Genomic DNA, 457,312 nt, shown 5'->3' with positions numbered 1-457,312 from the left:
ACCCCCTCTTTTTAGCAGCTCAGCCACAGCCCACAGAAATTGCAGGTTGCTTCATGCTCTCTTTCTGTCTCCTTAGCCTGAGACAGACTGACACCTGAAAGTTTTTCAACCCCAGTGGGTCAGGAGGCACAGAGCTGTGCCCCCCTCCACACAGCCCCAGTTTCATGGTCACTGCTAACATTGCCTGATCTTTTAGTGAGCCATATTGCAGACTTCTGAGCTCTCTACTGATTACCAAATCATTTTCCATTTCACTTCTACCCCTAAAACTTGCTGACACCTCAACTCCCTTGTGGATATTTCTACTGGCTGCAGTGCTCATGGCCTTGGTCCCTATCTCAGTTTGGCCTCAGCAGTGTTTCCCAGCCTTGCAAGCCATTTTCCAGGGTAAATCTTGGAAAACTCAGCTAATTAAGAGTCCCTCTTATAACCTTCTTTAATTTTTTGTTCTGAAAGTCCCAGAATCTGGCCCTTGGGAACTGGGCAAAATAAAACTTCCTCTCTTCCCCCCTTTTTGCTTGAATAGTCTTCCCTGGCTCTGACCCTGGCAGCAGATCTCCCCAGGAGCACATTCTCCTGTGAGCAAATGCTCCCTGTGTGGCATTTCACCTGGATGGCATTTAACCAAAGACCTAGAATTTGAGGCTGGAACAGAGCTGGGGTGTTCACAAAGACTAATTCCCATTATTCAGATCCCTCTGATGTGCTTCAGCAGGAAGGGAATAAATCCTCTACAGTGAACAAATCCCAGTTCATGCTCCTTCTCTTGCACCCTCCTTCCTTCCAGGGCTCACCCCCATCTCTCCAGAGAGATCTGACCCAGCAGCTACCCAAAATCTGGAAATGGTGTTTTAATGGCATTCCCTTCTGCCACCTTTGTCTATTCCCATCCCCATGCCACACATTAAATATAAAAGAAACCCTCAGCCTTGCTTACTCTGTCCCTTCCCCCAGCTCTGCCCTCCTGACAAAGTTTCCAAATAAACCTTGAAAGCCACTATCAGTTGTAAAAGGTCTAATCAATGAAAGACACCGGAGTCAGTAACATGAAACCCTTTGCCTCAAGATCTCAGAGCTCCTTGCTGAACTGCAGCCTTTAAGGTCAGGCATTCTTGCTGCTGTTTGGCTCCATGTCCATTGAATGCAAGGGGCAGCCCTGAGCAGGTTATTCCTCTGTTTACAAAGCAAGCAGCTCACTGAATTCTGGCAAAGCAGGGTTTAAAAGGCCATCCTCACCTAGAGGGACAAGGAGAAAAATAGGGAGAGGTTTTGTACAGCAGGACCTGGAGCATCATTTTTAGATCCCCTGAGTATTGATGAGCTGCAGACAACAGAGGCAGCAGTGACTGCAAGGCACTGAAATTGTAATTTGCAAATGAGTGTTTTAAAAGAAAAGCATGAGCAGGATAAATAAAGTCAGTACATCCTACAAAGCCCCTTTAAATCCACAAAAAGTCCCCTTGACTACAGTTAGCTTTATAGCAGCCCTGAAGGGAGACAGTGCTTGAAAGAGGAGGGAACTTATTTAACAAGGTACAAATATAGGTACAGTGGGTGAAATAAAACCAGCAGCACCTGACAGTGACTAACATAAAATTTACTCATGGTTTGGCATCACGTCTCCAGGAAGAGGAAAACCCATGTTTTTACAATGGTTCTAATTTGATGTGATTTAGCTCTGAGAAGTGTACAGCAATCAGGTACAATAGGTGGTGGAAGGTGGGATTAGGAAATTCAATGCAGTTATTGGATTTGTGTCTTGAATGTGATTTTGGGTTTTTCCTGTGGGGTTCTGAGGGCAAACAGAATTTTTCAGGCTCAGAAGTGGTTTCTGTACAGACGTTTATGCACACATTTTTCCTCCCTGCTAGGATCTCCCTACAGCAAATGGGGACTGAGAGGTTTTAAAGTCTGATGTCTTCAAACAATTTTGTCAACAAGCAGCTGGGATTTGTTTACATTTTAAAGACAGTCTGTTTAGTTAAATTGCCAAGTGTTACAAGTGTTGTGGTTATGGCAATTCCTCAGGTCGGGATCAGAAATACAAAGTGCAATAATGTATATTATTCAGAAGGTTATGTTACTGGGGAGAACCCACCCTGCAGTCAGTGGAAAGACTTTATCTTTCAAGTGCTTAAGAGGAAACACGTACTCATCCAATAACTACATCAAAATATATATTTATTTACAGTCAAACTCCATTTTTTTGTGCTGCAAATTGCAAATCAAATACTTCTGCGGGTTTGATGGGTATTTTACATTACTTGGTGCAGACACAAGTGCTACTAAAACCTTTCTGCTGCACTTTGTCACTTCCTCAGCATTTGTTATATTTGTGAGAAGCTCTTTTAAAGATATTTTGCAGCAAATTTTCCCAGTGGAATGGAAGAATTTCAGGGCTGACAGTGAAAATCACTGGTCTGCACAGTTTTGATCCAGAATCAGACGCAAGTATTTCACTGGGGTGGTTCCAAAGGCTTTGCTGGAATCCCTCTGATTTACACCCATATGAGATCAGCATTAGGCCCCAGTGTTTTCATTTTTCATTTGTTATTCTTGGCCCTAGTGTCCTTTACCACTGTTGAATACAATGTTCCTAAAACACCAGATGTGCTTGTGAGATGAGGGAATGTGGCAAAAAAAAAAAAGATTGCAGTGATTCACTAAACAACACATGATCTTCTTTTGCCCTGTGGTCTGAATCCTGGGCTTTTACATGAGAATAACTGCATTTATTTCTACAAGACTGTTTCTGATTACCATTGGGAAATGAAGTTGTAAAATCCTCCCTGGCCTAAGCACTTAACAGGATCATTGCATCATGCTCAGTATTAGCTTGTACAATGACTGATGCTTAGCATTATTTTGTAAAAATTCTGGATTTCAGATCACTCTGACAATATTTCAATCACTGTATTACTGACTGGTTTGAAAGCTTTATGGGGCTTGGTGCTCTTTCATTACTTGCACTAATCAAATTAGGTGCTTGGAGATCTTAAGTAATATAGTTATTACACACAGCTCAGTTACCAGTTATCACACAGTTTATACCAGTTAAAACTGGTGGGAGATCCAAATCTGGCCCAGGACCAGATTCCTTTGATGTGGTAGGAAGAACAGGTTCAAATCTGCAGCGTGCTGGCCACTCCAGCCTCAGACAGCAGAGCATTAAACAAAGTGCTGAGCTTCAGCTGAATGAGTAATGTGACCAAAGAACCCATCTGCTCCTCAGCCTGCACAGCCAAGCCCTGGGAGCTCAGGGAAGCTGGGATCACCTGCATTATTCTGTGCTTGAGTATTTGGCTGCTGCAGCCAACTACTCACAAAGTCGTCTGCTTCCAAGGTCTGATTATGGAAGTTACAGAGAATTGTTTTCTCATGCAGGCAGCAACAGTAAATTTTGTACTTTGGAGTAATGTTTTGTTCTCAGTTATACTGCAATATATTTGGAGCAGGGCACTTGGAGTCAGAAATTCACCTCAAATTAATGCTGGTACAAAGGATGCCAGCATCCTCTCCAGTGAGTCTCCTTCTGCTGCACCCACTAAATCACACTGAAACCCAGCAATGGGAGCAAGGTCAAACCTTCCCCTGTGTGTGCATGAATAAAAGCATTGGTGTGTCTGAGTGTGTCCATCCTAGCTGAGCATCAAGCAGGGGCTGCCAAGACACAGGAGAGGAGGAAAAGGTGCTGTGCTTGATCCCAGCCTTGATTGCCAGGGCTCCATAATTGACTCATCCTCTGGCAGAAAGCAGAGCCCTTGTGGTAGACACCAACTGGTGGGATTACATCTGCACAGTCATCCATTATGTCTGTTTCTATGGGCACAGGTTCTTCTTACAGGGTACTCAAAATGCAGGCAGGGTCAGTCCTTTTTCTTCTAAAAAATATAGAAAATAGTGTTGGCAGCATTTTCTCCTGAGCCAATCTCCAACGTGTTATTTAGCAGGCAATGTTTTATATGATTTAAAGTTAAATGAGGGATTTGGCTAATTGTGTCAGATAAAATTCTGCATAATTTTCTTTGCTATTTTTTTTGTTTACTTCTGTCCAAAACTTATTAAAAACATGATATTCAGCACTTTATGCTTAGATCCCTTGTGTAATACTTGCTCTCTGCCTGTCTCTCATCCCAGGCTGCATTGCAATGATGAGCAAAGTGCTCTCTGTGGCTGCAGTAAATAATGAGGTGGCGAACAGCATTAGGTGTTTGGAGGTCTTTGACCAGAGGATACAGCATAAAGTCAGCTGGTCCTTGGCAGGAATATGTGGGGGCACCGGATGATGGGTAAAGTGAGAAGGCCAGGTGTGTTGACAATCTAACAACATAAACTGAAGATTTACAGTGATTCACGTTTTCTCCTCTTTTCATATTCAATTTTGTAGGGTCACAACAGAAATTACATTACTACATACATAAGTTAAAGGTGTTAAAGTCATTAAAAATAATCTCTATGGACTGAAAAATACTTCCTATTTTCACTGTCTTACTCAGTGCATTTCACCTGTGATGTGAGGGGTTAGCTCAAGGAATAAGACACCACATCATATTTATGTTCATGCTTAAAAAAATCCTACTACTGTGATGGTTTTGTGACACAGATTTTTTTGACAGATGACCAAATACCTCTCCTCCAGAAGTGCTAAGGGCTTGATCAAAACACACTGAAAGTAATGGAAACAATTATTGTAAGATAGCCCCAGAACTTTGCTTGTGCCATTTCAAATGTCTGCTCTTTATGCTGTAAATCCTCCATTCCAGCAGGTTAATTATGTGTCAGTATTCAGTATTCCTTTATGAAGTGATTGGGATGCTCCTCAAAGCAGTAAGCAAAGGCAAAATAAATCTATGTTATTTTTCAGTCCACCCTCCTATGCTTAGTTCTAAGTGAATTTCATGCCTGGAAAAGTGTCAGGTTGATGGCCCAGGCTCCTTTCATCTGCAACCACTTACTCCAGCAGCAGAACAAAAGCCTTCTCCACACTGATCCCTGACAGCACATCTTCAAACTGCAGAGACTTCAAATGGCAGGCCCTTTAAGTCCTTGATCTGTCTGGCAGCCTCTGCAACAAAGGGGCAAATCTGTGATGGGGCTTTTTATGGCACACATCTCTAGCAGAAAAACTCGACTGGGAGTCTCAAGTTGTCTCAGAGATCAGTGCTGCCTAATGTTATTATGCACTGCTGTTCTAAAAATAGTTCTGATTAGATTGTGATAGATAAAACCCCACAGAAATGGCTTAGAATGCTAACAGTTTATTTTGGAATAAACAGAATTTTTTCCTAGTGAAATCTATCATTATGCTAGAAAAAAAAATTCCTCCCACAGGAGTTTTTTTTTCCTGTGCCCATTATCTAATATGAAGAGTGGTTTAGTTTGCTATAATTTTTACCCAAAAAAACCCATGCAGTGGAAGCCAAGAAATATGATAACAAAAGCATTTCTCACAAACTTCTCCAATCTTGTGTAAATGCTGACCAGGCTACCAAATCACACCAGGCATCTGTGGCTGCCCATCATGTTGGAATACAAGTTTACCTTGATCCAAGGCAGAAGAGAATCCCAGTCTTTCCCAGTATATAATCCATAGCAAATTGAAAGCATACTGGGGATTATGAGTTAGCATGAAAATGCATCCATCTTGCTTTTGGATGCCTGAAATAGGATTCCAAAATCAACAATTTATGAGTAACTAACTTCATCCTGACTCACTTGGGGTTTTTTAAATTCTCATCATAGTAGAATTACTATTTGAAGAATAGTTCTTCTAAAACTGGTAGAGAAATTAATTTTTCCTGTCAGACAGCACCTGGCCATCTGAATGAAAACAGCATCCTTGGAAACTGGTATTTTATCCAGGTCATCTGCAGACAGAGGCTCTGAGCCTGCACTGCCTGCTCCCTGGTTTGGAACATCAGCCCCAGATGTTGTCCCTCAGCACTCAGGGCTGCTGGCAGTGTGCTTCCCTCAGTCAGGAAGGTGAAAATGGGGGAAGAAAGCAGAACAGCTTTACAAGCAACTTGGATGGAAAGATGCTGATAGGGGAAAGTTCCTGTTCTTTACCATCACAGGACAGTCTCGCCTCCTGCCAGCTTATGGTAATGAACACCAAGGGCACTTGCCTGACAGCATCTCAATTTAAGGTTTTTTGCCCATAATGAATCAAAGGGTAGGACCAATTCAGCCCACCAAATATGAAAAATCCCTGTCTTGCTTCTTCCCAGACAGAGGCAGCCTGTTGGATACCCTAGAGGATGGGCTGCCTTTGTGCTGGGCTGTGTCTGTGTGCATCCCCCTCCGAAGCACTGCATCTCCTCTCCCCTATTTGCATCCCTCATCTGGGACCCGTGCCCTTGGGCAAATTCCCAACACCTGTGCACTTGTCATCACAGAGCTGGACCAGCTGCTCCTGGCAGCCCCTGAGAGGGCCAGCACTGCCTGCTTCCAGCAGGGAAAAGGACAGCCTGTCCTCCTGCCAGCCCCTCCTCAACCTTCACCTTTCAGAGCACACAGCGGTGGGGACCTTGCCACCAGCAGCACTGGGACGTGGAGCATCTGTGTCACCATGAGCTCTGTGCTGCCTCACATAGTGTGCACCAGGGTGTGACAGCAATCAGCTTTTCTTTGGAAGCAATGGGAAGAAAAAAAGAGAAATTCCACTCACATCACAAGGTTTTATTTTCAGGGTTTTTTTGGCCATGCCTTACTGTATCTGTCTGAGGCGTGTTCTAGCAAAACAGAGATTGAAGAATAGTTCTTCTAAAAGTGGTAGAGAAAGGAATTTTTCCTGTCAGACAGCACCTGGCCATCTGAATTAAAACAACATCCTTGGAAACTGGTATTTTATCCAGGTCACCTGCAGACAGAGGCTCTGAGCCTGCACTGCCTGCTCCCTGGTTTGGATGATAAAAACAATGAGAAAACGGAACCACAGAAAGGTAAGGAAACAATATAGAGCACAACTGAAAAAAAAATCGTGTTTTTACACTTACAAATTCCCTCTCAGACTAACAGCTAGCCAGGAGTACTTTCAAGGAATAGGCAGAAAGCAATTAAATTAATTGCTATGACCCACAAGTACGCATCATGTTGTAATTGATAGGTGACTAAAAACTGGCAAACAGCACGAGGACAGCCCAATTTTCCAAGGAAGGGATATAGTAGTCAGGCCTTTGATTTTGAAAATGCTTTTTATGAGTTCTCTACCCTGTGAGCTGCATGGATTTACTTCAGAGGGTTACACAAGCCTGAAAGCCTTTGAGCTTTGAACTGTCTGTATCAGAGTTCTGAAAACTTCTGATTGTTTCAAAGATCCATTTTGTTTGAAATGTTTTATATTTTTTAACTGGTTCATACCTCTACAAAATTTTTACTCTTTCCTCAGTTCTTTCAGTACAATTTAGGAGCAGCTCCACAGAAGTCAGTGGTGCTTGTTGTAAAACCTGCCTCACTGAAACACTGTTTTTTTTAAAAAAAAAAAAAAAAGTTGTTTTTCCAGCAGCATTGGTATTTCCTCCTCCTCCCCAAACCACCTCACCTTTTTCCAGTCATCTATTCTTTGGACTATTATTTTAAGTACACCAGTAACAATATTGATGTAAGTTCAGTCCAAAAGCGCTTAAAATCATAGAAAACCACGGGCAAAGGCTCTGGCTCCTTCTTTGTGCTCCATGAGGAACTGTTAGCACAAAAGCTGATAGCTGATAATGAGCAACCCTATGGAGAGGGATGCTGGAACACTGAGCTGTTTTTGCAGGCTGATCCAAAGTGTAAGGAAGTTAATGAATGGCTTTATACTTCGGGCTCCAAGATGATGGGCTGGTGTCAGGTTTTAAGAGGATGGATAATAAGCTAATTGTTCTGAAGAGATAACAGCAATTTGCAGCTGGATGGGTATAATAGGGCATTCATTCTAGAATGTGTTTTACGTGCAGTAAAGCTTTTTTTTTTACTCATTATAAAGTTATTTACCAAGGAATTGAATACAAGAGAAAATTGATAATTTTGAAAGAGCTGAATTTCTTAACTGGGATGTTCTACCTGCACACCTGACAGCAAATTCATCAGCTGGTTGAAAGAGTAGCTACGCTCCAAATGGTTTCAGGATGTGCTGTGGAGCATTGTGTGCTGCAGAATTATCTACAAAGATAAATACAAATTTAATCAGAATGAGGAACGATCCCTATTTTAATAAGAAGGATCTATGGCCATTGTGTTTGTAAAATACAGAATAACTGAAAAAGAAGGTAATTTGATAACCTTATGGAAATAAGAGGCTCAGATATTTGAGTCATTTGTGAAGCCAGAATGGCAAGCCTGAGCCCTGGCACTGGCTGCAGCCTGAGCTCCCCTGCAGGCAGCCAAAAGGGATCTCCAGCTGCAAGGCCAAGAGTCTGAGATAACAATCTCTTGGAAATGTTTGTGCCAAGAAGTGTGGCTCCATTACTGCTCTCCCACTAATGCAAAGGATAATAGAATCAGAAAGAAGCAGGTCTGGAAGGGGCCTCAGTAAGTCCTTTAATTGGTTTCCTGCCCAAAGGCAGAATGAGCTGTATTTATGCTATTTCTGGTAAATGTGAGTCTAACCTGTTCTCAAAGGTCTCCTCTGATGGAGGCCTTGCAGGCTCAGGGCAGAGGGCAGGTGGTGATGATACCCAAGGTGGGAAGGCAGGATGGAAAGGCAGACAGGGGTGGAGAACCAGTTAACCAGGAGGAGCTGGGTGCCAGAGCAAGGGAATGTGATAAAAAAAGCAAAAAAAAGGGGGGAAATCTCAGCTATAACATCTATAGGAAAAATTTAAAGAATGTGGAGCATAGGACACACAAAAGCCAGAGCAGGGCTGTTTGTCAGGAATTAATTGAGGAAACATGGATTTCATATAAGAGGGAGTTAGGTAAGAGGAGGACAACTTGTGCAGCAGGAAACGTGGACTAGTGCTGGAATCCTCACACTTTATTATTTGATTTTTTAAATAATGTTATTCCTCTTGTTACTTAGCCAGTGATCCTATGAACATTCATGGAATTGTTACCTTGAATTCTCTGCAGACACCCAGAGCACACTTCCTGAATTGCTGTGATCTAGAGGTGATTGCAGTGCCTGCCATATCCATGAATAAGGGTCTCATTGTCAGCACTGAAGTGTTTCCATAGAAAGGTGAGAGCACATTATAGTCAAGTGTGAAAGCCTAGCTAGAGACATAAAGTTCTCTTCTGAACATCTGTCAAACAATGCCGCCACTGAGAAGCTGCTAGACCATTAGGGAGAACTTCCTTCTAAGATAAAATATTTGATATATTCATTTTCACCAGCAATTTGCATCTGAAAGCAGCAGACCAGAGCCAGACGAGGAGAGGAATGTAGAGAGAGGAGGAGAAAATGGAGGCTGAGCATTTCATTTGATATAAATTAGCTTGCTGTCTGTAGTAGATGACATGACATTCTCCATGACAGGCTGGAGGCAAATTGCAGAGGGCCATCCTCGCGACATTGTTGAGGTGCTGAATACTTGTACAGTTCTAATTTGGATCAGCCAGCACATTTAGGAGAGGAGAACAGGTGTGATTCTACAGCAGAGGTTAAGCAGGGTGTCTGGTCAAGATCCCTCTTGGTCTGTAAGGCTATGTATCCCAGAAATATCCACAATGGGTGACCCCATTCTCAGCCTACACCTGCAATGGAAATTTCCTCAGAAGAGCAAGTGCTGCTGCAGACACTTGCATCCCACCTAAGCAGAGCCTAGGTGGCTCTGAGGAGCCATATGGCCTTTGTTAGCACAGGAGGCAGATGGAATAGGGAAGAGATTAAAGCTCCATAAAAAGAATTGGAGTTGCAGTACGCAGTATGTGGCTATTCATTATCACCAGACATATTGTCTTGACACTGATTGCAAACAGGGGTGAAAATCTCTACCAGGTAGGATAAATTAAACAGGTTTTACTTAGTAATATGCTTTTCAAGTCAGCAGAAATGGAAGCTACGTTTACATTTTAGAGAAACCTTCTCTAAGTCCCTTGTCTTAAAGGGACTGCAGCATTATCTGTGCAGAACTGAGATGCATTAGAGCTGCCCCAGGTGTCAGCAATGAGAGAAGCTTGATGACAATGCTTATCTTGCTTCCAAGTAAAGAACAGTACCATGCTACATCATCAGCTCTAAACCAAATCCAGATTTCTTCATGGAGTAATTCTTGAGCCTGGAATGACCCTGAGGAGCCCTGAGTAAGAAAGGAGGCTCTGTAATGTCCCTGTGAGGGGCTGGCTGTCTCACATGTAAGGGGCTCCCTAAAATAAAGCTGTGCTCTGCACAGACAGGATAATACTGGTGCCTTTGTGCAGGTGGGTTGTGCTACACAAAGTCAACATCTGGCTCAGGTGTCAGGTGTTGAATACATTCAATGAGTGCAGCAGAATTACTCAGGAGAATATTGCTGAAATAATAAAAAGCTTCAGCAATGAGGCAGGAACTCTAACAACTCTGATGCAAGTATTGCTTTCCTGCCTCTTTTCAGTGCAACACTGAAATGTCACAGCATGTTGGCCAGCAGGCAGGTACACCACCACAGCTCGAGACCTTCTGTCCCTGCCTTTCCTAGAAAGTTTTAAATCAAATAGATGAAAACAGATTTAGTGGTCATTCTGGCCACCACAAACAAGGGGTTACCTGTTTGCAGAGCAGCCAGGGCAAGCCTGCAGTCCCTGCTGGTGAAACCCTGCCTGGATTCCACCCACATGACTTCACTTGTGAGACAACTCATGGTTGCATGTGTTGCTCCGAGGCCAAGTTTGAGGCAAGAGATTCCTTGTGTGTCTCCAGTGTTATTTTGGTATATTTTATTTGGCCCAGGATTTGGGAAAACAAAGGGGAGGTTTTCCATGGGGAGTGGAACGAGGAGGCAGGAAGGGCTACCATATTTCTCCAGACGGAAACTCCTACAGTGCTCGAGTCCAGCACTGCTGCAAGTGTCAACAGATCAAATGTGATACAGGAGGCCCTCTGCCAACTCTTTGCTACTGCAGCAGCAAACTGGGAAGAAAGCAGGAGCTCATATCCAGCACCACTGAGCGAGGTTCAGTCTCTGCTGCACAAGGACGGAGCAGGAAGAAATGAGAAACCACCTTGTCCTTCCTGCAGTGTGACATTGGCTTGCCCAGGGCCCCAGCAGGACAGGGCTGACCCACAGAGGCTCACAGCCAGGCTCTTCATGCCATCTGCTGAGTCAGGCATGCTGGCACTGGCAGCATCTTAACATGAGCACTTCTTCTCCCAGCTGCTGCCTCCCAAGGAAGACCCCAAAAATGAAGGTGCCTCCACACACAAACCGTGCCCCCTCGGTGCCAGTGGGTGTGATTCAGACCAATAGCTGCTGAGGGCAACAGATTGAGCAGTAATTAGCTGCTGTTAGTCATCCTCTTCCCAAGCACGAGTGGGACAGCATTTGATTATTTCAACACAGTTGGATGTGGGAGGGAAGGTAGGCCTGGAAACATTTTCCTGACAGCATACTTCTCAGCTCTTTTAAAACACCTCTCATGTTGACACTCAGCACAGCGTTTCAAATAAAATGCTATTTCCTCTTGTACAGCAGTAAGGAAAAAATGCTGTCACAGGTTTTATAACAAACATTAGGTAAGCAGCAATCATCCCCATTGTGCAATCTGGGATTCAGGTAGGAAAACAATCCATAGATGGCTAAGAGAGAAGCACTGTGTGTCTCAATAATCTGAATAAGGAGTGAAGTGCTTGAGGACCAGAGAGAAGGGACAGGGTTGAATGGGTTAGTGGGACAATTTCACACAGCTAAGTGTGAAGAACAAAAAGGCATAGTTTTGAGACTGGAAGTGAAAACTGACTGAAGGAAATGTGTGTTATTTGTGTTCAGCTGACTTCTTGTTTCTCTCTCATGACGTCACAAGAATGTGCTGTGGTCTGCCTACAGAAATTGCCTGTCCTTCTGTCAGGTCTGATCCAGCATGTAGCGTCACAGGAAATGTCTATTTGTACTATAAAAAACCAAAACCCTTGTGAATGGGCTTGTAACCTTCTTTTTTTTTCCTACCTTCTGCCTCAGTACTTCATTTTCCTCCTAAATTCACGATGCCCCAGAAATCTGAGAGCTGCCTTTCTCCTGCTTTGCTCTTGGGCAGACATATCAGAACTTCCCACTCAATTGTACCTCTCCCTGGAGGGCTTTGTGTTGGTCCTCTCAAAATCCTGCATGCACAGAACTCCCTTTGGAGGGAAGCATTCAGTGATCCTGAGCAAGTGTAAGGTTCTCCAAATCCACAGAGCAAATCTCTGAGTGGTAACAGAAGATTTGACAAGGAAATTATACATATGCAATTTCTGGCTTACTTTGGCAGAGATCAATGGGATTCAAACAAAAAGTAGTTAGGATTGTGTTAGGATCATGATATTTCTAGCATTCCTGATATCATGTGTCCAGACTAAGAGTGTTCTCTGCAAAAGTATAGCCTGTATTGTGTACTACAGGTAAATAAATACAGGTAAATTCTGTCTGTCTGTGATCAGCTTTTTAAAGGCAAGAATATTTCTTTCCTACCAAACGAACTTGAAAGAAAAAGGAATCAAGACAGTAAGCTAAACATGCACTCTGAAATTGCTTAGTCCAACATTTAGAGCATGTTGTTGTCAGCTTGCATTTTTAAAAACTCTGAACCAGCCAGCTGAGTTAGGTTGGTCATAAACCACACCACAGTGGTGGTTACTGTTCTCCCCTGCACAGAGCTCTCAGCAGCATTGATAAAATGATATGAACAGATTAATATCCTGGTGCAGTGTACAGGTGCTACCAGTTTTACAGGCACTGAAGAGGGTGGATGTCTTGGTTTTGAAACAGGAGGGGTGGATGACCAAGAAAATTTCTATATTCAGGGTGGGTATTTTTTCCTCAACCAAGTGTTTCCAATGATGCATTTTACTGACAGTGATGAACTCAATACTCTTCAAATCACGGTGATGAGTTCTGTTTATAACAGTTTGCATAAGTAATCAGTTTCATGTTCTAATGCATCCCTCATTTTGCATGTTTTAACAGAGTAGATTTTGAATGCTCTTCAGGGATTGTCACTGAAACAATGTCAAGTAATACAGTACCAGCTTTGTCTTATTGGGACATTATTCCACATTCAAATATATTCAGACTTGTTCATTTTTCCATTCAACAATTCACCCAAGTAGTTCTAATGTTACTTTCCTGTGTTACATTAACCTTCTCTGGAGTTTAATGCTTTAAATATTTATAGACTTTTCTAATGCCCAAATAATCACATTTCTAGTCCTGAATACCTCCTGCATGATAATAACACCTACATTTTAACAGAAATTAGGCCTTTTAAATTAATGTAATTAAGTTAACAGAAATTAGTCCCTTAAAAGAGATAAATCACAGCATAGTGATAAGCCTTCTTTTTCTTGCTTTTTGTTGGTTTTAGTTGACTGTCAGTACATCATCAGTCACGTGGAGTGTTACATATCTGGTAGAGGGAGGGGATACAAAAGATTCAGATCCAAGGCACAGTCATAATTTTTCTGATGTGTCTAATAATATCATTGATGTTTGAATTTTAGACAAAGAAACAATTTTTTTTACAGTTAGGAAGAAAGCTCGTGCAGATGTTGAGCACAGAATTTACACAAACTCAGACATTTGTGTGATTTGTGCAATTTGTGCCTCATGCTATCTTGGGCTGCTGCCAAAAGTGTAAGCTGCTCAGAGACTGTTTGTTTCCCCTGAGATTGAATATTCCCTGTAATGCAAGATGTTTTTAAAAAGTAATTTACTCACTGTGATATTAGAAGTCCTAATGAGTGGATCTATATTTCCTTCTGGGTTTTTTTTCTGCTGGAAAATCCTGGCAAACCTTGTAATGAATGTTGTGTAATCTCTGCCACTTGTTTGTGGATCTAATTTTAGGCAATGGTGTTTGATGTGGGGGATTTTTACTACTTTAAGAGAGCCCAGAATTATTTGCCTTTCTATGACCAGCATTGTTTTGAAGCTGAAGTGATGTACCTGTAAATCACATAATCACCAAGAGCCTGATCCTGCAGACACTTAGTGCTGTGTGCAGTGTAAAATGTCAATGGACTGTTCATAGGGCTTGAGTGCTGCTTCCCAGCTGTAGTGTTTGCAGATTTGGGTCCCAGCAATCCCACCTCCAGCACAGTGGAGAGGCCACTGATGGGCAGGGAGAAGGTGCTGGGAGCAAACAGCTTGTGATTCAGGTTCCAGCGCCCAGGGAAGTTCAGCACTGCATCCCAAAGTGGATGGAGTGAACTACAGGGGATTACTCTGACTCATCCAAAAGTTTTAATAATTTGTCCTTTATACTGGTAGTGCTGTAGAAAATCTGTCTACCTCAAGTTTTGCAGCCATGACTGCATCTAAATAAATATATCTATTTCCTGGGGCTCTGTCCTACCTGCCTGGGGCAGTCAAGGAGTTGCCTGAGCAGAAAGACATTGCTCCTTCTATACCTCATAGTCTGGTTTTCCTGTGACCTAAACCACAATTTCTTGTGACCCCAGCAGGCAATGCCTTTGCTTTCCAGCTATCAGTGGCAGTTAATAGTTCATGGATCAGAAGGGGAAGTTGTTCTCAGAAAATGAGAATATGAAACAGAAACATCTTAAAAGACTGACATTTCAGGATTGAAACAGCAGAACCACTGTGCTGGTACCAGAGGCAGATAAATTGAGCAATCTGTTTCTCAGAGAAAGACAGTAAAATAGAGATGTCTTATACACACACACATGTAATTGAAATGCTTTTGAAAGCATTTTGTCATATCTTAAAGGCACTATTGATTTCCATTCTGCTGTATTTGAGGTTACTTGATGTTGTCTTGGGTATCTGAATTAGTTTGGAGAGGCTGATGTTTTGGGATGGAGTCAGTCATTAACTGCTTGTGGCATTAACTATTTGTATATGGTTGTCCACATTTAGGTAGTACCACAGGCATGAAAAGGAAACAAAGAGCTTTTCCAGTCATCATATGCACTCAGATCACCTCTCCCTTCTCACCTGGAAGCTTAGGACAATCAGCCTCCCAGGATCTCTGAAAAACATGAAGCAGATTCCTTGGAGCGTTTCACTTAAGATCAAGCACAGCAGAAGATCTAGTGCTATCTGCAAGGCAGCTGCAGCTCCCTGATCCTCTTCCCAGTCCTGGGCACAGATTTGAGCAACATGAGAGCTGCTGTGACCTGTGTCATCTGGCAGTGGCCCCCAAGAGCTTGTTTACCCTGGATATTTTTTCATTGGATTATAATTACACCCCTGGAACCACATGAGTGGGGAAACTCTGCACGTGTGGAGCAGGGGTCATTCAGGTACAGAACCCTGGCACTTTTAATGCCACTGTGCTTATGTTGTCAGTAAAGCCTTTCACTCCTGACAAACCACCACAGCAGCCATGCCTCAGCTGTGGGTTGCCAGCATGTGTGGAGTTCCAGCTTTGTGCCTCTGCTCCTGCTCCTGGCAGGCTGCAAGAGGAGCCCAAGGCTGGGAGTGAACAGCTCTGTAATGTGCACAACTTGCCAGTCACTCCTCACACTGACTATTTGGCAAGGAGAGAAATGGTTTGAGGAGGTTACTCCAGGTTTTTATTGCTCCCTTCAGCCAAATGATCCCATGTTCCTTTTTCCCTTCAGGAATCCTGCCTTGTCAGGGGCTCTGTTCTGGAAGGTGAGGGGTGAGTGCTCTCTCTCTCTCCCCCGTGTCAGTGGCCATGGAGAACACTCATCATCTTTTGGGAATGTCCAACATATTTCAGAAAAACACCTCCCAGTGTTTGGTGCTTCTGGATCAGGCAGAAATGGCACCAGAGCAGACGAATGTTTTGCATTTGGACCAGACTGTGCTTTTGAAGGACACGAGGAAGTTCATTATGCTGGATATGAGACTGCTCCTGCTTTGACTGAAGTGAGTAGTATTTTATTTTTGTGCTTTGATGTAAAGAGGAGCAGGACTGGACCTGCTGTGAGAGTGATTGATTTTCATCAGCTTGTGAGTGGTGAGCAGAAAGCAGGGCAGGTTGACTGCTGCACAGCATCAGTCAGTTACAAACCCAGCATCACCATCTTCTTCACACTTCCCTCCACCCACCTCCATCAAACAGCTCCTCTTCATTAAAGCAGTGCCCCTGCCTCTGTGCTTGCTTTAGAAGTGTTATGACACTGCTGTGAAGCACAGAATTCCCTAAAGCCTCAGAGAGAGAAAAGATAAATGAGGCATCCTGAGCAATTGACTAAAGACACAAAAAAAGGAAGAACACGATGCTGATTTCAGCAAATATCTCTGCTTCCACAATACTCACTCACTGTTTGACTACTCCATAAACTCCTTATATAAGGAAACATTGCAAGAATAGCCAGGAAGATGATGAAGAAAGGAGTGAGCCATGTTTTGCCTCTGCTCCCAGTAGCACCAATGTTGAATTTAGCCACAGCCATTATGGCTTGACACAGTTTAAAATATACATGAGTATGAACAATCACTGAATCTCATCTCTGATAAAATTCAGCATTTGGGTTATTTTAAATGTTCTCCTATCATGTTCTTGCTGTTCAAACTTATCTGAATGGATTATGTTTGGAGAATGTACATAGATACATATGCTAATAATAAACACAATGATTTAGTAACTACATTCAACAGGGAGCCAGCAGCACAGCCTACAATGAACTCTAGACTAAAAGTGGTTACTAATACAGTGTAAAGTTGTGCTTTGTTCCTTCAAAAGCACAGGTATCAAACCAGTGATGCATTCCTCTGCTGGCTCTCTCACTGGTTTGTTTTCACACCCTTGGAATCCATTTGTTAATGTAGCTCAAGAGAATAGTGAAAAAAAAAAGGAAAGAAAAGGAGTTGTGCTTTCTATTCTAGTAGCTGGAATGGGGGTGGATGGGTGGGTGAAAGGGAAATGAATGTTTCAATCTGATGAAGAAGCACATGCTCCGCTACTGTTTTATCGTGCAGGGTTGTTGACATTTTCTGAAGCAGTAAATAAGAAATGTCACATAATTCATCATTCCTGGATTTAGTCCTTTTTATGCAGTCTGGCTGTTTCTCCAGTCCTTCAGCTGCACCTCAGACTCTGCCCAGGTGTTTTGGCTGTGGGGTGGAGGGTGGACCTGTCCTCCTGCAGGACTTGCAGACTCTGTACGCCAGGACAGCATAAAGAGGGATGTTTGGTTTTAAGGCCTGTAAGACTTGTAATCCTTCCTCTTTCCAATTCCCATGGGTCCTGCCTGTGGAGAGAGCACCCAGGTCCAGAGGTTTGGGCAGGACTCACCATCCAATGCCATCTGATGGACCACCTCCTACAGAGCCTGAGGATTAAACTGCCTACAGGTCCCAGAGATGGTTACAATGATTTCATAACCAACCCAACCTCCAGAGCTACATGCAAGTACAAAACCTCACCTCAAATAAAAGAAATTAAACTGACTTCCTAGGGGATAAAACAAAGCCAAACAGAATATCTGGCAAGTTGAACTGTCTCATTTCTTAAGCATGAGGTCTTGAAATATTTTATTTCATTTACTTTCAGCTTTAAGAAACAGGAGTGAACACTGTGGCAGAGGCCTGGATTTAAGAAATGCCAAGGAAAATGAAGAAACTGCTACAGAAAAACTTGTACTGTCACTGTTGTAATATGGCACTGAAGCTGCAATCTGGTAATGGGCAATAAAACTGAGATGAGGAGTTTGCTTTGCAGAGCACTTAGGTTATGGAATAAAATCACATGCATCAAAATTATGGCATAGCCTCCTGCATTGCATAATGTATTGCATAAGTGAAAATAGAGAATAGCTGCTTCCCATTAAGACTTTGTCACATGGACAGGTCATGGATGCCAACAGGGGGTGAAATTTCATGGAGAAAGCAAAACTGAAAAAAAATTTTGATTCAGTCAACATCAAAATCACACTTCATTCAAAGCCATTTTTTAAACTGTTATTGTTCCAACCAGGATAATTGTAACTGTAAAAGGCTTGACAGAAGGATATTTTTATGATGTCAAGTGTAAGCCCTTTGGATTCTATCAAAAGATCATTTAAATCTCTTTGCCTGTAATTTCTCAAGTGTAGTCAGGCTCCTTCTTTCTGTGGATTCTTCTTAGAGCAAAAGGCAAAAGAAATATTTTTAATTGGTTGAGGAACTCTGGCACCAAAACTAGATTAATTAATTGTTTCTAAACATAGAATACATATAGAATTTACTTTAGGCTTATTACATCTTGCTGCAATACTGAAATTTTCCATTTAGCCTAAACAGAGTTTTACAGATTAAAAGAAATAAAACTGAAGGGAAAGCAAGCCCACACTCTTTATTACATCCATCCTTTTTTAGAATGACAAAATTAAATCAACACCCACATAAAATATAATTGCCAATATCATACCATTTCTTTTTTCAGAGCCAAAGAAGACAAAAATCCATCATTCCCACCTCCAGGTCAGCTGCTCAGCTCTTTTTTCCTGCCAAGATGATTGCTCTGCCTGCCTCTGCCCAGAAGAGGAGCCAGTGAGAGGAGCCGGGTGTTAGGGACCTCTCACTGAGGACCAGCCGCCCTGAATTTCAAGAGTGCTCAGGAATGTGCTGGATCAGACACCGGGGAGGTGCCTTTTTACATAATTACCACGATTTTTCACTCAAAAACCGCCTCGGGCCCCCTGTGGCTGTGCTGCAGTCTCTTCTGCAGAAGCTTTTGGTTATTTAACAGAGGGAAAATACATTGAATAAGAATGGGTGAGAGGCACTCGGGTGAGAAGGGGCTACAAGCGAGGTTCCCATGTGGCTCCCAGCTGCAGCCCACCCAGCTGAGTGGGAGATCTCAGGGATGGGGCTGGGCACACACCTGGCACCGCCTGCCAAGCCCACAGGTGCTGATGCAAGTGGAATTCTCCAGCAGCTCCGTGGCCTGGCAGCACACAGAGCGATTTATCACGGCATTGCTTCAGGTAATGCCACAGCAGTGACATCAGGCACCCAATGCAGCAAGGGTTGCTCCCCACTCCTGCTGGTTTCATCGAAAGGGTGCCAAAAATCCACAGGGCAGGGATTTTGGCAGATTCCTGAAGGCAGCCACAGCAGCAGAGGGGAGGGAATGGGGCCTGCACTGTCAGCCCTGCTACTGTGTCCTGCTGCTCTTAACAGTATAAAGGCAGCATGGATACACCTGCTGCTGCTGCTGCTGCTGCACAGGAATTGTCTTTCTGCTGGCCACAGATACCCCCAGTCCCAGCAGAGGAGCTGCTGGCGCTGGCAGTGCAGCAGGGATGAGGCAGATTGAATTATGAGTTAATCAGTTTCGATCCAGCCACTCTGCTGCTAATCGAATTACCCTGTTCAGCCCAGCACTGGTTGGGAGCGTGTCTGCTCCTGGTGCCAATGCAGCTCAAGTGGCACCCTGATGAATACACAAACTAAATCCACCCTCTCAGTGAAGGCAAGCCCTATGAGGCTTAAGCCATGCAGAAATCTTTACTGTGGAGCTGTACAGCAAAACACTTCTGGTCCTATTTGTGAAGACTGTACCATTATTTTGTTGATGTTACCAAGGCTAAAAAGGATGTACAGAAAGGACGCACAGAAGGATGTACAGAAAACAGCAGTATGCTGATTACTATGTCAAATTTTCAAATTTTATTTGTGAGGAGCACAAGCATGTGAGAATTGCCCAGGTTGATGATTTGTGGAGCTCTGAAAAGGGCCACTTGTGCTACTTTTTGCAGAAGGAGTTAAGGCCTCGCATCAGCAACACACAACTTCCTCTAAACTGCTGGTTTAAAAGTAACTTTAAAAAAAGTATTTAAAACAACAACAGTGTGTTTGCTGGGAACATATTACTTACTCAGGGAATTTTCTTAGTTTTCTTTTTCTTCCTCAATGTAACTTTTACTTTGTAGCTGCCTGACAGCCATGGTACAAAATCATTTGCTCCTCCTTCAGTACATTCCAGTTGACTTCAAAAGATTGCTGCCGTAAGAAGGAAAGTGCTCGGTTTTGGTTTATTCATACAAAAGAGGAACATGACATAAATAATTTAGATGACTCGTCTTTGCCAAAGCCTTGTTAACCTGAAAGTTCCCAATTCATGTCAGGGTTCATGTGGGCTCTGTACAGCCCAGGTTCAGCTGCAGCAGCCACAGGCATGACTGAAGTGGCCACAAGATAACGCTTGTGTTAAGGGCAGAGGCTGCAAATTCTCTTTCTTTTGAATAATGACATTTACAGAGCACTTAATTGCATTTCAGGTTGCCTGGCCACTTAGTGCGTCTTCAGATGGCCTAAATGGAGGAAAACCCCAACCCCCTACATGTTTGTGCAGTGGTCACTACACAGAGTCATTGTGGCCCATGATTTTAAAGAACTTTAGAGGCTGTTTGAAAACATGACCTGTGAAAAATGCATATTTTATTATTGGCATTTTGCAAATATTAAAATTAATATTATATGTGTTATGTTAGAAAGTTATGCTGTATTAATTTTCTTAAGTAGTGTGTTAAACATAGTTTTAGGTTATAACAAAATGTTAAAATAGAAGCTATGCTATGTAAGATACTTTTTTTAAAAAGGAGAGGAACGAGGCACTTGCACGGAGGTAGCAGCCATAGGACACCTAAATCTTTCAGAGAAAAAGAATTTATTGCTTTCTTATCAGGAGAAATGAACTTCGTCCTGCCTTGCTCAGCCATGAAGATGCTGTCAGGATTAATAGGAAGAAGTTGACACTGACCAGATAGAATCCTGTATTTGAATGGAATTTATGCATCATGTATGAGATGTATGAATATGCAACAGGCTATTGCTTTTAAGGGTTAATCCTTTGTTAATGTGTGTCCTTTTTTGGGCTTATTTTGCCCAGAAAAAGGTACCCGGACCATCCATAACTCTTTGTTTTTATTGTCTCCTATTGTCCTAAATCCTAGTTGTCCAAATTTTTATTACTCTAATTATAATACTAATTTTATAACTTTTAAAACAAGTGATTGGCATTTTTCACATGACCTCATTGCTGTTTTCGGCTTCGCAGGGGGAAATGGAGCAGCAGGCACTGATCTCCTCTACCTGGTGACCTGTGGTGGGACCTGGGGAATGGCCTCAAGTTGGTGTTTAGGTTGAAGATATTATAAAAAGGTTTTTCCCCCAGGGGTGGTTGGGCACTGAACAGCTCCCCAGGGCACAGCACAGCCTGCCAGAGCCCAAGGAGAATTTGGACAATGCCCCCAGTGACTCTTGGGGTGTCCTGTGCAGGGCCAGGAGCTGCACTCTGTGATACCTGTGGGTCCCTTCCATCTCGGGATATTCTCTGAGATATATTTATCTACCTATAGACGATATCTAAATAAATACACACATCTCAAATATTAACGTGTGGGTGTAACACAAGATTTGAAGAAACGAGCAGCGCAAGCAGACCCGGTGCCTTTTGACCGGCCGGGCGTGTGGAGGAAGGGGCGGCCGCGCAGGACAAGCTTCCCCACAGCACATCGGGCCCCTGGCCCTCGGCGCACACCGAGATCCTCCTTCGTCGTTCCCTTCCTTTCCCTCCCCTCCTCCATTCCTCGCTCCTTCCCTTCCTCCCATCCCGGGAGAATCCACGGGCGGCTCCTCCGGTGCGGCTCGGCCGCTGCAAACTACAACTCCCATGGTGCCCCGCGCGCGGCGGGCGCGGCCACCTCCCCCGGCTGCGGGGGGAGGGGACGACGCGCTGCCCGGGCTCCGGCGGGGCGTGGCCGGCGTCGCGGCCACTCCTCCCCCCTGGACCGTGTGTCGGTTCGGGCTCCCGCCGTCGCCATTTAGCGCCGAGGCGTCGCCGGGCGGCCGCGCTCGGTCCTGCCCGCCGGGCGCCACCCGGACTCGGCTCGGCGGCGGCTCCGGGGAGCGGCAGCCCCGGGCAGCGGCGGCGGCTGTGGGCCGCGGGCAGCAGGAGCAGTAGCTGGAGAAGAAGAAGAAGCGGAGGGAGGAGGAGGAGGAGGGTTTCCGGCTCCGCGCGAGGCGGCCGCGGCTGTTGGAGAGAGCGCGGCCCGGCCGCGCGGGCGGTGGCTGCGCCTGCCGGGCGGTGGAGAGGCCGCGGCCGCCATGGGCGCCCCGGTGAGGCGGGGCTGAGCCCCCCGGACCCCTTTCCCTGCGCTGGGCCTGCCCGGGCCTCCGCCGCTCGGAAGCGAGTGACTGAGCGCGGCGGCTTTCTTGGCGTGCGGGCCTGCGCCCCGCTCCCTCCTTGCGTCCCGGCCCCTTTCCCTCCCCTTCCCGCAGCCGGGCCGGCCCCGCGCTCTCTCCATCGCCGGGAGTAGCTGCGGCCGCCGAGGTACCGGCGTTTCCCCGGTGCTCGGGCTTTCCTTTCTCCCGCCGACCCCCGCTCCAAGCCGGCGCCCCGTGTCTGCTCCCGGTGCTCCATGTCGGCCCCGCTGCCCGGCTCCCCGCTGCAGGATGGATGCATACGCTGACCGGGGATCCACCCCGCCGGCCCAGCCTCCCAGCTCCGCCGAGAGGAGCCCTTGGGACCCTCCTCTGTTGCAGCTGCAACGGCAGCCGCGGCCGGGCGCGCTCCCCGCTCAGTGACCGGCCCTTCCCTCGCCTCCCGCCGCCGCCCCGCCACAGCCGCGCTCCCCCGGGGCACCATGTCGGGGGACGCCGCCGGCAGCGGCCCCCCGAGCCCGCGCTTCCTGGTGCCGCCGCCGCCGCCGCCCAAGAACGGTTCCAGCTCGGACAGCTCCGTCGGAGACAAGCTGGGAGCCGCCGAGCACGGAGCCTCGGGCGCCGGCGGAGCGGGCGGCGGGCCGGGCAGCGGAGGCCGCAGTGAGGAGTACCGGCGCCGCCGCCACACCATGGACAAGGACAGCCGAGGGGCGGCCGCCACCGAGCACCGCTTCTTCCGCCGGAGCGTGATCTGCGACTCCAACGCCACGGCCTTGGAGCTGCCCAGCTTGCAGCCCGCGGCGCCCTCGGCCCCCGTGTCGGGAGGCAGCGCGGCTCCCTCGGTGTTCCCCGCCTCGGCTGCCGGCCGGACCCCGTACGCCCCTGCCAGCGTCACCGAGGCCGACTCGCGGCCGCCGCCGCCCGCCCCGCTCCCGCTGGAAGGACAGGCTGCCGAGGAGCCCCCGGCCGCCAAGGATGCCGCCCCGCTGCTGCCCAAGGAGGAGGAGGAGGGGGATGAGGCGACCGCGCTACCCCCTAGCAGTGTCGCTGGCAGCCTGTCAGCTGCCAGCCGGGAATTCGAGGAGCGGAGAGCGCAGCAGGAGGACATCGAAGAGCTTGAGACCAAGGCGGTGGGCATCTCCCCGGATGGCCGCTTCCTGAAGTTTGACATCGAGATCGGAAGAGGCTCTTTTAAAACTGTCTATAAAGGACTGGATACTGAAACCACTGTGGAAGTTGCCTGGTGCGAGCTACAGGTAAAATAAATAAATAAAAAAATGGGAATTATCACGGCGCAGTCACTCTCCCAGGTGCTAGTCATTGTGCTTGAAGGGGATAAAACCCATCAGCTCGAGGTCTGCTTAATTCGAAAGGAGCTGCAAACCTTACCTGAGGCAGTCCTTTGGAAAAAAGGTGCATCCTTTCCATGGAGGCAGTTTGCCTTTTAATTATTTTAAATACTGTGCTGTCTGAAGAGTCTTTTAGCTTTATCATCACAAAACGTGCTGCAGTTCTGTTTTGTATAGCATCTTGCATTTTATACCTCCAAAAGGTAGCTTGGAGGATTGTAAAATCACTTGCGTGCAGCTTCAGGGAGGCTGAGGGAAGATGTGTAAGTGAATATCAACTTGAGCTACCCTAAACGTTTCAGAAGTTGTTTAGGTGTTTTTCTTAAGAAAAAAAATGTGAAAACATGAATTTCACAGACATTCATAGGTAGTGGCAGTGGGTTCTTGTGGTATAGATAACTCTAGAATATACACAAGCCATGCAGCTTTAGAAAGCACCCTAAAGTTTAGCCTTTCTGGATGGCTGGTGGGTTAAACTGGGCTAAGACACTGCTCTTTTATCAAATTTCTAGACAGGGTTCTGTAGGAGCCCAGTCTGAGGATGGCAAGAACAGCCTCAGTTCCCTGCGAGTCACAGCTTGTGTAACAGACACAGGTTGCTGTGCAACAACCTGGAAAGAAGTGGGAAGAGCTTGGAGTACCAGGAACAAATACCTGGTGTGCTGGTTTGTTTTCAGAGCCTCAGAGTTAAGTTAAAAGGTTCAGTGTTTGTTTTTTTGGTATTGGGTTTTGTGCAATTCATAGAAGTGCTCGTGTAGTACATCTTTATTGTTGTTTGTGTTCCCATCCAGTTTAGGGCAGACAAAAGAGCAATGGGTGAAAGTCCCAAAACTCTTTGTAGGGTTTTTGAGCAGTCAGTGGCTCACAAAGATTGGTTGCAGTAACTGCACCAGAACTTTCTCAAAAGCACTTGTATATCTGTTCCAGTCAAGCTGAGGGAATTTATTAAAAGATTTCATAATTTGAATTCATATTTGCTTTTGGATGGTTGCTCAAGCATTCTACCAGTACCTTGATTCATTATGTTATTGCCATTATTCTGTGCTTACTAACTGTGGAGGAAAGCTTCCAGTTTTCTTTGTGACCCTTCAGCATGACCTGCTCCTCCAAGCTGGCTACATGCTTGCTGTGGTGGTCTGTTTCAGCATTGATTTTTAAATTAAAAGTAAAATGATCAATTGTTGGGCTCTGCTGAAGCTTTACTTGTGCAGTTTGAACTGTGAGGAGATTAATAACCCATCAAAATTGTATGGCTTTTATTTGAAATTTTAATCTTTCCAATTGTTGAGTTCTGTGACTTTATCTCTGGAGACTGTTTTAATCTTCACACTTACTGATCAGAAACTAACATGAGCTTGGCATCAGTTGCCTTTCACTGGTGTTGCCTCTTGAAGTGTCTTCATCACCATCAGTACCATGTGGACAAACTGTCTGAATTAGCACCACCTTTGAAGGAATTCATTAAAAAAGCTCCTTTTTAAAGGGCACGTTGCTGGGCTTTCAATTGCTTGGTGAATTTCATGGGTAGCATTGAAATTGGCAAGTTGCAAATAGCATGAATGAAGATATTTGCGAGGGGGAAATAGTTGATGTGTTGCTCAGAGGGGAAGTGCATTGCAGGAGTGCCTGGTGGGTTAAGCCAAGCCAGATTCCAAAGGCTGTGTTTTCCTCTCAGGAGTCACTACCAAGTGACAAGTTCAAAGCAAGAATGTACATTTTATAGCTGTTAAAAGTATTTGCTGAAGGAGCTAGACTCCACAGCTAGTGGAATATTTTAAGATTAAATCCTGTTTTATTGTTTGTGACTAGAAAGAAAAGGAGGAACTTGGTATTTATTGTGATGGTGGGTATATCCTCTTATATAGGAAAATGTAGTTGTTGATGGGTTGATATTTGTTATGAATGATTTGTATCAAAATGAAATCTGCATTCACAAAGATGGACAGAAACTTAGATGTTACTGGTTTTGCAGGATGCCATGATTTGAGAGTTGGTGAACCTTCAAAGCATAATTATTTTATTAGGGAAACGTGAAGGATTTTTTTTCTCCATGCTGTGTTACAGTAACCATAACTAACTGATGGTTACTTTTAATTATCTTAAAAAATGTTCCTCAGCATAGCAGTTTTTCTCAGGCATCTGAGGTGTCCCACCTTCCCCAGAGTGTTCTAAACATCACTACTGAAGATTTGTGTTGGTGTCTGGCAGAATGACTTTTTAATTCTGAATAATACAACTATGCCTAATTTTTTGTATGTGCTCTGTAGTAATGAAGATCAAAACCTGAGACTGTGACTATGCTTCCTCTCAAAGGAAGTTTAGATGCTGTTTATGAAATGCAGCTTGTGTTTCCAAGTAAGTGAAACTGTGGAGGATATTGCTCATGTCCTCAAGGCTCTTGAATTGCCTTATAATTGAATTGCCCCTTCTGCTTGATAAATTGAGCTGTGGAGGAAGTGGAAGGGGGAAGAGCTGAAATTCACTGGGTCACTTACTGGTGCTCTTACTATCTCCAGGAAGCCAAGGTCCTGGCTCTTTATTTTTTCTGGATCTGTGAGTCAATTTTATTGAATCTAACAAAACTTAACACAGGTGTGACTGATGGACAATCCTGGTTTACTTTGTGACCTGTCCCTATGAAGCAAATTGTTACTGAACCTACATTAAAATATTGTGTGCAGGTGTTCAAAAGTGGAATACCTGCCCTGCTGTGAGTGTAGTGGAGCTGAGAAGAGCTCAGCAGCTTCTGCCAGTGCTCAGCTTGAGTTGCTGCAAGGCAATTGTTAGTGTAGTGTTGGCCTTCAGACACTTTTATTCCCCTTGTATGTATTCATCTCAGCTCTAGTTATTCTGAGTCAAGTGTGCCTCCTACTGTTGTCATTAGCACATCTCATAAATTGACTAAAATAGTAGTTAGGGTTACTAATTAAAGGGTTTTTAAGTAGGTAGACATTGACAAAAGGGATCTTTGTAAATGATGTTTGAGCAGTGAGTTTGTCTCCTCTGTACAGTTCAGGTAATGTTGTGGCTAAAATGTGGTGCCTTCCCCTGATGCTTTAAGTTTGCAAAGTGATACTCACATGCCAGAAGTGGCAAGTCACATTGCTGGCTGCAAAAGCCAAATCTTAGTGCTATTGTGTCATCCCTCTGAGACCTGTGTGAGTGGTTTTAAATCAAAACTGTAATTTAACTGCTGACTTACAGAACAGTCACTTGCTGGACTGCAAAATCTTCTCCCTACAATTATTGCTCTGGGTTATTCAAATTAGCAACTTTTCACTTAGGGATGTGCTGGATGGTGTGGAGGTAACTTGAGTTCTTTTGAGCTGTGTATTTGTGAGGCATTTGAAGACTTTCTTTTCATTTGGGCAGTGCTCTCTTAAAGGAGGGTGCACCTTCCTGCTGCTATGTTGCTTTGCCATTCTTACTCTGGCTTCAGTGCCAGGTCAGGTTATTCTGCTTAACCCCTGAGCTGCTGGAGGATTAGGAAGGAACTGGAGGGCTCTCCCTAAGCAATGCAGTGTCCAGGGGTAAGAAATGAGTTGGACAGGTGATAATGGTGCACAGAGTTTGTTGTAGTCATTGCTGCTTTGAGGGAAAGCTGACTGCAATTTATTGCATCTGAGCAATAAATTGGTGTAGGTTACATGTGTGCAGTTCTCTAGCAGATGTCTAACTACAAACCAAGTGTGGTGTACAGACACTCCAGCTTGCAAATGGATTTTTCTTGCATAGGAAATAGCAATGAAAAACTAGCTGGAACAAGCATAATGCGGGAACTGGATGTGAACCATGAGATTCTCTAGTGCACTCTGGTAAAAATGATAATTCAAGTGACACTTTGTAGCAGGAAGCAGCGAGGTACTAAATAATATTTCCATCTGTCAGAGTTTTTCTGAGTCTAACAATGTTAACTTAAAACTCAGAGTGCAGGAAGTCGATTGGATGTGATGTGTAGCTTCATTTTTACTGACACTTCAGATTTAATGATGCCTATCTTTATCTTGTGGTCTTAAAGCTATATTTAATGGTGATTTTTAGGTCAGCAGACAGCGGTGGAATGCAGTTTCTGTTCTCTGAAGTATAGACTCCACTGCAGACTTATCATGACAAATATCAGCTTGTTGAGGTCAATGTATAATTCTTAAGATTCTCTATTCTTTCTGGACTGGCAGGACTGAAAATGTTTTATAAGTTGCACATTCGAGTCTGACAACCAAAAAAGGTCTTGTATCACATAACTGTGGCATCCTGTAGTCTTTTAGTCTTTTTTTTTTTTCCTTTTTTAAAAAGCTGGTTGCATATTGCTCGCTGGGAGTCCTGACTGCAAAGATGCTGGCTCTGGTGCACAATCATGTATCTACATTAAAGCAAAATGGAAAACCAGATCTAGACCTTTCTGCAGTGAGAGGAAGCTGAGAAGTGTGGACCTGCAATTCATCTGTCAAGCACTGTTGGAAAACAATTACATTCTGTTAGTTCTGGAGAAATAGTCAATATCCCTAAGCAAATATGCATTCTTTGAAAGCTCTGACTGCCATTTAATCCTGATTATTTGAAAAGACATTTTCTGAAGCTTTTTCTGGAAGATCAGGGCCGAGTCTAATGCAGTGTGCTGGCTCCTGTGCCTACCCTGTACCTCACATCAGTGTTGATAATTCTGTTCACAAGCTAGTAAAGCATTGTGTGGCTGCAGCAGCAGTGTGCCTCCTGTTAGGGACTGCTTCTGGGCCAGCTCTGTCATTGTCACAAACGTAGATTAATCAAGGTATGTGACAATCTGTCAACATCATGCTCTCCTTATTATCTCTTCTGTTTTCAGCTTTACAAATTGTGAAATACAGATTTTACTTTCAGTATATGGTGGGCTTATGGCATTTTGAGGATGCTGGATTTACAAGTGTGCATATGCAGGGAATTTGAAATTTAGTGCAGTAAAGTCTAAATTGTTGCTGGTTTTCTGTGTCATAGGGCAGAGCAAATTAGTGTCTTCAAATCTCTGATGTGAAATCTCCTTTAGCTAAAGATGACAACCCAGCCATATTCTCGAGTGTTTGTGCTGTAATTGATACAATTGACAGCTTGATAAATGGCATGGGAAAGGGGCCAGACTAATTACCTGCAGAAGTATAAACAGTGGTCAGGCTCCCTCAGACTTGACAAAGGTGACCCTGAAAGAGAGAAGGCAGCTTTTGAAGTACATTCTGGAGCTGCAGCTGTTAGGAGACCTCTACTTAAGAAAATAATCTTACCTCAAAGGGATATCACTTTTGGAGATGGCTGTGGGTCAATTTGTAACTGTCTGGTTGTGAGGCAGTAAATATAATCCAGCTAAGTACATTGTGAAAATGCAGCATTTCTTATGGAAATAAACAGGCTTTTATTTGTCAGTTTGTGTGGGTTTGAGAGGTGCAGAATTAAATCTCTTAAATGAGATTTGTTTTGGGCTGTTGTGGTTTAAAACACTTAGCTTCATAACAAAACTTGTGAGGGCTGAGGAAAAGTACCAGGTCTATAATCTTTCTTTGTAAGGGAAAAAAACCCCACCTGATAAAAGCTCCCTGGAGATATCCTGTACAGAGTCCTTTGAGAGCTGTCGAGCAGAGTAATAAATAAAACAAGCAGTAATAGATCTGTGGGAGTCTCCATGGATGCAGTGCACAGTACAGTGCAGTTTTCAATGCCTTTTGGTTAGCAACATCCCTCTAGGCCACATGTTCTTTTTCTTATTTTGTCTTTGGTTTGGTTTCATGCAGCAGCTTGTTAAACATCACAGCTCTGACTGACACCCAGGCTCTCCACGCTGCATGTGACAAAGCTGGTGCTAAGCAGTGGCAGGCTTGGTGCTTCCTGTCATGCATTTCCTGTGAAGATTACCAACCTTTTTTTGAGACTACAAATTGGTTCTTTCAAATCGTGGTTGAGTTGAAATAAAAGTTGAGTGGTTTTCTGTTTAGTTTGTCAGTGTACATAATGGATGTAACATTTAAGTTAAAGGAAAGATAATAAATATCATGTAAATTTGCAGTGCTCCTGCAGCTGGGCATAGAACTTTGCCTTGACTTAGTATGTGCCTGTGGGTTTTGGTGTTGGTGGTGTTAATTTTTAATAGCAGATGGTAGGAAGTTACTGGTTTTGACTCTTGAAACTTCAGATAATGATACTGTGGTTTTAACTAGATCATGATGTGTGTACACCACACTTGGAAAAATGCTCTTCCAGTACACTTGGAACAGTTTCTGTTCTAAACAGCAGGATTTGTCATGCTGAAAATTGATTTTTTGGAGTAGTTAAAGGCTTTTATCTAATATGAACCATCTGCATATCTTTTAAAATCTGTTATTTAAATTCTTGTCCAAATGAACAAGACTCAGTTTTTATGGCTTCATAAGTATTTTTGTGGAAGCTGCTTCCATTCCCTAGGACTGTCTTGTAGGTCATTTTGAGAATCATTTAGGGTGTGTGTGGGACCTTAAGCAGCGTTAGAATGCTTTTGGTCAAGATACTTCTTGTCCTTCTTTCTACTCTATTTGCAGTTTCCTCAGTAGATTTACAAATTGTCATACCAACACTTCTCAATGTGAGGTTTTAGTTCCCCTCATTCCCTTTGGGAGAGCTGGGGGAATAAAGGGTTATGAGGATTGAATCTGTGCCTCCCTTGAGGTGGTGTTAGGGAGCTTGCTCACGTCTTGTCTTGTGGGCACAGCCTGCAAAATGCCCCTTAACTCCGTGCTGCAGAGGATAAACTTTGTGTGATTCATGTTTTGTGCTCTGCTGTCCTCTTAACCCAAAAGGAGATCTGTGCAGCAAGTCCATCACAGGTGTTGGCAAATCTTTTTAGAAAAAAAGTCAGAATAAAGTAATGGCTGGAATGCAGTGGCCAAAATTCAGATTCAGTTCTTAGGCACACTTCTGGACTTCATCCCACTTGTCGTTTTCAGCTGGTGATGGCAGGTGCATTGCACATATCCAGATTATTCTGAAGTGCTTCAAGATTGGCTTGGGGAATTCCAAGCAGCACTGCATTACTTTGACTGGCTCAGGAATAATTGATCGTGCTCTCAGGTGATTTTTTGGCAAAGGAAATGGCAGCCTGATAAAAATTGGACTGGTAGGGTTATGTTGTTATATGACAGCCTTTCAGAGGCTGTGTGAGTATTAATATGTATCTAAAGCAGTAAGCAGTTTTTACAAGGATATGGCAGTCTGAATCACTCAGAGATAAACTGCTACATTTGAATTTGTCATTTTAGGTCTAAGCAGAATCTTTGGGAACGCTGCCTTCACACTTAGACTCTAGAAGTCCTTTAGAGAGGATGTTGTGTGCTTGATGGCCTTGTAACTAAAATATCCATGAGCTTTCAAAATGATGTGTCAATGGCACCAGAATAAATGTGCTTAAATGTAGGTGATGCTATTTGTTTTTCATTATCTGTGTGCCCCAGAGCATGGTTATGAAGTCACCTGGTTCATCTATTGGGATCTAGGGGCAGCAGTTCTCTGGCGTCTCTGTTCTCAGGACAGGATCACTGTGATGCATTTCAAGTCTAATTCTGCAAGTGTTTAGCAGGCCTCCTCAGATGCTACCAGTAAGATTAAAACAAAGAGGAAGCTTTGGAGATTGCAGTAGCATCCACATCGCAAGTTGTGTTTGGAGCCATAGCCCAGAGTGGTTCTGGTCCTGTTGTCTTTGTTAGACAAGCAGTCACTGACAGAGCCTTTCAACAGTCCCTGCTGAGCTGCTCTCCTCCTGCTTTAGCAGGCACTGTGGGAAATGAGCTTTGTTAGACCTCTTGTATGATGTAGGAGTTCTATGGTTTCGATTCAGCTGTTCTGGATCATCCCTTTCATCTGCATCTTTCAGCCATTTCTAGTTTCACTGCCTGAGAAATTGAAGATAGTGGGTTCTGATAGCAGGCTTGGGGCTGGTGGCAGAGAGCAGAAAGGTCAAGGTGGAAAAACCCAATTGTGCAATTGGTAGAATGTGAAAAGCATAGGAATGGCAGTCTCTTTGTGTGTAGCTGGGGAAAATCTGAAACAGCTTTGCTGAGGTAAGTGGAAGGTAGTACAAAGCTGATGCCAACAGCCATGTGCGCTTTGTCTGGTTTTGGCCAGTTAATGCAGCCTTGTGATAGTTTAAAATATCCAGTTGATGGGGTTACCCAGCTTTCCTTGGACATTTTCCTCTCTGAAGAGGACCCGTGACTTGTCCTGTGCTGATTGTTGGTGGCAAGTTTGTGACCCCAGTCTGAGTGTATTTTGACTGCTTCTATCTAGGGATAGACTGATGACATGCAAACAATAACACCCAAAAATTACTATTAAAAGCTTCAGCAATCCAGGGTGATTATCTTAAGGATCTGGAAATCTATGTGAGCTTATGTAATATGCATCTGTTAATGGCAATTTCTGAACCGTTAGCAGGTTTTGCTTAAATGTTACAAAATGTTGCCATGTCTGTTTTCAAATCTGCCTCTTTTTAAATGAGACTTTTATTCTAACAAATATTTTCCAACATAGAACTATTTTTGGTTTCTCTTGATCTTTATTCAGCTGCTTATGGTATGCTTTCATTTGGGAAATGTAGGTTATCTATGTAAAAATGCAAGATGTTAAGTTAATGTGCTTTGTTATAGCTAATTTGAACTCGGTCTATGGGTCCTCTTTAAGTTAAAAATGTCATTATGAGGCTAAACTTGATGTAGAGAGTTCTTGCAGCAGTCCAGTCAGATAAATATCCTACTGTAAGAAATGCTATCTGAGAAGTGATTGATTTTTTTCTTAAATTTTTTTTAAAAAATATTTTCCCCTCTAGATGTCGTCAAGTAGAGATTGACAGTATGTAGAATGGCTTTTGAGGGCAGGCTTTTTGTTTGCATTTATCATGATTTGGGGCTTAGTCAGTCGTTTGGTTTGCCAGGAAGAGTATGCTGAAAAGGGAGAAACAACAGAAGTGTCTGATACAAAACTAACACTTGAAGTTTAGTTTTAGAATTATTTTTTTTCTTCCTGTGGCTTTCTCTACTTCCTTTATGTACAGCTTGAGCTTCTTTCTGCAGACTCAAAAGCAGAAATGAATTTTAGGTTGTGCCAGGAGGGGTGAATTGCACAGGATGTTTGAATTTGAAATGTTTTGCCTCTTGATGGCAGCAGCTGTGAGCCAGTTAAGGTGATGGTGTGATTTCTTCTGCTGATCTCTTTATACAAGCCTGAACATATCTGAGAGGTTCAGTATTCACCCTCAGGAATAATAAAGGACAAAATAAGTGAAGAGCCTCAAGGTTGCTGCTGAAGACTTAAATGCTGTAGCACCCCAGTGTATTGTGTGTGTTCTGTACTTAAAGATTGGTCACAAATTGTCTTTTTTACTCAGGTTTCCTTCCAGCATTTCAGTGCAACTGAACGTGACTAACTGTGTATGATAACACTTCAGATAGAAAAATAGCCACTTGCCTTGATTTTATCTTGGGATTGTGGTTCAAAAAAAGTGGTGTTCTTCCTTCCATCCAGTATGCAATCTTATTTCTGAAAGTTGGGCTAGTCACAGAAAACCTAGCAGGACTGAAGTGTGATTTATTTGTGTTGGAGAGTCTGAAATCTGTTTTTATTATTGACTTAAGTGCCTTTTTTTCCCAATAAACTTGGAGAGTTAATAGCATTTACAAGACAGAGGTGAGGAACAGCAAAAAACCTTGTTTCTTAGGATGTGTATGACATTTCAAAGTTTTAGGACCAGGCAAGTTTAAAACTATGAATTGATTCTGAGAGTTCCTATTGCTATGAATGGCTCGTTCATAAAAGTATTATTTTAATACCTGTGCTGAAGCTTGGGGATTTCTTGCCTGCTTTTTGCCAAAATGCCTCCTTTTATAGTAATCTTATTGAATAAGCTACCTACTGTGGATATACATCAGTTGGTGTTTTTCTCTACAGATTAAATATTTGTGTAACATTCATGAACAGGTAAAATTATTTTTTGGGTGCATTCAGGCTGTGAGCTCCATAAGCCCAGCAGTCTGGAAGGCTGAGCATTTTGCTGCTACTTGTTGTGGGTTTTTTAGTATTGTGTAGTCGATTGTGAATGTGCACATTTAGTCTTTGAAAAGCTCTGTGACCATAATTTAAATGTTTGAAGGAATTTTTTTTTGAAACTGGGGAGGCATCTATCCCAAACCAACATCTGTGGCCTGGTTGGTGGGTAGATGAGTAACTGCTCTGGAAGGTCTTCTGGGTGAGCTTTCTGAGATACATAGCTGAGTTGGTCTGAAGTGTGAGAGAAACTTTATAGTCTTGCTGCTCCAAGTATAGAGATTTTGTGAAAATTCCCAGTGTACCCAAGATATAAAACCAAGATATGGTTTCTGCTTGAGAAACCTGTGCTGTAAAAATCTGTAATTTGTTGGCCTCTGGGACAAGGCATCCTTAGATTCTAAATCATATGAATGATTGGGTTATGAGTTGGAAATGGGTGATTAACTGATTTGGAATACAGGAAAACTAACACTAGTGTGAACAGTGATTATGTCAGATGGGAAGGAAAGAAATGGTTCAGTTTTGTGAAGAAAGCTTAAGGAGCTTTAGATTAGGTTGGGCTAACCAAAGGGAGTAAGCCAGGATCAGCTGTGCTAAAGCAGTTGGCTGCACTTTCAACATCAGCAAAATAATTCCCCAAATTCTTCTGTGGAAGGCTCTGTTATTTACTATTACTGCAAATTGCTGGTTTTTGTTCTGAGTGGTTCAGCTGAAGGTTTACTTTGCTTTGCTGAAGGTTTGCAGTGGTTTGACCTCTGTCAGAAACCAGTTGTGGCTTCTAATGTGGCAGCTTATAAGATAATACCAAATTTCTGAAGTATGCTTGTGATGTGTGATTGTGCTGTTGTAGCATGTCCAAAACTGTGTATTGCTCAACTTCTGGTCTTGATAACTTTTTGCAACAAACCACATGGTTTGGGTAACCGTAGAATTTGAAGGAGTGCAGCTACTTTAAATAAAGAGCTGATAACTAGCAGGTAATGACGCAACTGATAAGTGTTAACTAAGTCGGTGTGCATGACTGCAGTTCCAAAGCAGCAGGCTGTGAATGTAGCCATGTTTTAAGTATAATTTGTCACTTAAGAGGGGTATGAAATCTGAGGAAGTTGGCATTGGAATTTAGAATGGAAAGAATGAGTTGGTTGATGATGTAGAGAGCTATTTTCCACTTTCCCTTTGACTTCTGTCCTTATCCTTTCTGGCAATAATATTCAGGGAAATGCTATCTTTTGTTTCTCTTGTTCCTGTGTGGGAATGGTAATTGTTCTTGCTTTTTACCTGCTCAGGAAATATCCTCATTTCTCCCCCCTCCAACAAAACAGTGTATCAGTCATTGCCAATGTCATTTTTTGCTTTATTTTCTAACCTTGGCCTTCCTGAATCCTCCTATGGTCCCAGTATAAGCCATCTGGCAAAACAAGGATTTTATTTTCTTCCCCTGCTCCCTCTTGCACTCTGGAATGAAGCAGATTTTGTTATCTGTGTTCAGCTACCCTAAGTAAAAGAAGAATGAGTATGTTTAAAACCTGCATCTAAGCTTTGACTCCTGGAACTGCCTCATCCAAACTTAGATTTTCCACCTGGTAAGTCAATCTTATCCATGGAAATGTGCTTACTGTTCTCTTGGGAATTTGCTTTATGCTCTTGCCTTCTCCCTTCCCCCTTCTCAAGCCAAATTTCTTTCCAGGAAGGGAAAAAAATCCATGGACTAGATTGAGCTTCAGCTGAATAGGGTGTCTCATTTCAGATATACTTTCTGCAGCTACTCAAATGAGCAAAACATAAGTGACAGCTGAGTGGTCTGTTTGCCATGGGTCAAGGGCAGTGCAGCTCAGCAGTTTCCCTTTCCTCTTCCCCAGGTTTTGTTTGGAAGCAGTAGTGATTTGCCATTTTATATAGTCATCCTCTTGTCATAAAGACCAGATGGAAATACATCAGTTGTTTCATGTATAAATATTCAGTCCAACAGCTGTGAGTTTATCAGGAGTCATTGGGATCACAAGTTGGTGACCAAATTGTTTGTTTAGAGGGCTGTGAGCATTACTCTCACTTGAAATAAACCTGTCCCATGAAAATTTTAGAAATAGTCCAAGGCCTAATTAAAGAAGAAAGAATGAATGTGAGGCATTTAAGTGCAAAATCCTTTTTTTTGGATGAAGTTTTAACTTTTTTCTAATTACAGATATTTTCCTAGGCTGATGAAAATGTTTCATCCAGTGATCCTGTACTCTACTGACACTGTTTCTAAAGTAGCTAAAGGATTGCTCTGAATTCTGAATCTCCTTTCCTTTTGTAGTTTTACTAGGTAAGAACATTTATCCAGAATATCACCCCTGGTCTTTTGGCTGGTTGATAATCCTCAGTCTGTGCTCCAATACCTATTTCTGGCAAAAAAGCTGAGGTACCTGTGTGATTCTGGCTAGCAATGAATTGAGTGTAATGAAAGTTGTAATAAATCTACTTGACACAGATTATTAAGGGGGTTAACTTGATTTTGCAGGTTGCAGAGGGTTTTTTGTGCAAATAAGCCTATTTGTTCCAATAATACTGAGAAAGGGAGGGGTGGGGAAGTTTGCCAATGGCCATTGGCTATTTGGTTACAAAATGTCATGTGTTCCACGGGCTGCTGAGCATAATGTGAAACAAAGTGCCGTAAAAAAAATGTTGAGTGCTAAGTCCATGACTGAAAAAGCACTTTAATGGGAGAATGGGCATGGTCATTAACTTAAAATAGCTTCTCTGCAGAAAACTATTGTAAAGCAAGATTGTAGTTCTTGACTAATGAAGACTGCATAGGACTGAAACTGAATTAGAAAGGAAACAAAAATTTGCAGTAACTACAGACTGTTGAAAACCATAAACAAACTGAGAAATTGACCATGGTTTAGTGAAACCACCTGTTTCTCAAACCTTGAGAGGATTATTGCCTGTTGCTCTGAAAGCCTTCTTGTTCAAAGGGATGGCTAAGACAGTTTTCATGTCTGTGCTTTTAGACAACAGACCAATAAATACAATTGACCACACTGCTAGTTCCTAGTCTCTGCAGGGCTTCAAGAAATAACCCCTTGAAACAACCCACCAGAAAAAAAAAAAAAAAAGAAAAAAGAAAAGAAAAAAAGAAAAGAAAATGGTAAAACACTGTCTGGTTAAGGTGCTGCATACATCTCACTTTTGCTTCCCAGTACATTGTGTTTCAGAAATGGTTTCCAGCTTGAATTCATTAATTCAGTGCCTCTGCAATAGAAGCCCATGCAGCCACTCTAAAACCAGTGATTGCAGCTCTGCAGATTTGGGGAGTCTAGTGGGAGTTAGGGAGGCTGAAGCTGTGCTGGAGACTTTTAATGTGGATTTTGTGGCCTTTGAAGTGCATGCTTTCTTCAGTGGAAAACTCCTCTTGTGTTTGAATCCATACAATTGGCCTAGATTCCAGGAACAGAAAGCATGCACCTTGTAAAAAGTGTGGGCTTTTTCTTCAAAATCATGAGGGACTTCAGTTTTCTCTGTTCTCTGACTTTCTCTTAAATAACTTATCTGGAATAGTTCATATTCTGATAGATGTTGGTGTTTTTTCAGCTGTATATTGGCATGTGATCTCTTGCTTTGGTGGCAGCAAGCTAGGAAGTCTTTTATGTGGAGCCTCATGTGAGTGGTTATTTTGCAGTTTCGTGTCAGGTTCACAGTTTGAGAATCTGGGAGTCATCAGTGTGTGCTCTGAAAAGCAGCAAGTACAGCAGTTGGCCTGGCTGTGTTTGTGGGGTTTGAGCAGTCTGTCACACACACTGGGACAGCAAAATATCTTGAGCCTTGAATGATGACTTGTGTCAGGCAGAGATCAAGGGTCGTGGTGCTGTGCACTTTGGCACATCCTGGGACACATTCATCAAAGATAAGAGGGGTTGACTGTCTTATTGGGGAAACAGAGCTGAATTAATTTCCCTTTTTATCAGTTTAGTTTCACTTTATTGTAGGCAAATGTGGCTGTTGCATTGTTAGATTTCTAGTTCTTCCTGAATGGTGGTAGTACAGAGATTGCTGGTCTCCAGGCACGTGCCCAATAGGACCATGACTGGTGATGGTATAACTTGGAGACTCCAAATAATCACACTTTGGTGCTGCTGGTGGTTTTTTGTTTTTTTTTTTTATCCTTTTCTTAATGAAATCCTTGTAATGAGTTTTGTTTACTTCTGTGTTCCTAGCTATTCCTGCTGTAGCATCTATGGAAAAAAAGAATTTGATTGGATGAGGAATCTTGATTTACCTGCTTTGTAACTCTGTTTCTAATTCAGTGTCTGACTAGCACTAATGATATTGTGTAAGTTAACTCTAGGGAGCTATCTGATTATTCCATGACAAGTATGCCAGTTTCCCTGAAAAAGGGATGCTGAGTAAACTTAAGAAGGCTTCCCAGTAGAGAGGCACTGCAGCCACCTTCCACAGTTATTACTGATTTGGGATAACATTAGGTTGTAGACATAAAGTGTGGTTTTCTGTGTTTCTGAGGCTTGAGGAGATGATGTGTGTTGTCAAGTTTCCCACCTTGCTGTTTCCTCATCTTCTAAGCAGTGAACTTATCTTTCTGGATCATTGTGGATCCAGTTTGGATGTTGCAGCTGTGGAGCTTTGGCTACAAAACTCCTTCTGGGCTTACTAAAGGGTAGTTCAAAGCACAAAATTTCAGATGTGTTTGGAGTGTTGGGCTTTAGAAAAGGCAAACTAAGTGCATCAATAGTTTTCTGTTTTCACTCAGAAAAAGATCTGCAAGTGAAGCAATAGTTGCTGTTAGGTCTTTTCAGTAAAAGCATTAGAGGGGTGTGCTCTCATGCTGAGTAACTGGAAATCCCAGCATTGGATGCAGTGAGATGAAGCTGCCAAAAGGAAGTTGTTCTGGGGACTTCCTTGGGTGAAGTGATATGAGGAGACACCTTGCTTACTTTTGCAGCCCCTCTGTGTGTTGCTGTCAGAAATTCTGCTACAACAATTTAATATTTCAGCGTTCAGTCTGAGACTTGGTGATGATGCCTAAAATGTTGGTTAAAATTATTGATAAACTCCATATGACTGAATTTCTTTCCATTACCACCCATCAGTTGCATAATGTATCAGTTGATACTCACTTTACTTCTTCTGAAATTATGAAAATTAGCATTTGTCTTTCATGTTCATTCTGCAGTTTAGCCCTGTAATTTTTCAAGCTGTCTTTGGAGGAAGTGTGTTGGTAATGCTCTATATTTGCACAGTGGTCATCTGCTTTTGAGTTCTGTATTGGTACACATGGGACTAATACATGAGGCAGCACCACTTCAGATTGAGTCCTGTCACCAGGGCCTGTTCTCAGTTCCCAGCTGGTGTGTGCCTTCACTACCTGGGCTACAAATTTCAAGCCAAGTGTCTGTCTTGAGCTTAATTGTTTAAAAAGCTTCAGCCAAGCTGTTACAGGTGCTTCAGAGAAAAATGCTTGCTTTATTGCATCCACTGGCACCTTAAATTTAGCACTTGAGAACTGTGAAGCAGGGACCTAAAAGTAGTGTTGAGACAGGTGTGTTGTCTCTATGCTGAGGGGGTACTTCCAAGTAGAGTTTTCAGATCAAAAAACTTTGAAAGAAGTGACATTTTCTAGATTAGACTAACTTGGAAACTACCTTTTTTTTAAATTCTGAGGACTTGATCCATGTTCTAGCCTGTGATTAATCTGTGTCACCATCTCTGTGATGCTGTATGAAGCAGTTTGTTGAACTTACTCACTGTGTTGGCTTTGTTTCACAAATATATAATTACCTTTAGTACAGGATGTGGCAGTCAACCCCTCAGGATGGGAAATGCAGGGTACAAAGCTCTACAATGGAATTCAGTTCTCTCTTTTGTGTTGCAACTGTTTAAGCTAGGAAATTTTAATATCCTCAGAAATGGCTTGCTTCATCATGTTGTGAGTTTCTCTGGAGAAATAGGAATTGAAGTTTTCAAGCAGAAAATCTATGGTGGAACAGCAGCTTCTTTATTTGTACAAGCAGCAGACTTTGCAGCTGTTAATCTCAGCAGTCAGATATGGAGAAGCAGCTTTGGTGCCAATATGTTGTAATTTGTCATAAGGAAGCATCTGTAAAAATACACTGCTCAAATTACTTGAGCTGTAGTCAATTCAGATCTTGAAAGATGAATTTTGTATTATTTTAAAAGCAACTGCCCTAATCAAAATGTCTGCTTTCCCATGAGCTTTGAGGGAAAAAATAGTATAGAAAGAATGGAATATATAACTTTGATTTTTACCAGATTTGGTAAAAATCCTTTTTTTATTATTTTTTATCCAATGCATTCTAAACTGTAGAAGTTTGTCTACTTATACTTTGTTCTTTTAAAGGCCTTGTGGATTTTTCACCTTAAACTGGACTCTTGATGTTCAGGATTTAAGTAAAACAGCTACCAGCAAACAGTGTTGTTACACAGATGGCTGAGTTAGAGAATTGTTTGTGGTGTGTTATTTTTTCCCTTTTTTTATGCTAGAAGTCATGATTGTACAAAAGGAGAGGAAGATAAACTCCAAAGAAATGTATGTAAATGAAAAAACTGCAAAAATCTATTAATAATCTGAACATAGCTATAATCAGAGTACTACCTGACTGCTTTTAGTTCTATTTTAGTGTTTAGTGTTTAACACATTGGATGGGAATTCCTTTTTAATTAGCTCAGAGCCTGGTCTGTGCTTTGTCTCATGTTGTTTGCCTTTCCTGGGAAGTGAAAACTTGAAATTGTGTTCTGGAAGGAAGGAGTGGCAGGAGGGCATAACAGGAGAAGGCAGTTATCCCCTGGGTTGCCTGAGTATTATCTTCAATTTTAAAAATGAAATTCTGGGTATAACTCTGATAATTTTGGTATGAAGCTACAATCTCTTCTATGGTCTTAAGATTTCAGTGTGTTCCTACAATACCATTCCATTCCACTGCCTGTCATGGAAAAGCATCCTGTTTCCACAAGCCTGATGATGATTGCCAGTAGATCTCTTGTGAAATCCTTATTTAGGCACAAGCACACTGAAGTCGTTGAGATAAGAAGAGTTCATAGTGGCATAAATTTCAGTTTCCACCTCACATCCTCACATGTGTGACTAATTGTGAAATGGAGCCATTTGCACTGAGTCAGCAGTTCAGGATGGTGAGTGTGCTCCAGCTATCTCAGCTTGGTCTCTATTGAGCGTTCATTTGCTCTGCAGACAGAGCCAAACCAAATGGCTGTGGGAAACTGCAGCAAAGTGCCTGGAGTATGGACCAGGTCTCTCTGAGAGAGTGTGCTTTGAAATAGGAAATTACAGGCAAGATCTGTGAGATCCAGTGTGTGTTGGAGGCACAGGAGAGATTAAAATAGCATCAAACCCTGTCAGCCTGTGTAGGCAGAGTGCTCAGGGCAGGAGCAGGCGAGGGGGGAACTGCAGCTCTTTGCAGAGCAGTCTGGATTTTATTACTTGCAGAGTGAAATCACAAGGGGAATGTCTGCTTCTGATGGACAGATATGTTGCAACTCATTCTGAAGATGCCTGTTCATAAATTTTTCAGCCTGCTAACAGCTTTGAAGATAGGACTGTAACTCTGAGGCTGTGATTCATCTATCCAGCTCCTCCTTGTTGGTTTTGTCCTTCTTTCACAATTCTATTGAAGATGGTGCTGTTAATTATAAATTTTGAGTTTTAACACTCGCTGCTCTGTACTGTAATATTATTTGCTGGCTACTGAAGCCTCTTTCCAATAATTCTGAGGTGCTGCAACCACAGGTTCTTCCATTTGGCCCTTGCTTTTACTAAACAATTAGCAAACAAGGATTAAAAGGTCCTTGTCTTCCCTCTGTTTTCTTTGAAATAATTCAGTTTCAGGGGCCCAGACTAACAAACAAGATATAAACAAAACCCCCTGTGGTAATAGCAAGAACATTATCTTACCATGGTTCTTAAGTTTTGAGGATTTTAAAACTGCTTAATGACACTTCCACCTTTCAAACCCCTGTGAGAAGAGATTTTAGAATTGAGCTCTCAAGAGATTTTCACACAGCTGTCCCTCCAAAGTACTGAGATCTGTGTTTGGATCACAGCCAATTTTTCTCTGGAAAAATCATTTTATATTGATAGGGTCTTCAGGAGGAAACAATTACAAAGCTACCTCATAGTCTTTAAAAGGAATTGGTGAGGTTTTCATAAATGTCTCTAATAATAAGCATTCAAACATTAGAAATTTTTTTGAAAGTTTGTTTTGGCACTAGGATTGGTTTCGAGTTAATTGAAGAAAATGCTGGAGTAGTAACAGAACTGCAAAAGAATTATTTCTCAGGTGCTTCCAGTCTGCTGCTTATGTGGACTTGTGGTGCCTCTGTTCACATCCTGTTTGCTGGGAGTTGGACAGGAGGCTCTTATTCTGCAAATGGATATGGCTGCTGTGTGAGACATCTGTTCAGAGATCTGTGTCCTGTCTCTGCCTGTGAAAAAGGGGGCTTGTGTGGCCTTTGTTATCTCCAGACTGGGGGCTGACTCTGTGGCAAGAGCAGGCCTGTGTACTTGTTAGAGTACTGTTTAGTGGACTCAGGCTCAAACCAGATCCAAGTGTCCATTATCTTTATGATACTGTCTTTAGCTTAATTAAAATGGTTTTGCTGGGATGTTGCTTGGGGTTGTGTGGCAGGGCAAGGAATTTAAATGAAACAGAAATATGGAGTATCTTCAATCCACTTAGCCACTCTATCCCCACAGAAATGTACTTGTTGCCAGTGAAAGAAGGGATGCAGTACCAGAACAGCTTTGCTCACAAACTGCTTTCCTTTAATTCCAGCTTCCATAGCTTTTTGTGTGTGCATACTGGCTGAACACATTGAGTGTGTCTCAGAGCCATTTTACTAAAAACATTTTCATATACCCTTTTGGCTAAGGGAGCTTGTTCAATGTTAAACATGATCACTAGTTGGTAGTTTTTGTATATGATGTACAAAATATTAGATATTTCACTGTATGGATACATTGTTTGAATATTTTGAATGTTTTTTGGTGTTTTTTTGGATAAAGCACTTTAGTTCACAGTTAAACTGAATTTTGAACTGCATGTAGAATTCTTCAGTAGGACAAAGTAGGAGGTAAATTGAAAACAAAGAAGCCTGTTTGCAGGTTGTGATGACCCATTTAAGGCAGGCCCCTTGAACCATGGCATGCGCAGGCATTATAGTTTGTCTTCAAGAAATTCCTTCCAGTGTTCCTGTTCAAACAATTGAAATGAAGTGGCACCAGACCAAGGACAGACAGTATGTGACTAAAGCACAATGTAATGAGAAACAGACTTTTTGGATAAGCTGTAGCATTTTGAATAGCTGATTCATAGATAACATGTTGAGTATCTGAGGCCTTCTAGGTCATGGTTGGTCTTCTGGCAGTGTGGGATATTCCCAGTAGTGTTCTTTGGAAAAAATGCTTGGATTAATACAGGATAGCCTTGCCAGTGGGAATACTGTGTATGTAGTTCCCAAATTCAAAGGGAAAAGAAGCCTTAAACTTCATCTGTTCATCTTAAACTTTATCTAGTGCTTTTTCCTAGCTGTGTGTTTTGTCTCCCTTTCAGGATTACTCTATTGATGCTTTGATCTCACCTGTTTGACAGCTCTGAATTTTAGTTGCCAATGGCTTTTCTTGCAGGCCAAGAAAAGGGTTTGTGTGGATTTGGTTTTTTTCCCCTTTCATCCTCTGTAAAAATAGCACTTCCGTGTCCAAGTTGTGCATGTTATTACTTCCATTCAACAGCAAAAGCCTGGCTGTTTTTATGTATTCTGTCCTGTATTTCATTAGATAATAGGAGCTGAGTGATTCCTTCAACTGCATTTCAATTACACCTTGTTTTCTCTTATATTTTAATGTGTTTTAAAATTGTTCAAGATTGAATTGCAAAGCAAGTTAAGCTTCTGGATGCAGATTATGCTTCATCATGCCAGTTTGCTTAGTTGTTCATCCTACCACTATTCACTGTTAAACTGGAGTGTTGTCTCTCTCCTGACTCAACTCTACTCAAATTCCTTGCTCTGTGAAAGGTAATATGCATGTTTTTAAATTTACATATTGGTAAATTAAAATATTAGTGGTTCATTTGATACTGTCCGCAATATTTGTGACTTTGAGTAACTTTTTAGAGGCAGCCCTGGTGGAGTGTCTCTGATGTATATGGTATTATTGTGGAAGTCTGTAGTAAACATGCAAGTGATGCAAGAAACTGATTTCATAAGTCAACCTCAACCTTTTGGGTAAGCATGGAAGAATTATTAATGCTTCCCTTTATGAGAGCCCTGAGGTGAAGATGGCCATTCTGTAGATCACAGGAAACTTACACCAGTTATGCTTAAAATTTTTGAAAGTGCTTCTCCAGTGTGTTTTAGGACTTTGTTTGTGAAATGCTAGCACTAATACTGGTATTTTATGGGAAGTATTTCTGAGTTCTCATCTAGGACACAAATTTTGGTCACTCATTGTTTCTGGATCTCTTTAGTTTTTCCCTACAGGAGATCCCTTTTTGGTTCTTTTGTTTTGCAAGAACATGCAGAACACCTGGCAATTATTTGTGGTTTTTTCTTGGATCCCTGAAGGATCTCTGAATGAGAGATGTCTGGCATGGAGATCTCTGGTGATTGTTGTAAGGATTTTCTCTTGGCTGCCAGTACTTGGCCTACACTTCATATGTCATCCTGTCATAACTGATAGTAATCCACAGTTTTGTAAATTAAATAAAGTACTTTTTTGGATGTGTTTGCAGGAAAAGGAGGGAAGCTGGGAAGAGTAACTGTTGTAGGGTAACCAAGCTGCAAACACTGTGTGTATAGCAGTGTTAAAGCCACTGTGTACTGTAGGCTGATGAGAGTTTGGTTTACAGCTGGAGGAGTGTGGAGCCAGGGAAGGCTGAGCTGATACTTGTCTCTGGGCTGTATGCTGAGATTTTTGCAAGGGAGCTGCTCAGAGGCACCAGAGCATTGCTAGTTCTTCTGAACCCTTAGGGTGCTCATTATCAGGGAATCCTTGCAGTCATCTTGAGACTCCTGTGTGTTTTCCAGCCAGCATATTGATGCAACTTTCCAGCTTGCTGAAAAGTGGCAGTAGCTACCTTCTCCTGTTTGCCATTAGCTTTGTGAAGAATATGAGATGAAAAATTGTAATATATATTTGATTTTCTAAATCGAAGCAGTGAAGGGTTTACCCTAATGTTTTAGACATGGAGCTACTCATAAAAGGACTCTGAGCCATACAGAAATACATAAAAAAACCCCTACAATTGCACTTCTAATGCATTGAATTAATAAATCTGTGAGGTCATCAGAATAAACTGTGGAGAAGGCTTTTTTTCCTGAAGGATTGTCACCCCTGAGTGGAGAACTGGGTTTTCATAGTAAAATAAAACTGAGGTGATTTGATGTACCTTACTTCTCACTGATAAAACCATCAGTTCAGTGCAAAATGTGAGCTGACACACACTTTAAAACTTTTAATGAGGCATCTGAGCCAAGTGACTTGATGGTCCAGCTGGTTAATAGCTCATCAAGGATTCAGTTCAGCCAACACTTCAGTTCTCTAATAAGCTGTATGTAATAAACATAAGCCTTGTTGAGAACTGCTATCAGAAAGCAAACTTATCCATTTATCTCCCATGGATCAAATAACAATTTAAAATTCAAAATAAACAGATGAGCTCTCTGTTCTTTTACTGATTATTTTTGTATAGCCCAGCCTTTTTATTACTGTCCCTTAATGTTCAGCCTCTCAGAATGGATAAATTGAATTAATCTTTTAGCCATCTTTTTTTTTTTCCCTCAAGACTTCTACGTAAGGAAACACAAATGCTGCCTAGAGCAACCCTAGAATAGAAATGACTGAAGCCTAAACAGTTGCTTGCCATTCTTAGTCCAGATTCTTGAGGACCTGGAACATTCCAGAAGAGGTCATGTCTAAGCTTTAGGTTTCATATCTGCTGTTTAATTTTTTTTCTTTCTGATTTTGTGGCAAGCAAAGGAAAATATGTAATTGATTTGGTAAAATAAGAGTATGGTATTTAATGTACTCTGATTAGATGATGTACAGTTCAGTCATTGTTTTTTTTTGGAAGGGGTATTTGGCTCAGGTTTGAGTTCAGCCAACTTGTTTTGCCTAAGGATGATACTGCTGATGTGAGAGACTGGGAGAGGAGCAGTACAGGTATGTATTAATGTGTATATTCACACATAACAGAGATCTGGAAAGCAATCATCCAATAGAGACTTTGTACAAATTATGAATGCTTCTTAAAATTTTAGGAGTAACCTAAAAATCTACACTGGCTGAATTTTTGGAAGCTGTGTGTTTGCACCTCTCTGTCCCTGGTGAGCACTGGCCACGAGCCTTCCATCAAATCCTGCAAATGGCAACCAAGTGCAGTATCCCAGCAGTGTGTGGTCACCTTTGGCATTGCTGAAAATAAAAATTCCCACACTGCTACTGTAACAAAGATCAACTTTGTTATTGGGAAGTGTACTTGCAAGACTCTGGTGACCTTATATAAAGAAGAAACATTCTCATCTACTGTTAGTGTTTTTGTGCTGTTGTGGTTGTGATGGAGATTGTATTTGCAACGATGCCAGAACTCGGTGCAAGCAGGCAGAGACATCAGCTCTGATCCTTTTCTGTTCCCAGGAGACTCTTGCTGAGGATGTGAGGTTAAAAGTCCATGACATTACTGCCACCAGGTGTCTTAGATGCTGCTACTGCTACTGGTGGCACAGGGGTTACTGCAAATGTAAAAGCAGGAAAGTGAGCACAGAGGAACAGAATTCTTGGTGTTCTGCCCCCTTGGCCTGTGGTGGTGAGTCACAGCTTCATCAAAACTGAGACAATCACAGGATAAAATGGGGAGTGGTGCTGGAATCTTTTGGTCACAAATGTGGGCTGGAGTTTGCAGATATTTCCCCTTCAGTGTTGAGGCAAAGATGAAGTACAAGTTCCTTCAGGATATGTATAATTGACTGACTCAGACTGAATGGTGACTGATGAAGACTTCTGTCCTCCTTTTGTTTGATCATTTAGGGTTTCATTTCCCTCCTTTCCCTCCTCCTACCATCAGTTATCTGTCAGATTATGTATAATTTGTTTCATAATTTCTAACATTTGAGCAGCTTAAGTAAAGTTGTGTGCATTTGCTGTATCACTTAACTGCAGCAATTCTAAAGGAAAGGACAAGAAGCACTTGTAATTTTTTGGTTTTTAACAAATTACTTCATCTTCCAATGAATTTTCTACTTAGTTACTATTGTAGTGCATTGAAATGCCAGCATAGAGAAGAGAATTATCAAATCAATTACCCATTTTCCTTTGCCTTCCACGTAACCAGTGGTGAAAAATTTAGAAAGCAGGTGCTTTTCACCAAGAAACTGACAAGCAATGGGAATAATCCCTCAATGTCTTAGGTTGACTACTTGTGCACTTTCCTGAAACTTAAAGTGTTTTTAATACCTTGTGTAAGAGGAAACCTACAGCAAATCCTTTAATCAGGAACCTTAAAGTGTGTAACTGTTTCAAGCCTATTCTCTTCTATTGTGCTAGCTATATATTTTACATTCAGTGTTACCTTTCTTCAGGTTATTTGCATCCTCCATGAAGATTGTCTGTAGCTTATATAAAACCGATTCTTCTTGTGGAGACTTGCCAAGGAGCAAGGTGAAATCATTCTTTCAATAAGCATTAACTTGGCTTTGCATAGCATTTTGCCGCCTCTCAGAAGCTTTGTCTTCCCTCTTTAAACTAAGGAGAGCAGGAGGGTGATTGGGAAGTTCTGTGCCTCTGACCAAGAGAAGAGCAGTGAGGTGCTGGAGCATGTCATGAAGAGCAGCAAAGCTGGCAGTGGGTTATGCCTTGTGAGGAGTGGCTGGGGTGTTTTTTAACCTGGTTATGTACTTTTGGAACAGCAGCTGCTCATCTCTGTTTAACCAGTTTTTTGTGTTCAGTGGTTTGTAGACAGTAGAGTGATGGAAGGATCTGTGCAGATCTTTGATCAGTTTTTTTTGTCTGTTGCTGTGCAGGGATGCATTTTGAACAGTCCCCTCCCTTTTATCTCTCTACCTAGTCTTTAATGCTGGAAAGTATTAAGTGGTTCATGTGTTGATGCAGAAAAGTAGATGCAGTGCTTGTGCACTGAGACTTCCATTTCTAGGCACCAACTGTGTGATGCTGGGTGATTTTTAAGCTCAGTGGATTCTTTGTTGATATTTTGTTAATCTAGCTCAGTGGTTACTGTGCTCTTTTTTCCTCTTAACTGCTAGATTTTTTCAGGATGAGAACACTGCAGCCCACAAAGCCTCAGTTCCATTAACAGTGCTGAATATCAGAACACAGTCTTGCTAGCTTCTCCTCTGATGACCCCTCATTAACCTTGCTTAAAGGCTTGCAAAGCCTTTCTCATATGCTGCAGAAATGCACACAGAAGAACATTTGTCTGTTCTGTATGCTACTAATTCCTCCAAATAATAGGCTGGGAGCTGCAGTGTCTTCACTCAGATTTTCAGACATTTGAATGCCTGACAAAATGCTGCTCAGTAACCCCAGCAGAGATAGATAATTCACCTTGCCTGTGATTCAGACTATCTATAATTCAGCAGCACTTTGAAGTCTCTCATGGCTGTACATTTACAGATCACATCACTTGAAGACAGTTCATTGCTGCTAATTTTTCTACTGCATGTCTGGATGGAAAGTACATACTGGTGCTGTAGTCTAGTTAACCCTCCCTGCAAAACAACTGTCCCTGCACTGTGTATCATTTCTGGATCTAGTGGTAGAATATGCAGAAACCTAGTAAAACCTGTAGTATGTGAAATGTCCAGTTTTTCTCTATTTACTGCTTATCTTCCTAATATTTGTGGAAGATGGAAGAGTTCTAAATTGTGTAACAGCTCATCTGCTGAGTTTGGTTTTTTTTTTTGAAAACCAAAACCCAAACAGTTTAAAGTTGACTTATATTGCTTATGAGTCTGCTTATTTGTAGATGGAGATCATGGGAAGTTTTCTGAGTCTGGTTTATTCTGCTGTGCATGAAGGTTCCCCAGCACCTGAGTGATGTAAATTGTCCTTCATGTTAAGGATGTGAAAATCACCTTGGAGGATGTATAGCAGGAGTTGGCAGGTGTAGTTCCTATCATGTAGAGTGTTTCTCTTGGTGGCCACGTGCTTGGTGTCCTGTAGTGTGTGAAGGTGAGGTGCACTGTGCCACCAGTGCAGAACTGTGTCTGTTTAATGCCAGCTGAATTGTCCAGGACTTCAGCTCAGGCCTTTTGGTGTCAGTGAAAACAGTGGGAGCCTTGCTTGAGTTTGGGCTGGCTGAAGAGCCTCAAGGGATGTGAGCAGAGAGCAGTGCCAGGGTGAGGAGGCTCCCCTGTGCCTCTGCTGTCTGGGCTGGGCTCTGTGACTGCTCTGGGCACTGGGATGTGCTCTGCAGATGTGGGATTTCTTGTCCTCATGTGAACAGCACAGAACTCAGAACTCTATCTGTCTGTGGACAGATCTAAAGGAAAACACATGGGAAATTACTCCATAGGCTTAGTGACTGTGTGAATCCCATAGTTGAAATTTAGGATTAATTGAGGTGCCAGAAATGTATTTTTTTCCTTATTAAGGATGCTGAGTAGATAGTAAGTCTTTGCTGAAGCACACCACCACAGGACTATAGGCATTTTTTGCTTACTGGCTTGGTAGAATAGCTAATCTTAGGAGGGGAAAGGAGTTGTTTTGGGTTGGTTTGTTTTTTATTTACATAAAGCATGTAGGTACAGGGGTAGAAAGAGGGTAGTAGCAATGCTGCATGTAATTCATGCTGCTGTACATTAAAGAAATAAGTTGAAGAGTAAACCTGTACCTGGTTTATCATGAATGCCCAAGATCGCTGTTTTACATTGAAAAATGTAAACACCTCTGATAGCTCTTTCCTGACCAAAACAAACCTGATGGGAAGGACTTGGGTAAGTGGAAACAGCCAAGAACAAGCTTATTGAATTCTCTGAGCTGAACAATCGTTTCATTTGCTGCTCGTCTCCTTTCAGGCCCCTGGCACTGCAGAACCACAAATCACGTGCTGGGACGCCTTGCTGTGTGTCCTGGCTTGTCAAAACAATTTAATGTAGGTGGAAAGGAATGAATGAAATGAACAGAGTAGGCTTGATGCATCTGTTTCAGTTTGTTCAAAGGGCAGCCCAGTGATTGGGATGTGACACTTAGGTCCTCCAGGGAAGCTATCAGTTTAGGAGGAACAATGCTGTCTATTTTATAAGGTAGTTAAATCCATTTTAGAAAGCAAGCTCTGCTATAGTTTGACAGCTTTGTATATTTTTAAAAATTTTTGGGCTATATCTGCTCAGCATGTGCCAGCTGAGCTACTACAAGAATGCGATTTGCTAACTTCTAGATTTAGGACTTTGTCTTGTCTGCCTCAGGTTGCTTATGGTAAAAAAAGAACAAGAAAGGAGAGACTATGTCCATTTTTAAATTTGATTAGTGGGAATTCCAAAATGATTTGGTCCTTGAAGGATAGGATATCAAGCTGTATATTACTAACTGTCCTAAAGTGCTGGCTTCTTTATAAAATTGTTTAAGTTTCCTAGGCTTATGGAAAGCTACTTGTGACTCCTTCTACTTTTAGTTTTTGGCTGTTTGATTAAAAAAAAATCAAAAACATTAAAATTGTCTAACTGATCTTGTACTTGGTGAAACTGGAATGTTAATCTGTGCAACTTGTGTTTTTGCTTTCAAATGAGAACAACAAATATGTGTGGAAATGATCCATCTATGTACATATTTAGACCATGTATTATAGGAAAGAGGCTGCAGGGGATAAATCTGCTTGTCTGATTCACACTTAGAATAATTTCAGCAAAAGGAGGGCATGTTTGGGGTGATAGGCCACAGATTTCATTACATCTTTAGAAGTGGAGATCCAGCTGAGGGTCCTGCAGTTCTGCAGGCTCCTGCTCAGGGGCCACGATGGATCCTGAGTGCTGCCCCCAGGAGCTGCCTTGGTGGGAAAACACATCTGGGCTTGAGTCTTCTGGAGTATGCAGTTATAACTGAGGATGGTGGAAACTGTTCCCTTCCCAAAGTCTGGCAAAACACTCTCTTAAATTCTCACTGAGTGATGATGGCTTCTTTCTCTCTGCCCCAGTATGCTGTACAGCTACTTTCTGGATTCCATGTGATGCCAAGATACTCTCATTCCCCTGCTTCTCCTGAGCTATTTATACCTAACATGGCTGGTAACAGCTCAGTCTCCCAAATTACATACAGTGCTCTATTTTACTTGCTTATTTCAATATTTTAGTAGCTGCAGCTGCCTAAGTTGCATTTTTTGTACAAGAACAGGCATGAGGTGAAGTTGTCACTTTTGCCCATGCTAATAGCTCAAAGGATGCCAACATGCATTTGGGATAGGCTCTATTTTAGTCTGTGTCTATGCAGCCTGGGAGATTTTGCTGTCTAATATTTTTAATTACTCAGGTTTTGAAAATGGACTTGTCATTTTAAATTGTATGTTGGCCTGCAAGCCAACTGTTTGCAAGTTGCATTAGAATGTAATTTGTACAGCTAAAACCAGTCATTGTGTATACAGACTTTGTTGGTATAATTGTACAGGAGACTCAGTATTTTCCTCAGTGTTTGGGTTGTGGGTTCTTTTAAAGTATATTGGCAGTGTTCTGTAACCTAGCATTAGTGTTCCTTCAGGAGAAGAATATAAAAACCTGTTACAGATGAGGGTGTGGGTTGTGTGTCCAAGGAAATGAGGGCAGTAAAAGGTAGTATGCACTGCTGGGCTTAGGGAACAAGTGGCCTCTGTGTCTTTTTCTTCCAGCTCTGTTTAATGTTCCTTTTTGCTGCTGCAGTTATGTACTGAAGGGTGCAGGGTTTCCTTGGTTGCAAAAACATAGCTGTGTTCCTGGGTGAAAGTTTTTGGCCTGTGCTTTGTCCAGACTTGTCCCAGATCACTGGGGCACTGAGACTTTCAAAGCAGTGTTGTTTTACTTAGGCTATTGCATGGTCTTGGTGGGGTTTTAATGGCAGCGCTGAAGTGTTGAGTGTCTGTGCTGGACGTCACAGCTGTGTTTGCAGGAACATGATGCTGCCATGGATGTGAGCAGAGAGAGAAATGAGTCCAAATATGAGTGCATGCCTCTTAGGAGTCTGTTCATTGATAAGGGTGGTTAGCACTTGGTAGTTTCTATTTGGGGACAGTAGTATAGGGGCAGGGAGAACTGAATAAAGCCCTGAAGGGAGATTGGGTTACGTGGGTTAAAATGAGACTGAAATGAAATAGCCTTGACTTGATATTAAATGTAGGTCTAAAACTGGTTAACAGTGTTTGTGGTAGATAACTTGTTAGTATGCCCACAATAAAGGAAATGTAATCCAAATGTGTATCAAAAATCTTGAGTTTTGGCAAAAATGAATGCAGGTTTTCATATTGACTATTTAAAAGTGATAGAAAAGTAATTATTGCAGCCTTCTTTGTATAATGACCATACACAGTAGCTGAATTTACAGCAAAGTACAGTGGCTTAGAAAAGTGAATTATGAAGGTCAAGAGTAGAGGCTGAGAATACTGCTTTATTTTCCTGTGAGAAAAATGATATTGTGATTGTGTTGTTTGAAGCACTGGTGCATGTGTGTGTGGTCAGCTGTACCTCTTGCAGCTCTCTGCTTTTCTGTCTCAGCAGTTTGAATTTGTTAGAATCGAGATTTGCAACAGAACTTGTGCTGCCTTGTTCATTATAGTGAAAGGAAGGCTATTAGAGGGGTAAGGCACCTCATATGACAATACTGATTACATATAAAAGCTCCTGCAACACCTCAACAGACATGGATGCTCAATTGTTGGTGGAATGTTCCTTCAAATGTTACATCAAAACTTGTGCAAATATGCTTATGAAAGAATGGGAAGAGGTGGTAATGCTGATTTCTGCAGAGCGAAGTAGTTGTAGGATTGAATGAATTTTGATATCTGTAGATTAAATTAGTCATACATAAGGATTTTGCATTTTCCTAAGAATTGTAAGGGTGAGTAACACTCTAGGCACCAATAGGAAACTGATCCCTGAGGTGATTTCAAACCTGTTTTCAGACTTTTACCCAGGGAAATTGGATACTTCTGAAAATTGGAGCTTCATCTGAAAAAGAGGTTTGTTTATGCCTGAAGATACTCTGTGAACCTTTTAGAAGAAGTTGATGGTCTTAGTGAATGTAGGATGGTTTAGATATTACATGGCTGAATTATATTGAGAAAACATATGACCTGTAAACAAAGGAAGAGGAATTACTGTCTGGAGCACAATGGGAGTATAAGTAAATCCTGTGTGTTTTTACTGCCTCCTTTTAATGGAAAAGACAATGTGAAATCAAGTGACTTAAAATTATTACTCAGATCTGACAAACAGGTCTTCAGTTATTGCTAAATAACTTAAAAACAATGCTTCTGAAATTCTTGGCTATAAGTATATCCTGAAATATTTGGGTTTTTTAATGCTAACTGCATATGGACCCAGTTTGTGCCAGTCAGTCAGTCTGGTGTGAGCAGTGCAATGGTCATGCCTTGGTAAACTGAGAACACTGCATGGTACAAGGAGACATCTTCTCTTTGAGATGTGCTGCTCATTCAGGTAATGGCTGCTCCAAGTCCTGGTGCTAGCTGCCAGCCAGCTGCAGCACAACAGTCCAGGAATGCTGTTTTGTGTTCTGCCTCCGGCCAAAAGATTGCTTTCTGTCTCTACTGGGAGTTACAAGAGTAACTTTTTGGTTTTGTTGACGTGAGATTTCAGGAAACTTGCTCAATCATGAGGTTCTGCATTTAATCAAAGAAAATCCAATTCATTCACTTGATGGTGTACAGCTACAGGAACATACTGGATGTTAACAGAGGTTTGATGCTTAACCCCCTCTATGGGTGGCTAATCCCATCTGTTAACCAGTGGTCTGAGCAGACATCTAGGAATAATGAAAAGTTATTGTTATGTACAACATGAGAGGGGTTAAATGATCTGATTTCATTCTCAAACACTGAAGTGTTCAACACATTATATCCCCTTTCCACCTCAAGTCAGGCAACAGCTAAATTTATTATAAAGAGTAGTAAAGCAAGAGAAAGCAGAAAGAGGAGTTAATTTGCAGACGTGCAGTTCTTAACCCTGAGAGCAATAGAATTATAAAGAGCAACATATTATAAAAAGACTGTAATAGAATGTGTTCAAAACAGAATATCTAAAGGTAATTGCAAACCAAATGGCATTTAAGACATGTGATTCTTGTGTGTACCTAACTGTTTTCAAGTTGCTGCCTCTCAATAAGAAAATCAAGCAAAACTTTCTGATGCACCTTTTCTTTCTCGTTAGGATCGGAAGCTGTCCAAGTCAGAGCGACAGAGATTCAAAGAGGAAGCTGGGATGCTGAAAGGGCTTCAGCACCCCAATATTGTCAGGTTCTATGATTCCTGGGAGTCTACAGTCAAAGGAAAAAAGTGTATTGTTCTTGTGACAGAACTCATGACGTCTGGAACATTAAAAACGTAAGTAAATTCAGACAAGTCACAGCGTTTCAGTTTCATTAGCACAGCACTAGAGCACTAGAAGTAGGTGATATTTAGATGAGAACAGAGCCCTTCTGCTGCAGGATAACCTACTGTAGGAACATTCTTGTTTAAGAGGAGCATTACTAGCATTGCAGGCCATGGTAGAACATCTTTTAAGTTAGCAAGCTTGTGATGTCCCATTAAACACGTGCACAAGATTTTTGGATTTTAAGAGCTAAGGAAGGCAATACTCAATTTTCACTTCTCAGAATTTCTTTTTTTTTTCTCCAGCTGCTTTCCATTTAGGATGAGCTAGTTCTTAAAGTTCAAAGCTCAAATTAAGTCACCTCTTTGGGGAGGTTTTGGCTGTTACGACAATACAAATAACATGTAAAAAAGAAAAAATTCACCACCTATTGGTTTATCTGAAACTTGCTGAAGCTTCAGATAAAAATCCTGCAGTTTGGACCTGTGAGGCAGCCGAGTGCACCTCGTGGTGTGCTGAAGGCCAAGTTAAAAGCAGAGTGCTGGGGCTGGGGCTGCTGCGAGGGCCTCTAGTGGTGCATGGGGCTCGTGGGGCTCTGCTCTCTGCCCCGGTGGAGCCTGTCCTGAGCTCCAGCCACCATCCCTCTGCTGGGATAAAGCTGCCAGCTCTGCAATAAAGGGGTTCTGAGCTCCAGCCACCATCCCTCTGCTGGGGTAAAGCTGCCAGCTCTGCAATAAAGGGGCTCTGCATCCCTCACTTTGTTCAGTGCCCATTTCACTCTTGGAGAGGCGTTCACACCCTACATGTGTAAACAGGCTGCAGGAGCTGGAAACAGTTTGCCTTTGGCTCAAATAGCCTGTGAATGTCTTGTGTTTTTTACCATGCTTATTGATAGCTACAAATGGACATTCTTAGGAAGAAAAATGGCTCTCTGGGAGTCTGGGCTGCAGTTACAGGGAAGTGTTTGTCTCTTGAAATAGTACTGGATGGCTAAGGATGCAACAACATTCTTTAGGTGTGTGTTCAGTGGAGACATTTCTCAGGTTGCTGAAGGTATTTCAGGTAAAATAATAGATCTGCTGCTTAATGTGCTGTTTTCAGACAAGTAATAAGTTAATGGTTTTGCACCTCTGTACTGGTGCCTTTAAATAAAGTTTACCTAATTTTCTGGTAAATGCGTAGTGCCAAATTTTTTTCTCCCTTTTTTACTCCTTTATCCTTCTCACAGATTTTAATATTTGGATTGGTTTACATGGTATCATAACAAAGATGAAGAAATAATAATAGACAATTATAATGTAGGCTGTTGGTAGGAAGAAATACCCCAGATTTTCTGTCTGTAGGATTATTTTGTATCTTGAAATAAGAAAGTTTTTTATTTAATCCAGAGAAAAGTAATAAGCTCTTTAATTGAAAATCCTTTAAACTTTAGAGTTCTGGCTAGGGTTTTTCTCTACTCTTGTATAGCTGTGTATATAACTGGGATTTAGTTTATTCTAGTCCACTTTGCTTGAGACTTGACAGGTGAACTGTATGGGAGATTTCAGGTGTGCCTTAATTAAGTACTTCATGTGCTTGTGGCATTTTCCCTAGATTTACACTGTACACTTGTGTTTGCATATATTTGACATATTACTTCCATATCTTTTTTCAATGTTTGCATTACCTGCATTTGATAAAAGTGATGCTTTCTTCTTTTGGTACTTGGGACACAGACATTCTTGTCACTTGATGTAAAAAAGTGAACAGAATACAAATATGGTGGTGTCTTAAAGGAGATTTTCTCATGTTTTATTTTAGTAAGTATTCCTATAGCTCCTTCAACTCTGTGTAATTGTAATTACAGAAACTTAGACTGGAAATCTCCCAAGGTCTCTTCAAGCCCAAGTTCTTCTATGATAGTAGGAAAAGTGAAAACATACTGCCTAGAAGGCTTGTCTATTTTTGTGTATTTGTATGTGCTTCCATTTTTAAATTGTTTTCTGCACAAAGGGACATGTGACTTAATTCACTTAACGTTATGGAACAGTGACAGCCACACTGCACAATGTTGGGTGATGGCTGGATCCAGGTCCTTTAACAGCGAAAAGCTGGCAGTGGACTAGCATATTTGTAACCAAGAATGTAATTAGGGATTCCAGATGCTGAACTGAAGTGCCCCTACCATGTGATCTTTGGAACAGGCTCAAGAGAGATGAATGAGGGTTGTGTCAATAGCAGGAATTCAAGTGGTCGCTGATGCGATTCAGAACCTCCTTCAGTTTGTCTCCTTCCTTGGCTTGGCTTTTTCCCTGCTTTCCTTTACATTCTGACACCTGATTTCCTCTGGAACTGACCCAATTGCTTTTACAGATTTATTTTCATAGCAGGATCATTGCTAGCAACTTGATTTTCCAGATCTTGTCTTGAACTGGAGAAATTAAAGTAAAAGGGATGAATACACTGCATTTCTGTGTTGGAGCTGATTGAAGTGATTTCATCGGGACTGTATCTCCTAGTTAAGTGAATCTGCAGAAGAGACTGACCACTGCCATGGAATAATTGAACACAACTTGCTTTTAGTTTTAAGATTGCAGTGGCTAGACTCCATGCTGGTCACAGAATTTACTAGCAGTCTTTGTGTAGTGTGAAACTGATCTTTATCTGAGACTCTGACCAAACAAGAATAAAGTCCTTGCTCTACAGAACATGCTAGGTCCTTTCTCTACATGCAGTCTGGCCTGTACTTTTTCAGAAGGAACAAAATAGCTCTGCACTTCAAATTGCGTTACCCAAATAGAGGTTGAGAGAAAACCCTGCTGGAAAGCACTTGAAAACTGTCAGAGGTTATTCACCTTGTGGCATCTCTAATCTGCTGAAGTTAAGTAACAGAATAAGATGTTAGTCTTTCATGCTTATTGAAAAATATTTTTGGTATGAAATTTGACTCTTCCTACATGGGGTTTCAAGGAGTAGCAAAGATAGAACAGTTAAGTTTGGATTGCATTCTACCTGCAAAAGGAATACAGACTTATGTATGAACTCTTCCACCTCAGTTATTTGACAGAGCCTTTTTAAAGATTTGTCTGCCCTGTCTCCATCTGTCCATAGTACCAGTTGGATTCAGGTGATCAAACCCTGTCCTGCACCAGGGAGGGGATCTCTAAGAATTTCTAATTATCTTGCTAACTCCACAGGTAAATTTGAAGCAGATGTAAAATGTAATGTGGAAACCTTGAACAGAGTGCTTGATTACTCTTGTAAATGAGGGACAAATGATTTGATTTCAGAGCTCTTGCAGTTTTCCACAGCTCTGTACTTTGTTGGTTATTAACATTTTGGATCTAGTGACCCACCTTCCCATCTAGTTATAATTAATCAAGGTAAAGGTTGTAAGTGTTGGAGAAGTTAAGTAGGTGAAGAACTGTAATTAATGAGCCTTGAGTTATTTGTCATTGAAGCAGTGCCTTGAAATTTAGCAATCCAGCTGTCTGTAGATGTGTTATCAGCTATGTACACCAAGCTTTCACATTTTTGTTTCATCATTATAGTCTGCTGGCTAGAAGTAAGGGGATAGGTTTTGTAGAGGGGAATCATCTTTAGCTCCTCTGAAGTAATGAAATGCTCAGGTAGATTTTAAAATAGAAGCTTAAATTTATGAATGTCTTTAATTACTGTTTCTTTGCTTCCAAACAGCAAATGGTACCATTTAATCTACTGTTTGTTAGCAGAATCTGTTTAACCTATTGTTACTTTTTTTCATTAGGTATTTGAAAAGATTTAAAGTGATGAAAATTAAAGTGCTAAGAAGCTGGTGCCGTCAGATACTGAAAGGCTTACAATTCCTGCACACACGTACTCCTCCCATCATTCATAGAGACTTAAAATGTGACAACATCTTCATTACTGGCCCCACTGGATCAGTCAAGATTGGAGACCTTGGTCTGGCAACCCTGAAACGAGCTTCTTTTGCCAAAAGTGTGATAGGTAAGCCTCTCCTGTTTTGGAGGCTGCTGAGCCAGTCTACCTCTTTGGAGACTTGAGTGTTTTAAGAACTTTCCTAAAAAACACACTTACAAAGGTACCTGGTCAAAGCCTGAAAATATGTAGGCTTTGTCTCTTGCTTGCTGAGGTCATTCTGTGTTCCTAATGCCAAGACATATTGACATTTTGGTTGTCCTTTTGTTATTTATATATTTATAACATTAGCTAATTTAGAATATAGAGTTCTTGTCCTGCCCAACAATCTAGTGCAACATTGCTGATAAAACCACTCTTCACTATATAAAAATCTTACCTTTGATGTGATGCTGCTTTAAGAAATGTACAAATGCATTTTGGTGACCAAACAACATTTTGATATTTAGTGTAGCATTAGTTCATATTGCCAAAATTTTTTTTCATTGTTACCAGGGGTTTATTTATCAGAAATTGAGGAATACCAAAGAAAGTCAATATTATGTGTAAATAATAACACAGACTGTGGAATAACACCTTACTCAGGGAGTCTGTACAATGTGGATTTGTGTGAGTTAGGAGGGTGCATTGGGAAATAATGCTTTATTCTGGCTCTGTCCCTGTGTATCCATTCATAACTCTTTCAGAAATTGGTTTGGTGGAAGTGGTGTAATCTTTCTTGTGAATTCTGGAAAGAATTGGTTTTATCAGCTTTGTTTTTACAGTTGGGTCAGTAGACTGCAGGGAATAAAGTTTCTTTCGCTCTCAGTATTTAGAGCTTGCTAAAATTCAGATTACTCAACAGTCCTGTGCCAGATTCCTAGCTGGGATCAATGGCATATACCTGTAAATTTTCTTGCAAGCTGTCACTGAAATATTTCCTGCTTCTTAACCAGGTCAAAATATTAATAGGGAAGAAAAGAATGGTGTTAAAAACCATAATTTCTTAAGCATATTTGTCATATCTTCAAATTTATCACTGGAAAATTACCATCTGTTACATAGTTATTTGTTAATGATTAGCCTTTGGATAAATGACTGCAATTACATTTTTTTTGGTTTAGCCTGGTGCAAACAAGCAATGGGCTGTAGAATGATTGTAAATTTTCTGGCATCTGGTGTCTGCAGGAAATAATTCTGTGTTTAAATTTACAAAAAGCAAACTTGCATCTCTGGCTTGAAGTAAATCTGATCTGATCATACAATGCAGTCCCTTTGTTTGCAGAGGGGATCTGTGAAGCTTCACTGGGCAATAATTTTCTGCACACTATTTAAATGGGACTTGTTGAATCTCACGCTCTATGCCTGTAACTCAATCTCTCTGTATTTCTGAGTATTTTTGACTGTAGGATGTCCCTCACTAATGCCTGTATCTGCAGTAGGCCTATAAATATACTGCAGGTGGGAAGGTAAGTATATGAAGAAAAGGGCTCTGGTGAGTGGCCTTTGCAGAAAATTACCTCTTGTCCTCTTTTCACGGAGATTTTTATTTGTAACAACAGAGCTTTTCATTGCAAGGCCTTACCTGAACCATTCTACTTGAGCAAGTAGATGGAGAGCACCAGGTCAGAGACTAGCTGTGGGCTCTTACCAGTACTACTTCTTTTGCAGCAGAGGGCAGTCAGGTAATTTATGAAACAAGGTTTAATGTGCTCTTTCCTTACAGGGAGACAAGGTAAGTGCCTTAACTCTCCTTAGTATTTGGTTTGCAGCCTATGGCTAGTCTACAGTTTTTCCCTCTTCTTATCCCCTCCCCTCCTGTTTGATTTCAGGCTAATCCAGTCTGTTCTGATATTTATATCAACTAACATGCCTAAACAGGGAAATGCATCATGTCTCACGTGCCATTGTTATTCCATAAAGGCCTTGCAATGGAAGACTCACAAAGTACATTGGTGCAACAGAGTCACTAAGGGTTTCCTCCCTCTTCTTTTTGCCTCCACTTTCTCTTGTCTCACAGGTTTGCCCAGCTTGCCCCTGCGGTGAGTAACGCCAGCAGCAGCCTCTGCTCGCTTTGAGACATTTAGAGTCTGAATCGTTCTTTTAATTTAAGGTACCCCAGAGTTCATGGCCCCCGAGATGTATGAGGAGAAATATGATGAGTCCGTTGATGTTTATGCTTTTGGGATGTGTATGCTAGAGATGGCCACGTCTGAATATCCCTATTCCGAGTGCCAAAATGCCGCGCAGATCTACCGGCGAGTCACCAGTGTAAGTCCCTCCTCTCTGCTGAGCCTAAAGCTGCTGCTGCTAGCAGCAAAGGACTACAGCTGGGTAGCACCAGTGCTGTGTGGGGAAAAAAGCCTGAAAAGAGGTTATTTTGGGATGAGTGCAAAGTTACAGCGTGGTTGAACTCATTGACCGTCTGTCAGAAGCTTGGAAAATATGTGAATGGAGATAAAATTGTTTCTACCAGGGTAGCACCATCCTGGGCCTTGAAAAGAGGCATGGTACCCCTGAGAGGATGGAGTCAGGCAATGGGACTCATGTCAGGAACCTGATCAACACCTGAGCTAGGGAACATGGCATTGAGTGGGTGTACCATATCCCCTACCATGTACCAGCTGCAGGCAAAGTGGAGAGGTACAATGGACTGCTAAAAAACATCTTGAAAGCATTGAGTGGGGGATCTTTCAAAAATTGGGAGCAGCATTTAGCAAAAGCCACCTGGTTATTTAACACCTGAGGCTCTACTAACTGAGTGGGCCCTGCCCAATCTGAGCCTTTGCATACAGTAGATGGAGATCAAGTCCCAGTGGTACATGTCAGAGGTTTGTTAGGGAAGATAGTATGAATCAGTTCTGTCTCGAGTTCATACTCTTCTGTCAGTATATAAGAAAAAAAAATGAAGAAACCATCCCCCAAGCCAAACTGGAGAGAATGAATGCACTAGAATAATAACAGATTATTTTCTAAGCCACTTGGGGGATGATGAAAGTAGCTCTGTCTTGAAGAGGTGCTGGTAACCTTGTTCTCTGCAATAAAGCTGGATAACAGATTTGAGCACTGGCTTAGCTGCCTGCCAGTTGCCTAGAGTGATTTTAATAGTTCATTGAATCCTGAGTGGCCCTTAGCTCCTGTGTTTTGGGGGCCACTTCTTATAATGATGAAGTGGAAGCACTTGATAAATAGCAGGAAGCTATTCCACCCTGGTAAGTACTGGGCTAGTGTAGTGGTGGAGGCATTGTGGGAGAAGATGAATAAGGCTGAGAAGGCAATCAAGGGATTAGAGCTGGCCCATCTGACCAGACTGAGAGGAACATGCAGGCCTGAGTGCAGGAAGCAGAACTGCAGTGCTAGAAATGTGCAGCATGGTGTGGCTAGATTTAATCTGTGATAGCTGTTGTGAAGACTGTACAGTGAAACAAACATGTTCAACCTTGTGACCTGAGCATTCAGAAGGAATAGTGAGGTGGCTGCTTGGGGAAGTGAAAACTCATATTGGATTTCTCAGAATACCTGTGCATATGTGCAAAGGAGAAAAAAAACCAAACCCAGACTTATCTCTTTGTCCATAAACAAATGAGTTCCTGTTAATTTTTTTTGAGCATGTTATCTCAGAGAAGTTGCAGATTTAATAAACAACTTGCCTAGCTTTGAAAAAATAAAACACTCTCTTATTCCTGATGCCTCACACTGCAAAAGGCAGATATAATTCCTAACTTAAGAGTTGGAGAAGAGTCTTCATGTCAGAAGCAATGAATTCTGAAGAGAGACTTGGTGAAATAAGACTATCCCTTTTTTTCAGGGAAATATTGGAGGGGCACAGAAGAAGGAGGAAAAAAGGCATAAGTGGTCACTTCAGTGTTTTGCACAGATGCTAGAATAACTTTTTATATTCATTTATATACATACAGAGTTGGGGTTTTTTGGTTTAGTTTTTTGTGTGTGCGTTGGCAAACTTACCTGTAATTTTCTAAATAGACTTTAAGAACTAGACTAAAGTCTGGTTTACAGCACAATCTGTCCTGGAAGCAGTTGGGATCAATGAGAGAAAGCTATGTATCTCACTAGAACAGTCTCAGTGGTGCCTTTTGCTGTGCTTATGGATGTATCTTGGACAGAGTCAAAGCAGCAAAATTTGCATGGACATGGCAAATGTAACTGTCCTAATCTAGCTAATGTCACTGTCCTGCTTGTTCCCCAAGGACACTGCTAGGAACTGGGATGTTGCTGAGAATCAGCTGTTGAGACAACCTCAGGCTTGTAAATTCCCTGCTCTTTGAAGTACATAACTGGAAAGCTTTGTAGGGACTTGCAGCAGCAAAAGTTACCTAGAGACTTACCAGGTTCCACTTACCACTTGTTTGTTGTGTGTGGTGCTCCTTTCTCCCCATTGTTACTGGCTGACAGTGGAAATTCTCAGTGGATGAGAAACACTGGCAATTTTTTGGTCTGTCCAACACCAGCTTCTCTTCTCCTCTGCTGATGGCTCACAAATCGAGTTTATTGGTTGATTTTTTTTTTTTCCCCAACTATTTAATTTGCTTCTTGAGAGCTCTTAAGATACACTTTGATATGAAATCCAGCAAATCTTGTTTTATTTCAGAAGCAAAGGACAGGAAGGTAAAGAAAGTGAAATGCATATTTGTGTGCTTTGGTAGTTTTGGGGTTGTTCATTTCAGTGTGGTTGCAAAGCAGTTTGTTCAAAACAAAACCAACAAGAAACAAAATGTGAAGAATTTTTAAGGAAAGCTTTCAATGAAGGCAAGACAATGTTACCTGGAAATAAAGCACAATCCTGTCTTAGCTGATAATGGAGGATTGGTGTTCTATAATGTGGAAAGAGATCTATGTTATGAAGGTGAAATTAAATACTCCTGGCCTTCTTTTTACCACTCCATGAAAGCTCTGTGAACCAATGTGAAGAAGAGCCAGGTAGTTTTAGATTTAGAAGATTTTAGAGATTTTAGAATTTTAGACCATGTGTGCAGTTGTGGGATGAACCATTTACCAAATTCAGTGCTTGAAAGGGCAGTGTGTGAATTGTCAGTAACAGAGTGGAGGCAGAAAACTCCCTCCTGCCAAAGTGACTTGAGCAATGCTTACCAACACATCTCTTCTAGTGCATGTTGGAAGGTGGGTGTGCTTTGTGGAAGATGTTTAGCATCTCCATTTCAACCCCCTCATTGCTCCCTCCCTGGATATGTTTAGGGGTGTTTTGAGGTAGCAGCTACAGTCCTGCTGTGCCCTAAACTGAAGGGATTGTTTTATCTAGGTGCATACAGAGAGCAGAATGAAGGACAATAGGAATGGTCTGCTATGAAAGTCATGAAAGGTCATACCATGTTGGAGCTTAAAAACCACTGAAACTCCAAAGGCAATAAGATCAAAATGTGCAGCCACTCACTGCAGGCCATATGTATTTAAATTAATTAATTTCCCTCACCCTCTTTGCAGGAACTATTAGGCTTAGTAAAAAGCAAAGTTGCTCCATTATCTCAAATCCTTGCTATTGCTTAGGACAGAATCCTGCAAAAGATCTCTTAATGCCCAGGGTGTCCTCTCAGAACCTCTTGGTAATACCAGCTTATGTTCTTTTCTCCCATTTTGCTGTGCATTGGTCTCTTTTTTAGGGGACTTTCAGCTGTGTTGCGTTTTGACCTGACACCTTTTGTGATAAGGATGGCTCTAGCTGATGCCCAGATACTGCAGCTTTGCAGTCCTGCTCAGAGTACTCAGTCCTGTCTTTCCTCATGGCTGGAAGCAGTTTTTTGTTAAATTATATACCTTGGCAAGCACAGATCTAGAATTTGGATCCAAAGGCTGAAGTTCCTCTCACAGATGAGACATTTTTTGGCCCAGGCAGAAATTGTTGCTTCACATCTTAGACAATAGCATTGCTGCATAAGCCTGCTGTTCCTGAGACGCTCATTTATACTGTCTACATTCTCTCCCTGGGAAGTTCCTGTAATTCCTTAAAACAGTCCTAGGATAAAGTTCTTGAATTTTCTCTGGCCCAAGAAACACAAGTGCAATTAAATTGTTATTCTGGATTACTTTATCTAGAAGAATTCTTTTAACAGAGTAACCTGGATATGTACCTGGCTTAGAAACCAAAACTGTGCAGAATTTGTAGGGCTCAAGGTGTTATGCCAAACTTTGTTTCACCATTCTGATAAGGAAATCAGCAGTTTAATACAGAATATTAACCTCTATTTGTACTTGCACCCTTTGGCATATTCAGTCCAGACCCTTTCACTAGCAGTTTCTTTAGAAAGGAAAGACATCTGCTTGGCTTGTCACTCAGGCATAAAGGAATCTAGCCTTTATCTTTGTTTTCATTAAATCATAGTGTTGCAATTTTGTCTCAAAACCCCGTTTTCTTTATTGAAGCCGTCCTCTGCTGTTCTTTGGAAATGGTTCCAAATAAATTTGTAGTCGGTGCTTAAAGAATTGCAGCTCTTTGGATTTTTACCTTCCTGTGGGATGGGGAAATCTCTGAGGTTTAAGCAGTTGTCTCCTGAGCTGGGACTGGATGCATCCAGTGAGCACTTGCTGATGCCTGGTTGGCCTCAGAAAAGAAAAAATCTAACTCTGCAATGAATTGATAACAGGCTGTACTATAGTTAAAGTACTGATTTCCTCTCCTTTGTCATTTTTTCTCCTCTGCCCTCTCATGCAAGCTCAGCTCTCTGTGTGGAATGCTACTAGATTAGGGAGTGGATCCCCCTTTTTTTGTAGTTTTGCTTTTCTGTTTGTTTTTTTTTTTTTAATGTTTTTTATTTTTTGCAATTCTGCTCTGTATCCAAGTAATGCAGACAGTTACAATGCAAAATGTAATCAAGATATGTGATAATTTTATATACTTGCTTACATAAAAAAACAAAAGAAAGTGTAAGAGCTTGGTAAAATTCAGGAGTGTTTCCCTATCTGACTTTGTTCTTCTCAGGAGACTGATATATTTTCTTTGACCTGTTCCATGCATAGTGCAATTAAACACTTTGTCAGAGGAGATACTTAAAATGGACTACACGTGCATTTAAATGGAAAAAGAGATATTTATAGAACAAATATCTTAAGTATGATTTCTTAATTTAGTCTGTTTGGGCATCAGTGCAGTGAAGGCATAACTAACTGCAGTGACTGCAGCTGCTTTGCTTCAGCCTCGGTGAGACTGTGGAAACCCAAGCTGTTGCCTCAAAATCTGGATCTCTAATACTTGGATGTCCCAAGGCTTAAATTTGCTAGGGGATTGACTAGTCCCAGGACTAGTAAAAAGACAATTATTATGTTGATTACGGAGATTTTTCTCCTTCTTGCATATATACCACTAACATAAAAATCCAAATATGTTCATTGCAAAAAAGTTAATAAAACCATTCTCAGTTTCAAATCTACTAATCATCTTTGAGTATGAGCAGAAAACCCCCTTGTTCTTTCTCCCCCCTCCCATCATATAAACTTACCTTTTAAATTTTCCTGATGAACTTGTGCTCTGTAGTTGATTTTCTCCATGCTTACTTTGACAAAGTGAAGTTTTGTATTTGTTCATTCTTTCACCAGAAGTCCAGTCTGTTCTCTCTAAACAAATGTCTGTTGTCTGAGCTGGCCTTAAGATGAGAAGGGGGGGAAAAAAAGCAGTTTGCATTTTTTAAGTTTTAAAAAAAAAGGTTGTTCAGTACTAAAATGTCCCACAGCAGGCACAACATTTTTCTTCTCTGTTCTCCAGAGCTTAAAAAAGGGCCTAAGGGAACAAGGCACATAATGAGTAACCTGACCAGGCAGTGTCTAACTGGTTTAAAACTCCTTAATCTCCCTAACTGGTGGGAACTGGAATTCACTGGTTCGGGTGAAGGTCATTCTCTTTGCTGGAAACAAGGCAGCTACAAAGTGCTGTAGTTTGGTCAGTTGAGGTAAAATGAATCTTTTCTTTAGTGTCCTAAAAGTTAGGTGTCATAACTGTCTAGACCAGTCAATTGCTTCATTTTCACTAGAGGTGCAGTGGACAAAGTATTCCAGCTGTTATTTTCTTCTTCTTCCTGAGGGATCTTAAGTAGCAAATAAAAAGTACTAAACCTTTAGACATATAATTAATTTTGCTTGCAGTACTTAATGAGTGGTGATTAATTTCTTCTTCTATTTCCTGGAAGCAATATCTAGCATTTTTTAGGCATGAATAAAATTGTTTTCTTTACCTTACATGACTTGGTTTCTTGACCTGGTTTAAATAGATACGGAGATCTTTCCTATCAACTTTTCTAGTGGAAAAAAATCAGTGGAAAAGTAGGGGAGGAAACCCTGCAACAGAGAAGGTGATCTTCTGTGAAAGCAGGTATTGAAAGGCTACAAACCTTCAACCAAGCACAGAAACATTAATTGGAAGAAAGGGTAAACTCTTGTATTCCTTCAAAGAAGAAACTCCTGGCAGTAAAGTGTGAAATGTAAAAACAATATTGCACATCATGTTCAGCCTTTTGAGAAGACTGAGAGGACCTTATCAGTGTCTGAGGATCTGAACGGAGGGTGTCAGAGGACGGAGCCAGGTTTCTGGTGGTGCCAGGCAATAGAACAAGAGGCCATGGGCAGAAACTGATGCACAGAAGTTTCACCTGAATAAGAGGAAGAACTTCTTTCCTGTGCAGTGATCATGCACTGAACAGATTGTCCAGAGAGGGTGTGGAGTCTCCCTCACTGGGGATATTCCAGAACTCTCTGGAGGCAATCCTGAGTTTGTGCCATGTGCTCTGCTGGAGCAGGGAGATGGGAGCAGATGACCACTGTGCTCCCTTCCAGCCTGACCCAGTCTGTGATTCTGTGCTGTTTGCACAGCTAAGTCAGGTGCTGCCTGAATTTGGAAGGGAAAAGGCTTATTCAACTGAATTATTTTCTAAAAGTAGCTCATTGTTCAGCATCAAAAGCTTCAAGATCACAGCTAATTTTTTTTTTGTCAATATTGATGTGAAACAAACTTGGTTTGAAGTAAAGGCAGCTATTTCTTTCTTACCTTGCTCACTGATGGGCCTGGATTTTGTCTTTTGGCAGTTTTGAACAGGATATGATTTTAAGATCATCAGGAATTGAAAGGAGTGGAGGATTGTGAGCATTTTTCAAGCTGCATAAAATCAAGTGTAATTTAATTTCTGAAATGTAGTAGTAATGCAGAGCTTCTAGATGTATTTTTAGAAACCTAATTTCAGAGAATGTGAGTGAAACCATGTATCTTTAAAAATTTGGAAGGTTTAAAAAGTATCTTTCAGCGATCAGATCTCTTGAAACTACTAGCATTTAATATTCTATCCTGTACTGATATCCATTTAGTTCTTACATTAACTGAGGTTAATTTAACAAGAGATGGGGAGGTGGCTCTTAAGAACAAGGAGGTGATAAGTGTTTTTAAAATGCCTGCAGTGTGGTGAGAACCATTATAATTGTGTGATTGGTGAATCACTGAAACATTCCTGTGGGGAGACTGATGGTTCAATGTTATTTGTCATAGAGTGCCACTGGTTAAAAATACTGACACTAAGAATGCATAGGCTGCTATTTCTTGTCCTGCCAGCTGTACTGCTATAGTTGCAAGGGGTAGGAATGGGATAACTCCAGCAAAGTCTTCACTCCTATTAGAATGAGTCTGAAAATAAAAGGCATGGTGACTTTTGGTGCATTGCTGGAATTGTGCACTATTTTTGGTGTTTGCAACATTACCTTTAGGCCTTTTAAGTAGATAATCCTTTCTAAAGGCTAGTTCTGGTACCAGATGGGTTTTATGGCCCATGCTACATCATTATTTAAATTCAGTTTGAAGTCCAGTGGAACTAATCTCTGCTTTTGAGTTACTGTACATGAACTTAAAAAGGAGTGCAGAGCAATGATTTTCCACCAGAGTGGGAGCAGATTAAAGTAGAGGGTGCAACTAATGCAATTTTATTTTTCAAAAACATGTTTTCCATACTGAAAATAGAAGACGGACACTTCTAGTATTGTGTCACTGTGGCATTTCTAAATTTATATAACTGAAATATATGTCTAGGCATGTCTGGTTTTGGTTTTTTTTGAAAGCCATTTTCAAGCTGAAGTCCCAAAAAAGCAAAGGGTCACTGAGCTAGCTCAAGGTGTTCATATTAGAGGCAGCATCTCTGCTTCTAAGAGTGAGGTTAAAGAACTGTGTGTGATACGTGCAACTGATCTTACCTTTATGCTTTTGTGCAAGAGTAAAAGAGTTAATACCTGATCTACTTGTCCAGTCAGACTTTGTTTCAGAAGAACCTCTGTCCTCAAACTGTGTTTCTAAACAAGGTCCTTTTCACTGTTCCATGCTCCAATATGGTAATTGTTAGCCAGATGTGCACTAAGAAACTCTGTCCTGGTTACAAAATTTCCTGTTCTGGAGCTTGATTGATGTTTTTATACATTAGAATTGCTGCAATTACTGTTGTGATTAATTAATAACTTTTTTAAAAACTGAAACAATATTCTTAGCTTCAGATTCTTTGGACTTTTAAAATAAGCAGATACTTTATTTACCTGGTGGTTCTGAAGAGCTGTGGACTTCCATGCCTTGTGTAAAAACTTAAATTAATTTTTTTTCTGGGCTGGATCACTTGCCAGGGGGGTAGCTCTGAGCTGTAGTATATATTCTGCAATATTATATATATTCTGAGTAGTATATATTCTGCAATAGTGCATAGCGTTTTATTATCATTATTAAATACAGTGAGTTTTGACTTCAGTTGCTGCCTTTGTCTTGAGAGTGCTGGAAAGGCTTGCAGACAGGAATTTCTAAGAAGAGTTATGACTAGTTCCTGTTCAAAGTTAAGCATGTGAAGTAACAGAACTGTACCCTACTGGAGCAGTCTTGTAAGGCTTTGAATGCTCTAAAGTCTCTGGCTTTAGTAGATAAAAGTACAGTGTTGAGACACTGACAGAGAAGTTGGTTGAGTAGGCAGTGTCAGTGTTCTCCAGCTCTTAGACTAGCAGATCACCTGTAGGATATGTATGTGAAGGTGATAGTGAGCAAAGACTGCTCATGGAATGAGGAGTCTGTTTTATCCTTTTCACCAAAACTTCTCTCATACAAATTTAACTTCAGGAAGAAGCAATTAGTTTGAGTGTGTAAATGAAGATACATCTTGTGTGTATAACAACTTTAGTTCTGTACATCTGTCAGTTTGTTGTTGTGATTGACCTCTAATTTTTTTGTTAATGCCTCAAAATGTTTTTAAGTTAGGTGTTAAATTAAAGAGGAAGAGTATCTAAATTGCAGCAAGCAGGCCTGTATAAATTCTACAGCATTGCCATTGTCTTCACAGTGTGATTCTGAACTCAGGGCACACGTGCTTACCTATTGGTGTGGAAAAAGTTAAGGATCATGAGACTTAACTTACACACCTGCACTGCAGAGGGTGAAGGCCAGTTGGTTAAGGTGTTTCAGTGGCATAGAGCTCTCAGATAGATGAGATGGGAAATTTTGATGTGGAAGATGGTAGATCTCTCAAGTTCAAAAGGTTCTGGGTTCCAAATATGCAGTTGTTGTTTTTGATCAGAAGGGAAGAGAGCAAGGCCTGTCCTGGCCTGAGCAGTGCCTCATGAGCTGGCTCTGGCTCACTAAAGCTTTCATCTGCTCCCACTGCTTGCATTGCAGTAATGCTGTTTACTCTGCTAGGATACTGATCTGGTACAGAGTTTATTCTGCAGGATTTACCAATTTAATCCTTGGCAGAATTATCAATTGTCCAGAATTAATTGCTATGAAAATACTGACATCAGCGAAACTAAATTTTTACTTCTGTTTAATATGTCGCATTTGTTTCTTAAAAAAAATTACTCTAGTTTGCTTTTTAACCAGAACAAGAAAATCCATCCTCTGTAGACAAACCATGTGTCTCTTGAGCTCAGTAAATGTTAAGCTGAAGTCTTTCTTTTCATACTATCTATTCAGTTCAACTAGGGTGAGAATTATCAAACAGTTCAGGTATATTCTGTGTGAAAAAAGGAAAGAACTAAATCTGAAAGATTGTTCCTAGAACAGGCTGCAGGATTGAGATGAATGATTAGAGGGGGTGAAAGGGTTTTGAGGCCTGGGTAAGTAACTAATTGCAGGTAGTGAAATTTAGGAGATCACGGGGTAAACCAATTTAAATGCTATATATACCATAGCCTGAGGGCTTCTTTGGGACTGGGGGAAAGAGGTTGGATCTTTTTTTTCCACTGCAATCATACTCTCTCTAAATTCCTGAATTAATGGTTTGTGGCAGCCTGGGACTGGCTCAAACTAGAATGGTAACAGCTTAGTAGAAAGGAAATATAGACATTTTAATTACTTTGTTTGTGTAATTTGACTTTGCTGCTGGTGCTATTAGCTTCTGGACTGCGCTGTTAGAACATTTTGTTTGAGAAGATCAATCAGTTACTGTAGAATTCTTTCCACACTCTTAGAATTACAGCATCTTTGAAAAGAGCCATGCAAGAATTATGGTTCTGCTGGGACAGGTAGACTTGACTTGTCAAAAGCTGAAATGTTGAATGTTCTTTGCAGGTCATGCTCTGTACCCCAGAAAAGTGTAGCCTTAATTAAGTGTGTGGAATGTTGCTTTTGCAACACTGATGGTGTATACTATAAAAACAGCACTGGTATAATTGTGGTATACTTGAGGAACTAAATATGTTATTTTAGGGTGAAAAGTGATCTTGATAATTTTCTAAATTGCATTTTATAACAGTTCATCACCACTAGTTTGTCAAAGTTCGTTTGCTAAGTTCATCTTTAAAATTATATATGTGATCTTTCTTAGCATTGCTCCTTATGTCCTTTCAATAAAAAACCCAAACCCTGAAGCTATGGCCAGCTCATTTGATTAATAAACAGGTCTTACAATGGTTGCTTGGAACTAGGTATCAGAAGAAAAAAAAAATTGAACTTCAGGTTTAGGTCTGAAGTCGAGCAAGAGATACTAGTATAATATACTAGTATCTCTTAGTATACTAATATATTTATAATAATTATAATAATATTAGTATGCTAATATAATTCTGGATTATTTGTGAGCATGTGGCATAAACCAAGCAACAATGCAGCTTTCTAATGTTGTCTAGGTGTTTAAGGACACCTTAAACACCTGGATGTTGTTTGAAGGTGTTTAAAAATTGCCTTCAAATGTCTGTGCCCTTGCATTAAGGAGAAAAGGAAATCAGATGTTGTTGCCACTGGTAGTGAAAAGCATTATGCTGTTGTAGTTCTGACTTGTGTTTAGTTGGGCTGAGTGGCAGTCAGCTGTGTGTGTGCTGCTTTGTAGCTCCATGGAGGGAGAGGAGGAGCAGCAGCTGCCTTCATTCCCCTGCACAGCACACTGACCAACTTGCTTGCCCTGGTCAAAGAGGAGCTTGTGCAGCAGCAGGAGGAACTGCATGATGATCACACTGCCAGCCTCTAACTCCTGCAGGAAACCTGGGTGGAGAGAAGGCAGAGCAGCCAAGTGGGTGGGTGGGGACAGGCAGGAAGGAAAGGATCCCTCTGCTGTCCCTTCTTCCTCCTCTCACAGCTGGCTGGGCAGGCAGAAAGGGACCTGCTTACCTCTTGCTCATATTGATTCTTTCTAGTCAGTATTAGAGTGACAAAAGCAGATATTGAGCTCAGATCTCTGCAGCCTCATGTACTGGACTTGGAAAATAGCAAGAGATGTCAAGGAGAGAACAATGCTCCCTTCTAACCTTGATGTCTGCTTTCCTTCTGCTGTGCGTTAAGTCCACAGCCCAGTGGAGTGCCATCGGAAAATAGCACCTTGCTAACTCTGGTGTGCGTGGCTCTCTTTTCCTGATGGATTTCACAAAAAGAGAGATCTGTCCCATTTTTGTAATTGTTAATTCCCACTGTTGCTGCTCTCACAAGGATTGTGCCAAAGAGGTAAGTAAGAATTTCAGCTCTGTCAAGTGCGTGTAGCCGCAGGAAAGTATTTTGGAGGTGAATCAGAGTTCTCTACAAATCTTTTGAATGGTTCTACGTTTGCCTAGCTTGGTTCTTTAGCTTTTAAACTTGACTTTACTTTTCTCCCTGTAGTTTTTTAAAATGTAAATTAAAATCCTGACCATCAAGGCTGGAACACTAATTGATTCTGCTGTTTTCCACCTATGGTTTTGTTCCAAATCGAGGCATTTTTTATTAAATTGAGAATGTCTGAGGATATGTAACACTTCATCTGCCTTCATTTTGATTTGTTGTAGAAGTTATACAGCATTGATTGTACCTTCTCTAATGAAGAAAATGATATTTTCAGTTCTCTAATGAAGTAAATGATATTTTCAGTATCTCTTGCATTAGAACAAGATGTTAAGCTACTGACTCAGTAATCTGGTGATCTAATTAATGCAAAATATTATGTATTTCTAGGCAAAAAATTATGCAAGAGTTCTAGATGGCTTATACTTTGGGGTTTCAGAGTTTCCTGGAAATTTAGTGTTTTTAAGAATACCTAACTTGCTTTTAGTTTATCAGGTAACTATTGATTATGTTGAATTTTGTAACATATTTTTTCACCTGGTTAAAATCTGATAAAATCACAAACTTCACATCTAAGATAAGTGAAATATGAAATCTCTTCTATGCTTAACATGGAAACTGTGAGTTTTTAGTTTTGTATCTTTGCCTACCTACATAAGCATCCACATTTTAGAGGTATTCTCAAAATCTAAGTGTTGAGTGATTTTTTTTTTTTTAAATTGGTGCTTCTTTCAAAATAAACAGTTCTGGCCTGGCTGTCCTTCTGTAAGATGGAGAGCTCAAGCAGCAGTGTAGGAAACTTCAGCTCACTGGAAGCTGCTGCTGCCTTTTTTGGTTGGATTTCTTTCAAGTCTGATACATGCTGTGATTTGGTTCATTATGCAGCTGTATTAATGTGTTTGCTGGCAAAATAAAGGAAATTACGCTGGTGTGGGACTGGGAAATGGTGAAAAGGACACTGTTGCTTTCAGCAGCACTGTCAGCTTGTGCAGTTTTAGAACAGTAGCTTGAGAAAATGTTGATTTTTCTTGTGTGCCTGTTATACCTGTCTATTCTTTTTTTTCTTTTGCAAGGGCTCTTTCTGCTGTTTCTTTAACAAACTTGTAAATGATGCTAGTGGGATTTGGCTGTTTAATTCTTAATGAACTGCCACTGGGAAATGGGACTAGTAGATTAGGATTTGAGTTGTCCTGTGGCTGTTCTAAGGGGCCCAGGAGCAGCACATAGGAATGTGACCATTTTTAGTGTGCTAAAGCCAGGAAACACTGCATTTCCTTGAGTGCCTTTGGGTTCAGAAGCTGCTGGAGGTATGCTTGGCTGCCCAGCTCGTGCAGTCTTAAGAACACATCAAGGTTATGTGAACTTCAGGGCCTGGCCTCCCTTGGGTTTCTGTGTGATGGCAGATTAAGATGTGTAGGCAGCTCTGGTTAGAAAAGATTTCACTGATTTATTGTGTTTTAATCATTTATAGAACCCTTGTCTTGTTGTATAAAATAGTTTGACACTTCCCTTGGTGCTTGCAGAAGGGAACAAAAGGGTTTAAAAAGTTGATGAACTTCAGTATCTGGAGAGTGCTTGTCCAGAGCTGGAGAGGAGGCTTAGGCAGCCCTTCTCATGGACTGTGGAGCAAAGTGAGACATAGGGAGCTTCTTGAACACAGAATCCCAGGCCACAGTGTGATGTTCTCCCAGATTTTCTGAGGAGCAGTTGGAACATGGAAGCTCTGCTAAAGGGCTGCAGGAGCTTCACTTTTTAACTGTACTCTTGGTTTGGAATTCAGGAGTATTGTAAAATGGTCCTCATGGAAGGGCCTGAAGATTTTGGACAAGTGTTTAATTTCTTTCAGCAGTGAGAAATGCAGGGTAGCAGACTGAATTTCTGATTTTAAAATCTATCCTTAGCTTTAACTTTTCAGGCTCTGTGCAAGAACAGAGCATGTGGTACAATAATTAACAAGAAAAATAAAATCCTGGCTTTGTTATGCTGATATTTTTCTGTACCAGTTGTCTTCCTCATGTTAGCTTTTAGTTTTCTGAAATGAGATTGTCACAGATCTGACATCATCCTTCTGCTGCCACGGTGTGAATGAATGACAGTACAGGCTGCTATGTCTGAGGCTTGAGCTATTTAAAAGACTTAAATGTGTTAAACTTGGGCAAATTTAGATGGGAATGTATGCATTAAGGAGTTGAATAATTAATGCATAGATTACATATGTTATACATTTAATTATATATAAAAATATCTATTCTTAGTTATATATAGAAATATCTATATTCCATATATAAACCTGAATTTCTGGGACTATTTTAAGTGTGGTCATAATGAAAGGTGCCACCTTTGACAAGTCAACTGTATGAGCTGAGTTTTATAAATCCTTTTAGAGTGGAGAGCTCTGTATCCTGCTTGGAAGCTGGAGGCTTATATAAGGCCTGGTTACAGTCTGAAACCTACTCATCCAAACTTGGGTCTGATGTTTTATCACCTGGGGCATTGATTTTCTTAAGGCTTAATAGTCAGCAAAGCTTCTGAAAGCGTTCAGCTAATTCATTGGCAGGCTGTATTTCAGTGCTTATTCTAGTTCACAGTGTAGTCTGCAGTTCTGTGAATTTCAATTGCTAGAGTTTCACAAGGGCAAATTGTAGACCAAAGAAATAGATAACCATCCTGTTATAACAGCATACTGGTTCTTATCAAATCAATTGTTTTCTTTCTACAGTGTGGGGTTTTTGTGTTGGCTTTTTTTTTTTCTTTTAAGAATTCTGACTACAGGGTCGGTAGGTGCAAAGACTGGGATTTAAACTCAAACTTCTCTGTTTCAAGGCTTCTTTCCTGCTCACAGTAGAGGAATGGGGAAAGATCATGTCTTGATTTCACCAGTATTTTGTAGGATATTGGGAGAAGTTTCTGTTTAGGGCACAAATCACAGTGCTTGTACTGCTACTTCATTTATTTCTGTTGTTTAGAGCTGTGGTTTTCACTTTGTGTTCAGTTGTCATTCAGCAGTGACACAGGGTCAGATGTATCAGGTGTATAATTTCAGGATTGTTTAGCTTGAAAACACCAACTCTGTTCAAACATTTGAACAGCATGTCTTCATCCTCTCTCATTCTGCTGTTTTAAATACAGAGTTTGAAACTGAAGGCTGAATTAAGTAAAATTGGGTGCCAGATTTTGTTGTGGACCATTGGCCCCAAAATACCACTTTTGGCTGTGATTAAGTGATGAAGCTTGGCTCTCTGCCTGAAATGTTTTTCAGAATTCCCAGATGGTCACATCTCATGGCATGTTTTACAGCTTTGGGTGGTTAATCTTATTTAGGTTTTGTTTTCCTTTCCCCCTGTAGTTTAGAGTGTATTGGAAAAAGGGTTGCTGTGTATTGTGGAAGGGTTTTTGTACAGCCTGTATTGTAAGCTCATTTTCCTGAGCTCACAACAGCAGTGATGCAGGAGTGTGGGTTGGGTATAGTAGGGCTTTGGGGGAGAGCTAAGATGCTGGAAGGTTTTTGGTTTTTTTTCTTAAACATTGGACAAGTTATTTAATGATCCAGTCAGATCATCCTGGGCTAAGGTTTTTCTTGTAAAAACCTTCTTCATATAATGGCAGATTGGAAACATTTTGGGAAGCAACAGGATGCTTTAAAGACTGTTACATTAATGCTGTGGTTTCTGGCATTAGTGTTACATAGGAACCGTTTTCTTCCATTCTCAGTCCAGTCTGTGTACTTCCCTCTAACCTGCACAACTTCCATGGAAACTAAAAGGTTTCCTTTCATACTTGATATGAAATTCCTATCATGACTTGAGCACCCAAGTGCCAGTGGCTTGTGTTACAGAAATGTAACTGGGAAATGGAAAGGGGTGTGTGTGGAACATTTGCAAAAGTCACTAACAAACAAATGAGTACTGGGGTCAGACTCTGCCTTAATTTGCCCTAGTTATTCAGTTATCTAGAGAGTAAAAATAGGTGGTTTGTCAGCACAATCAAAACTTAAATCAAGTGGGCCTTGCAGTTTCTCAGGTGTTGTTTGTGTGTTTCAGGGTGTCAAGCCAGCCAGCTTTGATAAAGTAGCAATCCCTGAAGTGAAGGAGATTATTGAGGGATGCATTCGGCAAAACAAAGGTGAAAGGTAAGTACTTGCTTTGCAGAGGTACCAGCTGCTGTCTGAGGCCTTTCTGTCCTTTTGATGATACCAAATCCAGTTAGTTCCTGAGGTCCTTGTTGTTCTGGTGAAAGCTGGGAAGCCAGTACTACTTCTGCAGCTTCTGATCTTTGGTAGATTCCTATTCAATGATTTAAGAGGATTAACAGTGTCAGGAAAAGTGCAAATGCCATAGCAACCATCCATGTCAGTTTATTCAGAAATTTTATTGTTTTTATTAAAACTTTGACCTAATCAGCAGAGTAGTGGGAGACAGTCCTTCTGGGTTTCCAGGTATTTGGATTGGTTGGTTGTTCTGTAATCCTTTGGGATTTTGTGTCCCTTTGATTCTTTCGGTATGATTGATCATTTTGAGGACTCCAAGTTTTAAACTCTTGGTGCTCAATTTTATCCATATTTTCTGCAAGATGACTTCTACTTCAGGTGGCTAACTTACACTGTTATAAGAAATCTGTAACTCTGCTGATGGCTTATTTGTGGGCTTTGTTTTGTTTTCTGCTTTAACATGGTTGTTGCTTACTGATTGTCAATTTCAGACTGTTTCAGCTTTGTCCGCCCTTTAGTTGCCTTCTGTTCTGTTCAGAACTGGTTTTGTTCATGGATGTTTATTCATCCCATTTTACTAACTCTTGAAGTTTTACATCTGATGGTGATGTTGTGTATTTTTAGTTTCAGTTCTTTTTCTTGTTTTCAAACAATTTAGTGTTTTTTTCTCCTTTGAAGTTAATTTTGTTGTTGCACATCACTTATTTTTTGACATTTCATTTAAGCTGTTAGCTACAATTGTTAATGATGGGTTTGTAAATCTCTTTTGTACCTTCAGGACAAAGCTTCTAATTATGCCAACAGAATGCACATAAGGTGGTTCAAAACAGCATAAAACTTAGAGAATAAATCAGGGGAGCATCTGTCAAGGTTATTCCTTAGTATTTTATGAAATCCTGATAGCTGAATGTGCTTTCTACATTCTTTCCCAATATCTAGATATGCTATTAAGGACCTTTTGAATCATGCTTTCTTCCAAGAAGAGACCGGAGTACGGGTAGAACTTGCAGAGGAAGATGATGGAGAAAAAATTGCCATTAAACTCTGGCTCCGAATTGAAGACATCAAAAAACTCAAGGGCAAATATAAGGATAATGAGGCAATTGAGTTTTCATTTGATTTGGAAAGAGATGTCCCAGAGGATGTGGCACAGGAAATGGTAAGTGCCGGTGTGCTGTTCTGTGACAGGGGAATGTCAGCCCCTGCTTTTGCTGCTCCTGTCTAGAAATAAAGGAGTTCCCAAGTGTGTAGATGAGTAGTGGCAGAAAGAGCTTTGCTGCAGCACTGGGGCAGGGGCTGTCTGTGGCAGTGTGAATTCTGTGGTTGTGTCCTCCCTCAGGTGGAGTCTGGCTATGTCTGTGAAGGGGATCACAAGACAATGGCGAAGGCAATCAAGGACAGGGTATCTTTGATTAAGCGCAAGCGAGAGCAGCGCCAGTCGGTGCAAGAAGAGCAGGAGAACATCCTTCAGGAGGAAGGCAGTCAGAAGCAGCAGCTGGAGCAGCAGCAGCCATCGAGTGCTTCCCATGCAGGGTCAAAGCATCCCCAGTCTGTCACTGGTACTACTCCTGTCCCTACTGCTTCAGCATCGGTTTCTACACAAGTAGAGCCTGAAGAGCCAGAAGCTGATCAACACCAACAGCTGCAGTTCCAGCAACCCAGTATATCTGTTCTTTGTAAGTGCCTCAGTCAGTTTCTTGCACTTACACAGTTCCTCCCATTAGTTTTATGTTTTTGGTGAATTTAGCAGTAAATGCCCTCAGATGATGCTGTCTGCCATTGCAGTAGGCCACCAGAAAGCACAGCAACATAAGATGCATTCCTGTGGCTTAGCTGAGCCAAGGCTTGGCACAATTCACAGTCCAGTTTAGCACAAAATGGTTTCTCTTTGTTTCAAGGCAATGTACTGAATGAACTGGGGCACCTAAAGCATGAGCACCAGCCCTTGGTTCTGCTGCCCTCCTGCAGGGACAGTGTATTCTGGCCCTGCAGAAGGCTCTATGCTCCTGCACCAGTGCAGACCAGGCTATGAAAACCACTTGTTTGAATCCTTGTTAACTTACTTTTAAAATGGAAATTAGATTAATCTACAAGCAGTTCTGTTCATAATTTCCCTTCTGAAAAGTCTTGATTTTCTGTTTTACCTTGTGTACGTGAAAAGATGAATTTATAATCCTATCTTTTCTGCTGCCATCCCAGCATTTGAATCAGTATTTGAATCATGATGGAAGGTGACAGCTTCTGTATTAGAATGATGACGTTAAAAAGCAAATTACTGTCTGCATGTTAGCCAATTTAAAATCTTGGTTATCTATTGTGCCTAGTTCACTACTGTGCCTACATGGTGCATCTGCCAGCCAGCACAGCACAACTGTTTTAAATGTCTGCATAAAGTTAAATAAAAACAATGATTAATAAACCTTGAAAGAGCATTCATAACAATGTGGAATTTAGGTTTCTATTTCTGATCTAGACTTTTGTAGGAAATACAGTTTGCTCTTAAATATGCTCCCAAAGAACTCCTGAAATAAGTAATTTTTTCCGGGTTTTAGGGGAAGGCATAATGGAGGAAAAAAAGATTTTAAAATCAGCTTAAATATTACAAGAGGTGAAATGATAATAAAGGTCCACATGACATGGCACAAAAATCAATTTAATATTCAGTTATGGGATCTTTGAAATTTTTATTTCACACCGCAGTTCTCTAAATGCAGATTTTTATCCTTCACTTTTGCAGCTGATGGAACAGTTGACAGTGGCCAGGGGTCATCTGTGTACACTGAATCTGTGGGCAGTCAGCAGGCTGTGTCCTTTGGTTCCCAGCATGAGCAGTCAGTCTCAAGCACTGGAGTCCAGGGATACCCAACTTCAGTGGGCCAAGTGCAGTCCCAGCAGCATGGAGGTTATCAGCCACCTGCAGGGGTAAGCCACACCTCACAGCTCTGCAAATGCATGGGGTTACTTGGTTTTGTGTGTCTGTGAAAGGCGAGAGGAATCTGCCAGGCCACCTTCCATGTATGTTTTGTTTTGCATAGGATACAGATTCTGCATGGGAGGAGTTCAGGGGTTTTGGTTTTGCAAGATGACTGATTTTAGAGGAGGAGGGGAAAGTGCCAGAGCGTCTTTGCCTTTAAAGCTTTTGTTTAAACTTGGCTGCAGTTAAGCAGAATAATGGGTTAGTCATTTTTGTGAGTGGAAGTAACATCCTCAGAACAAGACTACCTCTTGAAAACAAGCATTTAATCTTGCTTGGGAAGGTGGTGTGTATATGTATATATGAAGTTACCAGGGATCAAGCTGCTGGTTTAGTTTAAAGAAGGGATTAGAGTAATTGAAGTCACTGTGTGAAATTGCTTTGTGTGTTCTGTGAGACTTTAATTACAGATTCTGCAGGTAAGACTTTTTTTAACTGTTAGAGAATGTTGCATGTGAGAGCTCCAGACTGAAAAGACCCCACATCCTTGTTCCCAGTTTTATTTCTAGCTTGTGTTGATTTGCTCATCATGTGTATTCCTTTTCCCTGGAAAGTCTGCACTGGGCACAAATACTTTTCCTACTATGTTCATTTGTGTTGCCCTTTTATTTTGGTATGTTTTTTCCTTGGTATGTTTTTAGATCTGAGTAAGAGAGTATGCAGAAATCTATTCTAATTCTGGAGTAGAACTTCTGCTACTTTTATATTGTCTTCAATGGTTCCCTTGTCGCTTGTTTTTTACACAAATAAAAATCCAGGATTGAGGCAGACATTATGGTATAATGCAGTAACACCATAAAGGAGAAGATGTGACCCTTAAGATTGAGGGTCCTCTCTTCTTCTGGTACCTGTGGTTGTAGGTTTTATTACAGAATCACTGGTGTAACTAGGATTTTGGCAAACAGGCTGCTATCACCCACAGTCAAAGCATCTCCATCTCTTTCAAAGACACTTAACTGAGGTGTGTGGTACTGTTAGTCCTTGATGATGAGTTCTTAATCCCTCTAAATAAGCTGCTCTTCTGGGTAAGCCATATTTTGGAGTGTGGGCACATACTGGGCCAGAAGCCATGTCACTCTCTTGGGATGGCTGGCTTCCAGGTTGAAAGACCAGAATCTTTTGGGAGGAGGAGGGAGAGCAACAAGCACATGATAAAGGAACAGCCAAGCTGTGTAGTTTGCTGCAAAAATGGGCTCAATGCTGTGGGGTGACAACAGTGGCACCAGGAGGCTGGCAGACTACAGGGACTACTGACCCTTTGTTGGGAAGGGGCTGACAGGTCTAAATTACATTGACAACTGAAGAAATGGCCTTAAAAAGAAGCACAGAATTCAATTTGATCAGGACAAGAACAAGGTTGGTGCTTAAACTGGAATAATCAGCTACACAAGTACACAATGAGTAACCACTGGCTAGGCAGCCATTTTGCAAAATGAATTTTTAAAAAGTCAGGGATTACATTGGACCTATACGCTGGACATGGTCAAAAACATCATGCTGTCATGAAAAAGGCAAACATCCCATTATATGAAATAGTAGTTCTGCTCTTGGCTATTGGTAAGTCTATCCTGGACACCTTGGTTGAGTGAATTGGAGGGTGGCTTGGGAGAAAATTCAGAGGAGAGTGTTAAAAAAACCCCAGGAGAAATACAAAAAATGTGATTTTTGTGGGAAGGCTTAAATAATTGAGTCTATACAAGATAAGCTTGAGGAGAGAGAAAGCTCTAAAAGGCTGCTATGAAATAAGAAGAGGCTGATCAGATCACAACATAGCTGTTAGACAGAATAAGGAATGATAAGCCTAAATTGCAGCATGGAATTATTGTTTAGGAGGGGATTTATTTAATACTCAACAAAGATAGATAAGTATTGTTATTTCCATCAGTGCAGATGCTTTTGAACTATTTGGATAAATTAGAGTCAAGAATGATAGATAACTACTCCTGCCTTGGAATAGATGAAGATGTATTTAGTTAACTATTTGAGTTCTTTTCTACCTCTCCCTCAAATTTGTAATCAATTTAGCAAGATTTCTCACAACAGAAATCTTGGAAGTCAGATCTCTACTGAATATCTTGCTGTTTTCTCTCTGGAGGTCTGTATTTCATTTTATTTAGTTTAAGATATTGTGGATTACCTCCCTATGAAGTGTATACTGCCTCTATAAAAATATATTTCCATTCACTTAAACCCATAGCAAAACACAATACAACCCCATGCCTGAAAAAAAAAGTAATAACCGAAGCCCCTGAACCAAAAAAATGCAAATCCCACCTCAAAACTTTGTTTCTTCTGATTTGCTTGGATTTTGATCTGTGGCCTGAACCAAAAAAATGCAAATCCCACCTCAAAACTTTGTTTCTTCTGATTTGCTTGGATTTTGATCTGTGGCCTTCTGGATTGTGGCAAAATTACAAAATCCAGATGTTTTTATTGGCCCAGCATCTGGAAGATGCTTGTCTAAGTCTAATTTTACTGAATTTTCCACAAATTAAACTGAGTATTTTCCACAACTCATGTTGTAGAAAGTGTAAGGTTTAAATTTTTATGGTAAAGTTTCAGTTAATAAAGAGCCAGCTGCATACATTTAATTCATAATTTGGGCAGAGGGACTGCTCCAGTAGAAGAACAGGGTGACACCTGTAAACACACATTCACTCTAATAACTAATCAGCATTTGAAAGCTCATTAGTATCTAAGATTTTACTTGTCAGACTACCAGGTGCTGTGAGTACACACACTAGGGGGCTGTGTCTTGTAGTCCAAGAGAAAATATTCTGTCTGATGTTCCTTCCATGTGTTTCTCATGAGGGTTCTAGGGAGCTTTCCACACTGCTCAGTAACCTAAGGCAAACTGGGCTCCTCAGAGGTGCACACAGCCTGTTCCCAGTGTGTCCTGGCATTCATTCAGCATTCTCATATCTTGTGGTACCACATATTAGTCAATATTGGGCCTTCCATTGTACGTCTTCATTTCTCTTCTACCTCATTATAGTTTTTGCTGGTTTTGTTATTACTTTTTTTTTTTTTTTTAAGTGTTCAATTCTTAACTTTTGTTTTCCTCCTTTAGCCTCAACGTGGTCGTAGCATGTCAGTTTGTGTCCCCCACCTTCCTGCTCTTCCCTGTATGTCCTGCATCCCTCTCAGTGCTCCTTGCACCCCACCACCAGCGCTGTCTGCACCTCTTTCTCCTTTCTACCTTCGGACTGTCCCTGAAGAAACCTTTGCAGAAAAGCTTTCTAAAGCCCTGGAAAGTGTCCTGCCCATGCACTCTGCCTCTCCACGCAAGCATCGACGCTCCAGCCTGCCCTCCCTCTCTGTCAGTCCTGTATGTGTTACCATTTGCCTCCTGGCACAGTAAGATAAGTTATCATTAAATACATCCTGGGCTCTGGGCATTTTTAAAGGGAGAAATTGAAAAGTCAATTCCTTATACTGTGCTGCTGGAATGTTGATTTTGTTATTTTTATTTATTTCTATGAAGCAGCGCTGGTAAGCATTATCAAACGGTGGCTGACTGCTTGTATCTTGTCTTTTAGGACAGTATAAATGTAAATTACCCAGTTGTACCACAGAAGGTAAAGGGAAGGCTAGTTCTTAATACCCAAAGTCAAACGACTTTTTATTTTTAAAATTCTTAGTAAACACTGAATGTTAATTAAGCCCTTCACAAAACAACAAGCTTTTAAAGCCTGATTGCTGTGGCTGCTTATTCTTAAAGCTTTGGCTAGCTATGATAGTGATATTAGATGTTTAAAGTATTAATAGTTTTGAGGTATTTTTTGTGAATTCTTATCAGAAATGCCACTTCAACTTCTTCTTAATGGGAAGGAGCAGTAGTTTCATATTTCTTAGAAAGTCAGGTGCAAAGATAATGTGCAATAGAGGAGGAAGATTCCCTTCCATTTTGAGCTTCAGTTTACACAAGATAAATTTTGAGAAGCATTTTTATGTAAATGAAGTAATTGGAACCAGGTTTAGAACATAGGAAAAGTACTTAATCTGTAGGATCTTCTCATTAGCATCAGTCAGTATGGAAATTTGCTGCTGCTTTTCCGGACAAAAGAGGCTGGGGAGAAAATAAACAATGTGGAAACAGCAACTTGAAAAGCTCATAAATGCCATTTGTCATGAACAGTACACTTACTACTGGCTCCTGCAATTTTTTTTTCCATTAGGGAAGGAATACATTGTCTCTGGGCATACTGCAGGCAGAGATGAAAAGAGGCAAAATTACTAAATTGTTTGATGTTCTTACATAGAACTCTCTTTAGTGAAATATTATCTGCAATTCTTAAATAAGATGAGCCTCCTCTGAAGTAGTACCTCAGATGGAGTGGAATTGCCTGAGGACTCTGCTGTTATTAAACCTATCAATGTTTTATTGTCCAGGCAAGAGTTAAGTTTGTTTCAATGAATGCTAATTTTTTATATGAACAGATATTATCATAAGCAATTAAATGATGGTTTTGTCTTACAAAATATGGTATTAAATGATATTTTAAAATTATAAATTATGATTAATCTACTTATTATTAATTGAATAAACTTTAATGATAGTTTGTGTTATAAAACATTTCCTTTTAGCTTTTTGTATAGCATACAGGACACTAGCACTGTGGTGTTTGTATTGGAAAGTACTAACATCTAATGTCATCTTCTGATTGCAAATTAGAGGCTTTGCATTGTTGCTGTTCTCAAGTTCTGAATTTCGTATTCCACATATGGCAGTGACCTCAGGGGTTTGATTGGATTTCAAGCACTGATCACAGTGGATAGTCCATGACAACAAGTCTCATTCCATCGTCAGGAGCAAAGTGGGTTTCTTTTTGTGAACTATTCAAATTGAACTGGAAAAGCAGCTCTAACACCAGCAAATGTTCCCAATTGTAGCTATGCCTGCCATGGATGTATTTAATGGATATTTACAACTCACCTAAATTTCCTAAGTACTGTATGTTTTTGACCATGAATTGAGTATAAATTCTATAAAGTTACTTCACAGAACTGCCTAGTGAACTGTGCATGTTGATGTGCTTTCACTTTTAATGTATGAATTACCTGTCTTGTTCATGTCAATACAGCCTCAGCATCCTCGTGGGGGAACACCACCGTTCCCAGATTCACAGATATTTTTCCCAACCGTTCATGAACGGCCGGTGTCTTTCTCACCACCACCTGTCTGCCCGCCGAAGGTGGCAATTGCTCAGCGGCGCAAGAGCACTTCATTTTTGGAAGCCCAAACTTGCCACTTCCAGCCATTGCTGAAGACTGGCCAGAGTTTAGTTCCACCTGGTGGTAGTCCCACCAATTGGACTCCAGAGGCATTTGTTATGCTGGGCACAGCAGCTCAGAGAGTCGCTGGAGAGCCTCTGCATGTGCAAGTTAATCCCGTGTTTGAGCAAGCTCCTGTGCACAGTGACTATAGATCTGGACCAACACCTCCAGAGGATGCTCACTACAGGATGCATCCAGAAGCTGTATATTTGGTGGGCATGCACTATCCATCACAGGTATCGGAGCAGTATGATCAAGTAGCTTATAACTCTCACGTGACTGAACAGCATTTGAAGCAGGTCTCTGAGTCAAACCATGGGCAAGGTGGTCCTCCACAAAGCTCTGTGTTCGACTTTCAATCGGGGCAGACATATCTGGCACGACACGTTCAGAGCCTGAGGCTGGATTCTGGGCTGGGTCCCCTTTCTCCATTATCCAGTGTTTCAGCTCCCCTGAGCACAGAGGCAGCTCAGATGACGTTCCACCAGGTGTTTGTTCCGCACTCGGCCCCGGCCGTGCTCTCCCACAGTGCCGATGGCAGAGCCAGCTGTGTCTTTGAGTTCCATGTGCACGCGCAGAGCTCTGCTCCGGCAGAGGGGGCGGCTCTGCCCCCGCGGGCCTACAGGAGTCGCCGGGGCTCCATGGAGAGCAGCCATGAGGAGCCCAGCCAAGGCGTAGGGTCGCATGGCCGGCTGCAGCCCGTGACAGAAGAGCAGTGTCACTATCTTGGCGCTGGGGTAGCGGGTCCCAGAGGGGGCCCTGCCAGGCGCAGCTGGCCAGAAGGAAGCCCAGAATACTCCAGTGATTCCTCACAGCTGACTTCCTCTGACACTGGTGATTTCCAGTCTCCTCCCCCTACAGGGGGATCATCTTCTGCTTTTGGTTCAGACTTCTCATTGCCCATTGTTCAGCTGCCTCAGAAGGTGTTGCAGGAGTCGCAGCTCTTCATCTGCTTCCCCCAGGGAGCCTCAACTCAGCAGGCCTTGTCCACCTCGCTTTCATCAGGACCACCTGCATCCTATCCTCAGGTTACAGGAGCAAACCCTTGCACAATTTCACTGCTTTTTATAAGTCATACTAAAAGGGAAACCGTGCTTTTAGACCTGCTCCACGTGGTTGTAAGAATTAGCATTCGTGGGGGTGTCTTTCCACCAAGTCTATACTAGGATCTCTTTAACTTAACTGGGTTGCTATGAAGTAATGAGGTATTAGCAACCATCTGGTCTGTGTTCAGATTTGGTTGAAATATTGGTAGGGCTTTTGTGTTAAAAGTAAAAAATGGTCAGTGTTCCTACTGGGACTAGCTGTTCTTTTGATGAGAGATTGATGGAGTACCAAATTGGCTTTTAAACAGTGGTTTTAATGAAATATATCTTCTCCACACTTAGAATCAGCAGTGGTAGTACAACTTGCTTTGTGTTTCTCTTGATGGTTTTTTGCCATTTTAATATATTGCTTGAGGTTGAACTTTGATTCAAATAATGTTTCATTAGACAATAAGGTTATTTTGGTGACTGTCCAAAATGCAAGAGCTTTTTCTAGACTTGGGGAAAGAAAGTGGGAAGAGAGGAATGGAAGGAGCTGTGTTATGTACATGTACATGGATTTGGAAATGTACTTGTTGAAGAAGTATTTGAAAAAGCTCAACAGGCTGAGTAGTTAATTAATGGCACAAGCAACTGTTGCTAGTTGGTATTGCCACCCTGTAAGCCTTATGTGGTGTCCTTTTAAATAGCAAAATTTGAGGCCTGAAGCTTAGTTTGGAGATGTGTGTTGTATCAGCATATGTGGTATCTGCATTTGCAATGGTCACTTTTATGTACACTGTGAGGTGTGTGTCTATATACATTGTGTCTGCACTCCTAGTCTGAAGTCTCATAACTTTGTGTGAAAAGAGAGGATTTACTTTAAGTAGACTTCTCTCTTACCTCTTTTGTCCTTGGAATTACAGGCTTTGACGTTTTAGTTACTGGAGTATTAGCAACTTTGAGATTTGTGTGAAGGGGAATCATTTTGCTCTGTGTGTTTTAGTTCAAGAGCTAAGTATTTAAAGCTTTCTGTAAGGGATATTAAAGGTGTTTTAGTAAAGCTGGAACAGCTTTCATCACTAGTCTAATAGGTAGTAATTGCTGTGCTGTAGAATTTGTAGAGTGAATCTCCTACTCAAGAACTTTGAAAACTTTTTTCTTCATAAACCTTTGTTAAACTCGAGAGGTAAATTCGGATGGATATAAAATACATTTGGAAAACAAAAGAGGTCACTTCGTTTGCAGAATATAACTTCTGGGATCTTTTACCTAATTCTTTAGAAGATTAGAATTTGAAACCCAGATGGAGTCAATGTGAACATATTACAGCAGTGAGGTGTAGCAATGTGTAGATCCCAGTCTGAAGCTCCTAAAACAGCAAAGAAAAAAATGGTTCTCTTCATTGGTAGTCTGCTTTCCCCAAAGTTTCCATAATTAGAGAAGTATGGAATTTTAACAGACACTTCCCAGTGAGCTTTAAGGAATTTTCATAGATATTTCTGATATGATACACGTGCACCAGATGTGCTTCTTCCAAAGGCAGTTCACCCAAGTGGTGCATGCTCAGGCAACTCATCTGGAGGTCTTTGTCTAGTTCTCTCCCAGGAGCTGATAAAGAAATACACTTGTCACAAAAACAATAATGCAGATCCTGGGATCTGATAAAAAATTTCAGCCACAAAAACAGTAATGAAAGTCCATTCCATTTTCCTTTGCATCTTCCACATTCATTTGTATGCCACTCATCCATTTTTTTCGTTGCTTGCTCAAAAATTCTGTCTTAGCTAGAATGTTAACCCTCACATTCCTCTATATCCAATTCTTGGTAGCCTTTGAATGGCAGTGACTCTGAAAATTATTATTAGCCTGTGTTTTGACATGCCTCTGAAAGGAAATTCATGACATTTATGTATACTGGGTACTTTGTAATTGGTCTAGAATTCTTTATATCTTTTTGCTTGGTTTTTTTATGGATAGTTTTATTTCCATGTAGCCTCCTTTTATTGCCCCACCTGTCTGTGTTTGGAACACATGTAAAGGTAAAACTTAATGCATCTGTTTCCAGTTACCATACCAAGGCATCCTGCTCTTAAAGCATCACCAGTGGAAGAAGCAGCTGGTAGGCTGATCTGTCTCATGTTGAGGGGCATGTGGGTTGCAGAGTCCTTCTGTATAAGTTATTTTGGAAGACTTCAGATGATGTTCAGAACTCCTCCAGATTGCTCTGCTTTGTTCTGGTTGTCGTAATGGAATTTGGCCAGAAGGTCTGCTTGTCCAAAAGGACAGGCTAGCAACCTATTCCAACCAGATAATTCCAGGCAGAAATGATTTTATCTGCCTGCAGCAGAAACCACAGAATTTTTCTCAGCTGATTCTCTTTTTTTTTCCCCTGCAGACACAGGTGCAAGGCCAGCCAGCCTCAAGCAATGCTGTGGTGCCATCCCAGCCTACTCAACACACTCAGCAGGTAGGATCACGCTTCCTAAACTCAGGACTAAAGTACTCATAGTATAGAATTTTGATGGCTCTTTTAAGAGCAATTGTCTACCTCTGTCACCATTTGACCCATAGTTTTGCAGCAAAGGAATCCTTTAGTTCTCACCCAGTCTAACATGTTACGAGATAGACATTGTATTTCTGAGATTTATTTTAAAAATCATGTTAATGCTTGTTTTCCCATGCCTGTCTTCCCCCAACTTCCATCTGAGCTTGCAGTGGTGGTCCTGTTCAAGGGGAGACGTGTCAGGACTTGCAGATTAAACTGTCTAGACAGGCAAACTTCATTCTCATTATTTCTTTTTTCTAACTGGAAATCTGATCTTCAATATTCTCTTAACTGCCTTGTCTTCCTTTATAGAGTCTTCATTCTTGGTTTCACAGGAAAGAGTTCTCTTGCAAGATTTGGTGTCACTAATGGAATTGTATTAGTAATGCTAATAAGTAATTGTTAAAGCTTAACTGACTTGCCATATTCTGAAGAACTACTGATATCACTTAGGAGAGAGTAAAAAGCAGAATTTAAGTAGGATGTGCTTTAAAAAAAAAACTGTTGGGGTGTAATAGAGCTTCTCCCTCTTTTTCCTGCTACAGAGTGCACAGCAGCCAGCCTCTTCCCAACAGCCTGGACAATACCAGCTGCAGCAGCCCTCAGTTTCTGCCAGCACCACTCCTGCACCACCTGTCTCTCAAACTCAGACTTCACAGATCATGCCAATGCCTCAGGCAGCAGCTGGGACACAGGTAAACAAAATTCTTTCTAGCAGAAGACTTTTTTTTCTTCTTCATAGCTGGTAGATTCAATATGCTGCTGCTTTCACTTTTGTCATCTTTTCTAATGGTTTCAAAACATTCATACAAACAAGAGTATTCTTATTGAAAACTGTCAGTTTTGTTGAAAATGTGTTGGAAACCCTTTTACACATGGCAGTCATGAGTAATTTGAGGGAAGGAGAGCACTTCCATGCACAAAGATCTTTAAATTGTCAAAAATATCAGGAAGCATATTGATGAATGGTGAATTGCGAACAGATTTTCAGGAACTTGTCATTTCTCTGTTTCCCATCCACTATTTATCTTCTGCACCATTACATGTGTAAAACATACTCACTTATTTAGGTAGTGAGCTATAGGATTCCTTTCTTCATTCTGTCATCTTTCTTACTCAGCTCTTCTCCTTTACTTCCTGATCAAGAAGCTTCTGTTACTGAATATTGCTTCATTTTGGCTCATATCTCTGTTGAATGTGTGAGCCGCAGTTTTGTTTTAAAAATTGTTTTGTTGCTTATTCATCTAAACTGCCTTTCCAGTTGCATCGTTTGCTGGCTTTAATTGACATATCCCCTGCCATTCTCTGTATGCTGGCACAGTGGATTTTAATTCTCCTTTGCTTTAGTCCCCATACTCAAAGCTGACAGATTTGTTGTAGGGTTTGCACTTCTTCGCTGTAAAAAGGCAGGCTTGGGTCTGGGGACGGAGTTGAGGAGAATTTGATTCTGTTTATGCACAAATCAGTGCTTCAGGATATTCAAATGTTGCTCTTTCACCCTCTGTGGGTGTCTGTTTCAAGAGCCTGTTGAGCTCTTCAAGGGAAGTGTTGCAAAGCGAGGACTGTTTGGAACTCCAGCCAGCTTCCCGGCCGCTCTGCCAACTGTGCTCCCCAGCCACTTTAACAGAGTGCTGTAACTTGAATAATGCTTTCTTTGACTAATGTGTAAAACTCTGCTTTCCGCAGCCCTGCTTTAAAAAAAAAATTCTATCTCTATTTTTCTTTACCTCCCCAGCTTCCTGTTTCCCAACCAGTGTCGATCATCCAAGGCGAGCCTCAATTACCTGTTGCAGCATCTTCTCTCCCTCAGCCTTCAGTTGCCCCATCAGTCCCCATTGGCTCTCATTTCCTACCCATGGGCCAGGCCTTGCCAACTTCGGTGGTTCCCCAGTTCCCAGTGTCTCAGTTGCCTGTAGCAGCTCCTCATGTGACAGTGGCTCAGCCAGGTTTCCAGTCGCTGCCCCTTTCAATGGCAGCTGGCATGAATCAGCCCCTGCTGACGCTGGCCACGTCCGCTGCGGCAGCTGCTGTTCCTGTAGGACCCAGCGCTGTCCCTAGCCAGCTCCCCACGCTGATGCAGCCTTTGGCTCAGCTGCCCAGCCAGGTTCTCCCGCAGCTCCTGCAGCCGCCTGTCCAGGCCGTGGGATTGCCAGTCAGCATTGGACAAGCTGCTGAAGCTTCACTTCCTGCTGGAGATGCTCTTTACCAGGTATTGTTGCAAGCCAGCAGACCTCTTCTCCACATTTTTTTGCCCGTTCCTCTAAGGTACCAGATCTGAGCTGCGTGCCCTGGCCAGCTCACTTCTCACATGAGAGCCATTAAGCCACAAGGATCAATTTTGTTGTGTGGTAAATAACCATTTTAAGGGGGAGAGAAGAAAAAAAGTCCTTGGACAACCATGGGTTTTGAATTTTTCATATTTGGCATTGGAGTTTGTCTAAAATGACAGAATCATAGTGCAGGGCTTTGTTCAACCACAGTGTGAGAGAGGACAGCTATATATTCATGAGATCTGTCAGCCTGGGGAAAAAGAAATAAAGAAATTGTAACTTTAAAAATAGGAGATGTGTGTTGGAAAGAAAATCAATGGCAGCATATTCAACAATGTCAGTATTTCATTCCAAGTCTGGGAAGGGGTGGGACAGGGAATTCATAGAAATCAGTCAGGCAGCCATGGATCTTGGATGTGACGTAAGTACCTGGTGCTGGTTGTGAACTGCTGGACTGGTGGGCACAGACTGCTTCAGCAACTTTATGTGATCACTCACTGTCAAAGTGGCAACCTGAATAATGATGGAAGTGTTCCTTGTTTCTGGGTCAGCTCATTATGAGAGGACAGGAAAAACACAAGAGTGTTTTTGCTATTTAATCTCAAGAATCAGCAGCAGTTGTATAACATCTGAGCCGTAGTTGTTCGGCCTGAAAATTCTTCAAGCTCATTTCTAATCTCAGGCTTTAAAATCTTAAGCTATATAGGCAGCTGCAAGAGTTGGGAAATAAAGATTGTTTTGCCTAAGATTTGGGACTGTGAGTGGGAATTTGCTTGTTTGGGCGTGGTGACTTACATGCTGGCTGCATGAGCAGTTTGCTCCACTTCTTTGGGAAGATTTTGGGAGTGCTTGAACAAGTACAGAAGGTTGGAACGTGTCCCTGGAACTGATATTTTTTTATCACTGTCTTGTTTCCTAATTAGCTCTCCATTCACTGACTTGGTTCCCTCGTTTCTGTTGCAGAGCTTCCCATCTCGGCTGACGCCTCAATACCCAGGGGACTCGAACGTTGCACCTTCCTCAGCTGTGGCCTCTGCCAGTATTCCTTCTGCTGTGCTGTCCCCTCCCTTGCCCACAGATGCAATGGCCCAGTCAGGGTACCTTGCTCCTGTCGTGCAGCCCTACGGGGAACAGAATGTTTTAGTTTCCATGGGCAGCCTGGGAGGACAGGCTCAGGTGGCCCAGCCTCCTGTGAGTTTAGCACAACAGGCCTCGTCTGCCTCCTCACAGCAGGCAGTTGTGGAGGTAAATATATGGAATATAATGTAACAATAGATTTTGGATGTTTGACTCCTGCAACAGTGTATCTGTGTGGGGAACTAATCCCTTCTGTGCTTGTCTTCAGTTGGAAGTTAATATTTCAAATTGCCTTTTTCTTACAGCAGAATGTCATGCCAATGTGGGGACCTTGTTGCCACTGGTTGTTCTGTTGGGAAGTGAGTGTGCATCCTGCAGGCAAAAAGCAGTAAAACACTTCACTTCTTGCTAGTACTGTAGAACATTTTTGCCATACCCAAGACAAGCTGCAGTCAATAGCCTTTGAGAATCTGTCATGGTGTCTATTCTCTGCAGCGTGGTTCTTGCAGGGAGAATTGGAATTGTCTCTGTTCTGCATTGGCTTGCCTTTTGCACATTCTGTTAGTAAAACTGTGACTGCATGGCCAGCTGTAGTGACATGTGGCAGTAGAAAGGATGTGTGGCTGGTTTCTTCTCCTCACCCCTCCTCAGATGACATTTTGCTTCACTGCAGTTTGCTCTAGAGTATTTTGTAAACTAAAGCTGTCCTAGATGCCAGCTGTTTAAACTTCTAAAAAGGCAGAGCTTTCAGCTTTACAACTGGTTTGGGTGAAAACACTGAAGATACTGGGTTGCTTGAAGAGGAACTGTACTCTTTGGGAGGGGTTCTTGATTGTAGGTTTCCATCCATAGGGTACTCAGGGAGTCTCACAGACTGCTGCTTCAGAGACTCTTCCAGCAACACAGCCTGCTCAGTCTACCCCTCTGGCTTCTTCTATGGATAGGTGAGCACTGCTGCTTTTTTTCACTGGGAGTGTTCTTGAGGATGAGAATAACTAAAGTTCCTAGAGGGAAACCAGGGTCATGAAGGATGGAGTATGTTATGTGGAGTATTTTATGGAGGGAGTAAGTGTGTAGTGTATAACTTTTGTACAGTGATTAACTTTTTTATTTGTCATGTCAGACGGATCATAAGTGACAGGCTTTTGGTCCTTTTGGCACTTAAGCAGAATTCAAACTCGAAATAGCTTGAAAACATAAGATAGCTTTGTACAACTCAGCTTTCAAGAGGCGTAGCAAAATATTTACAGCTAGAATTTCTGTTTAAGCAACATGAAGTGTTGACAGGACACTTCTACTCGATGATTAACACACATCTACCACTTCCCAGAACAGAATCATGTGGTTGATTATTGTTGCACCTATGGAATGCATGGAAGCTAACAGGAAGTTGTCTTTTGTTTCTAGTGCACATTCTGATGTTGCTTCTGGGTTGAGTGATGGCAATGAGAATGTCCCAGCTTCGAGTGGAAGGCACGAGGGGAGGACAACGAAACGTCACATGCGGAGATCCGTCCGCAGCCGCTCCCGCCATGAGAAGACTTCTAGGCCAAAACTGAGGATTCTAAATGTGAGTATTTTTTGTTTTAGGGACAGTTCAGTAGTAATGATGCATTTTTAAGCCTCTACAGGCTTAATTGTCTATTAAGAGCTTTTTTGAGCATTAGATATGATAAAGCTGACTTGCTGAGCTACTAATGGTTGCACAAATTATTCCAGAATATTCGATGTATCCTCAGACAAAAGTCATGCTCTACATGGCACCATTTATTAGACTGGAAAGATGTATTATATCAGTACTGTTAGATTGCCTCAGCAAACTTAGATTCTTGTGCTTTTGGTTTAAAGTGTTATTTTCTTTGTTTCAGGTTTCCAACAAAGGTGATCGGGTAGTGGAATGCCAGCTGGAGACACACAATCGGAAAATGGTTACTTTCAAATTTGATTTGGATGGTGATAACCCTGAGGAAATAGCTACAATTATGGTAAGATTTTAGAGATGGAGACTCCAGTCAGCTGTATTTTTTTGTTTATAGTTTGGAATTGGTCTCCCATGTAGCATGGTGTGTGTTCACCTTATTGGTACACAACCACAGTTAGAAATTTGGCACAGAGTGGTTGAGCTGATTATTAATTTATCTTGCACACACAAGTCACATGAAAATTTGTGTCATTTTTTGCCTTAGATTTGAGGTTTTTATCAAGTGAAAAAATTGCTTCTGTTTTTTTGTTTGTTTGGGTTTTTTTGGTTTTTTTTTCATTTCAATCTGACATTTTCAAAACTGCAAGTAACCTTCTGGAAGTGCCAGGTTAAAGAAATTCTGTTTGCTTCTCTAAGAGCAGGCATTGCTATATCTTCTTATTCTTCAAGCATTTTACCATCATTGTCCATTAAAATGGGAAGATTCTGCCTTTAAATTAAGAAAGGGAATTGTATTTTGGTTTTTGAAAGTACATAGTGAGTGATGCTGCTCTTGACTTTTATCAAAAGAAAAAGTTTCTCTATTCGATGTATGATGGCCAGGCACAGGAAAGAATTTGTCCTATAGAGGTACATTTAAATAAGAGTATTGAGTAGCATAGAATAGAATCTCCTTTTTTTTTTTAAATTAAAACTCTTATTTTTGGTCTGGTACAGTCTAAATGAGTCTGAGATGGTTTTAATGTTACTGAAGCTGGGGGTTGTGACAGAACACAGTATCTTTTGACAGCTTGTTGGGCACCTGTGCAGTAATTATCTTTTCCTTAGAGAGGTGGCAGAATCTGAATTGGTGTGTGCTGGGTTTGTACTTGTCAAAAGGAACCAAACCAGTCATATGGGAGGAATTCTCTGCCACTAATTGGCTTTCTGAGAAAGAAGAAGAAGTTGGTTCTTGCCTAAGTACAGATATTAGCACAGTCAATAACATGAGGTTGTGTGCCAGGAAATATGGAGAGTACACAGATGTCTTTCTTCACCTTAAACCTAAAGTGATCCTATGAAGAAATAAGAGTAGGTTTGATTGATGAAAACTAAACAAGCAAAGTCAAAACTAAGACACACTCTCCAAGCAACAAAAACCACAAATATTTGGGAATGATGAGTAGAAGCAAAATAAGTGAACTTTGCATCCAGAATGCAGTCACACAGTCCACAGTGTGCAAGCTAATTTAAACATCTGAATCTGGAACATTGTGCTCATTGATTCCTTGTTGAATATTGAGCAAACTTTAGATTGCAGGACTTTGTTTCCTTTAAATCATGATACGCTTAGGCATACCCCCATATAGTTGCCTGTTGGTCCTAAACTGAAAGTACTGAAGATTTCTTGAACTAGTATTCTGCATTGCAGAGACTGATATAAGCACATCATGGCTGGCTTTCCTTTTCTTGAACCAGCATCCCAGGAATTTGATGTAAAGCTCAAGCTTTTCCTCTAAGGCACTTTATTTCTCCTTTCCAGCAGAGCCTCCATGACTGGCAGCTTTACTTCTGTTTCATGGGCTGTCTCTGTGAGTTTTTCCATGCATAATTTCAGGAGACAGAATGCTCTCATGGATCAGACCAAATCAAGAATATGATTTGGTCTTTCTTACTACCAAGTATACTTGTTTAAACCAGTTTTATCCAACATAAGCAAGAGAAGTTATTTTCATAAAGCAATGCAATGTATTGGAATTAGACAGGCTGAGCAACCTTTCTCTCCCTGTATTTGGAACATAATTCATACTGGCTTTTATGTACCACAACCAGACTTTAATCAGTGATGTGCAGCCTGCCTAGAGGACAAGTTGTATATGGCATGGAAAGAGAGAAACACAGGAGACATCTTGCAATGCAGAATTTTCAATTTCTTTTATATTCTAGTTCTCTTTACATGTGTCTCTTAATGCATGTTGCATTCATTAGACAGGAGGGATTGCAGCAAGATAAGACTGCTAATTTTAAATTTCCCTGTGCTAAGCAAAGTTTGAGGTGACAGTTGATGAAGAAGTGAGATTGAATGTTCTCCCCAGCAAAGATTAAACCAGGGCACACACTTCTGTGCTGGAGATAATTTGAGAAACAATTGTTTTTGTCTATGGTGTCACCACTTCCATCTTGTTCAGAAGAACAGCAAAGGGAAGATAAACATCAGCACCAAGAGTAAATTGTGGTTATTCAGTATATTGCTTTGAAATTGTTTGTGGAAAATGAATGTTGCTTTGTTCTTTTGCAGGTGCAGAATGAGTTTATTTTAGCAACAGAGCGAGACTCATTTGTAGAACAGGTACGAGAGATTATTGAGAAAGCAGATGAAATGCTGAGTGAGGATGCCAGCGTGGAGCCTGAGGGGGATCAGGGCTTGGAGAGCATGCGGACAAAAGACGACGGCTTCTTCCCGGGGTCACAGGTATGTGAAGGACAGACTGCCTCAGCTCTTGCTGTCTATCTTCCATTCTGGGTGGTATGGCTTTGTGAGTAGGGTAGCTAGAAATAGAATCTTCCTGTCATGAGAGATATCACAATAATTAAAAGACAAAAAGAGAAAGCTTCATATCTGAGTGAGTGCCTAAAATGAAGTTAGAAAGCTAAATAACAGACCTCTTACTTTTTGATGTGTTTGAAGACTTCCGAAGCTGCTGAATCTCCTAACAGTCCACTAAACAGACAGTCTTAAATGCTGATGCTTCTTGGATTTGAGATTATTGTGAGGTAGGACAGTGAAACCCCAACCCTGTGCTGCTCACTATACACTGAGAGCCTGGTCTCAGGCCTTCCACCCAGTGAAGCTCTAAGAGATTGGATAGCTTGGTTAGGAAACACATGGTTTGAAACTGTTTGCTGGGTGCTGAAAGTAGAGACTTTGCCTGAATCTCTGCCTTAATTACACCCAGAACTAGTTTGGAATATCCATTTATTTGTTGGATGTTTAAGGAAATCAGTTGGATTTCCAGAAAAATTTTTAGATCACTCTGTTACATTGATGGTCACTAAGCTGAGAGTCTCTAAGAACACTGTAGCTGACATTTATATGGGCAGAATTCCTCTAGATTGGTGATGGTGCTTGGGTCCCACATACTGCTTCCCTTAAATGCCCACGTTTCAGTAAGCTAGCGTTTTAAGAACTATCTTGTGGGATTCTGTTTCAGAATAGAAGTTTAAATTTTATCTTACTTTACAGAAATTAGAGTTCAAACAGCCAGATCCTACATCTTCCATGCCACAAAGAATAGGTAAGTCTTTTGTGATTTTTTTTCAACAGTTACCTTTTTCTGTTTCAGCGGATGGGTGCAGCCAAGTTTTTTATTTTGTATGATGGAGTGCACATTCCATATTGCAGGTTATGTATTTAATTGCAACCCTGTGTCACTCAACATCCACCTTCTTTTTGTTTAGGGGTTCCCTCTAGCTCCTTTACCCAGGTTGTTCATTCTGCTGGAAGACGGTTCATTGTCAGCCCCGTCCCCGAGAACCGACTGAAAGAACAGGGCTTTTTCACATCTGCTGTTGTTGGAGGAAATGAAACTTCAGATATGGGTGAGTTCTCCAAAATCTTCAGAGCTGATGCCTAAGATGTGTTCTCTAAGACCTGTTCTTCAAAACTGTGAAGCTAGCGAACTGAACTGTTCCTGAAGACCTCTCAAAATATGTGGGGAAGTAGGGAGCTGTCTGTGCTGATAAGAGGTGACCATAATTTGGGTCATAACGTGCAGGATTCTTGGAGGAAAACTGCTGATGAGCTGTCTGCAAGACTCTGAAACCTTAATTCTGTATTTTAATATAAGCCTGGATTTGTGTGTTTTGTTGTTTTGCTATGGGGTTTTTTTTTGTTTGTTTGTTGGTTTTTTTAATGCTAGGAAGTAAATGTAGTCTTAGTCTAGCTGTAGACAATAATATTGTAATGAGCTTTTTCAGATGGACTGATAATTTTCTTTTCTTCCAGTTGCAGCATCTCCTGTACATGGTCCTGGAATGAATCTCTCCCACTCAGCATCATCACTGAGCTTGCAGCAAGCTTTCTCTGAGATGGGGCACGCTCAGATGGCAGAAGGACCTAGCACAGCTCCTCCAGTGTTCAATCAAACAATACCACCATTTCCACCTGCACTTTCTACCATGGCGGGCAGTGGTGCAACTCCTGCGTCCGTGGCTACTTCTTCAGTATCTGTTTCCTCCAGCACTGGTGTTTCTCTTCCAGGATCTGTTACTTTGCCTTCAGAAAGTGCAGCTGTTGGAGTTGCACCAAGCACAAGCGTGCCAAGCTCTATTTCTCCGCCTCCAGCCTCACAATCTGCACAGCAATCGACCGGTGTCACTTCCAGCGTGAGCGCCCCTGCTTCTTTCTCCTTATCTGCCACGTCCCAGCCTGCTCAGCCAGTGACTGCAGACATTGCTGCCAGTGCCAGCACACCATCATCTTCAGCACTGCCACCTGCCCAGGTTCCTGGGGTCACTGCTCTCGGTGCTGCTGCACCAGCTGTGACATCTCAATCTACTCCTCAGACTGTGAGTAGTATGGCAGCAGCACAGACGTCTGTTGCCCTGTCTGTGGCTCAGAACGTGGCTTTGCAGCTTCCCCAGCTCAGCAGCAGTGGCTCAGTGTCCAGTCTGGCAGAAACAACAGTTGTAAGTGCTCCACAGTCACTGCCTGAGAGTGGGCACTCTCTGGACAAGTCGCATTCCTGCAGTGCAGCCGGCTTATCTCTGCCAATTGGTGCACCTTTATCATCCTCAATAGCATCAAGCATATGTGGTTCAGTCTCTCAGCCAGTGATCCATCCCTTACTTGTTCCATCAGGAATTACATCAACACCTGTCCTACCCCAGATTTCAGGTGCAACACCCATGTTGCCCCAGGTTCCCTTACCTGGTGTCTTGCCACAACCAGTCACTAACTTGCCTGCAGTACAGCAGACTTTGATCCACAGCCAGCCTCAACCAGCTCCATTGCCCAACCAGCCTCATGTTCACTGTCTGGAGGCTGATGCTGATGCTCAGTCTAAAGCCCCTGGTATTGATGATATCAAGACCCTGGAAGAAAAGTTGCGGTCTCTGTTCAGCGAGCACGGCAACGTGGGAACGGTGCATCCCTCAGTGTCTCTGGACACCTCTCTGGTAATGGAAACCACAGTTGTTCCTGGCATCCCAACCACTGCAGTTGCACCAAGCAAACCCCTGACATCCATTAGCACTTGTATACCTCCAAGCAGTTTGCCTCTTGGACCAACTGGCTTGCCAGTGCTGACTCCAGTTGCCACTCCTGGGCAGGTGATCACCCCGGTGAGCTACATCTCTGCCTCGAGCAGCGTGGCCACAGCGGCAGTGAAAGCAGGGACCTCTCCTTCCAAGCCCCCCCTCAGCAGGGTACCGGTAAGAGATGCAGCATCAGTGTCCATGGTCAGCTCTTGCTGGAACACCTTCTTGGGCAGCATCCTTTTTGTAAAGCAAAATAGTTATTCAGGAAGAAATTTCTTCATTTAATGCAGTATTGAAGGTTTATTCTCTGATTGTTTTTGTGTGTCCCAAGAGGTGTTCTGTTTTGTCCCTAATGGGTAAAAAAAGTTCACTTCTCTTTTATGCTTCTGAGAGATGTCTCTTATGTCACTGTTAGTTTTTCTTCTTAAACTACAAAGAGGCAACTGTAGTTTGCTTTTTGTGTTTGTTTAGTTTTTTTTTATTGATACTGATTTTTTAAAAAAGAATTTGGATGTCTTGCTTTAAATAGCTTTTTATCTTGTACTTGACCACTAGGCTGAGATGGTTGGCTGTATATTTCACAAAGTGGTGGATTTGAGATGGAGGAATTTTGCTTCCTGTCATGAACCTGTTCCTTGCAGTCAAGGGTGACTGAAAGAGTTTGGGTTTTTTTTAAGTTCTCTGCTACTTATTTGATACCTGGATACTGTTTTCCTTTTAAATGTTAGATTTATGAGAGGAGGATTTTGAGAAATTTAGAAGATACCTGAAAACAAACTCTTTTTTTTTTTGTTTACTGACTCATGTTCTACAAGCCAAACACTCTTCCACAAAGAAATAATGACTCACAGTAACAACTTGAAAGGTGCTGTGGATGTTGTTACATGCTCACCAACCAGATATACCAATGTGTGAAATTTTCTTTTAAATGTCTACCTGTGTGGGGACACAGCACTTTTCAGTATTTTAAATATTTTGGTAGTCTTTTCCTTAAATGGAAATAAATTGAAGACACTTTCAGGTACTTAACAAACCAAAAACTTTAATACTTTCTTCTTTTTGTTTCTGTAATGTTTTTTTGTACTCATCAACACTTTGTGTTGGCTGTCTTTAGCCAGCCTTGCTGTGAACCAGTTTCAGGCCAATTCAGGCTGAGCCAATGCTCTCAGCATCTCCATTCATTAGTAGTCTTTCCTTTGTACTCTTTGTTGTCAAAGACAGTAGAAAATTTCTGCTATGGAAGAGTGGGAATATGTGCCAGAAAAGTTGATAAGGAAATCTAGACACAAAGACAGACATTAATATTTCAGTGAAATTGAAAATTAGAGAAGAAATTTTGGAAAAAAATGGGAAGTGGGATTCTTTCAGGAGCAGTTGGAGCAGTTGAAAAATTGCTAATTGCAAATCTGTGATTACAAAGACTTGGGTTTAAATACAATAAATGTTATAGGGTTTTTGATTGTCAGTTGTAGAAATGTCACCTCCTCTCTTCAGCTTTCCTTTATAAATTAGTTTTTTTACAAGGTTTAATTTTGTTTCACTTTGTGTTGTTGCTGAGCATTAAGGAGCTTATTGCTTTAGTCTTGTGGGGTTTGCTGGACTCTGTGTCTGTGCATTCATTTTGTTTATGGCCAGACAGGTAAATGTGTTTCAGCTTGTCTTAGCAATGTATTTAAAGTATGTTTTGCCTCTTATTTATAAACTAAATGATGAAGTGACTACACCTTAAAAATTCATCATGCCTCAGAACAGGTAACAGCCTCACACGTGTTCCTGCTGCACAGAAAAGCTGAGCTAACACAACTCAGCCAGTTCCTGCTGAAATGTTATTGGCAGGATAGATAACTCTGGGGAGAGCATCTTCACTGGGCAGCTGCTCCTGCAGTTTAAAGCTTTACTTTGAGCTGTGGTAACACACTGCAGGCCAGAGCTGGCTCTGGAGCAGGCTGTGGCCTGTGCCCCTGTCCTGCAGAGCTCACAGCCATACAGGGCACTGTGCTGTAACTCATGGGCTGTGTGTGTGCTCAGACTTCATGGGCACTGTCAAACCTCAAAATGACAGCTGAGAGTAAGAATTGCAAATTGTGCAATGGGTTGCCTAATTCCTAGAACTTGCCACTTCCCTAACAATGGAAATGACTAACTGGAATGTGCTGTCTGACCTGGTGAGGAGGCTTTGATGCCTCCTTCTAACCTCTCTCTAACCTCCTCTGCATAACCTGGATACTTCCCCCTACCCAGTTGCATGGCCTAATCACCTTCTGTGGGTCATCAACACCTTTCAGGCTCAAAAAGAAGTGATGGATCAAAACATGGGTGTGAGAGCTCTACAAATCTGTTTCTCAACAAGTGGAGGCATCCTCAGGCACTGACAGTTCCTGTTCTCAAGTCAAGTTGCTTGGAACAATTTGCTGGAAGCATGCAGCTTGCAGTTTCTAATGGACAGTTAACATAGAGTTATTGTAAGGACACTGAGTACACCATTTTAGAATTTCTTGCACCATTTTAGCAATTAAGCTTCTTGGATTAATTATTTTAGCATTTCTTCCAGAGTTGAAAATAATATCCCCAAGATACTTTGTTTCTGGATACTACAGCTTGTTTAAACTGGAAATTGTGGCTGCTCAGGGATAATCTGGATTATAAAATAAAAACACATCAAACTTTCCCCAATTTGGTTGTAAAAGTCCCTGAAGACTCTATGCTAACTGTCCAGGAAGGAATTCTTTACAAAAAATAGGTTAAGGCTCCTGTTGTATGCCATGAGTGACTGTAGCTGGTACCTGATGCTGCTGTTGTTCCATGTCTGACGGACGCGCGTTTCCTCTCCGTTGTCCATAGGTGCTCCCAGTAGGTTCTGACCTCCCGGCTGGCACTCCATCCAGTGAGCAGCTGCCTCCTTTGCCAGGACCTTCACTAACTCAGGTGCTACACAACTTGGCAGATTCTATCTGCTTCTTTTCCCTTCAGAGAGCATGTTTCAATTAAACTCTCCATTGCATGTTATTAATGTTCTTGGTTTTCTTCTCTTTTGACTGAGTAACCTCTTTTGTGTAGCTGTAGCAGTAGCCTGAGTGGCTTCAGCACTGGGTGTGAGTGACCTGGTCTAGTGGAAGGTGTCCCTGCCCATGGCAGGGCATTGGAACTGGATGGTTTTTAAAGTCCTTTCCATCCCAAACCATTCTGTGGTTCTCGCCCTTTGGGGTGCTGTACCCGGTGCCTAATCAGGCTTAGGGGTTTTAGTGTATTAATCTGAACTTGAAATGTTTTTTTTAAAAAAATATAATGCAGTGCAGTGTGTGCATAAAACTTGAACCTGTTTTCTTCTTGAAAAGAGTATAGTAGCAAAATAATATGAAAAACTCTACATTGCCATGAGATGTTTATGAAAATGTAAAATTGCCTTTGTGAATTCCTCATGAGATTTTGGGGTTTAGTTGTTTCTTTTGATGATTGCTGTTTTGGTTTTGATTTTTTTGTTTGTTTTTGTTTTGTTTATTTTGTGATTATTACTGCATTCTGATTTCACTAGGCTTTAAAATTTTCAAAAGGTATTTGAAGTTCTTTATCATAAACACGACTTGAAATGCAGCAGTGGCTTCCCCTGCTTAGCTTTTGTCCTTGTATACAACAGTTAGCTATTTTCTGTGTAAGTGGTGGTGCCAAGCAATATAACAAGAGGCGGTTGGCAGAAACTGATGCACAGAAGCTCCACCTAAATATGAGGAAGAACTTCTTTGCTGTGCAGGTGACCAAGCACTGGAACAGTTTGTCCAGAGAGGGTGTGGAGTCTCCTTTTTTGGAGGTAGCCAGGAACCAGCTGGATGCAATCCTGTGCCATGTGCTCTGGGCTGGCCCTGCTTGAGCGGGGAGGTGGGAGCAGGTGACCACTGTGATCCCTTCCAGCCTGACCCAGTGTGTGATTTTGTGTGGTTTGTACAACTAAGGCACATGGCATCTGAAATTGGAAGAAAAAGGCTTATTCAACTGAAATATTTTCTAAAAGCAGCTCATTTTCACATCTTGATCTTAGAGCCATAAGCCATATTCCTGCCCTGTGACTAGCAAGGAAATGGGCATCTTCTTTCTCCAAACTGATCGAGAAAAAACTGCTTTTTTTCCCCCTTGACTTCAGAGGCAGAAGCTGTTTTTTCTTTTTTAGTCAGTTCTTTCTGAACAATGGTTTTACTGAAGAGAAGGTTACAACAATTTGGTGATAATTGTTACCTGCACTCTTCCCATGGTCAGGTATCAGATGGATCAGGAGACAGCTAGTTAAAATCAGTCCTATGGAGTTCATAGTCCTTTTCATTGCTGGAAACTCAGTATATTAGTAGTATTTTCCCCTAAGCTCAAAAGCATTTGTAAGCCACTTCTATGACTCAAGCCACAGTACCACTGCAAAAGGCTGCTTCCTGTTTGTCATAGGTATTTCTGGCAGGATCTGTAGCATGGAAGAGTCACAAATATAGATCCTTGCTTTTTGTCCTTTCCAAACAACTTACTGAATTTCACTTCTCATTTGAACTCAGAAGGATTGTCTAGGAGTGAAACAAAATTGGAGGAAACCAACTGAATCAAATCTAATTGACTGTTGAGAGCATTTGCTGCTATCACATAATACTATCTGGAAAATTACTGGCCTGTCTTAAAGTAGACAGGCTTGCCTTCTGGGCTGCTTCTGTCACTAGTAGGTGATTACACAACTTTTCCCCTTTCCTTAGTAGCACACTTGTAATTTGCAGACAGAATACACGTCATCTCAAGACCAGTTTTGAACAGTCTGTTCTATACTCTTAAATACCTGTTCTGTTTCTTCCTTAATTGCTTTTTGAAGTGTATTTAGATTAATCTCTCAAGCTTCATTTTGGTCCCCTTATTCCATAAGGAAATCTTTATTTCCTGATCATTCTGGTGGCCATTTGTTTACTTGAAGCAAATATCTTCTTGAGAGCATAAGTGATGAGAATTTTTTAGTATTTCAGGTGACATATCCCCTCTATTTTACAGTGTTGGATTAAATTACCTCACTTGTCATTAAGCAGTTGGATTTCTGAATGGAGTCATACATACAAAAGCTTTTTACAAAAAAATCTTACAAAATCTTCTGCTTTTTTTTTGTACAATGGAATTGATACAGGCTTTGTTGTTCCTAGGGTTTTTGGTTTTGTTTTGAAATCCACATGTCAGGAAGAATGTTATCCTGGCAACTTTTTGAAAGCATCTTTATGCTATTATGTACCTCAACTTTCAGTGGAAAGTAGTATTATTTTTATGTTGTCATGATCCCTGCTTCAGTTTTAAAAACAGATACAGCTTTTCTTTTTGTACTTGGGAAAGATTAATGATGTTCAAGTGTGGATGAAAATTTCTGTTCTGTAGAGTCAGAATTGCAGCTTAATAGTATCTGACAATACATTCTTCTTTCAGTGTATCTTATGGGCATGGCCCTAATTTAGTCATTTTGAGACTTTGGGACTTTTTTTATCTTCAAGATATTTTTAGGTAAAATATTCTTCTCTTCCTTTCCCCAGTCCAACTGGCCAAGTTTGAAAAACATCTTGTATTCTAACTGAAATAGCTGAAATCTAAGTAATAAGCATACTTGAGAGATTCTGCCCCTCTCCATCCTTTTCAAGTCAATCCATCTATATAGCCTCTCTGAGGGAACTTGAGGGTTTTTTCTTCGTTCATTGGTTTTGAGTGGTATTGTAGAGGTTTTTTTTTGGTTTTTTTTTTAAGCTCCAGTTAATTTTCATGTTCTGTTGTTTTTAAACAAGTATGTTGCATGAGTTACTTCCAGACTTACCATGCTATACACATTAAATCTAAATGTGTAGGAGGGAAGCTAGACAGAAATATGGAAGCTGTACTGAGTGCTTTAAATTTTAGTATTGAATATATCTGTTTCTTAACAATGCTATTGTTTTTCCTGAGCTGGGACATTGTTTTACTCTCTTCTTTCTCAGTCCCAACAGCCACTGGAAGATCTGGATGCTCAGCTGAGAAGAACCCTTAGTCCAGAGACCGTGCCAGTGACATCTGCTCCTGCCTGTGTATGTTTGCAATGTTGGCAGTTTAGTAGTCTTGGAAAACCTCAGTGTTTTTCCCAAGTCATACTCTTAGGTCACTGCCTTTAATATCACTACACCAGTATTTAGACCTTTAAAAATAAAAATTCAGAGTCATCTTCCAGTTTGTGGGACTGAGTCAACCAAAATCGGGAAAGTCTGTATATTGCAATAGATTATGTAATTTCCTGAGGCTGTTTTTTGGTATTAGTTGTTATTCCAACTTTCCTGATGATGTCACCAAACTAGAAATGGATGTGACTCTGGAATAAAGGGAAAGAGAACTAAAAAGCAATATGTGATATGTCAGTCTTAATTTGGGAGGGCTGTTTCAAGTGTGGATATGACATTTTAAAAGCCTCTGTTAAAGAGCTTTGGATACTGAATGCAGACAATGACTGACAATACAAGTGGTTATTTATGCATTATTTCTGCACAGGCCAAGGAGTGGTCTGCTCACAGCCTCAGGGTTATAAGGCCTGTAAAATCTCTTGTCTTGCATTTGTCTTTTCACGTGTCATAGTTTGTTGGAAGCAAAAAAATTATGTAATATGCAGTATATTGGATTTGTTGGCATTCAGTGAAACTGCTAAGTATTTTAATTTATTTTCTTTTCCTCCTTGAACCTGCAGTCTGTGCCCTCAGTAGCATCAACAGTGATTACTGGGCTGGTGTCCACAGCAACACAGAGTCTGAAGGATGGTAAGACAGCCATGATTACTTTAGGTGATTTCTCAGCATGGAGATAGAAATCAAAATGGAGCAGAGTAACCACTTGGAAAGTTACAGCCTTTTCTACTCAGTCATGGAATGGCAGCTCCTTGAGGGCATTTATTAGTTTTTAGTAGCCAGACTGAAATTTTCCCCTGTAGGCCATGAGGAGGGGGGATGATAAATACTTGTGTATTGTAGTGACTCATTTAGGAGTTAAAGCTGTCCAAAGTGCTAAATTAAAGGTCACAAAGAATCTCCACTCTGCTGCTATGGTACAGCATCAGGACTTGAAGGAACTGTTTTCTGTCATATGTTATGTTCCTGGCAGCAGCAGTAGGACCCATTTTGTGTCATTACACTGTGTTCTACATGTAGGATACCTCTCCCTTAACCCTAAAGGTGTTTCATTTCTGTTTCAACAGAGAAGCCAAGGTTAAACTACTAAAAATTTAAGAAAGGTAGTAAGAAACCCAGACTTCTTTCTTCTTTAGAAAAACTGAAGGTTGGCTGGATGATCACCAGTTACAGTCTGGATGATCAATGACTTTCAAATCTGTATGGATTGACTTACTGGGGGGGAATCCAAACACTTGAAAAATAATCTGAGATTTTCCTATCATTATTCATCTATTTGTTTTAATTTTTGAAATACTCTATTTTTAAAAGAAGCTGTTAATATGGTGCTAAAATTTTTTCTTGAGCTGTCTAGTAAACACTGTTTAACATGTGTGGGCTTCTGAAGCTGAATAACAAACCTTCAGAAGCCAATAAAACTGTGAAGGAAAATAAATTATATACTCTAATTTTGGGACATTGGTGAACTATAATGTAGAATGCATTAGTCTGCTATAGAATTAGTTGGGTTTTGTCTTTTAAATTTAGAAGGTAAAGGTAAACACACTGGGAAGTTGCTTAATAAACAGAGCAAGCTGTCCAATAGAACTGATTTAAAAATAGAATGTTATTTCTCAGCTTTTTAACTTTACACTGCCAGTGCACAGAGCAACAAAATTAGGAGCTGACACCTAAAAGTCCAACTTGGAGAGCTTCAGATAGACTGCTTTGAGTAAATGTGGTTTATAGCATTTCTTCTTTTTGATGAATAAGTTGTCCCCAGTGTTGTGAAATTTAGGTAGTCACTCTGAGTATTGAATCAGAATAAGTTTTTTCTTTCATAAAACTCTATTTTTGTTAGTTGTCTATTTCACATCTCTGAAATGAGTGTGCTTTTTTTTGTTGCCTAAAAGTGTAGTTTTGCCAAATACACTGTGCAGGGAAGCTTTGTAGAAAAATACTTTGACTTAACATTAATAATTAACATTTTAATATGGTGCTTTGAGTCTAGAAGCCTCTTTGGAGTTAACAGCTAGTTGAATTTGAAGTACATAAAAAGAAATGGTTGGAGTTGAAATAATTTGTTGCTCATTGTTGTTTTAATCCCATTTTCGTTTTCCTCAGCTTTGGCAGCAGGTGATGGAGACAGCAGTGCTGTGGGGGCTGCAGGAGGAGCCAGTGTGCTGAAGATGGGGCGGTTTCAGGTACCAGCTGCTAAACTCACTTGGCTCTTGGTGCAGCCTCTTTGGGTGCTTCCTGGCAGTGCCAGCTCAGTGTGCCATGTGCAGCACTTGGCTGTCCTCGTAGAGATTGTGAAAGCAGGTCTGCAGATGCTGTTTGCATTCAGGGCAGAGATTGCACAGTCTGTGCAGGCCTGGAGCTGTGAACATGGGGTTTCATCAGGTGTTGGCCTTGGTCTTTAATGTTGGGCTGCTCTTTCACTATCAGGGCTGGGATGTTCACTGTATTCTGTCCTGCTGGTGAAGGAGGCCCCATCTGAGGCTGCTGTTTCTTGGAGCTAATCCTCCAGATTACAAGAAGTGCTGCTTTGTGTGGCAGTGTTTTGCCTGGTGGGAAGCAGTGGCTTGCTTTGTGGCATACCTAGGAAATGAGTTATTTTCCCCTCTCAGATGCATCTTACCATTAAGGGAAATAAAAGCATCACGTTAAGGAAAAACGAAGGAAGTCTGCATGATTGTATTTCTATTATAGGTCTCGGTGGCAGTGGATGATGTGCTAAAAGAGGGTGACAAGCCTGACACGAAGCCAGTGCAATTTGAAACCACCTCCAGTGATTCCTCAAGCCTTTCTGGCAGTAGCCCAGAGAGCACGCTGGTGAAGCAGGCGGGGAAGAGCGGGGCTGTGGCTGCCACCCCCTTGGATGTGGTGGATGGCGTTCCTGGGGCAGCTCCCGCGCTGGCAGACGCTGCTCAGGCCACCAAGGTCGGGCGCTTCCAGGTGACCGCGGCCACGGATCAAGTGGGGCGCTTCTCCGTGTCCAAGGCTCGGGATGAGGTCAGCTGTGCTGAGAAAGAGCCTGTGACTCTTCCTCTCTCTGTGGGCTTGGAACAAGTTGCTTCTTCAGCTGCAGCTCCGAAGAAAGAGTTGGAGTCGAGGCAGTCCCCACAAATGAATGGTCCATCCTCTGATCCCGAGGTCGCTTTCCTCAGTGGCATGGCTAAGGATTTGGATGATGGCTCAGGGAGCCCAGACTCTGTCCAGCACCTGGGATCAAAGATCAGCCTCCCTGTTCAGAGCCTTAGCAACTCCTTCAACTCTTCCTACATGAGCAGTGACAATGAGTCGGATATTGAAGATGAAGACTTGAAGTTGGAACTCCGTCGGCTGCGGGAGAAGTAAGGGTGGTTTTCCTTTGGGTGGTTGTAATGGTTGGATGGAAGTAAGACTTTTCCTTTGGGTGGCTGTGTATGGAATAGAAGCAGCAGCATTAATATGAATTTCACCTGTACTTCCCTCAACCTTTGCTAAGTGTCAGGAGCCATTGTCAGCATTTATGTGGGAAGCAAGGTTCTTTAGTGGGAAAGCAGTATACAATTATAACCAAAGAGCCCACTTGTTTGTTGGGCTGAATTTTCTACCTTGTAACCTTATTGTATGTAGATTGCCAGCTGCACTATGGATAAGACTGTAGATCTAAGAAAGATCTGCATATCACTGGAGTTAGTGGGAAAAATGTAGTGTTGCTTGAAAATGACACTCAAGTCTCTGCATTTCTGGCATTTCTAATGGTTCTTTTCCTGAAGAGACCTTGTTGGCTCAGAAGAAGAATTTAGAAGTGAAGCAATGTGACCTACTAATTTATTTATACTGAAAGTTGTACTATTTCTTACAGTAGCTGGCAGTTTTAAATCCTGTGTATGCAACTGCTCTGAAACAAATTGTAAGGCAATACTAGTGTAGAAGTCTCCGAGGCCATATGTTTGAGAAAATGAGTAATCTAGCTATTCCTGTAGCATTTGAATGCTTTTTTTGTACTTCTGTTTATTCTGGTTTTGTGATTGCAATGTTGGGAACATAATTTTGGAATTCTAGCCAGGGCTAGAGCACACTGGAAAATGGCAAGTGTTCTGTGGTTATTATTTAGTGGAAAAGATTTATTTACTTATTTCTTAAATATTTGAGACTTTGACCAAAGAAGCAGCTCAGGCTTGATTGGAGGGGAGGAATTGTTTGCAGCTCTGTGTATACATAGAATTCCTGTAAATCCCACTGTTTTGTAACTTGTTAGGCACCTTAAAGAGATCCAGGAGCTGCAGAGCCGCCAGAAGCAGGAGATTGAGTCACTCTATGTGAAGCTGGGCAAGGCTCCACCTGCAGTCATTATTCCCCCAGCTGCACCCCTGTCAGGAAGGAGGAGACGCCCGACGAAAGGAAAAGGCAGCAAGTCCAGTCGAAGCAGCTCCCAGGGACATAAAAGCCCTCAGCTATCAGGTGAGGCTGCCTTCAATATTGTCAGCAGATAAAACAGACCAAGTACCATCTCTCATTCTCGTTCTGTCTCTCTAGCTTTGTCTTTTCTTTTGAGGAGAATGCGTGTGTGTCTGTGTACCAGTTCCTCCCTGAATTTCTTTTATCATTTTTGAAATCACTTTTGTTGTTTAGTAGTCTTGCTTGGGACTTTTTCAGTCCACCGAAAGAGCAGTTATAAAGTTGTGGTTTGTGTTTTTTACATATTAGTCATTGGGCTCTGACTAGGAAGAAAACTGTAAATTTACAGTATGGCAGAAAAGTTTGTTTTTTAAAGATAAACTGTGCTTGTTCCCTCCTGAAACTGGTTTTGCAGAATGGGTCTGATCTCTTTGGTCATCTGCAGAGACTTTTTTTTCTAATTTAGTACCACTTAAGCATGATATTACTGGTGTCCTTACACTGCAGAAACTTACAGTGGATGTGAGTTAAAATAGTGGTGTTTTTCATGGAATGAAGATTTGTTGTACTTGCAAATGGAGAATCAGTTTCAATTGTCAAGGCTTCCTTTCTTACTAAGACCATTTTTCAGATAAACAGAACTCAGGAACTAGTTCTGTTTACTGATTGGGTGATGTGGGTGACAGATACTCTCTGGGTAATTGGAGATTCTCCAGTCCTGTAGCAGGAGCAGTGTTGGAGGAGCAGCAGTGCCAGCAGAAATATTTGATACTGCTTCTTGCGTATTCACTTTGGTAATTCCACGTCATGCTGAGATTTCTGTATCCACTCACCCTGCTCATTTCTGTTTTGCTATGTGATAGAGAAGCTCTGTGAGCACATAAAACACAACAGAGTTGTCTTAAAACTGAGGGATTTTTCTGGTCTTACTGCTTTCTCAGGAACTGAAGTAGTTCTCTCCCCCTGCTTCTCCTTCTCTTGCCTGGGTTGTCATTCTTGATCAGGTTCGAAAATATATGCAAACCAAAACTTTTTGCCTTCCTTTTTCCTCTAGGCAACCTGTCAGCTCAAAGCGCACCATCAGTCTTGCCCCCTCAGCAGACCCTTCATCCTCCTGGCAGTGTGCCAGAGACTGGGCAGAACCATTTGTTACAGCCCCTGAAACCTTCACCTTCCAGTGAAAATCTCTACTCTGCCTTCACCAGTGACGGTGCCCTCTCGGTACCGAGCCTCTCGGCGCCAGGCCAAGGTAAGACTCCGATTGCAATTGGTGTCATTAGCAGTGGAAATTAATTGTAGACTTTAGGACACTTGATTTTTAATACCTGGAGTAAAGTGGCTCTGGGGTCCCCAGCTTGTGTTGCAGGCTGATAAGGATGTTGTTTGCAAGTGGGTTTGTAGCTTCTCACTCAGGTGAAGTGTGAGGTGGTTGAAGGTCTGAAAGCCCAAGGACAGCACAAGGGAGGGCAGTGGGGTGGTGGCAGCAGCCAATTCTGCTGACCTGGGAAAGGTGTTGGCTCAGAGACCAATGAGACTGGGGGGTTGGAAATCAGACCAAGGAAGGGGCAGGACAGGTTTGAAGTTAACAGATAACTGAAATGATTGGAAGTTTCCAAAGACTCAGAGTCATGGTCCTTTTAGACTTCCTAGCTGGTTTGGCTGTTGCTGTCAGTGGAGTTTTTAACAGTCAAATGTAAAAAAAAGGCTCATGTTCTTTAATTGTGAATTATCCTGGAAAGAAGAGTCAGTGTAGGAGGATGAAATGGTGGGAGTAGTAAATTGGTCATGTAGTCAGGTTTCTCAGGTAGTGGGTAGCTTGTTATTAGTATGTTATCAGATAATTTCTCAGGCACAGCTCTGATTTATTCAGTAAAGGAGGGCTTTTTTTTCTTGTCATTAGGGGATGATTCCTTTACTTACCTGAACTTAGCTATTGTAGGTTTTTTTCCCCTCTGCACATCTTTTTGAAAAGCTTTGCCATAGACAGTTTGAATACATCGATTCTAATGTGTGTTCTTGCTGAAACTGAAGAAGTGCATACAGAAAATGGAAACAGACTTTAAGGAAGAATTTTCTATAGACGTTTTTATTAGGAACTGTTTCAGGCATTTTGGAGCTACTTGAATCATCTCCCTGCATCCAGAGTTGTGCAGTACCATTTAAAAACTGGGTACTTTTGCCAGGATTTGGCTTTGCTATAGATTGCAAGCTTAGAGTTGGGTTATGTCCTGGAGAGTAGCAGTGCAACCCTGGCCTCGTGTCTGGAGGTGCTGGAGGGAGTCTGTTCACTCCGTATATTGTCTCTGTACTCCTTGGTCTGCACTTTGAGACTGATTCTTGTGTGTCGTGATTGCATTTCATCCTTCCAACTTCAAGTTGCTAACATCTTGTAGTGGTGTTGTGTCTCCTCTCCTCTCCTTTCTCTGTTCTCCCTGTTCTTGTTTTCTCACAGGCTGTGCGAAGTTTAACTGTGCATCTGAGAGAGTGACCTTCAAGCCTGGTGGCAGGAGGACCCGATTTCTGAGTACGCCCTGCTTGGCTCTTTGTGTGTAACACCTTTACTCCTTCCTTGTCTGGTTTTTGTTTTGTCTTTTTGGTTTTTGTTTCTGCTGCTTGGATCTGTTTCATGCAGCCCATCCTCATCTGCCACCTTGTATTCCCTCCCATCCCATGGCTCAGCTCAGCTGCTCTTAGCACACCTTTGGAAGTTTGGGTTCTCATATTTGGTGTTCTCTGCTGTTAAACTCACTCTAGCAAGCACTGATTTTCTCTAAACTTGAGAGGAAACTTTCAGGACAGGTCAGTGAAATGACACAAACTGGGGAGACTTAGCAAGCCCCATTGGTAATTTTGCTTCAGCAAAATTAGATGATGTGAGACTTGTAGGGGGGATAATCTTTGTAGTGGAAGATGGAGGAAGATTTGTTTTCCAGGTTATCCCTTAGCTGGACAGTTCAGCAGTGTGGGAGGAGTGTTGCCCTCCTGGCAGTGTGCTTGCAGCACAAGTTGGATGTGTGTCCCCAAAGCTGGTGGCAGTGCAGAGCTTTGATGCCACCTGTAGGCAGCTTGCAGTGATGACTTGTGTTCATTAACAGATGGCTGGCTGAAGATCCAAGTGTTAGAGGGGTTTAAAAATAATTAGAGAATAATTCCAGGAAAACTCAAAAGAACCTTACCTACTAATGGGCTCAGATTTAGAAGTTTTTCCTGTGAGTTGGAGATAAATTAAATGTAAAACAAGTAGCATTAAAAATGGGTAAATAGATATTTCCAGACATCCTGTCAGCCCTCACAAGCTAGCTTGCAGCTCTTTTCAGAATCCTCTCATTTGTACTTAGATTAGGCCAGACTTAAAAGAGAGCCTCAAACTTCTGATGTGGCTGAAATAACAATATGCTTGAGCCAAGGCTGCTGGTGTGATGCTTTTTATTGGCAGTGCTGCAATGTCTCCTATGCTGGACCCTTTAAATGTCCTACCTTTGTTTCCCACCCTCTGGAATGACTCGGTGTGAGGAAGTTTGGGGTGCTGTCAGGAGCCCCCTGGCTGCTGCACTGCATGGCAGTACCACACATCTGCATCCTGTGTCTTGCTGTGCTTGGCAGGGCTGTGTGTGGGAGCTGGGCCTGCCCTTCTGCAGAGACAGCTGCAATGAACAGCCCCATCCTCTGAGAAAGAAAAGGGAAAACCTCTTCCTGGCTGTTCAGGTTTTCATTAACTCTAACCCACTTTGCTGGATTTGGGATCTAAGCAATAAAATGATTTAATTTTTCAAATTTAGCAACTTTAAATGTTTTTGCTGTGTATATTAACGTGCAGATGTGCACTGACATCTGCACTATCCAGATTTAACGTTCATTTCTTGGAAGAAGTTAAATTCTTACCAAAGCTAACTTAGAATTCTTTTTTGGGGGAAGGGAACATGAAGAACAGCCAGTCTGTTTCTAGAATTGACATTGAGCTGAATATATGAGAGTATAATTTACTTCCAAGGCCTAGGCTTGCTGTAAATTGGCTCTCATCTGGCTACAAGAGTCCTTTGGCATGTGTGTCTCGTGCTTCTGGGACTGATGCTAAGGGAAACAGATTCCTTTTGAAAAGGGTGTTGTAGCTGTCCTGTAAAAGCAGGTAGTGCTTGGCATGGCTCAGCTTGGCCTGGCCCCTGGCTGGCTGCAGGCTGCTTGCTTCCTGGAGCCCTGTCCTTGGGGTGCTGTTGCTGCTGTGGAGAGTGACAGCTGGAGAAGGTACTGGCTTGGAATCAGTGCTGTTGAGGAAACAGTGCAGTGATTGATGCTTTTAACTGTGCAGCTGGAGAAACAGAGTGGTACAGCTTGGCAGGGAGTGCCTGAACTGTTTTCACACATCTGAGAAAAGAGGGTGACAAACTAAAAGCACTTGACTTATCAAATAAATCTGTTACTGGTTGAAATTTGATAGTTGTAAAATGCTTCCTACGTCCTGGCAAAAATGGAAGATGTCCTTGCTTTTCCTTCTGTGATAACAGCCACAGTTGTGACTGTTTGTTTGATAACAGTTGTGACCTCAGTGTCTCCTGACATTCTTCACAGTGGTTTGAGAATTATGAAGAATAAATGTAGGAGGCTGGGCCTCTTCTCTTTGTGATTAAACTGTCAGACGAGTCTTTGGGTTTGTCTGGAATGTCCCAGTAGTGACTGTTAAAGCCCTGCTGTGCTGTGTCCTCTGTTTCTCACCAAGCTTTTTGTAATGTTTCCTGATACTAAACATTTCTCACTGTTTCTCTTATCTTTAACAAATTACTCTCTCTTTGTGCTTCAGGGAAGATGGTGAAAAAAGTCTGTCCTTGCAACCAGCTCTGTAGTAATTATCTTATTTCTGTTATCTCCAATTCCTGATTGTAAATCTATTCATCAGCTTTTCCTGGTCACTGAAGCCTTATGTCCCTGACTCTGTCTCCAGCACAGCATCTGTCTGTCTGTGTTATGCCCTCTAATGTGTGCTCTGTCCTTAGAATATTGGCTAGGCTGGTGCTGCCCTTGCAGCCAGGTGGAGGCAGGCAGAGCCTCCCCTTCCCTGTGGAGCTCTGCTCTCACTGGTGACAGTGACATCAGGGTCAGTTGCTCATTGTAACCTGCTGGAGCTGTACTCAGAGCAGCTGCTTGGTTTGGGATTTGATGAGGCTGATCACCTCAGTGATGGATCCAATTGCAGACACTCCTCCAGTGTTTTAAAAGGCTCAGAGAAAGCCATCAGAGATCTCCAGTGTGTCTCCCAAAGCAAGAGATGTTCAGAAAAGCCTGTGTGTGCACATGTCATTTAAGACTGTTTTAAAGGTGTCATTTGACTGTGGTTTATGGGGAAAAAATCCAAGAGCAGAATGAAGAATTATAGGTAGTGGGCTGGAGAGAGAGAGAGCCTGTTTCACTTGAGATGCCTCATGTCAGAGCAGAACTGGGGATGGCTGCTGTGACCGAGCAGGAATGTGGGGGTTGTTTCCATGAATGCCACAAGTTGAAGCACTTGCTTTTCAGCCTCTTCTGGATGGCACTTTCTGCAGGCACTGAGGGTGTCAGAGCTCAAATGTAAAATTCCTGACAAGTCAGTTTTAAATGGACCTTAGGTGAGAGCTCAGCTCTCATGCTGTAGGCTGCTATGTCTTTGACCTGAGATGGGAGCTCTCTGACAAAGCCACTCTGGGAGACAAAGCTCTGGCAGCCTTTGTCATCTTGAACCCATCTAGTTCTTTGGAAAACTCTTGAATTCCCCTAAGGGATCTTTCATCTCTTCAGCTGAATGTGCTGTAGCCTGTGCCTTGATTGACTCTCCCCCTTCTGTAACCTGAGGAAACTCTGGTGTAGGTCCAGGATCCAGAGTCCCTAGTGATTAAAGTGGAAATGTGAAATGGCACAAGTGGATGCTGGCCATCCTGAAGAGGATGAGAGCAAGTGTGTCAATTCCTGCATGCACCTCATGGTGGAATGTGGTTATAACTGGTTTTGGCAGTGTTCCCCCTCCCACAGGTAACCTCTTCCTTGCTTTTGCCTCATTTGTGTTTAACTTTACCTTTCACATCATTGTTCTTATTAAATGATTGTATCCAGAGCCCTTCCCACACGATGCATGCCTGAGGTTCTTGTTATTTCACAGCACTTTCCTTGCAGCACCCAGTGTGTCCCTGCTCCTCTCACTCCCTGCTCAGGGAGCCTTTCTCCTCCCTTGCCCTGTGTTCTTGCATGTCTGCCCCCACTAACAACTCCTGTGGGCACCAGCCCAGGAGCCACTTCCATGCTTGAGCTGGAGCTGGTGGGATCAGTGTCCTTCCCTCCTCAGCACTACTAGAGGCAGTAACACTTTATTTGTCCTGCATAGTAAGTATGTCACCTTCCTAATCCACTCCTCAGTACGAAACATTCCTGCAGGGCTTTGGAACCAGTTCTTTCTTTGATACAGTGGTGGCAAGGAATGTGGCTGATGGCCAGGGAAAGTGGGACAGATGAAGGAACTGCCAGGCAAGAGACAGGGATTCTGTCATTGGGCCTTTGCAGTGGAGATGTGATGCTCATTGCTGGCATTTCTGTGATCCACCTCTCAATGGCTTCCCTTCAGAAATATCTGCCATAAACTCAGGTTTTCATGGATTTCCCAGGTGCAGTCTCCTCAGGGAGCAAGTAGAAATATTTGAGGGACTTGAGGAATAGGTGAGGGTGAGTGTTGGCAAGCAGTGCTGTCTTTAGCCCTGCTGATTTTGTTGCTGGGTCTGCTGTAGTGATTAACTGGCACTTGCACAGCTGTGAATGAGGAGACTTTGCAGTACTGCTGGGAATTTAGGATCCTAGGTAATACACCACTTCTTTGCTTCACGTTATGAGATCTGCTTTTAAAAACCTAGATTGGAGTGCAGTTCCTTGTTTATAAGTAAGAGTGGCATAGGAAGGCTATCCAAAACAAACCTTCTAGGTTGGTTCCCCCCCACAGGATAATGTTCAGCAGCAAGCTTTCTAGCAGAACTGAAACCTGGCATTTACATGAAGGGGTTTTGTGTTCTTGCAGTGAAAAGAGAAACCTGTCAGCTTGTCTGAGGAATACCCTCACTTCTGCCTTCTTTAAGCTGTGTTAGTTGTTTGGATCTCAAATGCTTATTCTTCTGACTTAGGAAATCTGAACATAATGGCAAAAAAATGCTTTTAGAGGCAAAAAGCAAAATTTAATGCAGTGCAGAACTTCCCTGCAGATCCTGGCTGTTTGGTGGATGAAGACAGTCCCATTTGGTTATCCTCAAGAACATAAGTATGGCAGCTGTGGGAAACAACAGTTGCTATTTGGCTTTTTTATTCTTTTTATTTTTGGGTAAATTGGGTGAATTTTTCATTTTACAAAGTGAAGATAATTTGCTACAGAGCAGCTGGTGATGCTGCTTATTCAGCATCCAGCATTGTCCTCCAAGATGGAACTGTACCAGTAGTGGTTGCTGCTGGTTAAAGGTGTAGGATGAGAGAGCGACGTGCCTGTACCATCACTCAGTGCTGAAATCTAATGTCCTTTTTCTCCTACAAACACCTGTAGGCTGCTGCCACTCCCCTCTTAGGATGACCACTTGCAGCCCTTCTTGCAAAGTAAACCCATCTGTGAAACACTCTGAGAAAATTCCTGTAGGAGTCCTTGCAGTTCCCACTTCAGTGTGTCCTGGAATTGCAGCTCAGAATTAATTTGCATGGCATTTTAACTCCTGGTGTGCCATTACCACGGCTGCTGAATGCACTAGAGGCAGGCCAGCGCCGAGCCCGGTGTGATGGCCGTGTTTGTGTTTGTAGGGACCAGCAGCACCAACACGGTGGGGGCTGCAGTGAACAGCCAGGCTCCCCAGAGCCAGCCCACGGCCATCGCCTCCAGCCGCAAGGGCACCTTCACCGACGACCTGCACAAGCTGGTGGACAACTGGGCTCGCGACGCCATGAACCTCTCTGGCAAGAAAGTTGGCAAAGGGCACAGCAACTACGAGGTGAGCTGGGACCCTGAGGGCTGTGCTGGGGGTCCTTCTGTCTCCCTGGGGTTTCAAACACAGCTGGGACAGCAGCAACAGCCTTATTAGCAACAACCGAACTGCCCTAACCCTGTGCCTCTGCCTAGGGGCCCTATCCACGCTATTTGCGGCCGCATGCGCTCTTACCCAAAATGACATCAAAAAAATCATTGCCTTCTCCACTTCAAGCCAACTAGGACTAATAATAGCCACTGCTGGCTGGCTCTTCTCGTGGAGGGTGTACTGCCTGCTCTGGAAGGGAAGGGGAAATCTCAAGGGGAGGGTCATGACCTGCCCTGTGAATACCCATTGTAGACCAAGGGGTGGACTGGTGGTTTTCAAAGTTCCACAGTTAAAGTTCTCTTGGTTGTTGGATTACCTTTCAGGGCCCTGGAATGGCAAGGAAGTTCTCGGCACCAGGTCAGCTCTGTATCTCTATGACATCTTCCCTGGGTGCTACACCCATCCCTGCAGCATCAGCTACCTCTTTAGGTCCCTTCAGCAAGGCCATGTGCCCCCCGCAGCAGTACGGTTACCCGGCAGCGTCCTTCCCCCCGCCCTGGAGCGGGCCGGGGGCGCCGGCGCCGCCGCAGCTCGGCCAGTTCCAGCCCGTGGGGGCCACATCTTTGCAAAGCTTCAACATCAGCAGCTTGCAAAAGTCTGTCAGCAACCCTCCAGGCTCCAACCTGCGGACCACTTAGCCGTGCCCAGAGACCCTGCTGGCTACACCTCGGGACAGGACATGGGGAGGGAGATGGGGCCCTGTATCACTACTAGTGCTGCAATGAACTGGTAGCTTGCCAGACTGGGAATGAATTTCTCTTTTCCAACCATTGCTGTCGACTCTCTGTAGCGGGAGTTTCCCCACGCACTTGGAAGGGGGAGGAGGATGATCGGCATCCTTGTGATGGGACAGTGCTTTCCACCGAGGGGGGCTGCTCTCGTGTGCCACGAGGGCTGGGAGCAGAAGCCAGGGGCTCAGTCCATACGGTCTTGCTGTTAAATATTTCTGGTTGGAGGCTGAATCCACACGTGTGGAGGTGAGAGAGCTGAACCCTAGCATGAGGCTTTAGCATGCTTCTCGCCTCTTCCTGAAGAACCAAGATCCAGAAAAAGCTGTCCAAATTCCCCTCCTCTCCCTCTCCCCAGTCAATAGTATCTGGCTCTGAAATGATGGGGCACACGAATGGACTTGTGGTGCAGCCCGTGCTTGATAGGTCATTACTGCTTTAAGTAAGATATTAACAGCTTTGACTGCAGCATTAGAGCAATTTAAATTGTTAAAAAAAAATTTTAAAGTTCCCTGCGGACATGTACTTACCATCAGTTTTGATGTGGAAACACTGTGATTATATAAATGTTGTTGGACAACAGTAGTTTAAAAATGAGTGGAATATAGAGGGTTAAAAAAGTTAAAAAGAAAAAATGGGAAAAAAAGCTAGCTATATCCTTATACTTATTGGAGACACTTTAACTTTTTCCTTTGTATTTTCATTGTATTAGATAAATAAATGTGAATGTAAAATTGTATAAATTAATGTACTTGAATACTTGTCTGTTCTCCCAGTATGCTTGCTGGATATTTTAGTGCCTTGGACTTCTCTTGCTTCTGCAGTTTAGCGTCGTGTTCCCAGCAGCGCCCAGGCGGGCAGAGGGCAGTGAGGGCAGGGTGTGCGTGCCCAGCGCCCGGGACGTTGGAGCAGGAGCGCGCCAGGAAGGGAGGTCACCGAGGCCGCGGGCCGAGCAGTTCTGTGTGGGGGAACACTGATCCAGGTGGGCAGAGCTGAAGGTGAGGGGTGACAGGGGCCAGGTGGGCTGGGACGGAGGGATGCAGGTGAGGCTACAACGAGACTTAACCAGTATTGGCTCTGGAGGCAGGAGGGCTGGGTCAGGAGCGGAGAGAGGATGGGGAGAACGTGTATCTTTGGGAAAGGCCCAACTTAAGATGCAGTTTGACTCCAGCTGTGAAGTGGAAAAGGTGTTTGGTCAGGATGTGACTTGAGGGAGAGGTGCCATTGCTCGTTGGCTTGGGCTTGTCTGCTGGGATTGCTTTTCTTACCTTTTTTTTTGGTAAAATTCATTTAAGCCAGGAACAGACTGTCCTGGTGCAACGTCCATTGCCGGCAATGGATGTACTTGAAGCAGCCGGCATCAAGAAGTTTCCTCTGTCTTACTTGGAGGATTTACAATTTTGTTCACTCTTAACAAATTTCAAGCTGGTACCAGGACTGTCACTGTCTGTCACTTGTCACCTCTTAGTACCTGTACTGTATCTTCTGCTTTGGTCATTCTCCCTTTTTGCGTTTAAGAAATACTGGTTTCCTCTTCAAAGTCAAAATAATACCAGCCAGTGTTTATGTAGTGCTGCGAGAAGCTGTGATGGATGAGGGTGTGGCTTCCTGGCGCTTGGCAGGATGTCACCGGTGTCCTGGAGGCTGCTGCATCACAGGGCTGTCACTTGTCCGTGTTTGTTTTAATCTCTGTTCCCTGCTGGGGCTTTAGTGGGGAGGTTTTGTGTCTGCAGCTGTTCTCATGCTTTTGTTTTCACAAAGAAACGTGCGGGATGCTCTCAGTCCCTGTCCCCTGTTCAGCAGCAGGGCGGGCACAGGCTCTGGGGGACAGGGCAGGCTCCGGGGGGAGCAGGAGAGCAGCGGGCCCGGGGCTGAGGCCAGGCAGGAACCCCTGAGAGCATGGATGCAGGGGAGGCTCCTGAGCACACCCAGGGAAGCAGGACCGGGACAGAGCTGAGGCAGTGATGAGACAAGGGCAACACTCGTGGCAGAGGAACTGGTCAGCTGGATGCAGCACATGGTTATTTAAATTTGATCTAATAAGTTTGAGGTCGTTTTTTCACTTAATGTTATGCAAGAACTGGTTTTTATTTACCATTGATTTTTTTTCTCTCCCTCCCTCTCCTCCTGTGGATGAATAACTGAAGTCTAGAGGAATAAACTAATGCTACTGAACTGTTAAATTATTTTGTTTAATATTACACTTTGAGTATCTTTTTCCACATAAAATCTGTTTCTGAATTACAAGCGTTTTCTTTACATTATTTAACAATGTACACTGTAAAAAAATAAAAATAAAAAAAATAAAATTAATTGAAACTTTGGGCTTCCCTGGCCATAGTTAGTTGTGTTTTGCACTGAACCCTTCTCCTATGACTGTGCCCCATGCTGCAGTTTGTTACCTTTGTAGAATATTGAATGAAGCCATTCAAATAAACCAAACCTGCTTTGGTTGAGCTGTGGGTTTCCTTGTGGAACATCAGGTTCCAGCCCCTCTGTCTTGGTCCTACAGTGATGGAACTGTTACCCAATTTACCAGTTTGTCACAGGAAATACAAGAAACCCAATTTAATGAGAACTTTACCTGCTCAAAAGCAGTGACCAGTCTTTAGCCTTGAACAGGATACTCCAAAACAAGGTACTGCAAAGAGTAATTCCTAAATGGATCTTTGGGAGTGGCCTGAGGGAGGAGAATGTATCAGCTGTCACTGCTTTCATGGCTGAGACTGTCACCAGGTTGCCAATGCACACAGCTGTGGCACACAGGACACGGTGGCTGTCCCCATGGAAGCAGAGGTTGAGGGAGGGCGTGCCAGGGTGGGTCCTGGGCTTGCTTTAGGCACTGGGGGATGAGCACGGTGTCCCGAGGGCCCTTCCCGGCTCTTGTGCTGCCCCCCTGCCTGCTCCTTTGGGATGTGCTTCCATCCTGCAGGGCCGGGAGAAGGAACCGTAATAACAGCACCTCACAGCTCCTCCTCAGAGAAGGACTGACTGACAAAACTCTGGGAGGGGCTGAGAGTAAAACAGGCAGAACATGCAGAACATCCATTTTGCAGGAGAGCACGTGGCTGCTGGTCACGGAAACTCTCAGCGCTGTAATTTTTCCTTTTTCAGTCATTTGTTGTGTTTTTGTTAAGGTTTAATAAATCTTTGAAATTTTAAAAGTGAGCGTCATTTCTCGCAAGGAGGAATTTGGAATTTCTAAACACTAATTGCTGCTGCGTTTCTTTCCATTTTAAGAACGGCTTCTGTTATGAGTCATGCTGCGCAAGGCTCGAAGAGCAAAAAAAGCTCCCAGTGTAAGTTTTCCTGCCCTTTTCAAAGGGACCAATCCCAGGAGACTCATTGCAGGGACTGTCAGAGGAGGCACAGCCTTATTTGCCCTGTTTCCAGAGCCAAGGGAGCTGAGGCCGTTACATTTCTGTTACTGACTTTTGAATTTTTTTCATTGTAAAAGTTTGGAACAGTTTTGAATTTGGTAATTTGGAAGGCTGCACGCTCCCTTCCTAGCAGGTATATGGTTTCAGCAGCGAGGGCATGACTCAAACATGTGGAATGTGCTGCTTCCCTGAGCTGTTCTGAAGGCAGCACATCTGAACTGGCCAGAAACAAGGAGGGTGAAATGTGGAACTGTGTTCTAGATGTAATCTATAACCGTTAGTTACAGCTTGTCCTGTCTTTCCACACTGAAGTCAATTCCTGTCCTTTGTCCTGTTGAGGAGGTAAGAGGATAGTAAAGGATCTTTTAAGGGAAAAGGAGTGATTAAGTGATGCAGGCAGAGTAGGAGGAAGAGGAATAAATGCTGAATATTCCAAATGTCTTTACAGTTAGAGCAGTGAGGCAAACCATGGGAGTAAGGTCCTGTTTGAAGCCTGAAATTGATTCCAGGGTTGGATTAATCCCAGTTTGTGTAAATTTTCCTGGTTCAGCTCTAACTTGCAGCCATGTGGCATCGTTCTGCTTGCCTCCAGCACTGCAGTACCAGGCTGCCCCCACGGCCCCCTGGGGACGGTGACACCGCAGGAGCAGCGCTGCCAGCACGGGCCGAGCCCTGCGCCGGCCGTGCCTGGAACTGCAGCCGCACCCGCGGGAACAGACCCGGCCGGCCCGGCAGAATCCTCCCTGTGCTGCACGGAGCTGCTCGAAAGGGGTAAGGGAGTGTTCTTCCAATACTGCTTGCGAATTCTTCCTTTGGCCTGATAATTGGACAGACTAATCAGCGTTTGGCTTTGCCATGACCTCTGAACCCCAGTGAGGTTTCTGTTTGCCCATCCTAAAGCCAAGGAGCTGTGCAGGTGCAGCACTGACAGCTTTAGGACACTGTGCCTCCTGTGAGGCTGCTCAGCAGGGCAGAGAAGCACCAGCTCCCAGCAGGGTTTGTTTATTAAATTAATGTTTATTTCTGTATTAAAAGGGGTTGAAAGCTTATTTAAAAACAGCAGTGCAGCACCTCAGACACCGCCAGTGTCACCCCGGGTGTGCAGGCACAGCTTGCACCTTCTGTCCCCTGGCCACAGCCCCTGCTCCCCCTTGCACTGAAAATCTCTGTGCTGGAATGCAGCACTGAGGGAGAGACAAGCTGTGAGCTGCATTTCATTTTTAACAATCCATTCTGTTACTGCTTAAGGCAATTTACAGGTAATACCCAATGTAATATGGCCACAAGTCTCGTGCTGCAGGAGCACAAATAATGGTGTGGTTAGAGGAAAAGGCATCTGAAGTACATAATAACCTGAGAGTACATGAAGTTCTTTTCTGTTGCTTCACTATAACGTGCAGCAGAGTCCATGTGACACAATTTGGAAAGGCAGCTGCAGCCTTGTGCTGTAATCCATGACAGAGGCACAGATCCCTCACGTAGGTTCCAGTCTCCTTTTCTTCAAGCTCTGACTTCTCCTGATGGGGCTGCACCCTGCCACACGGGGAGAAAGTGAGAAATGCACATTTTTTCTGCCTCTAAGTAGGTTCCTCAATTCTTTTTCTAATTCTTCATTGATAGGACAGTTGGATGGAAACAAGCAGTTTCCCAAGAGCACTGTCCCAGCTTCTGCAGCCAGGTCCAAAAGAAAGGAATGTTCCTCCCACTGGACTTTCCCAATCTCCCAAGAGCCCCAGTAGTGAACCAGAGCTCAGTCCCTGGTGGCAGCACGTACCTGGGGTGTGCTGGGGGGCACAGCTGGTGCAGGGGGCTGCAGCAGGGCCCTGCAGCTGTGCCAGCCTGGCAGCAGCTCTGTGCTGGTTCCCCCTGTGGGGTGTCCTCTGCTGCTGGCCACGGGGTGTCCCAGGTGCCAGCTGTGCAGCCCCTGAGGGCTCTGACAGCTTGGCACCCGTCACCTTCAGGTCAGTGCTCTCCAAGGAGATGTCCCAAAGTTCAGGATCATCTGGAAGGAATGAGAAGGGGATCCATGACACAGTAGTGTACTGCAGGAATAGCAGTAGCTCCAAGACCAAGCACATTCTTCTCCTACAAGCAGTGACCACTATAAAATTTAAACTGCAAAGCATCTCTTATGTCAGTGTATTTGCAGGGACCTCCATGGCAGGAAGGAACAATCAATCTGACTCCATGTTCTCAGAAGGCTAATTTATTATTTTATGATACTATATTATATTAAAGAATACTAAACTAAACTACACTAAAGAATACAGAAAGGATACTTACAGAATGCTAAAAAGATAATAATGAAAACTTGTGACTCTTTCCAGAGTCCTGACACAGCTTGGCACTGATTGACCAATGACTCAAAACAACTCACACCAGAATCCAATGAAACAATCACCTGTGGGTAAACAATCTCCAAACACATTCCAAAGCAGCAAAACACAGGAGAGGCAAATGAGATAATTACTTTTTCCCTTTTCTCTGAGGCTTCTCAGGTTCCCAGGAGAAAAATCCTGGGTGAAGGAATTTTTCAGAAAATATGAATGTGACATCAGTGTGCAGCAGGGTCCTGCCCCTGGTGCCCTTCAGCAAAGTGCAGGCACCACAATGTGTACCAAAATATCCAGGATTATATTGGGAAAAGACACACAATGCAGGTTCTGTATTGTGCAGTATCACCTCAGGAAAAGGATTTATCAAACAGGTGTACAACTCTACTGAAGAGCCTGAGTGAAACCCCAATAGTGATGGACATCATCTCCCTGCCACTCAGGCAAAGTTTGTATTGTTATGGTGAGAATCACACTCACACTTCTGTTATTCCAGTTCTTCAGAGGTTTTACACTTACACTGTACTCTGAATTAACCTGGTTTAAGTGCCAATGATTTAACACTTTATTACTCATCACTTTTTGGCTGACCTGCAAAGAACTCCTCTTCTATGGCCAGCTCCTGTTGCACTTCTGTTGGAGTGCTGTGCTTCACAGGAGCATCAGATTTTGCTGCAAGGAGGCAACACAGGAAGAGATCAATACCAGAAACCCTTTGACTCCTTCTTAGCAGAGCACAGGTCTGAAATGACAGCCAGCACCACCACCAGGTACCCTCTTTTGTCCTAGAGCTAAGGCTTGGAATGTGGGAAGTAACATTGTGTAGCTGATGACATCTGAGGAGCAACTGTGCTACTTCAACATGGCTTTTAGCCTATCACCATGCTCCTGCTACTTCAATGTGGTTTTTAGCCTATCACCATGTTCCTGCTACTTTAACATGGTTCTTAGCCTGTCTATCACCATGTTCCTGCCCCCACATGGCCCCAGATTCCCCATGAGCCAAGGGCAGTGTATCAGTAGCTTGGGCAGTATCTGTTTGCTTGCAGCCACCACAGCCAACGCTGCAGCCTCAGCTTGGATGCAGCAGGTTAATGGTGCTGGCAGCAGCTGCTTTAGGGTGGCTGGGAAGTTGCAGATTTAATGGTGCAGGTTTAGAGCTGACATTCCTGACACTTTTGGAGCACAGAGGGGGAATATATGCTAACGCTCCTGCCTTTGGCCTCAGAGGTGTGTTGATGGCACAGCACATGAAGCTGGCCAGGCTCCTGTGCTGTGGGTAACCTTGCCTGCTCTCTCTCTAGCAGCTCTGATGGAAAGTGCCAGGTCTGAATGCCACTGCTCACCCTGTTTGCTGCTGGCAGTGACTCCTGGGACCTGCTGCTTTTTCTCCATCTGCTCCCGGAACTGCTGCTGCAGCCGCTTCTGGCGCAGCTTCCTCTCGTAAGTGGCATCACACTCCATGGCCAAGGAGTCTGTGCTCCTGCTCCCACCCACAAACACAAAGTTAAACAGCACCTCAACAACTGCATCTTGGGAAGAAAAAAGTCATTAAGAAATAACAGCAAAGAGAATCCACTCAACTAGTGCTTTATGGCATCTTTGGCATCAAGCTGTCTCAGTAATTTCTAATACAGCTTAAAAAATGCATTTCTAACAGCAGTCTCACCTGGGAGCATTGGGCTGTTTCTGATCTGCTGTCACAACAGCAGCCTCTGTCTGGCCAGGCTTGCAGCCAGGTGTCACCTCACAGGGCTGTCTCCCTGCTGCACTCTGCCTTTCCACATAGCTGCTGTACCTTGCTTGCTCTATTTCAGGCTCATAGTCCTGCATTTTAGCTTTGACCAAGTCTAACTCAGGGGGTACCTGGTCAAGGAGAAAAAAGAAAAGGTTCAGAAATTTCTATCATCAACTTAATGAAATAAGCACTCGTTAAAAATCTATTTTGTTTGCTCTAAGCTGAACAGTAAGTTAGAAACCTGAAATGCTCTTTCAGTACCCAGTAATTCAGTCAGTTAATCATTGAGTTCCTGTGACTTTGTGTTGGTTTAATTGTTCAGTGCTGCAGGGCAGATGGTGAGGTCTCCCCACATGCTCTGCAAATGAGAACAGGATTTTACAGCTTCTCACAGCCCCACAAGGCTGTTGCTGAGTGAGTTGTTTTACCAGTCCATTTTTGTGCTTGTGCTAAAGGGCAAGGCCAACCTTTACTGAGTTCTGAGGAAGGTACACCATTGCTGTTTATTAAAGATGGGATGTTTTGGCTCTGCCACCTTACAGGTTTGTGGCAGTGCCTCTAATAGATGATGTCCCTGGCAAACCAGAGGCCTGGGCCATCTTTACCTTGTGAGGTGTCACTTTGGATCTGCTCCTACAGTGTTTGACAGGACTGCCTTGCAGCTCTAGGCCTCTAGCAGAGCTTGGCAGGTCCTACTGTGACTGAAGGCAGCTTTGCTATGGAAGTCCATGGATCAGCAGCTGTAGAAGGCTTCATTTTCCCTCCTTCCACAAGGCAGGTGACTGCCTGGAAGCCTCCTGCCCCCAGCTGGTGCACAGCAGGAGCAGGCAGGATCCATGGAGGTGCCACTTGAGGAACAGCCTGCTGTGTGTGTGAGCTGTTTGCCAGGAAGGTCTGAGGAACCCTCAGGAATGAGAGGCACTGCCAGCAGCAGTGCCAGCAGCAGTGATAGCACTGACAGCAGCAGCGCCAGCCCTGTGCCTGCAGCAGTGCCAGCAGCACTGATAGCACTGCCAGCAGCAGTGCCAGCCCTGTGCCAGCAGCAGTGCCAGCAGCATTGATAGCACTGCCTGCAGCAGTGCCAGCCCTGTGCCAGCAGCAGCAGTGCCAGCCCTGTGCCAGCAGCAGTGCCAGCCCTGTGCCTGCAGCAGTGCCAGCCCTGTGCCTGCAGCAGTGCCAGCCCTGTGCCAGCAGCAGTGCCAGCCCCTGTCCTGCACCTGCCGGGGCAGCTTGTTGACGGCTCGCAGGTAGTCCTTGTCCAGGATGCAGTTCCCAAGGGCATTGCCAAAGCACCTGAGAAACAAGAGGGCTCACTGAGACTGGAAACTTCATCCCACAGAACTTCTGAACATGAGCAAGCGCCCATCTTCACTTACTTGAGGGCTCTCTTCAGTCCATCTGTTACTGCCTCCTTCCTTGCCTTTTCTAAGGATAAGGCTTTAGACTTCAGGCCTTCACTGACTCCATAGCCCACATCTTCGTGGTATGACCCATCCTGCAGCACAATTTCAAATACAAGAGGATTTTATACATGCAGTGCTGTGCTTTCCCAGGCCTGGGTGCTTGCTCTTGGCTGTTTGTTCCACAGCAAGGTCACTGTTTAGGACACCAGCAGGTTCCCTAATGCAGGGCAGCACCTGAGGACTGTGCTCTGACCCATGCAAGGACTTTCATCCACAGCTTCAGGCAATTGCTCAGCTACAGTCAGAGCCAACAAAAAAACCCATTTACCTTAAGCTGAACTCTCACAAAAGCACAGACACCCACGTAGAACCTGCCATTGTTGAGGTCAACGAAGTCTGCAAGGAGATATTTGAAGTGTTAATGTATAGAATCAATAGTGGAAAAGCAACTGTTGTCTATGAAAGAAACTTCTTTCTTATCATCCAGTAGAACTCTGCAGAAAGCCTGAATTTCTAAGGAATAACTAGTTATGGCATTATCTGAGAAAGGTTGAAGTTTGAAGGATGTCAGTCCTTTCTTCACTGAAAAGGGGGAAAGAAAACCGTGGTGCAGAATAGATGGAAAGCAATGAAGTAAGTTGTTCTATTTCTAGAATCTACCAGCCTGGGTTAAGAAAAGATTTCTGAAGGTGGGGGAGAAGGAAGAAGGTAATTTAAGCTGCTGCTTTGACCTACTTCAACAACCAGTCTTCAGCATAAGCACAGCAGATCTGCCAACAAGGACAGCACTCCTCTGGCAGGCACCATTTCAGCCATCAGCATGGAGAGGCTGAAGCTTTAAGATCACCTGAACACGTTATAGTTGAAAAATTTTCCCAAAGTTTTCTGTTGTAAAAATCTCAGTACTGGGTGTTAGCTAGAAGAGAAATCTGCAGAAAAAGATGGGTCCCTAAAGATTAGGGGAATATTAACTGAGAATAGTAACTGGTGGGAGTCTAAAAATTACAGGTGAGTTTGAAACTTGGCTTAGGACCGCTGAGTGTTAAATGTTTAATTGTAATTACTCTTGACTGAGTGTACTCATAGAGATCACAGACTTGATTAGAACAGCTCGGGAATAATCATAAACACACTCAGAATAATGACTATAACAGAGCTAAAATGAAAACAGAAGCTCTGTTATTATTCAATTTCTCTCATTTTTACTAACTATTAAGACACCTGGAAGTTGCTCATGCCTGCACCCAGGTGCTTTGAAGTGATGAAGTTATAGCAGCTGAGGTCTCTTGGTCTGTTCAGCCTGGAGGAGGCTGAGGGGAGACCTCACTGCAGTTACAGCTTCCCTGAGAGGGGAAGAGGAGGCAGGCACTGATCTCTCCTCTGTGGTGACAGTGACAGGACTCAGGGAATGGCCTGAAGCTGTGCCAGGGCAGGTTTAGGCTGGGTATCAGGAAAAGGTTTTACCCACAGAGGGTGGTTGGGCTCTGGAGCAGCTTCCCAGGGCAGTGGGCACAGCACAGCCTGCCAGAGCTCAAAATGTGTTTGGACAATGCTCTGAGGCACAGGGTGTGACTCTTGGGGTGTCCTGTGCAGGGCCAGGAGTTGGACTCAGTGATCCCTGTGGACCCCTGTCCCTTCCAATCATGTTCTGTGATGGAAACTATGAAGCAAAGACTTCTTTGCCCCTAAGAGACTCTTACCAACATTCTGCTGAGTGACTGAGTGAGCCCAGCCATTGAAGCCAAACATTTCATTGGCCAGACTGATGACCTTGTGACCCTCGATGTAACACACCTGAAAAGAAGAGCAAACACACATAAATATGTATATATATAAACACATAGCCTTGTGCACACATCTCTGCACACTTTATTTTAACAGTGATTACACATACCATCTTACACTGAGGAAACCCAGCTAAATTCAAGGTTCAGATAATGTGAATAAAAGGCTGATGGTGCAGCTACAGGTGCACTCTCTTCCAGGAAATGTGGTGGGGATTAATATAACAACAAATATGACTTAATCAAGAGAAGGCAGTGGGCACTAAAGATGGTAAATGTAGCCACTATTATATAATGTTTCATATGTTCCAATTCTGGGGAAAAATAGGGATAACATCTCAGTGTTGCACAAGTAGATAAATATTCCATTGTAAAAGATGAAGCACTGAAAAATTAAGTCTCTTTTTAAGTGTAAAAGGAAAATCTGTGGCTCAATAAAAGCCAGAACTTATGCCATGCTCACTTTGCATCCATATCTGCGTATTAAACTACTAGAGGGAAATGAACTTAAAAAGAAAATAAGGAATATTGTAACATCAATCCCTAGTTTTCCTGGGAGAATGGAGTTGAAGATGATGTTTGCTCCTACCTTCTGCCCTCCTCCTGCCTGCCTGCTGCTGATGTAGTCGGGGCCCAGCCTCTGGCGCAGCGCGCGCTGGATGGCTCGGTACTCGCTGGCCGTGTACTGGTACTGGCAAGAACAAGAAAACAAAATCTCTCTCACCTCCTGTTTCAGCTCCCCTCCTCTGCCAACAGCACTGCTGCATCCCACTCCTTCCCACATGGGCATGAGCCAGTGTTTGAGTTGGTGTAACAGGCAAGGAAACACCTCAGGGTGTGTACATGCCTTAGACTGTTCTTTTTTCAATTTACTCTTGATAGATACAGGCATTAATTACTGAGCTGCAGCAATTATTTTTCATTAATAATCCTAACCACAAACACACATATAAATGTCTATATTACTGCTCAAAACCAAAACACAGTATCTCTGTGATCAACAAGAAATTTGTATTTAAAGACTCCAACAGAACTAAAGATGAACCATACTCCACTGCCACGTGTCACCAGGGCAGGGAGGACAGCAGCTCAGGAAAGCTGAGCTAAGTATAGTTTAAACAAGGAATTTCTTGAATTGTCCAATTTATTTGGGTAACTCCAACATCACTGGTATCATTGGAGAACATCAGCATCACAGGAAGCCTAAAGTGTTGTAAGTTTAGGTTTGTCTTAGAAATCCAATTTACAAAATGTACTGAAGCCCAAATGTATGTTTAAGGATTTGGGAACTAAAACCCTCGTGTTGTTATGGCCTGAAGTGAGACAGAACAGAGGTTTCACCACTTAAATCATAAATATTGTGTATGCATGTACTGGCTGCCCTAACAATTCAGCAGAACACAGAATTTTATAGTGTGTGTACCATATAAATTCCAACTCCTGCCAAACTGCTCTAATTTGTATTTAGTTCTATTTAAACTTCACAGTAAAAATTTTATCTTTTTCTGACTCTAGAGTGCAAGCCTGTAACCAAAAAGCATAAGGAAAAAGGGAAAACACAAGCTTGTGCCACATTCAGGAACTATGGAGAAATGCCTGTCATGGAGAAGAGAATTCACCACCAAAAGCTCTGCTCAGTCCAGATACAGTTTTCTTTTTTCCAAATTATTTTACAACATTTCAAAATCATTTTTTAATAGCTGAAAGCAGTTGGCTTTTCTGAATCTGTGAATATGTGTAAGCATGACTCAGGCCATCTGGGAATAAGAGAGAATAAAATGAGACCCACTTTTAAGGTACAAGATGTAAAAACCTTTTGAGAAGAATCCAGACCAACTCATTATAACTGGGGGCATGCCAAGACTATTGCAGAGAAAAAATGCGAATTACAGTAGGGTGCAGCACAATTCCAGCCTTACTGTACCCAAGCTGAAAAGGAATAAACATGCAGAGCAGATTTCCAAAAGTGTGAGCATGCAACTTGCATTTCCCTCAGGGGCAAAAGGAACTGACCTGTCCAAAGGAAGCCACTGAGTCCCCAGTGTTGGAGCTGCTGCTGCTGCAGCTCTCACTGTCCTTCCCCTGGCTCTCAGGCATCCCTGGAGGTGAGAGAAAATAAAATCACTGAAGAGGACAGAACTGATGAAGATATGGCAGAAAACTTATTCTAAATATCACACTGGTAAAAAATTATAAATGTGGGGTTTTTTTTTTCCTTTTAGGTAAACGTGAAGGCACTGTACCATGCCAGGGAAGAAAAAGAATTCCATCTTTCAGATTCTTCAGCACTGTCTTCCTGGACCACTTTCAATATCCATTCATACTTTGATAAAAAGTATGGACAGCTTTACTCAGCCATACCCTGACTTGCCAGTTTTATTTCAGATTGCTGTTTTGACTGTAATCACTCTGCCTGGTGCCACACAAAGCAACCATGCAGAGCTGAGAACACAGAACCTGTCAGAGCTGTAAGAAGTGGTACCAATAACTCAGTAGATGGCACCCTTTTCTAAGCCAGTGTCCAACACTTCCCAGCACTGCACAAACACTCCCCTGCTCTGGAGCCCTGGGGAGATTGTGGATCCAGCTGTGCCAGGGGCTGGAGCAGCACTCCCAAATAACCCACAGAGAAAATCTTTTATTGTGTTTGCACTAATGCTGAGCACAACTGATAGCCCAGCACTCAGACTTCTGTAGGCAATACAAATACAAGACAAAATTGGAGATGTCAAAACGGTTTGAGAAAGCCTAAAATCCTCAGCAGATAGCATGATTTGCCAGTCAGTCAGCACCTGGCTAGTATTCTGCTTTGTTAATGCATTCCAGGTGTGGCACTTTTTAAATTAAGTTGTTTTTCCAGTCTCTAAACAAGAAATCCAAAGTTCATTGAGGACTTGGCAAACGATTTTCAGAAAAAGAATACTGATTGTTTCCTTGGCAAATGTGAGCACTGGTAACTATGGCAAGTGTAGCTAAAATTCTCCTTAATTTTGGTTGGCTAGAATTATTCCTCTCTGGTCCCAAACTTGTATAATTGTACAGAGTTCATGCACCTGAATGCATTTCCATCAGAAGTTAGCAGCAATTTGTAAAAACATTTGGCTTTGGAAGAGAGCAAATAGAAAGCAACATGACCAGGAGAAACCCTTGTGATTTAAGCAGGCTATTTCCTCTGCTCAGCAAAGAGAGTTCACTGCATTGGGACGGAGACAATTAGAGAGACATAAATAGTGTGTGTGGCCAAGGGAACTGAAATTTGAACAATGCTGTTGCCTCCACTCACACCCCCAAGCTGCCTCAATCAGATCTTAATCACTCTGAGCCCTTGGGAAGAAACAATGACCAAAATGTCACTTGCCTACAAACACTATGACCAATTTATGCAAAGTAGGTGGGTGGCATTTTGATGCAAAATTGCTTAATACCAGTTTTAGTTAAAAATCCTTCAAGCTTTTACATGGTGTGCACCATTATCAGTCTAAATTCAGTTGTCAGTGGTTTGTATTCAAATTAGGTGTGGATCCAGCTTAAGTGAAGGAGACACAAGATTAGTTTAGTTTAGTTTAGTTTAGTTTAGTTTAGTTTAGTTTAATCAGTTTAGTTTCAGGCTTTACCTGCAGGAGCAGCTTCAGCTGTGAGCCTTGTTTAAACCAAACCCTCTATCAGGGCAATGTGGGGGGTTTTGCAGTTTTGCAAAGCCAAGCCCTGTATCTCAAAGCAATTGTCTGAGCATTTCAGAGTGACAGAAGTTTGATAGAATATGGGGGGGGACAAAATGTCAGAGAATAGAGATAATGCAGAAGGCAGTCTCACCCCTGAGGAGTTGCAGCTGTGTCAATCACCAAGGATTGGGAACAGGCCTGCCCCTAACAGGCCACAGCTGTGTCCCATAAGGATGAGTGCTATAAAAGAGTGGGGTAGCTAAATGAGGAGAGCTGGAGTTGTTGGCTGTGTGGGGAGGAGGGGGATGGAGTCAGTGCTGTGAGGAGCTGCTCACGAGACGTCACTCAGAAGGTATGGAAGTTTTGCAATGAGACAACGACAATATAAAATATTATTAGAGTAGGAGCTGGGAAGAGAGAGAAGTTAATTCTGCACATAAATCTGTCTTGGTGCCGGAGCCAGGGAAGGCAAGGTGCTTCCATTCCTCACTGGAGTCTTGTTTCCTCACTGCCCTGCCCTCTCCCCACAACGTTTTAACTCACATGAAACATTAATGCTGGAGTAGATAATGAACCATTCACTGGAGTGCCCAAGAGCCTTGGACACTCTCTGAGGCCAGGGCTGTGGTAGGAGGCTGCCTGACTCATTAATCAGTGTTAAAATATCTGCTATTTTTAAACCAGAAAGACTAAAAATTAAAGTTCAAGTATGTGTTTGAGTATGCAGGATAATACAAGCAGTTTATCAGTTTAAAGGTGCTCAGGCATTATAATTTACTGTCTCTGTGGCAATGGAACAATTGTTTGTTATTTACAGGGAATTCTTTTGAGTTTAGCTGGTCATGTTCTCAGGAAGTTTTCTTGTCACTGAGAAGGAGTCCACATAAGACTAGAGGTGCTGAACTGTGTTCCAAAAATTGCCTTGGCACACTAGAACAGGTCAAGAAACTCAGCAGCTTTTACTACTACCTGTTTTGGTCTTGGCTTTGAAAATTTGAACACATTAGGTACATAATCAGGAAAAAACAACCTCTGTTTTGGGAAATTGGCTATGAAATAGTAATTTTCAACAGCACTCTACAAGTAGGTGTATTTGCATGGTGGTGAAATTGAGCACTGCTGAGAAAAATGTGTGTGTACACAAATTCCTGTGCAGGAAATAAATACATCTTCCAGAACTGATAATCCTGAAGTTCATCTGTTCAAGTGTCTCTACCACTGTGGGGCTGCAGCAGCAGCACCTTCACCTGCCATAATTGTGTGGACATAACTTCTAATTTTCTAACTTCCTTACACACCTTTCTATCCCAGTGTCTGTTACCTTTCTATAACTGTCTGTTACCCCCCACAAATTTATTTATTACATCATGACTTTTCCTACCAGTTCCACTCTGCCTTGACAAACTAGGTTTTGAACCATGCTCTAACCCTGTGGAGTCAGGAGTGCCAGCTCCCCTCACCTGTGAGGGGGAAGCAGCACTTTTCCATCACTTCAGAATAGTTTGCATGCCAAGCATTGTGCAAGCACCACAGCTTGGGCAATGCTCAGCTGGAACACTGATGTTCCAAGGAATTAATCCCAGCAGCCACAAGCTAAAACAGGGCTTCAGCACAGATTGAACATCCAGAGGGCTTTTCATTCATCCCTGACCTCCCTATCTGGTAAGCTTCCCTCAGAGAGGCTGAGTAACAATCTTGAGCTTTCTTTCAATAAATGCAGTTCCACTGAGCCCAGCAAGAGCAAACAGCTCCACAGGCAGCAAGTGGGAATTAGCAAGCACTAAAGGTAATGCCACATACTCAACCTAAGGTATTACTCTAAGAAAACATCCAAAAAAACTTTACAGATTTTATTTTTCTGTGGCATTTTATTTGCTCTGAGAACCCCAAACTATTTTATAAGCTGATTTACCTGTTTTTGACAGAGCTGAGGTGCTTCTTTCAAGTGTAATGGGGCAGATGTTCCTAATCAAGACAGGCCTGTGCCACTCCACCGTTTAAAAGGAGTGGAAAAGAGATGATGCAATTGCTTGTGGACAAGCTGCACACAATAGAGCTTCCCCAGTTTAATTTCTGGTATCTCTAGGTAAACAACCTTGAGGGCTTGAGAAAAGTGAAGGAATGTCCTGTTAACTCCAGCAGGAGGAAAAGATACTCACTGAGGGGTTAAACATGGGAATGTTTAGCTCAGCTCAGGAGACTGAGTGTCTGCTGCACACCTCAGGTGCTGACAGTGCCTTTCTCATGCCCCTCACTCAGGCCACATTCTGTAACAAGAGAAAAAAGGTAAAATCACATAGCATGTCTGAGCTCCCTGCAGAAGTTTAAATATATTTGCTTTTTTCACTGAGACAACTCCTGCTCAGCTCCAGCACAGGTGAGCACCTCCATGCAGGGCCACTGATCCCACTGGAATCTGTGTGGTTCCAAAAGCACAGCTGAACTCTTTTATTTGTCAGGCACTGCTGGGTTTACTCTTGGCATGTCTAGGCTCATGATCCTCCCTGCACTGAACAGAAAATGCTATTTCTGATTTTACTTTTTAACATTTTAATGAACGCAGGGTAAAGCTCTTTTGTCCTTACTTTTATACAATTTTGGAAGAGCAACAGTGCATTTGTGGGGGTGTGTTTCTATTTCAGAATTTTTGGCTACACCCAACATCTGAAACAAATATTACCTGTTTTTGACAGAGCTGCATTTCTGGCACACAGGATGAGAAACTCACCTCACTGTGCTGTTCCCTGCCATGGCAGCCCTTACACAGCTGCACAAGTTCACTGTACACCAGTAACTGCTGCAAGGGGCCTGCTTTACCAATAATTACCTTTCCCAATAATTCCAAATCCAGCCCAAACTGCTTGGTTTAGCAGTGGTTGCTGTGTTTTAGCCTGCATATTTTTCAAATTTTTTTGCTGGTCATGCCTCCAAACATTTTCTGTAATCAGCAGTGTGTCAATTACCCCTTTGCTGTTTCACTGCCTGTTGCAATTTTTGCCTTAAAAAGGGTCCAAAGAAGTTTAATTATTTAAAAATGCACCAGCAGCATCCTAGGAAACAGGTCATCCCAAGCAGTTCTAAATTTGAAATACATTTGCTTTCCAAAAATATAAATCCTGTTGAATTTCTCACATTACTTAATTCCTTTGCTTTTACTCAGTACCTGTTTAAAAAATATTTCATTAAAGGGATTGACTGGTACCCCTGCACAAATAATTTTTGATTTTATAAAAAAAATAAATTCCTTATAACAATAAACAGTGACCAAGGGGTAGAACTGAAAGGAAAGAGAAATAATTCTGTCATTCTAGTTTTTTTTCCAGGTGTGAAACAGTAACACCTCACAGTCAGGAAACCCAAAATGAACCATCTGCTCTTCAAGAGGTTTCACATCCATGCAGGCAAAGTAAAAGATCTTGTTCTGGAGACCACACCAGGCAGGAATATTACTCAAATATCATCAATTATTTACATGGGCACTCCTTTCTAAAAGCCTCTGAGGTTGATTTATCAGCACATCATTTATGTACCAGTCCCTCCAGTCCTTGCAAGGCAAAGGCAGCAGGGTTTTTAACCCAGGAGTGATGGTTTGGGACTTGCAAGGAACAGCAGCCTGTCCAGCTGGGAGCAGGGAGCCTGCAGCTCTCCCAGATGCAATTAGCAGGCGAGGAATTAATTAATCCAGCCTGGAAATGAAACCTCTGTGAGCAATGTGGGAGCTCTGTCAGACTGTGCAGCACAAACCCACGCTGATCACAGGCACGGGTGACACCTCTGGCAGCAACACCCCATTAACATGACACACTAATTAAGCTGGGATGAAAAACTAAAGCTCTTAGGCTCGGTTTTGCTCCAGGTTGACACTTGCTTATTGTAAAATGGAAAATCCTTTACACTTGAAATTGGCAGGATAACTGGGGCATGGGCAAGCCTGTGTCTATTTCCATTCTTCTGCCTTCTTAGCCAGCAAGATAAATATAAATTATCTCTTTTTTGGGGGATACCTTAGGTTTGACAGAAGGTCTTAGATACTGTAGCATGCACTTACACACGCTATACGAGTCTACAGAAATTAATTAATTACTGTAGACTCATATAATTTAACTCTCTGCTTCCACAGTAGGAAGGGAAGTTCAGGTTATTGAGATCTCAGTGGATATCAGCCTGCCAGAGATCTGAATTATAATATAAATGATAATAGAATATATAAAATGTAAAAAAATATAATAATACATAAAAGATATACTATGATGAAATAATAGAACATGTTTACAATATAAGCAGTATTCAGGAAGAAGATACTAATTTAAACAGTGATAGTTTACATGTCAGTAAATGTTTAGTCTGACAGACCTAACTCATTTGCCAAAATCTCCCAATTTAGTGTCCCCTGGGAGTGAGGGCTAAGGAGGTCAGTGCTGTTGGCTCCCCACGCCCTGAAATCGCAGCAAACCCAACCTGGGAGGATTCTGGATGGGCTCTGTTGCTGTCTGCCCGGGGCTCCCTCAGGGCCCGCCGGGCGGGGCCGCTCAGCAGCCGCTCGTAGGGGGATGCCCGGTTCGGTTCCCGGTGCTGGTTTCGGTGTCGGGCTCGGTTCCCTGTGCCCGGTCCGGTTCCCGGTCCGCAGCCCCGGCCGTACCTGGGCCCCGCCGCGGCCTGTTCGCACTTCCCGCCCCGAGCGGCCGCTACGGTGCCGGAGAGCGGCCAAACTTCCCCGGTGGACGCGCGCGGGCGGTGACGCGCGCCGGGGGCGGGGTGGGGAGGGCCGGGCCGAGGGAAGCCCCGCGCGGCGAGCGCGCGCGCCGGGGGGAGGGGCCTGCGCGTGTCTCGCGCCGGGGGCGCGGGCGGGAGCGGAGCGGAGCCGAACCGAGCGGAGCCGAGTGCGGGCAGCGCCGCCCGTCCCCTCCCCTCCCGTGCCGTGCCGTGCCGTGCCGTGCCGTCCCCTCCCCGCGGGCTGACAGGCAGGTGAGGGGCCGCGCTCCGGGCAGGGGGGGTCGGGTTAACGCGCCTTGCCGTCCGCTGGGGGGAGCCCGGGGCGGGGCGGGGCCTGCGGGCGCCGGTAGCTGCGGGAGCAGCCGCCGCGCTGGGCAGGGGCTGCGGCGGCGGCCGGGCAGGGAGCGGCGGCGGCGGCGGGGGCTGTGGGCGCGGAGCCGCAGCGCAGGTGGGTGCGGGCCCGCGGGGAGGCGCGGGCTGTGGCCGGGCGGACGGAGGGAGGGGGCGGCCGGGGGGGTCGGGGCCTCTCCCCGCCGGGCCCCTCACGCTGTCACCGCCCGGGGCGGGGCGGCCCCGGTCCGGCCCCGGCAGCGCGGCCGCATCGCCCCGCGGGCCCGCGTCCTGCCGGGCACTGCCGGCGCCCGGGCGGGGTTCGGCCGTGCCTCGCACGGGCGGTCATTCCTGCTCTGCCCATTCGCCTTCCCGGCCGGGCTTTTCCGCCCCTCCGCAGTCAGCCTGTCCTTGCGAAGCGCACGCTTTTGTTATCGCAGTCACCTCACCGAGGTAACGGGCAGCCGTGTCTGCTGCCCGGACCTTGTGCCGTGCTGGGTTTTTGGTGTTTTCTCCGCGAGCGCTGCCTGGTCAGTTTCATGTATTTTATTGCATCTACTACGAGGCAGCGTCAGCTGACACGGTGCTTTGTTTCTGAGCGTGCTGCCATCCTGGAGCCTGTGTCAGGAATTGCTGCCCTTCCACATCTGTCTCGTTGGGAGTGTGGGCTCTGAGGGTTGGTTAGGAAGCAACACGGTTGATTGAACCTGGAAGTTTCATGTTATGGTTGGTGCTGATACCCTGTGAAATGGTTTAAAGGGAAGCCCCGGTGGAAATGGGAGATGCAAAGATGTAAAGAAACACCTATGGAGGTGCTGCTGGTGGTGGGAGCAGTGCACAAGCCGAAAGAATGAAAGCAAGTGGTTAAAAATAGAATTGTTCTGAAGAGCAATGCGTGTTTCGCTTTTTGTCCCAGCACATTTTGGGGGCCACGCTCGATCGTGCAGCCTGTTAGCTCCGATCCAACAGGCTCTAACCACAGAAAGTTGTCTGCTTTTGCTTGTGATTCTCGAACAATGGCCAGGGATGTCTGCAGCAGTCACCTCCACCAGCCGCCTGCCCTCCTTTGCTCCCTGAGATTATTGCGTCTGCGGCCGTAGGAGGCTGCACACACATCCATCCCCTCCTGAGCCACTGCCTGACACGGTCCTGGAGTTTGTGCTGGAACCTGCAGCAGCTCGGCTGTGAGCCCCAGTTCAGGGTCAGTTGTGAGTCAGCACCCTCAGAGCCATTCCAAATAGAATAAGACAGAGAGAAATCACCACCTTGCCCGTGCTGCTGTGATTGGAATTCATAGTAAAATAAGGGATTTTTTTCAGTAATGAAAGCAGTGATTATTTATTTAACAGCTGTACTGTAGTACAGTTCAGTTCTGGAAGCACAGTTCAGAACTTTTATGACAGAACAGCAGTTCCCAGAACAGTCAATCTATGCCTACTGTGTCATCCAGAAATTTGGAATTGTCTGAATCCATCAGCCAGAAGAAGGTTGGGATCTGCTGAATGAAATGTGAGTTCATAATAGTCTTTGAATAATTTGAACTTCTTCCACCACTTCTGGGAAACCAGTTTAAGTGTAATTAAATCACTGTTGGGATGTTAGCAGAAGCCTGAACTGTAGAAAACCTGCTCTCTGGACTATATTAAAGCATCATGTTTTTCATAATTTTTAGCATTCTTTTTGATCCTGTCACGAGCTTTTTTTGAGATTCTATTCACGTAACTTTTCATCTGTAATATGTGGCTAATGAACTGATTAGCAAAAAAGGCAAGTTTGGGATTTATGTGGCCTATTCCCTTTTATTGAATTGCAGATCTTGGTGATGAGAGAAATCCTGGCTGGTTTTTGAGGGGTCTTTGGTATTTAGTGGGTTCTTACTTTTTTTTTTTTTTCCTTTCTTCCTTTGAATCTGCCGTTTTCTCATTCCTGGTAGCAGTTGTATGCTGCTGCATGAATAGAAATATTTCACTATTGTCACCAGTGCTGGAGTTCCTTGCCCCTATTCCTTACTTTGTGAAGCAGGATACCCTCCCATTGTTATCCCTCACCCCCTCCCTCTTTTCAAGCGTGAAAACCTCTTTAGAGAGAGAGTTTTGTTCCAACTTTTACCTGGCTAAACCACTGGAGAATTGTGTTACATTTGGAAGATCTGGCTTGTTTTAGCTGAGTATGGTTTGGATAGAAATATAAGTGTGGAGGGATGCGTGTGGCTTTTTAAATAATAGAACTGAGCCCACAGTGAGGGTTCCTGCCCCTTGCTGCAAGAGGGTGTTCAGTGAGGTGTGGAGGGTTTTATCCATTGCTCTTTAAGCCAAAAGTTTAAACTCTGGCATGCAGGAGTGGAGCAGGAGATCCCAGGAAATGCAGTGCTGGTGTAGCAGTAGTGGTGTTGTGCAGCACGTGGGTTGTGTCAATATGGTTGTTGTCAGGGTGAGATTATGATGGAATTCCTGGAGCTGGAGCATGCTTTGCCTTGCACTGTGATGTTGCCCATGGTGACTTTAGGCTGGGCTGGCTGCATGTGCTTCTGGGCACTTCTGAAATATCTGTAGTGCTTTGAACATTTTGTTTCTGCTATTAGGAAGTGGCTTGTTGGTTGCGTGCCACCTGTGGGAAAGAGAGAAACAGCCATGGATAAAAACACAAAGTATTTACTGACTTTGTACTCCAAAATGAGTCTATAAACTCTTTATCCATACAGTGACAGAAAATTAACATCCACAGGTCTTCAGTCTTCTACATAAGTTGAGGAGTCGGGGTTAATTTAATCAGTTTATCCCTAGGAAGTGATGTGTGTGATATAAATGATATGTTGGAGTTCTGATACCTGTTGCTTTTTGTATTTTGCCTTTCAAACAGGCACATGGTGATTTTTTTTTTCCTTCACATCTGCTTTAAATTTAGAGACTTATAATTACATCCCAGTCACTGCACAAAAGAAATCCTGGTGCACCTAGCCAGACTCCTTACACATAAGTAAATAAAGGTTTAGCTGAAATATATGTATTTATTGTAATACATATATACAAGCCTTTTTTGTGGTCTTGTTTGTTTGGGAAGGGAGATAGAAAGAAAGGGGACTGTGATGGTGACAGCAGACCCTTTGTGCTGCTATCCAGATTTATGGGTATTACAAGAAACAAAATTTGATTTTAAATTTTAAAATTTAAAAGTTAAAAGTGCCTTTGCAGAGAAAGTGCTGTAGAGTAGGACAGAGCATGTGCTGTGTTAGGTTCTTCCTTGGCGGGTAAGGAATTGTATACGTGTGGGAAAGAAATTAACTAGGAAATTGATGAAAATGAATGAATGAATATTTCTGGCTCTCATTTACAGACTTGCAGGTGGTTCTTGCTGAATGGGATACCTTGTAGGTGTCTAAAAAGAACAGGGACTCGAGATGTTTCATGTTCTGTGGTGCCATTCCTGCCACCCTTTCAGATGTAAGAAGTGTTTAACAGGAATGTCACTTCCTGTTTAGAAATAAAACGCTCCCTTGACAAATTAATGCTGGTTTTTTTTTTCCCCCTAAAACTGTTTGGGTCAGGGTTGATGACCTGCCTTTTACAAAACATATTTTTAAAATGTCAAAGTCACGTGAAGAATTTCAGGGATTTCTGAGATGCTTTTCTGGGAAGATTTCTCTGTCTGTATGTGTGGGGGAGAGTGTATCAATTCACATCTTGTGTTGGGTGAGACAGAACAAAGGCTCTGTTACACCTGGCAGATGTGGAAGTTGGTGAATTTAATATAAAAAATATAAAACAAGCACCACCAGCACCATCCCCCCAGCTTTTAAAAAGGATTGGATATAAACAGATGGCAGTGCTTTAACATTTATTTATGTGCTCTTTAGGAATGAGAGACAGTTCTAATATAAACAGTTACTTTTTTGTCTTATTTCTGTCTTAATTGAATTCATTATTATTGCTTTCTTGCTGGCCACAAGGATATTTTGATAAACAACCCTGAATTCCATGGGTTCAATGCCTTGTGTCCTGCATCGGCTGGATTGCTGCTTCCAAAGTAAACTTGCTTCTGTCCTTTTTGTGTGTAGTGGTAATTAATTTAACATGAGAAGCAGTGAGCCTTTTTACCTTCCAAAACTAGGCAAACCTAAAATCTTCCAAGATAGCCCTAAAAGATAGGGGCTTCACACTTTTTGTGTAAAGTAATGTAGCAGACAAAGGTTTTTAAAGTGTGAGGTGGGCTAGGAAATAACAGGAATTCATTTTTTATTGATTGGTACACCTCTAAGTTATTGTGAATCATGTCAGTTCTCTGATTATACCCTCTGTTTGTACTCCTGGCAGGGTTTTACTGGAATGTAAGCTTTTCTTTGTTTGGAATGCCATCTTTTCTACCTGCCCTCCCCTCTGCTCTGTCTGCTCTGCAGTCTCTGTCCTACTGTGTAATCTAGACATAGTTACTTGCCATTAACTATTCGGGTGTGAATTATGTAAATGGGAACAATTACTACCTCTGTTAATGAAGTCTAATGTGTCTGCTACAGCCCTTTATCAGATTAAGATGTTTCTTGTAAAGGCTGACTTTGCTTTTATTGTGAAACTGGCATTCAGAGCTTTCCTTGTGCTCGCAGGAATCAGTGTGGCAAGGAGGTTCTGTGTTCTGGAAGTTGGATGTGTGGGGTCCCTGGGCTGTGAGGTGCCCTTGCCTGCTCTGTGATCCCACTGCCCCACTCCTGACCATCAGGCAGTGATGTATTTATTAATTGTCTCCATAGATGTTGCAGTTTGTCAGCTGGTGTCAGTCCTGAACAGAAATTGCAGCAAAGAAATTCACAGGACTTGCTGCAGGCTGCAGGAGTTACTCTGAAATTCTTTTTGTCTTGAAAAATATAGGCTGGGTTTTCCCTGTGTTTCTGCAGCATGTTTGTGTGTATTTGGTTGCTTGCTTACCTGGAGGTAGCTAATGGGCTATTAGTGTTTGTCTTGGAGTGGTGGGAGACATGAAAGGCATTATTCATTTATGTGACAGAGAGATCTTCCAGAAGGTAGGAGAACTTTTTTTATTTTTAATGAATCTTCTGTGTTCTGTCAGCTGCAGACAGGAACCCCTGCCCTGTGACCCATTGGTTCACATAAAATAATAGGTGTGGGGGCTGAGTGTGACAGCACTGCTGAACACGTCTCATTTTATTGGATTCTTCATTTATTGGATTCTTCATACTGATTGATTCTTCGTTTATTGGATTCTTCATACTGAAGTTTGATATTCAAGTGATCCCCCCAGAATTTCTTACATTTCTGCCATGTCCCAATATAGGTTTTATTGGAACCACAAGACCTTTTGACAATACTCATGTTCCTGTTCCTGCCCTCTCTCATGCCACAACTGCCTTCAAGTAAATCTCCATGAAGTTGTGCAGTGGCTTTTTCCTGTTCTTTTAGCATGCCAGCTCCTGATCCTGGCGTGTTCTGAGGGAAGCTGGGCTCTCCATTGCTTTTCACTGCCTGGGACTAGGTTGTTGTAATGAAACAGGTGGATTTTATTTGCTACAGGTTGCACTGCAGTACATTTAAATGTCTGCTGCCACATTATAAACATTTTCCATGTTAATGGTGCCTGAGTGTTTTTGGAGTCACCTGTGACCTGAGAAGACATTTTCCTTGTCTGGCACTTCAAGCAGGATGTGATGTTACCCGTTTCAAAATATTTATACAGAAAATGTGTTCATAACTGTCCTTTTCTAAACCTTTTTATGCAATATTTTCTAATTCTTTGTTCTTTATCTGATAGTTTTTCTTACAAGTTTTTCCATAATCACTAGATAGCATTTTCGAGTTAAGTGAAAGCAGGTCAGGTCTTTGTGTCTGCAAAAGTGCTCTGCCAATTTAAATATATATAAAGATACACATACAGTTTTTACTTGGTCTGATGTCATACTTTAAAAAGATTTTAATAGGTTTGCATATAGGATGCTCTTTGAAGTTTTTCTATTCTATTAATGAACAGTGAACAAGAGAATTTTCTTTCATAATTGTGAAGTTCTGCAAGCTATCTTGAGGAAAAATGGCTTAGCACTTGCTTTAGTGCAAAACCAAAACCAGTGCTAAACCAAAACAAAAACTGTTTTGTTTTTTAAGCTCTTTGAGTGTGTCTTTTTTATTTGTTTTTTGTAATCCTGGGCAAGGTTCCTATAATGGCAGAAAAAAACCAGAGGTTTTTGAAATCAACAGGAGAATTTTCCAGGGGAAGAGGGTTAATACATTTAATACATCCACAGTTGGACATTGTTCCTTGTGGTTATCACCATCTTGTACAGTTAAGGGATGATTTATTTGTGACTAAATTTAGGCTCAGTAGAAGAGGAAAATAGTGCTGTATGTTGGTCCCATGGAAGATAAGAGACCATACTTGTGAGACTCCCAGTAAAATACTAGTGTGAGGCAGAATATTGAAAAACTAACTTTTCTGGTTGTGATGTTACCTGAAAGAAATCTTTCATTTACTTTTTCTGGGGCTCTGGGGTGGAAATTGGAATTCTTTCTTCTTCCTGATTAATTGGTATTGCAAAAAAGAAAATATTGGTTTTTTTATTTCCCTGACTTTGCTGTTTTCATGGTGAAAGATTTTTTTCCTAGTGTGAACTGTAATATCTGTGAAGTGTAATATCTGCTTTTACAACAAAGTGATATGGCCAGTGATAAATGCTACTGGGAAAAAATAGGGGGAAAATAAAAGAGTTAGATTTATCTTGTAATTTCTTTTTGATCTTGAACTGTGGCAAATCTGTGTCAATGGAAATACTGAAACTGAGTGCATGTGTGGAAAAATGTATTTAGTTAATATTGGAATATTCACAATTTTAAGGTCTAGCAATGGTGTGGTGCAAGTTGTAATTTCAAGGAGAATACTGGAGGGTTATGTTTGCTTGTTTCCAAAGACAACTTTTCATCTCAATCTGCTGCTTTTGAGTAAAAGTGAGTGCAGTGTAATGCATGGCAGCAACAGCAGAGTTCTTCTCCCTGAGTTTTGGCTGTGCCAGCTCTGGGAATCCTTCCCATTCCCCTGATCAACAGCTAATTCTGGCCCTTGGCTTTCATGGCTTGGGTTATTTGATGTTTTGGAGCAGCAGAGGGGATGGTGCCTGCCTGTGAATAATCAAAGCTCAGAGCTGGGTGAGCACAGGGCTGGTGTTTGCAGCTGAGGGGGTGAGAGCTCCTGAGAGCTCCCCTGCCTGCCCAGGATGGCTGGGGATGGTTCCTGCACAGCCCTGCACAGGTGTCAGCTCCTCTCTGCTGCCTGGAGCTGCTGCTTTATCCCAAGGACAGCAGCCACTCCCATTTAACAAAATGTTTCCTGATGCAAGGGGAAGGCAGCTCTCCATGGCACTTTTTCATGGCATTGTCCATGTTGAGGGTGAGGAGCTCTTTAGAAATTATCAAACACCTTTTGAGCCCCTCTGGTGTCTTGCTAAGGACTTCACCAGGTGATTCCTCTGTGTGCAACAGTGATGTGCTTCTATCAGATTTTAAACTTAGTGGTTTTGGAGTGAAGTCCTTTAACTGAAACACACACAAGTCTCATCTTTTGCTTTGATTTTAAACTCATCTAAAGCTGTTAATGAGTGTTTGCCCTGATTTACTGTGGTGAGCTTCCAGCAAGTGAATTAAGTGCTGTGATTTGGATTAATTTTCAGGAGAATCCTAATGAATGCAGGCTCTCAGTGGAATGTACTTTATGCAGTGTCTAAGAAATCATATCTGACTTGTTTTGAGTGCTCAAGTGGTGTCACAGCAGCATTTTTAGCATTTTGATATCTCAAACAGTGAGGCTAGTCTGAAATAGCCTTTCTGTTTGGAAGAAGTGTTTTTCTTCTAGATCTGGGGCACAGTGTCTTGCTTATTGAAGCAACTTCAGTGTAACACTGTGCACTTTGTTGCATAGTTTATATTTCTGTTCTGTTTTGCATAAGGATATGTAGTTGAAATAGAAGAAATGTAACTTGGATTAAAAAATACATCTGTAGGTGTTGCTTTGGCAGATAATTTCAGTCAATGCTGGTGGCTGTTTTTCCTTGGCCGGTTCTTTATAGATGTGCTCTAAAATATTCTGTAGCAATATTGTTGCTAGCTTTTCTTGTAATTTTGAAAAAACCAGAGTGAGCACTTGAAAATCTTGAGAACTGCTCACAAAGCAGTATCAATTTCCATAAGCTTTGTAAAATTCCTCATGCCATTGTATCTTCAACGAAATTGTCTGAAATTGATGAAATGCTGGCTTGCCCTGGCTGCCTTTTCCATTTAAAGTTCAAGATTAAGCTAAACATTTTGGAGCTATTTCTTGTTACATCTTTTCCTATACTAACTTATTCAGAAAGGTAAAAAATACTCTATCTTTTCTTCCTGGATTTTACTTGTTTTTCTTTCTACCCTTTTCCAGTATTTTTTGCACTATTATTTTTTGGTCGCTTCCTTCCACCCACTTGCATTGTTTCTACAATTTCTTTTGGAAGTGCATCCCTGTTTTAAACTTAATCTTTACCCTATTTGCCCAGTTATTATCTCACAAACATGCTGGTTTGGAGAAATTAATTCCTAATATCTGGCAAACCTGACTCCTGAGCAGAAGGGCAGGTAGATGAGACCTGGTGTGAAAGGCAAGATGGGATATATTAGATGCTGCTGCTCCTTGGACACTGGCTGGTATTCCTTCATCTGATGGGATCAGGAATGTTTCAGTGTTCTAACTTTGATTTCAATCGAGCCCAGCAGTAACATGGAATAGTTTACGATGGGAAAAAACAGTGGAGAAAAAAAGTGAAGGACTGTATAGTGGGATAATTTTACAGTGCTGTAGTTTAGTTACATTTTTTGCTTCTCTGCTAGATCTTGGCTATTGACTTGATCCCAACCCAGAGTCCCTGTGCTGAAGAGTTTCCTACCAGTGCTTGTACTGCAGCATCATATTGCACTGCAGAAATAAGGAATTCTACTGCATGTGCCACCAGAGTTTGTATTTAAAGAAAAAGCAGAGGGGAGAAGGAACAGCAACAGGATGATGTTGAATTGTTCTGTGTTTTAAGAGGTCCCTGCTGTTGAAATATTTTTTAATGGAATTAATCTCAACTGGTTAATGAGAAGTGTATTTAAATCAAAATATTTTCTTAACCTGAACAAAGATATAAGTTACATTTAGTTTGGGAGAAAATAAGAGGGTAGAGCCAGTTTTCAGTGGACCTGTGATTCTTTTGTTCCTCTTAACCTCGTTGGTCTCATTGCTGGGCCATTGCTCCTATTTCAGATTTGCATCTGTGCTTGCTGAAGTTGTGTGGTCAGTAATGATTTCATGATTATTGTTGGTTTTGGTTCTGATTTCTGCATTTGAAGTGGGGCTGACAGCAGTGCTAAGGAACCTTCTGGTTGAGGTCATGGTCAGAGTCACTTCAGTCTGTCCTGCCTTCCCATTTGCAGGGTGATTTCACAACACAAGGGTTTAGAAACCGTGTCCTATGGAAGCTGGCAGTACTTGAAGGAAAGATACACTACTGAGTGGTTTTAGAATTTTGATTCTCTCACTCAGAAGGGTAACAGGTAAAGCATTAGGGCCAGTTAGAAATAGGAAGAAAGATGAGGTGGCATCTGAAGGTTTTGTCATCACCAACAAAATTACAGCTTGAAGATTGATGGATTCTCTTTTCCTTTCCTCTTTGCTGTGATAATATAGCAATAGAAAAGCAAGAATAGAAGTTTCTTTTTGAGTTTAAATAGAAGGGTTTAAATAAAACATTGCTTTTTTTATTAGGAGGAATTGAAATTTATTAGGAGGAATTGAAAAATACCAGAGAAGTATAGGCGAATGTATTCTAATGTGGGGCAAACATTTGGTGATAAACTAGATATTTAGCATGTTATTTTTATTGATGTAGATTTTAATAGGTCATTCTCATTGATACAGATATGGTCCTGAACACCTTGAGCACGTGACTTCAGAGATGGACAACCAGCTCTGTTCCAAGTTGTGATTGGCCTTAAGTTGACTTATAACCATTGAAGAGCTTACCAGGAATTCTGTCATTCCTGCATTTTGCCTATCAGATTGCCTCGCAGCACCAGCTCCGCCATGTACGGGAGCGCTCGTTCCGTGGGCAAGGCGGAGCCCAGCACGCAGAGCCCGGGGCGCTCGCCGCGGCTGCCGCGCTCGCCGCGCCTGGGCCACCGCAGAACCAACAGCACGGGGGGCAGCTCGGGGAGCAGCGCCGGGGCCGGCAGCGGCAAAACCCTTTCCATGGAGAACATTCAGTCCTTAAACGCTGCCTACGCCACGTCCGGCCCTATGTACCTGAGCGACCACGAGAACGTGGGCGCGGACACCCCGAAGAGCACCATGACCTTGGGCCGCTCGGGAGGGCGGCTGCCTTACGGCGTTCGCATGACTGCCATGGGCAGCAGCCCCAACATCGCCACCAGCGGAGTTGCCAGCGACACCATCGCGTTTGGAGAGCACCACCTGCCCCCGGTGAGCATGGCATCCACCGTGCCTCACTCGCTGCGCCAGGCCAGGGACAACACCATCATGGACCTGCAGACGCAGCTCAAGGAGGTGCTGAGGGAGAACGATCTGCTCCGCAAGGACGTGGAGGTGAAGGAGAGCAAGCTGAGTTCTTCCATGAACAGCATCAAGACCTTCTGGAGTCCTGAGCTCAAAAAGGAGAGAGCTCTGAGGAAGGATGAAGCTTCAAAAATCACCATTTGGAAGGAACAGTATAGGGTTTTGCAAGAAGAAAACCAGGTATGTCATCTACCGTCACTGCTGTGGTAGTGTGGTAGCGTAATTAAATGACTTTAATAAACTTGCATGCTACACTTAAGCAGCTAAATTAGATTGGTGCTTTTCTTGGGTAATTGATGTGGGTAAGATGTGTTTTCAGCTTGCAAGCCTGTTTTTAGATGTTTCTTGTCAAACTTGTAAACTACCTCGAGTGCTCATTTTTCCTTGGGTGTCCTGTGTATTTTTCCCCTAGGACTGATGGTAACCACTTGGTTTCCTTTTGGGAGTATTTATTCTGTCCATAATTAATATTTTTGTGCTGTTTACCTCTTGAAGTGTTCTCTTAGATGCAGAATGTACTAACTGCTGACCCCCAGGATAACTGCACTGTTGCTGAATGTTGACAGATTGCCATTAAAAACAAAGTAAAGTTGCACTCACTGATATTAGAGCTAAAACATCCAGACCTGCAGTTTTCACAAACAGATATAAATTCTGTTCTTGGCTACATTTAAATAACACTGTTTAATACATGCTTGCTATTCTTTTTTTCATAAACTGTGCATATTTTGTTATGCACCTATCCTAAAGCACCCTACAGTTTTTATTTTTTTTTTTTTGTAGTGGTCTGGCCAGTTACAGAATAGGCAGAAGAACACATATTCTCAGGTGTCTAGGTCTTAGGTCTTGTGCAACTTGAAAGCATCTCCAAATTAAAATAAAACTCAGAGGCTGATTAAAACTGAGGTGTCTTTGTAGTCAGTTCTACTGATTAAAAGCTTTCTTAAAGTTCTCCCACCTAGAGCTCCTTAGTCCTGAAGTAAATATTTGCCTTTGAGTGCCCTCCTGTTTAGTTGTTTCTGGCCAAATGTGGGTTCAGCACCTCTCTGGACTGTCAGGTAAAAAAACCTCATTATTCTTATGGAAAATAGACCCAGTGTCCAACTCCAAAACTTCCCTGAAATGTAAGTCAGCTTCCATCATGACAAAATTACTTTCCCTGTTGAGCTTTTTAAGTATCCAAGCACGTTTAATGAAAGTTTCCATAACTCAAATGTGACCATGTTCTTGTAGCTTTTAAGGTATAGGTGCTATTTTAGGCGGTGCTTTTTGTAAGATTGCTTTAGAAGGTGAAGGAGAGAGGGAAATGCAAGAAGAAAAGGCTACAGCTTGTTGTACTCTCCTTTCAGGTAGCCTGTCTTAAATAGTAAATTACTTTTGTTTAGTGCTTAGTCTACTACACTGAACTTGTCTGCAGTTTTCTTTTCACTTTTTAAAGAGCTTGAGTTGAAAAAAATAAGTTGCTTTCCCTGAGATAGTATGAAATCAGAACATGTCATTTAACTTTATAGCTGTACTTTTATTGAACTTGTAATTTACCTTTATAGCTGTATTCTTACTTAATGGTAAGTATCACAACATGGGACTTGTTAAGGTATGTGACACTTTGTCTTCAATTACTTATGTCATCTTGGAATGCAGAAAACCTGAAGTAAAATAATTTTTATTGCAAAGGTAGGATTTCTTCAGAAGCAGTAATGTAATGAAAATTTTAGTTATAATGGTGCAGTACCAGGATAGCAAGTATCTGGAATACCAATCACTCAACTTTTCTGGTGTTCTTTGTATTTCAGTTGCAGGTAAGTATTTTAATTCTTAAATTATTCTCATTTTTTGGCCCTATTTTCATTCTGAAGAGACTGTCTTGGAATACAATAATATTTTTTCTGAAATAAATTTTGACATTTGAGGATGCTTTGGAAATCTTGCAAGAAAAATGCCATGAATATATGCTTTACAATTGATTAAGCAATTACTAAATATGAATACAGTTGAGAATAGTGATTTCTCTGTCTTAGATTTTTTTTTTCCTTTGTCTTTCCTTTATCCCCTAATTAAACATTTACAGATATTTCTAGGCTGCTGTTCTCTAGGCAATCACTGTAATTACTACCACACTGGTAGAATTGTATAACTTTGGTCCAAAAGTAAGAAGGGTGCAATTTAAAAGTAAATGGGTATTATTGCATTGAGCTGTAAAAATTAAGAATGCTAATGAATAGATTATAGTTAGCTAACAGTGTGTTCTAATTAAATTCTGAATTCACTGTGTCTTTTATACCCTTTTGGAGTTGGTCACTTCAGCCCTTCACGTGGAAGATCAGTTTAATAGGATTTTCTCTAATTAAACAGACGTCCCTGTTTAGACTCTGAACAAGGAATTTCCCAGATGTGTTGGGGGAGCAGAAAATATCTTCATTACCTCCTCAGCCTCCTTGTGAAATGAGTTCCAGTATAATTGCAGGAACAGGAGTTTTAGACTTAGTTATGAGTATTTCAGCACATCACTTTTCAAAAAGACTTCTTGCACGTGTAGTACTTGTGCTTTATGTAAAGTTTATCTCACACCAGTTGTATTGTTTAAAATCGACTCAACTCATGGAGCCAAGATGCTGGCTGACTCATACCATTATCTGATAGGCATCTCAATCTCTTTCCTGTGGTCATGGCTCTTTATTCTGCTACACACACTTGATTGTCCCTGGTTGTATTGCTGTTCTTGTCACCTCAGCTTGAGTGACTGAATTGCCCCTTGGGTTTGGGAGTTGGTAAAAATACCTGAAAATGTGAGCCCTGGTTGGTTGCTACCTCAGCCTTCTATGAGTAAATGCATCAGTGTCTTTGAGTTTTCTTTCCTGTCTCAATAATTGTATTGCTTATTGATTCCCAGGACACTTTCCAGGTTCAGTAAAGCTCGGAGAATGAGTGGGGAGATTAAAGAGCGTGCTGCCTGTCCTGAGGCAGTCCCAGCCTTTTGGTTGGCCTCTGGGGGCACTAGGCAGGAGGGTTATCCTGGATATAATCCTGAGAATGCCATGCACATGCTCTCTCTGTAGCTCTCACCTTGGTGGGCATCCTTGCCCAGCTGTGGTCTTTTCCCCAGTTGTGGTGCAGCACATTTGCATTTATCAGATGCTCTGAGCAAATGCTGCAGCTGGCGAGTGGAGCTTTATTTCCATCCTTTGTTGCTGATCCTGAAGAGACAGAAAATCCTTTCTTTACATAAATGGGGAATGTCATTGAAAGCTCACTTTGAAGAGCTCAAAAGTAAACATGGAAAGTATTCCTGTAGTTAACACAGATTCTTGGAAAAACACGACAGTTTTCAGTGCAGTGTGGATGACTTAGCCAGTCATTCTTCACCAGAAACCCAGAGGAAAGTGTAAATGATTGCTCAGTTATGCAAACCCATGCATATTCAAGGAGAAATTGATGAAACCAGTAAACAGGAGCTTGGTTTTGGCATGGTGTCACTCTCCTCTAAATGCTTTAGTGGGAGCTGTATTTTTCTGAGTCGAAAAATAATTTTTTTTTAGTGTGTGTGGTTTAAAGGTTCCCTGGAAACCTCTTCATCAGAGGAAAGGAAAGACAGTGAGTATGTTTTGCACCACAGCAGAAATAATTTGCCTAGAACCTGGGCAGTGGTGGGTGATGTGAAACCCAAGGACAGAGGAGTTCCTCTCAGTTGAAACTTGCTTATGACAAGGTGATTGTACCTTAAAATAAGTAGTGCAATGCAAATTTGATGTCTAACGCCCTGCACTGAAATTTCCACATTTAACTGATCTACTTTTAAGATCAGATTTATGTTTCAGCTAAAATAGTGTGGTACTGCTGAAAACATCTTTTGACTTTGATGCGTTTCTGTGGCCTTTTTGTGGTTAGAGACCTTGGATGTCTGAGTCAGAGAGTTTAACCAAGAAAATATTTCTGAAAGGAGTTTAACCTGGCTTGGGGTAAGCACTTGAAGAAGATTGTACTTTATTGTGATGGATATATTCCAGCATTTCACCAGCATTCCCCAGAGTCAGAAGTATTTTCCATTTCTTGGTAGTGTGTAATGAGCATCTCACTTTCAAAAATGTGGTTGTCCATGTGTTAACCTTTTAAATGCTTTAGGTGCTGCTGTTATGAGACTGAGCTTCTAATGAGTACATTCTGTCTCTGAAAATCAGATTGATTCTCATTTCTTCATTGGTTTATTTTTTGAAATTATGTATTAAGAAATTGGTATGTCTTAGTGCTGTGTCATTCTATTACTATCCCCATTCCTGAGCTGGTTATTCATTGATAGAAAACGAAGATTTTTCTTCCATTCTGGGTGTTTAATTGTGCAATATATGGTTCCATAGGCATTGCTTAAAGGCATTCTCTGTATCCCAGAGCATTGCATTTAAATAATTCCTTCAATGGCAGATGCCTGTTGGCTCTCTAGATTTCTGCCAGCCTTAAGGTTCCTTCTGTCACTCCCCAGCTGCAGCATGAAATTATAATTCAGTTCTCTTTCAGAATAACTCAAAACTACATCCTCAAGAGTGCTTGGTATCTGAAGCATTTGTCAGTTCGCAGCACTTCATAATGACCTCAGAAATTGTCATGTGGTCACCCAAGAGAACACCCTGTGTTCTGTCTTTTATTTCAAATCTGTAAGGAAATAAAACTAGACTTTTTGTGGTTATCTATATTCCCCAAGGCTCCTTTTGTCCCATGTTTCCTTTTGAGGTAGGATCTAATACCTTGGCTTGCTTTGAGCTGCAGCATAGGCTGAACAGCTGCTCTCTACTTGATCCATTAAACATATAAGGAGACTACTACCAACTTAAAAGCAGCTTGGAATAAAACAGGTGACATCAGTGGTGCTGTTGAACTTAGTAGTTTAACTGTGCTTTTGTTGCTGTTCAGCTGGAGCAGGGATTACTCCAAATTCTGCAGAACTTAAAGCAGATGCTTTCTGCTATAATTCTTTCTCTAATATGTATTGAATCTGTTCAGATATTAGGCTCCTAACTAGGGTGGCAGTGTGTTATTCCACCATTTGGTGTTTATATTCCTGGAAAGTCTTGTCTGTAATGCTGTGTTTCTCTAGAAGCCTTTGTTCCTTCCAGCACTGTTCTATTTACGGTGTTTGAGTTAGTAATTTTTTCCCTTAAGTGTTCTTGCTTTCTAAAATATGAACTAGGTGGCTTGAAACTGTGTAAGGCTTCCTCTTTCTTAGTCACCCAGGGAACATTTAACAGTGGTAGATGATGGCAATAGTGCAGAGGTGCTCCTCCATTACAGTAATTTCTGCTGATGTTACAGCTTTACCGTGCCAAATCCACCGTTCTCATGTGCCTCATACTCTGCCTGGTATCGATTTGGGTAGAAGGGAGAGGAGCACTTTGGGTGGAGCTGCCAGGCCGTGGATAAAAGGTTGTAGTTGTGCTGGTATTGTGTCCATCTTTTAGGTGTGCCTCAGGAACAAAAACTGAAACAGAGCTTTTTAAAACTCTTGATTCTAGGAAGCCTCAGAGATATAAAGATGGTCAGCAGAGTGGTCCACCCTGACTAAACTGTTAGTTGGAAAGAACAGGTTTTATTTCAGCAGAGTAGATTTCTAGGGTACAGTTAACAGTCTATTTAATTCTTCAGACATTAGTAAGGCAGAGGGACTTTTGTATTTAGGATAGATATTTGTGTATATGTATGCTCTGAGATGAAAGCTAGAGAACCTTTGTTCTCTGGTTAAGAGGGGACATTTCTGTACTCTGAAAATAGTAAGTGTGTTTGATAACTCGTGAAGAGCAGTCATGACAGCTATCTGAATTAGTAATTGAAGAAAAAACCATTGTGAAATGACACTTTAGGCTCAGCTGGTGGGAGAGGAATAAGGGAATGAACTTGGTAGTGCTTGAGATGTTCAGTATAGAACTCCTTTGAAAATATTTTCTGTATACACTTGTGTTTAGGGAACACAATGAAACAACAGTGCTTTCAGTAGTGATTTGTGGTGATTTGAGATTTTGACAGAAATCAGATTACAACTGCTTGCCAGCAGGTAGCATAGCTGTTGAGGATTACACTTTTTTTTCCTTGAATGGGTAATGCTTTGTAGTTCTTCTGTATAATTCTTTGACATAATCTGTTGAACACATGGAAAAATGGCTGCATCTGTTAAATTCAGTGGATCATAATTATATCTCCATTTTTTGTCTGAGGATAACTAGCAGCAGACCTTGAAAAGAAAGTCTTTTCAGCAAAACTTGGTTTCATAACCCACAAGGTCTACATAATTATGTTTTGCATAGTATTTTCAGATTGATACTGGTTCTCTTGGAAAGGTCAGAGTCACCATCTGTAGTGGAAAAAAATACAAGGACAAAGTGTATTTAGCTTCCTTCTGTGGTGATACCAGTTGTTCTGTCTGAGTGATTTGCTTTGTGCTTGCAGTAGCATCACCTTGGACTGTGAAGCAGGAGGGGGTGTTTGGTTCTATTGGCAGCCTTGAGAAGCAGGTAGCAAGTCAAGGTTTTGCAGAGTGCCATTGGAACTGAGAGATCTTTGTAAATCACAAAAAAACCTTGATTTAGTGATGATTTTGCTTCCAAAGAGCATTAAATATCCTAAGAGAACTCTACTTCTTTTTCCTATTAATAAACCTTGGATTAAATACTAAAACTTTCTGTACTGTTTGAGGGTGATTGAGGCACTCGACTATACATCATGTTTTGCAATTGCTAAGGCAGCATTTACATTTAAACATTAAGAAAAGAAAGGAAGGATCTTCTGTCAATATCTAGATCAGTATTTGAGATCTTGTGGTAATCCAAATTTTTATCAGTTGGCCTTCCTTAAGAAAGCCTTCTTAGGGATTCACCCTAGGAAGAGATAGTGTTCTTTAAAGAAAGAACAACCCACAACACCCCAAACAAACTACCCCCCCCAAAAAATCCCCAACTCAAACCCCAAAACCAACCAATCAAAAAAAAGAACCCCCAGCCCCCCAAAAGCATGAAATAGTCTTGTTATGCATGTGTGCTCCTCAAAATGCGCATGATCAGATGCCAGAATTCTGGCACAGAACACCATAATGGCTTTTTCTAGAGATCATTGCTTTAGAAATCAGAGGAGTTAAACTTGTGTATAACAGTGACAGGAATAAATACCATGTGACTGCCTTCTTCAGTTTAATTTTAGCAACTTGGTTTGTAAACTGGAATGCTAAGTAATGTACAATCATCAGTAAACCTAAAGAACTTGTTGCTTTTAAGCTGTTTGTTGAGCTGTGTACAAGATTTTAAAATTAATTTATGTATTACTTCTTAATCCTGTTGCTATTTAAATGATGAAAGTGTGTGAGCACTGGGCTGCTTTTGCTTGTCCCTGGGTGGGAGCTAGAGGGCCAGGATCCCCTTAAAACAGGGAAAAATTAAGTCCTGGCTGCTCTGTGCTGCATGCAATTCCTGTTAAGGACTGCTTTCAAAATCTAATGATTGTTATCACTATTTTGGAAAATCAATAGTATAAGCCAACAAGGGTGAGCAACTGGCTGGAGGCAGTTAGGTTCTTCCAAAATTTGATTTCACAACATCACAATTAATTTGAAGGCAGTGTGTAGATTTTTAACCGTCTTGGGCAGTTCATTGCAAACATGCAAAATAACACCAGGTCATGGGGTGATGACTTTTGAATTTCAGGTCTGACACAAAATTTTATTGAGGGAGGAGGGAGGGAAATGATGGAGATCAGCTGCCTGGGAATAAGATATTTTTCAATGCTTTGGGGATAAATTTTACTTTGGGTGCTTTGTTTAATGCCTGTTCCTCTATGATAATTGTAATCAGGTTCTGTAGTGTGTTGTTACACGTTTCTGTTTCTGCACTGGTACCCCCTCCTGCTTCTTCCAATTTCCTCCGCCTTCCCCTGCTTTAGTGGGCTGGAGAGAGGAGCAGGGTGACAGCAAGCAAGTAATAAATGGTAATCCGAAATTAAGCCTCACTGGTATCTGTATCAAATGCATTTTTTCCTGGCCAATACATGAAATATCCTTGTTCTCATGAGCAGCACTGTGCAGGAGCAGGCACTTCACTGAAGAGTCTTCCACTGCCTAAAACATTTCACAGGTGCAGCCTTGCACACCAGACAGTAGACTTGGCATTGACTTTATGGATTTGTTTGATCCTACTTATCAAATGATCAGGTACCAGCTACCTTGGGTGGTTAAACTTTGTGAACAGATGGTCTTCTAATTATATGTGGATGTGGAGTCCAAAGAATGCAAGGCCATGCACTCCTTCTGATGCTTCTTGTCACTTGTTTCTGAGATTAAAACAAAGCAGCACATGAAGTGCCATAATTCAGAAATTAAAATCCTATTTCTTCAGGTACTTTGTAGAGGATCTGTTTCTTCCATAGTAGTTGTTTGTTCCTTGTAGGAGGATAGAATATAAAATAAAGAAAATAAAGATAGTGTAGAAAGTAATCTCACCCCTAAGGAGTTGCAGCTGGGCCAATTATCAAAGATTAGGAACAGGCCTGAGTTTAACAGGCCACAGGTGTAACCAATGAGAAGCAGAGTGCTATAAAAGAGTGGTTGGGAACTGGAGCCAGTTGGCTGCTGTGTGAAGAAGAAAGAGTTGGTGCCCTGAGGAGTTGCCCACCAGAAACACCAACAAGGTATGGAACTTTTATGATGAGGAGACAACAGTATGGAATGCCTGCAATAAGATGATAACAGCTACTAATATATGAAATATGTATGTATGTACACCCCCACACAAATCCTACCCTTTTTAATGCAGTGAGATGAGAGATGAGGTGTATATACCTTTTTTCCTTACAGGAATAATGAAATTGTGTGAGTAGTGGTCTGATTTTTAGTGGAATTGTGTCTCAGATGACAAATACTTAGCTTTTCCCTCCCCTCAGTCAAAACTTTCTGAACATTTGTGTTGTAGCATATTGTCTTTGAGCAACTTACAGCTTCTTGTCTTAGGCTTAACCTGTTGTTAGACTTGTTCTTTTTAATTTTTTAAATTTTACTATTGGCATAATTCATTAGACTCCATTAGACGTGTTATAAGTGAGTATTAGTTCTTGGATGAACAGAAATAAACCATGAGGCAACAAAAGTAACTTGAGATAAGTGGAGCTTTCTTTGTTAGAGCTTCCCACACAGCCCATTGCAGCATCTGATCTCACAGCCAGGAGCTTCCACGAGGCTGATCTTGTGTCTCTGTCTCTTTGGAGACATGGGAACATTTAAAAGTAAACATTTGATTTGCTAAAGGATTCAGGGCATCATACCCAAGCTCTTAAAATGCTATAAATGTCAAAATTGACACAGCTAAGAAACACCAACCTGTTTGGAAAATAAAATGTCCCTGTGGAAGATCCTATTCCTCCATAGTTGATTAATGCCTTGGATCTGATATACAGAAGTAGTTAATTGATGAGGAAGATACATTATCTTCAAGGGTGGTCATGCTTTTGTATTTGACTAAAAATTTACATGGCATTGACTAAAAATTTACATGAAGCTCTGAAAGTGTTTTTGGCTTCTGTGGCAAGAGGTTTCAGTGTTTCTTTGTTGGATGAGAGAAGGACATCCATGAAGAGGATGACAAAAGCTTGAGGCTTAGAATTAGTGCTAGTAGGTGAAATGATGAATCTCAGAATTATCCTGGAAAAAGGAAATAGGCAGAAAGAACAAGCAAAATAAAGGCTTAGAAATAGGTTGTTAGGTAATGTTGTGCCCTGCACTGGAGACTTAGGAATAACTGCCTTATTTCCCTCAGCTCGATAAATGTGCAGAATAAGATTCTTCAGTTATTCATTATTCATCTCTGTTCAGTTTGGGAGTGCAGATGACAGTGTTGTGATTACCAGGTACAGCTTAGTTAAATTCCAATATTCCAGTGTTTTTCTGATTGTGCAGCTCAGTAACTCTAATGAGAAGGGAGAGGACAGAGCTAAAAATCTAGGTAATTTTTTTCATCTCATCAACTGTGTCATATTTATGTGGCTTCCATTAGCATAACACATTTATGTTCTTTTCTGAAATCTTAATTGGTTTGCACATAAGTTAAATTTAACAGATGTTGTTGCTTGTGAGGATTAATAATTTATCCAAAGTAGTTGTACAAAAGGACTACAACCATAGGTGTGCCTTTTTTTTTTTTTTTTTTTTTGAGGGTAGAGGGATTTCCCAATCTTCATCAGCCTGTGTATCTGTTGCGTAAAGTTGAATTATTCTGTTCGTGGAAGCTTTGATTTGGAGGACAGCATTTAAATCTTTTTTTCCCTCAGCTGGTGTCTGATGGGTCAGGTTTGGCCATGCAGTTGTGAGCCTGTTAATGTGTAACCATTTTAATAGCTCTGAGAGCTTGGTTACTCAACAAGGGACCTCTCTAAGAAGCCATAGGTATACTTTCATATGAGAAAGTAAATAGTGTGCTCTATATGTGCAGTCAACAGCACTTTTTATGGGTGAAGGAAAATTAACTCAGCCATTTTATGGTCCTCCTTGCAGGGCTGTGTTTAGACTTTCTCATCACTTCACTATGACTGGAATGTTCTAAAATATGGCATTATCTGCAGTAACTTATTTTGGGGGAGGGAAACTGAAAAATCACCTTGCAATAAAATGAGTAATATAGGTTTTTCTTAACATGGATTTAGTTTTGGTATGAACTAGCAGATGGTTTTGAGAGAATGACAGAAAAAATTTAAGAAGCATGCTTTGGCCAGGATTTGTGAGAAGATCTGTGCCAACACTTGACCAAAGAGTTGAAGTAGGTGTGGGTACTGCTGTGTGCACTCAGGTTATGATTTATTATACTTTTTGCTGTTGTATAACATCCTAGTGAGATTATTGTACTAGTTCCTCTGCTAATTAGTCCTTTGTAAGCTATTTTAGTTGGAAATTGTATACCTTCAAATTGCTTTTACGAAATCCAGCTTATTTTGGTTGGTTCTTGGTGGTAAAGCCCTAAATATTTTTACAACTTACTTTAAAGTTGTGCTTTGCACTTAACATACAACGGTTGAGGAGGTGCTTGTATTGCTGTTACATTCTCTCTCCTCCACCTTCCACGAGTAAGGTCCAAAATCCAATGTTTGTGACTTAAAGAGGGTTCCAAGTTATGGTTTCTATCCAGGAAAACCTTTTTTCTTTATTTTTCTGCTAAAGCTGGGAATGCATTTAAGACTTGCCTTCTAAAACTACATGCTGTGTTTTCTCAGTGCAGAATCCATTTAATGTGTAAATATTTCAAAAATTATTCCTTTCCTCCTTTCCATTTGGTTGAATTAGCTCAGTTCTGTGTTCCTTTGAGAGGCCCAAGGTCTGTCTCTTTTCTGTGTGAGAATTGTCATTCATTTATATTTAGCATTGCTTTTTTGTTAATTAACTTTTTCTAGTGTTTTGTGTTGAGCTTCTTTAATTTGAAAGTCTGGGAATTTGTGGACGAAATCATTAATTCACTTTCTTTTATACTTAATACAGTTGTTAATGTTTCTTTGTGAATTGCTGAATGCTAGACAGTCTTTGAAGATTGATCTGGGAGAAGTGGAGCTGTACTTCACAGGTTGAGCTTGTTAGCAGGTGATTTGGTGCAGAAAGACCTGATTATTAAAGACAGACAGTAGTTGATGCTGTGACACCTTCATATGCACTGCATGCAATTGTGCTCATTAACACTGGAGTGAAGGCACTAATTTTAGTAGTGTACCAGCAATAAGAGGGTCAGTATGCTATAAGGCTTATACACAGCTGAAACTGAGGGTTTGCTGCTGAGCACCTAATTTTCTGGAATTCTACTCTGTCCAGTAGAACTTAATGAATAGCAGACTTCACTACAAAAATGCAGAAGTAATTTTTTTTTTTTCATAAAAATGGGTTATTTTAGCTCAATGTTCTTATATTGTCACTGCTTTTTCATTGTAAGGGGGAAGATGCTATATTTTTCTTCTGGTTTTTTTTTCATTCTCACTGGATATTTTTGCCCTTAATCTTCCATTCAGCCAGGCTTCTTTTGTTGTTCATGAAGCTATGAAAATCAGTGGTGCCTACCTTTTTATTCATATTTATATATATTGCAAACAGCAGTGGTATTTAACTTGCAAAACTTGTTACCATGTGAATGATTTCATTTTAGTCTTCACGTTTTTGGAGTTATGGAGGGCCTGGTAAAAAGGCTGCCCTTAATTTATAAAAGTCACTTTCTGGACTGGATTGGGCAGATTCACACACAGCAGAGTGACTGTTAAGGTGTTTTGTAATTGAAAAGGCAGAAGATGGCTGCATGAATTTGGTGGTTGATGATCTCAGCTCCAGAGTAACTGGCTGAGGTTCTGCCAGGTATAAGTGATACTTTGCATCCCTTGTGCACTGCATGATAAACCTGAATTACAAGTAATGAAGGACAGTGTCTTTGTGCTTCCAAGTTGCAAAACTGCTGTAAATGCCATCAAGAGATTTAGTTTCCAGTAGGAAACATCTTCCCTTTTAACCTGTGTTAACATGCTCTGCATTAACATCTCGGTTATTTTCGAAACTTTTTCTATCACATCAGATTTTCTGTCATTAAGAGGTGCTATTAACCAGTACCTTTAATAACACTTCTAACAGGTGCTAGTAAATCAAGATGATAGGAGCTTATCTAAAACATGAAGTATAATGTATTAAAGAAGTATTGTACATGATGGTACAATAATTTACTTCTAATTAAAATATTTAATTTGTAGCTAAAATGGATATTTTTTTCTTCCCAAATAATTTTATCTCTTGTATTCTTTTGGGCTGGTTTCCTCTTGCTTAAGCACATTTCCTTTCTTTTTGCCCTTCAGCACTGGGCTGGCTGTTGGGAGATGAGTAGCATAATTGTTTTTGTCATTTTTGATGTTGGAATCATTTAAATTGCACTAATTCAGTTTTGTGCAACAGGTTGTGCCCTAAGGCACAAGCTGATTATGTATCCAAGCTACTTGTTTGCATGGCTAACATGGAAACAAGAAGGGCCCTGTTTTTTGTGGAGTTCCTATAATACCTCATATTCAAAACACAGTTTTATGTAGACTTCATTGTAACATATTATTCGTGCATCTTCTGAATGCCCAACAGGCAGAGCAGCAACAAAAGAGTGTGGATATCATAAGCTGTAGGGAAATAAACCAAACTGACAATCAACGCCTTACAGAAACTCTCTGGGGAAAAAACATTTAGCTGTTGTCTTAATTGTATTTCCCCATTAATCTCAGTTTTCTGCTCATTACTGATGTATCATTCTTTTCTGCAGTGAAATTCCAGATCCATTGAGAAGTATCAGTAACATACCCACAGGTTTTTTTCCCCATCAGTGTGTGCACCAAAGGAGTTGCAGTTGGTGTTGAAATAATGCAAGCACACAGTCAGCATATGGCAGAGTCAATTCAGTATGAGTCAACCCAAATATTAGGAAGTTCTGAACTGTACAAATGTTTTTTAATGTAGTTCTTGGATGGAATTTGTTTTAAAAATGCTGTGTTTCCACCGTCATTAATCTCAGATAATTTGTCACTGTCCCCTGTTGCTGGTGCTGCTTTTAGAGAGTTGAGTGAAATCTTTGGGTGAACTGATTGTCAGGAAAGTGTTCTCACTGAGGAGTGACTTGGCAAGAGGTTGATTTTCACATGACGTGTTCCTTAAGCAGCAGGGCTGAGGGAAACAAGATTAAAATGTATACCCTTAGAACTGTAAATGTATTTTTATTACATAGAACATGTTTTTTAATGTACTCTAGAATGAAATCAATCTTGCTTATGCCAACACTTGTGAATCATTTACTCCTTGCTCACAATATCTGTGTTCAGAATAGAGTTTGGCTGGAAGTAATAAATGAGTATTGAATTTTCCTTTCGATTTTATAAACTCATTAATGTATGCTTTGGGTTCTGAAGGTTCCCATTCTTGGGCATTAAGGAAAGGCATAAAGAAGGCTGGTTTTGGTGGTTTTTTTTGGTTTTTTTTTTTTTTTTTCCCAACTCCTGCTTGTGGAACTTGAGAAATTTCACTGTGAAATATAGACTACTGTTGATCCCCCAGACAGATTACTCAGTTTCTTTATCCTTCCCACTTGGCTTCCCACAGTCTCCCACAGTATGCAAATAGAGAGAACACATTTTACCAAAATGTTGCATCTTTCTGTGCTATGCCCATCTGCTCAGGTACCAGAGGAGATTTCCCAGGCCTCTGTGATCAGAGATGAGGTTCAGGGAGAGCAGTCATGAATTGAACGAGGGTAAATTATTGTATGCCATGAATTGAATGAGGGTTGTCTCAGGGCTTCCTTGAGAAGACTTGATCCCTGCAAGACCACAGGATGGATGTGAGGTGAGGAGATGGCTTATTTCTGCCATTCTTAAAAGACTAAAGAAACTGGGGTGGGGTCTCCTTTGTGGAAACATGAATGCTCCACAATCTTCAAAATCTTCCAAAGGACAAGCCATGGAGTTAGAGGATGGTGCTGACTGCCTCAGTCCTTGTGGAATGAGTCCTTTTGGAACACGTTGCTGAGCATGTCAATGACAGGATCATGGTTGGGCACAGTCAGGATGGATTTGTCAAGGATTAATCATGCCTGATCTCATTGCCTTCTGTGATAAAATGTCAGGATCTGTGGGTGAGGAAGGAGCAGTGGCTGTCCTTTACCTTGCCTTTAGTCAGGCTTTCATCACAGTTTCCCACAGCACTCTTGTCATTCCTAGTTAAGGTGCCTTCCACAGTCTAGGTGGCAGCCAGGTGGGTGAGAAGCTGCTTGTAGGATCAGGCTCAGAGTGTGATTTAGGGTTTGATCACTCCCAGTTGCCTCTAACAACCTGAGTCGTGTTTGACCTCTATTGTGTTTGCTGGGAATGCCTTGATGAAGGCAGGAATGATGAATCTGACTCCATATTCTCAGAAGGCTAATTTATTACTTTATAGTACTATATTACATTAAAGAATGCTATATTGTACTAAAGAATAGAGAAAGGATAATTACAGAATGCTAAAAAGATAATAATGAAAACTTGTGACTCTTTACAGAGTCTTGTCACAGCTTGGCCCCAATTGGCCAATGAGTGAAATCAACTCACACCAGAATCCAATGAAACAATCACCTGTGGGTGAACAATCTCCAAACACATTGAACATGAGCAAAGCAGGAGAAGAGGCAAATTAGATAAGAATTGTTTCCCTTTTCTTTGAGGCTTCTCAGCTTCCCAGGAGAAAAATCCTGGGCAAAGGGATTTTTCCAGATAATATGAATGTCACAGGCATCTTTCCCAGGGACCTGGGTGGAGGTGACAAGGTCCCATGCATTGAGATGGCACCACCCTGAGGGGACCAGTTGTTCTGCTGAAGGGCAGAGCTGTTGTGCACAGGGACTCAGTCTGCAGGAATGAAGGAGCCAGGAGGCTCATGAGGTTCAGCAAGGATGATGGGGATAAGAAGCTCTTAGGAAAGATAAAGGTTAGGGTGTGACTGGGTGGGAGCAGCTCTGTGGGACCTGGTGGGCAGCAAGGTGAGCATGAGGCAGGGATGATGCATTGTGGCAGCAGAGAAGGTTGTGCAGTGATTATTTCCCTCAGCTTCACACTTACTCAGCCACATGCAGAATACTCTGTCCAGCTTTGTCTGCCCAGTGCAGAAGAAGATGTCACTTGGTGGCATCTTCAGGAGGAGTGCCAGAGTGACTGGTGGGCGGAAGCATGGGCCCTGTGAGAAGAGGCTGATGGAATGGGTTAATTTGGGGAAGGGAGGCTTTGAGAGCATTAATAGCTGCCTTCCCAAAAAATGAGGTTGTTTTTGAGAAGAGGAACTAGACTGGATGCTGCATGGTGGGAAGATAAAATGGACATAAACAGAAGATTTTCAAGATGTGACTGAGTAAATTGCTTGGCAAATTGATTTGATCTCATAGAGGACTATGCCTTGAGTAAGAGGTTAAACTAGATGACCTCGTGCTGTCCTTTTCAATCTGAATTATTGTATCATAACTCTGTTTTCATAGATTGGCATAATGTATTGTGTGTGTATAATGTATTAATGTATTGTGTGCTTGGGTTTCCAGTCTAAATAATATGGCCTAGGTTTTCCAGTCTGAGCCTTGATAGCAACCCAAGATTTTGTTCTTCCACAGCAACTGGAAGAGCAATGTTCAGCTGCATGAAATGCAGTAATGCAGAGTGGGCTTTGAGACAACCAAAGCACTGCCCCCCAAACTGTACTGAGGATGTTGGCAGTGCTAAAGCTGGAACCCCTCTGTGTTTGTTTCCAGTGTTTCTGACATCTCCTTGCTTGCGGTGCTGCAGAGTGTCAGCAGCTGAGCCCTTCCCTCCTGCCTGACAGTGCAAGGCACCAGAGCTCACCTTGTCTGCTGAAGCTGAATGCAAGTGTCAGGGATGGCAATTGCTCTTGTTCCCTTGCCAGCTCTCTGTTCTTTTCTTCATGAAGCATGCAGGCTTTACAGTGAGCTGTTGCACTCAAATGCATTGGATCCAGATGACTTCCAGGCTCATGACTTCAAGGCTTGTGTTTGACAGTATTCCCACAAATTCAAGGTTATTTATAAAATTCTTACTGTTGTTTTTCCAAACACTGTATTCAGGGCATAGATCTTTTTTATTTGCTTTGCCTTCCACCTTTTCTTCAGCTTTGATTCTATTGCAGATTTATTTTTAAGTATTTGTTGGTTTCTGTACTAGATGTATTTTCCTTTTCTGTAAGTTTAGTGTAAATTTCTATGAACAGAGTTTTTCTGTTTCAAAGCAACTCAACTAATGGTCATGACTATCATTTATTTTTAAATATGTCTCTGAGGGAGGAAGTTACTATGTTACAGATGGTATTGGTGCATTTAAAATATTAATCAACATGTAGGCATATCTGTATGAGAGTTTTGTGGTGAGCCTTATGTCACTTGATCTTTTTTTAACTTCAAGAAGTGTTTAGTCTTTATGACAGTTCCGTAGCTGCTCTGCCTTTGGCTCACTGTTCTGTTTCAATTCAGGTCAGACCATGTTAGTTTTTTCAGGAATCTTGCCATCCAGGTCTCCTGAGGGTTTTCTCTAGCCTTACAGTTTAGTTTTTCAGAGTATAGTTAGCCGTTTTATTCTGATCTACATTTTAATTCTTTGCGCACTGTCTGTTTAACCAATTTATAAAATGCATGCCTACAATCAGTTTTTAGAAGTTAAAGACCTGATTTTTAAAAAAATCTGGTTTCTATCAGATATAAATGTTACATGCAAAAGAATCCATTACATCTAGTTAAACATGTAATTTTTAATTCAGAATTTGTATTTTTTCGTTTGCAGTAAATCGATTTAGTTGAGTTATCACTAACTTAAATTGAGTTATCACTTCATTCTTCCTAGGTGTTAGAAATAAGTCTTTCTCAGTGCCCCTGAATGTACCCATTATGTACATTATGATGTATGATTATGATTACATTATGATTATGATATATGATTTAGCTTGTCCAGTGACGTAAGCACTTCTTCACAGCTTTTTTGGGGATTGACCTTGGTCAGCTGGCAGATGCTCACAAAGCCCTCTTCCTCAATGAGACCAGGAGGAGAAAATAAATAAAAAAGTCTGAGATGAAGGCAGAGTGATCACCTGTCAATTACTGCCACAGGCATAACAGGCTCACCTTGGAAAATTAATCTAGTTTTTTTTCCAGTTAAAAACAGTAGGCTGATAAAGACAAGCCTAAAAAACACCTTCCTGTCCCCCATCTTCCCAGGCTTGCCTTCACTCCTTCCTTCCTGGCTCTTCCACCTCTGTGGCAGGGCTGCAAGTGCTGATTTCTCCTCTCAGAGGCCGCCCTGCAGCTCTCAGTGCCAAACCCTCCCCTTGTTCATACAGAACACCTCCACATACCTGGGAGTGAGTGCTGGCATTGGCTTTGGAGGGTGCAAGTTCATTACAGAATATTTATGTAATGCCTCATTACAGATTTCAGCAGCTTCCTATTACTTTCCAGATTAAGCATTCATGTTATCATAAGCGCTTCCAAAGTTTGTGAAGTAAACATACAGCAAGCAATCTGACTTTTTCATCTTTCACCACTAATTTAGAGTCCCCATTGGTTCATCTTCCTTATTGCAGTCTTTTAAAATGCTAGTTTGTGTAAGTACCTGGCAAATTTTATACCTTTCCTCATTTTAGGCTGTGAAAGATCTTTCTTTGATCACTTACTTTCATTTATTTATATGGAAATCTTCAGTTTTTCAAGGGTAGCGTTCACCTGGATCTGGAAATCCTGATGTTGATCAGGAGCTGCTGTCCTGGTATTTTTTTCCCCTTCTGTTTTATTTTCAGGCTTTAAAGGTATTTAATAGGACTTTTTCACTTCCCTTATAAGTCTGAATCTCAATGTTTTTTCTTTGGGATGTGTCAGGACATTCCTTTCTGTTTATCTTCTATTAAATATCTTTATATGTGAGTTTGTATATGCCCATGTGTATATATAAAAACATACTTTTATTTAAAACACTTTGAATCTCTTCAACGTGTCTCTGTTGAAAACACACAACTGATTTACCACTTTGGTAATCCAAAATGAGCCACTGTCTGGCTGGCTCATTTTGGATTTTCCCCTCTGTAGTTTCACTGTCTGCTGGTGAAATTGCTTTTTTCTCACAAGTTTTGTTGTTCTTTCCTGCATGCCTGAATTCAGTGTTTGATTTGTTCAGGTGATCTCTCACACCTGTGTTGTTGATATCCATCAGCACTCAGGTGCAAAAACACTGTTGCAATCACGCCCTGCACTGTGTGATTGCCTGTACCTGTCTGCACCTGCTGAAATGGTTACAGCTCTGGGTCCAGCTCAGTGGATCTCTCCAGAGAGCCTTCCTCCCCCCTCACTTCACTGCTGAGATCATCATACACACACAAACTTGGCTTGTTCCTGACCAGAATTTAATTTTTAGTGCCAGGGATTCTTACGGTGGAAATGCTCGGTCTTCTAAGCTCTCTGTGTGAAAGCATTAATTATATATATTTTTCCCCTTTCCAAATTTATTATCCCTGTTTGGGAAAGAAACTTTTGTTTCAAGAAACTAGACAGTTTTTTAAAGAATTTGCTCAGCAGAGGGAGTGTTTTTGTAAGGATTTGTCACTCCTGTGTAGTTTCAGGCCCTTCAGTTCTCCACCTCCAGGGACCTTTCTCAAAAGATGAGATGGGATTTGAAAGTCTTCCTTTCTTAACCATTTCTTGAGAAATTAAAATTTGTTCTTTCACAACTGTTTCGAAGGGAAGTGTTATTTTTATTATTTCAAATACCACAAAAAGAATCAGTGGTGGATTTCCTTTGCTGTTTTAACAGAATTTAGCCCATCTTGCTTGAATTTCAAGTTCTTAATAATAATATTGTTATCTCCAATGCAAGAATTAATTCATCTCTCTTAGCTTGCAGGTAATTTATTCATAGAATTATAGAATGGTTTGGGTTGGAAGGGACCTTAAAGGTGATGTGGTTCCAAGCCCCTTGCCGTGGCAGGGACACCTCCCACTGCACCAGGCTGCTCCAAAGCCCCATCCAGCCTGGCCTTGGACTCTTCCAGTGATGTGGCATCCACAGCTTCTCTGGGCACCCTGTGCCAGTGCCTCACCACCCTCACAGTGAAGAATTTCTTCCTGATATCTGATCTAAATCTGCCCTCTTCCAGTTTAAATCTGTCCCCACTTGTCCCCTCACTATATGCCCTTGCAAAAAATTCCCTCTCTGGTTTTCATGCAGTCCCTTTAGGTTCTGGAATATACTGCAAGGTCTCCCTGGAGCCTGATCTCCAGCATAATGGCCAAAGTTGTGCTAAGAAAATATTGGCAGTTGTTCAGGATTGCTGCTTATCAATTCAAAGTGTTTTCCTCCATGCACTCTCTAACAAGAAATATCTTTGCTAGGATTGCTGAGTTGCCAACCTGTCTTTTTAGGGGATGATACCTAAATTGTATGAATTGTAATTGTATGAATTCCAAAAAGGGAAACAGCTGATTTTTTTCTGCCTTTTGCTTTGCTATTGTTTTATCTACTAGGCCTCACAGTCAAAAGTCAGTGCCATAATAATATTTTGCATATAATTTATGCTTGATTACTGCTGTATGTGAACCTGTCTGATGTTAGGCATAAACACTGCTACCCCCCTGTTGTGTGTCAACAAGTGTAGAATCCCAGTCTCCTCTGTGGAGAGAGCATCTATGTTGAATATAATGCTTCTGAAGTGTTTAAATTCAGATGTCTTGCTGCCAAGACTTCAGAGTATCTTTTATTACTCAAAAAGAAATGGTCAGTGCCACATGAAAGACACTAGTGTATATTTTGACATTTGATGTTTATTTTATCAGTGTGAATATATGTGGGTTATCATTCAAAGCAGAAGAGACACTCACTCTGTAAGTAGATGATGTGTATGTAGCTATTAACTTCCCTTTGATCTTGGTTTGCAACCTTAAAATTCTGAAATTTGGCTTTGAGGCCTATTTTGTACCTGATACCACTTTCTGAATAATTGTATTGTATTTGCATAGCTGTATTCTACCAACTGTATCCTACCTTGCTGTCCCCTTTTGTGCACTTTGAAAAGAATGAGTGGGACAACTGGGACAGTCTGACAACTGCAGAAAGGCAAATGTGTGGCTGCACTGGCAGGTTCCAAGGGTGGGAAGCAGCACTAATTCTTATTTGCTTACTGATAATTTTGATGGGCCTTACATATGTGAACACATCCAAAGTACTGTGCCCACTTTCCAGCTCTGCAGTACTCTGGTGTTCTGCCATGAGTCTGTAGGTAATGAAATTATATAGGGACTGGATATATGGCATATAAGGAGGGGCTGTCAGAGCTGTTTTGGCTCAGTCTGATGGAAATGAGGTTCAGGGCATCTCAGTGTGGTTCCCGCCTGCCTCATGGGGAGGTGTGAAGATGGTGCAGTTGGACTTCTCAGAGATGGGCAGTGGAAGAGATGTGGCGGTGATCACAAGTTGTAACATGAGAAATTCATTCTTACCAGGCACAAGGAGCATCATTTTCATCATTAGAGTAATTAAAACTCTCCAAGGTTTATCAGCATCTCTGATCCTGGAGATCTTCAGAGCTTGGCTGTGGAAGCTGCTGAGCAAACTGATTCCACAGCGTCCTGCTCAAAGCAGGGGCAATTAGAATAATTCCAGTTGTCTCAGCCTATATTGTTCTATGGCTTCTCATATCTGTATTTCCAAAATATGTGTGTGTCCTTTCTAGATAAACTCTGGTAAATTCTAATTTCCATACCCACAGTGTGCTGGACATAAATACCATTTTTCTCAAAAGAAACTACTGGTAAACAATATTTTTATGTGACTCTGTGTTAAAGTTGAATTCATTCTTACATTTGCAGTATTTCATGTAGGTGTTTGGCAGGTGACACTTAAGTTTGTTAGAATTTTCCTCTTTTGGCCTTTTTTATGGCTTGTTATAGCCGATACCATAAAACTCTTGAAGAAATTGTGAAACAAGACACTTGTATGTTTGTCACTGGTTGAAGCCTGTGGCCAACTGGTGGAAATGTGGAGCTGCCCAGTGAGTTATTATAATTATTTATTTATACTAACTAGTCAGGTTAGACTGGTGGACAGATGTCATTCATTATGGATAGGTATCCTGTAGGATTTTTTTGGAGATAGTTGTCATAGGGACTTTTCCACATGCAGATCTTTTCTGTGCTTCTGATACTCTGCACTTGCTGTGAAGAAATAAGTGTTTAAATGTTCAGGCCCTTGGAGATGTGGCTCAGGGAAATAAACATTTCTTACTGAGTACAAGCATGCCTGGTTGTCTGATACTCAGTTTCCCTGCTGAAGAATATCTCCTCTTTAATGACACTACTTTTGGTAATGAATTAACACAATTCTAAGGATAGTAAGTGAAAATTGGGTCAAGTGTAATGATGTTACTATTATATTTTACCATGATAATGCTGTTACATCCCTGTGGTGGGATGGCCCAGGCACTCTTACAGCTTCCTCATTCCCTGCTGCAGTGGGATGGGGAGAAAAAAAGGGAGTACAAGGCTGAGAATGCTCCAGGGTTGAAGTAAAGCCAGGGAAATCACTACCCAATTGCTGTCAGGGGTAAAGCAAACTCAACTTGGGGAATTCAACTTAATTTATTGCAGATTAACATAAATATTGAATTACTGGGTAACAAAAAAGATAAACATTAGAACACTCGGGGGAATTAATCCCTCCTTCTTTCTGAGCCTCAGCTTCACTCCAGACACTTCTCTTCTCTGCCTTGTAAGCACCACAGGGTGCACTGGGTCCCTTCAGCGAGGCAGGATGTGATTCAGGGGTTGGAGGCATGCTGTATCAGTTTTGCTGCTACTCTGGTTTTGTTTTCCTGTGGTGTGGGTCCTCCATGGGCTGCTGTCCCTTTGGGTCACCTGCTCCAGGGCAGAGCATCTTCCCTTCTCCTCCTCTTCTTCCTCTTCTTTCCCTGAATTTGTTCTCTCATGCCCTCTGTTGGTTCCTCCCCTTCTGGTGTTCTGTGCCCTTCCTCATATTTTCATTAAAGCACCCACACATGGCTGAGAGCTCCAGTTGTGCCCTGTGGTGGATCTGCTTTGAAGCTGCTGGAGCAGAGACCCCACTGCCAACACCTGAAAAACGCCTGCAGAAACACGGAGATGGAACTTCACTTCATGTGTTAGTTAAAAATGTTCTGGAAATGTGGGGAAGGAAGTGCTGGGCTAAATATTCCTGCTGATGAGTACTTTATTATTAGATGCTCATGTTGTCTCCTGCTTTGTTGCAGTTCCATGTGAGACTGGATTGCTTCCTCAATCAAACGTGGTTTTGGTGAGCTCCTTAGTGGCTGAACTTGTAAATGTTCTGTTTCTAGATAGAACATTTCTATTTCTAAAATACTTTTGATGGTTTTTGTCTACCTGACTCAGAAGCATAGGTGTAATTTCATTGCAGTCAGTATTCTTGTGGTAAAATCATGGAATAAGCATGGATACAGCCAAGCAAATGTGAAAAGGCAGAATTTGGAGCTTTCTGTAAGCAGTTAATTGACCAGTCTGGAGCTGAACAAGATTAAGGATTTTTAAGGGGTGGCATGAGTATACTGAGAAACTGCTCTACAGTATCTTGTGATCTAGATGTTATATTCTACAGTAATAGTGACCTTTTTCTAGTTAATTTAATTTTTGACAGTTAATCAATATAAATAAAATTAATGATATGTTATATTTAGCGAGGATGGACAGGTTTTTGGTTTAAATTCAGAGATACTTTTGAAATTTTAAAGGAGAAAAAAATTCCTTAGTAGTAATTGAGTATCCTGAAAAATAAACAGTATATACAGAATACTGCTTTGAAATTATACTTTAGAATTATAAAACTATACTGTAAGAAGAAAAACATTTCTAGCAAATATTTGTCAGTTATTATTTTAATTCTCAGATATACAGGGAACTTAGTTCATTGTTTAACCTCCTCAGAGGCATATATGATCTCTTAAAAGTAACAGTTATATCTTACTGAATGGTTCATAGCATTCAAGATGCTTATTAAAAATTTGAAGGTAAAGATATATTCACTCCCATATTTAGAATATTCAGGTATCTCTGTGGAGGTCCATCAGAGCATCTTTGTGGATACACATTTCTCTTTGTCTAGGTCCTGCTGGCTTGCTAATTCTGTATTTCTTTAGCTTTAAGTATGATTTCTGCTGTTCAAGTTCTTAAAAATTTAAGATCTATATTAGGTTAATCAGAAATGGAGATTTCCTGATCTCTATTCTCAATTTACTGCATAAGGACATGAAACTTGAAGAGGTAGAATATTATGCCATTTTATGCTCAAGGTGTCAGAAAAAGTAAATGTGTGAGCTTCAAATGCCTGAAGTGTTTACCAGCTAATTTACAAAGCAACAATAAAATTCCAGTATTTATACAGTCAGAGCAGAGGCTTTTTGAAGGATATTTGTTCTTTAGAGTCTAGGCAATACATTGATCCATTAGCCTGGTGCTTATTTGGGAAGGAGTGCTTCTTTCAGCAGTTGCCTCTGTAATTATGTTTCATTGCTGTCAAATAATGCTGCATGCTGAAAGCCAATTTGCATTTTTAGCAGACATCCTTTTACCTCTGTGAATGTCTTTCTGGGGGAGGAACTCGTGGTCAAGAGGTAGAATCTTAAGTTTTTGTAACAGCTAAGTCAGAGTGTGCTCTGGAGATGTGGCTGAGTCAGAGTCCTCTCCAGGTCTCAATAAATGCACCTAAAACCCAGTGAAAATAGACTGTCTTATTCATGTCAGGGGTCTGTGCTATTTCCACTTCTTACTGTTCACACCAGTACTTTGAACTGCTAAATGTGTCTTACTGAATTAAAAGTTAATGTTTCTTTCATGTACCCCTTGCTCTACCAGCTTAGTGGAAAAGGAGACCAAGAGGTGGTGGTAATTACCAAAAATCCACAAAAAATTAATGATTAATGGATAGGTAGGTATTTATAGGTGTTTATATTGAAGATTTCAGTGCTAGATACAGCTTTATGAATTATACAGATTTCAGAGTATCCATGTGAATTTTAAATAAATATGTAATCCCATTAGTGATGTGACACTGTGAACCCTATTACAAAACTAAATGTTAAACAAAATGTACAGACTTTTCAGCTGTTACCTTCTGTCTCTGGCAAATTAGAGATAAACTGAGCACATGTTAAAGTTTAGCTGCTGAGGGGCAAATGATCAAAAGCTTCCTGTCCTCTTCTGACTTTTGTGTGTCTAACCCAGTTAGACAACAGGAGAGAAAAGAGACCTGGGCTGAGTTGTGTGACTTTTGAATAAGATCTTTAGGGCATGTGTCTCCCCTGAGTTTGTGTGATTTGACTCTGAATGGCATTTTTAATTCATGCACAAATCAAATTTTGTTCTGCTATTTGATGTAAAGGCATTTTCCTAGCATGTAGAGGCATTTCCTACTAAGTGCTAGTCTGAGTGGTGGGCTTTTCAGCTGGCACCTGGGATCCCTGGCAGCCTTGGGAGCTGGATGTTCCAGAAGATCCATATGCAAAGAAATGGATTATGCCCTGCTTTGTGTTTGTGGGTTGGGAGCGTGCAGCTGCTGCAATTCAGGCACTAGCTTGCTAGGGTTAGAATTGAAGCTATGAGGGCTTTTTTCCCCCCAAAACATAAAAAATAATACTAAAAAAATCCTATCAGCTGAGTACTTAATCTCACAGAATCAGCTTGACTCAGAAATACCACAGGCAGTAATTCTAAGTTAGTGCTTATAAGCAAATGAGCCCCAGCAAAGTCCTCCTGTCATATCTGTTGGTGGAAGAACTGAAATATTTCTGTAGCTACTACTTCCTTTGCATAAGCTGTGGAAGAAAGAAAACTTCCTGCTTTATGGATAAGGTTAGAAGAAATTAAGGTTTTCAGTTTCTGTCTCTGCATGAAATAAAAAGCATGTGAGATATTAATGGCAGAACTGAAAAATTAATGTGCTTTGGAAGATATTTTTCTTAGTAATAAAATTTCTCAAATTATATTGTTAGTAAGCGTTCTTTAAACTTCATATATATGTGAATTTTTATATATATATATATGTCTGTGAAACTGGCATAGAGATAAAGAACTCTTAGAAGGGATATTCAGGACAAGCAATAGATGGTGTAAAAAGCCTAGGGAAGCAATAACAAATGCCTTCACTGCATAGATCAGCTTCCTTCAGTACCATGTGTCTCAGAATAAATGTTCTGAATTTGGAAAAACCAGTTTTTCTTCAGGATCACAGTGGTAGCGAGAGTCAGACCCTTCTCAGGATGGAACAATATTTTTTAATGTGTTTTTAATTGCTTATTGCTTCCTAATCAGTTTCTCCCTGGTGGAATTTAGGCAGAGGATATTCACCTTTGGTAGATAAGCAGCTGCTTTGAGATCCGTTTTATCCATTTGTACTCAGTGTGGGCTGAAAGATTTTTTTTTTTTTTTTAAGAAGTCAGTGGTATGAAATGTGTTGTCCTCAATAGCTGCTGGAAATAGCTGTGCATAGCCTGGCCTGCTGAATTTCAAGTCAGTCTGTCATGCCATAATACAAACTCAGTTACTTGCTGTATGAAAACACTTCTTGAAAACCAGTTTGGGGAGAGGGAAAGGGAGCAGCAAAGTCTTAGGCACATTATATTAATCTGTAACAAGAAGCCTAAAATATTAGTTGAAGGAAAGCAAAGGTCTCTTCTGATTTCTTTGCAAATTATTTGATTTTCCATATTGGGGCTTGTGTGATTTGCCTTTTGCACTGTCTGGTTTATGGGCAGGTACTTTCTTACAGATCATTAGGAGCTGCTGATCCTTATTCTAGTAAATTAATGATTTTTTTTTTTCTTCCTTTCAGCTCCTCTTGCCTGTTAGGTTGGTTAAACCTGTCTTTTGCTAAGCTGGTTTCTGTTTTCCATTGCATAGAAGTTGGCTGTGTTCAGAACAGATAAAGAGAAAAGGAAATGAGGATGCCTGAGGGAGTGCAGAGGCATTTGCAAAAGTAGGAGATGGTGCATTGAAAGATGTGGTACTATTGATCTTTGGTGAAAACTGCAGAATTGTTGTGGTCTAGAAAGCATAAATATTTATTAACTGATTTAACTGATTTTTTTCCTAGTTTTTTTTTTTTTTTACTGGGAAACTGCTGTTGCGAGAACTTGAACATTTTTACATGTAGTAACTTTGCTCCTTTTGCACTAGTTTGGTTTTGGCCAAGGTAGATTGTGAAAAACACTGAGGTAAAAAAGCATCTAAATCTGAATACTTGGTATTCTTATGTTTTCCCACTTTCATACTCTCTATCATCTGTGAGAATTCTTGGGTTTTTTTAAGATGAAGCCACTTTTGCCATGTAATACAGATCTGTAGTCTAAAACTTTAATTTATTACAATTAGCTTGAGCAGTCCTAGCAAAACAGAGATGCTCTCTGGTTAATATTAATACATATATGCAGTACACACAGGCTTTTGGAATTCTAGCTTGAATTACTGCATGTGTGTATGAGTGAGACTGAAATTTTTGACTGTCTCTGCACAAATGCAGTCCCAAGTTCTTTCCAATTTAAACAAACTAAAAGGAAAGTTCTGCCAGTGTATGTTAGGCTTGAAATATGTATGAAGTTGCTAATCCATGGGTTCTGGCACAGGGATAAATATTTGGGAGGAGCTGAGCTCATCTAGTGGTTCCCCTAGCCCTGCTTGAAGTGAGAGGTTGTACTAGGTTCCAACCATTTTTTTAATGAATCTGTAAATTGTAAAAGAACCATGTAGTGCACCTTTCAAGCACACAGCTGGCATGATACCTTCAGTGGCACAGGGCTGAGCAATAGCTTGCATTGCACAGATTTTGTTTTTATGCTGTTTAGCTGGTTTTAAGTCATTCTTTCTCTGTGCTTTCATGTGTCTGTCTCATTTCCTGAAGCTGACTTATTTTAAATGGCAGCCATTATGCCTTTGCCCAGCAGGAGTGCTAAATACTTATGTTTTCTTGGAGGACCAGATCCCTGAGGAAATATTTGGTTTACAAAGACTTCCAGTCTAATGCCTTTCAAGTAAGGGAAGGGAGACTACTTAATTATTTTCTGGACACATCCATCAGCTTTGGCCTTGAATCAGAGTCATCTTTAATGTTTCAGGTTGTGTAAACATTCAGCTCGTGATTCCTCCTCCAGCTTGTAGGCAGTGAATCTAGCATGAAGTGTAGTCTCTCCATATGCTCCTGTTTCCAACACTTGCTTCAGGGCGTGAGGGGAAGATCCTTCCATCTTGCAAGTCTTCAGCTCCATCCTGTACATGAGCAAGCCCAAGAGATGGATCAGAGAGCAATAATCTGTGGCTGCATCAGCTTTCCTACCTGGTTTGATGACCTTGTTAAATGGCTGAGACCATTTTTCTTCTGTCCTAGGCTTGGGAGATGCCTGTGTCACTCATACAAGATTAGAGGGCTTGATGGGCCTGTCATGACAGGGGAACTCTAGTTACATCAGAGCCTGTGCAGAACCCTTCCTTTGCTCCCTCCATTGTGCTCTGGCCTGTTCCATTGGTTTTCTTTAAATTGGTTGCTTTAGCAAATGATGCTGGATGGAGCTGGCTTTTTTTTTTCCTCTGGGATATTGTTGCTTCCATACAACCTTAAGTGGGATCAGTGTGTTTAAATCTTGACATGGAAGCAAAATTCCTTTTTTTCACACCTGTCCTTGAATTAATTTTGCAGTGCTGAGATTAGAGGGAGCTCACCAGTTTTTACAAGTCTTGTTAGTATAAACCATAGGAGGGAGGGATGGATGAATGGAGAACACTCTCTTCTAGGGATATTCTGTGCAGGACTATAAAACAAATGAAGCTTTTCAGACCTGTTTATATTTACTTTCAACTGGATCAACTCAAAGCACTCCTGGATGATTCCCCTGCCTAGAAAGCTCCTCATAAATAAGCCCAAGCTGAAGGCTTGCTCTCATGAAGGGTTTTGATGAGCTTGCTGCATAGAGGAGTTCACCATATCTCATACTCTAAATATTGGGCAGACATCATGGTTTACCTGAGTGTCATCTGTTGATGATCTTTATATGCAGGCTACCATTTACACACAGTCACTTGCTCAGTTTGTGTTCTCTCACTGGTATGTTTTGAGTGTTCTTTGGGAAGCATATGACTCATTTTGCCTCAGTCTCTTTCCCCTTCAGCTGTCACTTTTGGTTAGTCATGTTCCTGGCTGAAATGCCTTTATCTTGAATTTCTGTCTGCAGGATACCAAGAGTCATTAATGTAACATCCTGCTTCTTGCTCACCCTCTTTTTTATGACCCCCTCGTGTCAGTCTGGAGGAGTACCAGACAGGCAGACTCACACTGTGCACCTGGTAAAAGGATTCCACATTTTGCTGATGTCCAAGGTCAGGATTTAGGTCATGCTACTTGGGACTCTTGGTCTGCTCAAGATGCTTGTCTTGCATAAATGTTCTCAAGGCACAGGGCATTCAGAAAACGTGTGATGGATTTCTCTTACTGTAAGATATCAATTGCAGGTGATAACTTGACCAAAGCAGTTTCAGTAAATAAAGAGACTGTAAAATTTCCCTTCTTATAACACTTGGAAGTTCATAATTACTGACTTACCTGTGATTGGAACCAGTGGCCAGCACTCTGCTTGCAGGTACACTGGTGATCCTTGTTGTACAAGACATTTTAGTTGCTGTATCATGACTGAAGACTCAAGGATGCAGGGTACTTGTTTTTGCCTTTTGTTTGTTTTTGTTGTTGGGTTGTTTTTTTTTTTTGTTTGGCATTTAGGAAGGACCTGAGATCAGCCTCTTTAAATCCAGAATAATATTGTCCTCTTCCACATCAAGTCTGTTTTCAGGGCTGCCCGGAGTTTTTGTTCTGTTGTGCTGCCCAGCTGATGTGTCTGTCTTCTGCTCACAGGGTTTTGCAGAAGGTAATGCATGGTTTCACCTACATTGGCATGACTGAGGTACTCATGGATTTGGAGCCTTCATCTCTTCATGCAGATGTCTTGACTATGGTTATGAGTAGCTTTCCTTTTCAGGAGCTTGGAGTGCAGGATATATGTCCAAAGGTAGAACATCTGTATCTTGTAGTGCGTTTACTTGAGATTATAGTAGAATTGTCTCAGAAGTCCAGAGAGCCTTTTTCCTTCTTTATGAACTACAGGAAAGCTTACATGGCTGTAATGTGAAGTGGTAAGGTTTTCTTTAAGCTTCTAGGCAGGTCTCTTGCTCTTCAGAAAGTTCCTCTCTGTATATTTCAAAGTTAGTCTCAAGAACATTAGCCTGTTAGCTTCATCCAGGTTATGTTAACAGCCATTTTAGGACTTCAGTTTTCTTTCATTTTTGTATCCAAATGTTCTTTCACAGTGTTTCTGACCAGTGCTTAGCAAATTTCAGTGGTTGTTAGTTAGGTTTTGCTGTGCCTTGTGCTGAGGAGCCTTCATTGTTCTCACTGCTGGTTTGAAGACTTTCCTTCCAACCCTTTGCCTTGTGTGTGCATGTTCTGTGGATGCTCAGAGCAGTGTGCTGAGGGCTGAGCATACTTCAGTTTCCACACAAAATAGTGTTTTGTTCATCAGTTTGTTACAGCTTAAGTGGGAATGATCTGTAACTAAGCTCCCTCTGAGACTCACTTCACAAATCCTTTGTTAAAAGTAAATAAACACTGTGACTAAACATGAAATAACACCATTATAAATGGCTTATGAAAGAGCAGTGCACAGAATTAGAAGAGAAACCTCCTTAATCCATTTATGCCCAAACTGAGTCTCAGAGCATTTCCACCCCACATCTTTGGCAGGAGACGCAGCTGGTACCCTGAAGAGCTGCCTCCAGGTGACATGTGCTGCTTTGGGTGGTTTGTGTCTGCATCCCCCATGCCTCAGTTTGTGTGCACTAAAGACGAATTCATCCTGGGGTAGCACTAGTATTTATAATTGAGAGTCTTGTTGAAGTCTTCTGTGCTGTCCAGACAAATTGAAATTTTCCTCTTGCTGATTCTTTCATTCAGAAATTTAATTAGAATGTCTAAAGAAGTTCTGCTGCTCTAACTGAAATAAGCACCTTCCTGAGGATGTAAGTGCTGCATTTCAGACCAGATGTTGTCTCTTGTTCTGGGTTGGTTGATCAACTGATTGACTCACTAGGAGTCCTACATGTATTTTTGAGATTTAGCATCTGGTAAATGTCTCCATGCCCTGAACTTTTTAAAATTTTAATCTATTCATTAGCAAATGTATTTGCTGGAAATATCTAAATTGTGCTAAACGAATGTAGCTGATTACTAACTCTTAATTACTATCTGGATGAAATGCAGTCATGAAATACCAACGGGCTTGGAGTAAATAAATAACCTTTGATATTTGTCGTCTTCAGAGTTGAACTTGTAAATACCTGAAGCCTGAAACCCAGGTAGTTTGAGATGTACTTTTTGTGAAAGATTTTTCTTTGCCTCTATCAAAATAACCTGTTTATCCTTTCCAGACACAGCATTGCATGAGCTACCTTCTAATGAGTTTCATCGTCATATTTATATAAAACTTGATCTTTTTAAAAACATGGCCCCCTTTTTTAAAAATTATTATTGTTGGTTTTTTCCCCAGTGGGAACACTCTGGGTTAGACAATTGCTCCTCAGAGTGTGTTCTTCTGGGTGACTGGGGCATGTTGTAATAGAGCAGAGAGAAATTTGTAGTGTGGGGACAAACATTATTTGTAGCATTTCAGAAAAATTACCCTTTGGGAGACCTGCAGAGCTGCAAGTACTTTCATTCATACATTTGTTAAGCATGGCAATAAAGGAAGTGTCCACAGTCCTAGGAGTTTCTGGTAATTCATGGAATATTCAGATACTGCATGCAGCCACCTCTATTGTGATGATACATGTGGACAATCATTTAAAGAAAACAAGAACCATGATTTGAGAAAATCTTAAATGTTCATTCTGTATTTATGTTCACCTCCTGGAGCTCTTGTTCTCACAGTATCCCTTTAAAATGAGGATATCCACATTATTGAGGGGAAAGTGGTGACTGGGAGAACTGTGAAAGCTTTTCATGAGCAAGTGGTGGAAATTGAGTTTTTGGGGAGTACTTGGGAGGTTCCCTTAGGGTTAGCAGTGTCTGCCTTGAGTGCTTCAGACAAAAAGTGCTAATAGGGATTAGTCATCTCTTTAACTTCACATACAGAGCTGTGTTGGCAAGGAGAATAAGAAAGTTCCCACTACTAAAAAGAAGGCGTTGCTATTAAATAAAAATTTTAGTGTTGATACATTTTCCTGGCAGAGGAGTGGCAGAGTGTTTTAACTTTTCCCTCTTCCCTGACAAAGCAGAATCAGGCAGGGAAGTACTGAACTCTGTGTCTTTACCCTCCTGGGACACCCCACAGGAGTTCAGCTTTGAGAACTGAGCTGTTTCTTCTCTTAGACTGCCTGTGGGCAGTTTCCTTGCATCATTCTCCTGTGAATGGATGCAAACACGTGGTCTGGGCTGGCTGTGTTCTGACTGACCATGCTGAGCAGTTACTAAACTCACTGTGAGTGAAAGAGGGGTGGCTGGAATCTCCCATGCAAGAGTAGGAGGTGATTTTTTCAGGAAAGCCAACCAGAAAGCCAAAGTCCAGTGTGAAGCTGATGTTTCTTGTTGGTTTTCCAATATAATCAGGATCTATGAAAAAAGAACTAACCGGGAAATTCTGTTTTCATACTTTCTTGACCTGTGTAGAGCTCTTCTCATTATTTCCCATAAGAGAATCCTGTTCTTTCAGGAGCTTTACTTGTGATTTCTAGAGTAGATTTTAATACTGAAATCAAGAAATTGACTTCTCAACACTTTGGTATTTTCTCTAGATTTTTGTTCCTTTCAGTTACAGCCAGTTTTGCCAGTAAGGAGTACTGCTTATTCATGGGCAATGTGCTTTAGAAGTACTTGTAATACTTCTGAAATATATGGTAAGACTCAAACACATTTCTTAAGATTTGGTAGGTAAAAAGGAACTGAGGATATTGAAGTACCTTTTTCCATGTAACACAGCTGCTTCCAAGGTTTCACGTTTTTGCAGTACATCTATTAAATTTTTTAATGTCATGTTTTGCCAATGTATTTTTACAGTAACTTGTAGTGTAGTTTTGATTTAATTTTACTGTAATTGGTAATTAAATTTATTTTTAATTTATTTCTAGTTTAATTATTTCTGTCTTGGGAAATGCTTTATTCATAAGTTTTACTGTTCACTTTTGTAGCAATATTCGGAAGGTAATAAGTTGATTGAATGCATCAGTGCAATCATTGGTTTAGCTTTGGATTCATTACTCAGCTGTTATCTGTTTATATTATATATTTAAGTTGACCTGTTTGCTTTGAAGGGGTCAAGGTTCTTGTGTTACTTTTTTCAAAGTAATAAAGGAATTTTTCTGTCAGACTAATTTAATATAACTGTGTTTTTTTCTATTAAAATAGCTTATGAAGAGTACTTGATTTTTCATTTAAGACAGTGTGTCAGCACAGTAGTTTACTTTAAGTGACTTACTGTTTGTGCTATGTTCCTTCACTGAAAATGTTTTTAGAGCAGACATACCAATGAAAAATTGAGGGTCTTTGAAACGTCTCATTAGGAACCTTAAATGTGGTTGGTTAAAACAAGTGTTTTATCTTTTGAACTAGGGTCCCTAATGCAGATTCTGCTGTGAGGAGGGAGAGAAGTAAGAGGATCCATAAATGTCTTTGTTGTAAGATTTAATCCCATGTTGTGTTTATTTTAGTAGTGTCAGAATGTGCCCAGGGCTTTGCTTTGGGTTGAGTACAGTCTCTTTTAGGGCAGGATGTGGGGTACCATGGCTGTTACCTGGGGATGCTGAACGTGTGAAGCTGAGAGAGCTGCTCTCTGCTGGGCACAGGAGCTGCATCCCAGGAATTCTTGGCCTGAGTGGAGCCTCTGGTGAGTCACTGGCAGTGCCAGCAGCAGAGAGGCACAGGAACGTTATTGTGTGGCAATTGGTGACAGCAGTGACTCACTGCTGCCGGGAGAGTGGTGCACAGAGATTTGGAGGGTTAAATTCTTCCTCCAAATAAATTATCAAGTTTTCCAGTAAGGCTATCAGTCTGTCTTCTGGGAAAACTAAGGTATGTAGTGTCTAGGCACCATTGTGTCTAAGTGCTGATCATTATTATATCAGTAATGCACAGATCTGTTTCAAGGAAATTATTTGTGTTCTGGAAGACAATTCAGATAGAAACCTCATATTAGCAACAAGCTTGACCTGTTTTATTTTCTTTGAAATAGATACTAGAGGTTGTTACCGAGTTGTACCAGTCCTGTCCTACCTAGCACAGCTTTTTCAGGGTACAGTTAAATATTCTGATTATCCATGTGGCAATACCTACTCCATTTTGGGAGGGAAGAATCATCTCCAAGGAGAAGCTGGTGACCTCAGCAGAGCTTGTAGAGAAGTAAAGCATTAGAAAAAAGAAAAAAGCAGCAACTTCCAAGTTGAGAACAGAATAAGAAATTTTTCTCTGACAGTTTCAGTAGGAAATAAACCTGGCTGGCAGCTGTAGGTAAGGGGGATATTATGGAAGGAGTTTATTCCACTAACTGGCTCCTGTGAGTCAGAGTTGTCTGTGGGATACTGGGCAGAGCTGTGGGTGTGGAAGGGGAAAAATATAATATGCAGTAAGCCAGTACTGAATTCTAAAAATCATAGACTAGATAAAACAGTAATTTTAAAACACATAACCAGTATGAATGCACTGTAGTTGTTATTTGCTGCTTGGTAGTTTCAGAGATTTAATGCAAAACCAGCAAAGCCTAATGAAGGACAAGTGTGCTCTGAGAGGTGTTTCCTGTTTATCAGCTGGTAGAATTACCATGTCTCCATACAAATCTTGTGCTCAGACCTTTTAGACCATGGGAATGGTAATGGTTTCTTGAAAGCTTTTATTCATTCATTATTTATTGCTCTCAATCCTTTTCTGCTGGAACAGTTTGATTCACTATTTATATTGTGGTTGTGTTTCAGGGTTGATGGTGTATTATTCTGGTTATCCTTCCACATACATAAACATGACAGTTGTCCAAAGGATTTGAGAGAAGCAATGGTTAGAAAGTGATAGGATGGTGATTTTTGATTCAAAGAAATGCAGTTGCATTATTTGCTTGGCTGTTCTCCAGAGCTTTTAAAAAATATTATTTTAATCTTGACCAAGGAAAGATGCCATTTTTAATGTTTTTAGTCTCCATTATATATTCTCCTCTGACAGTGGTTGAGGTTTGAGTTTATAAATCACTCTTTATTAGCTCAAGTAGTGATTTGCTTTTTTAAGAATGCTTTTTCCCACCTATTCTGTGTTAGATTTTAAATAATTTAATAACTAGCTGTTTTTTCAACTGCTTTTGCTTAAATTAAAACAGTTGCATTGCTGCTTCATTTTCTCAACTTCATTTCTTCATTTTTTGAACTGTTTGTCAAAAGGATTGACTCTGTCCTTTTCTGGTAAAAATAACCAAATAATGGGGGTTTATTTTTAGCAGGGTATATTACGATACCAGTTGTCCCTTATTGAAGTTGTATATTAGGATTTTAGTGAGGTTTTCCTCAGAAAAACAAAATCTGAATTAAAAAGTGAACAAATTACTGATTGTGACGACAAACCCCATTACCCAGCATTGCCAAGCCCAGCTCTAAGCCATGTCCCCAAGTGCCACATCTACACGTCTTTTAACTACCTCTGGGATGGTGACCCAGCTGCTGGCTTGGGGCAGCCCATTCCAATGTGTGACAACCCTTCCAGTGAAGAAATTTCTGTAATATCCAACCACAGGACTTGTTCTCAGACCCTTCATCATCCCCACTGCTCCTCCCTGGACAGCACCATCTCTGTTTCTGGTGTGACCATTCTCAGGTGCTTCATCATGTGCTTTCTACCACGTCAGGAACCTGCATCTTTGCTACTGTGTGGATCTCCATCCCATCCCTGCACCGACAGCAGACAGAGCCTCACCAGTGCTGCCCCTGGCTCATTTCTAGTGAGCTGCTTTGTTTTCCCTTCCCCCTTCCAGTGTGGTTTAGAGCTCTCAATGAGCCCTGCTGGCTCCTGTGCAGAGATCCTGTTTCCCCTTTGAGACAGGTGTACCCTGGCTCTTGCCAGCAGGCCTGCTGTCATGTAAACTGATCTATAATTAAAAAAGGCAAAATCCTGCCAGTGACAGCAGGCTCGCGGCCAGGTATTGATCTGCTGGCTCTTCCTGTTTCTTCCTCCTCATTCCCTGAAAATGGAAGGAGAGAGAAGAACACTTCATGTGCTCCTTATCCTTTAACCACTCATGAATCTCTACAGCAAAAGTATCTCAAAAATACCTTGCTAAGAGAGTGTTTTAATGATGAGCAAAACATATGTTAATGTTAGGTGAAATCTGAAAGGAGTGCAGGGATTGTGAAATCCAGGATTGAGGAGTGGTTTCTTAGTAATGCATTCAGGGTTTCTGTGTTAATTAGGTGTATGAATCTTCTCTCTCGTAAACCTAATCTAGGCATCCATTTGAGTGATAAAAAAAAAGAGCTAATCTCTGCTTTTAATTAACATATGGGTTTATTTCTCTGGGAGAGCACAGCAAGGTGTTCTGAAATGTGCCTAAAGCTTAGCATTTAAGTAAGAACCACCATTGTTCCTTTGGCCTTGCATTGAGATCAATGAAGAAGAGAGATAATTTTTACCCTAATTCTTTCTAGGTTCCAGAAAATACCCAAGAGTTGAGTAGAATTTGGGTCTTCAGAGCCAGCTTGTTGTGTTGCCCTGAAATGAAATGTCTAACACTAGACAAGTGAGTGTTCCAGATTTTCGGTGTTACAAACCCTTTTCAGTTTTTATTTTTAGTTCTGAATTACCAGACTCTTACAAAGCATGTAGCTCTGAGAGGACTACCTCTGTTCAGACAAGGGTGAGCTCTTGCTACAGTTGGTGGATTGATGCCTTGAACTCAACACAGGGAATTCCATTCTCCTTTCTGTCTTGACAGTTGCCCATACAGATCTATCAGCAGATTGAGATATTTCTCTGAACAGTATTTAAACGCAGAGCACTTGGTTACAGGATGACCTGCATAAAGAACCAAAAAGACACTACTGCCCAGCATTTCTATCCATTTTTGAAGATCTTTATTATCTATTATCTGTCTCTGTTATTGCGGACCTTGAATATTTAGGTATTCTCCACCTGGTCTATCAAGAAGCAAGAGTTCAGTCATTGCTCTGCAAGTAGCCTGACAGCATGACAAACTGCTTGAATGGCCATGTAGTACTAATTCATGAGTGAGCAGCTTCTGAAAAGATTTATTAAGAGCCACTATTTGTTCAGTGAGAAATTCACCCTAAATGATTTTATCTACGCTGTCTGTACCAACTGTCCATTTTGATTCATGGGCAATGCAAGAATATTCAGCGTTGGATAGTTTTATGTTTATTGCCATGAAGTCAGATCTCCTTTATGTTCTTCTCTATTCCCTCAATTTCTAGAGTGATGTGCAAGGTTAGACAGGACAGTACTAAAGCTTTTCACAGACAAAAGTCGTTCTAGCTGTCAGTCCTGTTGTAGGTACTCATTTTTGCTTGTCTAGCTCACACTCTGAACAGATGGATTTCTGATGCCTACTAGGAGTTCAGCTTACTGCACCTGATGTCTGCAGTGGTGGGTGACTGAGCACTGCTGCCAGAGGGAATTGCCTCCTGCTCTGAGAATCCTTGTACCTAGCAGGAAGAAGATGTCTGTGGCAAAGAACCAATCTCCTGAATGGAAAAACTTTGCAGTTTGGGTATTTTCCATCACATTCTAGCATCTAGTAAGGATCTTAATAATGAAAATCCTTGAATTTGTACTTGCAAAGCTGCATCCATCACTGCATCTACCTCTTCTGTTGAGGTGGGTTGTGCTAGGCCTTCCCATTTCCAGAGCTACTCAAGTTATTAATGCTTTTCTGTTGCTTATCTCTTAAAGCTGCTTAGCCTCCTAAAAGTCACACAAAGCTCCTTTAGAACTCAGTGTAATGTGCTGTGTTCTGCTTTGCTGTCAGAGGTGCTGCTGTCATTTCAACATGAGGGTAAGTGCCAGAACATTTTGATCAGAGGGTTTTTTACATGTTCTTTCACAGGGACAGTGATTGCTGCAGCCATATTCTAAATTTATTCTGAAATTCTAGTAATTCATTTGAACTGCCTGTCTTCCCAGAATGGTACTTGCTGAGACTTGACATATCCAGAAAATATGATTTCAAATCTGTTCCTTTGTGAGTGTAGCCAGTAGTTCATGGCAGAGGGCTAAAATACCATGTATCGTGTCAAAAGCCACAGGTTTAGTTGAGTTTTTTCTGTGACTGTTGCTTCTGTAAATGTTGTTGAAGAGATTCTTATTTTCTTCCTCCTTACATTTCAAAGAAAATGAAAAGTTGCAGAGATGGAAGGGATGCATATCTTCTGTCTGACAAGAACTTGTCTTAATTGTGACAGCTTCAAGCTGTAAGCTTGCAAAATAGTCTTAAAATAATTGCTGCCATTGTATTTGGCTGTAGTGCATTGATAACTTCAAAAAGGCCCATAGTTTTTACTTCAAGAAGGGACAATGAATGAATTGATTTTGCTTTTGTTTTGGTGGGTTTTTTTGTTTGTTTTCCTGTATGTAGCAGTGCACATACTGTAGTTCTCTACAGCTGCTGATGATATACCTGGGTACTGCTCTTGTTTCAGCAATCATTTTAGGCCTTTTGGAGTTTTGACTGAGTAGGAAGGTTTGCAGCTGTTCCTTATTGTGGCTTAAAACAAGAAAACCATGTGCAAACACTTTCCAGGAAACTTGGTGTGCTGTACCTGAAGAATTGATGATAAAGCAAATGTGAGAAGGTGCAGCAGTTAAAATTCTGAGTAGGATAGATAGCAGCTAGGGAAGGCACATTGGAGAGGCTGTGAACAAGCAGAGCAAGAGGCATGGCCATGGCATAGTAAAATGGGTTCCATCTTGTAGTGAAACAGGGGGATGAGCTGTGGGACAATACAAGGCCTCTGCACTATAATCATCTCCCTAAGAGCTTTGGCCTTGCAATGTTGCCATCCAATCATCTCAAGGAAAATTGTGAGTAAGGTGGCAAAGCCTCATTGCACCCATGGGCAGTGCAGCTGAGAGGCTGTTTTGGCTGTTGGTTCTGTGTTGATTGAGCATTGGTAAAAGGCTCCATTGCCAAGAATTTCCACGTGTCTCAAAACAGCCAAATGTTGTTTATAAGACCCTGAATATCAGGTGCTCTCTTGCTTCAAGTCCTGTGTGCAGTATTCTCACATTTATGGCCATATCTGATCATCTGAACTCTTCCCTTCTCAAGAAAATGCATTAAAATAGCCAGGAAACAAACCATCAGTAAATTTCAGTGTTTGCAGGTTGGTGGTGAGCTGCTGCCTAGGTTTGATAGTTCAGTGTGATGGGGCTTACAAATACTTAATTTTTGCTGAGAACTCAATTTCTGGAGGCACAGTGTGGAAAGAACACTTCCTGCTGTAGTCACCACTCCACAGTTTCTGAGCATTGGGTGGCTCAGGTCTTCCACTGTTGCTTGCAGGTGAAGGACACATTCCAAATTGACGGGAAGAACAAGATATTGTATTGCTGTAGGCAAGCAGAAGTTCAGAATTTGCTGTTTTACATTGAAACTAGTTATTTTAAATATTCAGTCCTAATTCAAACTATTATTTGAAATATAGCAGTCACAATCTTGAACTGCTCAACAAGCTTTAAAGATCCAGCCTACTCCCAGCTTTGTATTCTTACATGAGAGGTAGTTGGCCTATGCATGCAAATGCAGTTATTAAAGGTGTTTTGGTCAAAATATCTTTGTGTGACACATGGATAGGTGCATAGAAATTTATACTGTGACCTCTCCAAACCAACTAGTGTAGAAGGTGGTTTAAATCTGGGTGAGATGGGTGATGTGGGTAAAGTAATCAGCAGCTTTCTTGTGCATTGATTTTTCATGTAGCGCTCTCTGACTAGAAATCAGCAGCTATTTTTCCTTTTTAGAGCATGTTGTTGATGTATGCTGATATGTTGGAAAGTACTGAACACAAAATCAAAGGTTGTGTAGCAGAGCACCTTTCATCTTGGATTGATTCCTTGCATCAGCTAATGGAAAGATGGATTTGCTGACCTCCCTAATTGAGTTGACTAATAATACATTTGTGCAGAAAAGCTCCTAATCTATTAACAAATGAGTCATCTTTCATATAGATGCTATTAATTTGAAAATATTAGACTTTCATACATATGTAAATGTTAAAATTCTCTTTCTCAGAAGTGCCATAATAATTTATAATTACTTTCATGGGGTGAGAGGTTCAGAGAAGCTGAATTTGGCACTTTAGCACCTATTTAACAGATGCAATTTAGAAGTAATCTGTACTCTGGGTGAAATTGGGTGTGTTTTATACACATGGAAAATGGGATAAGATTGAACTCCTTAAGTTCTGTCATGGCTGGCCTGAATATAGATTAGTTTGATGTTTGGGTATCGGCTTTTTATTTTTTTTATCAGAAACCTCATGCACAAAGAACCATTTTATCAACACTGTGACAAAGGAAACTTATGCTTGCCAGATAGGGGAGACAGAATCTGCAAAAAGTTATTTTATTGCAGTGTATGAAACTGCAAATATGCTGTTTCTTTAGCAGCATAAGAATAAAAAAATCAAAGCTCACAGTTGTAAATAAATAAAACATGGTGTTTAAGTAATGTAATACTAACCCAATTTGGACAGCCTGGTGGGAAGCAGAGGTTAAAGTCAGTATGTAAATTGTCGATTCAGTGAGAAATTCCAAACGTTTGCCCTAATCCCAAAATGCCTATTCTCAAGAAAGCTGAGGGCACTTAAAAAGAATCCAGTTTCTTAGTTCCAGGATCATAGCATGCTGACATTCAAAGGGTGTGAAATGTAGATTCTTGGAAGATTTGCATGAGCAAAAGCTTTTGAAGCACAGTAAACTACTGATGTGGAAGTACCTACCTTTGGAAATGTAAACACAGAGTAGCTGGGGGCTTACTGATATGACTTCAAAAATAATTTTTCTTTGAGTTCTAGTTGCCTACTAGACCATTTCTGGTGTCTGACAGAGAGCTTAAATTCCCTTAGGAAGTCAGAGAACTGTCAAAATTACAGTTATAGCTAAAAAACTGATAAATGTGTGCTTTTTAGGATTTTAACAGGTTTGCCTATGCCTAATCAGAATTTTGATTCTTACCACACAGGTGTGTGTGCAAATTTCTTTAGAATATTTAGAATGTGCACAAAAATATTTTTAGAATAAGTCTTGTTTTTACTGTGCAGGAGGTGTTCTACAGAAACTGCCCACATTTGACCATAGAAAGAGCCTACCTTTATCCTTGGAAAGCTGCTTCATGTTTACCACAGATAAAATCTTGCTTGTGGACATTTAGCACTGAGAGCTGTGTACTTCACTTACTCTGTTTTGCCTTGCACCCTTTTCATGCATGTGCCTGTGCACTGTGTATGAGCTGCTTGCATTGCTGTTTCTGATCTGTTTCCTTTAGGTCTCTAAACTCATTCCTGCAGGCTTGTTTGGGGTTTGTTGGGGTTTTTTGGTACAAACAGGAGTAAAGGAATTAGGCTGCTGCACACTGCCCCCTTAAATGGGTCATTTTGTGTGAGTCTAGTTCAGCTGACAAATGTATTACTGACAACTTAAACTCTTTATCTGTAGCACTTTTTTACCATCTTGCCCTTCTGCTGTCTCAGAGATAATGCAACATAAGGTTGTCTTTAAAATACGGGCCCCTTTCTTTGACTCTCACAAATGAAATCCTATTAAAATCGTAGCAGTATTTTGTACCTAAGCTTAACACTATAAAAATCACCCACTCATTTCCATTTAAATTGGGTTCTGAAGCCCCTGATCCATCTTAGAGGGAATATGTGGCATTTCTGGACTCAGCAAGTTCTGTTTGTTCACAGCCCTGCTGGACACCTGACATTAGCCCTTTTCCCAATGTCTTTGCGTGGGCTGCGGCTGAATGTCAGCAGGGACTCCCTCAGACAGCCAGGCCTTTGCTTCTGCAGGGCATTCAGCAGAATCCATTTCCCAGAAATGCTGCCAAAACTTTAACTCTTTGGGCATGGGAGGGAGTCATTTCACACAGTGACCAAATCCTCTCCTCTGCCATTTTCCATGTGGTCTCTTTTGAGCTGAGTGTGGTTCATCCTCTTACAAATGTTTGAAATGCTTTTGTTGTAAGAAACATGAGAGTTATTGCCATAATGCAAAAATTTGTGCGTGTGGATTTGCTGGCAAGAATAACACTGTTTTTTCATTTACATTCTCATTTTCGGTGATGTGTATTTGATGAATAGACCTTACAGAATTTTCCTTCTGAAATAAAATATATCATCATTATTGTACCTTTCCTTTCTAGAGAAATAGCATTTTACTCATGGTGAACTAAAAAGTAAGGCAGTGCTTATAGGTACTACAAGTACATTTCAGACCTGCAATGCCTTTTGTAGCTAAAAGCTTGTGTACCTTGTCTTTTTTGTGAGAAATAAAAATAATTGGCTTAAGGACAGAGTAGCTGTAAACTGGCATCTTCCAAAACTTAGTTTTTGTTTCATTAACAAATTACATTTGTCTGTTTTAAAAAAATTGGTGATTTTTTATTCCTGGGTTTGATCCTGAAAAAGAAATACAGAACTGTGTGATATATAATAAAAAAAGGAAACGTGTTGTTGTGGTTTAACCACAGCCAGCAATTAACTACCACACAGACACTCATCTTTCCCTGGTGGGTAAAAGTGGGACAGCTTGTGGGTTGAGATAAAGACAGTTTATTAGGTAAAGGGAAAGCATGAGGAATCAATTTCCTAGTTCCCATCATCAGGCAGGTGTCCAGCCCTTTCCAGGAAAGCAGGGCTCCATCCTGAAGTGATGGTGACTTGGGCTGTCAGGTGCCATAAATCCAGTATCCCACGCTCCTCTTCCTCACCCCAGCTTGTGCTGCTGAGCACAGCATCACCTCGTCTGGGGTGTCCCTTGGGTGGGTTGGGATCAGCTCTCCTGGCTTTAATCCCCCCCAAATCCCTGAGCTCCCCCAGCCCACTCAGTGGCAGGGTGGGGTGAGAGGCAGGAAAGGCCTTGACTCTGAGCAAGCCCTGCTCTGCAATAACCAAAATATCCCGGAGCTATCAACGCTGTTTGCAGCACAAATCCAAAACATAGCTCCATACCAGCTGCCAGCAAGAAAAATAACTCTGCCCCAGCCAAAAGCAGCACACCTGTCCTGTGTGTGTCCAAGCACACAGTGTTTAATACGTGAGGAACAGCCTGATGGCTGAGCAGATTGGCAGAAAACTGCCAAATACATATGCATCAGAAAGTACAGGATGCACTGAATGTACTGGCTTTGTGGGTTAACAGTAGAAGTGACCAAGAAGTTTTCAGGAATATCCTAAGTTTCAGTAATATTTTTATAAGAAGCTTTTATTAATTCTGCTGATTTCAGCAAAACTCTTGTTAGGGTGTTTGTTGGTTTGTTTTTTGGTTTTTTTTTTCCTGTGGAGTGGAATTTCTGATTAAGAATTTGGTAAGAGTGAGATGAGATTACCCTAGGCAGGAAATACAGTGTGAGAGTTGCTCAGGGGTCTCTTGGCTAATTTGAACAAAGTCCCTGACAGTCTTTCCTTTATGACACAGACGTGTGAGGAATGCAAGCTTGAATTTTGAAGTCAGTCAATATTTGTGCAAAGCAGAAACTGTCTCAGTCCTTTCTGTGAGAATAACTTGTTAGAGATCCACCCCAGAACATCTTTATTGCTTCCTGACTGGAGCCTCCTTTGAGTCATGTGAAGATGAGTAAGAGCTTGACCTTCTCTCTTCCAGGTGGAAGCTTTCACACCACTAAATATTTTAGTAGGACCCCTCTTTTTCTCCCTGTCCTTATCACTACCCTACATTCTTTTGCTCATGATTGAGTCTTCAGTGTTCTCCCAGTGTCAGAGAAATTTTTTTTAAGTGGTTGAGTTTTGGAGAATGTAACAATAGCTCCCCACCTCATTGTGAGACATTTCTGTGACACTGTCACATAATTGCATGTTATGTTTTTCCCTTGTTTCTGGGAAAGAGTACATTCTGTTTCTTTTTGCTGATTTTTTCAGGCTTCTCTTGAATGTACTGTATTTTTTCTTGGTGTTCAGAAATGAAAGGAATTTTCTTGGTTTAACCTACTTAGAATTTAAATAGAGGAGATTAAGAGGAACTTGACTATGCAAGTGTTTGGTGACTAGGTGCTTTGCAGAACCCAGAAGTCTAATTTAGGCATTTAGACTTCTTGAATAAAATATGGGATAAGTTGTATGTGTGATTACAGTAGCTACACAGACAGTATCTGCAGCATGAATAATCTAAATCAGGCATCCAAACCCAAATGAACAGATGCATATTGGAATATTAAACTGTAGCTTGGTAGGTCAAGCTCTGTCTTGCCAAGATGAGTTTGGAAATCCTTTTTTTTAAAAGCATATCACAATTTAATCCTTTCAAAATCATGGTAGTAGCAGTGGCTGTGCCTCGTTTTGATCTAAAATGTAGGGTTAGAATACAGGTCTTGGCTGTAGAATATCAATTAAATTTCTTTTTCTCACTCAAAAAGTTAAAATGCACATCCCCCATTTCCTTTGGAATGGTGAGATGATAAACATTTAAGTTAGTTGGAGGTATAAAGATTCAGGTCTTTCTGTTCTTCTGTGTTCTACCAATTAGAATAAGAAGCTGTGCTCTCTTTAATACTTTCCGTCAGGCCTACTGAATCTTTAAATATTTTATGCAAAAAAAGAAAAGCTGCAACAGAGAGAGATGAAAGGAGCTGCCTGCAGCTCTCACCAGTGCAGCTGTAGGTGCAGTCCTGACACTCATTACCCTGAGGCTGCAGCAGCAGGACAGCTTTGGGAGCCAAACACCAGCAACTTCTCCATCATGGGCTGTACCCACGCTGTAGGCTGGGAGCTCACCAATCTGCCAGGGTGTGGGAAAGGTGAATTTGAGTCAAAGATTGAATTGTGTTCTGCTACTTAGGGATGTAAATTTTGGTCTACTGGATAAAAGTCAAACTCTCTCTGGCTGGTAAATTGACCTGTGGAAGTAATACAGGCAGAGGAACACCTGGTGCAAGAATTTTTGTGTGCACCTTGTCCTTTTATGGCTTCTGTTTGAGATGATCCTCAAGGTGTGCTTAGCTCTGTCAAGAGAAAAATTCATTGGACATAACCATAACTAGAGAACCGTGCTCACAAAAATACCTTTGTGATTTTTACTTTTAGTTATAATTTCTTGTGAGGCTTAAAGACTAGTTTTCAGTACTTGAAAAAAACCAGGGAATCCTCAAGATTTGAGATAAGAGCAATAAATTTCAAGCCAAGTACAGGTTCACGATAATTGCTTTGACTTTAATTACATTGCCTGCATTAAACTGTTTCACAAAAGCATGATTGTTACTTAGTAGAGTATGTCATAGTGAAGCTCAGTGGTATTAAACGTATTTTTACATGTTTATTTCTAGATAGGACTATTTCAATAGTATTTTTCAATTTTCTCTAGTCAGATCTTAAAAATTCATTATCAGTGGCTAGTGTTGCATGAACTTGGAAAATATTTTGCCTTTCTAGGATAGTTGCTGATATAAAAGTAAAGTCTAAAAAATGGATGAGATGCTCGTAAAGCTTGCATACACCTTCAGGAGGAAAATGATATTTTCTTGAAAATTATATAGAAGACAAGAAATTTTAACTGAAGTAGTAGTGTAGTTATGATACCAGCTAGTAAAGAATATTGTTTTATTATTCTGAGAATCATAAAAAAAATTTGGAAAGCAGAGAGAAGAACCCATTTTGCATGTTGGAAAAGAGTGGGTGTCAGAAGCACAGAATAATTCTCTGTAGTGTGCTTTCCAGATACCTTTAATAATCAAGTTTGTTCTAGACTGAGCAGCAGTTCAGAGAACAGTGGTAGTTATTCCTAAGCTCAAATCTAACTTTTCTGCCTCTTCATTTTTCCTGGGAAACTGAATCACAGGCAAGTGCTGACCAATTGTCAGGTATTCCAAACTGCCTTGTCTTTATTTCACAGACTGATGGACATCAGTAAATCCTGCTTGTCACTGGTATTAAATTTATTTTTCCACATCATGTATTTGAATCATGTAATAGATTTTGGTTCAGTGACCCAAAAGTTCCAGGTAGGCATTTCCATGTTTAGGGGAAATAATTTCTGTGCGTCCGAGACACAGTTTTTGTCTCTGTAACCTGAAATGACATTTCACAGCAGATCAGATGGTAGAAATGTAAGAATTTGGTTGGGTGATTTAGGCCATTGATGTTTATAAATAACCCAAGTTTGGTTCCGAGACAGCATTGAGTAGAGGAAATAATTTCATTGAATCGATGATGTGGTTGTTCAGAAGAAGCTCTTTCCTCTCCTGGCATAAAGGAAATGCTGAAGTGGCAGAGTGTGGAGAGCCAGGTGGGAGCATGTGGGAATTTGTTTGTTAGCTGGAGGAACAACACACAGCTGAGCTGTGGATAAGTAGAGCTTCTCAAATACAAATGGAATTAACTTGTGTATGGCATTGTACATTTACATCTAGTGAGGTTGCTGTTTAATTATAACAAAATTTGAGGACATTTTCTTACTACTGCTGTTTTAGTCCGGCTGACTTTATTGGTGGGGTATAGGTACAGAGGGGGCAGATGTTTTAATGAGTTAAGCAGGTTTTCTCTTACAGCTCAACCAGCATGCATTAATTGAACATAGTGGTTAGTTATAGTAGATATAGTGGTTTTGGTTGCCTACCTGTAGTGCCTCAGTTTCAAGGTTTGGTCGTGGTTCTGGCATTCTCACTTTGTCATTTCTCCAAACCACAGTCAATAGCTGAAAGTTGAGATCTTTAATTAAAAAGAAGGTGATTTCTGAAAACATTTTTAAGTCCATGTTTATTCCGTTCAGATATATTTTCATCTCTTACTCGAAAATAAATCTGAGCAGCCACCAATATATAAACACAATGCACCTTTTAAAACAGAGTAATGACTTGTTCTCTCACCTAAAATACCTGTGCTATGTTGTCACACAGATTCTATAACCTGAAGTGTATTTGTAGATTAACCAAATTACTGTCTTCCAGATATTGTGTTATTGAAATGGAAGAAAAGGCAATTACAGCATCTTAAACCAAACACATTTAAGCTGATTTCAGTTTATGCTGATGCTGTAAAGGATGTTTCCATTTTCTTCTTTGCCAGCTCCTTGGCAGCACCTGCCACCCCTGCCTTGTGCCAGAGTCAACTCAGTTGGAGATGTGTCTGCTAAGGCATTTTGTTTGGTGTTTGCTGGGGCTGATTTTCAGCCCTCAGGTGAAGTTTTGATCCTGTTGTCAGTGCCAACCACCTAAGGAAGGACAAATAGCAAGACTGTTCCCTATGGTGGCCTTAGGTGAGCTGACAGTGTAACAGCAACTTTGATTGTGAAAAGCTGTTCTTAGGCCAGAGCACAAATGGAGGGAAAGCACTTGGTCTAAAATACTGACTTCTGCAAATAAAATGGATCTGGATTACCTTTATGCATCATTCTGTGCAACCAAACTAACTCTTTGTGTTTCTAAAATAGATTAAAGTTAAGTAACTCTGCTGTAAATGCTATCTGCTGTCTCTTCATAGAATCACAGTGTGCTTGAGGTTGGTGGGAGGTCAGCTGGTCCAACCCCTCTGCTCAGGCAAGGCTACTTAGAGCCTGTTGCCCAGGGCCCTGTCCAGACAGCTTTTTAACATCTTCAAGGCATTTCATGTAAGAATTGTGATAAACATAGTCTTGGAGTAATGCTTAAACCAAATCCTCTTAGTTTCTCCTTTTACAAATACTTGTAAAATGAGTAAAATGAAGTACTTTGATTTATAGAAAGCATGAATTTTGCACCATCTTTACATTTTAGACCTCACCACTGTGTGTCTGCATCAGGTTTGATCATAGAATATAACTTATTTTAGTACTTTAGCCTAGTGAATACTGGAAATAGCTGTATTGCAGACACTGGTTTTTGTAATAGAAATGTAGACCCCAGGGATCAGTGCATCTGACTTATTCACACTCAGACTAAATTGTAAGCATGTCTGCCTCATTTAAGGGAGATGTATATTACTCAGTGTGCATCTCATTTTTGGTAATCAAATTTTGTGCTGTGTTTGTACTTCTCTCTTATTGGCTTGATACTTCTGTCTTACTGAGAAGAAAAACATATTTATTGAAATATAAACGAAGACACTTGTGGGCAAACTGTGCTTCTCCTGTATTGTCCCATTACATTAACCCACTGTATTCAGTCATTGAGACAGGACTTATTGTCTTGCACAACAACAAATTGCTGCTGATCATTTGATTGACTTCATATTCCTGTTTGTGAGGTGGTAACTTCTCTTCTGTGCTACGATCCTCATGCATTACATTTTGTGGCCCTTTTCCCTATGCAGCATTTATCCAGATTTCTATAGTTGTGTTTCTTCATTACAAGCGGAAGTTTCTTTTCTGAGTCAAATGGGAAATCTGTGCTAGGTGTAGAGTTACTGCTGAAGGGCTTGGGAGCCTTCACAGGTGATTAGGTTTTGTGGGTGAAATGTAAATTCTAATAGCACTGTGCCCCTCTGCTCTGCCAAGATAGTAGTTCTGGGTCATCTTCTGCATAATTGTTCTGTAGGGGAGGTGAACATTTGGAAGGGTAATGATATAAGTTGCTGAAAGCTGCTGACATTTTCCTGTTTGAAATAGTCACTCTTTCAAGTTGATGCAAGTGGAAGAGTCACTCAAGCAAGAGTCTTTTATAAGTGTTAAGCAACCTCTACCAAGTATAGGAGGAGGAACATGAACCTTCTGTAGAATAACCCAGCTCCACCTCAATTCTGCTTTAAAAAACCCATTGTTGGTCTCTTGGCACGGTGGTTTCCTCTTGGTTGGTGGCTCAGAAGGTCTGATGTGGCTCATACTGTTTTCTTTCTTTCTCCAGTGGAGGGAATCCTCTGATTTCATTTGCTTGTTCTTTCAGCATATGCAGATGACTATCCAGGCTCTCCAGGATGAGCTGAGGATCCAGAGGGACCTGAACCAGTTGTTCCAGCAGGACAGCAGCAGCAGGACCAGCGAGCCCTTGGTGGCAGAGCTGACAGAGGAGAACTTCCAGCGGCTGCACGCGGAGCATGAGCGCCAGGCCAAGGAGCTGTTCCTGCTACGGAAAACCTTGGAGGAGATGGAACTGCGCATTGAGACACAGAAACAGACCTTGAATGCACGTGATGAGTCCATCAAAAAGCTGCTGGAGATGCTGCAGAGTAAAGGTCTGTCAGCAAAAGCCACTGAGGAGGACCACGAGCGGACACGACGGTTGGCTGAGGCAGAAATGCACGTGCACCACTTGGAAAGCCTTCTTGAACAGAAGGAGAAAGAAAACAACATGCTGAGAGAGGTGAGTGATCAAACTCATCTCCCATCTTAAACTCCTCTCTGTCTCCTATCCATTTCACAGTTGTAAGGAAAGAATCTTCCATCCTCTCTATAAGCTGTATTTTACATTACATTCGATTTGTGCACATTTTAAAATTTCTTTATGGCTTCCTTGCATGTACCTTTTGGGGTTTTGTGCTGTGGGCCCCACTTTGCCTGTAGGCTCTCTTGGAAATGATGGAGGTGAATTGTCCTAAAGCCTGTAAAATGAATTATGAATTATTCTGTTCTATTGTTGTTAGAGAGAAAGTAGCTACCTGTATTTAGGTGAGAGCAGAGAGAGAAATCTTTGCAAGAGTAATGGATGATTGCTCAACAGTTTCCATGGAAACAGTCATCTTGCTGTGAAGGGTATTTGATAAAACTATTAGCTGCCCTGGATGCACAACCAAAAGAGAGATTTCTTAAAGGGACACTACTGCACACATAGTAATGCCTTCTCACCATCCTTCTGAAAAGAGAAAAACTATTGTTATGTCTCTATTGTACCTTAAAAGAGTATAGTGACAGACATTCTTCGCTATTAATAATTTTAGACTAATTATAACAAAATATATAGAATACAAATACTTTAGTAGAACAAAGGAAAATAAGTGAAAGAAAATGAGTTATTGTGTAGCCAGTGCTGCTACATTTTTTGTTAATATTAAATGCATTTTCCTTTTGTCAACCAGTCTCCTAAAGTAGTTAAATATTAACTTCTAAAAGGCTGGTAATTCAGCTTGGATTGTGTAGATACACAAATAAATAAGTGTATACATGGATTCACCAGTGCTAAGATTCTGTGTAAAGATTATTTTACATCTGTCAACTGAATGCATGAATTGATAGCTATCCGTGTCTACCATGTGTATGAAGCTAATGACCTGTTCTGCACGTTGGTATCTATCTCATGATTCAGCATTTTTTGGGAAGCTCTGTGGGTATACAAGATTTAAGGGCCTCTCTAAGAAGTCAAGAAAGCAAGGCCTGGAAGAGTTTTTTGAGATGAGTGTATGCAGCACATAAATACCTCTTAATACCTTTTATTCATATGTTTCCAGGGCCTGACCCATAGTGCTTGTGCTCTTGCAAGCATTTATATAAGAAAGCTGGAGCCCATTGCATTTCTGAGCCAGATTTAGGCCAGATTTATTTTTTTAGAGCAGTAATCTCTTGAGTGTCTGGAGTGAAGATAATATGATTCCAGAGTTTCTGCGCTACAGTTTTTCCTTTATTTAGCAACCAATGATAATTCTGTTCCAATTCTTGTAACTATTTCAGGAAGAGCCTCAAATGGCTTCCATTTGTTTCTGCTCTAAGTCCAGCAACATAAATGAAAAGCTGCCAGGAGCTGTGCAATTTTGGAGGAATGCTGTTGCGTTCGTTCCTGCTGCAGATGAGTAGATGTTGCAGGATAAGAATTCTTGTTCCATTCATACATATTTGGAAATCATCAGTCATTTAAATGCTAGTCTTTATGGTAAAAGACTTCCTAGAGGAGGTGGAGATGACCTACTGACTTGAAAGGGCAAATGTGATTTATCAAATGTTTTAAAATTAATTACTCCTTGCTCCTTGCCTGGACCTGATTCATTGAGAAGTGTAAGCTGGGTATAATGTAATTTGTAGCTCAAACCATGGATGTGATGTGAGATCCAGCTGTGAAGCTGAGCACCCTTGTAGCCTCAAAAATGTGGTGCCATTTTATCTCCTTATAGAACTGGGTGACAACAGGAATGGTTCTGTTTGTACCTGAGTGTTGTCCTTGAGCTCAGAGCAAGGCTGAGCTAAGTGACCTCACACTTACCTGCATCAAACTCAAGTCTCATGCCTGGGGCTCTGGCAGGCTGGAGGAAATCAGAGGAACTTGCAGCTGACTGCCTGAGCACCCAGATGCTCTGCAGGACGTGGTTCACAGCTGCTGTCCATGTTTCACATGTGGACATTGTCTCTCTTAGGTGTGTCACCTGCTACGTGTGTCTGCATCACCCTCCTCAGCTGACCTTCTGTTATGTCCATCTGTATTTCCATAGTTGTAGGTTATTTTAGCCCTTTGCTGCCCCAGGTACTAATGGTGGAATTTTTGAGCTGCTTTGAAGAAATGAATCTACTTTCTTGATGGTTCTATATCTAGCATTCCCAGTATCTGGAAAGGCATGCTAAACTCTTCTTTAAATACTGCTGTTAAAGGAAGCTTTAGTATCTCAAAGGGATTCTTAAGAGTGTGGAAGGTCAGTTTATATTTCATTTCCTAACAGACTAGAAAATTTTAGTAGCAGTCTTGACCATCTTAGCAAAAGAAGTTCTGAGATGTCAGAATCCACTGTTTCCGACTCTAGATTTCTGATAGAATATTTGCTGGAAATAATATTAAAGATCTGCATCTTGAAGCAAAAAGGTATCCCTCATTTTCTGACTTTGAAACCTGTAACATGTACATGTAATTCAAAGTGTGATGTTGAGACTCAAGGTCATCAGACAGTTTTTCAGGCAGGCAGTGTGGTTACAGTGGCCAGCAGTTTGATCTTGAAAATTAAACCTTGAGAATTAATTGATTTCTTCAGCTTTTGCTGTTATTGTACTAAAGATTGCATGAATTTCCTAAGGAAAATAAATTCTAAGAGAGGTCAAAATTGGGGTTCTGATAAGATTACAACTGTGTGCCACCATTTTAGGTTATTGTATCCATTCCGAGTTACTCCTTTTTCTAGTCTGAAAAATCCAATGCTGCTTAGTTGTTCCTCATATAAAAGACATCAGATATTTTTGATCACCTCCCAGGGCACTGTCTCAGTCTCCCAAATCCAGATTATAAAATGGATTCCCCAGCAGCTGCTGAGAGGTATTTCCATAAGCAATTTGACTCTCTTGGCTTTTCCCAATTGCCCTGACTTCTGAGGATCTCAAGAAATTATTCATCTAAGTCCATGGGAAAGTTACTATATCCAGCATAGGATGTATTCAGCAACTGATACAGAGGACATTATCTCATTAACACAAATAATTAAATATCTCATTGAACATCAGAATGCCCTGACTTCAGCAGATAGCAGTGTGGCTGCATCACATTCCTCTGCCCTGGAAAACAAGCTTAAGCCTCATAGCTTATTAAAAGATAGCTGCTATTTTGAATACCCCTTCTTCAGTCTTTGTGACAACTATTGTTGTTGGTATTCTAGACTTAACTTTCAAAAACAAAATGATTTTCATACCAGGAAGAAATACTTGATGAAATCCAGCAGCTGAACTACAGCTTCCAGAATAGCTCCCAAGCTGCCTTTATGTTCCAGACTTGCTTGTTGCAAAATTATCAGTGCTGGTCCATAGCTCCAAAGATAACCAAGCTTGCTGTGCTCTTTTTCAGAGTCTCCCCGCTCCCCAAAGTGCTAAATGCACTGATTAGAAATGGAATTTTCTCAGTTACATAGATCAATAGCCCAGATATCAGAGCAAAATATTATGTGATCCACACTTGAAGTACTATGGACAGACTCAGATTTGTAAGGACAGTCCAACAAGGACTGTAAGTATAGATGGCTGACTACAACCATTTATTTGGAAACAGAAAGAAGGCTGTTTATCCTGAAGGCTTTTTTTCTTCAGAATGCAGTTCTAGAGTCAAGGCTTGCATGTTACAGTAGTGTGGAATGAGGGAAGAACTGACAGGAGCTTTATACTTTGTGTCCAGAAACTGTTTGGTAGTAAAGTACAGTTTTGACTTGAATTATTTTTATTTTTTTATTTATTTTTTTTTAGTAATTGGGCCCATTCAAGCAAGATGGATTTTTATTCCAGCTGAGTACAAAACTGAATGAAGGAGTTAGGGATGGAGTGCTTAACAAATAAAGGAGGTGTTGTATGTAAAACAGGCACTGAAATGGGTGATTCACGAGGACACTCATCCACAATGAGCTTAAGGAAAGAGGCTGTGGCAGAAAAAGCTATTATTTCTTCCCTTTTTTGAGTGTTTGCTGAAATGGCAACCCCACAAAGTGCTGTTTGTGAACCTAGGATGGATTTACTGCAAGGACTGACCCCTCTTTGTGGCAGTTGGGAGTCAAGCTGCCCACTCCATCCCAGGAGTCAGCACTCGGAGTCTGGGAGCACTCCCTGCTCTGTCTCCCGTGGGCAGAGGTCTGGCACAGCACACCAGCCTGTCTCACACATGTGTTTAAACTTAGATTAGCCAAACGTGATGCTCTGGTGGCCAGAGAGCAGCAGCAGGGAGCTCAGTGAGGAAGGAGGGATGTGGCATCCATGTGTCCCATCCCTGCTGAGCTGTGCCCAGTGCAGAGAGCTTGGTTCTCTTGTCTGACTGGATTTTAATGAGCTGTGACCAGTTCTGCAAACAAATAATTTTTCCAAGGGTGTGTTAAAATTCTTACCATTTTCTGCTCCAGGCTCAGAGGAGGATTTAGAAGTTTTAATTGGAGCAATTAGAGTTGACTCAAAGAACGCTTTTGTCCCATGCCAAGATTTTGCAACATAAATAAGATACTTCAGGAGAGAAGTTTTGTTTTGTAGGAGTAGATAGGTTCAGTAACTGGAACTCTTACTACCATCATATCTTTCTGATGAGGTAAAAAATGAAGTTTCTGCTTTTTTATTGCTGCTTCATGCTTTTGACCTTTTAGAAGCAAATGGCAAGAGGAGAAGTGATTTCAATCAAGATAATTTAAATAATTATGTCTTTATTAGAATTGCTTGCTTGGTCTGCAGGTAGTTTTAAAACATACTGAGCTTTTGTAGGTCAGAATTTGAGAAAATGGGTATTGCAACTTGAATGTATTTTTATGCATTTAAATTTTTTAAAATATCATTTTAGTTTGGAATATTCTGTGTGTCACCTTAGGTGAGAATGACAATTAAAAATGTTTGACATATATGAAATTATTTTCAGCTTTCCTCAGTACAGAGGTTGGTAGCTTCTCAATTCTTCAGAAGTTGGAAAATAATGTATTTGTTTTCTTTTTTCCCAGATGACAAAAAAATCTGAAAGACCTTATTCTAGCATGGCAAATTTCTGTTTTTTATACAGTAGTTAAATAATGTGTGGGTATTAAGTAAATGGAAAAAAAGCAGAACTCCAGTCATCTGTCTGGATGCTTTTTCTGTATTATAATTATGGTCTCATCAAAGTGAAATAATTAATAAAATTTCAGTAGATTTCTTCATATACTTTTTCTAGCATGGGGGGGGTAAATTAATTAATTAATTCTTGTGCTTATTGCAAAACAATTATTTTTCTATATGAATGGGCTGTTCATCAGCATACAGGCAGATTTCTTACTATTTCATTTTAGCACTTCCATACCTTTCAAACAGGATTTTTAAAACTATGTGAAACAATGCATAAATCTCTCTGGGGATTAAGGGTTTAAAATGCTTAAACTTCAAAGTCTTTTGATGTTTTGTTATATTAGAAGATTTTCTTTGTCAATACATGTTACATGCTTTGCTTTGTTTACAAATTATCTCCTAGGTTTGCTTTCCTTGGAGATGTTCACATTGTCCTGCACTTTTATTCAGTAGAAGTGAGATTTGCGGAAGTTTGTTTCCACAAATGTCGAACTTTGTAGTGGAAGGACAAAACCGTAAAAACACCATGAAAAAGTTGGAAGCTAATATAAGTACAAAATGAATGCTTTTGCACCTTAAATAAGAGGAAAGAGAAAAAATTAATTACAGCACACATGTAAATGAAGTTCTACAAGACTAAGATATAATTTTTAATTGGCTTTTCTTCAGCTTTTGAATTCACACTTCTGTAGTCAGATTTCATCACAATGGCTTGCTACTTACAACTAATTGGATGGTTTGAATTAGTTCTCATCTTACCTTGCTTTTACTCTAATTCCCAAGTTTTGAGGGATTTTGCTTTTGTTTCCTGCTGATTGAAATGCTGAGATGAGCAGGAAGCTGTGCTTTAATTTTCACTTTAGTTGATGCCTTAGTTAACAAACTTAAGTGTCCTAATATCTGAGGTTTTAATTGGATTAAGAAATAATCGTCTCAATGGATTAATACAATTGCAAAAGAGAGATGAGTTTCTTTAGCCAGGGGTAGCTGAGCTTCAAAGCAACTGGCATCCTCCAATTATCAGTGTGTGTGCAATTGCCAGCACATCTTTGAAAGTTATGTTCTTTATGAATACAGTCACTTTGGTTTTTTTCAGGGAATTATGTTGATTGGGTTTGCAAATGCAGGAAATGACAAGTGGAAAAATGCAGAAATAATTTCCGAAGGAACTGCCATGATTACTGCTTCCAGATTTGTATAACTATATAATTTTAGTAGCAAAAACTCTTAATAGCAATGAAATAAATTCTACAGGACTCTTGTATGTTCTTTTTTCAGTTCGTTTTTGCATCTTACCGAAATAGAAGTTAAAATTATTGGTATGGAGCACTTTTTGAAAAAAAAAGCATAACAAAATCCCGAAACTGAACAATTGTGGTACTATCCAGTCACCTTCTGGCACCAGGTAGTAAAGATATTTATATAAATGAGTCATGCAGATTGAAGGGCTCTCCCACAGGTTATTTCGTGCAACCTTCTGCTCAAACCAGCAATTTCAAGCGGCGGGGGATTCCACAGCCTCCCTGGGCACCTGCTCCAGCATTTGGTTGTTCTCCTGGTAAAATCTCTTTCATGTTAGCAGGTCTAAATTTTCAGTGCTGGAAATTCTTCCTGTTGCCAATCATCCTTCCACTTCTGAGAAGACTTTTGTTTCCATCGTCTCTACAAGCTCCAGTTAGTTCTAGCAGGCATCAAATTTCTCCCCAAGCCTTTTCAGCTGAACGAACACTTTTCTCTCACTCTCTCCCCTTGCATCTTGTGTCTGTCAGACTCTGTGCAGATTTTCAGTGCCTTTCTTGTACTGGGGAGCCCAAAATTTGGCACAGTGGTCACAAGGGCTGCACACAGGGAAACACCTTCTTCCCCCCTCCTGCTTCTGCACTTTTGCTCACTCTCACTCAGCCCAGGGTGCAGTTGGGTGGTTTGGGGTTTTTTCCACATCATGGCCACGTAACTTGGTCCAATTCATGTTTCCCCAAATTCCATAGATCTGTAAGCTGCTGGGAGTGCTGTCTGTCCCATTGTTCAGATCATGAAGGCACTGAGGGTTGTCAGGGGGAAGCTGCTGCCCTCCGTGCTCATCAGCACCAGGCTTGGAGCCTGACAGCCCAGCTCATTTACCACCTGCTTTGTTATCCACTTACGCAGCCTGGGGCTCACACATTTGTCTCCAGGCATGTTTGGAGGCCCTGGGACATGAAACACCCATTGTCCCCCACTTAGTCACACAGACGGGTAGAAGAAAATCAGGTTAGTCGGGTATGATTTGTCCTTCTACACAACTAAAGACCTGTTTTATCTTTTATAGCTACTTAATACTTTTTTTTTAATTAACAATGATCATTAATACTGAGCCGATGGATGCTCCTAAAATTTTCCTTTGGTTGGAACATTTGCATTTTATTGTAATTAATTGGAACTAGGTTGCTGAAGTCTAGGTAGGCAGAAAAGCCATCTGGGAGACTAAACTTTAAGTACAAAAGATATAACATTCATTTAGTGAGGTCTGGAGGATAAGGTTGGAGAATTAAACCAGTTTTTAGTAAAAACTCTCCACTGAGTGATGCAAGGATCCAGCACAGGACATCATGATTGATTACTCAAAGATAGGAATAGTACAGTTAAAATTTTAAAAAATACAGAATCATGACTATGCTTTTAATTATACATAATATTTTAGTGATATCTTTTTTTAATTAATGTATGAAATGGTATGTTTTTGTTACTCTCTATGTGGAATGTGCTGCCTGATAATGCAAGTTTGGCAGGAGATGGAAGGCATGTCCTCTATGGCTTGGGAAACTGCTTGTTTGTGGCTACTGAGAGATAAGTTGCTGTATTTTTAAGCATATAGCCTCCCCCACTATAAAAACATAATTGTTTGAAAGTGCAAATTCACATTTGTCCTGAATCCTGTGCAAAATCAGACACAGGAGCAACTGAGGGGATAACAATGGCTGGGTTATGAAGGAGGAAAAGGTTTGGACTAAATTCAACCCTCATTATTATGCACTTGTGTATAATTCATAGTGATAATACTGCTCAGTATTGAGGACTCCTTCAATTCTAAACTATATTCTCTAATTTTGATCTATTTTCAAAAAAAACCCATGGACTTGGTAACTATTTATGGTGTGTTCAAATCACTTTATCACAGCTATTCTTTACATATTCAGTGTTCTCAGTGTGTTTAATCAGCTGTTCTGTGTAATTATGCTGACCAGAAAATTAGGGTATTGTTCCTCATAGGGGCACTGTGCTGCCTTGCAGGACTGCTTGGCAGATGTAATTATGATGCACACCTTTAGTTCATATCTTTTCCTGTGGTAGACTTTCTTGAAAAGGAAGATAGATATTCTTAATTAAAAACTAAGATGAAATATAAACCCCAACTCTGGAGAAGGTGCCCCCCTTGTTTGGAACTTCTGACTGTTTTTGGCCTTTAGTTTCTAGTTATTGAAACTTAAAGATGTTTTGGACGGAGCAACCCATTTTGGAATTTTTTCCTATGAATGTACTTTGGTGCAAATTGATTGCAACTCTATAATTTCGTTTTTCCTTTTTGCTATTACTTTTAAATGGAGTTATTGAATATATGAAAGCAATCAAAACATAAAAAGTGATTTATATGAGCCACCCCCTTTTATAATGATGCACCCCAAAGGTGCAATGATGCTAAATTTTACTAACCTGTTAGTAGTTACATAATAAAGTTCTTAATGTGTTAAGGAAAAATCCTGTATTACTTTATCAGAGTGGATAACTTGCAAGGAGTGAAGGACTGGGTTTCTGTTTTTCTGATCCTGATATTTTTGTGGCCCTGTGTTTTTAACTATTGCACAAAATCCCGTCTCACCGGTTGAAGTCTTTATTTTCATCCATCTATGGGAGGTGTGTCCACAACAGAATCTGAACACATCAGAGATACGATAGGTTAGTATTTTTCCATTCTGCCACATGGATGCAGCCTGTATTTCCTAATTAAGAAGGGGATGTGTGCACTGCCTTCCTTCAGTCTGTGTTCCAGAGAGGCTCCGTCTGCCTGTAGCTTTTTTTTCCAGGCTCTTCAGGATCACAGGCATGTTGCCAAAATTAAGCCCTTCCTGTGCAGTCAGGGGCTGGGAGGTGTTATTTTTCAGCAGGTTATGTCATCCAAATCACAGTGGAATTACTTCAGGCAATAGAAGTAGGACATTTCCTTTGCTGAAGTGCAGAGCATCACTTCACAAAGAGGGGATAGAGGCATTTCTCAAGAAGGAGCTTAGGAGAATTTTCTCTTTGGGAAAACACTGAGCAATGGTGGAAGCAGGCACTATTGTGTCAGCATCGCTTTACAGACATGCAGTTCTCCTGCTGTGTATTCCACCTATCCCATTTCCATAGCAGCAGCTGATTTTATATTCACAGGTCAGAAACAGTGCCTCTGCACAAGTGGAAATTACCGAACCACTAAAATAAAAATAACGCAGTGTCCAAAATAGATTTATGGCATGTTAATTTTTGACCTTCTTACCCTTTGTTTTCTGAGTTGCTATAAGCTCACAAGAGTTGTTTTAATTTCTTGGAGTAAATCCCTTTTGGGAATGTAGGTACAGGTAAGTAGAGTAATAATGGTATTGCTCCACTCTGGTGCCAGTAATAGTTGTGCAGAGGCTCTCAAGTTTTCTGTTGACTCTAGGAGAAATAAATATGTTTAGAGGGATTTTCAAGTTTATTTTTTCAGGAGGATTTTTTTTTTTTTTTTTTAATTTCAGAGAATACCAATGTACACTGCAAACACACTTGTAAAATAGCTTCTCAGAAAATACACGAATATAATATTTAAAACCAGAGCAGCCTTCTGTTGGATTCTCTTGTTACTCCCCTTCATGGGCATCAACTTATGCCAATGGTCTTATGCCAGACTTATGGAAGATTCTTGTGGCCCTTGGCATGTCACAACACATTTCAGTCTTGCTCACTTCAGAGCTGTGTAGGAACTTCACAATCTTACAAGCAGTGTTCTCAGTATTTTTTAAAAACACTGTACAATTCTGTCTCTTTCATTCAAATAATTAATCTTCTGGACCTAGTTGCATGGATGACTACCATACAAAATTTTAACTCTTTACAATTTCTGTTGAGAATACCAATTTGTAAATGTCTCTTGGGATTTGTTTTTCAGGTGTTTGAGGGGAGTGGATGGATAAACTGTGTGTGGGCACATGACATAATTCATTGTTAGATTAACTGGCATCACAGTTTGTGCTCTGTGGGCACCAAAGTATTTTTCTGGTGTATAAGATGAACATTCCAACAGAATTCACATTCCTGCAGTTAACATGAGAGTGTGCTGTAAGGACAATACTGTTTGAAGGCAAAGAGTCAGTGTGTTAATAGTTTCTCTATTGTTTCTCCTCTTTTTACATGTGCTGGCTTGAAACCCCAGCTTTATATGGTAGAACAAGTTGTTTCAACTTTCTGTAATTTTATCCCTTAGCAAGCACTTTGATGCATGGTATTGCTATGAATTTACATCAACAGAAATATCACTGGACTTTGTATCCTCCTGTCTGCATCTCCATAGCCTCTAGAGCAGTGTGCTGTACAGTCCTGTATTTTAAGCTGTGCTTAAGGCCAAGAGCCTGGAGAAAGATTTTTTTTCATCCTCTGTAGTTAAATGTTGCCACTCTGGGGTAAAAAATGCTGGAAAAAGGGAGTTAACAACAGCTGTGCCTTATAACTTGTTGAAATGGAAACCATAGTGTTACTGTTTTCAGTAAGCCTCTAGTGAAGTGCATTATGTGTATGACTTCCATGAGAAACTATCAAGAATTCAGATTAGTTTAGCAGGGAGATGATGGAGCTTTGTAGTAGACCCAGCTGTCATTTCAAGCTTATGTTGAGTAAGAGGGGAGTCAAAGGTGCAGTTTGTGCTGTGCCTTTTTACCTGTGGCTGGGATTCTGTTGAATGAGCTTTTGGCAATCCTTTCTGTGATATGAGAAATGATAAAATGCGTGGACTGGCAACATCAGAAAGCAGCATTGAGTTATGCTGTGTATTAGGAAGAGAAGCTTCTAGTAATTATGTTTTTATTGGGGCCCTGCCATTAGTCTAACTCCTACTTTCATTTCTGCTGGCACAGGAAATCCATCGTCGATTTGAGAACGCTCCCGACACGGCCAAGACAAAGGCTCTCCAAACTGTTATTGAGATGAAGGTAAATGGTTGTGTGTATGGGCAGCAGGAGAATTTGTTCCCTGGAAAATGGGACTCTACCAAATACCATATGCTTCTAATATTTTATTCTCCCTTATTATTGTTTTATTTGTTACTATTGATCACTGAAGAGACAGACCCAGTAAAAACTTGTCTTCTGTCTGCCTGCAGCAGCAGATACAGATTTCTTGCAGTTAACCCAAAGTTCATTATATTACAAGAATGAGAATGATCGGTTAATATGAAAGATTGGTGGGATTTTATGATGTGGGTTCTTTTCTTTTTATGTTTCAATGTTTGAAGTACTGCTCTGCATTCTGTGTATTAGCAAACTCGACACCCACTTAAAGAATGGGTCATATAGCTAGAAATATGTCTGTATGCCATCATGAACCTAACTTTGCTAGATGAATTTGTGATTGAATTCTTAAGCCATTAGTGTAAGTATTTAATGGACTGATGGCAACTAGCCAGGAGCTCAGGAGCCATAATCAAGTGTGTGGTTTACACAGCTTTATGCAGTCATATTTCATATTGAATTGCTCATAAAGTACATCAGATGGGTTTGGACAAATGGAGTTGAAAAATTGGAAACTGTCTTTGCAAGCTGTTCTTTTCCATTTTGTATCCCTCCTTTTTATTTTATTTTCCTTCTTTTTTTCCTCCTGCAACTTTTTCCATTCTATATCAGTGTTTTCCTTATTTATATCCCATTTTTCATTTGCTATCACTCTTTTATTAGTCATCTTTGTGGTCCATAGTAATGGAAACTAGTTGACCATCTGGTAACATTAGGTGTCTTTGCTATCAAAAGAGAAACACAGGGACATTTCTGGGAAATTATGTGAGCACTGAAGATAAATACTGTTATCAATTTCAACATATCATTTTGCCTTACTACCTCTAATTTTTTGCTGCAAAAATCCACTTTATCAATTTTAATGTAAGTATCAAACATTAATCAGGAAATCCAGTTAGATCTTCATGATGGTGCTTTTAAAAATATCATCTCATGAATGAAAACCTATATGAAAAAAATCAGCTTTTTGTTTAGCTGTGCTTTGCTTATCAAAGAATAGGTTATAAAGGTTTTGTTTATAAAACTCTGTAGTATAGTTTCAAATCAGATCTGTCTTTCAGGAAGGACTAAATATTTTGGGGAAATGAAATAAGAAAAAAAAATAGCTTTAAGAGATAATAGTTCCTGAATGCATATCCATGATCATGAGTATGCATGGAGCTCTGTGTGCTGTGTGAATCTGTTCTTGCTGTTCTAACACAAAGACTTCTAAAGAAACAGTAAACCAGGTACACAGAATGAATAGCTCTGATCATCCTGTATGAGGATAATGATAGATTGACTTTGTTTTTCCACATGGCTATATTTAACCCACTGAGATGTTTTATACATTGTACATATGAGCCAGCATCCTTTACTGCTTTATCCAGTCAATAATGGATTGTTGCATGTTTTCCTTGCTTATGGTGCTTTGCTGTTCCCCATTTGTGACCTCACTTGATTAACTAGTGGCACAAACCCAATTTCTTACCATTCTTGCAGTCACATTTTGCTGTCCATTCAATTAGAATTACATTTCTCTCTGAAAAGGCAATATTTCCTCTGTTCCTTTATTTATTCATTTATTTATTTATTTCATCCTACATGATGTTTCTGCCCTGAACCATGTTTTATTTCAGTACTATACTCTTGCTTTCCTTCAAAAGTAAAAACTAAATGGAAAAATGAGTATCTGAACTCTCATATGTAAAGACTTGAACACTGATATCTCTAAGAACTTCCTAAGTAAATTTCAAGGGCAGGTAATTTATTGGACACTTATCTCCTTTTGTTTTGCTACAAGAATATGTTAACAAAAATCACCTGTATGTGTCTTTACCCATCTCCTCTAATCACTTTCAGGATTCAAAAATCTCTTCCATGGAGCGTGGCCTCCGGGATTTGGAGGAGGAGATTCAGATGCTGAAGTCCAACGGAGCCCTGAGCACGGAGGAGCGCGAGGAGGAGATGAAGCAAATGGAAGTGTACAGGAGCCATTCCAAATTCATGAAAAACAAGGTACTGGGAAACAGCTGACAGCCCTGTGTTAAACTGAGTTCAGGGAACAGAGCAGAGAAATGTGCATGCCTTAGTTAGGAATTATGGTCTGGGTTCCCAGTCCAATGCTGGGAAATAATTGATTTAGTACCTGGCCATGAAACCACTAAAATAACTTAAAAATACGTAAGAAAAGTTTGAATTGAAATATTTTGAAAATTTGAAAACATTAATTGAAAATATGATAATGGTTTTTCAGTAAGATCAGTGTCCCAAGTTTTCCTTTTATTATCACACTGATATTTTTCCTTTTTCCTCTTTTTCCTTTTTCCTCTTTTTTCTTTTTTTCCTTTTTTCCCTTTTTTTTCCTTTTCCCTTTTTTTTCCTTTTCCCTTTTTTTTCCTTTTCCCTTTTTTTTTTCCTTTTCCCTTTTTTTTTTCCTTTTCCCTTTTTTTTCCTTTTCCCTTTCTTTTCTCCTTGCTAATGCATTATTGGTTCAGGTTTTATTTGGTCTGATGTCTTTCCAAAGGCAGTTCATTTAAAAAAGGGTATATCTTTTTGCCGTCACTGTTGTACAACTGTTTGGCCTTTCCATTATGTAAAAGTTGAGAAGAGGGTGAACTGTCACAATAATGGCTTTCCATTGCACTCTCCTCCTTCCAGCATTGGAGTCAACATGAGAGCAGAGTCTGCAACAGTTGTGCTGCTGACATTAATTCTGTTGTTTGGAATGCAGGACAAATACAGCAGTGAGAGATGTTGATCCTCGGGTGTAAAGATGGACAGTGGCTATTGAATTGTCTATAGGCAGAAGTCAATCCATTCTCAGTCTTTTAGTGAGTCCTAACATTCTTTAGTGAAGGTTCAGGCCTTCTTGTGCAGTAAATTTAAGTATATTGTGACCAGTCCTGCCTTTCTTAATAAGCTTTTGTGTACTCCCTGCAAGCACTATACAAACCCTGGAACAGAGGTTGAAAATTACTAGGTCCTGAACAGTTGTAACCCACTGCATTTGTCCTACTTGAAATTATTGGTCAAAAAAAAGAATGCTGGGTGAAATGTCTTGGAGGAAGCAGAGTTACTTGCCCTGAAATGGATGCGAGTGCTAAGGATGGGTTCCTTCCTCTTGCCTCACACCAGTTCACTGAAACGCCTCAAGAGAACCACATCTGTTCTTGTTTTTGCTCCTTATCCCACTGGGTTGCTTCTAGGAACTAAAGGGCACCTTGTTCAAATTAGGAATGGGGGAGGAGATTAGAGCACCACTTCCTTCCATCTTTTCTTGTTTCTTCCCTTCTTTCATTGTTAGCAACTCTTCAATTTCCCCTTTCCTCTCCCTCTGCGGATCTACAGATCTGTTCAGCTACTTGATTTCTCTTCTGTCTCCTGGTCTGCTCACTTACTTTCCTGCAGAAAATCTGTTCCTTTTTGGTATCTGTTTGCTCATGACTCATGGCCATCTTCAATCCTCACATTTTGTTCTGTAATTGCACAGCATTTATTTTTTCAGCATTGTATTGTATAAGTAATTTGTGGCTGTAGCTTGACAATTAACATTATTTCTCTTAAGCTGAAATATGTCCTTTTTCCTGTTGTAATTTCCTTATGAATTGCAGTTTCAATACCCTTGGGATAAGTGCCACATACTTGACATATGTAAACATAACCATAACTGTATATCTTCTGTTTCATAATCAAATTCTTGTCAGGCAGCTTATATGAAATTACACAGACATTAAACCTTTGAGAGGATTCACTGAAGAATGGAAGAGAAAATGAGTGACCAGTGTTGATCCTTCTGTTCAGTTCTTTGTCACTTTCAGTCAGCTGGACTGGAACAGGCTGACGGGGAGCCGACAAATAATAAATATTTAAAAGCATAACGATGTCGTGACAGGTAGAGCAACTGAAGGAAGAGCTAAGTGCCAAAGAGGCTCAAGGGGAGGACCTGAAAAAAAGAGTGGCTGGTCTCCAGACCGAGGTCTCTGCAGTAAGATCTCTCTTTTGTGTGCAGTGGCCATTCACTGGGGCTTGCTAGCTCTTCTGGCTTTCTTCTCTTACCTCCTTCATGGCTTGATATAACAAGTAGAACTAACAGCCTGCTCAGCCTTGTAGCTACCTTTTTGTTCACATGGTTTTGGTGTCCATAAATAACATCACTCTCCAGCTGAACATCTGTATTTGTTTTATTGCTGTTTTTTAATGGTATGAGCTGTTTGAGCAATAACCTACTCTTCTCTACTGAAGCAGATTTTCAAAAGCATTCAGTACCCATTTTGGGGACAGACTTTCAAAGAGATTTCCTTTTCCTAGTTAAAAAAAAACTAATTTGAAAACTTGTGTTGAACCCTCTTAACATTTTTTCACAAAAAAAAAATCTGGATGCTGAACGCTTTTAAAACTGATTGCTGGATTTTAGCAGCATGAATTTAGGTTATTGGCTGTGAAGTTGGAGTTTCACTCAAAAGAAGTGAGTATGGTTTCTCATCAGGAAGGAAGATGTGAGCACTTGATGCTGTTTTTACTTCTCTTGTAAGTGTGGATGGTGTGTGCTGCATTCTTACTAAAGAGCTCTGGCACATTGGCAGGGTGGGCTTGCAGCTCTCAAATGGGAGACAAGAATCTTGTCAAGAGACAAGAATCTCACAGGGCTGCTTGGGAATCTTCACCTAATAAAATGCTGTAAGCATCTCTTCTGAGATGAGCTCAAAAACAGTCTGTCTTTTTGAGAAAGTTTTACTCTGATTCATCTACTTACTAATTGAAAAAGTTTGTGTCATCTGAGATTTTTTAAGGAGGCTTTTTTTGTTTAGATACTCTCGGAAAGATAACCAGTAAATAATTCAGCTCTTTGCAGCAGTTGTTCCGTGCCTGGCAATATTGTGCAACTGGTGGCTGACAGCAGAAATAGTGCAGTTGACATCAATACCTCTGTGGTGAATTGAAATAGGTGGCAGAATCATCCTCTGGGCATATTTGCTTTTAGTAAAATATGAAAAAAAACCCCAACTTAGCAGGTTGGAATTAGTGAACAACAAAATATTGAGTAGTTCTATAAATTCTTATATACCTTCTCAGTGTTCCATTTAATAAAATGAGCTTGAGAGGTTTTTTGAGATACATGTCCTCCTTCTCCATTCCCCCATGTACACTGTTTCACACTGGAACACAGGAGCCCCGAGTTATCTATTTTGATACTATATTAATACTTTTTGGTAAAGAGTTTTCTTCCTTTAATTGCCCTGTATTGAAACAATGTGGTCAATTTAAAAGTGCATTTACCCGAGCTTCTTTTTTCTCAGTTATTTCTACAAGTATGTGCATATATTCTAATAAGAAACTTTTAAAAAATTACAAACTATACTATTATTTTGTTCATGTGCCATGTTTCCAAACATGGACAGTGACTTGGACAATTTTTTAATCTTGGGATGTCATTTAATTTCTGTTTTGAAGCACTGGACAGTGTGCTTTTGAGGCTAAGGGAATTTTTTTTAATGTCACAAACAGAATTGTTCAAGTTTAGAAAGACTGTTAAGTTTTTAGAAATACATCCACCTGTGCTATATAATATGTAGCAGTAAAATATTGCTATTTTTTTTAGACAGGAAGCAAACCAGAAAGTTGGTTACAAACTTGGACTTGAAACTACATTTAGCTTTCTCTGTCATCTTTTATTATTTTTTTTTTCTGACAGTTAATAAAAATTGTCCTGAGCGAGATTGCACTTAAACTAGGATTTTAGATAACATAATTTTTTAAAAACATTTACTGTTTTTTTCTTAATAAAAATCTAACATACATTTGTTAAAATAAATTCGCATTTTTGTACTGATCTAATTCACTACATTAAATGTAGGAAATCGCTCTTAACAAAGTGCTAGTGCACAAACGGTTTTTATGTTGTTTTGATGAATATTCACATCTGCCTTTAGAAGCTTCCACAAACTAAACTGTGTTTCATAGAATAAAATGCTGGTTTTGTAAATAGAAGGAAAGGTAAAGGTGTCTTCCAGTCCTATGTAAGCATGAGGCTGGATTGATAGGTGAGGAGCTGGAGGGCAGCTTACTGATTTGACATTTCAAAGCAAATGTTGTGCTGCTGAGAGCCCTGCAGGTGTCTCATCTGCTCTGATGTTACAGGCCAGGGGTCCTTTGTCATTACAGTTCTGCTTCATCTTCATTAAAACCTTGTCCCTGTTACCTGTCTGGGTTTGGTCAGTCCTTTGGAAGATGAATAACAGCAGACTGCCACTATTAAAAAGAACCTCCCTTGAAAAATGGATGACATTGCTCCCCTCTGTTTTTCCTTGTATCCTTTGCTCATGACACAAATTTTTGCCAGCCTTTCACTCAAGGTGACTGAAGGCTTCATAGTTCTGTGGGATAATTTCAGAGTTGGTTGATAGTTGTGTGTATTTATAGTAATTTTTGTAAGGAGGGCACGAATGATTTGTCCCTTTGCCCGTCCTTCCTGTGTGTTGCAGATTGGGCAGGTGAAGCAGGAGCTGTCGCGCAAGGACACGGAGCTGCTGGCCCTGCAGACCAAGCTGGAGACCCTCACCAATCAGTTCTCTGACAGCAAGCAGCACATCGAGGTTCTCAAGGAGTCCCTGACAGCTAAGGAGCAGAGAGCTGCCATCCTGCAGACAGAGGTGAAGTGGGCAGTTCTGTATTTGCTGAGTGTGCACAGAGAAAGAGAGAAAACCCATGATCTTTGCTGAGTGTGCACAGAGAAAGAGAGAAAACCCATGATCTTTGCTGAGTGTGCACAGAGAAAGAGAGAAAACCCATGATCTTTGCTGAGTGTGCACAGAGGAAGAGAGAAAACCCATCATCGCTTCTCTTCTTAGGTTGTACAATCCCACAGCTGCCATCCAGTGCTGCTTGTTCTGAGCACTCTGTATCTTTGATTATATGTTTGGTTCTCCAGGCCAGGGGATTGATTTAAAGGCAAATATGTGTGCATAAGTGCTTGGCTGAATTAGAAATTGCACTGTCTGAGCTGGGAGGATTTATTTGCAATGAGGAGAGAAGGGAAAGGAAGATGAGTCCAACAGCAAACACTCTGCAGAGGCTTCACCATTACTGTCAGAATGTCCAGGAACTCTTGCTTTGCTTACACCTAAAATATGGACTTTCATGGTTTATGATGCTTATTCCAAGGTAAAGGAAGAATATTTTTTCTAAACTGTGTTTTGATGACAAATGCTTAATAAATTCCCATATTGCATAAGACCCAGGTGTGTATCTGAACATCACACAGATAATGAATGCAGCATAAATGTGTTGCTTCTGGACATTCTTGAAGAGCAAGCATGAAATGTTGTGTGCAGACAGCACTTCAGTCCCTGGCTTGGAAAATTGTAGTGTTAGTGGAAGTCCAAAAGATGGCAGTGATGCATCAAAAACTTTGTGTTGTTGCAGCTGAGAGTCAAAGCTAAAAGAGCTGAGAAAAAGGCATGCAGGAAAATTGTGGGTGACACTGCTGGAACGTTCCATATTATCAGAGCATAAGAGAATTAGTCCGAACTTTTTACCCTTATTTAGCTTTCCTTTAGCCAAAATTGGTGAATCTGTGGGTGCTCATGGCCTTGTTGACATGCAGTAATGAAGTTGCATAGTAAATATTTTTGGATGTTCCAGGATGGCTTTTCTGATTATTCTCAGATTTATGTAGAGGTTGAGATTGCATTAGTGGATATAACTGGGAAAGTGTTACAATTTACATTCATAAACCTCTTGTTAAATTTGTTCATTCCTTTTTGCTAGTTCATGAATGTACCCTAGATTAGTACATGTCTATTTAAAAAAAAAATTTTAATTTCAAAATATCATTAAAGCAGGTGTTAGGTGAATAAACATTTTCAAGGGTAAAATGCAGGCTTTGATCTATTGCAGTGATTGAAAAGAATATAGATATGTTAAATGTGCAGTACTGTGACAAACCTACAAAGCTAGAAACATATTTCTCACTTCTAAGTAATAATTAGTAGTACTTTTATACCCATGAGAGGTGAAGTTCTTGGACAAATTTACTTTATTAACAAGCTAAAAGACTTCCATAGAGGATCATATTTTCAGCTGTTACGGTAGATAAACATATTTATTAAATTAAAATGTCTAGAATTGAAACACAGTATATAAAATGAAGACTTGGTTACATACCATTTATAGATACTCTTGACAGTTATTCAGAACATCTTGATTTTATTTTACCTAAAGACCAAAGTACTTTAATACAGAAAATTATTCTACTCTCTAACTTGTAATATTGCTAAATAATATTTGGGTATATTTATTCTTCATTGGCTGCTTCCAAATGAAATTCTCATGTAGCACCCCAAAACACAACTGGATTCCTCCTTCCAAGAAAATATTTATACTTTTTGAAAGATAATCTCATCTTTTTCAGCCTTGTTGGAGTTCTTGTCAGAAAGCTCAACAATTAAATTAAATTCACAGGTGATCCTCTTAAGTATAGGATTGAAACATGCTGAGAACATACAGCTGAGTTGTTTGTTATTGCATCCTGTGATAATTTGGTTTTTTTAAAGGGAAGAATAGCTTTCCATACCAGGGTTTTCTTTGGGAATGAGGTAGGAATGTGAGATCCTGCTTGGCCTCACTTCTTGGCACTGGTCAATGTTAGAACCCAATTAGCTTCTCTCAAGACACCTAGAGAGAGTGTGAGGAAGAAGAGAGCTGCAGTTTCTGACATACATTGTCAGACATCTTCATAGGGGATCAGTTTTTTAAAGTCAGATTTAAAAAAACATTTTAAAAGAAAAGAGTATACCTCTGCAAGCCTTTACCTCTTCTTTAGTCTTCTGTTAAAGAACCTGCTCACAGGTGGGGAAAAGTGTTGATATAGCATCTCAAAAATGGATGTGCCACCTGCCACACTAGAGCTACAAGCAGCAGTGAGCTGTTTGTGGGGTGTTTATCTTGAGGGCTGTTGGGTGGAGAGGATATTGTGGTTAACTTTTCAATTGGTGTAGAAACCTTTAAAAATAGCTCTAAAATTGTAGAGTCACTTTGTAAACAAAACAAAAAAAAAGTCAGTATTTATGTTGGAATTAAGGCTGTATCCATATAAAGTTTTCACCCAGTGAGCCCTTCAGCCTAGATCAGTGCCAGAAGTTCTGTGGCTTCAGTGGGAAGTTGCATTAACCAGTGACAACGCTCTCCTTTATTTTTGTGTACTGCCCAAGCTGGCATGGTTCTGTAATTGGTCTGTTCCTATGTTAAATTCAGATTAATAGTAGAAAAATGAATCCAATCATGTGGAAGTTTTTATTTGCTTTGAATATCTCACTAGAACATAAAATTTTCTGAGGGTTTTTCTCTATTGAGGCTTATGCTGGCATTTTGAAACTGCAGTAGATTCTGCCAAATCGGAGGCAGAGGAGTGGATTATATTTAGTGAGGAATGTCCGGATGAGAGCTGGGTGTTTCTCACAACACTTAGCAGCAGCAGCCAACTGAACACCCAGTGCTGGCACCTGCAAACACTCAGGTGAGCTCACAGAACTGACTTCACTGGGTTCAGGTGTTTGATGTCTTCTGCTAGAGCTTGTGGAAGAGCATTTGAACTCTTCTAACTAACTTCTGACCCAATCCAGCCTTGGGAGCAGCACATCTGTCCTGCACTGAGTTTGTAACACTGGCAGGAGCTCAACACCCTCTGCACAAAGCCAGGTGTGTGCCCCTGTTGCAATAGGACACAAAATAAAACTGCACGCATGCAGGAGCCTCTAAGGTAAAAAAGAAGGGCAGTTTATTTCCTGACTCCAACATTTATAGACTTTCAAAAGTGACAGTGGATTGGAGGGTGAAAGTGCCACCTCTCCAATGACACTGGACAAACCAACAGTCCATCAGAGTTCTCCTCCTCCATAAAAGAATGTAAAACAATAATTATTTACATAAAAGTGCATGAGAAACTTCATTACAGGAATGTAAACATCAGAAGGCTTAGAAGAACTTAGGAGATCAGGGTGACATGCACCTCTGCTCCATGGCATCATTGTGTAATCTAAGTTGTCTGGAAAACTGGAAGTTAAATGTTCAGGAAGAATTCACTCTCATCTACTGACCATCCTGGATATTGATGCAATTGCAATAAGGAGGTGAAGAGTCAACTCTAACCTAGTTAAAAAGAAAGATCAGTGTCAAAAATCGAGAATTAAGTCTTGTGGTAGCGCTGCATTCAAATCAGTCAATAAACATAGCTTTAAAGTGTTAATTACAGACTATGCTATTAGTAAAAAGGCTTAACTCCTTCTTTGGATTTATATATGTTTGCCAGTTAGTAATGGAATGTCACAAAACTGATCCTTTTAAAAATGTACTCATACTTGGAAACTTCACCTAACAATACCTGCAGTAGGTGAAAAGCAACTCTCACCTCACATAGCAATTTTAATTTCATGTCTCTGTGCATTTCTCAATTATTTTTAAATCCTGAATGCTGACATAGAATTGCTTCAACATCTGCTTTAAAAAGTGGCTGGCTCCTGTTAGAAACCTTTGCAGGCTCTTGAATACACATTTCAGGATTGGTGTTCCACTTGTTCCTTCTGCTGCCTCTACTGCAGTCGCACCTCCAGAGAATTAAACTTTAGATTTTTGCTGTTACAGAGCAATTAGGGCTTGGATACAGCATAGGGGAGGTTGTACCTTCTGATACCACTGAGTGAAGTATGGTTTGGTTCACTGATCTAAGTTATGGTTCAGCCAGGGTTTGAACAGGTATCAGGTAGATGTGAAGAATCACTCAGGAAAAGTGAGTGTGCTGTTTTTTCTAGGCATCACTGACACCTTCTTAAACCCAAGTGGGAATCACCAGGGCTGGAATAACCTGCTTACCTCTGTACAGTGGAGATGGTGATAAAATTCAGAAAAAAACCCATGTTTTCAGTCTCAGTCCTATTAATGCAAGCTCCTGAAACTCACTGTGGACTTCTGAAAATTTAAATGATTTCCCTGTAGTTTGAAAATATTCTGAAAGCTAAAACTGTCATTACAGAATTCAAGATTCTAAAAAAGGCTGAAGATGAGATTTATATTAAATATAACTTCATTTATTGTGCTTATTCTGGTAGTAATTGGAGCTACTAATGGATGAATTTTCCTTTGAAATTTGGACTTCTATGTGTTTAATACATGGCTAGACACATTAAGAATAGAGACGTAAAATGTTATTTCCAGCTACTGGAAAAATCTTTGAAGACAAATTGGTGGTCCCAGCACAGTTTTTCATATATATCACCCTTAGAGTGAAGAAATTTAAGTCTTGTGTGTGGTATCCACCTGAAGAGAGGTGCCCTGTACCTGGGAGGGTTAAAGGTGTGCTTGTTTTGCTGCAAGCCTTTTGTGACAGGAAGGACAGGCCTGAGCTGCACTGTAGGGTTTTACCTGCCATGCAGAATTAAAGACATGGCAGTCCATTATGGGGAAAGCAGTTGGGTTAACACAGGGTTAAGACAAAACCATCCAAGACACAGAGTTCAGGAGAAGGGGTGTCAGCGCCTCAGTAGTGTTTGCCTGATTGTTTCCATGTGCTGAGAAAATCCTGAGCTGACTGTGCTGGAGCTGGCATCATCTGTCTCCCACAGACCTCGGTTCTTGTCACTGTGGGAGGATGCCATGCATAAACTGAGCTGACATGGATAAACAAGTGCAGTGTTCTGCCAGGAATAGTGCTAAGGTGATGATTGTGTGTCCTGCCAGCCTTTGAAAATACTTTTGGAAGTGTTTTTTATGGTTTCCTAGGCAAAGACCTCACACAAATAAAACCAGGAATGCAATTTACCCCAAACCATAAGCTAAAATAGAGTTCAAAGAGAATAATCAATCAGAAAATGGAAAGCATTCTGTGGATAAATTTCTATTTGCAGATGTTTTCTGTTCACTTACTGCTGTGCTGTAGGCATCTGGACTGTCTCAAATATTTTGCAGCACAACTGTTGAGAGTATTATCTATTTTCTTGTGAGGGAGATTTTCAGTTCCCATTGAAGAATTAATGAAAGTGGTTCTTAGCTTTGATATCAATGATTCCCAGGGAAGAACATACCTAATCGATCTATGAAACTGTATGTTTTAAAAAAGATGACAAAGCGTGATCCACCTGCTAAACCTTTCATTGCAAATACTATCCCATCCTATAAATCGTATTTGGGTAAGACCTGGTACTCTAATATCCCTGCAGATCCCACTATGTACCCATTTGCTGGGTGAGCAGTGAGGAATGTGATTTTAATAATGTATGTGTGAGAGGGCTCCAGACACAGAGGTGGCAGTGGGGTTGCAGTGCTGATGGGGAGAGCAGGGCAGCTCGTTCCCTGCAAAAGAGGCAAAGTGCTTTCTGTCTGTATGAAAAAAGGCAGGCAAAGCACCAAAGGGTTTTGTGGGTGGAACACTGGAAATGCAGAGCCCCAGAGACAACTTTTCCATTAGCAATGCAAAGTAAAATGGAATTAGAATAACATGTTAAAACTAAATGTTGCACAAAATACCATAAACAGAGTAAATTCCTAAATTCTTACCCTAGCTGGGGCTGTCCAGTGGTTGTCATCCTTTCACTTCACGTCTCTGCTAGTCTGTGCTGTGCAGAAGGACCAAGAAATTCATTGATCAGCCTGTTTACTCAGTGTGACTGATGTCCTGTAATGGATTCAGCTAACAGGAACCAAATCTGATACTGTCAAATGAGATTAGCAGCCAAGCTGGCAGATTTGCGCTCTGGCTGAATGCTGAGTGGATAGGGGTCAGTGGGTTTCTTTTGGATCGTGAGCGGGTTGGTGGTGTTGGATTTCTTATTCCACAATAGCCTTTGAGATTAGTCTGTGCTCTGTGGTGACCTTGCTCTTCTCAGTGAATTTATATTCAGGTAGCTCTGATTCCTTCTCCCATTTCCTTTGTCTTGGGAGCTCTGTTTCACATATGGAAGAGAAATGCAGAAGGAAAAGCAAAAGATGCTCAACATGCAGTTTTGAAGTTTGAGGTCACCACAGAGTTCCCAGAGTGTGTTTCTAAATTCACTCAGGCGCTGGGAGCTCTAAGTGTGTTTGTGTGTCCACACTGCACCCACAACGTCCTGTACTGTGTCATTTGTTCAATTTTACCTTTAATATAAAACCGTATGCTGTGGAAAACATGTTATATTTAAACAATTACTTTGCTTTTTAAGCCAAAATATTCTTAGCCATCCTAAGGTAACCTCTTTCCAGTTGTGATCTGCAGTGGCTGCAAAGAGCTCTGCTTTCATTACCTTCAGAGTCAGATACTACTGTGATTAAAATTTAGAATATAATGTGACTGTCTCGTACAACAAGTCAATGTTTATTCTCTGATTATTAGTAATGTTTCAAATAAAGGGGTCAGTTTCCCTGCATGTGAGACAACTCCACAACACATTGTGTTGGCTTCTCCTTTGAGGAAAAAAAAATTTAGTATTGTGTGATACAAGCTTGAGTTATATGAGAAGTATGATTTGAGGTTTTCCAAGAAGGAGAATATTATTCACATATTGTTGGGAATATTATTCACATATTGTTGGGAATATTATTCACATATTGTTGGGAATAACACAGTTGATTATTTTTAGTATTTAGTGCACTGTCACTTATGATAACTGTTTTATCCCAATCTTATGTAAGTTGAATTCTTAAAGATGTTCAATATCTGAATCTATTGGTAATATTTCCCCTGTGGAAGTGCAGTTTCACTTCCCTGAAGTTTCTCTCCTTGTGCTAAACAAAGCTTGTTCTGCATTTCTGAACCCAGGTGGACGCGCTGCGGTTGCGTCTGGAGGAGAAGGAGACCATGCTGAACAAGAAGACAAAGCAGATCCAGGAGATGGCAGAGGAGAAGGGCACTCAGGCAGGAGAGATCCATGACCTCAAGGACATGCTGGAGGTGAAGGAACGCAAAGTCAACGTTCTTCAGAAGAAGGTAAGGTCGGAGAGCTCCAAGTCACATAAACACCTCTGGTGCATCTCAGTTTCCAAGGCTGTCAAAAAGTCTGAACTAGAATGTACATTCTGGAGATTGATGTTCCAGTCCATTGATGTAATAGGAATATGATGGATGAATTTGTTTGAATTTTTGACAAAAAATTGGAATTCACAAAAGAGGTCGTTGCCTTGCTGTGATTGCACGTGCTGCTTCTGCTTCCATTTTAATATTACCAGTGGCTGGAGGCATTTTTATAAGGGCACATCATCTGAAAAATCAATCCTCTCCCACCCAGCACCTCACCAAAGCCATGCTGATTTGAAGCACAGGCTGATCATGACTTCAGTATGTGACTAAATGAATGAGAGGTTGTGTCAGTAGAAGCAATTAGGCTGATTTCTCTGTAACTGATCTTGTGAAGAATTTTGTGTAACTTTTGTTAGAAATGCTGTGTTCTCATATTTAATATTTCTTGGGAAGTGCTAGAATAGGATAATCAGACTATCCTTCATATCTTTTTAGACAAGAAAATGTAGACCTTATCAGTGAACTGGGTGAGGTCTGGGTCAAAAAAACATGTAGACTGTGTCAGACAAATTAGAGAGGCATCCCAAAGGCATTGAGCCCTAGGGCAAGAGATGTCATTATGGATGATTGGTGGCAAATTGCACACACAGTATATCCCAGTTTATATCCTAGTTTTCCTCTGCACAGGGTAAAAAGAGAGAAATGCATGTACTGCAATAAATTTTAATTTCAAGAACATTTTTTTCCTTTATCTTTAGAGAGGCTGTTCTTGGAGCTCTTATTCAGTGTATTAGCCTGAGGAAGTGGGGTTTTTGTTCTGTTTTTTTTTTTTTTTTTTTTTTTTTCCCTAGACCTTTAAACAATTCTACAGAATTCTTGTGATATTAATAGTTCAGAATATTGATTAATTTTTGATGCCTGGCCAATGCCTTTTCTTCTTGTCTGTAACCATAAATCATGAGGGTTTAGGTCATGTTCAGTTCTGTTGCAGCAAATGTCATGCAGGAATGGAAGTTCAGGCATGGACTTCAGCCATAAATAAGTAATTAATAATTCTAAAGCAGACCCCTAATTCCCAGTCTTCATGGTCTCATTTTTTTGGCTGTTCATATTTTTAGAAACAGAGATTTCTGATTTTTTTGTGCTGTGTTTCTTTTTGTTTTACAAAACTGGTCGTGCACCCTCCAGACACAGATTGAGATCCCAGCTGAATTTTTAACCAAGGGGTGGGGAGCCTGACATTTGTGTAAATGTTAAATGTCACTGAGGTTGTTTTATTTCCATTCACTCTTACACTGCTTTTTCACAGAGTTTCTTGCTCTACTTGACACTTGATAATGTTCTTTCATTAGCTCATTTATACGCAGCTCTGAAGGTTCATTTTTTTAATACTTGTTTTTTTTGAGACCGCTGTAATCCATATTGAGACAGTTCCATTTTGTGTCTTCATGCATCTGACCTGTTTTTTCAGGACTGTTCCTTCAAGTGAATGTACCTGGTCTTTTCAGGTTGGAAAAAAAGGACCCAGGCTTTTAAGAGTGAAAGTTTTGAGGTCCTGTTCTCTTGGATAGCTCCTCTGAGGATAACACTGCAATTTGTGGTGTTCTGTAAACCTGTCTGTGAACTTCTGGAACAAGAACAAAACAAAACCCACTGAAACAAAGCACCATAAAATGCTTTGGGCTGAAATGGGCTCACTTTAAAGATCATCCAGGTCCAGTTCCCCCTGCCATGGGCAGGGATTCCTTCCACTAAACCAGGGTGCTCCAAGCCCTGTCCAGCCTGGCATTGAATGCTTCCAGGGATGGAGCATCCTCAGCTTCTCTGTATAAAATACAAAAACCTATCTGTAGAAAAGTGTCTTTCCTGCTGCTAACTAGAATGTCATACAGAGATTTGAATTTGCTTTAGCCTTGAAGTTGCTGGAGGCATTTTCTTTAACATTAACAGTTAAGTTGTGAGAGTTGTAAATTCAAACATTTTTTTTCCTGTTTCTGTAACTAGCTAACCTAGAATAGTGTTGTGGAGAATCCAGGTGACAATTCTTTTATCTGAGGTTTGTGGTGCAATATGGAATTCCTTTTTGGTTTTTGTGTAGCCCAGGATAAAAAACTGGAAGTTCAGGCCTTTAAAGTTCAAGGATTGATGTCTTCAACTCAGATTTTTAATTACTTGTCCAGACCTGGAATTGAGGACTAGGTGTGGGATTTTCTATAGAAAGGGATTTGCATTTTCTTGTTCTCTTTAACATTTTTCCACAGAAAAGCAGAGCTTGAGAAAATACCTAAGGAAGGGCTTGTCTGATTTTTTAGTATGTATTATTGTGAAAGTTATGAGAACTTGCATAAAATCTGTTTCAGGTGCTAGGGAAAAATTATGAAGCCTCATTTTTATCTGATATATATGGCTGTTCTTTTTTGACTGCACAGATAGCTATCTCTGCCCTCTGCCTGGAAACTCAGAAGCCTGTAGCTAGAAGCCTGTAGCTCCTCTAATATAAATATTTTTCTCTTAATCCTTGTAAACTGTGATTTGGTTTTTTCAGTTTTGCAATTCTAGAGTGCATCTTATTAAAGTGCACATCTTGTTTTCTGCTTTATCCAAGTGCTATCTTTCAGTTCTTCCAGGACATTCAGAATTTTATTGCAATTAAAAAAAAAAAGGCAATTTTTAAACTTTTACCTCTGTGCACAATTGTATTTTTATTCCTCCCTCTGGTTACAAACTGGAATGTTCACACAGATCAGGTTTTAGTCTTAGATTCTAGTTGAAGATCTGAAGGTCTGGTTTAAAGTATCTTCATAGGTCATAGGTATTATAGATAGCAATTTGTCTGGGTTTTTCTCTTTCTGGCTTAGTTATCTGATAGTAAATGTTTGTTTTGAGTTTATTGACATGATTTAAGTGCTACTCAGGCATTTCAACTGAATAGAGTGGAAGATTAGTGAAAGGCACGTGGTACAAAAAGTGCTTTTCTTGTATAGTGTTAATTACTATTTTTGTATGGAAATAATATGTATTTGGAAGCAGCAGTTATGAGAAGGAACAAGGTAAAGTTGTGGCAAGTTGAAGGAATTTACCAAATCAAGAATTGGATTAGTATTCAATCAGTTTTCACCAAGTACTCTTCCCCAGCATTTACTCAGACATTTTTGAAGTTAGATATTTTTGAAGTTGTATTCTAATCAACTCAATTTTGCACACTAATATTTTTTAATGTTAGGTACAAAGAAAATTTGCAGCAAAAAGCTAAAGTGATAAAGATCGGAAAATAACAGAATTTATTAAAAATTAGTTACTTGCATAACTTGGCCATTTAAGAAGAGTTGCTTACTTCTTTTGAAATTTAGAGATTGCCTGTACTAGAATGTAGCCATAGTTGAATGGGTATTTGGACCTGATGATTTTTTTATTTTCTGTGAGTGTTTTAGATGTGCAATCTCCTTTTCTGATGACACTGGCAAGGAATTGTTTGGCATGGTGCCCATTACTGCTATCCTAAATTGCTTCTGTTGAAACAAAAAATTATTTAAAATGCACCCTTTTTTTGGGGTTTCTATTTGGATTCATTGACACAGACCACCTCTTGCTTTGCTTTATGAACCATTATTTTTGTTGTATTGAATAAAGCTGGTGAGCTGCAATGTCTACTTTTTAGTCATCCAAAAATCAAGGTGAAGAAAGTAATGGAAGTTTACTGGCTGATTAGAGATCAGTTAAATGACCCAGAAGAAGATTATGAACAGCAAAGATCTGAAAAATTAACATGACAATTGGCATCATCACTGATACTCAGTAGGCACCAAAATAGATTTTCTGGGTTGCTGAGGAAACCAGATGCTTCACATTTTAAATCCTGGAGTTTTTCCAGTTCTAACCTCATACAGTGATGCTGCTTGATAGTACCTTTATTTTAGACAAAAGAATTAGGGCATATGCTAGAAATTTGGAAGCTTTGGCTTTATGTCTGAAAATGTAATGCAAAAACTAAGTTTTATAGAGCTTAGCGTTTATTTTTTTTCTCATTTCATTCAAAATGGATCTTGCATAAAATCTCATTTTATGTTGTTAGAACTCAGGGCCAGGGGAGAGCATCTTTGAAAATAAAATAGGGACCATGCTGAGCAAATTTGAATTCTGAACCTGAAAAACATTAAATGGTGCTTCATTACTCTTTTTGATATATCTGTATATCTGTGCTGGTAAACAAGGATGAAAAGAAATGAGGAAAAAAAAATCAATATTTTGCAATCAAAGCATTTTAGGGAAATGGCATTTGGGACAAAAGATAAGTAATAATACACTGAAAGAAAAAAAAAATCCAACAGGGAATCAATCACCTCTTGCTTTGGGGTTAGGCCATGTTTTGTCTTGGGGAGGGAGGTTAACACTTCCTTCTTTGTGCAATGCAGCTGCAGGCAAATAAAATGCAAGTTTTAGTGTCTGAACATAGCAGTGTTTTTGGCAGCTTCCCATGCTCTGTGTGATAATTGACCTGTGAGAAAGGAAGAACACAGATTTATTTTTTTCTTTGATGGCTGTGCTGACTTGTTCAGCTAGAATTTGGGAAGGTTTCAAATGTTCCTGCACTTTTGAATAAGAAGCATTGCCTTTCTCCACAGAAGATTAATGTCCTCTGCTTCCCAGAAATCTTGGAAATCAGAATAAATATCTTGTGCTTAATGATTAGAAATACTGTGTGGCAGGAGAGGAGGGCAGCAAACAAAATGTGTAACTCAGTTGTTTAAAATCAGTGGTGCTCATAGTTGGTTTAGTATTCCTAACTTTGAAGTGCAGTGTTTGTACTTTAAGGTTTATTTTCCTTCTATTCCCTCATCTCTGAAGTAGGTTTACCTTCTCAGATAGCTCCTCTCCCACAACCCTGAGGAGATGAGAGAGCTCAGAGAAGGAGCTGCGTTTTCAAAGATCTAATTCAGTTTATGGTAGTTTCACCCAAGGTGTGACCTTCAACTTGCCCACCAAGCTAATGAATATATGGTTTTCTAAGAATTCATGAAATCCAGGCTGGACTTTGAGACATGCCTTTGAGCTCTCTCAGCAATGGCATTTAGTGCTTAAAAGTGCCCCAGTGTCCACACTGTGGGCAATGGCTTGGTGATGCCTGCAGTGTGTCTGAGTCTCTGTTTGTGTGACCTGTACAGAGAATAACTCAGCAAAAAGGCAAAGACTGGCCCAGCAAAGATGGGCTCATGTTCATTTACAAAGTGAGTCTGCATGTGCCCTCCTGTTTCAGACTGGAGGGTTTTTTGCCTCTGTAACAATCCTATAGGCAAGCTTATCTGTTGATTTTGAGTTAGAAATTATACAAATTCACTTGAAGGCTGGTTTGTAGAAGTGTATGGAATACAAAAAATTCTCTCTTTTATAGACAGATTTGACACATTCTACTTGATTGGTTAACTAACAAAACCATCTTCCTTACAATCAGTCTTTAAGAAGAACAGAAAAACAGTAAGAAAACAGATTGTTTGTACTAACTAGTTATTGTTGTTTCTACAACTCCTTAAAAAGTCTTACAAGTCTGCTGTGAGAAAACAAAACCTGTTTTTTCACTCTGTGACCAGGCTGTTGTATCCACGTTTATCCTCTGTTTTTAATGTGCTTGAATCATGGGCATTTATGGAGGAGCAGCACACAGGCTCAGCTCATCCCTCTGAGGGAGGGCAAGGTGGATGTGCTGCACTTTCTGCCCAGCTGGAGTTGATGGAATAGTTCCTGTTTGTTCAGGAGCTCAGGGCCTTTCCCAGCCCAGTTACAGGAGTGTTTCTGTGAGTTTCTGTCAGAGCTCTACTTCTGCTCTTTTTACTCCAGGTCTCGGGTCACGCCACTGAGCTGGTTCTAAACCCAGTTCAGAGATTTCAAATGCCACAAAAAAGACCAAACGTCCCCACAGGGTTTGTGTCAGCTTCTTTATTAAATCTGACAGATGTGACCTCAAAGATGTGTCCTGGGGGGGCCATGGGGAACTTGTGTCTCTGTGTCCCTGAAGGGATATCAGACCTCTTCTGCTGCTGCTTTTTCTTTCATTCAGGCCTTCCTGTCACAGGCTTGGTGATGACCACTGGACAAGGCAAAACTGAAATTTGTGCCTTTTAGAAATTTCTATAAACTGTTCTGTCTTATTGGTTACCCTTTGTGTCCAAGGTGCTACAGTAGCTTCTCTTTTCACCAGTATACTTTTAGAATTGCTTTACTATGAGGGGTGGGATGTTTATTAACATTCATAATGTCAATAGTATTATCTTCAGTTAGAAGAATAATAAGAAAAATTATTTTATTATTTTAATTATTATTTTAATCCCTCATCTCTCTCAAAATACTACTTGTGGTAGCAATGAAAGTACCAAAGAAGACTGAAAAGGCTTCATTAAGTAAGTTCAAATTCAGCACAATTTTCCTGTGAGATTTTTTTCCATTCCTGGCATCCAGGTAGATTAGTTGTTTAATTTCCAATTGGAAAATTAGGACACAACAGATAATTTATTTTCATTTTACAGTGAGCCACGACCACTTTCATAGTAGGATTGTTACCCCTCCATTTTGACTTTGCAGTTCTCTGACATTCCATTAAGACCTTTCAGAGTAATTGCAGCCCAGCTCAGGTGACATTGTGTGTTGTGGGTTTTTTTTTTCCTTCCATGAATATGGAACTAATAAAATGATATTAGGGCAGGAGAATAGCACAGTTTCTTCATATCACTTTTAAGCTTCTTGCTAGTTCAGTTTTAAAGGTGGCTTATTACTATACCGAGTTTGTTACAGCAGCTTCAGGAACATCCCAAAGATTTGGTATCTTTGATTCCTTTGAGCCATTTAATAACATTTTTCTGATTGAAATATGGATCCTAAAAGGTCCACAAGCTTAACTTGAGACAGCATTTTCCAGATAGTCCATAGTTTGCAGGTGCTGGCAGAGGTGACAGTGTATTCTCCAGGGACTTACCCAAGTAATATACTATTTATGCTATTACAGTAATTTTTGGTGCTACTGCAGCATCTATGGCAGAAAAACCTACTGGATTCAAAATAAGATTTTGTGCCTGCCTATGTTATAATTTAGAATTTTTAAAGGGAGAATGTGCTTCTTTATTTCTACATTACTTTTTTTTTGTTGAGCATTTTGTGGCGCCACAGTAAAAATAAAAACATCTGTATTATATGTACCTATATTCCTAGGTATATGCTAATATTCTTTTTAAAAAATCAAATGTTGCTCTGTGTGAAAGATAGCAAGTCACTTTCTTATTTTGAGAACCAGTGTAAGGAACTCTATTTTTATTGATGTTATTAGAGAATCTTGCCTGTTGACTTTAGTAACTAAAGTGCTTGATTGTTTTTTTTTTTTTCTGAAGTAACCCTTGTAGATGAGGAGGCTCACACAAAGAAAGCAAGCAGGCCTGTGAGGTTAATGAGGTTGGTTAATGAGGTAGTTCAGCTATTGCAGCTGGATGAGGAAGGGTTTTAAACTGATGTATGCTGCTCTAACAGTGTCACACAGGATTGATAGCAACAGCTCAGTTACAAGAAAACTCAACTGCAGTGTCTGGTATTATCTGAAACCACAACTCAACAAATTTGGCAAATATCAGTCTCTGGTATCATCTGTAACTACAACTCAGCAAATTTGGCAAATCTGTCATGTATATGGAAGGAACTTTTCTAGTATCCTTCAAAGAGAAGAAGTCACTTTAATATCAAGTCCTTCTTCAAGCGATAACCTCTTGATTGGTAAGACAGGGCATTACTCATAGGTAATTCTGGTTTCTTGGAGGGATCTGGGAAGCCAGCCAGCTCTGGGGCCCCTTGCCTTTATTATGAATTGAAAGTGTAGTTTTTCTGGCAAGATAAAGCTAACAAGCTTTGTTGGTGCATTCACTGTTGTGCAAGACAAACACAAACTTCCCCATGATTGAAGAGGCAGGAAAAGCAAGGGCATGTGCCACTTTGGAGGTGGCTTACATCAGTCTTCCTCACATGGCTTTTCACTGCTCTCTGGGTTGTGAGGCTTCACAATTCCCAGGGCTTTGGTCACCAGGCGTTTTGTGCCCCTGGGAGTTTTGTCTGAGCTGTGTCTGGAGCAGACATTAGTGATTGTGTTAGTCAGCTTAGGGATCTGCACTAGAACAGAGAAGGAGTAATTTGTCAGTTTAAGTCAATAGTTTCCTGGATTCAGGAGTGAATTTTGAACCCATTGTGCTAAACAGTTTTCAAAGCTGGGTCTCTGCACAAATTTATGCATTCTTTAGGACTATCATAAGGCACAAATAGATTAACGTCTTTCTAATCTGTGATTTCACCCAAAGGGTAAGAAAACTGGTCAGCAAGGAGTAGAGTCAGCAGAGAAACTAAGTTCCCTTTGTCTCAGGACAGCAAGCATTTGCTGCTTAGGATGCTCCTCTGCATGATGAAGAGGTCCCAGCAAATAATGGTACTAATTTAGTACATTAGGTTTTAAAAATTTTTAGGGGTTTATGAGTATGGAGCACTAACTAATGTAGAGTTTGATATTTAGTCACCTGTCATTGTGTTCTGAAGTAATTCTGTAAGAGCAGTGATAGCTAAATACTGAAAAATACACACACACATGCACTTACTCATATTTAGTATTTACAGTATGAATTCCTAATCCCTTGCTGTTCATCAGTCCATATCCTTTCCAGGAGAATGAAGCAGGACAATCACAGCTGACTGGCCATGTTGTACACTGGGATTAGAAGCATCCCTCCTTAACAGAGGTCTTCCCTCAGTTTTACCCTACAGTGTATCTTTGATCATAATAAATCAGTGATTTGGGCAATGTAATTCAGTGGCTGAATCGTAATTTAAAGTCTTTGTTCAAGTTGTACAGCCTTCTGCTTGAGTGAGCCTAAATGATAATGTAAATGGAGTTTAGTTTGCTGTGAGGATTTCCTTTATAATCAGCATTAAATCCCATGTTCCCAACCCATCCATTGCTGTGCCTCAATGGTTGGTCTTTTCTGCTCCCTGATTTCCATTCTTGGCTCTCTCAGTGCTCTGAGGAGTTTAGCCTTTCCTCTCTTTGTGTCTCTTCTTGACCTTTTTTTCTGCTGTGAGTTGATATGTAGCACTGTACTGTGTGTCTCTAACCAGCAGGTATCAGTGTTGCAGTATCCTTACTCTATGTAGAACCAAAATCTCAAAACATCATCAGCATTAATGAGTAACAGAGATCAAGTTGCCACAGGGTGAGGACTGTTTGTTTCACAATAATTATCAATGAAATATGGCACAGGGTTTATCCAAGTAAAGAATTTTAATTGTTAGTGTAAAAACTTTTTCACTTTACACTTCTAAAATGTTACTTTAAGTGTAAACGTTGTGAACCTTGAGATGTTCTAAAAGTAATGTCACAACTTGTTAGTTTTATTCTGCTTCTTACAAAATCAGCTCTATCTATTACAAAATCTTCTTACAATATCAGCTCTAACTTAACGGTTACTAGTTCAATTTTTCCCCTTGTTTATCAGCCTTGCACAATAAAATACTTTTGATTTTTCTTTTTTTGAACATTTGGGATCCATCAATATGAAATTATTCCAATTTGTATTATTTATGTTTTCTCTGTAATGAGCTTTCCTAAGTCAAATCTGTGCACATTTTTGTCAAAGCCTATTCAGAGACTTGGAACAGGAGTGAGTAAATGTCCCCAGAATAGTTGGATTTTTAATCCTTTTGTGTTTGGTAGGTCGTAGGAGTAAAACTTTGGAAAACACAGCCTTAGAGATTGCTTCATAATGTCAGGACACAGCTGAAAGGAGAATTAGCATGATGTTATTCTGTGTGATCAGGCCAGGATTTCAGCAAATGGATGTTATTCATAATTAGATTTAAAAATTAAAAATTAGATTGGGAAATTAATTACCAGATGATTTCAATTATGATTCTCAGTATAATGACATTTTAATAAATATTAAATAAATGAGTAATATCTAAATTTCATTGAAGAGGAGCAGCAGAGTTTTAACTATTTTGTTTTGGTACATGTGATAGAAGTGTTTTGTTTTGAATTACTTGTGGAATGAAAGTATCAGACTCAAGTTGGAACCAACAAATTGCCTTGATGAACAGCTGAGGTTGAAATCTTGGTGGTGGATAATGGCTGCAGTCTCTTACCTGATGAATACCAACAAAAAGGGGTCACTCAGAGGAGCTCTAAGATAAACAAATGATACAGAATTTTGAATGGATTATGTATATAACCATATGTAAACAATCAACTGTCCAAAATATTGCCAAGTCAAATCTCTTATGATCAGGTTTTATACTTCTGTTATTTGATTGCATTTTGCATGAAGAATTGTCCATTCATACTGATATCTGTATGAGACACAGGCAGTGTCAGTGGGCTGCAAAGATCTGCTTTGCTTTCCCTCTCAGCTCAAACCCTGCCTTGGACTGACCAGAGCCCATGGTGGGATTTTGATTCAAACACTGCTTTTAACTGGGTCAGGCTATTGGTATTATTGAACCTCCTCAGAATGATGCAATTCCACAACTAAATTTAACTGGTTTACAGCTGTCTGAGGATGTGAGTCAGTGCTAATGCATAATATTTTCTAGGCAGTGCTTTGGAACTGAGACAGTGCTTAAGAACAACATATATATTGACTCCCCTGACTGTGTGAATTTCAGTACATTTACCAGCTCAAAAATCAGTTTTAACTCTTGGCTTCCTAATTTTTTTTCCCTGGTTTAAATTGTACTGGAGTATCTTTAGAAGCTTGTAAGAAAAACTTCTCTCAGTTTTCAGAAAAAGCAAACTTTAATGACAGGATTGTGTTAGTTTTGAAGGAAATTCAGGCTGTTTATTAGCAGAAGAGAAGGTTTGCAAACATGATAGTAACATTTTGACAATATGATTTGAAGGATCTGCTTTAAATACTGCTTGTTAGAGGGACTGTGACAGTACAGTAAAAACCTTTACTATTTAGAACATATTAGAATTACAATTCACTTTATGCTGACTGTTTTTCTTAGTTCTGCTTTGCAGTGATCTGTCAGCAAACTGGTGCTACTAGAGGTTGGCTGGGCATGCAAAAGAATGGAGGACAAAGGAAAACAAATAGAAATAGAGATTATTTACATAAACATAGATTAACCATTTTTCTGGCTGGTATAAATATACTTAAAAAGCACCCTTGTGCAAAAAGGCAATGGAAAGAGAATAGTCTGTTGGATCATTGTCAATTCTTTGTTGCTCTTTTACTACAGGTACAAAAAAATTAACTGTCTGTACAAGTTAATATTTCTTGAATCAGCACTTCTTCCTTTTCTCAAGTCAACGTGATTGCAAGGTCAAGAATAAGGCATTAATCTTATTAAGTGTCCTTCTAGTGAATTCCTAGATTTTTTTTTTTCTCTGCCTGCAAGTTGCTTCCTTTTGAAGCAGTAGCAAGGTGTCTGTTTGTGAACCATTTATTTATTTGACAATTAAGGTTTTACTTTTAAGTAGACATTACAAACCTAAATTCTTTGTCCTTTCTAAGCTGCATAGCAATGAAGTATTTTATTTGTAAGCTGAACTCTGTAGAATTTTATGCTAATTTCAAAGACTTTGAAATGTTACAAAATCCCACCATTTTAAAGTCAGCAACATCAGGACATTTCCAAAGTGCATAATATTCCAGTGTGATGCTGCAAGGGCAGTAATGTTCCAGGAAAGCATTGGAGTAGAAGAGCAATAAAAAGAAAAGTTTAGTGGGAAGCAAAATAAAAATTAATCCAATGTTCCCTGGAATAGCTTTTAGTATGATAGTTCAAGAACAAGATTCTCTGAATTTAAATTGACAACAATGTGATTATATTCATATAAATTGGTTGGATCTAAAAGTAAAAAAAAAACATACTGAGTGCTGCTGAACTTTGGAAGAAACTCTGATTTGCATTTGCCAAAATCTTTTTGAAAAAAGGGAAATTGTTTGATCTGTCCTGAACTTCAAAACAATTTAAAAATCTCACCCTTGCAAGGAGACATGCTTTGCCTAAAGCTTCACATTGTTGCTAGTCTTGGGAATTTAACCTTTAAAATTAATAGCAGGAATGTTACTTTCAGTGAAATGATTCAGTGAAGTGCTGAGAGTGATATTCACTCATGTGACAGACCTTGTTTCTCACACTTACAGAATCTGTTATTGCTAAATTAAATACACACTTTTGTAGTTCATGCAGGACTGTTATAATGGTTCTTTTTCAGGATTTGCAATAGGAAGACAATTATAATGGTGAGATTTTCAGTGTGACTAAACTGGAGCTTAATCTGAGAAAACTCCCCACTAATATCTGCTTATATACTTCCATTCTGTTCTCCAAAACATTACTTTCAGAAATACAGTAACAATTTTAAATCCAGTAGTACAGCTTTCTTGAACAGTCTCTGAGTAGTTAAGGTGATCTCCCACCAACCTCTTTCCTTTTTCCCCACAGCAGTATTTTTTAAAATATTTTTATGCATTCATATCCATTTTAACTGTTATGTTATCGTTTTGATTTTGTTATGAGCCTGTCTTTTTCAGCTTCTCAAATACTGTGGGACTCCAGCAATTCAAGTATGACTGCAGGCTCTCAAATTTTTATTATTATATTAGTAATTTTACTTTAAAGGGAGTGGCTTGTCCTGACCTAGACAGAACTGTAGCTGTTCTATCCTCACATGCCTGCTTACTTACCTACTCTCCCTTCCAAAAATGCATCTTTCATCCCCATGTTAGTATTCCTGATGTGAAAGAAACATTTCTGCCTGTGGTTGGTGATAATCCATCATCTCCTTGTGGTCATTTGCCCTGGAGCTGAGGAGACCAATAGTGCCTTTACAAAACCAAGGAAGAGCTGTTTGGAAAAGTAACAGCTTATGTGAAGTTGTTGTTTATTTGGGTGGCTGTGCCACAGGAATGGGAGCAGAAACCTTCTGAAACCCCTCTGATTATTGAGATCCTGTTTGCATTGCTGCTCCCCCAGGGGGAAGCTGGGATCAAAAGAGTGGAAGGCTGAAGAGAGCTCTGAGGTGCTTTCCTGCACATCTGTGCTGCACTGCAGGAATACTATCAAGTGTTAAGTTGATTGTGGAAGGGGTTTAATGACCAGTTCACAAACCCACCTCATTTATTCAGAAATCAGTGATAGAATAGAAATTGGTTTTGAAGAGTTCAATTTCCTCATGCCCTAGGGCATGGCAGGAGGGTGGACACTGTCTCCATGGAAGAATTTCTTGGCTGAAGCATGATCCACAGTATCTAGTAACCTCTAACTAGAGGAATCTGCAAATCCAGTGGCCTTGATGGATGTTTAACTAGATGTGTTTCCTTTGAATCCCTGGGCTATTTTTATTTTGCATCTGCATGGGCTTTTCACTGAGTCTGTATTTGCAGGAAGTAAAATGCTTCCTTGCCTTTGGAGCAGAATGCCAGAGGAAGCTTCTCTTGCCCCTACTCTGTGCTTCAGGGCTCAAAGGCAAAATAACTAGTTCCACACAACTAAGAATAAATCACCCAAGTTGAAACATGATAGTGCCTGACAACTGGTAATGTTGGAAAAAATATTCCACTAAATCATTATTGATGGGAAAATCGGTGTGCAGAGCAGATGATGCCCGTGTAGCCTTGTGTACCTTTACACTGAGGATAATGTTGGTAACTTAGCCATAGAATCCTGGCTTTACCCTGAAAAATAAGTAAATATGGCAAGAAAAAAATATTCTTAATAATTAAAAATAGTATATACTATTCATTTTTATTTTTTGGGATTTTTAGAAATATGATGCAGTTTATATATATATATATATAGGGAATATATAAGGAATATATATCCTTAGATTTTTGGAACATATCTGAGGAGGTTTATCAATCCTTGTGCCTCTCTGTGTACTACAGGGCTTGGAGATTCCAGTAATGTTTATTTCATCTTATCTTGGGTAGCAAAAAGACCCTGTTCTGGTTACCTGTTTCATTTTCATCAGTTATTTGAGAATTTGTAATTTGTTCAGAATTGCTGCTTTTTTTTATTTTTTTCTTTTTTTGTTAGGAATGCATTGTCTATTCTTTTTGGAAGGATTCTCAAACTACTTGCAAGGACATAAGAGCAAATTTCTTCATTAATTAACTATATGGACAGAGTGGAGACTATTTGCTTTCTTCTTCAGATTATATAATTGTGGAGAGCCTCTACTTATTATTTGTTATAGTACTGCACATTTAGGAGAAAAATGGAATAAAGGCAATTTATTGTTGAGTGTGCTTTCATAGGGAAATTTTGTATCTATTATTACAAAAATATCTCAGTTTTGACCTATAATGCCAATTGCAATTTTCTGTAGTGTAAGGGCCAGGTCCTTCAGCTGCCTGACCCTGCAAAAGGCACAGCTGGAGCTACAGTGGGATTTTTAGGCAGTGCCTAGATATGACTGGGAATATTTTGGAATACCTGCTGTTCCCTCAGTGATAACAAACCCCACCATTCATTGCTCCAGATTGAAAAATTTGCATGTAGCCTGAAGGAATCGATAGATTCACACTTCTTGCACATCACATTTTTGGTTTGGGGGTTTAATACCAGAGGGTGCAACTGCAGTGGGGAGGTGCAGAAGACATAGATAGTGCTGTCACCTTACTCTGGCCACAGCAAACTGTGCCATTGAAACATGAAAATGCACACTGGGCTCGTGCAACCTTGGTAAGCACATTAATGTGTGCTGAAGCAGAATTATTTAGCTGCCCCTTGTATGTGGTTTGCTCCCAGCAGAAAGTCGCTCTGCACTATCCCCTCTTCAGCCAGAGCCTTTGGTGAGTGTTTCTCCTCCAGAAGTAAACAGGAATCTAAGAATAACTCAGCCTCCTTTGTAGTGTATTTTCATGGTTAGCTCTCCAAACAGCCAGCTTGTCTAGACAGCTGATGGCCCTGGGAGCTGCTGCAGGCAAAAGCAGCCACTCCTGGGCATGCTGTTCCCTCTGGGCACCAGAACCTTTCAGAGCTAGGGGGGTTCTTTTTGAAGCTCCAAGTGTGTGCTAATAAGGCATTAAACAACTGAGATGAGTGTATACAAAATGAATTTTCAATTCTTACAGTTATTGCTGACTGCCATGATATGTCTGTGGTTGTGATTTTTTGGTGGCCTTAAATTTTGTTTTGTTGTGTTGTGCCCAAATTCAGTTTTGAGCATAACTTTGAGGTCTAATACTTTTTTTTCTAATGGAAGCAAATGTTGAAGATAAACCAGTCCTCACGTTTTACTGTGTTCCAGATGTAATTTCAATACAGATAGCAAAGGTAGTGGTGCACGCGTCACAGAGCCGTTTGCTCTGTAATCACAGAAACTGTTTTTCCAGGGTTGGGGAGTAAAACCTGAGTATAATTGCTGTATTTCTATTAACCAGTCAGCTTCTAACTGCTGTCCAACAGGTGAAACCAAAGGCTAGTTAATGCTTTAGTTTGTCATTATGAATATGGTGCTAGGTAGCCTTTGGGGTTGTCTGGTTGCAATATTTCTCACAAATGTCTTTGAAAGAGTGTCGTGCTACAAGTGTTCTGGAGTTGGGTACCTCACATGCCACGTGTCATTCATTAGTTTATAATGTGCATTTGCTGATGCAAGAAGAACTTGTCAAACAACACAAGAAAAAAGCAACTGAGAAATCTATGTACACTTTACTCCCTTGTTGATAAATTTGTTTTTGATATGTTATCATGTTAATGTGTCTGTTTCTTTTGATGTGTATATATGCATGAAAGGGGGTTGGCATTAGGTCTTCTGAGTGTATCAAAACATATATTCAGAAGTCCTAAACAGATAAAGTCCTGTACCCACAGAAAACAAGGCTGATACATTTTCCACCCAGGGAATGGCACTTTGTGATACTCCATCACAAAGCAAGCCACCATGTAAGATGAACAAGCAACTTGCCAGTGTAGCAAAAAATATGATGATACCAAAGAAAATACCTAAAATTATACTTCTTCACCTGTTTTTAATAATCAAGTGCCTTTTTTTAGTTTATGTATGCAGTAAGGTTTTTGTCAATTTCTTTCCTCCTTTAATGTGTTTCATTGTTAATGTGTTGATCATCCTTTTATGACACAGTGCCCAACATCCTAAGAAATTTAAAATAATAGCTTTATGCTGTTTTTGTGAATACTGTTCAGACTTGCTTGCTCTGCATTTATTCCTGACTGTTGGAAAGTTTACTGATTCCTTGTTATTATTTGATGGGTTTGATTACCTCATTTGATGTTTTGAGGTAGGATTATAAGAACTGGGCTTCATTTGCTTTAAGAATAATTTTCATCATTTAATATACCCTAAGATGCTTTCGGATGGTTTTCCTTGCTGTTGTCTTAAAATTCATTTGTTGTATTCAAGATCGAGAACCTTCAAGAGCAGCTGCGAGACAAGGAGAAGCAGATGAGCAGCTTAAAGGATCGGGTGAAATCCCTGCAGGCCGACACCACCAACACGGACACTGCCCTGACCACACTGGAAGAGGCGCTGGCAGAAAAGGTGAGTGTGGGGAGCGCCGCGGGTTCCCTGGGGAGATCCGGCTGCTGCTGCCCCATGAGAAGGCGCCGTTCCTGATCCAGTTACCGTTCCTGATCCTGATCCCATTCCTGTGCCAGATCCAGTGCCCAATCCTGTTCCTGATCCCGTGCCACTGCCTGTTCTCGTTCCCGATCCAGTTGCCCAATCCCAATCCAGTTACTGTGCCTGTTCCTCATCCTGTGCCCGTTCTCGATCCTGCTCCGTTTCTGGATCCATTTACCGGATCCTGCCCATTCCTGTTCCCAGTCCCGATCCAGTTCCCAATCCCGTGGCCAGTCCTGATCCAGGTCCCGATCCCGTGCCCAATCCTGATCCAGTTCCCGTGCCTGATCCCATTCCTCATCCCATGCCTTTTCCTGATCCCGTGCCACTGCCCAGTCCCGATCCCGTTCCCCATCCCATGCCTGATCCCAAGCCAGTTCCTGTGCCCAATCCCTGTCCCAATCCCCATCCAATTCCCAATCCCGTTCCCATTTCCAATCCTGTTCCCATTTCCAATCCCGGTCTTGTTCCCCATCCCGTTCCTGTTTCCAATCCCGATCTCGTTCCCCATCCCGTTCCTGTTTCCAATCCCGATCTCGTTCCCCATCCCGTTCCCGTTTCCAATCCCGATCTCGTTCCCCATCCCGTTCCCATTTCCAATCCCGATCTCGTTCCCAATCCCGTTCCTGTTTCCAATCCCGATCTCGTGCCTGTTCCCAATACCCATCTCCATCCCGGTCCCGTGCCGGGTGCGCGTCCATGGCGGAGCGGCCGCGGCGGCCCCGTCCCCGCTAGAGGGCGCTGCAGGACGCGCCGGTGGGGCGGGCACGGCGGCGCTCCTGCTGTGGGACCGCAGCGATGATCCCGAAAATCGGAGTTTTTAATGCTCCGTTTTCGGGAGATAACCGGCTCAGAGACGGATTGTCCCATTCTCTTTTGGTGGCACAACTTCTTGGGATAACTATATATGTTTTTGCATGGTTCCCAGAGGAGCTCCTTTAGGCTATCAGACTCTAAGAACTATGGTTAAACTTTCCCTGAGGTTGGGGAATTTGCTTGCATCCTTTTAGATTCCACGATATCTAAAACTCCACTGATATCTAGTGTACCAAAAAGTTATTTTGTTGCCTTTTCTTACTGGTTATAAATCCCAGTGTCACATAGGCACTACACCCCTTCTTCTCTGAAGAAGCACTGATTTAACTGTACATTTTAGAAAAATAAGATTTAAATAAAAATAAGATTGAAATAAGTTCACAGCACTGTGAACATTCAGATATCCAGACATTCACAGTATTGAATCCAGTATTCACAGTGCTGGTATTTCACAGCAATGATTCCACAGATTTCTCAAGTTCTGTCTTGAGGATCTTTACAACTGCAAAGAAAAGAAAATGGCAATACACTCCTTCTCCTCATTTCAAGTGTATCAGAATTGTTGTGATAGGAACCTCAGAAGCTGGGCTGACTGAGAGGGATTTCCTTCACAGAGTGCTTTCTTTTGTCAGGAAAAGACCATTGAGCGTTTGAAGGAGCAGCGTGACAGAGATGAACGAGAAAAACAGGAAGAGATCGACAACTACAAGAAAGACATTAAGGACCTGAAAGAGAGAGTCAGCATTTTACAAGGAGATCTCACAGAGAAAGAGGTTGACCAGCAGCACGAATCTATTGTGATGGAATTATTTGTTGTCTCTGTTTGTGTTACGTTTGAGTTGAAGGAAACTGTTCCTTTATAGTAATTGTCTTCCAACAAAGCTGATCTGGTACATCACTGGAGAATTTGCAAAGCATCACTGTTTCAGAACCACCTTTTGAGGGATAGCAGCCATCCCCTTGTTTGCAGCAGTTAATCTCGTTAGTGGTGGCTGGTTGCTGGTCAGTGTGGCATTGACTGAGCTGTGCTGACAAACAGGGAGGGCTGGGAACAAGCTTGTCCCTGTCTCAGTGTAGGGAGGAAGGAGCAGAATTGATCAAAGCTATGGGTGCCAAAGCATGAGGATAATGTTTGTTCCTTTATGCAAACAACGCAGCCAGTTCTTTAGACTCTCGAGTATTTTTTTGATTAATTAGGTTGATTGTTGGTAATGAGCCAGTTGGCTAGACAAATTACCTTAATTATATTGGAGAAATATAAATGTTCTCTGTTCCTCTCTTGTGTATTTGCAAACTTTTTTCAAAACTCAAAGTAAAACAACGCAAAAATATGTACCCAGAAAGTACTAAGATTTTGTCTACATGGGAATCAGCCTTTGACAAGGGAAAAAAATAAAACAAACCAAACATAAAAATCATTTAGAAAGAAAGAAGTTAAGATGTCTTTTATAGGAAGGTGGCATGAATCAGTTTCACCCCATGGAAGCTCTATACAGAAATGTTTTCAACTGTCTCAGTAGCTAAATCTTCTAACCACAAGTGATTTTAAACTGTTTTTTCAATAAAATTGTATTTTTTTTTTAACATGGCTATAAGTGGAGCAAAAGTTCCAGTTTACAGAATTGTCCACCTTTAAAAACAATTTTGAAATTAATTTAGACAAGGTTTTATTTTGATACAAAAAGCCTGAATTAATTCAAGCTGTTTTAAGTCAGTGACACAAACAACCTGAAAAACATGTTTTAAATTAGATCCTGATCATAGTGTGAAGGGATAGGAGGAAAATAAAGACAGAAAAGAAACTAGCTATTGCACTTACTTGATAATTATTTCACATCTTTTAATTTAGACATCATTACTGGATCTTAAGGAACATGCTTCATCATTAGCTTCATCAGGACTGAAGAAAGATTCAAGACTCAAGACACTGGAGATTGCATTAGAACAGAAAAAGGAAGAATGTTTGAAGATGGAAACACAATTGAAGAAGGTAATCTTAGTGCATGTTTATGTATGTGTTGTAAGCATACCGTTCTAAACACATTGCCCATGTCCACAAAGAAAACTTGGGGTCTTAAAAGCAGATTCCTTTAATTTCTTTTCAGCAGTAACCATGAAGATGTGGTCCATGCAAATCATATTACAGGCTAAGCCTATCAGAAAGTAACTTTCAGACACTTGTGCTAAATTTTGATTTCACTTACATGCAGTAGCAGTGCAGTTGGCTTTTTTATTTACAGGCACTAAGAGTTTGGGGCTTAGTCTGCTTCAGTGCCGCTTGTAGGAGCAGCTTGTGGTATTAAATTGATGTGACAGCTGAAAAAAATAACAGCTAAACATTTCACATACCAATTATCAATACTTACAGGAGTTAATGTGATAAATTCAGGTGCAAGATGGGCCCTGCCTGGAGGAAAGCAAAAAAACAAATGAAAAGAAGATGCTCCCTGTGAAGTGTGTGATTTTGAGTCATCAGTTCAGACCTGTTTAGAATTCCTGTTGTGTTGGTGTTACTGCACCTGAGAACAGTGTAAATGAAACTCTGTGCATGCATATATAGACCCATGTTTGTCCTGCTTAATTCTGTTTCTGAAGGACCTTTCATTGAATTCTCTGCCATGAATTTCAGGTTCACCCTGTGTTGCTGGTAATGAGTTGACAAATCTACTGTTGCTAAGATTGCCAGAGGTTGTTAGAGCACCTTCTCACCCAATCAATCTACATAAATCATGGTCAGGATGGTTTCAGTTCTACAACAAAAAAACCCCAATTTCTAGCCTACCATTACCTATATGGAGTAACTTCCAATTACTAGAGAAAATATAGTTAACATTCACTTGAATATGTTTTATACCTATAGTAAATTTACATCTTTCCTTAATAACCTTTTTTCCAGCTGTTTCCAATTCTTTAGTGGGTTTTATTGTAGCTTGCACAGAAGCAAAAAATTTATTTTTAAAGGCTTTCACTTTTTAAATGAATTGCAGATATTTATTCAGGCAGTTTGACATTTTCAAGACGAAATAAGAAATAATTATGACAGATAATCCAGCTCCATTTTAAGCTTCTAAAATCTTGTTTTTACACCTCTGCACTGTTACCAGTTGCAAATAATTTTCAAATTGTCATAATTAACCTTAAAACTAATGGCTACATAAGAGCATTCAGTATAAAACTAACTTAGAGGTTCATTCTGTTGAGGTTTATTACATTATCTTAGTGCAGATTTGCATGAGACACATGCAGGAAGGAAGCTCTCCTGTAGCTCCTTGGGAGTAAATGACTAAAAGCTTTTTTTTTTGGGTTCTTCCCTCACAGTTTGAATGGAGATGTGTCTAACATCAGTCTTGCTTCCCTTGCTTCCTATTGCCAGTGAGCACTTTGAGTACTTCCAGTCAGATCTATGAGCCCCAGAAGTTAAGAAGCTGGCAGAAGGGGCTGATCTGGACTACTGTTAAGCCATTAAATAAAAAAAGACTTTGTAGTCCTTGCAAAAATATCTTGCTAACCTGCAAAGAGTGAGCCTTAGAGAAATAATGAACCATGCAAGCTTCCCTTTCTTCTGTAAAAGGGAATTAACTTTACACTAAACAAAAATATTAACCAAGCAGAGTGCAAGGGTGCTGAAAAGTTGTTGGTAATTTATTTTAGTTCCATGTACTCTCCAGTGTCTCCCTTGAAGTACCCACTTCTTGTTGCTTTTCCTCTTTTCACTAATAAGTGTTTTATATTGATCTTTGGCTTAGCAACTGAAACTGCAGTGTTTTTCATATTGGAGGGGTTTTTTTCAAATAATAATACCATGGTTATGCAAATTTGTGTGCTTAATGTTCTAATTATTCTATATTCACTGCTTCTGTGCTCACTTGTCATCCTGCTGCCAGCAGGAGATGCAGTGGGAGATTCTAAAGGTTGAAAGCAGCTCATAAATCCCTGTTGAGTTTACATGGTGTCCTGTCTTCATTTTGGCTCAGATGGAATCATTAGAGGCAAATAACACACAGGAGGTTCTCCCCCTTTTTTTTTCTGTGAAGTGCTGTTATGCTGTGTGGTGCTTTTTCTTTTCTTTAGGAAAATCTTTGTCCAAACTACTATTTTAATGTATTATTTTTATAATGAAAAAGTTTTCCTTTAGTTGTTGCTCTTCAGGATACTCTCTTCTCAGCATTTTCTGTCTTGTCTTTCCCAGCCAGTATAATTTGTTTCATTTTGTTTTTTCTGATCTGGGAGACACCAACTTATATTAGAAGTTTTTTCCAGGAAAGATGAGTGGATTTTTGTCCATCTTAATTTCCAGTGCATAGTTTTTCTCCCTATAGATATACTCCTTATTTTTAGGGAGGAAAGTCAAAACCATTTAATAAACTTCCCCTTGCTGCAGTTCTAGGAACTTTTCACCAGAAAAAGTTAGCAGTGATTCCCTGCCAGGAAAATACCTCTACCTTCAACAGGCTTACTCAGAGGTTGTTTTTTGGGGTTTTTTTTCTGCTGTGGTGTTCTTTCTTCAAATTCAGCAGGATAGTATCTTTCAAAAAACAGGAAAAAAAGACTTAATGAAGTGTTGATCCAAATTCTGTCTTTCCCAAGAGTTAGCCTGGCTAGTCTAATACAGACTCTGCTGCTTTTTATTTTGTGAACATGGATTTTCTCCCACAGCTGAAAATATTACTGATAATATTGATAGATAAGGCTGGTTTTTCTTCTCAACTGATAAATTTTTTTTCAAGAAGGGACAATAAATGATGCATTCCACATAGAAAGAAAAAGGCTGCCAGGGAAATCAGGATTTCTTGTTACAATAAAAGCAAAAAGGAAAATTGTGTTCAGCATTCAGATAGTGTCAGTTACTGAATTAGTTTTCTAAACCATTCAGCTGACTTGGAATTGATAGAAAGGAAGCACTAGGAATTAAAGTCCTTCTTAGTCTGTGGAACTCATCTGTAAACCCAAACAAAGAACTGCATCAAATATGTGGGGGCTGGACAAATCTGTTAAACTGAAAAATTCAGGATAAAACTTGGGAGTTGCATGAGGGTAACTCTCCATGTTTCTCATGTTCCAGAAGCTGGTTAGTAATGCATGCTAAAACCACTAATTAAGACTCTGTCGTCTTGGTAAATTAATGTTGCAGTTATTATTTTAAATTCTTTTCTTGTTACATCTTTTCTTTTTCTCTCTCACACTGTTCCTATCCCAAATTTTCTCCATCTTTTCCTGTCTTCTTTCTCCCTTTAGCACCCTGAAGTTTTATTGAGTCATCCATCCAAGCTAGTAAGTTCCCTGGCAATCTGAGGGGCTGTTGCCAGCACATTTAATTTTTCGTGTTGCATGTGTATTCACCTGTGCTTTTATAGTTGGGCCAACCCAGAGTGTATTGGTAAATTCCTTTAGTATAGTGGGTATGGATACAAACAAAAAGCAGTGGGATGTCAGACCAGTCATGTTCCAAAAAGCTCTCTGAGATGTTTTCACTGTTTGACTGCCTTGGCCTAACTGCATTTTTGTTTGGACAGCTTAATATCGTGTCTTGTGTTTTGTTTCCCTTTGCTGCTGGTGCTTGAAGTGTCCTGTAGCTTTTCTGTCATCTCCATTGTCTGTGCATTTTCAGAGCAAGAAGGTGGAATTTCCATGCGAATCAAGCTTCTTGTGTGAAAGCGTTCTGTAACACTGGGCACAGCAGCACAGTAGAAATAACAACTGAGTTGCAGCAGCTGAAAGATTGCTTCAAATCTTGTGTAACCATTCAGCTCACTGGTACTATGTCAGTTTAATTTTGGATCCTATTTCCAGCCTCCTGTTTGATGTCAAAGAGCACTCCTGTCAAGGAGTGTTTGTGTAATAATATCTTGACACTGTAAATTACGTAATCCAAGGTGGTTTTCATCAGAGGTTTCTTTTGTGGCTCTGTGCATAAAAAATGGTGTTACAGAACTTTTCTGATACCTGTGTTACTCTTGGCAATGTTCAGGGTAAATGGAGTTGTCTATCCTGACAATCGTTGTCTGAGAGTCAGAAAATTTCTGGGGCTCACAATTGTTCCATTTTTGTGGCATCCCATATCAGAAATTCTTCAAACCTGGCTAAATAGTGTCAATAAGGAGTTGAGAAAATGAGATGTAATGCAAAAAGAGTGTACTTGGTGCAAATAGGTAGAAGAATTCATGTCAGGAGAGCATATTCTCTACAAAATCTTTAATAGCGTGCAAACTTTTTGAGACTCATTACTCTGAAGTCAGAACACAGAAGATACTGGAGCAAACTGTGTATTTTATCCTCCAGTATGATAAAGCAAACACACAGGATAAGGTACAAGAGGCTTTGTGAAGGCCAGGCTGGATGGGGTTTTAAACAACCTGGTCTAGTGGGAGGTGTCCCTGCCCACAGCAGGGAGGTTGGAATGAGATGGTCTGTAAGGATCCTTCCAACCCAAACCATCCTACAATTCTGCAGTGGCTTGTAATGTTCCATTCTGATTACCTCAGCATCATCTCATGTTGTGGAAAGTTGGAGAGATTTTTCTCCCTGATATTCTTACAGTTAAAAAAAATTTATCTTACCTATTCTACCCCTCCCAGAAAAACTTATTAAGATAGCACTCATTTTGAAAAACTAAATATTCAAAATTCAGGAAATGGCCAATGTCACACTGTGTGGTCTTTCTCATTTTTCCTTGTGAGGTAATTTGTATAGCATTTCATAACTAAATTATTGTCTGCTAGAGTCTTGCTGTTTTCAATATTGCATGGCAAATGCTCCAAGAGTGAGCCAGATATACATGAGAGATGATAATCATCCAGAAAAATAAGCTGGTAAAGTGCTTTTTTAATAGCAGCAAAGCATTGAGTGAATAAGGCAGGATACATTTCCATTTTGCTTTTTCCCCTGCACAACAGGTTTAATAATGCATCTTCATTTCCCACAGGTGGTGTTAAGGAGTGATTAGTTGTGATTAGCATGACAGAAAGTGTCGTGGTGGGGGAGACAGAAACACAACAGGACACCAGGGTTTCATGGAGCAGGGAGAGTTTTTTGGTACCCACAGCTCTTTATGTGGGCTATTCCAAAGACTCCACATCCAAATTTGGTTGGCTATGATTGGTTACCACCCAGCTCACCTGGCCAGTAGATACCTGCTCCATGTTCATGGTAGGGATTGCTCTCTGTAGCCAAACCCCTCCTCCTCTTCTGAGGCATACAGACCATCTGTGTGCTGTCATAAGAAAGAAAATTGGGGAATTATTTCTTTTAATGTCATGTTGCAGACAAGAATAAGCAGCTTATAGAGCCATACATTGAATATCCAAAAAGTGGTACTAAATGTCTGTTCATTACTTGTGTCCTGATTTTGTAAAGCAGTGGTCAGGTGAGTAAGGGCCAGATCAGAGGAGGCAGGTGGGGGGTTTAAAATGCATTCACAAAGAGAAATGTCCTGTGGGCATTTCCCTCCTGGCTTTGCCCACTCTGTGCTGGGTTGAATCCAAAGAGAGCAAATGGTTTATGTTTAATGACATCCCTGGCAATTTGAATCACTGAAGAAATCAATTTTTTAAGTAATGGAAATTGCCTCTCTTGAGGTGTCTTCCTGTCTTTATGATTCTTCATAAAGAAAATAATTTCTTTATGAATCAATTCCAACTAAACGCTTGCTTATTCGGAGTCAAAAATTTGCAGATCCATTAACAGAGACCAACCATGTAGAGATGGTTAAAAGACAGCAAATAACTCTCTGTGACAGACTCAAGTTTACAGTACATAGTATATCACAGAATTTCCTGAGCCTTTTACTTCCATTACTGCCTTTTCAAAAAGCTTTTTTACAGTTTGGGGTGTGTAGAGCCTTGGAACTAAAGGAGGAAAAGGCCTGATGGTTTTTTAAATTTACAATTCTGTTAAAACTAATAAAGGCATGATAGAAGACAACACAAATGTTTTATCAGTTGAATTTCTGCCTTTAGTACAGAAGATGGGTCAAGTGTTTGTCTTTTGCAGTAAATAATCATAATGTACTTTTGTATTTGTGCGTGCATTTACTATTTTTAGGCGACATGAGGCTCCCTTGGAGGTAGGAGAGTGGATTAAAATGGGATTTCAGGTTCTTGGGAACTTTTACTTCAGGGCCAAAAGTTCTTGGCAACACTTGTATGTGAAATGTTAAACTGAATTTACTGTCTCAATTCATAGGTAAAAGTAGAAAGTGTTTGCTGTGAGTTATTTGCTGTTTGATTTAGTTAATATTTTAGGAATATTGATTTGGAGTCTTGGTCATAATGTTTGGAATTTTTATTTACATTTTAGAACCTTTAAATTAGGTCTGTGCTATTGTTATGTTCCCTGTCTCTGGCACACTTGAAGATGTGTGAGATTATCTTACCTCTTAAAAAAGAGGTTTTTGGCACGAGAAATATCAACTTGGAAAATTATTTTCAATGTGTTTTGTCTTCCACTCCTCTCCATCTGTAAATATTGGTTATTTCTCTGAAACATTGGTCATCTTTGTTTTAGCTGTAGAAGTTGGCTTTGTCAGCTGATTTTCTGTGGAAGCAAGAGAAGTTGGAGTACATTTATTTTGTTGAGGAACAATCACTCTTTCTTATGTTCTATAGGTACCTGAAGCAGTCACCCCATCACTTACCACTTTCCAGATGGGAAATGAGAGCAGGGAAGCAGAAAGCTGTTAAACCACCTCTTCCTTTATAGTCCCTCTTAAAAACTGGGAGAACATAGCCAGAGTAGTAAACTTAAACTATTCTCAGCCCTGAGCCACTTAGAATTTGAAACTGAATTCACACTGGCAAAGATTAATACTGATCAGATGAGCTTTGCTAATAAAAGCAGAGCTTAACAGGGTGCTGCTTTCCAGCTGAAATGTGACTGTTTCTTATGCATCAGTGCAGAATGAAATGTGTGAGCTTGGCTGTACTCTTTAATTCACCTGTTTGATACCACACAGGAGCACAGAGAGCTAATGCCAGGGTCAGGGGTAACAACTGAAGGGTTTAAATAGCCTCTAATCAGGTAAACTCAATGATCTGCAGAGATGAGAAAGTGCAGTGTTCCCTTCACCCTCAGCAGGCTGCTTTCTACATTTATTTAATTTTTGTCATACTTCTTTTATGCACTATCACATTTGTTTGTAATTACATTAAAACCACAGATTTACAAATTCTGTATCAGGCAGAGATGGAATTCAAACGTATGAAATCAGGAGAAACTATTCATGCGTTTGTCACTTTAGATGTTGATTCTGCTTCAAAAATGAAATTACTGCTTATTTTGGAATTTCTCTGCACCTTTGATGGGCGGGGCAAATTGTATATGTATTTTTTTTACTGTGAATGTAAGAATTCATTATTTGTGTTTTGCTTTTTGGTTAAAGGAAAAAACCCCAAGATTAATTATTTTGCACAGGGAAGGTAGCCAATTTCATCCGTTCCAGATCTTGATGTGAGTTTGTGGGAAAGCTCTGAATGCATTGGTTTTCTCTCTTATACAATAAATGAAACCAGTAGGATTTTAGAGACAGTCATGAAACACGTATTTTGTACAAAACCCACAAAATGGACCAAAGTCACTCAGTAACTCACAGTGCAGGAAGTGGTCTCCAGTTTACAGCATATCACATAACATTCTCTTTGTGTTAGGTGAAAGTATCCATACTTATGTGCATTATATACAAATAACATGGGTTACATGTCTTAACCAATAATTTATGTCCTGTAAATAGCCCTTTGGTTCTATAAGAACCAGACACACTGACTTGTTGGCTAATTCTCTAGAAAAGAAAATTTATTTCCTCTTCTCAGTAGTGTCTCTTGGGTTGTTGCGGAGATGCTTTTATTAGCAGAGTGAAATAAATCAGGACTGTTCTGACAGTCAAATTGCATTAGGTCTTATAACTTCTTTTGAATTAGTGAGTTTAATAAGCCAGGCTAACAGCCTAACTTTGTTTTCTTTGAAAAGAAGTTTCTTGATTATCTGATCATGTATTTTGGATGACTTTAAAGAGTCTGGAGGAGTATTTGTTAAACAATTTGAGATGTTGGAAACATACCTAAATCCAGGCTCTGTCTGGTGAAAACTAGACTTAACTCTATACACAGAGTCTCTTAAGGGGAATACTGATGCCCTCAGTTGGTGGATAGGTGACCCCAAAAACAGTATTCCCAATTCCCTGTATTTGGGAAGGAAAGACTGGAGGAGGTTTTTGAAATTTAAGGTGTAGTTGAAAAGGAAATGAAATAAAATATTTCAGATTTCCTCAGGCTAGAAATCCCAAAAAAAGCATTTCAGAAACACCCAGCAATGCTGGTTGCAAAGCCAAGTGTGTCCCCTGGTGCTCCCAGCTGCTTGTGGGGCTGACACACTTGTCAGTCTCGCTGCTGCCACCTCCTCCTGGAGTCTGCATCCTCCTGGCAGGGCATTAATTGCACTTCCACTTGCTGTGGAGAGCCCTTTCCAAGGGTGTGTGATTTGGGGTGCTCATGGGGCAGCAAGGAATCTGGAAGCAGTGGCAGCCCTAACTCCAAAGGCTTTGCAAAGCCTCACAGGGATGCACTTGTAGCCAGAAGCACAAATGCAGGGTTTTCAGTCTCACAGCTCAGTGGCACAGGAGTGTCAGGGTTTGGCTAGAAAGTCACTCAAAAGTAGGGAGCCTTTTTAGTGTTCCTAAATGCATTACCTCAGGAAAGGATTGGTTCGACTCTTCCATGATTTTTGGTTACTGGGCACCCTTGCTGACATCTGCCTGGGAGACCCTGGGGCATTTTTTTCTAGGATAAAATCCTGTCCAGCCGAATCAGCTTTCTGGAATTGTTGTTTTTAAACAAAAGAAAGCCACAACAGCTTATTATTGACCCTCAGACAAGAGCTGCAGGGCTAAGGCCCTGGAACATGAACCTTTCCTTTGTTTGGGAAAGCCAGATCCATCCCAAGGTCAGTCCCATTAAAGACAGGCATCAAGACTTTCCATAGTCCCATAATATTCTGCTCCACAAGTCTCCTGGATTCTACTAGAATGTGGCCTTGGCTCTAAAGAAACTAATTAAAAACTAGACACTTCAAGGCAAAAATGTTGGAGTCAATGAATGAATATTTTCCTCCAGTCTTGTTTTACTGAATAACTAAACAGATTTAGCCAACTATAATTTTGCTATTTGGTTCTTTGGAAGCAGCAGCTTTCTGCCCTGAGTTTTTTACTGCTGTAGTATTCTCCAATTACCTTTAAAAGCAACAGAGTCCCATACTATCAGATCTAGACTTAGTGTGCTTTGGAGCAGAACATTGGCAGCTTGTAAAACAACTTTCCACAGCTGCACACAGAGGGGAGAAAAACCTGTAGTCTTATTTTCTGGTGTAGTGAGAAGTGCAAGGCCTGGGCTTTTGCAGGCAATCCTGATAAGCAGAATAGCTCCATCAAACTTGCCATTCACTGAAGCAATTTTGAGCAATTCTAAAACAGCTTTAATTTATATCAAACTGCAGTTCAAGATCCAAGAACAGAGGAGCAGGGTGAGAGAAAAAGGATAGTCCTTAGTCTGCTGGTTTAACTTCCAGCATTAAAACTGCGTTCTTCCTGTCTCTTATATGCATGGGAACTATTGAATTAGGTTTACAAATAAATTTGTGATTTTTGTAACAAACCAAGCCATTAAAAAACCTCCCAAACAAAATCAATTCATTGGGATCATTTCATCCTCAGTCCAGAGGTACTTTTTGTCCCAACAGCCTGACTTTGAAAAATGTATTTCCTAGATAACTAAGCAAAGATAATTTCAGTAGCCATGCTCATAAACCCTGGTCTGTGTGGCTCACAGAACTGGCAAGGGCTTGAGCACATCAGCGCCCTTTGTGCAAAGGTCTGACACTTTGCAGAGTGATGTAGTTATTGAAGGCTGTTTCCTGTGATTCATTTTTCTAGAATAAATAGGTTAGAAATACCTTAAATAACTGAATCTAGTCCTATCACTCTTTTGTAAGTGTACTATGAGTGTGTACAGTCACACTTGCTTTTTTTTCTTTCAAAGAAGTTAACACTTTTTTTTCATATTTCTGTTTCTTTATTGATTCTGTTTCAGATTAAAAGTCATGTGTTCTTTTAAGCTGAATTTAAAAAAACTAAATTTGTTTTCCTGCAGAGTGTTTCCCCACACTTAAAGATAGCATAGGCTTTTCATATTCCCGTGTAACACTTAATCTTGCTACTTCGAAATAGCGATCTAGATAGCACTTTGGAGTTGTCACAGACGGCGTTTTGGGGTTGTCATGGCTGCGTGTGAATGAAGTGGTGTTTCTTGCACCTTTTTCCCCCAGGCTCACGAGGCCGCCCTGGAGGCCAGGGCCAGCCCCGAGCTGGGCGAGCGGCTGCAGCAGCTGGAGCGGGAGGTGACGCGCTACCGCGAGGAGTCCGGCAAGGCGCAGGCCGAGGTGGACCGGCTCCTGGAGATCCTCAAGGAGATGGAAAACGAGAAGAATGACAAGGATAAGAAGATAGCAGAGCTGGAAAGGTGAGGATGGTGTAAAAGTTAAAAGAGGAGCAAAGAAACCCGCATTAGCATGTTAGCGATAAGTCGTTTTTCTTGTCTTAAAAACCTGAAGGTGTCTGTTTTGGAAAAGTCTTTTAGAGTCTTTTAGTCTATTTAGAATTTTTCTTTCTTTGTTCCTTTATTTTGCTACATTATTAGAAAAAGGGTGTCTTACCATCTGCTTTTCCTTACTTGGCTACTCAAAAATAGGGCTGATGCAGGTAGAGCTAGAAGGGTAGATAGAGATATAAAGGAATGGCGAGCGTAGGAAAAGCTGCTGAAATTTTGGTGTGTTTGTAAAAGAGTTTTTTGTTTTGATACAACAAATTCCTCAGGCTTGGCTTTCACAGAAACAAATAAGAAAAATGCCTTTTGAAAGCTTGTCTTACTATTTACTGACATTCTTCAGGCATTGCTTTCACAGAAACAAATAAGAGAAATGCCTTTTCAAAACTTGTGTTACTACTTACTCAGATTCTTGTGACAAGTGGCCTCATAACTCACTTCTGGTAGGGATACAGGTAAACTTTGGCCCAAGTGAAGCCTGATGATCAGATTTGCTTTTGTCCAAGCAAAGTTTGATTCAGCACTTTTCAGCATTTTCCATCTATCTCTTAGAGCCAGGAGGCTCAAGACTATAATGTCCCTAGAAAAAAATTGACATTTATTATGATTCCATGACGTTTGAATCACAAATATAAGTAATAGATCTTTGAAAAATCTGAATTAGATTCTATGTTCTGTCATTTTCTCATCTTACTGTGGGCCAAGAACAAATTTCTGGGCAGTAATACCTGTTTGAGGTTTTTTGTTTACTTTACCACTCCCAACTTGGAGCAGCAAAATGGAAATTTGATTATTCCCATTTTCCTTGTGCCAGAATAGTCTTTCTGTCTTTTCTCTACTTAACTACTCTACAATTTAGTGTCAGGAAGATTAGGGCAACTAAGTGGAGGACATTTCAGGTTCTGCAATGAGTGGTTGTTTTTCATGGCTTGCTGATTGTCAAAATATGAGTCCCTCTGAATGATTTGAAAAACTCTTTTCTAAGGAGTCCATTCTCTTTTTCTTGACATGTACAGAGCTCTGGAACAGTTCAGTTTGCCAGCTGGGCTCTCTCTTTGTGACTGTAAGCAGCATCCTGTTGGTTTTCTTTAAGTTGCTTTATTTAACCGAAATTCTTCATACCTGTGGCATAAGCTCAAACACCCAGGAGTGAGGATATATTCTTTTTTTAATGTCTTCCCTTTTTTCCTAAGTGATGCATTGTTCAGCCCATTGGTACATAATGCAATCAGCAGAACATTCAGGCAATAAGTTGATATTGTTGAGTGAGTATAGACATGAAAAAGCTAAAAGTCACTCATTTGTGTGATTTTTTTCAGTCCTGTTGGGGTGCCCATCTGAGGTATGACATTCCTCATGTCACCCTCTTTAGGGCAGGCAAGTTGACCACAGAACAGGTACAAGCAGCAAACTCCTATCAGAATTAAGATTGGGAGAAGAAATGTATTCATAGTGCCTTAATTGGTTTTTTTCTTTGTGGAGAAGTAACTCCACAAAGAAGTAACTGTTTAGGAAAAGAAAGTTAGAAATATGCATCATTCTTTAGCCTGATTCCTAGAGGAGATTAAAATGGCAGGAAGAAAATTCTCTTAAATATGCTTTTAATGCAAGCTGACTTTTTTATTGCAATAACATTCAGAAACCAATCATGATTTGACTTGCCACATCAAAAATTGAATAGTCACAAGTGTCCTATAAACAAAAATGTTTATAGTCTGTGAAGGAACAATAACAAAGAAAAAAAATTAGGATGGATCTCCTTTTATTGGTAGAAGCAATTGCACCATCTTCAAAGAGTTAGAAAGTTAGTTTAGTTAGTTCTTCTTGGAAAATATGCACTTCTAGACATCTGCAAAGCAGTTATTGTTTGTCCTGTTACATGGTAGTTTCTTGATGTTTCAGTCACAAACTAAAGTCCTACCATGAAAATGTAGAACCCCCAAATGAGTAGACATAATTCTGTAACAATTGGGTAAATACTTTGACTATTCAGTTTTATCCATTCCTTCTTACCACATGATTGTCAGTCTTACAAAAAATTGAGTGGTCCTCTTCTCTTTGTAACCTATCTTTTCTACCAGTACTGAGATAAGACAGAATATGTTTTCTCTTTTTTCTAGTAATTAGAGTAGGTATTTTGACTATGTAAAAGAAAAAACATCTTTTGTTATCATGTGACTGCCAGCAGCCAAATATACCAAGGGGAGGAGAAAAATCTAAGGATATTCATGTTCTATAACCACTCTAAGTGGAAATAGAAAAAGTCTTCTTGAGCTAGAGATCTAATATGGATGCTGTTCGTGTGGTGAATTAGCCAAGTTATCAGCACCTGAAATGATTTTTCAGGTGGTACAGTAATATAAACACAGCACTGGAGATAGAGATAGAAACTTCCAGATACTTTATGGTGAGGTTTTGGCTGGTAATTTCTCTTTCTGAATAATTGTATTTGACCTTTGTTGTTTTCAAGTGCTCCCCCAAAGAACTATTCCCTGAAAGCTTACTTTCTTCTTGGGAGTTTTTGCACAAAGCAGAGGTTTTATCATGCCTATTTTATGTATAGGTTGGTCCTGTTTTTATTTACAATGCTTGGTTATAAAATATTCTTTCATGGCTGAACCTATATATCGAGGCATGTTACATGCATGTTTTAGAGCTAGAAGAGTCCTGTTTTAAGGTAAAAAAAACCAGATAATTTTGCCTTTTGAAAGTCTTTCCTAAACTGTAGTCCATGCAGAGTGAGGTAGAAATTGTCTTGACTTCTAAAGCTTCTACAGCTGATCAAGCTGTGTTGTGCAAAGAAGAGCCTTAGTGCCTGCAGAAGCAATTGTCAGCGAGCTAAACAGCAAATATTGCTGTTCCTATCAGAAACATTCAGTGTTCCATGTGCAGCAGGATGAGAAGAAAAAAGTCACATGTGGAGAAGAATTGTACTAAAAAAAACGTGATTTTTTCAGAAGAGTTTCTCCTCCCTGTAGTTTTCCCTCTTGCTGGTTCTATGTGTCAACTAGACCATATGCTGTCAGGGAGAGAGAAATGGTATCACAGTTTCATCCACAAAAGAGATTTGTCACCTGTTAGGGAGGTGTGCACAGAGGAACAGGGAAAGAGAAAGGACAGTAAGGAGAGGAAGATGAAATTAAAAGCAGAAAACTATTATTTTAACCTTTTCAATGCATGCAAAGCTGCCTTGTGCTTAAGGTAACACAAAGAAGAAAATGCTTCCACTCTTCAGTAGCTGTTGCAATTACTGACTGGGAGACATTGCTTTTCAGATGAAAGATATTAAAAAAATGTGTGAAGTATGGTGCATGCTATGCAAAAGTTGAAAAATATTCTAGATTCAACACAAAAATATATATATACATACATTTTGATATGAGCTCGTGGAAAGCAAGAGCTCATTGGTGTATATACTCTGTGGGGAGGATTGGCTTTTTCTTATGGGAAGGTGGGCCCTAAGTCCACATTTCTTCAGTGGGTGAACAGCCCCATAAGTTTTATTTGTGCCCCCTATTTTGGTGGTGTAGAAGTTTTGTAGCTGTCTGGTTATTCACTTCCTTTGTAACTAACTGTTTGCTTTTTGTACTGCCATCCCATAACCTCCTGTCTCTCTGTAACTTTTCGTTTTGTGTTCTGTTTCCTCCCTTGCTTTCTCCTCCCCCTGTCCCCCCCTGCTCCCCGAGTTGTGTTGTTTGTTCTGTTCTGTTTTGTTCCCGGGCGTGTTTGTGACTGTGCCTTTCCTCAGAAAGCGCGGCTCCCGCTCTCCGCACCCTCCCTGCCAGGTGTCGGTCCCCGCACCGCAACACCTGGGGGGGTTTGTGTGGGACTTCCTGGGAAAGTGAGTGCCCTCAAGGCTTCTGTTTCCTCCTCTGGGCTGCAGTGTGGCCTCTGCTGCTGCTGCTTGGGGCTGCTGCAATGCTGCTTCTTTCCCTAGGTCAGACAGCACCTGCTTATGTCGAGTGCAAGCGCTGCCCGTGACCGCAGTCCAAAGGAAGTTTGCTGCTGTTCTCCCTGGTTTAAACTTGACAGAAGCTGTTGCTTTTTAATTGTTTTTCTTGCTGTGTTTTGCCTTTGGTTCTGTTCTCTGCTACCTACCTGCCTGAACCAGCTCAAAGTTAGTGTTCTTCAAGTATTCTAAAATGTGTCATTGATAGAGGTCAGTATTTATCGGTTTCTCTGGGTCTGGATTGAAGGCACTTGAGACAGTAATTCATGTTCAAACTCAGGTGTTGATTATTTCTTATCAGTAAAAGAGTCTGTGAGTTAAGCAGCAAGGCACAAAATGGCTAACTATCTCTTGTTACAAGGTCTTTTAAGACTAAACTATCCAATGAAGAGCTGGCACCTGGATTATTTTCCGTTTTAACCCAATAACTGATCCCAAAGAGCCCACAATGCAGAATTTCTGCCCAATTACAAAATGCCAACCAAACTGAAGAAGAAGGATGAAGAGGAAACCCGGGATAATACCCTGTGCCCTCCATCTTGCTTCCATCCACAACATACTAAAAATCCCAAAACCTAAATTTCTCACCAAGTGATCACCTACACTACTCTCTATAATCCATGTCACACTTTTGTAGATTCCAGTCTATCTTGAAGTCCGGGAAAATTTCTCCCTGAATGAGGGTCAGAGTCAGTGCTGCCCTGGGAGTCAGGGCACCCCAGAGCAGACAGAGAAACATTCCCAGTGCCATGGGTTTGTACAAGTATTGACTTATTATTGAGTTTTATTGTGATGATAATTCATACACAGAATAATTTATACACAGCCTGTACAGTAACACAGCTCTACTGGTGTGCACATATTGTGCAAATGAGAAATTTGTACTTGCAAGGTGGCAAGAAGTATACCTGTATATGTTTCTTCAGAAGAGAGCACTGAGTGAGTATATATGGAAGTGCTACTTCCAGTTGTAGGCTTAAAATTGATTTTCATTTGGCACACTCACTATATAAGATAGGTAGTTCTTGCAAGGACAGGACACAGGGCTTGTTTTTATTCCTGAAGGAAATTTTGCTTTGGGAGCAAGGAAGACAGCACTCAGCTGTGGAATACCAGCAGTCCTGTTAAGGACAGCTGGAATTAGTGGCTATTTTAAGAAAGAGAATTTGGAGAGTTTTCCTGAAAAGAATTTAAGGACGCCCTTTTGAAGAAGAAACCTTCCAACTTTTGATTTGTAGCAGCCAAAAGGTATAGTCCTCATCTTAAATATTTCTTCCCAACAGTAAATAAAAGATTAAAAAACACTGGGGGATCTCAAAGGAGTGCTGAAAAATGTGGACAGTAGAATACAGAATATCTTATTTTGTCTCTCTTTAAGACACGTATGTTTGTGTAGTGTTCTATGAAGGATAGATGGAGAGAGAAATTAGCTGTATTTTCCATCAACTTTACAGTTTCCTAGAATAGTGTAAAGGAAACTACTAGTAAATTATGCCCTAAGCTTAAGTCAACAGTTTGAAGCTGAAATACTTATTTTCAAACTGCTACTCATACCTTGGAATAATTGTCTTTGGTTTTCAGGTTTGTTGTTTCTGTGAATTTTTAAATAGTTTTTTATAGCATTCCTAAGCAAGAACCACATCAAGGCATATAAATAATTTAAAGTAAGAGATATGGTGTAAAATTAAAGAAAGGTATTTATAAAGTCATAATCATCACCATTAAAGTTAACCTTGAGAGATGGCGTGGCTGTAATTCTTTATGTGTCTTAACTGATTATAGCCCTCCAAAAATAAATTGAGCTCTGATTCAGGCATTAGAAAACCTGAAACAATTAAATATTATTTTAAAAGACTTCAATCTATTTTGTTGCCATAAAACATAAAATCAAATGTTTATGTTACACTTGCATGGTATTATTACAAGGCAGAATCTGTTGTTGTGTTTTTCATCTACTTCCCTCAAAAATCTGTAGCTTAAGTGAACATTAAAATTCTAAGGTAAATCATTCAAAACTTAGGATATTCTGAGATTGCCTTATAATTTTAATTCACATTTTATGTGAAATGATACACTCTTTACCATATATAAACAATTCTTTTCTATGAAAATACTGCCTTTGTGAAGGACACAGCTGAAATTTTCCACAAAAATCCCTGGTTAGGTTGAACCTGTCATGGGAAATAGCAGCACAACTTTTTCATATTTGGCAAGCCACTGAGAACTGGGTTTTGTAATGGAAAGAAGTGGTCAGGCCCATAGTTAGGCCAGCTCCACCTCTGAGCACACAGATCTGTTGAATATTAAGATTTTCATCATCTCCCAGCTAGGAAAGGAAGAAGTAATTTCTTTTTTCTCCGTCTTGCTTTATCTTCATACACGATCAGCGTTACGCCTGAAGTCCTGTATCAAGTTTCAGAGGAGGAAAACACAAAACATTTCATATCAGCATAACTTCTTTAAACAGATAAGAATGAAAGATGCAGGCACATTTGCTTACAGATATTTAACTTATTGAAAGAATGCTGGTTTTCAGAAAGTGTCTGCCCTCTGGAAGCCAAGCTTTGTTAAAGTGCCTTAAGAGCAGCACTCAGACTCACTAATCACTATTGAAACCTACATCTAAGCAAGGAAAAGAAAGGCACAGGGGCACTGCCAGTAATTGCAAATCCATCTGTAGAGAGCAGCAGATAAAAACCCCATCACAGTGATTTTACGGCGACTGCTCAATCCATCCTCACCTTTTTCATATAATGAGATATCCTTCTTCAATTTCTTCTTTATCTAGCTGTCCTTTATTTTCTGTTCTTTCCCCCTTCCTGTGTTTTGGGAGAAACCGAAACTTTGTGATTTTGCAGAAACAGCTGTTCTAAAACACAAAGTCAAAGAACCCCAATTAGCCCAGCCCCTGATGTGGTGAGAGCTCAGGGCTGGTGCAGGCTCTGGCTGAATATCAGAGCTTGCTGTGTTATCCCCTCAGTGAACCATCCAAACTGGCATTGAATCCATGTTCCAGCAGGCAGGACTGACACTAAGCAGAGTGATTCATGCCCACAGAACTGAGTATGGACCAGCTCCTTTGCTAAGCTCAGCAGTGGGCTGGCTGAGAGCATGGTTTGTCTGCTGATCTAAGAGTAAGGAAGGACCCTGCACTAGAGAAATGCCAATAATGAGAAGCACTGATTGTGAGATTTTTTGAAGGCTTTGTTTTCCTGCCAGATTTTCTGTAGTGCTGAAGTCCTGCTTGTTTTTATCATTAAATCAAGGTGGTTTTCAAGCACTCCCTCTCATGCCTGTTATCTGAAATGAGTATAGGAGTTGTCGTCTGCATTATATTGTAGCAATAATGGATTTTATTTAGCAGGTATCTCCTAATCCAGCTGCTAGATCAGTAGACTGTAAGAGCTGTGAGAGAATTAAAATAATTATAAACGTGAGGAGGAAGAGCATCACGGAAATAATGAGCCAAGTCTGCATATCAGTTTCATTGCCTTTACTACATCTCTTCCAAAGCTGTTTTGTAGCTTTGTTTCAGTCAATATATTTGAGCAATATGAGAGTATCCATACTCACAACCTGGTGTGGAAGGAGTCAAAAAAAAAAAAAAAAACGCCAAAACTGTCTTTTATACAACTAATATAGTAGAACTAAAAGTGTCAGATCCTAAGCGTTGTCTTGGAGTACTGAAAGAGCAAAAGGAATATGCAGTAATTGCCAGTAATTCAGTGAAATTGTAATTTTAGTGCTCCATTGTGGCCATCTGTGGCTGGGTTTGTGCTCTTAGATCCATGCACACATGTGTGCATGGATGGGCAAACAAACCTTCTGTCTCTGCCTCTCCATCTCTTCCCCATCCCTCTAAATACCAACCTAGGAAAAAGGAAAAGACCAGCCATCATTCTTTTGTCAAGAAAATCTGTCAAAAGGGGTAAACATCAATAGCCTCTCTGCTTTGACAGACACAGGGAAGATCAAATGCCTATTGTTCCCTGTCAGACTGCTTTGAAGGGATGACAGGGTAATAAATATACACAATCACTCACTGTCAGACAAGGGGAATTCAAAGGTTGACTGAAAATCATTACATAAACTACGTCCTAAGTACATCTGAGACAAATGTTGCAGGCTCATCCCACTCCCTATAATACACAAGCATGTGGAAAAAATTGTAGCTGGAATAACCAACAGCTTTTAAAATACAAATTTCTTAATTAAAATGGTTAAGCATTCACATCTCATTTTTTTGATCTGCAGCCAGTGATCAGATTAAAGTCAGTTCTACCTTTAAAATTACCAGGATGGTATTTTAAAAGAAAGTGGGTGTTTCTCTGGGGCTGCCAGCTGGCATTACAATTGTCTTGTCTCCCTGTGTGACTGTTGCACCGGAGCACACAGTAAATGGGGCAGGGCAGGAGCGCTGCTGCTGGATCTTGTAAGGAATGCTGCAAGTGCGTGTTCTTGCTTGAAGGGAAAGGGTGCAAACTGAAACTTGTGGTTCTGCTCTGTAACGAGTCTGTCTCAGTGTGTATCTGGTCCTGCTTGCTTGGGGCTGCTGCCTGGGGCAGATGCTTGCTGTGCTCCTCTGTTCAATTTCACTGATAGAGCCCATGCACTGGGGCTTCAGCTCCAGTCCATGGCAGATCTCCACTGGCTTCCCAACAGCTGACACATTCAGGTGTCTGCCTTGGTTTTAGTTTGAGTGACAGCACACTTATAGATTTTCTCTAATTTTAATATGCTTTCATACACAGTCCTTATTTTCATTCAGCTAAACATTGATTATTCTAAAAATCCACACTTCTAAAAAATATTTTCTGCCTCCGTAACAAAAACTTGAGAAAGGGGCTAGCAATTACAGAAAATGTATTTTTCTTTGGGAGAAAGAATTATTCCATAACAAAATGGAGATGTAGCAATAATTATTCTCTGTTTAAAACCCATGCAGCTGGTTAAATAATACTTCTGTAGCACACAGAAAATTGCAAGTGACCTCAGCATAGTGTGGTACATGCTGGTTTGCCTTCATCCTGTGCCAGCAAAAGATGCTACCTTTAATAGCAGTTGGAAGAACTGTGTGGTTCATTTAAATTCCACTGGGCTGTTCTGAGTTGTAGCCTGTATGTTTTTCACTGTTAAACTGAAGAAACAATATCACATAATTACAACACAGCCAAAGGATCCCTGAAGCACAAAATGAGAATCTTAAATTTTTCACCTTTATTGTATTTATTCCCATATTTAACCAACTGTTTCACAGTTTTGTTCCCTTTTGTTAAATTTGTTTTTAGTCTTGGGTTTCAGTCAGAATTGTTACTTACATATTTTTCAGTATGAATTAACCAAGGTTTTTGGAATATTTTAAGTTACTTCAAGATCAAAGACTGAGATGTGGTGTTTGGCACTTTACAAGTCTCATCTTTCCCCAAATCCCCAGATAATACAGCCTTTACAACAGCTGTCCTTGAAGAGCTTGATTTGAAGAATGTTGGTTGAGAAGCCAAAGAAAAGTACTTTTGCATTCGTTAATCTGTTGCAGACCAATAACAGCTGCTTGCACAAATTCAATACCCAGCACAGTTGATAGTAAAATTTATGTCATAAATAAGGACTTCAAATTTTATTTACGTGCCTCCATATACCAAGAGTAATAAAGAATATTGCAGTTAGCCAAAAATATAAGAAATGGAAAATATAGAAATATTTTTATCCAGCCCATATCCTTCCTTTTTAGAGTGAAATTTTGCCATGGGAGAAGTACAACAAATGTTGTCAAAGCCAAATTGCTATTTTGGACAGAAGGACATTTCCTTTGCCTCTTTTCTATTGACTGAAAATCATCAAATTTAAAATCAGTTTGAAAATATCTATATTTATGGCACCTTGGACTTACCTTGCTGTTATCAGTGAAATTGACAGCAGATGCCTATGAAAGATACTGGAGACATTTGAAAAAAAAAAAAGGCAATAATGAACCTATGGGACCTCATGTTACAAAGGAGACTCCAGCATTTTGTCTTGGTCGTTCTACTGTTGAGCAATGTTGGAGAGAACTGTCAAAAAAATACCTGTTTGGTCATTATTGTTCTTAGATTGCACCTTATACAGGAGAATTATATGGCAGGAAGAAGAGGCAGCTGCTTTTTTTGTTTCTCTTTGGAAGAGGTGACTTCACTGTCAAAATTAAGAAAGATGAGCTTTTAGCTTTGACAAATCTTCAGGTCTCAAGGATTTTAGTCGGTGGTTGGTTTTTTTTTTCCTTTCTATTTAGTCCCTTTATACAAGTTGACATCATCTGCAGGAAAAGTGAAAAAATTGCATGTCTTGCTCATGGAGAGAAAATAAGCCCTTAGAAGATGTCATAAAGGAAACATCAGGTTTCATCTCAGATAGTCAAACTCTGTATTTTCAAAATGTTCATTTGAATTCTGGAAGAAGGGTACTTGCTAATGATATGATATAAATCCAGAGTTTTCTTGAAAGATGGCTTATTTTCTTTTTCCAAGAACTGTTAAGTATTGGAGACTATTTTCTCTACAGAAAGTTGCCTCTAATTGAAATGGTGTAATCTAATCTAAAGGTCCTTTTTTTTTCTCTTATTTCTTTTTCTTGGTTTTTGGTTTGGTTATTTTTTTTTAAAATTAGATGTCTATAAAACATGCAGCTCTGTGTTTGTGAATGATTGTGTGTCTGTGTGTCATTACCTGATTTATATCTGCTTGTTTTGTCCTTTATTCTTGAACTGCTTTATCTCTAGACTCTGTTTTCACAAACTCTAACTCTTTCTCTTTCGCATCTCCTCCTGGATTTGCTGCTTCCTTCAGCCTCACCTCAAGGTCAGTATCTGCTTTTAAAAGGGTGTTTATGAGACTGTCTATTCAGCTAAAATTGAGATCTTATGGAAGATTGCGCATCAAATTACATGATTGCAAAATAAAGGATCAGAGATTTGGTTAAGTCTGTGTAGGAGGATGGGTTGAATAGGGTGCATGTTTAGAAGGAAAGAATTTGTATCAAGCCATTGTAAATCAATGCTGTTGTGCACTGGGAAGAAGGGGGAAGAATAACCAATGAAGGTTTTAAAGGGAAAGAACTCCAGGAGCAGGAAGCTGAAGCAAGACAGTTTAAATATTTCTGGTTTTATCTGTTGCTTTAAGAAGAAAAGAGAGTGGCCATTGGCCATGTTCCACGATACATACACATGCTGTGGAGTGCAGAAGTGGTTCCTTTGAAATACTGGTGGTACAAACTTTAACTGCTGGATCTTTATCATTGCCTCTGTGCCTGAAACCTTACAGGGATGTTGCAGAAACAGTTTTGGTGCAGCTTGAATGTGCTGTGCTGTCAGAAAGAACCAAGGGCTGAGGGTTAGAGAGAAGTGAATTAGCAGGAGGATGAATTTGTTGAAAACACAGTGATAAACCACTGAAGAAAGCCTACTAAGAGACAATATGTTTAATTTGGAGTCTTTCAGCCACGGATCATTTTTCTGGTTTTATATTTTAAAAGCTGTTGCTAACCTTAGATTTTGGGATTTCAGTAGAGTAGCTCAGAGCAAACATCTGTGGCCTAAATAACACAAGTAAGAGTACATTACCTAATGACTCTCATTTCCCTTTGAAAGCTCTGCAACCATGTTGGATTTTAGTCTTTGCTGATAAATTCTGTTGTTAGAAACCATCTGCGACTCCTGAAGAAGGAATGATCATAATTGTTCCAGGCAGTGTCTTTGCCCAGAAAGCCACTACTTAATGACTAAAATTCTGAGTTATCATGGACCAACATCCAACTTTGCTGTTCATGGTTAGCACTGAAAAATGTGGTGGTGGCTGGAATCCCCCAGAGCTGTGATGCTGCTGACGCCTTTAAATTGTGTCAGTGCTGTGACCTTGGTTTGGCACAGGCCCTGCACTTGTGGCCTCGGGTGAGTGTTTTTCTTCCTCCCACAAACTGGAAAAAGATTGGAAGTTAATCACGTTGTTGTCATCCATCAATACCTTCCGTGCTCAGTATGTCATACTGGCATCCTTGTAATTACTGGGGAGAGGAGGTCTGGCCTGGAATGACCCCTTCATGTCCCAAAAAATGTAACTGCCAGGAAGCTTTTCCTGCCCTGTGAACGTTCTCTGAAATAACCACTCTGCCTTTTGCTGCAGGCACAGGATTCTGTGGGCCAGGCTCTATTTGCCTGCTACCACCAGCAAATACTTGTTTGCTTGGTGTGCTTTGGCTGATGGAGTCCTAGATGTTACAGAATTCAGCTGTCAAAGCTGCTTTGACTTCAATCCGTATAGCTAAAGGTTTTTTCAATACCTGTGCCTATGCTGAAATTAATGATAAGAGGGGAAGCAATTTTAGGGTGCTGTTTCGTTGTGATCTTTCTAAGACCTGGAGTGATTTCTCTTTTCACAAGCAATGTAACCATAACTTTTATTTCTCACATTTAGAGCATACTGTAAAATTTGGCTAGAGAAGATATGGCTGTGATTTGAGGTGACCAAGTGTGAGGATTAGGGACTTGGAGGAGTTTTCTAATATGTTAGAGATTGCCCATTCTGTCCTCACAGTTTCTTAGTTGGTTTATTGATTATTTTGGATTACTTTTTTTCAGTTTTTTAAATTATTGTGGCTAGTTGCTGAGTTTTTGATTTATTTGTTAAAATAAATCAAGAGTGTAAGGAAGTAGGTGGAATGACTGCTCTTGGAACTACAAAATCTCTGCTGGCCAGAAACAAAATAAAAATATTCTCCTCAAGGCAAACAGGAAAATTACAGTTGGTGGAAGTATTAGTTTCTTTCCTAAGCACTTCAGAGTTTGCTAATTACCATTGACTGCAATATATGAAGAAATAGCTGTTCTGTGAAGTAACATTCTACCTTGGAAGCTAGTATAGGAGGCATAACTTTATATTTCTCTGAATGATGTAAAGCAATTTTTTCTCAGACATCAGAGCAAATATGTCTCCTGGAAAAGAACTCAGTATGGGAAAAGTGTGTTAGGTATGTCTGTATCCTAACAGGAAGAAATTCTCTGATTATTTCTGTTCTCATCTAGAACAGCTTTACTTACATTAATCAGTACCTCTGAATTTTCTGATCTATCCATGAAACTTTCATCATCTCTCTCCTGTTGACAAACTCAGTGAATCAAAATAGAACCATGTAATCCACATCACTGTTGCTGTTGTGACCTGTATTTGCTGCTCAGAAGTCTTAAGGATCTGGAGTGGATGTCATGCTGATTCATAGTAAATAAAATTGCCTTGGAAAGCACGAGGATTAGAGCAGTTTTCTGTAAGGATTTCTTTTGCTAAGCATCTCTGCTGATGACAGCTTCCCATAAAGAACTCCCCACTGCTGGCTGAGTTCAAGAGTAATAAACCAAATAACACTATACTGATGTCATTACCTGCAGCAGTGAAAAAAAATAGAAAAAATACCATAAATTCATATGCTCCAGTTCTTCTAAGCTGTTCTTTTGAATATATGTCACAAAAGTTGAGATAGATAAAGATAAAAAGACAATCAGGTGCTATAACAAGCAACTGCTGGTTTTTTGAGGGAAGAATGAGCAATATTGATAATGCAGAAATAAGATTTCCAGCCTCAAACTAGGTAACAAACAGCTTAACTGGACAGGAGATATCCCACAGAAAGTTCTCTGGTTTTAGTGCTGTGCTTTCTACTGTCAGATTTTCTGCTAGTTTAGGTCACATAATTGATTGTAATGTCTGCCATGTTTTAAAGCAACTAATCCACTTCTAAGAATAAATTTTTCCAGATTATTTTGCTGTACCAAAGAGAATTTGATGCCTTAGGAGGTAATAATGAAATTCTGTAAACCTTGTTTCCCCAAGCAAGGTGGCTTGGTGATTAGATGAGTACAGGCTGGTGGCATGAATCCAGGTAAAAGTCTGCTGAGAGTGTATCCATGTAAAATTAAATGTCAGTGTAGCAACTCAAGTGTAGCCTTATAAAATCAAAGTAAAAACAAAATACTAAATCTGAGAGGATTATTTCAATCCTTCTTCCAGAGCCCTAAATGTATATTAAACAGAACATGTCTAACCACTGAAGAAATATTTAAAATATCATCCTTCTATAAGAAAATAGCAGATAATACTGCATAAAATGTTCAGAGTGCAGGAAACTCAGGGTGCTATTCAATAATTCTTTTAAAAAGCCAAACCAAAACAGCAGAATACTTAGTGGCAGGCATGTAGTCTGTGGCACCTGTGGGCTTTTCACTGTGCTGGAAATGCCTTTGCACACTGCTGGACCTCCAGGTAGCCATGGATCTGAGCACTGACAGCATGCCAGGGTGCTCAGGAGAAATTTTACTGCAAGTGTGGCTGGCTCTTCAATTTTATACCTTCAGGAGACTCCAGGTCTTCACTCTGCAATAAATTGGTCATTAACCATGTCAGGAAGTGATGAAAATTTGAAGTGTGTTGAGTTAGCCGTGGTTTTAGCTCAGCAGAGACAGAAACGTTATCTCCAAAGAAGTTTCCATTTATATTTCCTTGGCTGTCTCCAAAAAACAGCAATCTGTAGTAGTTGTTTTCTATTCAATATATGTTTCCTGTAGTTCTACTTAGAGCAAAAATGGCTTTGGAATTATTTACACTAAGAAATACTCTTTTTAAAAGAGTTATCTGATCCTTTTGAGTGACGAGAAATATGGCTTCTTAGGGATGATAGTGGGGAAGGAAGAAAATGAAGGCAGTGTAGGTCTCAAAATAGAACTGTGGTTTTCCTTAAAAGAAGTTGTTGGCATAGCCTTTCAAATTTGCTTTAGATATAGTGGTTATCAGAGCTTTCCTCCTCTGTTGGAAGTGGAATCTTTACCTACTCTCTGATTTAGAAGGTTGAACCATTGTTTTATTAAAACTATACCATATAATAGTAATATTATACTTAAGAGATATTAAACTATACTATACAAAGAGACTGAAGAGTATTGAAGAAAAACTTGTGACTGTTTGAGATAGTTAGGACACAGTTTTGACTTAATTGGCTGAGGGATCAAAACAATCTCAGTAGAATCTAATAACTGAATCCTTTCAGGTAAACAATCTTCCTGACATATCTCACATGTGTAAAAACAACAGGAGTAGTGAGTAGAGATAAGAATTGTTCTGTCTTCTCTCTGTGATTCTCTAGGAAAAATCCTGGGAGAGAGAATTATGTGTCTCTCTGTTCAGAGAATGTGAGTGCCACAGTTTGTTGAGGCAGCATTTTCCTGCTGTGAGATTTTCAGCTGCCTGGGAAGTCACTGGTTGCACGTTGAGTCTGTGCCAGTGCCTGAAGTGGAACCTTTTGTTCTTGTGTTGCTTGTGGAGTCCAGGTTGCACTGCTGACCTGCACACAAGGTGTGCCTCAGATGGGAGCCTTTGAGCCCTGGTGTTTCAGATGTGCCTTTCACTGCCTCACTTATCAATTGACAGCATTACTTCACTGCTCACTGAGCTCATGTTTTCCATCCTCATTCCTGTGAAACCAGCTTCCCTAACAGGCCGATGCATCATCTCTGCAAATAATTCCTCATCTTCTGCATGAAAAATATGTTAGATAAGCAGAGATATTTATTACAGTCATGCAGCTTATAGATGCAGTGAATATTTCTGTTGCTATCAGTCAGTTAATTGGAAATCATTCCTAATCACTTTACTGCAAAATGAAAACAAAATTTCTTGTCCATGAAATCCCAAGTAGGCTATTAGAGATACTGCAAGATAAAAACATGCTTAACATTCTTAGGCTAAAATTAAATTAGAAATCTCTTTTTCCCCATTTTCCCTTTCTCTTCTATGGCTCTCTTCCATTTCATTGTTCTTGCAGGGTGGTGTATTCAAGCATTCCCTCCTTCTGCATAATGTGTTCTTCATCTGCAAACAATAGAGGGCCCTTTCATACTGGAATATGTCAGCTTTTCTAGATAGTCTTCTTGAAGTACCCCAGGCAATTCAGACAGATTTAATCAAGCTCTCAGTAACTCACTTAATTTCCTGCTTATCCAGCAGATAGGCCACTCTTCTTAATTAAGAGAAATGGGGTTTTTTTCACTTCCTTAGAGAACAAAATATTTCCAGTTGTCACTTCCTGTTCATGGCTGAGTAATTAACTCCCATCTCCCAGGGGTAAGGTGCCTCCTCTCCCTTTAGCGACCCAGCACACTCCTCCCAGTGTAAAGTGCTTTTACATGGAGCATTCCTATGTATCTATTTACAACACTGGACAGATTTGATAGAAATTGGGATCAAGCATGTTGATAGTTTTGGGGTGGCAGTGGGGTTGGAATGATTCAATTCCAGCTTCCTGCCTCCAAGCACTTTGGAATGAACTTTACAGGTAAGTCTCTTTTTTTTACTTAATTCTTTTTATACAAAACCAAAAGTGACCAAGAATTACAAACCTGAGTTGCAAAATGCTCTCTGTAAATGCACAAAAGCCTCATTTCAGCCTAGAAATTACAGCTGCCAGCAAGTTGGCAATTGCCAAGCTGGAGTGCTCAGGGCCAGCCTTGGCAAAGAAAGGAAAAGGTGCCAGCCCAGCAGAAAAGTGAGACTGCTTTCCTGCTAGTTCCTTCTCTCCTGGGGATTAAAAGAGAGGTGACATAATGCAACTTTACCCCATAAATATCTGTAAGGATAGAACTCTTATTATAGTGGGGATGCTGTACCTTTGAAAATGCATTCCTTTGGGAGCACCACTGTTGTGTTCATCCCTGGATCTTTGCTTAAGCTTATCCTATTCTGTAATTGTCTGCATTGTATTTTCAATTTAGTTCCTTGAGTCTGCAGTGTTTTAATAAAACAAGTGCATTCCTGGTTTTCAGATGGTAGCATTTTTGGTTTTGTAGGATGCCCCTGAATTCTTATGTAATTGTACCAAATTTATTAATGTTGTTAACTTAAAATCAACTACTAGATACATTCATTTCACTTTTTAGTGTGTAATTTTTCACTTTCACAAATCAATCAGAATATGTTAGCAATTTCAATTAGTAATAAATAGCTTAGAAATACGTTTTTTTAATTACTAACTCCTAGCAATATATGTAAAATACATGAGAGCAAACACATTTTGAGTATTTAGGATGTCAGCATATTTTAAAGGATTGGTACCTCAAATCAGTGTGAATTGCCTTTATTTTAGCACTTGCTCCTCTTGCTCAATTGGTTTTTTTCATCATTTACTTTAAGGCCATCCTGTATGGAAAAAAAACAGGAGAAAGCGTTAAAGGAAATTAATTATCAAAACTTTAGTAGGTATACTGCTTAAATGTGTAAGACATATCTTGCATTTTTAACATACAGCTATCAAGAGGACAGAATAATAATGTTCAACTTTATCCCAAATTCCTGCAAATTTTTGGAAAGGACTTTTCTCTCTTCATTGCTTGTCTACATACATATAGATGTTTAAGCTACTCTAGCATGGTACTTAAATGCCTAGTTTTAAAATTTTCTTATCCTTACATTAATTTTTTGTTTGGTTGCAATGCCTAATTTTTATGTTTGATTTTTTGTTTTAATTGTTGTTTGTATTGGGTGTTATTTTAGAAGGAATTAGAAAATATTTGCCCATCTGAAATAAAACAACTGCTGTATGGTGATTTGTTTTGTCTTCTGGCTGGTGGGATTGCAGTTTAAAAAGCCATGTGTTATCTTAGACCACAAAATACCCTCTGAAATGTCAATAAAATGCCGTTCAACACTTTTTGCAGCCAAATGGGGCAGGTCTCTTGAGCAGAGGGTGGCTGGCTGTGTGTGATCTGTTCACAGGGCAGTTGGATTGTGAGCTGGAGTTAAAGGTAAAGAGAACAGCACCTGTGGGACTTCTTCCCACACTGCTAGGGCCAAATTCAACTAACCCAGCATGTTGCAGGGCAAAGGAATCCACACCAAAGCCTAATCAGCCATTTTATAAATGTCGTTTTTGGCTTTGCATCTGTTTGTTCAATTAACAAAAGCAGGAAAAAAATACAACGGAACAATCTTATTTTTGAACGACTGAATGCTTTTATTAAGGTCCTTAAAATATTAGTATTTTTCTTAACAAAGGAACGCCCATACCACTATATTACAGGTTTATTTCAGAATACACCTGAAGTTTGTGTTTTTAATGTTCCTAGCAACAATCAAAACTAAAAGTTGCAAGATTTTACAATTAAGATTTCTTTTTTAGTTCAATTGCTTTCAGCTTACAAAAATAGTTATCAAATGTATGATTAATTTGCTATTTAATCTCTGAAGTTTGAGTTAAAATTTTAAACCAGTTATGAAATTATGGTAATTTATTCATTATTTTCATCACAGAATTTACTTCCAGAAAATAGGTGCTGAGAATTTAAGTAGTTGGGAAGCTGTATATTCATTTATTAGTCTTTTTTTTTTTAGCTGCACATTGGCTGGACAAATAGGTGCGAAGGATTCTATTTACAAAACTGTAATTAGAGATTAATGAAAACATGAGTTGCTATAGATGTTTACCAGAAATATTTAGTGTCTTATTGTATTTGGCCCTGTGTGAAAGCAAACCTTTGGTTTGCTTGATTTGATATGGACTTGTTGCACTAAAACCAAGAGACTTTGTTTAATCTCTGCTGATAATCCACCAATTTCAGCCAGTTGGTTGGAGCAATTTTTCTTTTCTTACTGTTTTTTTGAGAATACTCAGACAGCAGCATTTGACTTTGCCATTGTATGTAGCTGGGCTTCTGTCTCATGGCTGGAGAGCACCCTGGTTGATTCTGGTTTTGTGTTTTTTAATTCCCTCATGAAATGTTCCATGTAGCATTAAATAATAACTTATGCCACCTTATTACTTGGTAAGCCTCATCTGTTGCTAATGAGTCAGGTGATAGATTTCTTTTCCAAAGTGTTTCTAAATTGGGTTGGGATAACATTTTTTTATTATATTGAGTTTCTAGATTCATATGGTGTGTGCTCCCCTATCTTGTATCTTCCCATGACCTGTTTCTAGAAGAAAATCTTTGTGTTGTTTCAGCTACAGGGAGAGATGTGCTGACTGCATCAGGAAATGTGCATTCTATTAGGTAAATAATTATTATCACTGAAGAAAGACAGTGGTCAGTGTAAAGTCAAGATCTGCTTGAAGGCTTGACTTTAACACCTCTTGATTCAGACATTGTTGAGCTCCTGTCCCTAAAATCTGGGGCAAGTGAGTTTCCCACATCCTTCACCCCTTGCCTCCTCCAGTGCTGACCTGAACACACACTTTGTTTTCAGAAATCAAAGTTTCCTAGCCTCAGGAAATGAAGGCCACCCCTCATCTCTTGAAGCCACCATGGGACAATTTGACTCACATGCAGCAGCCCAGTCCCATTTTCAGGATCTGCTAATATTTTCATTGGCACTCCTTACCTTGTCATGTAAGTGGTGCAGAACAGCAAGGAGCAGTGTAACAAAATGATGAGAGGTTTTGGGAGAAGTTCACAGGCAGGAGAGGTGGCTGAGTGCTGTGCAGTTGAACAGGAACAGTTTAAGTGTGTGATTGATCTTTTATCTTGGATGCAATGACCAACAGAAGTGGTAATGTTAAACCAAGTTTCTGAAGCATAGTGAAATTATTGTTTCTTTTAGGTAGTAATTTAATGCACCATTTTTGATCTTGTTATAACGTTGAAGGGCAATGACAAACTGGTTGAGAAGCTGGAACTGCTGTGTACAGCCAAGGCCCAGAGAACCCTTAAAAAACCCAACCCAGCCATACAAAATTCCACATAGACCTTCAGCAGGTGTAATTCCCCTAATCCTAATTTTTTGAATACATAAGGTGAAGAACTTTGTTGAACCCTTGGCAGCTGTCAGTCACACACCCAGTTGTGATGATGGGGCTGTGTGGTGTGGTCAGTCCTGTTTCCTTCATTGCTGATTTATCTTCCCTTTATCACTTGCTTTTTTGTGAGGTTAAGCAATTAGGCTTTCCAAACACTGCCATTATTCTCCATTATTTGATGACTAACCCTAACTAAGGTAAAGTGAGTTTTGAACAACTAAAAGCCAAATCAAAACCTCTTAGAACAGTTTTTTTTCTTTATTTTCAAAATATTTTTGGGAAGAGTTTTTCCTTGGTTTCCTTCTGCTGCATGCCCCAGAATGTAAATATTTTTCTTTGTGTACCAAAACTACAAAAAAACCCACAAAACAAAGCAAGAAAACCCAAACAACTTACCTATATCACTGTATTCATGATCTTTTAAATTCAGAAGTTATGGTTAAGGATATGGCCAGCTAAAATATTATGTAGGGGCAGACCTTAAAAATAAAGTGACAAAGGAAATTTTGGAGGTAGATATTGTAATTTGGACACTTCTTAGGACTACAGAGTGCTCGGAGATCTTTGGCAATGATAGCACCACCCTCAAGGAGGGCAATGGGAGGTTCTGATCTGTCTCTGGGACCAGTGATGGGACACAAGGAAAAGGAATGAAGTTGCATCAGAGGAAGTTGAGGCTGGACTTTAGGAGCAGACTCCTCACCATGAGGGAGCAGAGAAGTGGCCACAGCTCTAAGGCTGACAGGGTTCAAGCAGTGTCTGACAGTGCTCTCAGTGGTGTGGTTTAGGTTTAGGTAGTCATGCAACAAGAGGGAGTTGGACTCAATGATCCTTATGGGTCCCTGCCAACTTGAAATATTCAATGATTCTACTCTATGTATTGTAGAACCTAATATTTCATAACACAAGGCACTGTGGCAATTCAAAACTAACATATTAGGTCATTGCATCCAGTTTTCAGTGTAGGTTTTTTCAGTCATGTTGACTATTTTATCAATATAAGTCATGTTGAGGAGCAAGGTGTTCTTTGAAGCATCTGAAGTTCATCTGTCCATCAGGATTAGCAGCTGCAGCAGCAGTGGAGTGTCCTGTGGGTGGTGGTAATGCTGCAGCAATGAAAGCTTGAGCTCAGCAATCCTTCTGACATGGCTGACAGACACATGGAAATACTTCTGAGTGCCTAAGTCAGATGAGTAAAGCAAGCTGTTGTACTGTAGCAGTGCACAAGATGTGCATGTTTGTTCCTGGTGTGTGAGCCATTGTGTGAAATGCAGCATGTGTGTGTACACTTCATATTGCAGGGAAGCTTTGGTGGTGGTTCAAAAGCATTCTAAATGTTTGCTTAACCTGGATTGTTCTAAAAATACCTCTGTGTGTTAGACACCTAAATGTGAAGGAAAAGTATGTTAAAATATAATAATAAAATTGCAATTGATTTATTCATATTTTCAGTTAATATTTTATCAACTTCTGTCTTACAAGAATAACATCTGAAATTATGTCAGAAAAGATAACCAGATGCAGCTAATAGCTTACATTACATTAATGTGTAGCATGAAAATCCATATGAGGAGAGAATTAGCAGCTGTATGTATGCTGATGTGCGTTACAGTAAAATATAATGAGATCAGTGTCAAAATGAAAAAAATATTGACATTAATGCAGAAAAAATAATTTCATAAGAGCCTTTAAGAAATGGCCAATGTAGCAATTGGTCTTCTTAATGAGGAAAGGTTTTCCCTATGGCTGATGGGTAACAAAGTGGCTTGCCACTTTTCAGGAATGCCTGATGCTCTACTGGTCTTTTATAATTTGTATTTGTCTTCCTGTTTTGAAATAATTTTGAAATGTGAAATCTTCTCTTTTGAAATTTCTTATTGCTTATTGTGATTGATTGACTTTATTCCCCATGGTGTTGGGCTATATTTCATCACTGGAAATGCAAGAATTTTATGGAGAAGTGGAAAGGTGTGGCTTGTTCAGACATCTTTACTCTTTCATTAAAGAAAGAGTAAAGCCATAGATATGAACAGCTGGTTTCAGTGTCCAGATTAGGAAATCTTAGGGGATTTTTTCATCAGGCGCGTGGACTACATCATGCACCCAAAATGAAAGGATGTGAAATGTTTTATTGTGAAAATCATGGCCTGTCTTAAGTTGAAAGACTTTGGGGTTTGTATTTTTTAATCAGAAGCCTGAATTTTATTCTACTTCCTTTTATCTAATTCATTAGTCTGTAACAGTACTTGGCGTGACATACTGTTTAATTGGAAAAAAATTCAAAATAATGGAAAAGAGTTTTCACTTTTGAGGGCAAAATGTTTTAGGAGATTGACTTTCAAAAAAGATAGTTATCTTAAAATTGCTATTAAAAGTGCAAAAGAAAATGTTATTTCCAAAATTAGTGGGATTCTTCATTTAATTCAACTTGAACATTCTCAATAGGTTTTTCTTCTTTTATATATGACTATAAAGTTTTTATTATTTGATTTGAGGAGACTCTGAGAGTAAACATCTTCTGAGGTGAGGGTCTTTTGCCTTTGTTAGTTTTGTAATTTCTGCTGGTTCCAGTTGGTGTCTTCTTCAAAGCTTTATCTCAGTGATACCTGGCTCTCCAGCTTTAATTAGAACTGCCAGAATTCTTTCTCTCTTTTGTGGCCCTGTTTTGCAAATATATTTCTGTAGGAATGTGTATTTATGGTAATACTTAATGCACTGTATCTTTCAGAAGTTCATCAGCTCTTTATTTTGTGATGAGAAGCCCACATGCACTTTGCAAATTGCTGTTTGCTGTTGCTGTACATGCAGACAGTGGTGCTTTCTAGAAAACATTCTTAAACCTCTAAGGTCTTGCCATCATTATACAAAACTCATTCTCTTTTTACTATCTTTGATCTCATGCAATTTTTTTCAGTTTTAATAGTACTTTTAGACATTAAGGATTTTTTTTAAACTTTGCTGTGTCTTTGATAGGATGTGAGCTCTACACATGTGGAGCTCTATGTGCAATTCATTCAAAAGAGTTAAAATAACATTAAGCTTACAAAATGAAGCTCTCAGACTGAAGGAGTTGCAGAGCTTCGTTTGTTTCTTTCTGTTTCTTTTTTCCTAATAAGCTTCCTTGTGCACATATATTATGAAAAAAATTCCTCTTGACTGTCTCTTCAAAAAATGTACCAGTTGCAGCATGCTCACTTAAGTCACGTTCTTTCTGTAATTTTATTTTATTGTTCCAGTTCAGTATGTGGTCCAGTTCTGCACATTGTTCAGTGGTGGTGTGGAGATGAAATTGAAATCATCAGTAGTACTGCAGTGTTTAAAATAGCAACAGAACTGACTTATTGAGCAGTGAATGGGGTGATACTTAATGAGCAAGCTTTTGAGGTCTGTTGATACTAAAAATATGAGTATGTATTTAAATATTTTAAAAGATTGTTGCATATATAAAAAGATGATTCTCTGACTGGCTTTGAAGACTGAAAGTTATTTGGCAGAGAAGGAAGATCATTCTTTACAGAACCACAGTATGAAGTCTTCAGAGCTTCACAGAACTTTCATGGTATAAATGTCAAAGGGCTGTGGACTTTTAAATGCTGAACCTTTTGCATGATTATCTGCATGAGGTATTGCAAAAGTGAGAATTTTCATTTGGTACCACAGGCATCGAGATGAGATGAAATGTGTATTCATGTATCAAATGACTCCGAGCCTTGTTGGGTTTATAGATTTGGAGTTTCATGTAACCTTCCCAGATTTATACAATTAAACAGTTGGGGAAATTCTAGTTACTGCCACAAATACCTGTATATTTGAAAAGTATATAGCCCAACTTTTGTTCCTTTTTGACATCAGAGATATGGAGGGATAGTTGTGTCTTGTACATGATTCAAAGCCAGGTTAAATGGAGCTTTGAGCAACATGGTCTAGTAGAAAATTTTATGGAGATTGATCTCTGGATTACAAGCACTAGGTAATTTCAAGACTTAACTTTAATAAAGCTTGTCTTTGTCTCAAAGCATCTACCTAATATATTAGAATGTCATTGATTTTGGTTCACACCAAAATTAATGTCAATAGTACATGTCCTTATAATTGCCCATCTCTTTGAAATACATATTTTGTTTGAGAACACTTTGGACCATGTAGGAGATTATCTATTTCAGATAGATAATCTATTTTGAAGAAGGTTGGGGCTTTATTAATATTTTTGTCTCTTATCTAACTAGTTGGTTATAATAATAAAGATCAGTTTCTCAATATGTGAATCTAGCTTTGCACATTTATTTTAAAAATACTTAACTTAATTCCTCTAATTTTAATTTTAAAATTGAGTAAAAATTCTCATATGGAATTGAATGTGTTGGGCTGACATATTTTCATTTTCTGCATCGCCTTAGCTGTACTTTCTGTGTTTATTTTATTGGACAGATAGAACTGTGTATTGTACAAGCTGAGCTGGTGCCAGCATAATATTTCCAATAAGTTGTTTAATCACTGAGCGAGTCTGCTTTCAAACTGGGCAATGAGCCCATTGCCAGTATGCAGCACTGGGTTAGAATAACTCAACAATTACACTGGTGGTGTTTAAAAAGCATCCTGACTCAAATCAGCTGTAACTCTTGGACAGGATAGTTAAGTATGCCAATAATATTTTAACATCATCAGAAAAGAGCTTTCATTTTTTATTGGTCTCCAGAGGCCATCAGCACTTTTTCACCCTAAGAGTTTGTTTTAGCACCAAGGAAAATGTGCTGTTTTCAGGATTTTCCCAGCCTCAGTTGGCTTACATTGGAAAAAAGCAGAGCTCAGAGTTGAACCTCAGAGCTGAGAGTGTTTTTGGAGGAACTCAAAACACTGACTGGTCATATGCCACGTAATTTGAACATAAATATATCACAAAGAGATGCGTTCTTGATCATACTTTTGTTAGGAGTTCTGAAGAAAATATTAAAGAAGGGTTGTTTGTGATCTGTTCTAAAAGTATTTCTGAAATACAGAAGAAACATTCTTCCCTGTCTGTGTGGATAACATACCAGATCTGAAGCTGGTATATCATTCTGTTTTCTAAACAGTAAATTAAAGAGCCGCCTCTACTACTTGCATGATGTTTTGGGGAAATCTTGCAACCAAAGAATCTGTCTTTTATTCCAAAATCCAAACTCCAGATATAATTATGGAGAAAAGGGCTGAGGAAGCAAAGCTAGCCTGTTTTGTTTTGATTGGACTAAAAGTTTAGACTCAAGTTCTCTGTGGTCAGGAGGCTGAGATTAAAGGGTCTGTAATTAGATTCAATACTCCATGTGTCTTAATGCCCTGAAAGGCCAAACCCTGTCTGCAGGCAGTGGTAGCTGCCAGGATCATCAAAAATAGTCCATAGATGTAAGTGAAAAGGAAATGATGCACAGTTTCTCAAATAGTTTGTTCTTACCTGTTGTGTCTTGTTTCTGTAAAAAGAAAGGGTAGGAAATTCCTCAAAATATCAAGAAAACAGGTAGATCTTGAGGTTGAAAAGAAATTGTTTTACCTGTGGAAACAGATTCTCTAATTCTTGTAGGTAATCCTCTATAATCAAGTCATGTTTCAGTAGTTTTCCTTTTGCTCCTCCTGTGTTCCTCACATTAGATACAGTGGTACCCAAAGCAAAATGGGTTATTAGATTTCTGCGATTTTATATTTACATGTGTGTGTGAATAGAGAAGAGTTCTCTTCCCCAAAGCCAGAAGAGGACAGGTGCATCTTTTGATTAACAGTTTATTAATCAAATTAAAATTACCAAATGCTTTTGTTTCAGGAATTTTCTAGGTCAGGTTAATAGTAATGAGCAAAATGAAGCCTTCTTTTGGCTCAATTAACAGTGGAAGGTAATGTTTAAGGATGGGTTTGGTGCTGGTGACCTTGTGCCAAGGAAGTGGTGGCACTTGATGGTGCCACTGTTCCCTGGCCCAGCTCCTCACTGATGGAAACTGCTCTGGACCGCGCTCTGAGTGCTCCTCTCTTTTGCAGGCAAGTTAAAGATCAAAACAAGAAAGTAGCAAATCTGAAGCACAAAGAACAAGTGGAGAAAAAGAAGAGTGCACAGATGCTGGAGGAGGCCAGGAGACGAGAGGATAACCTTAATGACAGCTCCCAGCAGCTTCAGGTAACGTGGGAATTGATTAATGCAGTTGGGATAAGGAGCCAGGCTGAGCTGCCTGGCTCTCTGCTCTACCTCCTGGTCTGTTCTCATAGCTTTTACCTAGCAATTTTGTCCCTGATTGTTTAAAAAGACACATCTATCCTACAGCATTTCAAAGAAAGCAGCCTCTCTCAGTTGCCTTCATATCTTCCTCAATTTTCATAAGAGGAAAATGTACTTTTAACTGTCAACTTGGTTATGAAGTGCATCGTTGAAGTAATTATATCAATTCCATATTGAGATTGGATGTGACATTTCTCTCTTCTCTGCTCTACTAACAGCCTTTTTCTTTAGCTGTTTTGTCTGCTTTCCCAGCTGGTTTTACCTTATATTGGTGTCCTTTCTTCAGTAAATGAAAGATAACCAAGTAAGTATTCCTAGAGAAAGCTGGAGTTACTGTGAGGTGACTGGAGGACCACGTTTTCTATTGTAGTCATGCTTGTTTACCTCATGAATTCCTGGTGGGCTTTCTGGTCAGTTTGCTTTATTTCTGAAGTGATCATGCTGCTGCCCCGCAGAGTTATCTGGTTATCTCAAATCTGCCCAGGCATAAGAAAGTCACTGGTATAAAAGCAAGTCAAATATTTCTCAGTGTGCTGTGTATTGAGATTAGCTGCAGGAGGTTTATCAAAAGGTAAGTTTTCAATTGCTGTCATAAAAATATTAAACTACTGGCATGGGGTACAGCAAAGATACCATGATGCTAAATGTGGAGATAATAGACATTTTGACTGTGTTTTCTTTAATTTACAAAAATAACTTTCTTTTTGGTGAGTGAAAATAAACATGGAAACTGCACCCTACCTTGTAGTCTTTAATTCTGTTCATCTTTAAAGAGCAAGCCTTTCTTTGTTTTCCTTTGTTATTATTTTTATCAGCCACATATCTTAATACATCTATAGTGAAGACACACAATACATCCTAAGGGTTCTCTAGTAAAGATAAATTCTTTCCTTATGGGATGATGGGGGGATGTTTTCAGCTAAAACTTTGAAAGAACCACTGAAACGCGTGTCCATGGAGTGCTCTCAGACGCACCATTTTGTGGTTTTCTCCATCAACTCCAGTCCTGCATGTACTGGGCAATGAAATAGTTAAGTTCCAAGTGTATGAGAATGATTTCATAACTGCAGACCTTTATAAAAGGCGGGAATGTGGAATTTCTACATCTGCTAATGGGTTTTGTGGCTCTAGTGCTTTGGCAATTCACAAGGCTCTCGTTATGTGGCAGCTATGTTTGAATAACAGAGTCCTCCTGGTATTAGAGAAATGTCTTTAAAAATTCCTCAAAATACTACAATATTTGGTTAGATTCCTAATCTGCATTTGAGTAAATCTATATTTCAAGTGTGAAAAGACAGCTGGTGCTTCACATTTTCCTTGCAATTACATGGGTGGTATATTTATTGAATGACACCATTCCATCAGACCTTCATCTTTGTTTTTATGTAGCAGTTCAAGATTTTAAAAGGAATGGCTTCCTTTTCTGGCTCTCCCTCCCCAGTTATTCTTTTCTTTCCCTTTTCATTTTTCTGTCTTTTTCACATATGTAATGCACTGAAAAAAGCCTGAAATTTGTTTTCTCTCAGCTTCTATTTGTATACTCAAACCACTTTTTTTTTTTCTTTTAAGAAACAATAATATATGTGAAATGTTTCTACTATATAGCAATGAACAGAAAGTGATATTACAGTTGCTAAGAACTTTAAGTTCTGCTAAAACTATTTAACACCAGTTTTTGGTACATCAAGGAGATGGTACAGCTTTGGTGGTAGCAGTGAAGCAGCGTTTACTCAGAAAAAAAAGGTGTTGCTTTACATCAGAGTTCTTTAAGAATGTATAGATTCCCTTACAATTTCTTACCCAATTCTTTACTTATAAAGTGTTTTAAGCAGTTGAGAGATCATAGATATAAAAATATGAATAGCATGGATATCTTTACCTTTTCCCATTCAGATTTTCCAACTAGAGATCTCTGTAGGGCAGTACATACTTTTTTGCAGTTTGCTTATGTTTTGGTTTATTCTACACTGGTGTCTTTGCTTTCTATATGGTTATATGCAAGTTTTTTTTGACACTAAAAATCGACGTTATTAAATGCGTTATTAAATAAAATAAGATTGAAGTGTGACGTGATAGTCAACATTGAAGTGTGCAGGTTATCATGGTATTAATGTTACTTGATTTTCCCTAGTGCTTTTCCTGCTTTTGAGAACATAATTGTCCTGTTTGGGTGGGCTCTATTTTAGAGAGCCTTTCCCCATATTCAGCACAAGGCTGAAGGGAATGCTTTTATTCACAGATGAAAAAGGTCTGTATGCTCTAATGAAAATATCAGGTTAAGGTAAAATATGGAGTGTTTAATGACAAGTGACAGGTTCAATAAAAGCTCCTTCCTTTAGAAGAGCCCTCTGCTTACAGCCTCCCTCTCTCAAGGACTGCAACATTTTGGTTTCCTGGAAGTAAAATTTACCCAGAACCACATTTCAGTTTGTTAGTTGTGGAGACCTGTCTTCTCTCTAGGCTCTTAAAGGGCACTGCCTTGTAATTGATTTTAAAAAAAATTAAACCTGAGAGGACTGTAGATATTTAACTTTCTTTTTTTTTTTATGCAACCATTGTTGGCTTTGGGGTCAGGACACACAAGCACCAATTTCGGATAATTTTGGTCTTGGTGGTTTTGGCTGGAATTAATAATAAGCCATTATGAAATGCTTAAAAATATATGATCTGCATGTTCTTGGGTTGACTGTCTGCAATCTAGTCAAATAAACAGGGTCCCAAGCACACAGTGCCCTGCTCTCCTCTCTGTCCCTACCAGGCCTGTGGTTTCTTTCTTCCTGAGGCCAGTCACAAAATGTTCGTTTATTCACAGAGCTCTGATGATGGAAATTTGGTATTTTTGGGAGTGGGGGAAGAATGAAAACCATAATGTCTCAATTCTGGAGAGGTGGATAAATGGCTTTCCAAATTTGTCTTTTCCTCCTGGGTTCCCTTAAACCACAACTCTCCAGAGATCTGAGAGGCTGATGAGTGTCTTTTCTATAAGCAGGATAAAAAAAAACAAACTGTTGGGTTGGAGTAGAAATTTTTTGCTTGAAGTGACTAAAGCTTGGCTATTGTGAAAAATAATTGATCTGCTGTTTAGTCCAAGAAAGGTAACGTTTACTGAAATTTCAGTGTATTTGAATGGATACTTCATGCTGGCTTCTGAAAGAAAGTATGCATATTTTCTTGTTTTATCACTCTAGCATATTCTGAAGTTTTCCCATAACTTTCAGAATATCCATGCTGTGGGTTTGTATGCTGGTGAATCTGTGTTGCAGCAGGTGTCCATTAGTCTCCAATTGCTGCTGACAAACTCTATGTCCAGATGATGTGTAAGATGTGTTTGAGTGCTTTAATGAGCAACTTGAGAGAGCTAGTAAGCTTATTCGTTCTTTTTTTCTTTGTCCACACCCAAGTTTAGATAATTTAATGTATATTCCTATTCCATGAACTGTAGATGCAAGTATATGCTGTTTGTTTCTTGTGATAGTGTATTTTTTTTATCATATTGGAAAAACATATCCTTCCAGTGGAAAGAGCTCTACTTTTAATATAGACAAATATGCAGCTTTATGTTCAGTAGTGTTTTTACTGTGATGCAGGTGAAGCTCAATGAACTGGACAGATAAGCAAATACCTTCTAATCAAATGAACTTTATAAATTCATTAAATGTCAGCCACAATGCCCCAAGGCTGCCAAGTGTATTAGAGGCATTTGGACAATGCCCTCAACAATGGCTTTAACTTTGGCCAGCCCTGGGCTGGGTGGCTGCTGAAGTAGCTTCCAGCTGAAGTAGTCCTTTGTGGTTAACTCTTTGTTATGAGACATCCCTGCATGTGCACACAGTCATTGCCAGCACTCAAAAACCTGAAAATCCATTTCCTCTTGATATGCTATGATTGGATCTTGAAGGTGGGGTGGATGAAGTTTTTTCATCTCATCTCTTTATAGTAATACTATGCCATAATGAAAATTATGTTGTGTTCTGTTCTGGCTGTTAGTAAAGCAAGATATCTCTGAACTTGCTTTTGGACAGTGAGTACAAAATTTCTGAATAAATGGTTAAAGGAAACCTTTCCAAGCTTAAAGTTCAAGATCTTCTCGAAAACTTGCATCAGATTTGAAGCAAATTGGTTGTGCTGGTTAAATATGTTAGGTGCTTTCCTGGGATAAGTGACTTTCAAGTGTGGAGCTCCTGGCTAATTTCTCTTCCATATAAACCACTGCTATATCAGATTCCAGCCTTGCCTGCCAGATGAGTGCAGCTCAACATGTTACAGCCCAGAGAACACTCAGCTGCTCCATTTCAGCCTGGCAGAAATCTGTTCTTTAAAGCCATCTTGCATCTGCACGGTTTGTTCCAGAGCACAGTCTGACATACCAAACATGTATCTGCTCACTGAGCTCAGATGCACCTTTGGGAATTACTCAGATCTAAATGTTCTTTTCCTCTCACTTCCTCTCCCAGTGCTTTTTAGACATTAATTACATCATTGAGAGGTTTTGGCCTCCCTGTCCTGGGTAATTCCCTGTGCTGCCCAGCCTTGGGCTGTCAGTGTTCCTTGGGCCTGACTGGTGCCATCAGCACTTAGGCAAGTGGCTGTAATTTCACTTAAGGCTGCATTCAGGTCTAGGTCATCCTAATCCTGTCCTCCAGGACAGAGCTCATAGCATCAATTGCTGAAAGGATACCAATTCACTTTGCAGTTAATTTTTAAATAATTTTTTTAGTGTTTTTTGAAAGGATGAGTTTTTCTTGTCAGTTAAAAAATAGGATGAAACTTAATATTGCTACATGTTCTCAATAACTTAGCTAAATGTGGTTCTGAGGTAACGTGAATCAGTGTTTTACTGTCTGCTTCAATGTTGTGTGGGACTTCTGTTAGTGAAAATGTAGCAAGGATGAACAAATACAGGCTCTAAAGATCGATTATACCTCATAAAAATATAAGTGAAATAATTGTATGCAAATTTTTCCTCCTATTTTACTTGGGCAGTGGTAGCCAATAGGTGGTTTTGGGATCAGCTTACCCTCCAGCTCTTTCTCTCAGAGATTCTGTGACAGCTGGCTTCTCATTACAAAACAGGACATACATATGCAGTAGAGACATCAGTATGCATCATGAGTCATTAGTGATGTAATATTCCAGTAGGAATTTTCATTTCCATCAGCTTTTACAATACATTACAGAAAATACAGTGTTCACAAACTTTTCAATCTGTGTGTATTTGGAGGGTTGTGATTTTCAGCACAGTGTGTTGCAGTTAGTATAGAAACAGGCACATATTTATGCACATATTTAACCCTGGCGATTGCTTTGAGAAAAGCTTGCTCTTGTTCTGATCATGTCAGGGCCCTCTGTCAAGAGAGCTTTTTCTTATCTTTCCTGGATGTCTGGGAGAAGTTCCAAAAATGTTGACCTTTTAGCTGCACATTTCATCACTTAGGGTGAGGGGAGATTTCTTGAGGGGAGGTGAGGAAGAATTAATTTGAATTGTAGCCCTTTTTTGGGAATTAAAAATCATAATTAAGCCCTTCTGGATGCATCTACTTTTACAGCATAGATAATGCATGAATGAAAAATAGACAGCTTCACTTCATTATATATGTGTGAAATAATGCCGTAATTGTAGACAAGACTCAGTTATTCTTCATTTGTAATGCTCTTTAGCTGAAGAAAGGCTTAGATATTTTCACAGAGTTAGTACCTTAATCATTTTTATCAGTCAGCCACACAGAAACAGGACTGAAAAGTTCATTGGACAGTGGAAGAGTCCTGCACAGTGCTAGAAATCAGTGCATGATATGGAATAGCACTATTGTGACATTATATTTTCATGTAAAAATTGCACTGTTGGATTTCCATCCCAGCCAGACAGTAGAGCACATAAAAATGAGCTTCTGTCTTACAAAAAAGGTTTCTCCTTTTTTTCTGTATTGAAATGATAAAGTAGAATGTGGATTTCAAAGAAGGGCATGAAGATTTACTAACAGATTGCCAGAAAATAAGCTCAACAAGGCAAGAAAAGTGTCTTGACAAACAAGAAGCCCTACGACATCTGCTCAGATGAGGTCCTGTTCCTGGAGAGATCAGTCCTTTTTATCTCTTATGCTTTCACATAAGTGTGCCTGGCTGACTCTGCAGGACAGTAATTCTCCTTTTACTTAGAGTAAGCTCATCAAGACAAGCTTCCATGCACATTAAAACTTAGGAATATTTACCTGGTCTGTTTCTAGTACCAATTTCCAACTTCTTATAGAAATCTGTTACCTATTTCTCCAAACAATTGCATACAAAGTATATGGTAGTAGGGGTCATTATTGAAAAAGTTTATATTTACCTCTCTCATTTCTTTTTTTTTTTGATTTCTTAAGTTTTGGTGCATTAACATTTTTAAATGTGATCTGTGATCCACAGTCAGACTGTAGGGACAGTCACGTCCCCAGTTTTATTGAAGCCATTTTTCTGATGATGATTTGCAAGGTCTAACTAACTTGATTTTTGCTTTGTGTGAAATATTGCATGCTGAAGCACCAATGAAAAATATACACTTTTGAACATGGAAAATTATTTGTTTTAAAAATGAGTTGTAGAAAGAAGGTGCAGCTTTTTTCTCTGTCTAAAATAGAGTATCAGAGTAAATATATGACCTTGTTCTTAATTTGATGTGGCAGTTCTTACAGAGTCTGTGATTCTACATAATTGATGTTTATGACATTAAATCTGTTGTTAAGGAACTATCTTCTCTTGTGTCTGACCAGGAGAGAGTGCTGCATTCAGAATCCTTGTTACCATAACATTTACAGAAAGGAAGTTTGAAGGACCCTGGCAATTGTAATGGAGAAGCATTTCCCTGGGTAGACATTTAGCCATCTGCTCTATCAGTTTTCACTTTATGGTTTGCTTTAGTTTACCAAACATTTATTATGTTCAGGTTAGATGAATTCATTGCTTTCACATCTTTAAAAAAGATGAACCATTTGACTTTGTCTTCCTATGTAAAGTAAATTTGGACAGGTCTACAGTTTTGAAGAGACAGCTGGAAAAGTTTTGTGGAAATCACTATTTACAGCTAACATTAGGCAGTCTCCCAGTTATCCCAGTATTTCCCTTAACTGCAAATTGAGATTTGTAGTGAGAGAAAGCCATTATATGGCCTGAGAGTCTTTAACAGAGGAAAGAAGACTCCCTGCATCCTAAGATTTTTTGGTGATCCATCAGGAATATTATTCCCCAGGCACACTTTCACCCAGTGTTTTCTGGCAAAGCACGATGTGTCAGTGGAAGATGAAACCTGCTATTTGTGCTCTTTCCTGTTTGGCAGGGGGAAGGCTTGGTACCCTTCATGATATGCCAGAAACTGAGTGCAGTGAGGGCTGCACAGCTGAGTGTGTGCCAGCAGCCTCAACCACTGCATGTTTTTTGCATAGGCTTTTTTCCCCAAGATTACTATCTGAGTTCAAACTGCTTTCCTAAAAGCTGTCAGGGAGATTAATGTATCTGTTGACAACATGGTGTGGTTCCTGTGAGGAGGCCTCTCCTGAGAGTAGGAAACATTGAGGGCCAGATTTAAGCAAAACAATAGGAGCACACTGGAGGGGAAGAACAGCTCTCTTTTCATTTTGGTGTCTTATTTCATGAGCCTGAGAAATGGTAATAAATTTGCATTTTTTCCTCCTTCTTGGTTTTTTTCTCTGTCTCTCTCATAAGGTTTGCTTTTTTTTTTACTTGCTGTGTTGAAAGTGGTTTCTAACTCATCTCTCCCCAAGAATAAGAATGCCCAATTGCCATGGCTCATTTCATAGTCTCATTGTTTAATAAAATTGCTATTCTGTTTTATTCTTCTTTTGCATAATAGAAAAAGAAAGGGAGATGGGGCGATGATGGGGACCTCAGAAAGAATTCAGAACTTATTTTTAAAAAATAATGCATGTGGATTTTTTTTTGTTGTTTTTTTTTGTTCTATACTGTGGGGACAAATACTTGAGCATTTCCTTAAAAATATTTCCTCTAATTAATTTCAAATAGTATTACACCTCATTAATTTAATTCTAAATCAGTATTATTCTTAAATCTTGCTTACTAAACTACCCAAATTGGTGGCACCCTTAAACTACTTTTTTTTTATATAGAAATCAATGTATTCTGTCTTAAATTCTTCTCTTTGTCTAAAATTTACACATTCTTAGGAGGTATCAGAGCAACTGCTCTTACTGTGATGTGCAAACATTAACTGGAATTGAGACTTAGGCTGCAAACTGTGTTCAGAACTGGCAGAAGGTTGTAACACACTAAAGGTCAGCACCAATCCTTTCATCTCCTTAGTTTGGTTTGATGTGCACCCAGATCTCAATGCAGGCATGGAAAAAACTTAACTATATTGGTATCACTTAGTCTGTGACTGAGGATTAAAGGAGGATAATATTAACATTCTAGAAGATGTCTGTAGTCAGTTAAAATTCATCAGCAAATCCACTTAAAACGTTATGTTGCTTTTGTTGCTTGTGTTTGAATTCCTCCTAAAGTTTGATAATTTTGGGGTCAGCTGATTTTCCAAAGCAGGGCATGAAAAGCAAGGAAATAAAAGCTGAAGGAACACAGTGTCTCGACAACAGTGATGTCCCATGTCCTTCTAGAGCAGAGCTAAAAAATGGCAGATGTAATATTTTATGTAAATGAGACTAAATTTTTGTGCAATTCCAAATTATATTTACTGATTTATTCAGGATATTTAAATGAATGATGACCTATATAGCTCCACAAGTACCTCATAAGTAGAACCCATGGATAACAGAGCAGGTGAAATTCAGCATAAGTAAATATTTATATATTTTCTCCTGACATATATATGTCAGGAGAAGCAATCTTAAATATATGTGCACAATGAACAGCCAACCAGAGAATGCTGCTGTGTGCATGAGCAGTGCGTTCCCCCTCTGAACAATGTGCAGTGATGCCAACCATCCACCACAGAAAAGGATGTGGCAAACACAGGAGAGGTAAAGGCAAGGAAGGAAATAGTAAACACAAGGACAGGCTTCTCTTCAAACTGATATTAAATAAAATTAAATTCTTGAACGTGGAAAAAAATGAATGAAGACAAGAGCCAGGGAATACTTTGCAGACTGAGAATAATAGAGGATCATTTTGGAATATATGGGGCTAAAGGGAAACAATAACTGGTTTTCCCATTCCTTTGGACTAGTTCAGGCTTTTATAGAAACAATTGGAATTTTCATACAAAGAAGTGAGAATCTCTTGGAATGTGAAATGTTTCCACTTTCTCATTCTTTTGGGTTTTAAGCCAGTTAATTTTAATGGTGACTTTTATGAATGTTGTATGCTAAGTTGCCTGTTGGAAGTTACTGTCAGTGTAATGCTGCAAATAGACAAATGAGTATCATTCACAAATGAGTCTCAAATCAACTTCAACCACCTTATTTCAGTATTTTTAAGCTCACTGTTTTCTGATTACGTTACTATTTAATTGTCACATCTTTACATTTTCTGTACTGTAGTCTGTTCTCGTCATCATCAAATGTATCCTTATTCTCTGGATACAATGGAACAGCAGATTGGGCATTTACTAGTAAAGATATTAAGAACAGCTATTAATATTTTAAGCCAAGGATTTCCCTAAATTAATATGTTTTTTTCTGGTTCATAGCTGAATCCATGTTGTACCAAGGCAGATCTTCTCCTTGAAATTATCTTCATTTGGTGCATCTGGCTCTCTGGGGTTTGGGTTTGTGGGTGCATTGGGGTGTTCCTGAATGGCATGAAAAAACAGTGATAATTTATTTCTGATGGGAAATTGTTTTACTGATCTCTAGTTTGAAGATGGGGAGGAAGGGGAGTATCTTCATGGAGTGAAAGGGATTTTTTTTTTAATTTGGGTTAAAATGTCTTGTGTTTAGGAGTAGGATCTTGATAGATGTCTGGTTTAAAGGAAGCAGTTCATAGCACAAATACAAAAGCTGCTCTGCTATGATGCACATCAAGGAAGAGGCATCAGAGGCTAAAATCAAAAGCCAGAGATGATGATTGAAGGAATTCCCTTTAAAATTGAGGGACGGGACGAGATTCAATGTGATAACTGCTCAGTAGGCATTTTCTCAGTTGTGTTCTTATCAGTAGCAATTTTTGTCCTATATTCATCTGTGAAAAAGAGGGAAAACAAGAGAAGTGTTCTTTTATGGCTGTCCGTGTGTGGTGCTCTGATGGTTTTGTCTGCTGAAGGATTAATAATGAGCAAAGAAAGGTAGGTCGTGTGACTTGTGATATATTGGTGCAATGATGATGACAGGACTGACATTTACAAACAGAGCTCAGGCAAATAAGGCTGTATCAAGGGAATAACATGGGTTTGCGCTTCATGTTAATAGTGCAGTTAGTTAGAACTGCTGCTGGCTTTTTCTCTAATTCCATATCAGTTTAGGAGCCTTGAGTCATTGTATTGATACATGAGAGAAGAACAAATCTTGTTACAGTAGCATTTCTCCAATTAGCGACTCCAAAAAACACGACACGTCCCCCCCCAAAAAAAGACAAACCAAATAAAAAAAAACCACAAAGCCCCATAACAATTAGAGATATCTATTGCTTTTGCTCACCTCAGATCATTTTCTCAGCTGTATTGTCAGCTTTGGGTCCCATTTCAATAGTCCATGCAGTGACTTGCTGTGGTTTGATAGAAACATTGTCCCTCTAGGTTTTAAAAACTACAAACGTCATTTGCAACAGCCAGAGCAAAATGTTAGAACTGCTGGCACCCCGTGCAGCTGCTAAATGGTAAACCTGGTTGTTAGTGTTGGCAAGGTGCTTGAGCCTGCCTGGGCTGCTGCTAATGAAAAGTGTCTGTGCAAGCCCCGGATTTATAACTGATGGCTGTGCTGGGAGCACCGAGCTTGCAGCAACAGGAAAAAAGCGTCAAAGAGATGGCAACTGTCAGGAAAGGACATTGCCTGTTTCCCACAGGAATAGCCACTGCTGCCTTTCCCTTTCTGGGCCTGTAATAGTGTCTGGAGCTGCCCTTTTTCTTCTCCTTCTTTCTGTCCTCCTTCAGCTAGTATTGATTAGGATCCTTTCTTACCATTATCACAGGCTCTGTGTTTCACTTTGCTCCTGATGTTGAGCAAAAGTGCTGCCTGTTCTGGAAATGCTTTTTGAAAGTAGCACACCTGGGTGGTAAGATGTGGTATCTTGGAAGGAAAAAGTGTGAATGGCTGGAGTTATTCACACATTTTTGTATACAATTTAGCAATTTTCAGGCAATAATAGTAATATGCAGGACTTTTATTAAGGCTTTCATGTGTATCTAAGAAAAAGACAATGTGAAAGATTAAGCCTTTCTTTTAATTAAGTTTTCACTAGGGTTTTTTCCTCCCTTCCATTTCACTTCCCTTTCATTTAAATTAGATCTGTTTGTAGTAATTTGTATCTGTCTGGTTATTTTCTATTGCAGTCTATCACTAGAGTTGATACATTTCTTTTCCATCTTTCATGGGTTTGGGTGGGTTTTTTCCCATACAAATATATTTTTGTGTATCCTTCCCATGTACAGAAAAGCACATATTTTTGTTTCCAGTATCATTCATAGTCTTGCATCACTCCTGAGTGTTTTCAGGACAGTGTAGTTGGAAGTTTACTCCAGGGACAGTGTAGTTGAAATATCACTGCATATTCTACCTTTCTGTTTAAAAAGAAAATTTCCCTGGCCATTTCTCATGAAGTGTTGGCTTCCATACAGTTTTTTTCACCATGCTAATTTTAATGGGTTGGTTATATTAAACCTATCATGTCTAGAAATAATATTTACCCACTTGTTCTTTTCACTGTAAATATATTTTTGTTCTTCCTGCAACTGCTGATCCACAAGTGCACACAGACTCTGGATGTACACATATCCTCTTTTTCCACTGTGGTATTCTCAGAAAAATGTGCTCATAACCTTCTGCCATTGCTCATCTTTTCAGTACAGCATATGCAGTGCTGTGGCCAGCTTTGGTTGCACTTCCCTCTCAACTCCTACTGGAATTAAATTCTTCTACTGCAGTCTTTCTCCTTTTGTCTCTTTTGTAGTTATTTTTCTGTATTTATGTAACTTGTCAGGCTTGAATTGCAACCCATGTGTCTTACTTGGCAGATGCAACCTTCCAGATGCTGACACATGTTGTTCTAATGACATAATCGTCGTGTATCTCAGGTCTGATCTCCAAAGATGAGGAAATGTTGATCAAGGAGCTCCTGCTTGGCAGTTTGTGCCTTGCAGCTCTCAGACTGCTCCTTTCATTCAGCAGCTCCTGATAATTACATCTGCTGTTGCTGTGCTTACAAAAATCCCTCTTCATCTCGCTCTGTGAGAAACAGGGACTTTAGATAAACCTAATACTTGGATATACTCAGCTTCTGCCCAAGAGCCAGAGATTTCCTCATCGCAGATAACCCCCAGTACATGAGGTCTTTAATTTTACCAGTTGAGAGCACCAAGACAGCATTAGCATCCATGGTTATTGTAACTCCACTGCTTGTTCATGCCCAGCAAAATATCTTGTAGCAGCCTTACCTGGTAGTTTGTCTCTCTGTCACTTTATTTTCAGAGTCTTTAGTGTTGGACCTGTGTTTATTTGGGGTTTATGCTACATCTTAGTACCAAGCTATACTCTATCCTAAAGGCATTTCCTTCTTCAGGAGTTTATAAACTCTTCTTTCATTCCACTTTTCAGGCAAATATGTTTGTAGAGGTTTGGGGTTTTTTTTTATATTGCCACTTTCTTCAGGAAATGGTAATGAATTAAATTTTTTTTGTGGAGATCTGTTACTTTGGATGAGTTGCAGGAGGACCCCAGACATTCCTTTTGAGCTAGATTCTGTCATAACTACCATTTGGGTTTTGTACCATGGGGTTCTGGCCCTCAGCATTACCTCATGTATATTCCTGAAAACTCCAATTAGAGGTATTTCCCCATTTATGAGTGACAATTTTGTGTGCTTTTCTTGTTCAGAGACTTGAAGTAGTTGATCAGCGTGTGGAACTGAATGAGGGAGACCCACCATGCTCACCTGAGCTTTAAGGCTCTATGTTTGCTCCTGAAATCAGATGAAACTGTAATACCTCCTTTTGGAGCACCACATATTCCCTTAGGACCTTCTTAGGAAAACATGCAGGTTTTTACAGATCTCTTTCAGAGAAAAAAACCCATTATTTAACTGATTTATTTTCACCAATTGTCCTCTTGTGAAGAGTAGCTATTTGGCATAGCATCTTTCCTTCTAGGTTCAGTAGTTCAACCAACACTGCAGAAACTCACCTTCAATAATTTTGTAAGTCTTGTGGCATATTTTGGTAGATTCCTGTGATTGCAAACCAGAAGTCTTTAGTAATTGGCTGACTATAACTAGAACCAACTTTTCTTCTTCATATTTGGTTCTGATTATGGCCAAAAAGACGAAGCAAGGGAATTTTATGGAAGATTTTGAGAAGTCTTTGAAGAAGATTTCAATTTTTCATATTAATTAATAATCAGCATGCACTTTAGAGTTACAGTTAATGAGGCCCTCATATTTTTAACTAGGAAAAAACCTTAACATTTGTGGATGGACTGTCTCCAACTGTTGTTGAAGAATTTGTTATCTCAAGATCTAAATGATTGCATCCATGAGGAAGCTTTAAGTAGCTGACAGTCCTGAGTTCCCTCATTCCACTTACCCAGTGGAAGGTCAGTTCACAAGGAGGGGTTTTTCTAGGGAGAGTTTTATTCCATCTGGGATGGACTGAGGTCATTGAGTTCTTTTTCTGGGTCATGTCTTCTAGAGGAAATACATGATAAGCAAAAGCAATAATTCACAGGAGTAAGGGCTTGTAATGATGGAATGATGGTTTAAAAAATAATTGATTCCTAGTGCAAGGCATATCCAGTATTGCATTCTTCTCATCTGGTCTATGAAAGTGCACAGGTAAAATGTGCTATTGCATTATTTACAGGGTTCTATGATGAAATTCTTTCCCTACCTAGGTGATTCTGTACTCCTAGAAATACTTTCAGCAGTTGAAAGAATCATTTCATTGCTTTCTCAAACTGTTAACTAATCTTTCCCAAGAGCTTACTAGAGAAATCCACCTTAATTCCAAGAGTGAAATTAGGCCATAAAGATCTTTGTGAGTGTAGTTCAAGACAGGGTTATGAAGTTTGCCAGGATACCTCAGATTTAATTGAACCTAAATGTCTTGGTGAAAGCATGTATCTTATTTCATGCACTTGCATAAAACTTGATGGCAGATTACACATCACATGAATGCAGGATAGATTAAATTGATACATCATTTTAACATACATCACTTGGCCATCCCACCACTTCCTTCCTGAAGTGAAAGGAAAATCCCAGAAATGTGCATCAGTCACACCACCTTTTCCTTCAGGCTTTCAGGCAGAAATGGATGGAATTAGTTTTGCATGTGAATCAGCAACTGGATCACAGCATAGGTAGCAAAAATCTTTACTGTGCCTGAACTCTTGGCACTCCCACAGTGTCAAATGGGTTTTTCATTTTCTGTGTGCTGCCACCAGTGAGCATAAAGGCAGAGCTGCCTCCTGTACCCCAGTCTGATTCCATCTCTGCTGTGCAATCTCCTGCACATGGGATGCAGGAGGGCAAGGGAAGGGGGGTCATGGAGGTATTTGGGTAGATAATACACCTTGAAGAATGCAGCTACTGCACAGGTAAGTAATTTTTTCTTTCTGAGTAGCCATCTGCATAAGATTCCTGAAAAGAGGCTGTCACTGTTTATCATTCTGGTATTTTATCAAAATACAGGAAGATTTGCCATTGGTGTCATGCTCAGAGGTATGATTGTTTCAGAGGAACAGTCACTGTAGGAAACGCGTTTTAACTACAGTTAAAATTGATAGAAGATTTTTTGCAGAGTTTAAATCTTATCACAATAAAGGTAGAATACTTCATGTAATTAAATGGAGGAAAGCAGCAGCACAGGTCAGCATGAGCCTGTCATGTTTTAGAGTTCAGAGCCAAATAGTTGGAAGAACATGCTGCTGTGTCAAAAGGTTCACTTCAATTTTATCTACTAATACGAGACAGCAGCTTATCTATTTTTAAAGTCTTTCAAATACTAATCAGTCACAAATCAGTGAGCTAGAAACAAAATCATTCTTTAAGAGTGTTTTGAGACTATGCTGCACTAATGGATGTGCTACCTGACTGATCTGCTGCTCCTGCCAGTCATTTGTGAGGTTTTGTCAGGTGGTTACACACATCATGACACCATTAGAAGAGTAAAATTGCACATCTTTTAAATAGGTTTGACTGAGACAGAAAGGAAAAACTTATGCTTTTCTTACTGGGTGGGTTATTTGTGTTAAAGTTCACCATTTCTAGGCAATTCATTCTAAGCCTGGATTTTTAACTTGTGACCCTCTATCTTATATGTAAATGTTTATGTATTATTTCAGGAAAAGTAATTATATATGAATATAGATTTTTCAAATGCAGGTAACGTGGCCCTGTATTTTTGGTATCACCAGTTTTTCTTCCTCCTGTCCCTCAAGCATTCACCTGTCTGAATAGAGCACTATGTAGTATCATGTTTAATACAGGGTTGAATTCACCTCTGAAATGTTTGCCTGGAATGAAGAGTGGATATACATGTGTGTTAGAATGCTTAATTCTGCATTCTTATTTTAAAGGAGTTTCCATTTTAAATGCAGCTTTTCAAATGTACAATTCCTGCTTCTGTTAATTGACACAGAAAACTACACATTCACCTGGCTGCCCATGAATGATATATCAAGGAATAAAGTTTATAATTACTCTGTAATGCAGATAATCAAATAAATATTTCCTATATCTGAAATGGGTACTATTCCTTGCAAAACTTTTTGTAACCTTATTATTCATCTTTTTGATGAGACTTCATTTATGCTTATCATAACCATAAAGTAGTTTTGGAAGATGTTATCAGTGTTCCTAGAAGATTCTGAAAATGTGGAAACACGTTTCCACTCCTATTTTTGAAATGTAGATCTCTCAGTTTGTTTCTTTAGAAAACAGCAATTACTTGCCCTGTGAATCCATCTTGCAATGTAACCATCAGCAGGAAGCTGCTTTCCTTGCAAACCTAACAGCTCCTGCTGCCTGTGCTGGTGCTGAGCACCAGCTTTGCTCTCTACCTGGGCACTGGTGCCACATGTCCTGCACTGGTCTGGTGAAAAGCTTTGCATCTCTGCTTGAGCGCTCTCATTGACAGTGGCAGTTCTGAGACTGCCAGAAATGGTTTTCATACAACTGTCCTTGGGGATATGGTCCTTGGTCCTAGAAAGCAGCAATCAAGGAATAAGTCAGATTCATTTGTTAAACTCCAGTGAGTATTATTTTTCATTATGGAAGTTGCAAGGACAATTTTTTTCCAAGTCAGTCTTCTTTTTCCTTATTCTTTATATGGTACAAAACTTTCAGTGTAAGTGGAAAATTACAATCCTAAATACAAAAGGACAGAAGCCAAAGGGGTACATCTGACAAAAAGGAAAATGCCAACAGATAAAAGCATTTTTGGTTCTTCCACTGCTACTGAGATGGCTAAAAAGCCATATATTAACTTCAGTGTGCATTAATAGCTCATTGGAACTCTATGACCTAAACCAATCTGCAAGACAAGAAATGCAGAAATCTTCCATCAAGCTGCTCCCTTGTGGTGGATTTGTTAAGCAGCTATGGTCCAGGGCATTCATGTATGCACAGCCTGCTTTGAAGCCTTCTGTGAAGCTGCTTCTGCAGAAGCAGGAGAAACACATTTATTTTCCTTGCAAGAGTAAAGTTAGGAGAGTCTCCTTTACAAATAACAATACCATTATTTTGTACAGATATATATTTTTTAAGTTATGCTGCTTGTAGAAACCAATAAAACATATTTTTTGAGGAGCAGTAAGTTTTCTTCAGTGTTCTGAACATATGAGGCACATCTGAACTCACAGCTGTGAAGATGCTCTTAATCAAAGAATAAGTTTTTAGGGAGTCTTAATGCTTGAATGTCTAAAATTCAGACAGCCTAGATAAATCCTTCATATTTCCTAGCAGGCCTTGGGTATATAACTTCCTTTAAGACTTAACTGAACAGTGGAAGACTCTGTTGGGTCAATGTTTGCTTTTCTCCCCCTTAACCTGGAAATGCAAATTCCAAGGTGCAGTGCTCTGTTTCCCTTCTCACCACTCCTGCTGCTGAATGTGCGAGCCAACGGGCAGTTCTGAATGCCTGCTACTTTCCTGCCACTTCTGGCTTCTCTGCTTCTTCAGAGCTGCTTACTAATCCTTCTCTTCCAACAATCCTTGCTTCTCTGTGCTGTATAATCTGACAGGGCTGTGGTACAGCCACACCAGACAAGCAATCTTGCTTTGATGTCCTGCTTTGCTGCCTTTCTCCTTCTCTTTACTGCGATCTTCCTCTTACTCCTGCATCTCTTCATCATTCTTTCCTTTGTCTGAAGATTATTTGCCTGCAAATTGCACCTTGGGAGGGAGAAACACAATTTTGGTTGGCTTAAAAACTTGGTTGGTTAAAAGGCTGTACTTCCAAACAAGTGGTCTTCACCTCGTCTCCCATCGTTTTCCAGGACAATCTGCGTAAAAAGGATGATCGGATTGAAGAGTTGGAAGAGGCACTCAGAGAAAGTGTTCAGATAACTGCAGAGCGAGAAATGGTGCTAGCACAAGAGGAGTCAGCCAGGATCAATGCTGAGAAACAGGTCTGCAATCTTGTAAAGTCACTGGTAGCCCTCCTAGGGAAGTAACCAGACAGTAAAGTACTAATTTCCCTGCTTTCCTGCCTGAAACACAGCTGGCTTTCTTTGATCCTCTGTGTCTGTTCCACTGTTAGGTAACAGAACTCATAAAATCTGCAAAACCTTCATTTTAGGTTGTATTCCATAGGTAAGATTTTCTTGAAATTAAAATCAAAATCTAAGGTATCCTGAGCTTTTGAAATATTGGTTTAAGAAGTAACTCTTCTGATCTCTCTTGCCTGTCAAAGCTGCCTTCCTGTGTGTAAGGTATACTTAGATTTACTGTCTTGTTCATTGAATTTATTTGAAAGACAATGGTTTTTATTAGCCTGGTTGTGTTTATGGATCACAATCTCCTTGCACTTGCAAAACAACTGGTTAAAACCACAAATCCCTTAACTTAAGGCAAGCATGCACACAGAAAATACACGCTTGTGTACTGAAGCCACAAGTAGAAACTTTCCTGCATTAATTGATTTTGTGCCATTGATATTCTAAAGAATCATGGACATGCCTGATTTTAGCTCAGGTAAGTAATCATCAAGAAAGCATACTGGAAGTTATGAATAAATCCATGAGATTTTGATAAAGCTTGTGAAGCAGTAGCTGAAACTGGCACTCTTCATTTTGTGAGCACTCTTAATTTTTTGTGAGTTTTTCATTGTTCCTTAGGCCAGTAATTAGCAAACAGGAGCCTTTGGTCAGTTGCATTTCAATGGAGGAATCTCCTTGTCTTTGTTATTTACTTAACAACACTTCTGACCAAGTGCACTTTAAAGCATTTTAAGAGGTTTTTCCTTATCATGTATTCTTGTATCACAGATGTTAATGAGAAAGAAGTAAAAACAGAAGTTTTTACTTTTTACAACAATTGAAAATAGCAATTGTTTCTCTATGAGCTAGAGTCAAGCTCAGCTGTTTGCCGATAGATGTATTGAGGATAATTGTGGTTGCTTTATTTTAGGATTGTAGACAGTGAGATGGAACTCACTTTCAGGAATGCGTTCTTTCCAAGCTTCTTGTAGCCTTTAAAAATTGCATGAAATAGAAATGTTTACTGGGTAGTGAATGCCACTTTGAAGATTAGATCACCTTGAAAGGAAAACATATCTGATAAAGCATTGGGTTCTCTGATGAGGCACAAAAGTAATCAAACTGGTATGTTATTTGATGCCCAGGATGTTATAATGTTTTAATTAATTAGTTACAAGACAAAGTGACAATTTTTATATTCTTTGAGCACCTAGAAGCTGGTTCTCAAAGAATATAAAAATATATAATTATAAAAATATATACATAAAAATATAAAAAATAGATTGTTGGAATTGGTTATAACATCTTAAAAATGAGGCACGGCCGGGAAATGCACAGCCAGAAGATCAATAAACCATCAGGGTCAAGAGAGATTGAAAAGGGAGGAAGAGAGCCATGACAAGTAAGACTTGTGGGTAACAGCATAAAAAAGAAATTAATTTGGATGTAGCAGTGCATGCAGAAGTGAGGAGGAGAAAGGAGAATGGAATGAGAGCAGCAGTATTGGAAGAAAAAGAAGTTGACACCTATGACAGCAGTGGTTTATTGTAACAGAACTAAACTGCCATCTCATACCAATTATGGTTTTTTAAATATGAGCAACAAATCAGCACAAGGGAAAAGGATCTGCAGAGTCATGTTCTAGTCAGCCTTGGGAGACCTGACAAACACAGGTAATATTAGAGTTTTGAAATGCAAGGCTCCATGTTCCATATACTATCAGTGGCAAATCCATTGAATTTCACAAACCATATAACAGGTATTAATATTCTGAAACCAAGTATGAGTGATGTGTGTGATTTTTAAAATGTTGATGTTGTTCAAACTGTCTGTAATTTGCTTTTAATTGCATGCTTTTTCTTTCCTCCCTTGTTTATCTTGTTTTCCACCATTCTGCCACTTCACTGCCTGTCTGAAGCTTTTTAATGAATCAGTGCATGAGGTCAACCATTTTGGCTTTAGGTGGTTCAAGGTATGAGGACATCTCATGTGTGTGTGCCTCTGCCCCAATATTTTGTGTTGTTACTGTAGCTTTGTCTTGTGTAATCCTGCCCTCCATCATCTCATGATGTGTGGTGTTGTGCTATTTTATAGGCTTCACATTTGAATTACAGTGTCCACAAAGCCACCCTGGATTTCATGGTTCTCATATATCCTAAAATGTTGCTCTTTTTAATCCAGTGTTTGAAAATATCCTGTCAGTGTGTATCAACTGTGACAGTGGCTGTGTTAATACGCAGTGTATGCAAGACATCTCCTGCTGACTAAAAACTTTGTTTATTTCACAGTTTTAGACCTGGTCTTTCTTTCATCTTTCTCAAAAATAAAATCAGGCATTTCCTGCTGGGAGCAGAGCCCCCACTGAATTGGGCAGAGTTTTAATTTCCCCACTGTGTATAGCAGGAACCCTGCCATACAGAGAGCAAATAAAGCAGTCTTGCATAGATGGGAAGGCTTGAAAGTTCTTCAAGCCTTTCTTTTTAATAATAGTCACCTGGTTTTGTTGGTGCACCTGCTGAATCCTCTGTGTAGATGCTGTTGTGAATTCCTCACAGCTGTGGGGTTATTTATTTAGTACTGTGGCTGGGCCCACTAGTTCAGCCCTCTGTGGAAGGTCAGAAGATGTATGCTGACTCCTTCCTCAGTGCTCCCATAAGGCTGAAGGTAGGATTTCTCAGATAAACACTTCTATCATAAAGGTTTTTTTATTAGACATGGTAAATGTAGATTCAGACGCTATTTCTGCATTAACCAAACCTGAGTTTATTTTAGAAAAGCTGTCATTGTGTTCCTCAGGGGAGAAAAATAGAATTGCATAGACATTTTTCCCTGCTCAGAAATACAGCAGTAGTTTTGCTCCCTAAGAAAAGCTGTTGGAGGCTTTCTCTGAAAAGAGGCCCTGTGTTGTTCACAAACCCTTTCACTGTCCTGGTGCATCTTACCATCCCTTCTGCAGCAGGAAGCAGCAGGTTATCCTTTGTATGAATTGAATCCTGATTAGCACCATTCCCAGGACAGTGCTGGAAATGGGCTTTGATCTTCATGAAAGAGTGGGACCCTTTTTGTGAAATAAAGTGAAACACAAGTTTAAGTTCTGTGACTCTGTCAATCAGTAATTGTGACAGGTTCCTGTCTCAAGGAGCACAGTAGTAGGATTACTGGCATTTCTAGCCTTCCTTATTGGAGAGCATAGTCCTCAAATGTTTTCTGACGTGAAATACTTCATGCTCTCCTTTTCCTTGCTCACTTTCATCCCCAATCTTGAGTGCACATCCCAGCTGAGGTTGTTTTGGGGCTGTGTTGTGAAATGGAACAGACCTGGAGCAGTTCATGGTAACATCTGTCTTATTTTTTGAAGGGTTTTTTTCATGTGAAGCACTTCACTGCCCTGGTTCATTAATCCCCTTACACAAATTGAGGTACATCTGACGAAGTGTTGACCTGTGTGGGCAGGACTGAAAAGTGAAGGCAGGAGTTGCTTAGCATTATTACTAAAAATATTTTTACCAGAAATTTATTGCAGCCTTTGCAATGGGCTCCTATTTCTTTGAGTGAGATGGTGCATTACCTGACCACAACATACATTTCTCTAGCTTATTTTATTTCCTTCAAATTTAAAAAGCAGAAGGTTTTAGAAATTTAAATAACATTCCTGCTGATAGTAGTGCAGCTCTGTTCTCTCATGAATATCAACTCTTGCTTAAATGCACTCTGTGTATAGTATCAGCTAACATTTAACTCCTTACCCTAAAATGTAATGGCAAAAAAGCACATAAAATAATGGCCATTACATCATCATTGCTTCCTTCCTTAAGTAGGTATTTAAACTGAAATTTTTAAGTTGGCAGTCTGATCTTGACACCTTCCATCAACTTTTTTTGAAGTTATGGTTCACAGTGGGACACTTTAAATGAGATTAAGTATGTCAACCTATACTGTATCTCTATTCATACATTCTGTCTTTTTATTCTATAGGGCAAATTTTTCTGTTTTCCTTTTCTTATGGAAAATATAAAAGATTGAATATTGTAAAAGTAATGTATTGATTAAATCAATTTTCTTACACTCATTCCTTTCTCCCACTGTCTCTATAAATTATTTCAGAAGAATTTAATATTATTTCAGGTACGCATTACATGTAAAATATGTTGATAACAAGGCTCCTGAAATTCTATATCACAAATGCCTACTTCAAAATTGTTATCTGTTAAGGAAAAATAAAGATGAAATAGGTTAATAACTCAACCAGAACCTCCTTCACAGTTCTCTGCCATTTCCCTACTGTAAATGCAAGGTCTGCAAGGGTTTGAATGTAGAGTAGAGCCTCCAAGAGTGTTTTGTCTTATCTATAAGTTACTGTGCTGAAATTCTCAGCAAGTTTTGAATTGTATCTGTCATTTGCACTTCTGTCAGAACACCATTCTGGTTTTAACTTTCAAGGAAATTATTTAGACTATAATTCATTGTAAGAATAGAATAGAAACTACATTTACAACAGCTTTATCATACATTGGATGCTATCCTATCAAATACCTTCTAAAAATGCAAGATAAATTAAAACATATCTTTTTTGCTGAGCATTTTGTTACTGAAATAGATCTGAAATATTTTCTCACATACGTTGAGAAATAATTGCAATTATTTCACAGCACAAATTCTGACACACTAAGTTGCTTTCTACAGGTCCCTGTAAATGAAAAACCTAAAGTGGAATTTCTCAGGAACCAAATATCTGTAGATACTGGTTTTCTGAGCAGAAATGTCAGAGTTCTGACTGCTCTGTGATACATGCTGGACAGCTTGATTTAATGAATGTTTTTGTCTCTTCTTCTGTATCTCCTAGTGAGAAATTTGATAAACTTAGAGGTAGGGGATCAAGGCAGTCCAAGGTATGGCTTGGGGGTGAAGGTGCTGGAGATCTTTTTAAAGATTTTTCTTGGGAATTTACATTTCTTTGGCTGAACTTCCCTTGAATATCTGCTGAAAAGCTCTTTTCTGTAAAAGTCTGCCAAAATCATTTTGGCTTTTGAGTGTGTGTTTATATGTACACGTGCAAAGTAATTTGAGTACTTAGTTCATATCAAGTAAAATTCTGTGCTAAAAATCTATATTTTATTTTGTTTTACTGATAAAAAAATTTAAGAGCTTTTTAAGTCAGTGTCAGCCCAAAGTATAATCTTACCATTGTTTTCCAAGAGATTTACTTTATTCCTTTGTCTGATTGTTCTGCTTTGGTTGGAGAAAGCATTTTGAGTAACTGAAGTTCACTGGGTGCTGTCAGTGAATATGTTTGCAGTCATTTTTAGGAGCACTGCATCTCCCTAATGTTACTTCTTTTCCCCAGATATTTAAATGGATTACATAACCTTTTCCTTTAAAAATACACAGATTTGCATTGAGTCACACTCCCTGCAAGGGAGAGGTAATTTGGTGTGTAATTCCCTCTGCATTCAGTAATGTACCTTTTAAGAGGTGGAAGAGTGGAATTTTTTCTGTCTTAGTTGTGCTCAGCTGTGCTGAGCTGGGGGCTTGGGAGGGTTTTTTTATCTGCAGATGGGAAAAATGAATAGAGAGAGAAATGAATAGGAAATCATGCCTAGCAACTTTGAGGCAGAGATCTTTTTCTAACATTATAGACAAAAATCTTTAAAATCTTTTAGAATCATGGAACTGTTTAGGTTGGAAAAGACCTCTAAGATCGTTGTGTCCAACCATTAGCCTGATATTGCCCAGCCCACCATTAAACCATATCCCTAAGCACCACATCTACCTGTCTTTTACATTCCTCCAGGGATGGTGACTTTGTTTTTGTTTAATTTGTTGCTCTCATTTAAGATTGCAAAGTAGTCAAAATTTGATGACTTTCAGGAGAACTGGGGACACTGAAAGCACAATTAACCTCTTTGCAAAATATACATTGAGCATTTCTCCATGTAACTCACCTTTTCATTTAATGAAATGAGAAATACTGATGGAAAATGTTATCTAGAAATTTGGTGCAAGTGCTGATTTTAAGATCATTTTGTCTGGATTTTTATCCCTTTTTATTGTTTAATAGATAAATCCTGATTTCATGTTATGCCTTTTACTAAGCCAGGTATCCCAGACAAAGCTCTCTCTTGGCATCTCTCTGCCTGTTTTATTATTTTCTTAAGCACCTACTTCTAGACAGCATTTTATTTGTTGTGGCTCAAGAGAAAATCAAATTTTTGCAGACTTGGTTACATTAATGCTTGCTTGTAATTGTGAGGACTCCCACAAATACTTTTGTTAATATTTGTTGAAGCTAGTCCTGTGCTTTTTTAATTTCAAATTCCTTTTCCAGTGTCATCCTCTATGATCTTAAATGCAAGTGTGATACAATAATATGTAGGTTAAAGCATTAGAAAAACTCATTAGACTTGAACATTGGATTCATATATGTTCTTTTGCTGACATAATTGATTTTTCCTCCAAATCCATGAAGTGCAAGAAAATAAGTTGTTTTCCATTCCATTGCATTCTCCTATATAGAAAAACACAGAAGCATGACAAGCTTGAGGTTCATTAAATTGAGGATGCCTCTTCATTTGAAGCATTTCCTACTCACAGAAACTTTCTGACTTCCCTGTACTGCTGCTTCCCATTGGATTCCTTCACACCCTTCACTGAATTTCAGCCTGAATTCAGTTGGCTCCAAATAGTGGAAGTTCTTTTTATTTATTGCAGTTAGGTTCTGCTACTTGCTTTCTGTTACCTACAATGCTGAAGATCTGCTTCCACCAGTTTGTAGAGGTGGAAACTTTGCTGAGTTTGCCAGTGAGACTGTGCTTCTTCAGTTGCCACATGTTCAGCCTTCACATAGCAGTGCATTACTTTCATTTATTTATGTTCATGATCCTTAATGTCTTTTGGGAAAAGAGTGTTAAAGCTGTATATGGAATCAGCATAATGTTTTTCACTGCTTGTAGTGAGTTAATACATCATACCAGAATTTTTCTCTTTGGAAAATCAATCTGTGCTATATAAATTGACAGTCTCTGCTGTGTAGCACAGCATTAAATATTTACTTTGAATATTGTTCAGTTAGGTCTAAACTGTCTGCCATGGTGACATACCCTAGTTAACCTGAAACTGTCTAAAATGCAGCAAAATGGAAATCAGCGTGGTCTGCAGAAATCTGGTTAAAACCTGCTGAAATCCTTGGGCAATTAGTCTCACTTCTACCTTAGCAGCAGTAGATGTAACCTAAGAAAGGGCAATTTATTTTGAAGATGGCCATGTTTAGAGTTCTGGCTGCAGTATCATGATTTAATCATAGATCTAGAGAATTTTGTTTGGATGTGATAAATTGTGCTAAATGAGCACAACATGTGCATCACTGCACAGGATGTGCTTCTAGGATCTCTTCAGGGTCTCTGCCTCTGAAGAGATTTTTAAAAGATGATCAAAATCCAAGTTTTTTCAAGGTAGATTATTGTTCCTAGTGATTGCTGCTGTATTCCCAAGGATTGGGAATTGCGAGTCCTGGAAGATGAACGCAAGACAGTTTCCTGAGACTACAGATCCATGTAAAGTAGAATAGGACAGCTTCCTTTGGTATGGTTATGTGGATTAAAAAACATAATGAGAATGTTTCATTGGGTAATGATTTTGCTTGAGGAAAATGTGGAAATAGAATTGTAACTTGTTACACTCTTCAGATACCAGTGACTAAAACAGATTTCTTTTCCTCAGTAGAAATCAGAATTCAGTTTTCACTTACTTTTATTCAAGGCCTGACTCAAACATTTTGTTTGTGTTAAGCAGAGGCAATTATTGTTTCCTTCTCAAGAGCTCTTGTCCCAGCAGTAAACTGTTGCTTATTTGTGTAGGTTATAGCCCACATTTAGGAGATACAATTGTCAAAGCTACCTCCAAACATGCTAACAGGACACAGCTGTGACTCACTGAGTCCTGAAGGCTTAGGAGTTTTCTCTTTTCCAAACATCTGTGAATCCTGATTCCTCTTTCTTCATACAAAAACTCAGCCCTCTCACAGTATGAGTGTAAAAAAATTCATGAATACTCAAGTAACAAAACCCTTGACAGAGACTTCTTTGTTGATGTTTGTGTGGCTTCTGCAGGAGGAACATGGTAATGTCTGATGTCTGGTAAATCTCATTAGTGCTCTTCCTTGCCTAGAGCCATCAGTGGAGATAGCGAGGAGCAATACAGAGCATTAACTCCTTTTCATTATCAGATGCTCTTTTTATAATGAAGTTTTTGTTTTGAGACCAGCTCATGGAAATAAGAGACATCAGCTGTCTAAATGTCTCAGTTTCACAATGATAAGAAAAATTGCATTCATCTGCAGTATCCTGCAGATTTTCAGACCATGGGCTTTTGTTCTCTTTATCTTGCTCCTCTCCTTTTTTCCATTTAATAAAGTAAGAATGGAACAGTGGCACCAGTTCTGCTAAGCCACCAAGACACAGTATTTTATCTGGGATGCTGAATGTACAAAATCCAAACAATGAAAGAAACAAAGGCACAAAGACTTAAGAAAGCCACACAATAATGTAAAGAAAGACAAAGTTCATCCCTAAGATTACTGCTGTATATTACAAATGATCAAAAGACCCTGCCTTTCTCTGGAGAACTGATAATCCACCAGCCATTTTCAGAAGTTCAGTGCTCACTCCCCTCTTTACTGCAAACAGAACTCCTTCTCCATGTGCAGTCTGCCACAGTCCTCTAATGCTGTACACAGCTGACTTTGGCAGAAGGGTGCTGCAAGTCTGGCACCCCCTTTGAGATGCAGGTAGGAGTGATAGAAACATCTTAATTACTGCATGCTGTGCCCTGGTGCTGAGTAAGAGGGGCTTGAACTGAAGCCAGAGCTCCAGCCTGAGTGGTGGGACGGAGCCATCCTGCTTTACCCTCCTGTGCTGTCAGTGGGGCAGAGCTTTCTGCTGCTCTGTGGATGAGGGCTGTCCTTACCCTACAGATCAGACATTACAGTATAATTTCACTGAGGGACAGGAAGAGTTTTCTTGTTATTGTTTACTGATTTCTCTCCTTTTTCTATGATACTTTTAGCTCTAAAGAAGCTATACTTAACAGTTTTCCCAGTATCTATAGGAATTTGAAGTTCCCTTAATTCAGAATAGCCAAGAGTTTAGTTAAGTGTCTTGGATATAATCTTTAAGAGTACCTTAAAGCCACCCTACTGCTTTAACAAAAATGGGGCTATGATGAAACCATAACTCATTTCCCTCTTATTTTGTGTAAAGGTTTATTAGCTTGTGATTTAAGCAAACCATCTGGTCCTGCTGGCAATCCAAGTTATGTCAGACTCAGTGCTTTCTCCCTGTAATATGTTACTGGAGGCAGTTAAATTACATGCCTAAGTCCCAAGTCTGGCCTGTGCTTTTTCCATGTCTTAACATCTGTTCTAGGAATTTTTTCTGGGACCCAAACAAGTTTACATGGAGCCAGATCTCTTGTCTTTGTCTTTCTTTTCATGTCTATTTCTTTTCCTTCTCTGCAGTCCTATCAGTTCAACTGAGTAAAAGATAATGCAGAAATTTGCAGACTCTTTATCATTTCAGCAATGTACATAGTGAGATAAAAAATACTTTAAAAACTCAAGAGCTGTAGATAAATAGGGGACTGTCATCTGAGAGTGACACTTTGAGAAATGTTAATTACTTTTTCAGTCCTTCTGATATTCTTCCTACTGACTTTTAACTGCAAGACTTTTTGTTTTGCTTGCCTAATTAATTTTGGGTAAAACTACAGATTTTTATTACCTTTTGTCTTGCAAAGCTAATTTCTTGTTTATACAAAGCAGGTCTATGTTTAGAAAATAAATAATTTTAAATATACTTGTTAACCTGCTGAGATGATCTCTAATGATTGATTTATACACAGATCATGGAAAATGACTTTGTGTTGGTATTTGTACTTGTGTGCTCTGAAATGCCATCATTTTGTATTCTGTCTGGAACTTTTGAGACACAATAATGAGTATTAACAGCTGTCCCATGGCCTGCTGTGTCTGTATGTATATTGAAAGAACTAGAATTTCTTTCCATCAGAATCATAAATCAGAAACATAAAATCTGATTCTGAATCAGAAGCATAAAAACAACTCTGATTCCAAGTATGTAATTAAACATTGAACTGTGTTTCCTATGTTTGACCAAAAATACTGTATCTCCAGCTTAGAAGTAGGGATCTTAGTGTAACAGTCAGGTACCTTTGTCATGCCCTTTGAGATTTTAATTAGAGACTGGTAAGGTTGAGGGAGAGGATTCTCTCTCCCCTCTCTTTAGCTCTGGAGAAATCCCACCTGGAGCATCCAGTTCTGGGCCCCCAGCACAGGGAGGACACAAACCTGCTGGAGCAGGTCCAGAGGAGGCCAAGATGATCCAGAGGGCTGGAGCACCTCTCCTGTGAGGAAACCCTGGGAATTTGAATTGTTCAGTGTGGGGAAGGCCCTGGAGAGACTTCACTGCAACCTTGAAGTATGAAAAGGGGATCTGAAAGAGAGAGAGAGACTCTTCCCCAAGGTCTTTAGTTACAAGACAAGAGTCAATGGTTTTAAACTCAGAGAGAATAAGTTTGGACTGGAGGTGGGGAAGAAGTTCTGTATAATAAGCATGGTGAGACACTGGAACAGACTGCCCTGAGAAGTTGTGGATGTCCCATCACTGGAAGTGTGTTCAGGGCTGTGTTGGATGGGGCTTTGAGGGGCCTAGTCTGGTTAAGGGCACGGCAGGAGGGTGATGCTTGCAGGTCCCTTCCAAGCCAAACCATTCTGTGAAAAAATTAAAAACAAAAGACGATACACAATCTTTTCTGTAAAGATTGATCATCTACAGGTGAGAAAAAGCCTTGCCTAACATAAAATATTTTTATATAGTGTACCAGTGATTTGCTAGTTTTAATGCCAGTCATATACATCTCAATTTGGATACATTAACATCCTATCACTTAAGACTAGAACATTTTCCTTTTTGGTGTCTGTCTAGGGCATTCTTTAGCCTTTTCCTCATTCTTGGTATGCTCATAGCCTATAAACATGGGTTCTGTGGGTCACCATGTCAGAACAGAGCCTCTGCCCCTGCAGGTGTTTTTTCAAGTGTATGGCATTGTGCTCTTTTTTTTCCCCCAAAATTGATGACTTTGCCAATGCCTCTCTAGAGTTGCACAGTCCCACTGTAGTGAATTTCATTGTGTTACCAGCATTCATGATGCATTTGTGGCTCTGAATTTGTGCCTCTCAGAACTGCTCTGCTTCTCTGAGAAGGTGCAAGCAGAAAATTAAGCTCTAGAGCTATCTTCCTGAGAGGGCTAGAGATGCCTTTCCCAATGTTCTGTGCAGTAGAAAAGTTATCTTCAGGTGATGCTTTATCACTGAGGAGAGCTCACAATGGGAAGAAAAAGGGGTAGCTGCCACTACATTGTAATGTGAACAATCTGAAGTGTTTGGGGATGCTGAGGTTCTCTTAGTGAGTTGTCTGTCTGGATTGACTTCAGGTGTTGGAGTCTTTGGGCTCTGATTTTTCGAGGCAAACAATAACAACCATATCAGGTGATGTGAGCATTCTTCCTGGCCTGAGGTATCAGTTGTGTCTCAGGAATTCTTAGCAGTGCATAAGTTCTCATGTAGCAGGTGAGGAACTGGAGCTTGCCTATCCTGATCATCTGAAATCATTCCAAGAGTAGTACAGAGGTTGGAAGGATTTCCAGCCTCAGTAATACTTTGTGTGTACAGTCCCTTTCTCGATTTTGCTGTCTTTTCACTGGCTTTTGGGGAACTTGACCAAGCTCTTTGCAAGTCCCTGGCCTCACAGTACCCAATGGCCAGAAAGGTTCACTGGAACCACTTCATATTTGGAGATAATGTGGTATCTCTGTCTGTGCAAAAGCCTTAGGGTTTTGATTTGCAGTTGCAGGAGGCTGAAATAACAGTCTGTAGGAACAGGGAGGTTAGAATGGTAGATAGGCTCCTGAAAAGAGCCTCAGGTTTTTTTGTTATTAAATCATTTCTTTACAGGCTGTCATTGACATAAATAAACTTCTCCTGTTGCATTGCTGTTTCTCTCCACCTTGCTTTCATGTTTCCTAAGGAGTGAATGCAATACTAGCAAAGTATTTGTCCTGTCTTGACATTTCCCTTTTCTGCTGCTGTGAATCTCATCCTGATCTAATTGACATTCTTTGCCTTCTTTGTTCAGTCTCCCAGGAAATCTCTCCTCTAATGGAAACTTATTTCAGCTTGATGTTCTTCCTTCCAGATAAGCTGTCACCTTGGCAGGTCACTTAAGGCCTGAGAACAATGAACAAATAAGTCTCCATTTAAGTTCTCTGCTCACAATACATGAAGATTTTCTGTCCTGTCTACAGAGAACTGAATTGGGGCTATATCCTAGACAGGCAGAGATACATCTTGCTTTATATACTGTCATTTGAGAAAAGAGTAGCAAGAGTTCACTCTGCATCTTCTGAAATGGGTGGAGACTTTCTAGCTACAGCTCACAGGGCATGAGCTTACCCACAGCTAAATTGAAAATGTCAACAGCATGTCTGAAAATGTCTCAATGTGCCAAGAGCTCTGGTTTTGGCAAATATTTTTTCTTTATTATGTAATTAGCTGCTCTCAGGGGACAGAAATCAAGGGCAGATGTGAAGGTTTTTGTGTAGGCTAAATTAGATGTGCATTGTAAGTAGTTTGCTTCCTGTGAATATTCTATCATTTCTCACGGACTGCTTACTGAGATAGGTCTGCACTAAGATTCAGAAGCTGCCAAATAAAATGTTTTGTTTTGTAGAAGTTTAATTGTAATAGACCCATGGACTATCTACAACCTGATGAATCTGAACAGCAAAGTCTTTACTGTGAATACAATCATCACTGTTTTGGTGAACTTTGTCTTTAAGTTGTGTGACAAATGGCCCTTGCTGGGGAGCTTGGAAGGTAATGACAGTTCTGTAAACCAAGCTGTTGGCACAGTTTAAAAGCTGCTCACATTCCAGCAATTCCTAATACATGATTAGGTAAATTTTCTGTTGACCTGCAAAAATCCAAAATATAACCTTAGAATTAAAGAGTTAGCAAACGGAGCAATGAGAAAAGATAAAGTACCTGCAATAAGCACTAGTAGGAGATACTCTTGCAGGGTTATCCCTTGCCACCTCTCCCTAGGAGAGGTATCAGGCTCCAGTTTCCTCTTGTCTTCCAAAGAGCTCAGAGTTGTCACACTGCAGATCTACACCAGGCAAACCAGTCCTTCAGTGTCAGCATCACAGACCCTGATGGCTGGCAGGGGGAGGAAGCCTGTCAGAAACATTTCAAACCTGATTATGGAGAAGATGTTGCTTCAGAGCTTGTTTTATCTTGGCAGCTGACAAATTGACACAGGCCCTTTAACTGTTGCCGTTGGCTGGGGGCTTGCTGATTCCAGGTGCTTTTCTGTTCAAGCCCAGGGGTTTATAGCTGGAGTGCCTCTCTTCAGTTTAAAGGAAAATGTGCATGAAGGTATTTTTGATCCACCCACAGGAAGCAGAGACTGGTATCCTATAGCAGCTGATGCACAAGTGCACCTTCATTACTCCACCATTTTTCTAAGAACCAGTTTCCATCCTAGTAGTATTATTTCTGCTGTTCTTTGCATTCTTTTCTGATATATTTTCTCTATTTCACTTTATGGAGTTTTCTCTTAGTTTTGAAAACTGACAGATTTTCTGATCTTGTTTTGCGCGCTAAACACTAATAAAACAGGGAAAGTTTTGCTTTTAAATCCATGCTTTCCAGTTTGGACTACTTGTCACTGAGGTTCTCCTTTGGTCTGTTAAATACTAGATGAATTCTTGGCTGTACATTTTGAATACTTTATGATAATTGGATCTTTTAATTTTTTTATTTAGTTAGCTAAGCATAAGAATACCACCTTTTGGCAGCTGCGTTTGAATGGGAGTAGAAAGATTTTCTGCAGTAAACACTGCACGATGTCTGTGCTGGGTTTTTATAAATCTCCTAATTCTCAATTACAATGTTTCTTGCTCTGTCACCATTGAGGATGAAAACCAGTCTTATTACCCATGTTTGTCCTGAGTCATTAGCTCTACCTTTAGGAGTACAGGACTTATTAATGCATCTTACATACTTCCCTCCTACAGCACCTGTATAGCAAATTACATACTCAACTCTCCTTGTAAAAACATGTAAGCAGAAATTGAGCTTGTTGTAAATTGAATAATTCACTTCCAGGATGGATCAGAAGTTGACTGTTATGGAGGGATATAAAGGCAATATATTGCTGTGATTGCATACTAAATTTATACAAATGTTTGATTTTGTGCAGCAGTAGCATCTGAGTTTCTCCCTTTGAAAGCACATTATAAAATCATTTGTGAACACTTGTTTTGTGATGGAAAGAGAAAGCCTACATGGAAGAAGTCAGTGAAAGTAGTGTGTGCTGTGGTATTTTCTGAGACCCCGACAAAGGGAGGAAATTATGAATCTGACTTCATGTTCTTAGAGGGTTAATTTATTATTTTAAGATACTGTAGTATATTAAAGAATGCTATACTAAAACTATAATAAACTATACTAAAAAATAAAAATGTATACAGACAGAGAACTAAAAAAAAAATCATGAAAAACTCGTGACTCTCCAGAGTCCTGACACAGCTGGACAGTGATTGGTCATCAAGTAAAAACAATTCACTTGAAACCAATGAACATGAATCATTGTTTACTGTTGGTAAACAATGTCTAAATACATTCCAAAGTAGCAAAACACAGAAGAAACAAATAATTATTGTTTTCCTTTTTCTCTGAGACTTCTCAGCTTCCCAGGAGAAAATCCTGGGCAAAGAGATTTTTCAGAAAATATAACAGTAACAGTGCGCCATTGAGCTTTATTATAAAATTATTAAAGCACATCCAGAGGTTTTTGAATGCTATATGTAGCTAAATTTAAGCATGTATTGTGATTTTGAATGTTAAATAGTGACAAATTTTACCTAAGACAGAACCTGTTCCAAGTGCAAAATAAAGTTACTCTTAATTTGTGTAAAATATATGGCAGAATTTATAATCATGTTGTTTCTGAATCTTTCCAGTTTGCTGAAGATGAGAGCATTGTTCTGCTGTACTTCTCTGCCATCAGCAACTCTTTGAATGTCTTACATTGCTAAATCCCAGCACATGCCTTAAAACATTGTTCAAATGGTATTTTGAGGGAACTGGCCTCACATCTTCATGGGAACCCATTCTTCTCCCTGCTTCAGAAATGTTACCTTTGTTCCTAAAGTGCACATGTAGTTTCTCTTTAGGCATCATTTACAGTGAAAGTGTTTTATCCTTTGGTCTATTATCAATGTGTTTCCTTTAATACCTTGCATTTTTGTGGGCCAGTGTTAACATATGCAAGCCATCCTCTTATCCCTGTGGTACATTCTCTGAAACAGAAATACAGAAGAGTTGAAGGTTTGTATTGTAATGATTGTGTGACCAAACTAAGTGAACTCACAAGCTGTAATGCTGCTTTGGTCAAGTGTAGACATCGTGTGCACAGCACTGGATGGTGCCTCCAGAAGTGCTGAGTATTCTATTCCCTGGTAACATTGGTACTCCAATTCAGTTGTGGCATTTAGGAAGTTCCAGCTGGTCACACTGCATAATCTTTCTCTCCTCCTGTCTTCTCCAAAAATGTTTTAGGTAGAGGAGCTGATGATGGCTATGGAGAAGGTCAAACAGGAGCTGGAGTCAATGAAAGCAAAATTGTCCTCTACACAACAGTCTCTGGCTGAGAAGGAAACCCATTTGACCAACCTACGAGCTGAAAGAAGGAAACATTTGGAGGAGGTCCTGGAAATGAAGTAAGTGTCTTCTTTTATTATTTGTCGGCTTGTTTTATTGATGTCTCTGCATTCCTTTGTGATCCTTGTTGTTCTAAAGACAGCCCTGCAAAGATCTCTGCAGATAGCAGCTATCTGAGTCAAGCCTTCAGAGGTGATGTCTGACCAGGGATTACTTGCATCACTTTCACACTTCCTCTAGAGCTCAAAAACATTTCTTCCTTTTGATTGTTTACAGTAGACTTCTATTATTTGCACAGTAGCATCTTCAAAGATCCTAAGCAACTATTGGGACTAATTTCTTCTATATCTAATAAATGTACCAAATCTTGGTTTGAGCAGCCTAGAACTACTTCAAGATAAGGTGCAAGGCAGTGTAGCAAATGACAAAAAAAGAGGGAGAAAATAAACATAATGTGAGGTGTTTGTAATGGTAAAGTCACACTGCAGATTTCTGGTCTGCTCAAGTATTTTTCAAACTTATTCAGATGATTCATTAGCACTGCAGCCTTTTCAAGTTCTCTATCAGTCAAACTTTAATAATCATCCTTAAACAAGGAAGCCTGGATAAAACCAAGCTTTGAGGAGGTGGGGAGAAGAGAAGGATTAGACTTCCCAGGCTTAAATACTTCCTAATTTCTGACTGTGCATTACACATAAATGGTTATCCTTGGTTTAGGGAGACATGAATCCATTTAGTGCAATGATGGATAGTGCTGCCAGCAGTTCATTAGAAGCACTTTCAGTTGTTTAGCCAGCCCTGAAGAGAAGGAACATTTTTATTGGCAGGGCTAGCAGTGGTTCCTCCACTGTGGTTTTGTGAGCCATTATTTATTTATTTAACTATTCTACACTGGTCTCTTTCCTTTCCTTTTTTTTTTTTTTTAATGAAAGGATAGAAAAACAGCTGTTAAAAAATGGAAAGAGGTGGCTTAGATCTTGAAACTTTAACTTAGAACTGCTGTATAAAGCAGGCCAAGCCTCCCCAGCTTCATATTCAGCTACAACAGTTTGATCTAGACCTGGCATAAGGATGTTGGAAGACTGCAGTACTTAAAAGCCACACTTTTTATTTTTAATAAAAAAATTTATTGAGCTATAAATTTGACTGCCTTGAGAGTTGCTGTATGGGGGGATGGGAAGAATAGCTCTTTAGGTGATGTGGGAATCCAAAGCAACTGGAGATGTATCCCATTTCCAATCACTTGAGAGAGCTTTCTTCTGCCAAACTGCTCTGCCAAACCTTCTCATTAAAATCTACATTCAGTGTAGTCTATATCCTGAAATGTATTTGGAATTGTGTAGATCCTTTAATATAACTACTCACTTCTGAATGATGACCTCTCTTACCTGTGTAAGTTATTGTTGGAAGGTTTTTGTACTGAAATGTGGTATCAGGTACTGCATGAACTGGTAGATCCATTGTGCCTCAGAAGGAAGAAGAACACTGGAGAGAATGGTAATGCTGTCAGCACATGGAGAGAAAGATGGAAAAAGCATTACATTTGTATAGTTAACTAGCTGAGCATGTTTTAGTCATAGCTGGTCTGTCTTAAAGTTCTATAAAGCTGCCAAAGGCATCCAAACTTCAAAACCTCACCCTCACCATGAGGCTCTGTTGCAAACAAGTCTCTACTGAGCACTCCCAGTCAATTAATGTCTTACTTTATATACAGAAACTCCAGTATATTCTTTGTTGCCCTGCTTTCCCTATGTCTTTTATGAAAAGCACTCATTTGTTTCCTAGTTTTGCAAAAAGTTTCTCATGTTGTTAAAATATTTACTACTATTTCAACTGAAAAATTACAGTAATTGAATGAGTGGTCAGTTTTGTGAAGCAATTAGCTGCTTTTGGAGTTCTTATGGAGGAAAAATAGTTGTTGTACAGGTAGTGTTCAGAGGCATGGTGAAGCAATATTGTTTCCAATGTCCTAGGACATGCTTCAGTGGGAAAAGTTTGAGATGCTCAAAAGCAGCACTGATTAAATTTGAGATTTGTTAGGGGTGTAGATTTAACAACCTAGGCCCTGCAGTCAGCTGATGGGGCTGGGGAGCAGACAAGAAAAAATATCTTAGGAAATGCTGCTTTAGGAGATTCCAGATATGGAGTGAAAGAAAGTGTTAAAGCAACAAGGGGACTCCAGAAAGTTACCTCTGGGTTTTAATAGGAAGTTGTTAGATACAATACTAGTGAAAATACATGTTTAAAATACTGGTTTTTAGAGTAGAACTTGTGTTTACCACTGACTCTGTAACCCTGAGAAGATCATTTCACACTCCTTAGGGGAATAGTGTGGCACTAGAATAGCTCAAGTGTGAAATATTCCAAGCAAGAAATTTCACTCCTTGAAGAAATACTATGTATTTTGAAGCTCTCTTCCTTTAAGTCTAATATTTTCATTTTCTTTAAAAAAACTTTATTGCAAATAATTATGAGAGAGGCAGATAATGGTCTCTATTTATATCACCAAACCTGATCTACTGAAGAGAAATACTAGTGAACTGCTAGGATTTTTGTTTTGTTATGTTTTCTTTAAGAACTTCTAATGTTTCCATCATTCACAGCAAATCTTTTAAATTAGGCAGGAATCAAGTGCTGTCTACAGAGAAATCTCTGTTCTTTGTCCCATAAAAACCTGCTTAGGCTGAGCTGAGTTATAAACTGTTGAAAATCACCAGTTTTACTTTCTTTTTTTTTTTTCCCCTGGTGTTGTCAGCAAATTTTGGCAGTGTGTGAAAATAACCAAGCACAAACAGTCTAATCTGAGGCCGAGCTCCTGCAGTTGCCAAATCTGCAGCAGAGGACACTGCACTCACAGGGAACGGGAACAGACACTGTGTCTGCGTGTTTGTTTTTGGTTTTTTTTACTAGACAGGCCTTTTGTTATGGTCAGAAGGACCAGAAGGCTCTTCCCAGTCATGTGCTTCAGGGTTGAAAAGTCCCAGTTGGGGCATTTCTCAAGGTGTTCTTTCAGACTTGGAGAAGGATCCAATAGCCCTTTCCTGAGTTATGCCTTCTCCTGCTAACTGCAATTGCTGCTAGCCCTATAATTCAAGGTATGCAGACTTACATAACATAGTTGGCCCTTCAGAGTTGGATCTTTCATCCTGCTGGCTCACAACAGAAGCATTATTACTTCTCTGAGGATAATTTACTATGCTCTTGTTTCTTGAAAAATAATCAAAGATCTTGCAGATGAATTGTTAGCACAGAAAATAATTTATGTTTCAAAATCAAGCTGTCAGAAAGCATATTTGGATTTCTTGTCTGACTGTACATGAGTAGTAATGTACAAAAGCAATACTTTTGAGTATCTATCACAGTAGGTTTTAATGTCATGAATTCATCCCACAGATAGTGTTTCTTTGAAACAGAGTGGAGGCAGTGATCAGGAATGAACCAGGCCTGGGTAGCTCAATGAGGCTGTTTATTGTGTACTTTCCTCTCTTCATCTCAGAGCTGGAAAACTTCTGAGAGCTTCAGAGGGTCACTCATAAAAAAATGAGACGCCAGCCTAGGCAGGGCTGTGCAGGAAGACTGTTCACCCATATCTCTGCTTCAGTTTTCCTGCATGATGTGACTTAAAAATACTTGGTAGATGGAGAGGTCCACATCTTCATTTTCTGGCTCTCAGATAAGAAAAAATACAAAGGCATTCACATGACCACTCAGAACTGAAAATGAAGTCAGTGAAGATGAGGTTGTTTATCTTGTGAAAAGTTCATCTTCCCAGCAACAAAGCAGCATTGTCTGGAGGTATGAGTATGAAGTTGAAGTTGAAAGTAATCCAAAAGAAACTGATTAATTGACACGGTTTATTTGCCAGAAAAGTAAAATCAGTCGATCCACAATGAGGTGTGAGGTAATTTCAAGCCCTGCAAACAGTTTAACCAAACAAAAATACTTTAGGTTGTGTACACCCATGGTGAACAGAATTAAAAAAAAGAAAATATTAATGTCCATCCAACAGTAGCTTGTTGGCTCATCTACACCTGTCTTCTTGGAAATTCAGGAATTTCCTTGTCTTTAAAGAAGTTATGGTTTATGCATATGGAATAACAGCATCCTCCAGAGCAGATGAACAGCTGTCTCCATAGTTTGAGATCCCTTTGGGTTTGTTGTCAGTGCCCCAAAGCAGCAGCACGTTACTGTCACATCAGCAAGGTGTGCCTTCCTAGGCCACATCACACTGGGCTGGGCTTTCAGGCTTGGGGTCATTGATGTGTCAGACATCACCTGATGCAGCAGTGGCACCTGAACTTGTCCTGTGATTGCTTCTTGTGCACTGAAATAAGCTGCAGTCCCACAGGGGGCACTCTGTGTCTGTAGGATTCACTGTCTGGGGCGAAGCTGAGCAAGTGCATCCCTGTCAGTCCCTCTTTCCTTGTTAGCTTTGGAATCTTCTTTTTAATTTTAATTTTCAGGGCACACAGGGAAAATTGACATGCTAATGTCCTGTTACCATTGTTTTGTCCTTTTCAATTTTAACCCATTTTTGGGCAGCACTACTAAACGGGTCAATCGAATGTTGAATCTTGAATCTCAAAGTGTTACCAAGTGATAAAACTGCAAAGCAAAGACATGAAGCTTTAGCAAAGCCCATGTAGACAAAATACTCCATATGAGTACACACAGAATTAGATTGTTGTGGTCTACTCTGTTTCTTTAAGTATTTGCAAGTTGTATTTACCTTTTCTAGCTGGTTTGTTGTTACCCTTCATCTGCCTTGAAAATCTTTTCCTTCTGTAGCTTTTCAGATACTAAAACCTTGGCATGATATGTCACAGTCATGTTCTGTCTTGTGATAAAACCTTCTGTATCTCATTTTATCTCGAATTCTATGGTCCCTGAGAACAATCTTGCAGACAGAAAGTATTGTACTATCTTAATGAGCCATGACAGGCCTGGAAGCAAAACCAACTGCTGAAAACTACACCAGGTGGTGTTAAAGCATTTTGCTCCACTCAGTAATTTCTAAGACTGTTGATATTGTAGGGAGGAGTTGGGAAAAGAGGTCCAGTCATTAATTTCTGGAGAATTTAGCTACACTGTGCTCTTGTTGCTATGCCTTTCCATGGGAGATTATTTTTCTGGATATATTTCTGCAGGGAATGGGTTTAGTGATAGTGATCCCTTCCGTGTCAAAGTTTTTGAGAGGGGGGAAAGAAGATTAAATCTCTTTCAAATGAGAATGTGAAAACTTCAGCGTACAGCCTCAGTGTTGAAAATGTAGAGGTTTTGTCATACTTTCATCTTCTATTAAGATATTGCAACATTCCTACAGAAACTGCTCTGAAAGATCTCATCAATAGAGATCTTGGCATATATATACACAGAGTATTAAAATGTATGGCTTTTTTAGGCTTACACAATCCTGACTCTAGAGGATGAATACCCTTCTTGTCTTTTCTCAGTTTTGCTAGTCATGATTGCAAACCATCCTTGGGAACAGGTGCAGCACAAGAAAATTTCATGTTCTTTACTGCCCAGAGGGCATTGCTTTGGTAAAAGTCTTGTTTTTTATCATAACCTGTATGCAGATCATGTTATCTAACAGAAAAAGAATTAAGTTTTTTTTTTTCTAGATAACTGAGTGTTAAATTGGTAGAGGAATAGGGAGAGTGAAGGTTTTATGTTGACTAATATAGAGAACAGATTGTTTGTAAGATAGCTCTAAGGCCACCAACATACTGCCTTCTGCTAACTAACTCTGTGTCCCTTTATTTTGTATAATTAAATATACTCAGGAGTTCTGTCACAAGCAAAAGTTTATCTGTGTAATTTTCCCTCGGAAGTATGAATTCTCCACATCACTTAGTTCTAGAACAATACTTAACAAAAGTTCATTTCCAAGTTTTCTGCATGCAAAGACATTGTTTGTGTATAATTCTATACAGAATAAGCATAAATATGACTGTGATTTTTGTTCTAAAATATGCAGGAGTGTTTTAGCTCAGGATTGATAGCAAAAGTAGCTTTCCTATGCTGGCTGTTTCAGCTGCATCAGTGATTCCTGTCTCCATCCCTAATCCAGTATAAGATTCTGGGGCTTCCAGGGGTGTTACTGAGCTAAACTAAATCAGGCACTTTTTATTCTCTGTTAAAGTCAAAAGAACCATGAGTTCCTTAGGGTGCTTTTTCCTCTTTTATAAATGTGAATTGTAAATAGCAATGCATATAAATCAACTCTGTGAGCACTACATATTTCATTAAATACAGTCAGGCTGCGGGTTAATAGAAGTTCCAAGTGAAAATATTATGGTATCTCATTGCATATATTGTAGATTTAATGTAGTGTGAACAATAGTAGCTTTGAGCAATTGTAAATCCCATCCGGACATCGTCAGCATAGTTCAAAACACAAGGAGGGAACTCTCCAAGGGTGCATATGCTTCCATGGTCACTGTGCATGTGCAAGTCACTCTTTTATTGGGTTTAAAATAACACTGGAGCTTTGCAGGGTGTAGGTAAGGCAGTGTCTAACTCCAGGCTGGTTTCTGGAGTGGAACAGAAATTCCTTTTTTTTTTTTTTAAAAAGTGAGGTCAATTTGCTTTAATTACAGAAATAACCTCTGAAGCAAGTAATTGCTTCCCTGCAATCCTAGAGGACAACAAGTGGGAATTGAGTAAGAAAAGTTGGAGAACTGAGTTGTTGGCAGTACATACAATCTTTGTTTTTATACTGTATGGGAATATCCATGATGTGTTTTTTGTTTTCTTCCCTTCCCAAACAATACTTTAGGCAAAATAAGAAGCATCATCTGCAGGTCTGTAGAATTTCTGAGTAAGCTCCACAGTGATAGGATTTGAGAATTCTTGGTTTGGGTTTGTCTGGCAATACCTTGTGTGCAGTGAAAGTGGTTCCATGTAACTGCAGTCAAAAACATGAAAATTGACCAGAACTGTTCATTCAGAAATCCTAAAAGATGACACTGAAAGTGTATTTCTTTGAGGTGTGATGCTGTCACTGCTCTTAAGTCAGTTCTCCCCATTTCAGTAGTTTTATAATAGTTTTCTGCAGATTGCAGGATGAAGAGAACTCTTCCTGTACTAGAAGCTGGTGCATATAAAAACACAGGGAGTTCTGAAAAATCATTTGACACAATGTTATATTTGGTGTTGCCTAGCCCCTTTTTTCATTCCTGCCTCAAGCACTAAATAGATATGGCTGTAGCTTTCCCTAGACCTACAACTCTTTTTCAGTCTGCTGGCATTCTACAGCTTTAAAATTCATGTTGACTTGAAAACTACCGGATCACTTTAGTGTATTTCCACTATGTAATCTAGGAATCAGGCTTTGCATGATATTAAATTATAAATTTATTATATATTATATAGCTTGTATTTGCTATACAATCAACTAGTTTGATAATTTAGTTTTATTTCATGAATAAAGATTTTAGTCCACCAAGACTGTTGTAAGAAGATGACAACTGCAAACTGCTTTGAGCAGTGGGGGGATTTCATCAGAAAATTATTGGAGTAAATGGTCAAAGATAGATGTGAATTTTCAGAAAATAACTAAAGTGCTCAATAGCAGAGAAAAGAGAAATTGACTTGTTGAGACTAAATCATGACAAATCAACCAGGTGTCCCCATATGCCAAGTCAGTTTTGGTAATGTAGCAGTTTTGATCTCAGGAGGATTTGTGTCATCGTCTTTCAGAGCTGTCTCATCAAGTAGAAATTGTATTTCTTATTAAACCATTATGAAGTGAATAAGTAGGTAGCTGGAAAAGAATTAATTATTTTTAATTCCATTTAAGCAGTAGTTTACTGTTGAAATGGAAACCTCTGTTATGTGATGTCCTTAGAGGTCTCTCTCAAGCCTTCTGCTATTCAAACTCTCCATAATGAAGTGGCTGACAAGCCAAAGCCAGAGGGTGTGTATTGCCAAAATTCCCTGGCTGGGTGTTCAGGTGATTTGGGGAACAAGATGAGAATTCAAACAGATCTCAGTAAAGTGAACAGGGGTTCTGGGAAGGTTTTTACATCATCATATCACAAATAGCTTAAATACAGCTGAATGTGCTTTGGGGTAGTTTAGGTGAAGATGGAGATTGTTATCTTGCAGTTTTTGGGATTCTTCAGCACGAATCCTACACTTTCCTTACTGACTGTCTGTAAGCAAGAAAAATGTGTCCTGTAAAAATGTATTATATGCCTGAGCTTGTTCCTCATGTGATGTGGGCTCGGTTCTGTCTGTTAATATTATCTTTGTTAATATTATCTTTATTATCTATCTGGGCTTGCAGATTCAATTTCTAAAGAGAAACTTCGCTTCTGTAGGTAATTCATGTTGAATATTCTCCATGCAAAGGAAACTCTTTGTTTATTGGAAAGAATAGAAATTAATTCAGTTTGTTGGTTCAAGGTGGCTGCAAAACTTTTTGCTGTCTTTCAAGCCCTCATTAGGCAGGAAACCTCAAAGGGTTACGACTTGCTAGGTTATAAAGAATGCCAGGGATATCTTCTTATATTTGGAAAAAGCCTTTGTCTCATCTAGCCACACTTTCATCAAAAAGTGGCTATAAATAATAGTATTTTTCAGTTTAGTTCTTTTTAGTAAATAATTTTACATTTCAAAGTAATTTTTTAAAATAAAAACGGAGAAATGACATTGTTGCTCCTCAAAGGAGTAAACTGAAAAGCAAAACATGGCCACAGAACGTCAGTGATGTCAGGAATCAAAATCTGAAGATACTGAGTTTGTAGATTTTTCTGATGTCTTAACAGTTTGAGACACAAACATTTCATGGGAAATGTTGTGCATGTGAGATACAGAGGTCTTCATGTGTTTCTCTCTTCTAGCATGTTCTCATGCAGATGCTTTGTACATCTTTATTTTTGGTTTTATTTGTCTGTACCTAAAGTTGAGTATGCATCTCTTGCCTCTTGCCACTTCAGTGCTGTAATTGGAGAGAAGCGATCTGTTCTGTTGTGCTGAGCTGATCTTTGGATTTATCTTGCTTACTAGAGTCTCATTGTTAATGAGGACTCTGGTTTTGAGTTTGAAAAACTAGGTTAATTTAGCCAGGAGATGTTAATTTAGAAGAAAAACAAATACATTTCTGCCTTGCCTTTAAAAATATGAAGCTGGCTTTGGACTGCAGTTTCATAGATTTTGTGACAAATGAGGCAAGAAATAAATTGGCAAACTCCTTATGTCCGAAGTATAATGGTACAGTGTGCTCTCTAATTCTCAGCCCCAAAGATCTCAGCAAAGGCCTCAAATTGAACAAAGCCAAAACTAATCAACTTTACAATCAAAATACAATTATTAAGGCTTTCATTTTACTACAAAGAAGCAGTTGTGAAAGAGGCACTGGAGCGAGTTCTTTTGTGCAGTAAGGGAAAATCAACAGCAAGGTGTCAAAGAGAAAAATGAAACCCTGCAGGTGAGGTGTTTGGAGCCAAAAGAAACCAGCACTTATGCAGAAATGCAAGTAAACTGTTGGAGAATGGAAAAGGTGTTTGGTGCTGAGCTGCAGAGGGTGTCAGAGTGCACTTGGCCCAGGCAGGAGAAGCCTGTGGACTAAAGCAATGCTCTGGGGTCAGGCACAGCCCTTGGAATGACATCCTGTGGGGCTGCCCTGCAGGACACACCACACCTGACAGGACCTCATTTTATACATTTTCTGCCCTTGTTTTGGGAGACGGGCTGCTCCACCCTGCTTCATCTATTCATGGATACATCCTCATTGTCTGTGTTTATACTGATACTGAATTTCTTGTTCTGTGTGATGGGCAAATACAATCTCAGTGCAACTTAAATGCAGCTCAGTGTAAGAACTTCATCTTTAGTTGCCTGTTCCTGAAAGAGAACTTGTAGGGTTTTAATGAAAGTAGTTTTAGAGGGACACAAATTGCTTTGGGCAGCTATATGGTTTTCATGTCAGGGTTACAAATAGCATAAAAACTTTATTCCCATACATGGGAGATGCACTTTTATTAGATCTCTTTTATTAGATGGGAGATGTCTTTTATTAGATCTCTATTCTACTTTCATTTTACTAACTCTCAGAGTAGTATTAATATGCAAGTACTGTAGTAAGTTATGTCTAATATTTTGTAGAGTACACCTGCCTCAGTCCAGCTGTGGTTACACATTTTTGTGCTGCAGACACTCCCATGGCTGGAAATGCATCACTTGTGTTTTGTTTGACTTGCCTAGTGTATGGGTCATTTTTATTTTATAAACAAGTGTATTTAATTTTCTGTAGACTCTGATAAGCTCTGTAAGTTTCTTAGCAGATTAATGATTTAATGAAAATTTTATGTATTTTCAACGTAGGAATATTTTTTAAGAACTGTCAAGTTATAGTCTGATGCATGGAATAAAGCCCTCAGCTCTTCAGAGTTGCTTTACTCCCTTTTCCCAGTGCCACACCAGTTTGGAAGCAATTGTACATCAATCAGCAGACAATCATAATGAAATTCCTGCTTGGTAAAGATGGAAAATTTAACTCCTTATGACCAACAGTCTCAGATTTTCAGTTAAACTTTCATTCCCATTCTGTATACTGATATGGCTGGTCTGGAACATACATAGTAAAGAACAAAATCTACCCTTCAGGTGCTCTATTCCCAAGGAAATCCTACAAGTCTTAGAAAAAACCTTTAAAAAATATTAACTGTAGGAATGCACAAAAAAAAAAAAAAAAAGCTCTCATTCCTCTTTGGAATTCATGCACTGCCCATTTTTCTAGTTTATGTCTTAAGTATGTATTTTGATTTGAGGTAAGAGTTAGGACAGCCTAGAGGAAGAATTTCATTACCAAACTTCCCAGCACCTCAGCTGAGGTTGGTGACAGTCTGCTGGGGCTTGGAAATGCACACCTACACCTTTAATGAGCAAGAGGAGTTTGCTGATCAAAATGGGTTACAATGACTTGTCTCGACATTCTAGAAATAGACTTTTTTTAATTGTGCAGCCTTCTATAATTTCAGTTTATGCTGTGGCCCTCAGTTCTCATTATGATACTTGACAAGAACTTTGGAATGATCAGTCCCAAAACACAGTGTAGCTACTTCCACACTATAGGATAGTCACCTCACTGAGGCTGAAAGGGTCTTTTAATGTTTCTTTTTCATATTTTGGAAGAGTATTTTATTCCTAAAACACTGCTAGTAGCTGATTCTTGCACTGTCTCCTTTGAGGATGCTGCAATATATTTGATAGCTCACTGAATGGCTGAACTATGTACTTTAAAAAAAAAAAAACAACCAAATCCACATCAATATTATTTTTTACTTGTGTAATTTTAGCACATTATTATTTAACAAAGAACAATAGATTCTCAATGTCATTCTAACATTTTTTTTCTGGTTTTGCCAGATAATTTTTCTATCCTCAACTGTCTTTTCACTGAAAATTCACAGAATTGTGACAGTCACATGCACAAATATTTCTTCAGTCTGTTTCACAGTTACACCAAACTCAGCTATGTTTTTGTCTTTTGGATTGTTACAGTAATCATCCTTAAGGAAAAGCTAGCTTTGAATGTGTTTTTCTATAGTTACTAAGCTTTTCAGTGGTCCTTCACCTTTTTTGGGACTTCTGGTTTCATTGGCCGGTTTGTCAGTGCAATCTTTCTCTTAAACATGGTTGGCTGTTCTTCTATTCTATACCACTGTCTAATCCTGCAAATGTTGGTCTGTGTTAGCTAAAGAGCAGAATTGTAAATTTTAACCAAGTGATACATGGAAAACCAAGTCTGTGAATGGAGATGTGCACTAAATGCATTGTTTTATTAATAATTGGGATGTTATATGTATTCCTCATTCATAACTTGTAAAGTTTTCAGTCATAAAAGTAAATGCAAAATCTTATAGAGATTTAGATTAAAATCTGTGTGTATGGCTTATAATTGAAAAATTGCTAAGAGAAGGGCACACTTTTTTTCTGAAAGATGCAAAAGCAGGATGGTTTAATCAAGCATATTTGCAAAAATGATGAAACAAATCTATTTTTTTAAAAAAAAAAGCTTTATTTTTCATATTGTGCCTGTCAACCTCTCCTGGTTTCAGGAAAGTGGTTTCACTTAGGCCCTGGGGTAAACAGGAGTCCTTGTTTACATGGTACAGGGCAGGAGGCTAATTGACTCTTTCATTTCTCTTCTTGTATTTCATACACATTTAGGGAAGGTAAAACAGAGAGAAGCTGCAATTACACGACTTCTGAAGTTAAAATAGCCTGATTGGGAGAAGGACAATTAAGCTGCATTTATGCTCCTAATAACTCATGCCATGTGCTGATCTGTATTCAGAGCCACCACTTTGGGATGTTTTCCAGGCCTAGACTTTGAGTTTGCAGATATGTTATCATTTTGTTACTACTCTTTGAATTTGTTCCTATGTGTCTTTCCTTCTTTATACATAAGGTGCTGCAGAATGGCAAGACTGAAAGTGGTTATTCTAAATGGCATTCATAACTTCTGCTAGGTGTGTAGTTTTGCCTTAGCCAAGACCCTTTTTAGGCTTCCAAGCTCTAAAATGAATATACAACTACTTTTTCTTGTTCTTTTTTTCATAACTCAGTGCAGGTTTTCTTGAAGCCTCTAAGTGTATAAAACTATTTGAGATGCCAAAGCACTGTAATGCTGGTTTTTGCATTTGTGTCTTCTGTAGCTGGCCAGGGAATACAAAATCATACATAAAATCTTTAAAAAAAAATAATTCATTCTTTCTGAATATTATATTTAGCCATGTTCTCCACAGTTGTTTAGGTCTTATTGAAATATATGAGTATGAAAATAAACAGAAGAGTTCCTCTTGATGTTACAATGCAGTAAAATCCCTTTTAAGAAGCATTTTAAACTTCACATGTAATTTCTGGTTCTGCCCTGCTGTGTGAATGAAGCTGTACTCTGCAGGCCAAGAAAATACATTTTTGGGAGCATGAGGATCTGTGGTCTGAGCTACAGACCCATCTGCTCCTGCTCCCCTCTCCCAGCTCCTCCTTTGAGCTGTGTCTGCAACTCACAAACTCCACTGCACTAATTTAGGACACTAACACAGCAATAAAACATCCACATTTTTCTGATGTTAGTTTTCTGCTGGCTTAGTGCACTGAAATGGCAATCCATAAGTCTCAGACAACACAAGGCAAGGTTTGAAACTTGTGTTGTGGGAAGGAGATGACTGACAGCGAGCTGCTAGAGTGGCCTGAGCTGCAACTTCAGTTGCAAAACCAAAAGCCACCCCTTGCCTTCTGGTCTTCATTCATAGCTTGGATAATGGGCTGAGATCTCTGTGTGTAATAAACTTTTGCCCTGCTTTATTATCCATTCTTTTTAGTTTTTCCTCTTGATAGAAGGCTTGTCCTGCTCCTGACCTGGGAGGCCTCCTGCCTTTGGCCAGCTGCCTCCCTTATCAGCAGAGTTTCCAAGATGCAGGCTGGTGTTTTCTGTTAAGGATCTGAGCTGCAGCAGTTCCGTCCCACCATCCTGCATCTGTCACTCATTCCTCCTTCTGAGTGGGGTGGGTTGATTAGGCTGATTAAAGTAAGTGTCTGGATTGAGAGGGTTAAAGCACATCCATCTGTTCTGGATTTACTGCTGCTTCAGTGGAGGCAGGAGGGCCAGGAATTAGTGAGTGGCTTAGTCCAGTTCTCACTGCTGGCAACTGACAGGAGCACTGATGAGGTGATAATGAACTAAAAAGTCTGCCCTGTTGGCTGGGTGGGAAAGGGACCCAGACAGTGGGCAAGTCTCACCCCAGTCCTTGCCAAGATTTTCACGTTTTAATAGCATCCATCTAAAGCAAAATTAACAAGTATACATTCCTGGACAAGCTTCAGTATCGTAACTTATCACGGTGGATGCGACAGAAATCCCTGTGGTGGCGTTGGCAGCTCTGCGGGGCTCAGGCACCAGGCAGCCCTGCCCAACAGGGGTGGTGGCACCAACAAGAGTGTTTATCAAATGCACAATAACTCCTTTTAAAATGCCATCTGAGGTTGTGCAAAGCACACGCCTTCCATTTTAGTTCTGACCTTTGGTGGCACTTATTAACATTTTTGACCATAACAATTGATCCTTGAAATATTCCAAGGACTTGAGATACATCCTGAAGGCATTGCTTTGTGTTTTCCCTTCATTGCTTCAAATGCAGCAAAGCATTTGTTTTTCTTACTTTTTCTTTAAACCTCTGTCTTTCATTAGAACATATTCCAGATTGCCTGTAACCTCACAGTATTTTACTTTTGACATGAGTGCAGCTAATGCCAAGCATGAGTGTTCTTTATATGTCTGTGCTAACACAGTGTGGATATACTGCCCTGTCGAGGTGTAAGGAGCACTTCAAGCTGGTTGGGTAGCTGAGGAATACAGTGTAGGCACTCACCAGGCTTCTTACATTGACTTTAGGTGTTCTTCTCGGCTTACTTGTTGCTGACAGACTTCATAAAGGTTCAAGATTTTACAGGCCTTCAATTTGTAAAGAGTCTGCAGAGAGTGCAACCATGAAATATCTTAGCAAGAGTTTGTCTTTTTTGTAGACAACAACGCTGAGTTTTTCAAGCTGGGTTAGAAGCTGTTTATTCCATAGCTGAAGTTTCGAAGTTTATTCCAGAGCTGAAGCTTTGGAAGGCAGCTTCATTCATAGAGGGAAAACCTCTGTGACCTTTGTGCAGAACACTGAGGGGGAAGATCGTGACCCCAGAGTCTCCGGTGGCTGTTGATTGAAACCTTGTGTTTCAAGAAATAAATGTTTAAAAACACTTCCTTATAAGGCCCAGGCTGCATAGACTGACTTTTTTTTTATAGCATTTTAACTATTTTGGTAGAAGGTGTTTCTTCCCCTACCCCCCTTCTGATCCTACCAGAAAGGGCTAACTCAGCGCAATCGTTACCGTGACCCTTAGACTGAATGCAATTTTGTCATTATAAATATGACTTAAATTGATACAGCTTCTTTTCTCAAGCCCATGGGCCCAAGCTGTCTCTGCATAAGTGTGTCTATATGACTGTAACAATGTCTGCATTCATGGGCTTGCCCATGCCAATTGCAAGGATCTATTTTGTAGGTACAAACCAATCCAAAAAGGAAAAAATACTAAGTTGAGCCTTGAGAAAAGACAGCAAGTATAATGGGTGGGATTGGATGTGAGGGATGTTGGGAGCCATCTCAAATCTTTATAAAAACCTAATTTGTGTGTTTAATTGTTACCACTCAGAAAGACTGAAGTAAATATTTTCATGCAACTTATTTGGTGTCTCCATATGCCTTTCTATTCTGAGGCAGAAATTCAGGAATTTCAGAATTTCTTACTTCATCTGCCTTGTTCACATAGACTTCTAGCAGTATTTGAAAACATGGGACTGCAAATAGTTCTGCTTATAGTCAAAATACCTAACCACTTTCAGATTAGATGTGTCCCTTGTTAATTGGCAAACTGCTTTGTTAGCCATATCAGTGCCCATTATCTGGTATAATCAGGACTCCAACAACTTTCTTTGCTACTGAAGGAATTGCTTCTTATGTGGTGCCTCATCTGTAGCATAAATGTTGTGATTTGTGAGAGGAGGAAATTATTTTTAACCTGATAGATGTGGAAGAGGGACCAAGGAGTTGGCACATGGACTGTTATTTATGACTAACAAAATGCAGTCTCTTTTATGTGCGTTGTGGTTGTAGTTTGCTGTTTTCAAATTAATTGGAATTGATGCATGTTTTCTCATTTTTTTAATTTGAGGGGAAAGGGTATTTGTTCAAAATCAAAATTTTAGGATAAAATGACGTGGTTGTTAAGTGCCCACTGAGCTCAAAAAGTAATCTGTCCCATGAACCCTTTTCTCAAGAGTCTTCCTCAAATAAGGCCAGCAGTGACATTAAACAGAGCTGCTAAGAATCTTGTATCCATTCTATCTTAAAATGTTCCTTTTCTTCTAATAGAAAGGGTGGAAGGTTACTAAATGGCATTCTTGAATCTGACACAGGAAGGGGCTTTTTTTTGTTTTGATCAGATCAGCATTGTCAGAATTTCTCCTAAAATGTCTTAGAGGAACAGATCCAAACATTCTTGTCTGAACAGATGAAAATTCAGTCATCTGTTCTCTAATTATATAGTAAGGACATACTACTGCTGATTTATTTGGTATTACATTCACTTGGTGGTGTGTGTCTACTATTCATGTCTAAAATAGAAATCATTTTGATACAGAGAACACAAATTTTTGTTATAGAAAAACAACTATTGTATACATTTCAGAATGATACTGATGTCATCCTGATCACATTATCTTTATGAGTCTTGTCTTTTCCCTCTTCTTGCTTTGTTTGTGGAGGAACAGACTCTGGAAATTGAAGCCACTACATAAAAAACGTAAAGTCATCTCCAAATTTCTTCTACGCAAGACTTGGATGTAAAGGCAATCAGTTTTATCTTCTATCTTAAGTCTCTTGGGTTTCAGTATTTCGTGGTAGTCTTCAGGTAAGGTCTTCTAATTCTTGGGATAATTAGGACACCTATATAATATAGCTAAAAATCAAGCAGAAAAACAACTGTATGTTGAAGTACTTCTAACTGTATGTAAGAAATATCTCTTAGCAACTTATAGAGATGAATATAGGTAGCTTATTGCTTAGGTAGCAGCTTATGTTGATGAATACCATCAAACTTCTACAGCCCATTGAGATTTAGCTTCCCATATTTTTACTCTCAAGGTAACCAGAATGCCCTGTTTTTAAACTTGATTGTGGGTTAGAAAATGCCAAGTAATTTTCTACCCTGAAATAACTTTTCCTTCAGTCCTTTTGTTTTCCCCCATTCTCTTTTTTGTTGACTATGCTCACATGTCAGGGTGTGTCAGAGTTGCTGATGCTGCATGGTCACCATTCCAATCTGCTTTAGTTTCTTACTGATGTTTACTGGTCTTCCATGGAAGATTATCCTCAGGAACCCACGTGGCTGCTTCCCACAGGAAGTTTGGGGATGGAGTGAGAGCATGTTTGATGCCATCCTGTAGAGCCAAAGGGAAGCACTTCAGCCTAGGAAACATTTCCTTTTGAATCAGGTTGTACAGCATCTTTGGCTTCTTCCCGGTCTTTATTGACATTGCTGCCATTGTGATTAAGTTTCTTGGTATTGCTGATTATTGTGATGGCCTAGAGACAAAATCACTGTTGCTTTTGGCTGAGTAGGAAAAAAGACAGCATGAAAATGTTTTCAGCAGGACAAAAAAGGAGTACTTGTTAAAACTGAAGAGTTGATTGTTGTATCCTTGTATCATGCAAGAATTGAAGCTGATTTTTAACACCACAATATTCAGTGTAGTTCATGGCAGAGGTGCTGGGTGAGGCAACATTTAAGAAATAACATTTCCTTGCTGAATACATGGAACAGGTAAAAAGTAAACTGAGTGCACTTCCCTGCTGTGGTTCATTGCTTTGGGGAATTTCATTTTGAAGAGCAGGTGCCCCTTATCTTCCCTACTGCCTCAGCTGCATCTTCCTTCATCCAGCAGAGTTTTCCTTCTGTGCAGGGTGCATGGTGACAGTTCTTTCCTTTCTTCACATTCCATGATGCCCATGGCTGCAATCAGTCTCTTTATAAAAGCTGATCTTTTCCAGCCTGAAGAGTTAAGGAAGTCCACTTCTGAGCCCCATTCATACCTAGAACTTTACCAACAGCTTTGAAAGCCACCTCTGGCATGGGAATGTACAGACTTACTTCCAATGAGACTTTTCCTTCTCATGTTACAAGTAAGCTGGTCTTGGAATATAAAAATATGTCTATGGTGGGTTAACTTTGGCTAAGGGCCAAGCTCCCACCCAGCCTCTTACTCATTCACCCTCCTCCACGCAACAGGAGTAGAAAATAGGATGAGAAGGCTCATGCATCATGGTAAAGACAGGGAGATGCTGATTGCTGTCGTGGGCAAAACAATGTCACCTCAGAGAAAATGAAAGTATTGCCAATTAAAGGTTTGGGTAGTGAGAAACCAAGGCAAACAATAGAACAGCGCCTTTCCAGTCCTATTTCCTGTGCTCCCCTTCAGTCCAGCACTCCAGACTCCTCTCCTCTCTCAGTGCAGGGAGGGATGGGGTGGGTATGGTCAGTACACAGTTTCTCTGAGGATCTGTAGATTGGTTTGGAAGGGACCTTCAAGGTCATCGAGTCCCAAGCCCCTGCCATGAGCAAGGACACCTTCCACTAGACCAGGTTCCTCCAAGCCACATCCAGCCTGGCCTTGAACAGTTCCAGGGGCTGGGCATCCACAGCTTCTCTGAGAAACCTGTTCCAGTGTCTGACCAAATCCTGGCTTTTGACCCAAATCCAGCAGAGCAAGCAGAGTAGCCTCTCAGTTTTTCATCCATTGTCTCTGAGAGCCTTCTCCAGCCACACAGCTCTTCCCTTGCACCAGTGTGGGCTCTGCCCCTGGGGCTGCAGTCCTTCAGGAAAGATCTGCTCTAAGAGGGCAGCAGTGACTGTCTGCTCCACCACGGGCTGTCCGTGGGCTTCAGCAGTTCTGTACTTTGTACCTGGAGCACCTCTTTCCCCTCCTCCTTCTCTGATCTTGTTCTTCCCCGTGCTGTTTCTCACCCTTTTCCCCCCACACCCTTCCTTTGCTGTGTGGTAGGTTTTGCTCTTTCTAAAATATGTTTTCCTAGAGTTGGCACCAGCTGGGCTGAGCAGTGTCCTGCAGTGGAGCCATCAGGAGCTGGCTGTGTCCAGCACACAGCAGCCCTGGTCTCTTCTCCCAGAGGCTCCTGCAATCCCTCTGCTGCCAACACCTCGTCATGGACACCCAATAGAGCATCAAATGTTATTTAAAATTTTCGTTACAGGGAAATTAGGAGAGTGTAACAATGCTTACTGATGCAGTACCATGCCACTTGCTGAGTGACAAAGAATATTTTCTTCATGGGAAGAAGGAATTTGTTTTCCATGCTGGGTTTTAACTCTTGCACAGATGTAGACAAGGCTGCTGGTACAGGAGGTCAGAGCTACACAGGGAGGCTCTGCTCTTCTGCCAAGTGTAAAACATGCTTAAAACATGGGAAAACACTTTATGCAGCAGGTCCTGAGGCCTTGTGGCCACAGAAAAGTCTGCACTGGGGAGACAGTGTCTGCAGGATCCAATGTGGCCTAGACAGATTCCTGAACAACAGGTCCATAAGTGGATATTGGAATGAGCTTAGATAGGGATGTGCTGTATAATATTCTTAATTCTCAGTGCTGGCAGAATATGAGTGACTGGGACAATAGGCTGTGTTACAGCTTATAACAGAACTGAAGAAATGCAACCAAGAGAAAAGCATGGCAGCGAGGTCTGAAAGGCTGAAATTACAAAATGTATTCTGTAGAATACAAAGTACTGAAATTAAGGAGACAACATTAAGCCCAAATTACTTTGGAATCATTCAAGTAAGATGCTAAGAAAATCGTGGACTTTTGCCTAAAAAGACAAACAGCAGAATTCTGTTTGTCCCATAGGTGGATGGGGTATAACACTAAGAATCTACAGATATTTTTGTCATATGGCTTTAATCCTGTTTCTCTTAAGAATGCCTCTTTCTGCAGTGTTTCTGTATATTATCAAGTGTCGAAGTGGATCAGATCTAAGTGGTTAGTTGGAGTTGTGGTCACCTCAATTACCCTGATTGCTGGTGAAAACAGCATGACTTGATTGGAGGAAGCAGATTTGGAGTTCTTTCAGAAGTGCCTACAAACGGTTTCTAAGAAGTTTGATCACACAGGGATTCTTTGCAACCTAAGAATTAAGTTTGCTTTAGGTTTCCCTATAATGGAAATATCTATCTGATTGCCTTTTGCTACAATTGCAATCACGTTTTTATTCCTCCTTATTGTAACTTTATCTTCCTTTACCTCAGATTTTTCCATTAATTTCAGGAAATAAGAGCCTGACACAATAATGGTTGTGAGTGAAGCCTGGTCCTTGGCATCCTGATGTTTGAACTTTATGGATTAGAATTGTTGACTCACAGCAATCAGGTTCACTCTTGTTGTGTCTGACAGGGAACAGAAGGGACTAAGCCAAAACCAGAGCCCCCAGAGTAAGGGCATTAGACCTGTCTTTTCCAAAGTGAATGGTTTCCCTTCTAAATAGTCTCTGGAAAGAAGCTTAGTAATTCCTTAGGGAGGCAAGTTATAAAACTTGAGATGCAGATATTTAAATCCTATGAGCCAGCCAGCAGCAGTGGAATTGGCTGTCAGAACTTGTAAAAATCTCAACCGATCTCTTTTATTGTCTTGTGGCTGCAGCAGCGAGGCATCTCGGCTTGTGCAGGGTGAACTTTCCCCACCATATCCTGTTTGCTACTGTGTGAATGAAATGGCAATGCAAGTTATGTCAGAGGAAGCATCTTTAGGGTGTGAAAGGTTATCACAGAGATCTTTTCATGTGCTGAACTGTAACAACATGAGAATTTATATCCATCATACCAGAGGGGCTACAGAAATGAGTGGAGCCCAGTCTTGCATCTATTTGATTTTATTAAGTGATGCTGCCTGCAGCATTTCAGATTCTTGTGTATGATATTTTGAGCTGTGTAATTTTCACTAGAAGTTGTTGAACATATGGAGGAACTTCCATTTGCATGCCAGTTAAAGAGTTCTAGGGTGTTTGGGAGGTTATTACCTCTCCACTGCAGAGGAATCCAGATTATTCAAGGAAATTCATAAGAAAAGGTCTCCTACCTGCTGTTCCCCATGTTATACATGATGCTACCACAACTTGCAGCATAATGTGACTCTAAATGGGAATGTCCTTCCTAACTACAAATTCAAACTTGGTGGAGTAGTTCTGAATCCCTGTCTTGTGCATCAAGCCTCAGAAAATCTTTTTGCATTCAAGCTCTGGGCCCCAGTCTGGTTCTGGTTAGAATTCTGCTGTATTATACAGCAGACCAGTGTAATTTATGGAAATCTGGTAGCTGGTGGTTAAAGAGGGAGCTGTACTGCACTTGAAAGTGGTTATATGGTATGGTTGTCTTTTTTTACAGGGGAATGAACTTGGTGACCCTACTAAAACAGGATTAGACAGAAAGATCAGTGTGGGTGGCAGCCATTTAGATAAGACATTAATTCAATAATTCATGTTGTCTACCTTTTTATGCCCTAAGCTGTGATTAAAAGAATATCTGTAAAGAGCCGCATGAAGTCTGTTATTTGTCTCTTTTGAGTGACACAAAAATCCTGAACACTGTAACTTCTTAGCAGGTAGTATAAGGTCTTGATCTAACAGTGTGTCTCTGTTCTAGAAATGTGTTTGATTGTGGAACACTGCTGTGTAAAATCAGGTCCTGTGCCTGTTTAGGAGTCAGCTGTAGGCTCAGTTTCAGACATACTAGTATTGTCATGGAATGTGCAACCCTGGTAATCTTGGTTGATTTGGATATAAAAGGAGACAGAATGATAACTTTTAGTAGTGTGGTTGCCCCTTGATTCAAAAAGAGGAATGTCTGCATGCAGCTTAGCTGGAGGAAAAACAAATTCTAGCACAGAAATCAACAAGTTAGACTCTTGTTCTTCAGCATGGGCTAGAAACTATCTAATAAAATTCTATATTTATAATTAGATCCAGTTTTTCCATCCAGTTGCATTTGCATTGCATAATCTCCTACCCTGTTGGAAAAATTCCCTTTGGCCCTTACAAAGCCCACTGTACTGACTGATAACTTGAATGCTCTTCATGTTTCCCATCTTTAGAGTGGCATTAGCTCCAAATTTTGGCAGTGCCTGGTTTTGGTCTCCACAGCAGTCCAGGCTCAGCTATGTGGTATTTCAGAGACCATTCCTGATCCTTCTGGAGCAAGAACAGCTGGATATTCTGGGTGGAACAGCTGCCGTTGTGCAGTTGTGGTCACTATGGTTTGAAGCAAAATGGGGAAGTTGAGGGCTTAATCCTTAAGAATCAATCAATAAGCCAATGGTTATTCTGGAAAATAACCCTCAAGAACAGAATATTTCCTGTGGTAATTCCCTATATCTGATGTATTTGTTTTCAGAGTGCAGAGGACTAACTTTTAAACACCACCTTGTTGGGTGTGCAAAGGAGACTTTGCAGAGTCCACCTGTTCTTCTTTTTTTTAAATGCAAAACTGTCTTTGCACTTCCTAAAAGTGGAAAGCATTTTGTGGACATGGGATGACCTTGTTTAATGACATCATGATTATAAGTGTAACATCAAGACAACAAATAAAGAAAATACTTAAAATAGCTTAATAAGAAGTGAGGACCTTGGTGAGTACTGTCAGGAAAGGGCCCCCCCAGTTTTGTATTTCCTTCTGCATAGGAAATGAAAAGTCACCCTAAAATATATCATACAGCCTGGTTACTGCACTGGCACCCTATAGTGTGGGTTTGAAGTTGTGAGACAAAATCTCCCAGTTCCCAGATAATGTTCCAGAACAAGCTGCCAGTAAGCAGCTGTCACTAAGGGGATCAGGACCCTGTCCCCACTGTCACCATTCAGTTTTCACTTACAGTGTACAGCCTGGGACAGCCAGTGGTGTGCCATTGCCTTGGTTAGATGTGTCTCCTCTGGGTTCCTGTGGGCTGTGGATCCCACTTTTACAGGTAGATCCTCTCACTGCAGCAGTTTTGATTCCCAGAACTGGGGACAAAACAGGTATTCTCTTATTCTCATCTTGATTCGTGTGTTCTTCATTTTGTTGCCCAGCTCTGGTTGCACTGTGAGGTGTGTGGCTCAGAAGCTGTGCATGTCATTCTGGGTGGTGAATTCTACTTGTGCAGCCAGTGCCTGCTTTGAGGCAATGCTGAGAGTGATAACATATATAAATGCCTTTTCAAGTGGGCCTGAGAGCTTGCTGAAGGCCTTTTGGCACGATGTCTGCTTCACAGGTGCATTCTCAGACTGCTCTATAATGACCAGTAGTTTGGAAAAAAACAGAGTAATGATAGGTTTGTATTCCTCAGGGTGTTGTTAAAAATCATTAAATTAGTTAATCAGTGTTAAATCTCAGAAATTGTTATATCAGTCCATTGCATCATTAGAATTTCTAATTACTGCAATGCTTAAGCTTTGTTATCCATTCAACATTTTTTCCTAAATGATCATGAAATGTTATTACTTCTTCTTTTTACTATTTGAGCTACTCCTGTAGCTACCATTGTCATGCCCTCTGTAGTCAGCTAATACTAAAATAGAGGTGCACAATTTCAGAACTTGTGCTGCACTGAAATTTAACAAAGTGTTGCATTTTAGTTGTATCATTTAATGTACATTTTGAGACTTCACAATTAACCCTTGTCAAATATAATAACAGTAGTAATAATCAAAGACATTTCTAGTTGGAGAAAAACAAAAACATCTTAAATGCTTGCAGAGGGATTTTTGTAAAAATCCTTCTGTGAAGGTGCCTGGGAAATGAGGGCAGGCAGAGCCCCACTTTGCCATGCCTGAAGGGAAGTTTGATGGCAAACTTCCAAAGCCCTGAAACCCAAGGACTTGGAGTGAGTGTTGACACTGATGTAACCTGAGCAGTACAAATGACGTTGCTTTAATTCTGTGGATGTTCAGGAGCAGTGATTACTAATGGAAAGCACAGGATTGCAGATAAATGTACAGGAAGAGCCATTATGAGCTTGCTGCACCAAGCCCTTCCTGAAGGGGTCTGTAAGGGGCTGCTGTGCTTGTGGATGAGTTCCATCTGTGCTGCCTTCTCAGCCAGCCTGGTGAGGTGGGAGGCTGTAAGTCACGGCCTGAGCACACCCCGAATGCCTTCTGCCACTTTAAGGGTCTGTGAAGAGTTTCTTTAATTGCAGAAGGAGGCTGAAGCCTTGCTGTGCTGTATGCCCCTCATTTCCTTCCTTTTTCCCTCGTGCCAGCTCCTCCTGCTGTCCCCCTCTTCCAGCCCTGAGGTCCCCATGAGCAACTTGATGCCAGAAGTGGTTTTTTGGAATTCCCAGGCCCTGCAGAGGCTCAGCCTGTCCAGATCCACCAGATGAGCTCATGTGGTGCTTCCCATGGACTCTGTGTGGTCGCTGCTGCTGAAAGCTGAGGGAGCCAGGTCTGCCTTTCCCCATGACCAGCCCAGAGCAGTCTGGATGTGGAGTCAGCACACTCTGAAGGTTGGAGGTGTCCCTCAGAGCTCCTGTGTTCCAGAGAAGCCTCAGAAGCTCATTGGGTGTACTGAAAGGGAGACATCTCTGGCATGGGAATGGTATCTCTGTAGGAACAGCCATGCTCAAGGGTCAGCTGAGCCACATCCTGCACTGATAACACCCCTCTGTTTGTTTCTTGAACTGATTAATGTTCCTTGCAGTGGAAATTAGACATTATTGGTAATAACTCCTTCCTAGTACCTGCTTCCCTTCCAATGGCAGGAATTCTCTTTGAGAAATTAAACGCTCTCTGGAGTGTTTTAATGAAATCCAAGTTTTGTCTCCGAGTCATCAATTTTGCTCTGTCTCTCAGCCATCGTCCTTATATTCGTCCCCAGAAACCCACTAACTAATCAACTTAGCACTGGGCATTCTGAAATGTTTGCTGAGAAAACAGCTCTGTTTTGACAGACAGCAATTATAGCACCTGGGCTATAGGCAGACTTTACAGCCCTTCTGGGGATCTCTTATGAATAGGCACCATGAGGCCAGCACAGCCCTGTGCAAACAAGCTTTGTAACCAAATTGCACTGAAAACCCCCTTCTCTTCCACCCACACCCTCCCCTCCCAAAATTACTGAGTAGCATGGATGTACCTCCTGTACTTACTCTGAACCTGAAAAAGTTCTCACATTTTGTAAGAAAATGCCATTTATATTTAGAGAGAGTAACTGTCTCGTTCAGATGTGCTTGTTTGGAGTCCCATGCATGGCTGGGTGTGTGTCATACACACTCATTTGAAGTTGTTGGATTTTAATTTGTTTTTTCATCATTGGAGAACTGCAGAATATTTGAGGGCTTGGAGTGATTCAAGTATGTGGGAAATTAAGGAGAGTATGTTAATCTAAACACAGCTTTTGTCTGTGTCCTTTGAGGAGGCATATTGTCTGATACTGGTTACATTGCTCATCAGTCATAAATCACATTTTTTTGAGGAAGCAGTGTGCTGTCTGAAGTCACACAGTCATCCTTTGCTACCCATTTGAGACTGTCTTGGAGTGTCTGGGATCTCTTCTCAGCTGCCATTTTATTTCTTCAAACTGCTTTGGTCTATGCCGACATCACTTCTTGCTCTGAAAGAGTTTAATAGAAACTAAAAATTCTTCTGTAGGTAGCATTCTTTCACTCTTTTCAGCAGTCTCAATTAAAGGAAAAGGAAAAGAAAATGTCTACAGCTAGGCAGCTAATTCAGGACATCAAAAATATGTGAAATGCTAATTTCAACAAAATAATATTGACCAGCCGTATTAATGAAAAACAGCCATTGACTTGAAAGCTGTAAAGCTGTTGCAGTGTGATAGCCTCCTTCTTCTAAAACATTCTTTTTCCCACACAGTCTTTTTGGCCATTTCTCTCAGAAGTATTTTCTGTAGGCTGAAATAGGTTACATTTAGTGTGTGTACTTTATTTCTGCCCCTAGAGCTGACTGTCCTGCTCTATTTTTAAATTAATTACTTCAAAATCTTTCCCAGTGAGGTGTGTGAGACCGAAAACATAAACGAGTGGCTTTTCCCTGAAGAAGGTGTCTGTTCCAGCCAGGTTGTTCTTGCTTTCCTCCCCTCAGAGTGACCTCTGCTGGGAGCCTGATCCCATCCTGCTGGGGAGAGGGGCTCTCACAGCTGCCTGGGCACTCGCTGCCCTCCCAGCCACATGAGAGGCAGAGGTGTAAATCCCCTGGCCAGGCTTGTGCTGGGCTGTGCCTGCCGCAGGTAAGGCTTTCCTGGGATGGGCTTCTCTGCAGGGCAGGAAAACTGGCTTCCCTGGGTGTTTGCTGTGACCAAGGAGCATCACCTGGAGCAGCCAGAGGGTTTGGCACTTCCCTCAGCTTTTCATGGCATCCCTGGCACGTTGCAAAAAAAGAGCTCTCAGGTTGAGGGACTGCAAAGGGCTGTCTTGATGGACACAGTTGTGATTAGGTTACCTCTAAATAGAAGATTATAAATGGTACTGCCTTCAAGAGGAGATGTTTCTCATTTCTACATTTATTCTACTTAGTCACCTTTACCTTTCCCCTGTTCCTATTGCACCAGTAAGTAAAAAAGCAAGATGTGTGAGAGGAAAAAAAAAAACCCAACAAAAAAACCACCACAATTTCTTTTTGCTTCCTTACTTTGTTTTGCAGTGAAATCATGTTAATAATAGACTATTATGTTATTCTATAATAGAATGTCAGATTTTTTGAGATGGCACATTGAAAACCTAAACATCAAAACTTGGTTTTCCACTCCACCCTTGAACCCTCTCTATGTCACAGTTAAGCACTTTGCTGCAAATGATTAGCCAAAAAATTCCTAGGGATCTGCCAGTGTTAATCTCTGTTCTGCCTGATGATGATTTTGCTAAGCAACTTAAGGTGCTTTCCTGCCCTAGTCCCTGAATGTGTTACTATCTTATGTAAATAAGGTCTTGAAGATGAAATGAAAGACAAGTCCTTTGGCCAAACCGGTATATATTCATTTAACAGAAGGCTGAGACAGCATAAAGCATCCCCACAAGCACATAGAACTAAAATTACCTTTCTCAATGTCTGCAAATTTCACTTTGCAGCATTAAAATGTTTGGAGCTTTTTATTAAGTACGATTTTATGTGTGTTTTTAAGTAGATAGATTAAATGCTGAAAGCTTTTTGGGAACTTGTATTGAAAATTTGAAGCCCTTTGGAAGGAAGTGCGAGTCTGGTCCCATAATACAGCTCTTACTATATGAAGTCAGTGGTAATTCTGTCTTTGGTTTCAGAGGGGAAACCATTTGTATTTGCTATAGTGATGAAAGACCTCTGTTTTTTTCTTAATGCCAGCATTCAGAAAACCCTGTTCAATTATAAAAAAAAAATGTTCTTTTCTATTGATAGTAAAATAGCCAGCATAATTAGAATTACTGAAAAAAAACAAAATCAAGTAAGATTTTTTTTTTTTCAGTTTATTAGGCCACTTGAGGTATTTGTAGTATGCCTAAAATGTTGCTTTTCTGGTTTGTAACATTCTTTATTGTCAATTTGGATCACATAGGACTTGAGCAGAAATGTTTTTGTCTCTTCTTAGAAAGGCACTGTGGCATTCCATATTTCTCTTTCCAGCATAAGAAACTGTGAAGAAGTTACACACGTTGGGGGTAGCATACTACTGGTTTTGGAATCTAAGAACACTGGAGAAGCTGGCAAAAGGGAATTTTGGCTCCTTGAAAGTTTAATAAATACTGGAATTCTGGTGAAATGCTAGAAGTTACGGAAATGCTGAAGTCCTGGAAGTGTTGCAGAATAGCAGGCAGAGGGTGGGTAACGTGCTATGAATTGATTAACTGTTACAATTCATGAGCAGAGTGATGAATAAGCTGATAAAATATCCTCATAATATAAAGAATAGGCCTTTAATTAATACCAGTCAAATTACTTTGTGTAAGATGCGTAATGCCAAAAAAATGTGATATGGTTCCTTGATTATCTCTAAAGTTTGGTTAAAAAAACCCAGTCTTGTTTAGGATAAGTAACTTTTTGCATTAAGTATAATTAATCTTCTGTAGAAGACCAATTTCCAACATTATCACAGAATCATGGAACAGTTTGGTTTGGACAGGACCTTAAAGATCATCCGGTTCCAAACCTTCCACTGGACCAGGCTCCATCCTGGTCCCATCCAGCCTGGCCTTGGGCATTCCCAGGGATGGGGCATCCCCAGCTTCTTTGGGCACCCTGTGCCAGTGCCTCAGCACCCTCACAGTGAAGAATTTCTTCCTAATATCTAATTTAACTCCATGTTCTGTCAGATTGAAGGCATCATCCCTTGTGCTATCACTGCATGCCCTTGAAAAGAGTCCCTTACAACATGCTTGAAGTGAGCATTAGCTGTCAGCATTTTCCCATTACAGTTAAAACTGAACAGTGAACTTCATTTTTGAGCTTAATAGATTTTGTCCTGGGCTGGATGCTGATAATCATTTGATCAGTGAGCTGGAAGCAAGTCTAAAATGACAGTGCAGGTGATACAGGAAATAGTGTGGATTTCCCTAATGGCGACAGCAGACATCTAGGGCCATTTAAATTGCTTCTTAATGCAAGATCATTTATACAAAGTGCATCTGAACATGAAGCATTTAAATCAGAACAATATGAAGTCTACTGTGCATTATTTGGAAAGGAGTGAGTTGGAAAAGATTTGGCCATGTTGTGGAAAAAAAGTGTGGTCTTGGCAGCAGAAGGACTTTGGCTGCAGAAAAATAGGATTAATGAGCATGAATAGAATGAAGATTTTGGTTCTGTTTTACAGGACAGTTGATACAGTTTTCACAAGACTCTGTATAGTCCTAATATCTAGAAAATCAAATAATAGTAATATTAGAACACTTTATTCAAGCAGAGACAGTCAAAACAAGGATCATTATCCAGAAACTGAGAACAGAAGGGTTGGAAATAGAATGACATAAGACTGTGACACTAAAAATTAATAACCACTGGGACAAACTCACAAGGGCAGCAGCCTTGGCTTCCTCATGGCTTTCAGCCTCAAGTACATGTCCTTTTATTAAGCCCTCCCAGAATAAATGATTGGGAGCAACTGGGTATGATGTAAATATTTGTTCTCTACAGGAAAGCCGACTGGCTAAAATCAATAAGCCTTAATTCTGCCTACTGTAAGCTCGGAAACAATCCACTGAAGTCAAGGAGATCCTTTAAGTAGCATAAAACAAAATAAAATAAGCAGGTGGAAGAAGTTATTTTCCACACAACTGTTTTCACTTGTAGGAAAAGTAATTGTGAAACAAATAGCTTCAGGAGGCTCAGTCTTGGATAAATCAGATGGGTTTATTGCTGCTTACATCTGTTTTATCAATCCTTTCCTTCTCCTCTTTCCTTACCTAGATTTTTTTTTTGTTTGACCTGTTCAATAGCATTCTTAACTTACAGTATCCGATGAATTCTCATCTAAATATTCCCAAAACTTCCTCTGCTCTGTCACTTTCTCTTATGTTTTTGTCCTCTGAACATCTTTCAGGTGTGTCTGTTTTCCGTGAAGCAGCTTCCCAGGGACATGTTACTTTGTTATGGCTGTAGTTTTAAGATCCAAAGGAACTTTGAAGAGTAAAAATTATCCGGATTTTTTCCACTGTTTGTAGTGATTGTACAGAATGAGTTACTGTCATCAAACTGCAGGAAAATCTTGCCTTTAAATGCTCGAAGGGAAGCTTCCCTTCCCATTTCTTAATCATGAATGATGCATACTGAAAAGAAATAGACCGTAGTTTAGCTCTGGTTTTGGTGATCTGTTATGGATCTGAAAGAGGCAAAGCAAGTTTTTCCTCTGTCCTGTTTTGTGTGCCTTACCCTTATCTGAAGGATAGCTGGAATACAAGCCAGCCATGGCAGGTTGCTCCTCTACAGCCTAGGAGCTCTTTATGCTTGAAATGTTTAGAGAAATAAGGCTCCACAGCATATTGAGAGTGGAAAATAGCCCCTGCTTTGTTTCATGGCTTAAAATGAGTTCTCTTTCCTTCCTCCTGGAAACGTAACCTGTGGTGTAAGAGCAACATTACTCTTAGCTGGGAGGGAGATTTCTCAGGAGTCCAACAATACCATCATCTCTGTCACCACCTCAGTTTCTTTCCAGATGCCAAACCCAAAACTTAGATCACAGCCCTTGATCACAGTGAGAACATCCATATTACAGCCTAAATTGCATGTCAGATTCTTCAGCTTTCAAAGAAGAAAAAAAAACCCTCCCAGTACAGGGTCTGCCTGCAAACAGAGAAACCAATGATTTCCCTTTCAGTTCCTCTGTTGCCTTAACATTTTGAATCCAATTTTTACAGTGCAGAAGGGACCTAAAAGCGAAAATGGAGCGAAAAAACAACATATGGAGAGTATTTATTTCTTGGGTGGGGAGCTGTGTGTGAAGAATAGGATTATATCAGTGTGTTGCCTGCATGGTGTTGTCACCACAGTAATGTCCAGCAAGAGGAGGAGGAGGAGGCTCTGTGAAGGTGGTGTTGGGTGAAGGCAGCAGGGCCAGGAGGAGAAGCAGGAGGAGGAGGAGGCTCTGTGAAGGTGGTGTTGGGTGAAGGCAGCAGCAGGAGGAGGCTCTGAAGGTGGTGCTGGGTGAAGGCAGCAGGGCCAGCAGGAGAGGCAGCAGCAGGAGGAGGAGGAAGAGGAGGCTCTCTGGAGGTGGTTTTGGGTGAAGGCAGCAGGGCCAGCAGCAGAGGCGGCGGTGGGGCTCAGCCCCATTGTTCCACAAGCGGCTGCGGGGCTGTCCAGGTGTCCTGATTTAAAGGCTGCTCCTTGAGACAGGAAATTGTATCTTGTTCTGAGGTTTACTGTAATAAAGTACATAGTCCTGGGGGAATGTGCTGCTGGGCCCATGAATCACTTTATGGGCTGGCTGTTCTGACCTCAGCCCTGTGATTTATTCACGCCATACCGCAGCAGGAATGGCAAAAATGTGAGCGGTGCATGGTCCTCCCAGCCTCCCCCTTCCCAGCCAGATGGGCCTTGAACTGGGAGCCTGCCATAAATCCATAAAGGCAGGTTTGCTGCTGGCTGCCAGTTCCACTTGTCCTGCCCACTCTGCCATGTGTCTGCTGGGGAATCCTCTCACTGCTCAGGCGTTTCCTTCGTAGTTCTGTGGCCTCGTAGTTTCTCGTGTGAAAAGGTGAAAAATCTCAGTGTAGTCATGGTGCTCCTAGCAGAAATAAGTGTGCAAGTTTTTGGTAATGCCCTTTTTCCTTTCAATTAGCAATAAGCAACAAAAAGAAGGAGACCTGACTGTTTTCAGCTGAGAATGTCACTGTTTTACAGATGTTACCAGATGTGCTCTCTAGTAAATAGCAGCATTTGCATTTACAGAGCTAGTTAAATGATGTGCTTTTGGTCAAATCACAAATGACAGGAGTGAAGAGTAGCTCCTGACTCTCAGCTCCACTAAGCTATGTTTCTATTCCTATTGACACTGTTTTTTAAAAGTTTTGCATTTAGCGGTTGATAGTTTTAAAATCTAGCACTTGCATTTGGTGCTGGTCTTTCAGTTTTGGAAATATTTCTTCTGCATGAAGCATCCTGATATTTTCCTGTAAATTCATTACAGGAAGAATCTGTACTCTTCAGAAAATGCTCAGAATTTTTATTGATGTCCAAAACACCTATTTCTTAAGGATAGTTTTGGGATTAAAAGTTGTCCATGTCACACATGTTCACCCTGCCTTGCAGTTATTTTCTGCCCCTTTTTTTTAATTTACTTTCTTTTTTTTTATAAAGTAGATAAAATTTAAACATCTTCAAATTCAGCAAGATTTTTTTTACAAGAAATTAACCTTATCACATATCTTAACTAAGTAGATACCAACTATTTGGTACCAACTACCAACTAGATTCCTAATAATTGTACAACCAATTAAAGGTCAAGTTTACCAAAATAAGCTAGATGATACTTAGAAGAAGATAGGGGAACTTTCATTTATCTATAGTATAGGCAGGTTTTCATGAGAGCCAGTTTCTTGTGTGATACAATCTGGTTTATTTCTGGTTTTCTCTATTTCATAGTCTTGAAATTTTCAGGTTTATTACTTTTTGTAAGATGCTGAGCTACATTTGTAAATTTATCTGTGATTGTGTTTCTTCAATAAAGGACTTTAGGAGGGATTTTTGTTCAAACTACATGCATGAACACAGCTTCAGATTTGTTCACTTGAAAAGGTGTTGGTTGCTAGAACGTGATAAATTGAGGTTTTTCCAGTGTCCTGACATATGAATTACTTGCCTCTCTCACTTTGTGTGTGTTGCTTGAGGTTCACATATTTGTGTCTCATTACAAAACAGGCAGTAACAGCTTACTTTGAGATGGCTGAGCTTCACTTTATTTCAATAAAACTCTTTAGATCTGTACATGAAAAAAGGCTTTGAGTTGGAGAGTATCATTACTGTGCTCAGCAGGGATCTGATAAAGGATTGTCAAAGGTCTGTTTGCATGGTTTAGGTCAGGCTTAACAGCGCTTGTTCTGGAGCAGAGTACACATGCTCAGTCTCTTCAGCTTTTTACTGCATGCAGCTCTGGTTTCATCTCGTGGAGAACAGGCACTGGATAGAGGTAAAAACAGAAGAGAAGGTGGTAGGGTGCTCCCTAGTTACTGTAGAATGCCAGTTGCTTCAAGCATCTGGGAAGTTATCTCCCAAACTCATCAGAAAACGCTGCAGTGCCCATTCAAACAAATCTGCACCCAGGGACTGCAGTAGCTACACCTGCTTTCAGACCCGCATCTGGAAAAGGAAATTAAATGAAACCTCTCAGGCCCCTTCTGCTGCAATTACAGAACTAAATCTATCCAAATTTTATCCATAGCCCCTGACACCTGCTCCATTTCTGTCCTCAACCCTTTCAACAGCTCCTGCTTGCTTAGAAACACTTTTTTTTTTGGCACTACTTAAGCAGCAGCCATTGGAGCTACCAGGAGCAGGAGGCAAAGTGATGCCTCAGTGTTTAATGAAACTGCCTCCAGCCTCTTTTTCCCCTGATGCTGCTATTCCTGTCCTTATCCAGATACTTGGAATTTCTTGTGCTCCTTTTTTAATCCCTCTCCTGGGCAGCAGCAGCAACCAGAAAAGACTGAAATACAGGTATAGTTAGGGTTAGGATGGAACAGAGATCAGCGTTAGTGCTGCTGTTGTTACTACCACCAAAGCCCAAATTCATCATTTGCAGAATTAATATAAAAGGTCTGACCTTGAAGAAAATATTTCTTTTTAGAAATCAGACAAAGTGGTTCTGGAAGAGAAGCTTGAACAAATATACAAAAGAACCCTCAGAGAAGGAGTAGGAAGTTAGGCAAGGCACATCCGGGTTGGTGCTCAGACAGTAAATAATGAAAGCAATCCATAGCTCTGACAGGAAAATTTGTTGAAATGCTACATGTGGAAGAATATTTAGATGTTTGTAAAAGAACAACAAAATGAAGTAGCTGTACACATCTGGTGTGTAACATGAAACTGGATGTCACAGGGATAACAGCAATTAGTGAGAAATAGATTAATATTCAAAGCTGAAATGTGGGTACAAGTTGTTCAGGAAAGCTAAAAATGAAAGTAATGGTGTTGTAGATTAATTATAATGGAGGTTGTGAGGAAATAAAAAAGTATAAATTATAGCATTACTTTGAGTCAAAATAATGTAAGGATTATAAAAGTTACACAAAGAGTGGATGGTCTCCTGGTTTAGATTTTAGGCATAATGTTGTGTTAAATGTAAATAATAATGGAGAAATGCAGATTTGTCAGATGTATCTATTTGGATACAAATCAGAGAAACTGCCAGGCTTGTTAACTTAATAAATAATGACTAGATCACCAAGGTATAATGGTGTGAGACTGTGAGGATTGTAATAAGTAGTGATGAAACTAGAGAAGAAATCATCACTAAAACTGACTTCAGCTGTAGTGATCACAAATTGATAAAACCTATATTCAAAGAAAAAAAAAACTATGCTAGAAAAGTGAAGTACTCAATTTCAAATTAATAGACTGAAAAATGGAAACTACTAGATAGCAAGTGAATTGGTCAGAACACCACAGGAGGTTCATGTAGAGGAAGCAGAACATTTATTTAAATCAAAAGTCCAAAACTATAAGGTCTTTGCATCCCAAACAAAAGGAGAAAAGTTTAAGAAAGTTACAAAGCTGTGTATCTGTATCCTAAAAGGGAATTGGCAGCAGCCTTAAATTAGTCAAGAGAAAGAGACATTTAGGGAAAGCAGAAATTGTAGGAATAAAGTGAGAATTGTGGAAACTCATGCTGAATGCGACTTCCCAAAAGAAATAAAAATAAATAATAAATATTCTTTAGCCACTCCTACAAAAGGACCAGGAAAAAAAGTGGAACCACAATGCACTGAGAATAGGTGTAGTATGAATATGGTTCCAAAACTAAGTTAATACCTTTGCCTTGTTTTCCAGTGAGCTGATAAAATATAGAGGAAGGCAGGTATGATCACCTGTCAGAATGTCAGCTATGGAAATGAGAGGGATGCAGAAGTGTGATAAATTATACTCACCAGAAATTACATGGTAGTCATTTAGCAAGGAGGTAGATGCTGTGTTTGATTTGAGTATAAAGACTGGATAATTTCCTTAAAACAACTGCATTATAAATCATGAGAGTTTTTCACTAAAATGAAGTGAAATTAAATAAATAGTGAATATTTCACTAAATGAAATTACTAAATCATGACTAGAGTTTTTTACTTCTGTGATCAGAAGCCAGAGTAAGATTGCAGTATTGCTGTCAAAATTTGATAAAGCTGAAATTTCTTTCTACCATCTTTCAACCCGGGCCAGATTCACAAAGAAATCAAGACAGTTGTTTTCACTGTAGTAATTGCGGTTATTTGATATGTTATAATCAGTGTGAATTCCATGATTCCTTTTCCATTCTCATGTTTTGGCAGTGCCGGGTTTGACACTGTCGCAGTGTCACGAGGAGCTGCAGCTGGGCGGTTCCTGCAGGGATGAGGAACCTGCGGTCAGATCTGGGTTCCTCATGTTTATCCAGGGTTTAACTGGCTCCTCAGGCTGCAGGGATGCACAGCCAGTGGAGGGGCAGGAACCTGGAAATGGGAGGGCAGAACCATCTCTTGCCACAAGAGTCTGTCTTGTGTCAGCTTAAGCCGATTGTGAAACCACACGCTAAGCTAGAGCTCAACCTGAACTTGACCATGTCCCAGGAAAAGAAATTGGAGCTGCCTTTCTTATAAGGTCAGTTTTCAAAAGCAGGTGGATGTATTCTGGTGGCCTCTGTTGCCTGGATGAAAAATATGCCTTGAGTTTGTGCTCTGTCTGCGCTGCTGTTAAACTGCGGATGAGGAAAGAACGCCAATTTCTGGAGTTCCTTCTCAGAAAAGCCAAATCTGGGGAGCTCAAGAGCCTTGTAAGTACTGCTGTCTCTCATGCACATTCTGCACTGAAGGCTGCTAAAGCAAGGAAGGTTATTTTCAAAAAAATTCTACCTTTCACAGGGGACAAATCTCCCATAACCATCAGGTGACAGGGTTGAAAGTTCCTTCTGCAATGTGCCATCTTGGGGAACTTCCACTCTTCACAGGCACCCAGGGAAGGCTGATGGGCTCTCAGTTTAGCAGGTGTGACAAGCAGCAGCCAGCTTTTCACGGAGCTATTCATCAATAAAAATAGTTCAGGAAATTAGGAGTGGGTTTGAAACTTCTCTGTGAAAGTGTTAGATTTTTTCCTAGATATGCTGGCAGACAGTCTAAGGCTGAGCTGCAGTTCTGAGTGCTCAGAGCTGAGACATGAGCAGGACTAGGAATTGCAAATTTTTACCTCTGGTGCCAAAGTGATAAAATTAAGATGGAAAGCTTAAGTGCAAGAAGGGCTAAAATATTGATGGAAAAGGTAATATAAAATATTTATAGGACTTCTTGTGACTTTATCAAACATGTTGAGGGAAAGGACTTTTAAAAGCACTGCTTATCAATCCTAGTAAGGAGTTCTGTGATTCTAGACAATTGGGATGTTAGAGAAAAGATGTATAGGGAAGTCTAAATGTATTATCAGTATCTTTTTTTTTAAACAAGGACAGTACAAGTGGTAATACTTCCTGTATCATGGAATTCACATTGATTATTATCACGCCATTCTTATAATGGAAAATTAAAGGGACATCACTTTTGTGACCACACAACTGTATTCACCAAGAGTTTGTGTTTTTATCTTGTTTTCCACTTATGGTCACATGTATGCAATGACATTGAAGAGACCAGTGGAAAGGTGTTCATTCAGAAAGCTTCAATTTGCTGATGACAAAAAACTCTTGTTTTCATCTCGTTTGGTTTGCTTGAATTCTGATGTGCCAGCCAGGCCAGGCAAAGGTGATGTGCTGATTCAGGAAACAAGGACTGGAATGGAAGGAGTGTAGTATTATCCCTTTTGACTGAGAATTTAAGGCTGTGCTTTGGAAATTAATTTGCAGCCTGAGGTTTGATTATCCCCAGCTGTAATTAAAAAAAGCAGGTAGTACCTATTGCCAAGTTAAATTTTTTCCCCACTCTCTTGCAGTAAGAGGTAGCTACTGTTTCTTTTGGACAAAAGTTTGCTCACTTTGGGATGCTTTGAGCTGCATCTTAAATGCTGCAGAAATTACAGCCAGTGCAGAATTTGGCAGCTTGCATATTTGAGTTATTCATCTGTTAGCATCATGAAATGTCATTCACTGGTATCATTGCCTTTTTCAAAGTTATTTTTAAAAACCAAATCTTGATACCCAGACCTCTGCAATGACTGTCCGTTCCCTGTGAGGTACTGAAAGTCAGAGTTTCTTAATTTTCTGAAGATGTTCTATAACCAGCAAAACCAAAAAAGTGGGGAAGAATGTGGAGTTCAGAAGTACTGCTGCAGTGGTAGACACAGTTTATGATGGAGAGGATGAGGGAGCCAGGGCTTCTGGCCCATTGAATTTGCAGTTTGGTGTGTTGTACTCCTAATTACTTTTTAAGAGTTTATTGAGTGTGACCCACCCAAACCCTGCCATTCTGTTAAACTCATGAAATTACTGAATGCCATATCCCAGTGCTTTTATGCTCTATGCTGCTGCCTGTCTGTCTAGCTCTCATAACACTGCACTTCTCTATCTGAATCTCTCTGCCTTGAGTTCTCTCTGTTGTTGTCACATCTTGGGAGGGTTTTTAATTCATATGCAAATAATACAGTTCTTATTGTGATGGTGATTCACCCGGGTAAGTCTTACAAATGTCTCTCATAGGAAAGCACTAAAAGCTTTTTGCAGAATTTTCTGCAGGCTTGGAGTAAATGCAGTGGACAAAAATCAGACAACCAAAACAGTTTTTGTACAAGTTGCACCTCTGTCATTCTTTGGTTTGTGATGCCCTTACCACGAGTAAACAGCTCATGGAACAGGAGAATCTTTGCTTGTGCACTAAAGGCACAACAGCCATAATTACAGTACATCTCAGTGTGCAAGGATGAAAATGCTGGCAGCTTAATCATTGTTCCTGGAAGTGCAACAGTCTCTGTTGAAGGAACTGACTGGATTGCTATGAGCTTGTAGCTACCTGAGCTCTTCAAATTTGTGTCACTCTTTTAAATGCTTTAGTTTAATGCCAGTCAGAAGGAAAAGTGATTTGATCTTACAATGCAGCTAGGGCTGTTGGAATAATCCCAGTTCTTCCATGACATTAAAATCAAAGCTGCTGCTGATATCAGTATTGCTTTCATAGTATCTCATGCACTCATTCAGAAATACTCCAGATAGGAAGAAATTTCATAATTTGAAATAGGATTTTTATAGAACAATATATTTATAACATCTCTACATGGAATAAGTGTTCTCCCTGACATATGTAAGCATATTCTTTAAATGAATATGTATAGTTTTCATGTTTTGAAGTATCATTAATTCAGCACTGTTTGCAGCCTGTTATTCTTTCTAATTATACAACTGATAAATATTCCAGTGCTATGACCCTGGGAACAGTACTGCAAAGTACAAAACTGCTTTTTAAAGTTCACCTCCTCTTGTGCTTTACCAAAAGGATTCTTCTCCTTTATTGGGAAAGGACTGTGATGGAATTATGTAGTCTTCTGAAACCAAGTGCCATAGAAACCCATTTGAAGACAGCTTGATTCTATTAATATTAATAATTAGTAATAGTGTAATAGTACACTATTGCCCAGTTATCTTCCCCAAATCAGACATTTCTCTTCAGGACTTGAAGGAGACATGCATTTGCACACTGTTCTTTGTGTTTGTTGTCAAATCTCTCTGCTCTACTGGCCTGTAACTATTCTGTACTCATCTGTTTTTAAAAGGCAATCCCATCTTTCTTTGCATTATTTCTTGAAGACTGCAAACAGAGCAAATTATGATATTGATCTTGAGATTATATCTACCATTAAGAATTAAACCTACTGTTCTTGATACCACTCCAGTCTGTATTGATCATGATCTACATTCAGTGAAAGGCTTCAGTGCAAATAGAAGGAAAAAATTAATCTTCTCTTTTTTTGTCTAATTTGGAGTAAATCTTGAACCTGTTTTCAGTAGATTTTTCTACACTGTTGCCACTGCCATTTCAGGTTTCCTTTGGTAGCATTCAGTCTGTCTCAGAGTCTGCTCACCTCTTGTGAGGTTTGTGCAGCTCAGTTTAGGCTGCAGACCCTGCTGCAGTGCACAGATAAATGGGCAGTTTGCCCCTGCTGAGTTGATGTTGGCACAGCTACACCAGTACCAGCATCTGAAATACCTGAATTAACTTAAGTGACCTGTGTCTGCTCAGTGACTCTGGCCCTAGCCAGCATTTGAAAATACCAGCATCCTTGGGTTGTGCAGCATGTTTTGCCTGCTTGTGAGAACTTTTCAGGACCTCCAGTGTTGTGAGCTGAGGAGAAGCATTTTGCTGAAGAAGCCAAGCCTGTGGCAGTGCCTGAGCCTCCAGGACTGACTGCAGCACTCCTGATGGATAGGTTTGTTCATGTGCTGCCACCACCATGCACACAGCAGCCCATTTTCTCATTCTTGCCACATCCCCTGTCTCACAGCAAGCTCCTCTGGCCTCCCTGGGGATAAAGCTCTCAGGAAGGGAAATAAATCACTTTTGTAGCGCTCTTCAATCAGAAACCTTGTCTTTTGCTTGGTAGTGTGCCCTTTTTATTGTCTTGGAATCATTTGGCAGTTGCAAGTTCACCGAGAGCAACAACTTGGCACTATGGACATGTCCCTTGCAGCAGAGCTGACAGTGACACCTGCCCTTCTCCCACATGGAGCAGTTTATGTTTGCCTTGCTAAAGTAAAAAATGCAGCTACAATGCATTTATCACAGGATATTTTTCTTACTTTTGTTCAAACTTCACTTTCTTTCAGTCCCAGAAAACAGTCAGAAAGCCACAGTGGCTTTCACCCCACTTCTTGATCAGCACCCTCATCTCACAGCACAGCACTGAAGTTTTGGCCAGTAGGAAATTCTTTTCTAAGACATGGTTGTGGTATTTTTCAGGGTCCCCCATGGCAGCAAGGAAATTATGAATCTGACTCTATGTTCTTAGAAAGCTAATTTATTATTTTTGATATTATATAATATGTAATATATAGTATATTAAATAATATACTATATATAATTTATAATATATATATTATAATATATATTATATGTGTTATAGTATATATATAATATATTATGGTGTATAACATATTATAATTTATTAAAATATATTATAATATTATATATTATATTAAATATAATGTATAATATATATTATATTAAAGAATGCTATACTAAAACTATACTAAAGAATAGAGAAAGGATATTTACAGAAGGCTTAGAAAGATATTAATAAAAAACTCATGACTGCTTCTAGAGTCCCAACACAGCTGGATGGTGATTGGTTATTAAGATAAAACAATTCACATTAAACCAATCAAACAACCACCTGTTGGATAAACAATGTCCAAACTAGATTCCAAAGCAGCAAAACACAGGAGAAGCAAATCAGATAATTATTGGTTTTATTTTTCTCTGTGGCTTCTCAGCTACCCACGAGAAGAAATCCTGGTGAAGGGATTTTTCAGAATATATGGCAGTGACACATGGTGGCAAAGATTTTTTGGGAAAAAAAAAAAGCAAAAAAAAATAATGTACTGCTATCCATATCTCATTTTCCTGGCCTTGGGGTTTTCAGTTAAGAAGCAGAGATGGGCAGAAAGGATTTGATTGCAGAAGGTGTATGGCTTACATGCTATTTGAGGCACCTCCAATTTCCATACCAGAGTAATGGCTCCACAGATAGAGTTACGGAGATATTCTTGGCTCTGGTCCTGAATCATCAGCGAGGATTGTGGGCTTACTATTAAAAGAATAAGTGTTTCTTTATAATCAAAAGAATAAGTGTTTCTTTAGATTACTCTAAAGAAAGTGAAAATGACCAGAGCTCCAAGCCAGCCTGTCTTTCCCAGGATGCCGATAGCTGGAAAAAAGCAGAGGTCATGGATCATGTTCTGTCACTTCACCCTATTGGTATTTTTCATGTTTCAGGCAGACATCCAAAACTGGATACTTTTCCATAAAGCAAAAGCAGCAGAAACAAAATGGCAATAATAACATGTCCATTATCCATTGTTCCCACACCTAGAGTATTGACACTGCATCTGGGAATCTGATGTGCACCTTTTCCTTTCTTTTACTTTTTTGCCTCCATTAAGTCACCAGAATATTTGTATTTCTTCATAGCATTAATGTATTTAGAATACTTTATGATTATCCTAATGTATCTTTAAAAATTTGCTTTACTTTATGATATTACATTTTGAAAGGGAAGCAATAACGTTTTTCTAGATATGATCTAGGCAGAACCCAAGTACTCTACACTGGATCTGTGAGATTTTTTGATATGCTGGTATTTCATTTAAAGCAAGCTAACGCTTTTGGACTGTACAAGAAACACCTGTGTAAACCCAGAAGGAAATTCCACCTACAGAAAGTCCATTGTGTAGTCCACTGTCCTGTCAGATAGTGAACAATTTTGTCTGTTGCAATGCACCTTTTCCTCTTAAAATACATGGGGTTTTTCCACATTTTTGAGACAGTGGCTTAAATTGGGATTCTGATAATAAACTTCTTGATATTGAGTGCTGCAGCAAAACTTAAAGTGCATTTGCAACTTTATTTTTAGATGAAATGTAGATAAGAAATGTGTTCTATTCGGTTTGTCTTTCATCATCACTCCTGCATATTGCCATCTTTCACACCACCACACGTTCAGGACCTCATTTTGTGCCTTCTTTGCAAGGTGATGAGAGGTGAGACAAGCCAACACCACTGGGCAAGAAGTCCAAGATTTTCTTTGAAATCCTGTTGCACATCACCAGCTAAAGATGAGAATTAAGGTGGGAGGACAGAAAAGGTTGCTTTCCCTAACATAATCAATCCTTTGGCTTCCTTTGAGAACTCTGTTTAACTGTTAGGGTGATTATCTTTGTCTCCTTTCTTCCCAGTATGTATAAAATGTTTCTGAATTCTATTTGTAAGAGTTTTCTGCTGCAGGGAAGGAGTATGGGAAATGTTCAGCCAAAGTAATAATAAGTGGGAGTTATTAAAAACTGAGAAGGTGAGTGCAGAAGAAGAATATTATGTATTTTTCTTACCCTGTAAGCCGCAGTTTGGGGTCAGCACAGTTGTTTATAGGGAGTTTTGTGTGTCTTGACTTCTGTTCCACCAACAGACATATAGCCCAGACAAAAATATTTATTACTGCTTTTCAGAGCTGCACACTGGTACAGCATTTATGCTATGCTCAAATCTTTGTAGAGGAGTCCTCTAAGTTTTGCAGGATAATAATGTAATTCATTGGGGTTTTTTTCAGACAAGAAGCCCTTCTTGCTGCCATTAGTGAAAAAGATGCCAATATTGCTCTGCTAGAGCTCTCATCCTCTAAGAAGAAGACTCAGGATGAAGTGGCTGCACTGAAACGGGAGAAGGACCGTCTTGTGCAGCAGCTCAAGCAGCAGGTGGGTACAAAAGGGCTGGGAAAAATCCACTTAATAATCTGGTGTGGGATTATTATCTTGATTTATGGAACTAATTATGTATAACAATTTTGAGCTAGCTACTCAGCATTAAGGGGAGTTTCTTTGTGTCACTGCCTGAGTAGTAAATGTGTAATAGGATGTATAGGAAGTTGGGAATGAAGAGGACATTGGTTACAGGCACAAATAGTCACAGATTCAGGAAAAAGTAGTGATATTTCTCTTGGGGGTTTGTATCTGCCTTTTTGGGGAATAACCCTGTTTGGAAGAATAGGCTGTAGAGCTCAAATATGTGTTACACCACACAGTCTCTCCTATGATTTCTTATTGCAACTGGAGCACCGTTTGTCAGCTTCTAGAACAGACTTTGGGAGGTCCTGTGCTTGTGAGGAGATTGGTCCCTTCCTATTTCTGGCCTCTCCCATTTCTGAGATCTTTCTGTATTGGCATAACAATTAGAAAAAGTGTGTTTCTGTTAAAGCATTTAACATTATGTTCCAGTGCTGAATGCAATGTGAAAAGTACATTGCCAGTAAAACACAGAGGAAGCAAAAGGCATCCCTGGCAATAAGAGATTTAGGATCTGAAAAAAAATCTGTGTAGATTTTTCACTTCAGCACTTCTGGTAGGTTTTCCTGAGTTATTCCCTTGCCACATTCCTCTCAATAGCACATACGCTGCTGCCAATCCAGTATCAACTTCTTCAGTGCCACCATTTCCATCTTCATAAAGTTTTATGTGCAACATTTCATCTGTCAACCAGATGATTTCTGTTGCTGTCAGAGAATGTAAGACAAAACCAGGTCAGCATTGTGATAAGGGATTTCTGTGCTTCTTCCTTAGCAAGCACAAGTAGGTTATTTGCCATGTTGTTTAAGATAATTATTTATGGTTTCATTTAAGAACAGTACTTTTGGGAGTTTTATGTACCAGCTTCAGAATGAGCAAGAAGTATAAATTGCAGTCTTGTATTATTTACTTTTGAGCAACAGTTGTAATTGCTGTCACTGGCCAGCCAGGTCATCGGCTAAAACAGGAATCAGAAGTGGTCACAGCAATGACAAGTACTTGTTTTGTTCATGTAATCATTGAATGCAGCAGCTGTAATTTATGGTACCACTCATTCCAAGAGAAATTAACACCACTTCTTGGTTCTTGTTGTCCTAAGCTTAAATTCAGGTGCTTTCATGCCCCTTGCCCTTCCCAGTTTCCTTCTGGTTGTCTTTGGTGAGTAGCTGGAACAGCCTGTAGTATTTTGTGGTGAGTTTTTTTCTGCTGAAAATCTGTGTATACTTAATTAACATATTCATATTGGGCCTGTCTCTAATGACTTAGATTTCAGGTAAACAATTTTTAAAACATTGTAGTTCCTGTTGTTATCTTTCAGTGCTGGTAAATCTTACAGTATCATAAACTCTTCCTAAAAAGACATGGCTATTTCCCTTAAGGATACCAGTTCTACAGTGCTTTTCTGTGTATTTGTGGGATACTTTCCCAAATAAATGAAAATTAAAAAGGAGATTAATTTGAAATTGTTCTTGGTATGTAGTGAGACCAATTATGATTTGATTTTGGAGCAATAGTTCTTTTTCAACAATTCGTTGGACTGTTGAAATGCCAGAAAGATTCTGGTTCCAAAACTGCAGGCAGCTACAAAGACTTGTCACTGTTTAAGGTTATTTAAGATTTTAATCTTAAAAATTATGAAGAAAGCAGAAAGTAATCCCGTCAACACATGTGTGCTGTGGGTAGTATAAATAAAAGCTTTATGTGTAGTATAAGTAAAAAATCACAGGTATTCTCCAGTACATCCACAACCCCCAAGGCAGAATGAATGTTTACATATAAACAATCTAAACTATATTTTAAATATACCTGGGAAATATTTATGCACCCATACAGAGATTTGACACATCCTCCCTAAATTCTATGCTGTGTTTTAAGGATGTGTCATCTTATATTAATTTTTTTTTGTGAGCAGCTTTCAACACATTGATAGAAAAACTCTTCATTGCTTGTTATAGGAGAGTATTACTCACCACCTCTATGAGTTGCAGAGAATCTAAAATTCCATTTATTTTTTTTCAGTGCTAGTAGTTTTGGTATGTACTTTTTCTGAATAAATTCAAATCACACCAACTTTGACAGCTCCAGAAATAGGAGATGGGTCCGAAGAGATGGCTGTGAGATTTTACAAGATCTTCGTTACTGATGTAGTCAAGGGAAGTCTCATTTTTCCACATGCTTTGCAAATATTCTGTGTACTTGGCCCTTGCACTACTCTTCAGTTGTTCCAGGTCACCAACCTCATATTTTCCAACAAAACAACTAAGCTGCTTCCTCAGTTTAAGCCTTCTCCACATGGACCCTGCAGAACAGAGGTCCATCTGTGTTTGCCAGCTCCACAGAACCATGTCACCTTTCAGGAACTTCCTAAAAGTTCAGCTGTAATTCTTAAATTCACAATAAAAACTGTAAATGAAAAGTCTTTCAGACTTGCAGATGTGTTGAACACAGCTGTTCAAGGAAAACAAGTGATGCCACAAATCAAGATATTCAGGAAGACTTTGAAAAGCAAAAAACCCAAAAAGTTTATTCAACCCTTCAGATTCAGAGCTGGGATCCTGACCTCAGTCATTCGTGTTTCAGAGCTGTTGAGCTCCCTGATAAGTATTTGGTGTTTCAGTCCATGCCATTCCTAGGAAATGCTTGGGCTTTGTGTTGGGAAAGCAGCTCTTTCAGTTGGTGGTCAGACAGAGCTGAGTAAAAGATTCCCATTTCCATGTGCGTGGGATGCTCACAGAAATGCTGAGCAATGTGGGAAGGGCTGTTTGTGGGAAGAGCTGTGCAAGCTGTGTACCAGCATGGCTGGGGCTCTCTGCAGGCTGGGAAGAGCAGCAGTGTCCTGACCATGCTGCACTAGTGAGTGTGAGTGGATCCAAGTGTGTAGGATGGGATTTGGATCGTGACTTTTCTTGTGCTGGTTACCATTGCCTGACTTGCTGCTAAGTGTTGAGGTACAGTACTCACAAAACAAAAGCTTGTTCCAACAAATGCCTGTGATTTTTATTTATTTAAAAGTATCAGTGAAGACACAAAGGTTCATCAAGGGAAGGGTATCCAGCATCTGGAGGGCTCTGCTGTCATTCCTTGTGCTCTGTCCTTTCCCAACACTGGTCACTCACACAGGAATGGTGCTGCTGCACAAGAGAGGGAAGGAGTCCTGCCAAAGACATTTTGCTTCTTTAATTTCTCTAAGTATGTGCATTAAAGTTAGGATGAAGAGAAGCATTTTGGAAAGAGGATATGGCATCAATGTTGTTTTAATTTAGAGTTTCTAGGCTCTGAATTGCAGGAATGTGCCTCAATACAGAGCCCATTTCCTAATGAGGTGCTCAGCATTGACCAGGCTCTCCAGTAAATGCAGCTGCCTGTTTCATATTGCTTGTCAGCTTGGATGAGGGATTTCCTCTGTCACCAGACAGGCAGGGCCATTGCAGGGCGAGGGTCACAGCTAATGTGGTCCCAATTTATTCCTCCCAGGGCACTGTGTCCCTGTGGGCAGCTGAGGCAGAGGCTGGGAGGCTGCTCTGGAGGGGCTGGGCTGATGCAAGGGCTGCAGTTGTGTAACCAGATCCAGATGTGGTGTGGAGAGGGCCCTGCTGGGTGTCACACCGGGCTGACAGGGACCCAGGGCGCTGTGGCCTGCTTGGTGGGGCACAGACACTGCTCAGCTGTTGGGAAATAGCCTGCTTGCCATTTATCCCTTTCCTCGTCAAGCTAGGTTTTAATATCAGCTTCTATTTATTGTAACAGAGCAAAGCACCACTCCACGCTTTCAGCAGTAAAGCATATCTGAAGGGGCTGAGGTTTTCCTGTCTGTGGGCTTTGAGTCTTAAACAGCTGGGATTTTCTGCTAGGAGCTGTTGGTAGCAAAGATTGTAATTTTCTGTATTTGTACAGGGTGTAGCAGAGTGGGTGCCTGACTTGACCAGCGTCTCTGTCACTGCCATGCCATAAATGTGAAGTAATAACTGTTAAAATTTTTAGGAGGCTCTGAACAATATTAGTGTTTTCTGACAGCTTGGAGTATTATTCAGATTAATTGTTTGTAAATAGCTATATTCACTTGTGTTATTATATAATGTTTCATTATTATTATTATTATTATTATTATTATTATTATAGCAGAAGTTAGCTTGACTCAGTGTTACTGATGGCAGGATCTCAACATTTTTCTTTGAAATTGTATGACTTCAGATTAGATTAATATTACTTATATTTTATTATGCTTATACTTATTACTTTTATTATGCTTATACTTTTATTACTTATATTTTATTATGCCTAAATCAAAGTTATTTTCAGATCAGTTCCTCAGTTCTTTTAAGAATATGTTGAGTTTTCATTCTATACTTCAGCATGCTCAGAGAATCACCCTGAGAGCTTAAGCTTTCTCCATGTGTTTCATAAATATACATTTTCTTTTGTCATGCAAACTGTTAATGAAAAATAGTGAATAATATGGGATCAGGAGAGAGCTCTCTGCATCTGAGTGGATTCATCCAGTTACACCTGAAATCTAGTCCTAAAGACTTTAAGTGGAGGAGACCTTCAGTCCTGGGAAGTCTTTTTTTATACCTTATGTGTGTTTATTATTGTATGTAATATCCCTTACTGCAATTTAAGGTGATTGCTACTTTTTTCTCTGAAGGGAATAGAACAAAAATATTTACTCCTTGTCGTTCTTACCATAGATACTCTTGCTGTTCACTCAAAAAGAGTATTTCTATTTTAATAAAGGGAGATGAGATGCCCCATGCTATTGTAAGTGTGGGTTTTGTAGACAGCCTTGCCATTCAGAGGAATCTTTAATATCTGTTGTTTCCTTCTGCTTCTAAATCCTCATTCAAGATTGTGCCTTCCTCTGTGGGCCAGCATGAATTTGAGGGGCTTTTATTTAACATTCCCACAAAAGGAGAGGAATTATTTGGCAATGGTCAAATAGCTGATAATTGACTGGTAATAATGGTATTTATGCACTATTAAATGTACATTTAATCTAAACAAGCAAGCACCAAAGCTGTTTTTTCTGTGCTGCTTTGTGCCTCTTCCCTGTAAAATTTTGACTGGTTTTCTTCAGGAGGCCAAGTTACTGCACAGACTGGTTTCCCAAGTAAATGTGGTTCATGGGATCATGAGGAGCTGTAGATTCCAGAGTAGCTTCTCACACCGAAAATCGTATTTTTCCTCTGTTACTTGTTTCCCTGGAAACCCTGCACACTGACACCTGACACTCCTCTGCTGTGAACTTTTCCAAGCTGAAGTTCCACTGGCTGGAGTCATTTCTGTTTATAACAAGAGAATGTAAAACAGGTCAAAGGAGACTGACAGGCCAGTGTTTTCCTCTTGCTGCTGTGGGGCTGTATCAGCATGACCACACTTCTGGCAGCTTTAGTTACCACCCTGCCCAATGAAATAATGCAGATTGGGAGGGCGTGCAGTCAGTCTTTGCTTCACCTTAGCTGCCCTGGTTTGAAACCATGTCTGGTGAGAGTGATTACCCTGCTAGCAAGGGAATTTCTTCTTCTGGTGACGTGGATGCAATCACTGCAGATAATTGCTGAATGTGGTGCTGGTTTGTGACAGAACCCCTGTTGTTCTCTGAAAGGTTCCAGCAGTCTGGAGTTCCCTGAGGGGAGGCATCTCTCAAACCAAACTTCCTTCCAAACTGTTGGAAAGGAACTTAGGAAGTCTAAGAATATCTATATAAGTTGTCTGAGTGTGCTGGTGGTGGCTTCTTTATAGCTGAGGAAGAAAAAATAATATTTTAAATGAGTGATGAGATTCGGGGCACTTGAATCCGTCTTTGTTTATTGATCTCCTTACCAGTCCCCGTGGACTTGCACTGGCAAGAGTGCAAATAGATATAAAAGTGGGGACAGAAAATTTTTCTGATAAGAAAGTTAAGAACAGGCAGAGGAATTTGAATGTGCTGTGCCAGAGGTTTCTTTATGAACTGGGCAGAACAGAAGGTACTCTGAGTTCTGGTGTTCTCTGAATGCCAGGTTAACCAATTTGAAGCAGGAACAAACAGATAAATGTACTTTGCCAGAAATTTTTCAAGGACTAGTGAAGCATTTCAATAACTGTGGTCACTTGCAGTGGATTTGTTACATACACAGTGCAGTCTCAGCCTCATGGTCTGTAGAGTCCAAGTAAAGTCACCTTTCTTCAGGTTCTTGTACCACCAGTGTCTGGAGGGTCACTCGCAGGTTTTCAATTACTGGCTTTAATATACAAAGGTGCCAAATTATCTAGTTTTTATAGTATATTCTTAGCTGTGCTGCCAGTGTAGCTGGCATGTGAGCAGGCAGAACTGGGCAAAATCACTCTGTACACTTCCTATTCAGGAAGCTGTTGGACTAGAGACAGCAGAAACTTCTGGCTAAGTGAATATATATCCACTAATTGGCTCTCATCAGGCATTGCCAGCTGTCAAATTTAGGCATCGTGGCTTTTGTTGAAGGCCTGTAATGCACCCAGATCATCAATCACAGCTCTGCTTGCTCTGCCAGGCTTTGCTCCTCAGTAATTGTTTCTGTCAAGGGGGGAGTCTCTGCCAGGAGCAGACCCCAGCACCCTGGCAGAGGCTTTGTCATGCCCTTGAGCACAGCACTTGGAGCCCTCACAGATTAAAAGAAACCACCTTGTCCCTGCCATGTGCTCCAGACTTTTTCCCCATCCTTTTTAATCATCTATTAGCACAGTATCAGCACTCAGTGCAGCATCAGCAGTCTTTTCTGGGGCAGCATTTCATCTCTCCCTGGTTTTTCTTATGTTCTTTCTCCTCTCCCTCCTCCTTTACCTTCACCCTTTGCCTCTTGCATGACTAAATACAAATGTATGTTCAGGGGAGCCCTGCATGGTGCCAGGGAAGGGAGCTGCCTGCTGGATCCATGGGAGTGCCTCTTCTTGTGCCTGTTGGAACTGCTGCACACAGCCCTGGCTGCTTTCTGCTTGTGCCTTCAGCCTTGCACAGCCTGGAGGTTTTAGGGTGTAGCTGTGGAAGTTTGTGGAAGAGGAAGGTGCTTTGCCTCACTGAGAGGGCTTTAAGATTTATAGAGGTATTGAGGAATCCAGGTGACGGTACAGTACTTGGTTCCTTTTCTTTCTAGACACTTGTAATATTTTTTAAAATACTGTAAGGGCTAATATTTCCCAAGTTTGAAGTGAGGGCTAATATTTCCCAAGTTTGAAGTGAGATTTCAAAAACTTGTTTCACTCCGTTAGAAATATTCCTCCATTTATTGAATATATTAAGATTTTCATACTTCAGTTCTACAGCTGACTAAAAATTCACAAAAGTAAATTTAAATTAATTGGATAATTACCGACAGCATTTAGTGCCACATAGATACCAGTTCTCATTCAAGCCTTATGAATTTCTATAGGAAGTTATTTAAGCAACGTTTCCTCTCTCTAGACAATCAGGATTGCTGGACAAGTCTAGGTTAGCAGTTGAGAGACTCTGTATCCCATTCCTGTAAGTGACCAACTTGATGGTGTTGGATATCAGGAAAGATTGTTAGGGTTCCCCTGGGAGAACCAGGCTTGTTAGCACTGTTAAAGAGGTGAGAATGCTCACTGAGCTTGGGCTTGCTCAGAAGACTGCACTAGAAGATCTAATTTGGGCTTGAAAAATAATCATTCCCTGGTCTGTGAATAAAAGTGCTGGACATTGGTGCAATGTGAAAACAGTCTCTGTCATTTGGCATCACACTTGTACCACACAGTGGTTTCCTGTGGTTGTTGTGGCCCAAACCACTGGGTCTGGTACACAATGGTTTTCAGTTAAATAAAGAGAATTGATTAGAACAGCTCTCTGTGATGCATACATTCAACAGAGTATTTATGGAATTCATTCTGTCTCTTTGCTACAAATATTATGTTGAATATAGTTCCTGACAATATTTGTCTTATCTGAAGAGCCGTGAGATAGATGCACAATCTCAGAAAAACTCATTTAGAGATAGATGCACAATCTCAGAGAGACTCATTTAGAGCAGCTCAGGGTTGCCCATGGTTCATTCAAGGAACACAATTATGGGTACATCTTCTTTTGCTTAACTCCCATGTTTGTGGGGTAGCTGGAAGGACCCATGCATGACTGCTCCTGATTGTCTTGCAGTGGCAGGGTGTGCCTCAGGGGTAAAATATTTGAAACTTTCCAACCATTGGTCCTTGTGGCTGGGCTGGTTTGGCATCACCCTTGGTATTTGAATTGATGATGTCTGAAGGATGACCAGAAAATACAGTGAGTTTATGATTACATTTAAATTGTATCTTTTAGACTCATTGTTTAGGGAATTCTGAAGTGTTGGTGACAGAAAAATTCCACTTAAACATGTAAAAAGTCTTGATCAGATAAATCCACAAATAGATTTTCTTTTGTGAAGAAACAGAATTTCACACTGAAATTTCAGATTCAGGAAGATTTTGAATTACTTGCTTGAAGATTTTGAATCTTGAAGATGGGTGTGAATGCATCCTTACAGGTATTTCATTGATTGGATGCAGATTTTTCTGTACTAAATTATTCCTGTTCATCTGGGCTGTTTTACCTGACAATGACAATTATCTAGGAGACACATGTGTCCCTTTACCAAATATCCATTCAAAACGTGCTAATTTGGTACATTATGCTTTTCTCTTCCTGTATTTAAAGGTATTATTCCTCAGGGAGCACACAACACATGGAACACTTTCATATTAAACCTGTACAGTAAAACTTTATTTGTGGTTACTTGTCATTGGATGAAAAGCCTAACAAAGCTGTGACATTACCAACTATCATAGATAAAAACCAATTCACACATTGATAGTCAGTTAAAAAGTAGTAGCAGAAAGGTGAAAGGCATTTTTCCAGTTTTAGTATTGGTTTTAGTTTGTGTGAGACCTGTAACTGGTGAGGTGATAGATGATTCAAGGTGTTTTCCAAAAACATGTAAGGAGAAGGTGAAGTCAGAGATATGAGGTGACTGATTGGGTTCATAAACTAAATATGTAGAAGGTTTCAAGTAGATTACAGATTAACAGTTGTATGACTTAATGTGTTAGTGATGTGTTCTTTACTTGAAGGAGGAATGAATGATGGAAAGAATTGTACACCTAGAACATGTAATGAAAATTAATGATCTATAAGATAGAATATATTGCAAATTTGTGATTTTGCTGTGTTATTTTGGGAGTAACATAATAAATCATTGCTTTTTTTTTTTTTTTTTGCTTGAAAAGAGAGAAATGCATAGTCTGCAAAAGAGAATTTTAATCCCCACCATCTTAAAAATTGATAATGGAAAAAATTTGGTCTTAATTGCATGGAATGAACTTCAGTAAACAGTGAAGTGTTGATGAACAGTCATCTCAGGTATTTTTTGAGCTTATGCACTAAATATCTCTCAGTCTACAGATATTTTTTCCTCATCTGCTGTATTAAGCTCATTAAATTTGGAAAATAATTTTCCTTTTTGTAACTGTCTGATTGGGCCTAGTCCAGTACACCATATCTCAGGCAAATGAATAGGTAAAGCAGGGGAAAATAGAGGTTTCATCTTGCAGTTGGAAATCTAAGATGCTGTCAGTTAGGAGTAATTTCTTGATAATAATTCTTCATTAATTTACATGCCACATTGTGGAAATTGCAGGTTTGTCAAAATGAGACACAGATTTATGAAATTGGGCATCAGTTAGTTGTGATAGCTTCTGAAAAATTGCCAGGTGCTGGTAGCTGCAGCTTCCCCTCAGTTCTGTTAAATTCATGGTATTATGTTCTGAAGAATCTAAGCATCAAAAAATTACTATTCATGTTTATATGCAGAACAAATTATGCATTTACTCCTTCATAAGTACATGCTGTTTTCTACAGCCCATTTTTAAGATGAAGAAATACTCACAACCAAAGAAAAGGTGTGCAGATTTACCCTAGAGGTCACTTGTTTGCCACTTGGGATTTGTGAATGCAGGGAGGGGATGGAGATTTTTCTGCTGTCTCCTGACTGTGAGGAGTCTGGGAACAGCTGCCAGGAGGTACAAGATGAGAAAGTTGATACTGATGGAGATTGTGCTTCCAGTCCCTCCCCGAATGGCAGTCTGGAGACAGTGCTGTCAGACATGAGTTAGGGATTTTGGCAGGTCCTCTTTAGAGCTGTTGTGTCCAGCTGTCCCTGAGCAGACCTGTATGGAACACAAAATAAAGTTTCTGTGTGCCTTGTTTTGCCTTGAGTGTGTTGCCAAAGGTTTTTGAGTCTTTGCAGTAGCAAGAAGTGAATTTAGGGATTAGTCCAAGATTTTGCGTGAAGACAAAATAAATCTCAAACTCAGCTATCAAAAGATTGCTGTCTGATTTTACTTGGCATAATCAAACATTTATCATGTGGATATAAGAAAAATTTGCTGATTATGTACCCTGAATTTCAAATGCAAGTCATTTACCTTTGCAATTACATGCTGTAGAATTTTAGATTATCAATAGTATAGGTGAATGTTATTCTCTCAACTTTTGTGAAGCTTTACTTCCCAAATATATGTGAATATATATGTATATAAACTCTCATCCCAGGACTGGTGTCTGGAGGAAGCAGTGGTCTTTTATGAATACAGCCCTGATTAAGGGGTAATCATTTTATTAGAGCTTTTGTTCTCTTTATTTGAGTACAATTTTACAGTCACAGAACCCAGTCCTTTGTTCTTTTTCTGTTTGTTTACTACCAATGCCTGTCTGAGTGTGAATACAAATATTTCCTGTAGTTGGATAAACAAAAAATAAATGGAGGTCTCGCAGCTAACTCCAGGCAGGATTTGAACAGCCTAGGTATCTCTTGTTTTTAGAGTGGATTTTTGCTTGGAGTGGGAAACTTAACATTTTTAAACATTCTGTTTCACCACTGTACCACCCTTAATCCTTTTAATAGTCCAGAAGTTGCTCTTCTCGCTGTTGTCATCTTAACATGAAGCATGACCATAATTTATGACACCAAGCCAGTGTGCTCTCCATCTCCTGAACACCAGTAGATGCAACCTTGGCTTTGCCTCCTTTATTCCAGCTAGCAACCCAAACCTTTGCCAACTGCTGACAGTAATGGTGCTGAAAAAATAATAAAAGCAATATAATGATCCTTAAAAACACACACGCTCACAGGTTGTTTAAAACTTGGAAGCCTGCATGAGTTTATTTGTTCTCTGTAAGTATTAAGGACTGTACCTTCTCATTTCAGCTTTTCCCTGATTTTTTTTTCCTAAAGGGAAACATATTTACTTATATATGCAGATCTTCAATCATCTTTCAAGTGTCTTCTCTATCTCTTATGGAGGCATGCAAGATGTGTGTTCTTCTGCACTAAAAAATGAAAAATTCACAGATTAGGGGGGAAGGATCCACAGAGTAGGAAGTTCAGACTAAGACTAATTCCTTATTTTCGTCACTATCAGATCACAAAAAGATTTTTCTCTTCCCCCCTTTCCTGATTACCAAAACTATCTAATCCTTCTCCATTGTCTGCCAGAGAGCTGGTTTGTGATATAAAAAGGCCTTAAAAATATGAAGGCTTCCTTGTTTCCTCCTAGGTCTTCTAATTGCAAATCAGTCAGTCAAGGTTGCTCTTGTCCTCCTATTCATCCTTTTCTGTTTCTTCCTCTGCTTTGTCAGGGCTCTTTAACAAGTGGAATCACCTATCTTAAGTTGAATGACTTAGCAGTAAAAGGATTGTTAAGAAAAACTCTCCAGAGGTATGACTGGCTTTTTTCTCATCTTGTCCCACAGATCTTTTTCTTTTAGTGGTCCTGCAGCAGAGAGAATTCTCTGAGATTTTTTTTTCCTAAGCTTTACAGAGTGCTTTATGGTGCCCATTGGGTGGGCCTCTGCTCATTTGTAATGGCATCATATAATGTAAATCACAGAGAGAAAACAGATTAGGAATAGAGCAGGCAAAGACAGGAATCCTGGAATGAAAACACCTTAGAGAAATTCATCTGGCCAAACTGGCACATCTCTACACATAGTGTGCCATGAATCTTGTAGAGAATTAAGAGAATTTCTTTCCTTGGTGAGAATAATTTTGGCACAAATACAGCAGAGAAACTGAATGTTTTTTCAGTCTCTGCAGCTTAGTACCTAAGCTTCGATGCAGATTTAATAGGAGAAATCAACCTCTGCTGGAACAGCAAGCAAAAAAGAAAAGTGTTGGTTTATTGTGGTTCTCCTTGACTGTGTGCAAGGGCAGAGGAAGGGCCAGGAACCATCTGCCCAGCTCTGCAGTGCACATGTGCTGCTGTGTGCTGGGGCAGAATCCCCTCTCTGTGCCGCAGACAGGGACAGTGAGGCTGGACAGGAACCCTGGGTGTGCAGACCACACGCACACCCGGTGTGGACAGACAGGAATGTGATGTCTGTCTGTCTGTCTGTGTGCCTCTTGAGGCAGGGCACTTCGAGGTGGATGTCAAAGCCAATAATTGGCCATACAGGAAAAGTTCTTAACTTTTATTTAGTTTGGGGTAGCAAAGCGCTGGCGGTTGTCAAAGGAAATGCCCTTTCAACTCTTCCCTCAAGCAGTTACCATGCAGGATTTTGATGGATTCAAAGATGAAAGCAAGGCACAAAAAGAATAATACTGGGTTTCTTTTTCTTTTATATGCAACAGCTTTTAAAATTAATTTCAGAACGAGCACAAATAGTCCTGAGGTTTCGTTGTGTGTGTTTTTTTAAAGTTGCTATCAACACTGTTTATATCATGTAGACACAGATCCATTCGTGTATACACCCAGAGCTGGGTTCTGGGCAGGCACAGACAGTCTGTGCTGGGATGATACTGAGCAGCTCACATCACTTTAGCATCTAGGAATTTGTATCTGTACATAACTCCTTTTTTTGCCAAGAGCAGCGTGTATGGAGGGGAGGGGGTTTTGCTATTAACAACTCTTTGAAGCTGCAGGCAAATGCAGTCAAAGTAGTGAGTCACAGAACAATAAAAATATGTAACAATAAAAGGTCTGTGGTCAAAGCACTGGCATATACTTTCCAAAATTCAAAATTGCTGGATAAAAGAATGCTTTTACTATATTTATTGTTACAACACAGTCACAACACACAAAGATTGGAAGACTTCCAAATCACTTCAGCCAGGAAAGGTGTATGTAGACACACATGAGCAGATGGCCTACAAATTATTTTGTTGAGCCAGGGGATCATGACTAGCTTTTAAGATTTTGCAGTAGGATGCATCTTGTATGTAAATTCCTATATGAGACTTTGCCAATCAGGGTTCAGAGATACCACTGGACTGAGAAACTTTTGTTGTTTCAGAGCAGGAGAAAGACCGAGACAAAAGCAGAGTAACTGAAGTGCTTGTCTTATTCAGCTTTGTGAGGCTGAGCATATGCAAGTGGATTTATTTTGGAAAGGAGAATCAAATAGAATAACAAAGGAAAGGGGGACAGAATACGGTAGTTGACGGTAAGATGAGCAGGGTGTGGAATGAAGCAGAAGTGAAAAGGGAAGGAGAAATTTCAGGCAAATAGTCACAACAAAACAAGAATCCCATCAATGATGTCAAGCAAAGATTGTTCCTTATTTGATAGCAATATTTGCCTGTTCTGTAGGATATAACATAGGTAATTTAGGGGCTTTAGGGCCTTCAGATTTCATATAGATTTTGTGAGACTAACCTTACCTGCAATGCTCAGTGTTGATGCTTAAATTGTACAAGTTTAAAGCAACCACAAGATCAATGAAATGCTGATATGTATTTCAAGCTTAGCATAACCTGAGATACCTTTTAGATTTTGCTTTGTAAAAGATGTTACCAACCTATCAAAGTTTTTAGGAAGAGTTTATGCTCCAAAGTACATTTCAACTTGTTTCTCTCATCCTTTTTTGTCTTTGCTTTTCTATTATTCTGTAAAGCATAAAATTCAATTTTTAGTTTGGACCCACAAATACACAGTGAGAGGGGGAAAATGAGCAAGGGGGAAAGTACAAAGAGAAGTTTTCAGCAGTTTGAATAATGAGGACTGTGGCAAAGACTGGTCTTTCCTTTTGTGTTGCTATAGAAGTAGCATTTCACTTTTTTCTTAAAATAAATTGTCTTTGGTATTAAGTATCAAAGTAGATTAAAGAGACAATAAACTGTATCTGTTGAACATTCAGCAGACACATGAGCTGATCATGAGAGGCTTGCTTGCTGCTGATCACTTAAGAATTTGTAGCAGGTCAGTCTCCCAGAATCCAAAAGGAAGGCACGTACCAAAAAAATTCCACTTCTGTGTAGGATTTAGTGCAAGGATATCTTGAGAGTCTACATCCAGACTCTTACAATTCCAACAAAATGTGTTAGTTTGGACTCCAGAGAAGAAAAGCTTGAATGACAGTGCCATCCATCTGCTTAGCTGAGCTGTACTTCCTACCCAGTAACTTTTCAATTTATTGACCATTTCCAACCAAATTGGACAGAGGAAAAGGAGTCTCAAAGATTGTGTAGATTTATAGGAACTTAATTAACATGCACAGCTGGGTAGAGGCAAAAAGAGCCCAAAGTGGAGCTCCCACACAGGGGAAGGCAAGGAGGATTGTGCTGTGTTTTGTTTGGCTCTAGCACACACACACAAGCTGGCCATTCTGACTTTCACTCTGCTCCCAGCTGAATCTTGCCTGGAGACACCAGGGGGGAGGCAGGCTGCAGGAAGAGATTGTTACAAGGGTTGAAGGCCATGCTTAGGAGATGGAGAACACAAATCCAAAGCACTCAGATCTCATCAGTCAATATGGAAGAGTAGTAAAGTGGACTCACATGCTCTTCAAGGGTAGCTATGCTGTCTGCAAAAGAAATCGCTTCTTTATTCATTAAAGAAGCAGTGGAGACCTCACAATAGTCCAAGAGTGGATGTAGCAGCATACTTTAACAAAAAAAAAAAAAAAAACAGCGTTAAGCTAATTTAAATCAATTAGTCTTTTCTGTTTTAAGGGTGTGTGGCAGCAAAAGATAATGATCTTATATTCTCTTCTGCAGCAAGACCTTTCTCTTCCATAGTGTGGAATCAGCATGAAATTTGCCTTAACAAACTGGACCACAGAGCAGGCTCATAACCCAAAAAATACCTGCTTATTTTAAACCTAGAGTTTTTATCTGCTCAAAACTGGAGTGTGAACATAACCAGTTCTCATACTTTACCTTAGGAATTAAAATAGCAGCTTATTTTGTTTGGGTGAGAGATCCAGGATTCTTTGGGGATGCTGTTGTGGGTTACCATTTGTCCTGCTGATGCTGCCTCAATGTAGTTTCTTGATGCATAGACCACCCATTCTCTAAAAATTAATTTTACTCTATGGTTGTAAATGCAGCATTCCCTCAGACATCTTTGAGATACAGGAAGACACACCTTAATGATATTTCTGCCTAAAACCTTTACATGCAGTGGAAAGATGCCAAAGAAGTAACATACTTGGCTTGCTCCTGAGTAGTTAACCATGAGAAGAGGTATTTTTTATTTTTAGTTCCCTTTCAAACCTGTGACTGGGCAGGTTCCAGCCTTTATGGAACAAGTAATTGAAAAAGGCAGTTCTATTACCACTGATCTTAAACACATCTTGAGGTATCTCTAAAAAGAGTAAGAGAGAGCTAAAGAAACATATATTATAATGGTTGTATGGTGTAGCACAAAAAGGAATCCCAAATACAGATCTGATTTGGATTTTTTTGTGTGTGTCACTGGTTTTCTTCATGCAGGAATCAGAGCAATAGATTTCAGTAAACTTTGTCACTGGGTAATTCCATGGTTTCATAGTTAGTTCATCTCCTAAGGAGCTGAGTTCCAAGGGACACATTCCTGTACAGGGAAAATTTCAGTTCCAAGTTTATTTTTAATCCCATCCACATCTGTCTGCAGATGTCAAGTCTCACAGAGCATGCCCTATCTAGATGATCTGCCTCCTTTGGTTTAGTTCAAAGGCTTGTAGAGTATGAATTCTTCAGGATGAAGCTTCTCAGTAATTATCACATGTGGGGAGATGAAGAGGGAAATGACATCTTTAGACACAGAAATTAGCTGGGCTGATAAAGTCACTTTATAAAGTAATATTGTTGGAACATTGCCAGCAGCCAGTGCAGAAGGCAGCATCTCAGGTAGAGCTGTGTTAAATCCTGCAGGCTTTGACAAACCCCAGCAGCTGCACAGGCTCTTTGCTGGGCTCACAAAAACACAGGCTCCAGCATGTGCAGAAATGTAGTAACAGGAATGGGTTTCATGTCTGTGCAGCTGAAATTTGTGCTGGTTTGCTGCTGATAGAGAAATCTCAGTTGCTAATCTTAAACATAGCCAAAAGGAAAGCCAAACCTCACAGAGGATGTGTCTTTTAAACCTTACAAGTAAAGATGGCAACTCAGTGTGTGCCATCTCTTCACAAATATGAGGAAATGTTTCCCTTTTCATAAAATATCCTGAATGGGAAGGGGGCACACAGTTAAATACCTAAACAATCTTTCAGAGTCCTAATGCTCTAGGTAAGTACAGACTCAAGGTAGTATATTTAGGGTAATATAGACTTGAGGTAGTATATTTAAGGTAGGTGTAGATAAACTCAAGGCATGCCATCATATTCAAATAACAGGCAATAACAGGGATTGTTCTTTCTCTGTTTTTCACAGCCAGATTCCAGCAGGGAGCTGGTTGGATATTAACAGGAATTATGGCTCACTGCAGGTTTTTAACAAGTAGAAAAGAACTATCTGAAAGCCTTCACCAGTGCATAATTCACAGAGATAGTGAATTCAGCCCACAATTTGTAAAGCAATCACCTGAGTTTTTCCATTCTATTTCCATGTTATTAGTGACAAAAATATTCCTGAACTGTTGCTTTTGCATGTGCTTCCAGTGCAACATTCTACTCAGATTAAAATGAGGTAACTCTAATGCACGAACACACTCCACCTCATGCTCATTTGTCACAAATACAGTCATTACATTAATATTTACTTGATGTGGGGTTTTTTAAACTCTACATTAAAGGATTAATACAGCTTGTTTAGACTGGTTAGCAAAACCAAAATTACCCCACGCAAATATTCTACAAAAAATGAGAAAGGAGCCACTGATGTCATAGTTTGTGCTGTGTTTCATGGTGGAGGAGCAGACTTAATGCAAATTCTGAGTAAGTTACTGCAAGGAGCACATGAAGCAGACTGGACTAATAGAGAGAATGCCCAGCTCATGAGCTGTTTCTTAGAGAGCTTCTCTAGAGATAGAGAAATGTGTGATCCCCATGAATAAAACATGGTTCCAAAGCTTTCCAGGTTAATGGTTACCAGAGCACTCTGTCCTGCAGAAATGCTTAGGAAAGGTATGTACTCTCATTAGAACACACAACTTCGTGCAGGCTTTCAAATGAAAACATTCTGTAAAATATATTATAAACAATGTCTGCAGTTATATCTGTGGCTTTCAAATTTATGTGTGGGATTCCACAATAAAGAGTTTGTCAGATCTGGGCAGCACTCCTCTAGGCTTTACCAGCTGCAGTGCAGAGTATGTCTCTGACTTTCCCTAAACTTTGTGGATCAGCATCAGTTCTGCTTTTTCTCATGTAATAATTTAACTGTGATAAAATCTATTAATTTGGTCTTTATGTTGAGGGGCACAAGCAAGCTACCAGTGTGGCCTGCAGTGAACATCAGTGGACACAAAATAATCTACTTTTAGGAACCTACAGGTGAGAGAGTGCTTTGAAGAGGTACTTCCATGAATGAGGAACTCAGTGATTCTTTAAAAACTAATTATGGCTACAGTTAAGGCAAGTAAAAGAGTGTACATGTGCAGTTTGCAATGAAAGTTTTCAGATGTTGGTTATGTCAGTTTAACTGTCATAATTTCCTTGTTTACTCAAATATTTAGTGATTATAGGATGCAGGTAGAAGTGAACTGTATGGTACCCAGGGAAAAAAAAAGTAATGAAAATACAGTGAAATCATGGCAGGGCCATGAAACAACCAAAGAGAGCATGTTTGAAGAAGTTCTGATGCTCATCATTCACATTCATTATTAAACCAGATTTATCTCATGTTTTCCCCTGGTGCTTTTTTCTTTCAGTATAACTGCCTGCTGCAGCAAGGGATAGGGAAGAAGAAGACCTAAATAACACAGGAAGTAAAAAAGGCATTAACAGTAACTGTATCAAAGAGGCAGAAGGAAAACTACAGAAATTCTGGGGTGCAGAAAGGGAGGGGTGAGCAAGATCTGATATTTCTAATGTAAAGTCTAATATATGACATGGAGAAGTTGGAGTTTTTTAGATGCAGTAGCCTTGCAAATGTGGTGTTTTAGACCTGCAGTTCACAGACTCTGGTCTGCAGAGCCAAGGCCTCCTCAGTCACTCCTGGCTTTCAGCTGGGAGCTGGAGAGTGTGTGCTGGCTCTTGAGTATTTGAGAATTTACACCAGTGTGAAGGGTTTGGGACTGTTCTTTGCATGGTGACTCTTGGAAGAAAAGAAGAGCATTGTTAAGGGCTGTGGGGGCTTTGGAGAAGGTCTAAGTGGAGGGCCAGGAATAATTTTATGAAATCTGTCAAAAAAAAAGTGAAATGAAGGTACCTTCTGGAAAAAAAATCACGAAACCAATTGGGTTGTGGTGTTTTATCCAGTTTTCTTCATTCCAGCATTTTTTCTGCACATGCCTGAAGAACATACCTGTCAGGGCACATGGTATTTTTTATAAGCAAAATTTGAACCTGACATCCAGTTCCTATCACTGCTAGTTCTGCTTGCAGCTCTGGAGGTTTTAGACAAAAGCACTCCTGACACAACTGATTTGTCTGCACTGCTCATTTATTTTCTCACAGGACCCTGTGGTTAAACCACTTTGTTGTTCATACTTTTTACAGTGATGTAGAAATGCTTGCCCTAGGATCTGAGCCATAACCTCATGAGGTGGGAGAGGATTGTATAATAGCACCATGACAAACCAGCTCAGGACTGCAGGATGTTGGAGTGGTTCCCCACAGAAAAGTAAACGGTTTGTTTTTAAATCATTACAACAGCCATTTGGTCTAGAAATTTCCATCCTTTTGGACTTTTTTTTTTTTCCTGTGGAGGAGCAATAGGAGAGAAATTCAGTTCATGTATTTACAGTTATTTTTAAAATTTTAAACTAAAAGTTTGTCATTAGTAGTCCAGTCTTAGCAGAAGTTTTCTATTCCTATGTTTTATATAAAAATAATTGTGAAAATATTATAATATTATATATTTTATTTGCAACCCTGCTTGGGCTTTAAATTTTGGAAAATAGCTACTTTTCTTCCATCTTTTGATTTTTGCCTAATTTCAATCCAATATATATGCATAAATTAGTTCCTTTAATGGAATCACAATGCTAATTTTGGCATTTTCTTGCCAAGACTTGCCACACTCACACTTAAATGAATAGCAGCTGCAGTGGGGAGGTCAGGTTGAATTAAAGGGGGAACATAGAAAATGTCTTTCTAGGTGAACTGATCCCTTTCACCATCAGGACATTGCAGAGTTTGTTCTAGGTTTAAATGTTCAAAGGGCCCTAATGCAGCTAAGCAACTAAACCATATTTGACAAATAGGAGGAATTTTGGAATTTCTCTCCCTCTTCTTCTGAAAAGTTAAGCTTTGAAACTCTGAAATGATCTGATGAAAATTCCAAATAATAAGAATTGCAGCATATTTTAGGTTGGAGCAGACCTCTGTGTCTGGCCACTTGCTGAGAGCATCACTAATTAGAGCAGCTTGCTCAAGGCCTTGTCCAGCTGCATTTTCAGTATCTTCAAGGATGGAGATGCCACTGTCTCATGGCAGCCTGTTCTGGCATTTGATGCACCTCATTATGACAAGAATTTCCCTGATCTCTAATCAGAATTTTCTGTGTTCCATTTTACATCTGTCCTTTCCTGACCTATCCCGTGCAATGGCTTTATGTCCTCTATTTCCTCCTATCAAGTAAATTTAAAAAGCCTCCTCTTTTTCAGGCTAAACCAGCCCAATTCCATCAGCCACCTTCTCAATACCTGCTGCCAAGTATTAATAGTAGGTTCTACTCCAATTTAAGTGACAGAAGCACATAACCTCTTCAGTTTGACTTCAGAATTCTCTCTTGGGGACTCTGTGCCTTTTGCTGACCAGACCCAGCCTAGAGGGAGGTGTGTGGCTTCCCTGAGGCCTGGGTAAGGGACATCACCAGGAAACTTCCCAGCCTGGTGCAGCCCACTCATTGTTACCCTCTTACGGTTTTCTCAGTGGGCAGCAACAAAGTCCCAGCAGAAAGGAAAAGGACAATGAGGAGAGGCCTCAGAAACTTGGGAAAACTGGCCAAGGGATCTGGAACACACATTGTGTTCTCTTCTGTGCTGCCATTGCAGGGAATGATGGAGCAAGAAACAGGAAAGTCATGCAGATGCACACCTGGCTTTGAGAGTGGTGTAAACAGCAGCATTTTGTGGTTTTTGATCCTGGGTGAATTTATACAACTCTGAGCTTGCTGGCAGCAAATGGGGTCCACCTGTATCAGATGGGAAAAGGGATCTTGGCTCAGGACTCAGCAGGGCTCATTGGGAGGGCTTTAAAATAGATTTGAAGTGGGATGAAGGCATAGCCAGGCTCAACAGAGATAAGGTGTGGGGCCTGCCTGCTGGAAAGCAGCTCTGAGGAGAAGGTCCTGGGGGTCCTGGAGGACAACAAGCTGTCCATGAGCCAGCAGGGTGTCCTGGGGTACATCAGGAAGAGCACTGCCAGCAGCATGGGGGTGATCCTGCTCCTCTAGTGAGGGCACAGCTGGAGTGCTGTGTCCTGTTCTGGGCTCCTCAGGACAAGAGGGATACAGAGCTCCTGGAGAGGAGCCAGTGGAGAGTGACAAAGATGATGAAAGGACTGGAGCATCTCCCTTGCAAGGACAGGCAGAGGGAGCTGGGCCTGTTCAGCCTCAAGAGGAGACAAATGAGAGGGGACCTGAACAGTGTCTGTCAGGGGATCTTCTGTACATCAATTTCTGCCCATGGCCTCTTGTCCTGTTGCTCAGCACCAAGCTCTTTTGGTGGTGCTGAGCAATAGGATAAGAGGCCATGGGCAGAAACTGATGCACAGAACTTCCACCTGAACATGAGGAAGAACTTCTTTCCTGTGCAGTGACCAAGCACTGAACAGATTGTCCAGAGAGGGTGTGGAGTCTCCTTCACTGGGAATATTCCAGACCCCTCTGGAGTCAATCCTGTGCCATGTGCTCTGCTTGAGCAGGGAGGTGGGACCCTTCCAGTCTGTGATCTCTGCAATGTTTATATTCTTCTCTACCTGTACCAGCTAACATAGTTTGTTTGGGTTTGTTTTATTTTTTAATATAAAACATGCTGCCTCTATCTGAGAAGAGCTACGTTTTCTCTCAGGACAGTTAATGTGCTGTACCAGCATTCTGCTAAACATCTGTGTTTCAATAGCTTTTCTTCACACACACACACTCTAAAAGTTATGTAAGAATTTATTATTTATTATCAAAACAGTAAATTTCCAAGGAAATGTGAAATTGTTTAGAATCAATTGTTCTCATTGCAAAGAAGAAACTGTTGAAGAGGCAACCTTAAATATAATGAAATAATAAATATTAAGAAGTGCCTTTATGATAAACTGGTTGTTTAAGGATTAATGTAGCATGTTTCAAGTAGTGATTTATGAAAGATGAGTCAGACTTGGAATTCAAAACTTGCTTGACAAAGCAGAGCAAACAATATGAAAATTTTACATGATGACATTGCTTATTGCTTAAGCTCAATTTACTATTAGCTTTTGTTAAATTATTCCAAAATAAAATTAAATCCAGATTCAAAGCCTGGACCTTCTCTCATGATCTGAATAGAGAGAAGTAGAATGTGCATTCTCTAGCTTCGAGATGCTCATTAAACTCAGAGTTTTCAGTGAGAAACCATGGAGTTATGAAGGGATTGACTCCACAGCTGGCATTTCTGTCAGCTTTGAGCTTTCATTTAAGACATTTCATTTTAGTGCATGTCTGATGATTTCATATGTCTAGCTGTAGATAATTTGCTCTGTATCATATCCAGTGTAGGTCAGGGTAGCCTTTTGATTTCCTTAGAATACAAAATTTCCCAAAGCTCAAAGTGGGGCTCTTTGTGCCTTCTGAGCTGGGAGCAGAAATGCCATCAGTCACTTCTGGGGCTGCTCCATGTGTGAGTTCCCAGTGCCCCTGGCACCCAGAAAATGCCCAGGGAGGCAGCACTTGGCTGTGCAGGACCCTCACCCAGCCCTTTGGGCTGCCCACAGGGTGTCCCTGCTGCCTGGACGGAGAGCTGGGACACTCCTCCAGGTGCATTTCTTTCCTTATTTGTGTTTGTACATGTTCAGGGACCTCATTCCAGAGTAGTCTGTTAAAAGGGCTTTGTAATGTTCTTTGTAATTGCTCACCTAGAATGGTATTGTTAAGTTCCATTTATTCTTACACAGTTTATTTTCTACAGTGTGTTTTTCAAAATCCTATTTCTTCTGGAACTGCAAATGTCCTAAGAAGTTGAAGAAAAACAAAAACACTTGTTTCATACTTTGCTAATTCTTTACTTGATTGTGTCCAGGTTTTAATCTTATAAGCCTTCATTATGACACTTTTTCTTCCCCAATATGTATTTGTTAACTTTTTTATTTCCTCACAGGATGGCTTTTGTATAATTAACATTTTTCTGACCAGCCTCAGAATTTTTTTGTTCTTTGATATATCAGTTGAAAACTGATTTGCATATTGAAACTGGATGGACTTCTTAAGTAATAACCTATTTTCAGCTTGTGCACTTTTTGGTTTTTAAATACTTTCTGAGGGCTTCATTGTTTTGGTTTTTTTTAATTGACTTAGGGACACCTAACTCATGTTTTCATTGAATTATTCTCCAAGTTGGTGTCTGAATCTTAATCCCAAGAATCTCTAAGAAGAAATTAATTTCTTGTACAGCACAATTTTAATAGGTACAAGTCAGATTATCCACCTAGTTGCACAACTAATTTAGCCATAAAGGGAACAGGTTGGAATGTGTCTCCACAGTTTTTACCAATTCTCTGTGGTAATACCAACTGATGTCTAGGCATGTGTCTTGTTTTTTCCCATGTATGGATTTTGGATATGCACTTGTATAAATGCTTTGTTCCCTTTAGTACCCATGATAACACTAGAACGTAGACTGAGATTCTTTTTTCTTGCTTTTTTGAACAGACTCAGAACCGTATGAAGCTGATGGCTGACAACTATGAGGATGACCACCTCAAATCCTCATCCCATTCCAACCAAACCAACCACAAGCCCTCCCCTGACCAGGTAATGCCTCTCTCTTTTTTGTTTGTAAAGTAATTTTTGCTGTGAGGGCTGATGATTTTGTGTCATAAGTAGTTTCCCATGACATGCTTGCAGTACTTTGGAACAAAAGTAGCATTCCAGAATGGAGTTATAAACCAGAACTGAGTGTTGCTGTTGTGTTGGCTTTGTGCAAACTCCTGAATGAACAATTCCTGGTACCAAGCTGTTGTTAGGTGGGTGGAGAGGAGGTACATTGAAAAGGAGCAAAAGGGAACAAAAACTTCACTCTCCTAAAATGCAAGACTCGGATCCTGTGTGACATACTCAGATTTTAGTAGCTTGAGTGTGTGGAGTGTCCAGGACTGTTTCTTGTCTTCAGTAGCAGGAAATCCTGCTCCAAGATCAGCTTTCTGATCTGTGGATTGCATACAAGCAATTCCCTCCGTTTCCCACGAGGAAATCCCAGCCCTGGTGCCAAATGAGCACAGACTGCTCCCTCACAAACTCAATGGGCCATGAACTGAAGGAAAATCAATTTACCATCTCCAAAGCAATGAGGAGCCTCCTGTGGCATTTACAAAGCACAGGAGCCGTGTGCTTGATAACTATTAGAGAGATTAACCATCCCTTGGGTAGCACAGAAAATGCCAACATAATTGCACATCCCATGTTGTAATCTCATCCACTGCAGTTTAATTAAAATATTAGCCATCATTAATCACTGCCTCAATGGAGGGAAGGAATGCTTCTCTTTGCCCTCTGACTCATGTAGAAATTGGTGAGATATGAAGGGAAGCTTATCTCTCTAGACCTTTAAGTGCCAGCTTTGTGAAACACTGAAATAATGAGCAAGGTACAAGAGGAAAATGGCAAAAGCCAATTACTTATTCACCCTGCAAAAATAGATCTTGAGAAATCTCCTTTCATGTCTGCACCAGAAAACAAGAAGGAGGATATACAATCAAACAAACAGAAAAACTCTGATTTTCAAGGGAACTTCCCTTGGCATCTTAATTTAATACCTTCCTCAACTGTATGTTGACTGGCTTGAATTTTCTGCAGTGTTTTTGGAAGATGTTGGTGTTTCACTCTCCTTTTTCAGGAGAGTGAAATTGTTAATACTAAAAATTAAATGGATTTCCTAATCTTAATTTGGTGCAAATGTTAGAATATCTGTTGTTCCTACTCTGAAGTTTACAGAGAGCTGAAACCATTTCTGGCATGTAACTTTAGTACATGCTTGCAAATAAAGGCAGCGTAGCATTCGCAGATGAAATAAAATGTAGACATTTATAGAAATTCTTGCAAAGACCCCATAGGGGAGGGCAGTAGGGAGGAGAGGGGGTGGGAGGAGGCTCTGATTGCCCTTCCCCTTTGCAAAGGGGCATTTTGAAAGCTGACAAAGCCTCCAAGGGAGCAGAGAGGGCTGTACCTCAAGGAGGCTCAGGATACAGCATAAGGAATAGAAACGCTCTGTACTACTGTTTGTACTTTATGTGCTTTAAATACTAACCAACTCTTTATTTCATTCCCATGCTGCTCTGGGGCTTTCCTGTGCACCCTCTAGGATGAGGAGGAGGGTATTTGGGCATAACCAGTCAGATGCTCTTAGCTCAGCCATTTTGTTCAGAACGGTGAGAACCAACCTCTCCTGCCAACAGAAGAGTTTCCGACAGTCACTCCCACCCTCACCGCTGTGCTTTGTGTCAAACCTGCCTGTGCTCCCTCCCCTTGCTCCCATGCCCCTGCATGAGGGTGTTTCTCGTGTGTTTATGTGCAGTTTGTGATTTTCCTCTTCCAATCATCCTCTCCTTGTTTCACCATGTTGTGGGGAGAGCTTCCCAGGGCATGTAATTGAGTTTCTGTGCAAGTACGAGGGAGCAGGAAATGTCTTTCGTGTCATTTGTCATTGGCTTCATGGAGCAAATATTTTCAGTGGGATTCTTTTTCAAAGCAGTTTGCGCCCTAGCCAAACCTATGTGTGCTTTTTCGATTCTGGTTTGTAAAGAATGTGCTCCGGGATAATGTTCCTCCTGAAGATAATGTTCCTTCTGAAGGTTTTGAGCATGTGGAGATCTGCTGCAGAGATTGCTGCCGTGCACGCTGACCTAACTAGTCACAGATATTTATCAGCTCACAGTACAGCATTCTCTAGATGGACTAGGAGTATGAATTGTCTATAAATGTGAAGGCACAGAGGAATATCCCCTGAACCTTCCTCTCTCCCTTCCATCTCCCTCATTCTTGCAAAACAGTGGGGGAGGAATTAGGAGCTGTTTTTCATTTAAAGTATGTTTTGTTTCTCTGTGTCCACGTCCACAATTTTTTTCTTTTGTGCTCTCAAATTGTCCCCACAACAATGCCCATTTCCAAAAAGAAAGGCAGTGCAGAGGACAGAGCCTGCTCCTCAAGCCTGTTCTTTAGCAAAAAAACCTCTTACTGGCCAGGAGTCAGGTACTGATTATTACCCTACAATACACAGCATTCATTTATGCCTTGGAGTATCAGTTTTAAAGCAGAATATATTTCTCTGAAGTGCTTGAAGTATTTTAAAGGACTGATGACAGTATTTTAAAATCTAGATGAAACTTTTTCCTTCTTCACTTATCCTTTTAAGAAAAAAATATTTCACGTCGTTTTCTGTGCACTTTTTTCTAAGAATTTGATTTTTTTCATATTAGTTACTTGAAAGAAAACTGAAAATTTCTGTGGAAATCCTGGACCCTTGCATTTCTGAAAATTATTGCTTTGTATTAGATTTGTAAAACATTCATGAGAGAATAAGGCACTCTCATCTCTTGCACTTGCTCAATTAACTACAGACTTAGTCTGTCTGCATAGATCAAGTCCCTCTTTTCAAGCCAACCATCTGAAAAATTTAATCCAGCTGTGGCAGTGTCAAACTTGAATTTCATGCCTTGGGGTCTGAGCTGAGAAAATCTCTTCAGTGGACAAATTGATAAAGTGCTTCATTAATTTGCACTCGCTGTTGATTTCACATTCCTTTTGAATCACGCTCCCACAATGGTTGTGCGCTCGTGTGTGTTGTTAAAAGTTTTAGAGGTGATGCTTGTAAAGATCAGCTGCAGCACAGAAATTAAACAGGGGAGAGCAGGTAAGTGAATTATGAAAAGGAAGAGGACGCTCACTGTGAAGGTAGGAATAATTCTGATTTTCCTTCTGGAGCAAGCATGGAGTTTGTGTAGAAAACACTGAGAAAGATTTCTTCTCTTTCCTCTCCCATGTGCTGATGCATTTAAGAATGCAACTGTGCTAAGAGTATGGTTTTCATAGTTTTCTGAATTAATGGGTGGTTGACATTAAAAACAGCTTATGTCTCCAGTTTGAGGCACTTTCGTCAGGAAAGCTGTTACAGAGTATCCCAGTCAAAATAATGAGTCAGCCAGCAGCCTTGCCTTCCCCTCATCTCATCAGAGAAACTTGTCAGCCTCGACATTGTCGTGCATACATCAGCAGGGAAGGTATAAAGGTGATGGATGCTTCCCAAGCCAGTTATTCCCAGCAGAGTACATGTTTTTACTGTGATATTCCATGTTCATTAAAAAAAAAAAAGTCCTTATTCTCTTTGTAAAAGCTAAGATGATGTAAGTTCCAGAGTCCCTAACCTCCATGTGTTAAATTAAATTTATGTATTACAATGATAAAGTGTAATTAATAGCATAGGACTTGGCAGTAAATTTGTTTTTTAAAGTTCCTTCAGGTCTGTGGATGCAATCACCTCTGGTCAATACTGAAGATTACATGGAGACAAAAAACTGTGTACAATAGTTAACTACATTCTTTTCTTTTTATGGTTTATGTCTTAAGGCTTTTCCCCTCCAGCATTCTGGAATTGTCTGAATTTAATATTTAATTATGCCAAGTCTGTACATGACAGCATTATCAGATAGAGCTCCCCTGAAATGGATCACTGTTCATAAACATCTGCACCCTCCCTGTAATTTCTGAGGATGGTAGTTTACATTTCAGTTTATAGTTCAATGTAAATACCATCTTTCATCCTGAAATAGTTTTTCCTAGCATTTTTCCCTCAGCTTGTTTCCTTGCTGTGTGAATTTCTTATGACTCCTTTTATTCCCCAGATGGAGCTCTATCCTCCTCTACATCCCAGTCCATTCCAGTGTGATTTCACATGAGGATGCTCTTTGGCCTTTCCCAAATGCTAAACTGCTCAGGCCAATGGTTTAATTAGTTGTCACTCACTTTTATCAAGAATAATATGAATTTACACCTTAGGAGATCTAATACATGCAAAAGGATAGGTGTGTGGGTGTTTATTCTTGTAAATCTGTGCCAGGTGTGTGCCGTGTGAGGGAAGTAAAGCAAAGCTTCCATACAGAGATTCCCAAAGCTGCTCAATTCATCCAGTTGTCTTGTGAAGCGCAGCCTAAAATGGGAGAAAATGTGGGTGTGGTTCAGAAATCTGCTCCATCCATTCATTAACTGAAAATAATTATAATACTTAGAGCAATGGTGGAATGATCAAAAGCAGGGAACGAGAATGCATAAAAATGGGGTTATTTCAAGACAATGAAAATATTGACAATTCCTATTACCCTAAAAATATTATAAGACAAAAAGGCTCTTTGTGACATTTTTCTTCAATATTTGAGTTTGACAGATTTTAACTCAGAAGCACTGAGTATTGTGAGTTGAGTACTGAAGGCACTCACAAAATTTAACACTTCAGATTTCAGAGGTGATGTCTGTGGTGGAAAGAGGAGTAAGTCATTACAGGAAAATATTTGGGTCATCTCAAGGTTTAATGTAATCTTTACCAGAGCAGACAAACTACTGGAAGTTTTCATTGGGATCTCTACAACACTAAAAATATCTATACTTTGGGAAGTTTGAGGAGAACATTGAATTTTTTTTCTATATTATTTGATGCTGATTTCTTATGGTGAAGTAAATAGTTTTTCATTATGAGTTCCATATTTAAATTACACAGGCATTAATTCACTGCATAAATTTGAGCTTCCCTCCACAATCCACATTTTGTACAGAACTGCTTGTGCTGCTGTCACACTTCTGAGGTTCTCAGTATTGTCACTCACTACACTGTGACCTCATAAGCCTTTGGACTAGATTTATTTTCAGTCTGGTCTTTTTCATTGTTAGATCATGCAAAATGGTCAAAACCACCAGGCCTTCATGCCTGACTCATATTACATTGTAATTTACTGGACACAGTACCAGACCACGATTCAGAAGATAAATTCTTTCCTGGCATCATCTCCAACCACTCACTTGTTCTCTTTCTCCCTGTCTCAAATTCTCTAATTGTAAAATGAGCTGAAGTTTTTGTAGAAGTGCAAGTTCTGCTTGGGAAAAGTGCTGTATACGTGCAAGGTATTATTACTGTGTGAGATTTGGAAATTGTCTTGTTAAAGTGATATGATGGTGATTCTAATACCTCATTTTGAAATTGTTCCTGAAATTGTGTTAGATTGGTAGTTGACTCTTTTACCACATCTTACTTTTCTTCCAAGATCCTCTTCCTTCCCAAGAAAAGGGAAAATAACCCATATTTTCAAGGAGCTGCCATTCCAGCGTGCTGGACAAACTCTTTAGACCACTGTCTCTTGTTCTTTACTGTCATCTCTTCTCTTCTGAAGAGTCATTTCTTCCCCTCTCTAAAAATCTGCAAACTAATTGTGTAGCATAATAATGATATTATTACAGTTCTTCATCCAGGTCTGTAAAAGCATTGTGAAAGTGTCTTGTGCTTGCCTTGGAGACATACCCTGTGCAAAATTTGAAGGCAGCTCCATGAGATAATCTTGCATTGCTTAAACATGTCCTGACAGAGAGAGGGGCTGGATTTGTTTGGTTATATTGGTGACAATCAGGATTCTTCACTCCCCCTTTTTGGATGGGCAACGTTTTAGTAAGAACCCTAATGAGATGCACTCAAATAGGATGATGTAACTAATTTATCCTTAGGAGGGATAGAGAAGAATGCTTTCCTTGAGACAAAGTCAGCTTCCACTCCTGGTCCTTTTCTTTTTTTGGAGAACAATTCTTCTGCTAGCTTATTTTTTTTTTAAACCTATTATTTTGCTGTTAATAACTAATTTCTGTTAGAAGAATGTATTCTCTGTCCAAGAATGTTATATCTATGAGCACAAAAGAACTGATCTTGATACACTGTTCATCTTCTTTGTGATCCCACAATGATAAAACTGAAATTTCCAGATGGAATTTTGTAATCTGCAGCTCTGGGATGAATTTAAACACTCACAACAGAGGTGCAACTGGACTGTATCACTGTCTTCCTATTATTCTTACAGATCAAAGAAGAACACAAGTAGATACTTACAGTCTAAAACATTCAAAACAGATGGCTGGCTTCTTTTTGTAGAGATTTGTGCTTTTCAGCAAAACAATTGCAACAAGGCCATCATTCATTTCTGCCAGATGAGATTATGCCAGGTCTGTGTCTTATTTTCTCTTTTGATTTGCAGCTGAACATAATCTTCTACTAGTGGCTTGGTCTTTGTAGCAAGTAGGAATTCTGCACTCAGACATTCTTGTTCCTGGCCACTTCCAGGAGAGTTATTCCTTGCAGTTTGTGTGATATTCTCTACTATTTCCCAGTGATTCTGGCACTCCTAGACAGGACACTCAGAGACACAGGACCGGCAGCTGCAGCCAAACCCTTTCAGTTGTCATTTAGGAGGAAAGAAACTGAGGGAGAGGGGAGATGGACAATGTTAGCAAAAGGATCAAGCTTTCCAGTGTATTAACTACGAAAATAAGCTCCAGAGAATGGTAACTCAAATAAAAACAGTAAGGGCATGTAGCCAATCTAGACCCTGCATTTTCCTGGCTGTTGAAGTTCATAATGACTGATGGACATGTCAGGATTTACAGTTCCATCTCACAGAAGGCTCACTATGGGCTCTCCAACTACATCTGATTGTTAAAGTAACTTTTAGATAAGAACTACTGTATATACTTATACCATAGGTGTATTTATTAATGGGATTTTGTGTTTGAATGTAGAGTAAGCAACTCCAAAAATACTTCCTAAAGATAGATAAACCTTCATAAACCTTTCAAAGTGTCTTTCAGCAGGTAGAGAGCTGCAAGAGCAGAATGAAGAGCCAGAGTTAGAGAAGGACAAGATCAAGATTCCTGTCACCTGCAGACAGGGGGGTTATAGTTCATCTGAACAGGAAAAGCCCTGATTGTGTTCTCTGGTAGATTACTTAGGAAATGCCTTCTGGTTTGCATTAGCAATAGGACAGAGAGCAGAGCACAGCCCTGACCCATCAGCATTGCCAATGCCCTGCTGCCTTGCTCTGCTTTCAGAGCAGTGTGGGACACTCTTTGCCTTTATCCCTTATAACAGGGAGAGGGAATAGACAAAATACAGCCCAGCAAGAAATGTGGGTACTTGCTGCTTCACTCTTAAAGTGCTGGAAAGCTTGAATGCATTAAAAACAGAAGCAGGTTGTTCTAACTTACTCTCAAGCTGCTGTATTTTTGTAGAGAAGGAATCAGCATAAAATCTGACTCTCTGAAAATAAATCAGATTGATTTCACAGAATCATAAAATCTGATTCTGTGAAATCAAAACTTGCCTAGTTGCACCTACAAAAGTTTGGTCAGGAGAATCCTGTTTAAATCCACAGTGTGATGTACAAGATGCAAACAGTTGTTAAACTAATTTTGCTTTGTGGGAATACTTTTTTTTCCCCTTGATAATAATTGTCAGTATCATCAGTCTGACTACCCAGTTTCACAGTTTTCTATAATTTAATTTATTATTCAAAAATTTAACCTGGTAACTAACACAACTTACAGGGGTGAAGTGCTCAAGTGAAGGAGATTTTAATAATAAAGAGGTGTGAGGTGTGCACAGTGCAATGAGTTTATTTAGGGGTAAGAGTTTGAGTGACTGCCCTTGCTTTTGAAAGGAAGGGAATGAGAAAACAAGTAAAATTCAAGCTGTGTGCAAACACTGCCTTCAGCTCTGCTGAGGTATCTCATTCCTGAAGGTTCATTTTCCCCTTGGTGCAGTTACAGGCTCCTCTCATGAGGATTTCAGTTCTGATCTCCAGCAGTCCCTGCTGTTCCTCTCGTGGTTCCCTGCCAACTTTGCTCCACAGCCCACAGAAGTGAAAGTTGCCAGTGTCATGGAAAGCACTTCTGGATTTGTTATGTATAAAAATATTTTAGAACCACTTGCTCTTTTTGAGTGCTTTAGGAACCCTACCAACCCACTGCAATTCTCTGCCTCACCTACATGATGGGGAAAGGATTTTATTTAAACAGAGGGAGCTAATGACAAAACTCCTTTCCCTGGGTTGTTTTTTCTGTTATTTTTTTCTGGTCTGGATTTTTCCCAAGGTGAAGAGGGTGAACTCTGGAAATCATTAATCCATGGGATTTGTTCATGGTGTATAAAAATTTCAAAAATCATTTGCTGTATAAAAATGATTTCCTAATGGATTCTGTCAGAAAGGAACTGAGTAAGACAGCCCTGTCAAAATAGCCAGAATCTCTTTTAGCTCCTCACGTACATTGTTCTGGTTTATGGGGAGAAAATTATGAAGGTTAGAGTTAAATCCTTTTTTTTTTTGTCTTTAAAACAAATCTAAAGAATACTGAGCCTGTCCTTGAGCTTTTGTGTGGGGGTCTTCTGAAGAAACCAAGTGTCTCTGTGTATCTGTGAACTGAGCTGAACTGAACTGAGGTCAAGATGTCTCTTTTTGAGAACTTTCTTCTGTTTCCATTTAAAATAATGAAGGGAAGACATCAGTGATAAATTGCTCTGAATTTGGGAAGGCTTTGCACATTCTGAGCCAAATTCATGCCTCATAAAACTCCACTGCATTCAGTGGTTACAATATTATTGTTGAACCCTTGTGTTTGTTGCCAAACAAAAACAAATGGTCTGAGCAAGAAGGGATAATTCAATTTGCCATGCAAATACTTCCAGACTGTGTCACTCACTATCTTAGTTTATTTTCGTATCTCCCAGCATAAGATTCTTAGCTATAGAGGCAAAATATCCCTGTCTGGCAATATCTATAATAAAACCCAGATACAGGGAGGTATACAGAGATTTGTCAGGTCCTTTTGAAATAATTGCTTTTTAACAAACATATGTGCTTACACAATCTTTGGCCCCATCTTCTCCTGTGCAGTGGTAGTTTGGGAAGTAGGTTTTGTTGGGTAGCTTAGTTGCAACTGTATGTAACAAAGTTTGAAAATAATTTTCCACATTCACACGGCAGATGTGGTTGATAGGAGATAAAGGACTACCTGCACTGTTTTTCCAAACATATTTGCTATGTCCAATCTGAAGTTTTGAGGATGTGTTTGGTGGTACTTTGGGTTTCTGCTTGGATTTTTTTCAGCATTCCTTCTTTATTTGTGCTGTGCAGGATTTACAATGAACACTCATGGTGTGTAGACCAGGCTGGCAAGCTTGATCATTTCTCAAATTTCTTAATTCCTTGGAAGCTTTCAGATTTATTCCACCTACACTTTTAATACAAAAGCACTGTCATTTTTACCTCACTTTGTTTACTCTGACCCCTGAAATGACTTGTCACTTCTATTTCATTTTCTTCTTGATGTAGCTGTACTTCCATGGAGGTTTGGGGTTTTTTTTTTTTCTCAGATATTTAGAGATTTTGGGGTAAATTAAGGAAAATTACTGAATTATTTGATTGCAAAATGAAGAGCACTCACCAGCATCACTCTGTCCTTTAGGGGTCTGTAGTGGAAATGTGCAAACAAGGCACTCAGGCTAATAGGGGGGCATGACAGCAGTCCTGCCCATGCCAAATGTATATATGGCACTTTATATTGCCCTTGCTGTATCAAAAAATGCTATTTTCTCCCTTTTTCTTAAAGATAACTGCTGTTGATCCGTGATCAACCTCCAAATGGATGCATTATTCTGATGAGTAAGGCAAGTTGTGTAAGGAGGTAACTTTTAGAAGGCTGACTGATGCAATTGCAAAAACAGGCAGCTTTTAGGGGTGTCTCTAAGACTTTATTTCAAAATGGCAGCTGCAGGTTTTTAAAGTAGAGATTTAGAAGGTATTCTCTGAAATTAGTAAAGTATTTGGTTCTGAAAAAGAAAAGTGGTTGCTTCCTTCAGAGAAAAAGGGATTGTTAGCAGGGAGAAAGGTGACCCGGTCATTAACCCTTCTGCCTGAAGAAGACATAATTTAAAGCTCCTGGTTTAAATGTGGTGAATTGCACATTGATTAAACTCACTCTTTATGTCTGTGGACATTGCTGGTTTTCTTTTCCAAATAAGCACCTATGTATTTTTTGCATATTTCCAGTAGACACTGCTGTGTACATAGAGATATTTAAAAGCAGAGACTTAGCATATAAAACTTGAAATTCAGTTACCCATATTTAAGTTGACCACTGTCCAGAAACAGTAGGAGCACCATTGAAGAAGAGGTATCATTTCATTCTAAAGCTTTTCTGCATCAATGACTTGTACAACTACAGTTAGATTCACATTTGTCAAAGATTTTTTTTAAATGTACGAAATCTCAAGTTGAATTTGGACTGTGTTCACAATATCTTTATTAGTTGGTTGAATTGGTTTGGGTTTGCCTGAGAGGTTTGTCAGGCATTTCACATTTCTGCCTCAGAAATGTGCCTCAGTTGTAGTGATTGCCTTTTTTAGTGAAATGCTGTCAAACTTAGCTGGCCATTAGCAATATTCTGAAGTTGAAGGTACACTAAGCAGACTTCATTCCATGCATTGATGAGGATGGCCTAAACCTATCAGGGCAATGATTGAATGAGGGCTGCTTCAGAAGATATTCCTGGGTTTGCTCTGTTTACCCACTGTTTTCCTAGAAAGCTCTACAGCTCTGGGCTGAGCATGAGAACACGGTGTGGGCTGTGAACCCAGCCCTGCCATGCTTTTCCACTTAGCAAATGCTCTTACACCCTCTTGAGATAAGGCAGGGGCAGCTCTGCTGTGTGGGAAGCACAGTGCCTCTTGCTAAGTGGCCAGTTCAAATTAGATAGGGCAGGAACACAGATATAAGGGCACTTCCTACTTGACTGGCAGCTTTTAATGGATCCCAAGTGAGGGGAATGATTGCTCTGTGAACAGCGTTAGGGGGATGCTGGTTAAGAACTTTCACACGCCTCATTTGGCCTCTTTCCAGCTCGAGGTAAAAGGGGGAAGGGTGCAGGAGGAATGTGCTTGGAAAGGAGATTTATCCCTGAGCAGTTGTATGAACTGTTGTGTGAAAATCTTCCATTCTTACTTGCTAGATAGCTCTGCTTTCTCTTCATCAAGGAGGGTTTCTGTTCACAAAGAACAGCCAGGAACGTTATCCAGACAGATTCTTTTCAGACTGGAATCTGCACATCTGATGGATATTGGAGAGACTGTGGTATCTGAAAAGAATGCAAGGCAGCTACATTGATTGGACTGGTTATGGTAGTCCAATAACTACCATATTGACTATTGACTGTTACATTCTTACAGGCAATACACTTTCAGATCATAATCTTGGTAACAGATATTGTTACCAAGTACATAGTGCAAACTCAGTAAATTACCAAAGCTGATGGATATAATTGACTAAAGACAGTTTTGCTTAGTGATGGAAGTGAAATGTAACTGTGTTGATTCTATTGAAATATCCTTTGCTATTACTGGATCAGGCTGGAAGGGACCACCGTGGTCATCTGCTCCCACCTCCCTGCTCACGCAGGGCCATCCCAGAGCATGGGATACAGGATTGTGTCCAGACAGTGCCAAAATATCCCCAGTGAGGGAGACTCCACACCCTCTCTGGACAATCTGTTCAGTGCATGATCACTGCACAGTAAAGTTCTTTCTCATGTTCAGGTGGAACTTCTGTGCATCAATTTCTGCCCATGGCCTCTTGTTCTGTTGCCTGGTACCACCAAAAACCTGGCTCCATCCTCTGACACCTTCCATTTAGATACTCAGACATTGATAAGGTCCCCTTCTCAAGGCTGAACAGGCCCAGCTCCCTCATCCTGTCCTTGCAAGAGAGATGCTCCAGTCCCCTCACCATTTTTGTTGCTCTTCACTGGCTCCTCTCCTGGATCTCCATGTCCCTTTTGTCCTGAGGAGCCCAGAACAGGACACAGCACTCCAGGTGTGGCCTCACCAGGGCAGAACAGAGCAGAGGGGCAGGATCACTTCCCTTGACCTGCTGTAAATGCTCTTCCTAATCCACCCCAGGATACTCTTGGCCACAAGGACACACTGCCAGCTCATGGGCAGCTTGTTCCCAGCAGGTCAGCCCCAGCCTGTGGTGGTACATGGGGTTGTTCCTCCCCAGGTGCAGTGCCCTGCACTCGCCTTTGTGGAATTTCCAACACTTCTTCCCTGCCCACCTCTCCAGCCTGTCAGGGTCCCTCTGAAGGGACACAGCTCTCTGGGGTGTTGGCCACTCCTGCCAGCTCTGTGTCATCAGTGAACTTGCTGAGGAGGCATCTGCCCCTTCATCCAAGTCATTGGTGAATAAGTTAAACAACACTGGGCCCAGTACTGACCTTTGGAGAATACCACTAGTGACAAGCCTCCTGCTGGACCCAGTGCCACTAATTACAGGGATCTGGGACCCTCTGGGGTCTGCCCTTCAGCCAGGATTCCATCCACCTTCTTGTCCACTCATCCCATCCTGATATAACAAAGCATTATTTCTGTGTGTGTGTTTATATATGCATATACAGCCCCAAGGCTGCACAGGTTTTTACTAAAGCACATGAGCTCACTCTCTCTCATGCAGGTTTCCTGCCTGACTCCTCTTCCCTGGTTGCCTGTGGGTGTGGCAGCACTGTGATGTGCTGGTGTGGGCTGCTGAGCTCAGCAGGACACAGAGCCTGACATTAGTTAGCTGCTTAGCCAGCCGTGCCTCTCAGATCCTCACACTCTACAGCAGCTAATCCATGTAAAACAGTGTTAGAAACAAAACAAGTGAGCCCTGACAGCCTTATTAAAAGGGGTCGAAGCCAGAATCTTTGTTGAAAGTCATGCCAGCACCCTGTTTTGTTGACTCAGAGATTATCTCACTCCTTATTCATTAGCAGGGTCAGAGGTGTCCTATTGAAAAGATATCCCCAGCCCAGTAACAAACAGCAGGTGCAGCCTCTGCCTGGGAACACCAATAGAAATTGCTGGGACTTTGGCAGGGCTTCCCTGCTCTCCCTGCCCAGAACCTCATTTTATGGAAAGGAGGCCCTAAGCCCAGTTCTTCCCTAATTTTTCATCAGCTGCAAACCTTTAGAGGTTTGCATTACTGCAGTTTTTAATATGTGCCCACAAACATCTAGAAAAATGAAGCAGTATTCTTCTGGAAGGTCACAGCAAAGGGTGCCCAGTAGGCATTTATGCACTTGAGCTCCATATTTTTGTAAAGAATTGAGAAATGGTTCTTCAGATACTTTTTATGGGAGCTGGATACCTCTGGTTTGGATTGCATTAAGGAACAGTGATTATATTCAGATTGGGTAAATTATAATGAAATAAAATAGTACTTTATTAAAGTCTTTTTGATTTCAGTTTTTTAGTTTGTTATATAGAGTCTGGCCTGTTTAATAAAAGTCATTGCCATTTCAAAACTATAGAAGACTATACCTTAACTATCTAAAGCATTATAAACAATTAAATTTTAACTTTCTGGTGAAGATATATCTCTATCCAATTTCTGCAGTAGAGATGCAGTCAGATTTGTTGTGTTTTGGCATAATTTGAAGCTATTCTCTTTAGAACATGTTTATTGCCTACTTAATTTACAATGAAATATTTGTTGGCAAAACAAGCTAAAAATCTATATTGACATTGCTTTTGGACAAGTTGTGGACAGTCACCTTGTATCAGAATTTTTTTTTTAAGTACTTAACCAAAGTACTGTTGGATAATCAGTAGAGTTAATGCATTCAGTTTAATGTTGTTTCATTTTTCATCCATATCATCATTATTTCCCAGTGTAATCACACAGCTGTCACCATTGCACGCTCTCCCCAGAGTCCTTGGTTTCCTTCTGGATGTTTGGTACATTATGGACCAGGAGTACAAGGGAAAGAGTGTTCAGGCTTCTTCCACTGTGGAGCTGGACAAGATTGTAACTTAGGGGCTGATCTTTGCCTTCATCACTGCTTGGGTCTCAGGCTGTTTGTCACATTCATATTTTCTGAAAAGTCCCTTCGCCCAGGCTTTTTCTCCTAGGAAACTGAGAAGCCTCAGAGAAGAAGGAGAACAATAATTATCTTATTTGCTTCTGCTTCTGTTCATGTTTTGCTCATGTGGAATGTGTTTGGAGATTGTTTACCAACAGTTGATTGTTTCATTGGTTTCTGGTGTGTGTTTTCACTCATTGGCCAATCAGTGCCAAGCTGTGTCAGGGCTGTGAAAAGAGTCTCAAGTTTTCATCGTTATCTTTTTAGCCTTCTGTAAGCGTCCTTTCTGTGTTCTTTAGTATAGTTTAGTATAGCATTCTTTCATATAATATAGTATCACAAAATAATAAATTAGCCTTCTGAGAACATGGAGTCAGGTTCATCACTCCTTCCTTCATCTGGGGGGAATGCAAATACAATATCAGTGTCTTTGGTTTCCTTCTGGATGGTTGGTACATTATGGACCAGGAGTTCAAAGTTCAGGTTTCTTCCACTGTGGAGCTGGACAAGATTGTAACTTAGAAGCTGATCTTTGCCTTCATCACTGCTTAGGTGTTCTCACTGTCTCTGCTCTCTTATTTTCAGATAATTCAGCCCCTCTTAGAACTTGACCAGAACCGCAGCAAGTTGAAGTTGTACATCGGCCATCTGACAGCGCTGTGCCACGAGCGCGACCCCCTGATCCTGCGTGGGCTCACCCCGCCGGCCTCCTACCACCTGGATGATGACCAGGCAGCCTGGGAGAAGGAGCTGCACAAGATGACCCAGGAGCAGGTGAGTTTGTGGGTCCAGCTCTGAACAAGGGCCTGAACTTGCTGGTGGAGGCTTTACTGGTGTGCCGCACCAAAACGTGGTGAAACCATGTTGTGAGTGGTGAAAGCAGGTAGCAAAGATGAACTCTTCAGCTGATAAAAGCAGACAATAATTTTTTAAATCATTGCCATTTATTATTGTATTATTATTCATTATGGAATTTCATCTGCTCTTTTATCTGTACTTGGGGCCCTGCATTTCCACACTCATGGGAAATCAAATTGCGAGGTACCAAGATACCAAAAGATATTCACTTTTGCCATGTTTTAACTGTTAACAAATTTTAGCTGCTCTCTATAATTCAATGTAGTCTTCAAGATCTTAAATCTTTAATTATATAAACTATATATATTTTAATTGACACATTTTTATTAGTCTCTTTATATAAGTGAATGCAGTGTCCTTACCTGCTGTTACAGAATATTGTGCCAGTAATTTCTACTGCTTACCCACCTTACCTTACCTTGAATTTGTGCCCACAAACATCGAGGAAAAATGAAGCAGTATTCTTGTGGAAGGTCACAGCAAAGGGTGCCCAGCAGGCATTTATGCACTTGAGCTCCATATTTTTGTAAAAAATTGAGAAATTGTTCTTCAGATACTTTTTATGGGAACTGGATAACTCTAGTTTGGAGTGCATTGAATCAAGACTGGATTCAGTGTGCTGGATGTGATACAGTGTGCTTATCTACACACACACACACACACAAAACCCAGCTGTGTATTTCCAGGAGTTTTGGAATACAGAACTGAAAGGGTTTAATATGGGTTTGTCAGATGATGTCTCCACAAGAGGCTGCCAGTCTAGTTATAAGTCATCTACTGAAATAATCTTCCTTTCTCCCAGCTCTGGTAATGTCTTGACTTCCTTAATCCCTTCATTGGCAGTTTTTTATCTCTTGCTTCTGGACCATAATTCACCATTCCCTACAACCTTTTTTCTAACTCATTCCTATTTCTCTTTTCAATTTTCTTTACTTTACTATTCTAGTAAAGTAGTAGTAAATCCAGTAAATCCAGTAGTAGTAAATCTAGTAAATCCTATATTACTGAATGCCTTTTATTTTATTTTTTTGTACTTAAACTACTGCAAGGAACTTGTACCAGAACTAAATGTGACAAGTTTTGTCTTTTTAACCCTGACTTTGTATTACTATGCCAAATCTTTAACTATTCACTTTAATATGTTTTATACCAAGCTCTATCCAATATGCACACAAGCTAGTGTAAGGCCTAAACAGTTAAAAATGGATTTGTGGGTCAGTGAAATACATTGTGCCTGTCTTGAACACTTCACCTCTGTTTTTCTTCCTTTGTGATTTTAAAACTAATTTCTGTGAACTTTCTAATCAAGACTGAATTTTTATTCAAAAATTGGAGAGAGCAGTGAAATTGCAGGAAACCAGCAAAAGCATGTCTGAAAATTCAGAAAGCGCAGACCTCTGGGGATAAATATGCCTGTAACAGGGCCAAGATGGTACACAACAGTCATGCTCTCTTTCTGTACCTGTCTTCATCCTTTCACTGATTCAGCGTGTGCTGTGTGCCTCCCTCCATATCTACATTTGCCTCTATAGACATGACACATTCTTTTTCCCTTCAGAGCCTCCTGGCTTCTGTAATCACTGGTACAGGATTAAAATTTCTTCATTTTTATGCATGCCATCCTCCTCTGTTAAAGCCTTACAGCCCCTATGGTATAAATCAAAACATGAGGCAAATTATTTTGAACCACCTTGTCTGTCAGATTAGGATGAAGCAGTGGGTGACAAAACCTGTAAGCATGTATGGGAGACACCTCTGAAAATGAGAATGGATATGGGCAAAGTTTGGATATCACTGAAATAAATTGCCTCATTAATTATAGCTGTGGTGTTCTTTATATATAATCAGGATCTGTGGGGGCAGGTGATGTTTGCTATTTGATCAAGAGATGTGAGTAAAGAAAATAGGAAAAGATTTCTTTGTCAAGTTCTTCTGAATAGTAAGCCCAAAAATAATATTTCCCATTAAAACTTTGCTAGTCCATGAGCAACATTTATAGGTCACACAGTAAAAAAGCACTGTGAGAAATTGTGAGAAAAGGACATTACCTAAGTTGTTCTGGAGAGAGAAAAGAATTCTTTTTCTATCCTTTCACATTATTGTCTTAATTCTGCACTGCTGTCACCACAGTTGTTTAAAGTTACTTCTCCATTCACGATTCCCAGGCATAAATAATGTCAGCTGAAATAAAATGTAGCTGTCTCTTCTGCTTTCCCATACTCACTCAGATGGTATTTAAGAAGCTTCAGTTGCAAAACACAAACTAATGATATATTTCAATTTACAAAGCAGACTTTTCATTTAAGCCATGGAGCTTTTCTGTTTCTAGCTGCAGAGTTTCCTTTGTGCTTAAAGTATTCCCATGGGGGGTGGGAATCACTTCTCCAGATTTGCAGAAGCCCATCACAGAATACCCATTTTGCATCTTTGGAATTTTAATGAGTTTTATAAATTACCTCAAATCCAGTGCATTAAATTCACTCCTGTCCCTTCTAATATGATCTTCTGTAGATAATGCTTCACAAGCCTCAGTGGGAAAAAATTAATCCCCTTGAATGTTAAGAAGTGCTAACATGATTAGGGAGGATACATTTAACCCACACCAATAATATTTAAGCATGATGGCAACGTATTCACTTCTCACCAATGAGATTACCTAGTTTGGTTTGGTTGCTTTGAATTTTTTTTATAAATAGTTAAGAATTTTTCATACTGTTGTTTTTTTTTTTTTTAAATAGTTAAGAATTTTAAATACTGCTGCTTTTGGAGCTGTTATTTCCCTCTGCAGCAACTTCTATTGACAAAGGTTGATTTGCTATGTTCCATCATAACCAATATACTTGGTAGGTCTTTCATCCCTGCTGGGGAGGTTCGGGTACAAAAATCAGGAGTTTTCTGTGGCTTCTTTGGTAGATACAACTGATATTTGAAGTAGATTTAACCTTCTCACTCTTCTAGTACACCCACAGTAATTAATGTACAAATAGTTGCTGGAAAAGTATCTGCCAGCATCAACACCATGGATCTAAGGGGAATTTGTTGCCACATAAATAATTTTGTAGTCTCAAAGTTTGCCTGATAATTGGTGCTTCTTATCCATAATAGTGTCTCAACACTACCATTAAGTTCAGTGATAGTCCTTAGTGACTTCAGCTGATTACAGAATATGCTGAGTTGGAAAGGACCCACAAGGATCATTGAATCCAGCTCTTATGCCTGCACAAAACATTCCCAGGAATCCCAGCAGGTGCCTGAGAGCATTATCCAAACACTTCTTGAACTCTGTCAGGCCTGGGGCTGTGACCACATCCCTGGGGAAGATTGATTGCAATCAAGCTGTGGGGCCAAGGTACTAAATCATTCTTTGTTGGCATTTTATCAAAGATGTTGTGTAGGCTGACTTACTGTAGTAAAATTTTGGTCCATTAGTAATGAAGAATTGAAGCCAGTACTTATGAGTATATGGTGTCTCAAAACCTAATCTAAAATAATATATTAGACTAAGCTGTGGACAGTAAATGATCTATACAGCTCAGAACCATGTCATTAAATTATTCCTGTGGTGGAAAATGTCCCTTTGAGTCAGTTCTGACCAAATGTCCCCAAATAAGCTGCCCACTACTGTTTCTGGAACTGTCATCCTTCAACCAATTCATGTCCTATTTGACTTTCCTTATTAAAAAAACAAAGTTGCCAGAAGGAAAGAGGAATGTTCAAAGTCTTGACACTCAGAAATAAAAATTCCATTCATTCATTATAAATAATTACATTAACCTAGCAATTTCTATTAAATACCATATTTTCTTTCGCTTTGTCCTAGAGGTATCATTATGTTAATATCCTTGAGCTCTGTAGAATGACTGCTCTGTTTCACATTTCAGATAGCTGCCTGTAAGTGTGGGATTTTAGCCCTTTATGAAAGGAAATGGCATTAAGAACATAATTATATGGTCCACACTTTTATTTGCAGTTCGGGTTTTGTTTTGCTCTTATCTGTACAAAAAAAAAAAATTGAGTAGAAAAAAAATGGAGTAGAAACTGGAATTTGCTGAAAGTCCTCACTTCAGTGTATCAGAGGTGGTGCACTGCACTGGGGTGGAGAGGCTACAGTGTGAGAAAGTAAAAAGAGCCAAAAAAACAGAGCAACCAGATATTAGGAGTAGGCAGCAGTGTTAGGTTTGTTGATAGCTTAAGGACTATCAGCAATGTTTCTTAGCACCTCAAATCCAGCTGTAAATGTGCAGAACCTTGTATTACATAGAATTTCTTATTTTCAATAGGTCCTGCGCTGATATTTGGAAAAAATATTTCTTCCAACAGAAGCTCTATACAATTAAAATAATTTTCTTAACCCTAGGAGTAGGAGGCAGTTTTCCCCCTGGCTCCCTGCCATCAGAGGCTCTTTCCAGCCATGCCCAGCATGTCCTGGCTTCCTCAGGCTGCTGGGGGTCCTGCCAGTTTCTGCTGGCCCTTGAGCATCAGTTTGTTCCCTGCACACTCATCCTCTCCCTGGGCAGCAGCAGCAGCCTGGGCAGCAGCAGCAGCCTGGGACACCTGGGCAGGTGCATTTCCACCTGAGGCTCTCTCAGAAGTCACCTGCTTAATCTTAATGATCTTACTGATCATCCAAGAGCCTTTGTTGTGCAGGAGGGTTGTCTTCCCTTTCCCTGTGCACCAGCCAAAGCACAGAGCTTCTAGGGATTCCTGCTTACTGATCCTCTCCCAGGGAATCAGGAATGCCTTTTCTGCTCAGCTGCCCGAAGCAGAGGAAGGAGAAAGGTGATAATGTCACTTCACTGCAGCGCTCACAACCTGCTGTGTCAGCTGAAGAGGCATGGCTTGGTTCCAGGGAGCAACATTTACCTTGAAATTCACATTTCAGCCTCCACAGAGCAATGGTAAGCTTTCTGTACAAAGGGACACCAAGCCTCATACCTGTAGCTGTCAAATTTCATTTTAAACCTGCATATTTGATTGGTAAATCCTGAAAATATTCAACACATATTTTGATTTGTATACAAACAGTATTGCAAGTGGGATAAAATTTACCCTAAAGTACAAATAGTTATTTTATAAACATCCTGTGTACTTCTTTGTTCAGATTCTGCTTGTGTTCTTGTGTCATCTGTGAGGAATTACTCAACTTACTTAGTTTCTGTAAAGAAATTACTCTGCTATGATTTGCATTTAGTCATTCTAAATTACTCTGTTACTTCAGAGTTTACCCTTGTCTTCCTTCTCTGACTGCTCTTCTATTAGCTTGTTATCTTCCCCCACTTGATTTATGTCATTTATTTTTAATTTGTAATCTTATGGGAATGCATAATGTATTTTAAAGTTAAACAGTCCACTTCTGGTCTCTGTTAGAAATTAGAAGCGATAATTGCAACAATTTATATCCTTCTTCATGTGCAAATCTATTTCCTGAGTTTGGTTGAGAAAGCAATGGATATGAGAATTCTCTAAAATTGTTACATTTTAAAGTGTTTTAAACTTTCATATTTAATGGTTTGGGTGAGGATGAGAACAGTATCATAGTTCTTAAATTCTGGTTAAAATCACAAGTGTTATCTGTGAGTTAGCCTTAATGCCATGGCATCACTCATTTTTATTTGTCCATGAAATTGCTAGTATTAATTACAATGCATACTATCAATCAAGAACATTAATAACTCCTAACTTGGAAAGAGATATAAAAGGGAAAACACTGGAAGCAGTCCCTACAAGCAGAAGGTACAACCCTGAGCTGTTCCCTTGTTTTCTCAAGGCCACTCACCTCTCCTCTTGTTTTGCTCCTAGTAGTAAATTCTGTTACTCTGGCCCTTGCTCAGACACCCTGGTCCTTGTGACAGCTTTGTGCAGCATCTCCTGATGCTGAGCTACTGCTGTGGATTCTGCTTGGCTTTATATCTCTTTTCAGGTGAGGAATAGTTAATGCTAATGGTGTGTAGTATATATTTTAATTAAAATTAGTAGTTCCATGCACAAATAAAAATGGGCAATGTGCATTGTAGATATTATTTTAAAAGACAAGACTATTTCATTTGAAATCTTACTTTAATTTTTAAATGCATATTTTTTAAGTATTTTGAAAGAGCTAACATAAACTCCAAATTTCCAGATAGAGCCCTAAATAAAAATATTTAAGGGTTTACATTAAAAATTTTTCTTCTTTTGTTTTTGAAATTTGTCAGACTGGATTTCCATACTTGTAGCCCTTTCTTTGGGCTCTTTTATAGGTACATAGTTGAGAAATAAAGGTTTATATGTAATTAGCTCTCACTGCATCAAACACATGTATTTACACTAGTTTATCTGGGTAGATGCAAAAGCTCTTGACCATTTGCCTGAGCTACAGTGAAGTTTAACAGGAGACAAAAGAAAGGTTTAGATTAAATCAGTGTAATCTCTTATTGGTGCTTACTTGTGTTACTTTAAGCTCTAAATGTGTTTTTCAGACTAACCATAACCTGATGCAGAAACACTTGAACTTTGGAGAAACATAATTTTATATTCTGGTATTGTATCCTTATAGAAGTTCTCCACTAACTTTCTTTTTGTGCTGCCCTACAAGCTCCTCATATTCTGTATTCACGTTTACTGTCCATAGCCCAAGATTAGACACCAGTTTATCTGTGTTTGCCCTTTTTCTTCAGTGTTTCTGTGGAATTGTTAATGAGGCAAAAATCACACTGGGGAGTATAAATAAGTTTTAAAGAATCTTAGTTTGATTATGCCTTGTTTGCATTATGGGAAAAGCAGAGGCCACAAAGGTTCTGCAGAGCAGCAGCACAGTTCACCGAGTTTCCATATAAAACCATAGCATCCTATTTCTTAACCATGAAGTTATCTTCCTATGAATCATTCATATGACTCTGAGTGTCTACTAATCTTTAAGTAAGTTCTGAAATATCTTGGAACAGAGATGCTAAATTCATGGTGAATTGTTAGGGGTTTTTTTAACTCTAAATGGAAAATTATTCCTATCATGACTTGCTCTAAACACAGGAAGGAAGGCAGCAGTGCTGAAAAGTGTCTGAATCTATTGCAGATTATCTGCAAGCTTTCTCTCCCCTGAGATGTTGAAGGCCATTTCTGTTGTTCTGTCCAAAGATAAATACTATTAAGCACTTCTGGGGTCCTTGCTGTCCTTTCCCTTCTGACCTGTCTATTCTTACTTGTCATCAACTAGACAAAAAACATATCTGCCTTTGCATTCTCATTTTTGGTCATTTCTTTGAGGCAAGTATGTGAATGTCCTCATATCCTCAACTGCTGGAAATGCCAACAAAAAAGGATTGTTCACATTTCTTTATTTCCATAGAAAAATGGCAGGGGGAGGATAACACCATGTCAGCTTGCATTCGGAAGAAAAAAATCTAGGAAACCAAGAGCAGAACTGGAAAAATCTAGGAAACCAGAAGTATATATTAATACTTTCAGAGAAGCTTCCCTAAAATTTGGACATGCAGGTGAATGCAGTGATGGCACTGGGAACTGGATGTTCCCCTTGGTGGATGGAGGGCTGGCGTGTGCTGCTCCGGCTGCTGCCGAGAGCAGTGACGTCAATGGAGATGATATCCCTGCTCTAGAAATGCTCAAACCAGCCATAGACTCAATTCAGATGTCTTTGTTGAAGCAGGAATCACATTATTAAATCTTGCTGTTCTGAAGCTAGCAAACTCAACTCAAGGCTGTCATTGCTGTTTTTCCAAAGACGTTTCATCACAGACATCTGCCAGCCAGCTGTGTAGACTTTCTGTCTGTGCTAATTTGTAAAGTATTGTTGCTGGCCTTCAGCATTCAGAGCCATCTCCTTTTGGGCTCTTGGTGGTCAAAAACTCTCTTCTTGGAAATATTTTCTTCCTCTGGTTAAGTTGGTTGCTTTTGTTTGGTTGCATTTGATTTATTAGCTTTGGCATCAGCTTCTTTTGTTGGGCTTATCTTGGTTTTATAAGGCATCTTATAAATACATAAATGCTGACTAGCAGAGCAAGAAACTGAGACTTCACTGATGTTGCAGTATTGCCCCACTGAAGACAACTTCCTGCAGGATTCTCCTTTGTCCACCAACCCTCTTTCAAGGGTTTTGAAGTTCAATCTCTTGCAGGTGCTTTTATATTTCATTAATTTAATTGCTTTGTCCTTCACCTGGAGGATTTGGCTGAAAGGCCAGTAAGAGGGGTGCTGGCTGGGCAGGTGGTGGTGGTGCAGGACCTCTGCTTTCCCTGCTAACACTGCCCTCTCCTGGTTCTCCTGCCGTGGACTGAGAGCTCACGACCCTTGCAGGTGCCAGATAAGGAGAATGATAACGCTGGCTGTTTCTCCTGTTGCTTGCTGTCTCCCAGCTCCATGGCCTCCCATCCTTCTGATGGATGGCACCATGCAATCTCTGTGCTGGCCCAAGAAGGCACAGGGCAGCCCTGTCTCAGAGTTGTAGGCTCAGAGCATTCCCAAGAATGCTCCAGGGATGGTTTGCTGTACCTGGGGCCGCCTGGGATCTCACCAGGCTTACAACCCCAGTCCCTGAATCCCAGTCCCCTGGCTTTTAACATCCAGCACCACTCCTGGCTGCTTGTTCTGCCTCTCCCAATCCTGCTTGCTGACTGGACCTTTCCACCCATGGTAAGTTCCTGGCTAATACCTCTGCCAGGCTGATCCCCCAAGCACAGCCTGCCATTCCTGAGCCATTATGGGTTAGTGCTGAGCCCCCCTTTCTCCCCCAGAGCCTCCCCAAGCCCAGAGTGCTCCCTCCCTCTCCTTTCCCCACTCCCAGCTCATGTCACTCCACAGAGCAGGATCAGGTTGCCTTTGCATTGTGATTCTTGGCAGGAGCCCCTCTCGGGTTCCTATGGCTGTTCTGGGAGTGTGCAGCAGCCAGCAGGAATAAAGCACATAAGGACACATTAAACCAACATTCAGCATGCAAAGCCCCAATAATTTACTATATGCTACCCTGCCTAGTAAAGGGAACAGTGTAGCACGCTTGCCCTTTTAATTTCCTTTCTCACACTTTTGTCTACAGAAGCCTGCACCATGACTTTCTTGAAAAGCATTTTTATTTATTCCATGGTCATTCTTAGGCTGTTTGTTTTAAAGCAGTGTTTCTTGCAGAAACAATCTGCTGTGCTTTGCTTGATACCATCACTAAACAGAGACATGCTGTTGTATCTGATTAGAATTTTAATTATAGAAATCTAACCTTTGCCACTGCATTGTGCTCTTAAAGTGGTAAAATGATCCCTGCTGTGCTGCTGCCTGATAGTTCTCTCCTTTTAAAACCTGCATTGAGCAGTGTTACACAAATGCCAAACTCAGATCAACAAATTTGTGTACTGATGAACAGTTATCCCTTCAGGCATGAAAAATGCCAGTTTGACATTCTTTCCATGTCTTGTATTAACATAGTAGAGTTCCAATAAAAATACTAATCAGTTAGAAATAAGAAATGTTACAGAACTGACAGATAATATTAATTTATTTTAAACCATGCAAAATTTAAAAGAAGGTTCAAATAAGATAAGATGGTTGCTCACAGCAGCTCAAAGTGACAAAGAACTTTGGCTTCAGAAGCTGGAAATAAGCTTCAGAATCCATCTTAAGTGTATGTACCTGCTGCATATATGCATATATTCATAGGGAATATACTTCATTAGAAGAAAATCCTATCACTAAAAAAAGGAAAGAGCTTTTTTGGTGTATAGCACAGGGCAGGGCTGTCTGCTTGAAAGCTTATCTAGCCTATCTATCCATATCATCTGAGGGATGCTGCTCCTCCTTGTTCTCTGAGGTCCCGAGACCACTGTGAGTACAGTAATCGCTAAAATGCTTGCACAAATTACAACCTTCCTTGGGATTTTGCACAGTTCACAGGCCAGCACACAGGCCAGCATGGACTTTATCAATTGCTGGGCAGCTAAGCAGGTTACTGAAGGCAGATGTTTCCTGCTCTTTATTAAGACTCTGTGGGCCCCTAAATCTGGCAATGGCATTAGGCTCAAAGCTAAAAGCTGTGTTTGCATATGTTGTGTGACATGGTTTGGGGACACCACTTGTTGGAGAAACTGTTTATAAACTGTAGACAGAGTGAATAATATGAAGTTTGAAATTCTGTGTCCTGTTCTGAGCCAATTATAGGGATCTGAAGAACGAATGACCCAACAGGAAATGCAGAGTTAGTAAACAAAAATCGTGTATGTTCCACTGCAATTGTGTGTAGTCATCTTCTGGCTGAGTTAGGAAAGAGAGTTTCTGAAAATTAGTAATTCCTTGGGAAACATAGAATTCTGGTTAACTTTGGATGCGTTTTGTGTAATTATGTGACGTTCCTATTGATTTCATACCAGGAATAATTCTCAAGTAATGACCTATGAAACATCCCATTGTTCATGAATTAAAGTCAAGCTATTTAAAGCAGTACACTAGCAAGCTGCTGTATTGCTCCTGCAATAAGGTTGCCTTCAGAAAAGCATTCTACAGAGGAAGTTTTTCTTATATTTATCATAGGACAATGTATTCAGGCTGGGAAGGTGACAAAAACCTGGTCCTGCAGAATGAAAAAGTGGCAATAAATGTATTCAGGAGTAGTTAAGTCATGTGGACATGGTCTTTACTGGGAAGGTGACAAACCTGCTCCTGTAGAATGAAAAAGTGAAATAAAGAGGATGGAGAGCATTCAGTTCCAGGTGAGGGGGTCACCAAGGGAAGATGCAGGTGCTGGAAGTGCCCAGCATGTGTCACCTTATTGTATTTGCATTTCCCCCAGACGAGGGAGTGAATGATGAATCTGACTCCGTGATCTCAGAAGGATAATTTATACAGAAGGCTAAAAAGATAATAATGAAAACTTTTGACTCTCTGGATCCAGAGTCCCGACACAGCTTGGCCGTAATTGGCCAATGAGTCAAAACAATTACCTGTTGGTAAACAATCTCCAAACACATTGCAAAGGAACAAAACAGAGGAGAAGCAAATGAGATAATCATTGTTTTCCTTTTCTCTGAGGCTTCTCAGCTTCCCAGGAGAAAAACCCTGGGCAGAGGGATTTTTCAGAACACGTGAATGCCACATCACCTCTGTTAGCTCCCTTCCCAAAGCGGCGGTGTGGCCGAGCCTGCTGGGCAGGGCTGTCACGCAGTGAGCACAGTCCAGAGCAGGGGCTGACCGTGTTTCTGTGTCCTTGCAGCTGCACAAGGAGCTGGAGAAGGGGGAGAGGGAGAGCGTGGAGCTGCAGGAGTTTGCCAACGCCATCCTGCAGCAGATCGCGGATCACTGCCCCGACATCCTGGAGCAGGTCGTCAACGCCCTCGAGGAGTCCTCGTGACCCCGGCCACCAGCCCAGGAGCAGCACACCAGGGGCCAGGCCCAGGCAGCCCACGGAGCCGTGGCAGTGGAGAGCAGTGTGAAAGAACAAGGAATAGAAATTTCTGGTGCACCTTTGACAGAGAAAACAAAGGCAAAAAAAACAAGCCCCTTCTAAGAACTACATGCTCTCTAGGTTCTTCCAGTCTGTGATTAATCAGCTGTTTTTGTATTCATCTTCTCACTGCCTTTCTGCTTTAGAATCCAATTCCCCATTGACTTTGTTGGTGGTGACTTTTGGATACAGCTAAGCAGAGCTCTTCCAAGTCTACTGAGCAAAGACGACTGAACACAAGCAGCTCTAGTTCTCCATGAGGTTGCAGAAGAGTAGCCCTCACCTTTCATTAATATATTGCTTTTTCCTTCTTGTCTTCTTTCCTCCTTCCTGTTTTTTATTTTCATGAAAGCTGAAACCCTGAATTTCACAGTGCTAAAACCAAACCTGAGTGTGCTCTGATCATGGCTCGTGGCTGGCCAGCATCAGCTAGCTCAGGTCTTGCTGCCTGTCTCAATGCTTCTTATGTTCTTAAATAACAGAGTGAGGAAAGGAAAGTTTCCCTCCTTGTTCCTGTTAGTCATTTCATCTAGCAGCTGGGAGAAAAGGTAGGCATACTGGTACTTTCTGTTTACTTAACTTGGAATTTTATTGTTCACTGCTCTGACTCTGAATTGCTAGGTGGGCCATTTTTTGAGGTAACTGTTTTCATCTTTTGATTTTTGGGGGGTTTTAGATGAGGTTTCTCATCATAGGTCTGTGTCTCCTGTGTTCTTACTTTATAGAGAGCTCTCTCCCTTTGAGCAGATGTGGTCAACAGGTCAGTTCCCAGCTTTAACTTGTACAGTTTGTCCAGTTTTTCAGGCTATGACTTTGTGAACACTGACTGTCATCAGAATAGTCTTAAGCATTCTGTAAATGAGAAATTTGCATCATTTAGCTTAAAAGTATAATTTTAAAGCTAAGTTAGGTAAACCAGTAGCGTATTTCTTACTATAATTATAATTTAATTTATTTTGGTTTAGCTTACATTGAGGAGGAATGAGTTTGAGTTCAGAGCAATAACCCTTATGAAGAGGAGCATCTCTGCTGGAGTTGGCACCCAGCTGAGTAGATAGGTGTAAAATCACAGCTTTACTTAAACCAGTGCAATTCTTCTGTGTATATGAGAGGCCTTAGTTTTATTCCCATCCACCTTTGACACTCGTTGCAGCTCCTGCTGATAGGTAATATGACCTGAAATCCCAGATCAGTTTGTCTGCAGTTTGGTAGCAAGTCAGAAATCCTATTTTATGGGTAGGACTTGGGTGTTCATTCTTGGACTATGCATTAATGGGGAGACAGGTTTTTTTCCTGGCTGCCAGTGGTTGTGTGTGTCTGGGGGCATCTGCAGGACAGAGCCCTGTAACATGTCCCCATGTGCTCCTTAAAGGAGCTGCTCCCTTTGTCTGGCTCACGTTACCTCAGAGAGCGAGGGGAAGGCAAAAGGAGACCAAATAACACAGCAGTGGAAGATATCTTGGTTTTCTAGTCAATAGCTAATTATGGATCTTCTCAGTAAACCTCCCATTCAGAGCCTGCAGTTTAATTCCATATAGCTTACTACATTTTGAGCTTAATCACTAAGCTGTTATGCTAAGGAAAATGTTCCAGGCCTTTTCAGGAAAGCTGCTTTTCTTACATCTCTCAGATCCACAGCACAGCTCGCCTGTAGGTCTTTTATTGTTTTTATCTTTAGAAGTGACCAATTGCTTCCAACAGATCAGGAGATCAGAAGTTTGAGTAAGGGAAGAGGTACCTTGTAGTTTTTTCCCAGACAAGCACTGAAAATTGGGCAGAACTGAAACCTTATGTACCTGCAGACTCTATTGAAAACTAGCTAATTTAAAGTAAATCACATCCCCATTGATTCTGCTGTAATAATTCAGCAGAAGGAGCCGCATTCATAGCCAGGGTGCCTAGGAAGAAGTAAGCCTCAAAAGAAGAGGCAAATCACTCCTTTTCCAATTCATTTGCAATTACCAGTGCTTTGCAAATCAGGAGAGCTAACTTTAGTTCTTCCTGTAATAGCAGCCTGTGTCTGAAGCTTTTTTTGTGTGTGGTGTGTGAGGGGAGCAGTGGGAAGCTGGATGTGTGGAAGGGGGAATGCCGGAAGGGCAGCAGACAGTGACTGTGCCACTGCTGGGCCCTGCCCCATCCCAGAGCCACCCCTCTGGTCCCATCCTTTGAGTCAGCACCTTTCCATAGGAGCTGTTGTTTTGAAATCTTCCCTCTTGCATTTTCCTCATCACCCCTAATTACTCACTCCAGGAATTTAATGCCGCCTGTAAAAGCATCAGAGCCATCAGCCCGGCATCATCGGCCACCGCCGCCCCTCCTGACTCTCTCATTAACTTATATGGTCAAATCTCCAGCTGCCCTGGTTCCCTGCTGTAAAACAATCCTTCCTCTGTGAGAAGCTGTGGAATTTCCCTTATTGATGGTTCAAATGGCTCCTGCTTGTAAACCTCTTACTGAGATGTTCCTTGATAGCGTTTCTGCTGGAGGCAGGGGCAGGGGGAGGGGATGGAGTGAGGGGTGATCACTTCAGGCTGTTATTTCAATTCCCTGGCTTTACTGCATTGCCCATTAATCGCGGGGAAGTGCTGCTGAGTCTTCAGCATCTCTAGCTCAGCTTGTGGCTGCATTTCTATGGCCCAAAGTGCCCCAGCCAAAGGCCTGGTGCTGTCAGGGCGGCGTGTGCAGGATCTGTGCCCCAGCAGCCGGGTGAAGCTCATTGTTTGCACATCTCCTGGCCTCTTCCCAGGGAGGATTTGTCAAGCCTGGCTGGTTTTCACACTGGCCATTTGGTCCTTTATCTGCCAGCCACACACCTGCTGTTCCTTCCATCCGAATTGTTGTTGGGTCCTGGTGATTTTTCTCGTTAACCACTGTTATCTCCTAGGTCTTGTAGGCTTCCCATCTTAAAGGTTGATCTTAGACCTCTGTGAAGTGCTCTCAGGGAGGGAGCAGATCTCATTTAGGAACAGTCTTGATCCGACTTATCTCCATTGAACTATTTCAGGTAACCTCTCTGATCCTGTGTCGACAGAGATCCTGTGAATAGCTTGAGGAACTTTGGGGTTTGGGAGGTACTGCTGGCCACCATTTAATGCTGAATGTGACCACTGAAAGCTTTTTCTTTACACTCTCATGGAGTGCCACACCATTGGCCTTAAGGCAACAAAGGGATTTTATTCTCATAACCCATCATGGAATTGCATATGAGGCACATGGGAGAAGGGCCATATGTGGCATGCCCTGTAATGCTCATCCAGTTGCCTAACCCACCACTGCTCTTTTAAGATCTTATTCCCAAGTGTCAGCAGCCAGGCAGATGCAGACAGTTTCCTACCACAGTGGTCCTGCAGTGCAGCAGCTCTAGGAAATCAGGGCCCCTTCCCAGGGACCCTGGGGAAATTTGCTTTTTCTTCTCCTGTTGAATGAAGTTCCATTTGCTACAGGAGCTGTGAAAGTTTTAACTGCTTTAATATTACTTTCTTTTCTTCTGAGCTGTCATTTGCAGAGAAACTGAGAGATGTAAGGGCTCAGGAGCTGTTTGTAGAAAATTAAGTAGGTCATTTTGGCAGGGTTTGGGCTAAAAAATAACTGAAGCCTCTGAAGCCCAGGTACCCTGTAAAAGCTGACACTGCAGCCACACTTGTTAATGATATCCGTGAGTCCAAGTCCATACTTCTCTCTGAATCCAACCTCATGTGAAACACTACAAGGACATAACACTAGGATTGCAGGGTGAGGACAGGAGCACTCTTTGCCACTGGAAGCAGAATTACCTGGCGTGCTCCCAGACAAAGCTCCAAGCTTCTCTAAGTATTCTCTCTCGTTTTGACTGCCTTTAACCAGCTTTCACTCCAGAAAATGCCAAACCCTCTGTGGAATATCCAGATTTTGCCAAGCCGTGGGGACGGAAGGCGAAGGTCCGGCGTGATGCGCGGAACCGCGTGCGCCGTTCCTCGCTGCATGGCTGGAAAATTTCTTCTCTGGAAAACTTCCTGGCACTTCAGGGCTCTGAAATTTGCACAAGGGAGCATAAATGTCATAAATCTTGTAGAGATAACCCTGGTTGTTGAACCAAAGGGGCACACCTCTTTTTCATTTGCCCTGTAATTCCCATCCGTTCTGCTGCTAGTGCTCAATTTGTTGGGAGATTTTTACATCTGATGAGGGTTGACAGGGTTGAGTCCCCACTCCTGTACTAATTGCCAATTGCTGCCACTGCAGGGGTCTTTACAAAGGATGTGGAGTCATGCACTGATACCATTTTTAAAGCAAAAATGTCACTACATACGAAAATGTGTACATCCCTGAAATTACTCCAGTGAAATGCTAAAGGGAAAGAGTACAACCAAGGCATCTGATACTGAAAGGAAGCTTCTCCTCAGCTCAACATCCCCACAGGAAGAGGGACCTGAAGAGGCCGTGGAAGGCTCTGGAAAACCAACACTGCCCCAGCAGAGCCGTGGTAGGAGGGCCGGGCACGGGGCATCGGGGGCACCGTGCCTGGCAAGGCCAACTCTGCTGACCCCTCTCATCTGCGTGGTGAGGAAGAGGAGTGTCAGGGGTTTTTTTAAAACAAAACGATGTTTTTAATTGTTTTTTTCACATAAATGGAAGGAACCTTACGCAACAGCAGATCCTTCTGAACAAAATGGCTGTATCCGCTGACTATTTTTAAAACGAAAGAAAAAAAGAGAAAAACTGTTTGAAAACTTTTTAGTGTCAAAAGCATAAACTCAGAAATCCTGACTTTTTCCAGTGTGTGTGGTGAGTGCTGTAACCCTGTCATCAGTATCTCCCCTGACTTTTTCAGGGGTGTTTTTTTCCTGTTTTGTTTTCTGCTTGTCGATATTGTCTGTGTGGTCCTAAGGCTGGGGCAGTTACCAACAATGTGTGTCTATTGTCGGTTTGAAACAAAAGATAGTAGTAGAACTGAAAAAAGATGTGTTTTTAAAAATATATAAAATTAAATTTCATTAAAAGGAATTCAAGTAAAGAAGCAACAAAGCCACGACTCCTCCTCTCGGGATTGTACGGAAAAGGATTTGTGGGCTTATAATTATAACCAGTTGCCTTTCACAGGCTTTTGAGGTCCAAGGCTGCTTGGCCTCCTATGAGGTGTTACAAACCCTGTATAAATTCCTGCTTTCCCGGGTTTATACTGTACATGTGTAAGACAGAAATGGGCAGAGTGAAACAGTATTTTGGAAGTCAATCTTTTCTGGTAACAGTTATCAACACCAGGTGTCCCCTAAGATGGGAACCACTGATGTGAATGGGCCAAATGCTTTGGCCAAATTTTCTGTTTTCTCCATCCCACCCCTTGATGCCAGGGACATGAGCAAGTGCAGATCAGCTAGTGCAGGTATTTTTGTGTAGGTTCATTTTTATCAAAGTTGTATTTCCTTGCCTCTGGTGTTGGTCATGTACCCAAGCACATTATGGAGCAGCCACTTTCTGCTCTGGTTGCATCACAGACTTGCATTGCTTGAAAGGAACAACATGAGGCTAAACTGGTGTGTAAGGTTAACAAAACAAACCCTGACAAATCACTTTACCTATGAACACAGGTAAAGAATTTCATTCAGTGAATGTATTTTTATTATCAAACTTAACCATATGCTGTTTGTCCCCATTTTGCAAGCTTAGTTCAGATCTTGAAAATCAAGTCAGTGTGATTTGCTTTTAAGTAGGTATTCCCATTAGGTTCTTGGTGCTTTGGTAGGGCTTTTTGTTCAAAACATTGGTTTCTTTCACTTGGAAACTGGCAAAAAATTGACCTATTGGTCATGTGTACTCTTATTTGTTATAAAATGTGCTTATCTTAAAAACCAAATTTGAAGCCAAATTTTAGAAGTAGACATTGTTCCTTTTATCTGCCCCATCTTCCCAGCTCTCTGTGGACAGGGCCAAGTCCTCCTTCCCTCCCTGCCCAGGGGTGGCTGCATTTGGCCCCTCATTTCACACTCATTACAGTATAACTGGGGAGGCTTTAGTGTGAGATGCCTTTATTTGTCCAGATGCTGGAGGAGGACAAATCCAATGGGACCACAAACAGGGGAATAACTTCTGTGCTAGCCCAACATGCTGCTCCAAGCCCACTAGAACAGAATATTGCCGTTTCCTTCCGAGGCAGTGCATGAGGAGAGCTGCACACCGAGCTCACAAACCGTCTGTGGAGTGGAATTCTGTGGGATGCCCCATCCCCTCCACAGACACAGATCCCTCATTGGCTTTGGAAGAGACGTGTTGCACTTTAGTGGAGGGGGAGGCAGGCTTTAGGGGTGGGATCTAGTGTGCTTGAATTCCTTTTGGAAGTGACAGCAGCGGGAGACATTGGTGTCCGTGATGCAAAGCGCGCACGCTGCCTTCAACTCGTATGTGTTTTATTGCTGGAGTCATGTTACTGACAGGATAATGAAATTACAAAGAAAATGTGTTATATTCAACTTTGCCTTGATAATATAAACACTTTGTTCATTTTTTTTTTCTTCTTTTTTTATTCACAGACTAAGTTCATCAGGAAATTATAAAATTATTTAAAAACTCCGGGCCCTGTCTTTATTTCGGTGTGTGTTTCTTGGTGTCCTCACCTGTGTGCCCAGGATGGGAGGGCAGGTAGGCTGCAGGGCTGTTGCCCACCTGCACCAGTGGGACAAACCTGCTGGGGTTTGGCTGCACACCCTGCCTGGGAATGCTCATGGACGCAGCTGGGGCTGCCTGCAAGGTGAAGGTGAGCAACTGGCAGTCACAGGGGTGTCCCAGATACCCTCACAGGTGAGGTGAGTGGAGATAAAATAGCTGCTGTTACAGTCAGCTGTCCCCTTTGTCTCTCCTGCCTGTTTCCCAAGTCAGTGACTGAACTGTTGCTGATGGGTGACTGAATTCCAGATGTGCATCCCGTGTTATGTCAGGATCACATCTCCCAGAGCAACGTGCCTGGAAAGCCTTGCTGTGGGAAGGCCAGCAAGACTGCCCTATTGAACATGTTCCTGGTGAAACCTGGATGTGGCTCCTGTCCCTCAGGAGCAGAGGAGAGTCATGGCTTTGTGGCATGGGATGAGCTGTGCTCTCTTGCAGCCCCGGTGGAAATGGGCTCTACCCAGTGTCCACTCTCCAGACGTGTTCTGATGACATGAGAAATGCCTGAGTAATGTCAGTATAAAAAATCTCATTTTTCTGGGGTTTTTTGACTGTCTAAAGAGAATAGCATTGCAACACTGGGTAGAACAATGTCCATGCTAAACATGCTCCACCAGATTCTCCGCAGCTATCCTGAAGCCCTGACAGCACAGACCTCCCCAAGTTGGGACACTTTCTAACCAATTTCTCTCCGTTTCTTTCTCCTTCTGTCTGTCTGTAGAGTCAGTTTTTCTCTGTGCTTTCTTGCTGGCCTTGTCCCTTCTGATTTTCCTCAGTTCATCATTTCATGAGGCTCTTGAGGTCCTGACTTGTTTCAGTACAAGTGACTGGATGTGTAACAGGAACAGGCATCCTGATCTCAGTGCCTGGACATTCCCTTCCCTTTGCTGATTGGATTTCAATCACTTGGGCTTCAATCAGGCATGTAAAGCAGTGTGTGGAAAAAGGATGCTTGGGGATTAAGGGTCTCAGGAGCTTTGACAGAGAGAGTCCATCAGCCCCTTGGTTCCCAGTCTGGTTTATGTTTGCTCAGGCGTCTTTGGCTGAGGAGGGGATTCGTGATTCCTGTCAGGCCAGGGTGTGCCTGGCTTCTGCAGCACAGTCCAGATCAGCTGAATGAAACCACATGCCACGTAAATTTAACCAGTTACTGCACCACAAGGTACCCATCAGTCTGATAAATGGCACAAACACCACTCCTGGAGGACTTGTCCTTCCTGAAGGAGCAGTGAAAGGGCAGAGTCTGAGTGAGGAGCAGCAGGGAGGGCAGCACATTGCAGGGAGAGCTGAGCTGAGGTCTGCAGCCCTGGCTCTGCTGCTGGGTGAGTTGCAGGGCCGTGTCCCCTCAGGCTGACTCATGTTTTGGATGGCCCATAAGAATAACACTGCTCGTGCTGAAAAGAGAAGATGCAAACGCCTTTTGTGCCTTATCAGGTTACATTTCATGCATTGTGCAGTAAAACACGAGGCATCTGAACAGAATTGTCTGTGTTGACTGCAGCTACTGTGACACTGAACAGGCGAGGCAGCAGTGGAAACAGCAAATTGTCAGCCCTGGGATCAAGCACACAGATTTGAAACATTTTCCCTTGCAGAGGGGTTTGTAGGGGTGCGCACAGCCCCTGTGTTGCCCAGGCTCCTGATTAAACATGGGCCTTCTGCAGTGCTCTAGCCAGGATGGCTTGGGAAAACCTGCTTCTCTAAATCACACCAGTCAGGGAAACTGCTGAAACCACATCTGCAATCCACTGGGAGAAGCTACATATTTAGGATCTCCCATTTCTGACAGGATCTGCTGCGCTTGTGCTGCAGATGCCTTTTGCTTGTGTGGATTGAAGCTGTAGGGGGGCATCAGCCACTCCAAAGATTACCCCAAAACAGTAATTAAAGCCAATTGCCCATGCTAATGATCTGTATGTGACTAGTGACCTTTAGGCTGGGATTTTGAGACATCAAGTAGATCTTCTCACTGGGCTTCAGGATGTTTAGAAATCTCAGGCAAATAGCCAAAGCCCTCTTTCTTTAATGTCTTTAAAAACCCTCAAGCTCAAGTAGGACATATAACCTGGGAAACTAAATGTTTTGTAGGTGGATGTACTAAAATTAGGTGCAAGCAACTTTTTTGCATATCAAGCAAGCAGAGGCATAGACATTGTGTTGGTAGACCTTATTTCTGAATATCCTGGTGATGTATCATAAAACACAAGTGGAACAGCTGGGACCAGCTTGGGTGTAGCTGTGGGCTTACAGCAAGTGATTCTCAGGGCGTGGGCTTTGTGTCCATCTGGTTTTAAGTACACGAGCAGTAGCTTTTTCCCACTGTTTACAATTGCAAGCATTAAAGCTGTTCTAGAAGGTTGACTAAGAAGTTAAATATTTAGGCCCAGGTACTGCAGCCCATTTGTGTGAAGCTGTCGCTTACTTCAGTGGGAATTCAGCTCCAAAAATGGCTAAGGACTCAAATCTCATGACAAGGCAAGTTAAAAAAACCTTTGGCTTCTTGATGTATTGCTAAAAAGGATGGGTGGCTGCTGTAGCTGAAAACCCATCCTAAAAGGATTTTACTTCAGCTTGAGTAAACCCTTCATTTTCTGTAAGGGCACACCATTTTGGGGAACCACAAGTCTTGGAATGTATATGAACGCTCTTAGCCTTTCTTATATAATGCACAGAAGCTGGTTTTAGCTCTAAGCAGAGCATCCTCTTGTAGCCCAGTGCACTGAAGTGCACATATGGATGTATGTGTCTGTGCCCATCTGTGTGATCATACATAAATACACTGGAAACCACGCTTCAGGAATGCCAAACCTGCCATGGCAAAGGTCTGGAAATCAGAAAATCTACATGACTTCGTGGCTAATATGCCCATGATGCAATTTTCAGTGAGGTATTTATGTAACTATTTTTTTGCTAGATGCTCCCTTCATTAAGTGTGCAGGATGAATTGATTTCTTTGAACTGGTAATTGTCCAAACCCTACCACTGCTGCCATCCAAGACCACCAGTTCTCTGTCTCAAGCCTCTCATTACTTTGGTTCTTTAAATTATCCCTCATGCTAGTGGTAGCTGAGACATTAGGAGGGCTGCTCCTGTTGGTGCTGCTGCTCCCTGAGCATTCCAGCACTTCCCCATGCCCAAATCTCTGACCTGTAATTGCCCCCACTTATTTCTGGTGGATTTGATAGCCCAACTCTTCCCCTAGCAAAGAGGAGTTCTGTTTCTTCAGCCACAGAGCTGAGCTTTCACTGTGATCACACACCGTGGACTGCCTGAGGCTTGTCAGGAATTCAGAGATATGATTTGCTATTAAAGTGGAGGTAAATGGATGTTCTTGCTCTGTTCTTCCTTATTGTCTGCAAAGCACATTGACTTTCCCAGCCAGGTCATTCCTGGCAGCAACACGAGCCCTTCTCGAAGTCCCATATGAAATATTTGAGACTGCCTGGCAGCTGAAGTGACTGGCACATCACAGGAGGGGCACATCTTTGCAGACACTTGTAGGCTGCAGCTGCAAAGAGCTGCACAGTGCTGCGCTGGATACTCAGTGACCAGGGAATGTGCAGTACATGCTCATGGGATTTGCAGACTGAGTGCAAAGTGCAGAAGGAGGTAAATTTAATTTCAGCATCTCATTTTTTTTAGTCTCCACATGACTTCAATGAGCTGTTGATGCCGTTCATCTGTGATTTAATTAATTTAGCATTAATAGTTACTGTGAGTGTGGTGGTGGTGGTAATCATGGAAGTTTGAGAAAGCTCCTTCTAGGGATATTTTGAACTGTTGCCACTTTTGCTGATGTCCTTCATTATAAAGTAGCATATTTTGGATTCAGGTGTGTTTTCCCAATCCAGGTGGTGACTGTCAGGTGGTTTTTAGAGGGAGCCAGGAGCAGCCAGGGAGCTCCCACTGAGGCTCCTGGCACCCACCAAAGCCAGGGAGGGTCAGCTGTAGCACAGCATCACAAGTGAGTGTCTGCACTGCTGCTCTCACCCAGTCTGATGCCTGAGTGACTCCTCAATAATTGTGACTCTACCAAGGAGTTTATTTGGGGAGCTACTCTCTTGTGTGTAAATCCATGAGGATGGCACTTTGCCAGATGGTGGATATGGAGATGTTGGAGATGTGGTGCACCCAGTGCAATGGCAGCCCTTGCAGTCTGCCCCAGCAGCCCAAGCCAAGCTCAGTAACTTCAAGGTGCCAGGGAAAAGCTGCTCCTCACCCTTATTATGGCTGGAGGCCCTAATTCCCCCTTTAGTTGTGCTGCCCCTCAGAACCCCATAGACTCCCCTGGTGGTGGAAAACCTTTTTTTAACAAATCTGTGCCAGGATTGAGAGACACACAGGACTTTTTTCGCTCTTCAAGTTACTGTTTGTTGTTGTCTTACCAGAAGTTCAGCACACTGTCTGCAGCAGACTTAGCATGCAAGAAAGTACAGCAAAAATGGTCCTTTAAAGCTGTTTTATCCAATTAACTCTTAGAACATATTTTATTTTTACCTTTCCGCCAATAACTAATCCTTTGTCCCTGTAACCTCTGCACTGAGGCTTCCCACAGCCAATCACCCTGTGCCACCAACACTGCAGGAAATGGAGCAGAAGAAGAAGAAGCTCAAGATCCTCCATCTTGTCCCCTATCTACCTCTATACTAAAATCCCAAAACTCTAAATTTCTCACCCTGTGACAAACGACACTATTCTCTATTATCTACTTCACACACTTGTGGACTCCAATCCTTCCCAAAGTCTTGGAAGCTTTCTCCATGGGCAAAGGTTGAAGGCAGTGCTTCCCTGGGAGTCAGGACCCCTCAGAGAAATATTCCCTGTGCCCTGGGTTCCAGCATTTAGTTAATGTTGGAAGTCTCATTTGATTAATGAAGTGAATGGAACATTTAGTTAATGAAGTGATGACTCCTGACAACAGCAGTGGTAACACAATGGTTTGTGCTCCTCTGTCGGAGGAGCGGATCAAAGCCACCTGTGGAGCTGCAGACTAATATCACCAGAGGCTTCCTCTGTGTGAGTGACAGACAGACAGGCAGGCAGGACCATGACTTCATGGTGAAACCAGTCCTGGGTCTGTGCAGCAAGGTGAGCCAGCCCAGCGCTGAGCCAGAGCTTTCCTGTGCAGTGACAGGGGCTCAGAGGGTGACAAAGCCAGCTCTGCCTGCTTTGTGTTCCTGCTGAGAGCCCTTGTTCAGCACAGCTCCGCTGCTGGGGCTCATGGCTGGGTGTGCAATCTCCAGATGGGATCTGGGCGAGTCCAGGCAGGATGGATGGGGCTGTGTGGCTGTGGGTGTGCTGCAGCCTGGCGCCGCTCAGCACAGAGGTGTCACAGGTCACTTGGGAGGGTGTTGGACGTGTGAAGAGTCAGTGACAGCCACCAGCTCATGGCCAGCTTGGAGCCAAACCTGATCTGATCCAGGTGTCCTGAAGCACACTCACACTGCAGCCCCATTAACTGCTAACACCTTCTCAACGTGGAAGAGCTGAGGAAATATAAGAAAATACAGAGCAGATCAGCCAAAGATGTGCCAAAGGCCAGCTCCCCCTGCTCTGTCAGTGTGTGCCAGCTGCAGTTCTGGCCTTTAAATGGAGCCCTGATGCCTCTGATGGTGGGATTTAGGTGCCTCTGATGATGGGGTTTAGGTGCCGTGTGCTTGGGAAGGTTCCCATAACTCACCACAGTGATGTGGTGCCCCCTAAAACCCAATTTTATATCCTCATGAAGGTCCACAAGAGGCAGGTCTGGGCCCTCTGAACCTCACAAAATCTTATTTGCTCTCCACAGATCTCTGTGCCTGATGTTAGTCATGCTGCTATAAAAGGGATTATATACAAGCTGTGTCTTGGTGTCAACACAAGGTTACAATCTTCCATGACATTTGGTTCTTCCAAACGCAGCCCCTGAAGCCCTGTGATGGAAAGGGGGTCCTCATCTGAATTTACCTGAAAAAGAAACCCAAAAAAGAGAACTCCAGCTCTCATTGCTGGAGGGAAATACAGAAAAATGTAGCTTCAGTGAACAGCAAATGCTCAAAAACAAGAATCAAATCCACAAAAAAGATCCTCCCAGGCAGCACCTTTGGAAGCTGAGACGAGACAGGAATCCCCCTGAGTAAAAAACAAGATATTAAGCACATGAGCAAATGTGTTTTGGGCATGAATCATGGTGCCTTCCATTTTTGTGGGCTTCTCTGGGTTTGGGGATTTTTTTGCTTTGGGTTTTTTGGGGAGTTTTTCTCTGGTTTTTTGCAGGTGTGTATAATTACAGTCCCAGGATGTGATGAAACATTTAGTGATTTGCTGTAACTTCAGATGCCACAAGTGGTGTTAGCAGGTAGGTGCTGTGCACATCCTGGAAAATCCATGTCTCCAGCTGAAAATTCCAAGTCATCACTTCAGGATGTCAACCACAGAAAATATAGAATGCATAGACAATTGCAGTTAAAGATGGCACTTAAATTACGTGGGGGAACTCTGATGTTTTTAATTTTACCTTTGCAAGAGTACATGACAGGATTCTGAACTAGAACCCATTGGTTTCTACATATTTAGTTTCTAGCATGTGTAAATACATACAGACACACACACTTTTTCCATGAACAAGCCCTTGAGATGTGCCATAGGAGCATCAGTGTCCATGCACAGCCCTTTGTCTGGTGGCTGAGCCCAGGACCATGTTCATGGCAATATCTGAGTGCCTTGGAAGCAAGACATCTATTGCCATGTGGCTTCTTCCTTCTTTGTCTCTTGTGACTGCACTGGTGCCTTGGTTATTGTAGCTTCCACCTCTGCCTCCTTTAGTGCTGGTGTTTGTGTAAGCCCATGTTTTACCCATGCTATTTTTCTATTTATTCATTTATTTAGAAGCTTCAGTGTCAAAGGATTGCATTTGTGTTCCCTTGTGAAGGTGAGACTATTAAGCAAAGGCATTTGTCATCAAAGGGCACTCTGGAGCCTACAAAACTCAGTGGTTTTCATACAAAGGCTTTATTGTCACCAGGTTGGTTTGCAGGAGGACCTGAGAGCAGCCCAGCCAGGAGCTGCAGGGCCTCGCTGACACTCTCCAGTTTGTCCCTGGGATTTGTGGGACCTAGAAATAAAAACAGGAAATGCGCTGTGGCTTCACAGGCTGTAAATAGTGCCTGTCCCTAGGCTGTGTGACATCCCTCCCAGGCAGAAGCAGCAATCACAGCCCTGGCACACACATTATATCTCTGCCTGCTGCCCTCATCCTCCCTCTGCAGCCTCACCGCCAGTCCTGACACCTCCTAACACTGTCCTTGGCACCGGTGGCACTGCTGGCAGGGTGGCACCGGTGGCATTGGTAACACTGGTGGCACTGGTGGCAGGGTGGCGCTGGTGGCATTGGTAACACTGGTGGCACTGGTGGCAGGGCGGCACTGGTGGCAGGGTGGCACTGGTGGCATTGGTAACACTGGTGGCATTGGTAACACTGGTGGCACTGGTGGCAGGGTGGCACTGGTGGCATTGGTAACACTGGTGGCACTGGTGGCAGGGTGGCACTGGTGGCAGGGTGGCACTGGTGGCATTGGTAACACTGGTGGCACTGGTGGCAGGGCGGCACTGGTCGCACCCTCCTGGCTTGGTGTCTCAGCACATTTCATTTCCTTCCCTTGCACCTGCCAGGCCACAGAGAACGTGGCACCCTCCCCAGAGCCAGCTGCGTCACCTGTGTGTCCCCAGGGCCACCAGGGTGCCAGGCTGGCCCTGCAGCCGGGAGTGCCCAAGCCAGCAGGGACGCAGAGGCACCAGGCAAGCCCAGGGAATGGCTCTCACCCTGGGCTTGGGGTTTGGGGTTTGTGGGGTTCTGCCCTCCACAAGCCTCCACGTGACCCCAAGGATCTCCATGCTCCATGGGAAAGCTGGATGCAGTGTCTGAATGGTGTTGGTTTCCTCCTTTAGCTGAAGCTGCTGTGTGGTAAAAATCCCAGTGATTATCAGGAGAATAATCCCCTTCCCTCTCATCAGCCAGAGGCCTGCCTGCCTTTCAAAGGAAAAAATTATGGAAGATTGTTTGAGCAAGAGAAAAAGGAAATTTCAATGAAAGGAAAGGAAATTACAAGGAAAGGAAACTTCAAGGAAATTTCAAGGAAATTAAAGGAAATTTCAAGGAAAGGAAATTTCAAGGAAAGGAAAGGAAATTGAAAGGAAATTTCAAGGAAAGGAAATTTCAAGGTAAGGAAAGGCAATTTCAAGGAAACTTCAAGGAAAGGAAATTTCAAGGTAAGGAAAGGCAATTTCAAGGAAACTTCAAGGAAAGGAAATTTCAAGGAAATTTCAAGGAAAGGAAAGGTAAGGAAAGGTGCAGGAGAAGGGGATGCTGGGGCTCATCTGTCTCTGACGGATCCCAGCTAGAGCCTCGTGTGCACTTTCCCCCAAACCACTTGTGGATGCTCAGCTGTTGGGAGACATCTTCTTGCCAGATTTGTGGCACTTCAGCATCACTCCACTAATCTGGAGGGAGAGGGTTGGCAGGGCAGCCATTCCCTTCTGCGTGGGGCAGGGAGGAGTTTGTGTTTCCTCACTCCCTGGCAGTCAGGCACTGAGGGGGCCCCGGGTGCCAGCCCCAGCTCTGGCTGTGCCCTGGGGCCAGGGGCACTGTCACCTCTCTGCACACACACACACAGAGCTGTGGCCCTGCTGAAGGGGGCCAGGTTACCAGCACAGCCCAGGTTTAATTGCACTGCAGAGCTCGTTACCACAGGAAGCAGGGGAGGCCAAGAAGGAAGAGTTCAGAGCAGGATCAGCCATTCACAAGGACAATAAGAATATCCAGAGATTTCATCATTCATGCCGATAAAGATTTTGGAAAGGATGCACAACTCCTCACCTCGGGGTTTAAGCCAAGTGGAAGAGGCTGAGGGCCTTGGTGTGAGAGGAGGGAAGTTCAGGGCCAGATTGCCTCACTGTCTGGCTATGGCTGTGGCCCTGTGCCTCCCCACACCCCGGAGCTGTGCCAAGGCTTGGGACCCTGGGCTGCCGCAGGGCCACCTCCTGTCCCCTTGCCCAGCAGTGCCCTGGGACAGGTGATGCTTGTCTGTCCACAGGAGGAAGGGAGGGATGGGGGAGCTCTCCCAGCTCCATGGAACAAACCCTAGGAGGGCCCTGTCCATGCCTGTGCTCGGGCTGTCCCTGCCAGCCGCAGTGAGGGCTGGTGGCACTCGGGGGGAGCCTGGAGCCAGGGATCCTGGCGGGGCCGCCGAGGGGGGCAGTTACACTTTAACCCAGCCAGCCCACAGAACCTGCTGCTGGGAGTGCCTGTCTAATGATTAAAGGGCTAAATGAGGAGACCTGAACTCCCCGTGCTCTCCCCAGCCTTGCTACCAGCACTCATGGAGACAGGCAAGCCAGGGCTTCACCCCGCAGCTGCCACCAGGTCATCCTGGTCACTGCTGGGCCCTTCAAACCCCAGAGTCTTCACAAGGGCTTCCTGTTACTTCATCTCTTGGTTTTCTAAACCCAGTGAATGGCTTGGCTCACCCCTTTGCACCAGGACTGTGGAGGAAGAGCAAGGAGAAGAGCTGCAGTGGGAGAGCCATTCCCTGGCCTGCTCTCCACCCCATGGACCTTGGCATTCAGGAATGCAGCTCCAGACACTGAACCCCTTGATCTGCATGTTGGAGGACCAGGAGGCCAGGGGCAAACTGGACAGAGGGTAAAGTGTAGCCACTGGATGTGGAGAGGTAGCCTGGCTCTGGCAGGGCTGCACAGGTCAGCCAGCATTGCAGGCTGTCTGTCTTCATCTGACCTCTGGAGCAGCCCCCCAGCCAGCAGGACCATCCAGGTGGGGAGATCAATCCCAGGGACCCTACCAGTGCATCACTGAGGTGAGGAAAGGTGTTTGCACATCATATACTTGCTGCATTCCCTCTGTGTCCTGTGCTGGCAGAAGGAAAGGGAATACTTGGAGATGTCCAGGAGCTTCTGCCTGTCCCACAGGATGACCAGGGACCAGCCCCAGCCTGGCTCCTGTCTTTTCTCAGGAGCAGGGTGTCCCTGAGTCCAGGATGGATTTTTCTTGGTGATGTCAAGCCAGATGAATCCTGGTTTAATTGACCGTGAGTGAAGCCGTGCTTTGATGGTTAATGTTATACTTGGGGCTGGGAAAACTACTGCAAAATCATAGCAATTAGAGCTGGAAATGATTCAAGTCATCTAATTCATTTCCTCTCCCCCCCCTTGCTGTCTCTCCCTGGTCCAGGAGCAGCGAGGTTCCCAACAATGCCTCTCCCCTCCCCTGCACTGTCGGGTCCTGCCCCTCTGACTCAAGGAGTGGAGCATCCACGTGTCCCTAGGGAGACAACTCCATCATCTGAAAGACGTCAACATTGGAAAATGTTTCAGATGTTTAGCCTATATTTCCTTTTGTGGAGTGCCACAGATGCTCAGGTCGTGAGCTCTGCGCCCCAAGGAAAACTGGCTGCTTCCCACAAGGACAGCGCCTGGAATGAGGTGCTGCTTTCCCCTGGGGTTTGCAAGGGCAGGTAGGGAATGTGGGGCTGGGTCAATGAAGGTTTTCACACCTGCAAGGCAGGTCAGATCAGGTAGCTTGTCTGGAACGAGCTCTCCTTTGGCAGGAGCTCAACATTTGGGTTTTTTTTCCATTTCCAGATTTTTATTCAGTGAATTCCACCTTGACTCATGACAATCTCTCTGCTGGAAACGTGTCCAGTTCCTCATAAATCCACTTCCTTTCACTTGCTTCTACTACTGGTAGTAATCCCACCACAGGCATTGCCCCTACCAGGGGCAAGTGGTACAGGACAAAAAACCACAATATTCACTGTGCTTCTTTCATGTAACATTCCTTCTCCTTGAAAGCTGTCCCAGGATAGGCATCATCTCTGCCTCAGCTCTACCCTGGATGCAGGATTGGCTGACCAGGGGGAAGATGACTGTGCAGGGATGGAAGAAACTTCCCAAGAGATGAGAGCTCATGGGCACCACAGACTGGGCTACACCTGCTTTAAGAGAAGTTGTAGCCACATGGCTGAGTTTCTAGTGATAAGGTCTCCTGCTTTCCCATATATTCTGCAGGGTCCAGCCCTTAACTGAGAGGGATTTATATCCCTTAATACATTTTAAATTGCTCTTCTCCTCTGCAGAGTGAGCTTAGGATTTCCACATATCAAATGGTGGGAGCACTTCCCCACCCTCTTCCTCCTCACAGCTAGCAGAGACCAGGAGGGGACAGACATGAGATGTAGCAGAAGAGAAGGAGGAGCATGAGGACAATTGGAGCCATAGGAATGTCCCAGTGAGATGAAGAGAAATAAAACAGCTTTCCAGGGGGCTGCATAGGTTAAGCTGCTTTTTGCAAGCTTTTTTTGGTGGAGGACAAAGCAATCCTGTGGGGGAGACCAGGATAAAAGAAGGAAGAAAACAAAGACATTTCAGCAGAGAGGACACAGTAAGGTAAAGGTGCTCTCCTGCCATCACCCACCCACACCAGCACCATGACCAACTCATTCTGTGGGGTTTTTGTCCTCAGCAGTGGCAGCACTGCCAAGGTGAGACACAGACCTCTGAGATGGGCCATGCCCCTCGTTCCTGCTGGTTCCTCATTTCTCAGGACACTTCACCTCTTCTCAAGCTCTCCAAGTGGTCAGCTGGGAAATCACTCCCACACAGTTTGGGGATGCACACCCCAGCTGTCCCTCCTGCCCCCCCTGGCACCCAGCACACCCTGACACACACGTATGTATCCCCAATGGCCCTTCTCATCCCATCACAGCAGGAATGGAGGCACCAAGGATGGATTAAAGCCGCAGGAATTCCCATCTTCCTCATGGACTGTGCTGAGGCCAGAATGGTATTTCAATAACCTGGTCTCTTTTTGGAATGATCCACATGGCCGTAGCTGAAGGTTTTAAGGAACACGTGTATCCAGTGCTGCCCAACCACCTCTGCTGGTGCTCCAGTGGCTCTGCCTTCCCTGTCTGCTCCCTCGGACCCTGATTTAAGGCACCATCCCGGGGTGTGAAGCAGTGCCAGCCCCAAGAGGATTCCTGTGAGGATGGACCCCGCCTCTCCTCTGTGCAGGCTCAATGGGCAAGTTGAAATTCGACAGACAAGCAGGGAACAGCAGCCCATGTGGTAAACAGGCTTTACCTCTGAGCAAAAAAAGCTGGCACCTCAAAGTTCCTGCAGCCAGCTGCAATTTCAGGACTTCCTTTGCCCTCTAATTAGTTGGCATTTGCTGTACCAACTATTATCTTTCTAGTTAGACAGCACTGGGGACAATGGCTCCTTATTTCCTGCCACAAACACTGGGTTACTATTTACCTCTAGCTGTACCTCCTCTATCTCCCATTCCCATTAAAAGAAAGTATCACTAATGACTGCAGTGATGGGAAACACTGCTGCAGTTGGTCATAAATTAAGACAGTTGGAGCCTTCAATTACTTGTAGTGTGCAGCCTGTACTCACACACTTACCTGCTCCTCTAGAAATGCTCATGTATTTCCACCCTGGGCCCAAATGGATGCTCAGAGCTGCTTGAAACAAGATGCTCGTGTCCGTGTGTGTCTCAAGCTGCATTTTGTCCCAAGCCAGTACAAATCTGAGGAATTCCAGGGGGCCAAATGTCTCCCTGATGCAATTCCAATTGGATCCTTACATGTGTGAGCCTGTGTACGTGTAGGAGCAGCAAGGTACTCCTTGCACTGCGTATGAGGCCCTGCAGCTCCTGTGGTGTGGGGACTTTGGATGCCTGACGCTGTGGGGCCCAGAGATGGGGGCCTGGACACAACAAGTGTAATTCCTGGCTGCTGCAGAGCTGCCACCAAGCTCGGAGACCAGGCGTGCAAATCCTGTCTCCATGCACGGAGCTGCCCAGCAGTCCCGGGGGTAGGCACCGCTCGCAGCTACACCAACATAAATTCACAGTGATCCTGCTAATGCCTCTGCAGCTACTCCTGCTTCTGCCAGGAAAAGTGAGAACGGGATCTGGCTGCGAATCTGTGAAGTTTTATGGGAAGGAGGGTGGGGGACAGCCCCCAGTGTGATTCCTGGTGTTGCACGCAAGGGATGGATGTGCCTGTTGAGTGCCAGCCCCATCAAGAGCTTCATGCTCTGTCTCCTCTGCCAAACTTTGCCAGTCAATTTCAACAGCATCCCCGAGCCGGGCTCTGCCTCATTCGCACCTTCACTGCAAACCAGCCGCCCACCCGCGCTGGAAGGCAGATGCCAAAATCCCTGCTGAGATGAAGCAGCGGGTCACCAGGTCAGCAGCCCTGCGCTGGCGGGGCCAGGAACCCGCTGCCCGCACCGGAGGGGTTTTGGCTCCCAGCACGTTTGTGTCCCGGGCCGGGAGCCCCAAGAGCGGGGTGCCCGTGAGCCGCACAGCGAGAAGCGGCGGGCACGGGGCCGGGCAGACAGGGAGGGAGCCCGGCAGGATGCGCTGGGAGCGAGCGGCACCCGGGTGTCCCTGCGGGGGCTGCCGGGGGAAGGAGCCAGCCCGGTGGCCTCCAGCGCTCGGCCCCGCTGCGTTCCGTCCCCGCCGCGCTCCGTCTCCGCCGCTGCCCCGCTCCCCAGCACGGCCCCCCCGACGGCGGCGGCCCCGCAGCTCGGCCCCCGCCCGCCCCGGCTGGGGAAGCCGCCCGGGCCCCCCAGCGAGCCCCATCCCGCTGGCGGCGGCGGCGGTGCCCGCGGCGGGGCGGGCGCAGGGCGCGGGGGGCGGTGCGGGGCGGGGGGAGGCGGGGCGGAGGCGGCCGGAGCCCCCGGGATCCGCCGGCACCTCCCGGGCCCGGCACTCGCCGCTGCCGCCAACTTCGGCCGGGAGTCGCGCTCGGTGCCGCCGCTGCCGGAGCCCAGCGCCGCCGCGGGCACGGCGAGGGCAGCGCCTGCAGCGTCCCCCCGCTCCCCTCACGCAGCCGGCGGGGGGCTCGGCCCGGCGCGGCGACGGGGCGGCGGCCCCCGGGGCAGGTGCGTCCCCTCGCGGTCTCCGGCCGCCGCGACGCCGCCGAGCGGGACGCGGAGCCCCGTGCCCGCCGCGGGCGCCCGCTCACCTGCCGCTGCCGCCGGCGGCGCCCGGGAGATGCAGGTAGGAGGCGGCCCCGGCCCGGCGGCAGGAGGGCGGCGGCGGGAGGAGGAGGAGGCCGGGGGCCGGGAGGGCTTCGGCCGCGCCGGGCGCCGCGGACCCCCGGGCTCGGCTCGTCCCGGGGCCGGGCGCCTCCCTGCGCGGCCCCCGAGGGGGCGGGAGGCGGTGCGGGCGGTACCGAAGGTTCTGCCGCTTCTCCAGCCCGGGAGACGCGTCCGCGCTTTGCCGCCGACCCCGGGAGGCGCCCCCGGCCCGGGGCGGAGCGGGGGCTGCGGGGATCGGGCTGCCCGGAGCGGAGCCCCCGCGGCACCGGCCCCTACCGCGGGCTGGGACCGTCGGGGCTGAGCCTCAGCAGCCCCCGGGACAGCGGAGGGGCCAGCGGAACGCGGGGCTGGGGCCGGCTGCGGGGTGGCCTTGGTGGTGTTAGTGCGGTGGGAGAGACCCGCGGTGTCGTGAGAGGCGCTGCCGGGGTGTGAGGGGCGACCCCGGTGTGAGGGATGGTGCTGGGGCTCGAGGGATGCTCCTCCGGGATGGCAGACGCTGAGCTGGTGAAACAGATGTTCCTCAGGCATGACAGACATGAGTTCACAAAACAGATGTTACTCCAGTGAGGTGGACCGTAGTGTGAGCACAGGGATTTTACTGTTTTACTGTCAGAGGAGGATTCTTTCTCTGGGTATGAGCGCAGCAGCTTTCCTGTGAGCGCTCAGTGTCCTTCTCACCCGTGTGCTGTGGTGTGGCTGCATGTGCTAACAGGAGCCATGGCATCTGTGCTCTTGGAAGCACAGAGGAGAAGTGAAAGTGTGCCCAGTTCCACAGGACCGGGGCATCAGCATCCCTGTTACGTCTGTGACTGCCACGCTCTTTTGTGAAACTTGGTTTTTCCTCTGGGAATTGTGGTGTAATGCTTCCCTTAGTGGTGTGGGTAAAACAACTTCCCCGAACATATTTTTGTGTGCTCTGATGCACTTTATTGCCCTGTTTTTGATAGTTTTCCTCTGCCATCAAGTAAATGTCCCTGTAAGTCTCTCTACCCAACTTTCACCTATCTCTGAATGCATTCCTGACTGCCCTACAGTTCATCATCATCATCGCTCTTGCCCTGCTGTTTGCACCCACATACTCACCTGTTCACCTTTGTGGTCGGGGTTTTTTGTGACATAGCTTTTCCTTACACATGTACTGACACTTAAGTTCTTCAATTTCTTCATAGCCAAAACCTTGGGTGCCTGTGCGTGGTGTTCCTTGTGTGCCCCTGCACAATTCCACTGCAGTCTGCTCTGCTCCACTCCCCTGCACATCAGGACTGTGTGCATCAGTGCTTGCTTACCTGCCTAGGTGTTGGGGGCTCTTTCTTGGTGCCCTTTTTGGGAGCTTTTGTGCCCACACAGCATCGGGCACACGCAAGGTCTGTCTCTCCTTTACACTCATCTTTGTCCATCTGTCCCTTTGGAGCCTGCCTGGTGCATGCACATCTCCAGAGTGTCCCCAGCTTTCCCCACACCACACCAGTGCTCAGGTGTGAGCCTGTCACGGCCCTTCCTTCCCACATTTGCTGCTGGGCATCGACACATGAGTTGAAGGGACCACTTTTTCTGATGGTGGCACTTTCACCTGCAGGTGCCTGTCTTCTGTCAGGTGCAGTTGTACATGGAGAACCAAGCTGGGTACATGCTCTTCTTCCCAAAAGAGAAGAGCTGGTTGGTTCTCGAGGTTGGCAAGAGAGAGACAGACTCTTCTTAAGCCTGTGCATGGACACGTGGGTTTAGCCAAGGGAAAGGCTGGGCTCTGCAAGAATTCAGGTGGAATGTTTTTCACCCCAAACATCCAGGGTACGGGATGAGTTGCCACGTGTGCAGAGAAGCTAGCCCAACTACTTGGGGTTTTATCCTTCTTTAAAGAAAATAGCTGAGTCTTTGAGGAGAGAAGCATGAGGATGAGCTGCCAGTGTGAGCTGGGGAAGTGAGCTGGCCCCATCCCAGCCTTGGGTTTCCTCTGCTCACATCTCCGTGGCTCATTCATTTCTGTGCCCAGGAGTGTCTGCAGCAGATCCCTTCCCTTTGGGAAGGAGTTCCTCCAGGCTCCTGCAGTGTGGGCACACCTCTCCTCTCAGGAGCTGTCAGCAGCCCCCGTGTCCTTTCCCTTGTCTCTGGTGCGTGGACATTGAAAATGTCCTTCCACGTGTGACTGATCTCAGTTCAGGAAAGCTGAAACTGGAGTTGTGGCTGCAGGCTCCCAGCCCTGAGAAATCTTCTTTCTCAGCCCTTTCCCTCCCAATCTGCCAGAGTTCATTACATCAGTTGAAAGAAAATAGAAATTTGGAAAGAGCTGGGTCTAGAAAGTTGAGGGTCCTGTGTTTTAAAGAAAAATGAGCATTCTTGTATAGCAAAGTCTCCAGGAGCTTGTTCTTTTAGGAAGAGATCAAATACTGTGAAATTTAAAGTTACCTTTAAGCTATTTGTCCCTTTCTCTAGACCAGTAGGCCCCTTTGTTTCTGGACTGCTTCACATCTTGAGCCTTTTGTCCTGAAGTTGTTGGGTTTGGGTTTCAAGGCACACAGGGAAATAACTCTTTTCTGAAAACTGCACGATTGCTCATTTAAATGAATATAAATTGTTTCTATTCAGAAGATCTTTTTTTTTTTTCTAGCAGCTGATCAAAGTTTGAGTGAAAAACCATTTCATCATTTCCAAATAAATTGGACACACATGCACACACACACACACACACACTGAGCATTTCATAGAGACTTTTAAACACAGTACTTGTAAAATCAGAATATGGACAGCCAAGGCATGCTATGTAAGACAGGCAAGTCTGTGATTTAATTCCACTTTTGCATAGGAAGGGATCTTCACTTCCTGGGAGAAGGCACACAGACTTTATTAAAACTGAAGGCAGCACAGAAAGGGCTCAGGGGGATTTCTCCCAGACTACAAAAAATCCTTTTCTAATGGGAGATGTAAGGAATGAGGACGTGTGTAGCATTTGAGAACAAACATTAAGATGTAGCATGGTGGGATACCTGGCTGATTTCAGCAGCCCTGAAAGGAGCTGGTGCTTGGAGAGCTTTCCAATTCAAGAGGACTTAAGTCATTGGTTGGGCATTTAGGATCTGTTAGAACCAGGCAGTGTTTTAACAGCAGGGTGATCAACCTTCAGAACAAACCAAAGGCAACATTTGCTCCTCCACCTCTTAAAATCTTCCAGTGGAGAGGGGGTGTCTCTGTGGAAGGGACATTCCACCAAAGTGCCAAAGTGCAAGTTCTTGGGCTCAAGAGACAACTGGCTGCGACCATATGGGCAGAATTACAGAGCCTGTGATCCACCACCCCCTTCCAGGCTTTGGTTTAGGACTTGATGGAGCTCAGGCAGGCCTTGCCCTGCCCTGTGAGAGGTGGGGCTGGGGGTCCCTGGGGCAGATGCTCACTCCTGGCACAGCAGCTCCCCAGCGTGGGGATGCTCTCCCTGCCTTGGAACTGCACTGCTGCTGGCAGCCCTCTGCAGTGGCTGTGGTGTGTGTGCCTGAGGGGATCCTTCCCTTCTCCTGGGAGCTGTGAAACAGGCTGGGATGCCTCTGGGGATCCTTCCCATGTCCTTGGAGCTGTGAACCAGGCTGGGATGCCTGTGGGGATCCCTCCCTTCCATTGGAGCTGTGAAACAGCCTGGGATGCCTGTGGGGATCCCTCCCTTCCATTGGAGCTGTGAAACAGGCTGGGATGCCTGTGGGGATCCCTCCCTTCCATTGGAGCTGTGAAACAGCCTGGGATGCCTGTGGGGATCCTTCCCATGTCCTTGGAGCTGTGAAACAGCCTGGGATGCCTGTGGGGATCCTTCCCTTCCATTGGAGCTGTGAAACAGGCTGGGATGCCTGTGGGGATCCTTCCCATGTCCTTGGAGCTGTGAACCAGGCTGGGATGCCTGTGGGGATCCTTCCCTTCCATTGGAGCTGTGAAACAGCCTGGGATGCCTGTGGGGATCCTTCCCTTCCATTGGAGCTGTGAAACAGCCTGGGATGCCTGTGGGGATCCTTCCCATGTCCTTGGAGCTCTGAAACAGGCTGGGATGCCTGTGGGGATCCTTCCCTTCCATTGGAGCTGTGAAACAGCCTGGGAGCTCTCAGGGCTTGCCTCAGGGCTGCAGGCAGGGCAGGGCAGAGCAGGGAGTGCTGTGTGTCCCTTCCACAGAGTCTGGATAACTCGTGCTCTAGAGGCTGGCTGAGTTTGCAAGACTAACTCCTTGGTTTTGGTTCTTTTACTCTTTTTCCCCTCAGAAAGGGAGCTCAGAAAGGCTGTGACACAAAATGGCCACAGCCATACTGCTGGTTGGGTTTCCCCTGGCACGTTTCCTTTGCAAGGTCCCTTTGTACCCTGCGCACTCAGGATTTGCAGCTTTCCTTGTGCTGCAGTGTCCTCCATGCTTCTCTCAGCAGCTTTCCTGCTGGCTGGGGATGCTGCCAGGCAGGAAGATGCTTGGAGCAAAGGCTGGGGTAAAGATGCCCCACAGAGCTGTGTGCTCCCAACCCATGGCCCCGACAGCCCCAGGTGCCTCAGCCCCCGAGCAGTTCTTTGAAGGGCTGTCCCCAGGGGCTCCAGTGGCAAACATGAGGCTTGTGTGAAGCCCATCTCTTCCCCTCGGAATGTTTACCTGTCTAAATTTAACTGCCCAGCCAGCCCCATCCCTCCCAAGCCGACCTGTTCTCTTGTGGCTGGGCTGTGGCTCTGGCTGCTGCTGCCGCGTTTCCTGGCTGCCTCGGGCCCGTGGTTTGCTGCTCGCTCCCTCTTCTCGCTGCCTGCTGGCTTTTTCAAGCTCCTGGGCAAGCCAGTTCTCCCTCTCCTAGGTTTTATTTTTAAATCTGGTTGCACAGCCCTCAGGACTGGAGGGTCCCTTGTCCTCTCATCTCGGAGTGTTTATTCTGCAGCGGGCTTCAGGAAATCTCTCCTTGTCCCACTGTAGCCCACAGTTTTCCTCCCTGGCTGTGGTTGCTCCCAAAGAGACCAGGCATGCTGAGTTGCTCCCTGGCCAGCTCTGAAGGGACAGTGCCTCTTTCTGCTCCCACAGGGATCCAGTAGGTGCTTCCCTGCAAAGGCATCTTCCTTATTTCACTTTGTTCAGAGCTGGGCTTCCCCAAGCTGGCTTTTAGTTTGTTTGAGAAGTGAGTGATGTGCCCCTCATCTTCACAGGAGCTGGAGAGAGGGACAAGCAGAGGAAAGGGAGTGCTTCTGTATCTGTCAGGCTGGATAGAATTCTCTTTCTTTAGGATTTCAGAGTTTGGGACAGTAAATACAGCCCAACCTGGCAGCCTTCTCCATCTAAATAAAACCATCAGGATGAAACCTTTCGTGTCCTGCATAACCCTGCAGGAGACCCCTGACTGCTCTCCCTTTGCAGGCATGCCTGCAGCTAATGCTGTGGTCTGCCACATGAGAGGGGTGGTTTGAGCCCTGGCCTCCTCTGCCCCTCTTTGAGCTAACCCGGTGGCCTGGGGTTTAATGCTCACACATTCAGAGCAAAGGTAATGCAGGCCAGGGCTGTCATGACTGCTGATTTGGGGCATCCAGCTCCAAATGCTGTCAAAGGTCTCGTTTTTCCCTGAGGTTCAGCTATTTCGGATACTTGGGCATTCTTGAGTAGTCTGGCCTTCATTATTCAGAGTGGCTAGTTCATTTTGCAAAGCTTCATCTCAGCCTCTGGAGCAAAACAGAATGAGATGAATTAATGCAGAATGCGCCACTCAGATGAGTGAATTTTCCTGGGAATGGGTCTGTGGCCGGAGAGCTCATGGCACTGTTGCGTGCAGGGATGGGTAAAGAGCTCCTGGTTTTGATTAATTTATGGTTTTAAGTAGCAGCTCGTGAGAAAGGCTCAAAGGGTTTGATAGCTTTTGTCTTAGGGGAAGAAAAGCAGAGCAACATTTTGTCTTTGTATAGAGAGAGAGATTTGTGAACACACATTGAAGGATTTGAGGGAAAATATGTTTTCTGTAAGCTCTCCCAACTCGATTGGAGGTGAGGGAGCCTGAAGTGATTGGGTGGAACATGTGTTTTGGATTTGTTTTTGTCCATCATTAAGGACAGAGGGTTAACAAAAGTCACAGGAATACTAGTATTTCAGTGGTCTCTCTAAAGTTGTCTTCCTTTTCCAGTTGTTCTGTATTTAGCTTTTTGGCTGGTTTGCTGCCATTGTTTAACTGAGTCCTGAAGCATTGTAGCACCTCTGTTATGGACAAGTTGGAGCTGTAAAGCAAATTAAATGAGAATCTCCCTTGCCTAGCTGGAAAACCTTTCTGAGCTTTGTTATGTATCACAGAGTGTCGAGAGAGACATATGAGCCCAAGCATGTCTTCATTAATGGAACATTTTTCAGAAAAAATAATTTTGTGACTGTCAGGTTCATTACTCCCTGAGGTGTTCCTGAGCACTTCGAAATTGTCTCCAATCATAAAAAATTGATACTGTACAAAGGCAAATTAAGTTCCTTTTTTTTCCCTCCTCTGTTTTTACAGCTCAAGCAATTCTACAGGTTCCTTTATTATATTCTGTGGCTCAGATTTGTTAATAATTACTGTAAATACTGGTCCTGGCAGCATGTCAGGGTTTTGTTTTAGTAAATATTTTGCCGTTATCATTTCTGTGTCACAGCTGGGAAGGTTTGTAGTGTCCTGTCAATTTTCCTGTCACTGTCAATTTTGCCCAGTTTTGCATCTCTGAAAACTGACTGAAGCTTTACAGTCCTACACTGAGATTATGCAGATATTTATGGGGTAGCCCCATAATTCTTTACACTGCAGTGGAAGTTTCTGGTTTTAGACCAAAATGTCAGCTCCTGCTCCCGTGTGTGGTGTGCACAAACCAGGTTTCACAGAAGCATCTGCAGCCTTGTGGGTGGCTGCAGCTGTTATTCCACCTGTGGAGATTTCACAGCCTGGGGTACAGGTAGAGTGGAGTGAGTGCTCCTGTGAATTATGACCAATTGCCTGTCCTGGTTTCTCTTCTGGTTTTTTTAACTATTCCCCATTTCCACCTATTCTTACCTAGCTGTTTGGGAGTTTTGCCAATGTTCAAAATGAACTTCTAATAATTTTTTTTTATGAATGGCAAGGAGGTTTTTCAGCTGGGAAAGCCTGGTAAGTGCAGCACTGGCTTTGTCCAGTTTTTACTGAAGCTTCACAGGCTCTTTCAGCATCTCTGCTGTTTTCCAAGGAGCCTGCTGGAAGGCTCAAAAGCTCTCCTCCACAGCATGCTGAGAAGATGTAAGGCTCTGTATTTCTGCACAACAACAGCTGCACCCCAGTGGCATAAAACCCCACTGCAGGTAACAACCCGAACTTTTATCTACAAGACACGTAAAACTGCTTTATCTTCCAGGAAAATGGTGCCAATTAGGTCAGACTCACACACCAGGAACAATTTACTGTCTGAGTGTGGCTGCTTGTGTTAGACTGTGTCTGTGCCACAGCCTGTGAAAGAAGGGGAGCCACAGCATTTTCTGTGGGCACAGCTGTGACCATGGAGGCATCTTTGTCAGCACAGCTGACACTGGCGTGTTGGCAGGAGTGTGTATATTTATTTTTTTTTCCCATTTCTTGAACTAAAAAAAAATTTAGTGGGGTAACTTGAAAGTCTGGACCAGGCCCTGCTTGGAGAGGCCAGGTAATGCTTTCAAGTCAAGCATAAAACCAAGCTGGAAGCAATAGGAATAGCAGTTAAGTTTAGACACGGTTAGTCTGTGCTACCTAAGCCTTACTTTACCTTATGGACAGGGCTGAGCTAGGAAATGTGTTTTAAATACATTAGAGAGAAAGTTCTGTCAGTTTGTTGCTGCTTTTGGTAAACCTGAGTGAGATCTGAGTTGGCAAACCTGGTGCTCCATGCAGTCCATCCCCAGCTGGGCAGATGGAAGCTGGCCACCACAGGATGCCTCAGAGCAGGCATGGAAAGCTTTGCTGGTTACCTCTACCAATTCCTGCACCTCCCTGAGGCAACAGGGAATGTTATCTCTTACTTATAGCTGATAAAAGAGGTGGCGATCTTCACAAAGCTGAAAAACTTTGTCCACAGCCAGGATAGGGTTCAGTCCTGTGGAAATTGTGGCTCATTGACACCTTGGTACAGGTGCCAGAGGCTGCCTGGGATGGTCAGAGCTTCCTAAACTCAACACCCTTTCCCAAGTTGTAGAGTGACATCCAGAAATCCATCAGCTCGCAGGTGCTGGTCTGATGTTAAAAGCTCCAGAGTTGCTTGAACATAATCTGTTCTCCATTTGGTTTCAGGCAAATGCTGCTGGTTTGCTCAGTCACCAGTTGCGACTCCACCTAAATGCATTTTACTTTTCCCTTCAGCTGCTCTGTCCACGTGTACAGAAGCCTTTGGCTTTCAACACCAGCATCATCACATCAAATTCATCTCCTGTTCCTGTCACTCCTGCCTTGGCAAGGCTTTCCCTTGGCATACCTCAGCATTGTGCTGGCTGGATCTGCCAGACTGTCCTGATGAGTGGCAATCTGAGGCCTTGCATCTGTGGCTAGTCCCTGTGAATTGTGCTGTGCCCTTGTCCCATGGGTGTGAAGCAGCAGGTGTTGGGGAAATGCTGCTTTCTGTCCTTGTCCCTGCTTCCACAGCAGCCTTTGGCTGGTGGTTCCTGCACAGGGCAGAGGGTGCTCATAGTTACACATCTGCCTAAAGGTGTCTGCAACAGAAATTTTGTGGGTTACTGAGGTTGGAGTTAGGGTTTTGTTTGTAGGGTTTGTTTCTGCAAAGGAATAATATTAAATAAGTAATGAGTTTTTAGAGGTAGTTTAGTGCTTCCAGAGGCACACTTGCCTTTTCCTCTCCAAGGTTTTGCAAAGCCAGCCTTTGGAGAGAGATGTGTAATCTTGTGTGATGCTTTGGAGGGCATCCAGAAGTATCTGCAGACTCCACTCCTCCTCTGTGTGCAAAGTGAGTTTGTTTGTTTCTCATCTGACACCTTGGACCATTTCCCTAAATTAAAACAGCTAATTACTCTGTAACAATTCAGGTTCCTAAGAAACTGTGGGTGCCAATGGACTTCTGTAAGGAATCTCCAGTGTGGCCCCAGTGTGGATAACCTCAGTGCAGACATCTGTATGTTTGGAGCCAATGTCCAGTCCTCAAGCAGCACAACAAACAAACACAGAACTGGTAAAATGGAAAAAAAAGCTCCCAGAAGAAAGCATGGTTTGATCTAAATTGAAATTTCCACAAGAAAAACATGCTTTTCTGTAATGATGTTTCAAAACCTAATGATTTCTGTTTCCAATTGACATTTAAATGTCATTTTATGTTGATATCCAGAACAAGAGTTTAAATTTCATGTCAACACCCAAAATCTCTCCTTTTGGATCAACATTTCATTTTCACAGAATCACTGGATAACAGGTTGGAAGGGACATAAAGGGTCATCTGATCCAGCCCTTCTTGGCAAAAGCACAGTCTGGACAGGATGGCCCAGCACAGTGTCCAGCAAATCCTGAAAGTGTCCAATGTTGGGGAATCCATTTCCCTAGGGAGATTATTCCAAAGGCTGATGGTTTCCATTGTGTGAAATTTTCCATTTCTGTCCAGCTGGAATCTCCCCAGGAGTAACCCATCACCCTGTATCTTTTCCATGTGGCTCCTTGTAAGGAGGGAGTCTCCATTTTCTTTGTAGCCACCGTTTAAATACTGGAAGATGGTGATAAGATCTCCCTTAAGCCTTCTTTTCTCAAGGCCCTCTTATCTCAGCCTCTCCTCATCTTTGTGCTCCTTCTCTGGACCCTCTCCAGCATGTCCACATCTTTTTCTTTTTTGCACAGTGGGGATGAAAATGGAAGACAGGATTGCAGGTCCCATACATCTGTACAGTGCTGGTAGATAGAGAAAATTCTGTTAAAACATTTTGAATGTTTTGTTTCTGTCAATAATATCTTCCTTCCCACCCCTGCATTTTCAAATCAAGAGCATTTGGAATGGTTCATATTATGAAATAGTGTAATGTTTTGACCTTTCATCCCTGTTTGGGATGCAGGCAAATGCTGAAATCCCAGCCCTTCTCGGGGAACTGAGATTCTGTTCTCTGACCAGATCCACAGAAGTGTATTTCCACTGGTTTTGCTGGCTGGCTACTTCAGTGCTTTGTCAGTGATGAGTTGTAATTCAGTGCAGATTGAACCCGTGGTGCATCCACATGGCTGGAGAGGCTGAGGGCAGTGAATCTTTCTTGCTCTGTGTTGTGCTTTCAAATTAATGCCCAGATTTCTTTCCAAAGATAAATTTTCCTTCTGAACCAGCGTTTGGTAGTGCACAGCTGCCTGCTACACGTTCCATGCACAAATGAGGATCCTGGTGCTCTCCCAGTCTAGCGACAAGCTGTTATGTGAAATCAGGGTGTTTTAAAATTTAAGACAGTTTCTGGTTCATCTATTGTTTGCAGTCCCACAGCTTGCCATATATCTTTCTCCTCAGAAGTTCCTTTTGCCCCTTCCCACCATTGTGGGGAGGTTTTTCCTGCCGGGCTCTGTGCACTGTGTCTCTGAAGCAGTTTTATGGTGTGCCCCAGAAGCAAGCTTTTGTTAGGCTGCCTCAAAGTGTCATCCAGAGAAAAGCCTCTGAAGCAAGAAATGTCCTTTTCTGTCTGGCTTTGAGGTGTTATCTCCCCTCTTCCCAGATCCAGTTGGCTCCATCTACATCCCTAAGCTGTTTTGTTTGGAGTGGGGAGAGCTCAGAAAATCAAGGGAGGCCACACACATAAACAACTATGTGTGAAATCAATTAATCTGAACGAGGGGGAGATTTGTTCTTGTGGGGAAAAGCCTGGTTCTCACAGAAACCTCTCCTGTGCATGGCAGGACTGTTACAAACCTTACATCACCGGAACAGTGATGAGCTAGGTGAGTATTTTAACCTTTTTGGCCAGTATTTAGAGGAACAGTGGTGTTTGTGTTTGAAGAGCTTACTGTGCTCTTTGTATTTTAATGAGTGATTTTCATTTTGGATACAGTGGTAGTGTGCTAAAGCAGGAACTACTGAAGAGAACTGAATTTTGAATCTTAACTTCAAATATTTTTATTATAAATTTGGTTCCAGGCATTGCACTCACCCAGTCAGGGATAAGAAGCTATGCCTGTCATTCCTCTGTGTTTGGGTAATAGACATTGTCAGTGACACAAACACAACCTGTAGGATAGGAATGACTTGCAGGAGTTTTGAAAAACAGTATTTCAACCTCTAATTTGAGAAAAATCTTTTATTGCTTTTTAAAAAGTCTGCTAAGAAAAAGAGGTTTCTTCTGGTCTTCTGCAGGAGGAGGGTTATTCACGTCTCAGCACATTGTGGTCTCTGCTGCAGGGTGCCCAGGGGTCAGTAACTACAATCATACCCCAGTCTCACTCTGCACATCTTTAAATAATTGTCTCCTCTCCTGGCTGTCTGGGGCAGCAATAACATGAGCAAAAGCTGTGCTTGGCCTCTCTTGGCTGAGGGTAGGACGTGGATCTAAGGCCTGAAGAGAGCACAAAGGAGGGAAAGTCTAGGAGACAGCCACTCCACTCGGCCCCTGAAATCGTCACAGGAGAGGGTGAGGTAGTGCAAGGCTGAGAAATCAAAAGTCTCTGTGCCTGGAGTGTTACTCAGACACTAAAATCTTATCATGGCCACAAATCTTCCCTGACTCCACCTTGCCTCCCCTTTGGGGGTGAGGAAGATGATAAGAGAAGTGGGTTTGTGTTTCGCACTGAGGGCTCCTTAAGGAATCGCGCTCTGCTTGGGCCAGCTCGGAGCTGAAGGTTCATCCTTTGGAGTGAGAGTTTCCCAGAGACTTGGACTAAAGCCAGCCCTGTTAGGCAAAGCTGCAGCCAGGGGTCTTGACAGGATACTCCTGTTCACACAGCTTTGTTATGTTTTGCTGTGATTTCTTGATTCATTTCCAGCGTGCAATGGATCATCTTTCTGATTTGAGAAGTCTTTTTTGCCTAAGACTTCAGTGTGTTAATTTTTCCAGCTGAGGCCAGGAGATTGCCCCACATGGAAGCCAAGAAGATGCCAAGAAGTGTTCCTGTGTGCCAGAGAGCCCTTCTGGAGAAGGCAGACAGCCCTCTTGTAGCTTTCTGGCTGGAAACATCTCTGGTTCATCACCTTGTACAATCAACTGGTGCCAAAACCCTGCCTGGTGGGTGCTTCTGAGCAGCTACCGCCTTCTGACATTCTAATCACAATAATTTGCCTTGTTTGTTATCTGATTTGATGGAGGCTGAGGAGGAGATCACTTCCCAAGGCCCTGAGGGCAAAAACTCAGCTTCCTAGAGCTACATTTAATTTCTAACCCTCCCACAGCCCTGGGATGATCCCCTGGAAACATCTTGCAGGGGAGGTGTCTTCTGAAATACTCCAGGACATTTACAAGTTGTCTATACACTACTGAAATTCCTCTCCCCTGGGCACTTTTCTAGATCCCAAAAACAGCCAGTGTGCTCCTTCAGGCACCCAGGTATCACGGTTCAGGTGGCTGGTTTTCCCTGTTTCACATCCATGGAAGGAGATTCCATGTTCACATGGACTGATGCTTGTGTGGTATTTGCACCATTTTCTCTCACAAGTACAGATGCTGGTTTTGTCTGACTCTGGGATGGAAATGCAAACAACGCCCAACAACACAAATAAGTTGCACTGCTGATTTCCAGGACATAATTCCAACTGTTGGATTTGCTGCCTGACCTGAAAATACAACTCCTCTTGCGAGGTTTCCTTGTTTTGGGGCTTTATTTGTTTGTTTATATTAAAACAAAGCAAGTGAACAAGAACAGTGCTACTGCCTAGGAGAGGATGGTTTGCCTGGTTTGTTTCCCTGTGTCCTGCCTGGATTCTGCTCAGCCAGTTGTGCCCCACACTGTGCCTTGGGAGGGGCGTGCTGGGCTAAATATATCTGTGCTGCCTGTGAAATGCAGTATGGGGAGCTGCGTCATTTGGTGCAGTTTACTTGGAAACTAAGGTGGGAAGCCAGCTTTTATTTTCAGCCTTGGGTCAGATGCATTGGTCAGTCGTCTCACCCAGAATTTTAGTCTTGACCAGGAGTTTGTCCTTGTGAGACAGACATGAAACCTGCTCTCTAAATAAAAAGCCAAGCTCGTTGCAGTGACTTTGTCACATTGGGGCAACCATATTTTTCTTGCTCAGCAACCAGATTTACAGTGTGAGAGGTTGCTCAGATGGATTACCTTGAAAGCAGCAATGAAAGTCATAGCTCAAATATCATGGCTTAATGAGCAGAGGAGCTGGTGTGGTGCTGTGGGCTCTAAATATATCAGAACCCCAGTGCTGGCAGCACAGTGACAGCTGGAGACCTTGGGCTCTCACTGCCGGTGGAGCAGACGTGTATCCTTCCACAAAATGTGTGAGCAACAGATGCAGCTTGGTGACTAAAGAGGGCTTGGGTTTTGCAGTTTCTAGTTCTGCTTTTTGGCTTGTCTTCCCCTGCTGTTTCTGCTAGAGCAGTGGGAGTGATTTCAGGAGAAAGGAGGATATTCTTGGGGTGTGCCAAGGGGTGGACACAGCCCACCTGAGCTCGCTGTTGTCTCTGCCACATCTAAATAACAGCAGCAGGGCACTGTGGCTGCATTGGTGACATAAATCTGCTGGGGCTCCGGGGGACATACTCAGGCAAACAAGTGGGTGGGAACCCCTGCTCTTTCTCCATGAGCTCTCCAGGGTCACCTGCCTGCACATCTGACATGCTGCAGTCACATCTCTGGCAGCTCAATATGTTTTTCAGTCTTTTCCCTTATGCCTAAGTGAGAGGAATGCCAGTACTGCTGTATGATTGTCCTGCTGAAAAAGGAGATGAGAAAACTCTTCAGTGTAAGGTTTTACATTTATCTAGGAGGACAGTAACTATGAGAATTAATCTCTGTCTGTGTAGTGCCTAGCACATTGGGGCCCCTGAATATTGCTGCAGCACAAGCCACATGTTACAGACCAAAGCCACCCAGCTTTGCTGGCAGAGAGCTCGTGGCACACTGGGGTCCTGGTCTAAAGTGAGAGATCCAAAGGCTCTGGGACATGTACTTCATGCTAATGGCAATAAAGGCTTCCAGATTTAACGTGGAGGGTTCAGCTGTGAGGGTGAGGGCTGGAGCTGAGGTTTATGGGGTTAAGCCAGCCTCTGTGACTTCTGCTAAGCCTGATTGGCTCCTTTCCTTAGTGGGCTTTACCTGGGCACTGATAGCTGTGAGCAGCTGAGAGTGCAAATGATTGCAATTGCCATTTAAACCAGCCCAGGTGTAGTTTATCCTCTCTGGTACTCAGGAGTGTGAGAGAGCAGAGAAGTGCTCCTCTTTAGCTCTGTGTCTGGTCCTGCTTTTTGGCTGTCCATGGTTCAAAGGAAGGGGGTGAGTAATTGATCAATACTGGCAATATTGTAGAAGTTTGATAGCTTTCAGTCTCCTTGAGTTTCTTGTACTGTATTGCTTTGTGCCTTACAGTGTGTTCCAGCTGCTGTTTCAAATGCTGTGGGTGCAGATTAATATTCATGGTTTTTAATATTCGTGGCTTTTATTCAACCATTATGTGACAATGGCAGTCTGCATGGTGTGTCAAAAAGATGCCTCTGCTAGGTGAGGAGGCAGCATGGCAGTGTCTCACTTCAGGTTATTAACTAAACCACAGCAACATGCAATTAACCATCTAAAAATCAGTGTTGCTCCTGTGTGAAGTTTGCTCCTCTCCTACTTTCTCCTCAAGCCCATTTCCCTGTGGCTGTCATTGCTGTGGATCTGCTCCTGGCCAGGCTTTCTGGCTGTCCCAGGTCAGTGGGCAGGCTGCAGCCCAAGTGGGTTTTGGAGAGCATCTGTGGCCTTGCCCTAAGTCTGGGGAAGGTGAAATTTGCTGAATCAGTCACTGTCCCTGCACAGAGGGCAGGCTGTGAAACCCAGTGATAGTGCTGGGCTCATGAGGACAGTGCAAGGTTTTTGCCCTTCAGCAGTGCTGTTGATGCTCAAGCTGGAGTTTCTGAGTTCCTCTGGGAATACTAAAGGGATGTGGTGTTTATTTCAGTCTGTTAATGTCCTTAGATCCTGCCTGCAAAGGGCAGCTGATCTTGGGGTGCTGGGTACCTGAACTGCAGGTTCCTGGTTCTCTCTGCAAGGCAGGGTGAGGTGGTGGGCAGGGAAAACCTGCACCCTCCACTAGTTCTGCCCCTCGTTCCAGGTGAGAGCATAAAGCTCTGTCCTGGCAGCCCCTGCTGTCCCTTTGGCTTCCACGTGGACCCCTCACTTTGGTGTGTAAGAGAACATCAGATGGTTCAGGGCTGCAGGTTTGGGGAGCGATTGATTCAGCCATCCCAGCTGACCGTGGTCTTCCCTGACCTCGGTGGGCATGGATTCAAGGGGATGGGGCAAGAACAGAAAAGCAGCTTTGAGTCTGGAAAAAGCAGGGGCAGGAAAGGAAATGAGTGGGGATGTGGTAACCCAGATGGGATATGGCACAAGAGAAGGAGGGTTTGGTCACCCACCCCGGTATTGACACTGCTGCCCTGGCGAGCCTGGCACAAAATCTCACATAACCAGTGGGCAGTGGTGTGTGTGGAAGAGCTGGGGAAGGAGGGGATGTGGTGGCACAGAAAACTAACTCCACTCCTATAAGTTTTCCTCTGCTTTTTCTCACCCTGCAGAAAACAAAGTGTGGCATAACTTCTTTTTATTCTTCAGTCATTAATGAGCCATTGTTCCAGGGGGAAAAAAAAAAAGTAGGGAGTTTTATCATGGGAGAAATTATCTTTCTCATGGGATATAAAACTTTGTGGTGTGTAAATGGATCATCCTGGCACTGATGCTAATCCTGCCCAGGTCTGACTGTACAGTACTTAATGTAAAACACGTGATAATTCCTTCTGTAGTTTCAGTAGAAATCTCTCATTTCCTAAACAAGCGCGCTGTGTTCCTGTGTCCTGCCAAGCTGCCGCCCTGCCCGAGCCGCCTGCCTGCTCTGCTGGGTGGTTTGGAGCCCTTTGATGGCAGGCGCTATTTAATTATCAGTGGTGTTATGTTCCCAGAGCTCGCTACATGAAAGCAAAGCACCGGCAGCCTGTAATTAATCTGAGCTAATGTGCCACTGTTTACACTCCAGCTCGGAAACCAGACAGATGTAAGAAGACACCCAGCCTTCATCTGGGATCCTCCCAGGTTATTTCTGAGCTGTCTTGGGAGAGCTGCGCTGTGTCTGCCCTCCCCGCAAGTCCCTCAGAAATGAGTGCCTTTAACTTTTCTCGGGAATGAGTGGGACACTTTGTTTCCTAGCAGGGAGCAGGGTTAATGCCTTTTTGCTGCCTTGCCAGAGCCGAGGCCGGCTGGCATGGGCTGGGAGCACAGAACTGCTCCAGGAGTCCTGAGTTCTGCAGAGTGACAGGGCGAAACAAGCCCTGCTTCCTCCCTTCCTCCCCTGGCTTTGGCTGAGGAGGAGCCTGCTGGCATTGGGGATGTGTGGGATCTCCTTGGTGGAAAGGCAAGCAATTCTCTGGGTCTTAAAAAAAAAATCATATATTCATTTCTGATCACTCTACAAGCGATTCTCTGGGTCTTAAAATTAAAATATCATGAGTTCATTTCTGATCACCCTGCAAGCGATTCTCTGGGACTCCGGTCTTAAAAATAAAAATGAAATATCACGAGTTCATTTCTGATCACCCTGCTACAAATATTTAACGGAACAAGGTGATGAAAATGCCTGGAGGTGTGGAAAGACTGAAAGAGACTATGCATCCTTCATTAGGGTGAAGAGTAATAAAAAGCAACATGACAGAAGTATATAAACGTAGAGGTACAGAGAAGTAAACCAGGCATTCCTGTGTGTACTTTTATGTAATGCAAGGTTTCCAATGAAATTGAAATTAAACATCTTGACACACGTGAGGCTTATTTTTTTGTTACAGCACATAAATAATTGAGACTGAGAACATAGTAGAATGCAGAAAGGATTAGATATATGGATAAAAATCTTGCACACAGTTTATTAATTTTATTCTAGCTCATTTAGAAGGTGTGTGGGGCTTCCTTCTCCTGGACAGTCTTCCAGCTGTAGCCAGTTAAAAGCTCTTCCTGGCCCTATAAACCTGCAATGCCTTCCTGGGAGACACCTGACAGTGGACATTAGCTCAGAGGAGTCACTGCCTAAGCCTTGCATCCCAGAACATCTCTGCATTGAAAGATTACTGGGATCAGAGGTGGCCACAACTTTCTAACCACCTGAAGGCTGAAATGTAGGATATGAGGCTGCTGGTTTTTTCCTCATGGACTGTAGATTGAAGGTGACAATTGCCCATCATGTCTCACCTGTCTCAGTTGCTCCAGCGTTGTGGTGGACAGGTGACCTCTGCAGGTTGGAGCTGCAGGAGGAAATGTTACATCCTCAGAGCCTGTGCAGCTCCATCCTCCTGGGGAACAGTGCATTTTAGGTGTTCCCATAGGCATCATTTTCAGCAGAGTGTTTCATTCAGATTCAGTGAGTTTAAGCAGCTCAGTCCTGTGGGGAAGGCTGATGCTGAGTTTGACTTTTCTTGGTGGTGTGTGTCTCTTTGGGCTCTGATGGTTTTCAGCAGACACTGATGTATCCACTGTGGTGCCCTCACACAGTACATGGCACATTGTATGCCAGGGCATCCCGAGGTGCCTGGGACAGGCTCCCTGCTTCCACACCCCAGCATCTTGCTGGGTGATCACAGGTAGCCTGCCAGCACCTCTGGCCTGGAGGGGATCAAGAGTTGTAATATCCAGCAGATGGTGCTCAAAAGCAGATATCCCAAATAACTAGGTACTGCTGTACCTCTGCATTCCAGCTCTTGGGCAGCAGAGTCCCAGTTCTTGGTGGCTGTGGCAGAATTGGCCGGGAGGAGCAGACCTGGAGGGGGCTCAGGTGGTGCTGAAGACCTGGCACCCATGCAGGAGCACTGTGGGGTGGGGGAGTGTCATTTTGGACTAGGTTTTATCTGATCCCATGGATGTGGAGAATGCACAGAGTATCCTCCTCAAGCATGGTCTGCTGTGCAGTTTCTTCCAGAGAGAATCCCATTTGCAAGCTCTAAGGCTGCTCAAAATTGCAAGCCACTTGCATGGGTGGTGGAATTGCTTCAGAAGTGGCTCCCTGTTTGACCCACAGTGCTGGTGTTCCCTTGGCTGTGTCTGTGCTGGCAGTGGCCAGGTCTGCTCTGGGTCCCTGTCACCTGTGTTGAGCTGAGCCCTTTGCCATGCAAACTGCAGATCCTTTGTGTGCTCTGTTCCAGCCCGTGAGTTTGGAGCTGAGCTTACGCCTAAACTGATCTGAAACTCTCCATGTGCATCTTGGTCAAAGCTTCCAAGACAGATCACATTTTTTACTTGCCCAAGCTGCAAGATACAGTGCTTGTAATTTGCTCCTGTTGTGCTGAGAAGAGTCACAAACCTTTGGGGAACCTTTCAGTGAACCCTCAGCAAGCTTGTGCCAAATCTCAGATCCAGGGTTTTCCCTCAGTGTTTTTCAGACTGTGTGGTGTAAATGTCACATGGCTCCAAAATGGAGTGCCCAGCACAAATGTAGAATGTGATCAGAGCCCTGGGATTAGGGAAGGAGAGGATGAATTTTTCTTTAGGTAATTATAGACAGCAGAGTTGCCTGTGGAAAAACCTCCTGTTAATGCTCAGCACCTTTTGAGAATTTCCTGTAGAGTAGGCATCACTGAACTCCCTCACATCAAAGGGGGGAACACCTGTCTGGTCCTTAATCCGAGGCTCTCTTGGATTAAAGAAAGATCATAGGTCTTGATTATATCAAATCCAGAAACTTCATTTCTTTCTTTACAAATCTTCCTTATTTTCCCTAATGCCTTTTCTACTGAAAAAAGTCCCAGAATGTTTAACAAGGATACCTAATTAATAATGCTGTCTCACATAATTCACCTTTATGGTGCTCTCTGACATTGGGTTTTCCACCAGTGTCTTTCAGTGCATTTTACAGAAGAGATTCTTTTCATTATCTCCCCTTTGCAGGTGGGGAAAGCAAGGGAGAGGAAAAGGTGGGAGAGACCTGCCTAGGTCATGCACCCAACCAAAGGTGGGGTCAGCAATAAAATTCCAGGTTCTTAGTTTTGGGCAGTGCTGGGGCTGTTCCTCCAAGCCTCAGATGGCATTTAGGGCTGGGTGAAACACAGCAGCCATTGAAGCAATCCAGGACAGAGCAGAAATGTAATTACACACACGGGGAGCAGTCACGTAGCCAAATGCCAGTGTTTGTGCCAAGCTTGGTGTTGGCTTTACCAGCCACCAGTGTGGTCAGGTACCCATTTATTTCCTCCGAGAGACAACAGGTCAGCTCCCTCCGAGTGGTGCTGGGGCAGCATTGACTCAGAGGAGGGAGCTGACTGCCTGAGTCACCCATGTGGCTTCCTGGAGCACCCTGGTGTCCCTGGAAAACCCTGAAAACCCAGGGCTGCCGTCCTGCTGAGGTCAGGTGAAAGCATGAACTGAAGTGGTCTGGCTGCAGTTACATGAAAAGAGATACTGAAAAAAACACATCTCACTCTAAGGGCTAGAAGGGGGATGGGGTTTTGTTTTGGGGTGGTATTTTTTCAGTTTGGTTTTCTTTTGTGAGCTTTTTTATGCTTTTATATTGAAGTCTAGATTTTCCCCTTCCTTCCCCCCTCAAAAAAAAAGAAAAAGAAACCTTCTTTAACTAATTTGGTAATAATAGTACAGTTTCAAAAGTACTTGTTTAGCTAGTGCTGACTATATGCTTACACAGCTACCTCTGGCCTGGGAAAGATGGAAACCACAATGGCTAAGTATAGAGGCCTCTAAAATATCTTCACGTATGCAGTGCCTGAGTACACAAACAGAACTGGTCTCTCTGCTGTCTACAGGAGCAATATTTTCCATAGGATTTGTATTGAGAGAGGTTTTCCCCCTGCATATTTATTAAAATAAAGATCCTCCAGAAATGCATCCATGTGCTGAATCCTATTCCATGGCCACCTTCAGCCTGATATAAGAAATATAGTCTGCTCCTGAAGAAGAGTAAGCACTTTTTCCTTCTGTGCTGCAGCAGACTCTTGATTTGGGATGGTTTTTTTAAAATTGTTTTTCTTGTTGGCGTTGGGTGGGTTTTTTTATTTTACTTTCTAAGTGGGGAACTATTGCCAGGATGTCAGCTTTAGCTTTTGAGAACAGCTCATGCATAAAGGTGAGGTGTTCCCATCCTTGAAGTGTGTAGGATCTGTGGACTGAGTGACCAGAGCTGTGTTAGGTGCATCTGTGTGCAGAGTGACACTTGCTGCTGGGATGAATTCCTCTCTGCAGCCTCTTTTCTGGACTCTGAATCTGTCCCCCTCTTGGAGCCTGACCCCAACTTCCCTGTGTGCCTCCTTTTAAGCCTTTTGACTTAAGCTGCCTGCAGTTTTTGGGTGGTTGTGGGCAAAGCAGTTTTTCTGTTCCTGCTCTGTGAGTGTGATACCTCCAGCACGTGCTGCCAGTTCCCAGCTGTGGGCTGGGTTTGCACTGACACAACAATTACTCCTGGTAAATGACAGATTTCTCTGGGCTGGGCTGGCTCCTCGCTCTGCACGTCGCTGTGTGTGACAGTGACATTGTTGTGGTGCAAGCCAGGAGCTGGGAGGAGTGGCACACTGGGTGCATGCCCAAATTCTGTGTTCCAAGCAGCAGCACCTGGTGCATGAGACGTGGAAATGTTGCATAGGTGGTCCTCTGGCACTTGTAGATTCTTCTGTTGTGATTACCTGCCCTGGCTCTGGATCCTCTGCTGGCACACCAGCGACCCTGGAAGCTCCCCAGCTTTCATAATAAGAATAACTTATCCTTCATTTCTGGAAACTGCAGCTTCTTTAAATGTTTGTAACAATTTGCAGCTGAACATATAGACAGTGCTTTCAACACCAAGCCTCTGACAGAGCACAGCTCCAGAGCAGTAACTGCAGATGTGTTTTGAAACCCTTCTGTCTGCAGGGCTTGTTCTTTAGGGAAGTGGCAGGGATGGGACAGAAATGAATGTGTGACAAGTTGTACCTTCATTATAATATGTACCTTAACAATATTATAATATTGAAACATGAGAAATCTTTGTAACATCCCAGTGAGATAAAATCTGTTTACATTATCAGGATTCTTGTTTCAACTCTTGAGGGACACCAACACTCGTGAGGATAGTAATAGTTTCCTGACATGTTTATCATACATCTAGAAACCAACTTGTACGATGCAGCTTGGTAACTGGGCTCTTCACAAGGCTGAAGCATCTGAGCTGCATCTGCAGGGAAAGGAGTGTGAGGACTCAGGGAAAGGAGTATTCATCCAGGATGGAAGAGGCTGTCTAAAACAGAAAACTCCTCAACTTTTTTTCTGTTGCCAGTTGTGGAGAGCATTAAAAACACAGCTTAATCTGGAGGAAAAAAAAATATTTGAGGTGGATGGGGAGAAAAAATATTAGAAGTAAACTAGAAGTGGTTGAGTATGGGGGCTGCAGGCTATGTACTGCTAGGATAAACCTTTTTCAGAAATGATCCAAGTATGTGGAATCCTGCCCCAGTGCAGAATTTGGATGCTGGTCTGTGGAAGTCCATGGTGTTTCAGTGATACTGATTTTCAAGGTTATCTGTGGAGAGCAGATTTGTATAAGCAGAAGAACTTAGGGCTCCAACAGCAAGGTTCACCAGTGGTGCTGGAGACCAGCAGGCTGGGAAAGATCTGCTTCCTTGGAGGTAGCAAAGGATGGCTCTTAATGTGGCACTGTGCATGGTACTCCATTTATTTGGGTGAGAAGTTGGGGCTGGAGCTGCTCTTACACTTGTAGTGCCACTGGTGAATCACACAGGTCACATCCTGTGCTGCTCCTTACTGGTGACTCTGCATTCCTTACCTTGGGATGCTGGATTTCACAAGCTGTCCTGGAGAGCAGACTCAAAGAGTATCTCAAAGCACATCAGCCTTAATGGGCAATTTTGAGCAGGATTGGCCATTTGTCTTTTTATCTTACTGTCTTTAAATCCTGCAAAAACAGTGTCCATGTGGGTGGAGATGATGAGGTAGAGAGGGGTAAAAAAAATTGATCCAAGAAAAAACCAAAGCAAAGCCAAATGACATTTAGGCAGCATTCTTCAAAACTGCAAAATCAAAATCCCCAGCTTAGGCACCACCTAGCTCCTGGGGGCATCATAATTCCACAAATGCCTCATTTGACATTTTCTCTGTGTTTGTCTAGGGTTTTAAAATTATTTCTTGTTTAACACCCCTCGGGTGCTGAGTTTTTTACTTAAATGCCTGCCCCAAGTGCTTGAGTCTGACCACCATCCAGAAGGCAAGCATCCTGCCCTCAGCCTGCCCAGGTGCTTTTAGAGCACACCCAGCGCATGCAGGCACAGTAAGATCAAAAAGCCCCAGTGGCAGCTGCCACTTAGTTTTGAGCCATCTTACACAGGAAAGCTCAGGGATCACAGCCTGCTTCTCCTTTTTAGCCAGCAGCTGCTTTATGCCACATGCTGAGAGGTCTTCAGCCATTGCTTCCTTCACGTGTTTCATTTCTTGCTCCAAGTCTGGAATTATCATGACATGGGAGCAGTGAAGAGCAGCCCTTTTACCTGTGGTTAGTTTGTGCCTTCTCCCCACGGGATAAGTTAGAAGTGAAGGGAGGGATTAAAGCAGGTTTCCTTCCTTAGGCTGCTGTTGGGAAGCAGGGAACACCTCTGCTCCCTCTGGCTATGGCTCCCCTGCTCTTAAGCAAGCAGGAATGTGGCAATTTGATGGAAGAGGAGCTGATTTTGGGCCAGGTGTGAGTGCAGGCAGCTCCTGGGAGCTCTGAGCAAGGCACAGAGCCCCTTGGACAGGAGGGCCAGCAGTGCCTCTCTGTGGAAACCCAGGGCACCAGGAATATTTCTGTGTCTGCTCTGGGGTGCCCTGACCCCTGGGCAGCATTGACTCTGACCCTCATTCATGGAGAAAGTTTCCCAGACTTCAAGATAGACTGGAACCCACAAACATGTGAAATAGATTATAGAGAGTAGTGTAGGTGATCACTGGGTGAGAAATAAGTTTTGGGATTTTTAGTATGTTGTGGATGGGAGCAAGATGGAGGGCACAGGGTGTCATCCTGAGTTTCTTCTTCATTCTTCTTCCTTCTGCTTCATGGGTTTGGGTGGCATTCTGTAATTGGGCAGAAAAGTCTGCACTGGGGGCTCTTTGGGATCAGTTATTGAGTTAAAAGGGGAAATAATCTAGGTGTCAGTTCTTAATTGGATAATTTAGTCTTAAAAGACCTTGTATCAAGAGATTGTTGGCCATTTTGTGCTGCTGAACTCACAGTAGTGAGACTCTTTTACTGGTAAGAAATAATCAACACCTGAGTCCAAACATGAATTACTGTCTCAAGTGCCTTCAATCCAGACCCAGAGAAACCCACAACTGGTACCTCCACACCTTTCCTCTGGCCTGCCTGTGCTCAGTGTGCTGACATGAGTGGCTCTGTGCCTGGCATTGAGTTGTTTTGGATCCTCAGTGGTGCAGGACTGTTCTCAGAGGCCACTAAAGCACCGAGGACCCCAGTGCCAGGACCCACCCTTGAAGCAGAGCCCTCAAAAGCTGGGTGTTGCAGTGTGCACATTTTCCCTGCCAAGGCTTTTTTGGAGCCTGCTGCAAGTAACTTGTGTAAGGCCTCCTACATAATGGCTTTGCAGAGCCAAAGCCCAGCCTGTCCAATGGACCTCATCCCTCCTGGCTCCTTGGTTTCTCACTGAGGCTCACGGGGCTGGAACAGTTTGCTTTTTCTCAAGCTTTTCTTTAAAAAAAATCTCAGAGTGTTGCTTCTGTGGAAAAGCACTTCTGTTCGTTGCATGGGGACTCATCTAACCTGGAGTCTGGGATCTGTCCTGTGAGGCAGAGAGGAGGCAAGCTGCCCAGCCAAGCCCTGGTTTTGCTGGATCCAGCTGCGGTGGTTTAGGTTTCTGGCTGAGTCCATCTGAAAGCAGCACAAAGAGAGGGAGGGTCGTAAGTACCGCCATTCTCTCCTGATAATCCCTTAAAAAATAATTGCAGGCCTAAACCTCTGGCCTCCAGCAAATTTTCCACTCGATTAGAGGCTTTTGTGAAGCCGGGGAAAGGGACACGCAGACTTGCACATTGTGCCGCTGCCCGAAACTTCCAGCTGGGATTTTTTCCATCAAAAGGGGATTTTAGTAAAACCATTATAAGGGGCTTAGTCACAGAAAAGCAGTTGAGCTGAGACAGGGGTAGATTAGCTTTAACATGCTTGTTTTTGGCACTAGGGACAGGGTGGAAGTTACACCCGGCCGCTCACATGCAGCGTCGCCTGTCCCGCTGAGTCCCTGGCAGGTGTGGGTGGGAGATGACGTTTCCCCATGTTCCCCATGATGTCCCTGTGGCATTTGAGCCCAGGGGAGGTGAGGGGAAGGCAGTGCAGCCCTGGTGCAGTGGGGTCTGGGTGTGGGGGCAGAAGTTGCTGTTGCTCAGTTGGCCTTCAGTGTGGTCTGGGCAGGTCTGTGCTAAAGGACAGGTGACTCTGGGGAAGGGACACCATGAGAGGAGACAGCATGGGCAGCCCTAGGGAGCCTGTGGTGCCTTTGATCCACATGGGTGGTCCCTCCTCAGGGACAGCCCTGGTGGAGATGTCCAGGGAGCAGCCACAGAGCAGTACCTGTTGTTGTGCTGGGAGGTTCCCTGCAGGGCTGTCAGCTCTGCTTTTGTTGGGGCAGACTGGCCACTGCCTGCAGTAAAAGCTGTGACAGCTGAAGAGTTTGCACAGAAATGGAGAGATGGCTTCTTGGAGGGGCTCCTGCTGCTGGGAGCTCTTGCACAGCCCACACTTGTTCACCAGCACATCCAGGCTGCTCAGTGAGTCTGGTGTGGAAGGTAGGAAGATGTTCTTTGTCCTGACCCTCCCTCTCCAGGCCTACCTTAGGCTGGAAAACTCATTTCCATTTCTGCTGCTGCAAGAGGCAGAAACCAGCAGGACTGGAGATGGAAGGGGTGGACGCCAGGCGCTGTTTGGTGACACATGGATCTGGGACATCACCTTAGTCAAGTTGTTTCCACTTCTCTTCCCCCATTAGTGCTGATTTTCCCTTTTTGATGTCTGTGTATGCAATGAGTCTGCAGAAGCTAATTATTGAAATTCTGTAAATTATAAGGTGCAGTTGCTTCTGTGAAAGATACCTTCACTGTACCTGTAGCAGCAGTGTGAGAGCTGGATAAGAAAGACTTTATAAATTTATGTGCCAAAAAGGACACACACATACAGCTCCAGATACGTTTATCACTGCAGAGATATCCAGTGGAGTGACTGTGCCAACAACACAGCAAAGCCCTGCACAACAAAACTGAAATAAAATAATCTAAGTGTTACTTTAAGTTTGGTCCTGCTCCATTAACACTCTCACACTTGCATGCTTTAAAAAAAAATGTTGTTGTCAAGCTATAGATGTCAGTAGGTAGAGTTTTAGGGCAGAAGTGCTAAGTTTAGGATAGACAGTTTCCAAGAGGCAGCTCTTCAGGCTGGGGTGTGGAGTTCTTTCATGATGGGGAGCATTGATGCACATTCCAACATAAGGAGATGAACCTGTGGGAGCGAGTCCAGAGGAGGGCCATGGAAGTGATCAGAGGGCTGGAGCATTTCTGTGGAGACAGCCTGAGAGAGCTGGGGTTGTTCAGCCAGGAGAAGGGCAAGCTCTGGGGAGGCCTTGAAGCACTTTGCAGTGCCCAGATGGGCTGCAAGAGAGCTGGAAAGGGAGTTCTGACCAGGACATGTAGTGATGGGACAAGGGAGGATGGCTTTAAACTGAAAGAGGTTGGGTTTAGATTGCTTGCCAGGAAGAAAGTCTTTATTGTGAGGGTGGTGAGGCCCTGGAATGGGTTACCTGGAGGAGCTGTGGATGCTCTATCCCTGGAGGTGTTCAGGGCCAGACTGGACTGAGCTTTAAGCAACTGCTTCATAGCAGAAGGTGTTCCAGTCCATGACAGGGGGATTGGAACTGGATGATCATTAAGATCCCTTCCAACCCAAGCCATTCACCGGTTCTATGCCTGACTCCCGGTTCAGCTATGCCAAGTGTGCCTTTCCGGCTTGGCTTATGGTGCAGGACCACATGCTGATAGCGGTGGTGATGACGAGCAGTTCCCCATCCCTTTGCACCGCCTGTCGCGCTGCTTCGTGTCCAGGGCTGGACGGGCGAGCCCTTCAGTCCGTCCGATCTCTCGCCGTCCCCGTTCGGTGCCACGGGTGACCGGAGCGGAGCCGCTCGTCGGCGGCCGTGAGCGCCCGCGGCACTCGGCGGGCAATGCTGCCGCCTGGGGGATCGCCATGGCAATGGCATCGGGACGAGCATGAGGATGCGCCACCCAGCCCGTGCGACTGCCAGCACCCCGGGCAGCAGCGCGCTCTCCATCTGTTTCTCTGGTTGTCCTGGGTGTTAGGTAGGCGAGCGACCCGAGGGTCTCGTTATCGCCGTCACCTCGGGTCAGTTCGCATAGGGCGGATGGAGATGTGCCAGAGACAAGTGAGGCACGGCATCCCTGGCAGCTCAGGAGCCCGGGGGAGCGCAGGGAACCGGCTCACCTGTGGTACGAATGCCTCACAAGGCTTCTAGCCAGCGTGTGGCAGGAGGGTTTATGGCACTGAACGATGCACCTGGCCCACGCTGAAGCTGGGGAGCCAGGAGTGCCACTGCAGCTGTCACCAAGGGAGATAGTGGCAGGGATTTCTTGGCATTTCAGCTCACTGAACACAGAAAGAGGCTGCAGAGCTGTGATGCTCTGTGCCCCTGTGATGCTGTGTGCCAACTGCCAAGCCCCTAAAGATATCTGAGGGTTGTAAAGCTGGGATGTTTGAGGGGAGAAAGAGGCAAAGATAATGGCAGGGATTTCTTGGCATTTCAGCTCACTGAACAAGGAGAGGCTGCAGAGCTGTGATGCTCTGGGCCCCTGTGATGTTATGTGCCAACTGCCAAACCCCTAAAGACATCCAAGGGTTGTAAAACTGGGATGTTTGGGGAGAGAAAGAAGCAAAGGAGAGAGAGGAACAGGACCAAGCTCAGATAAAATTTGTTAGGGATTTTTGATTTTTTTTTTTCCCCAGAGCTGGGAGGGGAAATTGCTTCATCATGAAATCATTAGACTGTGCCCAGAGAAACAAGACTCAGAGGAAGGAAAATAACTAGGAGGAGGTTCCCATTTCTAGATCTGGGTTAGTTTCTGTAGCAGAATATGAGTTTGGTTTATGTCTCAGTAACCCTCTCATGTGGAAACACTTGCTCAGGGCATGTGTCCAGTCACTGGTACTAAACTTATGACACCTTGTCTAAGAAACACCACAGATTTTAGGAAATTTTTTAGGAAAATCCCATTTCCATTCATCTTGTGAGGACAGATCAGATTCAGATCTTTCAAAATCTCCATCATGCAATTTCAGTTTGGGCTGTCATTGAGCTAGTGCATATGGTAAATGTAATTAAGTCAGGGGGAGAAGCACTAGCATCCCTGCCAAATGTGGCTGGAGGCTTAAGTTCTGGCACAGGAGCCTGATGAACCCTCTCCAGCTCTTTCTTTCGTGCAGCTTGGGGCTGGGGAATTGAGCAGGACGGCCTGGCTGGCTGGCCATGGTGGGGAGTGTCGGTGCAGCCCAGCCAGCAGCGCTGGCGCGGGGCCTCGCTGCTGTCCTGAGGGATCCAGCCCGCACCACCCAGTCAAATTTATCCATTTCTGGTTTTCCTCCACAGAAGGCACTGTTAAAGAGCTGCTGGCTGAAAGAGTGGCATTTAAGGTAGAGGAGGGAGAGCGAGAGAACAAAAAAAGGGTTCACTTTGCCAGGAGCATCCCACACGCGTACATAGCGAGGCTGCCAGATCCAGGGACATGTCCCCTTGAGCTGTTAATGGTAGCCTGTGCTGACTTCTAGCTTTGGATCCAAAATCCGTGAGCCTCTTGGCCACCCAGGTCTCATTTTAACCCTTCGCTGACCCCCAAAGGGCAGGTTCAGTGGTGAGCTCTGTGCTGTCTAGCAGGCAGATCACCTCTGGCCATAGCAGAGGCCCCAGGTGGTTTGGCTGACAGCTGCCCCGTGACCCCGTTATTTATTAGCGCCAAACAAAGGCCCCCAGAGCCACCGTGACAAACCGATTCAGCCCAACCCGCAGCGTGCAGGGGAAGGTATCAAATGTGTAAATCTGTCATGCATGGACCTCCCATGTGCTAGTCCAAGGGCAGTAGGACCCAGGTGGAGCCTGCCTTTCCTCCCAGCTCCCAGGGAGCGGAGCCATCCATGGGTCTGGCGAGGGGAGCAGCTGCTGCAGCAGACCAGGGACCCCACGCACACGCAGGACTGCACTGCAGCTTGGAGCTGGCATCCCCAGCTGCTGCCTCCTCTCCTGCTCAGTCACTTCATCCCTCCTCCACATCATTGCTCTGCTCTTTCTGCCATCACCTCCTTAGCGTGGCCCCTCTGCTCCTCAGAGCTGTCCACAAAGCAGGTCCCTGGGCCACCCTCCTGCCCTGCCTTGTGCCCTGGTGCCCCAGCACTTCTGCTGGCACCAAAGCCACTGCTGGGGCACTGCGGGCTCACAGACAGGAGGCTTCCAGCTCATTTCCAAGTAGTGGAGTGTTTTTTATGGTTTTCTACCCCGGTTTCCAACTGAGTCATGTTCAAAAATTCAAGAGTGGTTGGTTATGCTGAGAAGTTATGTGGTAATTGGTCTATGGTTGTTGGCCTGTGTCTGGGTACGAGGAGGTGCTGTCACAGTGGAGCGTGAGAGGAAGGTATGAGGAGCACTTGCTCCATCTACGGGAACAGTCCAGGGTGTCTAAGAACTGGGGTTCAGGGAGGCTTTGGTTTTGGCAACTTCCTTTGGCTTGTGTTCCTCTTAGAAGGAGATGTTGGGCCATGTGGGCAATGCTTTTGGTTTGTTTTTTTTTTTTTTTTTTCTTGTAAGTTGAGAGAAGAAGTTCAGGGGATTTTTTAGGGGAAAAAAATATCCTGTCCTGATTCTGATTACGGAGCTTGCGAGCACACACATTATATTGAAACAGTTGGACATCTGTGTTATCCATGTGAACATGGGGCTCAATAAGGAGATGGCATTTTCACCCAGACCCAGCAGAAACAAACCTACTTTATGAGAGGTTTATCATTCCCCATCCTTGGCTGGGACTGCTGCTTGACCCCTGGAGCAATTACGTTTTCAGCTGTTATGGGAATTTGATCTGGAATTCCTGTTGTTTATAACACTCATACATACATGCTCTTTTTCCATCAAGAAGTTACTGTAAACTCGGAAAGACAGACCCCAACACCTCCCTCCAAGTAGGGGAAGATGGATATAGTGTCAGGCTCAATTAGATCCAATTGTGGTGGCTTTCCCTAAAGCGAACAATGCAGCTTTTGTCAATGGACTCCCAGCAGAAAGCTTGGAAGTCTTGGAAAGGAGGGAATAGAACAACACACACCCCAAAGCCCAGACCCTGAGATAGTCCAGGTCCTTAGGATGTGGAGGAGATGGCGTTTCTTTTTAAGAGGGCTGGAGTCAGGCACTGCTTTCCCCCTTGAGATGCAGCACGGCATTAAGAGCTGAGGTGGGCAGAGCTGGCAGTGCGTGTGCCCAGTCCAGCCTCAGCCAGAGTGGCTGTGGCGGCAGGGGCTGGGCAGGGCAGGCAGGTGCGGGCACCGAGGGCACCTCCTGTGGCGGGGCATCCCACCTGGAGCAGCACCCAGCCAGGCTGCTGGAGCGGGGAACAAAGTGGCCTGCTCAGCGCTGCAAGTGCTTAAAATGCAAATGTACAGGAACTTCAGACCATCCCCCTCCCTCCTCCTCGGCGCGGAGGAAAGCAGCTTAAATACAGCCAGGCCTGGAGAGGAATGTTAAAAAGAGGGGAAGAATCGCCCTCCTCCTTTCCATAGGGACTCGGGCCCGGCCAGATTGAGTATGCATGACTGAGCAAGCAAGCAAGGACAGCTCCTCTTTTAACTTTGCTGAACAATGGCTCTGCCTTCTTCCACCATTTCGCATTCCCCCTCCTTGGAGGCAGGAAGGGGGCAGCGGGCGAGGAGCCCCGCCGCCGGGCTGGGGAGACGGACGCGCTTTGTGGCTGCCCCGTAAACACCGCTCACCCCGCACAATGCAACACCGCGCGCCGGGGAGGCCAGCAGGGACCGCAGCGGGTTAGAAGTCATAACGCCGAGGAGAAAGGTTATGGTAGAGGACAAAGGACACCTTAGATTATTCAAACTTTTTTTTTTTTTTTTTTGAACACGGTTCCACTTTTTACTTTCTCTTTAATCTTCGGCTGGGTAGTGGAAATCAAGCAAGACGTTTCAGATTTTCCAGGTCTGCGAGGGCGCAGGGTTTTGGTGGTTGTCAGTGCTGGGAAATGTTTTTATTTGATTTGGTCTACCATCCGGGGAGGGCCACAGTTTAAATCACTAAAAAATTCTCCACTAAGCAATTCATCTGAAGCTTAAAAAAATTAAGAAATAGAGGCCTTCTTCCGCCCCCTCACAAATGCTGTCCTCTATCACCAAGTCGATTCGGCTGCAAGTTTCAGCACTTTAGGTTTGTGTGACCTCAGACTCAGCAGTCTGAGCGGGGGATTGTCCCCAGGATGCTGCAGCACCCTCGTGGCCACGGCTGGTCCTGCCAAGCCCCCTCCTCACCAACTCCTGCTGCTGATGGTGCCCAGCATCCTGCACAGGAGGAGGCTCCTGGCCTTCCTCGGCAGAGCAGCCCCAGTCCCACCATCAGCCACAAGGCTGTTCTGACCAAGCCCCACAGACACACACGGCTTCAATAAGTACAGACAACACAGATACGGCTTTTTTTTTTTTTTTTTCAAAAACATACTTCATATTTCCTCTTTTATTATATAAATATGTTTAACCTTTTACTGTAAGAATATAAAATGTTTTAAGAGGATCTTTGTTATTTTTTATACAAATTCACAAACAGTACAATTAATCCATAGGGGTCTCCGGGTTTGTGTTAACTCCGTGGTCTGGCCTATTACTGTGGAGGATTTGAGATTTTGAACAGATAAGCAAAAAAAAAGCCAAGATATTTAAAAACAAAAACAAAAAAAAATCAAAACAAAACCCAAACTTACTCTTCCTCTTTCAGATAATAATTAAAAAATAATCTAAAGACCCAGCTCCATTTTATTGACAGAACAGAGATAAGACAGATGAACTTCAGTCTCCTCCCCTTCACATGGCAGCCCTGGGGCCTGCAGGCCAGCTCTGCTCCTCTCCACCTACAAACAGGAAGCCTGGCATAGTGACCTTTTGTAGGTGGCTTAGGAGGGGAGGGGAAAGCACTTGCATATATCCATATATATGATTTTTCTTTTTTGAAACAAACTTGCATTTTATACATTTCTGTTAACAGTAGCCCAATCTGCAGTGTGGATTCTCACGTTACATATTTGTGCTAGAAGAGTAAAAATGCAGAAGCACAGTTTGGGTCCCCAGTTCCCAGTGAAGGGGGAGAGAGAGGCACAACCAGAATGTGGAGGTGGGACACAGTAGGGTAAGCCTAAAAACAAAAATTTAAAATTAAAAACAAAAATTTAAAATTAAAAAAAAAATTTAAAAAGGGGTGGGGGTGGAGGAGAGGATAAAATAAGAACAAACCCAAGGGGCATTATTCCAGTCTAGGCACAAAAATGTTTCAGTCTCAAAATCTCTTTCCTGTAAGAATTCCAGGGCTTTTGAGGAGGGAAAAAAAAAAAAGTAACAAATTAAAACGAGGTAGCCAGACATCATATATATATTTATATATATAGAATATATTCAGCAGAAAAAAAAGTACTTAAAAATCCACAAGAACAGCAACTTCATATGTCTTTAAAAATAAAACCATGTAAGAAAATGAATACTGTAAAGGGGAGAATGAGTGAGGAAAACTGGGATCAATTACAGGATGTAAGCAAGGGATAGATGGGAGAGTAAGAGGCTGTTTTTGTAGCAGTAATTTTTTTTATGCATTTCAAAATAAAAACAGGTCACAGTATCTCAAATGAAGCAGAAATGAAGCTGGAGATTCTTCCTCATGTCCCCCAGGTAGAGAGGAGTGAAAACTCCCTTCTACCTGCTCACCCCCAACCCAGAGAGGAATGGATATGTGGCTGGATATGTCTATCCCTGTTGCCAAGGGAGGAGGAGGGGAGAAAAAGAGAGAATGATGAAAGGGAAGACAAGTCTCAGTAACTCTCAGGGTCCCCCAGTGCACGGGAAGGATTAAGAGAGTGGGCTCTGTGTCCAGTCCCCACAGAGACAGGAGGAGGAGGAAATGGTGTGTTCATGTCCAGTGGAGAGATGGGGAGGGAGAATGGAGTGCCTGGACTTTTCCATTACCCATAGTGCAGGATGACATGGAAACATACTGACAAAAGGGGAGGCTGTAGCTATCGCTAGTCTCAGTGCAGTGGAGAACTGGAATAGTGGGAGGTTGTATCCACCCACAGCAGAGAATAACATGAAACTGGAGACTGAAGAGAGATTTAAAAGGGAAAAAAAAATCAATGTACCTAGGGAGCAGTATTTCTGTCACACATGTGTTGACAGGGGAGGGGCAAGCACAGAGGTGGAATGGTTGTTTTATCAAAAGCTCTGTCTGTGCCCAGCTCAGGATGACTGGGTGGCTGGGTGCACAAGTGTAGCTAGGAAGCCTTTGCTGCTGTTAACTTATTTTTTGTTCCCATCTCCACTCTCCTTTATATAAACCAAAAATAATCTATTCTGAATACATGGCAGAACAAGGGTCTTTCTTTATCCATCCTTAGTGCTTGAGGGGATGGAATGTGGGAGTGGGGATAAAGAGGGGTGTCTCTAGCCCCAGTGCATAAGTGTGGGTTTCTACCTCTTCCACAGGGAAGGATGCTGTGGGAAGGGAGAGGGCTCTGTATCCCTAGCATGGAACTTGAGGCATGACCTGGAAAATGGATAGGTGCTTTCTCTCTGTCCTCCTGGTCCCCCTTCCTTCTCCTCCTCCTCCACAGCAAGGATAGGTAGGCAGCACAGAAGGGTCGAGGACAGACCCTCTCTGTTCCTCCCTGCGGTGCCAGAGTGCGTGGGTAGCATGTCTCTGTGCATGCCCCTCTCTCTTTCTCTCCTCCTCTGCAGCAGTCAGTCAGTCAGTCAGTGAGTCCCTCCAGAGGAGATGGAGGTCTCGGGGCACCCTCCTCCTCCTCTCACCTGACCTTCTCGCTCTCAGTCATTTCCCAAAGTCCCAGGTTGAGCACCTTGAGGCAGGGCAGCTGGGTGATGCGCTCCAGGCCCCGCTTGGTGATGCGGGTGCAGCCGTAGAGGTCGATGCCCGTGAGCTGGCTGAGGTGTTCGGCGATGAGCTCCAGGCCCTTGTCGGTGATGCGGACGCACTGGCCGATGTTG

The 457,312-nt window shown here is 41.3% G+C and overlaps 4 protein-coding genes across 22 annotated transcripts in view; 2 read left to right on the top strand and 2 right to left on the bottom strand.

The window, feature by feature from the left end:
- The first annotated feature begins 22,604 nt into the window (after nucleotides 1-22,604).
- On the top strand, nucleotides 22,605-120,203 carry WNK1 (WNK lysine deficient protein kinase 1). Of its 12 annotated transcripts, none has more exons than XM_054281934.1 (32): nucleotides 22,605-23,431; nucleotides 53,945-54,117; nucleotides 57,852-58,072; nucleotides 60,096-60,253; nucleotides 76,019-76,107; nucleotides 77,125-77,344; nucleotides 77,525-77,861; nucleotides 78,923-79,107; nucleotides 82,230-82,487; nucleotides 84,244-85,464; nucleotides 87,860-87,931; nucleotides 88,555-88,704; nucleotides 89,745-90,218; nucleotides 91,243-91,524; nucleotides 92,209-92,300; nucleotides 92,764-92,926; nucleotides 93,225-93,341; nucleotides 95,556-95,729; nucleotides 96,501-96,552; nucleotides 96,716-96,856; nucleotides 97,263-98,434; nucleotides 101,357-101,440; nucleotides 104,485-104,571; nucleotides 105,219-105,288; nucleotides 106,759-106,838; nucleotides 107,347-107,990; nucleotides 108,884-109,086; nucleotides 110,078-110,272; nucleotides 111,476-111,568; nucleotides 113,819-113,860; nucleotides 116,812-116,999; nucleotides 117,407-120,203. In XM_054281934.1, exons 1-32 carry the CDS (start codon nucleotides 22,658-22,660, stop codon nucleotides 117,719-117,721), a joined length of 8,526 nt encoding a protein of 2,841 aa, XP_054137909.1. In that variant the 5' UTR covers nucleotides 22,605-22,657; the 3' UTR covers nucleotides 117,722-120,203. The 12 variants fall into 12 exon arrangements, with proteins under 12 accessions (XP_054137909.1, XP_054137907.1, XP_054137903.1 ...); XM_054281928.1 differs by having other exon boundaries at nucleotides 22,606-23,431; nucleotides 97,263-98,689; nucleotides 111,476-111,547; nucleotides 117,407-120,202; XM_054281927.1 differs by having other exon boundaries at nucleotides 22,606-23,431; nucleotides 97,263-98,689; nucleotides 117,407-120,202.
- Nucleotides 120,204-122,357: 2,154 nt separating this feature from the next.
- Nucleotides 122,358-128,454, bottom strand: RAD52 (RAD52 homolog, DNA repair protein). The gene is made up of 9 exons (XM_054281950.1): nucleotides 128,366-128,454; nucleotides 126,994-127,061; nucleotides 126,639-126,757; nucleotides 126,480-126,555; nucleotides 125,194-125,390; nucleotides 124,871-125,007; nucleotides 124,116-124,196; nucleotides 122,966-123,193; nucleotides 122,358-122,724 (listed from the first exon to the last, which is right to left on the bottom strand). The coding sequence occupies exons 1-9, from the start codon at nucleotides 128,412-128,414 to the stop codon at nucleotides 122,666-122,668; spliced, it is 1,014 nt and encodes a 337-aa protein (XP_054137925.1). The 5' UTR covers nucleotides 128,415-128,454; the 3' UTR covers nucleotides 122,358-122,665.
- Nucleotides 128,455-136,967: 8,513 nt separating this feature from the next.
- On the top strand, nucleotides 136,968-403,437 carry ERC1 (ELKS/RAB6-interacting/CAST family member 1). Of its 8 annotated transcripts, none has more exons than XM_054281940.1 (20): nucleotides 136,969-137,076; nucleotides 147,073-147,906; nucleotides 196,385-196,801; nucleotides 208,026-208,100; nucleotides 210,021-210,176; nucleotides 214,643-214,810; nucleotides 221,947-222,114; nucleotides 238,535-238,672; nucleotides 240,202-240,342; nucleotides 241,419-241,559; nucleotides 244,805-244,840; nucleotides 251,879-252,072; nucleotides 262,927-262,938; nucleotides 277,910-278,045; nucleotides 295,754-295,885; nucleotides 311,649-311,809; nucleotides 353,242-353,386; nucleotides 376,672-376,773; nucleotides 378,320-378,386; nucleotides 391,516-391,603. In XM_054281940.1, exons 2-19 carry the CDS (start codon nucleotides 147,238-147,240, stop codon nucleotides 378,344-378,346), a joined length of 3,018 nt encoding a protein of 1,005 aa, XP_054137915.1. In that variant the 5' UTR covers nucleotides 136,969-137,076; nucleotides 147,073-147,237; the 3' UTR covers nucleotides 378,347-378,386; nucleotides 391,516-391,603. The 8 variants fall into 8 exon arrangements, with proteins under 8 accessions (XP_054137924.1, XP_054137915.1, XP_054137918.1 ...); XM_054281941.1 differs by lacking the exon at nucleotides 136,969-137,076 and adding an exon at nucleotides 137,221-137,272; XM_054281949.1 differs by lacking the exons at nucleotides 244,805-244,840; nucleotides 262,927-262,938; nucleotides 378,320-378,386 and adding exons at nucleotides 212,053-212,136; nucleotides 402,974-403,437 and having other exon boundaries at nucleotides 136,968-137,076; nucleotides 391,516-391,704.
- A 51,338-nt stretch (nucleotides 403,438-454,775) lies between these two features.
- FBXL14 (F-box and leucine rich repeat protein 14) overlaps nucleotides 454,776-457,312 on the bottom strand; it is a 3,568-nt gene continuing 1,031 nt past the window's right edge. The window contains exon 1 of the mRNA XM_054281913.1: nucleotides 454,776-457,312. This exon is cut by the window's right edge and continues 1,031 nt beyond it. Coding sequence (XP_054137888.1) covers nucleotides 457,114-457,312 — 199 coding nt within the window. The 3' untranslated portion in view covers nucleotides 454,776-457,113.

The sequence above is a fragment of the Melozone crissalis genome, unplaced genomic scaffold (genome assembly GCF_028551555.1).
Source record: "Melozone crissalis strain CALT ecotype California unplaced genomic scaffold, PUWL_Pcris_2 ptg000033l_1, whole genome shotgun sequence".
NCBI classification, from domain to species: domain Eukaryota; kingdom Metazoa; phylum Chordata; class Aves; order Passeriformes; family Passerellidae; genus Melozone; species Melozone crissalis.
Note: the sequence above shows the minus strand (reverse complement) of the source record. Positions and strands in the feature narration are given on the sequence as shown.

Excerpts from the sequence above, each read along its gene's own strand:
- WNK1 (XM_054281927.1), top strand. The coding sequence starts at position 22,658 with ATGTCGGGGGACGCCGCCGGCAGCGGCCCCCCGAGCCCGCGCTTCCTG. Across the intron at positions 107,991-108,883 it reads CTCCGTCGGCTGCGGGAGAA|GCACCTTAAAGAGATCCAGG; the intron begins GTAAGGGTGGTT and ends GTAACTTGTTAG. Across the intron at positions 110,273-111,475 it reads CCTCTCGGCGCCAGGCCAAG|GCTGTGCGAAGTTTAACTGT; the intron begins GTAAGACTCCGA and ends GTTTTCTCACAG.
- RAD52 (XM_054281950.1), bottom strand. The coding sequence starts at position 128,414 with ATGTTTGGCTTCAATGGCTGGGCTCACTCAGTCACTCAGCAGAATGTT. Across the intron at positions 124,197-124,870 it reads CACTGCCAGCAGCAAACAGG|CAAAATCTGATGCTCCTGTG; the intron begins GTGAGCAGTGGC and ends GCCTCCTTGCAG. Across the intron at positions 123,194-124,115 it reads AGAAGAGGAGTTCTTTGCAG|ATGATCCTGAACTTTGGGAC; the intron begins GTCAGCCAAAAA and ends CATTCCTTCCAG.
- ERC1 (XM_054281949.1), top strand. The coding sequence starts at position 147,238 with ATGTACGGGAGCGCTCGTTCCGTGGGCAAGGCGGAGCCCAGCACGCAG. Across the intron at positions 210,177-212,052 it reads CCAAATTCATGAAAAACAAG|GTAGAGCAACTGAAGGAAGA; the intron begins GTACTGGGAAAC and ends ATGTCGTGACAG. Across the intron at positions 391,705-402,973 it reads ACAAGATGACCCAGGAGCAG|CTGCACAAGGAGCTGGAGAA; the intron begins GTGAGTTTGTGG and ends GTGTCCTTGCAG.